Source organism: Mobula birostris, chromosome 3, assembly GCF_030028105.1.
Source record: "Mobula birostris isolate sMobBir1 chromosome 3, sMobBir1.hap1, whole genome shotgun sequence".
Classification (NCBI taxonomy): Eukaryota; Metazoa; Chordata; class Chondrichthyes; order Myliobatiformes; family Myliobatidae; genus Mobula; species Mobula birostris.
The window spans coordinates 130,172,864-130,749,579 of record NC_092372.1 but is presented as its reverse complement, the minus strand read 5'-3'; the positions used below and the strand labels follow the sequence as shown (position 1 = coordinate 130,749,579).

The 576,716-nt window shown below is 44.7% G+C and overlaps 3 protein-coding genes across 6 annotated transcripts; 2 read left to right on the top strand and 1 right to left on the bottom strand.

Annotated features, from left to right (window-relative positions):
• The first annotated feature begins 67,675 nt into the window (after nt 1–67,675).
• LOC140194701 (CD48 antigen-like) lies at nt 67,676–103,546 on the top strand. The gene is given in 5 exon segments (XM_072251958.1): nt 67,676–67,763; nt 80,516–80,836; nt 82,663–82,947; nt 103,334–103,506; nt 103,508–103,546. Coding segments are annotated over 5 exon segments (882 nt in total). The 5' UTR covers nt 67,676–67,699.
• A 117,437-nt stretch (nt 103,547–220,983) lies between these two features.
• Nucleotides 220,984–264,617, bottom strand: LOC140194700 (SLAM family member 5-like). Of its 2 annotated transcripts, XM_072251956.1 has the most exons (5): nt 264,522–264,617; nt 243,647–243,967; nt 238,282–238,566; nt 223,082–223,216; nt 220,984–222,680 (listed from the first exon to the last, which is right to left on the bottom strand). In XM_072251956.1, exons 1-5 carry the CDS (start codon nt 264,583–264,585, stop codon nt 222,607–222,609), a joined length of 879 nt encoding a protein of 292 aa, XP_072108057.1. In that variant the 5' UTR covers nt 264,586–264,617; the 3' UTR covers nt 220,984–222,606. The 2 variants fall into 2 exon arrangements, with proteins under 2 accessions (XP_072108057.1, XP_072108058.1); XM_072251957.1 differs by lacking the exon at nt 223,082–223,216 and having other exon boundaries at nt 220,990–222,680.
• An 18,138-nt stretch (nt 264,618–282,755) lies between these two features.
• On the top strand, nt 282,756–542,170 carry ampd1 (adenosine monophosphate deaminase 1 (isoform M)). Of its 3 annotated transcripts, XM_072253360.1 has the most exons (18): nt 282,756–282,976; nt 284,954–285,097; nt 299,005–299,104; nt 342,172–342,292; nt 497,927–498,101; nt 500,276–500,423; nt 501,546–501,711; nt 507,549–507,768; nt 508,369–508,498; nt 510,942–511,136; nt 524,918–525,049; nt 530,243–530,406; nt 532,650–532,776; nt 534,236–534,399; nt 536,373–536,493; nt 537,585–537,758; nt 539,423–539,533; nt 540,723–542,170. In XM_072253360.1, the coding sequence occupies exons 5-18, from the start codon at nt 498,019–498,021 to the stop codon at nt 540,879–540,881; spliced, it is 2,094 nt and encodes a 697-aa protein (XP_072109461.1). In that variant the 5' UTR covers nt 282,756–282,976; nt 284,954–285,097; nt 299,005–299,104; nt 342,172–342,292; nt 497,927–498,018; the 3' UTR covers nt 540,882–542,170. The 3 variants fall into 3 exon arrangements, with proteins under 3 accessions (XP_072109461.1, XP_072109462.1, XP_072109460.1); XM_072253361.1 differs by lacking the exon at nt 284,954–285,097; XM_072253359.1 differs by lacking the exons at nt 282,756–282,976; nt 284,954–285,097; nt 299,005–299,104; nt 342,172–342,292 and adding an exon at nt 483,001–483,074.
• Nucleotides 542,171–576,716: the final 34,546 nt, after the last annotated feature.

Genomic DNA, 576,716 nt, shown 5'->3' with positions numbered 1-576,716 from the left:
TCAGGGGGTATGGAGGGAAGGCTGGTACAGGGTTCTGAGTTGGATGATCAGCCATGATCATACTGAATGACGGTGCAGGCTCGAAAGGCAGAATGGCCTACTCCTGCACCTGTTTTCTATGTTTCTATGTTTTTCTATGTTACATCATTCTGAGATGTACATCAAGAGATGGGACATGGTGGCTGTGACCACACTATCCACATTGCACCAAAAGTACTGGATTCCTGTTGCTACACAAGGAGAATCCAGTCTAAGTGTGTCATTTGTTGTTGCTTGCATGCAGCTCCAGAATGTCAGCATGTGGCTGGTCTACCGCTGGACAGGGTCTGTCAAGATGATTCTCCGCTTACACATGTAGGAGTGAACTACTTTGGACCTTTTGAGGTGACAGGCAGAAGGAGGACAGCGAAGAGTTATGGGGTCGTATTTACCTGTCTACCTATACGAGTTGCTCACATTGAAGTGGCATCTTCTTTAGACATAGATTCCTTTGTTAATGCAATTCGATGCTTTATAGCAAGATGAGGACAAGTTCGTGAACTGTGCTCTAATAATGTGAAAAACTTTGTTGGAGCTGAGTGTGAGTTGCGAGAAAGAAGTGGAATCATTCACAGATCAGTGATGTCCTTCTTCAAAAGGAAACTGAGTTTTTAACCAACCCCGCCCCCCCAACTGACTTTTTCACATCATGGAGAAACATGGGATAGATTGATCAGGTCTGTACGAAAGGTCCTCAATTCCACCATGAAGGTACAGAATCTTTACGCAGAGGGTTTCCACACAGTTCTTTGTGAAGTAGAGTCTATGATCAATTGTCATCCAATTAGTAAAGCATCCTTTGATCCCAATGATTTGTAAGCACTAACACCCAACCATCTGTTGCTCCTGAAGACCTCACCATCCTTAACACCAGCGTTCCAAAAGGAAGACATTTATGTACGTTCATCGTAGATGGAAACAGGTCCAACACATGTCAAACTTATTTTGGAAACGGTAGTTCAAGGAGTACTAGTGACAGCTACAGGAATGTCAGAAATGGTTGAGTATAAAATGCACTTTCCTCCTAGGAGACATTGTGCTTATGGTTGACAACACAGCACCTCGAAACTCCTGGGTCGTAAAAAGAGTCATTCAAGTCTTTCCAGACAGAAATGGATTTGTGCAGCAGCTGCACATCAAGACCAAGATCCACTGTCTGGACAGGCCTATAACCAAGATCGGTCTTCTACAGGAGGCAGAGGTTTGAGAAGTTACAGTTCTAGAAGTCTCATACTTTGACTTGACTTACTGACTTGACAGAGAGTGGTGGTAAAGATCACCCTGTACTAGCTAAGTGCTGGTAACCTCTGGACTAGGTGACTGCTACATGACTTGACTAGAAGGAGAAAGAGGAAGAAGGACATTGCATAAATATTAAGATGTTTATCCTTGAAGGTTTCATGTCTCCTATTTTAGTAGCATGCAGTTGCAATTCTTATAGTGTGATAATTAAGAGACTGGGATGTTGAAGTCATGCATCTATTTTCTGTCTGTGTTGTATTTTGTGGTGTGTTTATTATGGTAATCTGTCATGTCAGTTAGAGAATGGTAGAAGTTAAAAAATGTAGTTATGTATTCTCATTTTGTTAGTTGTTTAGTCTAGTTGGGTGTGGGTAAGCCGCAGGATGCTGTTTTTGTTTTACCACTTACGATGATATGGTTATTAGACCGACTTAAATATATATAGAACACTAATTTTGATATTGCTTAAATATGCTAACTAGACGGGTAATTGGAACACTTAACATCGCTATTAGACTGCTAATTAGACAGTTATATCGCTAATTTAGTTTCATTTTGCAGAGGTTCTACACCACATTCTACAGAGGTTGTATTGAGAGCATCCTGAGCAGCTGCATCACGGCCTGGTTCGGAAATTGTACCATCTCAGATCGCAAGACCCTGTAGCGGATAGTGAGGTCAGCTGAGAAGATCATCGGGGTCTCTCTTCTCGCCATCACAGATGTTTACACCACACGCTGCATCGGCAAAGCAAACAGTATTATGAAAGACCCCATGCACCCCTCATATAAACTCTTCTCCCTCCTGCCTTCTGGAAAAAGGCACCGAAGCATTCGGGCTCTCACGACCAGACTATGTAACAGTTTCTTCCCCCAAGCCACCAGACTCCTCAATACCCAGAGTCTGGACTGACACCAACCTACTGCCCTCTACTGTGCCTATTGTCTTGTTTATTATTTATTGTAATGCCTGCACTGTTTTGTGCACTTTATGCTGTCCTGGATAGGACTGTAGTCTATTGTAGTTTTTGTGTTTTTTTCTTATGTAGTTCAGTGTAATTTTTGTATTGTTTCATGTAGCACCATGGCCCTGGAAAACATTGTCTCGTTTTTACTGTGTCCTGTACCAGCCGTTATGATTGAAATGACAATAAAAAGTGACCTGACTTGCTTGACTTGACTTGATTAGTTTTCCACTGCTTCAAGATCGTTTATCTTTGCTAGTTTCATAATAAAGGATCAAAAGTACTTTTATCGAATTTGGAACGTCATTATTTGGAAATGCGCCATACAATGTCGAACTTCTGCTTTTTTTTGGTTTGTTTTAAAGTAACTGCTGCACCCTACTTAAAATAAAGAAAAAAATTGTCTATGGTCCAACATCCCTCTCCCTTGCCTTTTCTCCATAGTCTTTCCCCATTTCCTTTTTCAGTAATTATTCAATTCCTTTCTCACATCTACAGCTAAAACTTCTTCCATCATGAATAAACTTTTCTCAGGCTTCCAGCTGGGTATAGGTATTGGTTTTAACTGAGGTTTTGATGCCAAACTCTGTCATCTTCATCAGGGATGCATCAGGAATGCCCGTCAGTTAAAATCAATACCTGTAACAGACTGGAAGCCTGAGAAGAGTTTACTCATCACATATGCCAGGAAAGCACTATATCCTTTTCCTTCCATCACCCTGCCAGAAGGTGAGTTTCAAACAATAACAACTTGCAGTGTAAAACAAAACCTCTCTGCCAAGTAACTCAAATTTCTGTCCCCAGGCTGCAAATATTTAAAGACAAACATACACAAAATGCTGGACGAACATAGCAGGTCAGACAGCAACTATGAAAATGAATAAACAGTTGATGTTTTGTGTGGAGACCCTTCATCAGGACTGGAAAGGAAAGGAGAAAACATCAGAATAAAAGGATGGGAGGAGAAGAAGGACAAGCCAGAAGGTGATAGGTGAAGCCCAGTGGTAAAACCTGTAGAAGAAATGCGATGGGAAAGGAGAGTGGAATATGGGAGAAAGGGAAGGAGGACAGTCACCAGCGGGAAGTAATAGGCAGGTGAGAAGATGAGGCAAGAGACCAGAGTGGTGAATTGAAGAGGGAAGGCAGAGGGGAAAAGAATAAAAGGAAGAAAAAATATTAGTGGAAGGAAGAGAAATTGACGTTCATGCTACCAGGTTGGAAGCTACCTAGACAGAATATGAGGTGTTGCTCCTCAGCTGGAGAATGGTCTCATTGTGGCAGAAGAGGAAAAGGAATGTGAATAGGAATTAAAATGTTTGGCCACCAGGAAATGTGGAGGACGCTATATCGGGAGCTTCAGACACAATAGACTACTCCAACAGATCCATGGGTGAACTGTTGCCTCACCTGAAAGGGCTATTTGGGGTCCTGAATGGAGATAACAGAGGAGGTGAACGGGCAAGTGTAGCATTTTTGTCACTTGCAGATATACATGCCAGGAGGGGATCAGTGGGAAGGGATAAGTGAATCACGGAATCACACCCACAAAGAGCACAATACCTGTTGAAAGCATAGAGTCGGGAGGTGGGGGAAGAGTAAAGATATGTTTGGTGGTAGGATCCTGATGAAAATAGTGGAAGTTGGGGAGAATGACGTGTTAGATGCAGAATTTCATGTAGTGGTAGATAAAGACATGAGGAAGTCTATCCCTGTTAAGATGGTGGGAAGATGGGGTGAGCGTGGATGTCTGGGAAATGGAGGAGATGCAGGTGAGGGCAATGTCAATAGTGGAGGACGAGAAATCCTGTTCTTTGAAGGAGAATAGAGATGTCCTGAAAATGAAAGCCTTATCCTGGGAACAGATGCGGCAGATGTGAAGGAACTGAGCAAAGAAAATAGCATTTTTACAGGAGACAGGATGAGAGGAGGTATAGTCAAGGTAACCATGAGAATTGGTAGGTTTATAAAAGAGACAGTTTGTCTCCAGCGATGGAGACAGAGATCAAGCAAGGGGAGAGAGTTGACAGAAATGGACCAAGTGAATTTAAGGGCAGGGTAGAAGCTGGAGGCAAGGTTGATGATGAAACTGAGGCACTCTGCACAAGTTCATGAAGCAGCACCAGTGTAGCCATCAGTGCAGCACAGAAAGAATTGTGGAGCATTACCAGGGAAAGCTTGGAACATGGACTGCTCCACATAGCCAATGAAAAGGCAGGAATAGCTTGGGTCCGTGTGGGTGTCTATGGCGACCCCGTGAATTTGGCGAAAGTGAGAGGAGCCCAAGGAGAAATAGTTGAGGGTGAGGATCAGGTCTTCCAGATGGAGGAGGGTAGTGGTGGTGGTGGAACGAAACTTGAAGTGGAGAGCTTTAAGACCTCACCCTAAACCTACTTGATATGGGAACAGAAGTACAGAAGTGTATAGGGACTGGACTAACCCTGATATTTAAAGAACTGACCTCAAATCTTCTGTTACTTTATCAAGGAATTCAATGTTAGCCAGATCCCACCTTTCAAATTCAACATTCAATTTATTGTCATATGCACAAACACATCCTGGACCCTAGCTCCCAGGGGGCAACAGACCATCCTGGTGTCTCTTTTGCAGCCACAGAATCTCCTTACTGCCCCGCTAACTATCGAGTCCCCTATAACTACTGCACTGCCTGGCTTTACCTTTCCCTGTCAATGCTTAAAGCTGACTGCAGGGCCACCAGCCTGGCACTTGCTGACATGATCTGACGGGCCATCCCCCCAGCAGTATCCAAAGAGTAAAGGCCACAGCGGAACCCTGCACTGACTTCTTATTCCCCTTACCTCTCCTGGTGGTCACCCATCTGCCATCTAGAGCCTGTACTCTGGGTGTGACCACCTCTTCAAGAGTATCCTCTAAAATATCTTCAGCCTCCCAGATGATCCTGAGTACATTCAATTCCAGCTCCAACTCCTTGACCCAATTAGTCAGGCGCTCAAGTTGGGCACTCTTCCCGCAAATGTAGTCATCAAGGAAACCATCCGGTATCCTGAATTCCCACATCATACAGATCATACAGGAGGAGCATTCCATCCTGACTACTCTATAACAAAAGGAAAAAGGCTTGCCTCTTCTTAACTGTGCCTTCGCCTGTTCACACTGAAGCCTCTTAAGCCAAAGCCTTCCCTCTCTATCACTGGCACGCTCTGACAATGGCCACTCCACTTGAGCCTATCCTTCTTTTACTTGCATCTGAGGTTAGGCCTCTGACGTCAACACTTTCCAGGCCTGCGCAGTCCAGAAGAACCAGCTTTGCTCGAGTTTGTTCCAATTATCCTCTCTCTACCAACTTCCGGCAGTCTCTGACACCGACACATACTCCTCTCAGCTGAGCCAGCAAGAATAGACTAGCTTTACCCAAGTCTCTTTTTATACTTGCATTCCTTGCCTCTTACTTGACAAGGACTTTACCACCGAGCTCCAGTGATTCCTTGTATGGTTTCTTGACCAGGACCCACTCAGCAGGAATTAGGGTGTGTTCTCCTTCTGATGACATATCCAACATTAACAGCATCTGTGTGCTTGTGTGATGTCTGTAAGTATACATTACGAATCATTTCAGCTGGCACATCATGAGTAGGGAAGTAGGTAAGCATATAACAACAAACATCAAAATAAAATCAATTATATCCACTTGCAGTGGCTGGCATGAATCCACTTTTACTGTCTACCTTGACTGCTGAATTGGTAATTAACAGTACTTGGTAATGTGACGAGAATACACATAGATTAAGATGTTAGCTGTCCTGTGCTGGCACCAGTGGGATCAGCAGTTGGTCTGCCACCTATCTTCAGGAGAGAGAGAGATAAGGAAAACAATGGAGCAGCATTTGGAGATGTTAATGAAGGGACGGGAGAGTTTAACAGAAGGAGAGCTGTCAAGATTGGCTCCCCCTTTGAACCCTGAACTGTTTGAAGTGAGGGACAGGCGATACCCCAGCAGGGGGATAAAAAGGGACAGGTTCGCTAAGGCAGGACACACACGACACCCCGAGGTAACGAGACCCTGGAAGCGATGCGTCTCCCACAAGTCGGTGGGAAGTTTAGGACGGCTGATCGCGGGATCAAGCCATAGACACACAGGGTGGAAAGGCACGATCGGCGGGAACCTGATGTGTGTCCACCCTTGCCTGGGTGCCAGGTTCATCGCAGAGAAATGATTGTATCTGGAAACGGAGGGGTCACAGTCGGTGACCTCAGATGACATCACAAAGGGCTCGCCCGAAAGCTGACTGTGAAGAATATCGAAGGTCTGTGTGGAAGCCGTTTGAATATTCATTCATTTTGCTCTCTCTCTCCTTCCCCCCACTGTCCATCTCCCATGGCAGCGATTACTGCGAACTGAACTGAACTAAATTGAACTGAACTTGGCGTCACTTTGAAACTGATCATTTACCCCTAGACAACGATAGAGCTTGATTGATCCTGTTATCTTAATTCTGCGTACATGTGTGTTTATCATTGCTGAACTGTTGCATTTATTATCCTTTTGATTAGAGTACTGTGTTGCTTGTTTCTTTAATAAAATTCCTTAGTTCTAGTAATCCAGACTCCAACTGAGTGATCAATTTCTGCTGGTTTGGCAACCCAGTTACAGGGTACGTAACAGTAAGGACCCTCCCAGCTAGCTCTCAGTTGTGCCTTACGTGGTTTCTTGATCAGGACCCACTCACCACGAATCAGAGTGTGTCCTGCTTCTGATGGAGCAGTCCAAGTAGTAAAAACCTGTTGGGAAGCAGACTGAACAACTCGGGCTAATTTGACACTATAATCAATTAACTACCTACCATAATGTGTACATCAGCCTTTGAGATTGACAGCTCCCCAGCATGACATAGGACATCCTGTTACCACTTCAAATAGACTCGGTTTTGTATCCTTGATTGGGGTTGCTCTGCTGCTGTATTAAGCCACAGGAAGAGCTGTAGGCCATGGTACGCCTTCCTCATGGCACATAGCCATTGTTTGATGATGCCATTCATTTTTTCAACTTGTCCTGATGACTCTGGGTGATGTGGACAATGAAAAGACCATCTAATATTCATTAGTCGAAATAATTTGACAAATGTTTTGAGTTAAATGTGTTCCTTGGTCAGAGTCGATGTGACATGGCAATCCCCACCTAGAAATATTCTCCTTAATCAGAGATTTGACTGTATGTGTGGCAGTAGCCTTTTTGCTGGGATGGCTTCCATCTACGTTGAAAATTTGTTGACTATTACTAGGACATCTGAAGTTAGGTAGTTCACTTGTAGAAGTAAAAATATACCAGGTGGGGCAGGATCACGTAGTTGAGGTAGCTTCTCTGTTGATTCAGGTTTGGTTTTCTGGGATGTCATACTCCTCTCGACTGTTTGCCGATTTTGCATCCAGAACTTTGGATTCTACCACAACTGGGAGAACTTGTCAATCTTCTGCACTCCAATGTGTCCTGGGAGTATCTGCTGTGCCAGATAGGGAAGCAGTTCAGTTCAGACCATGTCTGTGACTAGTGACATATCTCCATACTCCATCATTCTCCATCCAGGGCCACTCCTCTTAGTCTGAGATTTGATTTTTGCATTTCCTCAAATATCTTGTGTCTTCATCTATGATGATTCTGTAGTTTCAGTTATCAGGTTTTCTTCTAGTTATTTATTTCTTCCCTTTCTGCAGTTCTTTCTGTAAATGTGTTTCCATAGCTCTCCATTGTGGTCATTTTGGAGTAACCTTTACATTTTAGAACAGCAACATCTGGTTGCAGTTCTATGACTTCCATGATTTCTTGTACCGGTTGACCACTCTTGATTGGAATTCCCATGGCTGTAAGAAATCCCCTTTGTTTCCATAAATTTCCAAAGGCATGAAGAACTCGAAAAGCTTATTGAGAATCAGTGTAGATGTTAGTTGATCTTCCTTCAGGCTTCAATCAAAGCTTTCAGTTTTGCCTGTTGTGCACAGACATCAGGAGCCATCTTTCCCGAGAGCCTCACTTCAGTTTCTCCGGCAACAGCCCAACCAGCCATCCGAATTCCTCCTTCAATGGTTGAGGAGGCATCAGTGTACAGAATTAGACCTGGGTTCAATAGAGGCACTTCTTTATGGAATTTGCATCTTCTTGACATGTTACTGTTCTCAACAGTTATAATCATTGTAGTATTCTATGTCCACTGGATTCACTGGACTTGCTCATTGAACGATGATATTAGGTCTCTGAACATCAGTGGACCACTTGGACTATCGAGCAGCTGTCTCTTGAGAGGCCCTGTTCATAATCAATAGAGTATGCTCTAAATATGGACATCAAACATTTAAAAATTGATCCAGCAGCTATGAATGCCAGGTAAGTTGTCTGCACTAGTTGTAGACACAAACCCCATCCTAAAGCTACATAGTCCAATTTGGCATATCCAAAAGGATGCTGCTGGTCTCCATGTTCTTGAGTTAATAACATGAATTCGGAGAAGGAATTCTTGAATTCAGAGAAGGAAGTCTGAGAATCGGAGTGGGAGTGCGGCGGAAAACATTTTGATTTTTTTCTATTTCTCATTAGAGTTAAGAGAAGCGGGACTGCAGCAGGCGTGTGACATCGGACAGTGAAGCTCGGAAGATTTAAAAGGAACACAGCCTTATACAGTGGGCAGATTGTTTTGTGGGCAGCGGAGTGAGTCTTGAGCAGAGTGAAGGCTTAAGGGCTTTGGCTCAACGGGCTTAGGCTGAAACAGACGAGGCAAAGTAGGTTTGGTTTTCAACTTTTCCTGTTCTTTGAGGAAAGTGGGAATTATGAGTGTGAGGGTAGTTTGTTGTTCTCGGTGTCAGATGTGTGAGGTCCTGGAGTCTCCTAGCCTCCCGGACGTCCACATCTGCACCAGGTGCGCCGAGCTGCAGCACCTAAGGGACTGTGTTAGGGAACTGGAGCTGCATCTTGATGACCTTCGTCTGGTCAGGGAGAGTGAGGAGTTGATAGAGAGGAGTTACAGGCAGGCGGTCACACCGGGGCCACGGGAGGCAGACAAGTGAGTCATCGTTAAGAGGGGGAAGGGAAAGTGTCAGGTACTAGAAAGTACCCCAGTGGCTGTGCCAGATGACAATAAGTACTCCTGTTTGAGTACTGTTGGGGGGGACAGCTTACCCGGGAGAAGCGACAGTGGACGTGCCTCCGGCACAGAGTCTGACCCTACAGCTCAGAAGGGTAGGGAAAGGAAGAGGACGGCAGTAGTAATAGGGGACTCAATAGTTAGGGGGTCAGATAGATGATTCTGTGGACGCAGTCAGGAGACCCGGATGGTAGTTTGCCTCCCTGGTGCCTGGGTCTGGGATGTTTCTGATCACGTCCAAGGTATCCTGAAGTGGGGGGATGAGGAGCCAGAGATCGTGGTACATATAGGTACCAATGACATAGGTAGGAAAAGGGAAGAGGTCCTGAAAGGAGAATATAGGGAGTTAGGAAGGGAGTTGAGAAGAAGGACCGCAAAGGTAGTAATCTAGGGATTACTGCCTGTGCCACGCGACAGTGAGAGCAGGAATGGAATGAGGTGGAGGATAAATGTGTGGCTGTGGGATTGGAGCGGGGGCAGGGATTCAAATTTCTGGGTCATTGGGACCTCTTTTGGCGCAGGTGTGACCTGTACGAAGGGACGGGTTGCACTTGAATCCTAGGGGGACCAATATCCTGGCGGGGAGATTTGTGAAGGCTACTGGGGAGACTTTAAACTAGAATGGTTGGGGGGTGGGAATCAAATTGTGGAGACTAGGAGAGAGGAGGTTAGTTCACAAATAGAGAAAGCTAGTAGACAGTGTGTGAGGGAGGATAGGCAGGGGACAAAGAACGGGAGCACTCAGACCCAAGATGTAGGGGAGAAGGAAGAAAAGATAGCAAAGTTGTTTGCACCATCAGGGATAAACAGAGAGTAAGAGATGGACAGTTTCTTAAGTGCATCTATTTTAATGCTAGGAGAATTGTAAGAAAGGTGGATGAGCTTAAAGCATGGATTGGTACCTGGAAATATGATGTTGTAGCTATCAGTGAAACATGGTTGCAGGAGGGGTGTGATTGGCAACTAAATATTCCTGGATTTCATTGCTTCAGGTGTGATAGAATTGGAGGGGCAAGAGGGGGAGGTGTTGCTTTGCTTGTCAGAGAAAATATTACAGCGGTGCTTTGGCAGGATAGATTAGAGGACTCGTCTACGGAGGCTATTTGGGTGGAATTGAGGAAAAGGAAAGGTGTAGTGTTATGTAACTGGCAACAATGAATATTAATCGAGACAGGTTATATAAAAACAACCAAACATTTATTAAACACGTATAAATGATAAGGAAAAAAAAATCAAAGGAAACCTTTAACCGGAGGTTAACAGGTACGCAGCTGTTCACCAACTCCACTTGGCTCTGGTTCTGAAAGCGTTAAATGCAAAAACAGTTCTTAAAGCGATACAATCAGATATAGTTCTTAAAGCGATAACTTCAAAAGTCCAACAGATTTACACATTCAATTGGGAGAGACGTCTCTGGAGAAAGATTTCTTCACAGACGCAACTTTACTGCTGGTTCTGTCCACAGGATTCCCGGTGCCGAAAATAAACAGTTTACATCGACTGACAAATTCCTTTTAGAGAAGAGAGAGCACCTTTTTGCATGAACTCATTGCCCTATTGCAAGAGTTATCTCAATGCAGCTTCTCTCCAACGAAGACTCAATAAGGTCGATTCTTTATTAAACTGCCAAACGATGCCGACTTCTCTCGATCCTTCACTTCGATGAATTCTTCACTCTCCCTTCAAAACTGTTGGAATTGAGTAAATTGGCACTTCCAGCCAGATATTCCCAGTCCAATAATAGAAATCCTGTAAGAGAACACACCTTCCGTTTTAAAAATGAAGCTGCGTCACAAAAACAAACACGCAACAGAAACGGAGGCACAACACGTTCTACCTGGAAATCTACAAACTCAAAAACTAACTGCGTCACCTGAGTCGGCCCTTATATAGTCACAGGGCATGTCATCACGTGACCTCACATTGGCAGGAAAATCACATCAGGTGACCTCCAAAAGATCATTACATCATCCTCATAAAAAAAAACAGATCTCCTTGAGCATGTAACAGTAGTAACGCTTACAGGGGTGTATTATAGACCACCTAATGGGGAGCGAGAATGGGAGGAGCAAATTTGTAAGGAAATAGCAGATATTTGTAGTAAACACAAGACTGTGATTTTGGGAGATTTTAATTTTCCACACATAGACTGGGAAGCCCATTCTGTAAAAGGGCTGGATGGTTTGGAGTTTGTAAAATGTGTGCAAGATAGCTTTTTGCAGCAATACATAGAGGTACCAACTAGAGAAGGTGCAGTGTTGGATCTCCTGTTAGGGAATGAGACAGGTCAGGTGACGAAGGTATGTGTTGGGGAGCACTTCGGGTCCAGTGATCACAATGCCATTAGTTTCAATATAATTATGGAGAAGGATAGGACTGGACTCAGGGTTGATATTTTTGATTGGACAAAGCCTAACTTTGAGGAGATGCGAAAGGTTTTAGAAGGAGTGGATTGGGACAATTTGCTTTATGGGAAGGATTTAATAGAGAAATGGAGGTCATTTAAAGGTGAAATTTTGAGGGTACAGAATCTTTATGTTCCTGTTAGGTTGAAAGGAAAGGTTAAAAGTTTGAGAGAGCCATGGTTTTCAAGGGATATTGGAAACTTGGTTCAGAAAAAGAGAGATATCTACAATAAATATAGGCAGCATGGAGTAAATGAGGTGCTCAAGGAATATAAAGAATGTAAAAAGAATCTTAAGAAAGAAATTAGAAAAGCTGAAAGAAGATATGAGGTTGCTTTGGCAAGTAAGGTGAAAATAAATCCAAAGGGTTTCTAGGTTATATTAATAGCAAAAGGGCAGTGAGGGATAAAATCGGTCCCTTAGAGAATCAGAGTGGAAGGCTATGTGCGGAGCCAAAAGAGATAGGGGAGATTTTGAACAATTTCTTTTCTTCAGTATTCACTAAGGAGAAGAATATTGAATTGTGTAAGCTAAGGGAAACAAGTAGGGTAGCTCTGGAAATTATGATGATTAAAGAAAACCAAGTACTGGAGCTTTTAAGTAATATAAAAGTGGATAAGTCTCCGGATGCCGACAGATATTCCCTAGGACCTTGAGGGAAGTTAATGTAGAAATAGCAGGGGCTCTGACAGAAATATTTCAAATGTCATTAGAAACGGGGATGGTGCTGGAGGCATGGTGTATAGCTTGTGTTGTTCCATTGTTTAAAAAGGGTTCTAAGAGTAAACCTAGAAATTATCGGCCTGTAAGTTTGATGTCAGTGGTGGGTATATTGATGGAAAGTATTCTTAGAGATGGTATATATAATTATCAGGATAGACAGGGTCTGATTAGGAACAGTCAACATGGATTCGTGCGTGGAAGGTCATGTTTGATAAATCTTATTGAATTTTTTGAAGAGGCTACTAGAAAAGTTGACGAGGGTAAAGTGGTGGATGTTGTCTATATGGACTTCAGTAAGGCCTTTGACAAGGTTCCACACGGAAGGTTAGTTAGGAAGGTTCAATCTTTATGTATTAATATTGAAGTGGTAAAATGGATTCAGCCGTGGCTGGATGGGAGATGCCAGAGAGTAGTGGTGGATAACTATGTGTCAGATTGGAGGCCAGTGTCTAGTGGTGTGCCTCAGGGATCTGTACTGGGTCCAATGTTGTTTGTCATATATATTAATGATCTGGATGATGGGGTGGTAAATTGGATTAGTAAGTATGCAGATGATACTAAGATAGGTGGAGTTGTGGTAATGAAGTAGGTTTTCAAAGCTTGCAGAGAGATTTAGGCCAGTTAGAAGAGTGGGCTGAAAGATGGCAGATGGAGTTTAATACTGATAAATATGAGGTGCTACATTTTGGTAAGACCAATCAAAATAGGACATACATGGCAAATGGTAGGGCATTGAAGAATGCAGTAGAACAGAGGGATCTAGGAATAATGGTGCATAGTTCCCTGAAGGTTAGGACTGGACCCAGGGTTGAGATTTTTGATTGGACAAAGGCTAACTTTGAGGAGATGTGAAGGAGAAGGTGGAATCTCATGTGGATAGGGTGGTGAAGAAAGCTTTTGGTATGCTGACCTTTATAAATCAGAGCATTAAGTTTAGGAGTTGGGATGTAATATTGAAATTGTACAAGACATTGGTGAGGCCAAATTTGGAGTATTGTGTACAGTTCTGGTCACCAAATTATAGGAAAGATGTCAACAAAATTGAGAGAGTACAGAGAAGATTTACTAGAATGTTACCTGGGTTTCATCTCCTAAGTTACAGAGAAAGGTGGAACAAGTTGAGCCTTTATTCTTTGGAGCGTAGAAGGTTGAGGGGGGACTTGATAGAGGTATTTAAAATTATGAGGGGGATAGATAGAGTTGACGTGGATAGGCTTTTTCCATGAGAGTGGGGGAGATTCAAATGAGGGGACATGAGTTGAGAGTTAAAGGGCAAAAGTTGAGGGGTAACATGAGGGGGAACTTCTTTACTCAGAGAGTGGTAGCTGTGTGGAACGAGCTTCCAGCAGAAGTGGTTGAGGCAGGTTCGATGTTGTCATTTGAAGTTAAATTGGATAGGTATATGGACAGGAAAGGAATGGAGGCTGAGTGCAGGTCGGTGGGACTAGGTGAGAGTAAGAGTTCGGCATGGACTAGAAGGGCCGAGATGACCTGTTTCCGTGCTGTAATTGTTATATGGTTAAAACTGCTGGCATGTAGCTATGCTTCTTGCTAACATACGTGGTAAATGGGCTTCCCGTATCTGGGATTCCTAATGCAGGTGCAGTACTTAGTATCACCTTTAATGCTTGAAAAGCTTTCATCTTTTCTTTATGAAGGGTCACAGAGTTGTCAGAGCGCTTGCTGCCTTTCAGCAGACGAGTGAGGAGTTGAGAATTTTCAGCATCTGAATCAACCCATGCTGTGTTGTAGTCGCACGAACCCAGAAATGATCAAAGTTGGTAGACTGTTGTGGTTGGTTTTGTGGGTATAACTACCTTTGAACATTCTTCAGTGATTTCTCATTTGCCTCTGGAAATTTTCTGTCCCAAGTAAATCACTTAATCTTGTAGCAGTTGTGTATTGTACAGATTTGCTCTGTGCCCCTTGAAGGCAAGATAATTGAGCAAATAATGTTGATTTCATTTCCAACTAGCAAATTAACATATGCAGTGAATTCCAGTTCCACTTGCTCTGTTGGTTAGCCGTTAGACAGTTGATTCATCTGTACTGATTTGATTTGAGCTTCGATATCTAACTCCACGTATTCGGCAGTTTGTACCAGATCATGATAGGAAACTGCAGTTTCACTTCAGCTTGTTTTTGTTAAGCTCATCAGTTTGGCAACATCAGGTTTCAAACCATCCATGAATGTCGACTTGAGAGGGGCATGTAGATTCTTCTATATTCAGTTATTGCTTGAACTTCTGAGTAGCTGAGCCAAACTGCCCAATTGCAATCTTCATATTCAGAAACATCCTTTGAAGCCTTTCCTTTGCAATCAATCTCTATTGGGGATTGTCATTCCAACTATTTCTTAATTGCATTTTAACCATCTTGTAAATTCAGTTTATCCTCTCTTATACCATCTTCAACTCAATGTGTCAACTACCTTATTTGCTGGGAAGACAGCATGGTAGTTAGTCATAGTCATAGTCATAGTCATAGTCATAGTCATACTTTATTGATCCCGAGGGAAACTGGTTTCGTTACAGTTGCACCTTAAATAATTAAATAGTGATAAAACCATAAATAATTAAATAGTAATATGTAAATTATGCCAGAAAATAAGTCCAGGAACAGCCTATTGGCTCAGGGTGTCTGACCCTCCAAGGGAGGAGTTGTAAAGTTTGCTGGCCATTAGCAGGAATGACTACCTATGATGCTCTGTGTTGCATCTCGGTGGAATGAGTCTCTGGCTGAATGTACTCCTGTGCCCAACCAGTACATTATGTAGTGGATGGGAGACATTGTCCAAGATGGCATGCAACTTGGACAGCATCCTTTTCACAGACACCACCGTCAGAGAGACCAGTTCCATCCCCACAACATCACTGGCCTTATGAATTTGGATTTGTTAACTTTTGGATGCCATCATATGCATGCAATTTAAATATGTTTTTAATTCATTAAAGTTCAGCACATGTTTTTAAGCTTCCTTATTTAGGATGTGGAATTTCTTTGGACTATTTGTCAATTTTTGCTGGTTCTAATGATTGATGAGAAGCCTTCTGTCTCCTTTCATAATTTCCTTTTTCATTCGAGTACGCTTTCACTCCCTTAGTTTTTACTGGGGCAAGTCCTGATATGGCTGCCAGACCAATTACCTCAATACTGTCATCATCACTTCGGCCACCAGAGGTCTCTGTTGAGTCAGTGTGAAATCCATTTTGCAGTTCCTTGGAGTTCCCATCGTGTCGCCCTTTCTGGGGGCTATTCGGTGTTGGCTGCATTCCAACATAAGTGACATCACTGTCAACACTGCTCACTAGGTTGGCAGAACCTCCCACTGTGCTGTCTTGTAACTTGATCGGGATACAATTCATCAAGAACATCATGTTGTTTTTGCTCAATTAAAAGAGATCCACTTGCTAGGTTTTTTACTGTTTCTGTCATATTGTTCCTTCAGCATGTTACACATTCTTTCCTCTTGATTAAATTATTTACTCACTCAGTGCTCACTTCACCATTATTTAGTGCACACTGACTTTCCAATTGGGCACATTCGCAGTTAAATTCATTTATTTGACCTTGTAGCTTAGAATGTTTACATTTTCTTAGCTTTGATAATACAGCTGGCACCCAGTCAGGCTTTTTATTTCTCAACAGTATTTTCTCAATCTTAGTCCATACTTCCTCAACTTTGGTCATTGTTTTAAGTTTGATCGTAATGAGTACTCCTCACTTTAGACGTCAATTGCAGTTATTAGAAAATAATTATCACCCAAATAGAGATTACAGCCTGATTTTTATATAAATAGAGCTTATAGATCAGCTGCACCCAAAGCTCATTAGAGCTTTTATTCTGAAAGTTCGAGTCAACCAAGATATTTTAATAGAGCCAGCCTAAGAACTTTTTAATAAAGTTGTGCCCAAAAATAGAGTTGCAACGCAGGAATATTTAATACTGATCCACCACAAATACCAAAAATAAATGTTTTCTTCTCACTTTTACATTTCCTTTAGATGGTGTACTGAAGCAGAATCAGATGATTTCTCCAACAATTCAGGAATGGGGAAAGTTCTTATTTCCTATTAGTTGTGCACTAAAACTTCCTTCTTTATCTAACTCTGTCTTTTCATAATCATCCTGTTCATGATGCCAAAAATTGTGGGGTCTAGTGATTTTTCAATCACCAGGTTCTTTTAGGAGTCCAAGAAAAAAATAATTCTTGTTGCTTCGTGATCGTTTATCTTAAAGTTTAAAGAAAGGAACAGTTTAAGGCATCCGTTAGTCTTGCAAGACCATGGATCTGTGCCTGGAAAGCCTTCACTCTCCAGGGTGCAGACCTGGGCAAGGTTGTATGGAAGACCCTTCTGCAAGTCTCCCCTCTCCATGACACCAATGTTGTCCAAGGGAAGGGCAAGAGCCGATACAGCTTGGCGCCAGTGTCGTTGCAGAGTACTGTGTGGTTAAGTGCCTTGCTCAAGGACATAACACGCTGCCTCGGCTGGGGCTCGAACTCACGACCTTCAGACCGCTAGTCGAATGCCTTAACCACTTGGCCAAGAAAGGAACAGATACAGAGCATATGAAATGAGATGAACACAAGGGAACGATGGTGATTTTTGTAGAGTCTGACTCCTTTATGCTTAAGGTAAGACAAATTCCTGAAATAAGGAAGGGCCAATTAAAAGACATAACCCCACCCCATATGTGTCAAGAGCCACTGTAAAATGTAAAGGAGATTAACCGTTATGTAACTGCCATGCCACTTTTCCACCAGTAGGTGAGGACAAACACCACATAGTTTGAAAATATATGACTCAAAAGAAAGTGTATTCATAAAAACTACGATTTTAGTCTTACTAAAAACCTTATTAATTCAACGAATGCCTTATTAAAACATAAAAAAAACAGCCAATTTCAACAGCAGAAAGAACTCTGATTTAACAAGTCACCTGAAAGACAACACACTAGCCCACCTGTGTTATAACAATGTTGTATCAGGATACATTATGCCCACACAGCTCTCCAATAGAATTTGAACCCACAAGCTGGACTACAACTGACAGTCACATTTGGCAATTTACTTCTGATCATTAAATAACACAGTTTGTTTTCACTGCAAGGGTAACAAGTGGTGTGGCCAAGTTCGAGCAGTGGGAGAGCTAAGACAAAATCAGGTGAAGGGAAAGTAGAAACCTTTGAGATCATAGGGATCTGGAATTCAGTTTCCCTGCTTTAGCTTTCACTTCAGTGTGTCAGGCGAGTTTGGACTTGACCTGATTCTGGGTCTCTGGCGTGGCAGACCAGGGAATTGATATTCAGACAGGTACTTTCCTAGATACTTCATACTTTATACTTTATTGTCGCCAAACAATTGATACTAGAACGTACAATCATCACAGTGATATTTGATTCTGTGCTTCCCGCTCCCTGGAGTACAAATTGATAGTAAATATTAAAAATTTAAATTATAAATCATAAATAGAAAATAGAAAATGGGAAGTAAGGTAGTGTAAAAAAACTGAGAGGCAGGTCTGGACATTTGGAGGGTACGGCCCAGATCCAGGTCAGGATCCGTTCAGCAGTCTTATCACAGTTGGAAAGAAGCTGTTCCCAAATCTGGCCATACGAGTCTTCAAGCTCCTGAGCCTTCTCCCGGAGGGAAGAGGGACGAAAAGTGTGTTGGTTGGGTGGGTCGCATCCTTGATTATCCTGGCAGCACTGCTACGACGGTGTGCGGTGTAAAGTGATACTTTGTCTTTCCAGCACAGTTCCAAGACAAATGCAATTATCCAAATCAGAAGGCCAGGCAGAGGTTCAATGTAATGAAAACAGGAGTCAAAACAAACCAAGTAAGCAATTCCAAAAAAGACTGAATCCGAATTTCTAAAATAAAACAGCTCCAAAATACAAAAATAACAAGGCAAGGCCAAAAAAAAAGACTTGAAAGCAATCCAGCACTGGATTATGAGATAGGCGCACTATCAGATGTTGTCTCAAAGACGGAGCAAAGAACAGCACAATTCACACAATTTGAATACTCAGAGCAGCTGGCCACAGTCAGCTACCATACAAGTAACACAGCAAGGCTAGAATGTTTACAAGCCAGAAGCTCGCTGAGGGTCTCTAGTGAGCAACTGTGGGATAGACCCAAAAGACCCGAGGACCCACCTCCCACAGGAATGTCTCCGGATGATCCCCTGAGGGCAGTTCGGTCAACAACAAAAGTCTCAAATCAATTCCAGGTCTAGTGTGCTCTGGGCACGGGGACCCAGAAGTGTTTCTCCAGCCCATGGCCCCCATCTCCCACCAGGTACGGGAGTTGTTCATGTGTCAAGTATGAGTCCAGCGGTCAGCAGACTGTGAAGTCGGGCTGACCATCAATGATGCAGGGTGGGGGGAGAGGGTCTAGTTAGTGGAGCGGGGGCAGGTGATTACAGGCCATAGGAGGGACACGTGGACGGTGAGGAAACTTGAGTTGGTGGGTAAGCAGATTCACTCTTCTCACCACCTTGAAAGGGCCAATAAAATGCGATATTCAACCTGCAGAGGAAGATCCTTAACAGAACGCAAGACTCTCTGCCCAGAAGGTAGAGACCGTGTTGGCCTACGACACCGGTTGGCATGGAGCTGATGTTGTTGGGAAGCCAGGTGAAGAGTCAACAGGGCCTTCCTCCAAACCCCGTGACAGTGATGGATGAACTGCTGTGCAAAGGGACCCCATCTCAACCTCCTACACAAGAAACACGGGCGACTGGTATCCGAGCTGCCAATCAAAGGAGTGAGGAATAATAGCACAAAGTTTTGTGGGCGTACTCAGCCCACAGGACATAGGTGCTCCAGGAGACCGGGCATCTCAGGGTTGCTTCCAGGTCCTGGTTAACCCTGTCTGGCCATTTGACTCAGGATGTTAACCTGATGAGAAGCCGACCATTGCTTCGATGAGCTGGCAGAAGGCTCGCCAAAACTGGAAGGTGAACTGACACACTAAGTTGGAGATCACAGACCATACACTCGGACACATGTTTATACCTTAGCATAGTAGTCTCACAGGCAGCAGGGAGTTCAGGCAATGGAATAAAATGACAGGCCTGAGGAAGACAACGAATGATGACTGGGATGACTGTATTACCTTAGGAAGGAATCAGACCTGTGATGAAGTCTGCAGAGATGTGAGACTAAGGACACAGTGGAATGGGTAATGTTTGGAGGAGGCCTTGGAGATGAAGATGAGAACTCTTGCTTTGGACACAGGTAGGACACACAGCCACGCAGGACTAACATCCTTCTCCATGTTGAAAAAAAATGCCTCTTAAGAAATTCCGGGGTCCTGGGTGTTCCCAGGTGTCTGATATGATGGGAAGAATGGCACCAGAGATCTGGCTGATGATGGAACAAAAAGGCTGCCAGCAGGATAGTTACCAGGATCTGGTTGCACACATTGTGCCTGATTCATGACCCTCTCCACTTTCTGGCAAACTGGAGCCACCATCATGGAACGGGAAGGAATGGTCTGAGGTCAAAATCTTGGCTGTTCACCTGAAAAACTCAGGATTGGGCTTCAGGTTTTTGATTCTTGGAGCCAGGGCAATATGAAGGGATGAAGTTGAACTGATTGAAGAAGAGCAGATGGTAACCATTCCTGAGGTCCAGCTCGGTGAAGATGGTAACCCTGCAGTAACTCAAAAGCAGTGGGCAACAGAGGCAGGAGATAACATATCTTGACTGTTATTTTATTGAGACCCTGGTAATCAATACAAGGGCCCAAGCCACCATCTTTTTCTCCCCTCACCAAGAGAGCTGCACCAGCAGGGTACACAACACGCAGTTGAAACATGATGCCAGGACGTCCTTAACATAAGCGTCAATGGCAGCAGACATGAGACTGGAGAGGGGGAATATTCACCCCTGAGGAGAACAGGTAACAGGGCATAGATCTAAGATACAGTTCTAAGGGAGGTGAGGGACAGTGACTAAGAAGAGATGTGTGATAGCTCAGGAGGCTCCAGAGACTCGGAAGAGGTAGGGAATAAACTGGAGAAGATGCAGGTAGCTTGGCATGTGGGACCCCATTCAAGAACTGAACTAGTAGCCTAATCAATGTGAGGATTATGACAAACAAGCCAGGGGAATCCTAAGACTGCAGGAAACTCAGGAGAGTGGAATAAGTTAAACTGCATCATGTCCTGTTCATTCTTGATGTGAAGGCACACAGGATCAGTACGTAGCTTACACTGCCATTACCCAGGGATCAACCATTCAAAGCTGTTACTATGAACGAGGAGTTTAGCAAGGTCACAGGAACTTGCAGGTTCTTGGCAAGAGAGATGCCTATGCAGTTGCCTGCAGCCCCGGAGTCCATTAGTGCCCAAAGAGAGTGCTATTGTTCTCCCCAGGAAATGGATGTGGGAAGCAGGACCCCAATGACTAAAGACTCAGGGTAGAAGAGACCACCCTCCCCCCCCCCCCCCCCCGTTGCTGTCTCCACGCTGGACCGTCGTGGCTATTTCCCAACAGTTCTTGGACATGTGGACCTGAAGTAGCCTGGCCTGCTGCAGTAAAGGCAACATTTTTCCCTCATCCTGTGGTCTCACTTTGCCTGAGAGAGGTGTGTGCTCCTAGCTGCATGGGCACCTCAGAGTCAGATGGGGGATGACAAGGCCCAGTGGTTTGTGGAGGGTATCTTCCAATCATAGGAGGAATGACATTTGCTAAGCAAGTGTCCCTCTGCCTCTCACACAGTCGGTTGTTTAGGCCAGCGGTCCCCAATCACCGGGCCGTGGACTGGTACTGGGCCGCAAATCATGTACTACCGGGCCGTGAGGAAACGATATGAGTCAGCTGCACCTTTCCTCATTCCCTGTCACGCACTATTGAACTTGAACATAGGGTTGCTAACTGTCCTGTATTTGCCGGGACATCCCGTATATTGGGCTAAATTGGTTTGTCCCGTATTTCCCCTGCTAAGGTAGAGCGTTCCTATGTAAACCTTTCGTAAGCCGAAATGGCGTGAAGCGAAAAAGCAATTACCATTAATTTATCTGGGAAGATTTTTGAGCATTCCCAGACTCAAAAAAATAACCTAATAAATCATACTAAATAACACATAAAATCAAAAATAGATAACACTAACATAGAGTTAGGGTTAAAAATACACGTGGACTAAGATGTTGATCGTCCTATAGTAAAAGCAGGAATGATATGATAAATAAACAGCCTATAGAAAGTAGAAATAATGTATGTACAGTATAGTCGGGAAGATGAAGGCAAAACCGATTTGTGGGAGAAAAAATCGGCACCTACGCGCATGCGCACCTCATATGTGCACGTCACACATGCGCACACAGGTGCCCGTGAAAGGCTTCATGGACATGAAGTCTCTCCTGGGGTAAAGTGTCCCGGGATTTGACTGCTACTTTTGTCCCTTATTTAGGAGTGAGAAATTTGGCAACCCTAACTGTAAAAGACATGTTGAGGTGAGTTTAACCCCACTTGAACACCACCCTCCCCCCCACCCCCCCCGGTTGGCCGGTCCGCAAGAATATTTCAATATTAAACCGGTCCGTGGTGCAGAAAAGGTTGGGGACCCCTGGTCTAGGCAAATGGACACAACAGCAAGAGACTTAAGATCATCCTCTGCCTCTTGGGATGCAAGCTCATGCTTGACGTCATCTGAAAGGCCATGCTGAAAGGTGGAAATGAGAGCCTCAGGATTCCAGCCACTCTCTGCTGCGAGTGTACAGAACCTGATGGCCTAGTCAGCTGCAGAATGATTACCCTGGCAAAGCAAATTTGGAGGACCTGCTCGGCTGCTTCATGCTCACTGACAGGTTGATCAAAAACCTTCTTCATTCCATCAATGCAGAGCTGATAACTGAATCAAATACGATTCTGCTGTTGCCAGATGGCAGTGCAGTGATGATGTATGCTATGTGGGATCACTCAATGGGAAAGACACCGGGCCGAAGGGAACTCTGGGTCAGAAATCCTTGTCATTCCTCTTGAGTACCATCATACTGCAGTGGGGCTGGAAGACATGATTGATTTAGGCCCATGAATCTGAGGACCCAGGAACGCAAATGATCTAGGCAAGGATGTCAGGGCAGGGCAACGATTGCTGGCTCGTTGAGAGAACCTGCAGGGAATTGAAAAATTGGCCTAGCACCTGCTCATGCTTTGCCAAGACCTGGTCATGTCAATCCATTACAGCCTCATGACTGGCCATCACAGCCAAAAGACGGTCATCCAAATCAGAAGGCCAGGTGGTGGTTCAACGTGTCAAAAAGGACGAGGTAAGCAATTCCAAAAAACTGAATAGACTGAATCTAAAGTTCTAAAATTTAAAAATAAGGTCCAAATACAAAAGTAGCAAGGCAAGGGATTTTAACAAAATGCTAAAGGGAATCCAGCACTGGATTACAAGACAGGCACGCCATCAAGTGTTGGCTCAAAGACAGAACAAAGAATAACACCATTCACACAGTTTAAATCCTCAGAATAACTAGGTGTGCGTGTAGTCAATTACTATACAAGTAACACAGCATGGCTGGAATGTTTAGAAGCCAGAGCCCACTGAGGGCTTTCAGTGGCAAACTGTGGGACCCCAAAGTCCTGACACAGGGGAAAAGAAAATTACTTAAGACACCGTGCTTCAAGAAGCAGTTGCACCCACTAGATTAAATACTTTAATTTTGGTCTATGGCCAAGGACAAGAGGGTGTGACTGCAAGTGAGGCAGGTAGGGGGATCTCACAGGTAGTGCTGGAAGAGGCTCAGTCATTGACCTTGCCCAACAGGTCCTCGATTATTGCACCCTGTGAGAATCGGAGTGGGACTGTAGGAGGGATGAGCAACTGAGCCAGGGCACCGTAGCTGAAAATAGTGTAGTCAGAGGAATAGACAGAATTCTCTCTTACAAGGATCAACAGTCCTGAAGGCTGTGTTGTCTGCCTGAGGCATAGGGTCAGGATGCCTCACCTGACCTGCAGAGGAATTTGGAGTAGGAGGGGAATGAGTCAGTGTGGGTACAAATGACGCAGGAAGAACAAGGTCCTGTGGAGGGAATTTGAGCAGCGATGGGTTAAATTAAAATGCAGAACCCAAAAGGTAATAATCTCTGCATTGTTACCTGAGCCATGTACAAATTGGCAAATGGTTAATAGGATCAGAGAGCTGAATGTGTGACTCAGTGTTTGCTGTGGGAGACGTTGATTTGAATCTGTGAAACGTTGACAGCATTATTGGAAAAGGAAGGAGCCATTCCAGTAGGATGGGCTCAAGCTCAGCCATGCTGTGGCGAGGGTGCTGACAAACTGTATAAGAAGGGCTGTGGATAGGGCTTTAAACTAAATAATGGGGGAGGGGGAGGGGGAAGGGGTGGGTGCAACAAATTGAAAATGTGAGCACTAAGTAAATACGGAACAGAATGCAAGAGCGGTTACAAGAGTCTCCACAATAAAGAAAAAGACAATAGGCTTAAAAAGGGATAGGAATTTAACTTGCAGTAACATGGGGGCAAAATTGAAAAGGGTGACTGAAAGAAGAAAACAACAGGAATTCTGCAGATGCTGGAAATTCAAGCAACACACATGGAAGTTGCTGGTGAACGCAGCAGGCCGAGCAGCATCTCTAGGATCTCTAGGACAGTCGACATTTCAGGCCGAGACCCTTCGTCAGGACTAACTGAAGGAAGAGTTAGTAGAAGAAAGAAGATCACAGTTGAGAGTTTAACATCCACACATATACATTGTACCAAAGACTGTGGCAGGGTTTGAATTCCATAATCTCTTACAAAGTTAAATCTTATGACATAGGGGACAGCAGAGCTTTACTCCAGGTGAGCTCAATGTCTTTTATGCTCACTTTGACCACCAGAACAGAGAGGAGCCATCGTACACCCCCATGTCTCCCGATGATCCTTTGGTCTCAGTATCTGAAGATGACGTGTGGGCTGCCTTCAAGAGAGTGAATCTAAGGAAAGCATCTGGTCCATGCAGAGTACCTGGCCAAGTACTGAAAATCTGTGCTAACCAATTGGCTGGTGCATTCACAGATACCTTCAACCTCTCGCTCCGCCATTGTGAGGTACCCACCTGCTTCAAGCAGGCTTCAATCTTACCGGTGTTCAAGAAGAGTGTGGTAATCTGTCTAAAGGACTGTCGCCCAGTGGCAGTCACATCCACAGTGATGAAGTGTTTTGAGAGGCTGGTGTTGAAGCATATCAGCTCCTGTCTGAGTGGTGATGTGGATACACTCCAATTCACTTTCCGAAGCAACAGTTCTACCGCAGATGCTATCTTGTTGGCTCTTCGTGCAACCCTGGAACATTTGGACAGCATAGATGCATACATTGGGATGCTCTTTATCAGTTACAGCTCAGCATTTTACACCATAATCCCCTCAAAACTAATCAGTAAACTCTCAAGACCTGGGCTCAATACCCCTTTGTGCAATTAGATCTTGAATTTCCCCATTTGTAGACCTCAGTCAGTTCAGATTGGCAAAAAATATCTCCTCCACAATATCCATCAGCACAGGAGCACTGCGGGGATGTGAACTTAGCCCTCTACTCTACTGGCTTTACTCCTCTGACTATGTAGCTAAGTACAGCTCCAACACCATATACAAGTTTGCTGATGGCACCACTGTGGTGGGCCATGTCAAAGGTGGCGATGAATTAGCATACAGGAGGGAGATTGAACGCAACCTCTCATACAATGTCAATAAGACCAAGGAACTGATTGTAGACTTCAGGAGAGGGAAACCAGAGGTCCACAAGCCAGTAATCTTCAGAGGATCAGAGGTGGAGAGGGTCAGTAACTTTAAATTCCCGGGTGTCACTATCTCAGAGGCTTGTCCTGGACCCATCATATAAGTAATGGTGCGAAGAAAGCACAACAGTGCCTCTACTTCCGCAGGAGTCTGTGGATGTTTGGCATGTCATCAAGAACCTTGGCGAACTTTTATAGAAGTGTGATGGAAAGTTTGCTGACTGGCTGCACTACGGCCTGGTATGGGAATACTAAAGCCCTTGAGCGGAAAATCTTACAAGATGTAGTGGATTTAGCCCAGTACCTCATGAGCAACCATTGAGCCCTCCCGACCACTGAGCACATCTACATGAAACATTGTCGTAGAAAAGCAGCATCCATCATCAAAGATCCTCACCACCCAGGCCGTGCTCTTTTCTCACCGATACCATCACATAGAAGATACAGGTGCCTCAGGACTCACACCACTAGGTTGAAAGACAGTTGCAACCCCTCAACCATCCAGCTCTTGGACAAAAGGGGATAGCTACATCATTTAAGGACTCTGTTATATTGCTATTTCGTACTTGCTATGTATTGGTATTGTTTTTTGTTTAGCACAGTTTGTTTACAGTTTAAAATTCCTGATGTTTACAGTTTACAGTTATTGTTCTATAGATTTGCTAAGTATGCCTGCAGAAAAAGAATCTCAGGGTTGAATGTGGTGACAAGTATGCACTCTGATAATACATTTTACTTTGGACTTTGAACTTTGTATCAGAAGGATTGGCAGGCAGGCAGATGTGGTGGGGTGGCAATATTTCTAAAAATTGAAATCAAATCTTCAGAAAGAAATAACATAAGATCAGAAGATTGAGAATCCTTGTGAACAGAGTTTAACAACTGAGAGGGTAACAAAAACCATGATGTGAGATATAGTATACAGACCTCCAATCAGTAGCTGGAATGCGGGGTACAAATTATAATGGAAGATAGAAAAGTCAAGTAAAAAGGGAAGTGTTTTGATAGTCATGTGGGATTTCAATATACCAGTAGAAGGAAAAGTAGAATGCTTGCAAGATGGTTTTTTAGAGCAGCTTGTGGTTACGCCCAATTCTATATTGGGTATTGTATAATGAGTGTGATTTCATTAGGAAATACAAAATGATGGAAACAGTGATCATAATACTGTAGAATTCACTTTTTTTGAGAGGGAGAAGCTAAAATCAGATGTATTTGTAATTATTACAGTGAAGTAAAGGAAATTGCAGAGGCATTCAGCGGGGAGCTGGCTAAAGTTGACTGGAAAGGGACCTGAGTGGGGATGAAACCAGAGCAACAATGCTTAGGGTTTCTGGGCAAAATTTGGAAGGCACTGAATAGATACATCCCAAAGAAGAAGAAAGGAGGATTCAGTAACCATGACATGCAAGGGAAGTTAAAGACAGTATGAAAGCAAAAGAGAGGGCATATAATATCACAAAAATAGTGGGAAGCTAGAGGAGTGGGAAGCTCTTGAAACCAGCAAAAGGCAACTAAAAAATCAATACAACAAGAAAAGATATAATTTGAAAGTAGGATAACCAATATATAAAAGAGGATACCAACATTTTTTCAGATGTACAGTACAAAGAGTAAGAGAGGTGAAGGTGGTATTAGTCTGCTGGAAAATGATGCTGGAGAGGCAGTAATGGTGACAAAGAAAGGTCAGACAAACTCTAAGTATTTTTCATTGGCCTTCACCGTGAAAGACACCAGATGGAAATTGGAGGGTGTCTGCTGGGAGAAGTGAGTGTAGTTACTATTACTAAGGAAAAGGTGCTTGCGAAGCTGAAAGATCTGATGGTAGGTAAGTCACCTGGACCAGATAAATTGCACCATATGGTTCTGAACGGTGTAGCTGAAGAGATTGTAGAGTTATTGGTAGTGATCTTCTAAGAATCACTAGATCTTGGAAAAGTTCTGGAGGATGGGAAAATTGCAAATGTAACAACTCATTAAGAAGGGAGTGAGATAAAAAACAGGAACTTATAGGCCAGTCAGCCTGACTTTGGTGGTTGGGAAGATGTTGGAGTCTACTATTAAGTGTGAGATTTTGGGGTATTTGGAGACACATGATAAAAACAGGCCGAAGCCAGCATGGTTTCCCTGAGGGGAAATCTTGCCTGGCAAATCTGTTGGAATTCTTTGGGGAAATAACAGGCAGGATAGACAAAGAAGAGTGAGTGGATTTTGAATAAGCTCTTCTTGGGCTTCCAGCTGGGTATAGTTATCGATTATATCTGATATTTCGGTGATAAACTCTGTTGTCTTCTTCCGGGATGATGTCTGGGCATGTCTATACAGTGGTACTTGTACCCCTGTAGTTATCCCCCCTGATTAGTTAATCCTCATCCAATCAGATTTCCGCTCTCCCACTTTGTTTGCAATTGAATTCTAGTTCTTACTTACAGCGAGACCTTTGTCTTTGTTAAAATTCTTTTCTTCTAGTTTTATTTCAATGACTTCCTTTACCCGTCCGTCCCAAAAGCTATTGGCATGGCACAGTAGTTTTGTACCATCAAAGCCAATTCTATGGCCATTGCAAATTCAATGTCTGTTACCACCGATTTCTCGGAACACAGGGGTATAAACATCACCAGGGTAGACATGCCCTGGCTTCATCTCTGAAGATGGCAAAGTTTGTCATTGAAACATCGGTTATAATCAGTACCTATACCCGGCTGGAAGAATGAGAAAAGTTTAGTCGTCATATACACCAGGAAAGCACTAGATCCTTTTTCAGTTGCCTCTACGGGGAGGAAGTTCACCCAATATTCATCACATTGAATCACTGTGTAAAGAGAAGACAAGGCTTTTTTTTTTGCCTTCCTTCTGAGATGCTGGGTGAAGGATTTCATCCCCAAGTTTGTGAAGTTGAGTTCTGCGGTGGTTTCTCTGGAGGCTAAACGCATTCTACAACAAGATAGCCAAGCTTTGATTAGGAAGCGTATCTATCACATTAGATCTGCTCTGGTCATTAATGTGAACAGACAACTGTCTCTTCATCTGGAACTGCCAGCCCCCTTGTCTCCTAGTGATTGGGAATACATCGACAACTCCACTGCTGCCCAAGATGAACTAGTTTCAGGAAGGAACATGGAGAGACAGGTCGGGAAACACAACAAACTATCCAAACGAACTACAGCCACCCCACTATTGGACCCAGAAAGGACTGTCATCAATCAAAGTGGGCAAAGCATCGGCAAGGTGACTAGATTGGTCCTCGCCACGGGGCTAAACTTGCCTCCGGTCCCCAGAGCTATATGTTATTGGGACTACATCGGCGCAGCAGAGCAAGCAATCTGAAAACTACTACTGGAGGAGGTAAGGATAGAAGTCTGCATGGTCCTAAAAAGAGTCACTTTGCTGAAACTGAACACTACAAAAGGAGAGCAACTGGCCCTCCCTGTAGCACAGCGAAACCCAGCCATCATGGATTTACCAGCGGACAAAGGAAATGCAACAATCCTGATGTCGTCTGAGGAATAACACAGTAAAATTCAACAGATTCTGGGTGGTCTCACTTCAGAGTTCTACAGCAGAATCCCACAGATTCGATTGTCAGGATGATCTCCGCTTTACTGAAGAAATCCGGACCACCAGCAGACATATGCAAGACACTTACGCCTCAGGCGCTAGTGATTTTACAGGTTCCCTAGGATACAGAAGGAGGATTCCCCCTCCCGAGGCCTATTGTTAGTGGGATAGATTCTCTGACTTACAGCCTCACCAAGCATTTAACAGCCATACTGTCTCCCTTTGATGGGGGCTGTGAACATCGCATCACAAATTTGACCGACTTCATTAAAACGATAGCCAACATCTAGCTGACCCTGGAGAACATAATGGTCAGTTTCAACGTAGTGTCCCTGTTCACAAGAGTTCCCATTAAGAACAGCTTGGTCCTCCTGTGATCAAGGTTTGGTAAGGGTACCAGTGACTCTTTTGAGCACACCTTTATGTTGATGTACTCCCTCTATAAGGGGAACTACTATGAACAAATAGACAGAGTGGCCGTGGGATCACCCTTGTTGCCGGCTATTGCTAATTTCTACATGGAGGACTTTGAGGTGAGGGCTCTGAGTTCATTACCTTTACATCCCAAATGCTTCTTCAGGTACATCGATGTCACCTTCACAGTGTGGCCCTCATGGACTCCAGGCACTCTGATGATTCCATGACCATCTGAACAGCATACATCCAAACATTCAATTTACGATGGTGATGAAGAAGAATGGTCGTCTCCCGTTCCTAGACATTCCAATATGACGGAAACCAGACAGTAGCCTCAGACATGGCGTCTGTTGGAAACCCACTCACGTGGTCTTATAGCTCAACAATAATTTCCGTCATCCCACCTCCCAATATAGAGTGGTTCTTTCTACTTTGATTAACCGTGCAAAAATTATTTTGGACGCGGACAGTATCCATGAGGAAATATGAGGATTACGCACAACTTTCCTACAGAATGCTACATGGTGAATGAAATCATTTTGGCCCTTAAAAGGCCTGTCAGAGAAGCCAGGAAACTTAACAACAAAGAGGAACCCGGCACTTCCCTATATTTCCACAGTTTCTGGAAGGATTGTCAGGATCATGAAAAAATTACCAGATTAATACCCTGTGAATGTGGAGCAACGTATATCCGCCAAACAGGATGCACAGTGCAAACACACATCAAAGGGCACAGGAGGTGTATCCATTTGGGTAACCCGGAGAAATCAGTAGTAGCAGAACATAGCATTCGTAATAGCCATAGGATTGACTTCAATGGCACAAAACTACTGTCCCGTGGCAATGTCTTTTGGGACCACCTGGTAAAGGAAGCCATTGAAGTAAAACTAGTTAACAAAGATGAAGGCCAAACTACAAGTAAGAACCAGAATTTGATTGTAAACAAATTGGGAGAAATAAAACCTGATTGGATGAGGACTAACCAATCAGAAAGAATGGACTATAGGGGTCTAAGTACCACCAAACTAGACATGCCCATGCATCATCCCTGAAGAAAATGGCAGAGTTTTTCATTGAAACATCAGTTATAATTGATACTTGTACCCAACTGGAAGTTCGAGAAGAATTTATTCATTATATATGCCAGGAGAACACTAGATCCTTTTTCAGTGGATGTTGTTTATTTGGATTTTCCGAAGGCCTTTGACAAGGTGTTGCAAATGAGGCTACTAAACAAGATAAGAGTCCATGGTATTACAGGTAAGATACCAGCATGGATAAGAAATTGCAGGAAAAAATGGAGTCTTTTCTGGTTGGTTGCCAGTGACTAGTGGTTTTCCACATGAGTCGGTATTGGGGAGACTTCTTTTCATGTTACATGTCAATGATCTGGATGACGGAATTGATGGCTTTGGACCAACTTTGCGAATGGTACAAAGATACACGCTGACTTCGGTTCTTTGCGGGAATGAGACCTGCTCTCGGGGTTTCACAACGGGCTGTTATTCGATATGCCAAGGATTCAGCCTCAGAGATTAGCTCGTCTTTGGAGTTCCAGAATTTCATGGCTCTGGAGGGGGGTACACCAAAGGTCGGTGCCTCTGTAGGAATTTGGTGTGTCGTGGGAGTTGGAAGATCAAAAGCAGCAAACTGGCTGCTGGTTCTGTGCACAGAGACCTGAGTTCTTTGGGCACAGAACTTGGAAAAAGCAACGCAATGGACATTTATTTGAGAAGGGTGGATGTGGTGGGGAGAGCGATGAGGTGTGTGGGCAGAGATGTTCGGTAGAGCCAACCGTATTCAATACTCAAAGAGATGCTGGGCATTTGAGTTACTGTGTAATGGCCTCTCTCTCTGTCCTAACCTCAGGATACTGTCACATCCACCTTCTGTCTGCAAATGGTGACCCCCTGTGCTCTGCCTCACTCTTCGTCCACATCATGATTGAGTGAATCCTCACCACCATGATCTCCTTTGCAGGGACCTCTGTCTCACCAAGAACTGGAACAGAGAGCTCCTTGGACTGGACGGAGATGGACAAAGGGACAGCAGGAAATGGGTTGGGGTAGATTGAAAGAAAGAGGAGGGAGGGGGCGGGTGAAAGAGTGGGAGATGAGAGGGAAGGGGAAGAGGGACATTGTATGTTTGTTTCTGTGGGGCCGGGGAAAAGGGTTTTCAATGCTGCTGCTTGTCTTGGTCAAATGTATTTCCTGGCCTTTTCAATGGCCACATATATTGATGTTTAAAACTAATCAGAGGTCAGAGAAGAGATTGCTCATCAAGTCAGGAGCTGATCGATTGCAAAATTGTGACAGACTCTCTACATGTTCATTGAAAAGAACTTTACCACACTCAGCATTTGTCCTCGTCTTTTCAGGGAGACTGAATTAGAGAGATTAAAATGGAGAAAGGTTTATTCTGGATTGTGGCGGGCATTGGTGTACATCACAGTTTGAGGACTATACACTGTTCCACTCAGCTCATTACAAGGAAGATGTGACTGCACTGAAGAATTCCATAAGACATAGGAGAAAATTAGGCCATTCGGTCCATCAAATCTTCTCCCTGACTAATCAAGAACCTATCAACCTCTGCCTTAAATACACTCGATGACTTGGCCTCCACAGCTGCCTATGTCAATGAATTCCACAGATTCACCGTCCTCTAGCTAAAGAAATTCCTCCTTATCTCCATTCTAAGTGGCCTTTCCTCTGTCCTGAAGCTATGCCCACTGGTCATAGACCCCCACAATAGGAAACATCTTCTCCAAATCCACTATGAGATCCTCACTCATTCTTCTAAATCCCAACAAGTAAAGGCCCAGAGCCATCAATCACTCCTCATATGATAACCCTTTCATTCCCAGAATCATTCTTATGAGCCTCCTATGAACCCTTTCCTACGTGAGCACACATTTCAAAGTAAGAGACACAAAACTCCAAGTGAGGCCTCACCACCGCTTTATAAAGCCTCAGCATTACATCCTTGCTTTCATATTTTAGTCCTCTCGAAATGAATACCAGCATTGCATTCATCTTTCTCCTCACTGATGCAACTTGCAAATTAAGCTTTAGGCAGTCCTGCATAAGGACTCCCAGGTCCCGATGCACCTTGGACATTTCAGTTTTCTCCATGTTTAGAAAATAGTGTTTGCTTTGATTCCTTCTACCATAGTGCATGACCACACACTTCTTGACACTGTATTCCATTTACCACTTTGACCATACTCCAAACCCGTCCAAGTCCTTCTGCAGCCTCCCTGAGTTATGACACGTACCCGATCACACCAGCTCCCGGGGTTATAAGCTTTAACTCTCTGGTCCCTTTAAGTATTCAGGCCTGCTCTGCCAATTGGTGGCCATATTGTGGTGCCAGGATTTTAATTTTTAAAGAGCACCTGAACTGAGTTTTGGTGCTCAATAGCCCGCTCAACATTAGATTCTCCTCTGGCATTCAGTTTTGAACCTTGCCTTTGTTTCAGTTTCGTAATGTGCCTCATGGGATTCCACGCTGGAAGCATGGCTGCAGGTCAGAGATACAAGTGCATTTAAGGAAACGGTGTTTTATGCTCCCAATACCAACTATCTCGCTGGCAAACATGCAGTCTCTGGTGAATAAAATCAATGATCTCAGAGCAAGGGTGCTTAATCAGAGGGACATTAGGACCACGAGTGTCCTTTGCTTCACAGAATCCTGGTTAACCCCTCCTGTACCGGATGCAGCGATCCAGATCAACGGGCTTACTATACACTGTCAGAAAAGATCTATAGAGTCTCTCAAAAGCAGAGTTGGAGGAGTATGCCTCATGATCAACTGTTCTTGGTGCTGTCTCAGTTTTGCTCACCAGACCTGGAATACCTAGCAGTTAAGTGCCATCCATTTTACCTACCACAGGAGATTTCCAGGATCATTTTGGTAGCAGTATACATTCCACCTCAGGCCAATGTCAATCAGGCTTTAGATGATCTGAGCAATGGGATCAACATGCACGAAACAGCGCGCCCGAATGCCTTCACCATCATTTTGGCAGATTTTAACCAGGCTAGTCTGAAAAAATCACTAAACAACTACCATCAACAGATCACTTGCAATACCAGAGGAAACAACATACTGGACCACTGTTACACAACCATCAAGAATGCCTGCTGTTCTATTCCATGTCCTTACTTCGGGAAGTCTGATCACCTGGCTGTACTTTTACTCCCTGTATAGGCAGAGACTAAAGACTGCAGCACCAGTAGTGGGGACCAAGAGGGTCTGGACAAGAGAAGCACAGGAGTGCCTACAGGACTGCTATGAATTGGTGGACTGGACTGTATTCAGTGATTCATCTTTGAACCTGGATGAGTATGCTGCAGTTGTTAGCGACTTCATTAAAACCTGTGTGGATGAGTGTGTGCCCACAAAGACTTACTGTACATTCCCAAACCAAAAGCAGTGGATGAGCCAGGAGGTATGTTGTCTGCTGAAGGCTAGATCTGAGGTATTCAATTCTGGCAACCTAGGTCTGTACAGAAAACCAGGTATGATTTACAGAGGGCTATTTCAAGGGCAATGAGACAATTTTGAATGAGGTTGGAGGCTACATCAGATGTAACACAACTCTGGCAGGGTTTGCAAGACATTACTTCCTACAAAGCGAAACCCAATAGCATGAATGGTAGCAATGCTTCACTACCAGATGAATTCAATGACTTCTATACCCGCTTTGAAAGGGAGAATATATCTATAGCTGTGAAGATCCCTGCTGCACCCAGTGACCCTGTGATCTCCGTCTCAGAGGCCAATGTTAGACTGTCTTTAAAGAGGGTGAATCCTAGCAAGGCAGAAGGTCCCGATGCCATACTTAGTAATGTTCTGAAAACCTGTACCAACCAATTGGCAGGACTACTCAAGACATTTTCAACCCCTCACAACTACAAGCTGAAGTTCCCACTTTCTTCAAAAGGCAACAATTATTCCAGTGCCTAAGAAGAATAATGCGAGCTGCCTTAATGACTATCGCCCAGTAGCAGCCTCATCTACAGTGATGAAATGATTTGAGAGGTTGGTTATGACTACTTCTGCCTCAGCAAGAACCTGGACCCATTGCACTTTGCCTATCAGCACAATAGGTCAACGACAGACGCAATCTCAATGACTCTTCACACGGCCTTAGGCCACCTGGACAACACAAACACCTATGTCAGGATGCTGTTCATCGACTATAGCTCAGCATTTAACACCATCATTCCCACAATCCTGATTGAGAAGTTACAAAACCTGAGCCTCTGTACCTCCCTCTGCAATTGGATCCTCCACTTCCTAACCGGAAGACCACAATCTGTGAAGATTGGTGGTAACATCTCCTCCTTGCTGATGGTCAACACTGGTGCACCTCCCTAAGCAGTGCTTAGCCCACTGCTCTGCTCTCTCTATACCCATGACTGTGTGGCTAGACATAGCTCAAATACCATCTATAAATTTGCTGATGATACAACCATTGTTGGTAGAATCTCAGATGGAGACGAAAGGGCGTACAGGAGTGAGATATGCCAACTAGTGGCGTGGTGGGTGTCACAGCAACAACCTGGCACTCAATGTCTGTAAGATGAAAGAAGTGATTGTGGACTTCAGGAAGGGTAAGACGAAGGAACACATACCAATGCCATAAAGGGATCAGAAGCGGAGAGAATAAGCAGTTTCAAGTCCCTGGGTGTCAAGACCTCTGAGGACATAACCTGCTCCCAACGTATCAATGCAGTTATAAAGAAGGCAAGACAGCGACTGTACTTCATTTGGAGTACGAAGAGATTGGCTTGTCAACAAATACACTCAAAAACCTCAATAGATGTACCGTGGAGAGCATTCTGATGGGCTGCATCACTGTCTGGTATGGAGGCGGAGAGCTACTGCACAGGACCGAAAGAAGCTGCAGAGAGTTGTAAATTTAGTTGGCTCCATCTTGGGGACTAGCTTACAGTGTACCCAGGAAATCTTCAAGGAGTGGTGTCTCAGAAAGGCAGCATCCATTATTAATGACCCACAGCTCCCAGGGCATGCCCTTTTCTCACTGTTACCATCAGGTAGGAGGTACAGAAGCCTGAAGGCACACACTCAGCGATTCAGAAACAGCTTCTTCCCCTCTGCCATCTGATTCCTAAATGGACATTGAACCTGTGAACACTACCTCACTTTTTAAATATATATTATTTTGGGGTTTTTTTGCACTATTTTTAATCTATTCAATATACATATATTGTAATTTATTTATTATCATTTTATTATTATTTTATTTGTTTTTTTTCTTCTATATTATGTATTGCATTGAACTGCTGCTGCTAAGTTAACAAATTTCATGACACACGTCGGTGATAATAAACCTGATTCTGAGATCACAGTCCTCAAATGGCATCACGTTTTGGAAGGCATTCTGTACACTGATTAGGGCAACTGCAAACATTTTCTCTGGGTTTCACCTGCAGGCTAATGGCCAGATGAAGCGACTAACCAGGATATGGAATGAACCCTAAGATGCCTGGCCTGAGAAAAAACAGATGAGTGGTGCGACCATTTGATGGGGGCAGAGATCACCCACAACACTTGACAGTGTTTTGAGCATGGGATATCTATGTTCAAATACCAACTTGGGTATTCTCCCCCACTCTTCCCAAAGCAGGATGCTGAGGTTGGGGTTCCTGCAGCTGAAGATCTCATCTGACTCTGCAAGGAGAAATGGACCAGTGCAAGGGAGGTTTTGTTGGCCTCTACCCGGAAGGCTGAAATAAAGGCTAAGAGAAGACTGGGACCAGCTTTGCAGCCTGGGCAAAAGGTCTGGCTGTCTACTCAGGATTGCGTCTCTGGGTGGTGTATGGGAAATTGGTGCTCAAGTTATTGGACCTAAAATGTCCTGAAGAAAGTAAACCCGGCGACTTACACATTGCAGCTCCCCAAGACTCACAAGATCAATCGAACCGTCCACATTTCCCAATTAAAACCTATAAGCACCAGTCCTTTAGTCTCACAACCATGCATCCCACCACATTGTTGATGGGGAACAAGTCTTCACCTTAAAGAGAGTTCTTGATTCATGAACTGATCGGGAAGTTTGGCAGTTTCTAGTGGACAGGGAGGGATTTGGACCCGAGCAATGGTGCTGGGTTCCTCAAAGGGACATCTGGGGTCTGGCCCTCATCCATGTCTACCATCACCATCTCCTTGAGCAGCCAGGGTCATCACAAGTTGGCCATCTGGTAGGGGGTCCTCTTGTGACACACACCCAACCATGCTCACTTCTGGGGTGTGGACACTCTAACTCTCTGGAATATGGAAAGCTGGCACAGGAACGATGTCTGTGACAACCATGATGCCAAATTAATCTAATCCCATCTGTCTGTATATCCCTCCATTCTTTGCATGTCCGTGTGTCTAAATCCCTCTTCAATCCTGTTTTCACCACCTCCTGAAACACTGACAATTCTGTTCCCACCAACTGATTCTCTTCAACATGAGAAGTTTCTCCAGCAGATTGTTACTCCTCATGGGAAGCAGACTGAACAATGGATAAGTTTTACAAAATAATCAATTAAACTGTCATAATATGTATATCAGACTGTCTGAGATCGAGAGAATCTGCTGGTGACATAGGTAGCCCTGTCACCATTTCAGATGGATTCAATTTTGTTTTCTTCCCTGGGGTTCTGGGGCTGCTCTGATGCCACATAAAACCAAAGGGGGAGCTGGGAGCTGTCGGCCATGGTACACCTCCCTTCCTCGTGATACCCACTCAGCCGTTGTTTGATGAGGAAACCAAAGGGGCAGTAACATGGCCATTCTCATCTGGGAATATAGGCCTTAATCAGAGTTTTGGCTGTGTGTCTGGCTGTAGCTTTTCTTGTTGGGATGGCCTCCACCCATCTTGAAAATTTGTCCACTGTTACTAATATATCTGAATATACTTGCCACTTTGGTAAAATAAAGTAGGTCATTTGTAAATGTAAAAATGGACCAAGTGGGGCAGGAGTAGCTTCTACATTGATCCAGGGTTCATTTTCCAGCATGCCACACATCTCTCAAATTGTTTGCCGAGCTGGCATCCTGAAGTTTGGATTACCCCACCACTGGGAGAAGCTGTTGACCATCTTTTTGCACACTAATGTGTCCTGAGGAGTGTATCTGCTGTGTCAGTAAGGAAGCAACTCGGCTGGGGCCACCAGTCTGTGACTAGTGCTGTCTCTCCATGCTCTACCAATGTTCAAAATTCACTATTTTCCATCCTGCACCACTTTCCTTCATTTCAGCACTGATCTCGCATTTGTTGAATACCTTGCATGTTGGTTTGTGGCACAGTGCTTAACTTGGTTTCCATGGTTTCGGTTATTGGGATTTATTTTATTTTTCTGATTTCCATTATACTTTCTTTCGCTGCCCGTATTCCAGGTTCATCTGCCAATGCTTTCCATTGTGGTCACTTTGGAGTGACATTTACTTTTTAATGCAGCAGCTCCTGATGGTAGTTGCATGACTTCCATGAGCTATCGTGTCAGTTTGACATTCTCGATTGGAGTTCCCATGACTGTAAGAAATCCTCTTTATCACCAAGGTCATGAACAACTCTGAAAGCACATTGGGTATTCATGTAGGTGTTAGCTGATCTTCCTTCAACTAGCTTACAGGCTTCAATTCAAGCTTTAAGTCTGCCTTTTCTGCAGGGGTACCCACAGCCATGTTTCCTGAGGCTATTGCTTCATTTTCTGTGACAACAGCCCATCTGGCTATTCAAATTCCTCTCTCAACGGTTGAGGAGCCATTAGTGTACTGAATCAGATCTGGGTTCAATAAAGACGCTTCTTTATGGTAATCTGCATCTTCTTGGCATGTTATTGTTCTTGCACTGTCATGATCATCATAATCTTCCATATCCACTGACAACAGTGTAGCTGGATTTGCTGAACTTGGATCATGAGACATAGGAACAGAATGAGGCATTTGGCCCATTCAGTCTGCTAAGCCATTCAATCATGGCCAGACCTTTTTTTCCCCTCCTCTGCCCCACTCTCTGCCATGGCCAATCAAGATCCTATCAATCTCTGTCCCAAATACACCCAACAGCTCCACCTGGCCCCCACAGCTGCCTGTGGTAACAAATTCTACAAGTTCACCACTGAATGGCTAAAGAAATTCCTCCACATCGCTGTTGTAAATCCTGAGGCTGTGCCTTCTTATTCTAGACTCCACCACCATGGGAAACATTTACTCTGTCTGGGCCTTTCAACATGCAAAAGGTTTCAATTAGATTCCCCCTTCATCCTTCTGGATTCCAGTGAGTACAGCCCCAGAGCTATCAAATGTTCCTCATATGGTAACCGTTTCATTCCCAGAATCATCCTTGTGTACCTCTTCTGAACCATCTCCAATACCAGCAATCTTTTCTTAGATGAGAAACCCAAAACTGTTCACAATACTCAAGGTGAGGCCTCACCATTGCCTTAAAGCCTTAGCATCACCTCCTTGCTCTTGTATTCTAGCCCTCTTGAAATGAATACTAATATTACATTTGCCTTCCTCACCTTTGGCTCAACCTACATGTTAACCTTCAGGGCATTCTGCACAAGGGCTCAGAAGTCCCTTGCATCTCAGATTTTTGGATTTTCTCCCCATTTAGGAACTAGTCTGCACATTTATTTCTTCTAACAAAGTGCATGACCATGCATTTTCCAACATTCTATTTCATTTGCCACTTTCTTTCCCATTCTCCTAATCTGTCTAAGTCTTTACCTGTTTCCTCAACACTACCTGCCCCTCCTCCAATCTTCGTATCATCTGCAAACTTGGCAACAAAGCCACCTATTCCATCATGTAAATCACTTATATACATTATAAAAAGATGTGGTCCCAACTTTGACCCCTGAAGAACACCTCTAATCGCTAGCAGCCAACCTGAAAAGGATCCTTTTATTTCCACTCGCTGCCTCCTACCTATCAGACAATGCTCTAACCATGCTAGTAACTTTCCTGTAATACCATGGGCACTTAACTTGGTAAGCAGCCTCATGTGTGACACCTTGTCAAAGGCCTTCTGAAAGTCCAAATATACAACATCCACTGCATTCCCTTTATCTATTCTACTTGTAATTGACTCCAACATCTTCCCAACCACTGAGGTCAGGCTAAATGCTTTATAATTTCCTTTCTGCTGCCTCTCTCCTTTCTTAATGAGTGGAGTGATATTCGCAATTTTCCAGTCCTCTGGAACCATGCCAGAGTTGAATGATTCTTGAAAGGCCATTACTAATGCCTCGATGCTCTCTACCGCGACCTCTTTCAGAACCCTAGGGTGCAGTTCATCTGGCCTGGTGACTTAAGTACCTTTAGGTCTTTGAGCTTTTTGAATATCTCCTCCTTTGTGATAGTAACTGCACTCACTTCTCTTCCCTCACACCCTTCAACACCTGGCACACTGCCAGTGTCTTCCACTGTGAAGATTGATGCAAAGTCCTTATTTAGTTCATTTCTTATCTCTTTGTCCCGCATTATTATTTCTCTGACCTCATTTCCTAGTGGTCCTATATCCAATCTCATCTGTCTTGTTTTTAATATACTTGAAAAAGCTTTTACTATTCACTTTATTGTTTGTGAGCTTGTTTTCATATTTCTTTACCTTCCTAGTGATTCTTTTAGTTGTTTTCTGCAAGTTTTTAAAAGCTTCCCAATCCTCTCCCTTCTCATTAATTTTTGCTTTGTTGTATGCCCTCTCTTTTGCTTTTACATTTGCTTTGACTTCCCTTGTCAGCTACGGTTGCACTATTTTGCCATTTGAGTGTTTCTTCATCTATCCTGCACCTTCCTCATTTTTTTCCAGAAACTCACACCGTTGCTGCTTTCTGAGCCATGTCAGCAGCTCATTCCAATTTACTTTGGCCAATTCCTCTCTCATACCACTGCAATTTCCCCTACACCACTACATCAGACTTTACATTCTCTCTATCAAGTTTCAAGTTGAACTCAGTCATATTCTGATCACTGATTCCTAAGTGTTCCTTTACCTTAAGCTCCCCAGTTGCCTCTAGTTCATTACACAACACCCAATCCAATACAGCCGATCCCTAGTAGGCTCAATGACAAACTGCTCTAAAAAGCCATCTTGTGCGCATTCAAAAAACTCATTCTCTTGAGACCCATTACTAACCTGATTTTCCCAATCAACGTGCACGTTAAAATAGCCCAATACTATAATGTTGTCCTTTTGACATGCCTTTCCTATTTCCCATTATAATCTGTAGACCACGTCCCAGCTGCTGTTTGGAGGCTTGCATATAACTGCCATCGGGGTCCTTTTACCTTTGCAGTTTCAACTCACAACATCTTCCGATCGAATATCACATCTCTCTAATGATTTGATGCCATTCTTTACCAGCAGAGCCATGTTACCCCCTCTGCCTATCGTCCTATCCCTCCGATACAACGTGTAACCTTGGACATTCAGCTCCCAACAGCAACCATCCTTCAGCCACGATTCAGTGATGGCCACAGGATCATAACTGACAATCTGTAAAAATGCAACAAGATCATCCACCGTATTTCATATATTCTGTACATTGAGATATAATACTTTGACTATTGTATTTGCTACCCTCTTTTATTCTGAATCCCTAATGCACTGATACTCAGCCTGCTGGCTGCAATTTCGTCCTTTCATCTGTCTGCCCTTCCTGACAGTCTGACTACATGTTACCCTTACATTTCTACCATCCGTCCTATCCTGAGTCCCTTCGCTCCGGTTCCCATCCCCTGCCAAATTAGTTTAAACGCTCCCAACAGCTTGAACAAACCTGCCTGTGAGAATATTGGTCCCCCCTCTCAGGTTCAGGTGCAACCCGTCCCTTTTGTAGAGTCACACCTCCCTCAGAAGAGATCCCAATGATCCAAGAACTTGAAGCCCTGCCAGATCCTCCTGCTTCTACCCTCACTGGTGTGGTGTGGCACAGGTAGCAATCCAGAAATTGCTACCTTGGAGGTCCTGCTTCTCAGCTTTCTGCCTAGCTCCCATTGGATGATGATATAAGGTGCGTCAAGCACAGTGGACCTCTTGAACCACCAAGAAGCTTCACTTGAGAGGCCCTATACAGAGTCAGTAAAGTGTGAGCTGAGAGTGGACATTGAGTACTTAAAGTCTGACCCAGCACACTGTTAGAAACAGTCATTGAAGTTGTGGAACTTGCTGTCTCTGCTTTAATGTAAATTCCCCCCCCCCATCTATTTCCCCAATATATTTTCTGTTCTATGCTAATCAACTAAACATCTACCTTCAGCAACCAGCCTTCATAAGGAGTACCATCACCATCACACTTTAGCATGCTATTCACTCTCAGGGTCTTCAGCATTTGCATTTCCCCCAGGTATGTTTTCATCAGCTGTGGTCAGGTCTGGCATGGCCGGCTGGTGTTCCTGTCTTAGGTTCTCTGTAGTTACATGGTTACTGGGTACACTTGACCCATGCTGTCTGTGGGATACCGATGCCCCTGTGTCCACTAACATATCACATTGCCATCCGGCTAACAATACTGTCGTGTATATCCGCGGGCCACCAGCGCTGGCAGCAGAAGCTGCTGCCATGTCTTTTTCTGACCTTGAAGCAGGCTTTACTAGCTCTATGATCTGATCGACAGTCAGATTGGTCAGACTGGGCACCAATGGGGTGAGAGATTGTGTGTCTGCTGTGACCTTTAGCTGTCAGACTGGGCACCAATGGGGTGAGAGATTGTGTGTCTGCTGCGACCTTTAGCTGCTTTTCTTCCCTCTTTTTTTGAATACTGCCTACAACCATGCCCCAACAGGGCACACCTGTTACCCTCCCACGTCTATTCCAGCAGTTCTTTGCTTTCCCTAGCCGCCAACGAACAAAACAAACTCTGGGACATCACAACAGAAACATCCACCATAGTCTCTTTAAGATTTCTCTTGCACTTGCTTTGGTCTATCTCACTGGCCCACGAAACTATCGCAGAGTAGGTCAACCCCACCATTATGCCCAAATCTAAAACTTCCTGGTGGGCTGAGCTCAGGCCTTCCTTCATCATTTTCAGGAAGACTTGGTAGTCCCTCCCTGGATTATCCAACCCGGAATGCTCCACATACGGTCAATATTTACCTTCTGCATAATCCATGGCTGTCTCATCAGTTTTTTGAATCACTGCCATTATTATTCCCCAGTTACCTCCCTCCAGTCAATGTCTCACTTCCCTTTAAAAGAGCGATATCTTTCTTCATTGCTGGCTTTCCCGGAAGTTGCCCAGGTACTATCCTGCACCCTCTGGGCCATCCTGTCCCACATATTCCTCAGGCACTTCGCTTTTACCAACACGTGTATATCTTTCGGGCACATTGGGTGAATTCCAAACATTTCCTCAAGCTTGCACCAGAATTCCAAATTCCCACATGAGACTTTAAGTGAGGGCAACTCAGACAAAATGCTCTGTTTCTCCCTGGGGGTAAAGGGTTTATGAATGGTCATAATCAGAGTCATGGCTGGTTCGGATCATCGGGGTGCTCAACCTGACGTTGCCTGACCTCAATAGGTGCCATCCCGACAGATGTACCTGGGTAAAACCTCTCCCTGAAATATCTCTACACTAATTCCCACACTGCACAAAATATAAAAGAAGGATACCAGTTAAACAGGACATACTTAAAACTGCAGGGTATGTACTCCGCAATCTGCCAATTTTGAGCACCTGAACCCATGATACCTGCTGTATTCCTTTGCAACACACTACAAAATATGTACGCTAAACTGCAGCTCCCCGGACAAGCATACACGCCCTCAGTCGAGCGTCCCGAACCATTGGTAACCACCCCTCGCAACTGGTGGCTCTGTCTTGCTGAGCTAACATGCAAAGTTTCCTCTCTTACATAAAGACGTGCACACGCACACACTATGTTTATATCTACCAGTTCAGCTCTCCGTGTTCGTGATACCACGTGTACCACCGACCCGAACAGATCCAAGTGTGAGTGCTAATTTTTAAAAATACTCACCCACTTAGACCGCTAAGATCACTGGCCACACAACGGGTCACGAAGGTATCCCATTTCTGACACCAAATGTTGTCGCCTCAATGAAATCGCCGGTGAAAATTATTGATAGATACAAAGCAGCTTCTTTATTTGACAAAAACAAGGTACAGCATCATATGGAGACGCTTTTGGTCGAAAGGTCTGCTGGCCCAACATGATATTTTATGTGTCAAGCATCAAAGGACAACTCCATATTTACAATGCTTTCTTTGAAACTGCCTACAACCTTCATACCTCCTAATTCGCATCCACACCACAGACATCCAAATGAATTTTAATCAGCATTGTCCAGACTGGGATTCACATCTTTTAAGAAGCCATTGTTCAGAGCTGCACTCAAAATTAAATGCACAATACATTTTCAGATGTGAGGACTGGTAGCCAAATGCAATTGCTAAATGGATACATCCTAAACCAAAAATCACTCTAACAATCAGGTTCATGCTGATCTGCAGTCTTAGGGGCAATCAGGGTGTCATCCACATTTTGTGTGATAATCGAGTCAGTGCTTGGAAACCCCCTCACATGTTGTCTCAAGACCATGTGCTGGGTATTGTTGGTTAGCAGGAGTAGACAGATGGTTCATCTGTACTGATCTTATTCAGACTTTGATCGCCCCACTTGTTTGGTAGTTTGCCTCAGATCTCTGCAGGAAACAACAGTGTCACTTCAATTTGCTTTCGTGAGCTTCACCATTTTGGCAACATCTGGTTTCAAACATCCATGAAAGTCGACTTGAGAGGGCCATATGTGTCTTCTTCAATATTATCTCCAGTCATTCCTTGAAATCCTGAGTAGCTGAATCAAACTATTCTATAGTGATCTTCATATTCAGAAACATCATCTGAAGTCTTTAGTTTGCAATCAATCACTTCTTTCCAATCAGCCTGAGTTGGGGATTATTGTTCCAACCAGGTCTTAACTGCATCCCAACCAGCTGCTGAATTCAAGTTGTTCTCTCCTACAATTTGAATGCCATCATACTGATGCAATTTGTACATATTCTTAATTCATTTCAGTTCAGCCCAGGTCTGTTTCAGGATGTGGAAATTCCCTGAACCATTCACCAACTTTTTTCCAGATTTGGTGGTTGATGACAAGCCTCCTGTTTCCTTTCATACCCTCCATCATCAGTCTCGCGTGTTTTCACTCTCTCAGTTTTTAAAGGGTCAAGTCTTGCCAAGACTCTGACTAATCACCTCATTACTGTTTTCACTTGAGCCACTAGAGGTCTCCACTGAGTCAGTTTCACAGCTGTTCCTCAGAGTTCCCGAGGTGTTGCTGTTTCTGGGGACACATCAGTGTTGGCACCAAATTGTTGAATCTCTGTTATTTTTCTGACCCTTGGGATTCTTTCAGGGGCCAAGAATGGCAAGCAACCTTTGTTCTTAATGACCGTTTATCTTAAAGTACAAACGTAGAAATACTAGGCAAATTAAGTAAAGAGTTGAGGAAATGATAGATGAACAGCAAAGAAGATCAACATAAAAAGATGGTGCCGCTGAAAGTCCATCACCTTTATAGTCAAAATAAGATAAAACTCCACAGGTAAAATAAACCAATGAATCGTTGCACAATTACATCACGTAGCTAATACTTAGCCAATGAAAGAAGGAAAGGGATATGTAACTGCTAAACTGTCTTCTGTTGTTAAAAGTACAAATGATTAAACTGCAACATTGGGCTTGCAGCAACTCATCTAATTTCTGAAAAAAAGAATTTTAAGAAACAATGCTTTCCAACAGTCCAGCATGGAACTTTCCTTAGTTATCCTCTCGGTTGGTTTATTCATAGAATGTCTCATTAAACCTACTTCTAAAGGACTTTTCAAGCCCCACCTAGTGCTCCTAATTTCCTTCTTGAATTCTACTCTGGCTTCTTTATATTCCTCGAGCTTCCTGAGAAATTTGAAGTTCCTAAAATTTGCATGTATTTCCTTTTCCTTCCTGATTAAATTCCCACGCTCTTTCATCACCCAAAGATCAGTTACTTTGTTGTCCTTCTCCAGATTGGGACGCACAGACCCTGAACTCTGTACACCTGGTCTTTAAACACACAGATCCTGCTATCTGCACACCTGGTCTTTAAACACACAGACCCTGAACTCTGTACACCCAGTGTCATAGTCCGGTCCGTGAAGTCCGTATTCCGGTTCACGGTCCGGTCCATCGATCCTTGCTCCAGGTTTTCCCGTCTATCCTGTTTCTGTTCCTGCTAAACACTAATTAAGGCAGTTGATGCTTGTTGGGGCTGACTGCATAAATACCTCCAGAGACCAGGGTGTGGCTGCTGGATTGTTCTTGTCCTTACTCCTTGTATCCCTTCCTCTGCCTCCTGTTTCCTCGCCTGAAGCCCTGCCCTGCCCTGCCCTGCCCTGCCCTGCCCTGCCCTGCCCTGCCCTGCCCTGCCCTGCCCTGCCCTGCCCTGCCTTGTCTTGCCGGTAACTCTCGCCTCGCCTGAAGTTCTTATCTCGCCTTGCTTTGCCAGAGGCCTTGCCTTGTCTTGCTGGTAACTCTCACCTCGTCCCGCCTGCAGTCTTGTCCTGGAGCCACCCTGTACCTAGCTCCCTTCCTGTCCCTTGCCTCCGCCCAGGTAAGCCAGGCCGTCTTGCCGTTACCTGTGGTTGGTTCTGTCCCTTCCTGTCCCTTGCCTCTGTCGGGTGGTGATCCGCGCTCTGCCCAGGTGATCCGCGTCCTGCCCAGGAGGAACCTGCCTAGCCTCAAACCTGAAGACTCCAGCCTCCTGCCTCCTGCCAAGCCTTGCCTCGTCTCTAGCCTTCTGCCTTGCCTCAAGTCTCCTGCCTCCTGTCAAGCTTCGCCTCAAGTCTCCTGCATCCAGCCTCCAGCCTCCAGCCTCGCCTCACCTCAAGTCTCCTGCATCCAGCCTCCAGCCTCACCTCACCTCACAAGTGTCCTGCATCCAGCCTCCAGCCTCGTCTGCCCTCAAGTCTCAAGCCTCCAGCCTCCAGCCTCCTGCTAAGCCTCGCCTCGTCTCTTGCCGAGCCTCAAACTTGAAAATTTCAGCCTCCTGCCTCCTGCCAAGCCAAGTCTCTATCTAGCCTCAAGCCTGAAGACTCTAACCTTGTCCTACCTGCCTGCCAAGGCTCGTCCTTGCCTAGTTCTGGGGTCCAAGCCAGAGGCAAGACCCAGGTACTGGGTCCTTGTCCAGTCTCTGGCTCGAAGTCCAAGCCCGGGCTCCTAGCTCTCTTGTCCAGTCCTGTTTCAGGTTCCTGGTTTTCCTGTCCATGTCCTTGCCCTCTGCCTGTATCCTAGTCCTGTCCCTAGTACTTCAGTGTCTGTGTCTTGCACTTGGGTCCGTTCCTAGCCACCGCCTTATGACAGAACGATCCAGCCAACCATGGACCCAGCAACCCAGACACCGTCGTTTTCCTCTTGCCACCCAGGGTTCCTTTCTGTTAAATACCCTCCCACTCGCCCCGGTTGTCCATAGTCTGGATTCCCTGTTTGGTCACCAGGAGGCTCCCGTTGGGGGGGTGGGGGGGTGGTTTATTGTCATAATCCGATCCATGTAGTCTGTATTCCGGTTCACGGTCCGGTCCATCGACCCTTACTCCAGGTTTTCCTGTCTACCCTGTTTCTGTTCCTGTTAAGCACTAATTAAGGCAGCTGATTCCTGTTGGTTCTCGCTGCATAAATACCTCCAGAGACCAGGGTGTGGCTGCTGGATTGTTCTTGTCCTTACTCCTTTTATCCCTTCCTCTGCCTCCTGTTTCCTCACCTGAAGCCCTGCCCTGCCCTGCCTTGTCTTGCCGGTAACTCTCGCCTTGCCTGAAGTTCTCGTCTCGCCTTGCTTTGCCAGAAGTCTTGCCTTGTCTTGCTGGTAACTCTCACCTCACCTGAAGTTCTCGTCTCACCTTGCATTGCCTGAAGCCTTGCCTTGTCTTGCTGGTAACTCTCGCCTCGTCTCGCCTGCAGTCTTGTCCTGGAGCCACCCTGTACCTAGCTCCCTTCCTGTCCTCTGCCCAGGTAAGCCAAGCTGTCTTGCAGTTACCTGTGGTTGGTTCTGTCCCTTCCTGTCCCTTGCCTCTGTCGGGTGGTGATCCGTGCCCTGCCCAGGAGGAGCCTGCCTATCCTCAAGCCTGAAGACTCCAGCCTCCTGCCTCCTGCCAAGCCTCACCTCAAGTCTCTGGCCTCCTACCAAGCCTCGCCTCAAGTCTCCTGCCTCCTGCCAAGCCAAGTCTCTAGTCTTTAGCCTCAAGCCCAAAGACTCCAACCTCCTGCCTCCAGCCAAGCCAAGTCTCTAGTCTCTAGCCTCAAGCCTGAAGATTTCAGTCTTGTCCTGCCTGCCTGCCAAGCCTCGCCCTTGCCTAGTTCTGGGGTCCGAGCCAGAGGCAAGACCCAGGTGCTGGGTCCTTGTCCAGTCTCTGTCTCGGAGTCCAAGCCCGGGGTCCTAGCTCTCTTGTCCAGTCCTGTTCCAGGTTCCCGTTTTTCATGTCTGTGTCCTTGCCCTCTGCCTGTATCCTAGTCCTGTCCCTAGATCTTCAGTGTCTGTGTCTTGCACTTGGGTCCGTTCCCAGCCACCGCCTTATGACTCCCAGTCGTTAAACACACAGACACTGGACTCTGTACCCCTGGTGTATAAACACACAGACCCTGGACTCTGTACACCTGGTCTTTAAACACACAGACCCTGAACTCTGTACACCCGGTCTTTAAACACACAGACCCTGAATTCTGTACACCTAGTCTTTGAACACACAGACCCTGAATTCTGTGCACCTAGTCTTTGAACACACAGACCCTGAACTCTGTACACCTGGTCTTTAAACACTCAGACCCTGAAATCTGTACACCTAGTCTTTGAACACACAGACCCTGAACTCTGTACACCTGGTCTTTAAACACTCAGACCCTGAACTCTGTACACCTGGTCTTTAAACACACAGACCCTGAACTCTGTGAGCATTTCTTTAAACATAATTAGCTCATTAAAAGTCAATATTCATACTAAACATTGTTATCAAAGTACTCAACAACTCTATAAAGTATTAACCATAACATAATCAATGAAAGTCTGCCCAACTGGATCATTTTCTGCCCCAGAGAGATATGGAAACAAAATTATTCTCTGCCCCATGGCGATATGGAGACTGGATCATTGGAAGTATTCAGTAATTGTTTGGAAGATTAATGGGGAATTCACATGGAAGAGGAGTTAAGGCCTGTGTCGATCAGCCATGAGCATACTCAATAGAAGGTTAAGCTTCAAGATCAGGAGGCTACTCTGCTCCTAGTTCTAAACATGAGATTCTGCAGATGCTGGAAATCATGAGTAACACACAACAAAATTCTGGAGCAACTCAGCAAGTCAGGCAGGGAAATGAAGGGAAGTAAATGGTTGATATTTTGGGTTGAATCCCTTCATTGGGACTGGAAAGGAAGTGTTGGGGGGGTGTGTGGAGGGAAGCCAGAATAAATTAGGTGGCTTCTACCCACTTCTTTTCCCGTCTTTATGAAGCTTCTTGGCTCAAAATATTGACCATTTATTTCCTTCTGTAGATGCTGCCCGACTTGCTGATCTCCTCCAGCACTTTCTGTGTGTTGTTCCTCTTTCTTCTGTGTTGTTCTTGTGTGTACCCACAGAAGGCAGATGTAGGTTGGGCCAATGTGAGTTCCACAGTTCTACTTTTGATCTGGATGGTGTAAATGAGGTTCCTGAGTGATGTACTGGGAACAAGCTCCCATTGAACATTAAATGTTCCCAAAGGCCGGCGTCACAAGTAGACTCTGACAACCAAATCCAGCTTTTGGTCTTCATGTATGGCTCAGTTACTAACCCTGGTAGAGCCATTTCTTCTGACAAGAGAAGGGGCAAAGGCAGGTTACTGGCAACTTGAAACCAGTCGCTTCAGGCAGATGGGGCTTGTCAGCCATGGTTGCCAGCTCGTCTAGGAGATGGAAGGCTCTGATCTCAAATTTCCCGTGCCTTGTGCCTATACTCACTCATGGGGAAGGCTTTGGGAGTAAACCTCAAAGAAAAATCTTGCCTATGGACGTATATGAACATTCATCCCCCAATTCCAAAACTTACTCCAAATCCTGGGTCACTTAATCATCCGTTTCTCCTACCAGAGTGCGTTTCAATTACTTCAGCGTGTTTAGTCCATTGATGGATGATCTCCCTTGTCTCTTCCACAACACATGTCCAGTCTGCAGTCAAGTGAGGAATTGGTGGCAACTCAGTAACAAAGTAGTCTTGCAGATATTGATCTGTATCAGTGTGTTGGATCTTGAAGTTCTCCTTCACTACTGTGTCTAATACAAAATTGAGTCCTCCATTTCTCCTTTGTTAGACCATATTACGCGTGACAGTTGAGTAATATGTTTTTTTTGTTCACTAGGTGTTTCCCAAGCAATGATATCACTGTTGACACATTTGTCTGCTGTACTGGCTCTGGAACAAGACTGACCATGGCCCCAGAATACAAAATACATTAAATACATTATTCTCTTCATGTTGAGTTAAACCTTTAACACACAATGGTAATACTGCTCTTACTTCCAGTTTGAATTTTAAATTATTTGAAGTCCATCCAATCCAGACTCCTAATTGTCTTTGGACTTGAGGCATCCATTTTTTTCACCCAATTTTGTTTTGGGATAGGAAGGACAAGCACTGGCTTATCTTCTTATTCCTTTGATCTTTTGACAAAACTACCCCAGTTCTCAGGATGACCCCCCCCCCCCGCCCCCAGCTTGATAGGACCTGTTCTCATCTTCTTGGAACAGTTGTTCTATCCTTGTCTCCCAAATCATGTACATCAATTGTAATGTGCCGATGGTGATAACATTCCTGGTTCTCCCCCACCGATTACAGCTGTTTGATATCAGACCACCCACTTTTATCTGGAGAAATTAGCACTTTGTACACTGAAGGACTTGCTTTATCTATAATTTCATAGGGCTGTGCAAACCTTGGATTTAAAAATGAGGTGGGTTGGTGTATTCTAATCATCACTCTTTGTCCTGGGCTTAATTCTAAGGGACTGACTTTTGAGTCAAAGTAGGCTTTACTCTGTTGCTTCTTTCCTGTTTGGTGGGCTGCCACATAACTGTTCTCTTTCACTGTCTCCACCAGACTTCCCTACTGGCTGTAGATGGAGTAGCAGCTCTTTCATAGGTGCTCCTACTCTCTTTAATTTACTGCTTCCAACTTGTTTTGAAAACTTACTTTTAAACACAATATTGCTTTATGATGAGTCATGTTAAAGGTACTAAAAAAGAAGAGGCGCCTCCTGTAACTTTGGAATCGATTATGGTGACACTTCGGAAGCATAAGAATGAACTTTTGGAGGAGTTCCAGCAACTCAATGCTGAATTTAAACGGATGGATGGGAAATTGGATTCTATTCAAACACTTTAATTGAACACGATAAACAGATAAAAGAAAATGAAGACACTTATGTTCAACACGAAGATTGACAATCTGGAACAGATCTATGATAAACAGTTAAAGGTTAATGAAACATTAAGTCAGAAGATTATCGACTTAGAAAATAGAAACAGAAGAAATAATCTACGTATTCTGGGTTTTAAAGAGTCATTGGAAGTTAATCAGTCTTCTGAATGTTTTGCAAACCTTTTGGCTAAATTATTTCGGAATATTTAAAAATCTCCACCTAAGATGGACCAAGCACACGGGTTGCCTTTACCAAGACCTCCTCCGGGAGGACGCCCTCGTTCAGTGATAACTTGTCTTCATGACTTTCAAACAAAGGAACTTTTAATTTGTGAATCTCGTCGGAAAGATATGATTGATTATGAAGACCAAAAGTTCAGAATTGTGGAAGATTTTTCACCCGAGGTGTTGAATGAACACTTCAAATTTTAAAAAGTCGTGTCTGAGCTGTATAATAAAGGTTTTAAACCCTCTCTTAGATACCTCGCTTGTCTTAGAATCATTTTGAAAAATGGCTCTCACAGATGGTTTCATTCGACCGAAGAAGTGTAGGATTTCTTGAGTGCCGAATCGATTTCAGAAGTTTAACTGTTCAATAACCCTTTACATAAATTTATGTTGTGTCTGCCTGATGGATCCTTTTTTAAATCAGCAGTTTATCTGCTTGTTACTTTCTTTTATGAACAGTTTTTTTTAACTTTTGGTATACCTTTGTATCTAATTTTTTTTGTACTTTTATCTCCTTGTTTAGAAAATTAAGGATTTAATATTAAAAATTTTCTTTGAGTTAATATTCGTTGACTTCATTAACTTTGCCTCCAACTTTCACCCTGCCCTCAAGTTTACCTGGTCCATTTCTGACACCTCCCTCCCCTTTCTTGATCTTTCTGTCTCTGTCTCTGGAGACAGCTTATCTACTGACGTCTACTATAAGCCTACGGACTCTCACAGCTACCTGGACAATTCCTCTTCTCACCCTGTCTCTTGCAAAATGCCATTCCCTTCTCGCAATTCCTCCGTCTCCACCGCATCTGCTCTCAGGATGAGGCTTTTCATGCCAGGATGAGGGAGATGTCCTCCTTTTTTAAAGAAAGGGGCTTCCCTTCCTCTACCATCAACCTTGCTCTCAAATACATCTCTCTCATTTCACATACATCTGCACTCACCCCATCCTCCTGCCACCCCACTAGGAATAAGGTTCCCCTTGTCCTCACTTACTACCCCACCAGCCTCCAGGTCCAACATATAATTCCCCGTAACTTCCGCCACCTCCAACGGGATCCCACCACTAAGCACATCTTTCCCTCCCCACCTCTTTCTGCAGGGATCACTCCCTACGCGACTCCCTTCTCCATTCATCACCCACATCTCTTCCTACCGATCTCCCTCCCAGCACTTATCCTAGTAAGCAGAGCAAGCGCTATACATGCCCTTACTCTTTTTCCCTCACCACCATTCAGGGCCCCAGAGAGTCCTTCCAGGTGAGGTGACACTTCACCTGTGAGTCGGATGGGGTGATATACTGTGTCCGGTGCTCCTGATGCAGCCTTCTATATATTGGCGAGACTTGACGCAGGCTGGGAGACCGTTTCGCTGAACACTTACGCTCTGTCTGCCAGAGAAAGCAGGATCTCCCAGTGGCCACACATTTTAATTCCACGTCCCATTCCCATTCTGATATGTCTATCCACGGCCTCCTCTACTGTCAAGATGAAGCCACACTCAGGCTGAAGGAGCAACACTTTATATTCCGTCTGGTAGCTTCCAACCTGATGGCATGAACTTTGACTTCTCTATCTTCCGTTAATGCCCCACCTCCCCTTCGTACCCCATCCGTTATTTATTTATTTATTTTTTCTCCCTCTATCCCTCTCATTATACTCCTTGCCCATCCTCTGGGCTTTTCCCCTCCCCCTTTCTTTCTCCCTAAGCCTCCCATCCCATGATCCTCTCATATCCCTTTTGCCAATCAACTTTCCAGCTCTTAGCTCCATTCTTCCCCCTCCTGTCTTCTCCTATCATTTTGGAACTCCCCCTCCCCCTCCCCCTCCCACTTTCAAGTCTCTTACTATCTCTTCCTTCAGTTAGTCCTGACAAAGGGTCTCAGCCTGAAACATCGACTGTACCTCTTCCTAAAGATGCTGCATAGCCTGCTGCGTTCACCAGCAATTTTTATGCATGTTACCTTCTAAGTTAATATGTTTTGAACTTTCATATTTCTTTCTAATATTTTTATACTATAATTATTTTGAGGTTTTTTTAATATGTTTAATTTTGCTCTGTCTTTGCTATGTTTTGTTGGAAGCACATTTGCCTTGAAATTTTCTTTTTTGGAGCTCAGCCAGCAGATTGTTTTGGGAGGGATGATAGATTTAGTTGTCGACTGCTCTTTGGTCAATTTTCTCTCTTTGGACGGGAGGGCGGTGGGGGCAGGTTTTCTTTTTTTCTATCAGCTGTTTGGCTCTCTTAGCTTCATTTGTTGCTTGGTTGCTTTTTCTTCAAGCTCATTGTTTGGATTTAATGTATATTCCAGCAGTTTTTATTCTAACATCTCCTTTAAGCAATATTTAAAATGGACCATATTTCCAATTTACTTAGTTTTAATGTGAAAGGATTAAACCATCCTGTGAAATGTAATAAGATGTTAAATTATATTAAGAAATTGAATCTCTCAATTATTTTTTTTACAAGAAACACATGTTCGTAAATGTGATAATTTACGTTTTCTCAGCGGTTGGAAGAGCTTTCTTTCCATTCCTCCTTTCAGGCAAAGGCAAGAGGAGTTTTGATTTTTATAGACAATTTAGTTTCTTTTGTCTGACATAATGTAGTGTCTGATAGCAATGGGCGCTTTGTTATAGTCTCAGGGAAATTAGATAACAAATTAATAATTTTTGCTCATTTGTATGCCTCAAATATAGATGATCCAGGCTTTTTTGGACTTTTTTTTTCCATTTTTACCAGATTTAAGTGTATATTTTTTGATTTTAGGAGGAGACTTCAACTGTTGTTTAGATCCTGTTTCAGATTGTTCTTCTTCTAAACGATTGACTTGTAGTAGATCTGCTTCCTTTATCCAATCTTTTGTAATGAAATGTGATATTGTTGATGTTTGGTGTTTTTTTTTATATCCAACAGATAAAGAGTATTAATTTTTTTCTTATGTTCGTCATATGTATTCCAGGATTGATTATTTTTTTTGTTGATAGCCAATTGATTCCATTAGTTCGATCCAGTGAATATAAAGAAATTGGTGTTTCAGATCATGCCTCTGTGTTTTTATCTTTAAATCTTCCAGGTATCTCCCAAGTAAATAAATTCTGGCGTTTTAATTCAACTCTGTTATCAGATAAAGATTTTTAAAAATTTTTGTAGAGATACGTTATTCTTTTTATTGAAGAGAATATGCTACAACAGGGGTCCCCAACCTTTTTTGCACTGCGGACCGGACGACCCGGGGTGGGGGGTAGGGTTGCCAACGGACAAGAGTAGCAGTCAAATATGTTGTTTACCCCGAGAGACTACAATGACCATGAAACCTTGCGCGGGCAGCGGTGTGCATGCGTGATTTGCGTATGTGTGTACGTGCTGATTTTTTCTACAAATCGTTTTTGCCGATTCTGTTGGGGGGGGGGCGGGTGTTAATCACAACTGGAATATCGGTGATAAGTGGCTAATACACTCAATTTCGTTTCTAAAAGGGTTTAACTAACGAATTTAATATTAAACACACAGCGCATATTTTCCTCACATGTATATAGCGATTAGTCAATTATCAGGGGAGGACAGGGGAGTTTGAAGTAAGTGTTGAACGAGCTTCCAGTAGAAGTGGTAGAGGCATGCTCAATATTATCATTTAAAGAAAAATTGGATAGGTATATGGACAAGAAGGGAATGGAGGGTTATGGGCTGGGTGCAGGTCAGTGGGACTAGGTGAGAGTAGTGTTTGGCACGAACTAGAAGGGCAGAGATGGCCTGTTTCTGTGCTGTGATTGTTATATGGTTATATAAGTAAGTCAATAGCATCATAACATTTTAAGTAACATTTGGAAATTAAACACACAGCACATATTTTCCCTGTATGAACATATAAAATCATGGCAACACACCAATATCGCTGAATCAGTGGGAGCCCTGGGCTTGTTTCCCTGCAACAGCACGGTCCTATCGAGGGGTGATGGGAGGCAGCGATACTCAAAGGGGGTTCCTTATGTCTAGTCTATTATGGAATTTGGTTTTCGTTGCATTCATTGCAGAGATATGTTGGAAATGGAAGCAACGTTTTCAGTGCTTTCATGGCTATCTCAGGATATTTAGCCTTGACTTTGAGATCCAGAATGCCGGCAGAGATGTTATGTCAAACATACTTTTCAGCCCACCGTCACTTGCAAGCTCGAGGAGTTGATCTTCTTCCGCGCTGACATGGATGACGCGCGGGTAATGACCTCGCATGTGTTCAGGCTCAACAGTGGGCGTGACAAGGAATGAGGAAAGGTACAGCTGACTCCTATCGCCAAATCATATCGTTTCCTCGCAGCCCGGTGGTTGGGGACCACTGTGCTACAAGAGACTTCTAGTCTTATTGTATGGGATGCTTTTAAGGCTTATATTAGAGGTCATATTATTTCTTTTACCACTAGTGTTAGGAAAAAAGCTAATAAGGAGAGAATTGAATTAGCCAATCATTTGAAACAATTAGATTGTTTCAGGCTCCAGATCCTGTTTTATATCAAAGTCATATTGAAATTAAAACTAAATATGATTTGCTCTTAACTTATCCAATTGATACGCAACTTTTAAAAGATAGAAGTCAGTTTTATGTTCATGGAGATAAAACGGGTAAACTATTAGCTAACCAATTAAAGACCTTTATAGGTAAACATCAAATTAAGGAAATTTGTAAAGCTAATGGTGAAAAAAACGTCTGATCATTTAGAACAGCGGTCCCCAATCACCGGGCCATGGACCGGTACTGGGCCGCAGAGCATGTGCTACAGGGCCACAAGGAAACGATATGAGTCAGCTGCACCTTTCCTCATTCCCTGTCACGCTCTGTTGAACTTGAACATAGGGTTGCCAACTGTCCCGAATTTGCTGGGACATCCAGTATATTGGGCTAAATTGGTTTGCCCCATACAGGACCGCCCTTGTCCCGTATTTCCCCTGCTAAGGTAGAGCGTTCCTATGAAACCTTTCGTGCCGAAATGGCATAAAGCGAAGAAGCAATCACCATTAATTTTTTTTGGAAAAATTTTTGAGCATTCTCAGACCCAAAAAGTAACCTACCAAGTCATACCAAATAACACATAAAACCTAAAATAACACTAACATATAGTAAAAGCAGGAATGATATGATAAACACACAGCCTATATAAAGTAGAAGTAATGTACATACAGTATAGTCGGGAAAATTAAGCCAAAACGGATTTGTGGGGGGAAAAATTGGCACGTACGCACATGCGCACATCACATATGCGTATGTCACTCACGCATGTGCACACAGGTGCCCGCACAAGGCTTCATGCTCATGGTAGACTTTCCTGGGGTAAAGTGTCCTGGGATTTGACTGCTACTTTTGTCCCTTATTTGGGAGTGAGAAAGTTGGCAACCCTAAGTGTAAAAGACATGTTGAGGTGAGTTTAACCCTATTTCAACACCCCCCTCCGGGTCTGCCGGTCTGCAAGAATATTGTCAATACTAAACCGGTCCGTGGTGCAAAAAAGGTTGGGGACCCCTGATTTAGGAACAAATTATGCTTTTAGAGAATTGTACTCCAAACTTCATATTCTGATCCTCCTAAAGATAACACTAATGAATAATTTTTTAGATCGATCAACCTACTTCCTATGAGGAAATTTCCGAGGTTGTTCATTCTTTGCACTCAGGGAAGGCTCCAGGTCCTGATAGATTTTCTGGAGAGCTTGACAAGGCTTTTTCCTCTTTGCTTATACCTCGTTTTTACTCTGTCCTTTCTGACACTTTCAAATTAGGTAAGTTACCATAATCTTTTTATGAAGCCTCTATTTCGCTTATTCTTAAAAAGAATAAGGACCCAATTGAATGCTCTTCTTATAGACCTATTTCCTTATTTAATGTTGATACTAAAATTTTATCTAAACTTTTGGCTCATAGGTTTGAAAATATTTTGCCATCTATTATCTCTGATGATCACACTGGATTTATCAAAAATCGATACTCCCACTTTAATATTCGTTTTTTATTGAATGTTATTTATTCCTCTTCTAAAGAGATTTCGGAATGTGTGATATCCTCAGATGCTGAGAAAGCCTTTGATCGGGTTGAATGGAATTATATATTTAAAACTTTAGAAAAATTTAACTTTTGGCCAGATTTTATTCTATGAATTAAAATACTTTATTTACCTCCCTCTGCTCAGGTTCTTATTAACTCGCAGTACTCTAAACCATTTAAACTTTATCATGGAACTAGACAAGGCTGTCCCTTGAGTCCTTTACTTTTTGATTTGGTCTTGATTTGGTATTGCTTTCTGAGAATCTAATGATATCACTGGTACTTTAAGGCGGGGTATTACTCACAAAGTTTTGCTTTATGCTGATGACCTTTTGCTCTACATTTCTAATGTGGAGTCTTCTTTCCTTCTTTACTTTATTTTCTTGCTTTAATCAGTTCTCTGGATATAAACTTAACTTTCATAAGAGTGAACTTTTTCCTTTGAATAATTTGCTATTAGTTAATACTAACCTTCCTTTTAAAATTGTAAGAAATCAATTTACTTATCTGGGCATAACAATTACTAGGAATTACGAATTCCTTATTAAGGAAATTTTTTTTACTCTTCTGAATTATGCTAAGAAGGCACTTTCAAATTTGTCACCCCTCTCTCTATCGTTGATTGGCCGAATCAATTCTATTAAAATGAATATTTTGCCTAAATTTTTATATTTATTTCAGGCCATACCTGTTTTTATTCCAAATCCTTTTTTGATGCTTTGGATTCTATTATATCTTCTTATATATGGAAGAACAAAATTTCTCAATTAAATAAAGTTCATCTTCAAAAAGCAAAAAAGAATGGAGATTTAGCCTTACCCAGTTTCAGGTTTTATTACTGGGCAGTCAAGATACGTAATCTTAAGTTTTGGTTATATTATATTAATCAAAAGGACGGTCCGATCTGGGTTTCTTTAGAAGCTAATTCTGTTAATAAATTCTCTATTATTTCTCTTCTCGGATCCTCAATTCCTTTATCCTTAAATAATTTAACTGATAATTTTGTAGTTAAACACACTTCGAGGATTTGGGTACAATTTAGAAAATATTTTGGTTTATTGAGATTTTCACTTTCCAGTCCCATTTTTTCTAACTATTTTTTTAAACCGTCTATGTCTGATGTAGTTTTTAAAGAGTGGAATAGATTGGGCATTAAATGTTTTTATGATTTGTTTGTTAGAGATATTCTCTCTTCATTTGAACAACTGTCAGTTAAGTATAGCCTACCGAGAACTCACTTTTCTTGATATTTACAAATTAGAGACTTTTTGTGTTCTCAAGTTCATACATTTCCTCAAAGTCCAGATAAAAATTTACATGAAATAGTTTTTAATTTGAAACCCTTCTAAAATGCATCTATTTCTAATATTTATGCTATGTTGTTGGGAATAAGAAATATTCCTTCAGATGAAATTAAAAATCTTTCTGAATAAGATTTACAGATTTCGATTTCTGCGGACACTTGGAATGAAATTTTTAAATTGGTTAATACTATTTTGTTATGTGCCCATCATTCCCTTCTACAATTTAAAGTGGCTCATAGACCCCATATGTCTAAAGATAAGCTGTCTCATTTTCATTCGGATATATCTTCCTTTTGTGATAGAATTAATATTGGAGAATCTTCACTGATCCATACGTTTTGGACTTGTCCGAGTCTTGAAAGATATTGGAAGGAAGTATTTCAAACTTTTTCGGTGTTTTATAAGGTAAGTTTTAAACCTAATCCTTTGATGACTTTATTTGGTATTGTTGGAGGAAATGATACTATTTTAGAGAAACAGGATCTGCATATTTTGGCCTTTATTTCTCTCATAGCCAGGAGGGCATTGTTGCTTAAGTGGAAGGATGCCACTCCGCCTACTCATACTCACTGGTTACATGATGTTATGTCTTGCTTAAATTTAGAGAAGATTCGCTGTTCAATTTCCGAACCAAGACAAGATTTTTTAACATTGTGGGAACCTTTTTTGAATTATTTTCATAATCTTTGATTTGCTATTAAGCACAGATGTTGGCAAATAATATGTTCTACTGTTTGTTAAGGATCTTTTCCTTCTTTTTAACCTAACAGCTGTTTTTTCTGGTAGCGGGTTTAGATTTTTTTTGTAATAATATAATTATCTCTTTTCAATATTATGTTTAAATTTAAGTTTATGTGGATATGGGGTAATTACACTATACCTCTGATTTCATTATATTATAATCGATATGTATTATATATTCTACTGTACTGTTTTCTTTTATGTAAGAAATTAATAAAAATATAAAGTTATACTCTCTCTACCAGTTGTTGTGCCCACTTTTCTGACACAACCCATCGATTTTGGGTTCTGACAAATCTAATCCTAACAGCTCCTCTAATCCTCTCGTGTCCCCATGTCCTGTCCGGTCATGAGTTTATAAGGGGTGTAACCTGGTGATGATACCACCGTATTTCTTATTATCGTCAGAACAGAAGGCAAAACCACCTGCCATGTTGTAAATGTTGTTGCACCATTTTTGCAATCATATTTTTTAGTGATTGATTCATCCTTTCTGCAATTCCATTAGACTGAGGTCTATAGGGTATATGAAATCTCTGCTTGATCCCTAAAAGTACCATGACATCTTGCATTACCTGGGCTGTGAAATGTGAGCCTTGATCCGATTCCATACTCCAGGGTGGTCCCTAGCGAGTGACTATCCTTCCCAATAAGACTGTTGCAGTGGCCTTTGCTATGTTTGTCTTAGCTGGGAAAGCTTCCACCCACTTTGTAAAGGTGTCTATTACTATGAGAATATATTTGTACCCTCTAGGAGTGGGCGGTAAGGGACCAATGTAATCTATCTGCACATTAGTCCAAGGCCCTTCCACTGCTCTGGTGTGTCGAAGCGCTCCTTTCTTTACATTTCTATCAGGATTATATTGTGCAGAAATCAAGCAATTTTGACATAATGCTCCACATCATCCTTCCTCTTTGGCCACCAGTCCACTTCCTTGATCTTTTCCAAGGTGCTTTTGCACCCCTGCTGTCCCCATAGATCATGGTACCAATGGATCATCTGGTTTCTTCTTCCCTCTGGAACCACAAGCTTTCCTTCATGAAGGACAATTCCATCTTTGACAAACACTCCCTTGTGCTCTTTGTATATTTCAGACCTTGCACCTTCTATCAATTTTTTAAATTCTTTATCTTTCTTCTGCTCCTCTGTTAAATCCATTACTGTAATCTATTGTTCCTTCTGCCTCCCAATCTCCCCAACTTGTGGCTGTCATTTCTGCCCAAGTAAAGCACTTTGCTTCGCTAATTCGTCAACTGTTCTATTTCCCTCAGGAGATAATTTAGAGTGGGACTTCACCTTTATGACTCCATATTCTTTTCCCTTTGCCTCCTCGAATATACACCACAACAGAGCAGCAGATGGGAGGGGCTTTCTGTCAGCTGAAACAAACCCTCTTGCTTCCCACTGAGTCAAATTTTCTGTCAGGCTATAACAAATGTACACACTATCAGACTGTATGGCTGACCCTGGTGGAAAACATTCTGGGTGGTTTACCACACATGCTACAGCTGCCAAATCTGCTGCCTGTGCACTCATGGTTTTGGGTAACTTTATAGCTGTACAATTCCTTTTCCTCTCCACGTTCACCCTCTACAGAGATGCTACACCCAGTTCTCCTCTCACCTGTACAGATGAGGAGCCATCTACAAAAACCTTAAAATAGGGTTTTTCTTTTCTCTTTGTGTCTTTTCTCTCAGTCATTACTTTATCTGATCTGCTTCCACGCCTCCTTTTTGTGTGGATACAAATGGACCCTTGGGATCATTTGCTATCGTAACCTGACACTCATGTTCACTTCCTTGGTACACCAGGTTACCGGCTAACTTTCAGGTAGTGTTTACTCGCTTTACATTAATATTTCTTCCTTACAGCAGCAATGTCCATCTAGCAATTCTGTGTTGGCTTACTGACCCATCTTTAATCCTCCCAGCTAACAGTAATTGTATGGGGGTGGGGGTGTGTTCTGTCAGTATTGTAAGTGGATTAGGTCCCACTATGTAGGCGAAATGTCATACTGCCCAGAAAACTGCTAACAAGTGTTTTTCACATGCTGCATACACCTGTTCTACTAGTGAGAGCATGTGTGATGCGTACAATACTGGTCTTGACTTCCCATGTGTTTTCTGTAATTGAACTGCTGAGAGGGTGGTATTAGTTGTAGACAACTCCCATGAGAATGGTTCATTCGGATTTGGGGTTTTTAAAGCAGGCACAGTGCCCAGTGCTTACTTCAGAGCTGTGATGGCCCGGGTGTGACCTGATTTCTATTCCCAAACCACATTCTTTTTCAGTGACTCCATTAAAGGAGCTGATTGAGTGGAAAATCCAACAATGTGATCCCTACAGTATCCTGCCAGCCCCAGAAACAACCACAGCCCTTTCACGTCTCAGGGAATAGGCAGTTCCATAACCTATTCTGCTCTTCGCTTATCAATATCTCTTTTATCAGCTGTCAAGACCATTCCCAAATAACTAACTTCTTGTTTCATCACCTGTGCTTTTTTACAGTTTTCCTTAAATCCCAATGCAAGTAAGAATTGTAACAGTCCTGTCAATAGCTGATAATGTTCCTGCTTGGTTTCAGACTGCAGAAGTAGATCATCTACATATTGTACCAAGCACTCGGGCTTTGAAATCCATTTTAACTTTTCCCCTAAGCTCTGGTGAAATACAGATGGGGAATTAGGGAATCCCTGTGGTAGGGCAGTCCATGTATATTGCTGTCCCTGAAAGGTAAATGCCAACTTTCGTTTGAGTGGACAGACTAAAATCCACTACTGATGTCAAAAACTGTGAGCTATTGCACTCTTTCATTTGTTTGAACACTGTCTCCAGGTTAAATGCTACAGTTGGGGCTGTTAACAGAATTACTTTATTCAGCTCTCGATAGTCTATTGTCAACCTCCAACTACCATCTGGTTTCCTCACTGACTGTATGGGTGAGTTATTAGTGGAGGCTATTGGCCTCAGTACCCCTTGTTGGAACAAACTCTGCATTACCGTACCCACATGTTCCTCTGCTTTATTGGGAAGCCAATGTTGCTTCTGTGGTTTGGGGTCAGGACCTTGTATGCTCACACTGCCAGCCATCTTTCCTCAGGATTGCTTGTGTCTTGCAAATGCCCCTGAGTTCTGTGCAATAATTTGCTGTGCCTTCTGATCATTGCTTATCTCCAGTTTTATCCACATTTCACCCATTGTGCATATTCTATTCTGATATTCTCCTACTGGAATCTGAATGTGGTTATGTTATTCATGGCAGTTGGCATCTGCCATATCATACAATTAACTGGGTCAAAACAAAGCCCCACTTTGGCCATGTAATCACACCCCAGTCTATGTTCCTGCTCCCCGGGTAATTCCACCAACACTACTGAATATTCCAATGCTACGTCTCCTATCCTTACTTCCAGTGGTACACTCACATGTCCCGCTTGTGAATGTCCTGTGAATCCACTCAGGATAATTTTACCTTGTATTTCACAATTTAAGTTATTTATATTAGTGGTGTTGATGGTGGTTCAGGATCCTCCAGTGTCCAATAAAGAAATAACAGGGCATCCTCCGACCCTACCACTCACTACAGGTCTTCCGGTTTCATCCCACCTTGTGTCACACATCCAGGTTGGTGAGGCCTGACACCATCACTGAGGGTCAGGGTACAATTCCCTGGATGGTGGTGTCTCCACCATGTTATTTTGTGGGCTCCATCTTTCTGGCCCTTCCAAGGCAAACCGCATTGGTCTGCTCTTTCTCGTCTCAGGTTTGGACATTCTCTATTAATGTGTCCCTCTTGACCAGAGTTGCCTTCAGTTCTGCCTGTTACTGGCCCTGTTCCATTTCTCTGCCCTTCCCTGCCTGTTGATAGTGTGGCAGCGACACCCTCGGGGGGCGGAGGGGTGGGGTGGATGTTCCTCCCCTCAGTTCTCCAGGCAGGTGCCTGACTAAATATTTAACATGCATCACTTTCTCATTAAAGGGTTCAGTTGGTCTTTGTATCTCCTTTTCCCACACTCTACTCATTTTCCTCACTAACCATGCCTCAGTATGTGTGGGTTCAGAAGTATCAAACATTTTCAATGCCTTTTTAGATTTATCAGTACAGTGAGACACCAGTGTTCTCAGCCATCTGTTTGAGGCCTTGGGTCCTAAATGGTCTCACTCTAATGCTGTCCCATAAACCCCCCGGAACACTGTCCACAAATGGGATGCAAATGCAGTGGGATATTTACCCCTCCTCTGGTAACATCTGGCTAGCGCGCCTAATGGGTCCCCTCTGTTATCACCCAGGGAACATAAAAACATAAAAACGGACTGTAAAAGCTTTTATAGATATGTAAAAAGGAAAAGACTGGTAAAGACAAATGTAGGTCCCCTGCAGACAGAAACAGGTGAATTGATTATGGGGAGCAAGGACATGGCAGACCAATTGAATAATTACTTTGGTTCTGTCTTCACTAAGGAGGACATAAATAATCTTCCAGAAATAGTAGGGGACAGAGGGTCCAGTGAGATGGAGGAACTGAGCGAAATACTTGTTAGTAGGGAAGTGGTGTTAGGTAAATTGAAGGGATTGAAGGCAGATATATCCCCAGGGCCAGATGGTCTGCATCCTAGAGTGCTTAAGGAAGTAGCCCAAGAAATAGTGGATGCATTAGTGATAATTTTTCAAAACTCGTTAGATCCTGGACGAGTTCCTGAGGATTGGAGGGTGGCTAATGTAACTCCACTTTTTAAAAAAGGAGGGAGAGAGAAACCGGGGAATTATAGACCGGTTAGCCTAATGTCGGTGGTGGGGAAACTGCTGGAGTCAGTTATCAAGGATGTGATAACAGCACATTTGGAAAGTGGTGAAATGATCGGACAAAGTCAGCATGGATTTGTGAAAGGAAAATCATGTCTGACGAATCTCATAGAATTTTTTGAGGATGTAACTAGTAGAGTGGATAGGGGAGAACCAGTGGATGTGGTATATTTGGATTTTCAAAAGGTTTTTGACAAGGTCCCACACAGGAGATTAGTGTGCAAACTTAAAGCACACGGTATTGGGGGTAAGGTATTGGTGTGGGTGGAGAATTGGTTAGCAGACAGGAAGCAAAGAGTGGGAATAAATGGGACCTTTTCAGAATGGCAGGCGGTGACTAGTGGGGTACCGCAAGGCTCAGTGCTGGGACCCCAGTTGTTTACAATATATATTAATGACTTGGATGAGGGAATTAAATGCAGCATCTCCAAGTTTGCGGATGACACGAAGCTGGGTGGCAGTGTTAGCTGTGAGGAGGATGCTAAGAGGATGCAGGGTGACTTGGATAGGTTGGGTGAGTGGGCAAATTCATGGCAGATGCAATTTAATGTGAATAAATGTGAAGTTATCCACTTTGGTGGCAAAAATAGGAAAACAGATTATTATCTGAATGGTGGCCGATTAGGAAAAGGGGAGGTGCAACGAGACCTGGGTGTCATTATACACCAGTCATTGAAAGTGGGCATGCAGGTACAGCAGGCGGTGAAAAAGGCGAATGGTATGCTGGCATTTATAGCGAGAGGATTCGAGTACAGGAGCAGGGAGGTACTACTGCAGTTGTACAAGGCCTTGGTGAGACCACACCTGGAGTATTGTGTGCAGTTTTGGTCCCCTAATCTGAGGAAAGACATCCTTGCCATAGAGGGAGTACAAAGAAGGTTCACCAGATTGATTCCTGGGATGGCAGGACTTTCATATGAAGAAAGACTGGATGAACTGGGCTTGTCCTCGTTGGAATTTAGAAGATTGAGGGGGGATCTGATTGAAACGTATAAGATCCTAAAGGGATTGGACAGGCTAGATGCAGGAGGATTGTTCCTGATGTTGGGGAAGTCCAGAATGAGGGGCCACAGTTTGAGGATAGAGGGGAAGCCTTTTAGGACCAAGATTAGGAAAAACTTCTTCACACAGAGAGTGGTGAATCTGTGGAATTCTCTGCCACAGGAAACAGTTGAGGCCAGTTCATTGGCTATATTTAAGAGGGAGTTAGATATGGCCCTTGTGGCTACGGGGGTCAGGGGGTATGGAGGGAAGGCTGGGGCAGGGTTCTGAGTTGGATGATCAGCCATGATCATAATAAATGGCGGTGCAGGCTCGAAGGGCCGAATGGCCTACTCCTGCACCTATTTTATATGTTTCTATGTTTCTATAACAGTCATTATTGCAATCTTCAGTTCCTCACTTGTTCCCCCATTATGTCGTTGTATATCTGGAACTGCTGATGGTATATTTCGGTGTAAACACATTATAAACTATTTTCTTTCCTCAGAGTCGTCCAGGCCAGATAATATTCTCTGATGGCTAGTTGTTTGGAAAAGCTCTCAAGGGTCGTCTCCGAGCACACATATCTCGATGTCCTTTGCAATGTCTCTAAGCTGCTGTACCCTGAATGGTGTAGTGTACATTATATTCTGATTTTGATTTGCTCCCCCCTTGCTGATAGTAACTAGGGGTGCTCATCATCGGCTTCCATTGGTAGGGAGTCCCTGGGAGATTCCCGGGAAATGGTGTTTGGTAATTATCGTAACCGTATCTAGTAGCTTCATCTGCTGAATCATACTAATTAATATTTCCATATTCACCTTCCTCTTTTTCAGATCCAAAAGCACATATTATTCCTCACTGTGCAGGAAGTTGGTCTGGCAGCTTTTGAATCTGCTTTAAACATTTTGCATGATGGCCAGTGTTACTCTTCATTTCCTGTGCTGATTTCTGAACCACATTGATAGCCATCTTGAAATTGTTTCCTTAATTCCTTCACTTCATCCTTCACTAGTTCGGCTGCTTCCTCTAGTTTACATTTTTCTGTAAGTAATTTCCCACACTTCAACTAAAACTGGTTCATATGCATCAAATCCATACCTCTCTGACCCTGTAAATCAGTAACCCTTTCTCTAAAGGTTTCTATCTCCTTTTGGAGCTTCTTGTGTTCTCCTCCTAACCTATCTCACTTGGCTTCTGCTATATGCCGATATTCTCGGATTTCCTGTTGTTAACTATCTCACTCAGCTTCTGCTTCATGCTGATATTCTCGGATTTCCTGTTGTAATCTCACTCACTCGACTTCTGCTTTATGGAGACATTCGTTTCCCGTTTCTGATTTGTGCCAATCCGCCTTACCATTCTGTTGTAATTTTATCAAATCCTCAATAAAAAAGCCAATGCTGCCGGTTTTTGTAACTGTTTAAACTTCCTGCTCGAAGGGTTTCCTTGGGTGATTTTCCACAGGGCATCCCCAGCAGTTTTCCCTTCACAGTCAGAGTGATTGGAAGACTTCTCAAATTGTGGACACTTCCCCAACACATATTTCTGGAGGATCCCCTCCAATCAAAACTATCAAAGTCCTGTGGACATGCAGAATTTCCTGAATTCTTCATCCTGGGTTAGTAACTGCTACCTACCCAGCCGCACATCTCTCTGTACCTAACCCATGTGGTTCGACTTGAGTGTCTCACTGAACAAAGAGATTTATCCTCAAGCCCACCCAGGGATGCCAATTCTGTTACAAGAATCACCCCTTGTAATAATGATGACCGAGGCACAGAGAATCTGTATTTACTGATAAATAACTTTTATTGTTTCAACTGAAAAGAACGTGGGTTCACAAACGATCTACCTGTGTGCTTCCTACTAGAATCCCTGACCCTCTATGAGCAGTCAATGAAGAGAAAAGGTATTATCCAGAGAAAGAGTCTACACTGGCCAGGCAATCCTCATGGGCCCGATCTCCACGTGACCGTGGGGTCCACCTTATCCACCATGGTTTGTCTCTGGTTGCTGGAGAGTTATCACCCTTGCGTATTTGGAGCTCCTGACTCTTACACTGTTCCTCATCAATTGAATCATTGGATCTCCATCCCATTGGCTCAAGATCACCTGACCTACCTGAGTCACTTTCCTACTGGTCATTGTACAGGGCTACAACCAACATTGTTTCATGGCTCTGCCCATCCCAGCCTTGTGTATTTGTGCTTTTGCTGGTCCAAACCAGTTAAATGAGGCAACCCAGACAGAGTCTAATGAGATTACAGATTGCTTCTTTCATAGGTATGGCATTTTACATAACAAGTAGCTACTCCTCTGAGAATGGTCTCAGGGTTACGGCACTGATTAGATTGTCCCAGAGTCAAGAATCAGTTCAGAGTTCACAAAATGGACGAGAGCGAAACAAAGAGAACTGGTTTGTCTGCTTCCCCTGTAGTTTCTTCTGGCCTGCATGCTGGAAAGAATTGATCCATCTGGATGGTCCATTGAGGCTCAGGCAGCTGAAACAATTGCTCTACCTGCACAGTCCAGTAAGGCTTGGGCAGCTAAAACAATAGATCCACCAGGACAGACCAATCTCTTTTTCTTGAACAGAAGCTAGAGATGGGCTAGGAATGGCTGTACACCAGTGGGGAGAAGGGGTAATGTCCCACGGAAATGAGGTCTATTGCTGAGAGCTGATAGTGTTTGGTTTTCCAAACCAGAGTGTTTGATAACACTGTAGAATTTGTTGTTCATGAGGAGAGTGCTGCAAGTTCAAAATAGGAAAGTAGAAAACTTGCATGGGATAAAGGAACTGGGAGTGTCAGTATGATGTTTTTGTCAAATACGTGCATCTCACTTCATTATGACTTATCAGTTCCTGGTCTTACTTCCTTCTGTGACATTCTCCAGGCCATCAAGCTCACCAGTCATACTTGAAGATGTGGAAGTGTTTGAAAAGGGTTCTCTGCCTGAACTGTGCTTTTGCATTTGCCATCTTTTGGGGTAAGGTCAGATTTTAATGTTTCAGCTCTGATTACAGAACAGTTCGATATGTGCAGGTTTTCAGTGTGTGAAATCACCGTTTATCATGGTCATGTCCCAATCTGTTGATTCACACAATTTATCAGAAGATGTTCAGTTCCAAATTTTCACCGTCAACCTTTGCCTTCCTCAACTTCTGTTGAGCTTCCTTGATCTCAGCCTACCTCACCTACTCTCTCTCTCTCTCTCTCTCTCTCTCTCTCTCTATACCTCCATCTATCCACACGCTTTCACCTTCAATATCTTTCTCCTTTTGGTCTCTTTTTTTTTGGTCCTTCAACACATCTATCAGTTGCTTTATGCAAGTACTTCTGTCTTTCCGTCTCCCTCCCTCTCTCATATTTTTGTTCCACTTTCTGCTGTACGTATTGCTGTTCTCATGCTGTGACCGTCGAACCATTTTCTGTCCAGTCACCATTTGATGCCGTGCTTACCACATCCTGACATGCTGATCGCCTTTCACAGAAGCTCGAGGCACTCAGACCCACCAACTCTGACTCCAGCACCTGTTTCCCTGTCCATCCCTGCAATGTTGAGACACGAGGGAGACAGTTCCCTCCCAAAGAGAGAGGGAGGGGATATCACATTTCTTCAAGATGTTTTAATTGCATTTCAGAGGGGCATAATCTGATGGAACACCTCAGGCCAGAACCAGACCCTTCAGCCCATCCAGACCATGCTAAACTGTTATTCTGCCTAGTCCATTAAACCAAACCCAAACCATAGCCCTCCATACCTCTCCCATTCATGTGCAGTACTTATCCAAATTTCTCTAAAATTTTGAAATTGACCACACATCCACCTCTTCTTCTGGCAGCCTGTTCCACACCCTCACCACCCCCTGAGTGAAGAAGCTCCCCCTGATATTCACCTTTCACTCTTAACCCATGAACTCTAGTTTCACCCACCCAACGCACTTGAAAAAGCCTGCCTGCATTTACCCGATAGTCCTCATAATTTTGTGTCAAACCTCCCCTCATTCTCCTGAAATCCAGGGAAATAATATCCTATCCTGTTCAATCTTTTCCTATAACTCAAGTCTTCAGTCCTGGCAAAGTCCTTGTGATTTGTCTCTGCATTCTTTCAATCTTATTGATATCGTTCCTGTAGGTACAGTACTGTGCAAAAGTCTCAGGCACACGTTAAAGAAATTCTGTAAAGCAAAGATAGTTTAAAAATAATGAAATGAGAAGTTTCTAGATATCAAAAATTTACTATGAAGAGCAGTGAACAGTAAAAAACTAAATCGAATCAATATTTATTGTGACCACCCTTTGCCTTTAAATCTCCATCAGTTCTCTGAGGTACCCTGTCATGCAGTTTTACAAGAAAATTGGCTGCTAGGTTGTTCCAAGTTTCTTGGAGAACTTGCCACAGTTCTTCTACAGACTCTGGTGTCTCGCTTGCTTCTGTCTTTCCAGATAATCCCAGACAGCCTCGATGATGTTGCGATCAGAACTGTGTGGAGCCAAACCACTTAAAATCATATAAAAAAGTCTTGGGTGCCTCAGAGTTTTGCACAGTACTGTAGATGGCCAGAGCTGAACACAACACTCCGAATTATTCCTCACTTGTTAGGAACTTGTTACCCAAGTGCCACATGACCAGCTGATGAAGAATGTAAAGGCCCATGGGGCTCGAGAGAGAGCATCCCTGATGGTTTGTTACAGATAATATTAGTTTAAGTTCAAATGGGTGGACAGCTTTGTACAGTAAGCATGAGGTGATCAAAAATCATTTGGTGGTGAGCAGTGTCGGGGAAAGATGACAACTGCTGGCGACAGGAGGACCTGTTCAGCTGACCAGAGGAATGGCAAATGCAATTTAATCCGGAGAAGTGTGAGATAATGTATTTGGAGAGATGAAACAAAGTGGGGAATACACAAAAAATAGAAGAATCTGAGGAATGGAGGTATCTTGGAGTGTACATCTACAGTTGCTTAAAGTTAGCGGGGTAGTCTGAAAAGGTGTACAGACCGCCTTTCATTATTCATCAATGCTCAGAATATAAGTACAATGAAATGATTGTGGTTCTGTGTCAAACACCCTGAGACCACAGCTGGCCACTGTGTACAATTCCATCCAACACATCCCAGGAGAGATGGGGTCACACTGCAGAGAGTGCCGGGGGGTGGTAGGGGCTCATGATGATGTTGGTGAAACCCTAACATTGTCAAAGCTCTTCCCATCACTGAGCACATCTACATGGAGGGGAGGGCTGCCACAGGAAGAATCGTTCGTCATTAATGACCCCACCATCCAGGCCACGCTCTCTTCTCACTGCTACTGTCAGGAAGCCGATACAGGAGCTACCAGGTTCGGGAATAGTTATTACCCCTCAACGTTCAGAGTGCCAAACTTCACTTAAGGCCAGGTTAATGGTGTCTCAGAAGGCAAGAAATACAACTATACATGCCACCATACAGACCTTGAGATTTCCTTTTTCACAGTCATTTACAAGAAAATAAAGAAATACAATATAATGTATGAAATCTATAAATAACAAAGGCTGACAAACGACCAAATCATGCAAGTAACAAGAGAAAAATAAATAAATAATACAGAGCTGTAGAGTCCGTATGAGTCAGCATTGAGTTGAGTGAAGTTATTCATGCTGATTTAGCAACCTGACAAGATGGCGCCAGTGAACTATGGTGATGTTCTGTGGGGTAAATATACCTCTTTCGAATTATTCTCACTGCAAGCTGCAGTATATTTTTTCTCTTTAAGCAATGTGCTTTTAAATCGACTAAATGATCTATTTTACTTTCAGCTTTTGTCATCAAAATTCTTAGAAGTATCTTAGTGATGTGACTTGTTAAGTTTATGGTCCTATGTAGTTCACATTCTATTGCTCCAGGTTTCTTAGGAAGAGTGAGAAATACTGATTTTTTCATCTCTTCTGGTATGATTCTAGTCTCATAAATGCCATTGATTAAATCAGTAAGTTTTTCAATTCCATAATCTTCAAGGGCGATAATTTGTTCTCTTACTAATTCATCAGGACCTGCTGCCTTTCCTTTCTTCGTCTTATTTATTGCATTATGTACCTCCTAAGAAAGCTGGAGCAATAGAATGTGAACTACATAGGACTATAAGTTTAATGAGTCACATCACTAAGATACTTCTAAGAATTTTGATGACAAGAGCTGAAAGTAAAATACAAGCTGAAATAGGTAAAGAACAATGTGATTCTGTGAATGATAAAGGTACAAGAAACACAATATTGATGTTAAGGATACAATCAGAATGAGCTATTCAAGTGCCAAAAAAATTTGTTTGTTTGCTTTATCTACTACATAGAAGCATTTGATAAAGTGAAGCACAATAGGTTATTTGAAATATTACAGGAAACTCTAGATCTAGATTCGAAAGACCTCCGCCTAATCAGAAATCTGTACTGGGAACAAACTGCCGCTGTAAGAATAGATGGAGAAGTGAGTCAGTTTACAACAATCAAGAGAGGTATTAGACAAGGGTGTGTTTTCTCCCCTGATGTGTTTAATGTGTACAGTGAAACAATATTACAAAAAATAAGAGACATCTTGGGAATCAAAGTTGGTGGTGAAAACATCAATAATTTCAGATATGCGGATGACACTGTGTTAATTGCAAGTACGGAGCAAGAACTACAAAACTTAATTAATATAGTTGTTGAAGAAAGTGCAAAAATGGGTCTATCTATCAATTGCAAAAAGACAGAATTATGGTGATATCTAAAAAGAAGGTGAATCCTATCTGCAGGCTGAGAATAAACGGGGAAGACATAAAACAAGTACAGAACTTTTGCTACTTAGGAAGCTGGGTGACATCAGATGGCAGGTGTGGTATGGACATCGAAAGAAGAATATGGATTGCAAAAGACACCTTTACGAGAATGAAGAGTATACTGACCAACAGTAAACTAGGCATGACAACCTGCCTCAGAGTACAGAGTAACATTTATCGAGTTATGTTATATCACAAATTATCGCAAACTCTCACAGACCTGAATGATCCTGTGATCTCTGAGGGCAATATGCGAGCAGCCTTCAGGAGGGTGAATCCACAGAAAGCATCCAGCTCAGACAGGGTTCCTGGATAAGTACTAAAGTCCTGAGCTGATCAAATGGCTAGAATGTTCACTGAGATCTTTAACCTCTCTCTTTGGCAGTCTGAGGTACCTACCTGCTTCAAGCAGGCTTCAATTATACCAGTGCCCAAGAAGAATGTGGTAACCTGCCTCAATGAATATCATCCATCCACTGTGAGAAAATACTTTGAGAGGTTTGTGATGAAACATATCAACTCCTGCCTGAGAAGTGACTTGGATCCACAACAATTTGCCTACTGGAACAACAGGTCCACAGCAGATGCCATCTCATTGGCACTTCACTCAACCCTGGAACATCTGGACAGCAAAGATGCATAGATCAGTATGTTCTTTATTGACTACAGCTTGGCATTCTATACCATCATCCCCTCAAATCTAATCAATATGTTTCAAGACCTTGACCTCAATTCCTCCTTGTATAATTTGATCCTCGATTACCTCACTTGCAGACCCCAGTCAGATCAGATTGGAAACAACATCTCCTCCACAATCTCCATTAGCTCAGGTGCACCACAAGACTGTGTGCTTAGACCCTGCTCGACTTGCCTTACATACGTGACTGTGTGGATAAGCACAGCCTCATGTTCAAGTTTGCTGATGGTACCACTGACGTAGGGGGAATCAGGGTTGTGATGAATTAGCATATAGGAGGAAGATTGAAAATCTGGCTGAGTTGTGCCACAACAACCTTACTCAAAGTCAGCAAGACCAAGAGGCTGATTATTGATCTTAGGAGGAGGAAACCAGAGGTCCATGAGTCAGTCCTCATTGGAAAATCAGAGGTGGAGAGGGTTAGTGACTTTAAATTCTTCAATGTTATTATTTCGAATGACCTGCCCTGAGGCAATTACTAAGGAAGCAGAGCACTGCCTCTCCTTCTTTAGGAGTTTGTGAAGATTTGGTATGACATCTTAAACTTTGAATACTTTCTACAGATGTGTGGTGGAGAGTATATTGACTGACTGCATCACAGTCTGGTCACTGCTGCCATCAGGAAAGAGGTTACTGGAGCCTCAGGACTCACACCACTAGGTTCAGGAATAGTCACTACCCCTCAACCATCAGGCTCCTGAACTAAAAGGGACAACTTGACTCAACTTCACTTGTCCCATCATTGATCTGTTCCCACAATCTATGGACTCACTATCATGAACTCTTCATCTCATGTTCTTGATACTTATTGCTTATTTATTTAGTTATTTATTATTATTTATTTCTCATTTGTATTTGCATAGTTTGTTGTCTTTTGCATTCTGGTTGGTCGCTTTAGTTGGTGCAGTCTTCTATTAATTCTATAATGGCAATTATTCTATTATGGATTTATTGAGTATACCCAGAAGAAAATGAACCTCAGGATTGTATATGGTGACATATATGTGCTTACATGTACTTACATTTACTTTGAACCTTGAACATCGACGGTTGTAAAGTGATAGCTGTTCCTGAACCTGGTGGCATGGGTCTTGTACCTCCTACCCAATGTTAGTTGATGTTGCTTGGATGCTGAAGGTCCTCAGTGATGGATGCTGCTTTGTTCCATGTCAGTGTGCTCAATGATGGGGATGCCTTTGCCGGTCATAGAAATCATCTAATCAGTTAATCACCTTTTACTGCTCCAGAGGGAGAAAGCTGACCAATACAATAACTTTCTGGGTCTCAGTTTAGATGGTTACTATCCTAAATGCTAAGGAATCATGTAGAACCATCATAACAGTGGATTATGAGAGCAGAAAAGAGTCCAGGCTATTGGATAACGAATGCCGGGTGAACTTAGCAGCAAAGACAATATTTATGGGACGAAATAAGCAGTTAACATTTCCAGCCATCACACTTCAAGTTTATTGTCATCTGACTGTACATATATACAACCAAGTGAAACAATGTTCTTTCGAATCACGGGGTACCCACACAACATGTATCTCACACACAGCACATAAAACAAAATATTACCATTAATAAGTTAACAAAATATAATTATAAATGCAGGCACTGCACAGCACAGGTAAGCAGTACAGTGAATAGATAAAAAGTAAGCAGTGAACAGGTAAACAGTAAGCAGTGAATAGGTAAACAGTAAAGTGAACATTTAAACAGTAAATATTGAACAGGTAAACAGTACAATGAACAGGTAGACAGTAAATTACCTTTGGTCATTTCTAAGGTAAGGACAGATTTGGCACAGCTTTGTGGGCCGAAGGGCCTGTATTGTGCTGTAGGTTTTCAATGTTTCTATATTATGTTTCTACGTACACAGTCAACATGTAAACAGTACAGTGAACAGGTAAACAGTAAGCCACGAACAGGTAAACAGTAAGCAGTGAACAGGTAAACAGTCAACAGTACAGTGAACAGGTAAACAGTAAGCAGTGAACAGGTAAACAGTCAACAGTACAGTGAACAGGTAAACAGGGGGATGAAGTCAGTATAAGTTGGTGGAGGGAAGTGAAAGAGTACAAGCCAGATGGTGATAGGTGAAGCCATGTGAGTGGGAAATCAGGCTGTTAGACAGATGGATAACGATTTTGTGATCTGTGTTAAGGAGAGAGCCACACATTGAGATTGTTAGAACTGGTAATGACACCTTTCAGACAGCAGGATGATGACTGCCTTGCACCACACGAAGAACATCTTCTTGATCACCGAGAGTCACAAGTGGGGCTTCCACAACTGAAGCTTCATGGTCAGCCTGTCACACTCCTGGGCTGGCACCTTGAGCTGTTGAAGGGCAGTGAACAACTCTCCGAATCGTCCCACAATGAAACCAACGAGAGCAGAGTCCCAACCCCATTCCAACTCCCCATAAAGAGAGCAGAGCCCAACCCCCATTCCAACTCCCCATAAAGAGAGCAGAGCCCCACCCCGTTCCTACTCCCATAAAGGGAGCAGACCAAGCCAGCAGTTCCCTCTGGACCAGTGACGTGCTGCTTTTGCCCAGTGAGTAGAAGAGTGAGTGATGTAGGCTCTGGATCTGTGATCCTGCATACTTGCCTTCAAGCTACTCTTCTTGCCTTTGTGTGCTTTCTGTAGTGCCGGGTCCTTCACACATCGAAGCAGAGCTCAGACTGGGTTCAAAGTTCAGCACATCCCTCTCAACCTGAATTCTGAGCCCTGCATCCTGGTCAATCCCATCACGTGCTTCTGTGAGTCTACCCTCAAGATGGGGATCTCTGCTGGAATTGCTCGCCCTCTATTAGTCAGTTGTAAAGGTGCAGGAATGTGGAGCCACCCGTAGGCACAGTGAGGACCTCTGCTCACACCATTGCATGGTACCAGATTTATGGAGACCACGAGGAGAGATGTATGCTTGCAAAAGGTACAGATGGTTGACTTGCGTCTCCTCCTCCAGACTTCTGGGTGAAGGGACTGGAGTGCATTCCAGATGTCTGTTAAGTTGAGGGAGTCAACCAGCTCCCACAGTTTTGCTGTGATACTTGGCCGTGCTAGGGACTGGAATGGTCCCTCGCCTTGACAGTACAGATAAAACCTGCTTCCTCCAAGGCTGAAGCCCTGTTACCATGAGTGATTATCAGAGCAGCTGCGTCTAACAGCTCAGACCTGGAGTGTAAATATTCACCAGGTGCAACAGGACACCACCCAGGCACGTGGTGAGCTGGGGCAATTGTCCCAAAGATCCCAAAGAACCACAGCTAAAAAGTCAGACCTAACCAGATACAGAGCCTATAAAAAGTATTCACCCGCTTGGAAGTTTAAATGTTTTATTCTTTTACAACGTTGAATCACAGAGAATTTAATGTGGCTTTTTTGGCACTGATCAACAGAAAAATACACTTTTTTATCAAAGTGAAAACAGATCTCTACAAAATGAACTGACTTAATTGCAAATATAAAACACAAAATAATTGATTGCATGAGTATTCACACCCCCACCCCCACATTTTAATATGACACACTGAATCATCACTGGTGCAGCCAATTGGTTTGAGAAGTCACATAATTAGTTAAATGGAGATCATCTGTGTGCAGTCAAGGTGTTTTAATTCATTATAGTAAAAATACACATGTATCTGGAGGGATCAACTGCTGGTGAGTCAGTATCCTGATAAAACTACACCATGAAGACAAAAGAACACTTCAAGCAACTCTAGGAAAAGGTTATTGAAAAGCAGAAGTCAGAAGATGGATACAAGAAAATTTCAAGGTCACTGAATATCCCTGGAGTACAGTTCAGTCAATCATCAAGAAATGGAAAGAATATGGCACAGCTGTAAATCTGCCTAGAGCAGGCCGTCCTCAAAAACTGAGTGAATGTGCAAGAAGGGGGCGAGTGAGGGAGGCCACCAAGAGACCTACGACAACTCGAGTGGAGTTACAAGCTTCAGTGGCTGAGATGGGACAGACTGTACGTACAACAACTGTTCCTGGGTATTTCATCAGTCACAACTTTATGGGAGAGTGGCAAAGAGAAGAGCCACTGTTGAAAAAAATCACATGAAATCTGAGCTTGCCAGAAGTTATGTGGGAGGTTCTAAAGTCAACTGGAAGAAGGTTCTGATGAAACCAAAATTGAGCTTTTAGGCCATCTGACTAAATGCTATGTTTGGCATGCACCAAACATCATTAAAAACAGTCCATCCCAATTGTGAAGCATGGTGGTGGCTGCATCAAGCTGTGGGGATGCTTCACTGTGACAGGCTCCGGAAGGCTTGTGAAGGTAGAGGGTTAAATGAAAGCAGCAAAATACAGGGAAATCCTAGAGAAAAATCTGATAAAGACTACCAGAGCTACAGGAGTGGTTTAAAAACTTCAAAGTTATTGTCCTGGAGTGACCAAGTGAAAGTCCAAACTTCAATCCAATTGAGAATTTGTGGCTGGATTTGAAAAGAGCTTTTCACTCGTGATCTCCATGCAATCTGACTAAGCTTGAGCAGTTTTGTAAAGACCAAAGGGGAAAAGTTGCTGTGTCTAGATGTGCAAAGCTGATAGACACCTATCCAGACAGACTCAAGGCTGTGATTGCTGCCAAAGGTGCATCTTCTGAATAGTGACTTGAATGGGGGTGAGTAATTATGCAATCAATTGCTTTGTGTTTTATATTTTTAATTAATTTAGATCACTTTGTAGAGATTTGTTTTCACTTTGACACGAAAGTGTCTTTTTCTACTGATCAGTGTCAATAAAAGCCAAACTAAAGTACTGTGATTCGATGTTGTAAAACTATAAAACGTGAGAACTTCTGGGGGGTGGTGGTGTGAAGACTATTCATAGACACTATAGATACCAGGCTGGAAGTAGAATAGACATGACTTGACTTCTAGTGTAACAGCTATATGATTAGTCCTTACCAACCCAGGAGCCAGGTGGCTTCATCTCCCAAACCAAGTGGGTTTCCTGTCAGACATTTGCTGCACTTCTGTTGTCCTTGAGGATGGAGAGAGATGGTGAAATCTGCAGAGAGACTCTCTGCTGCCATTGTGGACGAGGTTTGTCATGGTAACCTTCACATCCATAACAGTTTAATCCTCAATTCCAACACCAGAATGATTCTCACTCTCACTTGTCATCCTCCACACCCTAATCCTCAATTCCAATGCTGGAGTGACTCTCACTCTCACTCATCACCCTCCACATCCTTTGCTCTTCAGAGTGGAATGCTTTAAATTGGCACTATTCAACGGAGGCCATACTAACGCCACTCATATTTCTCAGCACTGTGCGGACAGACTCCACAAGCAATACCAGTTGTGATTTTTATTGTAGTACCCTCCAAAGCTGTCACAACCACAGACTCTACTGTGGGGTCTGGGCTCACACAGGCGGGCTGTGGAGTAGGTCAGTTGTCACGGCTCGTGAGAATGAACATTCCAGCTAATTAGTGTTTCTTTATGGTGGTGTTTAACTCCCTTCCTTTTGTTCCAGTCTTGTCCAGATGCAGAGTAACATGTTGCTCTCTGCTCACCCCGGTCCTTGTCCAGGAAAGAGGACTGCTATTTTGATTGATGCTGTAAAGGAGTATTATTCATTTAATGTTTGCAGTCGCGGTGTTGCCTTTTATCTTTCAGTCTAAGAGTTTCAGTTAACTGCCCTGTTGGCCGACTGTTTATTGATTTTCTTTTCCTTCAAATTCTGCAGCAGTTCTCATGAAAGTCAGAGATCTGCTGACCCAGTTCAGAATCTCTCTTTCTTTCTGCACTTGTGCCACCTCTGAACATTTCGACAGTTCTCAGTGGGAATGAGGGCAGACCTCCATTCAGGGCCCCAAACAGTACTTCTGAGTGAGGCAACACACCTCCTGCAAATCCACTGCTGACATCAATTGTATCTAGTGATTCCTCTTCATTGGTAAAACTTGACATAAATTGGGGGACTACCTTGTCGACCATCTCCCCTCCTACCTCCCTTTTATTCTGCCCTCTTCTCCATCCTTTCTAATCCTGATGAAGGATCTCGGTCCAAAACATCGACTGCTTGTTCATTTCCATAGATGCCTGATTACTACGGTACCCTATGGTACTCCATCAATGCAAGTTGTAAAGGTTTATTCACTTTCATTTTCTCAGATATACAGATTTATCTGCAGTTCCAGGCAGTCTCACTTAGTTGATGAATACCCTGTATAGAACCTACCTGAAAGATTTCTGAAAATCTGAACAAGTCATATTGAATAGTGTTTCCCACTATTACCACATGCACCCTCTTTAATGTACACTCAGTGGCTACTTTACTGGGTGCTCCTGTACACCAGATCACTCATGCAAATATCTGTTCAGCCAATCATGTGGCAGCAACTCAATGCTTAAAAACATGAAGGCACGGTCAAGAGGTTTAGTTATTTTTCAGACCAAACATCAGAATAGGGAAGAAATATGATCTAAGTGATTGACTGTGGAATGATTGTTGATGCTAGATGGGGTGGTCTGAGTATTTCAGAAACTGCTGATCTTCTGGGATTTTCATGCTCAACAGTCTCTAGAGGTGGGGTTCCCAACCTTTTTATATTCCATGGACCCCTACCATTAGGCCGGCCTCCTCTACATTGGTGAGATGCATCGTATACTGGGGGACCACTCCATTGAGCACCTCTGCACCAGTAGCCACAAGTGGGACCTCCTGGTGCCCAAATATTTTAATTCCAATTCCCATCCCTGTTCTGACATGTCAATACATGTCTTCCTCTTCTGCCAAGATGAGCCACCCTCAGGGTGGAGGAGCAACACCTTGATTTCCGGCTGGGTACCCTCAAACCAGATAGCATAAATATTGATTTTTTTTTCCTTCTGGTAAGCAATGTTCTCAAACCCATTCACCAATCTGACCTTTTCTCACCTGCCTATTACTTCCCCCAGGTCACCTTCTCTTCCCCTTTCTCCATTGGTCTACTCTCCTTCCCTTTCAGATTCTTTCTTCTCCAGCACTTGACCTTTCACACCCATCTGGCTTCACCTACCACCTTCCAGTTCGCCTCTTTCCACTCCCCTCACCTTTTTTATTCTGGCATCTTCCCCCTTCCCTCTCATTCCTGAAAAAGTGTCTTGGCCCAAAACATTGACAATTTATTCATTTGTATAGATGCTGCCTGAGCTGCTGAGTCCATCCAGCATTTTTTCTGTGTTGCTTTGGATTTCCCATGCCTACAGACTTTCTTGTGCATTTAATTCCTGCTGTTGCCTAAACTAACTATTTTGATCAGACAAATAAACGTGGACCCCAAGAAGACAAGGATCAAACCTACTTTATTTACGAAATATATCACGCGGAGTCCACGTCACAATCAGGGCATCCTGGACTCCAAATAAACAGTGTAAAGTTCCTACTTTTATACAGTACAAAAATGAGATGTTTGTAATTTTCCCTGGTAAAATTCCCAGATTACAGAATTACCACTTCGATTATCTCTTTAATTTCATTAATTGTACCAAGGCCTACATTATGACTGATGTGAAAGAAGCAATCTCATCACTGCTTTAAACAATTTCAAATGTCCATGTCTATTCCAAAGATACCAACCTCTGACTCTCTAGTATTCAATTCTCCACTTCACCATTTATGTCTTTTACTATTTTCAGAAATCTCTTCCTCCACATGGCTCACACCCTCCCATTTTCACCGTATAATTTATTTATTGGCTCAGAGATACGGCTAGGAACAGGTCCTTATGGCCAGACGCGCTGCCCAACTAGTTATCCCGAGCTTAACCACAGGACAATTGACAATGACCAATTGACCTACTAACTGGCATGTCTTTGGGCTGTGGGAGGAAACACATGCTCTCACGGTAAGAACGGACAAACTTGCCTACAGAGGATGGCAGGGTTGAACTCTGAACTCCAATGCCCTGAACTGTAAGAGTGTTGCTCTATTCCGTTTTTGTTCAAACTCCACAAATGCTTCTACCTTCTCCACCGATACTATTCACTTCACCGAGTTCCTTTGCCATGTCTCTGCCTCCCTGACTTCATTTCTCCGGCCTGGTTACAGAGAATCTTCACTCTGTTCCCCACATGAGCTCACTGTGATGTAGGAACTGTGGGTCAGATCACTCACGGGCCAGAAGCCAGACAATGGGCCACATGGCCTGCCGCTGTGTATGTGATTCTGCAAGCTGTGATTCCTCCTCCAGTCACTGAGCTCACATTCTGACTGTCTCCTCTTGTCTCCTCAGCCAGGACTGGAGCTTCCCCTGTCATTGTGAATGGAGCCCTGGGACACTCGGTTTCCTTGTCTCCTTCGAACACAGTCAGTCAGGGCATTGACGAGGTTGTGTGGAGAAGGTTATCACCCGGAATAAAGATAGCAGTATACTTGGAAGGATCGATTAAATACTTTAATACCATTTACAACAACCGAATAACTCTTCATTCTGGAAACTTCAGCCTGGAAATCCATGATCTAAGGAAAGAGGATGCTGATGAATATGAGGTGACTGTTACAGCAGGAGATTCAGGAAAGGAACACAGAGAGCGAATCCAGCTTAAGGTGTATGGTGAGTAGGATTTCCGTGGAGGGACCTGGATTAATGGGTGAGAGCAGATCCTACATGTTCCCACTGTCTGCCTGTGTCCAGAGCTGGGCTCACGGTCCCAGTGCAGTGGGACTGAGACAGTGCAGGGCTGGGGGAACACACCCACTGCATCCCTGGAGATGAGGCCAGTGTCCGTGCAGGGTGACCCTGTGACCGGGAGCCTGGAGAAACAGCACACGGGGAGGAGTGTGGTACAAACACGCACAATTAGAACAGAATAAGAATCCGAATCAGGTCTAATATCACTGGCATTTGTCATAAAATTTGTAGTTTTGTGGCAGCAGTACATGATTAAAAACACTCTAATGAACAATAAAGAATATATATAAAATTAAATTGAATAAACAGTGCAAAGAGAGAGGAAACTAGTGAGGCAGAGTGCAGGGGTTCATTGTCCAGTCAGAAATCTGATGGTGGTGGAGAAGAAGCTTTTTCTGAAATGTCGAGTGTGTGTCTTCAGGCTCCTGTCCCTCCTCCCTGAGGGAGGTAATGAGAAGAAGCCATGTCCTGGGTGGTGGGGTGCTTCATGGCAACGCCACTTTTTGAAGATATCCTCATTGCTGGGGAGGCTAGTGCCCATGATGGTTGAGTTTACAACTTTCTGTAGTCTCAGGATTGTCTGATTAGACATTTACATGAACGAGCAGGTGTACGAGTATACCTAATAAAATTACCTCCACCTCGCTCGATGGACTGTGCACACCTACCCCGGTGTATTTCCCCAGAGGCACTTGCCCAGCGGCCTAATCTTCCCCAGCCCTGCACTGCCTCAGCCCCACTACACCTCAGCTCCATTTGCCACTTCTCAGCCCTGCCCATCAAGCCCAGTAGCCTCACAGAATGAGAGAAGGCCCTTGAGCTCCATGGAACAGGAAGAGCCCTTTAGCCCATGATCCACGCTGACCATCTACCCATTCACACTAATCCTACACTAATTCCATTTTTTTATTCCTCCCACGTTCTCATCAACTTGCCCCAGATCCCACTGCTTACAAACAGACCAGTGGCAAAATATGTCCAATGACTAATTAGCTCAACTACCCTACTGACTTTAATTTGTGAAGGAAACCGAAGCTCCCGGGAGAAACCGAAGCTGAAACATAGAGAACATACAAATTCCACACGGACACCAGCCAAGATCAAGATTGAACCTCGGTCTCTGTCACTGCAAAGCTGTCCCTGTACTTGGAGTGCTGCCCTTGAGTGAAGGCTGAATCTGTCATCCCAAATTATTGCCCGTCACTGCAACTTACTCCCCACTCTGCCTCGTTTCCCCTCTCAGAATGTGCCACGTCAACAGATTGGAATTAACATCCTGACAACACCCTGGTCTGTGAGCTGATGAATGGAAGAGAAGGTGTGTGACCCAGGATCTCTAGTGTCAGGTTCACTCTCGAACACTACTCACAGTTCCAGTCTAGATCTGTGCCCGTCACAGTCCCATGGTTAATACTCTTGGTCCAGATTCAGGATCACACACAGGAGCGACAAAAGACATGGAACTGAGAGAATTCCCAGCATACAGAGCCATAAACGAGACATGACTGAGTGCTTGTGGATGAGTGTGGGCAATTTTTGGGAAAGAAGGCACAGCACATGTGGAAACAACTTCTAGCAGCAACTGGCTGAACTGAAGATGAGTGATGGGTTAAATGGGTGGGGGGATATGAGCTGGGATTAGTTTATTGTTCACTTGGGACTGTTCAGGATGGGATGGGGAAGTTGGTGATTGAAGTGTCCACAAAGATCTCCCTTACTCATCTTGCATCTCTCTGCTACAACCTCAGGGCTTGTGTCAGGAGCACACATCACAGTTCAGAAAACCACTGGGATCTGCAACCTCACCCTGACCTGTGCCGTGACCTCAGGCGACCCCACCTTCACGTGGTGGAGGAATGGAGAAGCTTTGGTAAATGACGGCACCCAGCACATCCGGGTACTCGGAAATACGCTGGAGGTTCATCACACTGCAGAGGTTGAGGATGCTGTGTACAAATGTGAGGCCAGTAACCCCATCAGTAAGGCAACAGCAGAGATCAAGCTGAGGGACATCTGCAAACTGGACGCATGTGGTGAGTGTCAGAGTAAAGAACCCAGGTTATTCTGAGGGTATTGTTTCCCTGCAGAGGGAGCTTCAGTCTGTTTCTAGCCAATATCTTGGAAGCGTTAGATGGGACGGTGTAAAGGGAGCTTCACTCTGAATCTAACCTTGTACTGAGAGTGTGCATTGGTACAGCAAAGAAGAACTTTAGTCTGGATCTGACTTGTGTCTTGGCAATATTTAACAGATCACTGGAGAGAGGGGTTTATTCTGTATCCAATATTTTCCCCATTTTTTTTAAGCAAAGCTTGATTAAAGCATTTGTCCATATGCCTAGGATGGACCCAGCCTTTGTGGAGCCTTGAAAGTCTCCAGCAGACAATGCTGAACTCTTTTTAGATTTAGATTATGAAGACACGCAGTCCTCTTTTATTCTCATTCAGTAATGCATGCATTGAGAAATGATACAATATTTCCTCCGGTGTGATATAACAAAACACAGGACAGACCAAGACTGAAAAAAACTAACAAAACCACATAATTATAACAAATAGTTACAACAGTGCAACAATACCATAAATTGATGAAGGTCCATAAGCACAGTAAAAAGTTCAAAGTCTCCCAAATATCACACATCTCAGGCAGACAGGAGAAGGAAGAAAAACTCTCCCTGCCATGCCAACCACAGTCCGACTCTGAGTCATCCGAAAACTTCGAGCCTCCGATTCAGCTCTCTGACACCGAGTACTGAGCGCCATCTCTGTCCGAACGATTCGACCTCAATCTCGGTCACCAACAGCAGGCAAAGCCAGGGATTTTGAGGCGTTCCCTCTGGAAGATTCCCAACCGCTCAGTAACGGCAGCAGCGAGCGAGCTTTTTAGAAATTTCTCCAGATGTTCCTCTGTGCTTTCACGACCGTCTCCATCAAATCAGAAATGTCCACGGCCCCTATTTAACAGAAACAATATCATTTTTCACCGGAGGGCTGCGCACGTGCAGCGTGCTGCTCTCTCTCCTCCTGCCTTTTCATTTAACATCCATGAATGGATATATCCTCGGATGATGGGCATGCTGTGGGTTCAGATGGTGCTTTCGATGGGTTACTGTCTGCACTGGTGAATGGCCACCTTGCTCATGAACAAAATATTGAGGTGGTCTCACCCGCTTCTGACCTGACACCCATTGTTCAGGAACTAAGTCCAGGCAAACATCGAGTACTGAACTGAGATGCACCTTCTTGTACATGGAGCACATATTCATCCAGGCTACAAAAGGACAGGGACCCACGAGACCACAGGTGAATGTATAATTAAAATTCTGCATTCCACCAGCACTCTCCACCCCAGGTCCTGTTTAGCCATATCCAGGACACAGTACAAATGCCAGAGAAGGGAGAGACAATGGTGAACAGTCAGGGTGTACAGGGACAGGCTGTGCAGGAAATGCGTCCGTGTGGCGTGGAGCATCACGCAAGCCGTCTTCAATAAGCCCCCCATATTTGGGCAAGATGGTCCTTGAGGACTCTCAGCCCAAGAAAGAATTCCTGGAAAATGTTCAGTTCAGTTAGGAGCAGACAATGGTCATGAGACCCCTTATCAGAATCAGGTTTAACATCACTGGCACATGTTGTTTTATGGTAGCAACGCAGTGAAGTACAGAACAAAGCTATAAATTACAGTAAGGAACTTGTGTATGTGTATCATTTATATCTGGAATATAAAATCTACTAAAAAGTTAAATAAATGTTGCAAGAAGAGAGTAAAACAAACAGTGTGGCACTGTTCATGAGCTGGTTCACCGTCCATTCAGAAAGATGATGGCAGCGGGATGAAGGCGTTCCTAAAAAGTCTTCATTGATGGTAGCGATGAGATTAGAGCCAGTCCTGGGTAATGGGGTCCTTAATGATGGACGTCTCCTTTGTTGAACCATCACCTTTTGAAGGTGTGCTCAATGCTCAGGAGACTGGTGCCCGTGATTGAGCTGTCTGAGATTGCAACCCTCTGCAGCGTTTTCCAATCCTTTGCAATGGTCCTTCATACTAGACAGTGATGAGACCAGTTAGAATGTCTCCACAGTGTATCTGTAGAAATATATAGAAATCTCTTATCACAAGGTGACATGGAAGCTAAAATCATCACCTGGAAGCCTTGGTGTTGTGCAGCGTCGCCGTTCAAGCATTTCACTCCTTCCCTGTCAAGTCGCAGTACCTGGAGGTAGAGATGTCCCTGATTCCAGTGACAGGCAGGCAGCTTTAACAGAGAAACACAGCTGGTGCTCACCACTGGGAACCGCGTGTTGTCCTGAAGGCCTGGTGTCATAAAGTAACACAGCTGAGAAAAGAGCCCTTCAGCCCTATTCCTGGGGAAGAAATGCATCAGGAGTGACTACACTCTGGGAAGATGCTCAACATACAGGTATCTGCAGGGTCCAGAGATAGAGTACCCACCTGGTTTTAGAAGCACACCCGTGACTGACCACTCTCCTCAATCAGGAGACTCAGAACCATACCAGAGATCCTTGCCACACGAAAAATCCACCATCTACTTCTGGATCTTGGCAGGAGAGACGTGGGGTGGGAGCAAGGTTTCCATGGCATGGAAGTCACCAATTGGTTTGCAAACAGTGCTCAGCCCTTATCGGACAACACTTGGAACAGTCATATCTAAAACCCTCGTGGCTGGAGACTTTCAAAAGCTACGTCCTATCAGTTTGTCAGAGAGGGACCCAGATAAGTTCTCAGATAGATGAGATAAATGAGAATCAGCTGTCCTCCACCAGTTATATGTTAAAGTGCAGTGTGCTGCACCCTACCCACATACATAGCAGGGTGAGCTTCACCCACACCACATGATATTCCAATCATGGTGTCACTATGATGCAGAACACGTACACATACACAGGTACAGAGAGACTGCTCTTCCAGTAATCACGACTATTGCCTTTTCTCAGTTCCTCCATCTCTGCTGCATCTGTTCTTATGATAAGGCTTTCCATTCCGAACCGTATGAGATGTCATCCTTCCTCAGAGAACATCATTCTCCATAATGTCCGCCATGTTCAACAAGATTCTACTGCAAGGCACATCCTCCCTTCATTCTCTGTTTTCCATAGGGACGGCTCTCTCTGAGGCACCCTTGTCCACTTGTCCTTCCCCACTGATCTGCTTCATGATACTTATCCCTGCAAGCAGAACAATGCATCACCCTTCAGGGCCCCAAACGTTCCTCTCAGGTGAGGTAACACTTCACCTGCGTGTCTGATGGGCTCATCTGCTCTATCCAGTGCTCCTCGTGTGGCCTCCTCTACATCAGTGAGACCCGATGTAGACTGGGGACTGCTTTGTGTAGCACCTTTGCTCTATCTGCCACAGAAGGCAAGATTCCCTGGAGGCCACCCTTTCAAATCCACATTCCCTTCCCATTCCGACGGGTTGACCATTGTCCTCCTCTACTGTCACGATGCAACACTCTCTGGTTGGAGGAGCAACACCTAATATTCTGCCTGAGTATCGCTTGAAGATCGATTTCGCTAACTCCTCACAATTTCACACCGTCCCCTTCTATATTTTCTTTTTGAAAAGTGGAGCAGGCTCGACGGGCCAGATGGTCTACTCCTGCTCCAATGTCTTTCGTTCGTGCTATTGGGTTTCATTTTGTAGGAAGTAATGTCCTGCAAACCCTGCCAGAGTTGACGTGAATCTGACATCGCCTCCAACCTCGCTTGAAATTGTCTCTTCGTCCTTGAAATAGCCCTCCGCAAGTCATATCTGGTTTTCTTGCACAGACCTGTGTCACCAGACTTAAATGCCACAGACAGTGAGTCTCCTGATTCATCTGCAGCTTTTGGTTTGGAATTCTACAATATGTCCCTGTGTCTTCAGCACAGGGACGAGGCAGAACGTCTTCCACAGCACAGGAACCCTCTGGAGCCTCAGGCTCAGGTTGAAGACATGGCAAAGTGCTTCACATAGCTGAGGGGCACAGGCTTTGCGCACCCTGGTACTGACACCATCCGGTCCTGCAGCCTTGCTTGGGTTGAGACGTTTCAGCTGTCTTCTCACCTGTTCAGCCGTGAAGCCAACCGTGTTGGTTTCATGAGTGGAAGGGGTATAGTCATGAGAGCAGGGTGGGGGACTGTGAGGAGGGGTAGGAGGCGAGAGTGGAATATGTGTTGGTTGGGGGCCGACAACAGATGACTCGTGGGGGATGGGCAGGGGCCACAATGTCAAATCTGTTAAAGAACAAGTTAAGTTCGTTGGCCCTGTCCACGCTGCCTTCCGCTCCTCTGTTGCTAGTTTGCCGGAACCCAGTGATGGTCCTCATCCCCCTCCAGATCTCTCTCATGTTGTTCTGCTGGAGTTTCCACTCGAGCTTCCTCCTGTACCTGTCTTTAGCCTGCCTGATCCTGGCTTTCAGGTCCCTCTGTATTGCCCTCAGCTCCTCCCTATTTCCATCTCTAAACACCCTCTTCTTAGCATTCTGGATGTCCTTCATGTCCTTTGTCACCCATGGCTTGTTATTTGAATAACAAAGGACAGTTCTTGTCGGAACATTGCAGTTCACACAGAAGTTGATGTAATCAGTGATGCACTCTGTGAGCCCATCAATATCCTCTCCATGTGGCTCACAGAGTGCCTGCCAGTCTGTCACCTCAAAACAACCCTGGAATGCCTCATAAGCCTCCTCCAACCATTTTCTCAAATGCATGTTGTAAAGGTTTATTCACTTTTGTTTTCACAGATACACTGAATTATCTGCAGTTCCAGGCAGTCTCACTTAATTGATGAATATCCTCATCACCGCTTTAAACCATTTCTAACGTCCATCTCTGTTCCAAAGATACCAACCTCACACTCTCCGGAATTCGATTCTCCACCACACCATTTATGTCTTTCTCCATTTTCAGAAATCTCTTCCTCCACATGGCTCATACCCTCCCCACATAATTTACCCACATAATTTATTTATTGGCTCAGAGATACGGCTTGGAACAGGTCGTTATGGCCAGACGAGCTACGAGCTACCCAACTAGTTATCCCGAGCTTAACCACAGGACAATTGACCATGACCAGTTGACCTACTAACCGGCATGTCTTTGGGCTGTGGGAGGAAACATACGCTCTCACGGTAAGAACGGACAAATTTGCTTACACAGAATGCCAGAGTTGAACTCTGAACTCCAATGCCCTGAACTGTAAGAGTGTTGTTCTATTCCTTTTTTGTTCAAACTCAACAAATGCTTCTACCTTCTCCTCCGATACCATTCACTTGACCAAGTTCCTTTGCCATGACTCTGCCTCCCTGACTTCTTTTCTCAGGTCTGGTTGCAGAGAATCTTCACTCTGTTCCCCCCATGAGCTCACTGTGTGATGTAGGAACTGTGGGTCAGATCACTCACGGGCCAGAAGACACACAATGGGCCGCATGGCCTGCGCCTGTGTATGTGATTCTGCAAGCTCTGATTCCTCCTCCAGTCACTGAGCTCACATTCTGACTGTCTCCTCTTGTCTCCTCAGCCAGGACTGGAGCTTCCCCTGTCATTGTGAATGGAGCCGTGGGACACTCGGTTTCCTTGTCTCCTTCGACCCCAGTCAGTCAGGGCATTGACGAGGTTGTGTGGAGAAGATTATCACCCATGACAGGGATAGCACAATACTTGAAAGGATCGATTACATACTTTAATACCGCTTATAAAAACCGAATAACTCTGCATTACCGAAGCTTCAGTCTGGAAATCCGTGATCTGAGGAAGGAGGACGCTGCTGAATATGAGGTGACTATTGCAACAGGAAATTCAGGACAAGAACGCAGACAGCATATCCAACTTAACGTGTACAGTGAGTAAAACTTCTGTGGAGGAGCCTGGATTAATGAGTGAGGACAGATCCTACATGTTCCCACTGTCTGCCTGTGTCCAGAGTTGGGTTCATGGTCCCAGTGCAGTGGGGCTGAGACAGTGCAGGGATAGGGGAACACACCCACTGCATCCCTGGAGATGAGGCCAGTGGTCATGCAGGGTGACCCTGTGACCGGGAGCCTGGAGAAACAGCACACGGGGAGGAGAATGGTAAAAACACGCACAATTAGAACAGAATCGGAATCAGGTCTAATATCACTGGCATTGGTCATAAGATTTGTAGTTTTGTGGCAGCAGTACATGATTAAAAACACTCTAATGAACAATAAAGAATATATATAAAATTAAATTGAATAAACAGTGCAGAAAGAGAGGAAACTAGCGAGGCAGAGTGCAGGGGTTCATTGCCCTGTCAGAAATCTGATGGTGGTGGAGAAGAAGCTTTTTCTGAAATGTCGAGTATGTGTCTTCAGGCTCCTGTACCTCCTCCCTGATGGAGGTAATGAGAAGAAGCCATGTCCTGGGTGGTGAGGTGCTTCATGGCAGATGCCTCTTTTTGAAGGCTTCCTCATTGCTGGGGAGGCTAGTGCCCATGATGGTTGAGTTTACAACTTTCTGTAGTCGCAGGATTGTCTGATTAGACCTTTACATGAACGAGCAGGTGTACGAGTGTACCTGATAAAGTTACCCACACCTCGCTCGATGTACTGTGCACACCTACCCCGGTGTATTTCCCCAGAGGCACTTACCTAATCTCCCTCAGCCCTGCACTGTCTCAGCCCCGCTACATCTCAGCTCCATTTGCCACTTCTCAGCCCCGCCCAGCAAGCCCAGGAGAAGTCATTCTCAGTTCCAAATAGTTTCTGCTGATACTTCCATGCAAAGTGTTGGAGAGTTGAGGCACTGATATTCAGGCAAAAGTAGAGTCAGTGGCCACTTTATCAGATAGAGGAGTGAAACCCAGTGTGGTCTTCTCCTGCTGGAGCCCATCCACTTCAAGGTGAGGTCTGGCCATTCTCCTGCTTTAATGAGACATCTATCGGGAGAACAGCAAAGCTGCACAACACCAAGGTTTCCAGGTGATGATTTTGGCTTCCATGTCAACTTGTGATGAGAGATTTCTACATATTTCTACAGATACACTGTGGACACATTCTAACTGGTCACATCACTGTCTGGTATGAAGGACCATTGCAAAGGATTGGAAAAAGCTGCAGAGGGTTGCAATCTCAGACAGCTGAGACATCTCAATCAGCCTATAATTGTGTAAGACCAGATCTGAGGACTCTCAGCCCAAGAAGGAATTACTGCCAAATTACAGTCCGTCAGTGCAACTTACTCCCCACTCTGCCTCGTTTCCCCTCTCAGAATATGCCACGTCAACAGATGGGAATTAACATCCTGACGACACCCTGGTCTGTGAGCTGATGAATGGGGGAGAAGGTGTGTGACCCAGGATCTCCAGTGTCAGGTTCACTCTCGAACACTGCACACAGTTCCAGTCTAGATCTGTGCCTGTCATAGTCCCATGGTTAATGCTCTTGGTCCAAGTTCAGGACCACACACAGGAGTGAAGGATGACATGGAACTGAGAGAATTCCCTCTACAGGGAAACAACACCCTCAGAATAACCTGGGTTCTTTACTCTGACACTCACCACGTGTGTCCAGTTTGTAGACATCCCTCAGCGTGATCTCTGCCGTTGCCTTACTGATGGGGTTACTGGCCTCACATTTGTACACAGCATCCTCAACCTCTGCAGCGTGATGAACCTCCAGCGTATTTCCGAGTACCCGGATGTGCTGGGTGCCGTCATTTACAAAAGATTCTCCATTCCTCCACCACGTGAAGGTGGGGTCACCTGAGGTCATGGCACAGGTCAGGATGAGGTTGCAGATCCCAGTGGTGTTCTGAACTGTGATGTGTGCTCCTGACACAAGCCCTGAGGTTGGAGCAGAGAGATGCAAGATGAGTAACGGAGATCATTGAGGACACTTTGATCACCAACTTCCCTATTTCATCCTGAATGGTCCCAAGTGAACATAAGGCTAATCCCAGCTCATATTCCCCCACTCATTTAACCCTTCACTCATCTTCAGTTCAGCCAGTTGCTGCTAGAAGAAGTTTCCACATGTGCTGTGCTCTCTTTTCAAAAAATTGCCCAGGCTCATCCACAAGCACTCTGTTATGTCTTGGTTATGGCTCTGTATGCAGGGAATTCTCTCAGTTCTGTGTCTTTCGTCGTTCCTGTGTGTGGTCCTGAATCTGGACCAAGAGCATTAACCATGGGACTGTGACGGGCACAGATCTAGACTGGAACTGTGTGCAGTGTTCGAGAGTGAACCTGACACTGGAGATCCTGGGTCACACACCTTCTCCCCCATTCATCAGCTCACAGACCAGGGTGTCATCAGGATGTTAATTCCCATCTGTTGACGTGGCATATTCTGAGAGGGGAAACGAGGCAGAGTGGGGAGTAAGTTGCAGTGACGGACAGTAATTTGGCAGTAATTGCTTCTTGGGCTGAGAGTCCTCAGATCTGGTCTTACACAATTATAGGCTGATTGAAATGTGTCAGCTGTCTGAGATTGCAACCCTCTGCAGCTTTTTCCAATCCTTTGCAATGGTCCTTCATACCAGACAGTGATGCGACCAGTTAGAATGTGTCCACAGCGTATCTGTAGAAATATGTAGAAATCTCTTATCACAAGGTGACATGGAAGCTAAAATCATCACCTGGAAGCCTTGGTGTTGTGCAGCGTCGCTGCTCAAGCATTTCACTCCTTCCCTGTCAAGTCGCAGTACCTGGAGGTAGAGATGTCCCTGATTCCAGTGATAGGCAGGCAGCTTTAACAGAGAAACACAGCTGGTTCTCGCCACTGGGAACCGCGTGTTGTCCTGAAGGCCTGGTGTCATAAAGTAACAGCTGAGAAAAGAGCCCTTCAGCCCTATTCCTGGGGAAGAAATGCATCAGGAGTGACTACACTCTGACAAGATGCTCAACATGCAGGGTCCAGAGGCAGAGTACCCATCTGGTTTTAGAAGCACACCCGTGACTGACCACTCTCCTCAATCAGGAGTCTCAGAACCATACCAGAGATCCTTGCCACACAGAAAATCCACCATCTACTTCTGGATCTTGGCAGGAGAGACGTGGGGTTTGAGCAAGGTTTCCATGGCATGGAAGTCACCAATTGGTTTGCAAACAGTGCTCAGCCCTGATCAGAAAACACTTGGAACAGTCATGTCTAAAACCCTCATGGCTTGGTGACTTTCAAAAGCCATGTCCTATCAATTTGTCAGAGTGGGACCCAGATAAGTTCTCAGATAGATGAGATAAATGAGAATGAGCTGTCCTCCACCAGTGATATGTTAAAGTGACAGTGAGCTGCACCCTACCCACATGCATAGTGGGGTGAGCTTCACCCACACCACATGATATTCCAAGCATGGCGTCACTGTGATGCAGAACACGTACACATACACAGGTACAGAGAGACTGCTCTTCCAGTAATCATGACTATTCTCTTTTCTCATTTCCTCCATCTCTGCTGCATCTGTTCTTATGATGAGGCTTTCCATTCCGGACCCGCTGAGATATCCTCCTTCTTCAAAGAACAGTGTTTCCCTTCCTCCACCATCAATGTTGCCCTAATCCACATCTTCTCCATTTCCCAGATATCCATCTCAGCCCATCTTCCTGCCTCCATATCAGGGATAGAGCTTCTCTTATCCTTACCGACCACTCCATGAGCCGCCATATACAGCACATCATTCTCCATAACTTCCGCCATGTTCAACAGGATCCTAGCGCAAGGCACCTTCTCCCTTCACTCTCTCTTTTCCATAGGGACGGTTCTCTCTGAGGCACCATTGTCCACTTGTCCTTCCCCACTGATCTGCTTCATGACGCTTATCCCTGCAAGCAGGACAATGCATCACCCGTCAGGGCCCCAAACATTCCTCTCAGGTGAGGTGACACTTCACCTGCATGTCTGATGGGCTCATCTGCCCTATCCAGTGCTCCTCATGCGGCTTCCTCTACATCAGTGAGACCCGATGTAGACTGGGGACTGCTTTGTGTAGCACCTTTGCTCTATCTGCCACAGAAGGCAAGATTCCCTGGAGGCCACCCTTTCAAATCCACATTCCCTTCCCATTCCGACAGGTCGACCATTGTCCTCCTCTGCTGTCACGATGTGACGCTCTCTGGTTGGAGAAACAACACCTAATATTCTGTCTGAGAATCGCGTGAAGATCGATTTCTCTAACTTCTCGCAATTTCACACCGTCCCCTTCTATATTTTCATAATCAGGAAAAGGTTTAATATCACCGACATGTATCGTGAAATCTGTTAACTTTGCGGCAGCAGTGCAGTGCAATACATGATAAATATAGAAAATAAATAAATATGTAAATCAATTACAGTAAGAATATATGTATATTAAATAGTTAAATTAAAAATAGTGCAAACACAGAAATAATATAAAAACAAAAAATGTGGGGTAATGTTCATGGGTTCAGTGTTCATTTCGGAATGGGATGGCAGAGGGGAAGAAACTGTTCCTGAATCACTGAGTGTGCGCCTTCAGGCTTCTGTACCTCCTACCTAATGGTAACAGCGAGAAAAGGGCATGTCCTGGGTTAAGGGGTGTCCTTTATGCTGGACGCTGCCTTTCTGAGGCAGCCATTCCTTGAAGATGGCTAGTACCCTATTTGGAGCTGACTAACTTTACAACATTTTGTAGCCTCTTTTGATCCTGTGCAGTAGCAACACCCTCCTCCCCCCACCCCCTTACGAGACAGTGATGCAGCCTGTCAGAATACTCTCCATTTGTAAAAGTTTTCAAGTGTCTTACTTGATAAACCAAATCTCCTCAGACTCTTCATGGAATATAGCCACTCTCTTGCCTTCTTTATCAGTACATCGATATGCTGGGACCAGTTTACATCCTCAGAGACCTTGACACCAAGGAACTTGAAATTGTTCATTCTCTCCACTTTTGATTCCTTTATGAGGATTAGTTCATGTTCCTTTGTCTTGCTCTTTCATGAAGACCACAATCAGCTCTTTGGTCTTACTGACATTGAGTACATGGTTGTTACTGCGACACCACTCAACTAACTGGTGTATCTCGCTGTTGTATGGCCTCTTGTCTCCATCTGAGACACTGCCAAACAATGGCTGTACTATCCATCAAATTTATAGATGGCATTTGATGTGTACCTAGTCACAAAGCCATGGGTACAGAGAAAGTAGAGCAGTGGGCTAAGCACACATTCCTGAGGTGCACCAGTGTTAATCATCAACTAGGAGGGGATATTATCACCAATTCTCACAGATTGTGGACTTCCAGTTCTAAAGTCAAGAGCCAATTGCAGAGGGAGGTACAGAGGCTAAGGTTCTGTGACTTATCGATCAGGATTGTGGGAATAGTGTTAATCGCTGAACTATAATCAATGAACGTAGGTACTTGTATTGTCCAGGTGATCTAAGACCATGTGAAGAGCCATTGAGATTGCATCTGCCATAGACCTACTGGGGCAATAGGCAAATTGTAGTGTGTCTCGGTCCTTACTGAGGCAGGAGTTCATTGTAGCCATTATCAACCTTTCGAAGCATTTCATCACTGTAGCTGTGAGTGCTACTGGATGACAGACATTAAGGCAGTTCACACCACTCTTCTTGGGCACTGGTATAATTGTTGCCCTTTTGAAGCAAATGGGAACTTCCACTAGTAGCAATGAGAGGTTAAAATTTCCTAGAGTACTCCCGCCCGTTGTTGGCACAAGTTTTCAGAGCCTGACTAGTAACTCCATTGGGGCCTGCCACCCTTGCAAGGATTCATGTTCCGTAAAGACAGCTGAATATCAGCCTCCGAGTCAGAGATTACAGGGTCACTAGGTGCTGCAGGGATTTTCACAGCTGTAGTTATGTTCTCCTTTTCAAAGCAGAAATAAAAGGAGTTGAGCTTATCTGGTAGTGAAGCATATAGGCAAAAGGCAGCTAACTATAGGCCAGTTAATGTAATATCTGTAGTTGGGAAAATGATTGAAGTTATTATTAAAGGAGAAATTGCGAGGCATCTGGAAAGAAATGTATCCATCAGGCAGAGACAGCATGGATTCAGCAAGGGCAGGTCCTGTTTGACAAACTTACTGGAGTTCTTTGAGGATATAAGGAGCACAATGGATAAAGGGGATCTGATGGACATTATTTACTTGGATTTCCAGAAGACATTCGATAAGGTGCCACTTAAAAGACTGATCTGTAAGATAAGGATGCACAGAGTTGAGGGTGATGCATCAGCATGGATGAAGAATTGGGATACATGTGTGTTTCTCTGGTTGGCAATCAGTGGTGAGCGGTGTGACTCAGGGGTCGGTGCTGGGTCAGCAACTGTTCACAATATACATTAACGATCTGGAAGAGAGGACAGAGTGTATTGTATCTAAGTTTGCTGATGACACTAAATTGAGTGGAAAAGCAAATTGTGCAGAGGATATGGAGCATCTGCAGAAAGATATAGATAGGTTGAGTGAGAGGGCAACAGACTGGCAGATGGAGTATAATATTGGTAAATGCGAGGTCATCCACTTTGGAAGCAAAAATGAAAGAGCAGATGGTTATTTAAATGAAAAAAATTGCAAAATGCTGGTGTGCAGGAGGACTTGGGAGTTCTTGTGCATGAATCACAAAAGGCTGGTTTGCAGGTGCTGCAGGTTATCAAGAAGGCAAATGGAATGCTGGCCTTTGTTGCTCGAGGGATTGAATTTAAGAGCAGGGAGGTCATGCTGCAACTGTACAGGGTACTGGTGAGGCTGCATCTGCAGTACTGTGTGCATTTCTGGTCTCCTTACTTGAGGAAGGATATACTGGCTTTGAAGGTGGTGCAGAGGAGGTTCACCAGGTTGATTCCAGAGATGAAGGGGTTAGACTATGAGGAGAGATTGAGTCATCTGGGACAGTATTCACTGGAATTCAGAAGGATGAGAGGAGATTGTACAGAAACAGATAAAATTATGAAAAGGATCAGTAAGGTAGGGGCAGAAGAGTTGTTTGTTCTGTTTGAAGAGACTAGAACTCGGGGACATAGCCTCAATATTCAGGGGAGTAGATTTCAGATGGAGATGAGGAGCAACAGCTTTTCCAAAGAGTGGTGAATCTGTGGAATTCTCTGCCAGTGGAGGCTACCTCAGTAAATATATTTAAGACAAGGTTGGATAGATTTTTGCATTGTAGGGGAATTAAGGGTTATGGGGAAAAGGCAGGTAGGTTGAGGTAAGTCCATGGCCATATCAGCCATGATCTTTGTGAATGGCGGAGCAGGCTTGACGGGCCAGATGGTCTACTCCTGCTCCAATTTCTTATGTTCGTGCTGTTGGCTTTCGCCTTGTAGGAAGTAATGTCCTGCAAACCCTGCCAGAGTTGACGTGAATCTGACATCGCCTCCAACCTCGCTTGAAATTGTCTCTTCGCCCTTGAAATAGCCCTCCGCAAGTCATATCTGGTTTTCTTGTACAGACCTGGGTCACCAGACTTAAATGCCACAGACAGTGAGTCTCCTGATTCATCCACGGCTTTTGGTTTAGGATTGTACAATATATTCTCGTAGGCACACACTCATCCACACAGGTTTAAATGAAGTCAATGACCGCTGTGAAGTATTCATGCAGACTCAAAGATGAATCCCTGAATACAGTCCAGTCCAGTGTTTATGAATTCTATTACATTCTGTAACTCCAGAAACTAAATGAACAGAAAACATGGAAACTGGGATATATGTGTGCACTCTTAGTTTCTCGTAGTGAAGTACGCACATATGATTGGGTGACGTAATGATGTGTGCTGTTCACGCACTTCGTGCATATAACCCGTAATAATTTATGTAAAAAGACAAGAATTCTTAATCGAACCATATATTTACAATATTACTGAAATCTTGAACACACTTCACTCCTCCCTGGTGAGCGAGAATCTCCAACTCAGTTCATTTGTGTATTTATTTATTGAGATACAGTGTGAAACAGGCCATTTTAGCCCTTTGAGCCGTGCTGGCCAGCAACCCCTGATTTAACCCTTACCTAACCATGGGACAATTTACAATGACCAATGCACCTGTCACTGGTACACCTTTGAATTCTATATATTATATATATATATATATATATATATATATATAAAATACAACCACTATATACACAGCTACAGCAGAGTGAATTTTAACTTGTCCCATTCAGGTCTAAAGAGTTTGTCGCTGTGGAGGATTCCTTACTCTTTCCTGACAAGGGGATCACTCTGCCAGACAACGCAGGGCATTCCCGGGGATGAAGAGGCACTGCACTTGGCATCTTCTGGATGTGTTGGCATCCTGAACAGTGCATGGCAAGTTGCTTGATCTGCTGATCTATCGCAGGCCACCTGACAGAGCTTCGAGCCAACACTTTTACTTTGACCCCATCTAGATGACCAGCATGTCAGTCCTCCAACACTTCAGCTGTCTGCTTGGATGGTATAAAAACTCTCAAGCCCCACATAAGGAAAACTCCATCAAGGGCAGGTTCAGCCCGGCACTGGTAAAAATGGAGCAACTGGAATTTCTGCAGCACACTCCAGCCACTTTGGGTGGCCATATAGATCAGAGACAGTGTGGAGTCCCTTCTGGTTTACCTTTCGACCATCTCTGCCGTAATAGGGAGACCTTTGATTTGCATGCAGGAGAATATGTCAAAAGGTGTGTCCTCATTTGTAAATTTTGCAGGTAGCTCTTTTCTAAGGGTCAACGGGACAATCCATCAGCATTTCCGTGATTAGTTGTCCACTTGAATTTGATCTTGTCATCATGTTTCCTGGGCTCCAATGAACAGGAACATCTCTGCATTTGTGCTGCTGTTGTCAGTGGAACTCCCGTCTGTGGATTGAAAATGGACACCAGTGGTTAATGAACAGTAATGAGGGTAAACTCTATCCCATACAAGTACTGGTTGAAATGTTTTACACCCCAAATTAGATTCAAGCCCTTTCTGTTAATCTGTGCCTATTTTTGTATCTGTAGTGGTCAGGGAGCGTGATGCAAAGCCAATGGGAATTTAACTTCAATCACTCACAGTATGTGATATGACTGAATCTATATCATAATGTGCGGCATCACGGGCAAGTTTCACTGGAAGATGTGGATAACCCTCTCACTGAGTCTTGTCACCAACATTGCTCATTATCTAACTCTGGCCAACAGCCACGTGACTCAGTATCACATGGGTAATGGTCAGAAGACCACCTTCAATAAGCAACACACATCTCAGGTTGGTATGATTTGGGTTTAACTAAATAGGAAAGTTGGAATGCTGAGGGGATGCAGATTTGAGGTGAATGCTGTATCAACATTGCCCCGTGCCAAGGTATTGTTCATCAGGAAATAACAAACCTTACACTGGCATAAACTTTCAGTGCAAGTACATTTACAGATATTTCAACTTCAACAAACACTTCAGAGAAGAAGAAAAGAAAAAAAGGGCCCATTGCAGTTCAACCAGTCTAAAAGTGCACAGAAACTTTGGAGCACATTTCTAAAGTAGTTGGGTGCATCACTTTACTCACGGTGATGAACCCACATCACCAGCCACAGTTCAACCTTCCCTCAGAAAATATTATGAACAAACTGGCTAACTCCTCCTCTGTGCCATTCGTCCGCACGTTCTTGCAACAGGGTCTCCCCTTCAGGCGGGATACTGCGAGTGTCTTCCCCTGTGTTCCCTTCCGCACCTTCTTCTTCCAACATCTGTCAACCAAAATCAGCCCACTGTTCCTCAGAAGTCTGATCCCACCCAGCTCTCTCAAATGTTTCATGGCATCCCAGTGAACAGACTGTTACAACACATTACAAAGACAACTCAGTTGGCTGACATAACATTCCTAAGTTCGTCAAATGGCTCCTTATCTCAACAAGAAGCCAAAAACACTAATGTATGCAGCTTAACTAAACAAAAACACTGTGTTTGCAGAAAAACTGCTCACATAGATTACCTCACAGCATAAGAGAAGAAATACAATTAAACATGTTCTTAACCCGGACATTACATGTAAGTACAATGTCTGATGTCACCAGTTCCTTTGCCTTTTGGAAATCCACCTCACATTGCTTTCTCCATTGCCATTTCTTTGTAGTCTGTAGTAATGAGTTCAAGGGGTGGAGCACAGTAGCCAGGATTGGCAGAAACCTGTTGCAGCAATTGACAAATCATGGACTGCAACTGAGATATGTCCTTTAGCCTTTGAACATCCACCACTGCATGAATTTTCTCTGTGCACTTGTGTAACACTTGTGTGTCAATGGTGTGACCACAGTAAGTGATGCTCGGTTTAAAGAATCGACACTTATTGTGTCATTCACTGAGCCCATAATCTTCTAATCTTTTTAAGACTGTCTTTTTGTTTTGGACATGTTCCTTGTCATCCTGACTGGTAACAATTAAGCCATCCCGGTAACACTGAGTGCCTTGCCACTCCTAGTCCATAGATTTCTGCCAGAGTACAGCGGCAGATGCTACTCCAAAAATTCCCCTATTTTAGTGATAAAACCCTTCGTGAGAGTTCCTGTTGAGAAACATTTTGAACTTTTCTTTCATCTCCATCTGTAGGTAAGCCTTAGATAAGTCCACTTTGCTGAAGTGTTTTCCTCCAGAAAGGTTTGCAAAGATATCCTCTATCCTGGGCAGAGGATATTGATCTACTTTCAGTACTGGGCTAGTGAAGACATTAAAATCTCCACAGATGCTGACAGACCTATTCATGGCTGCTGGACCACTCTCGTTACCCATGGGCTCCAGGCAACCTTGGAAAGAATTCCTTCAGCCTCTATGCAGTGTAGCCTACCAGCTACTTTGTCACAGATGGTATAAGAAACTGGACAGGCTTTGTAAAACTTGTGTGGTATTGTCATTTAACGTCTTTTACCGTTGATGTGTTTGAGTTTTCCAATGCCACTATTGAACACCACACTGGCATCGACCAATATCTTTCGCAATTCACTTTCAGTTTTCAGTTAATACAAAGAAACACTATAAAATCAATGAAACCTGTGAACAAGATGAATAATCAATGAACAAAAGACAACAAACTGTACCATACAAATGTAATAATAAATAAGTAAGCGATAAATATCAGGAACATGACATGACGAGTCTTTGAATGTGAGCCCATAAGCTGTGGGAATGGTTCAGTGTGGGGTGAGTCGAGATGAGTGAAGTTATCCTTCCTGGTTCAACACTACCCATCACTCCCCCACCCCCCATAGTTTCAAGACCAGAGGGAATAACTGGTGGTTGAGGGGTAATAAATTCCTGAAGCTGGTGGGATGGGTCCTGAGGCTCCTGTACCTGTAAACTAACCCCAACTGCCTACACAATTTTCATATCCTTCTGTTTTCCTCATATTCACGTGCCTATCTGAGCAACTTTTAAAAGTCCCTAATGTATCTGCCTCTATCACCACTCAAGGCAGCTTATTTTTGGCAGTCAGTACTCGATACGTTACATTTTTAAAAGAGAAAAAAAACTTTCTCTCACATCTCATTTAAAATTAACCCCTCTCACTTTAAACTATGCCCACTAGTGTAAACCCTGGTAAAGATTTTACTCCTAAGGTTGCAGGGTATTTCATCTAATGGTTTTCTGTAGAAGCAGTGAGTGCTGCTGGTAGTGTTTGGGTTACTGTTAAAGATAGGGGATGCTAAGGTATATTGTGTCTTCCAGTCAGGATGGTGAAACTGGGAGAAGGTTCAAGAGAATGCTGGGGGGAAGGTTTTATGAGGGACTCTGAGGCGGATCAAGATTTTTTTTTCGGTGAAAGGTGGAGAGGGAAGCTCCAGAGACTTGTCCATAGGATCTGATCCGATGGGAATACGCAATCTGATGGAGCCCAAGAGGGGGAATTCTAGTAGTGGTCAGTTCATCGGAAGATTTGTGCTCCAACCTGTGTACATTACACAGTCTAATTATGATGGGCCCTTTTTTTTTTTAAACTTTCTTTACGAACTGTTTGGTTAAACTTTACATTCTTTATAACATACTTTTTTAATTATTGTATAGAGTGTACAGTGTGTTATTTCTTGCCACCTGGTCATGGCATGGGAGCAGTAATTACACAGTATTCACAGAAATCGGGGTTTGGGTGTGAGAGACATCCCAACTCCACAGGTTTGACGGGACTAAAGTCATATCAACCCCAGACATGCGGCGTTTTCTCACCGCTGAGTCCAGCAGCGGTTAGCAAGGGGTTAACGAGCCGCATCTCTAGGGAAGCCCACTGAAAAGGGGTTTCGTTGTGGAGCTATCGAACTAGATTGAATTTGTTGAATACTGTGTAATTGCTCTAAGAATTGATTAACACACACAAAATGCTGAGCTCCTCCAGCATTTTGTGTGTGTTGCTCAGACTTCCAGCATCTGCAGATTTTCTCTTGTTTGTGCTAGGAATTGATTAAGTGGGTTTGTGTTTAAGCCTGTGTTATCCAGGAAAGTGATGAAGATATGTGGTTATGGACGAGGCAGGGATTAAGCATTGGTGTGAATCAGAGATTGCCCATAACTCAGGCTTGTGTTCTGAGCAGGGTGGATATCTGCAGCCTAGATGAATTGTTGATTCAGGTTTTAAGTACAGTTAAAGTATTAGGGAAATCTACGATCATGTAAGATCACCGTTAAACTATAAGGGAAAGCTACGATCATGCATGATCACTGTTGAAGTATTCAGGAAAGCAGTTTGACCAGAAGGTGGGCAAAGATGTTGTTTTAGTTCAGACTAGCGATGACGTGACTGGAGTGAGTCTGTCCGGTACTATTGAGTTCCCAGGAGAGGCGGGGCCATGGACCATCCATACTTCCAGTGAAGAGGGGAGTGTAGGCGAAGGTTCTGAATTGGGAGCTGAGTCTTCATTAGCAGGAGGCGGACACTTTAAAGACAAGTTGTTCTCGTTTCTGTGGAGTGATGGGAAGGTTTCTGATGTGAAAGGTCTATGAGTCTTCCAGCAACGGGTGAAAATTCTGTGTTGGTATCGGCAATTACATCCCTGGTGGATAAATAGCAAAGTGCTCCTCTGGAGAGTCAACGTTGTTGTAGGCTGAGAATATTCTCGGGAGGGAAGCCCACCCCGATGGGAGGAGAAATACGAGACTTGGGCGGATCAGATCTCTCAGCTGCTGGATGAGTGTCAGTGCCCTGATAATGTGAAAAGACAGCTCCGGCTGCTGAAGTGGTGATGTCCTCAAATGTCCTTTGCTACTTATGTGGGCTACCCGCAAGCACTAGAGAGAGATTTTGACAAAACGGGAAGCCCAGTGGAGATTATGACGGGGTTTAGGAGCATGTTCCAGGAGAGAGGGGAGATATTTCCTGCCTACATTTTTCAGCTAGATAGAAAGGTGCTTTACTTGTAGTGTAAAGGAGCCATTCCACTGACTGATGTGAATCAATTAAGGATAAGTGAGTGGTGAAGGGCACACAGTCACGTGATATGATTTATTGAAACCTCCGACTGTCTCATAAGATGTGCCCCCCCGCCCCCGCCACTCCCGCAGGTGGAATTGGAAAATTTCGGAGAGACCCAGTGAGGGAACGGCCTGGCGTCTCAGTTCCTATCAAGGAAACGGTAAAGTGAAAAACCCTATTCCTGAAGGCTTAGTGGGGCCAAGTTCCAGTGTATCCCTACAGATCGAGAGTATTTATGCTGGAGCCATACTTGGCACAAGTTCTCAGGTTACTCTGCTGTGCAGATCCTTCTACAAACGGGATTTGACTCACTCACTACTGACACCACTCAGTGCGCTAGAGATCTGGGGCCTTAGCCTGATGACTACCCATATGATGGTTACTGGTCGTTGAAGCTGGAGTTTTCAGAGGTTGATGTGGCAGTAGCTGAGGTCCTTGTTGGTTAGTGTTGGTTTCTCTGGACCTGGTCGGGAAGGGTGAAGCTTCAATTCTTTAGGGAATAAATGCTCTTATCATGAGCAGCCTTGTGGGAGCCTGCAAGGAGAAAATTGGAGAGAGTTTTCTGAAACCTTGTCCATTCACCTGGTGTTCAGAGCTGCTTTTTAGAAAGTGCCAGCCCATCCTAGACTGGATAATGAGCACAAACAAGGAACTGTGTGGTACACTCAGTCCAAACCCATTGTGTTCCGGGAATTTCTGTGTGTGTGTGTGTGTTTTCGTTTGGACAGACTGTGAATAACAGTGCACGTGACTGACTCGGGAGCTGATTTCAACAGAAGAAACACATTAATGGAGGATGATCAGTGAGATGGGATGCTGACGTGTGGAGAGGTAAAATGTAGCCGAGTGTTGGGGAGGGCAGTGAGGAGTGATGAGTGATAATAGAGGGGAAGGGTGTGATATGAGGAGTGATGAGGGGTAATGGAGGGGAGTGATGTGCGGGTGCTCAGAGTCAGCATTGGGGTGAATGGGAGTTTCCTTCGGCCAGAGGTGAGATGGAATCGATCCATTGATCTCCCATCATTGGAAACGTGAGGATGGAGTTATTCACAGAAGCTTTTCTCCTCTCCAGGTGTAGGTGACAATTTTCCAAAGAGCATCTCTGCACTCATCGCAAGCATCAACATTGTCGGTGTCATTGTGGGTTTTATTTGCTCATTATATTTCACCCTCAGGGGGAGTGCAACAGGAGAGAGCAGGTCTGCAGGCAAGTACCCAACAGTCCGACCCTTAAGACCGGAGATCTCAGCCAAGTCCGGGCAGGGGGAGCAGGGGAGGGGTGTAGGCAGGTGTCTCACATCCTGACCCTCACGTATTGGGACAAAAGGTGGGAAAAGGGATGTAGTTGGTGTCAGGGTGTGGGAATGACAGGAATCGGGGTGCAGATGGGAGAGAGAGGAGGTGGACGGTTGGAGGCAGGAATGAGGAGGTTAGAGCGAGCAGGGAATCAGTGCATTGAGGGTGGGAAGGAAAGGAGAGATGAGAGAGGGTTTCAGGAGAGACGGGGTCTTGGCAGTGGAGGTGGTGCGGAGGGGTGACAGTAATCGTGGTGTGAAGGAAACTTTCTGGTGGAGGCAGGTCCTCATCTCCTCTTCCTCTGCTCCACAGACCCACTTCCCAACAGCTCTTTAAACGAAAATTTCAGGCAACAAAGAATTCAGCAGCAACCGGCAGCTTCTAGAAGGAAGTGAGATGGTAAGAGGAGATGTATTACCCCAGTGAAGGGAGTGGAACTGCAGACTGATCTCTAAAATCCCCTGGGATCACTCTCAGCATGTGAAGGACAGCCACATTACCTCAGGACAAGGGTACTAGTTTAATCTCCTCGGACCATCCTCACCACCCCACAGACCACTGGATGTTGCTTGAACACAGGACAATCACAGGCTCATCGAGAGCCAAAGCTGAGCACCCTCCACAGTTCTGTCAAAGATTCCACAGAGCTGAGCAACATAAGCAAAGGCACAGTGAGATCCCGGACAATAAACAAAGAGATTGCCCCTCAAACTGAACAGTGACCTTCATACTGGTTCAATCAAGGCAGCAGGATTCCATTTCCACACACATACAGGGGTACCTTGTCCCCACACACCCAGCCACTGGGGTACACTGTCACTCCCCATCCTAAATACACACACACACACTCAGTCACTGGGGTACAATGCCACCCCACCTACACACACACCCGGTGACAGAGGTGCACTGTCCCCCACATACTGGTTCACTGGGGGTACACGGTCCCCACCACCCAGCACATCCAGTCACTGGGGGTACACTGTCCCCCCACACACCCAGTCACTGGGGTACACTGTCCTCCCACCACACCCAGTCACTGGGGTACACTGTCCTCACACACCCAGTCACTGGGGTACACTGTCCCCACACACACACCTAGTCACTGGGTACACTGTCCCCCCACACACCCAGTCACTGGGGGTACACTGTCCTCACACACCCAGTCACTGGGGTACACTGTCCTCCCACCACACCCAGTCACTGGGGTACACTGTCCTCACACACCCAGTCACTGGGGTACACTGTCCCCACACACACACCTAGTCACTGGGTACACTGTCCCCCCACACACCCAGTCACTGGGGTACACTATCCCCACACACCCAGTCACTGGGGTACACTGTCCCCACACATCCAGTCACTGGGGGTACACTGTCCCTCCACACACCCAGTCACTGGGGTACACTGTCCTCACACACCCAGTCACTGGGGTACACTGTCCTCACACACCCAGTCACTGGGGTACACTGTCCCCACACACACACCTAGTCACTGGGTACACTGTCCCCCCACACACCCAGTCACTGGGGTACACTATCCCCACACACCCAGTCACTGGGGTACACTGTCCCCACACATCCAGTCACTGGGGGTACACTGTCCCTCCACACACCCAGTCACTGGGGTACACTGTCCTCACACACCCAGTCACTGGGGTACACTGTCCTCACACACCCAGTCACTGGGGTACACTGTCCCCACACACACACCTAGTCACTGGGTACACTGTCCCCCCACACACCCAGTCACTGGGGTACACTATCCCCACACACCCAGTCACTGGGGTACACTGTCCCCACACATCCAGTCACTGGGGTACACTGTCCCCACACATCCAGTCACTGGGGGTACACTGTCCCTCCACACACCCAATCACTGGGGTACACTGTCCTCCCACCACACCCAGTCACTGGGGTACACTGTCCTCACACACCCAGTCACTGGGGTACACTGTCCCCACACAGCCAGTCACTGGGGTACACTGTCCTCACACACCCAGTCACTGGGGTACACTGTCCCCACACAGCCAGTCACTGGGGTACACTGTCCCTGCACACACCCAGTCACTGAGGTACACTGTCCTCCCACCACACCCAGTCACTGGGGTATACTGTCCTCCCACCACACCCAGTGACTGGGGTATACTGTCCTCCCACCACACACCAAGTTACTGGAGTACAACGTCCCACACCACACCAAGTCTCTGGGCTACACTGTCCCCACACACCCAGTATGACACTCTGGGAAAGGTTTCACTGCTAACGTAATGGTCATTCTGTAGAAGCAGTGTTTGGGCTATGGTTAGAAGTAACGGGTGCTTTGGAATGTGAGCCATCCAATGAAGGGAGTGTGTTTTTCGTGTTGTGTGCCTGACACCGTTGTGAGCAGAGTCTTTTGTTCCGTGGGAGATGAAGGGAGAAGACGCCAGAGAGAAGAGTTCAGAGGAATTGACCTGAAGCGGAGCCATGATTCGATGAAGCTTGGGGAGATCAACGGAGGATCAGCGAAGGGGAGAAGTGAGCTCCAACTTGTGCACATTAGACTGTTTTGTTAAAATGGGCCCTTTTCTTTTTTTGCTTTTTCTTTCCTAACCCTATAGTCAAATTAAGAATTATAAAGCTAAGTTGCTTAATTGCATGAGGTGTAACCTCTGCCTCCAGCTCAATGGAGTAACACAGAAATTTTGTGGCTCCTTTTAATTCCTCCTTTTCCCCAGTTTAAACTTTGAATTTTTAACTTTTGTTTGTCGGATCTTGGAGAGGAATAGTTGTCATTATGTCACAATTTTTAAGAAGTGGAAAGAAGCTTTCTGAATCCAGCAATGGAAAGGGAAAAACTTTGAAAGAAAAATCAGAAGGTATGCCTGTCTGGGCTGAGCATTTAGAACGTGCGTTGATGGCTCTCGTCAAGAAAATAGACAATAACACTTCTGAGATGAAGTCGTTCCGACAGAGTTTTCAGTTTGTAGAGGAAAATATTATTTCCTCGAATACTGAGCTTAAAGAGTTGAAGCGTCAGTGGATATTACAACTTGCTCGGAACAGGCTCAACGCAGGATAGTCGATTTAGAAGCAAGATCTCGTCGGAATAGCAATCAAATTGTTGGACTGAAGGAAGGATTTGAGAGTGGGAATTTATTGGACTATTTTGCTAATTTGTTTCAATTGCTGTTCCCGGATATTCTACTTCAGCCTCCAGCTATTGAAAGAGCACATAGATTTTTTTCGAAATCTCAAGATTCATCTAAATCACAGGTAATTTTGGTCAGTTTTCTTCATTTTAAAGTTAAAGACCAAATCATAAAATGTACAAGGAAATGTACAAGGAATGTACAAGAGTTTTTAAATTTAACGGCTCTGAGATTTGTTTTTATGAAGATTACCCACGGGAAGTTATGGAACAGTGGAACAAATTTGTTCCAGCTATGAAGATAGCATATGCTAAGGGATTATTCCCATCACTTCGCTATCCAGCCCGGTTAAAGTTATTTCCTAAAGATGCAACTCCATGTGTTTTTTTTTGGATCCCAAAACGGCATTGGACTGTGTTAATTCTATTTTGGAGGTGGCCGAGGTCTGAATGGTATTAGGTCTGCTGAATAATTTTCCGAAAGAAAACAAGCTTTGAAGATTTCTGATATGTTCAAGATATCCTTTGATCGATGGACTATTTAAAGAAGTTGTGATCTTCTTGGTTTGACTGATGGATGACTTTTCCGAAGTCTGTTTGGTATACTGAGTGAATTAACACAACGGATAGATTGTTAACTGGTTTGATTATCTGTTTTTATATTTCCTTTGCTTCATTAATTAAGTGTTAGTTTTTATAGTTTATATAGACTTTTTCATATATATATAGTGAGGAGTGCTTAGTAAACAGATAATTAGTTTTCGTTTCTCTGTAAAAAACAGTGCTTTTTCATCAGGCAGTAAGTGAAAGGGATAATGGCACTGATTTTTTTCATTAGAAATTATATTGTTTAGGTTTAATTTTATTGCTTTGATGTCCATGGAGACTGTTTTTGCATTCCCTAGTTTATTTTTAATGATTAACCATATAACCACGTAACCATATAACAATTACAGCATGGAAACAGGCCGTCTCGGCCCTTCTAGTCCATGTCGAACTCTTACTCTCATCTAGTCGCACCGACCTGCACTCAGCCCATAACCCTCCATTCCTTTCCTGTCCATATAGCTGTCCAGTTTAACTTTAAACGACAACATCGGATCTGACTCAACCACTTCTGCTGGAAGCTCGTTCCACACAGCCACCACTCGCTGAGTAAAGAAGTTCCCCCTCACTTTACCTCTAAAGTTTGCCCTTTTAACTCTCAACTCATGTTCTCTTGTTTGAATCTCCCCCGCTCTCAATGGAAAAGGCCTATCCATGTCAACTCTATCTATCCCTCTCATAATTTTAAATACCTCTATCAAGTCTCCCGTCAACCTTCTATATTCCAAAGACTAAAGACCCAACCTTTCTCTGTAACTTAGGTGATGAAACCCAGGTAACATTCTAGTAAGCTTTCTCTGTACTCTCTCTATTTTGTTGTCATCTTTCCTATAATTCGGTGACCAAAACTCTACACAATACTCCAAATGTGGCCTCATCAATGTCTTGTAGAATTTCAACATTACATCCCACTCCTATACTCAATGCTCTGATTTATAAAGGCCAGCATACCAAAAGCTTTCTTCACCACCCGCCCCCCCCCCGCCCCCCCACTTATCCACAGGAGCCTCCACCTTCAGGGAATTATGCACAATTATTCCTAGATCCCTCTGTTCTACTGCATTCTTCAATGCCCTACCATTTACAATGTATGTCCTATTTTGATTAGTCCTACTAAAGTGTAACACCTCACATTTTTCAGCATTAAACTCCATCTGCCATCTTTCAGCCCACTCTTCTAAACTGGCCCAAATCTCTCTGCAAGCTTTGAAAACCTACTTCATTATCCACAACTCCACCTATCTTAGTATCATCTGCATACTTACTCATCCAATTTACCACCCCATCATCCAGATCATTAATGTTTTTGACAAATAACATTGGACCCAGTACAGATCCCTGAGGCACACCACTAGTCACCGGCCTTGACAAACAGTTTTTCACCACCACTCTTTGGTGTCTCCCATCCAGCCACGGCTGAATCCATTTTGCTACTTCAATATTAATACCTAACGATCGAACCTTCCTAATCAACATTCCGTGTGGGACCTTGTCAAAGGCCTTACTGAAGTCCATATAGACGACATCCACTGCTTTACCCTCATCAACATTCCTTGTAACCTCTTCAAAAAATTCAATAAGATTTGTCAAACGTGAACTTCCACGCACAAATCCATGTTGACTGTTCCTAATCAGACCCTGTCTATCCAGATAATTATATATACCATCTCTAAGAATACTTTCCATCAATTTACCCACCACTGACGTCAAACTCACAGGCCGATAATTGCTAGGTTTACTCTTAGAACCCTTTTAAAACAATGGAACAGCATGAGAAATACGCCAATCATCCGGCACCATCCCCGTTTCTAATGACATTTGAAATATTTCTGTCAGAGCCCCAGGAATTTCCACACTAACGTCCCTCGATGTCCTTGGGAATATCCTGTCAGGACCTGGAGACTTATCCACTTTTATATTCCTTAAAAGCTCCAGTACTAAACACAAAATAATCTGCAGATGCTGGGGTCAAAGCAACACTCACAACACACTGGAGGAACTCAGCAGGTCGGGCAGCATCCGTGGAAAAGATCGGTCGACGTTTCGGGCCAAAGTCCTGACGAAGGGTTCCGGCCCGAAACATCGACCGATCTTTTCCACGGATGCTGCCCGACCTGCTAAGCTCCAGTACTACTCCTTCTTTAATTATCATAGTTTCCATAACTTCCCTACCCATTTCCCTTATCTTACACAATTCAATATCTTTCTCCTTAGTGAATACCAAAGAAAAGAAATTGTTAAGAATCTCCTCCATCTCTTTTGGCTCCACACATAGCCATCCACTCTGATTCTCTAAGGGACCAATTTTATCCCTCACTATCCTTTTGCTATTTATATAACGGTAGAAACCATTGGGATTTATTTTCACCTTACTTGCCAAGGCAACCTCATATCTTCTTTTAGCTTTTCTAATTTCTTTCTTAAGATTCTTTTTACATTCTTTATATTCCTCGAGCACCTCATTTACTCCATGCTGTCTGTATTTATTGTTGAACTCTCTTTTTTACCGAACCAAGTTTCCAATATCCCTTAAAAACCATGGCTCTCTCAAACTTCTAACCTTTCCTTTCAACCTAACAGGAACATAAAGATTCTGTACTCTCAAAATTTCACCTTTAAATGACCTCCATTTCTCTATTACATCCTTCCCATAAAACAAATCGCCCCAATCCACTCCTTCTAAATCTTTTCGCATCTCCTCAAAATTAGCCTTCTTCCAATCAAAAATCTCAACCCTGGGTCCAGATCTATCCTTCTCCATAATTATATTGAAACTAATAGCATTGTGATCACTGGACCTGAAGTGCTTCCCAACACAAACCTCTGTCACCTGACCTATCTCATTCCCTAACAGGAGATCCAACACTGCCCCTTCTCTCGTTGGTACCTCTATGTATTGCTGCAAAAAACTATCTTGCACACATTTTACAAACTCCAAACCATCCAGCCCTTTAACATTATGGGCTTCCCAGTCTATGTGTGGAAAATTAAAATCTCCCACAATCACAACCTTGTTACTACTACTAATATCTGCTATCTCCTTATAAATTTGCTCCTCCAATTCTCGCTCCCCATTTGGTGGTCTATAATACACCCCCATAAGAGTTACTGCACCTTTCCCATTCCTCAATTCCACCCAAATTACCTCCCTAGATAAGCCCTCTAATCTATCCTGCCAGAGCACCGCTGTAATATTTTCTCTGACAAGCAATGCAACCCCTCCCCCTCTTGTCCCTCTGAGTCTATCACACCTGAAGCAAATAAATCCAGGAATATTTAGTTGCCCAATCACACCCCTCCTGTAACCATGTTTCACTAATAGCTACCACATCACACTTCCAGGTATCAATCCATGCTTTAAGCTCATCCAACTTCCCTATAATGCTCCTAGCATTAAAATAAATGCATTTAAGAAATTTTCCACCTCTTGCTCTCTCTTTATCACTAACTGTGCAGACAATTTTACTATTTTCTTTTTCTTCCTTCTTCCCTACATCTGTTCCTACACTCTGGTTCCCCTCCCCCCTCATATCTAGTTTAAATCCACCAGAGCCTCTCTAGCAAACCTACCCACAAGAATATTTGTCCCTCTCCAGTTCAGATGTAGACCCTCCTGCCAGAACAGGTCCCAACCTGTATAAACATCGGTTTTACATCAAGTATAAACATCATTATTTTCTCTGTAGTGCTTTCTTATCCTAGGGCCGTGTGTGTGTGTTTTTTTTGTAAAGGGGGGTGGGGGGAATTAATAAAAACTTTTAAAATCACTATTTAAATTGAGCAGCTCGTGGAGTTCTGTTTCTTTTTACTTTTTCTATGGGGCGCATTCCAGTTTATTTCTTCTTTTTGCCGGATTACTATCTTTTGGGATGGTGGGAGGATTGGGGTAGTTTTGAATTATAGGTCTTACAGTTGGATTAATTTTATTTCTTTCAGTTTTTTTCTCTTCTCGTATTTTTTCCCCATTATGGAATTCCAGAGCATACGTGTTTTCTATATGGTTATTCGCATCACTGCCATTTTTGATTAGCTCGCGTTGGTATGCGCGTATTTTCATGTTTAAAAAAGTATTTTATGGCAGTTAAACAGATAAATGTTATTAGTTGGAAGGTACGTGGCTGGAATCACCCTATTAAGCGAGAGAAGACTTTTAAAATTATTACTCGATTCCAACCCGATATAATTTTTGCTTAAGAAACGCATATCAGAACGTGCGATCAAAATAGATTTTTTAAAACGTGGAATGGCCTTCAACCTCATGCCACTTGTCAAAATAAAACAAAGGGGGTATCTATTTTTATTAAATCTAATATTTTATTTATCCAAGAAGATATCATGTCAGATATTAATGGTAGATTTTTAATTGTCAAAGGAACAATTTGTAGTAGAAAAATTGTCCTGGTTAACCTATATGGACCTAATGTAGGTGATCTTTCTTTTTTAAAAATGTATTTGGGTTATTGCCAGATTTAAATGAATGTATGTTGTTAATGGGTGGTGATTTTAACTGTTGTTTAAATCCTTTGATTGACAAGAGTTCAACCAATCAGCGACTTCCGAGTTGTTCAGCATCACTAACTAACTCTTTTTTAATTGATTATGGTTTGATCGAAATCTGGAGAAAGTTACATTCTAATGATAGAGATTATTCTTTTTATTCACATGTTCATAAAAAATATTCAAGAATTGATTATTTTATAGCTGATTTCCGATTTTTATCCATAGTCTAGAAATGTGAGTATGATGCTATGGCTGTTTCAGATCATGAGCCTTTAAGCTTAACTTTTGAATTGAATGATGTCAGTATTGTAAATTTGCCTTGGCGTTTTCCAGAAAATTTATTACAAAGTTCGTATTTTGTCAAATTTATTGAGACTCAGATGAAAGATTTTTTTCTTTTTAATAATACGGGAGATGTGTCGAAATTGATCATATGGGATACACTTAAAACATATTTGCGAGGTCAGATAATCTTCTATTTGGCTAAGCTTAAGAAACAGACAAAAATAGAGTTAGATAAGATTTCAAAACAAATTAAAGACTTGAATAATATTTATACAGTCTCTCCTAACATTAATTTATTTAAACAAAGGGTTGAACTTCAATCACAATGTAATTTACTATTAATTTATCCTATTGAAAGAAATTTACTTAAATTAAAAAGTCAATTTTATGTGTTTGGGGACAAAAATAATAAGCTATTAGCATCCCAATTAAAGGCAGCTGGAGCTAAAAGACAAATTCTAAGAATTCATAAGGGAGATGGTAATTATGAAGAGATTAATAAAATTTTTCAGGACTTTTACAGTGAACTCTGTAAATCTCAGTTTTCAGCTGATCCTTCTAAAATGAATGCCTTTTTGCAAAAGATTGATTTTCCTAGAATATCTGTTGAAGATCAACAAACTCTTGATACTCCTATTACTGAAAAGAAAATTCAGAAAGCTATTCTTTCAAATGCAGTCTAGTAAAGCTCCTGGATTGGATGTTGTTTTTGTAGGATTTTATAAAAAATTTGAAGAATTGCTTTCTCCATATATGTTGGAAATGCTCAAAGATTCTTTTTTGTTAGGAGAGTTACCTCCTACATTTTATGAAGCTTCTATTTCTTTAATTCTTTAGATAAAGACCCTACTGATTGCACTTCATATAGACCTATTTCACTATTCAATGCGGAGGCTAAAATTCTTTCAAAAATAATGGCTAATCGACTGGAGAATATTCTAGCTAAGATTATTTCTCAGGACCAAACAGGTTTTATAAAAGGCCGTTATTCCTTCTCTAATACTCGGAGACTGTTAAATGTTATATACTCATCCCTTTCTAAGACTCCCCAATGTGTTGTTTCTCTGGATGCTGAAAAAGCATTTGATAGAGTTGAATAGAAATAGTTATTTAACATTTTAGAGAAATTCAACATTGGTACTAATTTTAATAAGTGGATTAGAATGATATATAAAAACCCTATTGCCACTGTTATTACTAATAATTGCAGATCTCCTTTTTTACGACTTTCACGGGGTACAAGACAAGGAATTCCGTTAAGTCCCCTGTTACTTAATTTGATGTTAGAACCTTTGGCTATTGCACTTCGTGTTGCTAAAGATATTCAAGGAATTTCCATAAATGGGACTATTCATGAGATCTCCCTTTATGCTGATGATCTTTTAGTTTATGTTTCGAATCCTGAAGAATCCATTCCTAGTTTATTGAAATTATTAAATGAATTTAGAAAGGTTTCGGGATATAAATTAAACCTTAATAAAAGTGAATTATTTCCTTTAAATGATTCTGCTTCTATATATGATGACATTCCTTTTAAAGTTATGGACTCTTTCAAATATTTAAGTATTATCATCACTAAAAATTATGGAGACCTTTATTGAGCTAATTGTATTCCCCTAGTGGATTTTGTGAAGCAAATATTTTGTAGATGGAATCCACTTACACTTTCGTTAGCTGGCTGAATTCATGCAGTTATAATGATGATTTTACCAAAATTTTTATATGTATTTCAAAATATTCCTATTTTTTTAACTAAGAAGTTTTTTGATCAAGTTGATTCTGTTATTTCATCTTTTCTTTGGGATACTAAAAGACCAAGAATTGGAAAATACCATTTACAAAAATCAAAAAAGGATGGAGGTCTTGCTCTGCCTAATTTAAGAATATATTCTTAATATATAAGAATATATAAGGGCTTGAACTGGGCTTGTACTCGTTGGAATTTAGAAGATTGAGGGGGGATCTGATTGAAACGTATAAGATCCTAAAGGGATTGGACAGGCTAGATGCAGGAAGATTGTTCCCGATGTTGGGGAAGTCCAGAACGAGGGGCCACAGTTTGAGGATAGAGGGGAAGCCTTTTAGGACCGAGATTAGGAAAAACTTCTTCACACAGAGAGTGGTGAATCTGTGGAATTCTGTGCCACAGGAAACAGTTGAGGCCAGTTCATTGGCTATATTTAAGAGGGAGTTAGATATGGCCCTTGTGGCTACGGGGGTCAGGGGGTATGGAGGGAAGGCTGGGGCGGGGTTCTGAGTTGGATGATCAGCCATGATCATAATGAATGGCGGTGCAGGCTCGAAGGGCCGAATAGCCTACTCCTGCACCTATTTTCTATGTTTTCTATGTTTCTATATTATTGGGCGGTTAATATACATTACGTGTGTTCTTGGTAAAATTGGACTGATAAAAATGAACGACCACCTTGGGTTGATTTGGAACTGAAAGCTGTGAAACAATTTTACTTAACTTCGTTATTAGGAGCCTCTTTACCTGTACAACTAGCCAAAATTTCTATTCTGAATTTATATCCTATGATTAAGCAGTCATTACGAATTTGGTACCAGTTTCATAATTTTTTTAATCTTAAAAAATTTAACCTTCTTAGTTTAATTTATCGAAACTATTTATTTAAACCTTCACTTAGTGATCCTACCTTTTTTCTTTGGAGGAATAAAGGAGTTTATTCCTTCATGGATCTGTTTCAAGAAGGTCGATTGATGTCTTTGAGAAATTAGTAACTAAATATTCTCTCTCGCACTCACATTTCTTGTAATATCTTCAGGTCAGACGTTTCTTACAAGAATATTGAAAAATTTTTGAATATATACAAGATTCTGACCTGTTAGACATTATTTTAAAAATGAATCCTTTAGAGAAAGGTTTTATTGGGAAAATTTATCATTTACTATTATAACAGTATAATTATCCTTTACTTAAGATTAAGCAAGTTGGGAAAGAGAGCTTAACATGACCTTGATAACAGAGGATTGTTTGTGAATTTTGAAGTTGGTTAACTCTTCCTCGATTTGTGCCAGTCACTCTTTAATTCAATTTAAAATTGTACAAAGGAGAGACTGTCTAAAGTATTTCCTAATGTTGATAGTCAGTGTGATAGATGTAAAACTGAGATGGCTACATTAACACATATGTTTTAGTCGTGTTCTGTATGGGAACAGTTTTGGAAATCTGTTTTCTCTATAATTTCGAAAGCTTTAAAAATTAATTTACAACCTAATAAATTGACAATTTTGTTCGGTATAATTCCTCAATATATTCACGGTATTTCTATATCAGACCAACATGTAATTGCGTTTGTCACATTATTGGCCAGAAGGGCTATTTTATTGAAATGGAAAAATGCCTCTGCTCCCACTTTGATACAATGGTTCTCTCAGGTGATGTTATGTCTTAGTTTGGAGAAAATTAGAAGTCAAACATTTGATCCTCGATTTGACTTTGAGAAAAGGTGGGGTTCTTTTTCCCGCTACTATCATTTGACTTGAGTTAATTAAGATGGTCCCTTTCTGATTCTAGTGTAATTAGATTTGGTTGGCGGATTGATGTTTTTCTTTTATGGAAGCTTGTGTGGCATATAGCTCCAGGGTTGTGCTCCCAATGGGGTTTTTTTCCTCTTTTTTTTTCGGTTAGTAGAGCTCTTTTTTGTTTTAGTTAGTAGCGGTTCTTTTTTCCTTCTTTCATTTTTCCCAAAAAATAATAGTTTTAACATTTTGTTTTTTCTTATTGTTGGTATACAGCTTAGCTTGATTAATCAGTTATTTGATAGTTTAGCTCTTATTGTATATATTGATATGTTGATTTGACTACTTTAATGTTTTTTGTTGATTTTCAATAATAATTGATAAAAAGATTTAAAATAAATTGTTTAATTGCATGAGGTGTACTGTCTATTATTTCGCGGTCCTTATTTGTAACAGGGTAATAAATCGTGCAGCATCCACACAAACAGGGTTCTGATGGGCTTGTGCTTCAAACTCCTACGTTTGGCGGGGCCGGAGATCGTCTTCCCTAGACTTACACAGCCAACGGAACCAGAGAGTTTCACTGGGTCACACTGTCCCCACACACACCCCATCACTGGGTCACACCATCCCCACCCGCCCAGTCACTGGGTCATACTGTCCCCCACACACCCAGTCATTGGGTCACACCGTCCCCACACACCCAGTCACTGGGTCATACTGTCCCCCACACACCCAGTCATTGGGTCACACTGTCCCGCCCCCCCCCCACACACACACACACACACACACACACACACCCAGTCACTGGGTCACACAGTCCCCACACACACACACCCAGTCACTGGGTCACACTCTCCCCCCACACACCCAGTCACTGGTCACACTGTCCCCACACACACAGTCACTGGGGTACACTCTTCCCTCACACCGAGTCACTGGCAGTTGAACAGATTTCATTAGGGAGTTTAAGGCAAAGGAACCCGTGAAGGCAGTGTTGATGATCTGATGGATTTACCCCTGAAGTTTGAGAGGGAGAAACTAAAGTGAGATTTATTTATAGTACAGTATTAAGATGCGTGTTACAGAGCTATGGGAGAGAGCTGGCCGAGATAGAAGTGTGATTATCCGGTGGCCACCCATGACATTCATGGCCCCCTCAGCTTCCACACTGAGGCCACACCGAGGCCACACCCAGTTTGGAGTAGCAACACCTTATATTCTGTCTGGCTAGCCTCCAATTTGATGACATGACAATCTATTTCTCTAACTTTTGGTAATTGCCCCCCCCCCCGCCTTCACAATTCCCTCTCTCACTTTATCTCCTTACCTGCCCTTTACCTCCCTCTGGAGCTCCTCCTTACCCTTTCTGCCATCTTCGTGCCTCTCCTAACAGATTCCTTCTTCGCCAGCACTTTATTTCTTTCACCAGTCCACTTACCAGCTCTTTATTTCAGTCTTCTCTTCTCTGGGTTTCACCTATCACTTACCAGCCTGTACTTCTTCCTCCCCACATACCCCCACCTTCTTTCTCTGACCTCGTCTGTTTTTCTAGTCCTGCTAAAGGGTCACAGTCTGAGACGATTGCCATAGATGCTGCCTGGCCTGTTGACTTCCTCCAGTAATTTGTGTGTGTGTTGCTTGGATTGCCAGCATTTACAGATTTTCTCGAGAATAGACAAAAGATTGGCTGACTGGCAGGAGACAAAGAGTGGGAATAAAGGGAACCTTGTCTGGTTGTCTGCAGGTGACTAGTGATGCTCTGCAGGGGTTGGTGTTGGGGACATTTCATGCTGTATGTCAATGATTCTGATCACAAAACTGATGGCTTTAAGGCACAGTTTGTGGATAATATAAAGATTGGTGGAGGATTAGTTAGTGTTGATAAAGGAGGGTATCTGCAAAATTTACACAGCTGAGAGAATGGTCTTGTGTCTTCCCACCTACATTTACCATGTCCAGGATTGCATCTCCTGTCTCTGAACTCTATGCTTTCTCTGCAGGTTCACAGACAAGAGAGGAGATAATAGAGAATACCCCCACCATGTCTGACACCATCAAGTCTCCTATGTCCCCTCAAATGATCCACCCGTTGTGAACCAGGAGACATCCATCCTCCGGAGATGTGATCCGTGTCTTACAGCCGCTGTCGCGAGTGCATGGGTGTTATACGAGGGTGGGGATGGTGGTGGGGGCAGATATGGCACTGGGTGTTTCTTGTGGCCCAGGGCAGTGCTCCCATGAGGGTAGGTGTGGCTGGAGTAGGTACAACATGTATAACAGGTAACTTGCCCACCCCATTCTTCATCCTTCCTGTTCATGCAGCTCACTGAGTACCATCTGTACCAAACCCATTCACCAATGCCCTCTCTGTAGCCTTTGTGCCTTGACCATTTGAGTGCTTACCAGATACTTCTTAAATATTGTGAGAGAACTGTGTTTCAGGTTGCAAACTTACTTTCCCGAGATCCCCTCAAATCCCCTACTCCTCAGATTAAACCTATGCCCTCTGGTGCCAGGTGCCTCCATTATCTGCCCATCACTATCTCAAGTCCAAGTTTATTCTCATCTAACTTTTTGTTTACAACCAAATAAAACAATGTTTCTTCTGGAGTGCGGCGCACCCACAAGACTTATATCACACATCACATAAAACATCACGTTATTCCCACAAATAAAGCAATGTAATTCAGAGCACATGTAGTGTGCAGCACAGGTAAGCTGTTCACTCTCCAAGTGAAGAGACCTCGGTGCTGACAGGGTAGTCATTCGTCTCACAGCCTGGGGGAAGAAGCTGTTACTCAGTCTGGCAGTCCTAGTCCTGATGCTTCTGTACCTCCTTCCTGAAGAAAGTGGTGATTTTGAGATGGGCAGCAGGGATCCTCATCAATACTATGGGCTCTTCGTATACAGTGCTCTCAGTAAATGTGACAAATGGGGAGGGAGACCCTACTGGACCTCATGGTGGTTTTTGCTGTCCTCTGTAGGGACTGCGGTGCGATGCCTTGCAGCTTCCATATCACACAATGATGCAGCCAGACAGGACACTTTCAATGGTGCTCCTGTAGAAGGTTGTTAGAACAGGGGCAGGGAACCTTGTATGCCTCAGTCTCCACAGAAAGTGTAGATGAATGAGGAGGAGTTATAGGTCCAGATTAGATTGTCTGTTCTGAGTGCACTAAGGAACTGTGTGCTCTTCACTCTCTCCACAGCAGAGCCATTGATGTGCAATGAAGAGTGGTCGACAGGCGCTTTCCTGAAGTCCACAATCATCTCTTTTGTCTTGTCTACATGCAGACTCAGTTTGTTGTTCTCACACCATTTGACAAGCCTCTCCACTCCTCTCTGTATGCCGGCTTGTCATGTGTACAAAGTTGACTAGAGTCGTGGGAAACTGGAATATTGGGAAAACAAAAAGCAACAAAGAACCATTAAGTGAGCAATAAGGAAAGGGAAGATAGTTTATGAAAATTAACTAGCACAGACTATAAAAAAGGATAGTAAAAGTTTTTTAAAATTACATAAAGCGGAATGGATGGCTGATGTGAACGTAGGTCCCCTGGAGGATGAGAGAGTGTCAGTCTTCACAGCAAAGGACACGTGTAACATGCCAAACAGAGATGTTATGGGAGGTGAGGACTTCGATACAATAGCTATTACTAAAGAGGTAGTGCTGAGAAAATGCCTGGGCCAGAGGATAGATAAGTCCCGTGATCCTGATGGAATGCATCCCAGGGTACTGAGAGAAATGGCGGAAGTTATTGAAGATAATTATAGAAAAAGTTATAGAAGTTATTGAAGCTTTGGTGATAATTTACCAAAACTCTCTAGACTCTGGGCAGGTCCAGGCAGATTGGAGGACAGCAAATGTCACACCACTATTCAAACAGGATGTAGGTAACTATAGGCCAATTAGTTTAACATCTGTATTTGGGAAAATGCTTGAAGTTATCATAAAAGAAGAAATAGTGAGGCATCTGGAAAGAAATGAATCCATCAGGGAGATGCAGCATGGATTCAGAAAAGGCAGGTCCTGTTTGACAAACTTACTGGAGTTCTTTGAGGATATAACGAGCACAATGGATAGTGGGGAACAGATGGACGTTATTTACTTGGATTTCCAGAAGGTGTTCGATAAGGTGCCACATAAAAGACTTATCCATATGATAAGGATGCATAGAGTTGGGGGTGATGTATTGGCATGGATAGAGGATTGGTTAACTAATAGAAAGCAGAGAGTTGGGATACATGAGTCTTACTCTGCTTGGCAATCAGTGGTGAAATGGTGAAAATAAATGGTAGGATATTGCAGCGTGCTGCTGTGCAGAGAGACATGGGAGTGCTTGTGCATGAATTACAAAAAGCTGGTTTGCAGGTGCATCAGGCTATCAAGAAGGCAAATGGAATGTCGGCCTTTATTGCTGGAGGAAGTGAATTCAAGAGCTGTAACTGTAAAGGGTACTGGTGAGGCGTGCAGTTCTCGTCTCCTTACTTTGTGACGAAAGAGGGTTACAAAAGTACACATAAACTAAGATGTTAACTGTCCTGTGCTAGCACCAGTGGGATTAACAGTTTATCTGTCACCTGTCTTCAGGAGAGAGAGATAAGTAAGACAATGGAGCAGCATTTGGAAATGTTAATGAAGACACGAGAGAGTTGAACGGAAGGAGACACCGGTCTGAATATTGTCAAGACCGGCTCCTTTTGAACCCTGAACTGTTTGAAGTGTGATGGACAGGCAATACCCCAAGAGGGGGATAAAAAGGGGCAGGTTCGCTAAGACACCACACACACGACACCACGAGGTAACGAGACCCTGGAAGCGGTGCGCCCCCACAAGTCGGTGGGAGTTTTGGAGGTCTGTCGTGGGACCAGCCATAGTCGCACAGGGTGGAAAGGTACGGTTGGCGGGAACCTGGTGTGTGTCTGCCCTTGCCTGGGTGCCGGGTTCACCGCTGAAGAACGATCGTGTCTGGAACGGAGGGGTCACAGTCGGTGACCTCAGAAGACATTATAAAGTGCTCGCCTGAAAGCTGACTGCAAGGAATATCGAAGGTCTGTTTGGAATCCGATTTGAATATTCATTCGTTCTCTCTCTCTCCTCCCCAAAGGCACGACGGCGATTACTGCAAACTGAACTGAACTCAATTGAACTGAACTTTGCGTCACTTGAAACTGGTCATTTACCCCTCGACTGCGATACAGCTGGATTGATCCTATTATCTTAGTTCTGTGTACATGTGTGTTTATCATTGCTGAACTGTTGCATTTATTATCCTTACTATTAGAGGACTGTGTTGCTTATTTCTTTAATAAAACTTTCTTAGTTCCAGTAATCCAGACTCCAACTGAGTGGTCCATTTCTGCTGGTTTGGCAACCCAGTTACGGGGTACGTAACATAAGTGGGGTTCTCGTCCGCGATTTTGAACGCTAAATTTGGGACGGGGTAAATTGATTGGGTTAAAATTCCCGAAAGAAAGAAAAGGCAAACAGCAGAAATGGAGATTGAGGAATTTCTAAAGGCGCCGACCTTGGAGGCATTAGAGGATGCCAGGAAAGCGGAATTGGCAGCTGTGGCCAAACGGTTGAATCTTGTTAAGGGGAAGTCGACAATGAGGAGAGAGGAGATACACAGAGCTATTGTAGAGCACTATGTATCTAAAGGTGTGTTTCTCCAAGGGGAGCTGAAGGTGATATCTATTGGAAAACCTGATGGAGACGCAGTACAGGTGCAGATTGAAAAACTGAGACTTGAGCACGAGTTCCAGGTACGGCAGCTAGAATGCGAAGAGAAACAGTTAGAACGACAACGGCAAGAGAGAGAGAGACAGTTAGAACGGCAAGAGAGAGAGAGGGACAAACAGTTGGAGCGACAAGAGAAACAGAGGGAAAGGGAATTCGAGCTGGAGAGGTTAAAGATGATGGCAGAGCAGGGGCCCATGCTGAACCAAGGTGGAGGGTTCAGGGCGATCCAGGAGGGTAGGCTGGTTCCCCCATTTGACGATACCGATGTGGATCGGTACTTTCTCCATTTCGAAAAAGTTGCTGCAAGTCAGGACTGGCCGAGGGATAAGTGGGCTGTTTTGCTTCAGAGTGTACTGAAAGGGAAAGCCCAACAAGCTTACTCAGCTTTGTCCGCGGAAGATGCCCAGAGGTATGAGATGGTGAAAGAGGCCATCCTCAGGATTTATGAGTTGGTCCCAGAGGCATACCAGCAGAGGTTCCGGAATGCGAGGAAACAGTGGGACCACACGTATTTAGAGTTTGCCCGTGAGATGCAGACATATTGTGAGCGTTGGTGCGCCTCGAAGGGGGTAAATGGGGATTATGACAGACTGCTACAGCTGATCCTGATTGAGCAGTTTAAAGGTTGTGTTCCTGACGGTATGAGACCCTACCGAGATGAGAAAAAGGCAGCCACGTTAGCCGCAACTGCTAAGTTAGCTGATGAGTACGCGCTGACGCATAAAATGAAGTTTTCCCCGAGTAAAGGCTACCAGAAGGGTAGTCAGGACAGCGGGGAGAGTCCGCCGGAAAAGTCAGTAAGTAAGCCGGGGACTAGTGAGAAGGATAAGGTAGAGTGGGAGCAGTCTGGTAGGAAGTCTCCTGGGGTCGTCTGTTATAATTGCAGGAAAGTCAGACACTTTGCGTCCAGGTGCTTTGCCCCAAAGAAGGAGACGCGGAAAGGACAAACGGCGATTTTGACTGGCTGTATTGAGCTGGTAAATGAACCGCTAGAAGAGGAGAGGGCTAGCAAAGTTCAGCAAGGGCGCGAGAGGTTTACCTCGGCCGGATTGGTGTCGGTGAAGGAGGGGTTAAAACCAGTTCCAGTGCGGATCTGGAGAGACACGGGAGCGTGTCAGTCATTGATATTGAAGAGTGTGTTAGAGTTTAATTCAGAGACCCAGACTGGGGAGGTCAGGGTCAAAGGTATTGGGGAAGGGACAGAGGCAGTCCCTTTGCACCAGATACACCTACAAAGCAACTTGGTCTCTGGACTAGTCACGATCGGGGTGAGGCCCGAATTACCGATGAAAGGCGTGGAAGTCTTGCTCGGTAATGACCTCGCCGGGGGAATCGTGTTCCCAGCAGTGAGATTGACAGGTCAGCCTGCCAGCATTGATGCCCCGCCCATGGACTCACAGGTTCATCCTGTTTGTGCAGTGACTCGCTGTATGTCCAGAGAGACTGCTGAGACGTTTCTACCAGCCTTGTACGAGGAGGGGGTAGAAAGTGAAAAGAAGGAGCGTAATGAAACAGGAGGAAGTGGGGAAATTAAGGTAGATTTATCATTAGAAAAGAAGGACTTTATACAGGCACAGGAGCAAGATGAGGAAACGGCTCTCTGTGAAACAGAATTAGGAAGGGAGCCAGTGAATTATGGTGTGAAGGGAGCGGTGCTAAGGAAGGAAGGGAGACCAAGTACCGCAGATGAGGAGTGGGGGGGTGGTGCAAAAGAGTTATGGGGATGAGATTTTTAACCTGGCCCACAAGGTACCCCTCGGTGGACATTTTGAGATGCTGAAGGAAACAGTCGGCGGAGCCATGAGAGAGTTCTTCTGGCTGAACAGGAGGAAGGATGTTATTGATTATTGCAGACGCGAACTGAGACGGTCACAGGCTTTTGATATGCTAACAAATCTAGTCGGTGTTAGTGCGGAAATCAATGAAGTTAGGGTGCCACCTGATAAGGGGAAAAACCATTTTGAAAAGATGTGTATGGTACCAACGAGATGGGAGAAGGCTATTGTTTTGGCCAGCTCTGCTGATAAGGTCTCTCCCTTAATCCCCGAACAAAGCGACCCTTTAGGAGAGCTAATTAAACGGCTCGCACACGTGTGTTTGATTGTCCCGAGGCGATGCAAAGAACTAGGACATTGGGTGGTGTTTGTCACGCTAGGCCAGCCTAGTGAGCAACACCCCTATAGAATGAGTAATTCAGTGACGAAAGGGCTAAAGAACACAGAAGTGTATATTGGCGATGTAATATGGCTGTCTGAAGCCAGCTTGATAGTGAACCTTGAAAAAAATGAGTTCGGCCACGCGAAGGTCACTTATCTGGGAATTGTGGTAACACCGGGGCAGCTGGCAGCGATGCAAGCTAAGGTGCGGGCTATCTCTGACATCCCAACTCCGAAAGACAAGAGGGCCCTCAGAAGGCTCTTGGAGATGGTGGGGTACTGTAGGAAGTTTTGCAATAACTTTGCGGGTACTACCCCTCCCCCTCCTACTAAGCCCTTGCGAAAGAAAACTAAGTCGGGATGGGATGACCCTTGTTATCGTGGTCCGGGACGAAACCCAATGAGAGGTTACACTGATCACAATTCATCAGTGTTTTCGGCCACTATGAAGTTTGCTAAGTTGGAGCCTGGTTTAGAGGATTATTAAAATAACACATATAAAAGGAACGGAAAGTGTGATTGCTGACTGTCTGTCCAGGTGTTGACAACTTAAAATTCTCTGTATTAGCCAAATAGCTGATGAAGATGTATATTTGTGTGTATCTAATAATGTATTCATGCTTATAATTTTTACCCTGGTAAAAATCCTTAAAGGAGAGGTGTGTGACGAAAGAGCGTTACAAAAGTACACATAGACTAAGATGTTAACTATCCTGTGCTAGCACCAGTGGGATCAACGGTTGATCTGCCACCTATCTTCAGGAGAGAGAGATAAGTAAGACAATGGAGCAGAATTTGGAAATGTTAATGAAGAGACGAGAGAGTTTAACGGAAGGAGACACCGTCTGAATATTGTCAAGACCGGCTCCTTTTGAACCCTGAACTGTTTGAAGTGTGATGGACAGGCGATACCCCAGCAGGGGGATAAAAAGGGGCAAGTTCGCTAAGACACCACACACGACACCACGAGGTAACGAGACCCTGGAAGCGGTGTGCCCCCACAAGTCGGTGGAGTTTTGGAGGTCTGGTCACGGGACCAGCCATAGACGCACAAGGTGGAAAGATACGGTCGGCGGGAACCTGGTGTGTGTCCGCCCTTGCCTGGGTGCCGGGTTCACCGCTGAAGAATGATCGTGTCTGGAACGGAGGGGTCACAGTCGGTGACCTCAGAAGACATTACAAAGGGCTCGCCCGAAAGCTGACTGCGAGGAATATCGAAGGTCTGTTTGGAATCCGATTTGAATATTCATTCGTTCTCTCTCTCTCTCCTCCCCAAAGGCACGACGGCGATTACTGCGAACTGAACTGAACTCAATTGAACTGAACTTTGCGTTACTTGAAACCTGTCATTTATCCCTAGACTGCGATACAGCTTGATTGATCCTATTATCTTAGTTCTGTGTACATGTGTGTTTATCATTGCTGAACTGTTGCATTTATTATCCTTACTATTAGAGGACTGTGTTGCTTATTTCTTTAATAAAGCTTTCTTAGTTCCAGTAATCCAGACTCCAACTGAGTGGTCCATTTCTGCTGGTTTGGCAACCCAGTTACGGGGTACGTAACAACTTAAAGAGGGATATACTGGCTTTGGAGGCAGTGTAGAGGAAATTCACCAGGTTGATTCCAGAGATGAGGGTGGTTAGACTATGAGGAGAGATTGACTCACCTGGGTCTGTACTCACTGGAATTCAGAAGAACGTGAGGAGGTCTTATAGAAACAGGTAAAATTATGAAAGGGATAGATAAGATAGAAGCAGGAAAGTTTTTTCCACTGGTTAGAGATGAGAACTAGGGGACATAACCTCAAGTTTTGGGGGAATAGATTTAGTATGGAGATAAGGAGGAACTGTTTTTCCAAAGAGTGGTGAATCTGTGGAATTCTCTGCCCAATGAAGCAGTGGAGGCTACCTCAGTAAATTTATTTAAGACAAGGTTGGATAGATTTTTGCATAGTAGGGGAATTAAGGGTTATGGGGAAAAGGCAGGCAGGTGGAGATGAGTCCATGGCCAAATCAGCCTTGATTTTATTGAATGGCAGAGCGTGCTTAATGGGCCTGATGGCTTATTCCTATTTCTTATGTGTTTATATTCTTTAGAGGGGCCATAGGTTTTGGCCCGGAGGGATTAGCTGCCAAAGTCTATTTAGACCCTGGCCTTTTCTATGCCCAGACACAGTTCTTCCCAGAGACACAGGTGCCCCATATCTCTTTAGCCCTGAAATCCCTTTTCACATCAAAGGACATGGGCCCCATGGTGAAGAGAGTACTGGTCGACCAGCCCCTATGTCGAGAACCCAGGGTACACTTCCTGAACACCAAAACGGGCATTATTATGAATATTCCTCTCCCCACACGAGACATTTTCTCCTGCCGACAGCCACTGAGTGAACCCAGAATTACGGGTTCAACATAAAAATCACGTAGGTCTTTTCAAGACCCTGACCCACCCCCCTAACGACCCCCCAACCCACCGGGTGACTCTGAAACAGACTGACTGCCAACTCTCCATCTGAGAGAACCGCCGGATGCCCCGCGGGGCATCGGGCGTGATTGAGACCCTGCTACTACAGGAGGTTCCTTGGCCCACCCTGAGCCAGTGCAACACACCTATTTTGCCAGTCCCTAAACCGGGAAGCCCTGAGGAATGGCGGTTTGTACAAGGCTTACGGGCCATTAATCAAATCGTGCAACTGATTTTGCCTGTTGTGCCGGACTCCACTGTTATACTGGTCTCCATTCCTTCCGAAAGCCGCTGTACACTGTAGTCGACTTGTGTTCTGCCTTCTCCATCCTCCTGCAGGAAGACAGCCAGTACCTCTGTCTTAACATACAATGGCCAACAATATACAAACGTACGTGTACTCGACTTCCTCACAGATACACGGAAAGCCCTCTGTCTATGCCGCTGTGGTCAGAGACGATCTGGCTGATATACCCCTCGCTGGAGAGAGCGCTCTGTCACACTACACCGGTGACTTGCTACTCGCTTCTCAAACTCTCGCCGCCTGCAGAAAGGACTCAGTCATGCTTAAACCACCTGTTGGCGAAGGGTCATCAAGCCTCTCTGTCTAAATTACAGTACTGTCAAACATTTGTCACCTATTGGAGTAGATATTGCAGGAGGGCACGAGAAGTTTATGTCCCGAACGTATGCTGCCATCACACGGGCTCCTAAGCCTTCCACCAAGAGACAGGTGATGACCTTTCTGGGCATGACAAACTTGCAGGCGCTGGGTCCCTGAACACAGGATCCACAACCAGACCCTTCAGGAGACTTTGATACAAACTGCGCCTGAAATCCTCCACTGGTCGGAGGAAATAGAATAGGCCCTCAGGGCCCTGGCACAAGCTCTGACACAGGCTCCCACACTGGGGCTACCAAACTATAATAAGTCTTTCCCCTGTTTTGTGAATAAAAAGCAAGGTTATGCCTGTGGGGTAGTACGTGACCCTGTGGAGAAATAGGGAATTTATTACTTCATCCGGGAAGCCTGTACTACTCATTAGTTTGATGGCGAACCTGCTACAGGCGGTGCAGCTGCCAAATAGTTTAGTAATAATCAAGTGCGATCCACACACTGGTACCACGGATCCCGTAACGCAGAGCAACGCGGCAGCAGGTACAGCAGCCAAGCAGGCTGCTGTGGGAGACGTGCACCTACAGGTCCCTGTCCAAGCTGTGTGTAAAATTACACCTCCCACACGACCCACTCTAGAGGGCCTAGTAACGACCCAAAGATCTCCCCCACCACAGGAGAGAGTTCAGCGGGTCAAGGCCAAATGTGTTCCCGACTCCAATAGTGTGCGGTGGTTTGTCCTCAGAGTCTCCCACACACCTTTGTTCGCATGAGTCACGGAAGGGGGCACAAAGGAAAAGGGAGTATGATACATCAGGTATCAAGACAGTGGTTTGCACCGGGTCTACGAGCAGTGGCCGAGCACACTGTACAGGGTTGTGAATTAGAGGGAAATCACCCTCTACATTTGTCCCTGTGCCCTGGCAGAGGCTCCTTTCACTGGCCTACAAGTTGATTTTGAGCACATGGCGGCTAGTGGAGGGGGGTAGATATTTGTTAGTAATAGTTGATGTTTTCTAGGTGGGTGGATACCTTTCCGACCCGGAAAGATGATACCAGAATTATGGTCGAGACTCTTATGAGGGATATCATTCCCCGCTTCTGGGATCCTTACCAAATCCATAGGGACAGGGGAACCCCCTTTACCGGGAAATTGATTAGGGAATTGAGCTGGGCTCTGGGTTTCAGCTGGGAATTCCACTTCCTATATCAACCTCAGTCCCCTGGGCTGGTGGGACGAATGAACGGGATACAAAGAGATACGTTGGCTGAAGCATGTCAAGAAACTGGGTTAAAAGTGACCCGAGGCACTGCCCATCGTCCTGTACACCTTACAAAATCAGGCCAACCGAACAACTAAATTGACCCAGTTCGAGATTCCAATTGGACACCCATGCCTGCCGGATCCTGTCCCCACTGGGAGGAGGTAACACACCTCTGATTTGGACAGATGAAAAAACTATTGAAGCAGCGAATGCCTTGGGGGAAGCCATTCGAATGAACCAGAAACAAGTAGAGGTGGCACTACCTCCACCAGGAGTGGGAAACGCTCATCCAGGTTACGTGGTTCTCCAGTTAACCAGGGGATCCGAACTCCCTGACATGAGATGGACCACTGTTTCGGAGTACGATGAGGAAGACTGTCTGGCTCTGCATTCCTTAAACCCTTCATCGAACCCTCTTTTCCCGAGCAGGAAAATTCATCCGTTTGGAGCCTGTTACAGAGACAGGGAGGTCAGAGACAGGTTGGGGCAGGTTACAGAGACAGTAAATTCTGTAGGGGTTGGAGGGATTTGCAGACACCGGAGGTTTATAGGGGCTGGAATGGGTTACTCAAACATGAATGTCTACAGAGGCTATAGACTGTAAAAAGACAGGGAGTTCTCCAAGGGTCCGAAGGGTGTTACAGAGACAAAGAGGCCTATATGGGTTATTGGGATTACAGAGACAGAGAGTTCTGTATGGGTTGGAAGAGGTTACAGAGACAAGGAGGTCTATGGTCTGGAGTGGATTACAGACACAGTGAGGTCTATAGGGTCTGGACTATAAGGTCTATAGTTATAGAGACAGGGAGGTCTAAAGAGGTTGGAGTGGTTCACAGTGACAGGGAGGTTTGTATGGTCTGGTGGGGTTTCAGAGACAAGGAGTATTGTAGTGAGTGGAGACTATCACAGAGATGTGGAGGTCTATGGAGCTTGTAAGGGGTTACAGAGACAGGAAGGTCCATAGGGACTGGAGAGCTGTTGAAGAGACAGGGAGGATTCAATAGATACACTTAATGTCAGAGAAATTTATACAATATACATCCTGAAATTCTTCTTCTTTGCAAACATTAACAAAAAAAGAGAAATGCCCCAAATAAGGAATGACAGTTAAACATTAAAACCTCAAAGCCCCCAGCTCAACAGAAGCGGCAGAAAAGCAATGATCAACCCTCCCCACCACAAAGAAAGCATCAGTGCCCCTCCAAGCACTCAATCATGTAGCAAAGCACCAAAAAAGACACAGACTTGCAATACCGCAAAGACGACTCGTTCACCCAATATTCGACATACCACAGGCTCTCTCTCTCTCCCCTATAAGGGAAAAAGAGGTGTTCCTGATTCACAGCGAGAGGGGAGACATAACAAAACAACTCGCTGATTTATGGTGTTAAAAGTCTGTTGTGTCACTTTTTCCGAGCTCTGTGCTTCCAGGCACACAGCCAGCAACAAGCCTACTGCTTCTGATCTTTCGTGTTCTCCCGAGACACATCAGTTGGTAGCACCAGCCCTGAATCAACCCATCTCCAGAGCCACGAAAATCCCGCACCCTGAAGGTGCACCAGTCTTCCAGGCCACGTTCTTGGCATATCGAAAAGCAGCCGGTCGTGAGGCCCTGAGAATGGGTCTCATTCCCGCAAAGAACTGGTCATAGTGCAACTCCAGGCCAGGGTCTTCAAAAGAGCCTTGAAAGGGAAAAAATGAGATATTAAAGATGGAAATAGAGCTGTTTCCAAAGACGCAAGCAAAGGAGTCGTCGTTCAGCATCCTCATCACTAAGCTTCACCTTCTTCTGTGGGTCTATGGGGTCTGGAAGCGTTTCCTCAGACGGGAATCGCTATAGTGGTTGGAGGGGTTACACAGACAGACAGGTATATAGTGGTTGGACGGTGTTACACAGACAGACAGGTCTATAGTGGTTGGACGGTGTTACACAGACAGACAGGTCTGTAGTGGTGGGACGGGGTTACACAGACAGACAGGTCTATAGTGGTCAGACGGGGTTACACAGACAGACAGGTCTATAGTGGTTGGATGGGGTTACACAGATGGGCAACTCTCTATGATCTGGAGGTGGTTACAGAGACAGGCAGGTCTATCGGGTTTGGAGGGGGATACAGAGACAGGGAGGTCCATTGGCAATGTAGACTGTTACAGAGACGGGGTTATCTATAGGGATCTGGAGGGGGTTACAGAGACAGGGAGATCTATAGGAGTTGGAAGGGTCACAGAAACAGGGAGGTCTGTCGGGGTGCTAGAATGTTACAGAGGTGGGGGTCGATAGGCCCTGCAGGGACTTACAGAGACATAGAATACAACTGGTATTGTGGACAGTTACGGAGACGGGGAGGTTGATGGAGACTGACGGGGGTTACAGAGACAGGGACGTCTAAAGTTGTTGCAGGGGATTACAGAGACTGGGGAGTCTATAGGTTTTGGATGGGGTTACAGAGACCACGAGGTCTGAAGGGATTAGAGGTGGTTACAGAGACGGAGGACAATTGTGTCTGGAGGCTGTTACAGAAACAGGAAGGTTTATATGGTCTGTAGACTGTAACATAGACAGTGAGAACTAAAGGGGTTGGAGAGGTTTACAGACACAGGGTGGTGCAAAGGTTCTGGAGAGGGTTATGGAGATAGGAGATCTCGCATCTTCTGTGGCGTCCGGCATGTCCATAGTGATTGGAGGGGTGGTACAGAGACAGGATGGGCTACAGGGTTTGGAGGGATGTTGCAGAAACAGGGAGGTCTTGGCATTGGAGTGGGCTACAGAAACAGGGTTGAAGAGGGTACAGAGACATGGATATATATTGAGACATGGATATATATTGGGATTAGAATGGGGTTTCAGAGGGGGAGGTCCAAAGGGCTTGGAGTGGGGTTATGGAGACAGGGAGGTCTATTTTGGTTTGAGGCGGTTACAGAGACAGGCAGGTTTATGGGGCCTTCAGGGGATTACAGATATTTGGGATATCTATAGCTGCTGGATAGGGGTTCAGAGAGCAATGTCTAAAGGGAGTTGGTTTATTGAGACAGGGAGGTCTATGGGGTCTGGAGACTGTCACAGACAGGGTGGAGCAGTTACCTAGACCAGGAGGTTATAGGGGTTGGAGTGTGTTTACAGAAGGAGGTCTAAAGTGGTTGGAATGGGGTTGTAGAGACTGGGAGGTCTCTTGGTTCTGGAGACCATCACAGAAACAAAAATTTCTATAGAGCAGAGACAGTAAGGTCTATGGCTGTGGAGGGGGTTACAGAGACAGGAAGTTCTATTGAGGCTGGAGGAAGTTACAGAGACAGGGGCTCTATAGAGGTTGGAGGGGATTACAGAGACAGGAAGTTCTTTTATTTGTAATTTATTTTTTATTGAAGTTCATCATCAAACAAACATTTCCATAAGATGTATTTCAGATACTGTAGATATATATCATATAATCATATTTGTCACATATCTCCACATAATATTTATCTGAGGTATACATTTATCGAAAGAAGAGGAAAGAAAGAACAATCAAAAGAAGAAAACTATGTACAAAGTAGGGAGTGATTTTTTTTACAACGTATTCATTGACTTGTGAGAATAAAATCAGGCATATGAGATGTTATGTAGTTAAACCATTTTTCCAAATATGAATCAAATTGTTCCAACTTGTGATTAACAATGCTGTTATCTTCTCTTTTTCATATATGTCCATTGTAATTTCCATCCATACATTTAAAGTTGGGCTCTCCTATGATAACCAGTTCCTGGTAAGGGTCTTTTTACCAGCCGCCAGCAGTATATTCATTAAATATTTATCTCCTTTCAACCATTCTTGATGTATATACCTAAACTTACTCTCTAAGGGTATTTCACATTTAAAGATGTCTTGTAGGGCATTATCTATCCCACTCCAATAGACTTTGATAACGAGGCACTCCCAGAAAATATGATAATGGTTTGCATTTTGGTTTCCGCATTTTCTCCTGCAAACAGGGAAATTACTATCATAATGGGATTTCTGAGAGGGTGTAATAAAATATCTTATCAAGTTTTTCCACCCGAACTGTCTCCATTTCTGTGAACTGGTACAGTTCCATTGATAACTCCATATTATTGTCCAGTCTTCCTCAGATACTAATATCCCTCCTTCCTTCTCCCATTTGTTTTAATGTATGAAGTCAAATGTGTTCTAAGATTTGACAAACCCTTGAAATGATTCTACTACTGTTGTCTGAATTATATGCTTTTCTAATTAGCTCTATCAGACATGTACTTGCCTTGGTCACATTTTTAACCCTCCTATTAACATACTGTTGCATCCATAAATACCGGTAAAAGTCTTGTTTTTCTAATATGTGTTTCTCTTTGAGTATTTCAAAACTGAACAGTGTTCCTTCTTTCATTATATTACAAATAGCTGTTATTCCTTTAGCTGTCCGGTCGCTAAATCTAATATCCAGTTTATTCGGCGTAAAATCCGAGTCATATGCACACCATTTAAGAATTGCAATGTCTCAGAGACAGGAAATTCTATACATGTTGGAGGGAGTTACAGAGACAGGGAGGTCTATGAATGTCAAAGGGGGTTGCAGAGACAGGGAGGTCTATAGAGGTTGGAGGGGATCACAGAGACAGGGAGGTCTATAGAGGTTGGAGGGCTGTTGCAGAGACAGGGAGGTCTATAAAGCTTGATGAGGGTTACAGAGACATTGAGGTCTATAGAGGTTGATGGGGGTTACAGAGATGGGGAGGTCTATAGAGGTTGATGGGGGTTACAGAGACAGGGAGGTCTATAGAGGGTGATGAGGGTTACAGAGACAGGGAGGTCTATAGAGGTTGATGGGGGTTACAGAGACAGGGAGGTCTATAGATGTTGATGGAGGTTACAGAGACATTGAGGTCTATAGATGTTGATGGGGATTACAGAGACAGGGACGTCTATAAAGGTTGATGAGGGTTACAGAGACATTGAGGTCTATAGATGTTGATGGGGGTTACAGAGACAGGGAGGTCTATAGATTTGGGGGGGCAGTTACAGAGACAGGGAGGTCTATAGATGTTGAAGGGGGTTACAGAGACGGGGAGGTCTATAGAGGTTGAAGGGAATTACAGAGACAGGGAGGTCTATAGGGTTTGGGGGGGTTACATAGACAGGGAGGTCTATAGATGTTGAAGGGGGTTACAGAGACAGAGAGGTCTATCGAGGTTGATGGAGGTTACAGAGACAGGGAGGTCTATAGAGGTTGATGGGGGTTACAGAGACAAGGAGGTCTATAGAGTTTGGGGCGTTACATAGACAGGGAGGACTATCGAGGTTGAAGGGGGTTACAGAGACAGAGAGGTCTATAGAGTTTGGGGGGGTTACATAGACAGGGAGGTCTATAGATGTTGAAGGGGGTTACAGAGACAGAGAGGTCTATAGATGTTGAAGTGGGTTACAGAGACAGGGAGGTCTATAGAGGTTGATGGGGGTTACAGAGGGGTCTATCGGGGTTTGACAGGGATGCAGCAATATGGAGGTCAATCGTGGTTCGATGGGGTTAGAAAGACAGGGAATTCTATACGAGTTGTGGGGGGGGTTATAGAGACAGGGAGATCTATATGGTCTGGAGGTCATTTGCAGAGAGATGAAGGTCTATGTGGTCTGGAGGGGCTTACAGAGACAGGGTGGTCTATAATGCTTGATGGGGTTACAGAGAAAGGGAATTATATAGGAATTGGAGAGGTTATAGAGGCAGGGAAGTCTAATGATGCTGGAGGGGGTTATAGAGATAGGGAGGTCTTTCTTTTTCAATCTTTTTATTATGTTTCGAATTAATAAGCATCACAATAATAATGATACAAAGAGATTGGGATCACATTAATAACGGTTAACGTATACAGACACAAATTCCGAGTGAGATGTGTAATTTATGCCTCCCAATCTCTTAATAATTGAACATGAAAAAGAATTTTTAAGCAAAAAACCCCCTAAACTAAAAAAAAACAAGAACAGAACAAAACAAAACTAAATAAAGACTGGGCTGTCATGTTCCATCGGTTAAAATCATTGTTTGTCATTAACTCCGCTCTATACATAAACAAAAAGTTGTTGAAAAAGATTCAGAAAAGGCCAGCTTACATCATATGAAAATGTTGAATAAATGGCCTCCAGGTTTCTTCAAATTTAACAGAAGAGTCATTTAACAGGGATTTAGCAACAGTTAAAATCTCCATCCATTATTGCTGTATATTTATTTAAGTTAGGAAGAGATGCAAATAAATGCTTGAAAAATTCAGGATAGTCAGTATTTGGTGCACAAATATTAACCAAAACTAGTTTTTGGTTATGAAGTAAACCAGTAATTAACAGAAATCTCCCATTCGGGTCTGAAATTGTTTCTTAATAAACAAATGAAATCGAGGTGTCTATAAAAATAGAGACTCCTTTTACCTTGGATTGTGAGTTTGAATGAAACTGTTGTTCCTTCCAAAACCTAAAAAAATGCTGATTGTCCTCCTTCCTCACATGAGTCCTCTGGGCAAAAATAATCTGAACATTCAATCTATAAAAAACTTTAAAAATCTTCTTCCGTTTAATCAGATGGTTCAAACCATTTGTATTCCATGAAACAAAGTTAATAATATTATCCATTTTACTTAAGTAAGCCATATTGTATGTAAAGGGTTAACCTTATGCATAGGAAACTCATGACTCAGGAAGAGGGCAAAAAGTTTAAAGAGAACCGGAAGTTACGACAATCCAGACATATTTGTAGTTTCAGGTCAGACCAGATGCAAAAAACTAAGCTGAAAGTAATCCCATCCCCCACCCACAAAAGTCCCAACAAAACTGGCCAATAGACAACCAGAACGCTAACTAATAACTGCCCTACCCCCATTTCTCTTGAAGGCATATCTCCACATGAAAAGAATGTAAAATACCACCCACAGACAAAACATTGACAGAAAAATACCATGAAAAGAACTAAACAAATATTTAAAAATACAACCATTTGCAAAACGTTCTGAAAGGCGAGATCTTGAAAAGTGAAACAGAATACCCGATTCCCGATGTTGGGGAAGTCCAGAACAAGGGGTCACAGTTTGACGATAAAGGGGAAGCCTTTTAGGACCGAGATTAGGAAAAACTTCTTCACACAGAGAGTGGTGAATCTGTGGAATTTTCTGCCACAGGAAACAGTTGAGGCCAGTTCATTGGCTATATTTAAGGGGGAGTTAGATATGGCCCTTGTGGCTATGGGGATCAGGGGGTATGGAGGGAAGGCTGGGGCGGGGTTCTGAGTTGGATGATCAGCCATGATCATAATAAATGGCGGTGCAGGCTCGAAGGGCCGAATGGCCTACTCCTGCACCTATTTTCTATGTTTCTATGTTAATACAATCTTATTAATATTTTTTCAAAAATCAATCAGTCGCCAAATCAAAATATTAATTATTTTCAAAAATGAACAGTTAAAAATAACGACATAAAATAATAAAAGGGAAAAAAACTTAACATAAAAGCATGATAAACCTCTATATTTCAAAAACAAAGTACAGGTATAATCAAACCAAGAGCAGAGTTTTTCAAACTTTAAAGGTCCAAATCTACGCATTGGTTATTAACTTATAAGCAACTGCATTCAAGCATGAAGAAACAATAAATTTATTAGACTGCTAAAATCGAGCCTTGATCGTCAAGGAATTGACGAGCTTCATCCATGGATTTAAACCATTTATGTGATTTATCAGGCAAAACAACCCTTAGGCAAGCTGGAGATAATAGAGAAGGTTGAAACTTCCTTTGATATAACTCTGACATCACCGACTTAAAAAGTGATCTCTCTTGCATTACCTCTGGACTGTAGTCTTCCACCAGACAAAATCTGAGATATCCGTGTTCAATAACCCCTTTGTGAAGGGCAACTTGAATTAAATGCTCCTTGGTATACACATAGTGAAATCGAAGTATATCGGGTCGAGGTTTTCAATTCTTTTGGGGGGTTTGACCTCAGTGCCCAGTGTACGCGAGCAAGTATAGGGGGAGTAGAAAAAACTTCAGAACCAAGCACATCCTTTAAAAATTGAGCAAAGAATTTGGTAAGGTTACCACTCTCCATGACTTCACGAAGTCCTATAATCCGCAAATTCTGTCTACGACTGCGACTTTCCAAGTCAATAATCCTGACTTTATACTGTTCCTGTGTTGGAGTGGTCAAAATTAATTTCTTCTCTAGTGAATCCAATCTATGATCCCTTTGTCTGCCAGCTTCATCAAGTTCAGAAATTAGCCGTTGCTGTTTTTCATTCTCGAGTTTAAGTGCTCCCAATCTATCTTCGACCTCTTTTAACAGTATTTCCAAAGTAGAAAATTTTTTATCGAATTTATCATCCAAGGATTTCGGTATAGCTCCCAAAGTGAGTTGAGCCTGTTTAGGCTGTTTAGACTGTTTAGGATCGCCTTCTTCCTCTCCTTTTCCATTACTGCCTTCCTTGCCTTTGGTTAGTGCCTTTTTCCCTCTGGTTGCCATTTCCAGCAATTAAAAATCAAAATTCAAGCATGTAAAAGTGTTATAAACACTTTAATGTAAGTAATAAACGGGTGGTAAAAGGATTGAAAAATGGACGGACCAAAGCCAAAATGCGACTTACTCCATTTAGTGCTTCAAGAGGGTGTCAAGATAGGAAGGTTTATAGGATCTGGAGACTGCCACAGAGACTGGGATGTTCATAGAGGTTGCAGGGGTTACAGAGAGTGAGGTCTGGAGGGTGGGGTGGTTTACAGATAGAAAAAGGTCTATTGGTGTTGGTGACTTACAGAGACAGGGAGGCAGGGAGGTCTATAGGAGATGGAGAGGGGTTATAGAGACATGGAGGTATATAGGGTCTGGAGACGATCATGGAGACAAGGATAGTGTATAGGAGTTGTAGGCGTGTTACAAAGGGAGGGAGGTCTATCGTGGATAGAGTGGTTTACAGAGACCGAGGTCTATAAGGGTTGGAATGGGCTTACAAAGAGGGAGGTCTAAAGGAGTTTGGGTGGGGTTACAGACAGAGGTCTATAAGTATTGGAGTGGGGATTTGTTATAGAGAGGGGGTCTAACGGGTTTGGAGTTGGGTATTGAGACAGGGAGGTCTCTAGGGTCTGGAGACTGTCACAGACAGGGAGTTTTATGGAGCTTAGAGGGGGTTACAGAGACAGGGTGGTCTATGGGGTTTGAATGGGTTTTGCAGAGACAGGGAGGTCTATATGGTTTGAATGGGTTTTGCAGTGACAGAGAGGTCTATGGAGCTTAGAGGGTGTTACAGAGACTGGAAGGCCTATAGGGGTTACAATGACAGGGGGATCAAAAGTTGTTGGATAGGTTTACAGAAACAGGGAATTCTACAGGGGTTGGAGGGGATTACAGAGACAGGGAGGTCAATAGTTGTTGGAGGGGATTACAGAGACAGGGAGGTCTATAGTGTCTGGAGGCTGTTACAGAGATAAGGAGGTTTATAGGGGTTGGAGGGGGTTACAGAGTTAAGGAGGTCTATAGAGGTTGGAGGGAATTACAGAGAAAGGGAGATCTATTGGGGTTGAAAACTGTTATAGAGAACGGTTTATCTCTCGGGATCTGGAGGAGTTCACAGAGTCAGGGTGGTCTATTGCTGCTGGTGGGGGTTAGAGAGACAGGGTGGCCTGTAGGAGTTGGAAAGTTTACAGAGTCAGGGTCTGGAGGGCGTCACAGACGGCGAGGTCAATACACATGCACACCGGACAAGGAAACGGAAGTAAAATCCCCCAACCCCGGAACCAGCCTCTCTTTACAAACAACTTCCCCTAGCAGGAGTATTGCTATGTTACCATTATCCTAATTAGTATTAACTTATTTTTATAATGCTCACTTTACAACACTTCTCCCCCTTTAATTTCCAACATTCCTCAAATGTAAAAGAACTGGGAAACAAAAACAATGGTGTTATTAGCTTGCGTACCCCTGAAACTTATACTAGTGTCTCAGCAACAGTTTACCATTACAAAACACCTGAAAGACGTGGCAGATTTAACATTCAGTCTAACACAAAAACACCTATCCAGTCAAACACTCAGTCTGTCAGGAGGTTTGCGAGTGTGCTGTGATCTGCGCACTACCACTTGTGAGGGTGTTTTGGGTGGATCTAGTGTTGGGGGCATGAGAGGGGTCTGTGTGTCCGTGTGAGAATGTCCATCCTCTTCAGGGGACCTCGACCCCTCTGCCAGCGTTTCTCTCTCTCTCTCTCTCTCTCTGACAAAGTCACTGGTGGACATGCTTCCACAGTAGTCTGTCTCACCATTGGGAACTCCATGGAACTGTCTGCCTCTGAACCAGTATGGTTGAGGGGGCTGTGATGTTGCTCATGATGTGAGCTTTGATCCATTTAGAATGTGCATCCACCATTACAAGAAACACCTGCCCCATAAAGTGGCCAGCAAAGTCCAAATGTAGCCTAGACCAGGGATGGTCTGAGCACTCCCAAGGTGCAAAGGAGCTGGTGGTGTCATGTTCTGATTGGTCTGACATTGTGTGCATGATTTTACCTTGTTCTCCCAATCTTGATCAATGCTTGGCCACCAGACATAGGATCTTGCAAGGCTTTTCATTCGAGACACCCCTGGATGAGTCTCATGAATTTCCTCCACAATCTATGAACAGCCAGGGGGAGGCACGATGACCTTCACCCCCCAGATGATGCAGCCATCCTGCAGACTGAGCTCTGTCTTGCGTTTGGCATAAGGCCTGAGTTCCTCTCCTTCCACCACTCTGGGCCAACCTTGTAAACGAAAAGTCTCGACTTGGGACAGGACTGGGTCCCTCTCTGTCCACAGCTTTATCTGGGTCGCCCTTACAGGTGTCTCTGACAGCCTCTCCAATGAAAACACAATCTCTGGAGGAACATATGTAGTAGCAGGTATCTCAGGTAAAGGTAGTCGACCCAGTGCATCAGCATTTGCATTATTCCTACCCGCTCTGTGAACTATAGTGTACTGTAGGCTAATAATGTGAGAGCCCAATGCCGTATCCTGGCTGAGGCTAGTGGTGGGATGCATCTGGTCTCACCGAACAGGCTCATCAGGCATTTATGGTCCGTATAAACTATGAACGCACATCCATAGAGGTACTGATGAAAGCGTTTGACCCCAAAAACAATGGCCAGACCTTCTTTGTCTAGCTGTGAATATCCCTTCTCAGCAGCCGTAAGGGTACGTGAAGCAAAACCAATAGGCTTTTCTGAACAGTCCTCCATTACATGTGAGAGAACTGCCCCGACTCCATAGGGCGCGGCGTCACATGAAAGGGTGATCTCCTTGTCTGGGTCATAGTGGACAAGCAGCTTTGCTGAGTGGAGGAGTTCTTTCACTTCCCTGAAAGCTTCCTCCTGCTCTTCACCCCACTGCCACTTAGTGTCACTGTGAAGCAGCTTGTACAGTGGGGCCAAAACCTCTGAGAGGTCAGGAAGAAACTTGTCGTAATAGTTCACCATGCCCAAAAATGACCTGAGTTCAGTGACGCTCTTGGGGCTTGGGGCCTCCTCGATAGCTCTCACTTTGTCCTCCACTGGGCAGAGCCCCTCCACTGTGATCTTGTGTCCCAGGTAGGTCACACTCGGTGCTACGAACACATATCTGCCGCGTTTCAATTGCAGCCCTGCGTTTGAGAGCCTCTTTAGCACCTGTTCTAAGTTAGCCAGATGCTCCACCTCTGTGGCCCCCATGATCAAAGTACCATCAAGATACGCGGTTACGTGCCCTGCAGCAGTGTCCATTGTCCATTGGAAAATGGCAGGGCTGGACGCCACCCCAAACACCAGGCGATTGTACTTGAATAATCCCTTGTGCGTATTAATAGTGACGTACTCCTTTGATTCCTCGTCGAGCAGCAGCTGTTGGTAGGCGTGGCTCATGTCCAGCTTTGTGAACAGTTTACCCCCTGACAGGGTTGCAAACAGGTCATCTACCCGTGGCAATGGGTACTCCTCCAGCCTAGAGACCTGATTCACCGTAAGCTTATAATCCCCACATATCCTCACCTTTTCGTCTGCCTTCAAAACTGGGACAATGGGAGCCCCCCACCTTGAAAACTGGACGGGCTCAATGATGCCCAGCCTCTGTAAATGTTCCAGCTCCTCCTCGACTTTGCTTTTCATGGCATAGGGCACCGACTTGGGCTTAAAAAAACGTTGTGTGACCTCAGGGTTGACATGGAGTTTCACTGTCACGCACCTCCAGTGTGCCCAGCTCGTCCCTGAAAACATCACTGAATCGCTGCAGAATGTCCTCCGTCATGTGTGCATACTTAATTTCATGCCAGTTTAGCCGGATTTTGCGAAACCAATCGTGACCTAAAAGACTGGGCCCACTGCCCTTAGCTATCACTAGCCTGGCATCAGCCTTCTGACTCCCGGCTGAAATGTCTACTAAATGAGGTATGGGCTGCCCCGTATAGGCCCTGAGTTTGAGCTTTGACAGTCTAATGGGAGGCAGGATGGACCCCCATGTCCTCCTGTTGGTCTCCTCACTAATGACCGATTGATACTTGAATAATCCCTTGTGTGTGTTGATTGTGACGTACTCCTTTGAATCCCCATCGAGCAGCAGCTGTTGGTAGACATGGTTCACGTCCAGTTTTGTGAACAGCTTACCCCCTGACAGGGTCGCAAACAGGTCATCTACCCGTGGCAATAGGTACTTCTCCAGCCTAGAGACCTCAATCTCAAACTTAAAATAAGAATCAATCTCAAACTTAATGTTTCCCCTGACAGTAACTGTGGCATAATATGGTTCTGGTGGTTCCTCATCCGTTTCCACTCCAAACATGTTGTAGACACATGCTGCCTCTTCATCTGCTTCTTCTAGGTGGTGTGTGATTGCCTGAGCCTGTTGAGCTTTCCCCTGCCCAGGCTTAACTCCTGCACTTTTTAGCTAAATGTCCCTTTTTGCTACAAGTATGGCAGACAGCGTCTTTGAATTTGCAATCATTTGCGGAGTGTGTCCCTCCACACCGAAAACATTCCACCCGCTTTGCCTGTTTACCAGTCTCCCTTCTGACTTGGTGCACAGCCGCCGACTGTGATCCCCCCATGTCCTTCCTCGATATCCTTGGCATTATTAGCGGCTATCTCCATGCCTTGGAAAATCCCTAGGGCTTTCTTGAAAGTCAATGGTGGGGATTCCCCCAGCAGGCAGCATTGTATGGCGTCATTATTAATGCCACATACCAATCTGTCACCGAGCATGTCTTCCAACACCACTCCGAAATCACAATGCTCCAACAGCTGCCGAAGCTCGGCCACAAAATTGGCCACAGACTGACCTGGCTTCCTGAAATGGCTGTGAAACTTAAACCGTTGGACTATCACAGAAGGTTTTAGATTGTAGTGGTTCCCCACGAGCTTGAACAGTTCATCATATGGAAGATCCCCCGGTTTCCACGGTGTGGCTAAGTTCCTTATCAGCTTGTAAGTCTTTGCCTCACACACACTCAGGAGAATAGAGCACTTCTTAGCCTCCTCAGTAATTCCATTAAAACAGAAAAAGTGTCCCAACCTTTCCTTATACTCCGACCAGTCCTCGTTCGCCTCCACAAATTCACCGATAGTCCCAAACATAGCCATCTGAACACAAGGCTCCTCGTCCAAGCGTAGCTCCCGTTCAGACACCGGCGCCCTTTGCCTCTCGTCCCCGCACAGCTCCTGTTCACACACCAGCACCCTTTGCCTCTTGTCCCCGCACAGCTCCCGTTCAGACACCGGCGCCCTCTGCCTCTCGTCCCCGCACAGCTCCCGTTCAGACACCGGCGCCCTCTGCCTCTCGTCCCCGCACAGCTCCTGTTCAGACACCGGTGCCCTCTGCCTCTCGTCCCCGCACAGCTCCTGTTCAGACACCGGCGCCCTCTGCCTCTTGTCCCCACACAGCTCCTGTTTACACACCGGCATCCTTTGCCTCTCGTCCCCGCACATCTCCCATTCAGACACCGACGCTCTTTGCCTGTCATCCCCCACACAGCTCCCGTTCAGACACCGGTGCCCTCTGCCTCTCGTCCCCCACACAGCTCCTGTTCAGACACCGGCGCCTTTTGCTTCTCGTCCCTCAACAGCTCCTCCTCGGCACTGCTGCTCATACGAAGCCGCCTAACTAGCTAACACACTGTAGCCTAGCTAAAGCTAACAACAAAAACGAAATGGGACGACACATCCCAAAAGAAAATACAGTTCTCCTCGTCACCAAAAATATGTGATAACTTATACTTTGAAGAAGGACCACTCGTCAACTTCATGCCCAAAGGAATAACTTTATTTGGGATGGCAAAACCGACATTTACATACAGAGGCTTTCACTGAACCATACCGCATGGCAGTGAAGCTATACACATGTACACCGGACAAGGAAACGGAAGTAAACCACCCCCAACCCCAGAACAAGCCTCTTGTTACAAACAGCTTCCCCCAGCGGGATTATCGCTATATTATCATTTTCCTAATTAGTATTAACTTATTTTTATAATGCTCACATTACAACACATATGATAAAAAGAATATCTTGCAGGCAGATTCTCAGAATTTTCAACTAAACACATTTGCATGTTTTTGAAGTAATATCCCTTTTTCTCAACATGAAATAATATTCACATTAAATAAACTATTTTAACTCCTTTAAAAAAAATTGAACAATTACTTATAACTAAATTGAACAGATTTCGAACTTGTCACACATGCAAGCTTGATTTTTAATGTTTAAGAGAAGTTTGGATAGGTAAATGGGTAGGAGGGGAATAGAGAATCTGTGGGCCCGGTGCATGTTGATGGGATTTGTTGTCGTTAGGTCACATCTGGAGTTTCCAGTCGGCGGACGATTTCCCTCCACGCCGCTCTGACATATTGGGAAATCATGTTTGTGGCAGGTTAGAGCAGTGGTTTGCCTTTGCCTTCTGCCGGGTGAGATCATCACCTCTTGCAGTGGATGACCAGGACGTCTAAGTGCCTTGTCGTGCTCTTAGCGCTCCACCACGCCTGCTGGCCTGCCTTCTTGACCATTGGACTATTAATTGGTCTCTTCCGCTCAATCCGTCATGGTCAGACATCACACACTGGGACAGGCAGATCCCCTACCTCACCGAGGGTCAAGGACCTGTCAGCTACCCTCACCTGGTTTGGCCCTTCTGCTGAGATGGTTTACCAGGGTATGGCCGCTGCGCGTGCTACAGCAACTGGAAGCCACAGGTGAGTTTAAATGGCATCAGCATAGACTAGATGGGCTGAAGGGCCTTGTTTGCTGCTGTTTTTTTTCTATGACTCTGTGACATGATCAGTTTCTGAAATATTCAAACCACTCCATCTAGCACCAACAATCACTCTGCGGTCAAAGTCACTTAGACCATAATTCTCATTCTGATGTGTGGTCTGAACAACAACTGAACCTCCTGACCATGTCTGCATGCTTTTATACATAGAGTTGCTGCCACATGAAAAGCTGTTTAGCAAAATCTTGCTCTTTTGTTACTTCTGTCTTGCAGAGATCCATAGTAGAAATAACAACACAACAGAACCAAAGTTAATCTACACACAAAGACTGACAAACAACGGATGTGCAAAATAAGACAAACTGTGCAATTACACCATAATAATAACAAATAAACAGGGAAATAAATAATTCTCATAACATGAATTGTACGTCTTTGAGTTCAAAGGTTGAGTGCAGTGATCAGTTCAGGGTTAAGGTGAGTGAAATTATCCACGTTGGTTCAGGAGCCTGCTGGTTGAAGGGTAATAACTGTTTCTGAACATGGTGGAGATGGGGAAATGAGGCTCCTGTACCTCCTATCCAATGGCAGCAGTGAGAAGAGAGTGTGGCCTGGACAGTGGAACACCTTGATAATGGATGCTGCTTCCCTGTAGCAGGGCTTGTTGTAGATGTGCTCAGTTGTGGGTGACAGAGTTTTTCCTGTCATGGACTAGGCTGCAGCCACCACCTTTACAGGCTTTTCAATTCTTGGACGTTGGTGTTTCCATACCAGGTTGTTATACAACCAGTCAGGATACTCTCCACTGTGCAACTCTCAAAGTTTGTCAAAGTTTCAGATGGCACGCTGAACCTGCACAAACTTCTGAATAAGTAGAGACACTGCTGTGTCTTCTTTGAATTGTCACACACATGCTTAACCTAGGACAGGTCCTGAGAAATGAAAATGCCAGGAAATTTAAAGTTATTGGCCCTCTCCTCCTCTGATCCCCCAATGAGGACTGGCTCATGAACCCCTGATTTCTTCCTCCTGTCATCAAAAAAACAGCTCTTTGATTTTGCTGACGCTGAGTGAGTTGTTGTTGTGACACCATTCATCTACGTTTTCAATCTCCCTCCTATATGCTGATTTGTCACCAGCTTGTTTCAGCCAACAACAGCGGTGGTGTCAGCAAACTAGAATATTGCTCTGGAGTTGTCCTTAGCCCCACACACATAAGTATAAAGTGAGTAGAGCGGGGGATTAAACACAGTGTCTTGTGGTGCACCTTTGTTGATAGTGATGGTGGAAGAGATGTTGTTGCCAATCTGAACTGACTGAAGTCTGCAAGTGAGGTAGTTGAGGACCCAGATGCACAAGGAGGTATTGATGCCTAGGTCTTGGGATTCATTGATTACTTTTGATGTGAAAGTAATGCTGAATACTGAGCTGTAGCCAATGTAGTCCTGCTGTGTGTCAGGAGGAGATGTTATTTCTGATCCTCACTGACTGTGGTCTCCCAAAGAGAAAGTTAAGCAACTCTGACTGCATTAGTGATAGATTGATGATGGTGTTGAATACTTCCTCCAGTTGCTTGGCACAGGATCTCAGATCCACACCAGAGTCACCATGGGGGCCAGGCACCTTGCAAGGGTTCTGACGTCAGCCCCCAAGACCAGTATCACATGGTCGCCAGATACTCCAGGTGTTGCCTGACCAAATACAAACTAACTCTCCAACTCCTATACTTAGTGTCCTGACTAATGAAAGCAGATTGTGCCAAATGCCTTCATCACCACAACATCCACCCTTGATACTATTTTAAGGAAGCAGTGTCCTCTTAGTTCCCTCTGTTCTACAAACATGTACCTGAAAGGACTCTGTCTGTACTTCTCCCTGTCTCGGTAAAGCAGCTGGCATAATCGAGGCTTCTCTCACTCCCCTCTGCCACAGACAGAAAATGCAAAAAACAGAAAGGCATGTACCAACTGTCTCGAGGACAGCTTCTACCTCACTCTTCTCAGATTATTAAACAGTCTCCTTGTCTGATAAAATGGACCCCTGACCTCACAAACTACCTCATTATGATCTTACACCTTATCGTTTACCTGCACTGCAGTTTCCCTGTAGCTGCTACACTTGATAATGTATTCTGTTATTGTTATCTTTGTTCATTCATGTACTGAGCGATACACCTACAAAGGAATCAAGTTGTTATTTGTAAAGTGCTCCATTACTTAATATGTTACTTTCTTTAACGATATGGAACCTAATTCTCCTTCCTTCGCCATGTAACCTTTGACACCTGTGCTAATCAAAAACCTATCAAACTCCACTTTAAATATACTAATTTCCTTCCTTCCAATTCATTCCCTTTTTAAAAAGTAGAATGACATTTACAGTCTTCCATTTCCCTGGAGTTGGTCCAAAGTATAATTATTCTTGAAAGATCACTGCTAATGCCTGCAAAATCTCTTCAGCTGACTTGTTCAGAACCCTAGGGTGTAGTCCATCTGGTTCATGTGACTTACCTACTTCAGACCTTTCAGCTTCCCAACTACCTTTCCTTAGTAATAGCAACTATGCTCACATCTACCCCTGATACTCTCAAATTTCAGACATACTGCTAGTGTCTTCTACAGTAAAGACTGACACCACATGTATATTAAGTTCTTCTGCAATATCTTTGTCCATTCTCCCTCTCCAGCATTATTTTCCAACAGAGTGATGTCCACTCTTGCCTCGCTTGTGCTCTTTAGTATCTGAAAAACTTTGACTGTCATCTTTCATATTATTGGCTAGCTTACCTTCACGTTTCAATTTCCTCGCCCTGTGGTGTTTCAGTTGCTTTCTAGAGGTTTTTAAAAGTTACCAAATCCTCTAATTTCACACCATTTTTTGCTATATTATATGCTCTTTCTTTTGCTTTAATTCTCCCTTTGACTTCCATTGTCAGCCATAGTTGCCTGATTGTCCCTTTAGAATACTTGTTCATCTTTGGGATGAATCTGTCCTGTACCTTCAAATATAACACCTTCAGGTTCATGTGTCAATATAAAAGCCTGTTGAACATCACTATCACAGCGGCTTCCACCTCACCGCTCACAGCCTGTTCCAAGCAATCGCCGCTCTCTGTGTGAAAAATATGATCCCTCACATCTCCTTCAGACCCCTCTCGCCTTAAATGCATGCCCTCTACTATCTGCCATTTCTGCTCTGTGAAACGGATTCTGACTGTCCACCCTGTCTATAATCTCCCTCTCATAACTATAACGTAGTGCTTAGCACATCACTATTATTAAATGTTGTTAACATACCTGCCTCAACTACTTCTGCCATCTCGTTACATGAACTGACTCCCCTCTCGATGAGAAGTTGCACCTCAGAGTTTGCCCAACCTTTCCCGATTGATGATATCCTCTGATCCAGGCAGCATCCTGAATCTCTCCTGCACCCTCTCCAAAGTCTCCCCATCATTACTGTAATGGTGTGCCTGGAATTAGGTCCGCCTGTTACATTTCCACTCTAGGAAAATGTTTCTGGTCTATTGACTCTATGTATGCCTCTTATTATCTGGTAGACCTCTATCAAGTCATCGCTCATCCTCATTCATTCCAAAACAAAGCCATATTTTGCTCAACCGATCTTCATAGACCTGCCCTCTAGTCCAGGCATCATCTGGTAAATCTCCTCTGCCCCTTCTCTAAGGCTTGCATATCCTTCCTATAATAAGGCAACCAGAACTGCGTCAGTGGGATAGAAGCTATCCTTGAGCCTGATGGTACGTGTCTCCAAGTGTTTTTATTTTGATGGGAGAGGGGAGAAGAGTGCATGTCTGCAGTGATGGTGGTCTTACTGTATACTGTATGTTTCACTGTGCATCTCATGAATAAATCTGGATCTGGATCTGCAGGTCAGGCTGCTCTCTGTGGACAGAATAAAGAGCTGACGTCTCAGGTTGAGACCCTTCATCTAGACCCGTTCTACGGCCTAAAACGTTGACTCTATATTCCTCTCCATAGATAGTGCCTCAGCTGCTCAATCCCTCCCGCATTTTATGTGTGTTAATTTGAATTTCCAACCGCTGCCCAATATCTTGTGTTTATGCATCTGTATCTGAATATCTCGTTCTGACCTCTGCTGCTGTTCTGCCCCACCCCTTCAGTCGCCATCGACGAAATCCAGGAGGTGAGACCAGGTCACAGGTCAAAGAAGCTCAGGGATCGCTCCTTCTCCATCGTATTTAAGGACAGCGAGAAGGACCTGGACCTGCCAGCCAGCTGCACCGTGGAGGCCCGGCACTGAATCAGTGGCCTGACCAAACTCCAGAGCTGAAACTCCAGCATGAGATGGAGAGAACAGCTGGACCAGTATCCTTTGCTAAATGTTCCAGGAAGGGAGGGAGCCATTTCACCCATTGTCTTCTCCGACAGTGGCCCCCGAATCCATCCCTGTGCAGATGATCAAAGGCAGCAGGCACAGGGAAACCACTTCACCTCCAAGTCATACCTCCTGACTTAGAAGTACATACGCCCACAAGTTATTAGATTAGGTTAGATTCAACTTTACTGTCATTGTGCCGAGTACAGATACAAACAGTGGTGGTGCCAGAGAATTTTTCTTGCTAGTGCTAGGGTTGGGCTGAATTATTCAATGATGGTGCTGAGGGATGTACCCTATGGTAATGTATTCGCAAGGCCAGACGCGTGGCATTCAAAAGTCAGTTTCAAGCATTATGTGCCTACTATGGATGCCTCTATTGATTCACAAGCAACAGCGATTGATAAATATAATATAGAAGTGAACTGTGACAGTGTCAACAGCATCGGAGACAACCCGGGCTACACAGAGCATAAACAAACAAACCAACAGAGCATCCGACCCACAGCGCACAACGTGAATCACGCACCAATCACGCAATCAGCATCAAATGTGTGCTTTTCAACTGAAAAACACAACACTAACCCACAATGTCCACTGTTATTCACATTACACAGACAGAAAATGCCAAAAGATACACCATTATTAAAGTCAAATAAGGCAAACAATAGATGCAAGGCTTTACCAGGAGTTGGACAAATTGTACTCTGACCATGCAATACCTCAATTAATTCGGCTACTGAATTTAAAACATAAATCAACAGAATCACGGCTTGGAAGTCTAAGCAAAATCAGTAGGCTTAATAGCAGTAAGTGTAATAGTTTAGGATTTGCAGGAAACAGAAGGACTATGGGGTATCCACCACAAAATAATAATAATAATCAACATTAGTCTTGGTCCAAATTTTTAAAAATCAACTACACTCACCATTGATGTTTTCAGAAAAGCTCAATCTGTCAGTTGTTGTGTTTGGTGGTGAAAGCATCAATCATTTTCTGGATGTCGAGTGCTTTGGTCCTCCGGCTGTTTATGGCCAACAGGGCCAAGTTACTGTTCCGAGCATCGCCACTGCTATTCCTTAGGTAGTTTTTGAGGCGTCTGAGGCAAGAGAAACTCCGTTTGCATGAGGCAGATGTCACAGGTAGAGTCAATGATATGCAGATTAGTTTGCATAAATCTAAAATGCATCGCGGTAGGGTCTCACTGGAGCTAGAAATTCCACTGTGTCATTCACTGTCTGTCCTTGTTAGAGACTCAGCCACAGCTCTCATATACTCACGATTTTCTTGGACAATCTTTGCATGTCCTTTGTCAAGCATATTTCACAATCTTGGACCGTCTTGTTTTCTCAATCTGAATTTGGCCTGTGCCTCCACAGCAAACTTATGAGCTGCACTTACATGGTGGGTTTTGAAAGCTGTTGTAGCTTTCCGCCATTTGCTGTAACCGGTGACAGTGAAGGTCGACTCAGAATGGACTGCATAGGAAATGCCCGTACGCGAAGCAGAACGTAGTATCTTTCGTGATCGAATATTCCAGACAGTTGAACCAGCCACGAATAAAACTCCTTTGCTGATTGCTGAACTGCTGCGAGCAGCGAAGGGTACTTTTTCAATGCTGGCCGACGGGGTCCTTACTCAGGCTGCTGGCTAACATCGCTAACAGAATTCCCACTAACGCTAAGAGCAGCTTCATCCACGTTCTCTTCTGAATCCTACTCCATTTCTTATTCCTCTATTTCGCCCTCACATTCCTTTGATGAACTGCTGTCGTCCTCATCCCCACTTACTTCTTTCTGCATGTCACTTTCAATTAAGACAGGTTCAGGCTGAGACACCACTGATTCCTCTGGATGTGGTCGTTTCCTCACTAAAAATCGATCTATTTTTTCACGCCGCCAAAATAATGCACGTGCCAGGCCCACACTAGCTTATAAAAGCACAATGTGTGTGTGTGTGTGTGTGTGTGTGTGTGTGTGTGTGTGTGTGTGTGTGTGAGATCGGTTAGTCTCACGAGACCACGGATCTGCGCCTGGATATATACTATCAATCTCTCACATGAGTGAGAGTGAGTAACATCACCACCTTAGATCAGCTTAACTGATCTGAGGACAGCAATGGCAAGACATTGACAATGAACGAAGAAACAGAAGTGTAGAGTGGATCTGACAGAGTTTATAACTTGATTGCTGCGTGGGTGCTATGGTAATTGGGGGCACTGTTTCACTAGATCAACTGGAGATACAAGTTGTATTCAAAACTACACAGAGAAAGCAAAGCAGCTGCAATTGGTATGTGAAATTTCACTTAATTTCTTGGTGGTGCTACACTGGCGCTATTGCAATTTCTGCTGGGGCTGTAGCACCAGCTAGCACCAGCTTAGCGCCGCCCCTGGATACAAAGCCAATGAAATGCAATTAGCATCTAACTAGAAGTGCTAAAGAATAATATTATTTACAAAATAACTGTGACTAAAAAGTAAGTGTTGCAGCATACAAATGTAAAAGTACTCAGACAGTGCAATATAGGTGCAATACTGCTTAGCGCTGTGATGTGAGGTTCAGCAGGGTCACAGCCTCAGGGAAGAAGCTCTTCCTGAGCCTGCTGGTGCGGGAGCAGCGGCTCCTGTAGTGCGTACCGGATGGGATGAGAGTAAAAAGTCCATGGTTAGGGTGAGATGCATCCCTGCTAATGCTTTTCGCCCTGCTCAGTCAGCGTTTATGGTAGATGTTCTCAATGCTGGGCAATTGGGTGCCGATAATCTGCTGGACACAGCATAGAATCAGAATCAGGTTTATTGTCACTGATGTATGTCTTGAAATTGAGAAAATAATATGAAGTAGTTCATCAGGACTCACTACTTCCGGTAACTTTCCTGCTGCCCCTCCTCTCTTTTTCAATTCCACACTCTTACCACTTCTTCTCCCCTGCCTATCACCTACCCTGCTGCTGCTCCTCTTTCCCCTTATCCCACGGTCCACTCTCCCCTCCCATCGGATTCTTTCATCTCCAGCTTTTACTTTTTCCACTTGTCACCTTCCAGTAACTCAGAAACTGCAGAACTCCTGGGATTTTCATGCACAACAGTGGCTACATATTACAGAGAAAGGTGTGGTAAACAAGTTACACTGAGTGGCAGTTCTGTGGGTGAAAATTCCTTGTTAATGCGGGAGGTCAGAGGAGAATGACCAGACCGGATCAAGCTGACAGGAAGGCAACACTTTCCTCTCGTCACCTTAAAATGATGTCCTGTCATATTTAAAAGTTGCTGGTGAACGCAGCAGGCCAGGCAGCATCTCTAGGAAGAGGTGCAGTCGACGTTTCAGGCCGAGTCTAGTCCTGACGAAGGGCCTAGAGATGCTGCCTGGCCTGCTGCATTCACCAGCAACTTTTATGTGTGTTGCTTGAATTTCCAGCATCTGCAGAATTCCTGTTGTTTTCTGTCATATTGGCCATTTCCACCCTGGGAGAAAGTTGCTGGCTGTCCACTCTTTGCTTCTTATACTCTTGTACACCTCCAATCGGTCAACTCATATGTCATCATAAATACAAGACATTCAGAAAATGCTGGAAATCTTGAGCATCAACACTGGAGGAACTCAGTAGGTAAGGCAGCAACTACAGGGAAAATAAAACAGTCAACGTTTCGGGCCAACACCATAGATGTTACCTGGCCTGCCATGTTCCTCCAGGTTTTAGTGTGTGTTACTGATGCATATTCATGTGCCAAACAGCCTCTTACCAGGATCATGATATCTCTTCCCAGCACCACCCCTTGCAACCCATTCCAGGCACCCACCTCCCTCTATGTAAAAAAGATTTGTGCTGCACATCTCCTGTGTATATGTGTGTGTGTTTGGGTTTGGATGGGACCATACCTCACTGTCTTTGTTTGGACGGGACCGTACCCCACTGTTTGGGTCTGGATGGGACTGTACCCCACTGGCTGGGTTTGGATGGGACTGTACCCCACTGTCTGGGTTTGGATGGGACTGTACCCCACTCTGCGGGTTTGGATGGGACTGTACCCCACTCTGTGGGTATGGATGGGACTGTACCCCAGTGTCTGGGTTTGGATGGGACTGTACCCCACTGTCTGGGTTTGGATGGGACTATATTGCACTGTCTGGGTTTGGATAGGACCATACCCCAGTGTCTGGGTTTGGATGGGACCGTAACCCACTGTCTGGGTTTGGATAGGACTGTACCCCACTGTCTGGGTTTGGATGGGACCGTACCCACTGGCTGGGTTTGGATAGGACTGTACCCCACTGTCTGGGTTTGGATGGGACCGTACCCCACTGTCTGGGTTTGGATGGGATTGTACCCCACTGTCTGAGTTTGGACGGGACCATACCCCACTGTTTGGGTTTGGGTGGGACTGTACCCCACGGTCTGGGTTTGGATGGGACCGTACCCCACTGTCTGGTTTTGGATGAGACCGTACCCCACTATCTGGGTATGGATGAGACCATACCCCACTGTCTGTGTATGGATGGGACCGTACCCCACTGTCTGGGTTTGGATGGGACCATACCCCACTGTTTGGGTCTGGTTGGGACTGTACCCCACTGTCTGGGTTTTGGATGGAAGTATACCCCACTGTTTGGGTCATTTCCATATATCACCCTGCAGATTGCTCCAAATGGCCGATATTGATCAGGACATCAAAATGAGCTTGGAAGGAATGAAGCAGATGAACATTGAGGTGGGTAGTGCATATGCAAAAGACCTGTTCAAGGTACAGGACTACATCTTAATGATCAAGTGTTTTAAATTATTTTTTTATTGAGAGATACAGTCCCTCTGGCCCTCTGGTCCTACAAGCACACTGCCCAATAACACATCTAATTACAGGTCAATTTACAGTGGCTAATTAACCTACTAACCGGTATGTCTTTGGACTGTGGGTGGAAACTGGAGCACCCAGAGGAAACCCACACAGTCATGGGGAGAAGGTACAAACTCCTTACAGAGTGTGGAGGAATTGAACCCTGAACTTGGAGCTAACACTATGCTGCTGTGTTGCTCCAGTGCTCCTGGCTGCTGCTTGTTCCTGGGCAGTGAGATTTTTGAACTGACAACCAAGCCTCCCTGAACTGCACGTCACCAGCTCCTTCCTTCTCCTTCACCCAGCAGTGACAGGCATCAATAATGTCATTGAGCTGGAGAGGCTGCAGAGGAGATGTGACTGGGACTGCAGAGCCTGAGTCTTAGATAGACTGGAGCTATTTTCCTTGGAACATCTGTGGTTAAGGGATTATTGAACATTGATTTCTCTAACTTACGATATCTCTCTCCGTCCTTATTCTCTTTCTCCATTCATCTATCTGGCTCACCTCTCACCTCCCTTCTCCCTCATTTGCCCATCACCTCCCTCTGGTTCCCCTCCTCCTGCCCTGTCTCCCATGATCCACTCTCCTCTCCTGTCACATTCCTTCATCTTTACCCCTTTACCTCTTCCATCTTCCACCTTTCACCTCCCAGCTTCTTACTTCATCCTCACCTCCCCTACCCACCCACCTTCCCCCTCATCTCATTTCACCTATCATCAATGTCATCAGCCCCAGCCAGGCAGCAAGGGACTGGCTTCCTGAAACCTCCACCTCCCACACCCCACCAACTCCCCTACACCACCCACATTACACATACCATTAGTGGTGCCGGCAGTAGCCGTGTCCCTGTGAGCACTCCACACAGCTGTGTGATGCTTGCCATGGTGGAGCAGCCGGCACAGCTCTGAGCCCATGTCCCAATGGAATGACAGAAAAACAGCAGGGGGACCGGGCTGTAAGGATGTTTCAGAGGCATCTCCCTCCGGTCAACAACCGGCAATGTGCCTGAAAGTATCTTTGTCAACCAACTCTACCCTCTATCTGAGGAAGTACTCTCTGAATCGCAGTGTGGCTTCTGCCCATCTAGAGGTACTGAAGACATGTTTTTCACAGCATATCAATTACAGGAAAAATGCTGTGAACAAAGGCAATCCTGGTACTTGGCTCACATAGATTTAACAAAGACACATGACACTGTAGACCGCCAAGCTCTCTGGCTTATTCTGTCAAGACATCGCTGTCCTGACAAGTATTTATGAAAACAGACTAATGCGTGGTGACATGTTAGCCACTGCATTCAGCAATGTCAGCGTTGAATCAAGTCAAGTCATGTCACTTTTTATTGTCATTTCGACCATAACTGCTGGTACAGTACACAGTAAAAATGAGACAATGTTCTTCAGGACCATGGTGCTACATGAAGCAATACAAAAACTACACTGAACTACATAAAACAACACAAAAAACTACACTAGACTGCAGACCTATCCAGGACTGCATAAAGTGCACAAAACAATGTTAAGACAGGAGTCAAACAGTCTGTATCACTGTGCTCACCCTCTTTGCCGTCATTATTTCTGACACCCTTCACCCCATTGGCTAAGACCTGCCACAGGGAATCCCAATCGTGTATAGAATGGACAACAGGCTTTTTAATGTCAACCTGTTCAAGACCAGGAACATGGTCAGTGCCATGATTATCACAGAGATTCAGTATTCAATGACAACGACATCGCAGCACCCTCTGATGAAGATCTCCAATATATCCCAGATATCCCACCTCTCCCAGAAGTTCCGGGAGTCTTCCGCTTATTGATAGTGGCTCCATGATGCCTGCAAATTATATAGAATATCCCGGAAATCATTTTTTTTTTTAGAGCGAGCGAGCGAGAGCGAGAGAGAGAGAGAGAGAGAGAGAGAGCCATGGCAGAGTGTTCTAAAAAAAGAAAATATAAAACGTACGTCACCCCAGACTACACTAAAGTGTACCCCTGCCTGATAGGGATCAAAAATAATGACAGTGTTGCTCGCTGCACTGTTTGCAACAGTGACTTTTCTATTGCCCATGGTGTGTTAAGACTGTAAAAGACGTGTTGAGGTGAGTTTAACAGGTGTCATTCGTTCATTAGCATAGCTAACATTATTTAAACTAGTTGGCTAACTGCTAAGGAGCTACTCTATTGCAGACGTCCCACCTCTCCCGATAGTTCCGGGAGTCTCCCGCAAATTGATGGTGCTACCTCCCTGAAATGAGTTTTTGCAGGATGGGATGTGTGGTATCCTGAATGCCTTTGTTAAGGCATATAAGGCCCTGGGACTTGTCCTAAATATAAAAAAGACACAGGTCCTATCAGCCGCTACCCAACTAGTTATTTACCCAGGCCTCCATAAAAGTTGACAATATCATGTTTGGAAATTTAGACCACTTTCCGTACTTTGACAGTTTCTGTCCTCAAAATGGACATCAACTGAAAGATCCCTCAGTATGAAAGATTAAAAGGTGTTTGAAGACCTGCGACCTACAGTTACAAACAGAACTTCTTTTTAAAATCAAATAGATGTCCTTCTTACATTACTGTATACAGTTGAATCATGGACCATCTGGGGTAGGCAACTGAAAACCCTGGCACAATTCCCCAAATATCCTTACAAAAGATTTTAAGGGTTAGCTGGAAGGGCAGGTGCACAAACACCGGCGTGCTGGAGGAGGCTAACATCCACCATGATAAAGAAATATCACCTCAGATGGAGAGGGTCTGTAGCCTGCAAGTAGTGTCTAAAAACCGTGATCCATGAAAAGAAACAGACAAATTTGGAAACCTTATCATGCCTCCAGACCCTGGTATTGCTGATGATGAAGTAGCAACAGGAAACATTCCCCAAAGTTTCACTGGCTGATCAGCATCATCTAGAGTCTGCTCAGACAAGGTCTGGTCAAAACGAAGTTACTGGTAATGCAATTGGATTTTGATCTCAGCAATGGTTAAAATTAGACTGCTCAAAGGACACAAAACCATTAATCTAACTAGATGATATGTGAAACTCATCTACCATTTGAAGAGGCAGCTGGGCTCAAGTTTGACACTCCCTGCTTCACCAGGTATCGGGGTGAGGGGTGGGGAGACGTGTGAATGTTGTGACCCTACCCAAATGGAGCCACGGTAGAAGGATCTTCTCTGTCAGACAACCCAACACCAGTAAGGTTAGTGTGCTTGGCAATAGTCTCCTCTGAACTGACACCTGCAAATCCAACTGAGGTAAACAAGGCCATCTCTTGACTCTAAAGCAACACTTACAAAATGCTAGAGGAACTCAACTGGTCAGGAAGCATCTATGAAAATGAATAAACAGTCAATGTTTCTGGCTGAGACCCTTCTTCGGGAGTCTTGTCCCTAAAGAAACGTTGTATTTCTTAATTATAAAAGAGAAATCTGAGTTTCCATTTCAGGAATTCTGAAATGCAACATATCTGAATCTCAAAGTCAAAGTCGAGTTTATTGTCATATGCACAAACACATGTATACACTCCTCCACCTTCCCTGACTGTGTCTTGTGTGGTCCTCATCACCGGCGTCTGTACATGGTCAGGTGGTGAGATTTCCCAAAGTGTGATGGCACATTAGACACACTTGCTGGTGTAACAGTGGTCAAATATGTTGCGTTTTCTGCTGTTACAGGTGACGTGCTGGTAGTTGATCAGCAGAGGCTTTTTAAGGTAGCCTGTTAGAGTCTTCTGCTGTGATGGGGAAGACATCAGGTCCTCTGTTTCATGCCTGTTAATCACAGCACTCAATTCCTCCAATGCCAGCTTGACATCTCCCTCCGGTGAAATGTAGACTGCAAAGAGGATAATGGTAGGGAATTTTCACATCAGATAGGATAGACAAGACTTGACCTCCAGATGTCCAAGGTCAGGGGAGCAGGACTGAAAAGCAACTGCCATGTCAATGCATCATGGTAAACAGGTCCTTCTGCCCTCAATGTTGAGCTGACTTTTTGGCCTATCCAGTGATCAATCTCAACCTCTCCTACATAGCCCATAACCACCTCCTTGGGAAGTGCATTCTAGTTTCTTCCTGCTCTCTGTGTAATAAAACCTACTTCTGACATCTCCTCTAAACTTTCCTCTACTCACCTTCAAAGAATGTCCTCTGATATTAGCCAATGCCATCTTGGGTAAAATGCCAGGCTGTCCACTTGACGTATGCCTCTAATGATCTTATACACCTCTGTCAAATTGCCTGTCATTCTCTGTGCCCCAAAGAGAAAAGTCCAAGCTGGCTCAACCTTTCCTCGTAAAACATGTTCTGTAATCCAGGAAGCATCCTGCTAAATCTCCTCAGCACCTCTCTAAAACTTCGCCACTCTTTCTAAAATGAGGCGACAGGAACTGAATACTGCAAGTGTGATCTACACAGTGCTGTAGAGCTGCAACATTAAACCACAGCTCTTCCACTCACTCCCCTGACCAATGTAGGGAAGACCATGTTGAGAGCACTGGATATAGTGTGAATTGGAGAAAGTGCTTCTCCTGGAAGGAGTGGTCGTGTCCCGGCATGGTGGGAAGGGAAGAGGTAAAAGGACAAGATTTTAATTTTTCTTGTATGGCACAATGCTATGACAAAAGGTTCAGTGTCACAGACGAACACACAAGAGGTGACAGTTCATTGAATGGGATGGTAAAAGTAGACTATACCATACCAAGTCTACAACAAGAGAATTATCAGGAACAGGATGCACTGAAATATCAGTGTTTCAGAAATGTGTTTTAAATTTGAAGAATTAACACTATTAACGTTTTTGAGGAAGCCACTGGATCAGAGAGTGAGCAATATTGCATCTCTATACTAGCAGAGGGGAAAACCAACTATAGCTGCTAATTCCTACATTGATAGTGTATGAATGTCCATATAATGTAATAGGTTAAGTATTATTGTGTTAGATTGGCTCTGTTGGAGTGAGCCAGTGGTCCCAGGACTGCAATATTGATTGGATATCTCACAGTCTCAGGACTGGTCAGCTTAGTACGTTGCTGCATTAGACCGTGGTCCAGTGATAGAATGGTAGCATTCTCACCACACATCCCACAATATCTTTTACCTACAGCGAACAAGTAATTCCACCCTCTCCAACTGAAGCATGGTTAAATATTATTAAACACACCAGTTTACTTCTATACAGAAAAAGTGATTTTTGTTTACAAAATATTGATAACAGTGGCTGGAAATGCTAAGGTCTGTTCCTTTGATGTGCTGGGCTGGACATGAAGACAGGACACTGGCTGGTGAAACCAGTTGTGTAGGTCTTCATTCAGATGCTCTGATTCACTGTATTTTTGAATCGTTCCTGCTCAAGAATGTTTCCTGGCTAGAAATAGCAGTTGATGCTCCGGTGAAATTTCTTCAGCAGTTTGAACAGGGCATGACTGTGCAAATGCGTGAAGTTCGGCCAGTGAGAACAGCGAGAAGAGTTTAAAAAGGAGACAGATTTATACAGCAGTCATTGGAGAAGCGGGCGTCAGAGTAGAGGGAGACAGAGTAGGAGGGTTTTGGCTCAACAGTGCTTCGCCGATAAAGGGTCGAGGCGAGGTACGTTAACTGTTTAGAATACAGACAGAAGGTATGTGTGTGAGGCTGTTTTTCTGTGCTCGGTGTCAGATGTGGGAAGTGCTGGAGACTCCCAGCCTCCCGGACGGCCACATCTGCACCAGGTGCATCCAGCAGCAGCTCCTTAGGGACCATGACTGGAGATGCAGCTCGATGATCTTCGTCTGGTCAGGGAGAGTGAGGAGGTGATACAGAGGAGCTATAGAGATTTAGGGTCTCAGCCTGAAACATCAACTTGTTATTCTTTGCACAGAGAGCAGCCTGACCTGCAGATCCAGATTCAGATTTACTCATGAAATGCACAGTGAAACATACAGTATACAGTAAGACAACCGTCACTCCAGACATGGACTCTTCTTCCCTCTCCCATCAAAATAAAAACACTTGGAGACACGTACCATCAGGCTCAAGGTCATCTTCTCTCCCACTGACACAGTTCTGGTTGCCTTATTATAGGAAGGACGTGGAAGTTTCAGAGGAGGTATAGTGGAGATTTACCAGGACAATGCCTGGACTGAAGGGCAGGTCTATGAAGATCAGTTGAGCAAACTACGGTTTTGTTTTGGAATGAATGAGGATGAGAGATGACTTGATAGAGGTCTACCAGATGACAAGATGCATAGATAGAGTCAATTGCCGGAGACTTTTCCCTAGAGCAGATGTGTAACAGGTGGACCTAGTTCTGGACACACCATTACAGTAAGGATGTGGAGACTTTGGAGAGGGTGCAGGAGAGGTTCAGGATGCTGCCTGGATCAGAGGATATCATCAATCAGGAAAAGTTGGGTAAACTCTGAGGAGCAACTTCTCACCGAGAGGGGAGTCAGTTCATGTAACGAGATGGCAGAAGTAGTTGAGGCAGGTATGTTAACAACATTTAATAATAGTGATGTGCTAACCACTGTTACCGTGATGCCCAAAACAAATATGAATTTATGATCATGACAATGCCTCATAAACTTGGGTCGTAATAGATCATAGTTGCCTTGTTACAGCAACACAACTCGTCAAGGTGGCAAAGAAGGCCAATGCAATACCTGTTTTCATTGGTAAGTTGAATAAAAAAGGACATGTTGCAACTGAAATCTTTGGTTAGTCCACATTTTGTGAGCAGATCTCGTCTCCCTGTTACAGGAAGTATCTGGGGGCTCTGCAGATGATACCTGTGACTTGCCTCAGGATGCTGCCTGGATTCAAAGGTGTGACCTACAAAGAAGCTAGACAAACTTGGTTTGTTTTCCCTGGATCACCAGACACCAAGGGGGAGACCAGGAAGTATTTTATATAGTTATGAAAGGGAGATTATCGACAGGGTGGACAGTTAGAATCTTTCTCACAGGGCAGAAATGGCAAATACTAGAGAACATGCATTTAATGTGAGAGGGGTCAAAAGGAGATGTGAGGGGTCAGAGCGGCGATTGCTTGGACCAGGCTGTGAGCTAATAATATCAAAATGACACAAACTTTTTCAGATTCTATAGAGTACAAGTGAGGCAAGATTAGACATCATTCTGCTGGAAAATAATGCTGGAGAGGGTGGAATGGGGAACAAAATATTGTAGAAGAACTTAATATGCATGTGGTGTCAGTCTTCACTGCGGAAGACACTAGCAGTATGTCTGAAATTTGAGAGTATGGGTGGTAGATGTGAGCATAGTCTCTATTCCTTAGGAGAAGGTAGTTGGGAAGCTGAAAGGTCTGAGGTAGATAAGTCACATGGACCAGATGAACTACACCCCAGGGTTCTGAAGAAGTTAGCTGAAGAGAGTGTGGAGGCATCAGTAATGATCTTTCAAGAATAATTAGATTCTGGACCAATTCAAGAGAAATGGAAGATTGTAAGTGTCATTCCATGAGTTAGGAAGGGAAAGAATTGGAAGGAAGGAAATCAGTATACTTAAAGTGGAGTTCGATAGGGTTTTGTTTAGTACGGGTGTCAAAGGTTACGTGGCGAAGGAAGGAGAATGAGGTTCCATATCGTTAAAGAAAGTAACATATTAAGTAATGGAGCACTTTACAAATAACAACTTGATTCCTTTGTAGGTGTATCACCCAGTGCATGAATGAACAAAGATAACAATAACAGAATACATTATAAAGTGTAGCAGCTACAGAGAAACTGCAGTGCAGGTAAACGATAAGGTGTAAGATCATAATGAGGTAGTTTGTGAGGTCAGGGGTCCATTTTATCAGACTAGGGGACTGTTTAATAATCTGAGAAGAGCGAGGTAGAAGCTGTCCTTGAGACAGTTGGTACATGCCTTTCTGTTTTTTGCATTTTCTGTCTGTGGCAGAGGGGAGTGAGAGAAGCCTCGATTATGCCAGCTGCTTTACCAAGACAGGGAGAAGTACAGACAGAGTCCTTTCAGGTACACGTTTGTAGAACAGAGGGAACCAAGAGGACACTGCTTCCTTAAAATAGTATCAAGGGTAGATGTTGTGGTGATGAAGGCATTTGGCACAGTCTGCTTTCATTAGTCAGGACACTAATTATAGGAGTTGGAGAGTTATGTTGTATTTGGTCAGGCAACACCTGGAGTATCTGGTGACCGTGTGATACTGGTCTTGGGGGCTGACGTCAGAACCCTTGCAAGATGCCTGGCCCCCATGGTGACCCTGGTGTGGCTCTGAAATCCTGTGCCAAGCAATTGCTGGAAGTATTCAACACCATCATCAATCTATCACTAATGCAGTCAGAGTTGCTTAACTTTCTCTTTGGGAGACCACAGTCAGTGAGGATCAGAAATAACATCTCCTCCTGACACACAGCAGGACTACATTGGCTACAGCTCAGTATTCAGCACTACTTTCACATCAAAAGTAATCAATGAATCCCAAGATCTAGGCATCAATATTCCCTTATGCAAATGGGTCCTCAGTTTCCTCACTTGTAGACCTCAGTCAGTTCAGATTGGCAACAATACCTCTTCCACCATCACCATCAACACAGGTGCACCACAAGACACTGTGCTTCATCCCCCGCTCTACTCACTTTATACTTATGTCTGTGGGGATCAGGACCACTCCAATGCCATATTCTAGTTCGCTGCTGTTGGCTGAATGAAAGCTGGTGACAAATCAGCATATAGGAGGGAGATTGAAAACATAGATGAATGGTGCCACAACAACAACTTCTTACTCAGCGTCAGCAAAATCAAAGAGCTGTTTTTTTGACGACAGGAGGAAGAAATCAGGGGTCCATGAGCCAGTCCTCATTAGGGGATCAGAGGAGGAGAGGGCCAATAACTTTAAATTCCCTGGCATTATCATTTCACAGGACCTGTCCTGGGTTAAGCATGTGTGTGACAATTCAAAGAAGACACAGCGGTATCTCTACTTACTTAGAAGTTTGTGCAGGTTCAGCGTGCCACCTGAAACTTTGACAAACTTTAAGAGTTGCACAATTGTGAGTATCCTGACTGGTTGCATAAAGGCCTGGTATGGAAACACCAATGCCCAAGAATTGAAAAGCCTGTAAAGGTGGTGGCTGCAGCCTAGTCCATGACAGGAAAAGCTCTGTCACCCACCACTGAGCACATCTACAACAAGCCCTGCTACAGGGAAGCAGCATCCATTATCAAGGACTTCCACTGTCCAGGCCACACTCTCTTCTCACTGCTGCCATCAGGTAGGAGGTACAGGAGCCTCATTTCCCCACACCACCTTGTTCAGAAATAGTTATTACCCTTCAACCAGCAGGCTCCTGAACCAGCGTGGATAATTTCACTCACCTTAACAATGAATTGGTCGCTGCACTCAACCTTTGAACTCACTTTCAAAGACATACAACTCATGTTCTGAGAGTTATTTATTCCCTGTTTATTTGTTATTATTATGGTGTAATTGCACAGTTTGTCTCAGTCTTTGTGTGTAGATTAACTTTGGTTCTGTTGTGTTGTTATTTCTACTATGGATGCCTGCAAGAGAGAGGTAGCAAAAGAGAAAGATTTTCCTTAACGGCTTTTTATGTGGCAGCAACTCTATGTATAAAAGCATGCAGACATGGTCAGGAGGTTCATTTGTTGTTCAGACCACACATCAGAGTGGGGAGAATTATGGTCTAAGTGACTTTGACAAGAGAATGATAGTTGGTGCTCGATGGAGTGGTTTGAGTATCTCAGAAACTGGTGATTTCATAGACTCACAGAAAATTGTAGCAGAGAAACAGGCCCTTCAGCCCATCTAGTCTTGCTGATACCTAATCCCATCAACAGGTACCAGTATCACAGGTCTCTCCATTCCTCTGCTGCCCATGTACCTAGCCAAACTTCTCTAAAACATTAAAGATCGAGTTTGCCTGTGTGACAAGGTTGAAATCTGTTCAATTTAGTTATAAGTAATTGTTCAAATATTTTTTGAAAGAGTTAAAATAGTTTATTTCATGTGAATAGTATTTCATGTTGAGAAAAAAGGGTTATTACTTCAAAAACATGAAAATGTGTTTGGTTGAAGATTCTGAGAATCTGTCTGCAAGATATTCTTTTATCATATTGAGCACTGAATCTGTCATTGACATAAGGGCTTGCAGTCAATCTTCAGCACATGATTGATTGTTCACGTCTGCCTGGGGAGGGGTAGGGGCAGGACTCGCTGTACTCATTCACCATAAAGTGACTGATGCATGCAGATGACAGCATTTCCGTTTCATTTGTCTCCCCTTTTCAGGAGTTCTGTACATGCATGATTTGTGCTGGCAGCTCATTCCACACTCTCACAGTTGTCCGAGTGATCAAATTTCCTCTCATTTTCCCTTAAAATTTTCATCTTTAACCCTTAATCCATGACCTCTGGTTGTACAGTAGTCTCACTCAACCTCGGTGGAAAAAACTTGATTGCATTTACCCTATACCCCTCATAATTTTGTATATCTCTACCAGATATCCTCTCGAGACTGCCTGTTGGCCACTGATGGAGCAACAGCCTTCTACTGCTGCTCTACTGCTCCTAATTTACTTACTTTTCTCTCCAACCTTTTGAAATACTATTGTTAGACAGGATATTAATTTAATATGACCACTAAAGCAGCTTTGGGAGCTATTACGAATTCAATTCAAAAGCTTACTGAGGAGTTTCAACAGTCTAGAAAAGAAATCTGCGCTGAAATTAAACAAATAAGTACGAAACTGAAGATATTCATGCATTTCTAATCAAACATGATAAGAAGATAAAGGAACATGAAGATGTTATTACTTTACTGGATGGGAGAATGGATGATATGCAAAAGCTATATGAAAAACAATTTAAGACCAACGAAATGATGAGAGAAGATTATTGATTTGGAAAACAGAAGGAGGAGGAACAACTTACGAATATTGGGACTTAAAGCACAAACAGAAGAAGATAATCCTAAAGAATTCTTTGCAAATCTTCTGATGGAATTATTCCCTGATATTATAAAGTCTCTGCCTTTGATTGACCGTGCTCACAGGTCACCTATCTATCGATTGACTTCAAGATCTAAACCAAGATCAGTCATTATATGTTTCCATGAATTTCGAGTTGCCCATGGAAAAGGTATGATTGACTGCCAAGATCAAAAGATATATATTGTTCAAGATTTTTGATCAGAGGTTATGGCAGAACGTGCTAAGTTCAAAAATGTTATGACAGAGTTATACAGTCAAAATTTTAAACCCTCTGTTCGTTCTCCGGCTCGACTGAGGATTACATTGGAAGATGGATCATTTAATAGTTTTATATGAAGGAATAGGTGCAAGAAAGTTTAGACGTTAAAAAAATGAATGACTGTATGTATGACTATATATATACTGAATAGACTAAAAATCTTGCAAAAACAGAAATACTACATATTAAAAATGACTGTTTTATATTTTTAGTATGAATAATTGTTATTTCTGTTTGATAAACCCTTCTAAGCTTGTTTTTCACTGTACTTTATTTAGTCTTGGTTGGATCAGTAATAACCTTGAATTCTTGGAGCGGTTTCAACAGGCTTTCTAAGGGAATGCCTTTAAGGAAAGTAGATATCAATTGCTCTATGACCGAGTTTCTCTCTTTGGGAGGGGGAGGAGGGATAGGGAGTCTTTTTTTCTTGAAGCTGATTTGGGAATCTAGACAATTCTGTTGCTTAGTTAATATATTTCAAGGTTTATTATTTGGGTTTGATATACATTTTTCTGATTGTTATTTTAATCTTTCTTATAAAGAACCTTAAAATGGATCAAAGTAGTAATTTACTTAGTTTTAATGTAGAAGGACAAAATCACCCTGTGAAAAGAAAAAGATTTTTGCACATATTAAAAAACTTAAGGTACCCATTGTTTTTCTTCAAGAAACACATGTACCTAAGTGTGACAATTCACGCTTTTTTTTAATCGATGGAGAGGTTCTCATTTTCATTCTTTGTTTCAGGCCAAAGCTAGAATGGTTTCAATCGTCAAAGAAAATAAAGTTCCCTTTTTTCAACATAAAGTAAATTCTGATACTAATGAGTGTTTTGTTATAGTATCAAGGAAACTAAATAACAAATTAATGGTATTTGCCAATGTATATGCTCCGAATATGGATGAACCAGGTTTCTTTCAGCGTTTTTTTTTTCATTTTTGCTAGATCTAAGTCTGTACTCATTGGTGATGGGTGGAGACGTTAATTCTGGCTTAGATCCAGTTTTATATCATTCATCTTTTAAACCAATGATACCAAACATATCAGCTGTGTTTACTAAATCTTTATTAATGAAATGTGGTATTGTTGATGCCTGGCATTTTTTGCATTTGGTAGATAAGGAATTTTCATTTTTTTCTCATGTTCACCATACATATTCCAGGATTGATTTTTTTATTGAGAGCCAAATGATTCCATTAGTTTGATTCTGTGAATATAAAGAGATTGCTGTTTCAGATCACGCTCCTGTATTTCTATCTTTATATCTTCCTGGTCTTCTTCGAACAAATAGATTTTGGTGATTTAATCTAAATTTGTTATCTGATAAAGATTTTGTTAAGTTTATGGAGAGACAAATTACCTTTTTTTGAAGAGATACATTAGAGGAGACTTCTAGTCTTATCAGATGGGATGCCTTTAAGGCATATATTAAAGGACAAATTATTTCTTATACTGCAAGTATTAAGAGGAAAGCTAATAAAGAGAGAAGTGATTTAGCTAATCAGCTGAAACAGTTAGACCAAGAGTATGCCTTGGCTCTAGAACCTGCTTTGTATAACAGATCTTTTGAAATTAAAACTAAATATGATCTTCTTTAACTTATCCAATTGAAACCCAACTCCTGAAAGATAAAAGTCAATTTTATATTCATGGAGATAAAACAGGTAAACTATTGGCTGATCAAATTAAAACCTTTAGAGCTAAACAACAGATTAAAGAAATACGCAAAGCTAATTGTGTTGGGACAGCTGATTATTTAGAAATAAATGATACTTTCAGAGAACTTTACTCTAAACGTTATAGTTCTGAATCTTCTAAGGATGATAATTTTTTTAGATCAACTAAATATTCCTACAATTTCTGCGGACAACGGAAAATTGTTGGAACAACCTATTTCTTTTGAGGAAATTGTTGAGGCTGTGCACTCATTACATTTGAAGAAAGCTCTAGGTCCAGATGGATTTTCTGGAGAATTTTACAAAACCTTTTCCTCACTGCTTGTACCTCGTTTATGTTCTGGTTTTTTGGATTCATTTAAGTCAGGCAGACTTCATCAATTTTTTTAAGAGGCTTCCATTTCGCTCATTCTTAAAAAGAATAAGGATCCAACTGAATGTTCTTCTTGTAGACCAACTTCTTTACTTAATGTTGATGTTAAGATCTTATCTAAAGTCTTGGCCCATAGGATTGAATATATTTGACGATCTGCCATTTCTGATAACCAAACTGGATTTATCAAAAATCGATATTCTCACTTTAATATTCACCGGTTATTAAATGTTATTTATTCTCCTTCTAACATGGTATCAGAATGTGTGGTATCCCTAGATGCTGAGAAAACTTTTGACAGAGATGAAAGGAATTATTTATTTCAAACTTTAGAAAGATTTAATTTTGGACCTGTTTTCATTCAATGGATTAAATTACTTTATTTAGCCCCTTCTGCTAGGGTTATCACTAATTTTCATAACTCCAAACCATTTAAGCTTCAACGTGGCAGTAGACAAGGTTGTCCGTTGAGCCCTTTGCTTTTTGATCTGGCCTTAGAACCTTTAGCCATTGCTTTTCGAGAATCTAATGATATCACTGGTATTTTAAGGAGAAACACTATTCATAAAGTCTCATTGTATGCTGACGATTTGCTGCTATTTATTTCTAACGTTGAGACTTCATTACGCCATGTGCTTTCTTTATTCTCCTGATTTAGCCAGTTTTCAGGTTATAAATTAAATCTACATAAAAGTTAACTTTTCCCTTTGAACAATTTAATACCAGTAAATTCTAATTTTCCTTTTAAAATTGTAAGAAACCAATTTACTTATTTAGTCATAGTCATAGTCGTAGTCATACTTTATTGATCCCAGGGGGAAATTGGTTTTCGTTACAGTTGCCCCATAATAATAAATAGTAATAGAACCATAAATAGTTAAATAGTAATATGTAAATTATGCCAGTAAATTATGAAATAAGTCCAGGACCAGTCTATGGGAACAGGGTGTCTGACCCTCCAAGGGAGGAGTTGTAAAGTTTGATGTAACAATCACTAAAAATTATGTGTTCTTTTAAAGAAAATTTTCTTACTCTATTAAATCATGTAAAAAGAATACTGTCACATTGGTTGCCTCTTTCATTATCATTAATTGGTCGAATTAACTCTATCAAAATGAATATATTACGTAAATTTATATATCTTTCTCAGGCATTGCTGGTTTTCATTCCTAAATCCTTTTTTGATTCTCCTGACTCTATTATATTGTCTTGTATATGGAAGTATAAGCCTTCTAGATTAAATAAAATTCATCTTCAGAAAGATAAAAAGAATGGAGGATTAGCAATAGCCTTACCAAACTTTAGGTTTTATTATTCGGCAGTTAATATAAGAAATCTTACATTTTGGTTATATTATATAAATCATAAGGATTGCCCAATGTGGGTTTTTTCAGAAGCTAATTCTGTTAATAAATTCTCTTATTATTTCTCTTCTTGGATCCTCACTTCCTTTGTCTTTGAGTAAGTTAACTGATAATCTGGTAGTTAAACACACTATGAGAATTTGGCTACAATTCCGAAAATATTTTGGCTAATTGAGATTTTCTAATTCGAGTCCCATTTTTTCTAATTATTTTATTAAACCCCTTATGATTGATGTGGCTTTTAGAGAATAGGATAGATTAGCTATTAAATGCTTTCAGGACTTGTTTGAGAGGGAAGTCTTTTCTCATTTGAAAAATTGTCAACTAAATATAGTTTACCCAAAAGGCATTTTTTTCGTTATCTACAAATAAGAGATTTTTTATGGTCTCAAATAAGTACATTTCCTAAAAGCCCTGATAAGAATCTACTAGATATAATCTTTAATCTGAAACCTTTTTATAATGGATCTATATCTAATATTTATAATATGCTGTTGGGAAGGAGAGGTGTTCCTTTAGATAAAATTAAAAATCTATGGGAACAAGATTTACAGACTTCAATTCTTGGGGAACTTGGAATCAAACTTTTAAATTGGTCAACACTTCATCATTATGTGCCCGTCACTCTCTCCTTCAATTTAAAGTGGTCCATAGGGCCCATATGACTAAGGATAAGTTATATTGCTTTTGTTTAGATATATCTCTGTATTGTGATAAATATAATAATGGAGAAGCTTCACTCATTCATATGTTTTGGCATGTCGAAGTCTTTCAAAATATTGGAAAGAATTATTTCAAACCTTTTCGGTACTTTTTAAAGTAAATTTCAAACCTAATCCTTTGACTGCTTTATTTTGTATTGTTGGAGGAAAGGATATTATTTTGGAGCCATCTGATTTGCACATTTTGGCTTTTGTGTCTCTTATGGCCAGAAGGACGCTTTTGCTTATATGGAAAGATGTGGCCCCTCCTATTCACACCCAATGGTTACGTGATGTGATGTGATGTGATGTTTAAATTTAGAGAAGATTCGATGTTCAATCTTTGAATCTAATCAAGACTTTCAAACATTGTGGGGACCTTTTCTGAATTATTTTCAAAACCTTGGATTTGCTGTCAAAACACAGGTGATGACTAACAATCTTTTTTCTTTTTTTTTCTACTAATCAGTGTTACGTACCCCGTAACTGGGTTGCCAAATCAGCAGAAATGGATCACTCAGTTGGAGTCTGGATTACTAGAACTAAGAAAGTTTTATTAAAGAAACAAGCAACACAGTACTCTAATCAAAAGGATAATGAATGCAACAGTTCAGCAATGATAAACATGCATGTACACAGAATTAAGATAACAGGATCAATCAAGCTGTATCGTTGTCTAGGGGTAAATGACCAGTTTCAAAGTGACGCAAAGTTCAGTTCAATTTAGTTCAGTTCAGTTTGCAGCAATCGCTGCCGTGGGAGATGGACAATGGGGGGAAGGAGAGAGAGAACAAAACGAATGAATATTCAAAACGGCTTCCACACAGACCTTCACAGTCAGCTTTTGGGTGAGTCCTTTGTGATGTCATCTGAAGTCACCGACCGTGACCCCTCCGTTTCCCGATACGATCGTTTCGCTGCGGTGAACCTGGCACCCAGGCAAGGGTGGACACACACCAAGTCCCCGCCGATCGTGCCTTTCCACCCTGAGTGTCTATGGCTTGATCCTGCGATCAGCCGTCCAAAAACTTCTCACCGGCTTGTGGGAGACGCACTGCTTCCAGGGTCTCGTTACCTCGGGGTGTCGTGTGTGTGTCGCCTTAGCGAACCTGTCCCTTTTTATCCCCCTGCTGGGGTATCGCCTGTCCATCACTTCAAACAGTTCAGGGTTCAAAGGGGGAGCCGACCTTGACAGCTCTCCTTCCGTTACTCTCTCCCGTCCCTTCATTAACATCTCCAAATGCTGCTCCATTGTTTTCCTTATCTCTCTTTCTCCTGAAGACAGGTGGCAGACCAACTGCTGATCCCACTGGTGCCAGCCCAGGCCAGCTAACATCTTAATCTATGTGTATTCTCGTCACATCAGCTTCGGTCTTGGTAATGGGTTAGATTTTTTTACATAATACAATATGATTTTTAAATGTTGCGAACTGTGTACATACATCTATTGATGCTTCTGGACACATCTTCAGTGATGTTCCTGGAATCATCGGGTGTTTCGGGTCTTTCAACATCATACAACCTCCTCCAGGTGACCCAGCCGGGGCTGATCAGACCCCAGCTTGTGTCCAGATGGCCAGCTACTTATGACTCCATGGCTCCCCTCTTTTGAGCCACAGCCATCTTGAGGCCCTCTCTGCCATATCGGTGGTACTGCGGATGACTCTCCTCTTCCTCTCTCCCTCGATGCCCAAAATGCTGTAGGCTCTAATTAAGGAACAGGCTACGAATCCCCTACAACCAACCTCCACTGGGAGACACCTCGCTCTCCATCCAGCCTGCTGACAGTTGCTGACCAGTCCTGCGTACTTGGAGAGCTTCCTTTCAAAGGCCTCTTCCAAGCTATCTTCCCATGGGACTGTCAGCTCCAGCAGCACCACTTGCTTAGTCGACTCAGACACTAGGACAATGTCTGGTTGCAGGGTGGTGGCTGCGATATGGTTGGGGAACTTCAGTTGCCCTTCGAGGTCCACCAACAGCTGCCAATCCCTCGCAGAGGTCAGAATGCCTGCAGATGTTCTTTTGGCGGGTATTGGCTGCTCCCCAGCTCTGACAAAGGCAATGTTCTGCTTGGAGGGTCGGGACCGCTTCGCCCACTCAACTCCTGCGCTGACGGCTTCAGCGATGGTCTTCAAGACCTGATCATGCCTCCACCTGTACCGTCCCTCACCAAGTGCCCTTGCGCAGCCGCTGAGGACGTGCTCCAGGGTTCCTCGCTTGGAGCACAGTGGGCACGCAGATGAATCTGCCTTGCCCCATGTGTGCAGGTTTGATGGGCTTGGAAGCACAGCGTACACTGCCTGGATGAGAACTTGGATGCGGTGTGGTTTGGCTTTCCAAAGATCAGCCCAGGTCACTTTCCTCTCAACCGCATTCTCCCATCTTGTCCAAGCTCCCTGTTGCTTCATTCCCACTGCCTTGCAGGCTCTCATCTCCTCCACTACTGCTCTCACCTCCTCCTGAACTAGACAACGCCTTTCCTTCCCTCTGGTGTCCATTTGGGGAGTTGGAAAGAATCCTAGCCCAGCTCGGCCTCGTGTGACCACTCCCACCAGCCTCCTGTGACACAGCCTTGCCTCTGCCTCCTGAACAGCTTCCTCTGCCCTCCACTTCCTGCCAGTCTTCACTTGGATCCCTGCTCTAGCCACCATCGGGTCACTTGAGTCCCTATACTGTAGCACTTCTCTGGCTCTTGTTACCTTGAATTCTTCCTCCAAGGATTTGAAGGGCAGTTGCAGTTGACTTGTATGAATATAGGGTAACGAGTCTTTATATGCGATTTAGTTTAATGTATTGACATATATATTTTTTTTCTGTACTCTGTGTTCTTATATATATAAATTAATAAAAATATTGGAAAGAAATATCCTCTAAATCTCCTGGAATTTTAATGCACAACAGCAGCTGCATTCAGCTGAAACTGCATTCAGTGGCCAATTTATTCAGTACCGGCGGCCACTGAGTGGTTTATGTAAAAAAACATTTTTACCTTCAAGAATATGAATTTGAGACTTCTGAGTTCTTGATGATATCAACAGCCTCCACTTCCCATTTTCTTGATTGTACTGTCATGCTTTCAGACATCAGTTTCCAAAATGTCAAAACCCCTCCCTTGCTTCTGTGTCCCCCCCGTTCACATCTCTGCTGACCTCTGTCGACTTTCCGACCTCCTCTTCGCTGTCCACCCTCGCATCTTGAATTCTTTTTCCTTGGTTTCTTCCCATCCCCAACTGGTCTCAGCCCATGGACCTCCTTCGCTTAGCTGCTGGACCGTGTCCACTATTTTCTTCTTCTGCTCAATGATGCTCTTCCCTCACCCACCAGCAACTTTGTGGCATCACCTGACCCATACCCCAGCCTCACTCTGTCATTCCACGCTGTTTCTTCTGTGCACATTGCTGTATCCTAGTTTTCATTTGACACTTCACCGACCATTGCTTGGTCTTCGATTTCACTTGTCACTTCCTCTTCGACCAATGCTTGTTCCCTGATTTCACTGGTCACTTTCTATTCATTGACCATTGCTTGTTTCTTGCTTTCGTTTGTCACTTTCTCTTCACTGACCATTGCTTCACCGACCATGCATAATCAAAGACCCCTCCCACCCCAGGTATTTTGTCTTCTCCCCTCTTCCACTGGGCAGAACATACAAAAGCCTTAAAGCACATCCTGCACCAGACTCAAGGACAACTTCAGTCAGACTATTGAACAGTCTCCTGTATAATATGATGGACTCTTTATTTCACAATCAACCTTAATATGATCTTGCATGTGACCAACATAAACTGCAGTGTTCTGGACATAGCTTAGCACATCACAGAAACCAGCCTCCCATCCAAGGACTCTGTCTATATTTCCCTCTGCTTTAGTAAAGCAGCCACCATTGTCAAAGACCCCACCCATCTCAGACATGCTTTCTTATCACCTCTCCCATTCGGCCGAAGACTCAGAAGCTCGAAGGCATTCACTAGCAGGGTGAAGGACAGATGCTACCACATTGTACAAAACTTTGGCAGGTGCAGTAGGGACAATTAAAAAACTCTAAGACAGGCACATGGCTGATAGAAAATGAGGACAATGTCAGAAGTTCAAAGGTTCAAAGGTTTATTTTATTGTCGAAGTATGCATGTAGAATACAACCCTGATATTTGTCTTCTCCAGATAGCCATGGAATACAGAAAGACCATGGATGTGGATGAAAGAAAAGACATCAACCCACCCCCCCCATCTCCGGCACAAAATAGAATTGGAATAGAATAGCATTGATTTTATTTCTTACATCCATCTCACAACATGATGGAGTAAAAATCTTTCAGTTGCATCTCCGTCGCAATGTACAAGCAATGAAGAAGGGAAATCTGGGAGGATATTGCCTGAGCACAAAGATTGTAGACATAATTGTTCTGTCTACGTGAGTACAGTCAGATACAACGTGCAGTCAGATATCAGATCAAAGTGTGTTGATAAATCTGATGGCCTGGTGAAAGAAGCTGTCCCAGAGCCTGAACGATGCAGTACTGTTTGTGAGATGGAAGCAGCTGAAGTAGTTTATGATGGGGTGGCTGGAGACCCTGATGATCCTCTAAGCCATTTTTACACACTAGTTGCAGTAAATATCCTGAATAGAGGCGGAGAGGGGTCTGGTGCCCAGTGGTGATGGGCCCACTATGGACCTGACTGTGTCTGTAACAGTCCCCAGACCCTATAGTTCTCCCTGTTGCTGCAATCCTCTCCAGACTCCATAGACCTCCCTGTCTCTGTAATCCCCTCCAACCTTTAGATTATTTTAGATTATGAGGACAAGCAGTCCTCTTTTATTGCCACTTAGTAATGTATGCATTAAGAAATGATCCAATATTCCTCCAGTGTGATATCACAGGAACACAGGACAGACCAAGACTGAAAAACTAACAAAAACCACATAATTATAACATATAGTTACAACAGTGCAACAATACCATAACTTGATGAAGAACAGGCCATAGCACAGTAGAAAAGTTCAAAGTCTCTCGAAAGTCCCACATCTCACGCAGACGGGAGAAGGAAGAAAACTCTCCCTGCCATGTCTGGCCACAGTCCGACTCTGAGTTGTCTGAAAACTTCGAGCTCCGATCAGCCCTCCGACACTGAGTACTGAGCACCATCTCTGCCGAACGCTTCGTCCCCAGCCTCGGTCGCCGGCAGCAGGCAAAGCCGGGGATTTTGGGGCCTTCACTCCAGAGATTCTCAATCGCACCGTAGCAGCGGCAGCGAACCGGGCACTTCAGAAATTTCTCCACATGTTCCTTTGTGCCTTCTCACATCTGTCTCCATCAAATCAGAATTGTGCATGGCATCCTACTTACAAATACGATATCATTTCACCAGAGAGCTGCGCGCACTGTCGCGCCGCCATCTTCTCCTCCTGCCTGACCTCCTTGAGTCCGTGACCCCCTCAACCCCTTTAAATGTCACTGTCTCTGTAACCTGTCAAGCTCTTATAGACCTCCCTGTCTCTGTAACCACTCCAACCCCTTTAGATGTCCCTGTCTCTGTAACAGTCTCCAGACGCTATAGAGCCCTTATCTCTGTAAACCCCTGCAACACCTTTCCACCATCCTGTTTCTATAACCCCCTCCCACCACTATAGACTCCCCATCTCTGCAACCCCCTCCAACCACTGTATACACCTGTCTCTGTAACCCCCTCTAACCCCTATAACCGTCCTTGTCTCTGTAACCCCCTCCAACCCTTATAGACCTTTCTGTTTCTATAAACCCCTCCAATCTCAATAGACCTCCTTGTCCATGTAACACCCCTCCAACCCCTGCAGAGCTTTCTGTCTCTGTAACCCCATTGAACCTCTATCGACCTCCCCATCTCTGTGACAGTTTCCTAACCTTAGAGACTCCCTGCTCTATACCCCACTGAAACCCCTTTAGACATCCCTCTCTGCAACCCCACTCCAAGCTCTACAGATCCCCAGTATAGCTTCCAGATCCTATATTCCTCCCTGTCACTGTAACCCCCTCGAATCTGTATCAACCTCCTAGACTCTGTAACCCCCCAACCCCTTTCGACCTCCCTGCCTCTGCAACAGCCCCCTACCCATTGAAAATCCCCTGTTTCACCAATGTCCTCCAAGCTCCATTGACCTCACTGTCTCTGTGATAGTCTCCATACCCTATAATCCTCCCTGTCTCTATAACCCCTCCCACTCCTAGAGACCTCACTGTCTTTGTAACCCCCTCCAGACCCCTATTTACATCCCTGTCTCTAACCCCTCCAACTCCTATAGACCTCACTGTCTTTGTAACCCACTCCAGGCCCTATCGACCCCCTGTCTCTGTGTCTAAATCCCCAATAGACCTCCCTGTCTCTGTAAATCCCTCCAACCCCAATAGACCTTCCTGTCTCTGTAACCCTCTGCAATGCTTCTTGACATCCCATCACTGTAATGCCACACAACCTTTATGAACCCGTGTCTCTGTAACCCCAAACAATCACTATAGACCGTCCTGTCTCTGAGACAGCCTCCATACCCCAATAGGCCTACCCGTCTCTGTAGCAGTCTACAACTCCAATGGAACTCTGTCTCTAACCCCCTCCAACTTTATAGACCTCCTCTGTCTTGGTAAACGCTCCGACAGCTTTAGATTTCCTGTCCCTATAACAGTCTCCAGACCCTATAGACCCCTCTATCTCTATAATCTACTCAACGCCTTTAGAACACCCTTTCTCAGTATCCCTCATCAACCCTTACTGACGTCGCATTCTCTGTAATCCCCTGCAACATTTTTAGACCTCCTTGTCTCTGTAATGGTCTCCACACCCTCCCCATTTCTGTAACTCTCTCCAACCCTGATAGAACTCTCTGATTGTAAACCCACTCCAACTCCTCCAGACCTCCCTGTCTGTGTAATCCACTCCATCTCTTATAGACCACAGTCTGTGTGACCCCTTTCAACCCCTACAGACCTCCCTTTCTCTGTAACACGCTCCAACCACTACAGACCTTCCTGTCTCTGTATTCAGCTCCAACCCCAATAGAATTCCCTATTTCTGTAAACCCATCCAACAACTTTCGATCTCCCTGTCACTGTAACCCCCTCCAACCTCTAAAGACCTTCCACCCTCCAAACTGCATAGACTTCCTTCTCTAGTCTCCGTAGAGCTCCCTGTCTCTGAGATAGTCTCCAAACTCTATAATCATCCCTGTCTCTGTAAAGCCCACCCATTGCTATAGACCACCCTATCACTGGAAACCACTCCAAACCCCATATACCTCGCTGTATCTGAAACAGACTCCAACCCTTATGACCTCCCTGCCTCTGTAACAGCCCTACAACCCTGATAGACCTCCCTGTTTCTGTAAACCCCCACCAACCTCTATAGATCTCTCTGTCCCTGTGACGGTTTCCAGAACCGAAAGACCTCCCTGTACAAATCCCATTCTAACCCCTTAAGACCTCCTTCTGTAAATACACTCCAACCCCTATAGATCGCCCTGTCTCAGCAACCCCCACAACCTCTATAAACCTCCCTGTCTCTGTAACCCCCTTCAACGTCTAAAGTCCTTCTTGCCTCTGTAACCCCTTCCAACCTCTGTAGACCTCCCAGTCTCTGTAAACCCCTCCAAACTCTATAGAACTTACTATCTCTGCAACCCCCTCCAACATCTACAGACCTTACTACCTCTGCTCTATAGAAATTCCTATTTCTGTGATGCCTTCCAGAACCAAGAGACCTCCCAGTCTCTACAACCCCATTCCAACCACTTTAGACCTCCATCTGTAAACACACTCCAACCCCTATAGACCTGCCGGTCTCTGTAACCCCTCCACCCTCTATACAACTCCCTGCCTGTGACAGTCTCCAGACCCCATAGACCACTCTGTCTCAATAACCCAACTCCAAGCCCTTTAGACATCGCTCCCTGAACCCCCATCCAACATCTATAGATCCAACACCTACTCCAACTCCTTTGGACCTCCCTCTCTGAAACCCCATTCTAATCCCCATATACCTCCATGTCTCTGTACCCTCTTCAACCCTGTTTCTGTAGCCCACTCCAACGCCAAGACCTCCCTGTTTCTGCAACATCCCTCCAAACCCTGTAGACCACCTTGTCTCTGTACCACCTCTTCAATCTCTATAGACATGACTGTCTCCACACCCAAGAGAACTCCTAAGTCCATAATCCTCTCCAGCACCTTTACACCACCCTGTCTCTGAAAACCCTCCAAACCCTTATGGAGTTATCAGCCTTTGCAACCCTCTCTATCCACTAAACACACCGTCTCTGTAACCCACTCCAGACCCACCCGCCCCAACCCATATAGACCTCCCTGTTTTTGTAACCCCCTCCAACTCCTTTAGTTCTCACTGCCTCTATAGCAGTCTACAGAACCCAGAGACCTTCCTGTTTCTGTAACAGCCTCCAGAAACTATTCTCCTCCATCTCTGTAACACGCTCCCACCCATATAGACCTCCCGATCTCTGTAACAGTCCACAATCCCAATCGAACTCCATGTCTCTGTAAGCCCCTCCAGACCTTATTGAACCCCCCCCACCACTGTAACAGTCCAGAACCCCAATAGACTTCCCTGTTTCTGTAAACGCCCAACAGCTATAGACCTCTCTGTCTCTGTAAACCCCTCCAGATCCCTATAGATAACACTGTCTCTGTAACAGTCTACATCGCCAATAGACAGTCCTGTCTCTGTATCACCCTCCAAACCCGATAGACCTGCCTGTCTCTGTAATCCCCTCCAGATCATAGAGACCTGTCTGTCTGTGTAAACCCATCCAACCACTATAGACCTGTCTGTCTGTGTAACCCCATCCAACCACGATAGACCTGTCTGTCTGTGTGACCCCGTCCAACCACGATAGACCTGTCTGTCTGTGTAACCCCGTCCAAAAACTATAGACCTGTCAGTCTGTGTAACCCCGTCCAAACACTATAGACCTGTCTGTCTGTGTAACCCTGTCCAAACACTATAGACCTGTCTGTCTGTGTAACCCCGCCCAACCACTATAGACCTGTCTGTCTGTGTAACCCTGTCCAAACACTATACACCTGTCTGTCTGTGTAACACCGTCCAACCACTATAGATCTGTCAGTCTGTGTAACCCCATCCAAACACTATAGACCTGTCTGTCTGTGTAACCCCGTCCAAACACTATAGACCAGTCTGTCTGTGTAACCCTGTCCAAACACTATAGACCTGTCTGTCTGTGTAACCCCGTCCAAACACTATAGACCAGTCTGTCTGTGTAACCGCGTCCAAACACTATAGACCTGTCTGTCTGTGTAACCCCGTCCAACCACTATAGATCTGTCAGTCTGTGTAACCCCGTCCAAACACTATAGACCTGTCTGTCTGTGTAACCCCGTCCAAACACTATAGACCTGTCTGTCTGTGTAACCCCGTCCAAACACTATAGATCTGTCAGTCTGTGTAACTCCGTCCAAACACTATAGACCTGTCAGTCTGTGTAACCCTGTCCAACCACTATAGACCTGTCTGTCTGTGTAACCCCGTCCAACCACTATAGACCTGTCAGTCTGTGTAACCCCGTCCAAACACTATAGACCTGCCAGTCTGTGTAACCCCGTCCAACCACTATAGACCTGTCAGTCTGTGTAACCCCGTCCGAACACTATAGACCTGTCTGTCTGTGTAACCCCGTCCAAACACTATAGACCAGACTGTCTGTGTAACGCCGTCCAAACACTATAGACCTGTAAATCTGTGTAAACCTGTCCAACCACTATAGATTTGCCTGTCTGGGTGTGTGTGGGAGTGATGGTGTGACCCAGTGACTGGGTGTGTGTGGGACGGTGTGACCTCAAAATAACAGACAGTACACCTCATGCAATTAAACAATTTATCTTTATAATTCTTAATTTGACTGAAGTGTTAGTAAAGAAAAAGCCAAAATAGAAAAGGGCCAATTTTAACCAAACAATCTAACGTGCGGAAGCTGGATCTCACGGTTTTCCCTTCGCCGATCCTCCATCGATCTCCCTGAGCTTCGTCAACTCCTGGCCCCCCTCCAAGGCCACTCCTTCAACCTCCCCCGTTCGGCGTCTTTTTATTCATCTCCCACCGAATGAAAGACTCCGCTCACACCTTCATCAGACACACAACACAAGTAACACGCTCCCTTCATTGGACGGTTCACATTCCAAAGCACTCGTTACCTCTAACCACGAACCAAAACTGCTTCCACAGTTGATGGGTCAGTGGACAGTGTACGCAGTTGATGAGTGCGTGGACAGTGTACCCAGTTGATGGGTGTGTGGACAGTGTACCCAGTTGATGGGTGTGTGGGTAGTGTACCCAGTTGATGGGTGTGTGGACAGTGTAACCAGTTGATGGGTGTGCGGGCAGTGTACCCAGTTGATGGGTCTATGGGCAGTGTACCCAGTTGATGGGTGTGTGGACAGTGTACCCAGTTGATGGGTCTAGGGGCAGTGTACCCAGTTGATGGGTGTGTGGATAGTGTACCCAGTTGATGGGTCCGTGGACAGTGTACCCAGTTGATGGGTGTGTGGACAGTGTACCCAGTTGATGGGTGTGTGGACAGTGTACCCAGTTGATGGGTGTGTGGGCAGTGTACCCAGTTGATGGGTCTGTGGACAGTGTACCCAGTTGATGGGTGTGTGGGCAGTGTACCCAGTTGATGGGTGTGTGGGCAGTGTACCCAGTTGATGGGTGTGTGGACAGTGTACCCAGTTGATGGGTGAGTGGACAGTGTAACCAGTTGATGGGTGTGTGGACAGTGTACCCAGTTGATGGGACTGTGGGCAGTGTACCCAGTTGATGGGTGTGTGGGCAGTGTACCCAGTTGATAGGTGTGTGGACAGTGTAACCAGTTGATGGGTGTGCGGGCAGTGTACCCAGTTGATGGGTCTATGGGCAGTGTACCCAGTTGATGGGTGTGTGGACAGTGTACCCAGTTGATGGGTCTATGGGCAGTGTACCCAGTTGATGGGTGTGTGGATAGTGTACCCAGTTGATGGGTGTGTGGACAGTGTACCCAGTTGATGGGTGTGTGGACAGTGTACCCAGTTGATGGGTGTGTGGACAGTGTAACCAGTTGATGGGCCTGTGGACAGTGTACCCAGTTGATGGGTGTGTGGGCAGTGTACCCAGTTGATGGGTGAGTGGACAGTGTACCCAGTTGATGGGCGTGTGGGCAGAGTACCCAGTTGATCGGTCTGTGGACAGTGTACCCAGTTGATGGGTGTGTGGGCAGTGTACCCAGTTGATGGGTCTGTGGACAGTGTACCCAGTTGATGGGTGTGCGGGCAGTGTAACCAGTTGATGGGTGTGTGGGCAGTGTACCCAGTTGATGGGTCTGTGGGCAGTGTACCCAGTTGATGGGTGTGCGGGCAGTGTAACCAGTTGATGGGTGTGTGGGCAGTGTACCCAGTTAATGGGTGTGTGGACAGTGTAACCAGTTGATGGGCCTGTGGACAGTGTACCCAGTTGATGGGTGTGTGGGCAGTGTACCCAGTTGATGGGTGAGTGGACAGTGTACCCAGTTGATGGGCGTGTGGGCAGAGTACCCAGTTGATCGGTCTGTGGACAGTGTACCCAGTTGATGGGTGTGTGGGCAGTGTACCCAGTTGATGGGTCTGTGGACAGTGTACCCAGTTGATGGGTGTGCGGGCAGTGTAACCAGTTGATGGGTGTGTGGGCAGTGTACCCAGTTGATGGGTCTGTGGGCAGTGTACCCAGTTGATGGGTGTGCGGGCAGTGTACCCAGTTGATGGGTGTGTGGACAGTGTAACCAGTTGATGGGTGAGTGGACAGTGTACCCAGTTGATGGGTGAGTGGACAGTGTACCCAGTTGATGGGTGTGCGGGCAGTGTACCCAGTTGATGGGTGTGTGGACAGTGTACCCAGTTGATGGGTGAGTGGACAGTGTACCCAGTTGATGGGTGTGTGGGCAGTGTACCCATTGAATGGGTGTGTGGACAGTGTAACCAGTTGATGGGCCTATGGACAGTGTACCCAGTTGATGGGTGTGTGGGCAGTGTACCCAGTTGATGGGCCTATGGACAGTGTACCCAGTTGATGGGTGTGTGGGCAGAGTACCCAGTTGATGGGTCTGTGGACAGTGTACCCAGTTGATGGGTGTGTGGGCAGTGTACCCAGTTGATGGGTCTGTGGACAGTGTACCCAGTTGATGGGTGTGCGGGCAGTGTAACCAGTTGATGGGTGTGTGGGCAGTGTACCCAGTTGATGGGTGTGTGGGCAGTGTACCCAGTTGATGGGTGTGTGGGCAGTGTAGCCAGTTGATGGGTGTGTGGGCAGTGTACCCAGTTGATGGGCCTGTGGACAGTGTACCCAGTTGATGGGTGTGTGGGCAGTGTACCCAGTTGATGGGTGAGTGGACAGTGTACCCAGTTGATGGGTGTCTGGGCAGTGTACCCAGTTGATGGGTCTGTGGACAGTGTACCCAGTTGATGGGTGAGTGGACAGTGTACCCAGTTGATGGGTGAGTGGACAGTGTACCCAGTTGATGGGTGAGTGGACAGTGTAACCAGTTGATGGATGTGTGGACAGTGCACCAAGTTGATGGGTGAGTGGACAGTGTACCCAGTTGATGGGTGAGTGGACAGTGTACCCAGTTGATGGGTGTGTGGACAGTGTACGCAGTTGATGGGTGTGTGGACAGTGTACCCAGTTGATGGGTGTGTGGACAGTGTACCCAGTTGATGGGTGAGTGGACAGTGTACCCAGTTGATGGGTGAGTGGACAGTGTACCCAGTTGATGGGTGTGCGGACAGTGTAACCAGTTGATGGGTGAGTGGACAGTGTACTCAGTTGATGGGTGTGTGGACAGTGTACGCAGTTGATGGGTGTGTGGACAGTGTACCCAGTTGATGGGTGTGTGGACAGTGTACCCAGTTGATGGGTGAGTGGACAGTGTACCCAGTTGATGGGTGAGTGGACAGTGTACCCAGTTGATGGGTGTGCGGACAGTGTAACCAGTTGATGGGTGAGTGGACAGTGTACCCAGTTGATGGGTGAGTGGACAGTGTACCCAGTTGATGGGTGTGCGGACAGTGTAACCAGTTGATGGGTGTGCGGGCAGTGTAACCAGTTGATGGGCCTGTGGACAGTGTACCCAGTTGATGGGTGTGTGGGCAGTGTACCCAGTTGATGGGTGAGTGGACAGTGTACCCAGTTGATGGGTGTGTGGACAGTGTACCCAGTTGGTGGGTCTGTGGGCAGTGTACCCAGTTGGTGGGTGAGTAGACAGTGTACCCAGTTGATGGGTGAGTGGACAGTGTACCCAGTTGATGGGTGTGTGGACAGTGTACCCAGTTGATGGGTGTGTGGACAGTGTAACCAGTTGATGGGTGTGTGGACAGTGTACCCAGTTGATGGGTCTATGGGCAGTGTACCCAGTTGATGGGTGAGTGGACAGTGTACCCAGTTGATGGGTGAGTGGACAGTGTACCCAGTTGATGGGTGTGCGGACAGTGTAACCAGTTGATGGGTGTGCGGGCAGTGTAACCAGTTGATGGGCCTGTGGACAGTGTACCCAGTTGATGGGTGTGTGGGCAGTGTACCCAGTTGATGGGTGAGTGGACAGTGTACCCAGTTGATGGGTGTGTGGACAGTGTAACCAGTTGATGGGTGTGCGGGCAGTGTAACCAGTTGATGGGCCTGTGGACAGTGTACCCAGTTGATGGGTGAGTGGACAGTGTACCCAGTTGATGGGTGTGTGGACAGTGTAACCAGTTGATGGGTGTGCGGGCAGTGTAACCAGTTGATGGGCCTGTGGACAGTGTACCCAGTTGATGGGTGTTTGGACAGTGTACCCAGTTGATGGGTGTGTGGACAGTGTACCCAGTTGGTGGGTCTGTGGGCAGTGTACCCAGTTGGTGGGTGAGTAGACAGTGTACCCAGTTGATGGGTGTGTGGACAGTGTACCCAGTTGATGGGTCTATGGGCAGTGTACCCAGTTGATGGGTGAGTGGACAGTGTACCCAGTTGATGGGTGAGTGGACAGTGTACCCAGTTGATGGGTGTGCGGACAGTGTAACCAGTTGATGGGTGTGCGGGCAGTGTACCCAGTTGATGGGTGAGTGGACAGTGTACCCAGTTGATGGGTGTGCGGGCAGTGTACCCAGTTGATGGGTGTGCGGGCAGTGTACCCAGTTGATGGGTGAGTGGACAGTGTACCCAGTTGATGGGCCTGTGGACAGTGTACCCAGTTGATGGGTGTGTGGGCAGTGTACCCAGTTGGTGGGTCTGTGGGCAGTGTACCCAGTTGATGGGTGTGTGGGCAGTGTACCCAGTTGATGGGTGTGTGGATAGTGTACCCAGTTGATGGGTCTGTGGGCAGTGTACCCAGTTGATGGGTCTATGGGCAGTGTACCCAGTTGATGGGTGAGTGGACAGTGTACCCAGTTGATGGGTGAGTGGACAGTGTACCCAGTTGATGGGTGTGCGGACAGTGTAACCAGTTGATGGGTGTGCGGGCAGTGTAACCAGTTGATGGGCCTGTGGACAGTGTACCCAGTTGATGGGTGTGTGGACAGTGTACCCAGTTGGTGGGTCTGTGGGCAGTGTACCCAGTTGGTGGGTGTGTGGACAGTGTAACCAGTTGATGGGTGTGTGGACAGTGTACCCAGTTGATGGGTGTGTGGGCAGTGTACCCAGTTGATGGGTGTGTGGATAGTGTACCCAGTTGATGGGTCTGTGGGCAGTGTACCCAGTTGATGGGTCTATGGGCAGTGTACCCAGTTGATGGGTGAGTGGACAGTGTACCCAGTTGATGGGTGAGTGGACAGTGTACCCAGTTGATGGGTGTGCGGACAGTGTAACCAGTTGATGGGTGTGCGGGCAGTGTAACCAGTTGATGGGCCTGTGGACAGTGTACCCAGTTGATGGGTGTGTGGGCAGTGTACCCAGTTGATGGGTGTGTGGACAGTGTACCCAGTTGATGGGTGTGTGGACAGTGTACCCAGTTGGTGGGTCTGTGGGCAGTGTACCCAGTTGGTGGGTGAGTAGACAGTGTACCCAGTTGATGGGTGAGTGGACAGTGTACCCAGTTGATGGGTGTGTGGACAGTGTACCCAGTTGATGGGTGTGTGGACAGTGTAACCAGTTGATGGGTGTGTGGACAGTGTACCCAGTTGGTGGGTCTGTGGGCAGTGTACCCAGTTGATGCATGTGTGGGCAGAGTACCCAGTTGATGGGTCTGTGGGCAGTGTACCCAGTTGATGGGTCTATGGGCAGTGTACCCAGTTGATGGGTCTAGGGGCAGTGTACCCAGTTGATGGGTGTGTGGATAGTGTACCCAGTTGATGGGTCCGTGGACAGTGTACCCAGTTGATGGGTGTGTGGGCAGTGTACCCAGTTGATGGGTGTGTGGGCAGTGTACCCAGTTGATGGGTGAGTGGACAGTGTACCCAGTTGATGGGACTGTGGGCAGTGTACCCAGTTGATGGGTGTGTGGGCAGTGTACCCAGTTGATAGGTGTGTGGACAGTGTAACCAGTTGATGGGTGTGCGGGCAGTGTACCCAGTTGATGGGTCTATGGGCAGTGTACCCAGTTGATGGGTGAGTGGACAGTGTACCCAGTTGATGGGTGAGTGGACAGTGTACCCAGTTGATGGGTGTGTGGACAGTGTAACCAGTTGATGGGCCTGTGGACAGTGTACCCAGTTGATGGGTGTGTGGGCAGTGTACCCAGTTGATGGGTGAGTGGACAGTGTACCCAGTTGATGGGCGTGTGGGCAGAGTACCCAGTTGATCGGTCTGTGGACAGTGTACCCAGTTGATGGGTGTGTGGGCAGTGTACCCAGTTGATGGGTGTGTGGGCAGTGTACCCAGTTGATGGGTCTGTGGGCAGTGTACCCAGTTGATGGGTGTGCGGGCAGTGTAACCAGTTGATGGGTGTGTGGGCAGTGTACCCAATTGATGGGTGTGTGGGCAGTGTACCCAGTTGATGGGTGTGTGGACAGTGTACCCAGTTGATGGGTGTGTGGACAGTGTACCCAGTTGATGGGTGAGTGGACAGTGTACCCAGTTGATGGGTGTGTGGACAGTGTAAGCAGTTGATGGGTGAGTGGACAGTGTACCCAGTTGATGGGTGAGTGGACAGTGTACCCAGTTGATGGGTGTGTGGGCAGTGTACCCATTGAATGGGTGTGTGGACAGTGTAACCAGTTGATGGGCCTATGGACAGTGTACCCAGTTGATGGGTGTGTGGGCAGTGTACCCAGTTGATGGGCCTATGGACAGTGTACCCAGTTGATGGGTGTGTGGGCAGAGTTCCCAGTTGATGGGTCTGTGGACAGTGTACCCAGTTGATGGGTGTGTGGGCAGTGTACCCAGTTGATGGGTCTGTGGACAGTGTACCCAGTTGATGGGTGTGCGGGCAGTGTAACCAGTTGATGGGTGTGTGGGCAGTGTACCCAATTGATGGGTGTGTGGGCAGTGTACCCAGTTGATGGGTGTGTGGACAGTGTACCCAGTTGATGGGTGAGTGGACAGTGTACCCAGTTGATGGGTGTGTGGACAGTGTAACCAGTTGATGGGTGAGTGGACAGTGTACCCAGTTGATGGGTGAGTGGACAGCGTACCCAGTTGATGGGTGTGCGGGCAGTGTACCCAGTTGATGGGTGTGTGGACAGGGTAACCAGTTGATGGGTGAGTGGACAGTGTACCCAGTTGATGGGTGAGCGGACAGTGTATCCAGTTGATGGGTGTGTGGGCAGTGTACCCAGTTGATGGGTCTATGGGCAGTGTACCCAGTTGATGGGTGTGTGGGCAGTGTACCCAGTTGATGGGTGTGCGGGCAGTGTACTCAGTTGATGGGTGTGTGGACAGTGTACCCAGTTGATGGGCCTGTGGACAGTGTACCCAGTTGATGGGTGTGTGGACAGTGTACGCAGTTGATGGGTGTGTGGACAGTGTACCCAGTTGATGGGTGTGTGGGCAGTGTACGCAGTTGATGGGTGTGTGGGCAGTGTACCCAGTTGATGGGTGTGTGGGCAGTGTACCCAGTTGATGGGCCTGTGGACAGTGTACCCAGTTGATGGGTGTGTGGGCAGTGTACCCAGTTGATGGGTGTGTGGGCAGTGTAGCCAGTTGATGGGTGTGTGGGCAGTGTACCCAGTTGATGGGCCTGTGGACAGTGTACCCAGTTGATGGGTGTGTGGGCAGTGTACCCAGTTGATGGGTGAGTGGACAGTGTACCCAGTTGATGGGTGTGTGGGCAGTGTACCCAGTTGATGGGTCTGTGGACAGTGTACCCAGTTGATGGGTGTGCGGGCAGTGTAACCAGTTGATGGGTGTGTGGGCAGTGTACCCAATTGATGGGTGAGTGGACAGTGTACCCAGTTGATGGGTGAGTGGACAGTGTAACCAGTTGATGGATGTGTGGACAGTGCACCAAGTTGATGGGTGAGTGGACAGTGTACCCAGTTGATGGGTGAGTGGACAGTGTACCCAGTTGATGGGCCTGAGGACAGTGTACCCAATTGATGGGTGAGTGGACAGTGTACGCAGTTGATGGGTGTGTGGACAGTGTACCCAGTTGATGGGTGTGTGGACAGTGTACGCAGTTGATGGGTGTGTGGACAGTGTACCCAGTTGATGGGTGTGTGGACAGTGTACCCAGTTGATGGGCCTGTGGACAGTGTACCCAATTGATGGGTGAGTGGACAGTGTACCCAGTTGATGGGTGAGTGGACAGTGTACCCAGTTGATGGGTGTGCGGACAGTGTAACCAGTTGATGGGTGAGAGGACAGTGTACCCAGTTGATGGGTGTGCGGACAGTGTACCCAGTTGATGGGTGTGCGGACAGTGTAACCAGTTGATGGGTGTGCGGGCAGTGTAACCAGTTGATGGGCCTGTGGACAGTGTATCCAGTTGATGGGTGTGTGGGCAGTGTACCCAGTTGCTGGGTGTGTGGGCAGTGTACCCAGTTGATGGGTGTGTGGGTAGTGTACCCAGTTGATGGGTGAGTGCACAGTGTACCCAGTTGATGGGTGTGTGGACAGTGTACCCAGTTGGTGGGTCTGTGGGCAGTGTACCCAGTTGGTGGGTGAGTAGACAGTGTACCCAGTTGATGGGTGAGTGGACAGTGTACCCAGTTGATGGGTGTGTGGACAGTGTAACCAGTTGATGGGTGAGTGGACAGTGTAACCAGTTGATGGGTGTGCGGGCAGTGTACCCAGTTGATGGGTGTGTGGGCAGTGTACCCAGTTGATGGGTGTGTGGATAGTGTAACCAGTTGATGGGTGTGTGGACAGTGTAACCAGTTGATGGGTGTTTGGACAGTGTACCCAGTTGATGGGTGTGTGGGCAGTGTACCCAGTTGATGGGTGTGCGGGCAGTGTACCCAGTTGATGGGTGTGCGAGTAGTGTAACCAGTTGATGGGTGTGTGGACAGTGTAACCAGTTGATGGGTGTGTGGACAGTGTACCCAGTTGGTGGGTTTGTGGGCAGTGTACCCAGTTGATGCATGTGTGGGCAGAGTACCCAGTTGATGGGTCTGTGGGCAGTGTACCCAGTTGATGGGTCTATGGTCAGTGTACCCAGTTGATGGGTGTGTGGACAGTGTACCCAGTTGATGGGTCTAGGGGCAGTGTACCCAGTTGATGGGTCTAGGGGCAGTGTACCCAGTTGATGGGTCCGTTGACAGTGTACCCAGTTGATGGGTGTGTGGATAGTGTACCCAGTTGATGGGTGTGTGGGCAGTGTACCCAGTTGATGGGTGTGTGGGCAGTGTACCCAGTTGATGGGTGAGTGGACAGTGTACCCAGTTGATGGGACTGTGGGCAGTGTACCCAGTTGATGGGTGTGTGGGCAGTGTACCCAGTTGATAGGTGTGTGGACAGTGTAACCAGCTGATGGGTGTGCGGGCAGTGTACCCAGTTGATGGGTCTATGGGCAGTGTACCCAGTTGATGGGTGAGTGGACAGTGTACCCAGTTGATGGGTGTGTGGATAGTGTACCCAGTTGATGGGTGTGTGGACAGTGTACCCAGTTGATGGGTGTGTGGACAGTGTAACCAGTTGATGGGCCTGTGGACAGTGTACCCAGTTGATGGGTGTGTGGGCAGTGTACCCAGTTGATGGGTGAGTGGACAGTGTGCCCAGTTGATGGGCGTGTGGGCAGAGTACCCAGTTGATCGGTCTGTGGACAGTGTACCCAGTTGATGGGTGTGTGGGCAGTGTACCCAGTTGATGGGTCCGTGGACAGAGTACCCAGTTGATGGGTGTGCGGGCAGTGTAACCAGTTGATGGGTGTGTGGGCAGTGTACCCAGTTGATGGGTCTGTGGGCAGTGTACCCAGTTGATGGGTGTGCGGGCAGTGTAACCAGTTGATGGGTGTGTGGGCAGTGTACCCAATTGATGGGTGTGTGGGCAGTGTACCCAATTGATGGGTGTGTGGGCAGTGTACCCAGTTGATGGGTGTGTGGACAGTGTACCCAGTTGATGGGTGTGTGGACAGTGTACCCAGTTGATGGGCCTGTGGACAGTGTACCCAGTTGATGGGTGTGTGGACAGTGTAACCAGTTGATGGGTGAGTGGACAGTGTACCCAGTTGATGGGTGTGCGGGCAGTGTACCCAGTTGATGGGTGTGTGGACAGTGTAACCAGTTGATGGGTGAGTGGACAGTGTACCCAGTTGATGGGTGTGCGGGCAGTGTACCCAGTTGATGGGTGTGTGGACAGTGTAACCAGTTGATGGGTGAGTGGACAGTGTACCCAGTTGATGGGTGAGTGGACAGTGTACCCAGTTGATGGGTGTGTGGGCAGTGTACCCATTAAATGGGTGTGTGGACAGTGTAACCAGTTGATGGGCCTATGGACAGTGTACCCAGTTGATGGGTGTGTGGGCAGTGTACCCAGTTGATGGGCCTATGGACAGTGTACCCAGTTGATGGGTGTGTGGGCAGAGTACCCAGTTGATGGGTCTGTGGACAGTGTACCCAGTTGATGGGTGTGTGGGCAGTGTACCCAGTTGATGGGTCTGTGGACAGTGTACCCAGTTGATGGGTGTGCGGGCAGTGTAACCAGTTGATGGGTGTGTGGACAGTGTACCCAGTTGATGGGTGAGTGGACAGTGTACCCAGTTGATGGGTGTGTGGACAGTGTAACCAGTTGATGGGTGTGTGGACAGTGTAACCAGTTGATGGGTGAGTGGACAGTGTACCCAGTTGATGGGTGTGCGGGCAGTGTACCCAGTTGATGGGTGTGTGGACAGTGTAACCAGTTGATGGGTGAGTGGACAGTGTACCCAGTTGATGGGTGAGTGGACAGTGTATCCAGTTGATGGGTGTGTGGGCAGTGTTCCCATTGTATGGATGTGTGGACAGTGTACCCAGTTGATGGGTCTATGGGCAGTGTACCCAGTTGATGGGTGTGTGGACAGTGTACCCAGTTGATGGGTGTGTGGGCAGTGTACCCAGTTGATGGGTGTGTGGACAGTGTACTCAGTTGATGGGCGTGTGGACAGTGTACCCAGCTGATGGGCCTGTGGACAGTGTACCCAGTTGATGGGTGTGTGGGCAGTGTACCCAGTTGATGGGTGTGTGGGCAGTGTAGCCAGTTGATGGGTGTGTGGGCAGTGTACCCAGTTGATGGGCCTGTGGACAGTGTACCCAGTTGATGGGTGTGTGGGCAGTGTACCCCCAGTTGATGGGTGAGTGGACAGTGTACCCAGTTGATGGGTGTGTGGGCAGTGTACCCAGTTGATGGGCGTGTGGACAGTGTACCCAGTTGATGGGCCTGTGGACAGTGTACCCAGTTGATGGGTGTGTGGGCAGTGTACCCAGTTGATGGGTGTGTGGGCAGTGTAGCCAGTTGATGGGTGTGTGGGCAGTGTACCCAGTTGATGGGCCTGTGGACAGTGTACCCAGTTGATGGGTGTGTGGGCAGTGTACCCAGTTGATGGGTGAGTGGACAGTGTACCCAGTTGATGGGTGTGTGGGCAGTGTACCCAGTTGATGGGTCTGTGGACAGTGTACCCAGTTGATGGGAGTGCGGGCAGTGTAACCAGTTGATGGGTGTGTGGGCAGTGTACCCAATTGATGGGTGAGTGGACAGTGTACCCAGTTGATGGGTGAGTGGACAGTGTAACCAGTTGATGGATGTGTGGACAGTGCACCAAGTTGATGGGTGTGTGGACAGTGTACCCAGTTGATGGGTGAGTGGACAGTGTAACCAGTTGATGGGTGAGTGGACAGTGTACCCAGTTGATGGGTGAGTGGACAGTGTACCCAGTTGATGGGTGTGCGGACAGTGTAACCAGTTGATGGGTGTGCGGGCAGTGTAACCAGTTGCTGGGCCTGTGGACAGTGTATCCAGTTGATGGGTGTGTGGACAGTGTACCCAGTTGATGGGTGAGTGGACAGTGTACCCAGTTGATGGGTGAGTGGACAGTGTACCCAGTTGATGGGTGTGCGGACAGTGTAACCAGTTGATGGGTGTGCGGGCAGTGTAACCAGTTGCTGGGCCTGTGGACAGTGTATCCAGTTGATGGGTGTGTGGGTAGTGTACCCAGTTGATGGGTGAGTGCACAGTGTACCCAGTTGATGGGTGTGTGGACAGTGTACCCAGTTGGTGGGTCTGTGGGCAGTGTACCCAGTTGGTGGGTGAGTAGACAGTGTACCCAGTTGATGGGTGAGTGGACAGTGTACCCAGTTGATGGGTGTGTGGACAGTGTAACCAGTTGATGGGTGAGTGGACAGTGTAACCAGTTGATGGGTGTGCGGGCAGTGTACCCAGTTGATGGGTGTGTGGGCAGTGTACCCAGTTGATGGGTGTGTGGATAGTGTAACCAGTTGATGGGTGTGTGGACAGTGTAACCAGTTGATGGGTGTTTGGACAGTGTACCCAGTTGATGGGTGTGTGGGCAGTGTACCCAGTTGATGGGTGTGCGGGCAGTGTACCCAGTTGATGGGTGTGCGAGTAGTGTAACCAGTTGATGGGTGTGTGGACAGTGTAACCAGTTGATGGGTGTGTGGACAGTGTACCCAGTTGGTGGGTTTGTGGGCAGTGTACCCAGTTGATGCATGTGTGGGCAGAGTACCCAGTTGATGGGTCTGTGGGCAGTGTACCCAGTTGATGGGTCTATGGTCAGTGTACCCAGTTGATGGGTGTGTGGACAGTGTACCCAGTTGATGGGTCTAGGGGCAGTGTACCCAGTTGATGGGTGTGTGGATAGTGTACCCAGTTGATGGGTCCGTTGACAGTGTACCCAGTTGATGGGTGTGTGGATAGTGTACCCAGTTGATGGGTGTGTGGGCAGTGTACCCAGTTGATGGGTGTGTGGGCAGTGTACCCAGTTGATGGGTGAGTGGACAGTGTACCCAGTTGATGGGACTGTGGGCAGTGTACCCAGTTGATGGGTGTGTGGGCAGTGTACCCAGTTGATAGGTGTGTGGACAGTGTAACCAGCTGATGGGTGTGCGGGCAGTGTACCCAGTTGATGGGTCTATGGGCAGTGTACCCAGTTGATGGGTGAGTGGACAGTGTACCCAGTTGATGGGTGTGTGGATAGTGTACCCAGTTGATGGGTGTGTGGACAGTGTACCCAGTTGATGGGTGTGTGGACAGTGTAACCAGTTGATGGGCCTGTGGACAGTGTACCCAGTTGATGGGTGTGTGGGCAGTGTACCCAGTTGATGGGTGAGTGGACAGTGTGCCCAGTTGATGGGCGTATGGGCAGAGTACCCAGTTGATCGGTCTGTGGACAGTGTACCCAGTTGATGGGTGTGTGGGCAGTGTACCCAGTTGATGGGTCCGTGGACAGAGTACCCAGTTGATGGGTGTGCGGGCAGTGTAACCAGTTGATGGGTGTGTGGGCAGTGTACCCAGTTGATGGGTCTGTGGGCAGTGTACCCAGTTGATGGGTGTGCGGGCAGTGTAACCAGTTGATGGGTGTGTGGGCAGTGTACCCAATTGATGGGTGTGTGGGCAGTGTACCCAATTGATGGGTGTGTGGGCAGTGTACCCAGTTGATGGGTGTGTGGACAGTGTACCCAGTTGATGGGTGTGTGGACAGTGTACCCAGTTGATGGGCCTGTGGACAGTGTACCCAGTTGATGGGTGTGTGGACAGTGTAACCAGTTGATGGGTGAGTGGACAGTGTACCCAGTTGATGGGTGTGCGGGCAGTGTACCCAGTTGATGGGTGTGTGGACAGTGTAACCAGTTGATGGGTGAGTGGACAGTGTACCCAGTTGATGGGTGTGCGGGCAGTGTACCCAGTTGATGGGTGTGTGGACAGTGTAACCAGTTGATGGGTGAGTGGACAGTGTACCCAGTTGATGGGTGAGTGGACAGTGTACCCAGTTGATGGGTGTGTGGGCAGTGTACCCATTAAATGGGTGTGTGGACAGTGTAACCAGTTGATGGGCCTATGGACAGTGTACCCAGTTGATGGGTGTGTGGGCAGTGTACCCAGTTGATGGGCCTATGGACAGTGTACCCAGTTGATGGGTGTGTGGGCAGAGTACCCAGTTGATGGGTCTGTGGACAGTGTACCCAGTTGATGGGTGTGTGGGCAGTGTACCCAGTTGATGGGTCTGTGGACAGTGTACCCAGTTGATGGGTGTGCGGGCAGTGTAACCAGTTGATGGGTGTGTGGACAGTGTACCCAGTTGATGGGTGAGTGGACAGTGTACCCAGTTGATGGGTGTGTGGACAGTGTAACCAGTTGATGGGTGTGTGGACAGTGTAACCAGTTGATGGGTGAGTGGACAGTGTACCCAGTTGATGGGTGTGCGGGCAGTGTACCCAGTTGATGGGTGTGTGGACAGTGTAACCAGTTGATGGGTGAGTGGACAGTGTACCCAGTTGATGGGTGAGTGGACAGTGTATCCAGTTGATGGGTGTGTGGGCAGTGTTCCCATTGAATGGATGTGTGGACAGTGTACCCAGTTGATGGGTCTATGGGCAGTGTACCCAGTTGATGGGTGTGTGGACAGTGTACCCAGTTGATGGGTGTGTGGGCAGTGTACCCAGTTGATGGGTGTGTGGACAGTGTACTCAGTTGATGGGCGTGTGGACAGTGTACCCAGCTGATGGGCCTGTGGACAGTGTACCCAGTTGATGGGTGTGTGGGCAGTGTACCCAGTTGATGGGTGTGTGGGCAGTGTAGCCAGTTGATGGGTGTGTGGGCAGTGTACCCAGTTGATGGGCCTGTGGACAGTGTACCCAGTTGATGGGTGTGTGGGCAGTGTACCCCCAGTTGATGGGTGAGTGGACAGTGTACCCAGTTGATGGGTGTGTGGGCAGTGTACCCAGTTGATGGGCGTGTGGACAGTGTACCCAGTTGATGGGCCTGTGGACAGTGTACCCAGTTGATGGGTGTGTGGGCAGTGTACCCAGTTGATGGGTGTGTGGGCAGTGTAGCCAGTTGATGGGTGTGTGGGCAGTGTACCCAGTTGATGGGCCTGTGGACAGTGTACCCAGTTGATGGGTGTGTGGGCAGTGTACCCAGTTGATGGGTGAGTGGACAGTGTACCCAGTTGATGGGTGTGTGGGCAGTGTACCCAGTTGATGGGTCTGTGGACAGTGTACCCAGTTGATGGGTGTGCGGGCAGTGTAACCAGTTGATGGGTGTGTGGGCAGTGTACCCAATTGATGGGTGAGTGGACAGTGTACCCAGTTGATGGGTGAGTGGACAGTGTAACCAGTTGATGGATGTGTGGACAGTGCACCAAGTTGATGGGTGTGTGGACAGTGTACCCATTTGATGGGTGAGTGGACAGTGTACCCAGTTGATAGGTGTGTGGACAGTGTACGCAGTTGATGGGTCTGTGGACAGTGTACCCAGTTGATGGGTGTGTGGACAGTGTACCCAGTTGATGGGTGAGTGGACAGTGTACCCAGTTGATGGGTGAGTGGACAGTGTACCCAGTTGATGGGTGTGCGGACAGTGTAACCAGTTGATGGGTGTGCGGGCAGTGTAACCAGTTGCTGGGCCTGTGGACAGTGTATCCAGTTGATGGGTGTGTGGGCAGTGTACCCAGTTGATGGGTGAGTGGACAGTGTACCCAGTTGATGGGTGTGTGGACAGTGTACCCAGTTGGTGGGTCTGTGGGCAGTGTACCCAGTTGGTGGGTGAGTGGACAGTGTACCCAGTTGATGGGTGAGTGGACAGTGTACCCAGTTGATGGGTGTGTGGACAGTGTAACCAGTTGATGGGTGAGTGGACAGTGTAACCAGTTGATGGGTGTGCGGGCAGTGTACCCAGTTGATGGGTGTGTGGGCAGTGTACCCATTTGATGGGTGTGTGGATAGTGTAACCAGTTGATGGGTGTGTGGACAGTGTAACCAGTTGATGGGTGTTTGGACAGTGTACCCAGTTGATGGGTGTGCGGGCAGTGTACCCAGTTGATGGGTGTGTGGACAGTGTAACCAGTTGATGGGTGAGTGGACAGTGTACCCAGTTGATGGGTGAGTGGACAGTGTACCCAGTTGATGGGTGTGTGGGCAGTGTACCCATTAAATGGGTGTGTGGACAGTGTAACCAGTTGATGGGCCTATGGACAGTGTACCCAGTTGAAGGGTGTGTGGGCAGTGTACCCAGTTGATGGGCCTATGGACAGTGTACCCAGTTGATGGGTGTGTGGGCAGAGTACCCAGTTGATGGGTCTGTGGACAGTGTACCCAGTTGATGGGTGTGTGGGCAGTGTACCCAGTTGATGGGTCTGTGGACAGTGTACCCAGTTGATGGGTCTGTGGACAGTGTACCCAGTTGATGGGTGTGCGGGCAGTGTACCCAGTTGATGGGTGTGTGGACAGTGTAACCAGTTGATGGGTGAGTGGACAGTGTACCCAGTTCATGGGTGAGTGGACAGTGTATCCAGTTGATGGGTGTGTGGGCAGTGTTCCCATTGAATGGGTGTGTGGACAGTGTACCCAGTTGATGGGTCTATGGGCAGTGTACCCAGTTGATGGGTGTGTGGACAGTGTACCCAGTTGATGGGTGTGTGGGCAGTGTACCCAGTTGATGGGTGTGTGGACAGTGTACTCAGTTGATGGGCGTGTGGACAGTGTACCCAGCTGATGGGCCTGTGGACAGTGTACCCAGTTGATGGGTGTGTGGGCAGTGTACCCAGTTGATGGGTGTGTGGGCAGTGTAGCCAGTTGATGGGTGTGTGGGCAGTGTACCCAGTTGATGGGCCTGTGGACAGTGTACCCAGTTGATGGGTGTGTGGGCAGTGTACCCAGTTGATGGGTGAGTGGACAGTGTACCCAGTTGATGCGTGTGTGGGCAGTGTACCCAGTTGATGGGTCTGTGGACAGTGTACCCAGTTGATGGGTGTGCGGGCAGTGTAACCAGTTGATGGGTGTGTGGGCAGTGTACCCAATTGATGGGTGAGTGGACAGTGTACACAGTTGATGGGTGAGTGGACAGTGTAACCAGTTGATGGATGTGTGGACAGTGCACCAAGTTGATGGGTGTGTGGACAGTGTACCCAGTTGATGGGTGAGTGGACAGTGTACCCAGTTGATGGGTGTGTGGACAGTGTACGCAGTTGATGGGTGTGTGGACAGTGTACTCAGTTGATGGGCGTGTGGACAGTGTACCCAGTTGATGGGCCTGTGGACAGTGTACCCAGTTGATGGGTGTGTGGGCAGTGTACCCAGTTGATGGGTGTGTGGGCAGTGTACCCAGTTGATGGGTGTGTGGGCAGTGTAGCCAGTTGATGGGTGTGTGGGCAGTGTACCCAGTTGATGGGCCTGTGGACAGTGTACCCAGTTGATGGGTGTGTGGGCAGTGTACCCAGTTGATGGGTGAGTGGACAGTGTACCCAGTTGATGGGTGTGTGGGCAGTGTACCCAGTTGATGGGTCTGTGGACAGTGTACCCAATTGATGGGTGAGTGGACAGTGTACCCAGTTGATGGGTGAGTGGACAGTGTAACCAGTTGATGGATGTGTGGACAGTGCACCAAGTTGATGGGTGTGTGGACAGTGTACCCAGTTGATGGGTGAGTGGACAGTGTACCCAGTTGATGGGTGAGTGGACAGTGTACCCAGTTGATGGGTGTGCGGACAGTGTAACCAGTTGATGGGTGTGCGGGCAGTGTAACCAGTTGATGGGCCTGTGGACAGTGTACCCAGTTGATGGGTGTGTGGACAGTGTACCCAGTTGATGGGTGTGTGGACAGTGTACCCAGTTGATGGGTGTGTGGACAGTGTACCCAGTTGGTGGGTCTGTGGGCAGTGTACCCAGTTGGTGGGTGAGTAGGCAGTGTACCCAGTTGATGGGTGAGTGGACAGTGTACCCAGTTGATGGGTGTGTGGACAGTGTACCCAGTTGATGGGTGTGTGGACAGTGTAACCTGTTGATGGGTGTGTGGACAGTGTACCCAGTTGGTGGGTCTGTGGGCAGTGTACCCAGTTGATGCATGTGTGGGCAGAGTACCCAGTTGATGGGTCTGTGGGCAGTGTACCCAGTTGATGGGTCTATGGGCAGTGTACCCAGTTGATGGGTCTAGGGGCAGTGTACCCAGTTGATGGGTGTGTGGATAGTGTACCCAGTTGATGGGTCCGTGGTCAGTGTACCCAGTTGATGGGTGAGTGGACAGTGTACCCAGTTGATGGGTGTGTGGGCAGTGTACCCAGTTGATAGGTGTGTGGACAGTGTAACCAGTTGATGGGTGTGCGGGCAGTGTACCCAGTTGATGGGTCTATGGGCAGTGTACCCAGTTGATGGGTGAGTGGACAGTGTACCCAGTTGATGGGTGTGTGGATAGTGTACCCAGTTGATGGGTGTGTGGACAGTGTACCCAGTTGATGGGTGTGTGGACAGTGTAACCAGTTGATGGGCCTGTGGACAGTGTACCCAGTTGATGGGTGTGTGGGCAGTGTACCCAGTTGATGGGTGAGTGGACAGTGTACCCAGTTGATGGGCGTGTGGGCAGAGTACCCAGTTGATCGGTCTGTGGACAGTGTACCCAGTTGATGGGTGTGTGGGCAGTGTACCCAGTTGATGGGTCTGTGGACAGTGTACCCAGTTGATGGGTGTGCGGGCAGTGTAACCAGTTGATGGGTGTGTGGGCAGTGTACCCAGTTGATGGGTCTGTGGGCAGTGTACCCAGTTGATGGGTGTGTGGGCAGTGTAACCAGTTGATGGGTGTGTGGGCAGTGTACCCAATTGATGGGTGTGTGGGCAGTGTACCCAGTTGATGGGTGTGTGGACAGTGTACCCAGTTGATGGGTGTGTGGACAGTGTACCCAGTTGATGGGTGAGTGGACAGTGTACCCAGTTGATGGGTGTGTGGACAGTGTAACCAGTTGATGGGTGAGTGGACAGTGTACCCAGTTGATGGGTGAGTGGACAGTGTACCCAGTTGATGGGTGTGCGGGCAGTGTACCCAGTTGATGGGTGTGTGGACAGTGTAACCAGTTGATGGGTGAGTGGACAGTGTACCCAGTTGATGCGTGAGTGGACAGTGTACCCAGTTGATGGGTGTGTGGGCAGTGTACCCATTGAATGGGTGTGTGGACAGTGTAACCAGTTGATGGGCCTATGGACAGTGTACCCAGTTGATGGGTGTGTGGGCAGTGTACCCAGTTGATGGGCCTATGGACAGTGTACCCAGTTGATGGGTGTGTGGGCAGAGTTCCCAGTTGATGGGTCTGTGGACAGTGTACCCAGTTGATGGGTGTGTGGGCAGTGTACCCAGTTGATGGGTCTGTGGACAGTGTACCCAGTTGATGGGTGTGCGGGCAGTGTAACCAGTTGATGGGTGTGTGGGCAGTGTACCCAATTGATGGGTGTGTGGGCAGTGTACCCAGTTGATGGGTGTGTGGACAGTGTACCCAGTTGATGGGTGAGTGGACAGTGTACCCAGTTGATGGGTGTGTGGACAGTGTAACCAGTTCATGGGTGAGTGGACAGTGTACCCAGTTGATGGGTGAGTGGACAGCGTACCCAGTTGATGGGTGTGCGGGCAGTGTACCCAGTTGATGGGTGTGTGGACAGGGTAACCAGTTGATGGGTGAGTGGACAGTGTACCCAGTTGATGGGTGAGTGGACAGTGTATCCAGTTGATGGGTGTGTGGGCAGTGTACCCAGTTGATGGGTCTATGGGCAGTGTACCCAGTTGATGGGTGTGTGGGCAGTGTACCCAGTTGATGGGTGTGTGGACAGTGTACTCAGTTGATGGGTGTGTGGACAGTGTACCCAGTTGATGGGCCTGTGGACAGTGTACCCAGTTGATGGGTGTGTGGACAGTGTACGCAGTTGATGGGTGTGTGGACAGTGTACCCAGTTGATGGGTGTGTGGGCAGTGTACGCAGTTGATGGGTGAGTGGACAGTGTACCCAGTTGATGGGTGTGCGGGCAGTGTACCCAGTTGATGGGTGTGTGGACAGTGTAACCAGTTGATGGGTGAGTGGACAGTGTACCCAGTTGATGCGTGAGTGGACAGTGTACCCAGTTGATGGGTGTGTGGGCAGTGTACCCATTGAATGGGTGTGTGGACAGTGTAACCAGTTGATGGGCCTATGGACAGTGTACCCAGTTGATGGGTGTGTGGGCAGTGTACACAGTTGATGGGCCTATGGACAGTGTACCCAGTTGATGGGTGTGTGGGCAGAGTTCCCAGTTGATGGGTCTGTGGACAGTGTACCCAGTTGATGGGTGTGTGGGCAGTGTACCCAGTTGATGGGTCTGTGGACAGTGTACCCAGTTGATGGGTGTGCGGGCAGTGTAACCAGTTGATGGGTGTGTGGGCAGTGTACCCAATTGATGGGTGTGTGGGCAGTGTACCCAGTTGATGGGTGTGTGGACAGTGTACCCAGTTGATGGGTGAGTGGACAGTGTACCCAGTTGATGGGTGTGTGGACAGTGTAACCAGTTGATGGGTGAGTGGACAGTGTACCCAGTTGATGGGTGAGTGGACAGCGTACCCAGTTGATGGGTGTGTGGGCAGTGTACCCAGTTGATGGGTGTGTGGACAGGGTAACCAGTTGATGGGTGAGTGGACAGTGTACCCAGTTGATGGGTGAGTGGACAGTGTATCCAGTTGATGGGTGTGTGGGCAGTGTACCCAGTTGATGGGTCTATGGGCAGTGTACCCAGTTGATGGGTGTGTGGGCAGTGTACCCAGTTGATGGGTGTGTGGACAGTGTACTCAGTTGATGGGTGTGTGGACAGTGTACCCAGTTGATGGGCCTGTGGACAGTGTACCCAGTTGATGGGTGTGTGGACAGTGTACGCAGTTGATGGGTGTGTGGACAGTGTACCCAGTTGATGGGTGTGTGGGCAGTGTACGCAGTTGATGGGTGTGTGGGCAGTGTACCCAGTTGATGGGTGTGTGGGCAGTGTACCCAGTTGATGGGCCTGTGGACAGTGTACCCAGTTGATGGGTGTGTGGGCAGTGTACCCAGTTGATGGGTGTGTGGGCAGTGTAGCCAGTTGATGGGTGTGTGGGCAGTGTACCCAGTTGATGGGCCTGTGGACAGTGTACCCAGTTGATGGGTGTGTGGGCAGTGTACCCAGTTGATGGGTGAGTGGACAGTGTACCCAGTTGATGGGTGTGTGGGCAGTGTACCCAGTTGATGGGTCTGTGGACAGTGTACCCAGTTGATGGGTCTGCGGGCAGTGTAACCAGTTGATGGGTGTGTGGGCAGTGTACCCAATTGATGGGTGAGTGGACAGTGTACCCAGTTGATGGGTGAGTGGACAGTGTAACCAGTTGATGGATGTGTGGACAGTGCACCAAGTTGATGGGTGAGTGGACAGTGTACCCAGTTGATGGGTGAGTGGACAGTGTACCCAGTTGATGGGTGTGTGGACAGTGTACGCAGTTGATGGGTGTGTGGACAGTGTACCCAGTTGATGGGTGTGTGGACAGTGTACCCAATTGATGGGTGAGTGGACAGTGTACCCAGTTGATGGGTGTGCGGACAGTGTAACCATTTGATGGGTGAGAGGACAGTGTACCCAGTAGATGGGTGTGCGGACAGTGTACCCAGTTGATGGGTGTGCGGACAGTGTAACCAGTTGATGGGTGTGCGGGCAGTGTAACCAGTTGATGGGCCTGTGGACAGTGTATCCAGTTGATGGGTGTGTGGGCAGTGTACCCAGTTGCTGGGTGTGTGGGCAGTGTACCCAGTTGATGGGTGTGTGGGTAGTGTACCCAGTTGATGGGTGAGTGGACAGTGTACCCAGTTGATGGGTGTGTGGACAGTGTACCCAGTTGATGGGACTGTGGGCAGTGTACCCAGTTGATGGGTGTGTGGGCAGTGTACCCAGTTGATAGGTGTGTGGACAGTGTAACCAGTTGATGGGTGTGCGGGCAGTGTACCCAGTTGATGGGTCTATGGGCAGTGTACCCAGTTGATGGGTGAGTGGACAGTGTACCCAGTTGATGGGTGTGTGGATAGTGTACCCAGTTGATGGGTGTGTGGACAGTGTACCCAGTTGATGGGTGTGTGGACAGTGTAACCAGTTGATGGGCCTGTGGACAGTGTACCCAGTTGATGGGTGTGTGGGCAGTGTACCCAGTTGATGGGTGAGTGGACAGTGTGCCCAGTTGATGGGCGTGTGGGCAGAGTACCCAGTTGATCGGTCTGTGGACAGTGTACCCAGTTGATGGGTGTGTGGGCAGTGTACCCAGTTGATGGGTCTGTGGGCAGAGTACCCAGTTGATGGGTGTGCGGGCAGTGTAACCAGTTGATGGGTGTGTGGGCAGTGTACCCAGTTGATGGGTCTGTGGGCAGTGTACCCAGTTGATGGGTGTGCGGGCAGTGTAACCAGTTGATGGGTGTGTGGGCAGTGTACCCAATTGATGGGTCTGTGGACAGTGTACCCAGTTGATGGGTGTGTGGACAGTGTACCCAGTTGATGGGTGTGTGGACAGTGTACCCAGTTGATGGGTGAGTGGACAGTGTACCCAGTTGATGGGTGTGTGGACAGTGTAACCAGTTGATGGGTGAGTGGACAGTGTACCCAGTTGATGGGTGAGTGGACAGTGTACCCAGTTGATGGGTGTGCGGGCAGTGTACCCAGTTGATGGGTGTGTGGACAGTGTAACCAGTTGATGGGTGAGTGGACAGTGTACCCAGTTGATGGGTGTGCGGGCAGTGTACCCAGTTGATGGGTGTGTGGACAGTGTAACCAGTTGATGGGTGAGTGGACAGTGTACCCAGTTGATGGGTGAGTGGACAGTGTACCCAGTTGATGGGTGTGTGGGCAGTGTACCCATTAAATGGGTGTGTGGACAGTGTAACCAGTTGATGGGCCTATGGACAGTGTACCCAGTTGATGGGTGTGTGGGCAGTGTACCCAGTTGATGGGCCTATGGACAGTGTACCCAGTTGATGGGTGTGTGGGCAGAGTACCCAGTTGATGGGTCTGTGGACAGTGTACCCAGTTGATGGGTGTGTGGGCAGTGTACCCAGTTGATGGGTCTGTGGACAGTGTACCCAGTTGATGGGTGTGCGGGCAGTGTAACCAGTTGATGGGTGTGTGGACAGTGTACCCAGTTGATGGGTGAGTGGACAGTGTACCCAGTTGATGGGTGTGTGGACAGTGTAACCAGTTGATGGGTGTGTGGACAGTGTAACCAGTTGATGGGTGAGTGGACAGTGTACCCAGTTGATGGGTGTGCGGGCAGTGTACCCAGTTGATGGGTGTGTGGACAGTGTACCCAGTTGATGGGTGTGCGGGCAGTGTACCCAGTTGATGGGTGTGTGGACAGTGTACTCAGTTGATGGGCGTGTGGACAGTGTACCCAGCTGATGGGCCTGTGGACAGTGTACCCAGTTGATGGGTGTGTGGGCAGTGTACCCAGTTGAATGGTGTGTGGGCAGTGTACCCAGTTGATGGGTGTGTGGGCAGTGTAGCCAGTTGATGGGTGTGTGGGCAGTGTACCCAGTTGATGGGCCTGTGGACAGTGTACCCAGTTGATGGGTGTGTGGGCAGTGTACCCAGTTGATGGGTGAGTGGACAGTGTACCCAGTTGATGGGTGTGTGGGCAGTGTACCCAGTTGATGGGCGTGTGGACAGTGTACCCAGTTGATGGGCCTGTGGACAGTGTACCCAGTTGATGGGTGTGTGGGCAGTGTACCCAGTTGATGGGTGTGTGGGCAGTGTAGCCAGTTGATGGGTGTGTGGGCAGTGTACCCAGTTGATGGGCCTGTGGACAGTGTACCCAGTTGATGGGTGTGTGGGCAGTGTACCCAGTTGATGGGTGAGTGGACAGTGTACCCAGTTGATGGGTGTGTGGGCAGTGTACCCAGTTGATGGGTCTGTGGACAGTGTACCCAGTTGATGGGTGTGCGGGCAGTGTAACCAGTTGATGGGTGTGTGGGCAGTGTACCCAATTGATGGGTGAGTGGACAGTGTACCCAGTTGATGGGTGAGTGGACAGTGTAACCAGTTGATGGATGTGTGGACAGTGCACCAAGTTGATGGGTGTGTGGACAGTGTACCCAGTTGATGGGTGAGTGGACAGTGTACCCAGTTGATAGGTGTGTGGACAGTGTACGCAGTTGATGGGTGTGTGGACAGTGTACCCAGTTGATGGGTGTGTGGACAGTGTACCCAGTTGATGGGTGAGTGGACAGTGTACCCAGTTGATGGGTGAGTGGACAGTGTACCCAGTTGATGGGTGTGCGGACAGTGTAACCAGTTGATGGGTGTGCGGGCAGTGTAACCAGTTGCTGGGCCTGTGGACAGTGTATCCAGTTGATGGGTGTGTGGGCAGTGTACCCAGTTGCTGGGTGTGTGGGCAGTGTACCCAGTTGATGGGTGTGTGGGTAGTGTACCCAGTTGATGGGTGAGTGGACAGTGTACCCAGTTGATGGGTGTGTGGACAGTGTACCCAGTTGGTGGGTCTGTGGGCAGTGTACCCAGTTGGTGGGTGAGTGGACAGTGTACCCAGTTGATGGGTGAGTGGACAGTGTACCCAGTTGATGGGTGTGTGGACAGTGTAACCAGTTGATGGGTGAGTGGACAGTGTAACCAGTTGATGGGTGTGCGGGCAGTGTACCCAGTTGATGGGTGTGTGGGCAGTGTACCCATTTGATGGGTGTGTGGATAGTGTAACCAGTTGATGGGTGTGTGGACAGTGTAACCAGTTGATGGGTGTTTGGACAGTGTACCCAGTTGATGGGTGTGCGGGCAGTGTACCCAGTTGATGGGTGTGTGGACAGTGTAACCAGTTGATGGGTGAGTGGACAGTGTACCCAGTTGATGGGTGAGTGGACAGTGTACCCAGTTGATGGGTGTGTGGGCAGTGTACCCATTAAATGGGTGTGTGGACAGTGTAACCAGTTGATGGGCCTATGGACAGTGTACCCAGTTGATGGGTGTGTGGGCAGTGTACCCAGTTGATGGGCCTATGGACAGTGTACCCAGTTGATGGGTGTGTGGGCAGAGTACCCAGTTGATGGGTCTGTGGACAGTGTACCCAGTTGATGGGTGTGTGGGCAGTGTACCCAGTTGATGGATCTGTGGACAGTGTACCCAGTTGATGGGTGTGTGGGCAGTGTACCCAGTTGATGGGTCTGTGGACAGTGTACCCAGTTGATGGGTGTGCGGGCAGTGTAACCAGTTGATGGGTGTGTGGACAGTGTACCCAGTTGATGGGTGAGTGGACAGTGTACCCAGTTGATGGGTGTGTGGACAGTGTAACCAGTTGATGGGTGTGTGGACAGTGTAACCAGTTGATGGGTGAGTGGACAGTGTACCCAGTTGATGGGTGTGCGGGCAGTGTACCCAGTTGATGGGTGTGTGGACAGTGTAACCAGTTGATGGGTGAGTGGACAGTGTACCCAGTTGATGGGTGAGTGGACAGTGTATCCAGTTGATGGGTGTGTGGGCAGTGTTCCCATTGAATGGGTGTGTGGACAGTGTACCCAGTTGATGGGTCTATGGGCAGTGTACCCAGTTGATGGGTGTGTGGACAGTGTACCCAGTTGATGGGTGTGTGGGCAGTGTACCCAGTTGATGGGTGTGTGGACAGTGTACTCAGTTGATGGGCGTGTGGACAGTGTAACCAGCTGATGGGCCTGTGGACAGTGTACCCAGTTGATGGGCGTGTGGGCAGTGTACCCAGTTGATGGGCGTGTGGACAGTGTACCCAGCTGATGGGCCTGTGGACAGTGTACCCAGTTGATGGGTGTGTGGGCAGTGTACCCAGTTGATGGGTGTGTGGGCAGTGTAGCCAGTTGATGGGTGTGTGGGCAGTGTACCCAGTTGATGGGCCTGTGGACAGTGTACCCAGTTGATGGGAGTGTGGGCAGTGTACCCAGTTGATGGGTGAGTGGACAGTGTACCCAGTTGATGGGTGTGTGGGCAGTGTACCCAGTTGATGGGTCTGTGGACAGTGTACCCAGTTGATGGGTGTGCGGGCAGTGTAACCAGTTGATGGGTGTGTGGGCAGTGTACCCAATTGATGGGTGAGTGGACAGTGTACCCAGTTGATGGGTGAGTGGACAGTGTAACCAGTTGATGGATGTGTGGACAGTGCACCAAGTTGATGGGTGTGTGGACAGTGTACCCAGTTGATGGGTGAGTGGACAGTGTACCCAGTTGATGGGTGTGTGGACAGTGTACGCAGTTGATGGGTGTGTGGACAGTGTACTCAGTTGATGGGCGTGTGGACAGTGTACCCAGTTGATGGGCCTGTGGACAGTGTACCCAGTTGATGGGTGTGTGGGCAGTGTACCCAGTTGATGGGTGTGTGGGCAGTGTAGCCAGTTGATGGGTGTGTGGGCAGTGTACCCAGTTGATGGGTGTGTGGGCAGTGTACCCAGTTGATGGGTGAGTGGACAGTGTACCCAGTTGATGGGTGTGTGGGCAGTGTACCCAGTTGATGGGTCTGTGGACAGTGTACCCAGTTGATGGGTGTGCGGGCAGTGTAACCAGTTGATGGGTGTGTGGGCAGTGTACCCAATTGATGGGTGAGTGGACAGTGTACCCAGTTGATGGGTGAGTGGACAGTGTAACCAGTTGATGGATGTGTGGACAGTGCACCAAGTTGATGGGTGTGTGGACAGTGTACCCAGTTGATGGGTGAGTGGACAGTGTACCCAGTTGATAGGTGTGTGGACAGTGTACGCAGTTGATGGGTGTGTGGACAGTGTACCCAGTTGATGGGTGTGTGGACAGTGTACCCAGTTGATGGGTGAGTGGACAGTGTACCCAGTTGATGGGTGAGTGGACAGTGTACCCAGTTGATGGGTGTGCGGACAGTGTAACCAGTTGATGGGTGTGCGGGCAGTGTAACCAGTTGCTGGGCCTGTGGACAGTGTATCCAGTTGATGGGTGTGTGGGCAGTGTACCCAGTTGCTGGGTGTGTGGGCAGTGTACCCAGTTGATGGGTGTGTGGGTAGTGTACCCAGTTGATGGGTGAGTGGACAGTGTACCCAGTTGATGGGTGTGTGGACAGTGTACCCAGTTGGTGGGTCTGTGGGCAGTGTACCCAGTTGGTGGGTGAGTGGACAGTGTACCCAGTTGATGGGTGAGTGGACAGTGTACCCAGTTGATGGGTGTGTGGACAGTGTAACCAGTTGATGGGTGAGTGGACAGTGTAACCAGTTGATGGGTGTGCGGGCAGTGTACCCAGTTGATGGGTGTGTGGGCAGTGTACCCATTTGATGGGTGTGTGGATAGTGTAACCAGTTGATGGGTGTGTGGACAGTGTAACCAGTTGATGGGTGTTTGGACAGTGTACCCAGTTGATGGGTGTGTGGGCAGTGTACCCAGTTGATGGGTGTGCGGGCAGTGTACCCAGTTGATGGGTGTGCGAGTAGTGTAACCAGTTGATGGGTGTGTGGACAGTGTAACCAGTTGATGGGTGTGTGGACAGTGTACCCAGTTGTTGGGTCTGTGGGCAGTGTACCCAGTTGATGCGTGTGTGGGCAGAGTACCCAGTTGATGGGTCTGTGGGCAGTGTACCCAGTTGATGGGTGTGTGGTCAGTGTACCCAGTTGATGGGTGAGTGGACAGTGTACCCAGTTGATGGGTGTGTGGGTAGTGTACCCAGTTGATGGGTGAGTGGACAGTGTACCCAGTTGATGGGTGTGTGGACAGTGTACCCAGTTGGTGGGTCTGTGGGCAGTGTACCCAGTTGGTGGGTGAGTGGACAGTGTACCCACTTGATGGGTGAGTGGACAGTGTACCCAGTTGATGGGTGTGTGGACAGTGTAATCAGTTGATGGGTGTTTGGACAGTGTACCCAGTTGATGGGTGTGTGGGCAGTGTACCCAGTTAATGGGTGTGCGGGCAGTGTACCCAGTTGATGGGTGTGCGAGTAGTGTAACCAGTTGATGGGTGTGTGGACAGTGTAACCAGTTGATGGGTGTGTGGACAGTGTACCCAGTTGGTGGGTTTGTGGGCAGTGTACCCAGTTGATGCATGTGTGGGCAGAGTACCCAGTTGATGGGTCTGTGGGCAGTGTACCCAGTTGATGGGTCTATGGTCAGTGTACCCAGTTGATGGGTGTGTGGACAGTGTACCCAGTTGATGGGTCTAGGGGCAGTGTACCCAGTTGATGGGTGTGTGGATAGTGTACCCAGTTGATGGGTCCGTGGACAGTGTACCCAATTGATGGGTGTGTGGATAGTGTACCCAGTTGATGGGTGTGTGGGCAGTGTACCCAGTTGATGGGTGTGTGGGCAGTGTACCCAGTTGATGGGTGAGTGGACAGTGTACCCAGTTGATGGGACTGTGGGCAGTGTACCCAATTGATCGGTGTGTGGGCAGTGTACCCAGTTGATGGGTGTGTGGACAGTGTACCCAGTTGATGGGTGTGTGGACAGTGTACCCAGTTGATGGGTGAGTGGACAGTGTACCCAGTTGATGGGTGTGTGGACAGTGTAACCAGTTGATGGGTGAGTGGACAGTGTACCCAGTTGATGGGTGAGTGGACAGTGTACCCAGTTGATGGGTGTGCGGGCAGTGTACCCAGTTGATGGGTGTGTGGACAGTGTAACCAGTTGATGGGTGAGTGGACAGTGTACCCAGTTGATGGGTGTGCGGGCAGTGTACCCAGTTGATGGGTGTGTGGACAGTGTAACCAGTTGATGGGTGAGTGGACAGTGTACCCAGTTGATGGGTGAGTGGACAGTGTACCCAGTTGATGGGTGTGTGGGCAGTGTACCCATTAAATGGGTGTGTGGACAGTGTAACCAGTTGATGGGCCTATGGACAGTGTACCCAGTTGATGGGTGTGTGGGCAGTGTACCCAGTTGATGGGCCTATGGACAGTGTACCCAATTGATGGGTGTGTGGGCAGAGTACCCAGTTGATGGGTCTGTGGACAGTGTACCCAGTTGATGGGTGTGTGGGCAGTGTACCCAGTTGATGGGTCTGTGGACAGTGTACCCAGTTGATGGGTGTGCGGGCAGTGTAACCAGTTGATGGGTGAGTGGACAGTGTACCCAGTTGATGGGTGTGCGGACAGTGTACCCAGTTGATGGGTGTGTGGGTAGTGTACCCAGTTGATGGGTGAGTGGACAGTGTACCCAGTTGATGGGTGTGTGGGCAGTGTACCCAGTTGGTGGGTCTGTGGGCAGTGTACCCAGTTGGTGGGTGAGTGGACAGTGTACCCAGTTGATGGGTGAGTGGACAGTGTACCCAGTTGATGGGTGTGTGGACAGTGTAACCAGTTGATGGGTGAGTGGACAGTGTAACCAGTTGATGGGTGTGCGGGCAGTGTACCCAGTTGATGGGTGTGTGGGCAGTGTACCCATTTGATGGGTGTGTGGATAGTGTAACCAGTTGATGGGTGTGTGGACAGTGTAACCAGTTGATGGGTGTTTGGACAGTGTACCCAGTTGATGGGTGTGCGGGCAGTGTACCCAGTTGATGGGTGTGTGGACAGTGTAACCAGTTGATGGGTGAGTGGACAGTGTACCCAGTTGATGGGTGAGTGGACAGTGTACCCAGTTGATGGGTGTGTGGGCAGTGTACCCATTAAATGGGTGTGTGGACAGTGTAACCAGTTGATGGGCCTATGGACAGTGTACCCAGTTGATGGGTGTGTGGGCAGTGTACCCAGTTGATGGGCCTATGGACAGTGTACCCAGTTGATGGGTGTGTGGGCAGAGTACCCAGTTGATGGGTCTGTGGACAGTGTACCCAGTTGATGGGTGTGTGGGCAGTGTACCCAGTTGATGGGTCTGTGGACAGTGTACCCAGTTGATGGGTGTGTGGGCAGTGTACCCAGTTGATGGGTCTGTGGACAGTGTACCCAGTTGATGGGTGTGCGGGCAGTGTAACCAGTTGATGGGTGTGTGGACAGTGTACCCAGTTGATGGGTGAGTGGACAGTGTACCCAGTTGATGGGTGTGTGGACAGTGTAACCAGTTGATGGGTGTGTGGACAGTGTAACCAGTTGATGGGTGAGTGGACAGTGTACCCAGTTGATGGGTGTGCGGGCAGTGTACCCAGTTGATGGGTGTGTGGACAGTGTAACCAGTTGATGGGTGAGTGGACAGTGTACCCAGTTGATGGGTGAGTGGACAGTGTATCCAGTTGATGGGTGTGTGGGCAGTGTTCCCATTGAATGGGTGTGTGGACAGTGTACCCAGTTGATGGGTCTATGGGCAGTGTACCCAGTTGATGGGTGTGTGGACAGTGTACCCAGTTGATGGGTGTGTGGGCAGTGTACCCAGTTGATGGGTGTGTGGACAGTGTACTCAGTTGATGGGCGTGTGGACAGTGTAACCAGCTGATGGGCCTGTGGACAGTGTACCCAGTTGATGGGCGTGTGGGCAGTGTACCCAGTTGATGGGCGTGTGGACAGTGTACCCAGCTGATGGGCCTGTGGACAGTGTACCCAGTTGATGGGTGTGTGGGCAGTGTACCCAGTTGATGGGTGTGTGGGCAGTGTAGCCAGTTGATGGGTGTGTGGGCAGTGTACCCAGTTGATGGGCCTGTGGACAGTGTACCCAGTTGATGGGAGTGTGGGCAGTGTACCCAGTTGATGGGTGAGTGGACAGTGTACCCAGTTGATGGGTGTGTGGGCAGTGTACCCAGTTGATGGGTCTGTGGACAGTGTACCCAGTTGATGGGTGTGCGGGCAGTGTAACCAGTTGATGGGTGTGTGGGCAGTGTACCCAATTGATGGGTGAGTGGACAGTGTACCCAGTTGATGGGTGAGTGGACAGTGTAACCAGTTGATGGATGTGTGGACAGTGCACCAAGTTGATGGGTGTGTGGACAGTGTACCCAGTTGATGGGTGAGTGGACAGTGTACCCAGTTGATGGGTGTGTGGACAGTGTACGCAGTTGATGGGTGTGTGGACAGTGTACTCAGTTGATGGGCGTGTGGACAGTGTACCCAGTTGATGGGCCTGTGGACAGTGTACCCAGTTGATGGGTGTGTGGGCAGTGTACCCAGTTGATGGGTGTGTGGGCAGTGTAGCCAGTTGATGGGTGTGTGGGCAGTGTACCCAGTTGATGGGTGTGTGGGCAGTGTACCCAGTTGATGGGTGAGTGGACAGTGTACCCAGTTGATGGGTGTGTGGGCAGTGTACCCAGTTGATGGGTCTGTGGACAGTGTACCCAGTTGATGGGTGAGTGGACAGTGTAACCAGTTGATGGGTGTGTGGGCAGTGTACCCAATTGATGGGTGAGTGGACAGTGTACCCAGTTGATGGGTGAGTGGACAGTGTAACCAGTTGATGGATGTGTGGACAGTGCACCAAGTTGATGGGTGTGTGGACAGTGTACCCAGTTGATGGGTGAGTGGACAGTGTACCCAGTTGATAGGTGTGTGGACAGTGTACGCAGTTGATGGGTGTGTGGACAGCGTACCCAGTTGATGGGTGTGTGGACAGTGTACCCAGTTGATGGGTGAGTGGACAGTGTACCCAGTTGATGGGTGAGTGGACAGTGTACCCAGTTGATGGGTGTGCGGACAGTGTAACCAGTTGATGGGTGTGCGGGCAGTGTAACCAGTTGCTGGGCCTGTGGACAGTGTATCCAGTTGATGGGTGTGTGGGCAGTGTACCCAGTTGCTGGGTGTGTGGGCAGTGTACCCAGTTGATGGGTGTGTGGGTAGTGTACCCAGTTGATGGGTGAGTGGACAGTGTACCCAGTTGATGGGTGTGTGGACAGTGTACCCAGTTGGTGGGTCTGTGGGCAGTGTACCCAGTTGGTGGGTGAGTGGACAGTGTACCCAGTTGATGGGTGAGTGGACAGTGTACCCAGTTGATGGGTGTGTGGACAGTGTAACCAGTTGATGGGTGAGTGGACAGTGTAACCAGTTGATGGGTGTGCGGGCAGTGTACCCAGTTGATGGGTGTGTGGGCAGTGTACCCATTTGATGGGTGTGTGGATAGTGTAACCAGTTGATGGGTGTGTGGACAGTGTAACCAGTTGATGGGTGTTTGGACAGTGTACCCAGTTGATGGGTGTGTGGGCAGTGTACCCAGTTGATGGGTGTGCGGGCAGTGTACCCAGTTGATGGGTGTGCGAGTAGTGTAACCAGTTGATGGGTGTGTGGACAGTGTAACCAGTTGATGGGTGTGTGGACAGTGTACCCAGTTGTTGGGTCTGTGGGCAGTGTACCCAGTTGATGCGTGTGTGGGCAGAGTACCCAGTTGATGGGTCTGTGGGCAGTGTACCCAGTTGATGGGTGTGTGGTCAGTGTACCCAGTTGATGGGTGAGTGGACAGTGTACCCAGTTGATGGGTGTGTGGACAGTGTACGCAGTTGATGGGTGTGTGGACAGTGTACCCAGTTGATGGGTGTGTGGACAGTGTACCCAGTTGATGGGTGAGTGGACAGTGTACCCAGTTGATGGGTGAGTGGACAGTGTACCCAGTTGATGGGTGTGCGGACAGTGTAACCAGTTGATGGGTGTGCGGGCAGTGTAACCAGTTGCTGGGCCTGTGGACAGTGTATCCAGTTGATGGGTGTGTGGGCAGTGTACCCAGTTGCTGGGTGTGTGGGCAGTGTACCCAGTTGATGGGTGTGTGGGTAGTGTACCCAGTTGATGGGTGAGTGGACAGTGTACCCAGTTGATGGGTGTGTGGACAGTGTACCCAGTTGGTGGGTCTGTGGGCAGTGTACCCAGTTGGTGGGTGAGTGGACAGTGTACCCAGTTGATGGGTGAGTGGACAGTGTACCCAGTTGATGGGTGTGTGGACAGTGTAACCAGTTGATGGGTGAGTGGACAGTGTAACCAGTTGATGGGTGTGCGGGCAGTGTACCCAGTTGATGGGTGTGTGGGCAGTGTACCCATTTGATGGGTGTGTGGATAGTGTAACCAGTTGATGGGTGTGTGGACAGTGTAACCAGTTGATGGGTGTTTGGACAGTGTACCCAGTTGATGGGTGTGCGGGCAGTGTACCCAGTTGATGGGTGTGTGGACAGTGTAACCAGTTGATGGGTGAGTGGACAGTGTACCCAGTTGATGGGTGAGTGGACAGTGTACCCAGTTGATGGGTGTGTGGGCAGTGTACCCATTAAATGGGTGTGTGGACAGTGTAACCAGTTGATGGGCCTATGGACAGTGTACCCAGTTGATGGGTGTGTGGGCAGTGTACCCAGTTGATGGGCCTATGGAAAGTGTACCCAGTTGATGGGTGTGTGGGCAGAGTACCCAGTTGATGGGTCTGTGGACAGTGTACCCAGTTGATGGGTGTGTGGGCAGTGTACCCAGTTGATGGGTCTGTGGACAGTGTACCCAGTTGATGGGTGTGTGGGCAGTGTACCCAGTTGATGGGTCTGTGGACAGTGTACCCAGTTGATGGGTGTGCGGGCAGTGTAACCAGTTGATGGGTGTGTGGACAGTGTACCCAGTTGATGGGTGAGTGGACAGTGTACCCAGTTGATGGGTGTGTGGACAGTGTAACCAGTTGATGGGTGTGTGGACAGTGTAACCAGTTGATGGGTGAGTGGACAGTGTACCCAGTTGATGGGTGTGCGGGCAGTGTACCCAGTTGATGGGTGTGTGGACAGTGTAACCAGTTGATGGGTGAGTGGACAGTGTACCCAGTTGATGGGTGAGTGGACAGTGTATCCAGTTGATGGGTGTGTGGGCAGTGTTCCCATTGAATGGGTGTGTGGACAGTGTACCCAGTTGATGGGTCTATGGGCAGTGTACCCAGTTGATGGGTGTGTGGACAGTGTACCCAGTTGATGGGTGTGTGGGCAGTGTACCCAGTTGATGGGTGTGTGGACAGTGTACTCAGTTGATGGGCGTGTGGACAGTGTAACCAGCTGATGGGCCTGTGGACAGTGTACCCAGTTGATGGGCGTGTGGGCAGTGTACCCAGTTGATGGGCGTGTGGACAGTGTACCCAGCTGATGGGCCTGTGGACAGTGTACCCAGTTGATGGGTGTGTGGGCAGTGTACCCAGTTGATGGGTGTGTGGGCAGTGTAGCCAGTTGATGGGTGTGTGGGCAGTGTACCCAGTTGATGGGCCTGTGGACAGTGTACCCAGTTGATGGGAGTGTGGGCAGTGTACCCAGTTGATGGGTGAGTGGACAGTGTACCCAGTTGATGGGTGTGTGGGCAGTGTACCCAGTTGATGGGTCTGTGGACAGTGTACCCAGTTGATGGGTGTGCGGGCAGTGTAACCAGTTGATGGGTGTGTGGGCAGTGTACCCAATTGATGGGTGAGTGGACAGTGTACCCAGTTGATGGGTGAGTGGACAGTGTAACCAGTTGATGGATGTGTGGACAGTGCACCAAGTTGATGGGTGTGTGGACAGTGTACCCAGTTGATGGGTGAGTGGACAGTGTACCCAGTTGATGGGTGTGTGGACAGTGTACGCAGTTGATGGGTGTGTGGACAGTGTACTCAGTTGATGGGCGTGTGGACAGTGTACCCAGTTGATGGGCCTGTGGACAGTGTACCCAGTTGATGGGTGTGTGGGCAGTGTACCCAGTTGATGGGTGTGTGGGCAGTGTAGCCAGTTGATGGGTGTGTGGGCAGTGTACCCAGTTGATGGGTGTGTGGGCAGTGTACCCAGTTGATGGGTGAGTGGACAGTGTACCCAGTTGATGGGTGTGTGGGCAGTGTACCCAGTTGATGGGTCTGTGGACAGTGTACCCAGTTGATGGGTGTGCGGGCAGTGTAACCAGTTGATGGGTGTGTGGGCAGTGTACCCAATTGATGGGTGAGTGGACAGTGTACCCAGTTGATGGGTGAGTGGACAGTGTAACCAGTTGATGGATGTGTGGACAGTGCACCAAGTTGATGGGTGTGTGGACAGTGTACCCAGTTGATGGGTGAGTGGACAGTGTACCCAGTTGATAGGTGTGTGGACAGTGTACGCAGTTGATGGGTGTGTGGACAGTGTACCCAGTTGATGGGTGTGTGGACAGTGTACCCAGTTGATGGGTGAGTGGACAGTGTACCCAGTTGATGGGTGAGTGGACAGTGTACCCAGTTGATGGGTGTGCGGACAGTGTAACCAGTTGATGGGTGTGCGGGCAGTGTAACCAGTTGCTGGGCCTGTGGACAGTGTATCCAGTTGATGGGTGTGTGGGCAGTGTACCCAGTTGCTGGGTGTGTGGGCAGTGTACCCAGTTGATGGGTGTGTGGGTAGTGTACCCAGTTGATGGGTGAGTGGACAGTGTACCCAGTTGATGGGTGTGTGGACAGTGTACCCAGTTGGTGGGTCTGTGGGCAGTGTACCCAGTTGGTGGGTGAGTGGACAGTGTACCCAGTTGATGGGTGAGTGGACAGTGTACCCAGTTGATGGGTGTGTGGACAGTGTAACCAGTTGATGGGTGAGTGGACAGTGTAACCAGTTGATGGGTGTGCGGGCAGTGTACCCAGTTGATGGGTGTGTGGGCAGTGTACCCATTTGATGGGTGTGTGGATAGTGTAACCAGTTGATGGGTGTGTGGACAGTGTAACCAGTTGATGGGTGTTTGGACAGTGTACCCAGTTGATGGGTGTGTGGGCAGTGTACCCAGTTGATGGGTGTGCGGGCAGTGTACCCAGTTGATGGGTGTGCGAGTAGTGTAACCAGTTGATGGGTGTGTGGACAGTGTAACCAGTTGATGGGTGTGTGGACAGTGTACCCAGTTGTTGGGTCTGTGGGCAGTGTACCCAGTTGATGCGTGTGTGGGCAGAGTACCCAGTTGATGGGTCTGTGGGCAGTGTACCCAGTTGATGGGTGTGTGGTCAGTGTACCCAGTTGATGGGTGAGTGGACAGTGTACCCAGTTGATGGGTGTGTGGGTAGTGTACCCAGTTGATGGGTGAGTGGACAGTGTACCCAGTTGATGGGTGTGTGGACAGTGTACCCAGTTGGTGGGTCTGTGGGCAGTGTACCCAGTTGGTGGGTGAGTGGACAGTGTACCCACTTGATGGGTGAGTGGACAGTGTACCCAGTTGATGGGTGTGTGGACAGTGTAATCAGTTGATGGGTGTTTGGACAGTGTACCCAGTTGATGGGTGTGTGGGCAGTGTACCCAGTTGATGGGTGTGCGGGCAGTGTACCCAGTTGATGGGTGTGCGAGTAGTGTAACCAGTTGATGGGTGTGTGGACAGTGTAACCAGTTGATGGGTGTGTGGACAGTGTACCCAGTTGGTGGGTTTGTGGGCAGTGTACCCAGTTGATGCATGTGTGGGCAGAGTACCCAGTTGATGGGTCTGTGGGCAGTGTACCCAGTTGATGGGTCTATGGTCAGTGTACCCAGTTGATGGGTGTGTGGACAGTGTACCCAGTTGATGGGTCTAGGGGCAGTGTACCCAGTTGATGGGTGTGTGGATAGTGTACCCAGTTGATGGGTCCGTGGACAGTGTACCCAATTGATGGGTGTGTGGATAGTGTACCCAGTTGATGGGTGTGTGGGCAGTGTACCCAGTTGATGGGTGTGTGGGCAGTGTACCCAGTTGATGGGTGAGTGGACAGTGTACCCAGTTGATGGGACTGTGGGCAGTGTACCCAATTGATCGGTGTGTGGGCAGTGTACCCAGTTGATGGGTGTGTGGACAGTGTACCCAGTTGATGGGTGTGTGGACAGTGTACCCAGTTGATGGGTGAGTGGACAGTGTACCCAGTTGATGGGTGTGTGGACAGTGTAACCAGTTGATGGGTGAGTGGACAGTGTACCCAGTTGATGGGTGAGTGGACAGTGTACCCAGTTGATGGGTGTGCGGGCAGTGTACCCAGTTGATGGGTGTGTGGACAGTGTAACCAGTTGATGGGTGAGTGGACAGTGTACCCAGTTGATGGGTGTGCGGGCAGTGTACCCAGTTGATGGGTGTGTGGACAGTGTAACCAGTTGATGGGTGAGTGGACAGTGTACCCAGTTGATGGGTGAGTGGACAGTGTACCCAGTTGATGGGTGTGTGGGCAGTGTACCCATTAAATGGGTGTGTGGACAGTGTAACCAGTTGATGGGCCTATGGACAGTGTACCCAGTTGATGGGTGTGTGGACAGTGTACCCAGTTGATGGGCCTATGGACAGTGTACCCAATTGATGGGTGTGTGGGCAGAGTACCCAGTTGATGGGTCTGTGGACAGTGTACCCAGTTGATGGGTGTGTGGGCAGTGTACCCAGTTGATGGGTCTGTGGACAGTGTACCCAGTTGATGGGTGTGCGGGCAGTGTAACCAGTTGATGGGTGAGTGGACAGTGTACCCAGTTGATGGGTGTGCGGACAGTGTAACCAGTTGATGGGTGTGCGGGCAGTGTAACCAGTTGCTGGGCCTGTGGACAGTGTATCCAGTTGATGGGTGTGTGGGCAGTGTACCCAGTTGCTGGGTGTGTGGGCAGTGTACCCAGTTGATGGGTGTGTGGGTAGTGTACCCAGTTGATGGGTGAGTGGACAGTGTACCCAGTTGATGGGTGTGTGGACAGTGTACCCAGTTGGTGGGTCTGTGGGCAGTGTACCCAGTTGGTGGGTGAGTGGACAGTGTACCCAGTTGATGGGTGAGTGGACAGTGTACCCAGTTGATGGGTGTGTGGACAGTGTAACCAGTTGATGGGTGAGTGGACAGTGTAACCAGTTGATGGGTGTGCGGGCAGTGTACCCAGTTGATGGGTGTGTGGGCAGTGTACCCATTTGATGGGTGTGTGGATAGTGTAACCAGTTGATGGGTGTGTGGACAGTGTAACCAGTTGATGGGTGTTTGGACAGTGTACCCAGTTGATGGGTGTGCGGGCAGTGTACCCAGTTGATGGGTGTGTGGACAGTGTAACCAGTTGATGGGTGAGTGGACAGTGTACCCAGTTGATGGGTGAGTGGACAGTGTACCCAGTTGATGGGTGTGTGGGCAGTGTACCCATTAAATGGGTGTGTGGACAGTGTAACCAGTTGATGGGCCTATGGACAGTGTACCCAGTTGATGGGTGTGTGGGCAGTGTACCCAGTTGATGGGCCTATGGACAGTGTACCCAGTTGATGGGTGTGCGGGCAGTGTACCCAGTTGATGGGTGAGTGGACAGTGTACCCAGTTGATGGGTGAGTGGACAGTGTATCCAGTTGATGGGTGTGTGGGCAGTGTTCCCATTGAATGGGTGTGTGGACAGTGTACCCAGTTGATGGGTCTATGGGCAGTGTACCCAGTTGATGGGTGTGTGGACAGTGTACCCAGTTGATGGGTGTGTGGGCAGTGTACCCAGTTGATGGGTGTGTGGACAGTGTACTCAGTTGATGGGCGTGTGGACAGTGTAACCAGCTGATGGGCCTGTGGACAGTGTACCCAGTTGATGGGCGTGTGGGCAGTGTACCCAGTTGATGGGCGTGTGGACAGTGTACCCAGCTGATGGGCCTGTGGACAGTGTACCCAGTTGATGGGTGTGTGGGCAGTGTACCCAGTTGATGGGTGTGTGGGCAGTGTAGCCAGTTGATGGGTGTGTGGGCAGTGTACCCAGTTGATGGGCCTGTGGACAGTGTACCCAGTTGATGGGAGTGTGGGCAGTGTACCCAGTTGATGGGTGAGTGGACAGTGTACCCAGTTGATGGGTGTGTGGGCAGTGTACCCAGTTGATGGGTCTGTGGACAGTGTACCCAGTTGATGGGTGTGCGGGCAGTGTAACCAGTTGATGGGTGTGTGGGCAGTGTACCCAATTGATGGGTGAGTGGACAGTGTACCCAGTTGATGGGTGAGTGGACAGTGTAACCAGTTGATGGATGTGTGGACAGTGCACCAAGTTGATGGGTGTGTGGACAGTGTACCCAGTTGATGGGTGAGTGGACAGTGTACCCAGTTGATGGGTGTGTGGACAGTGTACGCAGTTGATGGGTGTGTGGACAGTGTACTCAGTTGATGGGCGTGTGGACAGTGTACCCAGTTGATGGGCCTGTGGACAGTGTACCCAGTTGATGGGTGTGTGGGCAGTGTACCCAGTTGATGGGTGTGTGGGCAGTGTAGCCAGTTGATGGGTGTGTGGGCAGTGTACCCAGTTGATGGGTGTGTGGGCAGTGTACCCAGTTGATGGGTGAGTGGACAGTGTACCCAGTTGATGGGTGTGTGGGCAGTGTACCCAGTTGATGGGTCTGTGGACAGTGTACCCAGTTGATGGGTGTGCGGGCAGTGTAACCAGTTGATGGGTGTGTGGGCAGTGTACCCAATTGATGGGTGAGTGGACAGTGTACCCAGTTGATGGGTGAGTGGACAGTGTAACCAGTTGATGGATGTGTGGACAGTGCACCAAGTTGATGGGTGTGTGGACAGTGTACCCAGTTGATGGGTGAGTGGACAGTGTACCCAGTTGATAGGTGTGTGGACAGTGTACGCAGTTGATGGGTGTGTGGACAGTGTACCCAGTTGATGGGTGTGTGGACAGTGTACCCAGTTGATGGGTGAGTGGACAGTGTACCCAGTTGATGGGTGAGTGGACAGTGTACCCAGTTGATGGGTGTGCGGACAGTGTAACCAGTTGATGGGTGTGCGGGCAGTGTAACCAGTTGCTGGGCCTGTGGACAGTGTATCCAGTTGATGGGTGTGTGGGCAGTGTACCCAGTTGCTGGGTGTGTGGGCAGTGTACCCAGTTGATGGGTGTGTGGGTAGTGTACCCAGTTGATGGGTGAGTGGACAGTGTACCCAGTTGATGGGTGTGTGGACAGTGTACCCAGTTGGTGGGTCTGTGGGCAGTGTACCCAGTTGGTGGGTGAGTGGACAGTGTACCCAGTTGATGGGTGAGTGGACAGTGTACCCAGTTGATGGGTGTGTGGACAGTGTAACCAGTTGATGGGTGAGTGGACAGTGTAACCAGTTGATGGGTGTGCGGGCAGTGTACCCAGTTGATGGGTGTGTGGGCAGTGTACCCATTTGATGGGTGTGTGGATAGTGTAACCAGTTGATGGGTGTGTGGACAGTGTAACCAGTTGATGGGTGTTTGGACAGTGTACCCAGTTGATGGGTGTGTGGGCAGTGTACCCAGTTGATGGGTGTGCGGGCAGTGTACCCAGTTGATGGGTGTGCGAGTAGTGTAACCAGTTGATGGGTGTGTGGACAGTGTAACCAGTTGATGGGTGTGTGGACAGTGTACCCAGTTGTTGGGTCTGTGGGCAGTGTACCCAGTTGATGCGTGTGTGGGCAGAGTACCCAGTTGATGGGTCTGTGGGCAGTGTACCCAGTTGATGGGTGTGTGGTCAGTGTACCCAGTTGATGGGTGAGTGGACAGTGTACCCAGTTGATGGGTGTGTGGACAGTGTACCCAGTTGGTGGGTCTGTGGGCAGTGTACCCAGTTGGTGGGTGAGTGGACAGTGTACCCACTTGATGGGTGAGTGGACAGTGTACCCAGTTGATGGGTGTGTGGACAGTGTAATCAGTTGATGGGTGTTTGGACAGTGTACCCAGTTGATGGGTGTGTGGGCAGTGTACCCAGTTGATGGGTGTGCGGGCAGTGTACCCAGTTGATGGGTGTGCGAGTAGTGTAACCAGTTGATGGGTGTGTGGACAGTGTAACCAGTTGATGGGTGTGTGGACAGTGTACCCAGTTGGTGGGTTTGTGGGCAGTGTACCCAGTTGATGCATGTGTGGGCAGAGTACCCAGTTGATGGGTCTGTGGGCAGTGTACCCAGTTGATGGGTCTATGGTCAGTGTACCCAGTTGATGGGTGTGTGGACAGTGTACCCAGTTGATGGGTCTAGGGGCAGTGTACCCAGTTGATGGGTGTGTGGATAGTGTACCCAGTTGATGGGTCCGTGGACAGTGTACCCAATTGATGGGTGTGTGGATAGTGTACCCAGTTGATGGGTGTGTGGGCAGTGTACCCAGTTGATGGGTGTGTGGGCAGTGTACCCAGTTGATGGGTGAGTGGACAGTGTACCCAGTTGATGGGACTGTGGGCAGTGTACCCAATTGATCGGTGTGTGGGCAGTGTACCCAGTTGATGGGTGTGTGGACAGTGTACCCAGTTGATGGGTGTGTGGACAGTGTACCCAGTTGATGGGTGAGTGGACAGTGTACCCAGTTGATGGGTGTGTGGACAGTGTAACCAGTTGATGGGTGAGTGGACAGTGTACCCAGTTGATGGGTGAGTGGACAGTGTACCCAGTTGATGGGTGTGCGGGCAGTGTACCCAGTTGATGGGTGTGTGGACAGTGTAACCAGTTGATGGGTGAGTGGACAGTGTACCCAGTTGATGGGTGTGCGGGCAGTGTACCCAGTTGATGGGTGTGTGGACAGTGTAACCAGTTGATGGGTGAGTGGACAGTGTACCCAGTTGATGGGTGAGTGGACAGTGTACCCAGTTGATGGGTGTGTGGGCAGTGTACCCATTAAATGGGTGTGTGGACAGTGTAACCAGTTGATGGGCCTATGGACAGTGTACCCAGTTGATGGGTGTGTGGGCAGTGTACCCAGTTGATGGGCCTATGGACAGTGTACCCAATTGATGGGTGTGTGGGCAGAGTACCCAGTTGATGGGTCTGTGGACAGTGTACCCAGTTGATGGGTGTGTGGGCAGTGTACCCAGTTGATGGGTCTGTGGACAGTGTACCCAGTTGATGGGTGTGCGGGCAGTGTAACCAGTTGATGGGTGAGTGGACAGTGTACCCAGTTGATGGGTGAGTGGACAGTGTACCCAGTTGATGGGTGTGTGGACAGTGTAACCAGTTGATGGGTGAGTGGACAGTGTAACCAGTTGATGGGTGTGCGGGCAGTGTACCCAGTTGATGGGTGTGTGGGCAGTGTACCCAGTTGATGGGTGTGTGGATAGTGTAACCAGTTGATGGGTGTGTGGACAGTGTAACCAGTTGATGGGTGTTTGGACAGTGTACCCAGTTGATGGGTGTGTGGGCAGTGTACCCAGTTGATGGGTGTGCGGGCAGTGTACCCAGTTGATGGGTGTGCGAGTAGTGTAACCAGTTGATGGGTGTGTGGACAGTGTAACCAGTTGATGGGTGTGTGGACAGTGTACCCAGTTGTTGGGTCTGTGGGCAGTGTACCCAGTTGATGCGTGTGTGGGCAGAGTACCCAGTTGATGGGTCTGTGGGCAGTGTACCCAGTTGATGGGTCTGTGGGCAGTGTACCCAGTTAGATTTAGATTATGAAGACACGCAGTCCTCTTTTATTGTCATTTAGTAATGCATGCATTAAGAAATGATACAATATTTCCTCCAGTGTGATATCACAAAACACAGAACAGACCAAGACTGAAAATTCTAACAAAACCACATAATTATAACATATAGTTACAACAGTGCAACATTCCCATAACTTGATGAAGTAGTCCATGAGCACAGTAAAAGTTCAAAGTCTCTCTAATGTCCCACATCTCACGCAGACGGGAGAAGGAAGAAAAACTCTCCCTGCCATACCCGACCACGGTCCGACTCTGAGTCTTCCGAAAACTTTGCGCTCTGATCAGCTCTCCGACACTGAGTACTGTCAAACCGATTCGACCTCCTTCTCAGTCGTCAACATCAGGCAAAGCCGGGGATTTTGAGGCCTTCCCTCTGAAAGATTCCCGACCGCGCAGTAACGACAGCAGCAAACGAGCATTTCAGAAATTTTTCCAGATGTTCCTCTGTGCCTTCACGTCCCTCTCCATCAAATCAGAATTGTCCACGGCCCCTATTGTGCCGTGTGTGTGGGCAGTGTAACCAGTTGATGGGTGTGCGGGTGGTGTACCCAGTTGATGGGTGTGTGGACGGTGTACCCAGTTGATGGGTGTGCGGGCAGTGTACCCAGTTGATGGGTGTGCGAGTAGTGTAACCAGTTGATGGGTGTGTGGACAGTGTAACCAGTTGATGGGTGTGCGGACAGTGTACCCAGTTGATGGGTGAGTGGACAGTGTACCCAGTTGATGGGTGTGTGGACAGTGTACCCAGTTGATGGGTGAGTGGACAGTGTACCCAGTTGATGGGTGTGTGGACGGTGTACCCAGTTGATGGGTGTGCGGGCAGTGTACCCAGTTGATGGGTGTGCGAGTAGTGTAACCAGTTGATGGGTGTGTGGACAGTGTAACCAGTTGATGGGTGTGCGGACAGTGTACCCAGTTGATGGGTGAGTGGACAGTGTACCCATTTGATGGGTGTGTGGACAGTGTACCCAGTTGATGGGTGAGTGGACAGTGTACCCAGTTGATGGGTGTGTGGACGGTGTACCCAGTTGATGGGTGTGCGGGCAGTGTACCCAGTTGATGGGTGTGCGAGTAGTGTAACCAGTTGATGGGTGTGTGGACAGTGTAACCAGTTGATGGGTGTGCGGACAGTGTACCCAGTTGATGGGTGAGTGGACAGTGTACCCAGTTGATGGGTGTGTGGACAGTGTACCCAGTTGATGGGTGAGTGGACAGTGTACCCAGTTGATGGGTGTGTGGACAGTGTAACCAGTTGATGGATGAGTGGACAGTGTACCCAGTTGATGGGTGAGCGGACAGTGTACCCAGTTGATGGGTGTGTGGACAGTGTAACCAGTTGATGGGTGAGAGGACAGTGTAACCAGTTGATGGGTGTGCGGGCAGTGTACCCAGTTGATGGGTGTGTGGGCAGTGTACCCAGTTGATGGGTGTGTGGACAGTGTATCCAGTTGATGGGTGTGTGGACAGTGTAACCAGTTGATGGGTGTTTGGACAGTGTACCCAGTTGTTGGGTGTGTGGGCAGTGTACCCAGTTGATGGGTGTGTGGGCAGTGTACCCAGTTGATGGGTGTGCGAGTAGTGTAACCAGCTGATGGGTGTGTGGACAGTGTAACCAGTTGATGGGTGTGCGGACAGTGTACCCAGTTGATGGGTGAGTGGACAGTGTACCCAGTTGATGGGTGTGTGGACAGTGTATCCAGTTGATGGGTGAGTGGACAGTGTACCCAGTTGATGGGTGTGTGGACAGTGTAACCAGTTGATGGGTGAGTGGACAGTGTAACCAGTTGATGGGTGTGCGGGCAGTGTACCCAGTTGATGGGTGTGTGGGCAGTGTACCCAGTTGATGGGTGTGTGGGCAGTGTACCCAGTTGATGGGTGTGTGGGCAGTGTACCCAGTTGATGGGTGTGTGGACAGTGTAATCAGTTGATGGGTGTTTGGACAGTGTACCCAGTTGATGGGTGTGTGGGCAGTGTAACCAGTTGATGGGTGTGTGGGCAGTGTACCCAGTTGATGGGTGTGCGGGCAGTGTAACCAGTTGATGGGTGTGTGGGCAGTGTAGTCAGTTGATGGGTGTGTGGGCAGTGTACCCATTGAATGGGTGTGTGGGCAGTGTACCCATTTAATGGGTGTGTGGGCAGTGTACCCATTTAATGGGTGTGTCCGGGGAGACAGCATACCCCAGTGCCTGTGTGTGTGCAGACACTGGACCCAGGTGACTGGGTGCGTGGGGAGGGCAGGGGGAGACTGTGTATCCCTGGTGACTGGGTGTTGGTGGGGGACATTGAACTCCCTGGTGACCTGTTGTGGGGGGCACAGTGCACCCCAGTGACTGGGCGTGTGGGGAGGGCAATGTACGCCAATCACTGAGTGTGTGTAGGGGGACAGTGTACCCCAGTCACTGGGTATGTGAATGTGTAGAGGGGGCATTGTACCCCTAGTGACCAGGTGTGCAGGGGGACAGTGTACCCCAGTGTGGGGGGAGTGAACCCCCGGTGACCGGATGTGTGGGGGGGGACAGTGTACTCCTGGTTGGGGGATAGTTTACCCCAGTGGGGATGACAGTGTTCCCCGGGTGACATGGTGTGGAGGAGGTAGGACTGTGCACTCCCCCAGTGACTGGGTGTGTTGGTGGGGGCAGAACAGTTTACCTCACAGAGACCGGGTGTGTAGGGGGGACACTGTACTCCAGTACCTGGGTGTGTGAAGGGGTGACAATGTACCCCAGTGTCTGGGTGTGTGGACAGTATACCCAGCTAATGGGTGTGTGGGGAGAAAGTATACCCCAGTGACTGGGCACTTGGGGAGGAGACTGTGTACCCCAGTGTCTGTGTGTGTGTGTTGGGGGGTGTTCAGTGTACCCCAGTGTGACCAGGTATGTTTGGGGGACACTGTTGCTCCCTGCTAACCAGGTATGTTTGGAGGGCAGTTTACCCCTGGTGACCGGGTGCATGGGGTGGAGAGTGTACGCCCCTGTGACTGTGTGGGGGTGGAACAGGGCACCCCAGTCACTGGGTGTGTGTGTAGGAGGGTGTGACAGTGTACCCCAGTAACAGTGTGTGGAGGACAAGTACCCCAGTGACTGAGTGAGTGTGTGTGTGTGTGTGTGTGTGTGTGTGTGTGTGCGTGTGTGTATTTAGGGTGGGGAGTGACAGTGTATCCAGTGGCTGGGTGTGTGGGGACAAGGTACCCCTGTATATGGGTGGAAATGGAATCTTGCTGCCTTGATTGAACCAGTATGAAGGTCACTGTTCAGTTTGAGGGGCAATCTCTTTGTTTATTGCCCGGGATCTCACTGTGCCTTTGCTTATGTTGCTCAGCTCTGTGGAATCTTTGACAGAACTGTGGAGGGTGCTCAGCTTTGGCTCTCGATGAGCCTGTGATTGTCCTGTGTTCAAGCAACATCCAGTGGTCTGTGGGGTGGTGAGGATGGTCCAAGGAGATTAAACTAGTACCCTTGTCCTGAGGTAATGTGGCTGTCCTTCACACGGTGAGAGCAGTCCCAGGGGATTGAAGAGTTCAGTCTGCAGTTCCACTCCCTTCACTGGGGTAATACATCTCCTCTTACCATCTCACTTCCTTCTAGAAGCTGCCAGTTGCTGCTGAACTCCTTGTTGCCTGAAATTCTGCACAAATGGAGCTGTTGGGAAGTGGGTCTGTGGAGCAGAGGAAGAGGAGATGAGGACCTGCCTCCACCAGAAAGTTTCCTTCACACCCCAATTACAGTCACCCCTCCGCACCACCTCCACTGCCAAGCCTCCGTCTCTCCTGAATGCCTCCCTCATCTCTCCTTTCCTTCCCACTCTCAATGCACTGATTCTCTGCTCCCTCTAACCTCCTCATTCCTTCCTCCAACCTTCCACCTCCTCCCTCTCCCATTTGCGCCCCGATTCCTCTCATCCCCACACCCTGACACAAACTACATTCCTTCTCCCACCTTTTGTCCCAATATGTGAGGGTCAGGATGAGAGACACCTGCCTACACCCCTCCCCTGCTCCACCTGCCCGGACTTGGCTGAGATCTCCGGTCTTAAGGGTCGGACTGTTGGGTACTTGCCTGCAGACCTGCTCTCTCCTGTTGCACTCCCCCTGAGGGTGAAATATAACGAGCAAATAAAACCCACAATGACACCGACAATGTTGATGATTGCGATGAGTGCAGAGATGCTCTTTGGAAAATTGTCACCTACACCTGGAGAGGAGAAAAGCTTCTGTGAATAACTCCATCCTCACGTTTCCAATGATGGGAGATCAATGGATGGATTCCATCTCACCTCTGGCCAAAGGAAACTCCCATTCACCCCAATGCTGACTCCTACCACCCGCACATCACTCCCCTCCATTACCCCTCACATCACTCCCCTCCCCTCCATTACCCCTCACATCACTCCACTCCCCTCCATTACCCCTCACATCACTCCCCTCCCCTCCATTACCCCTCACATCACTCCCCTCCCCTCCATTACCCCTCACATCACTCCACTCCCCTCCATTACCCCTCATATCACTCCACTCCCCTCCATTACCCCTCACATCACTCCACTCCCCTCCATTACCCCTCATATCACTCCACTCCCCTCCATTACCCCTCACATCACTCCACTCTCCTCCATTACCCCTCACATCACTCCCCTCCCCTCCATTACCCCTCACATCACTCCACTCCCCTCCATTACCCCTCACATCACTCCACTCCCTTCCATTATCCCTCACATCACTCCCCTCAATTACCCCTCACATCACTTCTCACACCCTTCCCTCCATTACCCCTCATCACTCCCCTCCCCTCCATTACCCCTCACATCACTCCACTCTCCTCCATTACCCTCACATCACTCCACTCCCCTCCATTACCCCTCACATCACTCCCCTCCCCTCCATTACCCCCATATCACTCCACTCCCCTCCATTAACCCTCACATCACTCCACTCCCCTCCATTACCCCTCACATCACTCCCCTCCGCTCCATTACCCCCATATCACTCCACTCCCCTCCATTACCCCTCATATCACTCCACTCCACTCCATTACCCCTCACATCACTCCCCTCCCCTCCATTACCCCTCACATCACTCCACTCCCCTCCATTACCCCTCACATCACTCCACTCCCTTCCATTATCCCTCACATCACTCCCCTCAATTACCCCTCACATCACTTCTCACACCCTTCCCTCCATTACCCCTCATCACTCCCCTCCCCTCCATTACCCCTCACATCACTCCACTCTCCTCCATTACCCTCACATCACTCCACTCCCCTCCATTACCCCTCACATCACTCCCCTCCCCTCCATTACCCCCATATCACTCCACTCCCCTCCATTAACCCTCACATCACTCCACTCCCCTCCATTACCCCTCACATCACTCCCCTCCGCTCCATTACCCCCATATCACTCCACTCCCCTCCATTACCCCTCATATCACTCCACTCCACTCCATTACCCCTCACATCACTCCCCTCCCCTCCATTACCCCTCATCATTCCTCATGTCATTCCTCTCCCCTCCATTAGCCCTCATCACTCCTCACATCACACCCCTCCCCTCTATTATCACTCATCACTCCTCACTGCCTCCCCCACACTCGGCCACATTCTACCTCTCCACACGCCAGCATCCCATCTCACTGATCATCCTCCATTAATGTGTTTCTTCTGTTGAAATCAGTTCCTGAGTCAGTCACGTGCCCCGTTATTCACTGTCTGTCCAAACGAAAACACACACACACACACACACACACAGAAATTCCCGTAACACAATGGGTTTGGACTGAGTGTACCACACAGTTCCTTGTCTGTGCTCATTATCCAGTCTAGGATGGGCTGGCACTTTCTCAAAAACAGCTCTGAACACCGGGTGAATGGACAAGGTTTCAGAAAACTCTCTCCAATTTTCTCCTTGCAGGCTCCCACTAGGCTGCTCATGATAAGAGCATTTATTCCCTAAAGAATTGAAGCTTCACCCTTCCCGACCAGGTCCGGAGAAACCAACACTAACCAACAAGCACCTCAGCTACTGCCACATCGGCCTCTGAAAACTCCAGCTTCAACAACCAGTAACCATCATATGGGTAGTCATCAGGCTAAGGCCCCAGATCTCTAGCGCACTGAGTGGTGTCAATAGTGAGTGAGTCAAATCCCGTTTGTAGAGGATCTGTACAGCAGAGTAACCTGAGAACTTGTGCCAAGTATGGCTCCAGCATAAATACTCTCGATCTGTAGGGATACACTGGAACTTGGCCCCACTAAGCCTTCAGGAATGGGGTTTTTCACTTTACCGTTTCCTTGATAGGAACTGAGACGCCAGGCCATTCCCTCACTGGGTCTCTCCGAAATTTTCCGATTCCACCTGAGGGAGTGGCGGGGGGCACATCTTAAGAGACAGTCGGAGGTTTCAATAAATCATATTACGTGACTGTGTTCCCTTCACCACTCGCCCATCCTTAATTGATTCACATCAGTCAGTGGAATGGCTCCTTTACACTACAAGCAAAGCACCTTTCTATCTAGCTGAAAAATGTAGGCAGGAAATATCTCCCCTCTCTCCTGGAACATGCTCCTAAACCCCGTCATAATCTCCACTGGGCTTCCCGTTTTGTCAAAAACTCTCTCTAGTGCTTGCGGGTAGCCCACAGAAGTAGCAAAGGACATTTGAGGACATCACCACTTCAGCAGCCGGAGCTGTCTTTTCACATTATCAGGGCACTGACACTCATCCAGCAGCTGAGATATCTGATCCACCCAAGTCTCATACTCCTCCTCCCATCGGGGTGGGCTTCACTCCCGAGAATATTCTCAGCCTACGACAACGTTGACTCTCCAGAGGAGCACTTTGCTATTTATCCACCAGGGATGTAATTGCCGATACCAACACAGAACTTTCACCCGTCGCTGGAAGACTCATGGACCTTTCATGTCAGAAACCTTCCCATCACTCCGCAGAAACGAGAGCAACTTGTCTTTAAAGTGTCCGCCTCCTGCTAATGAAGACTCGGTTCCCAATTCAGAACCTTCGCCTACACTCCCCTCTTCACTGGAAGTATGGATGGTCCACAGCCTCGCATCTCCTGGGAACCCAATAGTACCGGGCAGACCCAATCCAGTCACGTCATCGCTAGTCTGAACTAAAATGACATCTGTGCCCACCTTCTGGTCAAACTGCTTTCCTGAATGCTTTAACTGTGATCATGCATGATCGTAGCTTTCCCTAGAACTTTAACGGTGATCTTACAAGATTGTAGATTTCCCTAATACTTTAACTGTACTTAAAACCCTAATCAACAGTTCATCTAGGCTGCAGATATCCACCCTGCTCAGAACACAAGCCTGAGTTATGGGCAATCTCTGATTCACACCAATGCTTAATCCCTGCCTCGTCCATAACCACATATCTTCATCACTTTCCTGGATAACACAGGCTTAAACACAAACCCACTTAATCAATTCTTAGCACAAACGAGAAAATCTGCTGATGCTGGAAGTCCGAGCAACACACACAAAATGCTGGAGGTGCTCAGCATTTTGTGTGTGTTGATCAACTCTTAGAGCAGTAACACAGTATTCAACAAATTCAAATTAGTGCGATAGCCCCACAACGAAACCCCTCTTCAGTGGGCTTCCCTAGAGACGCGGCTCGTTAACCCCTCGCTAACCACTGCTGGACTCAGCGGTGAGAAAACTCTGCATGTCTGGGTTTGATATGACTTTAGTCCCATCAAACCTGAGGAGTTGGGATGTCTCTCACACCCGAACCCCGATTTCTGTGAATACTGTGTAATTACTGCTCCCATGCCATCACCAGGTGGCAAGAAATAACAGACTGTACACTCTATACAATAATAAAAAAAGTATCTTATAAAGAAAGTAAAGCTCAACCAAACAGCTAGTAAAGAAAATTTAAAAAAAAACAAAAGGGCCCATCATAATTACACTGTGTAATGTACACAGGTTGGAGCACAAATCTTCCGATAACCTGACCATGACTAGAATTCGCCCTCATAGGCTGCATCAGATTGTGTATTCCCATCGGATCAAATCCTATGGCCAGTTCCCTGGAGCTTCTCTCTCCATCTTTCACGGAAAAAATATCTTGACCCCTCTTAGTGTCTCTCACAAAATCATTCCCCCAGCATTCTCTTGAACCTTCTCCCAGTTTCACCAACCTGACTGGAGGACACAATATACCTAAGCATCCCTTATCTTTAACAGTAGCCCAAACACTACCAGCAGCACACACTGCTTCTACAGAAAACCATTAGATCAAATACCCTACAACATTAGGAGTAAAATCTTTACTGGGGGTTACACTAGTGGGCATTATTTAAAGTGAGAGGTGTTAATTTTAAATGAGATGTGAGAGGAAAGTTTTTTTTCTCTCTTTTTAAAATGTGAAGTATAGAAAACTGAATGCCTAAAATAAGCTGCCTTGAGTGGTGATAGAGGCAGATACATTAGGGACTTTTAAGAGTTGCTCAGATAGGCACGTGAATGTGAGGAAAACAGAAGGATATGAAAATTGTGTAGGCAGATGGGGTTAATTTACAGGTACAGGAGCCTCAGGACCCATCCCACAAGCTTCAGGAATTTATTATCCCTCAACCACCAGTTATTCTCTCTGGTCTTGAACCGGGGTGTGGGGGGGTGATGGGTGGTGTTGAACCAGGAAGGATAACTTCACTCATCTTGACTCACTCCACACTGAACCATTCCCACAGCTTATGGGCTCACATATAAGGACTCGTCATGTCATGTTCCTGATACTTATCGCTTACTTATTTATTATTACATTTGTATGGTACAGTTTGTTGTCTTTTGTTCATTGATTATTCATCTTGTGCACAGGTTTCATTGATTCTATAGTGTTTCTTTGTATTAACTGAAAACTGAAAGTGAATTCAGAAAGATATTGGATGATGCCAGTGTGGTGTTCAATGATGGCATTGGAAAACTCAAACACATCAAGGGTAAAAGAGCATTAAATGACAATACCACAAAGTTTTCCAAAGGCCTGTCCAGTTTCTTATTCCATCTGTGACAAAGTAGCTGGTAGGCTACACTGCATAGAGGCTGAAGGAATTCTTTCCAAGTTGCCTGGAGCCCATGGGTAATGGGAGTAGTCCAGCAGCCATGAATAGGTCTGTCAGCATCTGTGGAGATTTTAATGTCTTCACCAACCCAGTACTGAAAGTAGATCAATACCCTCTGCCCAGGATAGAGGATATCTTTGCAAACCTTTCTGGAGGAAAACACTTCAGCAAAGTGGACTTAGCTGAGGCTTACCTACAGATGGAGATGAAAAAAAGTTCCAAGTTTTTCTCAGCATGAACCCTCACTAAAGGCTTTATCACTAAAATAGGGGAATTTTTGGAGTAGCAACTGCCACTGTACTCTGGCAAAAATCTATGGACTAGGTGTTGCAAGGCTGTCCAGGCACTCAGTGTTACCTGGATGGCTTAATTGTTACCAGTCAGAATGACAAGCAGCATCTCCGAAACCAAAAGACAGTCTTAAAAAGATTAGAAGATTATGGACTCAGTGAATGATGCAACAAGTGTGAATTCTTTAAACCCAGCATCTCTTATTGTGGTCACACCATTGACACACAAGTGCACTGAGAAAATTCATGCAGTGGTGGATGTTCCAAGGCCAAAGGACGTATCTCAGTTGCAGTCCTTTCTATGATTTGTCAATTACTATAACAGGTTTCTGCCAATCCTGGCTGCTGTGTTCCACCCCTTGAATTCATTACTACAGATTACGAAGAAATGGCAATGGAGAAAGCAAAGTGAGGTGGATTTCCAAAAGGCAAAGGAACTGGTGACATCAGAAACTGTACTTACATGTAATGTCTGGGTTAAGAACATGTTTTATTGTATTTCTTCTCCTATGCTGTGAGGTACTTTATGTTAGCAGTTTTTCTGCAAACACAGTGTGTTTGGTTAGTTAAGCTGCATACATTAGTGTTTTTGGCTTCTGCTGAGATAAGGAGAGATTTGCTCAGTTTAGGAATGTTATGTCAGCCAATTGAGTTGTCTTTGTAACATGTTGTAATAGTCTGTTCAGTGGGATGCCGTGAAACATTTGAGAGAGCTGGGTGAGATCAGACTTCTGAGGAACAGTGGGCTGGTTTTGATTGGTGGATGTTGGAAGAAGAAGGTGCGGAAAGGAACACGGGAAGACACGCGCCGTATCCTGCCTGAAGGGCAGACCCTGTTGCAAGAATGTGCAGATGAATGGCACAGAGGACGAGTTGGCCAGTTTGTTCATAATATTTTCTGAGGGAAGATGAAACTGTGGCTGGTGATGTGGGTTCATCACCGTGAGTAAAGTGATGCACCCAACTACTTTAGAAACGAGCTCCAACGCTTAAGTGCATTTTTAGACTGGTTGAACTGTAATGGGCTCTTTTTTCTTTTCTTCTTCTCTGAAGTGTTTGTTGAAGTTGAAATATCTGTAAATGGACTTGCACTGAAAGTTTATAAGACCATAAGACCATAAGACAAGGGAGCAGAAGTGGGCCATTTGGCACATCAAGTCTAATCCGCCATTTTATCATGAGCTGATCCATGTTCTCCTATTTAGTCCCACTCCCCTGCCTTCTTACCATAACCTTTGATGCCCTGGCTACTCAGATACCTATCAATCTCTGCCTTAAATACACCCAATGACTTGGCCTCCACTGCTGCCCGTGGCAACAAATTCCATAGATTCACCACCCTCTGACTAAAAAAATTTCTTCGCATTTCTGTTCTGAAAGGACACCCTTCAATCCTTAAGTCATGCCCTCTAGTGCTAGACTCCCCCATCATGGGAAACAACTTTGCCACATCCACTCTGTCCATGCCTTTTAACATTCAAAATGTTTCTATGAGGTCTCCCCTCATTCTTCTAAACTCTAAGGAATACAGTCCAAGAGCAGACAAACATTCCTCATATGTTAACCCTCTCATTCCAGAATCATTCTAGTGAATCTTCTCTGTACCCTCTCCAACGTCAGCACATCCTTTCTTAAATAAGGAGACCAAAACTGCCCACAGTACTCCAAGTGAGGTCTCACCAGCGCCTTATAGAGCCTCAACATCACATCCCTGCTTCTATACTCTATTCCTCTAGAAATGAATGCCAACATTGCATTCGCCTTCTTCACTACTGACTCAACCTGGAGGTTAACTTTAAGGGTATCCTGTACGAGGACTCCCAAGTCCCATTGCATCTCAGAACTTTGAATTCTTTCCCCATTTAAATAATAGTCTGCCCGTTTCTTTTTTCTGCCAAAGTGCATAACCATACACTGTAAGCCAGTGTAAGGTCTGTTATTTCCTGATGAACAATACATTGGCACGGGGCAGTGTTGATACAGCATTCACCTCAAATCTGCATTCCCTCAGTATTCCAACTTTCCTATTTAGTTAAACCCGAATCATACCAACCTGAGATATGCGTTGCTTATTGAAGGTGGTCTTCTGACTATTACCCATGTGATACTGAGTCACGTGGCTGTTGGCCAGAGTTAGATAACGAGCAATGTTGGTGACAAGCCTCAGTGAGAGGGTTATCCACACCTTCCAGTGAAATTTGCCCGTGATGCCTCACATTATGATATAGGTTCAGCCATGTCACTTGCTATGAGTGATGGAAGTGAAATTCCCATAGACTTTGCATCACGCTCGCTGACCACTACAGATACAAAACTAGGCACAGATTGACAGAAAGGGCTTGAGTCTGATTTGGGGTGTAAAACATTTCAACCAGTACTTGTATGGGATAGAGTTTACCCTCATTACTGTTCATTAACCACTGGTGTCCATTTTCAATCCACAGACGGGAGTTCCACTGACAACAGCTGCACAAATGCAGAGATGTTTCTGTTCATTAGAGCCCAAGAAACATGATGACAAGATCAAATTCAAGTGGACAACTAATCACGGAAATGCTGATGGATTGTCCCGTTGACCCTTAGAAAGGAACAACGTGCAGAATTTACAAATGAGGACACACCTTTTGACATATTCTCCTGCATGCAAATCAAAGGTCTCCCTATTACGGCAGAGATGGTCGAAAGGTAAACCAGAAGGGACTCCACACTGTCTCTGATCTACGTGGCCACCCAAAGTGGCTGGAGTGTGCTGCAGAAATTCCAGTTGCTCCATTTTTACCAGTGCCGGGCTGAACCTGCCCTTGATGGAGTTTTCCTTATGTGGGGCTTGAGAGTTTTTGTACCATCCAAGCAGACAGCTGAAGTGTTGGAGGACCAACATGCTGGTCATCTAGATGGGGTCAAAGTAAAAGTGTTGGCTCGAAGCTCTGTCTGGTGGCCTGCGATAGATCAGCAGATCAAGCAACTTGCCATGCACTGTTCAGGATGCCAACACATCCAGAAGATGCCAAGAGTGCCTCTCCGTCCCCGGGAATGCCCTGCGTTGTCTGGCAGAGTGATCCCCTTGTCAGGAAAGAGTAAGAAATCCTCCACAGCGATTAACTCTTTAGACCTGAATGGGGCAGGTTAAAATTCACTCTGCTGTAGCTGTGTATATAGCAGTTGTATTTTTTATATATAAAATATAGAATTCAAAGGTGTACCAGTGGCAGGTTCATTGGTCATTGTAAATTGTCCCATGGTTAGGCAAGGGTTAAATCAGGGGTTGCTGGCCAGCACGGCTCAAAGGGCCGGAATAGCCTGTTTCACACTGTATCTCAATAAATAAATACACAAATGAACTGAGTTGGAGATTCTTGCTAAGCAGGGAGGAGTGTAGTGTGTTCAATATTACAGTAATATTGTAAATATATGGTTCGATTAAGAATTCTTGTCTGTTTACCTAATTTACTGGAGGTTATATGCATGAAGTGCGTGAACAGTACACGTCATTACGCCACCCTGTCGTATGTGCATGCTTCACTAAAAGAGAAACTAAGAGTGCACACGTATATCCCTGTGTGGATGAGTGTGTGCCTACGAGAACATATTGTACAATCCTAAACCAAAAGCCGTGGATGAATCAGGAGACTCACTGTCTGTGGCATTTAAGTCTGGTGACCCAGGTCTGTACAAGAAAACCAGATATGACTTGCGGAGGGCTATTTCAAGGGCGAAGAGACAATTTCAAGCGAGGTTGGAGGCGATGTCAGATTCACGTCAACTCTGGCAGGGTTTGCAGGACATTACTTCCTACAAGGCGAAACCCAATAGCACGAACATAAGAAATTGGAGCAGGAGTAGACCATCTGGCCCGTCAAGCCTGCTCCGCCATTCACAAAGATCATGGCTGATATGGCCATGGACTTACCTCAACCTACCTGCCTTTTCCCCATAACCCTTAATTCCCCTACAATGCAAAAATCTATCCAACCTTGTCTTAAATATATTTACTGAGGTAGCCTCCACTGGCAGAGAATTCCACAGATTCACCACTCTTTGGAAAAGCTGTTGCTCCTCATCTCCATCTGAAATCTACTCCCCTGAATATTGAGGCTATGTCCCCTAGTTCTAGTCTCTCCAACCAGTACAAACAACTCTCCTGCCCCTATCTTATCTATCCTTTTCATAATTTTATCTGTTTCTATAAGATCTCCTCTCATCCTTCTGAATTCCAGCCAGTACAGTCCCAGATAACTCAATCTCTCCTCATAGTCTAACACTCCATCTCTGGAATCAACCTGGTGAACCTCCTCTGCACCGCCTTCAAAGCCACTATATCCTTCCTCAAGTAAGGAGACCAGAAATGCACACAGTACTGCAGATGCAGCCTCACCAGTACCCTGTACAGTTGCAGCATAACCTCCCTGCTCTTAATTTCAATCCCTCGAGCAATGGAGGCCAGCATTCCATTTGTCTTCTTGATAACCTGCAGCACCTGCAAACCAGCCTTTTGTGATTCATGCACAAGCACTCTCAAGTCCTCCTGCACACCAGCATGATGCAATTTTTTTACCATTTAAATAACAATCTGCTCTTCCATTTTTCCTTCCAAAGTGGATGACCTCGTATTTACTAACATTGTACTCCATCTGTCAGTCTGCTGCCCTCTCACTTAACCTATCTATATCTTTCTGCAGATGCTCCATATCCTCTGCACAATTTACTTTTCCACTCAATTTAGTGTCATCAGCAAACGTAGATATAATACACTCGGTCCTCTCTTCCAGATGGTTAATGTATATTGTGAACAGTTGCAGACCCAGCACCGACCCCTGAGTCACACTGCTCACCACTGATTGCCAACCAGAGAAACACACATGTATCCCAATTCCTTATCCATGCTGATGCATCACCCTCAACTCTGTGCATCCTTATCTTACAGATCAGTCTTTTAAGTGGCACCTTATCGAATGTCTGCTGGAAATCCAAGTAAACAATGTCCATCAGATCCCCTTTATCCACTGTGCTCCTTATATCCTCAAAGAACTCCAGTAAGTTTGTCAAACAGGACCTGCCCTTGTTGAATCCATGCTGTCTCTGCCTGATGGATCCATTTCTTTCCAGATGCCTCGCTATTTTTTCTTTAATGATAACTTCAAGCATTTTTCCAACTACAGATGTTAAACTAACTCGCCTATAGTTAGCTGCCTTTTGCTGTGAAATTCCCTGCAGCACCCAGTGACCCTGTAATCTCTGACTCGGAGGCTGATATTCGGCTGTCTTTACAGAACATGAATCCTTACAAGGGTGGCAGGCCCCGATGGAGTAACTGGTAAGGCTCTGAAAACTTGTGCCAACAACGGGCGGGAGGTTAAAAGACATTTTCAACCTCTCACTGCTACTAGTGGAAGTTCCCACTTGCTTCAATAGGGCAACAATTATACAACTGCCCAAGAACAGTAGTGTGAGCTGCCTTAATGTCTAGAGTCCACTAGCACTCTCTACAGTGATTAAATGCTTTGAAAGGTTGGTAATGGCTAGAATGAATTCCTCCCTCAGTAAGGACCGAGACACACTACAATTTGCCTGTTGCCACAGTAGGTCTATGGCCGATGCAATCTCAATAGGTCTTCACATGGTCTTAGTTCACCTGGAACAATATAAATACCTACGTTCATTGATTATAGTTCAATGTTTAACACTATTCCCACAATCCTGAGCGATAATTCACAGAACCTGGGCCTCTGTACCTCCCTCTGCAATTGGATCTTGACTTCCTAACTGGAAGACCACAATCTGTGAGAATTGGTGATAATATCTCCTCCACGCTGACGATCAACACTGGTGCACCTCAGGAATGTGTGCTTAGCCCACTGCTCTACTTTCTCTGTACCCATGACTTTGTGACTAGCTACACATCAAATGCCATCTATAAATTTGATGATGATACGGCCATTGTTTGGCAGTGTCTCAGATGGAGACAAGGGGGCGTACAGGAGCGAGATATACCAGCTAGTTGAGTGGTGTCGCAGTAACAACCATGTACTCAATGTCAGTAAGACCAAAGAGCTGATTATGGACTTCAGAAAGAGCAAGACAAAGGAACATGAACTAATTCTCATAAAGGAATCAGAAGTGGAGAGAATGAACAATTTCAAGTTCCTTGGTGTCAAGATCTCTGATGATCTAAACTGGTCCCAGAATATCGATGTACTGATAATGAAGGCGAGACAGTGACTATATTCCATGAAGAGTCTGAGAAGATTTGGTTTATCAACTAAGACACTCGAAAACTTCTACAAAAGGAGAGTATTCCGACAGGCTGTATCACTGTCTGGTATGGGGGTGGGGAGAGGAGGGTGTTGTTACTGCACAGGATCAAAAGAAGCTACAAAAAGTTGTAAAGTTAGTCAGCTCCAAATAGGGTACTAGCCATCTTCAAGGAGTGGCTGCCTCAGAAAGGCAGCGTCCAGCATAAAGGACACCTATTAACCCAGAACATGCCCTTTTCTCACTGTTACCATCAGGTAGGAGGTACAGAAGCCTGAAGGCACACACTCAGTGATTCAGGAACAGTTTCTTCCCCTCTCCCATCCCATTCCTAAATGAACACTGAACCCATGAACACTACCCCACATTTTTTGTTTTTATATTATTTCTGAGCTGCACTATTTTTAATTTAACTATTTAATATACATATATTCTTACTGTAATTGATTTACATATTTATTTATTTTCTATATTTATCATGTATTGCACTGCACTGCTGCCGCAAAGTTAACAGATTTCACGATACATGCCGGTGATATTAAACCTGATTCTGATTATGAAAATATAGAAGGGGAGGGCGTGAAATTGCGAGAAGTTAGAGAAATCGATCTTCACGCGATTCTCAGACAGAATATTAGGTGTTGTTTCTCCAACCAGAGAGTGTCGCATCGTGACAGTAGAGGAGGACAATGGTCGACCTGTCGGAATGGGAAGGGAATGTGGATTTGAAAGGGCGGCCTCCAGGGAATCTTGCCTTCTGTGGCAGATAGAGCAAAGGTGCTACACAAAGCAGTCCCCAGTCTACATCGGGTCTCACTAATGTAGAGGAGGCCGCACGAGGCGCACTGGATAGGGCAGATGAGCCCATCAAACTCGCAGGTGAAGTGTCACCTCACCTGAGAGGAATATTTGGAGCCCTGACGGGTGATGCATTGTCCTGCTTGCAGGGATAAATGTCATGAAGCAGATCAGTGGGGAAGGACAAGTGGGCAAGGGTGCCTCAGAGAGAGCTGTCTGTATGGAAAACAGAGAGAAAAGGGAGGATGTGCCTTGCACTAGGATCCTGTTGAACATGGCGGAAGTTCTGGAGAATGATGTGCTGTATATGGCGGCCCATGGAGTGGTAGGGAAGGATCAGGGAGCTCTATCCCTGATATGGTGGCAGGAAGATGGGCTGAAGTGGATATCCAGGAAATGGAGAAGATGTAGGTGAGGGCAACATTGATGGTGGAGGAAGGGAAACACTGTTCTCTGAGGAAGGATGACATCTCATACGGTCCGGAATTGGAAGTTTCATCATCAGAACAGATGCAGCAGAGATGGAGGAACTGAGAAACGGGAATATTCGTGATTACTGGAAGAGCAGTCTCTCTGTACCTGTGTATGTGTACGTGTTCTGCATCACAGTGACGCCATGCTTGGAATATCATGTGGTGTGGGTGAAGCTCACCCCACTATGCATGTGGGTAGGGTGCAGCTCACTGTCACTTTAACATATCACTGGTGGAGGACAGCTCATTCTCATTTATCTCATCTATCTGAGAACTTATCTGGGTCCCAATCTGACAAACTGATAGGACGTAGCTTTTGAAAGTCACCAGCCATGAGGGTTTTAGACATGACTGTGCCAAGTGTTTTCTGATAAGGGCCGAGCACTGTTTGCAAACCAATTGGTGATTTCCATGCCATGGAAACCTTGCTCAAACCCCACGTCTCTCCTGCCAAGATCCAGAAGTAGATGGTGGATTTTCTGTGTGGCAAGGATCTCTGGTATGGTTCTGAGACTCCTGATTGAGGAGAGTGGTCAGTCACAGGTGTGTTTCTAAAACCAGGTGGGTACTCTGTCTCTGGACCCTGTAGATACCTGTATGTTGAGCATCTTCCCAGAGTGTAGTCACTCCTGATGCATTTCTTCCCCAGGAATAGTGCTGAAGGGCTCTTTTCTCAGCTGTGTTACTTTATGACGCCAGGCCTTCAGGACAACACGCGGTTCCCAGTGGTGAGCACCAGCTGTGTTTCTCTGTTAAAGCTGCCTGCCTGTCACTGGAATCAGGGACATCTCTACCTCCAGGTACTGCGACTTGACAGGGAAGGAGTGAAATGCTTGAACAGCGACGCTGCACAACACCAAGGCTTCCAGGTGATGATTTTGGCTTCCATGTCACCTTGTGATAAGAGATTTCTACATATTTCTACAGATACACTGTGGACACATTCTAACTGGTCTCATCACTGTCTAGTATGAAGGACCATTGCAAAGGATTGGAAAACGCTGCAGAAGGTTGCAATCTCAGACAGCTCAATCACGGGCACCAGTCTCCTGAGCATTGAGGACACTGTCAAAAGGTGATGGTTCAACAAAGGAGACGTCCATCATTAAGGACCCCATTACCCAGGACTGGCTCTAATCTCATCGCTACCATCAATGAAGACTTTTTAGGAACACCTTCATCCCGCCGCCATCAGCTTTCTGAATGGACGGTGAACCAGCTCATGAACACTGCCACACTGTTTGTTTTACTCTCTTCTTGCAACATTTATTTAACTTTTTAGTAGATTTTATATTCTAGATATAAATGATACACATACACAAGTTCCTTACTGTAATTTATAGTTTTGTTCTGTACTTCGCTGCATTGCTACCGCAAGACAACATGTGCCAGTGATATTAAAAGTGATTCTGATAAGGGGTCACATGAACATTGTCTGCTCCTAATTGGACTGACTCCCATTTACTGGGAATTATCTCCTGTGCTGAGAGTCCTCAGAAACATATTAGACAATTATGGGCTGTTTACTGAAAATGCCTTGTGGGTTGCTCCACACCACACGGACGCATTTCCTGTAGAGCCTGTCCCTGTACACCCTGACTGTTCACCATCGTCTCCCCCGTCTATAGCCTTTGTTCTGTGTCCTGGACATGGCTATATGAGACCTGGGGTGGAGGGTGCTGGTGGAATGCAGAATTTTAATTTCATATTCTCCTGTGGCCTCATGGGTCCCTGTCCTTTCGTAGCCTGGATGAATATGTGCTCCATGTACAAGAGGTGTGTCTCAGTTCAGTACTCGATGATTCCCTGTACGTAGTTCCTGAATAATGGATGTCAGGTCAGAAGGGGGTGAGACCTCCTCAACATTTTGTTCATGAGCAAGGTGGCCATTCACCAGTGCAGACAGGAACCCATCGAAAGCACCATCTGAACCCACAGCCTGCCCATCATCCGAGGGTATATCCATTCATTGATGTTGAATGAAAAGAATTCAGCATTGTCCGCTGGAGACTTTGAAGAAGCAATGTTCTCCACAAAGGCTGAACCCATTCTGGGCATGGGACAAATGCTTTAATCAAGCTTCGCTTAAAAGAAGTGGGGAAAGTATTGGGTACAGAATAAACCCCTCTCTCCAGTGATCTGTTAAATATTGCCAAGACACAAGTTAGATCCAGAGTAAAGATCTTCTTTGCTGTCCCAACACACACTCTCAGTACAAGGTTAGATTCAGAGTGAAGCTCCCTTTACACTATCCCATCTAATGCTTCAAGATATGGGCTAGATACAGACTGAAGCTCCCTCTGCAGGGAAACAACACCCTCAAAATAACTTGGGTTCTTTACTCTGACACTCACCAGATGTGTCCAGTTTGCAGACGTCCCTCAGCTTGATCTCTGCTGTTGCCTTACTGATGGGGTTACTGGCCTCACATTTGTACACAGCGTACTTGACCTCTGCAGCGTGATGAACCTCCAGCATATTTCCGAGTACCCGGATGTGCTGGGTGCTGTCATTTACCAAAGCTTCTCCATTCCTCCACCACGTGAAGGTGGGGTCACCTGAGGTCACGGTGCAGATCAAGGTGAGGTTACAGATCCCAAAGATGCCCTGAACGGTGATGTGTGCCCCTGACACAAGCCCTGGAGAGATGCAAGACAAGTAAAGGAGGTCTTTGTGGACACTTCAATTACCAACTTCCCCATCCCATCCTGAATGGTCCCAAGTGAACATAAAGCTCATCCCAGCTCATATCCCCCCCACCCATTTAACCCTTCACTCATCTTCAATTCAGTCAGTTGCTGCTAGAAGAAGTTTACACATGTGCTGTGCCCTCTTCCCAAAAAATTGCCCAGGGTCATCCACAAGCACTCTGTTATGACTTGTTTATGGCTCTGTATGCTGGCAACTCTCTCAGTTCCATGTCTTTTGTCGTTCCTGTGTGTGGTCCTGATTCTGGACCAAGAGCATTAACCATGGGACTGTGACGGGCACAGATCTAGACTGGAACTGTGTGCAGTGTTCGAGAGTGAACCTGACACTGGAGATCCTGGGTCACACAACTTCTCCCCCATTCATCAGCTCATAGACCAGTGTGTCGTCAGGCTGTTAATTCCCATCTGTTAACATGGCACATTCTGAGAGGGGAAATGAGGAAGAATGGGGAATAAGTTGCAGTGATGGGCAGTATTTTGGGATGACAGATTCAGCCTTCACTCAAGGGCAGCACTCCAAGTACAGGGGCAGCTTTGCAGTGACAGAGACTGAGGTTCAATCTTGATCTTGGCTGGTGTCCGTGTGGAATTTGTATGTTCTCTATGTTTCGGCTTTGGTTTACCCGGGAGCTTCGGTTTCCTTCACAAATTAAAGTCAGTAGGGTAGTTGAGCTAATTAGTCATTGGACATACATTGCTACAGGTCTGTACGTAAACGGTGTGGTCTGGGGCAAGTGGATGAGAATGTGGGAGGAATTAAGAAATGAAATTAGTGTAGGATTAGTGTGGATGGGTAGATAGTCAGCGTGGATCATGTGCTAAATGGACTTTTCCTGTTCAGTGTGGATAAAGGGGCTTTTCCCATTCCCTGTGGATAAAGGGGCTTCTCCTGTTCCATGTGGATAAAGGGGCTTCTCCTGTTCCGTATATCTGAAGGGATCTTGTCCTCATATGCCTGGGTTAGACCACAATGAAAATCAGAAAATACTTCATAAAGCAGAAATCGGACATTCAGCCAATCCCAGTTGTGGCAGTCGGGATGGATCTTTCTCGCACTGTTCACTCTAAGCTGTGTTGGTGCATGGCCGCACAGAGGCTGAAATACTCCCACGCACGTAGCCAATGTTGCTGCGGTAACTGGAATTGGACGCAGCTAGAGAAAGTTTACAGAATGTGAAAGAGTTTCTTTATTGTACTGTCTTTCATTATATCCTTCAATTCATAAAATCAAAAATATACGATTTTTCAATTTTCTAAATATTCATAGTCTGCACATTGCAGAAAAATGTAAAGTGCTGCAATGTTTCCAGGCCATTTAAAACTCTCCTGTTCCGAACGATGGTTGTTCTACGCAGTTGTAAAAAATGTTTGAGTGAATGTTGATATTCAGCCTGATCCCAGCTTCCTACCATGGCTCCATCCCTGTAGGTGACAGCATTTTAATTCACCTGTGTGCTGTTTGAATATAGTAGGGTCTCTGCCTTCTCACCCTACCCATCAGCAAGTCCCAGAAGTCGCAGCCTTCTTTGAGAAACCCCTTGCTTCCGTCTCCTTCCACCACTGCAAATTTGTGCATCGCATCAACCCCACTGTCCAGCAAACCAGTTCCTAATGAATTTGTATTCAATCCTTTGTTTGATAGTGAGAGTGTAATCTTAAACACAACAGATTCTGCAGACAGATGTCTCATTAAAGCAGGAGAATGGCCAGACCTCACCTTGAAGTGGATGGGCTCCAGCAGGAGAAGACCACACAGGGTTTCACTCCTCTATCTAATAAAGTGGCCACAGACTCTACTTTTGCCTGAATATTAGTGCCCTCAACTCTCCAACACTTTGCATGGAAGTATCAGCAGAAACTGTTTGGAACTGAGAATGACTTCTCCTGGGCTTGCTGGATGGGTCTGAGAAGTGGCAAATGGAGCTGAGGTGCAGTGGGGCTGAGGCAGTGCAGGGCTGAGGGAGATTAGGCCGCTGGGTAAGTGCCTCTGGGGAAATACACCGGGGTAGGTGTGCACAGTACATCGAGCGAGGTGGGGGTAACTTTATCAGGTACACTCGTACACCTGCTCGTTCATGTAAACGTCTAATCGGGTAATCCTGTCACTACAGAAAGTTGTAACCTCAACCATCATGGGCACTAGTCTCCCCAGCACTGAGGACATCTTCAAGTCAAGTCAAGTCAAGTCGTCAAGTCACTTTTTATTGTCATTTCAACCATATCCGCTGGTACAGTACATAGTAAAAACGAGACAGAGTTTTTCAGGACAATGTTGCTACATGAAGCAATACAAAAACACACTGAGCTGCGTAAAACAACACAAAAACTACACTAGACTACAGACCTACCCAGAACTGCATAAACTGCATAAAACAATGCAGGCATTACAATAAATAATAAGCAAGACAATAGGCACAGTAGAGGGTAGTAGGTTGATGTCAGTCCAGGCTCTGGGTATTGAAGAGTCTGATGGCTTGGGGAAAGAAACTGTTATTTAGTCTGGTCGTGAGATCCCAAATTCTTCGTTGCCTTTTGCCAGATGGCAGGAGGGAGAAGAGTTTGTATGAGGGGTGTGTGGGGTCCTCCATAATGCTGTTTGCTTTGCGGATGCAGCATGTGGTGTAAATGTCTGTAATGGCAGGAAGAGAGACCCCGATGATCTTCTCAGCTGACCTCATTATCTGCTGCAGGTTCTTGTGATCCAAGATGGTGCAATTTCCAAACCAGAAAGTGATGCAGCTGCTCAGGATGCTCTCAATACAACCTCTGTAGGACGTGGTGAGGATGGGGAGTGGAAGATGGACTTTTCTCAGCCATCACAGAAAGTAGAGACGCTGCTGGGCTTTCTTTGCTGTGGAGCTAGTGTTGAGGGACCAGGTGAGATTCTCTGCCAGGTGAACACCAAGAAATTTGGTGCTCTTAACGATCTCAACGGAGGAGCCGTCAATGTTTAGCGGAGAGTGGTCACTCCGTGTCCTCCTGAAGTCAACAACCATCTCTTTTGTTTTGTTCACATTCAGAGACAGGTTGTTGGCTCTGTACCAGTCCGTTAGCCGCCGCATCTCCTCTCTGTATGCTGACTCATCATTCTTGCTGATGGGACCCACCACGTTCGTGTCATCGGCGAACTTGATGGTGTGATTCGAGCTGTGTATTGCTGCAAAGTCGTGGGTCAACAGAGTGAACAGCAGAGGACTGAGCACACAGCCCTGGGGGGCCCCTGTGCTCAGTGTGAAGGTGTTGGAGATGCTGCTCCCGATCCGGACTGACTGAGGTCTCCCAGTCAGGAAGTCTAGGATCCAGTTGCAGAGGGAGGTGTTCAGGCCCAGTAGACTCAGCTTTCCAATCAGTTTCTGAGGAATGATTGTGTTGAATGCTGAACTGAAGTCTATGTACAGCATTCGAACATACGTGTTTTTTTTTGTCCAGGTGGGTTAAGGCCAGGTGGAGGCTGATGGCAATGGCGTAGTCTGTTGAACCGTTGGGACAGCACGCAAACTGCAGGGGGTCCAGTGAGCGGGGCAGCAGGGTCTTGATGTGCCTCATGACGAGCCTCTCGAAACACTTCATGACGACGGATGTGAGTGCGACGGGACGGTAGTCATTGAGGCAGGACACTGAAGACTTCTTCGGCACGGGGACGATGGTGGCAGCCTTGAAGCATGTAGGAACGACGGTGCTGCTCAGGGAGATGTTGAAGCTGTCAGGAAGAATCTCTGCTAGCTGGTCTGCACATCCTCTAAGCACCCTGCTGGGAATATCGTCTGGTCCAGCAGCCTTCTGAGGGTTGACACTGCACAGGGTTCTCCTCACATCGGCCACGGTAAGACACAGCACCTGGTCATTTGGAGGAGGGATGATCTTCCTCGCCGCCACGTCATTTGCTGCCTCAAAACGAGTGTAGAAGTTGTTCAACGCATCTGGGAGGGAGGCATCACCAGCACAGGCAGGTGGTGTTGTCTTGTAGTTGGTGATGTCCTGAATTCCCTTCCACATGTGCTGTGTGTCTCCGCTGTCCTGGAAATGGCTGTGGATTTGCTGGGCATGTGCACGCTTTGCCTCTCTGATGGCTCGGGACAGCTTGGCCCTCGCTGTTGTTAGGGCAGCCTTGTCGCCTGCTCTGAAGGCGGAGTCACGGGTCCTCAGCAGCGCACGCACCTCCGCGGTCATCCATGGCTTCTGGTTAGCGGGTGTTGTGATGGTCTTGGCTACAGTGACGTCATCGATGCACTTGCTGATGTAGCTAGTCACTGACGTCGTGCACTGCTCTAAGATGGTAGAGTTGCCATCGGTTGCAGCCTCCCCGAACATGTGCCAGTCAGTGTGCGGAAAGCAGTCTTGAAGAACAGAGATGGCTCCTGCTGGCCAAGTTTTCACCTGCTTCCGAACTGGTCTGGAGTGCCTGATGAGCGGTCTGCATGCTGGGGAAAAGTGGCATCTGCCATGAAGCACCCCACCACCCAGGACATGGCCGCTTCTCATTACCTCCATCAGGGAGGAGGGACAGGAGCCTGAAGACACACACTCGACATTTCAGGAAGAGCCTCTCCTCCACCACCATCAGATTTCTGACTGGACAATGAACCCCTGCACTCTGCCTCAGTAGTTTCCTCTCTTTTTCACTGTTTATTCAATTTAATTTTATATATATTCTTTATTGTTCATTAGAGTGTTTTAATCATGTACTGCTGCCACAAAACTACAAATTTTATGACAAATGCCAATGATATTAGACCTGATTCTGATTCTGATCCTGTTCTAATTGTGCGTGTTTGTACCACACTCCTCCCCGTGTGCTGTTTCTCCAGGCTCCCGGTCACAGGGTCACCCTGCACGGACACTGGCCTCATCTCCAGGGATGCAGTGGGTGTGTTACCCCAGCCCTGCACTGTCTCAGCCCCACTGCACTGGGACCGTGAGCACAGCTCTGGACACAGGCAGACAGTGGGAACATGTGGGATCTGTCCACACTCATTAATCCAGGCCCCTCCACAGAAATCTTACTCACCGTACACCTTAAGTTGGAAAAGTTCTGAGTGTTCATTTCCTGTATTTCCTGTTGCAGTAATCACCTCATATTCGGCAGCGTCCTCCTTCCTTAGATCATGGATTTCCAGGCTGAAGTTTCGGTAATGAAGAGTTATTCGGTTGGTGTAATTGGTATTAAAGTATTGAACCGATCCTTGTGAGCATCGTGCTAACTTCATTCTGGGTGATAACCTTCTCCACACAACCTCGTCAATGCCTTGACTGACTGAGGTCAAAGGAGACAAGGAAACCGAGTATCCCAGGGCTCCATTCACAATGACAGGGGAAGCTCCAGTCCTGGCTGAGGAGACAAGAGGAGACAGTCAGAATGTGAGCTCAGTGACTGGAGGAGGAATCACATACACAGGGGCAGACCATGCGGCCCATTGTCTGGCTTCTGGCCCGTGAGTGATCTGACCCACAGTTCCTACATCACACAGTGAGCTCATGGGAGGAAACAGAGTGAAGATTCTCTGCAACCAGGCCTGAGAAATGATGTCAGGGAGGCAGAGACATGGCAAAGGAACTCGGTGAAGCGAATAGTATCGGTGGAGAAAGTAGAAGCATTTGGGGAGTTTGAACAAAAACGGAATAGAGCAACACTCTTACAGTTCAGGGCATTAGAATTCAGAGTTCAACTCTGGCATCCTGTGTAAGCAAGTTTGTCCGTTCTTACGGTGAGAGCGTGTGTTTCCTCCCACAGCCCAAAGACATGCCGGTTAGTAGGTCAATTGGTCATTGTCAATTGTCCTGTGGTTAAGCTCGGGATAACTAGTTGGGTAGCTCGTAGCTCGTCTGGCCCTAAGGACCTGTTCCAAGCCGTATCTCTGAGCCAATAAATAAATTATATGGGGTAAATGGGAGGGTGTGAGCCATGTGGAGGAAGAGATTTCTGAAAATGGAGAAAGACATAAATAGTGAGGTGGAGAATCGAATACCGGAGAGTCTGAGTTTGGTATCTTTGGAATAGAGATGGACGTTAGAAATAGTTTAAAGCAGTGATCAGATTGCTTCTTTCACATCAGTCGTGATGTAGGCCTTAGTACAATTAATGAATTTAAAGAGATAAGTAAAGTAAGTGGTAATTCTGTAATCTGGGAATTTTACAAGGGAAAATTACGAACATCTCATTTCTATACTGTATAAAAGGAGGAACTTTCCACTGTTTATTTGGAGTCCAGGACGCCCTGATTGTGAGGCCGACTCCCCATGATATATTTCGTAAATAAAGTGGGTTTGATCCACTTTGTCTTTCTCTTTCAATCTTTTTATTAGTTTCATAAAATATAAACATGATATAATAGTAGTACAAAGTTATTGGGAATACATTGTTATAATTAACATGAGTAATTATAAAACCAAATAATACTTAATTGACAAAACTCCAAATCATATAGGATACCAATGAGTAATACAGAACAAAAAGAAATATCTAGACAAAAATCATGAAAAAGGAAAAAAAAAATAACCCCCCCCCCCCAAAAAAACTAATCTAAACAGAATTAATCAATTAAACTGAAAAAAAGACCTGGGCTGTTTTAACATTGTAAAAGTGGGAGAAAAGAAAACCTTAGTGTCGACGAATCCGTTCCTCTCAACCAACATTACAGAGAAGTAAAATAAGTTTGGAAATGGTCAAATTACATCCTATCAAAATGCTGAATAAATAGCCTCCAAGTTTTTTCAAATTTAATGGAAGGGTCATAAACCACACTTCTAATTTCTTCCTAATTTAAACACAATATAGTTTGAGGAAACCAGTGAAATACAGTAGGAGGGTTAATCTCTTTCCAATCAGCAAAATGAATCTTCTCGCCATTAAAGTAAGAAATGCAAGCAACACACATAAAAGTTGCTGGTGAACGCAGCAGGCCAGGCAGCATCCTGCTGCGTTCACCAGCAACTTTTATGTGTGTTGCTTGAATTTCCAGCATCTGCAGAATTCCTGTTGTTTGTATTTAAAGTAAGAAATGCAATCATCTGACGAACTGAAGAGGTTAAGTGATTTGACTCTATCATTCGTAACCCAAAAATAGCAGTAATTGGGTAAGGTTGTAAATCTATGTTCAAAATAGTTGAAATAATATCAAAAATATATTTCCAATATTTTTTTCAACAAAGGACATGACCAAAACATGTGAGTTAAAGAAACTATCTCGGAATGACATCTATCACATATAGGATTTATATAAGAGTAATAACGAGGTAATTTATCTTTGCACATATGAGCCCTGTGTACTACTTTAAACTCTATCAATGCATGTTTAGCACATATAGAAGATGAATTAACTAATTGAAGAATTATTTCCTATTTTTCAATCGGTATTATAACCTTAAATTCTCTTTCCCAATCAGTTTTAATTTTATTAGATACATCAGGACATAAATTCATAATTATATTATAAATAATTGCTACAACACCTTTCTGAGAGAGATTTAAATCTAAAATTTTTTCCAAAATATCCATTGGATAGAAGTGTGGAAAATTAGGAGAAGCAGTAATTAAAAAGTTTCTAACCTGTAGATATCTAAAAAAGTGAGATATGGGTAAATTATATTTATTAGATCCTGTGGCCCCTCCTCATCTATGCAGTTCCGATCTCGACAGTCGAAACCTTAGAGAGGAGGGTTAGCAACCACCTCAGGAGATGGCTGGTGCTGCCAAAGAGCCTGAGCAGCATCGCACTCCATGGACACCACAACAAACTGCAACTGCCCTTCAAATCCTTGGAGGAAGAATTCAAGGTAACAAGAGCCAGAGAGGTGCTACAGTATAGGGACTCAAGTGACCCGATGGTGGCTAGAGCAGGGATCCAAGTAAGTACTGGCAGGAAGTGGAGGGCAGAGGAAGCTGTTCAGGAGGCAGAGGCAAGGCTGTGTCACAGGAGGCTGGTGGGAGTGGTCACACGAGGCCGAGCTGGGTTAGGATCCTTTCCAACTCCCCAAATGGACACCAGAGGGAAGGAAAGGCGTCGTCTAGTTCAGGAGGAGGTGAGAGCAGTAGTGGAGGAGATGAGAGCCTGCAAGGCGGTGGGAATGAAGCAACAGGGAGCTTGGACAAGATGGGAGAATGCGGTTGAGAGGAAAGTGACCTGGGCTGATCTTTGGAAAGCCGAACTACACCGCATCCAATTTCTCATCCAGGCAGTGTACGATATGCTTCCAAGCCCATCAAACCTGCACACATGGGGCAAGGCAGAGTCATCTGCGTGCCCACTGTGCTCCAAGTGAGGAACCCTGGAGCACATCTTCAGCGGCTGCGCAAGGGCACTTGGTGAGGGACAGTACAGGTGGAGGCATGATCAGGTCCTGAAGACCATCGCTGAAGCCGTCAGCGCAGGAGTTGAGTGGGCGAAGCAGTCCCGACCCTCCAAGCAGAACATTGCCTTTGTCAGAGCTGGGGAGCAGCCAATACTTGCCAAAAGAACATCTGCAGGCATTCTGACCTCTGCAAGGGACTGGCAGCTGTTGGTGGACCTCGAAGGGCAGCTGAAGTTCCCCAACCATATCGCAGCCAGCACCCTGTGACCAGACGTTGTCCTAGTGTCTGAGTCGACTAAACAAGTTGTGCTGCTGGAGCTGACAGTCCCATGGGAAGAAAGCTTAGAAGAGGCCTTTGAAAGGAAGCTCTCCAAGTACGCAGGACTGGTCAGCAACTGTCAGCAGGCTGGATGGAGAGCGAGGTGTCTCCCAGTGGAGGTTGGTTCTAGGGGACTCGTAGTCCGTTCTTTAGTTAGAGCCTTCAGCATTTTGGGTATCGAGGGAGAGAGGAAGAGGAGAGCCATCCGCAGTACCACTGATGTGGCAGAGAGGGCCTCAAGATGGCTGTGGCTCAAAAGAGGGGAGCCATGGAGTCATAAGTAGCTAGCCATCTGGACACAAGCTGGGGTCTGTCCAGCCCTGGCTGGGTCACCTGGAGGAGGTTGTATGATGTTGAAAGACCCGAAACACCCGATGATTCCAGGAACATCACTGACGATGTGTCCAGAAGCATCAATAGATGTATGTACACAACAGATAATTGATCAAAGGACATAAAACAATTATCCAAAAATAAATCACGAAATGGTACTATACCTTTGATTTTCCAATCAAAGTAAGTTTGATCCATAGTGGAAGGTTGAAAAAAGAAATTAGATGTAATAGGACTTGCTAAAATAAATTGGTTCAACCCAAAAAATTTTTGAAATTGAAACCATATACGTAAAGTATACTTAACTATTGGATTATTCATTTGTTTATACAGTTTAGAAAAAATGAATGGAAGCCAAGTCCCTAAAACCGAACCCAAAGAAAACCCTTGTAATGAATTACATTCAAGATTTACCCAATGTGGACTTGAAGTTGCATCCAGGACTTGTAACCAAAATTTTAAGTATCGAATATTAATTGACCAATAATAAAATCTAAAATTTGGGAGTGCTAACCCCCCCCACACCTCTTTTTTAGATTTCTGTAAATGCCTTTTACCTAGCCTAGGATTTTTGTTCTGCCATATATATGAAGAAATTTTTGAGTCAATATTATCAAAAAAAGATTTTGGAATAAAAATTGGAACCGATTGAAATACATATAGAAATTTAGGCAAAATAATCATCTGAATAGCATTAATCCGACCGCTCAAAGATAAAGGTATTGGTGACCATTTAGTAAACAAAAGTTTAATCTGATCAGTTAAAGGTAAAGAACCAACTTTAAATAAATCTTTGTACTTTTTCGCAATTATAATCCTTAAATATGTAAAAGAGTCAGTAACCAATTTAAATGGTAAACATCCATAAATAGGAACCTGCTTATTTAGGGGAAATAATTCACTCTTATTAAGGTTTAATTTGTATCCAGGAAAATTATCAAATTGAGCCAACAAAGCTAGAATAACAGGAATTGACTTCTCCGGATTAGAGAAATACTATTATCAAATATAGTGATAATTTATGTATTTCATTTCCGCGGATAATACCAAAAATGTTGGGCGAGTCATGGATAGCAATTGCTAAAGGTTCAAGGGCGATATTACATGGTAAAGGACCAAGAGGGCATCCTTGCCTAGTACCGCGAAATAGAAGAAAAAAGGGAGATCTTTGATTATTAGTGCAAACCGAAGCTGCAGGGGTATGATATAACAACTTAATCCAAGATATAAATATCGGACTAAAATTACATTTCTCAAGCACACTAAATAAACTAGGCCACTCAACTCTGTCAAAGGCTTTCTCAGCATCTAATAAACAATATTCATTAACCTCCTAATATTAAAAGATGAATAACAGTTTTTAATAAATCCTGTTTGGTTCATAGATATAATTTGAGGTAATACCTTCTCTATCCTTCTCTAAAAATTTTTGAAAAAATTTTTGAATCTACATTCAAAAGAGATATCGGTCTACAAGATGCACAATCAGTAGGATCTTTATTCTTTTTAAGAATTAATGAAATAGAGGCTTCGTAAAATGATTGTGGTAATTTACCTAAACTGATTGCTTCTTTGAATGTTCCAGACAACCAAGGAGAGAGAATAGAGGAAAAGGATTTAAAAACTTCCACTGTAAAACCGTCCGGACGAGATGCTTTACCAAAATTCATTGATGAGATTGCAGTTGTTATTTCTTCCTCTGTAATAGGAGTTTCTAATGAGAAGCAGTCTTTGGGTGATAGTTTCGGAAAATTCAGTTTACTTAAAAAATCATGCATGATATTAAAATCATGAGGAAAGTCAGAGTGATATAAAAAGGTATAAAATTCTTGAAAAGTTTTGTTTATCTCGACATGATCAACTGTCAAAGTATCATCGTGTTTACGAATCTTAGTAATTTGACGTTCAACCGAAGCAAATTTCAATTGATTAGCTAATAATTTACCCGATTTATCACTATGAATATAAAACTCACTTTTCATTCTCATTAATTGATTTTCGATCGAGGATGTTAATAATAAACTATGTTCCAATTGAAGTTCAACTCTCTGTTTATACAGCTCCTTACTAGGAGCAATAGTGTATTTTTTTTATCAATTTCTTTAATTTTATCAACCAACAAGAGTATTTCATTCTTTGTACGTTTTTTCAAACCAGCCAAATAGGAAATAATCTGACCACAGATATAAGCCTTAAAAGCATCCCATACTGTTCCACTGGAAACTTCTTCCGTAGTATTAGTTGCAAAAAAAATCAATCTGTCCCTTCATAAACTTAACAAATTCCAAGTCTTGAAGCAAAATGGGGTTAAATCGCCATTGTCTATTAGTAGAAGTATCCATAAACTTAATAGAAAGTTTCATTGGAGCATGATCTGAAATGGCGATAATGTCATAATTATAATCAATTACAGATGGTATTAATCCAGAGTCAATAAAAAATAGTCAATTCGAGAATAAGAATGATAAACATGTGAAAGGAATGAGAATTCTTTGTCCTTTGGGTGTAGAAATCTCCAAATTTCCGAAAACCCAGAATCAATCATAAAAGCAAACAACAGGAATTCTGCAGATGCTGGAAATTCAAGCAACACACATCAAAGTTGCTGGTGAACGCAGCAGGCCAAGCAGCATCTGTAGGAAGAGGTGCAGTCGACGTTTCAGGCCGAGACCCTTCGTCAGGACTAACTGAAGGAAGAGTGAGTAAGGGATTTGAAAGTTGGAGGGGGAGGGGGAGATCCAAAATGATAGGAAAAGACAGGAGGGGGAGGGATGGAGCCAAGAGCTGGACAGGTGATAGGCAAAAGGGGATACGAGAGGATCATGGGACAGGAGGTCCGGGAAGAAAGACAAGGGGGGGGGACCCAGAGGATGGGCAAGAGTATATTCAGAGGGACAGAGGGAGAAAAAGGAGAGTGAGAGAAAGAATGTGTGCATAAAAATAAGTAACAGATGGGGTACGAGGGGGAGGTGGGGCCTAGCGGAAGTTAGAGAAGTCGATGTTCATGCCATCAGGTTGGAGGTTACCCAGACGGAATATAAGGTGTTGTTCCTCCAACCTGAGTGTGGCTTCATCTTTACAGTAGAGGAGGCCGTGGATAGACATGTCAGAATGGGAATGGGATGTGGAATTAAAATGTGTGGCCACTGGGAGATCCTGGTTTCTCTGGCGGACAGAGCGTAGATGTTCAGCAAAGCGGTCTCCCAGTCTGCGTCGGGTTTTTTAAAGAAATGGGCTTCCCTTCCTCCACTATCAACTCTGCTCTTAAATGCATCTCCCCCATTTCACGTACATCTGCTCTCACTCCATCCTCCCGCCACCCCGCTAGGAATAGGGTTCCCCTGGTCCTCACCTACCACCCCACCAGCCTCCGGGTCCAACATATTATTCTCCGTAACTTCCGCCACCTCCAACGGGATCTCACCACTAAGCACATCTTTCCCTCCCCCCCCCTCTGCATTCCGCAGGGATCGCTCCCTACACAACTCCCTTGTCCATTCGTCCCCCCCATCCCTCCCCACTGATCTCCCTCCTGGCACTTATCCATGTAAGCGGAACAAGTGCTACACATGCCCTTACACTTCCTCCCTTACCACCATTCAGGACCCCAAACAGTCCTTCCAGGTGAAGTAACACTTCACCTGTGAGTCGACGGGGGTGATATACTGCGTCCGGTGCTCCCGATGTGGCCTTCGTCAGGACTCGGCCTGAAGCGTCGACTGCACCTCTTCCTAGAGATTCTGCCTGGCCTGCTGTGTTCACCAGCAACTTTGATGTGTGTTGCTTGAATATCCAGCATCTGCAGAATTCCTGTTGTTTACCCAATAAAGGGACATTGTTTCTATCCCAGAGTATCCACAGTCATATCAGTGTGGATACCGCAGGTACATTGTTTCTGTCCCAGACCATTCACAATCATATCAGTGTGGATACCATAGAAACATTGTTTCAGTCGCAGATTATCCACAGTCATATCAGTGTGGATACCATAGGGATATTGTTTCACTCCCAGACTATCCACAGTCATATCAGTGTGGATACCATAGGGATATTGTTTCACTCCCAGACTATCCACAGTCATATCAGTGTGGATACCATAGGGATATTGTTTCACTCCCAGACTATCCACAGTCATATCAGTGTGGATACCATAGGGATATTGTTTCACTCCCAGACTATCCACAGTCATATCAGTGTGGATACCGCAGGTACATTGTTTCACTCCCAGACTATCCTCAGTCATATCAGTGTGGATACCATAGGGACATTGTTCCTATCCCAGACTATCCTCAGTCATATCAGTGTGGATACCATAGGGATATTGTTTCTACCCCGGACTATCCTCAGTCATATCAGTGTGGATACCATAGGGACATTGTTCCTATCCCAGACTATCCTCAGTCATATCAGTGTGGATACCATAGGGACATTTTTTTCTGTCACAGTTTATCCACAGTCATATCAGTGTGAAGTTTTAAAGACATTGCTCACACCCCAGATTATATCCAGTCATATCTGTGACTGAGATGAGGACTCCGAACCTAATATTTACAATTTTGCCAATGATGCCAAATGAAGTGAGATTTAGAGTTGTATTGTGAGTGCAAAGACTGTTAAGACAATAGACAGGCTGTGTGGGTGAGTAAAACCGTGACAGACGCAGTACAATGCTGAAAAACATGAAGTTATCCTCGATAGAAAAAACAAACTACTAAGCTTAAGAAGTGTTGTTCAAAGGAAATAAATCTCCTTTGTAGATGTCACAGGAAATCAATGTCCAGATACAGGAAGCACTTTGGAAGGCATAAACACAAGAGGTTCTGCAGAGCTGGAAATCCAGAGCAAAACATACAAAATGGAGGGAGTTGAGAGAGAGTGAGAGTCATTCTGGCGGTGGAATTGAAGATTAGAATGTGGAGGGTGATAAGTGAGTGTGAGAGTCACTCCAGCATTGGAATTGAAGATTAGAATGTGGAGAGTGAGGAGTGAGTGTCATGGTCCGGATCGGGGTCCCTTTAAATTTAGCTTGTTTATGTTACAATCTGGACTGTTGATTCCCTGTTTTCCCGTGTCCCTTGACTTTGGTGATTAGAGGCAATTAACACTCAGCTGAACCGGTATTTTTTAGTCTCCAGCTTTCAGCCGTTCGGTGCGAGAGCGTCTGCAAAGTCACCAAAGGCACAGAGTGCCGATGTCATCTGGCCAGAGCAAGCCTAGTCTCTGCTGAAGCGAGTGCCAGTAGTTCGCCCTTCCTCACCGGAGCAACCCTGTCCAGTTACCTCGCCAAAGCGAGCCTGCAAAGTTTCCTCACTGAGGTGGGTCCATCAGTTAACCCGCCGGAGGGAATCAAGAACCACTGTCTACTGTTCCCAGGCTGAGTCAAGAGCTCGTCACTACCCAGAGGTTCCAAGTCAAGTCCTGGGTCCGGCAGCATTCAAGCACCAAGTCAAGTCCTGGCCCTGGCAGTCTGTGATTCCTGTCCTACCCCCTTGTCTGAATCCCTTCTCTGCCCTTTTTGCCTCTAGCCCTTGTCTACGCCCCCCGCCTGCACTTTGGTCTAGTTCCATCACCGGAGCTAGATAGGTATTGTCTGGTGTTCATTCGTGTTTGTCTTATCTTGTCTTGTCCTCACCTCCATGGGGTAAATCAGGCCATCTTGCCGCTGCCCCGCGGGGGGTCATGTTCTGTCTTGTCTTGTCCTCGCCTCTGTGGGGTAAGTCATGCCGTCTTGCTGTTGCCCCAGGGTGGGGGGGAGTGTCGTGAGTCCCGGCCCTATGTCCTGTACCCAAGGAGGCGTCCCGGCTCTCTGTTCTGTGTGTGAGTCCCGGCCCTATGTCCGATACCCAAGGAGGGGTCCTGACTCTGTGTTCTGTTTATGTGTCCATGGTTCCATGTACCTGCTCTCTCGAGACCGAGGTTCTGTGTTTCCAAGTTCCTCCTCTCCTTAGCCCATGTCATGTCCTTGCCTGGTTCTGGGGTCCAAGCCCGAGGCAAGACCCAGGTACTGGGTCCTTGCCCAGTCTCTGGCTCGGAGTCCATACCCTAGCCTTTTCATGTCTCCTCTAGTTCCGGGAGCCGATTCCGAGTCCAAGCCCAGACTCTTGGTCCCAGCCTAGTCATAGTCCTGAGTCCTTGTCCAGTTCGCTATTTCCTGCTCCTGCCTTGCTCTCCTGGTATCAAACAATAAAGTAAATCTAAGTAACCTCACAAGATGTGTCTTGCATTTGGGTCCACCCTTGCTCCCAATGCCCCGCCATTGTGACAGTGAGAGTCACTCTGGTGTTGGAATCGAGGATTAGAGTGTGGAGGGTGATGAGTGAGAGTGAGAGTCCTGGTGTTGGAATCTAGGATTAGAGTGTGGAGGGATTTGAGTGAGAATGAGAGTCACTCTGGTGTTGGAATTGAGTATTAGAATGTGGAGGGTGATGAGTGAGAATGAGAATGAGAGCCACTTTGGTGTTGGAATCAAGGATTAGAGTGTGGAGGGTGATGAGTGAGAATGAGAATGAGAGTCACTCTGGTGTTGGAATTGAGTATTAAACTGTTATGGATGTGAAGGTTACCATGACAAACCTCACCCTCAATGGCAGCAGAGAGTCTCTCTGCAGACTTTACCATCTCTCTCCATCCTTAAGGAGATCAGAAATGCAGTAAGTGTCTGACAGGAAACCCACGAGGCCGAGCTGGGTTAGGATCCTTTCCAACTCCCCAAATGGACACCAGAGGGAAGGAAAGGCGTCGTCTAGTTCAGGAGGAGGTGAGAGCAGTAGTGGAGGAGATGAGAGCCTGCAAGGCGGTGGGAATGAAGCAACAGGGAGCTTGGACAAGATGGGAGAATGCGGTTGAGAGGAAAGTGACCTGGGCTGATCTTTGGAAAGCCGAACTACACCGCATCCAATTTCTCATCCAGGCAGTGTACGATATGCTTCCAAGCCCATCAAACCTGCACACATGGGGCAAGGCAGAGTCATCTGCGTGCCCACTGTGCTCCAAGTGAGGAACCCTGGAGCACATCTTCAGCGGCTCCTGGGTTGGCAAGAAGGACTAATCATACAGCTGTTACACTAAAGTCAAGTCATGTCTATTCTGCTTCCAGCCTTGTATCTATGGTGTGTATAAATAGTATTCGCCACCCCCCACCCCCCACCCCCCAGAAGTTCTCATGTTTTACAGTTTTACAACATTGAATCACAGTGCTTTAATTTGGTTTTTATTGACACTGATCAATATATAAAGACTCTTTCGTGTCAAAGTGAAAACAAATCTCTACGAAGTGATCTAAATTAATCACAGATATAAAACACAAAATAATTGATTGCATAATTACTCACCCCCCCCTTCAAGTCACTATTTAGTAGATGCATCTTTGGCAGCAATTACAGCCTTGAGTCCATGTGAATAGGTGTCTATCGGCTTTGCACATCTAGACACTGCAATTTTTCCCCATTCTTCTCTACGAAACTGCTCAAGTTCTGTCAGATTGCAAGGGGATTGTGAGTGAACAGCCCATTTCAAGTCCAGCCACAAATTCTAACTTGTTGTCTGATTTGGCCACTCCAGGACATTAGCTTTGTTATTTTTAAGCCATTCCCTGTAGTTCTGGCAGACTGCATCAGGTTTTCCTCTAGGATATCCCTGTATTATGCTGGTTTCACTTTACCCTCTACCCTCACAGGCCTTCCAGAGCCTGTTGCAGTGAAGCACCCCCACAGAGTGATGCAGCCAACATCATGCTTCATGGTAGGGACGGTGTGTGGTTGATGATGTTTGGTGTTTGGCTTATGCCAAATATAACATTTAGTCTGATGGCCAAAAAGCTCAATTTTGGTTTCATCAAATCATTGAACCTTCTTCTAGTTGACTTCAGAATATCCCACATGCCTACTGGCAAATTCTAACTGAGATTTCAGGTGAGTTTTTTTTCGCAACGGTGGCTTTCTCTTTGCCACTCTTCCATAAAGCTGTGACAGGTGAAGCACCCGGGCAACAGTTGTTGTATGCGCAGTCTCTCCCATCTCCGCCACTGAAGCTTGTAAATCCTCCAGAGTCACTTTGTGGCCTCCCTCACTAGTCCCCTTCTTGCATGCACTCAGTTTTTGAGGATGGCCTGCTCCAGGCAGATTTATAGCTGTGCCATATTCTTCCCATTTCTTGATAAATGGCTGAGGGTAGCAGACACCAACAGAATCAGCAGACCATTCGGAAGGCTAGTGATGTTGTGGGGGTGGAAATGGACTCTCTCACGGTGGTGTCTGAAAAGCGGATGCTGTCCAAGTTGCATGCCATCTTGGACAATGTCTCCCATCCACTACATAACGTAGTGGTTGGGAACAGGAGTACTTTCAGCCAGAGACTCATTCCACCGAGATGCAACACAGAGCGTCATAGGAAGTCTGTGGCCAACAAACTTTATAACTCCTCCCTTGGAGGGTCAGAAACCCTGAGCCAATAGGCTGGTCCTGGACTTACTTCCTGGTATAATTTCCATATTACTATTTAATTATTTATGGTTTTGTTACTATTTAATTATTTATGGTGCAACTGTAATGAAAACCAATTTCCCCCAGGATCAATAATGTATGACTATGACTATGACTATGACTATAATTGACTTAACTGTACTCCAAGGGATACTCAGTGACTTGGAAGTTTTCATTATCCGTCTCCTGACTTGTGCTTTTCAATAACCTTATCGTAGAGTTGTTTGAAGTGCACCTCTGTATTCATGGTGTCGTTTTTATCAGGATACTGAATCACAAAAAGTTGAACCTTCTGGATACATGTGTATTTTTACTACAATGAATTGAAACACCTTGACTGCACACAGGTGATCTCCATTTCACTAATTATGTGACTTTGCAAACCAATTAGCTGCACCAATGATGATTTAGTGTGTCATATTAAAGGGGGGGGGGTTGTGAATACTTAATGCAATCAATTACTTTGTGTCTTATATTTGTAATTAATTCAGATCATTTTGTCGAGATCTGTTTTCACTTTGACAAAAAAGTGTATTTTTCTGTTGATCAGTGTCAAAAAAGCCAAATTAAATTGTCTGTGATTCAATGTTGTAAAAGAATAAAACATGGAAACTTCCAAGCGAGTGAATACTTTTTATAGGCTCTGTGTCTGGTTAGCTCTGACTTTTTAGTTGTGGTTCTTTGGGATCTTTGGGACAATTGCCCCAGCTCACCACGTGCCTGGGTGGTGTACTGTTGCACTTGGTGAATATTTACACTCCAGGTCTGAGCTGTTAGAGGCAGCTGCTCTGATAATCACTCATGGTAACAGGGCTTCGACCTTGGAGGAAGCAGGTTTTATCTGTACTGTCAAGGAGAGGGATCATTCCAGTCCCTAGCATGGCCAAGTATCACAGCAAAACTGTGGGAGCTGGTTGACTCCCTCAACTTAATGGACATCTGGAATGCACTCCAGTCCCTTCACCCAGAGGTCTGGAGGAGGAGACGTGTCAACCATCTGTACATTTTGCAAGTATACATCTCTCCTAGTGGCCTCCATGTATCTGGTACCATGCAATGGTGTGAGCAGAGGTCCTCACTGTGCCTACGGGTGGCTCCACATTCCTGCACCTTAACGACTGACTAATAGAGGACGAGTAATTCCAGCAGAGATCCCCATCTTGAGGGTAGACTCACAGAAGCACGTGATGGGATTGACCAAGATGCAGGGCTCAGAATTCAGGTTGAGAGGGATGTGCTGAACTTTGAACCCAGTCTGAGCTCTGCTTCGATTTGTGAAGGACCCGGCACTACAGAAAGCACACAAAGGCAAGAAGAGTAGCTTGAAGGCAGGTATGCAGGATCACAGATCCAGAGCCTACATCATCCACTCTTCTACTCACTGGGCAATAGCAGCACGTCACTGGTCCAGAGGGAACTGCTGGTTTGGTCTGCCCCCTTTGTGGGGCTCTGCTCCCTTTATGGGGAGTAGGAATGGGGGTGGGGCTCTGCTCCCGTTCTGAGGAGTAAAGTTGGGGGAGAAGCTCTGCTCTCTTTTCGAGGAGTAGGAATGAGGTGAAGAGTTGGAATGGGGGTGGGGCTCTGCTCTCTTTGGTTTCATTGTGGGACGATTTGGAGAGTTGTTCACTACCCTTCAACAGCTCAAGGTGCCAGCCCAGCAGTGTGATAGGCTGACCATGAAGCTTCTGTTGTGGAAGCCCCACTTGTGACTCCCGGTGATCGGGAAGATGTTCTTCGTGTGGTGCAAGGCAGTCATCATCCTGCTGTCTGAAAGGTGTCATTACCAGATTTAACAATCTCAATGTGTGGCTCTCTCCTTAAAGCAGATCACAGAATTGTTGTCCAGCTATCCAACAGCCTGATTTCCCACTCACATGGCTTCACCTATCAGTTTCTGGCTTGTACTCCTTCGCTTCCCTCCACCAACTTACTTTGACTTCTTCCCCCTTTCTGTCCAGTCCTAATGACCAAGATCTCCATAAGACCATAAGACCATAAGACAAAGGAGCAGAAGTAGGCCATTCGGCCCATCGAGTCTGCTCCGCCATTTTATCATGAGCTGATCCATTTTATCCTATTTAGTCCCACTGCCCCGCCTTCTCACCATAACCTTTGATGCCCTGGCTACTCAGATACCTATCAATCTCTGCCTTAAATACACCCAATGACTTGGCCTCCACTGCTGCCCGTGGCAACAAATTCCATAGATTCACCACCCTCTGACTAAAATAATTTCTTCGCATTTCTGTTCTGAAAGGGCGCCTTCAATCCTTAAGTCATGCTCTCTCATACTAGACTCTCCCATCATGGGAAACAACTTTGCCACATCCACTCTGTCCATGCCTCTTAACATTCGAAATGTTTCTATGAGGTCTCCCCTTATTCTTCTAAACTCCAAGGAATACAGTCCAAGAGCGGACAAACGTTCCTCATATGTTAACCCTCTCATTCCCGGAATCATTCTAGTGAATCTTCTCTGTACCCTCTCCAACATCAGCACATCCTTTCTTAAATAAGGAGACCAAAACTGCCCACAGTACTCAAGTGAGGTCTCACCAGCGCCTTATAGAGCCTCAACATCACATCGCTGCTCCTATACTCTATTCCTCTAGAAATGAATGCCAACATTGCATTCACCTTCTTCACTACCGACTCAACCTGGAGGTTAACTTTAAGGGAATCCTGTACGAGGACTCCCAAGTCCCGTTGCATCTCAGAACTTTGAATTCTTTCCCCATTTAAATAATAGGCTGCCCGTTTATTTTTTCTGCCAAAGTGCATAACCATACACTTTCCAACATTGTACTTCATTTGCCACTTCTCTGCCCATTCTTCCAATCTATCCAAGTCTCTCTGCAGACTCTCTGTTTCCTCAGCACTACCGGCCCCTCCAACTATCTTCGTATCGTCAGCAAACTTAGCCACAAAGCCATCTATTCCATAATCCAAATCGTTGATGTACAATGTAAAAAGAAGCGGCCCCAACACTGATCCCTGTGGAACACCACTGGTAACCGGCAGCCAACCAGAATAGGATCCCTTTATTCCCACTCTCTGTTTCCTGCCAATCAGCCAATGCTCTATCCACGTATGTAACTTTCCTGTAATTCCATGGGCTCTTATCTTGTTAAGCAGCCTCATGTGTGGCACCTTGTCAAATGGCTTCCGAAAATCCAAATATACAACATCCACTGCATCTCCCTTGTCTAGCCTACTGGTAAGTTCCTCAAAAAATTGTAATACGTTTGTCAGGCAGGATTTTCCTTTAAGGAATCCATGCTGAGTTCTGCCTATCTTGTCATATGCGTCCAGGTACTCTGTAACCTCATCCTTGACAATCGACTCCAACAAATTCCCAACCACCAACGTCAAGCTAACAGGTCTATAATTTCCCTTTTGCTTCCTTGCCCCCTTCTTAAATAGCGGAGTGACATTTGCAATCTTCCAGTCTTCCGGAACCATGCCAGAATCTATCGACTTTTGAAAGATCATCACTAATGCCTCCACAATCTCCACAGCTACTTCCTTCAGAACACGAGGGTGCATTCCATCTGGTCCAGGAGATTTATCGACCTTTAGCCTATTCAGCTTCCTGAGTACTTTCTCTGTCGTAATTGTGACTGCGCACACTTCTCTTCCCTGCCACCCTTGAGTGTCCGGTATCCTGCTGTCTTCCTCAGTGAAGACTGATGCAAAATCCTTGTTCAGTTCCTCTGCCATCTTCTCATCTCCCATTACAATTTCTCCAGTATCATTTTCTATTGGTCCTATATCTACTCTCACCTGTCTTTTACTCTTTATACACTTGAAAAAGCTTTTAGTATCCTCTTTGATATTATTTGCTAGTTTCCTTTCATAGTTAATCTTTTCTCTCTTAATGACCTTCTTGGTTTCCTTTTGTAAGGTTTTAAAGACTTCCCAATCCTCTGTCTTCCCACTAATTTTTGCTTCCTTGTATGCCCTCTCCTTAGCTTTAACTTTGGCTTTGACTTCTCTTGTCAACCACGGTTGCATCCTTTTTCCATTCGAAAATTTCTTCTTTTCTGGAATATACCTGTCTTGCACCTTCCTCATTTCTCGCATAAACTCCAGCCACTGCTGCTCTGCCATCTTTCCCGCCAGTGTCTCTTGAACAGTGACCTGTTCACTGTTTACTGTTTACCTGTTCACTATACTGTTTACTATTTACCTGTTCACTGTACTGATGGGATTGATCAAGATGCAGGGTTCAGGGTTCAGTGTTTACCATTTACCTGTTCAGTGTTTACCATTTATCCATTCACTCTTTACTATTTACCTGTTTACTGTACTGATGACCTGTGCTGCGCAGTACATGCATTTATAATTATATTTTATTAACTTATTTATGGTAATATTTTGTTTTATGTGCTGTTGGAGATACATGTTGTGTAAGGGCAAATACAAATTAGAAATAAATAATAATAAATCAATAATCAAGCAATAAATATCAAGTACATGAGATGAAGAGTCCTTGAAAGTGTGTCCATCGGTTGTGAAAACATTTCAATGATGGGACAGGGGAAGTTGAGTCAAGGTATCCCCTCTAGTTCCGCAGCCTGATGCTTGCGGGGTAGTAACTATTCCTGAACCTAGTGGTTTGTGTCCTGAGGCTCCAATAACCTACTTCCTGACCCTTGCTGCCTCTGATTTTCCAATGAGGACTGGCTCATGGACCTCCAGTTTTCTCCTCCTAAAGTCAGTGATCAGCCTCTTGGTCTTGCTGACTTTGAGTAAGAGGTTAATGTGGCACCACTCAGCCAGATTTTCAATCTTCCTCCTATATGCTAATTCATCACAACCCTGATTCCCCCTACGTCAGTGGTACCATCAGCAAACTCGAACATGGGGCTGTGCTTATCCACACAGTCATGTATGTGAGGCAAGGAGAGCAGGTGTGGTGTTGTGGTGCACCTGAGCTAATGGAGATTGTGGAGGAGATGTTGTTTCCAATCTGATCTGACTGGGGTCTGCAAGTGAGGTAATCGAGGATCAAATTATACAAGGAGGAGTTGAGGTCAAGGTCTTGAAACATATTGATTAGATTTGAGGGGATGATGGTATAGAATGCCAAGCTGTAGTCAATAAAGAACATACTGATCTATGCATCTTTGCTGTCCAGATGTTCCAGGGTTGAGTGAAGTGCCAATGAGATGGTATCTGCTGTGGACCTGGTGCTCCAGTAGGCAAATTGTTGTGGATCCAAGTCACTTCTCAGGCAGGAGTTCATAAGTTTCATCACAAACCTCTCAAAGTATTTCCTCACAGTGGATGTAAGTGTTATTGGATGATATTCATTGAGGCAGGTTACCACATTCTTCTTGGGCACTGGTATAATTGAAGCCTGCTTGAAGCAGGTGGGTACCTCAGACTGCCAAAGTGAGAGGTTAAAGATCTCAGTGAACACTCCAGCCAGTTGATCAGCACAGGTGTTTAGTACTTAGCCAGGTACCCTGTCCGAGCCAGATGCTTTCTGTGGATTCACCCTCCTGAAGGCTGCTTGCATATTGGCCTCAGAGATCACAGGATCATTCAGGTCTATGAGAGTTTGCGATAATTCCTCCAAGTTTTGAAGGACAAAATGAGCATAGGAGACATTAATCTCATCTGGAGTGAAGCCCTGTTGTTGCCTATGTCGTTTGATTTAACTTTATAAGTGGTGATGGCATTCAAGCCTTGCCTCAACTGTCGAGAATCCTTCACTGATTCAAGTTCAGTCCAGAACTGCCACTTCACCCATGAGATTGCTTTCCGGAAACTGTACTTGGACCTCCTGTGACTTTCTTAGTCACCAGATGTGAATGGGTCTGATCTGGCCCTCAGCAGATTGCAGATCCCATGGTTCATGAATGATTTTGTGAGGACGCACTCATCTACAAATGTTTTAATAGTCTGTGACAATCATGGTGTATTCATCCTGATCCACAGCTGAGTCCTTGAACACGCCCAGTCCTCTGACTATAAGCAACTCATACCTGCTCTTCTGCCTCCAATGACCACCTCGTTGTTGTTCTGAGCTCTGGAGTTTTACTCTTTAGCCTCTGTCTGTATGCAGGTAGGTGAAGGACAGCCAAGTGATCAGATTTACTGAATTGTGGTCTGGGCATGGAATGGTGGACATATCGTTATCTTACAATGGTCTACTGTGTTGGGACCCCTGGTGCTGCAGGTTATGTGCTGATGGTAATTGGACAGGGATTCCTTCAAACAAGCCTGCTTGAAGTCCCTGACTATGATTTGAAATGCATTGGGATGGACTGTTTCTTGTTTGAAGATGGCATCGTGCAGTATTGAAAGCACTTGTTTATGGTCAGCCTCTGGTTGTATATAAACTGTGGTCAGGATTATGGAGGAGAACTCTCTTGTTAAATAGAATGGATGGCATTTAACCACCAGATGTTTAAGGTTGGGGGAACACGAATTCAACAAAATCACCACATTGGAGCATCGCCGAGAGTTTGTCATGAAACATACACCTCCACCATTTGCCTTAGTAGGTTTCAGTGAGATCTCCCCTCATTCTCCTAAACTCCAGTGAGTACAAGCACAGACACATCACTCGCTCCTCATATTTTAACTCTTTAATTCCCAGAATCATTCTTGTGATCTTATCTGGATCCAACATATTGAAGCAACTACAAAAAAAAAACAAGTCAGCGGCTATATTTCATTAGAAGTTTGAGTAGATTTGGTATGTCATCAATAAAACTCGACAATTTCTACAGATGTACTGTGGAGATGTACCTGGCTGCATCATATTCTGGTATGGGGGGGAGGGAGAGGCTACTACACAAGATCGAAGTAAGCTGGTCAGGTGGGTAGCAGGTTCCCAACAAATGAGGGCTAATTAGGATTATTGTGTTCATTTCTGGTCATCTACAGTAATGTGCAAAACTCTTAATTTTTATATGGTTTTAAATGGTTTGACTCTACAGGGCCCTGATCTCAACATCATCGAGGATGTCTGTGATTACCTGGAGAGACAGAAGCAAGCGAGACTCCAGAGTCTGTCAAAGGACTGTGGTAAGTTCTCCAAGATACTTGGAACAACCTAGCAGCCGATTTTCTTGTAAAACTGCATGACAGGGTACCTCAGAGAATTGATGGAGATTTAAAGGCAAATGGTGGTCACAATAAATATTGTTACCATTTAGTTTCTTGCTGTTTACTGCTCTTCATAGTAAAGTTTTGATATCTAGAAAGTTTCCGTTTCATTGTTTTTAAAGTATCTTTTCTTTACAGAATTTTTTTAACGTGTGCCTGAAACTTTTGCACAGGAACGATATCAATAAGATTGAAAGAATGCAGAGACGAATCACAAGGACTTTGCCAGGACTGAAGACTTGAGTTATAGGAAAAGATTGGGTAGGATAGGATATTATTTCCCTGGATTGCAGGAGAATAAAGGGAGGTTTGACACAAAATTATGAGGACTATCGAGGAAAAGCAAGCAGGCTTTTTCAAGTGTGTTGGGTGGGTGGAACTAGAGTTCATGGGTTAAGAGTGAAAGGTGAATATCAGGGGGAGCTTCTTCACTCAGAGGGTGGTGAGGGTGTGGAACAGGCTGCCAGAGGAAGAGGTGGATGTGTGTTCAATTTCAAAATTTAAGAGAAATTTGGGTAAGTACTGTACATGAATGGGAGAGGTATGGAGGGCTGTGGTCTGGGTTTGGTTTAATGGTCCAGGCAGAATAACAGTTTAGCATGATCTGGATGGGCTGAAGGGTCTGGTTCTGGCCTGAGGTGTTCCATCAGATTATGCCCCTCTGAAATCCAATTAAAACATTCCGAAAAAATGTGATATCCCCTCCCTCTCTCTTTGGGAGGGAGCTGCCTCCCTCGTGTCTCAACATTGCAGGGATGGACAGGGAAGCAGGTGCTGGAGTCAGAGTTGGTGGGTCTGAGTGCCTCGAGCTTCTGTGAAAGGCGATCAGCATGTCAGGATGTAGTAAGCACGGCATCAAACGGTGACCGGACAGGAAATGGTTCGACAGTCACAGCATGAGAACAGCAATACGTACAGCAGAAAGTGGAACGTTATTTACCGTTCAAACAAATACATAAGAGAGGGAAGGAGACAGGAAAAGACAGAAGGACTTGCATAAAGCAACTGATAGATGTGTTGAAGGACCAAAAACAAATGAAAGAGCTAAATGAGACCAAAAGAACGAGAAGGATATGAGGGTGAAAGTGTGTGGATAGATGGAGGTATAGAGAGAGGGAGAGAGAGAGAGTAGGTGAGGTAGACTGAGATCAAGGAACCTCAACAGAAGTTGAGGAAGGCAAAGGTTGACGGTGAAAATTTGGAACTGAACATCTTTTGATAAAGTGTGTGAATCAGCAGATTGGGACATGACCATGAGAAACGGCATTTTCACACACTGAAAACCTACACACATCGAACTGTTCTGTCACCAGAGCTGAAACAATAAAATCTGACCTTACCCAGAATGATGGCAAATGCAAAAGCACAGTTCAGGCAGAGAACCCTTTCCAAACACTTCCACATCTTCAAGCTTGACTGGTGAGCTTGATAGCCAGAAGATTGTCACCGAAGGAAGTAAGAGCAGGAACTGCTAAGTCATAATGAAGTAAGATGCACGTAATTGACAAAACATCATACTGGCCCTCCCAGTTCCTTTATCTCATACAAGTTTTCTACTTTCCTGTTTTGAACTTGTAGCACTCTTCACGAACAGCAAATTCTACAGTGTTATCAAACACTCTGGTTTGGAAAACCAATCGCTATCAGCTCTCAGCAATAGACCTCATTTCCGTGGGACATTACCCCTTCTCCCCACTGGTGCACAGCCATTCCTAGCCCATCTCTACCTTCTGCTCAAGAAAAAGAGATCAGACGGTCCAGGTGGATCTATTGTTTCAGCTGCCCGAGCCTCATAGGACCATCCTGGTTGATCAATTGTTTCAGCTGCCCGAGACTCACTGGGCAGTCCAGGATGATCAATTGCTTCATGTGCTCTAGCCTCACTGGACCGTCCAGATGGATCAATTCTTTCAGCTTGCAGGCCAGAAGAACCTACAGTCTGATCAAACACAGGGGAAGCAGACAAACCAGTTCTCTTTCTTTCTCCCCATTTTGTGAACTCTGAACTGATTCTTGACTCCGGGACAATCTAATCAGAGCAATAAACCTGAGACCATTCTCAGAGGAGTAGCTACTTGTTATGTAAAATGCCATACCTATGAAAGAAGCAATCTGTAATCTCATTAGACTCTGTCTGGGTTGCCTCATTTAACTGGTTTGGACCAGCAAAGGCACAAATACACAAGGCTGGGATGGGCAGAGCCATGAAACAATGTTAGTTGTAGCCCTGAACAATGACCAGTAGGAAAGTGACTCAGGTAGGTCAGGTGACCTTGAGCCAATGGGATGGCGATCCAATGGTTCAATTGATGAGGAACAGTGTAAGAGTCAGGAGCTCCAAATACGCGGGGGTGATAACTCTCCAGCAACCAGACACCAACCATCGTGGATAAGGTGGACCCCACGGTCACGTGGAGATCGGGACCACGAGGATTGCCTGGCCAGTGTAGACTCTTTTCTGGATAATACCTTTTCTCTTCATTGACTGTTCGTGGAGGGTCAGGGATTCTAGTAGGAAGCACACAGGTAGACAGTTTGTGAACCCACGTGCTTTTTAGTTGAAACAATAAAAGTTATTTATCAGTAAATACAGATTCTCTCTGCCTCAGTCATCATTTGGCGCAGGCGTGACCTGTACAAAAAGGACGGGTTACACTTGAATCCTAGGGGGACCAATATCCTGGCAGGGAGATTAGCGAGGGCTACTGAGGTGACTTTAAACTAGAATGGCTGGGGGGGTGGGAATCAAATTAAAGAGGCTAGGCGAGAGGAGGTTAGTTCACTACAGGGGGATGGGAACCAGTGCAGAGAGACAGAAGGGTGTAAAGTGAAGGTAGAAGCAAAAAGTAGTAAGGAGAAAAGTAAAAGTGGCAGACCGACAAATCCAGGGCAAGCATCAAAAAGGGCCACTTTTCAACATAATTGTATAAGGGCTAAGAGAGTTGTAAAAGAGCACCTGAAGGCTTTGTGTGTCAATGCAAGGAGCATTCGTAACAAGGTGGAGGAATTGAAAGTGCAGATTGTTATTAATGATTATGATATAGTTGGGATCACAGAGACATGGCTCCAGGGTGACCAAGGATGGGAGCTCAACGTTCAGGGATACTCAATATTCAGGAGGGATAGACATGAAAGAAAAGGAGGTGGGGTGGCGTTGCTGGTTAAGGAGGAGATTAACGCAATAGAAAGGAAGGACATAAGCCGGGAAGATGTGGAATTGATATGGGTAGAGCTGCATAACACTAAGGGGCAGAAAACGCTGGTGGGAGTTGTGTACAGGCCACCTAACAGTAGTAGTGAGGTCGGGGATGGTATTAAACAGGAAATTAGAAATGTGTGCAATAAAGGAACAGCAGTTATAATGGGTGACTTCAATCTACATGTAGATTGGGTGAACCAAATTGGTAAAGGTGCTGAGGAAGAGGATTTCTTGGAATGTATGCGGGATGGTTTTTTGAACCAACATGTCGAGGAACCAACTAGAGAGCAGGCTATTCTAGACTGGATTTTGAGCAATGAGGAAGGGTTAATTAGCAATCTTGTCGTGAGAGGCCCCTTGGGTAAGAGTGACCATAATATGGTGGAGTTCTTCATTAAGATGGAGAGTGACATAGTTAATTCAGAAACAAAGGTTCTGAACTTAAAGAGGGGTAACTTTGAAGGTGAGACGTGAATTAGCTAAGATAGACTGGCAAATGACACTTAAAGGATTGACGGTGGATATGCAATGGCAAGCATTTAAAGATTGCATGGATGAACTACAACAATTGTTCATCCCAGTTTGGCAAAAGAATAAATCAAGGAAGGTAGTGCACCCGTGGCTGACAAGAGAAATTAGGGATAGTATCAATTCCAAAGAAGATGCATACAAATTAGCCAGAAAAAGTGGCTCACCTGAGGACTGGAAGAAATTCAGAGTTCAGCAGAGGAGGACAAAGGGCTTAATTAGGAAGGGGAAAAAGATTATGAGAGAAAACTGGCAGGGAACATAAAAACTGACTGTAAAAGCTTTTATAGATATGTAAAAAGGGAAAGACTGGTAAAGACAAATGTAGGTCCCCTACAGACAGAAACAGGTGAATTGATTATGGGGAGCAAGGACATGGCAGACCAATTGAATAATTACTTTGGTTCTGTCTTCACTAAGGAGGACATAAATAATCTTCCGGAAATAGTAGGGGACAGAGGGTCCAGTGAGATGGAGGAACTGAGTGAAATACATGTTAGTAGGGAAGTGGTGTTAGGTAAATTGAAGGGATTAAAGGCAGATAAATCCCCAGGGCCAGATGGTCTGCATCCCAGAGTGCTTAAGGAAGTAGCCCAAGAAATAGTGGATGCATTAGTGATAATTTTTCAAAACTCGTTAGATTCTGGACTAGTTCCTGAGGATTGGAGGGTGGCTAATGTAACCCCACTTTTTAAAAAAGGAGGGAGAGAGAAACTGGGGAATTATAAACCGATTAGCCTAACGTCGGTTGTGGGGAAACTGCTGGAGTCAGTTATCAAAGATGTGATAACAGCACATTTGGAAAGCGATGAAATCATCGGACAAAGTCAGCATGGATTTGTGAAAGGAAAATCATGTCTGACGAATCTCATAGAATTTTTTGAGGATGTAACTAGTAGAGTGGATAGGGGAGAACCAGTGGATGTGGTATATTTGGATTTTCAAAAGGCTTTTGACAAGGTCCCACACAGGAGATTAGTGTGCAAACTTAAAGCACACGGTATTGGGGGTAAGGTATTGATGTGGATGGAGAATTGGTTAGCAGACAGGAAGCAAAGAGTGGGAATAAACGGGACCTTTTCAGAATGGCAGGTAGTGACTAGTGGGGTACCGCAAGGCTCAGTGCTGGGACCCCAGTTGTTTACAATATATACTAATGACTTGGATGAGGGAATTAAATGCAGCATCTCCAAGTTTGCGGATGACACGAAGCTGGGCGGCAATATTAGCTGTGAGGAGGATGCTAAGAGGATGCAGGGTGACTTGGATAGGTTGGGTGAGTGGGCAAATTCATGGCAGATGCAATTTAATGTGGATAAATGTGAAGTTATCCACTTTGGTGGCAAAAATAGGAAAACAGATTATTATCTGAATGGTGGCCGATTAGGAAAAGGGGAGGTGCAACGAGACCTGGGTGTCATTATACACCAGTCATTGAAAGTGGGCATGCAGGTACAGCAGGCGGTGAAAAAGGCGAATGGTATGCTGGCATTTATAGCAAGAGGATTCGAGTAAAGGAGCAGGGAGGTACTACTGCAGTTGTACAAGGCCTTGGTGAGACCACACCTGGAGTATTGTGTGCAGTTTTGGTCCCCTAATCTGAGGAAAGACATCCTTGCCATAGAGGGAGTACAAAGAAGGTTCACCAGATTGATTCCTGGGATGGCAGGACTTTCATATGAAGAAAGACTGGATGAACTAGGCTTGTACTCATTGGAATTTAGAAGATTGAGGGGGGATCTGATTGAAACGTATAAAATCCTAAAGGGATTGGACAGGCTAGATGCAGGAAGATTGTTCCCGATGTTGGGGAAGTCCAGAACGAGGGGTCACGGTTTGAGGGTAAAGGCGAAGCCTTTTAGGACCGAGATTAGGAAAAACTTCTTCACACAGAGAGTGGTGAATCTGTGGAATTCTCTGCCACAGGAAACAGTTGAGGCCAGTTCATTGGCTATATTTAAGAGGGAGTTAGATATGGCCCTTGTGGCTTGGGGGATCAGAGGGTATGGAGGGAAGGCTGGTGCAGGGTTCTGAGTTGGATGATCAGCCATGATCATAATAAATGGTGGTGCAGGATTGAAGGGCCGAATGGCCTACTCCTGCACCTATTTCCTATGTTTCTATGTTTCTATTATTACAAGGGGTGATTCTTGTAACAGAATTGGCATCCCTGGGTGGGCTTGAGGATAAATCTCTTTGTTCAGGAAGACACTCAAGTCGAAGCGCATGAGAGATGTACAGAGAGATGTGCGGCTGGGTAGGTAGCAGTTACTAACCCAGGATGAAGAATTCAGGAAGTACTGCTTGGCCACAGGACTTTGATAGTTTTGATTGGAGGGGATGCTCCAGAAATATGTGTTGGGGAAGTGGCTGCAATTTGAGAAGTCTGCCAATCACTCTGACTGTGAAGGGAAAACTGCTGGGGATGCCCTGTGGAAAATCACCCATGGAAACCTTTCAAGTAGGAAGTTTAAATAGTTACAAAAACCAGTAGCGTTGGCTTTTTTATTGAGGATTTGATAGAATTACGACAAAATGATAAGGTGGAACGGCACAAATCAGAAACAGGAAACGAATGTCGGCAAAGCAGAAGAAAAGAGACAGAGGTTCCAACAGGAAATCCGAGAATATCAGCACAAAGCAGAAGCCGAGCGAGATGGGTTACAACAGGAAATCCTAGAATATCAGCATAAAGCAGAAGTCGAGCGAGATAGGTTAGAAGGAGAACACAAGAGGCTCCAAAAGGAGGTAGAAACTTTTAGAGAAAGGGTTACTGATTCACAGGGTCAGAGAGATATGAACTTGATGCATATGAACCAGTTTCAGTTGAAGTGTGAGAAATTCCTTACAGAAAAAATGTAAACTCGAGGAAGCAGCCGAACTAGCGAAGGATAAAGTGGCAATTTCAAGATGGCTATTAATGTAGTTCAGAAATCAATACAGGAAAGGAAGAGTAACACTGGCCATCATGCAATATGTTTAAGGCAAATTCAAAAGTTGCCGGACCGTCTTGCTGCGCAGTGAGGAATAATATGTGCTTTTGGATCTGAAAAAGAGGAAGGTGAATATGGAAATATTAATTAGTATGATTCAGCAGATGAAGCTACTAGATACGGTTACGATAATTACCAAACACCATTTCCCGAGGAACTCCCAGGGACTCCCTACCAATGGAAGCCGGTGATGAGCACCCCTAATTACTATCAGCAAGGGGGGAGCAAATCAAAATCAGAATATAATGTACACTACACCATTCGGGGTACAGCAGCTTAGAGACATTGCAAAGGACATTGGGATATGTGTGCTCGGAGACGACCCTCAAGAGCTTTTCCAAACAACTAATCATCAGAGAATAATACCTGGCCTAGGCCAGGGGTCCTCAACCTTTTTTGCACCACAGACCAGTTTAATATCGACAATATTCTTGTGGACTGGCAGACCGGGAGGGGTGTTCAAGTAGGATTAAACTCACCTCAACATGTCTTTTACAGTTAGGGTTGCCAACTTTCTTAAGGGACAAAAGTAGCAGTCAAATCCCGGGACACTTTACCCCAGGAAAGACTACCATACCATGACCACGAAGTCTTGCGCGGGCACCTGTGCACACATGCGCGTAGGTGCCAATTTTTTCCCCACAGATCGGTTTTCCCTTCATCTTCCTGACTATACTGTACATACATTATTTCTACTTTATATAGGCTGTGTATTTATCATATCATTCCTGCTTTTACTATATGCTAGTGTTATTTATTTTCAGCTTTATGTTTTATTTGGTATGATTTGTTAGGTTATTTTTTGGGTCTGGGAACGCTCAAAAATTTTTCCCATATAAATTAATGGTAATTGCTTCTTCACTTCATGCCACTTCAGCTTACAAAAGGTTTCATAGGAACGCTCTACCTTAGCGGGGGAAATACGGGACAAACCAATTTGGCCCAATATACGTGATGTCCTGGCAAATACAGGACAGTTGGCAACCTTATGTTCAAATTCAACAGTGCGTGACAGGGAATGAGGAAAGGTGCAGCTGACTCATATCGTTTCCTCACAGCCCAGTAGCACATGCTTTGTGGCCCAGTGGTTGGGGACCACTGGCCTAGGCGACTCTGAGGAAAGGAAACTGATTAGTCATAGTCATAATCATAGTCATACTTTATTGATTCCGGGGGAAATTGGTTTTCATTACAGTTGCACCATAAATAATAAATAGTAATAAAATCATAAGTAGTTAAATAGTAATATGTAAATTATGCCAGTAAATTATGAAATAAGTCCTCTATATCGCTCTGATTTTCCTCATGATTCTAATTTCATGCATGACTTTTTAAGTAAGTTGAATTTTCCGAAACTATCACCTGAAGATTGTTTATCATTAGAAACTTCCATTACAGAGGAAGAAATAAAAACTGCAATCTCATCACTGAATTCTGGTAAAGCACCTGGACCGGACAGGTTTACAGTGGAATTTTTAAAATTCTTTTCCTCCATTCTCTCTCCAAAGTTGTCTAGAATATTCAAGGAAGCAATCAGTTTAGGTAAATTACCACAATCGTTTTATGAAGCCTCTATTTCTCTAATTCTTAAAAAGAATAAAGATCCTACTGATTGTGCATCATACAGACCAATATCTCTTTTGAATGTAGACTCAAAAATTTTTTCAAAAATTCTAGCAACTAGGTTAGAGAGGGTGTTACCTCAAATTATATCCATGGATCAAACCGGACTTATTAAAAATTGCTATTCATCCTTTAATATTAGGAGGTAAATGAATATTGTTTATACCCCCTCACTCATTACCCTGGAATGTATTATCTCATTAGATGCTGAGACAGCCTTTGACAGAGTTGAATGGCCTTATTTATTTAATGTTCTTGAGAAATTTAATTTTATTTTGACATTTATATCTTGGATTAAATCATTATATTACTCCCCGGTAGCCTCGGTTCGTACAAATAATCATAGATCTCCTTTTTTTCGTCTTTTTCGTGGTACTAGGCAAGGTTGCCCTCTTAGTCCTTTACTATTCAATATCGCCCTTGAACCTTTAGCAATTGGTATTCATGACTTGCCAAATATTTTTGGTATTACCCACGGAAACGAAATACATAAATTATCATTATATGCAGATGATTTGTTGTTATACATCTCTAATCCGGAGAAGTCAATTCCTGCTATTCTAGGTTTGTTGGCTCAATTTAGTAACTTCTCTGGTTACAAAATGAATCTTAATAAGAGTGAATTATTCCCCTTAAATAAGCAGGTACCTATTTATGGACGTTTACCATTTAAATTGGTTACTGATTCATTTATATATTTAGGGATAACAATTACGAAAAAATATAAAGACTTATTTAAAGCTAATTTTTTACCTTTAATTGATCAGATTAAACTTTTGTTTACTAAATGGTCACCAATCTCTTTGTCTTTGATTGGTCAGATTAATGCTATTAAGATGATAATTTTGCCCAAATTTTTGTATGTATTTCAATCGGTTCCAATTTTTATCCCAAAATCTTTTTTCGATAACGTAGACTCAAAAATTTCCTCATATATTTGGCAGAACAAAAATCCTAGGTTAGGTAAAAGGTATCTACAGAAATCTAAAAAGGAGGGGGGGCTTTCCCTCCTGGATTTTAGATTCTATTATTGGGCAATTAATATTTGATATTTAAAATTTTGGTTACGAGATTTGGATGTATCTTTAAACCCACATTGGGTAAATCTTGAATGTAATTCATTACATGAGTTTTCCTTGGGATCGGTTTTAGGAACTTCGCTTCCTTTTACTTCTTTCAAATTGTATAAACAAATGAATGACCCAAAAGTTAAGCATACTTTATGTATATGGTTTCAATTTCGGAGATTTTTTGGGTTTAATCAATTTATTTTAGCAAGTCCCATTATATCAAATTTCCTTTTTCAACCTTCCACTATGGATCAAGCTTACTTTGATTGGAAAACCAAAGGTATAATATCTTTTCGCGATTTATTTTTGGATAATTGTTTTGTGTCTTTTGATCAACTCTAATAAATATAACTTACCCAGATCTCACTTTTTTAGATATCTACAGATTAGAAACATTTTAATTACTGTTTCTCCTAATTTTCCACACCTATATCCAATGGACACTTTGGAAAAAATTTTAGATTTAAATCTTTCTCAGAAAAGTGTAGTAGCAATTATATATAATACAATTATGAATTTATGTCCTGATGCTTCTAATAAAATTAAAGCTGACTGGGAAAGAGAATTTAAGATTAATATACCGATTAAAAAATGGGAAAAAATTCTTCAATTGGTTAATTCATCCTCTGTATGTGCTAAACATGTGTTGATACAGTTTAAAGTAGTGCACAGGGCTCATATGTCCAAAGATAAACTATCTCGTTATTATTCTTATATTAATCCAATATGTGACAGATGTCATTCTGAGATAGCTTCTTTAACCCACATGTTTTGGTCATGTCCTTTGCTGGAAAAATATTAGAAAGATATTTTTTTTGATATCAATATTATTTGATATTATTTCAACAGTCTTGTATATAGACTTACAACCTCATCCAATTACTGCTATCTTTGGATTACCAATGATAGATTCAAATTATTTAACCTCTTCATCACGTAGGATGATTGCATTTCTTACTTTAATGGCTAGAAGATCCATTCTGTTGAATTGGAAAGAGATTAACCCTCCTACTGTATTTCATTGGTTTTCACAAACTATGGTGTGTTTGAATTTGGAAAAAATTAGAAGTGCGGTTTATGACCCTTCCATTAAATTTGAAAAAACTTGGAGGCCATTCAATCAGCATTTTCATTTGATGTAATTTGACCATTTCCAAACTTGTTTTATTTCTCTGTACTGTTGGTTGAGAGGAATGGAGTTGTCGACACTAAGATTGTCTTCTTTCCCATTTTTAAGTTGTTAGTACTGCCCAAGTCTTTTAGTTTAGTTGATTAATTCTGTTTAATTTTTTGGGGGGATGGGGTTTGTTTTTTTTTCAATTTTTTTTTCTTTTTCATGATTTTTTTCCAGGTTTTTTTTTTGCTTTGTACTATTCATTGTTAGTTTTACACGATTGGGAGCTTTGTTAATTTACACTATTTGGTCTTACAATTACTTATTTAAGTGTAACAATATATCTCCTACTATTTGTATTATTGCTATGTTTTGTTTCTATGTTATGAAATTAATAAAAAGATTGAAAAAGAAAGAAATTATGAAATAAGTCCAGGACCAGCCTATTGGCTCAGGGTGTCTGACCCTCCAAGGGAAAAGTTGTAAAGTTTGATGGCCACAGGCAGGAATGACTTCCTATGACACTCCGTGTTGCATCTCAGTGGAATGATTCTCTGGCTGAATGTACTCCTGTGCCCACCCAGTACATTATGTAGTGGATGGGAGACATTGTCCAAGATGGCATGCAACTTGGAATGCATCCTCTTTTCAAACACCACCGTGAGATAGTCCAGTTCCATCCCCACAACATCACTGGTCTTACGAATTAGTTTGTTGATTCTGTTGGTGTCTGCTACCCTCAGCCTGCTGCCCCGGCACACAACAGCAAACATGATAGCACTGGCCACCACAGACTCGTAGAACATCCTCAGGATCGTCCGGCAGATGTTAACGGGCCTCAGTCTCCTCAGGAAATAGAGACAGCTCTGACCCTGCTTGTAGATAATGTGTGTACACTCAAGAAAACACTCAGCTTTGCCAGATATACAATGACATAATGGGAGTACAAGTGAGGAACTGAAGAACGTAATAATGACTGTTATGGGAGTTAACAGAGGGGACCCATTAGGCGCACTAGCCAGATGTTACCAGAGGAGAGGTGAACATCCCACTGCATTTGCATCCCATTTGTGGACTGTGCCCCAAGGGGTTTATGAGATAGCATTAGAGCGGGACCATTTAGGACCTGAGGCCCCAAACAGATGGTTGAGAACACTGGTGTCTCACTGCACTGATAAATCTAAAAAGGCACTGGAAATGTTTGATCCTTCTGAACTCACACATACTGAGGCACACATACTGAGGAAAATGAGTAGAGTGTGGGAAAAGGAGATACAAAGACCAATTGGACCCTTTCATGAGAAGGTGATGCCTGTTAAATGTCAGGCACCTGCCTGGAGAAATGAGGGTAAGGACCCACCCCGAGGACATTGCTGCCATTCTATCAAGGGGCAGGGAAGGGCAGAGAAATGGAACAGGGCCAGTAACAGGGAGAACTGAAGGTGGAGTAGTTAATTGCTAAAACTCTGATCAAAACAGACACATTAGAGAAAATGTCCAAGCCTGAGATGAGAAAGAGCAGAGCAATGCGGTTTTCCCTTGGAGGGGCAAGAAAGTTGGAGCCCACAAAATAACATGGTGGAGGCACCACCATCCAGGGAATTGTACCCTGACCTTCAGTGATGGTGTCAGGCCTCACCAACGTGGGTGTGAGACACAAGATGGGATGAAATTGGAAGACCTGTAGTGAGTGGTAGGGCCGGAGGATGCTCTGGTACCTCTTTATCGGACACTGGAGGATCCTGAACCACCGTCAACACCACTAATATAAATAGCGTAAATTGGGAAATACAGGGTAAAATTATCCTGAGTGGATTCACAGGACATTCACAAGCGGGACATGTGAGTGTACCACTGGAAGTAAGGATAGGAGACGTAGCTTTGGAATATTCAGTAGTGTTGGTGGAATTACCCGGGGAGCAGGAACATAGACTGGGGTGTGATTACATGGCCAAACTGGGGCTTTGTTTTGACCCAGTTAATTGCATGATATGGCAGATGCCAACTGCCATGAATAACATAACCACATTCAGACCTCAGTAGGAGAATATCAGAATAGAATATGCACAACGGGTGAAATGTGGATAAAACTGGAGATGAGCAATGATCAGAAGGCGCAGCAAATTATTGCACAGAACTATGGGGCTTTTCCAAGACACAAGGATGACTATGTAAAACTGGCTGGCAGTTTGAGCATACAAGGTTCTGACCCCAAACCACAGAAGCAATACTGGTTTCCCAATAAAGCAGAGGAAAATGTGGGTAAGGTAATGCAGAGTTTGTTCCAACAAGAAGCACTGAGGCCAATAGCCTCCACTAACAACTCACCCACACGGCCAGTGAGGAAATCAGATGGTAGTTGGAGGTTGACAATTGACTATCGGGAGCTGAATAAAGTAATTCTGTTATGATCCCCAACTGCAGCAACTAACCCAGAGACAGTGGTCAAACTAATGAAAGAGCACAATGGGAGATAGAAAAGCTGATGAATTAACGAAGCAGAGTGCTTTATTTGGGCAGGAATGGCAGCCACAGGTTGGGGAGATTGGGAGGCAGAAGGAACAACAGATTACAGTTATGGATTTAATGGAGGAACAGAAGAAAGATAAAGGTTTAAATAAATAGATAGAAGGTGCACGGTCTGAAATATACAAAGAGCACAAGAGAGTGCTTGTCAAAGATGGGATTGTCCTTCATGAAGGAAAGCTTGTGGTTCCCGAGGGAGGAAGAAACCAGATGATTCATTGGTACCATGATCTATGGTGACACCAGGGATGCAAAAGCACCCTTGAAAAGATCAAAGAAGTGGACTGGTGGCCTAAGATGAAGGATGATGTGGAGCATTATGTCAAAATTGCTTGATTTCTGCACAATATAATCCTTACAGAAATGTAAAGAAAGGAGCCCTTCGCCACACCAGACCAGTGGAAGGGCCTTGGACTAACTTGCAGATAGATTACGTTGGTCCCTTACCGCCCACCCCTGGAGGGTACTGTGACAGGATCCTGAATTATCCCTATGAACTGTGCTTTTAAAAGAGAGAGAGAGAGAGGTCCCCAACACAGACACCTTTTTATTAAGAGAGAGAGAGGCGAAGACTGCTTGGGGGTGGCGTTATGGTTTCTCTACAGACTGTTTACACTTCTGCAAGGACACTGGCAGCTTCTAAGTTCCTACAGAGAGAGAAGGGAGGAGCTACTTGATGGACAGCTGGTGTTCAGCATGGTGAGATAACTAGAAGGTCAGATGATAGGCTCACAGACACATGGTTTTAGACACTGGATGAGCTTTGTTGTGCCACAGAAAGGTGGGTTTTGGAGGATCGATCAGGAGAATCGATTAATGGCTCTCACAGTGTGGAAAGGTTGTGACCGGTGGGGAGTTATTCATGTGTCCAACCCTCACCTGGGTTGATAATTCCACCACAGAATAACAGTCCCCTTTTTTGTGGTCACAGTTGGTGACTTCTAAAGGATTTTGGAGGACAATGGGAAGATCAACAGCATCTGCTCACCTGAAGAACTAAACATGTCTCTCTCTCCATCACTACTCAACTCAATACCACGAACTGAACTGAACTTTACTCATCACCGTAAGACTGTATCCATTTACCCCTAGGCTTGAAGAAGCATGGTTTCTCTATTTCCACACTTACATATATATATATATATATATATATATATATATATATTCATTGCTAACCTGTTTGATACATCTGCATTAATATTACTATATTGCGTAGTTACTAGTAAATATCATTAGCTAATAGCAATAGCAGGCTCCAAAGTGTTTTTCATTTCTGCTGGTTCTTTAATCCGTCACGGGGTATGTGACAAAACTGGGGCCTGCATCTGGGATTTGAACAAATTGGTTGGGGCTTGTTTGAATTGATTGGGGAAAATCCCTTTTGATTTGGTTGTGTGAAAAAACAGCAGAAATGGATGTTGATAAATTTCTGGATGCGTCAACCTCTGAGGCACTAGAAGACGCCAGAAGGTTTGAGCTGTTGAGTATTGCAAAAAAGTTGAAACTTACTGAGGTGAAATTGACCACGAGTGGGTCACAGATGCAAAGGATAATATCCGAGTTTTATGTACCTGAGGAGGTGTTTAAAGTGGAGGAGATGGAATTGTTTCCTGAAAGTAAACCTAGCCGGTTTGAGCACCAGTATCAGATGGAAAGATTAAGGATCGAGGCTGAGGAGAAGTGAAGACAGCAACAGTTCGAGTTTGAGTTACGAGTAAAACAGCTCAAGGCTGAGGAGGCAGACAAGTGGAGGGATGAAGCAGAAAGACAGTGGCGGTTTGAGCTGGAAAAGATAGAGAAATTGCAGCAAGCGGGTCCAGTGGTAGACCCTGCTGTGAGGTTTAATGTTAGTCAAGAAATTAAGTTGGTACTTCCATTTGAGGAAACAGAAGTCCATAGGTATTTCCTTCATTTTGAAAAAGTGGCTATAAATCAGAACTGGCCGAGAGATCAGTGGGCTGTTCTGTTACAAAGTGTGATTAAGGGGAAGGCCCAATGAACGTATTCGGCGTTATCTGTTGCGGACGCAAGTGATTATGATAGAGTGAAAGGTGCTGTACTTAAAGTTTGCAAGTTGGCTCCGGAGGTGTACGGACAAAGGCTTTGAGATCTCAGAAAGCCTTTGAACCAAACGTATGTGGAGTTTGCCCATCAGAAACGTGTGTACTTTGATCGGTGGTGTACCTCGAAAGGGGCAAGTGAGAATATTGGCAACCTGAAAGAGTTGATATTGATTGAGCGGTTTAAAGGTTGCATCCCTGATGGTGTAAGGATGTACTTAGATGAGACAGAGGCAGCGACACTGTCAGAGTCTGCTAGGTTAGCAGACAAGTATGCCTTAACTCATAAGGTTAGGTTTTTTTCCCACTAAGAGTTACCAGAAGAGTAATAGAGATAATCCACCAGCGAAACCAGAGAGTAAACTGGGCACTAGTGATAAAAGTAATGAGGAAGGGAAGCAATCAAGAGGAAAACTTCCCACTTTCAAGTGCTCCTTTTGTGAGAAGCGTGGTCATGTGGCATCCAATTGTTTTGCTATGAAAAGGGAAAAAGGAAAAGAGAAAAAGAAAACCCCAAATGCCTGCGTTCAGATGGTTAAAACACCGCTGAAGGAGGGGGGTCTGACCGAGGTCAAGAGGGACTTGAAAGATTTATTTCAAATGGATTTGTGTCTGTGAAGGAGGGGTCAATCAACCCCATTTCCAGTGAGAATCTGGAGAGATACTGGAGCCTTTCAGTCACTAATATTAAAGAGTGTTTTGGAATTTGGTGCTGAGATGGAGACTGGTGAAGTGAATATTGTAAAAGGCATTGGAAAGGGGACTGAGGCCATGCCTTTGCATAAGATACTTTTGAAATGCGACTTGGTAGCCAGACCAGTCACAATAGGGGTACGATAGACAATGTTGATGTCTTGCTCAGTAAAGACCTTATAGGTGGGGATGTTTATCCAGCAGTTCAGCTAACGAGTAAGCCTGCTGCTGCTGAGGACCCGCTCATAGATGCTGATGTGTATCCCGCATGCGCGGTGACTAGAAGCTTGTCAAAGAAGCCTGTGGATGCTCATGATGATTTGTCCGAGACTTCCTACCGTCCCTATATCAACAGGACTTAGAGGGTAGTAAGGCTGAGGAGAGTAAGGTGTATGAGAAAGATTTGTCCTTACTGAGGAAGGAATTTATAGAGGAACAGAATAAAGATCTTGAAATTGAGGCTTAAAAGAGGCAGCTCTCTCTGAGGATGAAATTCAGAATGAGTCAGTGGGATATTACCTTAAAGACGGAGTGTTGATGAGGAAGTGGAGACCAGCCACTGTGTCTGCAATTGAGGATTGGGCTATTGTGCACCAGATAGTGGTTCCAAAGGTTTACAGGGCTGAAATTTTAAACCTAGCCCACAAGATGCCTTTAGGTGGACATTTTGGAGTAAAGAAGACAGTGCACAGGATTATGAGGGAATTTTATTGGCCTAACTTGAGGAAGGATATTGTAAATTATTGCAGAGGTCACCATATGTGCCAAGTGGTGGGAAAACATAACCAGGCCATCCCAAAAGCACCACTTTGGCTGATACCTGCTTTTGGTGAACCATTTTCCAGGGTCATAGTGGACTGTGTAGGCCCATTGCCAAAAGCTGCAGCTGGTCATCAGTATGTGCTAACAGTTATGTGTGCTGCATCTAGGTTCCCTGAAGCCGTGCTTCTCAGAAACATCCAGGCCAAGACTGTGGTAAAAGCACTCAGCAAGTTTTTCACACTGGTTGGTTTGTCTAAAGAAATTCAATCTGACCAGGGTAGTAACTTTACTTCAAGAACATTCCAGCAAATAGTCTCTGAGCTGGGGGCTAAACAAATTGTGTCATCTGCCTACCACCCAGAGTGTCAAAGGGCTTTGGAGCGGTTTCATTCCACTTTAAAGACCATGATTAAAACCTACTGTCATGGGAATGACAGGGACTGGGATGAAGGAATACATTTACTGCTTTTTGCCGTGAGAAACACCATTCAAGAATCCCTGGGGTTTAGTCAATTTGAGCTTATTTTTGGCCACAGGCCCAAAGGACCTTTGACCTTGCTCAGAGAGCAGTGGTCTAACCCAAAAGTGTGTGTCAGTGTGTTAGATTATGTTTTGAAATTCTGGGAAAGACTTAACAAAGCTTGTGACCTTGCAAAACAATTTGCAAAACTCCCAAATTAAAGTGAAACATTGGTATGATAGAAGAGCGAGGGAACAGGTGCTTGAGGTTGGAGATAAAGTTCTGGTTCTGTTCCCCCTGGTGACCAACCCCCTCCAAGCACAATTTCATGGACCATATGAAATAATTAAGAAAATTGATTCTTTGAATTATGTTATTAAATCTCCTGATAGAAAGAAGGCTACCCAATTAGTGCACGCAAATATGGTGAAGCCTTATTATGACTCTGAGATGGTACCAGTAAGTATGAAAACAAATGAGGTTGTGGAATCTGATAATGAGGTGCAAGATCATTTCAACAAGTGAAATATCGTATCAACAAGACTTGAGAATTCTATTATTTTGACAGACCTTACTGATAAAGTCTGTCATCTGGAGCCTGCACAGAGAAAACAATTGAAAGAATTAATTAGCAGGCATAAAGATTTATTTCTGGACATTCCAAGATGGTGCACAACTGCAGTGCATGACGTCATTGTAAATTCAGCCCAGCCCATTAAACAGCATCCTTACAGAATGAACTTAGAAAAAAGCAAAATGGTTGAAAAAGAAATTGGCTACATGCTAGCAACTGGTATCATTAGGCAATCTACCTCAGACTAGGCGGCGCCCTGCATTCTTGTGCCTAAACCAGACAGTAGCATGAGATTCTGTACTGAGTACAGGAAAAGCAATGCAATAACCAAGACAGATGCTTGTCCTATCCCGAGAGTAGATGACTGTATTGATAAAGTGGAAAAGGCTAAGTGCCTCACAAAAATCGGCTTGCTGAAAGGATATTGTTGTGTTCCTTTGACTGAAAGTGCCAGAGGAATCTCAGCGGTTGTCACACCTTCTGGACTGTATGAATACAATGTTTTACCCTTCGGGATGAAAAATGCTCCAGGGACATTTCAAAGAATGACCAATTCTGTGATTAGAAGTCTAGAAAACACAAGGGCTTATATTGATGATTTGGCTGTATGGAGTGACACGTGGGAAGAGCATATTGCGGCTGTAGAAAAGCTGTTTGAAAGGCTGTCCAAGGCCAATCTTACAGTGAACCTCACTAAAAGTGAGTTTGGTCATGCCACAGTTACATATCTAGGCTATGTAGTAGGGTAGGGCTGAATGGCTCCTGGACAGATCAAGATCAAAGCATTCATTTCACAGCCCAGATAATGCAAGATGCCATGGTACTTTTAGGGCTCAAGCAGAGATTTCATATACCCTATAGACCTCAGTCTAGCGGAATTGTGGAAAGGATGAATCGAACACTAAAAAGTTATTGCAAAAATGGTGCAACAACATTTACAACATGGCAGGTGGTTTTGCCTTCTGTTCTGACGATAATAAGAAATACGGTGGTATCATCACCAGGTTACACCCCTTATAAACTCATGACCGGACAGGACATGGGGACACGAGAGGATTAGAGGAGCTGTTAGGATTAGATTTGTCAGAACCCAAAATCGATGGGTTGTGTCAGAAAAGTGGGCACAACAACTGGTAGAGAGAATGAAAGAGGCCAGTTACGTGGCAGCCCACCAAATAGGAAAGAAAAAGCAACAGAGTAAAGCCTACTTTGACTCAAATGTTACTCCCATAGAATTAAGCCAGGACAAAGAGTGATGATTAGAATACACCAACCCACCTCATTTTTAAATCCAAGGTTTGCAGGGCCCTGTGAAATTACAGAGAAAGTAAGTCCTTCAGTGTACAAGGTTCTGACTTCTCCAGGTAAAAGTCAGTGGTCCGATATGAAACAGCTGAAATTGGTGGGGGAGAACCAGGAATGGTATCAGCATCGGCACATTAGAATTGATGTGCATGATTTGGGAGACAAGGATGGAACAACTGTTCCAAGAAGATGAGAACAGGTCCTATCAAGGAGGTGATTTTCAGTCCCCTCGTCCTGAGAACTGGGGAAGTTCTGTCAAAAAATCAGAGGAAAAGGAAGATAAGCGAATGCTTGTCCTTCCTATCCCGAAACAAAATTGGGTGATGAAAAATGGATGCCTCGAATCCAAAGACAATTGGGAGTCTGGACTTAAAATAATTTAAAATTCAAACTGGAGGTAAGAGCAGATATTACCACTGTGTGTTACAAGTCTAACTCAACATGAAAAGAATAATGTATTTTGTTGCGATGGCATTAACCATGACTGGGGCCATGGTCAGTCTTGTTCCAGAGCCAGTACAGCAGACAAATGCGTCAACAGTGATATCGTTGCTTGGGAAACACTCAGTGAACAAAAAAAACATATTACTCAACTGTCACACGTCAAAGTTGCTGGTGAACGCAGCAGGCCAAGTTATTACTCAACTGTCACGCGTAATACGGTCTAACAAAGGAGAAATGGAGGACTCAATTTTGTATTAAACACAGTAATGAAGGAGAACTTCAAGATCCAACACACTGATACAGATGAATATCTGTGGGACTACGTCGTTACTGAATTGCTATCAATTCCTCACTTGACTGCAGACTGGACACATGTTGTTGGGGGAGGCAAAGGAGATTTCCATCAATGGACAAAACACATTGAAGTAATTAAAACACACACAGGTAAGGCAAACAGAATATTGAGTGACCCAGGATTTGGAGTAAGTTTTGGAATTGGGGGACGAATGTTCATATACGTCCATGGGTAAGAATAGTATCACATGCTGCTGTAACACCAATGTTATGTACCCTGATAATCGTATTGCTCAATGTATATCAACTAAGCAGGCTAAAATAATGAAAAAAGTGGAGGATAATGCTTTCACAAAACAGCAGAGACAATTTTCGGTATAAAGTGGGCGAATTTAGTCAGTAAATATTCATATTGTGATCATTATCATAAGGGGTGATTCTTGTAACAGGCTGCTTGCGCCTCACTGGACCGTCCAGGTGGATTAATTGTTTCCAGCTGCACTACGCTCACTGGACCATCCTGGTGGATCTATGTTTTTCAGCTGCCTGAATCTCACTGGACTGCCCAGGTGGATCAATTATATCCAGCTGCCCGAGCCTCTCTGGACTTTCCTGTTGAATCAGTTTTTTCCACTGCCCCAGACTCACTGGACACTCCAGGTGGATCAATTGTTTCCAGTTGCCTGAGCCTCACTGGAGTGTCCAGGTAGATCAATTGTTTCCAGCTGCCCGAGCCTCTCTGGACATTTAACTCCATCCTTTCTCTCCTGGCCCAGTCACTTCACACGGAACCATCTGAATGCGGCCCTCCGTTAGTTGGAGTCGACCATGGATGTATCATCCCTGCTCTCTTGTGATACGCAAGCCTGGGCAGTACGATATAGAGAGCAAGCTGTTACCCATACAGCTGGCTCCCCGTCTCCATGCAGCTGGTGAATCCAAAAGAACGGCAGAGACTGACACAGTTTGGTACCAGCAGCATCACTGCAGTTCCCAGTCAGCGTTGAACTCAATGTAGGAATGCCTTACGGACTCCAGCTCCAGATTTTTCCTCGAGGTTTACTCCCAAAGCCTTCCTCACAAGGCACGGGAAATTTGAGATCAGAGCCTTCCATCTCCTAGACGAGCTGGCAACCATGGCTGACAAGCCCCATCTGCCTAAAGCGACTGGTTTCAAGTTGCCAGTAACCTGCCCTTGCCCCTTCTCTTGTCAGAAGAAATGGTTCTACCAGGGTTATTAACTAAGCCAAACATGAAGATCAGGAGCTGGATTTGGTTGTCAGAGTCTATTTGTGACGCCTGCCTTTGGGAACATTTAATGTGCAATGGGAGCTTGTTTCCAGTACATACATTCAGGAACCTCTTTTACACCATCCAGATCAAAAGTATAACTGTGGAACTCACATTGGCCCAACCTACACCTGCCTTCTGTGGGTACACACAAGAACAACACTGAAGAAAGAGGAACAACACACACCAAGTGCTGGAGGAACTCAGCAAATCGGGCAGCATCTACAGAGGGAAATAAATGTTCGATATTTTGGGCCAAGAAGCTTCATAAAGACTGGAAAGGAAGTGGGTGGAAGCCACCTAATTTATTCTGGCTTCTCTCCACATCCCCTTCTTTTCCAGTCCCAATGAAAGGAGTCAGCCCAAAATATCCACCATTTATTTCCCTTCATTTCCCTGCCTGACTTACTGAGTTGCTCCAGCATTTTGTTGTGTGTTACTCATGATTTCCAGCATCTGCAGAATCTCGCGTTTAGAACTAGGAGCAGAGTAGCCTCCTGACTCCTGAAGCTTACCCTTCTATTGAGTATGTTCATGGCTGATCGACACAGGCTCTAACTCCTCTTCCATGTGAATTCCCCATTAATCTTCCAAACAATTACTGAATACTTCCAATGATCTAGTCTCCATATCTCCATAGGGCAGAGAATAATATAGGCTCTATATCTCTCTGGGGAAGAGAATGATCTAGTTGGGTGATCTTAAATTCATTCTGTTATAGTTATTATTTTGTAGAGTTGTTGAGTACTTTACAAAATAACAAAATTTACCTCCCTGCTTCCCCTCCCCTACCCCTTTATCTTTCCCTTGACTGGTTTTTCACCTGGAATGTACCAGCCTTCTCCTTCCCACCCCTCCCCCACCTTCTTTATAGGCCCTCTGCCCCTTCCCTCTTCAGTCCTGATGAAGGGTTCCGGCCCAAAACATCGACTGATCATTTCCACGGATGCTGCCGGACCTGCTGAGTTCCTCCAGCGTGTTGTGAGTGTTAGCTAAACATTGTCTTTTAATCAGCTAATCATGTTTAAAGACCAGGTGTACAGAGCTCAGGGTCTATGTGTTTAAAGACAAGGTGTACAGAGTTCAGGGTCTGTGTGTTTAAAGACTGGGTGTACAGAGTTCAGGGTCTGTGTGTTCCAGTCAGAAGGAGAAGGATAGTAAATTAAGGGAACTTTGGGTGATGAAAGAGGGTGCTAATTTAATCAAGAAGGAAAAGGAAATATGTGTAAATTTTAGGAATTTCAGATCAAACAGGGACCTCGAGGATTACAAAGAAGTCAGAGAAGAACTCAAGAAGGAAATTAGGAGGGCCAGGTGGTGTCATGAAAAGTCCTTTACAAGTAGGATTAATGAGACATTCTATGAATATATCACGCAAGAGGATAACTAAGGAAAGGAAAGTTCCACGCTGCACTATTGGAAAGCATTGTTTTTTGAAATTCTTTTTATAAGAAATTAGATGAATTACTGCAAGCCCAATGCTGCAGCTTAATCATTTGTATTTTTAACAAACTTATGTGTTTTTCCGAGTCTGTGGTGATTGGCCCCACTTACTGGCAGAGGACAGTTTAGTAGTTACATATACCTTTCCTTTTTTCATTGGCTAAGTATTAGCTACGTGAGGTAATTGTGCAACTATTCATTGGTTTATTTTATCAAAGAAGTTTTATCTTATTTCGTCTATAAAGCTGATGGATTTTCAGTGGCACCATCTTTTTACGTTTATATTCTTTGCTTTTCATCCATCATTTCCTCAATTCTTCACTTAATTTGCCTGGTATTTGTACATTTGTACTTTAAGATAAACGGTCATTAAGAACTAAGATTGCTTGCCATTCTTGGCCCCTGAAAGAATCCCAAGGGTCAGAAAAATAACAGAGATTCAACAATTTGGTGCCAACACTGATGTGTCCCCAGAAACAGCAACATCTCGGGAACTCTGAGGAACAGCTGTGAAACTGACTCAGTGGAGACCTCTAGTGGCTCAAGTGAAAACAGTAATGAGGTGATTTGTCAGAGTCTTGGCAAGACTTGACGCTTTAAAAACTGAGAGAGTGAAAACACGCGAGACTGATGATGGAGGGTATGAAAGGAAACAGGCTTGTCATCAACGACCAGATCTGGAAAAAAGTTGGTAAATGGTTCAGGGAATTTCCACATCCTGTTTCAGGATGTGGAACAGACCTGGGCTGAACTTAAACAAATTAAGAATATGTACAAATTGCATCTGTATGATGGCATTCAAATTGTAGCCGCCATGTGAACAAGCCAGAAAATAAACCTGATGACACAGCGAGTTGAGGGTGGTGTAGGGGACTACAACTGGAATTCAGCAGCTGGTTGGGATGCAGTTAAGACCTGGTTGGAACAACAATCTCCAACTCAGGCTGATTGGAAAGAAGTGATTGATTGCAAACAAAAGGCTTCAGACGTTTCTGAATATGAAGATCACTATAGAATAGTTTGGTTCAGCTATTCAGGATTTCAAAGAATATAAAGTCATGGAGAGGTTGTAAACTGGATTGGAAATTGGCTGTGTGGGAGAAGACAGAGAGTGGTAGTGGGTGATTGCTTCTCAGACTGGAGGCCTGTGACTTGTGGTGTGCCTCAGAGATCTGTGCTGGGACTATTGTTGTTTGTTGTCTTTATCAATGATCTAGACAATAATGTGGTAAATTGGATCAACAAGTTTGCTGATGACACTAAGATTGGAGGTGTTGTGGACACCAAGGAAGGCTTCCAAAGCTTGCAAAGTGATCTGAAACAACTGGAAAAATGGGCCAGAAAATGGAAGATGGAATTTAATGCAGACAAGTGTGAGGTGTTGCATTTTGGAAGGACAAATCAAGATAGAACATACACAGTAAATGGTAGGGCACTGAAGAGTGCGAAGGAACAAAGGGATCTGGGAGTTCAGGTACATAATTCCTTGAAAGTGGAATCACATGTAGACAGGGTTGTAAAGAAGGCTTTTGGCATCCTGTCATTCATAAATCAAAGTATTGAGTATAGGAGTTGGGACGTTATGGTGAGGTTGTATAAGACATTGGTGAGGCCAAATATGCAGTATTGTGTGCAGTTCTGGTCGCCTAACTATAGGAAGGATATCAGTAAGATTGAAAGAGTGCAGGGAAGACTTAATAGGATGTTGCCGGGTCTTCAGGAGTTGAGTTACAGGGAAAGATTGAACAGGTTAGGAACTTATTTCTTGGAGCGTAGAAGAATGAAGGGGGGGCGGGATTTGATAGAGATTTACAAAATTATGAGGGGTATAGACAGAGTAAATGCAAGTAGGCTCTTTCCAGTTAGATTAGGAGAGATAAATACGAGAGGACATGGCTTCAGGGTGAAAGGGGAAAGGTTTAGGGGGAACTTCTTCACTCAGAGAGTGGTGGGAGTGTGGAACGAGCTGCCATCTGACATGGTAAATGCGGGCTTACTCTTCAGTTTTAAGAATAAATTGGATAGATACATGGATGGGAGAGATCTGGAGGGTTATGGACTGGGTGCAGGTCAATGGGACTAGCTGAATAAAGTTTCGGCACAGTCTAGAAGGGCCGAATTGGCTCTTTTCTGTCCTGTAGTGCTCTATGGTTCTATGGTTCTGTGGTTCTAACTGGAGATAATATTGAAGAAGACACATATGACCCTCTCAAGTGGACTTTCATGGATGTTTGAAACCAGATGTTGCCAAAACGGTGAAGCTCACAAAAGCAAATTGAAGAGACACTGTTGTTTCCTGCAGAGATCTGAGGCAAACTACCAAACAAGTGGGGTGATCAAAGTCTGAATAAGATCAGTACAGATGAACCATCTGTCTACTCCTGCTAACCAACAATACCAGTGGACGAGGCTCCCACCAGGGCCTCACAATACCCAGAACAAGGTCTTGAGACAACATATGAGGGGTTTTCCAAGCACTGACTCAATTATCACACAAAATGTGGATGACACCCTGATTGCCCCTGAGACTGCAGATCAGCATGAACGTGATTGTTAGAGTGATTTTTGGTTTAGGACGTATCCATTCAGCAATTGACTTTGGCTCCCATTCCTCACACCTGAAAACGTATTGTGCATTTAATTTGGAGTACAGCTCTGAACAATGGATTCCTAAAAGCTGTGAATCCCAGACCCGACAATGCTGATTAAAATTCATTTGGATGCCTGTGGTGTGGAGGTGAAACAGGAGGTGTGAAGGTTGTACGTAGTTGCAAAGAAAGCATTGTCCATACATTGTAAATATGTAATTGTCCTTTGATGTTTGGCACAAAGTATGAAGCTCCACGTTGGGCCAGCAGACTCTTGCACTGAAAGCATCCCTATACAATTCCTGCTGTACCTTGTTTTGTCGAATAAAGAAGCTGCTTTGAATTTATCTGTAATTTTCTCTGGTGATTTCATTCACACAACAACAGTGATGTACTCTGTCTGTTCAATCATCTTGCCTACAAGGGACACAAAGCACAAATGCAACAAAAGGAAGTGATTTACTTGAAATAGAAAATTTCCCACAGCAAACAAGGAATCACTGAAGATTGTGTAAAGGCTGTTAGGTCCTGTGTGAAACAACAGTCAACTTCAGTCATTTCTAGGTTTATGCAACCAGATCAGAGCATGGTCGATACATATGCTGAAATTTCTCAACCCATCAGTCGTCTCCTGAAAGGCAGCAAGCACTCTGATGACTTTGTGATTCTTAGCGAAGAGAATATGGAAGCTTTCTAAACTTTAAAGGTGATATTAAAAACTGCACCTGCGTTGGGAATCCCTGACATAGGACGGCCATTTACCCTGTATGTCAACGAGAAGCGTGGCTGCATGATGGCAGTCTTAACTGAAGAACATGGAGACCAGCAGTGCCCCGTTGGTTATTACTCCACCAAATTGGAAAATGTAGCCTTAGGATGGGTTTTATGTCTACAAACAGTGCAAGCAACTTACCTGGCAGTCATGGCTGTTTCGAACAGTGTGCTGGGTCAGACTTTAAATACTCGGTGTCCACTCTCAGTGCACACTTTACTGACTATGTACTGACTTAAGTGAAGCTTCTTGGTGGTCCAAGAGGTCCACTGTGCTTGTGGCACCTTATATCACCATCCAATGGGAGCTAGGCAGAAAGCTGAGAAGCAGCATCTCCAAGGTAGCAATTTCTGGATTGCTACCTGTGCCACACCACACCAGTGAGGGTAGAAACAGGAGGATCTGGCAGGGCTTTGAGTTCTTAGATCATTGGGATCTCTTCTGAGGGAGGTGTGACTCTACAAAAGGGACGCGTTGCACCTGAACCTGAGGGGGATCAATATTCTCACTGTCAGCTTTGTTAGAGCTGGTGAGGAGGGTTTAAATTAATTTGGTAGGGGGATGGGAACTGGAGTGAAGGGACTCAGGATAGGACGGATGGTAAAAATGTAAAGGTAACATGTAGTCAGACTGTCAGGAAGGGCAGACAGATGAAAGGACGAAAGTGAAGCCAGCAGGGTGAATATCAGTGCAGAATAAAAGAGGGTAGCAAATACAGTCATCAAAGTGTTATATCTCAATGCACAGAGTCTATGAAATACGGTGGATGATCTTGTTGCACTGTCACAGATTGTCAGTTATGATCCTGTGGCCATCACTGAATCGTGGCTGAAGGATGGTTGCTGTTGGGAGCTGAATGTCCAAGGTTACACGTTGTATTGGAGGGATAGGACGGCAGGCAGAGGGGGTAGCATGGCTCTGCTGGTAAAGAATGGCATCAAATCATTAGAAAGATGTGACATAGGATCGGATGATGTTGTGGGTTGAGTTAAGAAACTGCAAGGGTAAAAGGACCCTGGTGGCAGTTATATACAAACCTCGAAACAGTAGCTGGGATGTGGACTACAGATTATGACGGGAAACAGGAAAGGCATGTCAAAAGGGCAACATTATAGACATTGGCCATTTGAACATGCGCGTTGATTGGGAAAATCAGGTTGGGAATGGGATTTTCTGAATGCCCACAAGATGGCTTTTTCGAGCAGTTTGTCATTGAGCCTACTAGGGCATCAGCTGTACTGGATTGGGTGTTATGTAATGAATTAGGGAGCTTAAGGTAAAGGAAACCTGAAGAATCAGTAATCGGAATATGACTGAGTTCAACTTGAAACTTGATAGAGAGAAAGTAAAGTCTGATGTAGCAGTATTTCAGTGGAGTAGGGGAATTACAGTGTATGAGAGAGGAATTGGCCAAAGTAAGTTGGAATGATCTGCTGGCAGGGTTCACAGCAGAACAGCAATGTTGTGAGTTTCTGGGAAAAAACGAGGAAGGTGCAGGATAGATTAATTCCAAAAATGGAGAAATTCTCAAATGGCAAAACAGTACAACCATGGCTGACAAGGGAAGTCAAAGCTGATGTAAAAGCAAATGAGAGGGCATTCAGCAAAGCCAAAATTAATGGGAAGATAGAGGATTGGGAAGCTTTTAAAAACCTATAGAAAGCAACTAAAAGAATCACTAGGAGGGTAAAGAAATATGAAAGCAAGTTCACAAATAATAAAGTGGATAGTAAAAGCTTTTTCAAGTATATAAAAAATAAGACAGATGAGATTCGATATAGGACCATTAGGAAATGAGGCTAGAGAAATAATAATGAGGGACAAGGAAAATGCAAAAGAACTAAATGAGTATTTTGCATCAGTCCTCACAGTGGAAGACATTAGCAGTGTGCCAGGTGTTGAAGGGTGTGAGGAAAGAGAAGTGAATGCAGTTACTATCACAAAGTAGAAGATGTTCGAAAAGTTAAAAGACCTGAAAGTACATAAGTCACCCAGACCAGATGAACTACACTCTACGGTTCTGAAAGAGGTAGTGGTAGAGCGTGTTGGGGCATTAGTAATGACCTTTCAAGAATCATTCAGTTGTGGCATGATTCCGGAGGACTGAAAAATTGCGAATATCACTCCACTCATTAAGAAAGGAGAGAGGCAGCAGAAGGGAAATTATAGACCAGTTCGCCTGACCTCAGTGGTTGGGAAGATGTTGGAGTCAATTGCGAAAGATGAGGTTATCGAGTACTTGGTGACACAGGACAAGATAGGGCAAAGTCAGCGTGGTTTCCTTGAGGAAAAATCCTGCCTGATAAACCTGTTGGAATTATATGAGGAAATTACAAGAAAGATAGATAAAGGGGATGCAGTGGGTGTTGTATTTTGGACTTTCGGAAGGCCTTTGACATGGTGCCACACATGAGGCTGCTTACCAAGTTAAGTGCCCATGGTATGACAGGAAAGTTACTAGCATGGTTAAAACATTGGTTGATTGGTAGGAGGTAGCCAGTGGGAATAAAAGGGTCCTTTTCTGGTTGGCTGTCAGTGATTAGCGGTGTTCTGCAAGGGTCAACGTTGGCAAGTTTTCAGATGATACGAAGATTGGAGGAGGGGCAGGTAGTGTTGAGGAAACAGGTAGGCCGTAGAAGGATGTAGACAGATTAGGAGAATGGGAAAGAAAGTGGCAAATGAAATGCAATATCGGAAACTGCATGGCCATGCACTTTGGTAGAAGAAATAAATGTGCAGACTATTTCCTAAATGGGGAGAAAATCCAAAAATCTGAGATGCAAGGGACTTGGGAGTCCTTGTGCAGAACACCCTAAAGGTTAACTTGCAGGCTGAGTTGGCGGTGAAGAAGGCAAATGCAACGTTAGCATTCATTTCAAGAGGTCTGGAATACAAGAACAAGGATGTGATGCGAAGGTTTTATAAGGCACTGGTGAGACCTCACCTTGAGTATTGTGAACAGATTTGGGCTTCATCTAAGAAAAAATGTGCTGGTATTGGAGAGAGTTGAAAGGAGGTTCAAGAGGATGATTCCAGGAGTGAGAAGTTTATCATATGAGGAACATTTCATAGCTCTGGGGCTGTATTGCTGGAATTCAGAAGGATGAAGGGGGAATCTAATTGAAACCTTTTGCATATTGAAAGGCCCAGACAGAGTAGATGTTTCCCATGGTGGTGGAGCCTAGAATAAGAGGGCACAGCCTCAGGATAGAGAGGCGTCCATTTACAATAGTAATGCGGAGAAATTTCTTTAGCCAGTCAGTGGTGAACTTGGAGAACTTGTTACCACAGGCAGCTGTGGAGGCCAGGTGGAGCTGTTTGGTGTATTTGGGACAGAGATTGATAGGTTCTTGATTGGCCATGGCAGAGAGTGGGCAGAGGAGGGAAAAAAAGGTTTGGCCATGATTGAATGGCTTAGCAGACTAAGTGGGCCAAATGCCTCATTCTGTTCCTATGTCTCATGGTCCAAGTTCAGCAAATCCAGCTACACTGTTGTCAGTGGATATGGAAGATTATGATGATCATGACAGTGCAAGAACAATAACATGCCAAGAAGATGCAGATTACCATAAAGAAGTGTCTTTATTGAACCCAGATATGATTCTGTACACTAATGGCTCCTCAACCATTGAGAGAGGAATTCGAATAGCCAGATGGGCTGTTGTCACAGAAAATGAAGTGATAGCCTCAGGAAACATGGCTGTGGGTACCCCTGCAGAAAAGGCAGACTTAAAGCTTGAATTGAAGCCTGTAAGCTAGTTGAAGGAAGATCAGCTAACACCTACATGAATACCCAATGTGCTTTCAGAGTTGTTCATGACCTTGGGGATAAAGAGGATTTCTTACAGTCATGGGAACTCCAATCGAGAATGTCAAACTGACACGATAGCTCATGGAAGTCATGCAACTACCATCAGGAGCTGCTGCATTAAAAAGTAAATGTCACTCCAAAGTGACCACAATGGAAAACATTGGCAGATGAACCTGGAAAATGGGCAGCGAAAGAAGGAATAATGAAACTCAGAAAAATGAAAGAAATCCCAATAATCAAAACCATGGAAACCAAGTTAAGCACTGTACCACGAACCAACATGCAAGGTATTCAACAAATGCGAAATCAGTGCTGAAATGAAGGAAAGTGGTGCAGGATGGAAAATAGTGAATTTTGAACGTTGATGGAGCATGGAGAGACAGCACTAGTCACAGACTGGTGGTTCCAGCCGGGCTGCTTCCTTACTGACACAGCAGATACACTTCTCAGGACACATTAGTGTGCAAAAAGATGGTCGACAGATTCGCCCAGTGGTGGTGGAATCCAAAGTTCAGGATGCCAGCTCGGCAAACAGTTTGAGAGATGTATGGCATGTGGATAATGAACCTTGGATCAATGGAGAAGCTACTCCTGATTCACCTGGTCCATTTTTACATCTACAAATGCACTACTTTACTTTACCAAAGTGCCAGTCTGTTGTTCAGTCTGCTTCCCACCAGGAGCAACAATCTGCTGGAGAAACTTCTCATGTTGAAGAGAATCAGTTGGTGGGAACAGAATTGTCAGTGTTTCAGGAGATGGTGAAAACAGGATTGAAGAGGGATTTAGACACACAGACATGCAAAGAATGGAGGGATATACAGACAGATGGGATTAGATTAATTTGGCATCATGGTTGTCACAGACATCATTCCTGTGCCAGCTCTCCATATTCCAGAGAGTTAGAGTGTCCATGCCCCGGAAGCGAGCATGGTTGGGTGTGTGTCACAACAGGAGCCCCTACCCTGTGGCCAACTCATGAAGAATACCCAGTTGGCATTTGGCTGTTCCCATGCTCAAAACGCTGTCAAATATTGTGGGTGATCTCTGCCCCCATCAAATGGTCGCACCACTCATCTGGTTTTTCTCAGGCCAGGCATCTTAGGGTTCATTCCATATCCTGGTTAGTCGCTTCATCCGGCCATTAGCCTGCAGGTGAAACCCAGCGGAAATGTTTGCAGTTGCCCTAATCAGTGTACAGAATGCCTTCCAAAACGTGATGCCATTTGAGGACTGTGATCTCAGAATCAGGTTTATTATCACCGACGTGTGTCATGAAATTTGTTAATTTAGCAACAGCAGTTCAATGCAATACATAATATAGAAGACGAAAAACAAATAGAATAATAATAATGATGATAAATCAATTACAGTATACGTATATTGAATAGATTAAAAATCGTGCAAAAAACAGAAATAATATATATTAAAAGAGTGAGGTAGTGTTCATGGGTTCAAAGTCCATTTAGGAATCAGATGGCAGTGAGGAAGAAGCTGTTCCTGAATTGCTGAGTGTGTGCCTTCAGGCTTCTGTACCTCCTACCTGATGGTAACAGTGAGAAAAAGGCATGTCCTGGGAGCTGGGGGTCATTAATAATGGATGCTACCTTTCTGAGACACCGCTCCCTGAAGATGTCCTGGGTACTTTGTCGGCTAGCACCCAGGGTGGAGCTGACTAGATTTACAACTCTCTGCAGCTTCTTTCTGTGTCAGTCACTGTCTTGCCTTCTTTATAACTGCATCGATATGTTGGGAGCAGGTTATGTCCTCAGAGATCTTGACACTGAGGAGCTTGAAACTGCTCACTCTCTCCACTTCTGATCCCTCTATGAGCATTGGTATGTGTTCCTTCGTCCTACCCTTCCTGAAGTCCATGATCAGCTCTTTCATCTGACCGACATTGAGTGCCAGGTTGTTGCTGCGACAGCACTCCACTAGTTGGCATATCTCACTTCTGTACGCACTCTCGTCTCCATCTGAGATTCTACCAACAATGGTTATATCATCAGCAAATTTATAGATGGTATTTGAGCAATGCCTGGCCACATAGTCATCGGTATAGAGAAAGCAGAACAGTGGACTAAACACATACCCCTGAGGTGCACCAGTGTTGATCTCAGCGAGGAGGAAATATTATCACCAAACCACACAGATTGTGGTCTTCCGGTTAGGAAATTGAAGATCCAATTGCAGAGGGAGGTATAGATGTCCAGGATCTGTAACAGCTAAATCAGGCTTGTGGGAATGATGGCATTAAATGCTGAGCTATAGTTGACGAACAGCATCCTGACATAGGTGCTTGTATTGTTCAGATGGTCTAAGGCCGTATGAAGAGCCATTGAGACTGCATCAGCTGTTGACCTATTGTGGCAGTAGGCAAATTGAAATGGGCTCAGGTCCTTGCTGAGGCTGGAGTTCAGTCTAGTCGTAACCAACTTCTAAAAGCATTTCATCACTGTAGCTGTGAGTGCAACCGGGCAATAGTCACTAAGACAGTTCACATTATTTTTCTCAGGCACTGGTATAATTGTTGCCTTTTTAAAGAAAGTGGGAACTTCTGTCCATAGTTGTGAGAGGTTGAAAATGTCCTTGAATACTCCCACCAATTGGTTGACACAGGTTTTCAGAGCATTACCAGGTACTCATTCGGGACTTCCACCTTGCGAGGGTTCAGCCTCTTTAAAGACAGCCTAACATCAGCCTCTGAGACGGAAATCACAGGGTTACCAGGTGCAGCAGGGATCTTCACGGCTGTAGTTATATTCTCCCTTTCAAAGCAGTTCATCTGGTAGCGAAGCATTGCTGCCATTCATGCCATTGGGTTTTGCTTTGTGGGAAGTAATGTCTTGCAAACCCTGCCAGAGTTGTGGTACATCTGATGTAGCCTCCAACCTCATTCAAAATTGTCTCGTCACCCTTGAAATTGCCCTCTGCAAATCATACCAGGTTTTCTAGTACAGACCTGGGTCGCCAGAATTGAATGCCACAGATCCAGCCTTTAGCAGCCTACGTAACTCTTGGTTCATCCATGGCTTTTGGTTTGGGAATGTACAGGCACACACTCATCCACACAGGTTTTAAAGAAGCCGGTAACAACTGTAGCATACTCATCCAGGTTCGAAGATGAATCCCGAATGAAGTCCAGTCCACCAATTCAAAGAAGTCCTATAAGCACTCCTATGCTTCCCTTGTCCATACTTTCTTGGTCCTCACTGCTGGTGCTGCAGTCTTCAGTCTCTGCCTATACTCAGGGAGTAGAAGTACAGCTAGGGGATCAGATTCCCGAAGTGAGGTTGTGGAATAGCACGGTAAGCATTCTTGATGGTGGTGTAGCACTGGTCCAGTGTGTTGTTTCCTCTGGGATCACAAGTGATCTATTGATGGTAATTGCTTAGTGATTTTTTCAGACTAGCCTAGTTAAAACCCCCAAAACAATGTGTTAGGGCGTGCTGTTTCGTGCAAGTTGATCCCATTGCTCAGGTCACCTAAAACCTGATTGACATTCGCCTGCGGTAGAATGTATACTGCTACCAAAGTGATCCTGGAAATCTCCTGTGGTAGGTAAAATGGACGGCATTTAACTATCAGATATTGCAGGTCTGGTGAGCAGAATTGGGACACCACTGATATACTTGTGCACCAAGAACAGTTGATCATGAGGCATACTCCTCCAACTCTGCTTTTGAGAGACTCTATAGATCTTTTCTGACGGTGTATAGTAAACCCGTTGATCTGAATCGCTGCATCCGGTACAGAAGGGGTTAACCAGGATTCCGTGAAGCAAAGGACACTCGCGGTCCTAATGTCCCTCTGATTCAACACCCTGGCTCTGAGTTCATCGATTTTATTCACCAGAGACTGCATGTTTGCCAGCAAGATAGTCGGTATTGGGAGCATAAAACACCGTTTCCTTAAATGCACTTGCATCCCTGACCTGCAGCCATGTTTCCAGCGTGGAATCCTACGAGGCACGTTACGAGACTGAGACAAAGGCAGCGTTTGAAACTACATGCCAGACGAGAATCCAATGTTGAGTGGACAATTGAGCATTGAACCTCAGTTCAGGTGCTCTTTAAATATTAAAATCTTGGCACCAAAATATAGCCACAAATTGGCGGGGCTGGCCTGCATATTTAAAGGGACCAGAGAGTTAAAACTTATAACCCTGAGAGCTGGCGTGGTCAGGTACGTGTGGTAACACAGGGAGCCTGTAGAAGGACTTGGACAGATTCGGAGTATGGTCAAAGTGGTAAATGGAATATAGTGTCAAGAAGTGTGTGGTCATGCACTATGGTAGAAGGAATCAAAGCAAACACTATTTTCTAAACGGAGAGAAAACTTAAATGTCCAAGGTGCAATATAACTTGAGAGTCCTAATGCAGGACTGCCTAAAGGTTAATTTGCAAGTTGTGTCAGTGGGGAGAAAGGTGAATGCAATGTTGGTATTCATTTCGAGAGGACTAAAATATCAAAGCAAGGATGTAATACTGAGGCATTATAAAGCAGTGGTGAGGCCTCACTTAGGGTTTTGTGTCTCTTACCTTGAAATATGTGCTCACGTAGGAAAGGGTTCATAGGAGGTTCATAAGAATGGTTCTGGGAATGAAAGGGTTATCATACGAGGAGTGATTGATGGCTCTGGGCCTTTACTTGTTGGGATTTAGAAGGATGAGTGAGGATCTCATAGTGGATTTGGAGAAGATGTTTCCTATTGTAGGGGTCTATGACCAGTGGGCATAGCTTCAGGACAGAGGAAAGGCCATTTAGAATGGAGATAAGGAGGAATTTCTTTAGCTAGAGGACGGTGAATCTGTGGAATTCATTGACATAGGCAGCTGTGGAGGCCAAGTTATTGAGTGTATTTAAGACAGAGGTTGGTAGGTTCATGATTAGTCAGGGAGCAGATTTGATGGACTGAATGGCCTAGTTTTCTACTATGTCGTATGGAATTCTTCAGTGCAGTCACATCTTCCTTGTAATGTGCTGAGTGGAGCAGTGTATAGTCCTCAAACTGTGATGTACACCAATGCTTGCCACAATCCAGAATAAACCTTTCTCCATTTTAATCTCTCTAATTCAGTCTCCCTGAAAAGATGAGGACAAATGCTGAGTGTGGTAAAGTTCTTTTCAATGAACATGTAGAGAGTCTGTCACAATTTTGCAATCGATCAGCTCCTGACTTGATGAGTAATCTCTTCTCTGACCTCTGATTAGTTTTAAACATCAATATATGTGGCCAATGAAAAGGCCAGGAAATACATTTGACCAAGACAAGCAGCAGCATTGAAAACCCTTCTCCCCAGCCCCACAGAAACAAACATGCAATGTCCCTCTTCCCCTTCCCTCTCATCTCCCACTCTTTCACCCTCCCCCTCCCTCCTCTTTCTTTCAATCTACCCCAACCCCTTTCCCGCTGTCCCTCTGTCCATCTCCATCCAGTCCAGGGAGCTCTCTGTTCCAGCTCTTGGTGAGACAGAGGTCCCTGCAAAGGAGATCATGGTGGTGAGGATTCACTCAATCATGATGTGGACGAAGAGTGAGGCAGAGGGCAGGGTGTCGCCATTTGCAGACAGGAGGTGGATGTGGCAGTATCCTGAGGTTAGAACAGAGAGAGAGGCCACCACACAGTAACCCAAACGCCCAGCATGGCTTTGAGTATTGAGTAGAGTTGGCTCTACGCAACATTTCTGCCCACCCACCTCATCTCTCTCTCCCCACCAAGTCCATCACCCTTCTCGAATAACTGTCCAGACTCCCCCGCTTCCTCACCCATTGCCCTCTCCACACACCTGATTCCTTTCCACCACATTGCCCTACATCCCTCCCCAATGGACACACTCAACACAGTCTCTCATCAACACTGAACAAAGAGAAAAGCCCGAGCTCGCTCAACCTTTCCTCAAAAGACCTGCTTTAGAATCCAGGCAGCATTGATAAATTTTCTCATCCTTCCCATAATGAGGGGATCAGAACTGAACACAATATTCCAAGTGTGGTCTAATCAGGGTTTTATGGAGCTGTAACATTCTCTCGCTGCTCTTGATCTCAATTTTCTAGCTGATAAAAGCCATCATACCGGATGACTTTTTAACTACCCACATCAACTTCTGTGGCAAATTTGAGGGATCTATGAACATGCACACCAAGACCTCTCTGTTCTTCCACACTGCTGTTGTATCTATGTACAGTCAAATGACAATAAACTGGACTTTGTACTTTCATATCCAATTCTCCCTTCCTTATCCCCAATCCCATTTTACTGTCATTCCATTAGGACATGGGTTCAGAGCTGTGCCGGCTGCTCCACCATGACAAGCATCACACAGCTGTGTGGAGTGCTCACAGGGACACGGCTGCTGCCGGCACCACTAAAGGTATGTGTAATGTGGGTGGTGTAGGGGAGTGGGGGGGGTGTGGGAGGTGGAGGTTTCAGGAAGCCAGTCCCTTGCTGCCCGGCTGGGGCTGATGACATTGATGACAGATGAGACGAGATGAGGGGGAAGGTGGGTAGGTGGGGGAGGTGAGGATGAAGTAAGAAGCTGGGAGGTGAAAGGTGGAAGATGGAAGAGGTAAAGGGGTAAAGATGAAGGAATGTGACAGGAGAGGAGAGTGGATCATGGGAGACAGGGCAGGAGGAGGGGAACCAGAGGGAGATGATGGGGAAATGAGGGAGAAGGGAGGTGAGAGGTGAGCCAGATAGATGAATGGAGAAAGAGAGTAGGAAGTGAGAGATATATTGTGATTTAGAAAAATTGATGTTCGATAATCCCTTAGTCACAGATGCTCCATGGAAATTGTCCCACTCTATCTAAGACTCAGGCTCTGCAGTCCAAGTCACATCTCCTCTGCAGCCTCTCCAGCTCAATGAGATCATTGATGCCTGTCACTGCTGGGTGAGGGAGAAGGAAGGAGCTGGTGACATCAGTTCAAGGAGGCTCAGTTGTTAGTTTAAAAATCTCACTGCCCAAGAACAACCAGTTGCCAGGAGCACTGGGGCAACACAGCAGCGTAGTGTTAACTCTAAGTTCAGGGTTCGACTCCTTCCGCAATCTGTAAGGAGTTTGTACCTTCTCCCCATGACTGTGTGGGTTTTCTCCGGGTGCTCCAGCTTCCTCCCACAGTCCAAAGACATACCGGTTAGTAGGTTGATTGGCCATTGTAAATTGACCTGTAATTAGATGTGTTATTGGGCAGTGTGTTTGTAGGACCAGAGGGCCAGAGGGACTGTACCTCTCAATAGAAAAATAATTTAAAACATTTGATCATTAAGATGTAGTCCTGTACCTTGAACAGGTCTTTTGCATACGCGCTACCCACCTCAATGTTCATCTGCTTCATGCATTCCAAGGTCATTTTGTTGTCCTGATCAATATCGGTCCTTTGGAGCAATCTGAAAAGTGATGCAAGGGAAAAACCCAAACACTGGGTATAGTCCCATCCAAACCCAAACCATGGGTACTCTATGGTTAGGGAGTCAGACAGGTGATTATGTGGACGCAGGAAAGAAACACGGAAGGTAGTTTGCCTCCCGGGTGCCAGGGTCTGCGATGTTTCTGATCACGTCCACAATATCTTGAAATGGGAAGGAGAACAGCCAGAGGTCATGGTACATATTGGCACCGATGTCATAGGGAGGAAAAGGGAGGAAAGCCTGAAAACAGAATACAGGGAGTTAGGAAGGAAGTTGAGAAGCAGGACCTCAAAGGTAGTATTCTCGGGATTACTGCCTGTGCCACGTGACTGTGAGTATAGGAATAGAATGAGGTGGAGGATAAATGCGTGGCTGAGGGATTGGGGCAGGGGGCAGGGATTCAGATTTCTGGATCATTGGGACCTCTTTTGGGGCAGGTGTGACCTGTACAAAAAGGACGGTGACACTTGAATCTGAGGGGATCAATATCCTCGCAGGGAGGTTTGCTAAGGCTATTGTGGAGAGTTTAAACTAGAATTGCTGGGGGCAAGGAGGGGGTGGGAACCGACCTGAAGTGACGGAGGAAAGGGAGGTTAGCTCACAAATAGAGAAAGCTTGGAGAGAGTGCGAAAAGGAGGATAGGCAGGTGATAGGGAAAGGGACGCACTCAGACGGATGGTTTAAGATGTGTCCATTTTAATGCAAGGCGTATTATGAACAAAGCAGATGAACTTACAGCGTGGATCAGCACTTGGAGTTATGATGTTGTAGCCATTACAGAGACTTGGATGGTACAGGGGCAGGAATGGCTACTTCAAGTGTCAGGCTTTAAATGTTTCAGAAAGGACAGGGAGGGAGGCAAAAGCGGTGGGGACGTGGCACTATTGATCAGAGATAGTGTCACGGCTGCAGAAAAGGAGGAAGTCATGGAGGGATTGTCTACAGAGTCTCTGTAGGTGTAAGTTAGGAATAGGAAGAGGTCAATAACTCTACTGAGAGTTTTTTTATAGACCACCCAATAGTAACAGGGACATCGAGGAGCAGATAGGGAGACAGATTCTGCAAAGGTGTAATAATAGCAGGGTTGTTGTGGTGGAAGATTTTAATTTCCCAGATATTGATTGGCATCTCTCTAGAATGAGGGGTTTAGATGGGGTGGAGTTTGTTAGATGTGTTCAAGAAGGTTTCTTGACACAATATGTAAATGAGTCTACAAGAGGAAAGGCTGTACTTGATCTGGTATTGGGAAATGGACCTGATCAGGTGTCAGGTCTCTCAATGGGAGAGCATTTTGGAGATAGTGATCACAATTCTATCTCCTTTACCATGGCATTGGACAGGGATAGGAACAGACAAGTTAGGGAAATGTTTAACTGGAGTAAGGAGAAATATGAGGCTATCAGGCAGGAACTTACAAGCATAAGTTGGAAACTGATGTTCTCAGAGAAGCATATGGAAGAAATGTGGCAAATGTTCAGGGGATATTTACATGGCGTTCTGCATAGGTATGTTCCAATAAGACAGGGAAAGGATAGTAGGGTACAGGAACCGTGGTGTACAAAGGCTGTTGTAAATGTAGTCAAGAAAAAAAGAAGAGCTTACAAAAGGTTCAAAAACTAGGTAATGATAGGGATCTAGAAGGTAATAAGGCTAGCAGGACGGAGCTTAAGAATGAAATTAGGAGAGCCAGAAGGGACTATGAGAAGGTCTTGGCGGACAGGATTAAGAAAAGTCCCAAGGCATTCTACAAGTATGTGAAGAGCAAGAAGATAAGACGTGAGAGAATAGGACGAATCAAGTGTGACAGTGAAAAAGTGTGTATGGAACCGTAGGATATAGCAGAGGTATTGATGAATACTTTGCTTCAGTATTCACAATGGAAAAGGATCTTGGCGATTGTAGGGATGACTTACAGGGACTGAAAAGCTTGAGCATGTGGTTATTAAGGAAGAGGATGTGCTGGAGCTTTTGAAAAGCATCAAGTTGGATAAGTCACCGGGACTGGATGGGACGTACCCCAGGCTACTGTGGGAGGCGAGGGAGGAGATTACTGAGCCTCTAGTGATGATCTTTGTATCATCAATGAGGATGGGAGAGGTTCCGAAGGGTTGGAGGGTTGCAGATGTTGTTCCCTTATTCATACTTCAGTGGTTGGTAAGTTGATGGAGAAGATCCTGAGAGGCAGGATTTAGGAACATTTGGGGAGGCATAATATGATTAGGAATAGTCATCATAGCTTTGTCAAAGGCAGTTTGTGCCTTACAACCCTGATTGAATTTTTTGAAGATGTGACTAAACACATTGATGAAGGTAGAGCCATAGATGTAGTGTATGTGGATTTTAGCAAGGCATTTGATAAGGTACCCATGCAAGGCTTATTGAGAAAGTAAGAAGGTATGGGATCCAAGTGGACATTGTTTTGTGGATCCAGAACTGGCTTGCCCACAGAAGGCAAAGAGCAGTTGTAGATGGGTCATATCCTGCATGGAGATCAGTGACCAGTGGTGTGCCTCAGGGATCTGTTCTGTGACCCCTACTCTTCGTGATTTTTATAAATGACCTGGATGAGGAAGTGGAGGGATGGGTTAGTAAATTTGCTGATGACACAAAGGGTGGGGGTGTTGTGGATAGTGTGGAGGGCTGTCAGAGGTTACAGCGGAACATTGATAGGTTGCAAAACTGGGCTGAGAAGTGGCAGATGGAGTTCAACCCAGATAAGTGTGAGGTGGTTCATTTTGGTAGGTCAGATATGACGGCCTCGGTTATAGCAAGGACAAAGCCTCAAGCTTCAGTGTCGCCTGTTTGCAGCCATCCAGGAAAGAGGTTTCGGAGTTGGTGCTGGAGGCAGAGTGTTGTGGCGACCATGCTGGAGGTGTTGGTGCTGCCCTCCAGTGTTTGTTTGGTGGACGACAAGCTGTATTGTGTTTAACTGCAGACTGCTGTTACTTTCATGGATTCAGAGACTTCTGGTGTGACTGTGTTTTACTGCTATCTTATATGTGCCTTGTGCTGCTTATGACTGTTGTTGCTATCAAGGAGGAATGACATTTAACTTTTTCCTTGCACTTATGCACCTTGGCCCCCAAGCAATGCTGTTCTGTTTGGCTGTATTCATAAGTATTCGTATATGTTTGAATGCCAATTAAACCTGAACTTGAAAAGGCCTTGTCTAGGAAGTTGGCATGGGCTTCAAATCCAGCTATTCCAATCACCAGCACAGCGATGTTAATCTTCCTTTGACAAAGACGACATTGGGGATTTGAATCTTGTGAGAAGCATCCTTATTATTGGGCTCCTTAAAATCTGCACATCCCTACTGGGAAGCTGCAGGACAAAGCAGCTTGAGCAGCTTACTACACCCCTGGATTTTGGAGGCAGTGGAACTTTACAGCTTAATTTTCACAAGGGGACTGTGGACTCTGCTTGGGAATTCCCAACTCAAACATTATTGATAATTCTAACTTGAGCATGTGAACACTTCAACAGAATTCCAAAGAGTATCAAGTCCAGCTAAAGCAATTTGAGCTGCTACTTTGTGGTGTTAAATTCAGAGCTATCCTTTCAAATTAAGTAAGCACCATCTAATTTTCTGACACTTGCCTAAAATTCTTACATGATATTAAGAAGTATGGACATGCCCTATGTAAGGAACATAATATAATATCCAGAAATGTATTGAATTAAAATAAGTCACACTGCTTAATTGTCAAATTCAGAAGGATATTCAAATTATACTGTCATTTTCAATCCTAATTTTCAGGTTAAAATACAAGTCAGTGCTAAAATGTTTGTCGGCAACCAAAGTGATCCATGGCCCTAACCAGACTCAAGACCCACAAAGTTAAATGGTTTAGCGAGATTGATTTAAAACAATAACAAATCTTTCTGGTTCCTCTTGACCCCCACCAAGAAAACATGTAAAATATTGGTGCTCTGGTTGCATCTGGGGTGCTTCTATCAACCAAGCTTAAGTTTTGTGAAAATCAAGAACAAATTTCAAATAATGGTTATTAACCTTCAATTATCAATGGAGACAGTAGAGACTCTACAGATGCAGGTTCTCTTGAACTGTCCCTTTCAATTCCAGTCCTAGTGAAGTACCTCAGCCCTAAACATCATCTGCTTTTTTTCCCTTCAAAGCTGCTACCTGGTCTGCTGAGTTCCCACAGCATTTTGTGTTGTTGCTCCAGTTATCAATGTTTTGTAACTTAATTGGATGATCAAACTCGATTAAATATTATGCAGTGATTTATGATGATATCCAGGACTTTGTCACACTTAATCCAGGAGGAATAGAACTGTACCACTTCAAACACTTGGTCAACACTGCTTACTGACTGAAAAATATCTGAACTGGTGCAGGTTCTTGAATTGAATTGACTTTATTTCTTACATCCTTCACAGACATGAGGAGTACAAACCTTTATGTTACTTCTCCATCTAAATGTGCAATGTGCAATTTATAGTAATTTATAATAAATAGTATGTACAACAGGACAGTCAATATAGCACAGAATGCAATTGTATTTATCGTGAATTAATCAGTCTTTTGGCCTGGTGGAAGAAGCTGTCCCGGAGCTTTTATGCTCGGTACCGCTTCCCGGATGATAGTAGCCGGAACAGTTTGTGGTTGGGATGACTCCGGTCCCCAATGATCCTTCGGGCCCTTTTTTATGCACCTGTCTCTGTAAATGTCCTGAATAGTGGGAAGTTCACATCTACAGATGTGGGTGGGCTGTCTGCACCACTCTCTGCAGAGACCTGCGATTTAGGGAGGTACAGTTCCCATACCAGGCAGTGATGCAGCCAGTCAGGATGCTCTCAGTTGTGCCCCTGTAGAAAGTTCTTAGGATTTGGAGACTCATGCCAAACTTCTTCAACCATCTGAGGTGAAAGAGGCGCTGTTGTGTTTTATTCACTACACAGCCGGTAAGTACAGACCACATGAGATCCTCGGTGATGTGTATGCCCAAGAACTTAAAGCCGTCCACCCTCTCAGCCCAAGATCCATTGCGTCAATAGGAGTTAGCCTGTCTCCATTGCTCCTGTAGTCCACAACTATGCTCCATTGTTTTCTTAGGTCAGATCTTTATTTCACCATTTTCTTTATTTATACCACTTCAATCACTTGGTCAACACTGCTTACTGACTGATGAATATTGAGCTGTTGCAGGTTCTGGGGTCAGATCTTTGTTTCACCAATTTCCCCTCCCGAAAACCCAGCAACACTGCTCACAATAACTATCACATCATGCTTACTGATACACCATGGTCACTGTCCTATCCAGTCCACCTCTGCTGGAGAACAACTAACAACAAGCAGTGAAATGAGTCATTGCAAATTAGTCACACCTCAGAAGCTGGTGGGGATAGGAAATGAGCTGCCAGAAGAACTTTAGGGACAGATACAATCACAACATTTAAAATGCATTAAGACAAGTAGATGAACAGGAAAAGTTCAGAGTACTGTGACTTAGATGGGTGGGTTAGCATGCTTGCAATGACACAAAGATTGGTGGTGTCGTGGATGGTGTAGAAGGTATCTAAAGGATACGGCAGGATATAGATACAATGCAAATATTGATAGGGAATTTGCAGTTTAATCCAGGCAAGTGTGAGGTGTTGCAGTTTGGGAGATCAGATATAAAGGGAAAGTGCAGGATGCTTAACAGCATTGACATACCAAGTGATCTAGGGGTCCAGATGCATAGTTCCCTGAAAGTGGCAGCACAAATCAATAAGGAGGAAAAGGTCTATGGCATGATTTGCTTTATTAGTCAGGGGTCAGGACATCATGTTGCAGTTTTATAAAACTCTGGTTAGGCTGCAGAGTTGGAGTATTGCACTCATTTCTGCTCACCCTAATAAAGGAAGTTTGTGGAGGTTTATCAGGATGTTGTCTGGGTTATAGGGAGAGGTTGGATAAACTAGGGTTGTTTTTTCTAGAGCAGCGGAGGCTGACATGAGACAATGGATGTCAACACAATTATGAGAGGCTTAGTTAGAATAGAAAGTTGGTATCTTTTCCCCAGGACTGGAATGTCTAATACTAGATTGCATGCATTCAAGGTGAGAGGGGGCAAGTTCCATAGAACAAGATTGGTGGATGACTCGAATGCACTGCCAGGGGTGGTAATGTTGATCTGCCTCTCTACCAGAGGCCTTTAGATTAGACCCAGGGAATAACTGTCAAACACAGTTTACTTAAAAGTACATACTGTTTATTAGCAAGCTTGCATACTCAGTTAACAACACAGAGTCTCTGCTCACCGAGCTTGAGAAAATCTGCAGCCAAGTGAGCCCAGAATACTGCGTGAAGCTGCTGTTATACATTGTTATCCCACACAGATAAGGGTAGACCGATAAGCCTTCCCATGCAAAAAGACTTCTTTGTTCACATATTATTCTCACAGAACGACTTGTCAAGCTGCCAATAAGTCAGTTAGGTTCTAACTTTTTAAATTCTGCATATAATTCCTCATTCCCTCCTTTTATCATTCCATGACAACTAGGGTTATCAATGTCGGGGCATTTGTACCTCACTAGTCTGAGTGAAGTGAGAAAGGGCACAGACTGGCCCTTGTTCACTGCTGGTCAGCGAAATGGCTATTAGGGGAATCTCTATCTCCCCACGGGGAGGAATCGCTGCACACACTCAGCAGGCAGATGAGTTAGTTTTCCCAGCATAACTAGAGCAAAGCAACAGGAAGGTGTTTGGCTTGGTTACTACAACACAAGTGCTTAAGATTACAAGTATAGACAGTAATAGCTTAGTCATGAAAACACACATTTGATGTGTCCATTTCCGAAGTCCTTGTCATTTGACCGCCGTCTGAATGGTCAGTAACACTTGTTGGGGTCCTTTCCAGTGAGGCTTAAGCTTCTTTCTAAGATAGTTCTTTAGGAGAACAAAGCCCCCTGGGCAAACTCGATATTCACTTTCCAGTTCCTCTCCTTCTCAGTGGGCCTCCTTCACCTGTGACTGCGACATCTGGAGAGATTTGGTTAGTGCCAGGATGCACCCTATAATTTCATTTGACATTTTTTTCAGGTCCATCTCAGATCATTTTGGGGTCAGCAAGGCAACCTTCCAGGGGGCTCTTAATGGTCTGCCATATACTATTTCGGCAGCTGACGGACCATGTTTGGGTCTGGTAATGAGTTCTCATCTGTAACAAGTCTATTGGCAGCACTTTGAGCCAATTTTGACCAGTTTCTTGTACTAATTTAGCCAATTTGTTTTTCAGTGTCCCATTAGCCCTTTCAATCAGGCTGGCGGCCTGCGGTCTGTGGGGGCAATGGAATGTCTGTTTAATACACGGAGACTGGCATAGTTGGGTATTAATCTCACCCACAAAATGAGCGTCGTTGTCATATACAACTTGCTCCGGTACCCCGAAGCTGGGGATGATTTCTTTCAACAAAATACACACCACAGTATCGGCTTTGTTATCTGTGGTGGGATATGCTTCAATCCATCTAGTAAAAACATCAAGAATTACAAGACAATACTTATAACAGTGCATGTGTGGTAATTGGATAAAATTGAGTTGTAGTTGGCAGAAAGGGTATCTTGGCAATGGGGTATATCCCTTTGGACATGGGGTGCCTTTTCCTGGATTATGTTCTTGGCATATCAGACATCGTCTAGCAACATTCTCTGCTACCTTCTCCAGGTCCGGGTTCCACCACGATTCCAAACGTTGCCTTACCGTTCCCTCCTTGCCAAGGTGAGTACTGCTATGCACAAAATCTACAATATAGCCCAGTATAGGTTCAGGTACGCAGACCTGATGGGCAGGAGGAAGCCAGAGGTCCTTGGTCAGTGAGTAAAAACATCCAGCCGATTCCCAGGTGGCGTTCTCTTTTTCCCTCTGTAAAACACGCACATCCTCAATTCCAGGCATACCCTTTGATTCAGAAGCGGGGGATTCAGTTTTTCCTCAGCGATCCGTCATTTGGGGAACAATCAGTGCTCTGGTAAGGGCAGCTTGTTTCACAGCTGAGTTAGCTCTGTTGTTTCCATGGTCAGTCTCAGTGGTACCTGTAGTGTGTGCAGAGCGTTTAATAACGGCCAATTGTGAAGGAAGACAGGTGGCGGACAAAAGGTTGTCAATGGGTGTACCAGAGGAGGTGATACAGCCCCTAGCTTTCCAAAGTTCCTGAAGTCATGAGCAACTCCAAAGGCATATCTAGAGACTGTAAAAATATTGGCCGATTCCCCAGTGGCTAGGATGCATGCTCTAGTGAGTGCAAAGAGTTCAGCTTGTTGTGTCAAGTGAGGAGAAAGAATGGAAGTGGACTCCACAATTTCTATGTCAGAAACAACCGCATGGCCTGCACGGCGCTGGCCTTGGTTGTCAATAAAAGAGCTCCCATCTACATAGAAGACTATGTTCGGGTTAGCGAGGGGGACGTTGGTCATGTCTGTTCAGACTTCTGTCGATTGGTGATCTATTGTTGCACAGTCATGGGGCGGTGAATCTAGACGGTCAGGTGGGCATCCTGAAAAGGTGGCTGGGTTCACAGAAGAACAGGGGAAAATATGGAGAAGTGGGTTCTGTAGGAGAAGGGCCATATATCTAGTGCGGCGGAAGTTGACAAGTCCCGGGAATCGGCGTAGTGTATTAACAATGGGGTTAATTGGCACAGGTCAAGGGCTGAATCTGGTACCTTCTGGTCTATTAAGATCTGTACCACATTGGTGCCATACTTGATAGCAAAACCTTTTAAAACAAATAAATCTTGTTTTTTTTTCTGACAAACTAACATAATAGATTTTTTAAAAAGTATAATGTGGTATCCTTATATTTGTACAGCCTTGGATAAATCAAAAATCAACCTTTCCTCACAAGGAAAGAAAACAAATATTAAAATATAGAAGATTGCTCTAGCCACTCATGAAAATTTAAATGAACGTTTTTCCCTCTGTGGTTTGTTTTGAAAGACTGAACTAGATAGACACTACTTTCTGACGAGGCCACAGACTGTTAATACAGCTACAATGATGAACAACGTACGTCTTTATCTGATTTACAGCTTTCCTAGAAGTACTTTGTCTTTGTGAACTACTAACTAATTTATAATGGCTTTCTGAAGCTTGAGTGGACTGGGACCAGTTCATATTGTTGGCCACCCTGCTGGGCGGGGCTTGGAGGAGGAGAACACAGTACTATGGGGACCGTTTCCCTGCTGTGTACAGCGGATCGCCCGATTGTGCAGAATAAATGGCATTAAAGCGTTCTAGAAAAGCATTAGGAGTCTCACTTTTCCTGAGTTTACACTCTTAGACCTTAGTTACATCTATGGAGGGGGCCAGAATGTGGAACAAGGTGTCCAATATATTTTAAATCATCCGCGGTTTGGTTTGCCCAGTCTCGATTAACTGGTCATAGTTGCCACGTCCGAACCGAGTGGTGAATCATGTCTGATCAGTCGAAGTAGGGCGGCCATAGCCTGAGGGAACAAATCTCAGGAGTTAGTGGAATAAATAGTCGGGACAGTTCTTAATTAATTAAAGAACCCTTGCGAGTCGACCTTTTAGTCAGGGGCAGCATTCAGTATACCACAGAGTTCGGAAGGGGCCCAGGGCTTATGGATTTGCATAGTCCTGCCACTCCGGCTTGTGGGTTAGGAACAGTCCTCACAGGCAATTGATAATGAGTCCGTATCGATCCTGGTAAAACCAATGGGCCTTGTTCAGGGGTCCAGTCCGGGAGGGGTCTAGTCTGACTGCACGTGCGGGCAGAAACGGGTATCGGGCTTCCCAACCGTTCTGGAGGAACTACATTGGTCTGGCAATACAATGACTGTTGATTTGGCCACTGGGGTACCAGGGCAAGAATCATACGGGGTGGGGAACCTGACCATGGTAAAACAGGAGCCAAGGCAGCTGTGTATAGTACGGGATTATTAGGTCACCTTACCCATTCCTAATCATCATCAGTATCGGCTGGGGAATCAGTCGGTATGTTTGGATAAAGGCGGGGTACCCCAGAATTGTTTTTATTTCCCCTTTCCCTTTATTCGTTCTTCCATGGCCAGTATGTTTTGTCTCTAACACAATTTCTTTCCCCATCTCCTGTGTTTTGGTCCCTTATCCCATTCTTCACAAATCGCTCTCAACTCTTGCCAACTCCTAGGATTGCCTCTGTTATCACATACAATGCGTCTATCCCTCTTTGCTCAGCGTTATCGGTCCAACAATTTATGTCTTTCTTCTTTTATTTCTGCCTCTTGTTGCCATAAGCCAATCAGGCGACCATACTCATTCCCTGCCTTCCCTTTCCATATTAAATTTAAATCAAATATACCTCCTGCAGGCCAATTGTCTTTTCCCATATGTTCGGACAATTGGAACGACATTTGTCTCAGTTTTTTTTCTTTGTCTGGATATTTTTCTATTACTTTCTGTAACAGACTATTCCCCCCACCTCTGTCTAAGTGCGCACCCATCGTATACTGGGGGACTTGAACTGCCCGTCGTTACTATTCCCTTTGGGTCCTGTCAGTGGATTTTCCCTGCCAAAATGAGGGAACAAACAGAGTCATCAGAAAGCAGAGAGGAACCAAGGTTAAAGCTTACCTTGTGGGACCATTCATCTCTGACTCACCCCACTTACTCAATTTTGGCGAGGATTCAAGATGTCGATCTGCCTCTCTACCAGAGGCCTTCAGGTTCAGACCCAGGGAATAACTGTCAAACACAGTTTATTTAAAAGTACATACTGTTATTAGCAAGCTTGCGAGCTCAGTTGGCAACACAAAGTCTTTGCTCACCGAGCTTGAGAAAACCTGCAGCCAAGTAGTCCAGAATACTGCGTGAAGCCACTGTTATACATTGTTATCACACACAGATAAGGGTAGACTGATAAGCTTTCCCATGCAAAAAGACTTCTTTGTTCACACATTATTCTCACGGAACAACTTTTCAAGCTGTCAGTAAGTCAGTTAGGTTCTAGCCTTTTTAATTCTGCATATAATTCCTCAATATGTCAGAGGCATTTAAGGTGCTGCTAGATAAGTACATGAATATGCAGAGAATAATGGGATATGGACCACGTTCAGGTAGAAGGGATTGGGTATCATTAATATAATTCGATTGGAACAAGATCATAGGCCAAAGGACCTGTCCCCACTCTCTACTGTTCCATGTTCTATTATCTATGATATGGGCCAAATGCAGGAAAATGGGACTAACTCAAATAGATGACATGGTTGGAATGGATGAGTTGGGGAATGGGCTTGCTTCCATGTTCTATAAGTCTATGACTCTCTGTTTCTATGTTGTCCATGTGCTATTGACTCTAATTTCAGTGGGAATGATGATTAGACTCCAAGTGAGATGTGAGACAGTAGTATTACCAAACATTGGTAATATTATCTTTCAATTCAATGTGTTAAATCATCAGATGGTAGCACATACCTTGGTGGTAATATCTACACCACCACATGTTCAATCATCTGATGATTTAACACATTGAATTGAAAGATAATATTACCAATGTTTGGTAATACTACTGTCTCACATCTCACTTGGAGTCTAATCATCATGGTTCTTCTGGATTTTGGCAGCTTATTTAATCATGCTGCTGTTAACGAATGATCCCTCATCTTGTCCCAAATACTTGGCACTGTCACGGTCCGGTCTGTGGACTCCTCATTCCAGTTATTTCCTTTTCCCCGTCTTCCACTGGGCACCTTGATTAAGGCACCTGGTCTTCATTTCGAACCGGCAGCATAAAAGGCTCTGGGTTACTTCCACTCAGGGCTGGACTGTCATCAGGAGTTCATCACCGGTAACCAGTTACCGTAGCCTATACGGCTATGCTCATACCAGAGCCGCCCAGAATCATGGACTCTAAGTTGTTTCGGTGCCTGTGGCTGCTCAGTGAATTCTGTCGTTTTCACGGCCACTGTTCCTGGGTCGAGTCGAGAGCCTGTCGTCCGCTGTTCCTGGGTCAAGTTGAGAGACTGCTGTCCAAGTCCTTCCAGCTGAGTAGGCCCGGCCGTTAGTCACTACTCCGAGTTGGGTAGTCTGTCTCCTCGTTGTCCAAGACCTTCAAGTCCAGGCCCGTGGTCCGTGTACCAGTTCCAGGCTCTGAGTCAAGTTCCGAGTCAAAATTCAAGTTCTGAGTTGAGATCAAGTCCGAGTCCAGGTCAAATCCGGGTTTTACCATTTGGTTATCCAACGATAAAGTCCATGTTGACATTTTGTCCTCGCTCCCTGGCCTTCCTAGTAACTACCAATAAACATTGTTCTGTTTATACTACTTCGGTGTCTGTGTCCTGCACTTGGGTCCGCACCCAACACCACCTCGTAATAGGCATAAGTACTTAGGACCCCAGATGGTTGATGTTCACTTAACTGACTTCAGCACAGATCACTCAATATCTTGATTCTACTTATGGATGGTGAGGCCAAGGTTGGACATCTATGTCATTTCAGCATTTTGTTTGGATGAGATATGACAGGGTCAGCAACTGATGCCCACAGTTGGTTAAAGACATCACATTGAAGGGTTTACGATTATGACTGCAAGTTCATCTAAAACAGAATTCACATAGTTTGTTCACACTACCGTTATCATTAAGTCCTAATTCTTGAGCAAGGATGTCACTCCTCTGTTGAATGGTGGGAATGCTTATCGGCAATTATCACACAAACTAGTGGACTTATCATTCCACCGAACCATGAAATTATTCCTTGATTGATCAACAAATATCTTTGGATTTGAAAGCCAGTTAAAAATACGATCCTCTGATGCAGTATACATGTCCCAATCAAGTGAGTATTTAGACTTCTGTTACCCAGTGGTCTTTAGATTTTCTTCAAGGGATCAATAGTGCTTTTAATTGTTTCTTTTTGTTAATTTCTAAGAAAAATCTTGGGATCTGATGACACAAAATGTACCACATGGGAATAAATATTTAATAAATGCATACGTAAGAGTACCTTTCGCAGACTCTGAAGGTCCCAAAGGTTTTTCTGAAAGAAATCAGTTTTTCTAAAGGAAACATACACATCTAGTAACAATGATCAGCTATCTCTATTCCTGATGTTCATTCAGGGATAAATATTGGCCAGGACACTGAAAATAACTCCTCTGTTCTTTAAAATAGATTCAATCTTTTAAAGTGCAGGGAGGGTGATGACTTAATATTTAATCTCTAAGACTGCAATATGTGTGGTGAGCAAGATACATAAAAGTTGCTGGTGAACGCAGCAGGCCAGGCAGCATCTCTAGGAAGAGGTACAGTCGACGTTTCAGGCCGAGACCCTTTGTCAGGATGGTGATGATGCTTGGCAGTAAAACCAATGCTCTGTCAGGTCAAAATATACTTTCTGGCACAGAAGACAAGATGCCATTTGATTGCTGCTTGTCACCTCAGTCCATAATTACATCAGATCCCCAATGTTGTGTTCCATGTTTATATAACACTTTAAATCCACAGGTCTAACATTGACCTGATATTAATATTTAGGAACATTTCACAATCATACTCATTCCGCCAGTACCATATGCTTCATAACCCTCACAGTGGTGTAGGGACAAAGAGATACAGACTGTTCACCTCATTGAGTTTATACTGACTATAGAGGGATACTGAATAGAGACAGGTTGTTTGGTCCATTGAGTTCATACTGATCATAGAGAGAAGATGAATGGAAATAGACTGTTTGGCCCACTGAGTTCATACTGGTCATCAATTACCCATTATTATACACAAATCCCATCTTACCCATATTATTTCTGAAAAGCTCGTTCGCTGCTGTCGTTACTGCGTGGTCGGGAATCTTTCAGAGGGTAGGTCTCAAAATCCCCAGCTTTGCCTGCTGTTGGCAACTGAGGTTGAGGTCGAATCGTTTGGACAGAGATGGCAGAGAACAGTACTCGGTGTCGGACAGCTGATCAGAGCTCGAAGTTTTCGGATGACTCAGAGTCGGAGTGTGGTTGGCATGGCAGGGAGAGTTCTTCCTTCTCCCGTCTGTGTGAGATGTGGGACATTTGAGAGACCTTGAGCTTTTACTGTGCTCATGGACTTCTTCATCAAGTTATGGTATTGTTGCACTGTTGTAACTATATGTTGTAATTATGTGGTTTTGTCAGTTTTTTCAGTTTTGGTCTGTCCTGTGTTTTGAGATATCACACCGGAGGAAATATTGTATCATTTCTTAATGCATGCATTACTAAATGACAATAAAAGAGGACTACGTGTCTTCATAATCTAATATTATAATCATAGAAAATCTACAACACAATACCGGCCCTTCAGCCCACAAAGCTGTGCCGAACATGTCTTTACCTTAGAAATTACCTAGAGTTACCTAGAGTTACCTATAGTTACCTATAGAGGTTACCTATAGAGTTACCTCTATTTTTCTGAGCTCCATGTACCTGTCCAGGAGTCTCTTAAAAGACCCTATCATATCCGTCTCCACCACCATCGCCGGCAGCCCATTCCACGCACTCACCACTCTCTGCATAAAAAACCTACCCCTGACATTTCCTCTGTAGCTACTTCCAAGCACCTTAAAACTGTGCCCTCTTGTGCTAGCCATTTCAGCCCTGGGAAAAAGCCTCTGACTATCCACACAATCAATGCCTCTCATCGTCTTATACACCCCTATCAGGTCGCCTCTCATCCTCCGTCGCTCCAAGGAAAAAAGACTGAGTTCACTCAACTTATTCTCACATGCTCCCCAATCCAGGCAACGTTCTTGTAAATCTCCTCTGCTCCCTTTCTATGGTTCCCACATCCTTCTTGTAGTGAGTCAACCAGAACTGAGCACAGTACTCGAAGTGGGGTCTGACCAGGGTCCCATGTAGCTGCAACATTTCCTCTTGGTTCCTGAACTCAATCCCACGATTGATGAAGGTCAATACACCGTATGCTTTCTTAACCACAGAGTCAACTTACGCAGCAGCTTTGAGTGTCCTATGGACTCGGACCACAAGATCCCTCTGACCCTCCACACTGCCAGGAGTCTTACCATTAATACTGTATTCTGTCATCATATTTGACCTACCAAAATGAACCACCTCACACTTATCTGGGTTGAACTCCATCTGGCACTTCTCAGTGCAGTTTTGCATCCTATCAAGGTCCCGCTGTAACCTCTGACAGCCCTCCACACTATCCACAGCACCTCCAACCTTTGTGTCATCAGCAAATTTACTAATCCATCCCTCCACTTCCTCATCCAGGTCATTTATAAAAAGCATGAAGAGTAAGGATCCCAGAACAGATCGCTGAGGCACAGCACTGGTGACCGACCTCCATGCAGAATATGACCTGTCTACAACCAATATGACCTGTTATTCTCCCCACATGCTCATCGCTCACTGCAAACACTGAATTCTGCTACTCACCCTCACACTAGGTACAATTTATCAATAAATCAATCAACCTGTACCTGTGGGAGGAAGCTCCCATGATCACGGGGAGAATCTACAATATCTGCAGCAACAGCATCTGAGCTCATTTACTTCTGTAGCATCATTTTAGGTGATTATTTTGCTCATAGAATTACTTTGTATAGCATGACAAGCATCCCACTACTTAAATTATATAATTTGAAAGTCATAATTATAATTGATCTACAGAATCATAAGGGGAAGACTAACATATCTCATGAAATTTGTTGTTTTGTGGTAGCTGCACCGTGCAATATGTGAAGATACTACAAAATCACCATAATGTATTTTCAAATATAAATTAATCAAGCCTCCCCACCATCAAGGACGTTGCTCGAAGACAGTGGATCAATAAGGTGGCATGAAGAACCCCCATCACAACCCAGACTCTTTTGAGTTAGTGGTGGAGAGGAGGTCACTAAACAAACTGTTATCCATTATGGACAATCAGGCACATCCTCTCCATGACCTACTGAATAAACAGTGGAGCACCTTTTGAACAGACTCATTCAGCTCTACGGTCACAAGGATCATTACAGAAAATCTTTCCAACCAAACCCAATAAGCATATACAACAGTTCATCTCTGTGCAACAGAACCCAAGTCATAGGGCAATAGTACAATTATTATTTTGTACTTTATCATTGCACATTGGTGAATTATTATGTATATTAATCTGCATTTTATTACTAGTTATTGTTATATTTATTATTATTGCTAAGTATATTTTTAAATGTTGCTGCTCTAATCAAATAATTTCCACTCGGGATCCTTAAAGTACTTATTATATGTAATACTAACTCTCAGGATGTGTTTTCTTCTCATCACTACCACCAGGGAGGAGGTAAAGGAGCCAAAAACACACTCAACAGTTTAACAACTTGTTCTCCTCTGCCATCAGATTTTTAAACGGTCCATGACCATTGCGTTACTATATTTGTTTTGCATTACTTATGTCTGTTATTTTATTGATTTACAGTAATTTGTCATGCTTGCTGCCGCAACACAACAAACTTCACTGCGTCGATTTACTGTGCCATCAATCTGTGAGGGATCGCTTGACAGTTGTGGGGTTCATGCATAGGTTTAACAGTCACATTCTTGATCTGCTTCAATAATTACAGCATTTAATGTCTTCAAAAGAAAATATCACTTATTCAGAAAAGTGAGACAACATGCAAGAAAGTCAATAATTTTAAAAGGCTGATGCAAAGTTAATAAATGAATATTTCACAAAAAACATTAAATCTGCATAGTGCAAACATGGCAGTCCCAGGCAGATGTGAGGCAAAACTATTAACTTTACTGTTTTCACTCAGAAGCTCTGATTCACTGTATTTTTGAATTGTTCCTGCTCAAGAACGTTTCCTGGCTGGAAATGCCAGTTGATGTTCTGGTGGAATTGTGACGCGACAGTGAATCTGGGGCACAGGATGCTGAAACCAGTGGTGCAGGTTTTCAAGCAACACACACAAAATGCTGGTGGAACGCAGCAGGCCAGGCAGCATCCCTAGGAAGAAGTACAGTCGATGTTTCGGGTCGAGACCCTTTGTCAGGACTAACGGAAAGAAGAGATAGTAAGAGATTTGAAAGAGGGAGGGGGAGGGGGAGATCTGAAATGATAGGAGAGACAGGAGGGGAAGGGATGAAGCCAAGAGCTGGGAAGTTGATTGGCAAAAGGGATACAAGGCTGGCGAAGGGGGAATATCAGGTTTTCATAGGTTTTTTTTTTGGTTTTACAGTCTTATTGATTTCTTTCCTGCTCCAGAGTGTTGGCTATGGCGCAACTGCACAGACTCTTTAACGAGACATCTGATGCTGACTTCATTTCTCTCTCACAGTGCGTCCTTTCAGTTGTAATGATAAATCTTTCTCACTGTGCTGTGAGATTTCTTCCAATCTTCTGTTGCTTTTCTCTTCTATATGGTCCACATACAGACTGGAGACCTTTATTCACCATTCCTTTTGACATTGATCTGTGATGGTGAAAAACTGCAGTCTTCCTTACAGGATATTATAATGAGCCAGTCCTGTCACTGATTGAAGACAAAGAAAATGAAGAACTGTCCTCAGTGCTACTATTCTCACTGTTAGCACATCTGTACTGTTGCTTCCAGTTTCTCCCAGATGACGCTTTGCTCCCGGTCACACAGTGTTCCCTGCGTTTTCCCATTTCTCATAATTTGTTCTGGACCAATGTATGCTCAGTATCACTCAGTCTTTCTCAGGGTGATTCTTCGTACTTTTCTTACGGTGACACCCTGGCGGTTACTCAGGTGGCCCTCTACCAATTCCTTTGATGGTATTACCGTGTCTGAAGGTATTTTTGCCGCGTATCCATGTTGATTTACACCGGTCAATAAGAGATTAATTGCTTTGGTCGTGCAAAACTTGAACCAGGCTGTTCTGTCCTATTTTCATTCTAAGCTTGATACTGCCTCACACTGGTCACCAGCGGCATTCATCTTTTCAGCAGCAGGAGACAGATTTACAAGATGCCAGGTTCCCCCCAAAATCATCATGCCTGCAACTCAACTAATGAACATCATTAATGTTTGGTCCCCAATACTCAGAAGTGATCTTGCTGTATCTGAGTGCAGAAACCAGAGCTGTTACTGCTGTTTATTGGGTCAGCATCAAATTCATCCTGTGAAGTTCCACATCAACAATGGTTACCATGGTGAAACCTGCAAAGCTAAAGTAGCACCACAACTGGGTGGACATTGCACCAATAAAATAAATACTGGCAGAATAATCATATCAAGTGTAGCTAAGGCAATTTGCAATGCTACTTTGTGGTGTGAAATTTAAAGCTATCCTTTGAAATAAAGGAAACACTATAATTTTCTGACATGCAACTGCACAGAATAAATAAAGTAACATTCTTCCATGATATCAAGATCTTTGGACATGGCAAATGTAAGGAACATAATAAAATGCCCATAACCCTACTCAATTAAAAGTAAGTCACACTACTTAATGCTCAGTTCAGGAGTGATGTCACCATTCTGCAGTCAATTTCAGTCCAACGTTCAGTTTAAAATACAAGTTGGACGTCACTCATTAAAATGTTAGTCAGCAAACAACGTGACCCAGGGAGGTGCATCTGGCATGCTTTTGTCAACCTAGATTAATTTGTTGAAATTTGTTCTTGATTTTTTGCAATGAACTGTTACTGGCCTCCAATTATCAATGGAAACACAATTCTGCAATTGAAGATTGTGGATCTGTTCCATTCGATTGCAGTCCGAGTGAAGGGTCTTATCCAAAACTGGCAAATAGTTATTTCCCTCCAGACTCTGCCTGGCCTGCTGAATTCCTCCAGTATTATTTTTTTAGAGATACAGTGGGGAACAGACCCTTCTGGCCCAATGAGCCACCTCACCCAGCAATCAACCAATGTACAGTTCTCCGAAAGTGGCAGCACAAATCCACAGGGTGGGAAAGAAGGTCGATGGCATAACTTCCTTTACAGGTCATTGAATTCATGGGAAAGAAAGTTATGTTGCAGTTTTATGAAACTCTGAATAGGCCACATTTGGAGGACTGAATTCATTTCCGGTCACCAGAAATATAGGAAGGATGTGGAGGTTTTGGAGAGGATGCAGAGGTTGTTTATCAGCTCAGTCTGAGGTAATAGACTGCAAGGAGAGGCTGGACAAAACAGGATTGTTTTCTCTAGAGCACCAAAGACTGACAGGAGGCCTGATAGAAATTTGTAAAATTATGATAGGCATAGGTAGGCAGCTGAGATCTCTTTCCCAGGACTGAAATGAGGTGTTTGCAGAAACGTGGCTCCAGGACAACATCCTATGCATCGTCAATCTTATGCCATTCCACTCAGGGACTTGTGCCAAAGTTATTTTGTGACTGCATGTGCTGTCGTAACTAGATGCACTGTGTACTCTGTGTGACTGTATGTGCTACCGTAGGGGTGTATGGGGTGCCAGGGAGGGGTAGCACCTCTGGTGGGGGAACATGACGTGTCCTTTTCAAGACGGTTAGTCCACCTTTGGTCCCCACCTGGCACTCAGCTCTCACCTGTGGCTCCCCATAGCTGTTTGCATGTGACAGCGGCCACACCCCAGGCAACGGCTTCGACAAGCCGGCTAAACCAGGTGAGGGTAGCCGACGGGTCTCAAACCCTCGGTGAGATAGGGAGTTGTCTATCCCAGCATGTGAAGGCAGACTCCGGCGGATTGAGCAAACGAGACCAATGGAAGGTCCAACGGTCAAGAAGGCGGTCTCTGCAAGCGTCGTGGAACGTGTAGAGCAGGACAAGATATAGAAGACGTCCAGGTCATCCACTGCGCCTAGTCCCATCTCCAGCCGTTTCGACTCTGTCTTGCCACTGGATCCAGATGAGAATTCGGAAGAGAGAGTGAGGCTGACGCTGCGCAACTCTCAGATCACGGGCTAGTCTCGACACCATCATAATGGTGTCTAGGTCCTCATCGACGTCAACGATAGACGATCGAGTGTGAATATCATAACTAGATGTGCTGTGTGCTTTGTATCACTTTATACACTGCCTCTTGCACCTTGGTCCTGAGGAACACCCTTGCGATTGCCTGTACAGGCAGTCTCCGAGTTACAAACATCTGACTTATGAACAACTCATACTTACGAACGGAGAAAGGAGAACGCCGTCCGCCATTTTAAGTCGGATCACGACGCCATCTGCCATTTTAAGTCATTGCCGTTAACACTGTGTTGAGTGTGTAACTTTGTATTTGGCTTAAATATTTCTTAGCAAGATTCACCATGACCCCATCCCCTGCCAAACTTTTCCAGTCAGCACCGCCCCCACTTGTCCCATTTAACCTGTCTCAGTGCGGGTGGACTTTAGGACTCGGGGGAGCACAGGACTCGCGGCCCGCAGCTGCTGCTGAATCACTAACCAGCAACTATCCCACCAAAATAGAGGACTTAACGTGTCACCCAAACACAAAAGTATTCCCTCAATGGACAACTGGCGTCTTTGGATTTAAAAGCCAGTTTAATGTACAATCCCGTGATGTAGAGTACATGCCCAAATCCCGTGAGGCCTTAGACCCCATTACCCAGTTGTTTTCAGACATTTCTTTGGGGGATCCATATTGATTGCTGCTTTCTGCTCATTTCCAAGAAAAGTCATCGGATCTGGCAATTTAAAAAAATACCACATGTGAAAAAAAGGATTTTAAAGTGATTGCATAGAGTGACTTTCATCGACTCAGGTGAACCCAAGTGTTTCCAATGCAGTATGCTGTAACGTTGGAAAGGCGGCAGTCCAATTTTAGAACATAGAACATAGAAATCTGCAGCACATTACAGGCCCTTTGGCCCACAATGTTGTGCCAACCATGTAACCTACTCTAGAAGCTGTCTAGAATTTCCCTAGCGCATAGCCCTCTATTTCTCTAAGCTCCATGTACCTATCTAAGAGGCTCTTAAATAACCCTACTGTATCCGCCTCTACCACTGCTGCCTGCAGTGCATCACATGCACCCACCACTCTCTCTGAAAAACTTATCCCTGACATCCCTTCAGTACTTATTTCTGAGCACCTTAAAACTATGTCCCTCATGTTAGCCATTTCAGCCCTGGGAAAAAGCCTCTCACTATCCACTCAATCAATGCCCCTCATCATCTTATACATCTCTATCAGGTCACCTCTTATCTGCCGTCACTCCGAGGAGAAAAGGCCAAGTTTACTGAATCTATTCTCATAAGGTATGCCCTCCAATCCAGGCAAAATCCTTGTAAATCTCCTCTGCACTCTCTCTATAGTAGCCACATCCTTCCTGTAGTGAGGTGACCAGAACTGAACACAGTACTCCAAGTGGGGTCTGACCAAGATCTGATATAGCTGTAACATTACCTCTCCGCTCTTGAACTCAATCCCACAGATGATGAATGCCAACACACCATACACCTTCTTAACAACACTGTCAACCTGTGCAGGAGCTTTGAGAGTCCTCTGGACACGGACCCCAAGATCTTTCAGATTCTCTACACCGCCAAGAGTCTTACCATTAGGATTATATTCTGTCTTCAAATTTGACCTACCAAAATGAACCACGTCACAATTATCACAGGGTTGAAGTCAATCTGCCACTTCTCAACTCAGTTCTGCATCCTATCGATATCCCACTGTAACCTTTGAAAACCCGCCAGATTTTGTGTCATCAGCAAACTTACTAACCCACTTTTCTACTTCTTCATCCAGGTTATTTATAAAAATCACAAAGGGGAGGGACCCCAGAACAGATCCCTGAGGCACACCACTGGTCACTCACCTCCATGCAGAATACGAACCATCTACAACCACACTTTGCCTCCTGTGGGCAAGCCAATTCTGGATCCACAAAGCAAGGTCTCCTTGGATCCCATGCCTCCTTACTTTCTGAAGGAAACTTGCATGGGGAACCTTATCAAACGCCTTATGAAATCCATATACACTACATCCACTGCTCTACCATCATCAATGTGTTTTGTTACATCCTCAAAGATTTTGTACAGCAAACCTGTACATCCAGTAATAATGATCAGCTAACGGCTTTTCTGGTGTTCATTCAGGGATAAATACCGGACAATTCACTGAGAATAATTCCTCTACTCATTAAAATAATGTTGGCAAATCAATTTAGAGTCAGCAGGTTGATGGTTCAATATTTCATCTCTAAGACTGTAATCTGTTTTGCTGTACACTTGACAATTAATCCAATACTCTGTTAGGTCAAATTATAACTCCTGGGGCAGAAGACGTTTCATATTTGACTGCTGTTTGCCATCTCATCAATATGACATGAGATTCCCAATGTTTTATGCTGTACATCTGTATTCCTCATTTATATAAAACTTTAAATCCACAGTTGTAACATTGAATTTGTATTAATATTTAGGAAATTCCCACAATCATATTTACCTCACTAGTACCATATGCTGCATAGTCCTCAAAGATTTATAGGATCATAGAGATATTGAATGGAAACTGGCTATTTGACCCACTGAGTTCATACTGACCCATTATCTTACTCAAATCCTATTTTACATAAAGCCCATATTATTTTACCCCCCCCACCCACATTTCCATCGCTCTCCACCAACACCAAATTCTACAAACTCACTCTCACAAGAGAGACAATTTACAAGTGGTTAATTATTCAATCAACCTGCACATTTTTGAATGTAGGAAGTGGCGCATATGGTCACAAGAATAGCGTACAATATCTACAGCAACAGCATATCTATTTGTGCAACATAATTGAACATGAAGCAACTGCGTGAGATTTTCGCTGCAATGATAAAGTACGACTTTAATTTTGAAAGGGTACGTAGGTTTAGGGGACATTTGCAGGATGGTTTGAGTGCTGACAAAGAACTGGATGATGGAAAAATGCGCGAGGCTCAGCAGTCAAGCAAGCCTTCCACATCAGCTACAGCAGACGACGAACCTCAACCTTCGACATCGAGGTGGGCAGTCATAGGAGAAGATGATCTGCCTGCCCTAAAGGAAACAGACGACAATGAGATGACACCCTAGTGTTCCGCCACTCCACCCCCCAGGCCGCAGAGAGATACCGATTCGCGGAGAATGCAGCGGTAGCTGAGAGGCACACAGCACATCTTTAAGAAAAAAGCCGAAATAAACATGCTAATTAATTAGGTGCCGCCCAACACGTAATTAATTAGCTTGTTTATTTCAGCTTCTTTCTTAAAGATGTGCTGTGTGCCTCCCGGCTACCGCTGTACACCTGCGTACTTCGTGGATCGGTATTGGGTCGCTGCCCGGAGGGTGGGAGCCACTGCACCACCCAAACTCCGACAACTCAGTCTAACACACCATCGTCAGTGTGCACGGCAAGCTGTCTTCCCGATTCCTGTAAGTGATACTACACTGTACATACATTATTTCTACTTTATATAGGTTGTGTATTTTTATGTGTTGTTTGGTACGATTTGGCAGCTTCATGGTTTAAAGGTTACTAGACAGAGTGTTTTTGCCAACAGCGCTTGCGTGAGATTTTCTGCCGAGAGCACTTGCGCCGTGTTTCTGCCGACGGCGCTTGCGCGAGATTTTCGCTACGGACAACAGTGCAGGCAATGATTGTGGAAAAGTATTTCTACTTTGTATAGGCTGTGTATTTATCATATCATTCCTGCTTTTACTATATGTTACTGTTATTTTAGGTTTTATGTGTTATTTGGCATGATTTGGTAGGTTATTTTTGGGTCTGTGAACGCTCACAAAATTTTCCCATATAAATAAATGGTAATTGTTTCTTCGCTTTACAACATCCTGGCTTACGAACCATTTCATAGGAACACTCTACCTTCGGATGACGGAGGAAACCTGTATTGACGTACCAAGTAATCTAGGAGCTCAGTCTATAGTTCCCTGAAAGTAGCAGCACAAATATGGAGATAAAGTCAGTCTAAGGCATGATTTCCTATATTATGCAGGAGACAGGACATCATGTTGCAGTGTTATAAACCTCTGCTTAGTCTGCGGAGTTGGAATATTGCATTCAATTCTGCTCATCCTAATATAGGAAATCTGCGGCAGTTTATCAGGATGTTGTCTGGTCATGGGTTAGAGGAAGAGGTTGGATAAACTAGGGTTGTTTTCTCTAGAGCGGTGGAGGCTGACAGGAGACTTGACGAAAGTCAGTATAGCATTGTGGGCCAAAGGCCCTGAATGTGCTGTAGGTTTTCTATGTTCTACAATTGCGAGAGGCATAGATAGCACTGACAGTTGGTATCTTTTTCCCAGTACGGAAGTGTCAAAAACTAGATGGCAGGCATTCAAGGTTTGAGGGAGAAAGTTCAAAAGAGACGTGAGAGGCATCTTTCATACAGAGATTGGTGTTGCCAGGGGTGGTAGTGGAGGCTGATACAATAGAGCTTAAGATACCCTGAGACAGGCACACTAATATGCAGAAGATGATGGGATATGGACTGTGTGCATATGCAAATGATTGGGATTATTAGCTTAATTAGTTTGGCACAACATCAGGGGCTAAAGGACCCATTCCTGCTCTCTACTGTTCCATGCTCTGTGATCAACGATGTGAGACAAATTCACGAAAATTGGACCAACTCAGACTGTTGACTTGGTTAGCATGCACGAGTTGGGCTTGGGCTTGTTTCCCTGTTGTACAAGTCTATGACACTTTGTTTATGTTATGTCCACATGCTACCGCCTCTATAATTACAGTAGGAATGTTATCTCTATATAACAATAGCAGCACAATCCTTAGTGGTATTGTTTACCATTAGGCCCACAATGTCGTGCTAAACCAGCTAAAAAAACAAATCATAAACACCCAAGCACAAACCCCTCTTACCTGTACCATAACCATATGCCTCCATCTTCCTTACATCCATGTGCCTATCTAATGCCTCTTGAAAGCCTCCAATATATTTGTCTCTACCAACATTCCAGGTATCCACGATTCTCTGAGTAAAAAGCTTACCCCTCACATACCCCTTGAACCTCCGAATGTCGCCTAATGAGTTTTAAAAAGTTGCAACAAAACCTCTTGACTTTTGAACTCAATTCATTGAATAATAAAAGCATTCTACAAGCCATCTTAACCACTTTATGACCTGTGTAGCCATTTTCAAGAAGCTTTGAAGTTGGATCGCAAGATCTCTCCTCAGTAACACTGTTAAGCATCTTGCCCTTAACCATGTACCGTCTCCTTGCACTTGTCTGATGAAGGTGCAACACCTCACATTAAATTGGGTTAAACTCCATCTGCCATTTCTCTGCCCATATCTGCCACTAATCTATTCTTTGCCAGTCTTCTACACCATCCACAACTCCAACAATCTTGGTCTCATCCAAAGACTTACTAAAGCATCCACCTACATTTTCTTCATGGTTTTTTTGGATTTTGACAGCTGATTTAATCATTCTGCTCTTCACAAATGATCCCTCATCTTATCCCATCCTGATGTTAGGAGGCATAAATACCTGCGAACCCAAATGGTTAAAATTCACCTGGCAGGTTTCAGCACAGATCACTCAATATTTTGATTCTACTTATGGCTGGTGAGACTGAAGGTGGAGATCTTATTTAATTTGGGCATTTTTATTTGATGCATTATGTCAGACTGGGTGACAACCGCGAAAAGAGTGGTGACGACTGGAGAGTCAGTGACAGCCCGGAGAGACGGCAACTGGGGCAGAACGGGTTGGCAACCCAATCTGCATCCTCTGAAAGGAGGACCCCCACAAAAGCTACAATGAATCTAAGGTACCCCAGGGGTGCCCAGGAAGGGGGGAGGAAGAGCACCCCAGTCAGACGGACATAATGGTATCAGACCCAGGCAACGAACAAACGATGATGAGGAAGCAGTGTGCATGTGGCAAAATCTGCAAGAACGATCACAGCTTGAAGATCCACGAAGCGAGGATGAAGTGTTTAGTGGGAGCAGGAGCAGCACAATGCGCAGGTGTCCAACCTGGTGAGACGAAGGAGGGGCCAGGCCCGGAGTCACTCCACTTGATGATGGTTAGGACAATATGAGTGAGGTTGATGTTCTGGAGCATGTTGATATTAAGGGAGAGGAGGTGTTGGAGTTGTTAAAATACATTAGGACGAATAAGTCCCCAGGGAGTGATGGAATATTCCCCAGGCTGCTCCACGACCTGGGGAGGCGTGAGGTGGTACACTTTGGAAGGACAAACTCTAAGGCAGAGTACAAAGTAAATGGCAGGATACTGGGTAGTGTGGAGGAGCAGAGGGATCTGGGGGTACATGTCCACAGATCCCTGAAAGTTGTCTCACAGGTAGATAGGGTAGTTAAGAAGGTTTATGGGGTGTCAGCTTTCATAAGTCGAGGGATAGAGTTTAAGAGTCGCGATGTAATGATGCAGCTTTATAGAACTCTGGTTAGGCCACACTTGGAGTACTGTGTCCAGTTCTGGTCACCGCACTATAGGAAGGATGTGGAAACATTGGAAAGGGTACGGAGGAGATTTACCAGGATGCTGCCTGGTTTAGAGAGTATGCATTATGATCAGAGATTAAGGGAGCTAGGGCTTTACTCTTTGGAGAGAAGGAGGATGAGAGGTGACATGATAGAGGTGTACAAGATAATAAGAGGAATAGATAGAGTGGATAGCCAGTGCCTCTTCCCCAGGGTACCACTGCTCAATACAAGAGGACATGGCTTTAAGGTAAGGGGTGGGAAGTTCAAGGGGGATATTAGAGGAAGGTTTTTTACTCAGAGAGTGGTTGGTGTGTGGAATGCACTGCCTGAGTCAGTGGTGGAGGCAGATACACTAGAGAAATTTAAGAGACTACTAGACAGGTATATGGAGGAATTTAAGGTAGGGGGTTATATGGGAGGCAGGGTTTGAGAGTCGGCACAACATTGTGGGCCGAAGGGTCTGTACTGTGCTGTACTATTCTATGTTCTATGTTCTATGATGTCCAGAAATAATTCCACCCACTTCAACTGAATCATGGCCAAACATTATTAAACAGACCAGTTTACTTCTATTCAGAAAGAGGTTTTTGTTTACAAAATATTTATAAAAGAGGCTGGAAATGCCAGCTTTTGTCCCTTTGATGTGCTGGGCTGGACATGAAGACAGGACATGTCATTAGGGGGTGGCTGGGAATGGACCCATATGCAAGACACAGACACTGAAGTACTAGGGACAGGACTAGGAAAAAGGGTGAGGGCAAGGACAAGGACATGAAAACCAGGAACCCGGAACAAGACTGGAAAAGAGAGCTAGGAGCCCGGGCTTGGACTCCGAGCCAGAGACTGGACAAGGACCCAGAACCTGAGTCTTGCCTCTGGCTCAGACCCCCAGAACTAGGCAAGGATGTGACTTGGCCGGCAGGCAGGACGAGGTTGGAGACCAGGGACTGGAGGCGAGGCTGGAGACCAGGGACTGGAGGCGAGGCTGGAGACCAGGAACTTGAACCGAGGCTGGAGTCCAGAGTCTTGAGGCTTGGGGTCTTGAAGCTTGGCTTGGGTCAAGGCGAGGCTAGAGACTTGAGGCGAGGCTTGGCTAGAGGCTTGGGGGCTTGAAGCTACTCCTGTGCAGGGCATGGTACTCCTGGGCAGGGTGCGGTACTCCACCCTACGGAGGCAAGGAACAGGAAGGGACAGAACCCACCGCAGGGTAACACAATCTGGCCTGACTTACCCGACGGAGGCAAGGGACAGGAATGGAACTAGGTACAGGGTGGCTCCAAGACAAGACCTGAGGTGAGACGAGGAAAGAGTTACTGGCAAGACAAGGCAAGGCTTCAGGCAATGCAAGGCGAGGCAAGAACTTCAAGGTGATACAGGAGTTACTGGCAAGACAAGGCAAGGCTCCAGGTAATGCAAGGCGAGGCAAGAACTTCAAGGTGAGGCGAGAGTTACCGGCAAGACAAGGCAGGGCTTCGGGGTAAGGACAACAATCCAGCAGCCACACCCTGGTCTCTGGAGGTATTTATGCAGCCAGCCCCAATGAGAATCAGCTGCCTCAATTAGTGCTCAACAGGAACAGAAACAGGGTAGACAGGAAAACCTGGAGCAAAGGTCGATGGACCGGACCGTGAACCGGAATGCGGACTTCACGGACCGGACCATGACAGGATGCTGGCTGGTGAAACCATTTGTGTAGGTTTTCATTCAGATGCTCTGATTTAGTGTATTTTTAAATCATTCCTGCTCAAGAATGTTTCCTGGCTGGGAATGGCAGTTGATGTTCTGGTGAAATTCTGAGCTGACAGTGAAGCCAGGACACAGGATGCTGAAACCACTGGTGTAGGTTTTCATACAGATTCGTTGTTTTATGGTGTTATTGCTATGGTACAAATACGCATGCTCTTTAATAAGACATCTTTTACAGAGTCCATTTTTGCAAGTCTATCCCTCGTAGTGTCCTTTCATTGCTCACAATCTCAGTCTTGTGAGATTTCCTTAGTTTTCGGCTATTTTCCTCTTTTGGATCATCAAATATTTCTGATTTCTGCTTTGGATTTCCCCCAGTGTCCAATGTTTTGATTTCTCTTTCTATCATCACATGGCCCTGTTCTGAACTCGGACCAGCTTGTTCCATGCTACTTTCATTCATAGTGCTTGACTCTCCCTCACAACGGCCATCTGCTGTGCTAGTCTTCTTGCTGATTACTCGAGAGAGGTTCTGGGTGCCACTAATTGCACTCTGCACTATTAGCCATCCCAACCAGGATAAAACCTTTTCTCAGCTCACAGTGCTCCGGAGAGATAACAATGTGTCTGAGTGCAGAAACAGGAGTGGTCGTTGCTATTTATTGGGTGGGTGTCAATGTCATCACGTAACCTGCAAAACAACAACTGGACATTCCACCGATAGATTGTTTGGGCAGACGTATTGTCCATGTCTAAACATGGTGTTGCCATTGTTACAATAGCTCTATTTGACCACAATGCCTGATATAGTAATTTTGGGTGAAAGTATTCCTTATCCTATAGTTAATATTCGATCACGTGCAGTTGATGCAAACAGTAATTGCTGATCATTTCAAAGTAATACAGAAAACCTCAAAGTGCATGGCCCATTGGACTGGTCAGTGAATAATACAATAAACATTTGTAACAAGCTAGTACGCTTGGACACAGACAGCATGTTATATTTGGCATCGGTGCATGTCATATGACGGATGCTGCCCGACCTGCTGAGTTCCTCCAGCGTGTTGTGAGTGTTGCTTTGACCCCAGCATCTGCAGATTATTTTGTGTTCATATGCGGTCTGTCAGGATGCTGGTCCTAGCTCTCTGCAATATTGACTGAAACTCCATCTCCATACACAGTGAGGCTGCCTCAAACACTCGGTTCATTGGTTTAAAGCAGTGTAAGGAAGGAGGTTACAACTGAAAACACTGTTAAATGTTTTTCTGATTAAATAACACAATTTCATTTTATTCACAAAAATGTTTTACTGAATAGTTGCTCATAAATTAAACAGACCATTCACCGTCAGTTCCTCCATTTGTCGGATAGTTTTTATCCTGTGTAATCTGCTGGAAATGTTATACAGAAAACTTCAAAGTGCATGGCCAATTGGAGTAATATATGGTAAATATCACTGTGTCCTTCTCAAGGTGACCCCCACAGCACCTTTCTCAGGGTGATGACTTCCTTCAATGATATTGCCACCTCTGAAGGTAGTTCTGCCTTGCCTCCATGTTCATTTTTTTTTAGATTATGAAGACACGAAGTCCCCTTTTATTGTCATTTAGTAATGCATGCATTAAGAAATGATACATTATTTCCTCCGGTTTGATATCACAAAACACAGGACAAACCAAGACTGAAAAAACTGACAAAACCACATAATTATACATATAGTTACAACAGTGCACAATGCCATAACTTGATGAAGAAGTCCGTGAGCACAGTAAAGTTCAAAGTTTCTCAAATGTTCCACATCTCACACAGACGGGAGAGGGAAGAAAAACTCTCCCTGCCATGCCGACCACAATCCAACTCTGAGTCATCCGAAAACTTTGAGCTCTGATCAGCTGTCCAACACTGAGTACTGAGCGCCATCTCTGTCCGAGCGATTTGACCTCTTTCTCGGTCGCCAAAAGCAGGCAAGGCCGGGGATTTTGAAGCCTACCCTCCAAAAGATTCCCGACCACACAGTAACGACAGCAGCCAACGGGCGTTTCAGAAATTTCTCCGGATGTTCCTCTGTGCTTTCACGTCTATCTCCATCAAATCAGAAATTGTCCACGGCCCCTATTTAACAGATATGACACCATTTTTCACCGGAGAGCTGCGCACGCGCGGTGCGCTGCCATCTTCTCCTCCCGCATTTACACCATTCGATGAGTTGCTGGTGGTCATGCAAAACTTGGACCAAATTGTTCTGTCCTATCTTCATTCAGAGAGCTCAATACTGCCTCACCTGGTCACCAGCGGCATTGCCCTTTTCAGCAGCTCAAGGCAGATCTACAAGATGCCACAATCCCCCTCAAAGTCATCACGCCTGCAACTCAAATAATGAACATCATTAATGTTTGGTTTCCAATACTGAGAAGTGATTTTGCTGTATCTGAGTGCAGAAACCAGAGATGTTACTGTTGTTTATTGGGTCAGCATCAAATTCATCCTGTGAAGTTCCACATCAACAATGGTTACCACGGTGAAACCTGTAAAACTAAAGCAACACAACAACTGGGTGGCATTGACCAAATAGAATAAATATAAGCAGAATAATCAGATCAAGTGTAGCTAATGCAATTTGCAATGCTACCTTGTGGTGTGAAATTTAAAATTATACCTTGAAATTAAGTAAACACTTCTGTAATTTTCTGACATGCAGCTGCATAAAATAAATAATAACATTTTTCCATGATATCAAGATCTGTGGATGTGACCTATGTAAGAAACATAATAAAAAGTCCATTAACCTACTCAATTAAAAGTAAGTCACACTACTTAATGCTCAGTTCAGGAGTGATGTCACCATTCTGCTGTCAATTTCAGTCCCAATGTTCAGTTTAAAATACAAGTTGGACGTCACTCATTAAAATGCTGGTCAACAAACAACATGTTCCAGGCAGTTGCATCAGGGGTGTTTTTGCCAACCTAGATTAATTTGTTGAAGTTTGTTGAACAGTTATTGGCCTCCAATTATCAATGGAAACACAAGAGTTTCTGTAAATGAAAATTCAGGTTCTGCTCTGCCGTTGCTGTCCTGGTGAAAGGTCTCATCCCAAAATGTTAACTGTTTCTTCCCCTCCACAGATACTGCCTGGCCTGCAGAGTTGGCTCAGCATTATTTATTTATTTAGAGATACAGTGGGGAACAGGCCCTTCCAGGCCAATGAGCCACTTTACCAATACATAATTCTCTAAAAGCAGCAGCACAAATCCACAGGCTGGGAAAGAAGGTTTATGGAATGATTTCCTTTACAAGTCATCGAATTCATGGGAAAGTTATGTTGCAGTTTTATAAAATTCTGAATAGACCACATTTGGAGGATTAAATTCATTTCCGCTCACCCTAATATAGGAAGGATGTGAAAGTTTTGGAGAGGATGCAGAGACTGATTATCAGAATGCTGCCCAGTTTGAGGTCATGGACTGCAAGGAGATGCTGGTCAAACTGGGGTTGTTTTCTCCAGAGCAGTGAAGACTGACAGGAGACATGATAAAAGCTTATAAAGTTATGATAGACATTGATAGAATAGACAGCTGGAATCTCTTTCCCAGGACTGAAATGAGGTGTTTGCAGAAATGTGGCCCCAGGACAATATCCTATGCACCATCAACCTTCATACTGTTTCACTCAGGGACTTGTACCAATGTTATTTTGTGACTGTATGTGCTGTCGTAACTGGATGTGCTGTCTGCTTTGTATCACTTTATGCACTGCATCTTGCACCTTGGTCCTGAGGAACACTGTTGTGTTTACTTGCATGGCCTAATGACAATTAAACTTAACAACTAAAGTTCAAAAGAAATGTACCAAGCAAGTTTCTAACACAGAGATTGGTGGGTGCCGGAAATGTACAGCCAGTGGTGGTAGTGGAGGCTGATACGATATGGGAGTTTAAGACACTCTGAGGCACACGAATCAGCAGAGAATGATGGGATATGAACCATGAACAGATACAAAAGATTGAGTGTCATTAGCATCATTATTTTGACACATCATGGCCAAAGGACCTGCTCCTACTCTCTACTGTTCCATGTTCTGTAATCTATGAAATGAGCAAATGCAGGAAAATGGCACTAACTCAGACAGATGACATGGTTGGAATGGACGAGTTGGAGAATGGGCTTGATTCCCTGTGGTATAAGTCTATGACTCTCTGGATTCTATGGTGTCCATGTGCTATTGATTCTGTTATCTGTCTATGTAACAACGGCTGCACAGACATTTATAAATTTATCTTCTGCCATTATGTGTCAGATCATTTGTAGCCTAGTATCTGGTATCTCAGTCTCAGACTCATCCCTGCAGAATTTGGATTTTGGCATCTTATTTAATCACGCTGCACTTCACAAATGATCCCTCATCTTGTCCTATAAGGGTCAGCAAATGATGCCCACAAATGTAAAAAGTGTAATACTGAAACATTTATCATTATGATTGTAAGTTTATTCATCCCCCAAGAATTCAAATAGTTTGTTTGCATTCACTTTATCACCAAATCCTAATTCTTGAACAAGGCTGTCACTCCTCTGTTGAGTTCTGTGAATTCTTATTGGCAATCATCACACGAACTAGAGGATTTAACGTGTCAACCAAACATGAAGGTATTTCTGCAATGGTCAACTAAAATCTTTGGATTTAAAAGCCAGTGAAATATGCAATCCAGTGAGTATTTAGACGTGTTACCCTAGGGTTTTCAGGCTTTTCTTCAAGTGATCAATATTAATTGCTGTTTTCTGCTAATTACTAAGAAAAGTCACGGCATCTGGCTATAAAGGAAAACATACCAGATGTGGAAAAAAAGTATTTAAAAATGCTTACATAGAGAACCTGTCACAGCCTATGAAGATCCTAAACATTTTCAGTGCAGTATGTTGTAATGCTGGAAAGACAGCAGGCAGATTCTGACAGGAATCTCGTACATCCATCAATAATATTCAGCTAACAGCTTTTCTGATGTTCTTTGAGGGATAAATGCTGGCCAGGACACTGAGAGTAACTCCTCTACTCTTTAAAATTGTGTTGACAAATTTGTTGGAGTGCAGGGAGAGTGATGGATTAATATTGAATCTGTAAAACTGTAATCTGTATTTCTGTACATTTGCCAATAAAAGCAATGCTCTGGGGCAGAAGACATGTCTCAATTGATAGTTTTTGCCACCCCAGTCCGTATCACATGACATTCCCAATGTTATATGTATCTGTATTTCTCATTTAGACAACTTAAAATCCACGGGTTTAACATTGAATTTGTATTAAAGGTTAGGAATTTCCCACAATCATATTCATAGTACTGTATGCTCAATAAAGCTCACAGTGGTGTAGGGTCATAGAGATACTGAATGGAGACAGGCTGTTCACCTCACTGAGTTCATACTGACTACAGAGAGATACTGAATAGAGACAGGCTTTTCACCTCACTGAAACTACGTCCACACTAGACCGGATAAATCCATAACCAAGCTTTTTCTCTTCATTTTGACACTCCATCCACATTGAAACAGTGTTTTCCTCCACCAAAAACAGAGCTTTTCAAAAACGCTCTCCAGAGTGAATAAATCTGAAAACACCTAACATCCAGCATAGTGTGTATGGGGTAACCGGCTATTTTTAAAAACGTTGTCATGACGAGCCGGAACAAATGGTGGCGGCAGAGCGACATTTCATTGTTTTCTTGAACACAACCTCCAACACCACAACAATATCTGACAATAGATGTGCAACAGCCTAATGTAACATTGTATGGAAATACAAGATAACACTGATGCAGACGTGTTTTATACATTTAACAAGGTGCTTTATTAATGTATTGCTTGTGCAAACATTCAATAGATGCAATTGTCACTTTTGCCCAGTAACTCATTTTTATTGCACATGTTAAATACAGCAAAATAATACACAAAGACATGGCAAAAGTAAAGCCAAATACAAGGTAACAGCAAATTTCACTTTTGCCTAGTAACAAGCCTTATTGCACTTAGTTGTAGCTGTCGTCCCTTTCATCGGTGAAGAGACTATGACTGTGGAAGTGTTTCCGGAAAAACGCGCACCAAGTCTTTTGTTTGGCAATTTCCTTTTAAGTTTTTCTAGTCTGTAACTGGACAAACGCGCACCAAGTATACTGTTTCCTCTTCGCTTGTTTTCTGTGTGTCCTGTGCATGTTCAGTAGGAGGAGATTCGCCCAAATATCCGTTTTAATATGGACAGAGGTATTTTCAAAAACACCTAGTGTGGACGCCTGTCGTTTTTACACAAAACCGGTGTTTTCAAAATCATCTGGTCTAGTGTGGACGTAGCCTGAGTTCAAACTGACTGCAGAGAGGTAGTAAATGGAAACAGGCTGTTCGGTCCACCAAGTTCATACTAAACAATAATCACCCACAATTTTCCACAAATCCTACCTTACCCATATTATTCCCCCCACATTTCCATTGCTCTCCACCCTAACACACATCCTCACACTAGGGACAATTTACATTGGTTAATAATTCATTCAAACCACACATTTTTTGGATTTAGAAGGAAACGCATGTGGTCACCAGGAAAATCTACAGTAATAATACGAGCTCATTTACTTATGTGGCATAATTTACATCATTATTTTGTACTATAAATTACCAGTAATACACAACCACTCGACAAATTAATAGCAAATTAAAAGCATAAGAACTGAAAGGGGACAAAAAACTCTTGTCCCGTTAGTCCAAAGAACGGTTACGTACGTTCGATGGTTATAATCAGGCTGGATTGACCTCATAGCAAAAGTAGCACATGCTGCGGGGCCCGCATTTTTGAGGGCCCCACCCACATTAAATGCTTGCAAGCTGCAATCTGGTGAAATCACATTCTCATGACTGTTAGAGTGAGTTTTGGGTAGACGATTCACTTACACTTAAATAATAAATGACTTCAGCCATCAGTCTTCTGCTCTTTGACAAAGTGCTGTGGATTGAGTTCATAACAATGCATTTCCTGAAAGCTGTGAACCCAGTTTCATTTGTAACAATGCACCTCTGGCGCCTCTGAGACAAGAATGCTAAGTTTACAGGTAGTTGCGAAGACACCATAACTATGCTTTTTGAATATGAATTGTCCTCTATGTTAGCACATAACATACCAAATAATGTATTCTGGATTTTAACTTGCATTCCTAAAGGCTATGAATGCCAGCTTAGGCATATTGGCACCGGTAGAATGAATTTGATCAAAAGATGTGAAAACTTCAAAGAATTGTCTATACTTGTAACTATGAACTGTCCTTTGTGTTTAGCAAATAAATATCGAGCCTCAATCACAAGGCGGTTAGACCTGTTCTGCCAGGGGTCTCTGCCTGCTGTAACCTTGTTCTGTCGAATAAAGAAACTGCCTTGTTCCCACCGGTAACGCAATGCTCTGTGATTTCATCCACACCACAATGACAACGAACTGGCAATGCTGTTCTTTGCATGTTGGGGGAGCTGCATGATGCATGGCACAGTATGTGTGTGCAGGCGTGTGTTAGCTCCTTGCTGTGTCGTGGTATAAATGCTCATGCAAACCAAGGAAGGGGATATAAGTCATACCTATCTAAAACAACATGTGAGGAATTCATCGATCTGATTGGATCAAGCATATTGGATCACGTTACCAGTGAAGTGAAGAAATACAAGTATTACTTTGTTTCATTGGATTCTATTCCAGATATATCTAATGTGGACCAGCTAACTTTGACTGTGTGCTATGTTTTGGCGTCTGGACCAGTTGAAAGATCTGTGAGGCTTTTGGATATGGAAGGTCCTAGTGCTGAACAGCTCGCTCAAAGTTTACTTGACTTTTTAAAGGAAAATGGCATTGATATAAAAGACTGCCGTGGTCAAAGTTATAGCAATGCCGGCAACATGAGTGGCAAGAATAGTGGCTTATAAGCACAAATTAAAGAGCCAAATGAGTTTGCGGATTACATTCCATGTTTTGCACATTCACTAAATTTGGTTGGAAAATGTGCTGCTGAATGTTGTCAAGAAGCAACAATTTTCTTTCAATTTGTAGAAAGCCTGTACACATTTTTTCTGCTTCTACTTATTGGTGGGATCTCCTTTCTGCTGCATTATCTGATGGTGGTGCTCATTTGTCCTTTGCGAAAGGAATGTCAGATACCAGGTGGTCAGCTCGTGTAGATGCAACAAAAGCACTTTTACACAGCTTTTCTGCAATAAAACAAGTCTTGGATGACATTTTAAATAACAATGATCAGAAGGCAGAGTGTCAATAACAGGCTTGTAGTCTACTTTCAACTATTATGAAGTTGGAAACAGGAATAATGGTCATATTATGGGATCAAGTATTACAGTGTTTTCAAATGACCAGTGCTTCTTTGCAATCTTCTGGCCAAGACTTGAACACAGCTTGTGAACACTATAAATCCGTGCATGGATATATTCAAGCTATGTGATCTACTTTTTCAGACATTGAGCAAAAAGCCAAGGATCTGACTAAGTGTGAAGATTATCAACAGCAAACTCGAAGAAGACACAAGCAAAATCGCACGTATGATGATTTCAGTGGTTCCAGCACTCTTGATCCACTTGCTGAATCTCAAACGCCTTCTCAGAAATTTAAAAGCCAAACATTTCTTGCCATTATTGACAGCTTGCTTTCTGCCCTGTCAAAAAGGCAGCAAGCTTATCTAAAGGTGAATGGTGTTTTTGGATTCATTCATCAGTTACAGTCATTTACACCTGAAGAGATCGTAAAGAGGTCTTCAAATCTTATTAAATCATATCCGGATGATCTGGAAGAAAATCTTAATGAAGAATTTGTGCAGTTTACTGAACTGTTGAAAACTAATCTTGCTTCTCATATTGGCGCCATCAAGACCTCGTAGAGTTACAGTTGTACCATTTGATAACTGACAATTCTTTGGAGTCAGGTTTTCCAAATGTAGAAAATGCCTTGCACATCTATTTGTCACTCATGGTTACCAACTGCAGTTGAGAACGCTCATTTTCAAAACTGAAAAGGATTAAAAATGAACTGAAGAGCTCCATGGGTCAAAACAGGTTGAACTGTCTCACTCTAATGAGCATTGAACATGAATTTCTGTGTGAAATAGACATTTCCAGTATCATCAACTAATTTGCTCATGATAAATCTAGAAAATCTAACTCTTAAATTGTAGTTTTGTTACTTTTGACATTTGAAATTGATACCTACATGTAAATAATACTATTACTGAAGTGTCAGATATTTGTCGTATTATCTAGCTGAAAAGCAAATGAAAAAGATTAAATTACTTTACTATGCAAGTAAATAATTTATGTTTTAATACTTCTGTGCATTTTTTTAAATTTAGGGCCCCTTTATGACATATGCTATGGGCCCCGCACTAGCTTAATCCGGCCCTGGTTATAATGATAATTGCTGCATATCCACAGGGCAAGAACGACAAAGGTACAGTAGAACAAAGTATTACTGAGTCATTTTTGACGACAATAAAATAACAAGTAACTTACAGATCTCCATCATGGGCACAAACCTCCCAACATTGAGGACATCTTCAAAAGGCAATACCTCAGGAAGGGAGCATTCACCATGAAAGACCCTAACCATCCCAGACATGTCCTCTTCTCAATACTACCATCAGGGAGGAGGCTCAGGAACACGAAGACATGTTAAGAGGAATTTCTTCTCCTCTGCTATCAGATTTCGGAACAATCCATGAAGTGATTTCAATCTCTATGGTTGCGTTGCGCAGAAGGCCACACGCAAGCATACTTCCCGCGTCATCGACCTATATGCGATCGATTAACAGACATGCAGTTCCCGAGCATGGCTACCTGTCACATTCTCGATCTGCTTCTATAATTGCCCACTTTAATGGGTTGAAGCGAAAATATGAAAAAACTAATATTTATTAACAAAAGTGAACCAACACGATATAAAAGCAAGAAACACACCAACAAAACTTAAAGCAGCTGCCACAATTAATACATTAAGATTCCACACAAAATAAAGTTTATAATCTGCATCGTACCAAGCAAGGCAGTGCCAGAGATATGTGAGGCAAGTCATTTAGATTTAGTGCTCTCCAGAAATCTCATAACTGAGACAATGGCCAGAACATACGCCAATGAAATATCAAAGTAATGTGTAGCCTTAGACCACTTTTCCTATTTGCAACACCATTGGGACGTACTGCATATGCTTCACTGATTTCTCGCGGGAAAAAAACTTTCCGAGAAACACAGACTTGTTCTCAAATCTGCCAAATATTTTGATGGTGACTGTGGGGTTCTCTCATAACAATGGTGCCCTCATATCTCTTAATAACAAAAATCCCATCATATTTCTTAATAACTAAAATGTAATCTGGGCTTCCAGTTAAGGAATTCCAAAAACAAAGTGACCACTCCACTTACTCATCCAAATCATTAAAAAAAACAACAAAGAAAAGGTCTTCCAGAAGAGGGCCCAACCACAAGACAGAATAACGCTGCCTACTATCACCCTCTGCCCTCCGTGAGCGAGTTGATTCTGAATCAACACAGCCAAGTTTCCATGGATCTCATGGCTCATGACATCATGCATGAAATGCATGCAACCATTCTCTGGAGAGATACCAGGTAGTCAGGAAGGACCTTAGAAATGGAGTTAGGAGCGCTAGAAGGGTGCACGAGAAAGGTTTCACGAGTCGAATTAAGGAATATACCAAGGCATCCGATATGTGTGCAAAGAAGTACACCATGGTAGCAAAGCAGTTAACATGATGGCATTACAACTCAGGGCTTTCCTAGCAAACTCAAGTGTAGGAATCACAGAGACCTCGGCAATTCAAACAAAACTAAAGGTCCATTACAGAAATTAACCAGGAAAGCTAACAGGTGCTCAGACAAACAGAAGCTTGATGGACAGAAATCACTGATGATACACAGAAGAACTTGGTCTGAGTTTCAGCTGAGAAGGAACCCCAATGACCCAACAGAAAGAGGTTGGCAAGCCTCCTGAAGTTCGCCCTGGAGCATGTGGCAATTCCAGACATTGACTTTGAGATTCAGATATGGAAGTTTTCAACTGAAGTACCATATGAAGTGTCAATTCAGAGGAGTCTATTACCAAGCATATGAACCTTGTCTTGTTGATGTTATTTTGTCTGACAGAGAAGATCCATCTACTGTGAGGATGAGTCACAACTTTTAAACCTCTTCCCAGACCTAGTGAATCAGGGACGGTTACACTTGAGCCCAGCTGCCCCTTCAAGTAGTAGGTGAGTTTTGCATATCATCTAGTTAGATTAATGGTTTTGTGTCCTTTAAGCAGTCCAATTTTAACCATTGCTGAGATCAGAATCCTATTGCATTAAAAGTAACTTAGTTTTGACGAGACCTTGTCTGAGCAGACTCTAGATGATGTTGATCAGCCATTGAAACTTTGGGGAATGTTTCCTGGTGTTACTTCATCAGCAGCAACACCAGGGCCTAGAGGCCTGATAAGGCTACCCAAGTTTGTCTGCTTCCTTTAACAACAGGGTACAGAACCTGGTACCATTTTTTTGTGAAATCCACTGCTGTCGTCAATATATGTGACAGATGTGAGGACAAGTCTGCATCTTTTGGAAAGACTTTTACTGAGAAATCAGCGAAGAATATTTGTACTTGTATTGTTTTTATATATATTTTATATCTTACCTCCAAGAGAGTGAAAATATTTATGCTGCATCTCCATAGCAATGTACAAGCAGTAAGGAAGAGAAATCTGGGAGGATATTGCCCAAACACTAAGAGTGTATACATAACTGTTTTGTATACGTGTGTACAGTCAGGCACAATGTGCAGTCATATATGCAATCAGATTAATGTGTGTTGATAATTCTGATGGCCTGGTGAAAGAAGCTGTCCTGGAGCCTGTTGGTCCTAGCCTTAATGCTGCGGTACCATTTGCCAGATGGAAGCAGCCGAAACAGTTTGTGGTTGGGGTGGCTGGAGACCCTGATGATCCTCTGGGCCCTTTTTACACACCTGCTGCTGTAAATGTCCTGAATAGAGGAAAGTTCACATCGACAGATGCACTGGGCTGCCCACACCACTCTCTGCTGTGCCCTGTAGTTTAGGATAGTACAGTTCCCATGCCAGGCAGTGACACAGCCAGTCAGGATGCTCTTGATTGTGTCCCTATAGAAAGTCCTGGAGACCTGGGGATTCATGCCGAACTTCTTCAGCTGTCTGAGGTGAAAGAGGCGGTGTTGTGCTTTTTTCACCACACAGCCAGTATGCACAGTCCAGGTGAGATCCTTGTGAAGTGTCTGCCGAGGAACTTGAAACTACTCCCCCTCTCAACTACAGTCCCATTGATGTCAATGGGGCAGCTGTCTCCGTTCCTTCTGTAATCCACTCCTTTGTTTTTTCGACATTGAGGGAGAGGTTGTTTTCTTGGCACCACCGCATTGACTTCTCCTCTGTGGGCTGTCTCATTATTATTGAAAAGAAGGCCTATCAACGTCATGTCACCTGCAAATTTGATCAGCAGATTGGAGCTGTGTGTGGCAACACAGTCGTGGGTGTATAGGGAATAGAAGAGGGTGCTCAAACACAACCCTGAGGGGCTCCCGTGTTGAGGGGCAGAGGGGCAGAGGTGAGGAAGCCCATTCCTACCACCTGCTGGTGATCCCACAGGAAGTCCAGGATCCTGCTGCACAAGGCGGGGTGCTGAACAAGGTCTCTGAGATTCCTGCTGAGATTGGAGCTATCAGTGGTAAGAGAGTGATCCAGGACTGTAAATTACTTTGATCTTTCTTCTGTGCATGTGGGAAGTGGGCCTTAGACAATACCTCTGCAAGGAGCTGACTGGAGATCCCTAAGTTTAAAGATTTTGCCTCACATCTCTCTGGGGCTGCTTTGTTTGAATTATGCAGTTTATAACGTGTTTGGAAGAATTTTAATGTATTAACTTTTGGCAGCTGTTTGCATTTTATTGTTGTGTTTCTTGCTTTTATATCATGTTAGCTCAATTTTCTTAATAAATTTCATTTTTAATATTTTCTGCTTATCAAAAGGTGTAATCATTGAAGCGGATCCAGATTGCGGCAACTACGCTTGCGCAAGTCCCACGTCTGTCAATTGATCACGTACAGATCGATGGTATGGCGAATGCACATGCGGGCGCATCCCAATCAATCACTTGGCAAATCGATACAACACCTCTCCGTCTGGTTGTGCTTTTGACCGGGAATTCGGGATCAGGCGGTGCTTTCGCCCATAGGTTTTCTTCTGGCCCATCACTGTCAGATTGATTGATTTATCGATCGTCAGGAGGTTTTCTCTTGGGCCCTCACTATCATGTTGATTGATTTATCGGTCATCAATAGGTCCTCTCCTGGGCTCTCACTGTCGGATTAATTTATTGGCCACTGAAAATTTTGTCCCTAGTATGAAGGAATTCGGTGGTTCTGGAAAATGATAGGAATGTGGGGTGATTAATATGGGCTAAAAGTAGGATTTGTGTAAAAAAAAGTGGATGCTTGACAGCCAGCATGAGCACAATGGGCCGAACAGCCTGTTTCCATCCAGAATCTCTCTATGACCCCATAACACTGTGAGGATTATGTAGAATAATCTATTGGTGGGATGAATATCACTGTGGGATATTCCTAAATATCAACATAAAGTCGTTGCTCGAGCTGTAATACACCATATCAAAATTGGGATGCTGTACTTGAGTTTTGTAAGAATTAATATTGCAGACCAGAGAGGGATGGAGAATTGCATTGCTGGGCAATTCAATCTCATGGTCATCCTGCAGACCAAGTCTCCTGCAATGTGGTCACTTTATCTGTGTTTTGGAACTTATTGTGACTGCTGGATGCAATGTAAATTGGAGAAAGTACAGCAGAATAGCTTCAATTGGAAAAAATACTGAAGCCCAGGCATGGTGGGAAGGGAAGAGGTAAAAGGACAAGAATTGAGTTTTTCTTGTTTTATGGGACAACAGATTCTGTGTCACAGACTAACACACAAGAGGTGACAGTTCATCAAATGGGATGTGAAAAGTAGACAACACACCAGGCCAAGTCTGCAACAAGAGAATTATCGGGAACAGAATTCTCTGGAATGTAAGTCTATTTGAAATGTGTTTTAAATTTGAAGAATTAATACCTTTAACATTTTGAGGAGTAACTTTAAGCCACTGGATCCGAGAGTGATTAATATATCATCCCTGTGCCATTAAGGAGGAGGAACAATAGATATTAAATCTAACATTGATAGTGTATAGAATTCCATTTGATATAATCGCGTTAGATTGTCTCTGGTGGAGTGACCCAGTGATCCCATGTCTGTAATACTGAGTCAATATTTCATAGTCTCAGGACATAACTTACCGTTGATCATTTTAGTACATTGCTGTATGTAAGGGGGTTTCGATTTTTATGTTACTGCGGAGGCTAATTAAAATGGCGTCTTTGTTAGGTTAATCTGGAGAATGCGGCTTTGTTGTGTTAAACACTGAGAAAGTTTGCGCTAACAGTTTGTTTTTGCTTTAGAGTCTGATAAGAGGGTGCTATTAACCAATTGGGATAGTTGTTATGGTTTTGGTGTATTTGAAGATACTGTATGCGCGGGGTTTTGGGGCAGAAGGTGGGAGAGCGAGACAGAGGATGGACGAGGTGCTGTGAGTCCGCTAACGGGGTCGGACCACGAGCGGGATATCTGGCGAGGAGACGGAGACGGACTCGTGTGGAGCGTCTGGTCGACCACCGTTGTTAGTCCCAGGCGGCTGGTCGAGGTGGTCCGAGGGGTCGCAGGGTGAAGAAGAAGGTCCTTGAGCTCCAACAGTTTTGTGCACGAAGAGATTGAACTTTGATAAGTGTGGCGCCTTTTATTTTCCTTTTATATTTTATTCTCTTTTAATTATATAGTTCCAGTAATATCTATAAACTGTAAATCATTTAATTGCATCTGGTGTATTGTCTGTTATTTGGGCGGGGTGGGGTACCTCACACAGCATCCACACAAACGAATTATCCAGTTTGGCGGGGCCGAGGCTGTTTCCCTAGACGACAGCGAGCCGAGCGACCCTGAGGGTGGCCGGGGGGGCTACATTGTGTGGGCTTTGTCCGGGATTGAGTCTGCTGGTATGCTGTGTGGGTACTCTGTTTAAATCTGTAATGTGTGTCTCTGTGGGTTATTTGCTGGTGATTGCTGTATGCGTGGTGGGTGATGTCTTTGTTCGAGTTCGGGCTGGCATTGATGAGTTGGAGGTGGCACTCGGAGCTGCCCAAGCGGTTGGGAGAGAGAGGGAAGAGTGGTCTGATTTGTAGGTAGGGTCTGCGAATAAATGTTCTAGCTCTGGCAGGCTCCGCCTGGTACTTGGGATAGTGTCCACCCCAGGAGGGGCGGAGGCGTGCGAGACGTGGGCAGAGCGGATCTCTTAGTTGTTAGATGAGTGGCAGTGCTCGGTTGAGGGAGAGCGACAGGGATGGGTTGAAAGTTTGAGTAGGCGGGCTGGTGACGGTGTTAGAGCTGTCAGGTTCACTTACACCGTAGTGACAGCTGTCAGTTATTTGAAAGAGGGGGGGAAAGTTTTCAGTGTGTCTTCTCTGGCGAGGAGGGCGGCTAAATTGCTTGCAGTGCCAGGGGGATCATTTCAGGGGATCAGTTGTTCAGCTGATCAGAGAGGTGTCGGGAAACTTAGTGGAGGGCCAGTGGGGGAACGGCTTGGGGTCTCTGGGGAAGCACGTTCCCAGCAATGTACCAATGAACTTCCGCAAGGAAAAGACCCTATTCCTGAAGGCTTAGAGGGGCTACACCCCAGGGTGTCGCTATGGATAGAGGGAAGCGATGCTAAAGCTATCCTTAACCCGGGGGCACAGATCAAGTTGTTGGACAGTTCGTTTTACAACCGGTGTCTGAAGCATTTATCCTTGACAACCGCAAGGGCACCGGAGATTTTGGGTACCAGTGCCAATAGTTATCCAGAAGACGATGATTGGTTAATGACCCTGGAGGTCATGGAGGCATTGTCTGGGCACCCAGCATGTCGAGTTGCTTCTGAGGACATGTGTAGCAGCCTTGAGCCGGTACCAAATTTAAGCGAGACCCAGCGGTGGTACGGCCTGGGGAAAGTAGCTGAAGGTGAGACCCTCTTAGTAGATGCTCCGAACTACCACGAGGGAGGGGAGTTGACCGCTGAAGACACCTCAGTGAGAGAGAGGTCATGGCAACTGGACCCTGGCGGCGTGGAAGATGAAGGCAGCAAGTGTGTGGATTATGCGATGTGGTTTAATGTGCTGCATCTGAGGGGTGGATGTTGCCAGATCCTGAGGAGTGCGGCTGTTGAGCTGAAGATGGCCTTTACTAGTTCCCTAGGATTCTTCCGATCCGAAAAGATGCCCAAGGGCATATCCGGAGCCCCTGCATCCTTCCCGCGGGGCATGAGGAAGACCATGGGGGAAGTGAAGGTGTGTGGAGTTTTGGCGTATGTGGATGACCGCCTAGAGCTTGGATTCGCCTGGGGGGACTATGAGGCGAGGCGAGTGGCTGAGCCCAGGCGACCGAAGCGAAGTGTCAAATGTGGAGGAGTTTTTGGCCGGAGGAGTTTGGTGCAATGTGAGGAAAATGACCCGACATACCAGTTGAACTTCCTGGTGTTGGGACAGATGGTGGTGGACCGGGGGATGGAAACCCAGGTCGTCAATCTGAATGAGACACAGGGAAGAGAGGGGATTTGCACCGCACTGCGGTCATGTACTGATGAATTAATCTAGCGAGAAGAAACAATGACCCACCTTGGAAGGGATCAGCAGAAACTCAAGACGTCCATTCAGAACAGATTGGAAGATTTACAAGTTGGGGAAGATCAAGGAAGTGTTCTGACTAAGGTCAACAGAAAACCGAGAGCCCAGGGAGGGGAATTTGACTACACTCCCGAGGAGGTGAAGAAATGGAGGACAGATCTTGGAAAAGGGAGGCGGACGCTTGAAAGGAACCTGAAGGTGACTATCGCGAGTTTAAATGAAGTGGAAAAACTGAAAGTTGACCTGGAAGACGCCCTCAGGAAGAAACAACCGGAGGCTGAACATTCTTTAACTGCTGCTTTTCAGGTCAGGGTGGAAGAAGCTGGTGGGGTAACTGTGTCCCAGATTGAGATGGCCAGGAGCCCTGAGTCAGAACTGCGGAGGCTGTGGCGAGAGTTGAAGGAGTCCCCGAAGAAGCTGACATCTCGACTGCAGAAAGCTGAAGGGGTAGGCCCGGCTAAGTGTTTCAGTTTGGAGAAACTCAAACAGCAGCTACCGATCGAGGGAATGAGGAAGGATACGGGTTCGAAGGATGATGTGCTGCACATGTGGTACATGCTAACTTTCGCTAACTTCCCCGTGATTGAGGAAGAGACTTTTGGCCCTTCTCCCACTGAGTCAGGTGTAGTGGGGAGAGCTAGCTGTGGGCAGTCTGAGTTACAGCAGGATCAGGAAGGAGGAGAGGCGGGGCCCCGGACACTGGACAGGGGGCTCCGAGCTGTAGTGGTGGCCTGAGTGGAAGAGGAGTTGGCAAGCAGGCCCGAGGTATCCCTAGTAGTGTCTGAGCCTTTTGGGTTTAGGTGAGGGGGTACGGAGGTCTCAGAGGGTTAAGAAGCTCCCAGGTAGGTTGGCCTATATAGCGCCTGTGGGACAGGAGTAAGGTCCACTGTTTGGGGAGCACTGTCACTGTGTGTATCTGTGTATGTGTGTGTTGTGTGTCTGTAGGACTGGGTGGCGTTATTTATAAGTCATGAGGACATGACTTTATTTGGTGGGGGGAGAGTGTAAGGGGGTTTTGATTTTTATGTTACTGCGGAGGCTAATTAAAATGGCGTCTTTGTTATGTTAATCTGGGGAATGCAGCTTTGTTGTGTTAAACACTGAGAAAGTTTGCGCTAACAGTTTGTTTTTGCTTTAGAGTCTGATAAGAGGGTGCTATTAACCAATTGGGATAGTTGTTATGGTTTTGGTGTATTTGAAGATACTGTATGCGCGGGGTTTGGGGGCAGAAGGCGGGACAGCGAGACAGAGGATGGACGAGGTGCTGTGAGTCCGCTAACGGGGTCGGACCCCGAGCGGGACGTCTGGCGAGGAGACAGAGACGGACTCGTGTGGAGCGTCTGGTCGACCACCGTTGTTGGTCCCAGGCGGCCGGTCGAGGTGGTCCGAGGGGTCACAGGGTGAAGAAGAAGGTCCTTGAGCTCCAACGGTTTTGTGCACGAAGAGATTGAACTTTGATAAGTGTGGCGCCTTTTATTTTCCTTTTATATTTTATCCTCTTTTAATTATATAGTTCCAGTAATATCTATAAACTGTAAATCATTTAATTGCATCTGGTGTATTGTCTGTTATTTGGGCGGGGTGGGGTACCTCACACAGCATCCACACAAACGAATTATCCAGTTTGGCGGGGCCGAGGCTGTTTCCCTAGACAACAGCGAGCCGAGCGACCCTGAGGGTGGCCAGGGGGGGCTACATGTATTAGATCATGGTCTAGTTAAATGGTAGGATCCCTACCATGCATCCCACAATATCTCTGACCAACTACCATCAGGAATGAGGTAAAGGAGCATCAGGACTAGGATTGCCTGATTGGATAACAGCTTCTTCACTCAGGGTGTGAGACTAATGTATACCCTGCCACCACCATGGTCTCGTCACTAGGACAGTGAGCTGATTACCATTTACCGTACGGTTTAGTTTTTACCTGTGTTGTATACTGCATGCATCTTGAATGATATTTTATTCACTTAGTGGTTCAATGCTTCAGTTTAATATCAGCGAATGTATACAGTATACAACTTGAGATCCTTACTCTTCACAGACATCCACGAAACAAAAGAAGACCCCAAAGAATGAATGACAGGAAATGTAGAACCTCAAAGCCCCATCTCACACGCACAAGCAGCAGCAACCATCCCCCCCTCCCCTCACTGCAACAAAGGGGTCAAACCCCCCCACCACTCAAGCAAAGCAACGCCCCCTGAAAGCATGATCCGGAGTCCGTCCCAAAACTGTGACATCTCAGACAGGCTCCATCTCTCTCAATAATGAGGGAGAGAAATGTATCACTCCTGCTACAGACAAGAGGGAGACCAACAACTTGTTGTCTCGATGTTACAATCTGCAACATCACTTAGTGAGTTCCCCCAACTCGAGGACTTCTTTTGACAACAGCGTACACTGCTGTCTCAACATTACAATCTCTCGCAACACTTCAGTCAGCGATGCCAGCAAGGAATCGGGTTGTCCACAGGGACACGCCTCGGATATGCACATCTTCCTGGCAGCTGCTGGAGATATTGAAACACAGAGGCTGTTCAGCAAGTTCCAAGAGTAGGAACCCACCACCGTGAAGAACTGCAGTTTGCATGCAGCTGTAGATCATGGATTCCTGACAGGACCCCAGCCACCTTGAAAAGGGTAAAAGAGACAGTAAAAGAGAAGAAATTAAACTGTTTCACGTACAAACTGGAAGAAGTCACCCAGGTCTGCAAAAACCACTGGGGCCATCTTCAGTTCCTCCCACTTCACTTTCTGGTAATATTTAGTTGTATGTGCGATGTGTGATATATGTTTTGTGGGAGTATCATGGTCCGGAAGAATATTGTTTCATTTTGTTGTATATGTGTACAGTTAGATGACAATACACTAGTACTTGAAAAGCCTGTTACCAACAAATAATTCCAGCCACTTCAACCGAATCACGGCTAAATTTATTTACACTCAGTGGCCATTTCATTACCTTCCTTCTGTATCAAATAAAATGATCACTGACTTACTGAATATTCATGGTCTTCTGCTGTTGTAGTCCATCCACTTCAAGGTTTGCAGTGTTGTGCATTTTCAGATTCCCTTTTGCACACCACTGTTGCAATACATGCTGATTTGAGATACTGTCACCTTTCTGGCAGCTTGAGACAGTCTAGCCATTCTTCCCTGACCTTTTTCATTAACAAGGCTTTTTTATCCATAAAACTGCCATTCACTGGATTTTTTTTTCTCTCTGTATACTCTAGAGACTGCTGTGTATGAAAATCACATTAGATCAGCAGTTTCTGAGATACTCAGTCCACCCCATCTAGTGCCAACAATCATTCTACGTTCAAGATCACTTAGATCATATTTCTTCCTCATTCTGATGTTTGGTCTGAACAACTGAATCTCTTGACCACGTCTGCATGCTTTTTTGCATCAAGTTGCTGCATATGATTGGCCGATCAAAGATTTGCATTAATGAGTAGGTGTACCTAATACAGTGGTCACTGAATGTAGGTCATCTGTAAACTATACACACAGACCTGTCCTTAAAATATACATAAAATCAGGGCTAGATTATAGAAAATTTTAGAAAATCATCTGTAATTTGCTAAACAACCGATTTCTCAAGTTGTGATTAATGTCTGTTTTACTCTTCCTAGATTGCCCATTTCACGGAGCATAAATCTCAGGGACACATACAAAACCAAAGCCCCATTTCCAGAACTCACTGCTTTCCCAGTCATCCGGTCTTACAAAGCTGTTCAATATTTTGTATTCACATCCCACTCTCCCCATACCCTTCCCTCCCCACTGGAAGGCATCTCCTCTAGTTTTTCGTCATACTACAGGTCCTTATTCTATTTCACCAGCTTATCATCCATAGAATATCTATTCTCTCACCCCTCTACCACAGACCCTTTTCTCTCAAATGTGACATGACCACAGATTCCCCTAAAATCCCAGACCCTCTCTCCATTCATTGATGAAACCTGACATAACCTGACATTGGGGTGGACAGTAGTAGATTGTGGACAGCATTTAACAACCAGATATTCAGTTACTCGATATGGAGTACAGGCTCTGTACTTTTCATACTCACTCAGACAAATAAGATGTGTTATTTATTAGGTAAAGAGTAAATTGATTGCCCTAGATAGTTCAAAATGTCATCCGCGTAACAGGCCAATTTATGCTCTGTCCCTTTAACAGTAATTCCCCTGATATCTTCATTTTGTCTGATGTAATGAGCTAATGGTTCCAGATATAATGTGAAGAGTAGCGGTGACCATGCACAACCCTGTCTCGTGCCCCTTTCTAGGGTAAACCTATTAGATAAATTTCCATTGATTTTAATCCTGGCAGTAGGATTGTCGTATAGTGCCTGTATAGTTTTAATAATTGTGTCATGTAGACCAAATCTATGTAAAACTCTGTAAAGAAAATTCCAATTAACCGAATCAAATGCCATTTCAGCATCCACGCTTATCACTATTGCTTCAGTTTCATTTCTTTTAATATCATCCATAATATGAAGTGTCCTTCGTATATTGTCTTGTGTTTGGCATTGTTGTATAAAACTTGTCTGATCATTATGTATCAGTGTGGGTAGAAACTCTTCTAATCATTTGGCCATGATGGAGGTAAATATTCTATAATCCACATTAAGAACAGATATTGGTCTAAATGACCCACATTCCATTTTATCCTTGCCTTCTTTTGGTATAGCTGAGATTATCGCCTCCTTCCAGCTGAGTGGCATTTGCACCTTTCTTAGGGTCCAGTTCAGTGTGGGGAATAAAATAGGAATTAACTCACTTCTAAACTCTTTATACCACTCTGCCATGTATCCATCTGATCCTAGTGACTTGTTAAATTTAAGCCTATTGTCATGTGTGAAGCCAAGCAGAGCTGCAGAACAGATGCTGTTAATGAGAGAGAGATAATGAGAGACAAAGGAGAGCCATTCAAAATGCTAATAAGAGAAAAGAGAGAGATAACGAGAGCGAGAGACACATAATTCAGTATGTTGGCGTCTGCCACAGACAGTTTGCTCTGAACCTGAACTGTTCATTAACAATCCTGCTGAGACAATAGGAAGTGTGAAGTTTGATGGACAGGTCATACCCTATCGGGGGGGGGGGGGAATAAAATAGCAGGTTTGCTAAAGCACAGGACACATGCCACGAGACCCTGGAAAGAGCATTGTGCCCCACAGGTTGGTGGGAGTTTGGAGGACCGATCGTGGAAATCGGTCAGAGGCTCAAAGGGTGTAAAGGTACGACCGGTGGGAACCTGTTGTGTGTCCGCCCTTGCCTGGGTGCCGGGTTCACCGCAGAAGAATGATCGCATCCGGAATGGAGGGGTCACAGTCGGTGACCACAATGGGATCAGAAGGCCTCGAAAGGTTTGCCTGAAACCAACTGCAATCTCTCTCTCTCTCTCTCTCTCTCTCTCTCTCTCTCTCTCTCTCTCTCTCCCCCTCTCTCTCCCCAATGGTACAACAACAGCGATTACTTCGAATTACACTAGACTGAACTGAACTCTGCTTCACCTTAAGACCGATCATTTTACCCCTACACTGCGATAGAGCTTGGTTGATTCCTATTACCCTATTTCTGTGTATATGCGTATATTCTCCTTGCTAGCCTGTTATATTTATATCCTTGCAGTTAGTGTACTGTATTACTTATTTTTTTAATAAAACTTTATTAATTTCTAGTAATCACAGACTCCAAGGAGTGTTCCATTTCTGCTGGTTTGACAACCCAGTTACTGGGTACGTAACATAAGTGGGGGCTCGTCCGGGATTTTGAACACCAAAATTGGGACTGGTTAAATTGATTGGGTTAAATTCCTGAAAAAAAGGGCAAACAGCAGGAATGGAGATTGAGGAATTTCTAAAGGTGCCAACCTTGGAGGCATTAGATGATGCCAAGAAATCAGAATCGGCGACTGTTGCAAAATGGTTGAGCGTTTTGAAGGGGAAGCAGACGATGAGGAGGGCAGAGATGCATAGAGCCATCGTTGAGTATTATGTATCTAAAGATGTGTTTCCCCATGGGGAGCTGGAGGTGGTGTCTATGAGTAAACTTGGTGGGGAGGCGGTGCAGCTGCAGATGGAAAGATTAAGGCTCGAGCACGAGTTCCCAGTAAAGCAGCTAGAAAGGGAGGAAAGAGAGAAGGAAAGGGAGTTTGAGCTGGAGAAGTTAAAGATAACACTAGAGGGGGGCCAAATGCCTGACCAAGGTGGAGGGTTCAAGGCAACCCAGGAGGTTAGGTTGGCTCCCCCATTTGAGGAGGCTGAGGTTGATCGGTACATTCTACATTTCAAAAAAGTCGCTGCAAGTCAGGACTGGCCGAGGGCTAAGTGGGCTGTTTTACTCCAGAGCGTGCTTAAGGGGAAGGCTCAGCAAGCTTACTCAGCATTGTCAACAGAAGATTCACAGAAGTATGATGTGGTAAAAGAGGCTATACTCAGGATTTATGAGTTGGTCCCGAAGGCATACCGGCAAGGGTTCCGGAATGTGAGGAAGCAGTGGGGCCACACATATTTAGAGTTTGCCTGTGAGATGCAAATATATTGTGAGCGTTGGTGCACCTCGAAAGGGGACACTGGGGATTATGACAAACTGCTGAAGCTAATACTGATTGAGCAATTTAAAGGTTGTGTCCCTCAAGGTATGAGGCCCTATCTAGATGAGAAAGAGGCAGAAACCTTAGCCGCGACTGCTAAGTTAGCAGATGAGTACGCGTTAACACACAAAGCAAAGTTTACCCTGAGTAAAAGCTACCAGAAGAGTAGTCGAAAGGGCGGAGAAAGTCCACCGGAACAGTCAGAAAGTAAGCCAGGGACTAGTAAGAAGGATAAGGAAGACAGGAAGCAGTTTGGTAGGAAGTCTCCTGGTTTCGTATGCTATAATTGTGGGAAAGCTGGTCACATTGCGTCCAGGTGTTTTGCCTGAAAGAAGGAGACGCGGAAAGGAAAAACGACCACTCCGACTGGCTGTATTGAGCTGGCCATCAAACTGTTAGGGTAGAAGAGGTCTGATAGAGTTCAGGAAGGGTGCGAGAAGTTTACTTCAGCTGCATTGGTGTCGGTGAAGGAGGGGTCAACCCCAGTTCCAGTATAGGTCTGGAGAGACACTGGGGCTTGTCAATCATTGATCTTAAGGAGGGTGTTAGAACTTAGTGCAGAGACCGAGACTGGGGAGATCAGTGTGATAAAAGGCGTTGGAAAGGGGACTGAAGCAGTACCTTTGCAATGGATATACCTGAAAAGTGACTTGGTTTCCAGACCGGTCACAATAGGGGTGAGATCCGAATTACCGATGAAAAACATGAAGGTCTTACTCAGTAATGACCTTGCAGGCAGAGGTGTGTACCCAGGAGTAAAGCTGACAAGCAAGCCTGCCAGGACTGAGGACCTGCCCATGGATTCACAGGTTTATCCCGCTTGCACAGTAACTCGACGCATGTCCAGAAAGGCTGCCGAAGCGAATGTGGATTTAGCTGAAACATTTTTAACCAGCCTTGTACCAGGAGGGGTTAGAAAGTGAGAAGAAGGAACATAGTGGAGTTGAAGGAAGTGAGGGAGTTGAGGTAGATTTATCATTAGCGAGGAAGGAATTTATACAGGCACAGGAACGAGACGAGAAGCTGATGGTTTTGACGGAGACAGCTCTCTCTGAAGCAGAAATAAAAAGGGAACCAGTGGGCTATTATGTGAAGGAGGGAGTACTGATGAAGAAGTGGAGACCAAGTACCGTGCCCGCAGATGAGGAGTGGGGGATGGTACACCCGGTGGCAGTGCCGAAAATTTATAAGGTCGAGATTTTTAACCTGGCCCACAAGATACCCCTCGGTGGACATCTTGGGGTGAGGAAAACAGTTGATAGAATTATGAACGCAAACAACAGTCCTGACGAAGGGTCTTGGCCTAAAACGTCGACTGTACCTCTTCCTAGAGATGCTGCCTGGCCTGCTGCGTTCACCAGCAACTTTGATGCGTGTTGCATAGAATTATGAAAGAGTTTTACTGGCCAAACATGAGGAAGGATATTATTGAGTATTGTAGATGGTGTCACACCTGTCAGGTGGTAGGAAAGCTGAACCAGGTCCTGCCTAAGGCGCCCCTTCGACCGATATCCGCTTTCGAGGAACCTTTTTCCCGAATAATTGTGGATTTTGTCGGTCCCCTGCCCAGAGCTGCGAGTGGGCGGGAGTATGTGGTGACTATGATGTGCGCCGCCACCAGGTTTCCGGAGGCTGTGCCCCTGGCAAGCGCCAAGGCTCCCGCAGTGGTAAAGGCGCTTGTGAAATTTTTCACTACGGTGGGGTTGCCCAGGGAAATCCAGTCAGATCAGGGGAGTGTCTTCACATCTCACACATTCCAACCAACATTGGATGAGATGGGAGCGAAGCAGATTTTGGCCTCCGTGTACTACCCGGAGTCTCAAGGGACGTTGGAAAGATCCTATGCAACGTTAAAGACCATGATTAAAACTTATTGTCAAGAGAACGCTAGAGACTGGGATGATGCCTTGCCTCTCTTGTTATTTGCCGTCAGGGACACAGTTCAGGAGTCATTGGTGTTCAGCCCATTCGAGCTCGTCTTCGGTCATAGGCCCAGAGGACCTCTGACCTTACTGAAAGAGCAATGGTCCAGCCCGACAGTACAAGTCAATGTGATCTATTATGTTTTAAAATTTCGTGAGAGGCTTAAAAGGATCTATGGCCTTGCCAAAGAAAATCTACGAGACTCCCAAACAAAAATGAAACAGTGGTATGATAGACGAGCCCGAAAGCAAGTGTTGCAAGTGGGCAATAGGGTCTTAGTTCCGTTTCCAGTGGTAACCAACCCCTTCCAGGTGAGATTCCACGGTCTGTACAAAGTGATGAAAAAGATAGACTCTTTGAATTATGTTATTGAAATGCCGGACAGACGTTAAGCCGACACAATTAGTGCATATCAATATGCTAAAAGCTTACCACGATCAGAAAGCAGGTCTAGTTGGTGTTATCACGAAAATTAATGAGGCTGGGGTGCCAAATGATAAGGGGAAAACCCATCTTGAAAAGATAAATATGGTGCCGACCAGATTGGAGGACTCTATTGTTTTGGCCAACTTTGCTGATAAGGTCTCTCACTTAACCCCTGAACAGAGTGAGCCACTGATAAAGCTAATTAACTGGCATGCAGATGTATGTCCGGATGTCCCGAGGCGATGCAAGGGGACGGTACATGATGTTGTCGTTACGTCAGATCAGCCTATTAAGCAACATCCCTATAGGATGAACTTGGAGAAGGGCAAGCTAGTGGAGAAAGAAATTGAACACATGCTAGCCACAGGTATTATTAGGCCATCCAAATCGAAATGGGCCTCTCTCCCTGTGTGGTTGTCCTGAAACCCAATGGGAGCATACAATTCTGTACAGATTACAGAAAGATGAACGCCATCACAAAAACTGATGCTTACCCCATCCCAAGGGTAGACGATTGCATCAATAAAGTGGGAAGTACATCACAAAGATCGATTTGCGGAAAGGGTACTAGTGTGTTCCTTTAACCGACCAGGATAGAGAAATCTCAGCACTTGTCACTCCATCCGGGTTATACGAGTACAATGTCTTACTTTTTGGCATGAAGAACGCCCCAGGAACCTTCCAAAGGATGATTAATTCAGTGATGAAAGGGTTAAAGAATGCAGAAGCGTATATTGACAATTTGGTGGTCTGCAGTGACACGTGGGATGAGCACATTGCGGCAGTAGAGGAACTGTTTAAACGGCTGTCTGAAGCCAACCTGACAGTGAACTTCGTGCAAAGTGAGTTCGGCCACGTTAAGGTCACATATCTGGGGTATGTGGTAGGACAGGGGCAGCTGGCACCGATGCAGGCTATCAATGAAGTTCCCATCCCGACGGACAAGAGGGCCCTGAGATGGTTTTTGGGGATGGTGGGGTACTATCGGAAGTTCTGTAAAAACTTTGCGGATATTACCCTCCCTGTTACTAAGCTCTTGCCGAAGAATGAGAAGTTTGTGTGGAACGATTTTTGTCAACAAGCCTGAAGGCGATACTGTGTCACCACCCTGTATTGAGTGCGCCTGACTTTTCAAAACCCTTCTCCCTAGCAACAGATGCTAGCGACGAAGCGGCCGGGGCGGTGCTGTTGCAGACAGACAAAGAGGAAATTGAACACTCAGTGGCTTATTTTTCTGAGAAGTTTAATGTTCATCAGAGAAATTATTCCACTGTGGAAAAGGAATTACTGGCAATCATTCTGGCATTACAACATTTTGGGTTTTATATTTGTCCGGCACGGAAACCACTGATAGTTTACACTGATCACAATCCATTAGTGTTTTTGACCACAATGAAGGATAAAAACAAACGCTTGTTAAGTTGGAGTCTGATATTACAGGAATTCGATATAAAGGTAAAACATGTAAAAGGAACCGACAATGTGATTGCCGATTGTCTGTCCTGGTGTTAAAATTTAAAGTTCTTTGTATTAGCCGAATAGCTGATGACTATCTTTATATTAGTGTGTATTTTGTAATGTGCATTCATGCCCGTAATTTTTACCCCCAGTAAAAATTCTTTTAAGGGTGGGGGCGTCATGTGTGAAGCCAAGCAGGGCTGCAGAACGGATGCTGTTAATGAGAGAGAGATAACGAGAGACAGACATATAATTCAGTATGTTGGCGTCTGCCACAGACAGTTTGCTTTGAACCTGAACTGTTCATTAACAATCCTGCTGAGACAATAGGAAGTGTGAAGCTTGATGGACAGGTGATACCCCGTCTGGAGGGAGATAAAATACCGGGTTTGCTAAGGCACAGGACACATGCCACGAGACCCTGGAAAGAGTATTGTGCCCCACAGATTGGTGGGAGTTTGGAGGACCGATTCGCAGAAATCGGTCAGAGGCTCAGAGGGTGTAAAGGTACGACCGGTGGGAACCTGTTGTGTGTCCACCCTTTCCTGGGTGCTAGGTTCACCATGGAAGAACGATCGCATCCAGAACAGAGGGGTCACAGTCGGTGACCACAACGGGATCAGACGGCCTCAAAAGGTTTGCCTGAAACCTCAACTGTATCTCTCACTCTCCCTCTCTCTCTCCAATGGTACAACAACAGCGATTACTTCAAACTACACTAGACTGAACTGAACTCTACTTCACCTTAAGACCGATCATTTTACCTCTAGACTGCGATAGAGCTTGCTTGATTCCTATTACCCTATTTCTGTGTATATGTGTATAGTATACTATCATTGCTAACCTGTTGCATTGATATCCTTGCAGTTAGTGTACTGTATTACTTTTTTTTAATAAAACTTTATTAGTTTCTAGTAATCACAGACTCCAACAAGTGTTCCATTTCTGCTGGTTTGACAACCCAGTTACGGGGTATGTAACATTACTAATTGCAGTTTTTAGTTCAGCTTCAGTTATGTCAGCAGTCATCGTTCTGTTTTGTTCTTTGCTTAAAGTGGGTAACGCTAAAGAATTCAGGAAGGTGTTAATTTGGGTTATGCTTCCCCCTGGAACTTTGGAATATAGAGTTTTGTGAAACATTTCAAAAGCTTCTTGAATTTCACTTAGCTTATTTTTTTATCACTTTTGTTCTTGGATCCCTTATTCTATGAATTGTATTTTCTGCTATCCTTTTTTTCAGTATCCACGCCAGTATTTTCATAGATTTAGATCCATTTTCATAGTGTCTCTGTTTCAGAAACATTAATTTTTTTTCTAATTTCTTGTGTAGCCAAACTATTAATTTAATTCCTAATTTTTTAAATTTCCTCTAGTGTATCCTGTGCCAAACTCAATTTGTGTTTTTTCTCTAGTTCCTTCAGCTTATTTTGTAATTCCTCTGATGTTCTATTCCTTATTTTTTTCTTATATGAAGATATCGCTATAATTTTCCCTCTTAAGACAGCCTTCAGAGCTTCCATAGAATGGAAGGTGAAACCCCTCCATTATTATTGAATTCTAAGTAAAGACCAATTTCTTTTTTAATTTGTTCCTTAAAATAGGGATCATTGAGTAGACTTGAATTTAGTTTCCAAATGGTATTCTTTGGTTGGAGGTCAAAATCAGCACATAAATATATAGGTGCATGGTCACTTACATCTATTGTCCCAATTCCTCAGGTGATTATTTTGTCTCTATCTTTTCCAAATGTTATGTGTTACATACCTCAAGGAGATCTGCGATTTTTTTTTTGTGAGAATGATGTAATGGTCTTTTGGGGGTCACCTGATGTAAGTTTCCCGCCGATGTCAGGTCACGTGATGACATGTGCACCACGGGTATATAAGGGAAGACCACAGATGACGCAGTTAGTTTTTAGTTTTTAGTTTTCCAGCTAGAACGTTAATGTGTCTCCGTTTCTGTTGCGTATTTGTTTTTATGACGCAGTTTTATTTTTAAAATGGAGTGTTCCGTTCTGTTGCAAGGTACAATAGTGCTGGACTGGCAATTTTTGCTAGATGTGTTGATGTACCTTTTTCCAGTAGTATGGGAGAGTGAAAACTTTATTGAAGTACAGGACCTGAAAGATTAAGAGAAGTTAGTATCGTTCGGCAGTTTAACAAAGGATCGACCTTATTGAGTCTTCGTTGAAGAAGTAGCGACCTGCATTAAAGCTAACTCTTGCCAAAAGAGCATGGAAGTTCATGCAAAGGTTTGCTCTGTCTAAAAGAAATTAAGGTCAGTTGTTATAAACTGTTTATTTCCTGCATCGTGAATCCTTTGGACAGAACCAACAGGAAAGTTGCGTCTATGAAGAAATCCTTCTCCAGAGAAGTCTCTCCCAATTGAACGTATAAATCTGTTGGATTTTCAAATTTGCCATTTTAAGAACTGTATCTGACTTTACCGCTTTAAGAACTGTTTTCGCATTTAATGCTTTAAGAACCAGTAGCGAGTGGCGATTTGTTGAACGGCTGCATAGCAGTTAACTTCCGGCTAAGGTTTTCATTTGTTCTTTTATTGTTTATCCACGTTTAATAAATGTTTGGTTGTTTTTATATAACCTGTCCTGATTGATATTCATTGTTGCCGGTTACATAACATATGAAATAGTCTATTCTTGTATATACGGAATGGCGGGCAGAATAATGAGTGTAATCCCTTCTGTCGGGGAAAAGGTCTCTCCATAATTTCAATTAGACTAACATCCTCAAAAAGAGTGTTAACTTTCTCATGTAAGGACTTTGTTTCATAAGTTTTTCTATTGGAATAGTCTAACTTTGGTTGTTATTGTAAATTTAAGTCTCCCCCACATATCAAGAGACCTTCTGTTTCCATTACCATAATATTAGTAATTTTCTGGAAGAAACTAATATCTCTTCCTGGGGTGTGTATATATTCAATAACGTAACTGGATTTCCATCTATATTACCCCTTACCAGAATATATCTGCCCTCCTTAGTTCCCACTTCGAATACTTTTCCAAAATGTAGCTTACTTGAGATAAGAATAGTAACTCCTCGTCTATTTCCTGACTTATATGAGGAGAAAAACAAATTAGTGAAGCCCATTCTCTTTAATTTTCCATGCTCATTATCACTTAAGTGAGTTTGCTGTAAATATACTACATGGGCTTGTTCTTTTTTCATTTTTGATAGAATTTTACTGCACTTGACTGGATTCAACAGCCCATTGACATTAAGAGAAATAAATTTTACTTTGTCCTTAGCTATGTGTATTTATCTGTTAGTATATCATTGAAATTTGCAGAATATAACTTAATCGGGACTTCCGCCTGCGGCTCGATGGAGTAATACATAAATTTTGCAGCTGCCTTTAATTCTTCCTTTTCCCCAGTTTAAACCTTGAATTTTTAACTTTTATTTCTCGGATCTTAGAAGCAAATAGTTGTCATTATGTCATATCCTTTAAGAAGTGGAAAGCAGCCTTTTGAATCCAGCAATGGAAAGGGAAAAACTTTGAAAGAAAAATCAGAAGATGTGCCTGTCTGGGCTGAGCGTTTGGAACGTGCGTTGATGGCTCTCAACAACAAAATAGACAATAACACTTCTGAATTGAAGTCGTTCCGACTGAGTTTTCAGACTATTGAGGAAAATATTATTTCCTTGAATACTGAGTTTGAAGAATCGAAACGTCAGATTGTGGATATTTCAACCCGCTTGGAACAGGCTCAACGTAAAATTGTCGATTTACAGGCGGAGTCTCATCAGAAATAACATTCAAATTATCGGACTGAAGGAAGGTTCTGAGAGTGGGAATTTATTGGACTATTTTGCCAATTTGTTTCAGTCTTTGTTTCTGGATATTCTACCTCAGCCTCCCGATATTGAAAGAGATCATAGAATTTCCCTTTCCAATTCTCAGATTTCAGGTAAAGCTCAGCCAATTTTGGTCAATTTTCTTCACTTTAAAGTTAAAGACCAAATCAAAAAATGTGAAAGGAAACAGAGTTTTTAAATTTAACTGTTCTGAGATCCGTCTTTACGAAGACTATCCATGGGAAGTTATGGAACAGCGTATCAAATTTGTTCCAGCTATGAAAATAGCTCCTGCATAGGGACTTTTTCCATTGCTTCGTTACCCCACTAGATTAAAATTATTTCCTAAAGATTCTACACCTCATGTTTTTCCGGATCCCCAAGCGACATTGGACTTTGTTAACTCTATCGTGGAGTCAGCTGATGCATGAAGGATATTTGGGTTGCTGAATAATTTTCTGAAAGAAAACAGGCTTTGAAGATTTTTGATATGCTGAAGATTTCCTTTGATCGATGAACTATTTAAAGAAGAGGTGAACTTCTTGGTTTGACTAATGAATGACTTTTTTGAAATCTGATTGGTATATGGAGTGAACTAACACAGTGGACAGATTATTAACTAGTTTGATTATCTGCTTCTTTCTTCCTTTTCTTTTATTAATTAAGTGATAGTTTTTATAGTTTATATAGGCTCTTTCTTATACAGTGAGGAGTGTTTAGAATAGATAATTAGCTTTAGTTTCTTTTGTTAAAGTTGGGTAGTAAGCTAAAGGAATAATGGTGCCTTTCTCTTGTTAGAGATTGTGTTGTTTAGGTTTAATAGTATTGTTTTGACGCTTCTAGAGACTGTTTTCGCATTCCCTAGTTTATTTTCAATGATTAACTATAAACATCTTCTTTTCGTCTTCTCTGCTGGGCTTTCTTATCTTAGGGTTATGTGTTTTCTTTGTAAAGGGGAGTGGGGGGGAATTGGGAGAAAAGCTTTTAAATCACTAATTATATTGAGCTGCACGCGGAGTTCTGCTTTTTTTTCTCTTTGGGGAGGCATTCCGGCTCTTTCCTTCCTTTTGTCGGATTTCCACCTTTTGGGATGGTGGGAGGATTCGGGGTATTTTTGCATTTTGGGGTTTATCACAAGATCTTTTTTCCAGTTTTTTTCCCATTTTGGAGTTCCGGAGCATGCGTGTTTTCTATATGGTTATACACATCACCGCCATCTTTGATTAGCCCGTGATGGTATGCATGTATTTTCATGCTTAAAACAATATTCCATGATAATTAAACAGATAAACATCATTAGTTGGAACGTATATGGCTGGAATCACCCTATTAAGCAAAAGAAGACTTTTAAAATTATTAATTGATTCTAGCCCGACATAATTTTTGTTCAAGAAACGCATATCAGAACGGGCGATGAAAATAGATTTTTTAAAATATGGAAGGGCCTTCAATACCATGCTACTTGTCAAAATAAAACAAAGGGAGTATCTATTTTTATTAAATCTAATATTTTATTTATCCAAGAAGACATCGTCTCAGATATCAATGGTAGATTTTTAATTATTAAAGGAACAATTTGTAATAGGAAAATTGTCCTAGTTAATCTGTATGGACCTAATGTAGATGGTCCTTTTTTTTAAAATGTATTTGGTTCATTACCAAACTTAAATGATCATATGCTGCTGATGGGAGGTGACTTCAACTGTCGTTTAAACCCTTTGATTGACAAGAATTCAACTGATCAGCAGCTTCCGAGTTGTTCAGAATCACTTATTAATTCCTTTTTAATTGATTATGGTTTGATCGAAATTTGAAGAAATCTACATCCTAATGATAGAGATTATTCTTTTTAGTCACATGTTCATAAAAATTATTCAAGAATTGATTATTTTATAGCTGATTTCTGATTTTTGTCCAAAGTCCAGAAGTGTGAATATGATGCTATTGCTGTCTCGGATCATGCACCTTTAAGCTTAACTTTTGAATTGAATGATGTTAGTAATGTAAACGTGCCTTGGCGTTTTCCAGCAAACTTATTACAAAGTTTGGACTTTGTCAAATTTATAGAGATTCAAATAAAAGATTTTTTTTCTTTTTAATAATACGGGAGATGTGTCGAATTTGATTATATGGGATATATTTAAAGCGTATTTGCGAGGTCAGACAATCTCCTATCTGGCTAAGCTTAAGAAACAGACAAAAATAGAGTTAGATAGGATTTCAAATAAAATTAAAGACTTGGATAACACTTTTGCAGTTTCTCCTAATATTGATTCATTTAAACAAGGGGTTGAACTTCAACCACAACATAATTTATTATTAACTTATCCTATTGAAAGAAACCTGCTTAAATTAAAAAGTCAATTTTATGTGTTTGGAGATAAAAGTAATAAGCTATTAGCATTCCAACTAAAAGCATTTAGAGCTAAAAGACAAATTTTAAAAATTCGTAAGGGAGATGGTTGTTTAGCTTGTAATTATGAAGATATTAATAAAATTTTCAAGACTATTACAGTGAACTCTATAAATCTGTTTCCAGCTGATCCTTCTGAAATGAATGCCTTTTCACAAAACATTGATTTTCCTAGAATAGACAATAGACAATAGGTGCAGGAGTAGGCCATTTGGCCCTTCGAGCCAGCACCGCCATTCACTGTGATCATGGCTGATCATCCACAATCAGTATCCAGTTCCTGCCTTATCCCCATAACTTTTGATTCTGCTATCTTTAAGAGCTCTATCAATCTCTTTCTTGAAAGCATCCAGAGACTTGGCCTCCACAGCCTTCTGGGGCAGAGCATTCCATATATCCACCACTCTCTGGGTGAAAAAGTTTTTCCTCAACTCCATTCTAAATGGCCTGCTCCTTATTCTTAAACTGTAGCCTCTGGTTCTGGACTCACCCATCAGCGGGAACATGCTTCCTGCCTCCAGCATGTCCAATCCCTTAATGATCTTATATGTTTCAATAAGATCCCCTCTCAGCCTTCTAAATTCCAGAGTATACAAGCCCAGTTGCTCCAAGCTTTCGACATATGACAGTCCCGCCATCCTGGGAATTAACCTTGTGAACCTATGCTTCACTCCCTCAATAGCAAGAATGTCCTTCCTCAAATTTGGAGACCAAAACTGCACACAGTACTCCAGGTGTGGTCTCACCAGGGCCCTGTACAGTTGCAGAAGGACCTCTTTGCTCTTATATTCAATTCCCCTTGTTATGAAGGCCAGCATGCCATTAGCTTTCTTCACTGCCTGCTGTACTTGCATGCTTGCTTTCAGTGACTGATGTACAAGAACACCTAGATCTCGTTGTACTTCCCCTTTTCCTAACTTGACTCCATTTAGATAATAATCTGCCTTCCTGTTCTTACCACCAAAGTGGATAACCTCACATTTATCCACATTAAACTGCATCTGCCATGCATCTGCCCACTCACCCAGCCTGTCCAAGTCACCCTGCATTCTCATAACATCCTCCTCACATTTCACATTGCCACCCAGCTTTGTGTCATCGGCAAATTTGCTAATGTTACTTTTAATTCCCTCATCTAAGTCATTAATATATATTGTAAACATCTGTGGTCCCAGCACTGAACCCTGCGGTACCCCACTGGTCACCGCCTGCCATTCTGAGAAGGACCTATTAATCACTACTCTTTGTTTTCTGTCAGCTAGCCAATTTTCAATCCATGTCAGTACTCTGCCCCCAATGCCATGTGCCCTAATTTTGCCCATAATCTCCTATGTGGGACTTTATCAAAGGCTTTCTGAAAGTCCAGGTACACTACATCCACTGGCTCTCCCTTGTCCATTTTCATAGTTACATCCTCAAAAAATTCCAGAAGATTAGTCAAGCACAATTTTCCCTTCGTAACTCCATGCTGACTAGGAAAGATACTGTTATTGTTATCCAGATCTGTCGTAATTTCATCTTTTATAGTTGACTCCAGCATCTTTCCCACCACCGACATCAGGCTAACTGGTCTATAATTCCCTGTTTTCTCTCTTCCTCCTTTCTTGAGGAGAGGGACAACATTAGCCACCCTCCAATCCACAGGAACTGATCCTGAATCTATAGACCATTGGAAAATGATTACCAATGCGTCCACGATTTCTAAAGCCACCTCCTTAAGTACCCTAAGATGCACATCATCAGGTCCTGGGGACTTATCAGCCTTCAAACCCAACAGTCTATCCAGCACCATTTCCTGCCTAATATAAATTTCCTTCAGTTCATCCATTACCCTAGGTCCTTTGGCCACTATTATATCTGGGAGATAGTTTGCATCTTCCCCAGTGAAGTCAGATCCAAAGTACCTCTTCAATTCATCTGCCACTTCCTTGTTCTCCATAATAAATTCACCCGTTTCTGTCTTCAAGGACCCAATTTTGGTCTTAACTATTTGTTTTCCCTTTCACATACCTAAAGAAGCTTTTACTATCCTCCTTTATATTCTTGGCTAGTTTACCTTTGTACCTCATTTTTTCTCCATGTATTGCCTTTTTAGTTACCTTCTGTTGCTCCTTAAAAGTTTCCTAATCCTCCTGCTTGCCACTCGTCTTTGCTATGTTATACTTCTTCTCTTTTATTTTTATACTGTCCATTACTTCCCTTGTCAGCCACAGCCTCCCCTTACTTCCCTTAGGATCTTTCTTCCTCTTTGGAATGAACTGATCCTGCACCTTCCGCATTATTCCCAGAAACACTTGCCATTGCTGTTTCACTGTCATCCCTGCTAGGGTATTGTTCCATTGAATTTTGGCCAGCTCCTCCTTCATAGCACCATAGTTCCCTTTGTTCAACTGTAATACTGACACTTCCGAGTTTCCCTTCTCCCTCTCAAATTGTAGACTAAAACTTATCATATTATGGTCACTACCTCCTAATGGCTCCTTTACCTCGAGGTCCCTGATCAAATCCAGTTCATTGCACAACACTAAATCTAGAATTGCGTTCTCTCTGGTAGGCTCCAGTACAAGCTGTTCTAAGAATCCATCTCGGAGGGATTCCACAAACTCCCTTTCTTGGGGTCCAGTACCAACCTAATTCCTCCAGTCTACCTGCATATTGAATATCTGTTGAAGATCAACAAATTCTTGAAGCTCCTTTTACTGAAATAGAAATTCAGAAAACTATTTTTTCAATGCAATTTGGTAAAGCCCTGGACTGGATGGTTTTTCTGTAGGATTTTATTAAAAATTTGAAGACTTCCTTACTCGTTATATGTTGGAAATGCTTAAAGATTCTTTTTTGTTAGGAGAGTTACCTTCTATATTTTATGAAGCTTCTATTTCTTTAATTCTTAAAAAAGATAAAGACCCGACGGATTGTGCTTCATATAGACCTATCTCATTATTAAATGTAGATGCAAAAATCTTTCAAAAATAATGGCTAATCAGTTGGAGAATATACTAGCTAAAATTATTTCTCAGGACCAAACAGGTTTTATAAAAGGCCGTTATTCTTTTTCTAACACTCGGAGACTGTTAAATGTTATATGCTCATCCCTCTTGAAAACTCTCCTGTGTGTTGTTTCTCTTGATGCTGAAAAGGTATTTGATAGAGTTGAATGGAAATATTTATTTAACATTTTAGAGAAATTTAGCTTTGGTACTAATTTTAATAAGTGGATTAGAATGATATATAAAAGCCCTATTGCCATTGTGATTGCTAATACTGGAGATCCCACTTTTTTCGACTTTCGCAGGGTACGAGACAAGGAGATCCGTTAAGTCCTTTGTTATTTAATTTGGTGCTAGAACCTTTGACTGTTGCACTTTGTGAAGCTAAGGATATTCAAGGAATTTCCATAAATGGGACTATTCATAAGATTTCCCTTTCTGCTGATGATCTCTTAGTTTATGTTTCGAATCCTGAAGAATCTATTCCTAGTTTATTGAAATTAAATCAATTATATAAATTTGGGAAGTTGTCAGGATATAAATTAAACCTGCATAAAAGTGAATTATTTCCTTCAAATGATTCTGCTTTTATATATGATGATATTCCTTTTAAAGTTACAGATTCTTTTAAATATTTAGATATTATCATCACTAATAATTATGGAGACATTTATAGAGCTAATTTAGTTCTCTTAGTGGATTTTATGAAGCAATTATTTTCTAGGTGGAATCCTCTTACACTTTCATTAGTTGGTCAAATTCATGCAGTTAAAATGATGATCTTACCAAAATTTTTATATGTATTTCAAAATATTCCTGTTTTTAACTAAGAAGTTTTTTGATCAGGTTGACTCTATTATTTCATCTTTTGTTTGGAATAATAAAAGACCAAGAATTGGAAAATGTCATTTACAAAAATTAAAAACGGGTGGAGGTCTTTCTTTGCCTAATTTAAGAATGTATTATTGGGCGGTTAATATACGTTATGCGTGTTCTTGGTTATATTACGCCGATAAAAATGAACGACCACCATGGGTTGATCTGGAATTGAAAGCTGTGAAATACTTTTACTTAAGTTCATTATTAGGAGCTTCTTTACCTGTACAACTAGCCAAGATTTCTATTTTAAAAGTAAATCCTATGATTAAGCAGTCATTACAAATTTGGTACCAGTTTTGTAAGATTTTTAATCTTAAAAAATTTAACCTTCTTAGTTTAATTTATCGAAACTATTTATTTAAACCTTCACTTAGTGATCCTACCTTTTCTGTTTGGAGGAATAAAGGAATTTATTCCTTCATGGATCTGTTTCAAGAAGGCCGATTGATGTCCTTTGAGAAATACTCACTTTCACACTCACACTTTTTGCAATATCTTCAGGTCAGACATTTTTTACAAGAATATTTAAGTAATTTTCCATATATACAAGATTCTGACCTGTTAGTCATTATTTTAAAAATGAACCCTTTAATGAAAGGTTTTATTGGGAAAATTTATAATTTACTATTACAACAGGATAATTATCCTCTATTTAAGATTAAGCAAGATTGGGAAAGAGAGCTTAACATGACCTTGATAACAGGATTGATTGCAAATTTTGAAGTTGGTTAACTCTCCTTTGATTTGCACCAGTCATTCTCTAGTTCAATTTAAAATTGTAGATAGTTTTTATTTGACAAAGGAGAGACTGTCTAAAATATTTCCTAATGTTAATAGTCAGTGTGATAGATGTAAAACTGAGAAGGCTACATCGGCACATATGTTTTGGTCGTGTTCTGTATTGAAACAGTTTTGGAAATATATTTTTTCTACTATTTCTAAAGCTTTAAAAATTAACTTACAACCTAATAAATTGACAATTTTGTTTCGTATAATTCAATATATTCATGGTACTTCTATGTCAGACCAACATGTAATTGCATTTGTTACATTATTGTCCAGAAGGGCTATTTTATTAAAATGGAAAGAAGCTTCTGCTCCCATTTTGATACAATGGTTCTCTCAGGTGATGTTATGTCTTAGTTTGGAAAAAATCAGAAGTCGAACATTTGATCCTCGATTTGACTTTGAGAAAAGGTGGGGCTCTTTTGCCCACTACTATCATTTGATTTGAGTTAATTAAGATGGTCCCCTTCTGATTCTTGGGTATATGGATTTGGTTGGCGGATTGATGTCTTTTTTTATGGAAGCCTGTATGGCGTATAGCTCTGGGTTTGTGCTCCAAATGGGTTTTTTTTTCTCATGTTTTTTGTTAGCAGGGTTTTTTTTTGTTTTAGTTAGCATGGGTTCTTTTTTCCTTCTTTCTTTTTTCCAAAAAAAAGCTTTAACATTTTGTTTTTTTTATTATTATTGATATACTGTTTAGCTTGGTTAATAGTTTGACTCTTATTGTACATATTGATATATTGACTTGATTATTTTAATGTATTTTTTGTTGTCGATTTTCAATAATAATTCATAAAAAGATTTAAAAATGAAAATGAAAATAACTTAATCGATCTACTCCCTGAAGAAATAAGAGCCAAGAAATGTGAATAATAAAAAAAAGGTAACGAAGGTGTGATTCCAAGTCTGGGGTCTCTAGATGACCCTGGGTTGGGCTTTAGCCCCTCCTACCTGTGAGTTGAGGGCCCCCGCTGCAGTACCTATAAAAGTAAGTAAGAAAAACTATGTCCATTACACAGAAATGATTTCCCTGTGTATTCCTCCAATGTATATATTCTCATTTAGGTGGGCAAAAAGGAATGAATAAATGAATTTTTTAGAATTGAGTAATATAAAAACCACAGTATAACACGTATTTCTCAAGATAGGTATATCACCATCTGTTTTTGCTTCAGTTTAGTTTATCAGCACTTTTAAAGTAAGCCAAACCTTATGGCTCTTCTGGAGGAGGTGAAGGCTGCCCTCAGAGAACTGACAGTCTCTTCCTAATATGTTTCTCTTGTCCTGCTCCCGTCCCCTGCTTTCTAGGTTCTCTTACTATTTCCCAAGCAGCTCAGGACAACTGCTCAGCCAGACTTTCCCTTGGTTTAACCACGCTAATGGACAGTCCTCTGTTGTTCATGTCAATAGTCGCCTCCTCCACCATCAGTCGTATCCAGTCGCATCCCTTCTTGGTAAAATACCCTCAGTTTAGCAGGGCACAGGGTTTGGAATTTAATCTTTTCTTGCTTTAATATTCATTTCGCTTCGGAATATTCCTTCCGTTTCTGTAGGACCGCCGGGGGGTAATCATGATCGAAGTATATTAACTTCCCGTTCCAAAACACCCTCTTCCTACCCCAGGCCCTTCGGAGAATCTCCGCCTTGCTCTTGAATCGAAGGAATTTAAGTACTATTGAGCACAGTTTACTTTGTCTGTCTCCAGAGGGCCGTGGGACAAGAGAACGATGTGCCCTCTCAATTTCAATCTCCATAGTCTGCGGAATCTCCAACGCTTCCTGTAGTAGCTTGTCTACAAAGTCCATCATCGACAATCTCTCCGCTTCTTCAGGAACATTATAAATCCTGATATTTTTCCGTCGTGATCTTCCCTCCTGGTCAAGCAATTTACTTTCCTGTTGATTTAATATTTTTAGCGTCTTACTTAGTATCTTTTCCACATTTTGCACGCGATCTTCCACCTTCTCAATTCGAGTCTCTGCCACTGCTGTTTTCTGATTGACGTTGGCGAGCTCTGACTTGATATCGTTGAGTTGCCACTTTATATCTTTTTGGATTTCCCTTATCTCTTCCAGAATCTTTATCATATTTGCCACTTCACCTGAACGAGGCCCCGCGTCAGCCCCACCACAACGCGCACGTGTAGGAGAATCTCGCACTGTACCTCTCTCTTCCATAGGCTCCGCAGTGGTGCTTTTTTATCACCATTCTTTCTCCCCATTCTTGCCCCCCTTATTGATTCAGATATTTTCAAAAGATCTTATACTTGACGGATTAACGGGGCAAAATATATGTTTTTCCGGAGGAGCTGTTGATTGAAGCTGCCATTCTGAACGGCGACATCACCGGAACCCAGGCAAGCCAATTTTGATGCTAAATCCTAATTTTTGATCAAGGATGTCACTCCTCTTTTGATCGGTGTGAATACTGTTGAAAGGGGTTTCTACTGAGGCTGGTCAGGAGGGCTACACTGTACATATTGACAATCGTTACACCAAGTAACTTAATGCGTCATCTGCCCATGAAGATATTCCTACAATGGTCAACTAATACCTTTGGAGTTAAAGCCAGTTAAATGTATGATCCTGTGATGAATATATGATCTTACAATCCTGTCCAAATCCAGTGAGTATTTAGTCTTGTGTTACCCAGTGGTTTCTCAGACTTCTTTGGGGACTCCATATGATTGAAGTTTTCTGCTAATTTCAAGAAAAATCACAAGGTTTGTTGATAAAAAGAAATGAAGTAACCATGGTTGTATGTGAAACAAAGAATCTATTGGAAAATACTTGGATAAAGTACCCATCATAGCTTCTGAAGATCTCAAATGTTTGCAATGCAGTGTGCTGTAATGTTGTAAAGACAGCAGTCAGATTTTGTATCCAGTAATAAGGATCAGCTAACGGTTTTATTGATGTTCACTGAAGGATAAATATTGGTCAGGATACTGAGAATAGCTCCTCTACTTTTTAAAGCAGTGTTGGCAAATCTGTTCAGAGTGCAGACAGGATGATGATTTAATATTTAATCTGTAAAATTATTATATGTTACTATACTCTTGGTTATGAAACCAATATTCTGTTACATCAGATTATGCTCCTTGGCCAGAAGACATCTCCCATTTCGTCGCTGCTTTCCATCTCAGTCCATCTTATATTACAATCCTAATGATATATACATCTGTGTTACATGTTTATATAACAGTTTAAATCATTAATTGTAACTTTTTCTACCTAGTCATTTGTAACCATAATAAAACAAAAACTAACTTACACAGCCCCATCATAGGCACAAGCCTCCCCACCTTGGAGGGCATATTCAAAAGCCAATGCCTCAAGGACGTGATATCCAGCATGTAGGACAATCACCACCCGGACATGCCCTCTTCTCGTGACTACTGTCAGGGAGGAGGTACAGAAGCCTGAAGACGCGCATTCAGTGTTTTATAAGGACAGTTTCTTCCCCTCTGCCATCGGATTTCTGAATGGTCTACAAACTCATGAACACTACATTGTAGCATTTCTTGTGCAATACTTATTTGTTTTTAGTGTAACTTAAAGTAATTTCTTATACCTGCGCTATACTGCTGCCACAAGCCAGCAAATTTCATGGCATATGTCAGTGACAATAACCTGACTCTGCCTGTGATGGATCACAAGAGAACCAACCAACAAGAGCACCGGAAGACCTCAACAGTTAGAAGCTGCACCCTCTCTAACATGCTGGTGGAGAGAATTTTATTTGGGTTTTTAGCGCTGGAAGTAATTACATTCGGACACGTCTCATTAGCGTGGCAGCAGTATGGTCGCATTGTTTATTCCAGGGACCAGCTGATTGCACTCATGCTGGCCGGTTTAGCGAACAGAGCAGCGGACATCCCTGCTGAAATCTGGAAGAAAAGACACAGAGGATGCAGAGGGGGATCACAAAGGCGAGGGAAGAGGACTGGGTCGAGACAACAGAGTCTTATGGAGAAGAGGAGTTATAAGCCGTGTCTCCCCTCTCTCATTATGGGCAATGTGAGATCGCTGGGTAATAAAATGGACGAGTTGACGGTGCTAGCCAGGAGTCAGAGAACATTTCAGGAGAGCAGTGCTATGTGTTTTACTGAAACGTGGCTGCATGAGGACATACCCGACCAGAACATTTCCATAGAGGGCTTCCAGACCGTTCGGGCTGACCGGAATTGCACTGAGAGCAATAAGCGTAAAGGAGGGGGGGGGCTTGCTGTGCTGGTAAACAACAGATGGTGCAACCCTGGTCATATTACGATCAAGGAACGGGTCTGTAGCCCGGATGTTGAACTTTTTGCTGTTGGACTCCGGCCATATTATTTGCCAAGGGAAATCTCACATGCAATTGTGGTTGTTGTGTACATCCCTCCCTCTGCCAACCCGACGCTGGCGTGTAACATCATTTACACCGTCATAGGCAGATTACACACCCAGCACCCGAGTGCCCTCATTACCATCTCAGTTGACTTCAACCATGGCTAGAACACTGCCCAACATCACGCAGTATGTGAGCTGTACAACCAGAGGGGAGAGGACTCTGGATTTGATGTACGCTAATGTTAAGGATGCATACAGCTCCTCTCCCCTCCCCCCACTGGGAAGGTCAGATCACAACCTGGTGCATCTTAAACCCTGCAACGTGCCTCTGGTGAAAAGTAAACCTGCAACCTTGAGGACAGTGAGGAAATGGTTGGAGGAGGTTTATGAGGCGCTCCAGGGTTGTTTTGAGGTGACAGACTGGCAGGCACTCTGTGAGCCACATGGGGAGGATATTGATGGGCTCACAGAGTGCATCACTGATTACATCAACTTCTGTGTGGACTGCAATGTTCCGACAAGAACTGTCCTTTGTTATTCGAATAACAAGCCATGGGTAACAAAGGACATTAAGGACATCCTGAATGCTAAAAAGAGGGCGTTTAGAGATGGAAATAGGGGGAGCTGAGGGCAATACAGAGGGACCTGAAAGCCAGGATCAGGGAGGCTAAAGATGGGTATAGGAGGAAGCTTGAGTGGAAACTCCAGCAGAACAACATGAGAGAGGTCTGGAGTGGGATGAGGACCATCACTGGGTTCCGGCAAACTAACAACAGAGGAGCTGAAGGCAGTGTGGACAGGGCCAACGAACTTAACCTGTTCTTTAACAGATTTGACATTGTGGCCCCTGTCCATCCCCCACATGATTCATCTGTTGTTGGCCCCCAACCTACACATATTCCACTCTCCCCTCTTACCCCTCCTCACAGTCCCCCACCCTGCTGTCATGACTATACCCCTTCCCCACACGAAACCACCACAGTGGGCTTCACAGCCGAACAGGTGAGAAGACAGTTGAAACGTCTCAACCCAAGCAAGGCTGCGGGCCCGGATGGTGTCAGCACCAGGGTGCTCAAAGCCTGTGCCCCTCAGCTACGTGGAGTACTTCACCATGTCTTCAACCTGAGCCTGAGGCTCCGGAGGGTTCCTGTGCTGTGGAAGACGTCCTGCCTTGTCCCTGTGCCGAAGATGCCGTGCGCCAGCGGCCTCAATGTCTACAGACCGGTGGCATTGACCTCCCACATCATGAAGATCCTGGAGAGACTTGTTCTGGAGCTGCTCCGGCCTATGGTCAGGCCACACTTAGATCCCCTCCACACTTAGTTCACCTACCAGCCTCGACTAGGAGTTGAGGGTGCCATCGTCTACCTGCTGAGCCGTGTCTACGCCCACCTGGACAAGCCAGCGAGCACTGTGAGGGTCATGTTTTTTGACTTCTCCAGTGCGTTCAGGACCATCCGCCCTGGTCTGCTGGGGGAGAAGCTGACAGCAATGCAGGTGGATGCTTTCCTGGTGTTATGGATTATCGATTACCTGACTGGTAGACCACAGTACATGTGCTTGCAACACTGTGTGTCCGACAGAGTGATCAGCAGCACTGGGGCTCCACAGGGGACTGTCTTGTCTCCCTTTCTCTTCACCATTTACACCTCGGACTTCAACTACTGCACAGAGTCTTGTCATCTTCAGAAGTTTTCTGATGACTCTGCCATAGTTGGATGCATCAGCAAGGGAGATGAGACTGAGTACAGGGCTATGGTAGGAAACTTTGTCACATGGTGTGAGCAGAATTATCTGCAGCTTAATGTGAAAAACACTAAGTAGCTGGTGGTAGACCTGAGGAGGGCTAAGGCACCGGTGACCCCTGCTTCCATCCAGGGTGTCAGTGTGGACATGGTGGAGGATTACAAATACCTGGGGATACGAATTGACAATAAACTGGACTGGTCAAAGAACACTGAGGTTGTCTACAAGAAGGGTCAGAGCAGTCTCCATTTCCTGAGGAGACTGAGGTCCTTTACCATCTGCCGGACAATGCTGAGGATGTTCTACGAGTCTGTGGTGGCCAGTGCTATCATGCTTGCTGTTATGTGCTGGGTAAGCAGGCTGAGGGTAGCAGACACCAACGGAATCAACAAACTCATTCGTAAGGCCAGTGATGTTGTGGGAATGGAACTGGACTCTCTGATGGTGGTGTCTGAAAAGAGGATGCTGTCCAAGTTGTATGCTATCTTGGACGATGTCTCCCATCCACTACATAATGTATTGGTTGGGCACAGGAGTACATTCAGCCAGAGACTCATTCCACCGAGATGCAACACTGAGCGTCATAGGAAGTCATTCCTGCCTGTAGCTATCAAACTTTACAACTCCTCCCTTGGAGAGTCAGACACCTTGAGCTAATAGGCTGGTCCTGGACTTATTTCTTGGCATAATCTACATATTATTATTTAATTATTTATGGTTTTATATTGCTATATTTATACTCTATTCTTGGTTGGTGCAACTGTAACGAAACCCAATTTCCCTTGGGATCAATAAAGTATGACTATGACTATGACTATGTCTAAGTTCCTGGTCAATAGCACAGCTGGGAAGAGGGGACACCTGTTGCCTTCTGTTGGAGAGAAAATAGTAAAAATTAAAATTGATTAATTAAAGTAAAACAAATATATTGATGGCAGCTGTGTATTTCTCTTAAAAAAAAATGGTGCCCGGTGCTTGTACCCTGCAGGTAGTGGTTAAAAGCCCTGATCTGTTAAAAGAACCAGGCAAATTGTGTGACTTTACTCAGACATGGTCTGGACAGAACAAAGATATTTTTAATGTGGAAGGATTTTGATCCCAGCAATGGTTAAAATTAGACTGGTTAAAGGACACAAAACAAGTAATCCAACCAGATGATGTGCAAAACTCACCTGGCCCCTGAAGGGGCAATTGGGCTCAGATAACACACTCCCTGCTTCATTAGGTATCGGGTGGGGAGGGGGTGAATGTTGTAATTCTTCCCAAATGGAAGCACAGTAGGTGGATATTCTCTCTCAGACAAAATAATATTAAGTAACAAAATAACATGGTGGTGGACTCCTCTGAGTTGACACTTGCAAATCTAAGTGAAAGGTGAACAAGGTCATCCCTTACCTCTCAAGTCCGTCCTCTTGTATTTCTCAATACTAAATCAGGAATCTGAGTTTCCAGTTCAGAAAGCCTGAAATCTCAATCCCATAATCGTAATCTCAAAGTCAACGTCAAGTTTATTGTCATATACAAATGCACATGTATACACCCCTCCACCTCCCTTGAGAATTCCCAGTGTGATTGCTCATTTGACGCACTTGCTGGTGTAACAATGGTCAAACGTATTGCGTCCTCTGCTGTTACAGGTGACGCACTGGTAGCTGATCAGCAGAGGCTTCTTTAATCCAGTCTGGGGGAATCTCCTGCTGTGATGGGGAAGGCATCAGGTTCGCTATTTCATGCCTGTTAATCACAGGCCTCATTCCTCCAGTGTCAGTTTGATGTTTCCTTTGGGTGGGATGTAGACTGCAAAGAGTTCAACAGCAGAGAACTTCCACGTCAGATAGAAGGGTCAACACTTGACGTCTAGATGTCCCAGGTCAGGGGAGCAAGAATGGGACAGAACCACCATGACAAGTTACAAACTGAACTCAGTACAGCACAGTAAGGGCCTTTCTGCCCACAATATTGTGACAATCTTTTAACGTGATCAATCTAATTCTTTCCTCCTACATAGCCCATAACCACATCCTGGGAAGTGTGTTCAAGGCACTGAATGCTCTTTGTGTAAAAAAAAAACCTACCCCTGACATCTCCTCTAAACTTTGCTCCACTCATCTTATAAGCAATTACCTCTGGGTAAAATGTTCAGGTTGTTCTCGAGATGTGCACCTCTCTTAATCTTATACCACTCTATCAATTTGTCTCTCATCCTCTTTTGCTTCAAAGAAAAAAGCCCTAGCTCACCCTATCTTTTTTTTTATAAAATATGTTCTCTTATCCTGGCAACATCCTGCTAAATCTCCTCTGCTCTGCCTCTGAAGACTTGATTAGATTAGACTTTAACTTTATGCAACTTTATTGTCATTGTGCCGAGTACAGATACAAAGCCAATGAAATGCATTTAGCATCTGACCAGAAATGAAAAGAATAGTGTTATTTACAAATTAACTGTGAATTTAAAAAAAGTGTTACAGCACACAAATATAAAAGTACTGCGACAGTACAATATGGGTGCAATACTACTTAGTGCTGTGATGAGAGGTTCAGCAGTGTCACAGCCTCAGGAAAGAAGCTATGCCTGCTGGTGCAGGAGCGGAGGCTCCTGTAGTGCCTACCGGATGGGAGGAGAGTAAAAAGTCCATGGTTAGGGTGAGATGCATCCCTGATAATGCTTTTTGCCCTGCCCAGGCAGCGTTTATGGTAGATGTTCTCAATGGTGGGCAATTGGGTGCCAATAATCCGCTGGGCAGTTTTCACCACACGCCGGAGTACTTTGCGGTCCGATACGGGACAATTACCATACCACACTGAAATACATTTGGTGAGTATGCTCTCAATGGTACAGCGGTAAAAGTCCGTCATTATCCTGGGACAGAGGTGAGATTTCTTCATGCTCCGCAGGAAATAAAGGCGCTGTTGCGCCTTTTTGATCAGGATGGAGGAGTTCAGAGACCAGGTGAGATCCTTGGAAATGTGAACACCAAGGAACTTGAAGCCTGATACACTCTCCACTACAGTTTCATTAATATAGATGGGGACGTGAGTATGACTTCTGGCATGCCTGAAGTCCACAATGATCTCCTTGGTCTTCTGGGAGTTAAGGGCCAGGTTGTTGTTGGCACACCACGTGGCCAGGTGCTGAACCTCATCCCTGTAGGCCGTCTCGTCATCCCCTCTGATTAGACCAACCACCATGGTGTTTTCTGCCAACTTGATTAAGGAGTTAGAACCATGTACAGGAATGCAGTCATAGGTGAAAAGGGAGTACAGAAGAGGGCTTAGCACACAGCCTTAAGGCACGCCGGTGTTCAGAGTGAGAGTGGAGGAGGAGAGGTTGTCTAACTTAACTGATTGGGGTCTGTTAGTCAGAAGGTCCAAGGTCCAATTGCAGAGGAATATGCTGATACCAAGGTGGTGAACTTTGGTGATCAGCTTGGAGGGGACCACAGTACTGAATGCCAAACTAAAGTCAATGAACAGCATTCTGACGTAAGAGTTGAGGCTGTCCAGGTGGGTCAGGACAGAGTGAAGTGCCGTGGAGATGGCGTCCTCTGTTGACCTGTTGGTGCGATAGGCAAATTGATGGGGGTCCAGGGTAGAGGGCAGACAGGATTTCAGATGTGATAGAACCAGTCTCTCAAAGCACTTTGCAATGATGGGGGTGAGTGCAACTGGACTGAAGTCATTCAGGCCCATGGCGGTGGAATGCTTCGGCACTGGCATGATGGTGGCGATCTTGAAGCTTCACTACCCTTCTTGTAATGATGCGAATAGAACTGAATACTCCAAGTCTGGTCTAAATTGTCTTAAACTGCAACATTAACTCACAGCTCTTGCACTCAAATCCCCCGATTCATGATGGCCAACACACCAAATGCCTCCTTAAACACTCTATAACCTTGCATGGCAACAGTGAAGGATCTATGGATTGGGACACAAGATCCCTCTGTTCTATCACACTGCTAATAATCCTGCCATTAACCTTGTACTTTGCCTTTAAATTGGATGTTCTAAAGTGGAACTCTTCACACTTTTCCAAATTGAATTCTTTTTGCCTTCCTCTGCCACTTCACAGTCGAGCTCTGTAGCCTCTCATTGTCCTGTTGTAAGCTACAACAATCATCTACACAATCTACAGTAAATCATTCTTGAACAATGGCACACATTTACTATTTAGTCCTGTCCCAGGGACTTACCTATCCTAATATTTTTTAAAAACTCCAACTATGTTTCTTTCTTAACCTTGACATGCTGCAGCGTATTCTACACCAACCTCACATTGGTCAAAGACCCAACACTAGTGAACTTAATCAATTAATATCAAATGCTTTACCCGACAGCAGTGGATGGTGGAGTGCCGTGTCTGAAAAACTGAGGGTGAGCCAAGTCTAATGTGAACCAGAGTACACAGTACTCTCCAGTCTTGCTGATACAGCAGGCTTACTCTGAAGAGTTCTATCTTGTTTTCTAATGAGCGTTCTTTCACCAGAAGGACAGTGGCAGTGGTTGAATGAGGGTAGTCTTAAGTTCTAGTGCTTCATTCAGACTTATACGGTGACCACGTTTTCTGGCACGATGGAATTGTCCTGAATGTTTCCAAGTACTGTACTCCCCTTGTGTGCAGGGTTTGCTCCACCAACTCTGTCAGGCCTGTCTATTGATCATGTGATTCCTAACGTAGTTAAATGGCTTAAAACAGCATTCATGACTCCAGTCACTGTGGCTGTAGATTGTAAGCTTTAAAAGGTAAGAATAGGAATATTTCAGTGTTCCCCAGAAAGCTGCCTGCAAATTGTCACCACTCTCTGGTGACATCGCACAAGAGCATAAATGGAAGAAGGTTAAAGCACAGTGATGGATGATAAGCAATGATGAAACCCGATGAGCCTAAACGAGGAGTAAATATGTCAATGAGAACAGGAGAGGGGAAGGGAAACATTGCACGAATGGACTAAATATGGACAAACTTATTGTTTGTGTCTAACATACCATTGCCATTATTACAATGATCATATTTGAGCACAATGTTTTAATGTGGTAATTTTCGTTCTGTGCAGTTCTGCAGGATTATCGAATGTCAGGTAGATGAAATCAATACATTCTTCCATAGTTTTTGCTGGCAGAATCATATCTTCAGGTAATTCGATTTCATCATTTTCATTTTTCTCAATCTTGTCTTCTCCAACATCCAATAAGAACTGAGAATATCATCCTTCTCCCACACTCAATTGCATGTTTCTCTTCAATTGAAACTTGATGAAGCTTCTCCATAAGTAAGAATTTTTTAGGCATGAATTCTCCTCATCAGCATCATTTCCATGTTTCACAACTGCTAGAAGCTGATGGAAATCGCCACAGCAAATGGTTAAAGTACCCTTGAAGGCCTCATTCTTGCCGCATACATCATGAAGAGTCCAGTCCACGGCTTTGAAGCTCTCCCTCCAAATCATGGGGCACTCATCCCAGACAATAAGCCTTGCATTTTTGAGTAAATTTGCAGTATTGGTGTTTTTATTGATGTTACAAAGGGCATCTTCGTTGACTTTGAGGCGTATTTTGAATCTTGAATGTGCTGTCCTACCACCAGGCATCAATGTTGCTGCAATACCTGATGATGTTACAGCAATAGCAACACCTCCATCTCTCCTACCTTTAGCGAGGATCAAGTTGATGATAAATGTCTTGCCCGTTCCTCCTGTTGCATCAATGAAAATCATTGAAGAGAGATTCCTTTCCAAGCAGTCACACACATATTCATGTACTTCTCTTTGCTCATTATTCAATAGGGTACTCTTTGCCGCATATTCTCGAGTTGTACTTTCCTGTTCTCCTCTTTCTCTTCCTCTCTCCTCCTTCTCTGCCTGTGTTTGTCATTCTGGAGACGCACAGCCCTTTCATCCTTTGTCTCTTCATCTCTCATCTTTTTTGTCCTGACTCTTTGATCCTGGAGTCATGCGGCCCTGGCCTCATCCAATTGTTGTTCTCTCCCTCTCCTTGCCGCTTCCCAACGATGTTTGGTGTCATCTCTCGACCATATGGCAGGCGGTGACTAGTGGGGTACCGCAAGGCTCAGTGCTGGGACCCCAGTTGTTTACAATATATATTAATGACTTGGATGAGGGAACTAAATGCAGCATCTCCAAGTTTGCGGATGACACGAAGCTGGGTGGCAGCGTTAGCTGTGAGGAGGATGCTAAGAGGATGCAGAGTGACTTGGATAGGTTGGGTGAGTGGGCAAATTCATGGCAGATGCAATTTAATGTGGATAAATGTGAAGTTATCCACTTTGGTGGCAAAAATAGGAAAACAGATTATTATCTGAATGGTGGCCGATTAGGAAAAGGGGAGGTGCAACGAGACCTGGGTGTCATTATACACCAGTCATTGAAAGTGGGCATGCAGGTACAGCAGGCGGTGAAAAAGGCGAATGGTATGCTGGCATTTATAGCGAGAGGATTCGAGTACAGGAGCAGGGAGGTACTACTGCAGTTGTACAAGGCCTTGGTGAGACCACACCTGGAGTATTGTGTGCAGTTTTGGTCCCCTAATCTGAGGAAAGACATCCTTGCCATAGAGGGAGTACAAAGAAGGTTCACCAGATTGATCCCTGGGATGGCAGGACTTTCATATGAAGAAAGACTGGATGAACTGAGCTTGTACTCGTTGGAATTTAGAAGATTGAGGGGGGATCTGATTGAAACGTATAAAACCCTAAAGGGATTGGACAGGCTAGATGCAAGAAGATTGTTCCCGATGTTGGGGAAGTCCAGAACAAGGGGTCACAGTTTGAGGATAAAGGGGAAGCCTTTTAGGACCGAGATTAGGAAAAACTTCTTCACACAGAGAGTGGTGAATCTGTGGAATTCTCTGCCACAGGAAACAGTTGAGGCCAGTTCATTGGCTATATTTAAGTGGGAGTTAGATATGGCCCTTGTGGCTACGGGGATCAGGGGGTATGGAGGGAAGGCTGGGGCGGGGTTCTGAGTTGGATGATCAGCCATGATCATAATAAATGATGGTGCAGGCTCGAAGGGCCGAATAGCCTACTCCTGCACTTATTTTCTATGTTTCTATGTTTCTATAATGTCCCCCTTCTCTTTCCACGTGGCATAATTAGGCCGTCCATATTTTTTTACCCTAATGCTTGATAGAAGATACAAAGCAGTAACACCAAAGCCTCCAGGATGCTGATTTTTCTTGATAATGTGATTGGTGCTCTCCTAAATGGACGTGATAGCCCTGCCCTTTTGCTGCAGTTGGTGTTGCTACTGTGAGCATGGTGAGGTGCTGCTGAAGCTGGCCGTGTGCATGCATCGTGGTGTCGCACCGCGGTTTCCATTGAAGGTGGAATCAGCTCGGGTTGTAGAAAGCGGGGCCTGTTGATTGGCGAGTGAGCAATTTTATACGAATATATTGCCCTGAACTTTGCATGCATTCTGTAAGTTAGCGCATTTTAAGTCTATTTAGTCATAAAAAGTCCCGCTGTAATGCACCATTTGGGCTAATTGGAGGTCACAAACAGACAAACAGAGCATGAGAATTTTAGTAGTGTATAGATTCCGAAGTATTTTGAAACCATAAAACTGTGCAGATGAAGGATATCTGAAATAAAAACAGAACATTTGAAATAGGTAACAGGTCTGGCCTTCTGTTTTTATTTCAGATTTGCAGCAGTTACAGTTTTTGACTTTTGAGTCCTTCCGAAAGGATGCAGACGTGATCTGTTAAAACTCTGTCCCTGCACCGGTACTGCATGAGTTGCTGAGTATTTCCATTGTTTCCAGTTCTCATTTTATACTTCACACAGAACTATTGCAGGGATTGGCTAGCTCCCATCATGCACCTTATACTCATGCACTGACAATAAAGAGTGTGGCTACTGTGGCATTGCACAGTGAGTCAGGGATGCTTCATGATGTGAAGTAGAAACGGAAAACGCTGTAAACACTCAGCAGCTTGGACGGCCTCTGTGCAGGGAGAAATAAAGTACAAGTCAAGGAGCTTTTATTACTACTGAGAAAGTTAGTTCTACATTAGTTGTGGGAGAGAGGTATTATGATGGTATTAGGCAGGAAATTGGAACGGATGCAGTCAGGGAAATGCACAACAGAAATATACAGGAATTTTAGAGAGCTGAGGAATTGAGGATAAAAAAAAAAGTCATTTTGAACCCAGAGAACCTCTGGCTAAAAGAATAATTGGGACTGAACAGGAAATTTTGAACTGAAGTAAACGCTGTCTTCAGCAGTTAGCTAAAAAAATGACTCACGCTAGTTCTCTCTTAATTTGCAGAGAGACATTGAGAACTTGATAAATGGTACATTGTACCCTCGTTTGAGTAGGAGAGGGGAGGACTCACTAATAAGGACCGGAATGAACCTCCATCTGTAATTAAGTCAGGGCCTAGTAAAGGGAAAATCTGTTAAGGACTGGACAGCACATCCATCTGTAATTAAACCTTGCTTTAGTAGACTCTCTTATCTGTAACTAAGTTTTGCACCAATAACACTTGGTGGGCGTACCAGTTCAAATGACATCTTGCAACAGTAATGTATGGGACTTAACTATATACAAATATATGGCTGTAGCCAGAGAGAGGTAGCCCACTTGTCAGATGGTGGCAGTACTTACGTGCCTTCCCTTTGACAACTGGGTCTCAAACTCCCACAGGAGAATGCGCAATAAACTGTGGTGATAGTAAGAAGCTGGTCTCCCGAGTTTTATTCAGATTCAACTTTAACAGAGCATGGGGTTATGGATAGGTTTGACCCATTGAGACAGGAAGGATGGTAGGGTGAAGGAGTCATGTTTGACAGGAGATGTTGAATACCCAGTTAAGAGTGGGAAAAAACTTACTTAAGGTTAGGAAGCTAGGATCAGACAGGACTCTAAGGAAGTATAAGGTAGCCAGGAAGGAGCTTGTGAATGCGCTTAGGAGAGCTAGAAGGGCTTGGCAATTAAGATTAAGGAATACCCCAAGACATCCTACATGTATGTGAAGAACAGGAGGATGACTAGAGTGAGGGTAGGATCATTGAAAGATAGAAGAGGAAATGTACTAGGAGTTGGAGGAGGTAGTGGAAACTCTTAATGGATACTTTGCTTCAGTATTCACCAGTGAGAAGGACCTTGACAATTGTGAAGATGGCATAAAGGAGACTGATATGCCAGAACATGTTGACATTAAGATAGATGTGCTGGGACTCTTGAAGAACATGAGGACAAATGACCTCCTGGGGCCGGATTTGATATATCCTACGTATAACGCGCTGTAAGGATTCACTGCTAATGTAATGGCTTCTTTGTAATGTTTCACTGCTATGGCTAATGTAATGGCTTTTCTGTAATGTCCACTGCTGAGGTAACAGTTTCTCTGTAGCAGCAATGTTTGGGTTATGGCTGGAGATAACAGGACTGAGGTTATGCATGTTAGTCAATCAGAGATTGTTGCTTTGTCTTGTGTAGCTGGAAGGATGTTTTTTCACAGTCTTTTGTTGAGGAGAGATGAAGAGGGAAGATGCGTGTGGAGAGAGCTGGTAGACCACCGGACGGAGTGGACTGGGATCTGAGGGTCCAAAGGTCAGCAACACTCAGAGGAGACCGATGGTGGAAGAATGACAACTGAGTGAGCTCCAACATGAACTTTTGACTTTCCTTGAATTGGGCCCTTTTTTAATTTTCATTACTAACCCTATATTCAGATTAGGATTCATAAAGCTCAATCATTTAATTGCATATAGTGTACTGTCTGGTATTTTGCGTTGTGGGTTTGTAACTGGGTGGTACATTACACAGCATCCACACAAATGTGATTACCCAGTTTGGTGGGACCGAAGGCTGTTTCCCCTAGACAAAGATGAGGTGGGAGAGCCTGAGGGTTACATACGCTACTACAGAAATTCAATGAAGACTGCTGCACCTTTAGTGATGAGTGTGCACCCTCACAGGAATAACACCTACTGATTAGAGGCTGGCAAATGTTATTTCTTTGTTCAAAAGAGAATTGAAATAATCCAGGGAGTTGAAGATCAGTGAGTTTTTCTTCAGTGGTGAGCAAATTATTGAAGATGATTCTTGAAGACAGGATTTATGAGGATTTGGAGAAGCATACTGTGATTATGAATGGCCAGCACAGCTTTGTGAGAGACAGGCAATGTCTCAGGAACCTGATTGAATTCTTTGAGGATGTGATAAATCACATTGTAGAGCAGTGGATGGGTGTATACTGATTTTAGTAAGGCCTTTGATAAGGATCCACATGGTAGCTCATTCAGATTGTCAAAAGGCATGTGATCCAGGGACATTTGGCTATGTGGGTTCAGAATTGGTTTGCCCGTAGAAGGCAGAGATGGAATGTTTTTTACCTGGAGGTTGGTGACCAATGCTGTTCCTCAGGGATCTGTACCGGGACCTCTGCTCTTTGTGATTTTTATAAATGCCTTGGAGGTGGAAATGGAAGGATGGGTTAGTTAGTTTGCAGATGACACAAAGGTTGGTGGTATTGTGGGTACTCTGGAAGGTTTTCAATGGTTACAACGGAACATTGATATGATGCAGAGCTGGGCTGGGAAGTGCTAGATGGAGTTCAACCCAAAAAAGTGATGCAATTTGGCAGGCTGAATCTGAACGTAGAACACAGGCTTAATGCATGAGTCTGAGCAGTGAAGAGGAACAGGAGAATCATGGGGTCATACACATAGATCCTTTAAAGTCGCCATGCAAATTGATGGGGTTTTTAAAAGGTGAATGGTGTGTTAGCCTTTTGTAGTCAGGGTTATTGAGCTCAGAAACCACAAGGTAATGTAGCAGCTCTGTAAAACCCTGGTTCGGCCACACTTAGTTCTGGTCACCTCATTACAGGAGGGATGTGGAAGCTTTCAAGAAGGTGCAGAGGAGATTTACCAGAATGCTCCCTTGATTGGAGTGCATGTCCAATGAGATTAAGTTGCGCAAGCTAGGGCTTTTTCTCTTTGGAGCGAAGGAGGATGAGAAGTGACTTGATAGAGGTGTACAAGCTGATAAAAGGAACAGATCAAGTGGATCACCAGAGAATTTTTTCCAGAGCAGAAATGGCTAATGCGAAAGCATGTAATTATAAGGTGGTTCGAGGAAAGTTTGTGGGGGATCTCAGTGGTAAGGTTTTTCACACAGCGTGATAGGTGCATGTTAAGCACCAGTGGGAATAGTGGTAAAGGGAGATATAGGGACTCTTAGATGGCACATGGATGATAGAAAAGTGGAGGGTTATGTGAGAGGGAAGAGTCAGATTGATTATGAGGTTAAAGGGTCAATACAGCATTGTGGGTTGCAGGGCCTGCACTGTGCTGTAATGTTCTATTTTAAGTAATGGAAAAGGTAGATAGCAGCAGTTTGAACTTTGGGAATAAAGGTACATGCAGATGTCCATAAGGTAGACATAAAATCACAAATTAATTATTTTAAATGTTAGAAAATTGCTTTTAATTTGCAAGACAACCCATTTCCCAATTTTTGATTAATGCCTTTTTGGCAGACCAACTTGTCTTCCCAGATTGTCCCATTTCACACATTCTGACCTTATTTCACAGAACCCAAATCTCAGGCAACCTCTGTTTTACCTCTGTCATGGATCCAAATTTGCAATGCTTGCACAGATGTCCAATCTTACAGAGCTGATCAATGTTCTGTACTCACATCCTACTCTCCCCACACTGCTCCCTCCCCATTGGAAGGCATCTTCTCCAGTTCCTCATCATACTACAGGTCTTTCTGCCATCTCACTAGCTCATCAACCACAGAGTATCCATTCTTCCACCCCTCTACCACAGACCCTTTTCTCTCTCACAGGTAACCCGACCACAGATTCCTTTTGAATCCCAGATCCTCCCTCCATTCATTGATGAACCTTTATTGAACTTGATATTGGGGTTCACAGTAGTAGATTGTGGGCAGCATTAAACATTGGTTATTCAATATAGTCTCAGTATAGACTTCCTACTGTTAATACTGACTCAGACAAAGAAGATATGTTGCTGTTTATACTGACTGAACACGTTACTATCTACTTCAAATCTTTACGCAGCTCATCTATGTCAACTACCAGTAAGTGGTAAGGCCGAAACTGCTACTGTTTGCACATTCTGTATTAAACAATTATCAATGTGTGATGGGATCCTGAAGTACCCCTATGAACTGTGCTTTCAAAAAGATAGAGAGAGAGTTACTTAACATCGACTTGTTTTGAAAAGAGAAAGAGACGAAGATTAACTGTTGGACTGTCACTTTAGGGTGCTGGAAGTAACTTTGGATTTCTACTCAGTTGGAGTTGGAGATAGCACCGAGCAGCTCGTAAGTTGCTATGGTGACCGAGGGTGTTATTAAATGGACACTCGATGTTATGAATTTCGGCAGGTTGTTGATACTTTCTTCAAGGATTTTTGCCCGCTTGCATTTCTTTCACAGAGAGAGGAAGGAGGAGCTATTTGAATGATATGTGGTACCCAGTATGGTGAGATAAATAGGAGGTCAGATGATACAGACCTCAGACACATGTTTGGACACTGAATAAGCATTGTTGTGCCCGCAGGAAAAGTGGGTTTTGGAGGATCGATCAGGAGGATTGATCCATCGCTCTTGCAGTGGAAAGAGGAAAAGCGTTGACTGGTGAAGATTTGTCCATGTGTCCACCCTCGCCTGGGGGATAGCTCCACTGCAGAAAACCGGTCCCCTTTGTTAAAATCACAGTCAGTGATTTTGAAAGGATTTCGAAGGACGACGAGAAGATCAATGGCGTCAGCTCACCTGAAGAGTCAAATCTCTCTCTCTCTCTCTCTCTCTCCATCACTACTCAACTCAATACCACGAACTGAACTGAACTTTACTCATCATCATAAGACTGTATCCTTTTACCCCTAGACTTATAGAAGCTTGGTTTTTCATACATATATTTCCACACTTACTGATATACTTACTTATATATATAATCATTGCTAACTTGTTTGATTAATCTACATTTATATTACTGTATTGCGTAGTTACTAATAAATGTTATTGGTTTATAGCAATACTGGACTCCAAAATGTTTTCCATCTCTGCTGGTTCTTTATTCCCGTCACGGGTTTCGTGACAAATGAAAAAAGCCTGGGTTAATAGTTACAGTAATGATATTGCATAATGTGTAGACTAAATTGTAAAATCTAATATTAATTGCAAAAAACATCACAAATTCAAGCCCAAAAATGCAGTGTCTAAAATAGATGAGAAAATTATATTTAAAACAATCACCAGTGGAGAATTGATTTAAAAAATTGTGAATTGATACTTGTCTCTAAAAGAGCTACTTTTGGAACAAAGGAGAAAATATCTAGACTTGTCATTTCCCCTCTTGCGATCACCAAGCCAAAGAGTTTTCCTATTTCTGTACAGCGGTGCTCCACAATGGCCACATTGAGATGTAACTGATGATTTCTCCAAAAAGACTTAACTCAGGGAGTTGACAATAGTTCTTATTCCAATTCGCTGCCGCTGCCTCAGGTTCTCTATCTCTGCAAATGATTAATTTACAAGACCCTTGTGCAACTAAATCTTCATCATGACTCAAAATCCTTTTAAAAGCAATTTAAATGTTCATACATACTAATGGTATCCTCAGGACTAACAGCTGAATGTACAAGCAGCGTGGAAAGTAGTCCAACACCTCCCAGGGAGGTGGTGGGGAGGGAAGCTTAATTGTCGCAAGAGGAATCTGGACTCTTTGCTGGGAATCTCCAACTCAGATATCATTAATACAACCTTGAACATGTAAAAACTTGAACAGGATTCCTAAGAATATCATGTTCATCTAAAGCAATTTGAGATGTGACTTTGTGGTGTTAAATGTGAAGTTAACTTTTGAAATTATGTAAACACCCTCAAATTTTCTGATGATCTGTACGCTTGCCATAAAATAAAATTCTTACATGATACTAAGAGATTTTGACATGCTCTATGTAAGAAACATAATAGAATATCCAAAAATCTATTGAATAAAAGGAGAGTAAGACACGTTGTTCAATTCTCATCTCAGGAGGGTTGTTCCCATTCCATTGTAACTTTAAATCCTAGTAGTCAGGTTAACATACAAGTCGATGCTTAGGTCATTAAAATGTTTGTCAGCGATTGATGTGACCTGGAGCCTTAATTAGACTTAAGGCCCACAAAGTTAAATGGTTTAGCGAGATCCATTTAAAACAATAAAAAAAAGTATTTCTGGTTCCTCGTGAGCCCCACCAAAAAACATTAAAAACAGTGGTGCCCTGGTTGCATCTGGGGTGCTTCTATCTACCTAGCTTCAGTTTTGCAAAAATCAAGAACAAATTTCAACAAATAGTTATTGACCTCCAATTATCAAACCAGAGGTTCTACAGATGCAGATTTGCGATCTGCTCCTTTCCTTTCCAGCCCTAGTAAAGGGTCTCAGCCCTAAGTATCAACTGTTTATTCCCCTCCATAGAGGCTACCTGACCTGCTGAGTTCCCAGAGCATTTTGTGTGTGCTGCTCCAATTATCAGTGTTTGTAACTTAACTAGATGATCAGACTTGATTAAATATAACACAGAGATTTATGATGACATCCAGGACCTCATCACACTTAATACATGAGGAATAGAACTGTACCACTTCAATCACTTGGCCAAAACTGCTTACTGACTGATGAATATCTGAGATGTTGCAGGTTCTGGGGTCAGATCTTTGTTTCACCATACCCAATTTCCCCTCCCTAAAACCCAGCAACACTGCTCACAATAACTACCACATTGTGCTTACTGATACACCATGGTCACTGTCCTATCCAGTCCACCTCTACTGGACAGCAACTAACAACAAGCAGTGAAATGAGTCATTTCAAATTATTCACTCCTCAGAGGCTGGTGGGGGTAGGGAACGAGCTGCTAGAAGAACTGTAGGGACAGGTACAACTACAACATTTAAGATGCATTTAGGCAAGTAGATGAACAGGAAAAGTCCAGAGTACTGTGACTTGGATGGGTGGGTTAGCATGCTTGCAATGACACAAAGTTTGGTGGTGTCGTAGATGGGGCACGTGATAAGGATGCCCCCATGTCGGCTACCCTGCAGAGTGTTATACGGCCAGCTACATCATGGTCGGCGCTAAGCTGGAGGGTCGAAGAAGCGCTATAAGGATCAGATGAAGAATGCTTTAAGGAAGTGCAAGATCAGACCCGGGGACCTGGAGGAAGTTGCTGCTGACCGTACCACTTGGCGATGGCTGTGTAGGGACGGGGTTCGTATTCTGGAGATGGAAAGAACAACCAGAAGACAGCAGAAGAGAGCCAGGAGAAATGCAGCCATGGTTGCCACCACTACCACATATACATGTCCCACCTGCAACAGAGCTTGTGGGTCCAGGTTAGGACTGTATAGTCATCAAAGATCTCACAGTTAAAGGAGTGGACGTCGTCATCGGATTTCGATAGACAACCGAAGAGAGAAGAGAGAGAGAAGGGTACAGTGGAATATAGATCTGATGCAAATATGATAAAACATAGAACAGTATCTTGCAAGAACAGGTCCTTCGGCCTGCAATGTTGTACTGAATCAGCTAAAAAGTAAAACACCCCCCCAAAAGAACTCTCCTGCCTACAGAGAATTTTCAGTTTAATCCAGACAAGTGAGAGGTGTTGCACTTTGGGACATCAAATATAAAGGAAAAGTATAGGACATTTAACAGCATTGACGTATACAGAGTGACCCATCGGTTCAGTCCATAGTTGCCTGAAAGTAGCAGCACAAATCAATAGGAATGAAAAGAAGATCTATGGCATGATTTGCTTTAATAGTCAGGGGTCAGGACATCATGTTGCAGTTCTATAAAACTCTGGTTAGACCGCAGAGTTGGAGTACTGTATTCACTTCTGGTCTGTGGAGGTGTGTCAGGATATTGTCTGGTCATGGGTTACAGGGAGAGGTTGGATAAACTAGGGTTGTTTTCTCTAGAGCAGCAGAGGCTGACATGAGACTTAATGGAAGTCAACACAATTATGAGAGGCATAAATAGAATAGACAGTTGGTATCTTTTTCCCAGGATTGTAATGTCTAATACTCGATTGCAGACATTCAAGGTGAGAGAGGGGAAGTTTAAAAGAGATGTGTGAGGCAACTTTCATACAGAGATCGGCACTGCCAGTGGTGGTAGTGGAGACTGATATGATAGAGTTTAAGATACCCCGAGATCGGTATATTAATATGCAGATGATGATGGGATATGGACTGTGTGCAGACACAAGAGATTAGGGTCATTAGCTTAATTAGTTTGGCACAATACTATGGGCCAAAGGACCCATTTCCACTCTCTACTGTTCCGTGTTCTGTGATCTATGATATGGGCCAAATGCAGGAAAATTGGACTAACTCAAGACAGATGACATGGTTAACATGCATGATTTGGGAGCAGGCTTATTTCCATGTTGTATAAGTCTGTGATTCTGTTTCTATGGTGTCCATGCACTATTGACTCTGCAATTACAGGGGGAATGTTGCCACTCTATATAACAACGGCAGCACAAACCTTGGTGGTAATATTTACGGTCTCTATGTGTTTGATCTTCTGATGATTTAACACAGAAGTGGGAGGTAATATTACCAATATCTGGTAATACTACTGTCTCACATCTCATTTGGAACATAGAACAGTACAGCACAGGAACTACTATTCGGCCCACAGTGTTGTGCTGAACCAGCAGAAAAGCAATTCATAAGCACCCAAACATTAGTTCCTTCTACCTACACCATGTCCATAACCCTCCATCTTTCCATGTGCCTATCCACATGTCTCTTGAAAGCCTCTAATGTATTTACTTTTACCACCACACCAGACTGCGCATTCTAAGCATCCACAATTCTCTGAGTATAAAGCTTACCCCTCACATCCCCCTTGAACCTATTCCCCCTCTCACCTTCAATGCCTGCCCTCTAGTATTAGACATTTCTACCCTGGGAAACAGAAACTCTCTGTGTCTCTCACAATCTTGTAACCCTCTATCAAATTTGCTGTCAGCCTCCACCACTCCAGAGAAAATAACCCAAGTTTATCCAGCCTCCCATGCCCTTTAAACCAGACAGGATACTGGTAAACCTCTCCCTCACCCTCCAAAGCCTCAGCATCTTTCATATAGCAGGGCAAGCAGAACTGTATGCAATACTCTAGGTGCAGCCTAACTAGAGTTTTATAAAGTTGCTACATAACCTCTTGACTTTTGAACTCAGTGCTTTGACTAATAAAAATAAGCATTCCATAAGCCTTCTTAACCACATTATCTACCTGTGTAGCCATCTTCAAGGAGCGATGAACTTGAATTGCAAGATCTCTCTGCAGCATTGCAGGATCTTGCCCTCAACCGTGTACTGTCTCCTTGCATTTGCCCTACCAAGGTGCAACACTTCACATTTTTTGGGTTAAACCCCATCTGCTGTTTCTCTGTCCATATCTGCAACTGATCTATATAGTGTGTTCTTTGCCAGTCTTCTGCTCTATCCACAATTCCAGGAATCTTGGTCTCATCCAAAAACTTCCTTAACCAACCCATCTACATTTTCATCACTTCTTAAAAAATTTTTGACAGCTGATTTAATCATGCTGCTCTTCACAAATGATCCCGCATCGTGTCCCATCCTGATGTTAGAAGGCACAAATACCTACTAGGAGTTAAAGTTCACCTGGCAGGTTTCAGCACAGAACACTCAATATCTACTTATGGTTGGTGAGACTAAGGGTAGAGATCTTATTTAATTTGGGCATTTTTATGTGATGCATTATGTCAGGGTCAGTAACTGATTCCCACAGCTGGTAAAAGGTGTCACATTGAAGTGTTTACGGTTATGACTGCAAGTTCATCTAAACCACTGAGAATTCACATAGCTTGTTCCCACTACCTTTATTGTTAAATCCTAATTCTTGAGCAAAGATCTACTCCTTTGTTGAATGGAAGAAATACTTATTTGCAATTATCACACAAACTAGAGGATTTAACGTCACCCAACCTCAATGATCAACTAATATCTTGGGTTTTAGAAGCCATTTAAATATACAATCCTGTGATGCAGTAAACATGTCCAAATCCAGTGAGGATTTAGACTTCTGTTACCCAGTGGCCTTTAGATTTTTCTTCAAGAGATCAATAGTAATTTTAATTGCTTCTTTTTGCTTATTTCTAAGAAAGGTCTTGGGGTGTGGCTGTTTCTAATGCAGCATGTTGTAATGTTAGAAAAGAGCAGTCAGTTTTTGTACAGAAAACACACATCTAGTAACACTGATCAGCTATTTCTGATGTTCATTGGCCAAGACAGTGAAAATAACTTCTCTGGTCTTCAAAATAGATTCAACGTTTTAAAGTGTGGGTAGGGTGGTGGTTTAATAGTTCATTCTAAGATTGCAATATGTGTTGGGGTATGCTTGGCAATAAAACCAATAGTCTGCTAGGCTAAATTATGCTTCCTGGGACAGAAGACCCATTTGATTGCTACTTTCCACTTCAGCCCATGCTACATGAGATCCCCAATGTTATAGACACCTGTGTTCTACATTTATACAGCACTTTACATCCATAGTTCCAACACTGACCTGATATTAATTGTTTGGAATTCCCCTAGTCACAGTGGTGTACGGTCATAGAGGGGTACTGAATAGAAATAGGTTGTTTGGCCCATTGAGCTCATACTGACCATAGAGAAATACTGAATGGAAACAGGCTGTTCGGCCTACTGTGTTCATACTGACCATGGTAAGATACTGAATGGAAACAGGCTGCTTGGCCCATTGAGTTCATACTGACCACAGTGAGATACTGAATGGAAACAAGCTGTTCGGCCCACTGTGTTCATACTGACCATAGTAAGATACTGAATGGAAACAGGCTGTTCAGCCCATTAAATTCATACTGACCATAGTAAGATACTGAATGGAAACAGGCTGTTCAGCCCATTAAATTCATACTGACCATAGTAAGATACTGAATAGAAACAGGTTGTCTGGCCCATTGAGTTCATATTGACCATAGAGAGAGAGATACTGAATGGCAACAGGTTGTTCAGCCCACTAAGTTCATACTGACCATTGACCACCCACTTGATTTTTACACAAATCCTACCTTAGCCCATATTACTGTCTCCACATTCTGATTACTCTCCACACTAGGTACAATTTATCAATAAATCAATCAACCTGTACATGTGGGAGGAAGCCCCCGTGATCATGGGGAGAATCTACAATATCTACAGCAACAGCGTCTGAGCTCATTTACTTCTGTAGCATCATTTTAGGTGATTATTTTGCTCCATACAAATATTTTGTATTAATGTGACATTCATAAGGGGAGGACTGACATATGACGGAAAATTAGTTTTGCGGAAGTCATACCGTCAAATACATAAAAATATCACAAAATTACTATAATGTATATATAAATATGAAATTAATCAAGCCTCCCCACTGAGGACACTTTCAAAAACCAGTGGATGAAGAAGGCGGTATCCATCGTGAAAGACCCCGATCACCCAGGATGTGTTTTCTTCACATCATTAGCACCAGGGAGAAGGTACAGGAACCATACTTTCATTTTGCATTATTTATTAATTCATGATTTTATTGTAGTTTATAGTCATCTGTTATGCCTCATGCCACAACACAACAAATTTCATTGCTGATTTGCCGAGCGATAATTTGGCAATGTGTACATGCGTACTTACCGTGCCATCGATCTGTGACTGATCAATTGACAGACATGCGGTTCACACTCAAGTTTAATGGTCATATTCTTGATCTGTTTCAATAATTACAGTATTTAATGTCTTCAAAAGAAAATAATTATTCAAAAAAGTGAAACAATGCAATAGTAATGCAAGAAACATCATAATAAAACTTAAGACCATAAGACAGGAGCGGAATCTGGCCCATCAAGTCTGCTCTGCCATTCAATCATGGCTGATCCTTCTTTATCTTCTCCTCAACCCCAGTTCCCGGCCTTCTCCCCTAACCTTTGATGTTATGTCAATCAAGAACCTATCAACCTCTGCCTGAAATACACCCAACGACCTGGCTTCCACAGCTGCCTGTGGCAACAAATTCCACAAATTCACCACCCTTTGGCTAAAGAAGTTTCTCTGCATCTCTGTTTTGAAAGGCGTCCCTCTATCCTGAGACTGTGTCCTCTAGTCCTAGACTCTCACACCATGGGAAACATCCTTTCCACATCTACTCTGTCTAGACCTTTCAATATTCGAAAGGTTTCAATGAGGTCTTGTCTTTCTGAATTCCAGCGAGTACAGAACCTGAGCCATCAAACGTTCCTTGTATGATAACCCTTTCATTACTGGAATCATGCTTGTGAACCTCCTCTGGATCCTCTCCAATGCCAGCACATCTTTTCTAAGATGAGGGGCCCAAAACTGTTCACAGTATGCAAGGTGAAGCCTCACCGATGCCTTATAAAGCCTTAGCATTACCTCCTTGCCCTTGTATTCTAGACGTTTTGAAATGAATTCTAACATGGCATTTGCCTTCCTCACCAACGATTCAACCTGCAATTTCAGGTGTTCTGCACAAAGGCTTTCAAGTCCCTTTACATCTCAGATTTTGGATTTTCTCCCCATTTAGAAAATAGCCCGAACATTTATTTCTATTACCAAAGTGCATGACCATGAATTTTCCAACATTGTATTTCATTTGCCACTTTCTTGCTAAGTCCTTCTGCATCCTACCTGTTTCCTCAACAGCACCTGCCCCTCCACCAATCTCAGTATCATCTACAAACTTGGTAACAAAGCCATCTATTCCATCATCTAAATCATTTATATACAGCATAAAAAAAAGTGGTCCCAACACTGACCCCTGGGGAAAACCACTAGTCACTGGCAGCCAACCAGAAAAGGATCCTTTTATTCCCACTTGCAGCCTCCTACCAATCAGCCAATACTCTAACTATGTTAGTAACTTTCCAGTAAAACTCTGGGCTCTGAACTTGGTAAGCAGCCTCATGTGTGGCACCTTGTCAAAGGCCTTCTGAAAATTCAAATATACAACATCCACTGCATCCCCTTTATCTATCCTACTTGTGATCTCCTCAAAGAATTTGAACAGGTTCATCAGGCAAGATTTTCCCTGAAAGAAACCACGTTGACTTTGTACTATCTTGTCCTGTGCCACCAAGTACTCCATTACCTTGTCCTTAACAATTGACTCTAACATCTTCCGAACCACTGAGGTCAGGCTAACTAGCCTATAATTTCCTTTCTGCTGCCTTCCTCCTTTCTTAAAGACTGGAGTGACATTTGCAATTTTCCAGTCCTCTGGCACCAGACCAGAGTTCAATGATTTTTGAAAGATCATTTCTAATGCCACCATAATCTCTATCGCTACCTCTTTCAGAACCCTAGGCTTCAGTTCATCTGGTCTGGGTAACTTATGTACCCTTAGGTCTTTCAGCTTTTTCAGCACCTTCCCTCCTGTAATAGTAACTGCACCCACTTCTCTTCCTTCACACACTACAACATACAGCATACTGCTAGTGTCTTCCTCCATGAAGACTGATGCAAAATACACATTTAGTTCATCAACCATCTCCTTGACTCTCGTTATAATTTTTCCTACCTCATTTTCTAGTGGTCCTATATCCACTTTCAATTCTCTTTTATGTTTAACATACTTGAAAAACCTTTTACTATCCACTTTGATATTGTTTGCTAGCTTGCTTTCACATTTCATCTTTTCCCTATAGTTGCTCTCTGTAAGTTATTAAAAACTTCCCAATTCTGTATCTTCCCACTAATTTTTGTTTTGTTGTATGCCCTTTCTTTTGCTTTTACAATAGCTTTGACTTCCCTTGTCAGCCATGGTTGTGCAATTTTATCATTGAAGTATTTCTTCATTTTTGGAATACATATGTCCTGCGCCTTCCTCATTTTTCCCAGAAACGCACACCCACTTTTGTTGCTCTGCTGACATCCCTGCCAGCAGCTCCTTCCAATTTATTTTGACTAACTCCTCTCTCATACCCCTGTAATGTTCCTTACTCCACTGAAATACTACTACATCAGACTTTACTTTCTCCCTACCAAATTTCAAGTTGAACTCAATCATATTGTGATCTCTGGTTCCTAAGGCTCTTTTACCTTAAGCTCCCTAATTGCCTCCAGTTTATTACATAACACCCAATCCAATATAGCTGATTCCCTAGTAGTCTCAACGACAAACTGCTCTGAAAAGCTATCTCTTGGGCATTCAACAAACTTACTCTTTTGTGATCCATTTCCAACCTGATTTTCCCAATCGACCTGCATGTTAAGATCTCCCATGACTACCATAACATTGCCCTTGTGACACACCTTTTCTGTTTCCTGTTGTAACCTGTGTTCCACATCCCAGCCACTGTTGGGAGACCTGTATATAACTGCCATCAATGTCCTTTTACCCTTGCAGTTTCTTAACTCAACCCACAAGGATTCAAAATTTTCCGATCTTATGTCATATATTTCTACTCATTTGATGCCATTCTTTACCAGTAGAGCCACACCACACCATCTACCTACCTTCCTATCCCTCCAATAAAATCATGTAACCTTGGACATTTAGCTCCCAACTACAACCATCCTTCAGCCATGATTCAGTGATGGCTACAACATCATACCTGGCAATCTGTAATAGTGCAACAAGATCATCCACCTTATTTCTTATACTACGTGCATTTAGATACAACACCTTGAGTACCATATTTGCTATCCTTTCTAATTCTGCATCCCGATTGTTTTGATACTTAGCGTGTTGGCTGCAACTAAGTCCCATCACTTGCCTGCCCTTCCTGAGAGTCCGACTGCACACTATCTTTACTTTTTTACCACCCATCCTATCCTGAGTCCCTTCACTATGGTTCCCAACCCCCTGTCAAATTAGTTTAAACTCTCCCCAACAGCTCTAACAAACTTGCCCACAAGAATATTGGTCCCCCTTGGGTTCAAGTGCAACCCGTCAATTTTGAACAGGTCATACCGTCCCCAGAAGAGATCCCAGCTGCAAGTTAATAAATTAATATTCCACAAAAAAAACATTAAAATCTGTTTAGCACCTACACTCTGTTCGCCAGAAAAACTGGGATCTCCAGGTAGCCACCCACTTCAATTCTAGTTCCCATTCCCATTATGACACGTCAGTCCATGACCTCCTCTACTGTCGCGATGAGGTCACATTCAAGTTGGAGGAGCAACACCTTGTATTCCATCTGGGTAGCCTCCAACCTGATGGCATGAACATTGATTTCTCAAATTTACAGTAATGCCCCCACCTTCACCAACCTCCATCCCTCTCTCACCTTATCTCCTTACCTGTCCAACACCTCCCTTGGGTTCCCTTTTTTCCATGGTTTCTACCATCTCCTATTAGATTTTCCCCTTCTTCAGCCCATTATCTCTTTCACCAATCGATTTTCAAATTCTTTACTTCACTCCCCCCCACCCCCACCTCTGGTTTCACCATTCACCTTATATTTCTTCCCTCACCTCACCTCACCTTCTTGCTTTGACTTCTCATCTTATTTTCCATGACAAGTGAAGCGTCTCGGCCTGAAAAGTTGACTGTACTCATTCGCATGGATGCTGCCTGGCCTGCTGAGTTCCTCCAGCATTTTGTGTGTTGTCTGGACTTCCAGCATCTGCAGATTTTCTCCTTGTAGTCCCAGAGAAATGTGAGGCAAAACCTTTAACCTTAGCAATGCCCAGAAATAATTCCACCCACTTCAACTGAATCATGGCTAAATATTATTAAACAGACCAGTTTATTTCTATTCAGGAAATGAGGTTCTTTTTTTGCAAAATATTTATAACAGCGGCTGGAAATGGCAGCTTCTGTCCCTTTGATGTGCTGGGGTGGACATGAAGACAGGATGCTGGTTGGTGAAACCAGCTGGGCAGGTTTTCATTCAGACGCTCTGATTCACTGGATTTTTGAATCGTTCCTGCTCTAGAATGTTTCCTGGCTGGGAATGGCAGTTGATGTTCTGGTGAAATTCTGAGCTGACAGTGAAGCCAGGACACAGGATGCTGAAACCACTGGTGTAGGTTTTCATATGGGGTCGTTGTTTTATGGTGTTATTCTTTCCTGCTCCAGTGCGTTGGCTATGGTGCAACTACGCAAACTCTTTAACGAGGCATCTGATGCTGACTCCATTTCTGCAAGTCTCTCCCTCGTTGTGCGTCCTTTCATTCCTAATGATAAATCTTTTTCACTGCGCTGTGAGATTTCTTTCAACCTTCAGCTATTTTCCTCTTTTGGATCATCAAATATTTCAGATTTCTGCTTTTGATTTTCCCTAATGTCCAATGATTTGGTTTGTATTTCTATAGTCACATGGCCCTGTACTGAACTCAGACCAGCTTGTTCCATCAACACACACAAAATGCTGGTGGAACACAGCAGGCCAGGCAGCATCTATAGGAAAAAGTGCAGTCGATGTTTCGGGCCGAGACCCTTCGTCAGGAATAACTGAAAAAAGAGATAGTAAGAGATTTGAAAATGGGAGGGGTAGGGGGAGACCCAAAATGATAAGAGAAGACAGGAGGGGGAGGGATGAGGCCAAGAGCTGGGAAGTTAATTGGCAAAAGGGATACAAGGCTGGAGAAGGGGGAGCATCATGGGAAGGAAGGCCTTGGAAGAAAGAAAGGGGGAGGGGAGCACCAGAGGAAGATGGAGAACAGGCAAGGAGTTATTGTTAGATGAAAAGAGAGAGAAAAAAAATAGGGATGGGGTAAGAAAGGGAGGAGGGGCATTAACGGAAGTTAGAGAAATCAATGTTCATGTCATCAGGTTGGAGGGTACCCAGACGGAATATAAGGTGGTGATTCTCCAACCTGAGTGTGGCTTCATCTTGACAGTAGAGGAGGCCATGGATTGACATATCTGAATGGGAATGGGACGTGAAATTAAAATGTGTGGCCACTGGGAGATCTTGCTTCCTCTGGCAGACAGAGCGTAGGTGTTCAGCGAAGCGGTTTCCCAATCTGCATCGGGTCTGGCCAATACATAGAAGGCCACATCGGAAGCACCGGACACAGTATATCACCCCAGCTGACACAGGTGAAGTGTCACCTCACCTGGAAGGACTGTCTGGGCCCTGAATGGTGGTGAGGGGGGAAGGGTAAAGGCAGGTGTAGTACTTTTTCCACTTACACGGATAAGTGCCAGGAGGGAGATCAGTGGGAAAGGATGGGAGGGGCGTTGAATAGACAAGGGAGTCGCATAGGGAGCGATCCCTGTGGAAAGCAGAGGGGGGGGGAGGGAAAGATGTGCTTGGTGGTGAGATCCCGTTGGAGATGGCAGAAGTTACAGAAAATTATATGTTGGACATGGAGGCTGGTGGGGTGATAGGTGAGGACAAGAGGAACCCTATCCCTGGTGGGGTGGCGGGAGGATGGGTTGAGAGCAGATGTGCGTGAAATGGGAGAGATGCATTTGAAGGCAGAGTTGATGGTGGGGGAAGGGAAGCCCCTTTCTTTAAAAAAGGAGGACAGCTCCTTCGTCCTGGAATGAAAAGCCTCATCCTGAGAGCAGATGCGGCAGAGACGGAGGAATTGTGAGAAGGGGATGGCATTTTTACAAGTAACAGGGTGGGAAGAGGAATAGTCCAAGTAGCTGTGAGAGTCCGTGGGCTTATAGTAGACATCAGTAGATAAGCTGTCTCCAGAGATAGAAACAGAAAGATCTAGAAAGGGGAGAGAGGTGTTGGAAATGGACCAGGTAAATTTGAGGGCAGGGTGGAAGTTGGAGGCAAAGTTGATGAAGTCAACGAGCTCAGCACTGGGGCACAGGGCTTTTTTTTAGGATATGACAGATAAGCAGGAATAGGGTACTAGGATGGCAAAAGATGGGAGGATAAATTGTAGGTTAAGGTATGTGTGTGTGTGTGCGATTTGGTGAAGGGATTTAAAATGTAGGTTTATTGCACACTCCAGAGCAGAAGGTGGCAGTAATGCATTATTAAGCTGGGTGCCAACTGCCGTAAAACAAGACGAAGAAGAGCTCTGCATGCGTGCAGGAAGCAGCGCCAATGCAGTCGTCAATGTAGCGAAGGAAAAGTGGGGGACAGATACCAGTATTAGGCTTGAAACATGGATTGTTCCACATAGCCAACAAAAAGGCAGGCATAGCTGGGACCCACATGGGTGCCCAGCTTGTTCCATTCTATGCTCACACGAAATGCTTGACTCTCCCTCACAACAGCCATCTGCTATGTTAGTCTTTCTGCAGAGTACTCGAGAGAGGTTCTAATTGCAATCTGCACTATATGCCATCTCAACCAGGCTAAAAACATTTTCTCAGCTCACAGTGTTCCAGAGAGATAACCACGTGTCTGAATGCAGAAATGTCTGTCTGTCTGTGTCTTGTTTTACGGCGGTTGGCATCCAGCTTAATGGTGCATTACCACCACCTTCTGCTCCGGAATGTGCACTAGACATATACTCTAAATCCCTTCACCCAAGCGCGCGCGCGCACACACACACACACACACACACACACACACACACCTACACTTTACCCTCCCATCTTTGACCATCCTAGTACCCTATTCCTGTTTATCCGTCATATCCTATAAAAAACCCTTGTATCCCTTAAGAACGCTAAAAATACCCGGACTTGTGCTCTCTCACCCATGCCCAGCAACCCTTTTAATGTGAATTCCTGCACCCCCAACTCCCTTAGTTTAATTCTCATCATCTCTCACTGTATCCCATACTTCCTGCAACACAAAACTACATGTTCTACTGACTCCTCTTCCTGACATTCCTCACCAGTCTGGTGTTTCCCTATCATTTTCAATGTTTGTCCTCAGCGCTAATATTCTCTCCTGCACTGAAAATGGTCTCTTCCAGTTCCTCCCAGCCGACACTTTGCTCACAGTCACACAGCATTTCCTGCATTTTCCTATTTCCCATAATTTTGTTCCAGAGTAATGTCTTCACAATATCACTGTGACTTTCTCAGGCTGACCCCCTGACTCTTCTCTCAATAGTATCGCCAGCACCGAAGGTATTTTTAATGGGTTAATTTATTATTATCAAAGCATGAATAAAAGGAATTGGCGGGAGGAGGAGATGGCAGCGCGCCGTGCGTGCGCAGCTCTCCGGTGAAAAATGATGTTGTATCTGTTAAATAGGGGCCGTGGACAATTCTGATTTGATGGAGAATGGACGTGAAAGCACAGAAGAACATCTGGAGAAATTTCTGGAACACCCGTCCACTGCTGTCGTTACTGTGTGGTCGGGAATCTTTCGGAGGGTAGGCCTCAAAATCCCCGGACTTGCCTGATTTTGGCGACCGAGAAGGAGGTCGAATCGTTCGGCAGAGATGCCACTCAGTACTCGGTGTCAGAGAGCTGATCAGTGCTCGAAGTTTTCGGATGACTCAGAGTCAGATTGTGGTCGGCATGGCAGGGAGAGTTTTTCTTCCTTCTCCCGTCTGCGTGAGATGTGGGACATTTGAGAAACTTTGAACTTTACGGTGCTAACGGACTTTCTTCATCAAGTTATGGTATTGTTACACTGTTAGTAACTATATGTATAATTATGTGGTTTTGTCAGTTTTTTCAGTCTTGGTTTATCCTGTGTTTTGTGATATCACACCGGAGGAAATAATGTATCATTTCTTAATGCATGAATTACTAAATAACAATAAAAGGGGACTACGTGCCTTCATAATCTAATGTATCCATATACAATTCTGAATTTGTATTTTTGCCTCAAATCCATGTTCATTTACACCATTTGATGAGGGATTAATTGCTGTTGGTGGTGCACAACATGAACCAGGTTGTTCTGTCCTATCTTCATTCAGAGAACCCGATACTGCCTCACACTGATAGCCCCCAAAATCACCAGGTTCTCCCCAAGATCATCATACCTGCAACTCAAATGATGAACATCATTAATATTTGGTTTCCAATACTCAGAAGTGATTTTGCTATATCTGAGTGCAGAAACCAGAGCTGTTACTGCTGCTTATTGAGTCTGTGTCAAATTCATCCTGTGAAGTTCCACGTGAACAATGGTTACCATGGTGAAACCTGCAAAACTAAAGTAGCACTACTACTGCATGGACATTGGCCCAATGGAATGAATATACGCAGACATATCGTTCACGGAGAATGAAGAGTATACTGACCAATACTAAACTAGGCATGACAACCCGTCTCAGAGTACTGAAATGTTACGTTTATCTGGTTATGTTATATGGCTCAGAATGTTGGACAATATCTAGTAACATGAGGAAATGAATTGTAGCAGCAGAGATGTGGTTTTTGAGGAGGATGCAAAGAATATCATGGATGAAACGAATATCTAACGAGGATGTCATGAACAGAGCAAACACAAAAAGAGAAATAATGTATGAGATCATGAAAAAGCAATGTAACTTCATTGGAAATGTGATTAAGAAAGAGGAGTTAGAATGCACGGTAATTATGGGAAAGATTGAAGAGAAGAAAGCAAGGGGAAGACAAAGCCAAATGATGCTGGAGACAGCAGCCAGAGAATTGGAAATGAATACCAATGAATTGATCCACTTGACCCGAAACAGGAGTGTGTGGGCCATGGCAGTCAAAGCTCAAACTGGGCATGGCAGCTGATGATCATCATCATCATCATTCATGTCCCAACATAGCACTATAGTGACCATATTAGAGCACAGTGGCTTAATGTAGTAATTTTGATTCTGTGCATTTGATGCAAAGCAGCACTAAAGGAAATGAGAAAAAATAATATTTCAAATTTATATGGAACATTCCAAAATATTTCAGAAGCTTCAAAAACATGCACAAACAGGGACTCTGAAATAAAAACAGAACATTTGATATAGGCAACAGGTCTGGCCTTCTGCTTTTACTTTAGAACTGTGAGAGCTATAGTTTTTGACTTAAGAGTCCTTCTTCCATCTACCAGTGAAATGTGCCCCGTGCAACTGGCTGCAACACAAGCCCAAAGCATGATCGATCCACCCCCGTGCTTAACAGTTGGAGAGGTGTTCTTTTTGTGAAATTCTGTACCTTTTTTTCTCCAAACATACCTTTGCTCATTGAGTCAGAATTCAGCGTCAGAAGTTTGCAAGGGAACATCTAAACAGGCCTGATGCATTTTGGAAACAAGTCCTGTGGACTGATGAAGGTAAAATAGAACTTTTTGGCCGCAATGAGCAATTAAAAAGTTGCTGGTATTTAATTGAATGAATTCAATTAAATACCAGCAAATTCTGGAAGCAAATTTCACACCATCTGTAAAAAAGCTCAAGATGAAAAGAAGATGGCTTCTACAACAGGATAATGATCCTAAACACACTTCAAAATTCACAATCTCAAGAGGCGTAAGCTGAAGGTTTTGCCATGGGCCTCACAGTCCCCCAACATAAACATCATCGAAAATCTGCAGATACACCTCAAAAGGGCAGTGCATGCAAGACAGCCCAAGAATCTCATAGAACTAGAAGCCTTTTGCAAGGAAGAATGGGCAAAAATCCACCAAACAAGAATTGAAAGACTCTTAGCTGGCTACAGAGAGCGTTTACAAGCTGTGATACTTGCCAAAGGGGGTGTTACTAAGTACTGACCATGCAGGGTGAATGCCCATGAGAAGGCTTTTTAGAGCAGCTTGTGGTTGAGCCCACGAGGTGATCAGCAATTCTGAATTGGGTGTTTTGTAATGAACTGGATTTGATTAGGGAGTTTAAGGTAAAGGATGCCTTAGAAAACACAGAAAACATAGAAAATAGGTGCAGGAGTAGGCCATTCGGCCCTTCAAGCCTGCACCACCATTTATTATGATCATGGCTGATCATCAAACTCAGAACCCTGTACCAGCCTTCCCTCCATACCCCCTGATCCCCGTAGCCACAAGGGCCATACCTAACTCCCTCTTAAATATAGCCAATGAACTGGCCTCAACTGTTTCCTGTGGCAGAGAATCCCACAGATTCACCACTCTCTGTGTGAAGAAGTTTTTCCTAATCTCGGTCCTAAAAGGCTTCCCCTTTATCCTCAAACTGTGACCTTAGGAGGCAGTAATCCTAATATGATGCAATTTGAGAGGAAGAAGCTAAAATCAGATGTATCAGTATTATAGTTGAGGTAAGGGAATTACAGAAGCATGAGAGAGAAGCTGGCCAGAGTTAATTGGAAGGGGACACTAGCAGGGATAACAGCAGAGCAGCAATGGCTGGAGTTTCAGGGAGAAATTCAGAAGGCACAGGATAGATACATAATAAAGAAGAAGTATTCTAAAGGCAGGGTGATGCAGCTGTGGCTGACAATGGAAGTCAAAGCCAACATAAAAGCAAAAGAAAGGGCAGATAATAAAGCAAAATATAGTGGGAAGTTAGAGGATTAGGAAACTTTTAAAAACCAATAGAAGGCAACTAATAATGCCATGGGGGGGAGAGTGAAATATGAAGGTAAGCTAGCCAATAATATCAAAAATGATACCAAAACTTTTTTTCCAGATATATGAAGAGTAAAAGAGAGGTGAGATTAAATACTGGGTCACTGGAAAATGACACTGGAGAGGTAGTAATGTGGGAACAAGTAATTGGTGGATGAACTTAATAAGTATTTTGCATCACTCTTCACTGTGGAAGATGCTAGCAGTATGGTAGAGGCTTGAGTGTTTAAGGGGACAGAAGTAAGTGTAGTTGCTATTATTAGAGAGAAGGTGTTTGGGAACCAGAAAGGTCTGAAGGTAGATAAGTCACCTGGATCAGATGGACTGCACCGCATGGCTCTGAAAATGGTAGTTGAAGAGACTGTGGAACCATTAGTAATGATTGTTCATGAATCAATAGATTCTGGCATGGTTCTGGAGGACTGGAAAATTACTAATGTCACTCCACTCTTCAGGAAAGGAGGAAGATAGAAGAAAAGAAATTATAAGCCAGTTAGCCTGACCTCAGTAGTTGGGAAGATGTTGGAGTTGATTGTTAAGAAAGTGGTTTCGGGGTACTTAGAGGCACATGATAAAAAATGCTAAAGTCAGCATGGTTTCCTTAAGAGAAAATCTTGCCTGACAAATCTGTTGGAATCCTTTGAGGAAATAGCAAGTAGGATAGACAAAGGAGAATTGATGGATGTTGTGTACTTGGATTTTCAGAAAGTCTTTGACGAGGTGCTGCACATGAGGCAGCTTAACAATATAAGAACCCATGGTGTACAGAAAAGATACTAGCATGCATAGAACATTGGCTAATTGGCATGAGGCAAAGAGTGGGATTAAAAGAAGCCTTTTCTGATTGGTTGCTAGTGACTAGTAGTGTTCCAAAGAGTTGGGTGTTGGGAAGGTGGTGAGGAAGGCAAATACAATGCCAGCATTCATTTCAAGTGGATTAGAATATATTTTAAAAAAACAAAGATGTAATGCTGTGGATTTATGAGGTACTGTGAGGCCTCACTAAGAACATTGTGAGTAGTTTTGGGCCTCTTATTTAAGAAAGGGTGTGCTGACATCGGAGAGGGTTTAGAGGAGTTTCACAAGAATGATCCTGGGAATGAAAGGTCTAGTCTAAGAGGAGAGATTGATGGCTGTGTGCCTGCAGTCGCTGGAATTTAGAAGCAGGAGGGAATCTCATTTGAACCTATCTAATGTTGAAAATACTACATAGGATGTGAAGAGGATGTTTCCTTTGGTGGGGGAGTCCAGGACCAGAGAGCACAGCCTCAGAATAGAGGGACAATCATTTAGAATGGAGATGAGGAGGAATTTCCTTAGCCAGAGGGTGGTGAATCTATCGATTCTAATATTTGTGATTTTTGGATTTTGGCTGCGTATTTAATCATGCTGCTCTTCAAAAATGATCCCTCATCTTACCCCATCCTGATGTTAACAGGCACAAATACCTACGAGCCCAGATGATTGATGTTCACTTGGCAGCTTCTATGAAGATTACTGAGTATCCTCATTCTAGTTTGAGTTTATGGGGCCCAATGTGGAGATCATTTGGACATTTTTATCTCATGGATTACGTAAGAGCCAACAACTGATGCCCACAAATGGAGAAAGGAGTTGCACTGAAGGGTTTAAGATTATGACAACAAGTTTAGTCAAACCACTGAGAAATTACATAGTTTGATCAGATTCTCTCTATTGTTAAATCCTAATTCATGAGCAAAGATGTTACTCCTGTGTCGAATGCTGGGAATACTTATTGGCAATCTTTGCACCAACTAGAAGATTTAATGTGTTGCCCATCCATGATTTCATTCCCTGAATGGTCAACTAATATCTTGGGATTTAAAAGCCATTTAAATACACAATCCTGTGATGAAGTATACATGTCCAAATCCAGTGAGAATTTAGACTTGTGTTACCCAGTTTTCAGACTTTTCTTTAAGGGATCCATATTGATTGCTGTTTTCTGCTAATTTCCAAGAAAAGTCACAGGGTTTGGTGATTTTTAAAAAAAAATCACATGTGAGAAAAGACTATTTTAAAAACTCTTAAATAGAGTACCTATCACAGCTTCTGAAGATCCTTAACGTTTGCAATGCAGTATGTTGCATTGTTGGAAAGACAGCAGTCAGATTTTGTACACCAAACTTATGCGTCCAGTAATTATGATCAGCTAACAGTTTTATTGATGTTCCTTGAGGGATAAACATTGGCCAGGACACTGAGAAAAACGCCTTTACTCTTTAAAATAGTTTAATATTTCATCTGTAAGATTGTAATATGTGTTGCTGTACACTTGGCAATGAAAACCAATGCTCTGTTAGGTCAAAATATGCTTCCTGGTCCAGAAGACATCTCCCATTTAACTGCAGCTTGCACCACAGTTCATATTACATTCGGTCCCCAATGATATATACATCTGTCTTCCACTTTTACATAACAGTTTAAATCCTCAATAGTAACATTTGCATGAAGGTACACAATATTTTCAGTGGTATAAAAGGATTAAGCAATTTTCCACTGAGCTTGGGTGAGACGGGAACTAGAGGTCATAGGTTAAGAGTCAAAGGTGAAATATTTAAGGGGAACCTGAGAGGGAACTTCTTCACTCAAAGGGTAGTCAGACTGCGGAACGAGCTGCCAATATTAGATGAACAATTAGGAGAAGTTTGGATAAGTACATGGATGTGAGGCGTATAGGATGATGGGACCATGAAGAATAACAGTTCAGCATGGACTAGATGGGCTAAAGGCCTAGTTTCTGTGCTTTTGTGCTCTATGAACCTATGACACCCAGTCTCTTCACAAATCCTACTTCAGCCCATCATATTTTCCCACAATTCCTATCACCCTCCACCACCACCGAATTCTACTACTCGTCCTCACAAAAAGGACAATTTACAGTGGTCAATAAATCAATCAACCTGTACATGTTTGGCATGTAGGAGGTCAGAGGGTGAATGTACAAACTCTACAGCAACAGGGAAAACCAACCCTGCCCAGCAGATCCAAAGCAGTTACATACATTTGGCCATTTACAAAATTTATGTACAGTATGCACAGAGCAAGAGCGATATCTTTCTTTTTACTGAGCAACACACACAAAATGCAGCAAGTCAGTCAGCATCCATGGAAATAAATAAACAGTTGACATTTTGGGGCAAAACCCTTCATCAGGTCTAGAAAGGAAGGAGGAAGATGCCAGAATAAGAAGGAAGGGGGAGAGGAAGGAGGACCAGCTAGAAGGTGATAGGTGTAGCCAGGTAGGTGGGGCAGGGGGTTGAAGTAAGAAGCTGGGAGATGATAGGAAGAAAGGGCAAAAAGCTGAAGAAGAAATCATCTGATAAGAGAGGAGAGTGAACCATGAGAGAAAGGGAGGGAGGAGGGGAATCAGGGGTTGGTGACAGAACAGGTGAGGAGAAGACTTCATGGCTTTGTGAAGGGAAGATCGGTCCCCATGAGCCTAATTGAGTTTTTGATGAGGTAACAAAAGAAATTGATGAGGGTAGTGTAGTAGATGTGGTCTACATGGATTTTAGCAAGGCACTTGACAACTCACGAGGGACTCATCCAGAAAGTCAAGAGACATGGGATCAGTGGAACATTGACTGTTTGGATAAAAAATTGGCTTAAAGGAAGAAAGCAGAGGGTAGTAGTGGAAGGAAAGTATTCTGCCTGGAGGTCGGTGACCAGTGGAGTGCCGCAGGGATCTTCCCTGGGATCCCTACTATTTGTGATTTTTATAAATGACCTGGATGAAGAGGCGGAAAGATAGGTGAGTAAGTTTGCAGATGACACGAAGATTGGAGGAGTTGTGGATGGAGCTGTAGGTTGTCAAAGGTTACAGGAGGATATAAACAGGATGTAGAGTTGGGCAAAAAAGTGGCAGATGGAGTTCAATCCGGATAAGTATGAGGTGATGCATTTTGGAAGGACAAACCAGAAGGCTGAGTACAGGGTTAATGGTCGGTTACTTAAGAGTGTTGATGAACAAAGGGACCTTGGGGTTCAAATCCATACATCCCTCAAGGTTGCTACACAGGTTGATAGGGTAGTTAAGAAGGCCTATAGGATGCTAGGCTTCATTAATAGGGGGATTGAGATCAAGAGTAGAGAGGTCATGTTGCAACTCTACAAATCTCTGGTGAGACCACACTTACAGTATTGTGTTCAATTCTGGTTGCCTCATTATAGGAAGGATGTGGAAGCTATGGAGAGGGTGCAGAGGAGATTTACCAGGATGTTTCCTGGATTGGAAAACAAGTCTTATGAGGCAAGGTTAGCAGAGCTGGGACTTTTCTCTTTGGAGCGTAAAAGAATGAGAGGGGACTTGATAGAGGTCTACAAGATTATGAGAGGCATAGATAGGGTGGATAGCCAGTACTTGTTTCCCAAGGCAGAATAACAAACACCAGAGGGCATATGTACAAAGTTAAGGGAAGGAAGTTTAGGAGAGACATCAGGGGTATTTTTTTTTTACACAGAGGGTTGTGGGTGCCTTGAATGATTTGCCAGGGATGGTGGTGGAGGCTAAAACATTAGGGGTATTTAAGAGCCTCTTGGACAGGTACGTGAATGAAAGAAAAATAGAGGGTTATGTGGTAGTGTGGGTTTAGTACTTTTTTTTAAGGGTTATATGGGTCAGCACAACATCGAGGGCCGAGGGGCCTGTACTGTGATGTAGTGTTCTATGGTTCTATGGTTAAGAGGTAAGAGACCAGAGTGGGGAATTGAAGAAGAGGGATGATTTTTTTCCCACTGAGTTCATTTTTAACCATAATGAAACGACAACTAACTTACAATGCCACATCATGGGCACAGTCCTCTCCATTTTCAAGAATGACATCCACCGTGCAGGACACTCACTATCCAGGACGTGCTCTCTTCTCATTTCTAACATCAGGGAGGAAGTACAGGAGCCTGAAGACATGCACCTTTTGTTGTAAGACTAGTTTCTTCCCCTCAGCCATCGGATTTTTGAACGGTCCACGAACGCATGGATACTACACTACAGCAGTTCTTGTGTAATGCTTATTCATTTGTTTTAATTGTAACTTACAGTAATTTGTTATGCCTGCGCTGTACGGCAGCCACAAAACAGCAAATTTCATGACTTATATCGGTGACAATAACCCCCTTCCGACAGTGACGGGCCACAGGAGGACCAATCGACAAAACCACTGGCAGACCTCAAAATCCCTGTCACACGCGCAGCCGGCCGAAGGGGAGCACTGTCGATTTGCGGAGCGATGATTGAGCACCTCGTGCATGCGTGCTTGCCATGCAGTCGATTTGTGAGCGATTGATTGACAGGCAAGCGTAGCTATTGCAGCGACTACTTGAAAAGAAATGAAAACCACCGAGAGACACGACACTGCTTGATACTTCCAAATAACTTAGTTCCAAGCTGAAAAAGTACGTTTGATCATGGTTACGAAACCAGCAAAGAAGACCTCATAGTGAAATTAGAAACTAACGAAACTGAAATTGCAATATAGCGGAATAAGAGTAATTAGTGTTCAAATTGGCACAATTAAGTGGCCAACAAAAAAAAACATCCACGTCCCTGACTGCCTCCAACTAAACAAAACTAACTAGGACAAAGCATAAATATGTAACTCTTCTCATTTGCTTCTACCGCATCCCGACCAATGCGACAAATTACCATAACCCATAATAAACGCACAACACTAAATACGATACAGTCAGGAAATAGATACACGGCTCCCACATCCCAGCCCCAATTATTACACTATAGTAATTACAACTACATACTACTAAAATAGGACATACAAGATCTCTAATGATCAACATCTTAACATTTATGCAAATTTCTTCTTTCTTCTTCGAGTCAAGACATGCAACACTCATCTAGGCCAGAGTTTACCAGCCTAGTACAGAGCGACCTTTACCACCACTCTCTGTCAGTAAGTCAAGTCAAAGTCATGATGCTTCTAGACTTTGAACCAGCTGGGGGTTAAAAATCCACTTAATTCCTTTCTGAAGGAGGACGTCACTTATCTGTGAATGATTCCACTTCTCAATGGCTTCTCTCAACTCACGCTCAGCTCCAAAAAGTTTGTCACATTATCAGAGCGCAGTTCACGAACCTGTCCTCGTCTTGCTATACAGCATTAACAAAGGAACCTGTGAGTGAAGAAAATGTCACTTCATTGTGAACAGCTCATACAGCTAGATAGGTAAATATAATTTCATACCCTTTCACTGTACTCATTCTGCCACCACAAAAGGTCTGAAGTAGTCCATTCTTACATGTGTAAATGGAGGTTCATCTGGAGGGACCCTGTCCAGTGATAGATCTGCCATGTTCTGGCATTCTGGAACCGTGTGCAACAATCAACAAACAACACACTTAGATGGGATTCATCTTATACCTGTACTAGCACCAGGAATCCAGCAGTTTTAGCTCAACCTGGATAACATGGTTTTGGCCACTATGTGTCACCTCTTGATGTATATGCCTCAGAATGATGTCTGAGACATGAAGATCCATTGCCAGTATAGCAGGATGTTTAGACGCTTCAGGTATGGCTGCCCTACTAAGCCATACACTAACTCTCAAGACATCGTCTTCAAGTACTGGATTGAGCTTGAAAATATAGCTGTTCCTTTTCATACTTTCTCCCCTTTGCAAACTTGAGAATTCATCTGGAAATATTTCTTTGGCAAAACTCAATGATCTCCATTTCAGCCTTCCTGAGCTTCTCCACTGAGAGACAACCTTGTCCAATCTGACCTTTGGCTTTTTCAATCTCTTTTTCTAAAGAAAACCTTTGTTGGTTTTCATGCAAGTCAGACTGAGCAAGAGCCAAGCTCAGTTGCTTCTTCCAACTAAGAAACAAGAGCAGGTTCTTAAATCTGAGAATTCAGGTCATTGCCTTCCTTAAATGGCTCCACGATGAGAAGTGATGGATTATGTGTGTTACCATGTTCCACCTCCTCTTCTGTCTGCGCAGCATTCATTGTAACACTTCTCTTGACTTCTGAATCATCCAGCAGGAGTTCTCCAGAATGACTGGGATTTGCAGGCCATTCTCTTACAGGCTGTAGAAGGTGCTGAGGCCCTGACACCCATGTCTCATTCTTCAGGAATACTTTCACCTTCCGCCCTCTAAAGGCCACATCTGCTGGTTTGCTTGAAGTGATTATATTCCTCCATTGAGATGCCTCTGAGACCTTAAGAATTTCTGAAACTCTGCAATGAAGTTTCAGGACCTAGAAGTTTCATTCTTGATATACTTGAGCACAGAGTATAGAAGTACTATCAGTTCAAAATACTGAGCCCTGGAGCTACATGTGCAATTCCTTCCTCCACATTGTGTCCATATGGCTTGCCATCATAGCAGCAGTGAGCTCCATATGAGGGATGAAACTGACTTCAGTGGAACTACCCTAGATTTTCCCATGATAGAAGCACAGAGAGTGAGAGTGCTGCATCAGTAGCTAGGGCACTGCTCCATAGCCACCTTTGCTTGCGTACAGTGGTGTAACTGCGCCACAGTAACATTTCCAAAATCCAGGAGCATCAAACATATAATAACCTTGAAGTCTTCCAAGAGCCAGAGTTTTTGCAGCCAGCATGTCCACTCATGAACAACTGATGTTGATATAATGTCATCCCAGCCAAGCTGCTCTTATATAGATCCTGTAGGATCTTCTTAGTTGTCATAAAGAGGACATTGGTGGTGGACCCAAATGCAAAACACAGACACTGAAGATCTATGGACAGAACTTGACTAGAGAGCTGGGACGTGACTGGATGCAGACAAGGAGCTGGGACAAGATCACAGGACCAGGACTAGGAACTAGCAAGATGAGGGAACACCAACACAAGATGAGGCTCATGGACAGGACTGGAACACAAAGCCTTGACTTGGACAGGACGAGGTTTTTGGATGTGGTTTGGACAGGCTGAGAGACTCCTGGACAGGATGAGGGGACCCCAGCACCACCGGGCTGGGTGAGGTACTCCTGGCCTGGGCAAGGCACATGGACAGGACAGGAACACGAAGCCTTGACTTGGTCGAAGGAGAGACAGGAACGCAGAGTCTCTTCAGCCACCTCTTTCAGAACACTAGGGTGTATTCTAACCGGTCCCGGTGACTTTTCTACCTTCAGACATTTCAGTTTCTCAAGAAACTTCTCCCTAGTAATGGCAACTTCATACATGTCTGCACCCTGACACTCTCAAACCTCCAGCATACTGCTAGTGTTTTCCACAGTGAAGACTGATGCAAAATACTTATTCATCCATTATTCCCTTGTCCTCCATTACTATGTCTCCAGCATCAATTTCCAGAGGTCTGATACCTACTCTCGACTCTCTTTTACACTTTATGTTTCTGAAGAAACTTTTGGTATCCTCTTTAATATTATTGGCAAGCTTACCTTCGTATTTTATCTTGTCCTTCTTAATGACTATTTTAGTTGCCTTCTGATGGTTTTTAAAAACTTCTCAGTCCTCTAACTTACCACTAATTTTTGCTCTATTGTATGCCCTCCCTTTGGTTTTTATGTTGGCTTTGACTTCTCTTATCAGTCACCTGCCTTTTGAGTACTTCTTTCTCTTTGTGATGTATATATTCTGCGCCTACTGAATTGCTCCCAGAAATTTCAGATATTTCTGCTCTGCCGTCATCCCTGCCAAGTGTTCTTTCCCAATCAATTTTAGCCAGCTACTCTCTCATACTTACTCTCTTTACTCCACTATAATACTGATACCTCTGACTTTAGGTTCTCCCTCTCAAATTGCAGTGTGAATTCTATCATATAATGATTACTGCCTCTTAAGAGATCCTTTACCTTAAGCTCCCTAATGAAACCTAGTTCATTACAAAACACCTAAATCCAAAATTGCTGATCCCCTTGTGTGCTCAACTACAAGCTGCTCTGAACCATGCATTCATCTGCCATATCATCTTATTCTTACCCTCACTGGCATATTTCACAGGCAGCAATCCAGATGTTACTACCCTGATGGTCCTGTTTTTCAGCTTTCTACCTAACTCCCTCAAATCTCCCTTCAGGACCTCTTCATCTTTCCCTCCTACAGCATGTCATTGGTGTCAATATATACCAGGACTTCTGGCTACTCACCCTCCCCCATTAGAATGTCATAGACTTGGTGTAAGACAACCCTGACCCTAGCATTTAGGAGGCAACATACCACCCAAGTGTCCCTATCGTGTCCACAGAATCTCACCTTTGTTCTCTGACTATGGAATCTCCAATCATCACTGCAGTCCTCCTCGCCTCTCTTCTCTTCTGAGCCACAACATCAGATTCAGTGCCAGGAACTGAATTCACTGCAGCTCCCCCGGTAGATAGTCCCCCTCAACAGCATCCAAACCATACTTATTATTGAGGGGAATGGCCACAGGGGTACTCTACACAGGCTGCCCACTTCCCTTCCTTCTCCTGACAGTCACCCGGTTGCCTGTCTCCTGCAACTTAGGGGTGACAATTTCCCTGCAGCTCCTATCTATCACTTCCTCATTCTCCCGTATGAGCCATAGGTCACTGAGCTGCAGCTCCAGTTCTTTAACAAGTTCTCTGAGGAGCTGCAGCTCATTGCACCTGGTGCAGATGTGATTATCTGGGAGGCTGGAGGTCTTCTGGAATTCTCACATCTCACACACAGAACAAACCACAGCCCCTGGAGCCATTCTCACTCTTTTAACGGTGCCTAACAGATGAGGAATGAAGATTGCAATGCTCGTAAGGCAACATTTTTTTCTGGTCTTGATGTCCTTGATGAATTTTACATAATTTTGGCATGTATAGAAACAGGAATGATGAGTCTGGAGCCATTTAGCAGCAGACCATCAAGAGTGGTGAGTGTGTCTCGTTCATGAGCTCCTTTTGAAACAGTTGGCTGTCCATGCTCATGATAATGCATAAGCTTGCTGCAGATGTGGTTCTTTTTCAATTCAGTTCAAATTTTGTCCAGTTTACTCTGTGATGCAGGAAAACTTTGACATACTTGAGCTAAGCAAATGTTGGTATCTTCCATGAGGGCAGAGTCAGCTTCTATCCACTCACTTTTGCATGGCATCCTCGACAGAGTGTCTGGAGTTGTGAAAGACTTGCCGGGAACGTGTTCAATGTCATAAGCCTCATTCCAAGGAAACTGCAGATCTCTGATACATTCATAGTTTGTTCCATGTTCCGAACTCCAGTAGCTTGTCTGAATATGGTTTCAATCCCTCTGAACCTCCCTAAGAACTTCACCTCCAACTTCACAAATTTGCATTTTTTTTTGTTCAGGGTGATTACAACCAGTTTCAGTTTCTCCAAGGCAGCTTCTACCTTTTTATCATGTTCCTTACTCCTAAGATGAATATATCATCCATGTCCCTCCAAAAATTTGGTTCATCCTCATCTGAAAGAGTTCAGTGGCTGATGAGATGCCAAAAGGAAGTCCCCTGAAGGCAAAGCGCACATATGGTGTGATAAATGTTGTGAGCCTCTGTGACTCAGAAGCTAAACGGATCTGTCAGAACCCTAAATTTGCATCTAGTTTGGTGAAGAACTTTCCTCCACCCAGCACACCCAATGTGTGTTCAACAGAGGACAGAATAAACTTCTCCCATCTCACTGCATTATTCAATTTTGTTTATTTAACACCATTCCTCACTGCGCCATCTGGCTTGGGAACAGGAACAGTGCCCATTTAACAGTCAGTAGGTCCATTCACTTTAGTTATGATGTCAAGTGCCTCCATTCTCTCAAGTTCAGCTTTGACAGTTCATGAATGGGACTGGTACATACCTCGCTGTGGTTAGAGAGTAGGGCATCACTCCTGGCCTCAGTTAGATAAGGTACTCTTCTTTCAGTGCACCCAGGTCTGTGAACAACTCTGGATACTCCTCCTGTCTCTGAATACTGTTTAGTGAATCCAAATGTAAAATGAGGTACAGCTTCTCAATGGCATATGTCCCAGCAGTCGCTAGAAGAGATTCTGAACAATGTAGACATCCTCCTTTAACTGTTTCTCATTTTGACAGATGGATGTAATAAACATTACTTTCACACTGATCTTATGTTTCCCTGGCTCCATGAGCACTTCCATCAGACCATAAGACATAGGAGCAGAATTAGGTCATCTGGCCCATCGAGTCTGCTTCGCCATTCAATCCTGGCTGATCCTTCTTTATCTCCTTCTCGACCCTACTTCCTGACCTTCTCTCCATAACCTTTGATGCCATGTCCAATCAAGAACCTATCAATTTCTGCTTTAAATACGCCCAATAACCTGGCCTCCACAGCTGCCTGTGGCAGCAAATTCCATAAATTCACCACTCTTTGGCTAAAGAAATTTCTCCGCATCTCTGTTTTGAAAGGACGCCCCTCTATACTGAGGCTGTGCCCTCTTGTCCTAGACTGTCCCACCATGGGAAACATCCTTTCCACATCTACTCTGTCCAGGCATTTCAACATTCAAAAGATTTCAATGAGATCCTCCCTCATCCTTCTGAATTCCAGCGAGTACAGACCCAGAGTCACCAAAAGTTCCTTGTACGATAATCCGGAGGCAATGTTCTCTAACTTCCGTTAATACCTCACCTCCCCCTCGTACCCCATCCGTTATTGTCCATTCTCTGGGCTTTCCCCCTCCCCCTTTCTTTCTCCCTAAGCTTCCCATCCCATCATCCTCTCATATCCCATTTGCCAATCAACTGTCCAGCTTTTGGCTCCATCCCTCCCCCTCCTGTCTTCTCCTATGATTTTGAATCTCCCCCTCCCCCTCCCACTTTCAAATCTCTTACTAGCTCTTCTTTCAGTTAGTCCTGACGAAGGGTCACGGCCCGAAACGTCGACTGTACCTCTTCCTATAGATGCTGCCTGGCCTGCTGCGTTCACCAGCAACTTTTATGTCTGTTGCTCATAATACTCAAGGTGAGGCCTCACCAGTGCCTCTTCAAGCCTCAACACCACCTCCTTGCTCTTGTACTGTAGACTTCTTGAAATGGTTGCTAACATTCCATTTGCCTTCCTTATCACCAACTCAACCTGCAAGTTAACCTTCAGGGTGTTCTGCACAAGAGCTCCCAAGTCCCCCTGTGTCTCAGATTCCTGGATTTTCTCCCCATTTGGAAAACAGTCCGCACATTTATTTCTACTATCAAAGTGCATGACCATGTATTTTCCAACATTGTATTTCATTTGCCACTTTCTTGCCCATTCTCCTAATCTGTCTTTCTGCATCCTACCTGTATTCCTCAACACTATCTGCCCCTCACCAATCTTTGTATCATCTGCAAACTTGGCAACAAAGCCATCTTTCCATCATCTAAATCATTTTTATACTGCATAAAAATAGTGGTCCCAACACTGACCCCTGCGGAAAACCACTAGTCACTGGCAGTCAGCCAGAAAAGAATCCTTTTATTCCCACTCGTTGCTTCCTACCAATCAGCCAATGCTCTAACCATGCTAGTAACTTTCCAGTAATACCACGGGCTGTTAACTTGGTAAGCAGCCTCATGTGTGGCACCTTGTCAAAGGCGGTCTGAAAGTCCAAATACACAACATCCACTGCACTCCCTTTATCTATCCTACTTGTAATCTCCTCAAAGAATTTCAACAGGTTCATCAGCCAGGATTTTCTTTTGAGGAAACCATGCTGACTTTATACTCCATCACGTCATCCTTAACAATTGACTCTAACATCTTTCTTTGTTGGGTTTAGGGTAATGCCAGTATTCTACACCAGTTTTGTAAATAGACATTTAGGGATGGTGCTGACATCTATCCCAGTGTCCATTTTGAACATCACTGCCTCATTTTGCAACTGAACTGTAGTACACCAGCCTTGTCTATTTGAGTCTAGAGCTCAAAGAAAGTTCTCTCTTTGTCTGAATCATGGCCTTCTTTGACTTCCTGAAGAACTGTTTTTGAGTGACACTAGTTTTTATAATGGCCAGCTCTGTTGCATTGGTGGTATTTCACTTCTTTTGCAGGACAGAGCTCCTTAATATGGACTGGAGACTTGCTGCATCTCTGGCAGTTGGACATTTTACCTGCTCTTTGTTTCGCTTGTCTGTTTTGTTTGAGCTGAGCTCTACTGTCCCCTCTTTCTGTAGTCTTTCAGTCTGCACCTTGTTTTCTCTCACCTATCACATTTTGCTTTCCTGCAAAATATTCTTTGAATTTGTTCTGCACTGTTTAGTACTCCTTTTACTGAACCTCTGTCAACCCCAATCCTATGGTGTCACCTGCTTTGTCACCCATGCAGTATATCAGTGTGCTTACTTGATGCTCTTCTGAAGCCTGAGTGAGATTGCTTGAAACCCTAAGTCTCTCAAAGCATCTCAACCATCTCTAAAAGTCCCCTGGTTTAGAGAACTCAAATGTCTCAGGAGGCTTTATTAGGTAAGTAAATGTAGGTACTGGCAGTATTTGTACCATTTTTTCTGTTTGTTTGTTTATATATTAGTTTATTTATTTGGACTACAGAAGTCTTCTTTTATCTGTGTGAGAGTTTGAATGACTTCTCTGACTTCTCAGCTGTGACTGTGTCTCTGTGTGCACCCCCAGGCTAGAGGCCCAGAGATCATTACAATGTATCCTCTTTGGGAGCAGCTGGAAGCTGTTGCCTAGCAACCCTAGTCTGTTCTCGGCCAGTTTGCAAAGTAGCATAAGCAGTTTAGGTTGATAAATTTATGGACATTTTTCATTGACACATACAAACAAAAACAGTCTAACAGTCCCTTGTTAAGGGTCTGCCTTGGCCTGTCGCATGACTTCATCGATGATCAACCACTTATGACACCATGTTGTGTTCGATATTGAGTGAGAGTGCAGATTACACAGTCGGAGGCCAGCCTCGAGGGATATCCAACTGAACTTTATTGATATGACTGCGTGTACAATATGTGATCTCCTCCCATGTGGAAGTGGATAACTGAGCAGCATAGGAATAATACTATTAACTGCCACTACAGGTGAAACAGTGATTCAATATCTGCCATGATCTACACTGGCTCTTTTCTGAGTCTGGTTATGACTCCAATCGGTGGGTTAGTAAGGTCTGATCCATTTAGAGCAGAGCATTAATTGCTATTCCCTGAAAAGCCACTTCACAGTCAAACACAACACAAAGTTTCCCTTTTCAGGGGCGACAAACCCCATGTGGAATATACCAGACTTTCCCATCACTATGTTCCAGATCCTCTCTGGCACTCTTTTGGCATCATCTTTGAAGATAACATCCTTCAAGAAATCTGTGCAGTCAGTGTGAAATTACAAATCCATCTTAAACCTATTCCTTCAGTTTAGAGCATGCTGGTCTGGAATTTTCTTATTATCTGGCAAGTTGACCTCCTTCATTCTCAAAGGTAAACTAATCTAGTAGTAGCCATCCATCAGAATTTGCATCCAGCTCCATGAACTTGTGGTCTTCTTTTGAAAAACCAGGTTGCTCATCCTGACTGCATTCAGGGAAGTCTGTAATGAACTACTGCTGCCAAAGCTAATCCAAGTTCAAAGCTGAGATCCTGTTAGCTGTCAGCTCGGGTGTGCACAGTGTATCCCATCGCCACTGTCTCCTTTCAGTGGTCCATTCACAGTCCAACCTAACATTGTTCTAATTGCATAGAGTCCATCATGAACACCGTAAATTAGTTGCAATGGCTCCATTGTTTTAGGCACATTCATCCCTGTCAGCAGCGCAAGTTCTGAATCAACCTCTGCTGAATGGGCATGTATTCGGTGAGACCATCCCTGTAGATCACTCTGATAAAGAATATTCTCTTTGTGGACAGGCATATTTTCCTGTGTATAGATATTCACAGTAGTTTTCACCATCCAAGCCAGCAGCCACTTCCAATCCTGAAACAATGTAGCTACTCACAATCTTCTCTTGACCCATGGTGCGTAACAGAATGTGTGTCCTATTTCCTGTGAGGTTGAGCTTGTTCATGAAGCCTACTGTGCAGAACACTGTTGTACTCCCTTGATCTAGGAAAGCATAAGAAACCATTGACTTGTTACCCTTCGTAGACTTCACTTGCACTGGAACTATGCGAAGTTTATAGTCATGATCTCCAACCCCTATAAGGCCATTAGGTACCGGGATATTACTCACTGTTGTCTCTGATGCTTTCACAGCTTGTTTTGATTCTGCACTCTTATCAATAGAGTGAATATGACGTACAAACGTGTATGTGGAGATGCTTGCCTTTGCATATATTGCACAAAAGGCACCTCCTGTAACCCTTGGCTATCCACAAACAGGCAAGGCAGACACTATTTTCCTTTAGGAAAGCAATCTTCTCACCAGGAGCCCTTTTCTCCAGCTGAGAGCATGAATCCCTTGTGTGTTCAACCTTACAGAACAGACAAACCACCTTGGCCAATGACCAATTCCCTTCCATTAGTTACAGGTTGAGTTTTAGCTTTACTTCTCACAGTGGCTACAGTAGTGGCAAAGTTGTTCCTTTAGCCTTAGAATGAATTTATGACTTTAGTTTTGTTCACACCTTTGTTTATTGCTGGTGATGGAGCATCCTATATATTCCCAAACATTGGGTCTGCAGCAATCTGTACTTGCCTTGCAATAAAATCAATAATGTCAGCAAAGTAATCTTACAGTGGTGCCTCTCTTGCAGTTCACATTTATCCCTAAGAATATAAGGCAATTTATTTATGATAACCGACATATTAGCAGGCATGTCCAGCCACACATGTACTGCACTTCTTCCATAGAACTGCAACAACCTCTAAGAAAAAAACTGTAGTCTTGAAATGCTTTCACATCTTCAGATTTGATAGGTACCCAGGAAAAAGGCTTTTGCATGTAGGTGGATGCAATTTTCTGTTCATTACCTGTAATAAAGGTTTAACTTTGACATATCCTTTCTTTGCGTTGACATGCTGGCAACTTCTGACAAGTTCTCTAGGGTGACCCCTAGCGTACTGTTCAAGGAAATAGCAGTCACTGTGTCTGCCTTCATGAATGCATGACACTGCAATGGATCGCCATCAAAGATTTGAATCTCCCTTTTAGGCAAAGATGAAATGCATTGTTGTTGTGTCAATAAGGGTGTTGTTTAATTTACTTGCTCATAATATCAAAAATACTATTCTGGCATTTATCGTCTGAAGCATGAATATTTCCATGTTGTAAGTGAATGTCCCCATGAGCCCTTTGAGCTGAGGGATGTGACATATGTTCAGAGTACTACATTGGAGCAGGCTGAGAATAAACATCCCGAACTACCTTTCGGAGCCTTTGTTCATGCATCACAAACATTTCAAGAACAAATAAATCAACATTGACATTGGAAGTTTTTGTTTTCTTCTGTGTTTTTCAATATGGGAACTCATACCACTGGACTGGAGCACCTTTAGCACTCGCCACACTTGAAACCCTTAACACATTAACTTCAGCCACCTGTGTGGCAATTTCTTCCTCCAGCTTAAGCTGTTCCTTCTGCTTCAGCACATGTTTGTCTTTCAATGATCGCTGACATGAGATTAATGCACCTAAATCAGCCTCTGTTTTAATGCATGCAGAAGAGGTATTAGATGCAGAAGATGCCCTTGCTGCAGCAGAACATTGAGTGTTGATATTTGACACTCTGCCTTGTGGGTCCTCTGCTACATGTGTCGTCAAAATATGCCTTGGAAGTTGAGAAACATTGTCTGATGGAAGGTGAGACACATGTTCACTTGTTGCAGCAACATGACCTTCAGTGGAACATGTTTGGTTCAACCATTGTTTCACATCCCCTATGAATGCATTACTATAGCCATCAATGCTTGATAAACATCCATTTTGCCTTTACTGTTCAAGCTTGGGAAGTAATGAGATTAGCATGAGATGTTGCTTAGTAACAGCTTTATAGAGATTAGTCAAGCCCTCAAGATAAAATAGCAATTGTAAGGTATTTTCTTTCATTTTCGTATGATCATTAATTGATGCTATTAAACCTTTAATTTTGTTCATATTCGTTTCATACTCCTTTTGAAGAATTTCGATTAGATTAGTCTTAGCTTTGGCTTTGCTTTCTCTCCAGGGTCCAGGGTCCCAGGTCCCTGTCGAGAATTCCATGTTTTGAAGCAGTCATGTTACTTTCTTTAATTTTGTGATTCACAATTAATTCTTTGTTGATCCGCCGCACTGATGATATTTGATTCAATAAACAAACTGTCTGCACATTCATAGAATTTAAACCAGACCAAACAAACAGGCTTCAGTTCAAATGTCTGCAACTGGTATATTTCAGCACTTCAATAAAACAAAGCAGTGAACCCTTAGGCAAACACCACATGATCAAGCTATTGTACCCAATGATCAAGCAGTGCTGACCATTCAAAGCACAAATACACAGCATGAATCAACAAAAGGTCACCAATAATCAGCATTTATCAACAAAAGGTGGCAGATAATCGCACTGCAGGTTGTCCTGTTTCTGACGTATTGTTCTCAGTTTTGCAATTCCAATTTTGCCAACAGGCTCAAGGCAATTCTCTGCCATAGACTGGTGTTCATTTGTTGACAAAATGTAGCAGTTACATGAAAACATACCAAAATTCAGACTAAGCAGGGTAATCGACAGTGTATGACACACTTCAAAATAATGCATTTCTAAATCGAGAAAGGTACTTCCGATATTTTGTTACATAACCGGCAAAGATGAACGGCCTTGTAGCAATAAAAAACTAAGAAATCTAAATTAGTGATATAATGGCCTGATTAGCAATCTAATAGCGATATTAGCAATTCTAAGTAGTGTAATAGCCTAATTAGTGGTCTAATAATGTTCCATTAGTGTAATTAAATGTAATTACAGAAGTTAGCATTCCAATTAGTGAAATCAGCATTCACAAAAAAAATCATCCAAAGGTGCCTCTAATTCTCAACAACACTACACTGAACTAAGCCAAAGAATGAATACATAACTGTACTCATTTGCTTCTACCACCTCAACGCACGTGACAAATTACCATGATAAACAATATAGACAGAAAATAGATATATAAGCTCATACACAATCTAGGATATAAGCTATCTTGAGTATTTATATTTGTTTTTTCATTATTGTGTTCTTTATCCTTTTGTGATCTATTTTGCGCTGCATCAGATTAGGAGTAACAATTATATCATTCTCCTTTACACTTGTATGCAGGAAGTGACATTAAACAATTTTAAAACCTGAATCTTAGTCCACAATTACCATCAGCAAGGTGTACCACAAGGCAGTCTGCTTATTCCCCTGCTCTACTCACTTTATACTTATGACTCTGAGGCTAAGTACAGCTCCAATGCCATATTTTGGTTTGCTGATGACATCAGTGTTGTTGGCCAAATCAAAGGTGGTGAAAAATCAGCATATAGGAGGGAGATTAAAAATGTGGTTGGATAGTCTCACAATAGCAACCTCTCTCTCAAGGTCAGCAAAACCAAAAAGCTGATTATTGACTACAGGAAGAGGAAACCAGAGGTCCATGAGCCAGTCCTCTTCAGGGGGATGTTTGTGCAGATCCAGCATGTCATCTATAACTTCTACAGATGCCCAGTGGACACTATCCTGACTTGTTGCATCATAGCCTGGTATGGAAACACCGATGTCCAAGAATGAAAAACCTCCAAAAGGTGGTGGATGCAGCCCAATTCATCAGAGGAAAAGCCCTTCCACCAAGGAGTGCGGCTGGCAGAGAGTAGCATCATCATTGAGGACCCCCACTATCCAGGCCATGCTCTCTTCTCGCTGCTGCCATCAGGGAGGAGGTACAGGAGCCACAGGTCCCACACCACCACATTCAGGAACGGTTATTACCCCTTAACCATCAGGCTCTTGAACCAGAGTGGATAGGTTCACTCACCTCAACAGTGAACTGATTCTACAGCCTATAAATTATCTTTCAAAGACTCTGCAACTCACTTTCTCAGTTTTAATTAATTAATTATCAATTAATCAATTGTTTTTTGTTTTATTTATTTAGTATTTTCACAGTCTGTCTTCTCTTGCACATAGTTTTTCTGTAAGTTTTTGTGATTCTGTTGTATTTCTTTGTTCTGCTGTGAATGCCCGCAAGAAAATTAATCTCTGGATAGTATATGGTGACATAAATGCACTTTGATCATAAATTTATTTTGAACTTTGAACTTTTTATATATTAGGAAAACACCAGGGCAGAAAGTTTGTTTAATTACACATTTGATGGTTGAATGCGTAAATAAAATTGTAAAATCTAGTAATTATTAATTAAATGTCATAAATTTAAACCCCAAAATGGTATCAAACTAAAGCAGATGTAAAAGTAACATAGAAAACAAGTAGTAAAATGATCTCTGTCTCTCAAAAACCTGCTCTTGGGACAAAGGACGAAATTTCCAGACTGGTCACTTCTCTCACTTGAGATCATGAAGCGAAGGAATTTTGTGAATTCTGCACAGCAGTACTCTATAATGGTCCTCTTGAGATGTAAATATTTGTTGATTTCTCCAAAAAGGCCTTGCTTTATCTCTTAATCTTCCATGATTTTTCATTTACATTATCCCAATTCGTTGGCCCACTCTTGATTACCTTGTCTCTCCGTGATCCTTTTACAAAAAAACATGCATATCTAAATTCATGTCATAAATCAAATCTCTCTTAAAAACAATATAAATTCTCATATTCACTAGTAGCATTCTCAAGACTAACATCTGCTTGCATCTCTGAACAAGGTTGGGTGCTGGATGGAATCTTTAATTGTAACGAGGGGAATGTTAGCATTAATTTTGAGAAGACTAGAGTATAAAAGCAAGGATGCAATGCTGAGGCTTTAGAAGGCCTTGGTCAGGGCACACTTGCAGTATTGTAAACAGTTTTGAGCCCCTTACCTAAGAAAAGATGGCTGGCATTGCAGAGGTCTAGAGGAAGTTCATGAGAATGGTTTTGGAAATGAAAGTTTTAAACTATGAGGAGCATTCAATGGCTCTGAGCCTGTATTAATAGAGCTTAGAAGACTGAAGGGGATCTTATTGAAACCCATTGAATAGAGAAAGGCCAAAATAGATGAACGTGGAGAGGATGTTTCTTATGGTGGGTGAGTCCAGGACCACAGGGCACTGCCTCAAAATAGACAAGTCTACTTAGAATAAAAATGAGAAGGAATTTGATGGCAGAATATAGTATTAATGGTAAGACCCTTGGCAGTGTAGAGGATCAGAGGGATCTTGGGGTCTGAGTCCATAGGACACTCAAAGCTATTGTGCATGTTGACTCTGTGGTTAAGAAAGCCTACAGTGCATTAACCTTTATCAACTGTGGGATAGAGTCTAAGAGCTGAGAGGTAATATTATAGCTTTATCAGACCCTGGTCAAACCGCGCTTGGAGTACTGTGCTCAGTTCTGGTCACCTCACTAAAGAAAGGATGTGAGGATATGGAAACTATAGAAAAGGTGCAGAGGAGATTTACAAGGATGTTGCCTGGACTGAGGAGCATGCCCTATGGGAATAAGTTGAGTGAACTTGGCCTTTTCTCCTTGGAGCACAGACGATGAGAGGTGACCTGATAGAGGTGTACAAGATGATGAGAGGGATTGATCGTGTGGATAGTCAGAGGCTTTTTCCCCAGGGCTGAAATGGCTAACATGAGAGGGCACAGTTTTAAGGTGCTTGGAAGTAGATACAGAGGAGATGTCAGGTGTAAGTTTTTTACGCAGGGTGGTGAGTGCATGGAATGGGCTACCAGCGGCGATGGTGGAGGCGGATACGATAGGGTCTTTTAAGAGACTCCTGGATAGGTGCATGGAGCTTAGAAAAATAGAGGGCTATGAGTAACCCTAGGTAAATTCTGAAGTAAATACATGTTTGGCACAGCATAGTGGGCCAAAGGGCCTGCATTGAGCTGTAGGTTTTCTATGTTTCTATGTTTCTCTGAATTTCTTTAGCCAGAAGATGGTGAACCTGTGGAATTAATTGGGACAGACAGCCATGGAGGCCAAGTCATTGGGTAAGTTTAAAGTGAAAGTAGATCGGTGCCTGAGTAAGTCAGGTCATCAACTGTTATAGGGCGAAGGCAGGCAAATTGGGTTGAGAGGGATAATAAATCAGGCATGGTGGAATGGCGGAGCAGACATGGTCTAATTCTGCTCCTATGTCATATGGTTAAATGACCTTAGAGGAACCTGGATTGTTTGCTTGGGGATCCCCATCCCATGTCTTTAAATAATAAATAGGATTGTTACAATTTGCAACATATGTAATACCCTAGTTTAAGATCATGAATTACCTTATTAATACATTTATGCTGTTGGGCATTTTATATTATGCAGATTTTCGCAAAATGCAGATCTATACAAAAGAAAGTGTTCCTTTAATTATATTATCCAATCAGATATTCCATTTTTGCTATTTAAAATGAAATTTCAGTTGATTAAATTAGTCTTGTTGTAATCAGTCAATAAGATTTGTCTTGTGAGCGTTTTGGCCAATAAGGTGCCCAGGGAAAGATTCAACCATTTTCTAAAAAGAATGAGTTTCAAGATAGGAGAAAGATGGAAGAAAGAAAACAGACAACAAATACATTAGAAGAACATGGTAAGACGCTTACAAAAGGACAGATACTGATGTCAGAAATTCCTCATGGTTTCACAGAAAATATGCAAATAGCTTTCAGTTCGCCAGCTAGCACATGACATTGGAGAAAGTTCAATTTTTTTTTCCTTGGATGTTGCGTGAATAATTTTTTTTTGCTTGGACTGATTCTTCAGTGAAGATCTGTTTCAATATCATGAGGAAATGAACTGATGCAAACTGGATTGATTATACAACAATGCACTTCAATAATTATGTGCACATTGTAGACTAATATATGTATATGTTGGGCTCTTTATTTTGTTGTTATAGTTTAAAATATCTTGTTAATACAATTTTCAGTCTACGTTTGTACTGGAGTGAGTTAAGTTATTGTGTAACCCCACCCCACTCCCTCAATCACCAGGCTCGTCAGCTAACTCTGCTAACAGCCACATGATTCAGCAATGAGAAGGCCACCTTTCATAAACAATATACATCGAGGGCTGGTAAGATTTGGGGTTCAACCAAACAGGAACATCATGATGTTCCAATTAAAGAAACCTTGATTTTAGCTACCAATGATGCTACACAATTATTGGTTGGCAAGAAATAACAGATTGTACAATGCATAAAATTATAAAGAAAATATATTTACTAATTTCAGCTTTATCAGACAGTTATTAAGAAAATGAAAATAAAATAAAATAAAAGGACCATCACAGTTAAAACAGTCCAATGTGCATATAACCATTGGAGCTTATCTCTTCCAAAACTGGGTGTTCCGGGATGTATCTCTTACTCACACACTGGACCCACGGTCTGCGTGAAAACCTGCCACATTTTTGAACTCCCCTCAAGGACCATCTCAAGCAAACTAGCTGCTACTCAGGAGTATTGGTCTTTCCTGCTTGGAGCCATTCATCTGCACAAAGCACTTCTTGAAACAGGGACTGTCCTTCCAACAGCATTCTGCAGCATCCTCCCTTGTCCCATTCCGCAGCTCACATCAAAGAATCCCAAACTGGACTACTGTCCATCAGAAAACTCTCTCCACCCTGCTTTCTCCAGATCCCACCATCCTGATTAGCTGACACCACAGTTCCAAGTTGAACAACATGGCTTCTTACCTTTAGCCAAAACCAAAACATTCTGCCAGCAGGACACACTAAAATGAAAACAACTAAAATGAAATACTTACAGCATAGCAGTAGAATTCTTAACCAGGCCATTACACTCTCCCCTCACCAAAAATACTCATGTCCTCATGACTGTGGAACCTATTAAACCATTATTAACAACACGGTATTCAAATGAATTTTATGATTTCAGGACCCCTAATCCATTTGTAAATGGAAGTATCATATCTCACCAGAGAATGGACATAACATTCTGTTTACCAAGAGCATCCTCTGCCAGCCTAGTTAGGGTTTCCTGACTCTGAGACCTCCTTATCTCATCTTCAGCTTCCCCAGTTTCAAACACTCTTTGTGGCCCTTCCAGTCTACTGGAGGGTTCCTCCCCCATCTATTACTCATACCTTTTGGTGGCTCAGATCCCCCTGCCCCATGACTGAACTTAGCCTCCTTCATTTTAAGCAGATGCTGCTAAACATCTTCAGCCTCCGCCAGTGCTAACCAGTGAGACCTCTCTCGGAAAGGTGAGTCCTCTGCACGCTAATAGTGTGGCAAGTACCTTTGGAGCAACCAACATCAGACGCATCAGCAGAAAAAACACCTTCATGTTCCAACATCTTCTCAGTTAATCTCCTTTTCCATTCCTAGGGTATCAGTGAATCACCAAAGTTGAATGACATTGATGTCAGCTTCTTCGTTCCAGGAGGCTGTTTCTCTTCCATTTTCCCTGAAAAATGACAGACTATCATCACAGTAAAAAGATGGGCAATCGGTGTTCCACGTCCGAGGGAAATATCTCTTCCTGATGTGTTCCTGATAATCACTTTCATCCTTTTTGTGTAGACAGCTGAAGATTTCTGCAGTTCAGTTCTCACCAGTACTCCTGCAGATAAGCATGACTCTTCTTCCGGATCATCAGGAGCATCCACCTGGATGGTTGAGGCATTGGGCATTCTGGCAAATTTGGGGGTTCCTGTCACTCTAGCTACTCCTCCAGGATGTAGCATGACAGGTTTAGACTGGATGTTCCACACATTTCCTTGTTACTACCCATCATCCTGCTTAGGAGGAACTTGCACCTTCTCAAAAGCAGCTCAGTACACAGGGTAAATGGAGAAGGTTTTCAAAAAGTTCTGTCCATTTTTCCCCTTGCATGCTCCTACAAGCCTGCTCACAATGAATGTATTTGTTCCCACAAGAATGGAAGCTTCACTCTTTTCAACCAGATCTGGGCAGACCAACATTGGTGTGTCAATAGTCTCAGTTACTCCAACATCTGGTTCCAAAAACTCTAATTTCAATGACAAGCAATCATCAACTGGGTACTCATCAGTACTAAGCCCCTGAATTTCAAGGGCACTGAGTGGCGTCAATGGTAAATGTGTCAAATATAGGTTGTAAAATAACCTATAAAGCAAAGTAACTTGGGAATCTGTGTCAGGTATGGCTCTAGCATAAACTTCAATCCGTATGAATATATCAGAGCTTGGTCCCACTAAATCTTCAGGAATAGTGTTTTGCACTTTATTATTTCCCTTAATACGCTGATTGGAATGTATCCTCTCCGGGACACCAGCACATTCCTTTACTGAGTCCCTCCGTAGTCTTGCCTGTTTTCTTCTCTGTTTGATTAACCGGTGATTTACTTTTCAAAGATTTTCCTGCCCCTCACAATCTGGCTTGAAATATCCATTTTCTCCACTGTTGGAACAGAAAATACCAGTCAACTCTCTAGTCAAGAGACCCTTTTCAGCAGCAGTCCTCTGCGTCGTAATCCTACAGTCGGTTGGGTTTCCAACAGATGTATCACGTTTAGCTGAAACATTAGTAGACATCCATCAAATTAGCTCAGCTCAAAGGTTTTCCAACTCATTCCGCAAAAGCTCTATCTCTGTGGCATCAGGGGTCATCTTAGCAACAGAGGCTACCACTGAAGGCAATACTCAGCATTTGGAAATGTTCTGCATCTCAATTATGTTTTCCTCCTCTCTAACATCTCTGAGTAACTCAGTTAAAAGATGGAGGAGGGCGCATCTTGCAGGTCATTGGAGTATGTAGAGCAATCACATCATGTGACAGTGCGCCCTTCACATCTTGCTCCATCCTCAAGCAATTTCTGTCAGACAGTTGAAAGGCACAAACAGTGCAACAGCTTTTCCAACCTGAAAATATAGGTAGACAGCTTCTCTGCTTCCTCTGGGAATGTGTGCTTAAACTTCATCCTAAGATCAGCTGCACCTTCAGCAATGCCAAAGCATTTTTCAGAGCTTGCAGGTAATTAGCTGATGTGGCTAATGGGTTTTCTGCCTTTAGAAAACCTCACTATATCAGCTGCTGGACTCTTTAACTACCAGTCTCAGTTTTTTTTTCTATTATCAGAGCACTGCCATTCATCCAGTAACTGAGATGTCTGCTCAGTCGAGCCTCACATTTTTCTTCCCCCTCGGGTGTGGGCTTGACCACAGAGAACACTCCCAGCCTACAATAAGTTTAGTTCTCTACAGGTATACTTTGACATTTATCAACTAGTGATGTAATAACCAAAACCAGCTCAGAATTTAAATCAACTAATGAAGGACCCATTAGACCTTTCACATCAGACAACTCCTTTCCCTCACTTTGCAGAAACAAGAACAAGTTGTCTTTAAAGTCTTCATCTTCCCCCTTCTCTAAATATATGGACTGCCATGGTCTCACCTCTCCAGGCTCTCCTAACATATTGGGCATCGCAACTTCAGTCACATCACTGTTAGCCTGGACTAACACGACATCCTTACCAGCTGATTGGTCAAAGCACTATTTAATCAGCATAACGTTCCCCAAAACCTTTACAGAACTCAGCACTCTAATTAGCAGTTCATCGGGGCTTTGGATATCCACCCTGCTCAAAACACAAGCATTATTTGTGAAATCTCTTTGAATCACAACAAACTTTAATCCCTGTGGCATACAAAATAAAATACTTAATCACTTTCCCCAACACTAGTTTAAACACAGAGTTAAACACATAAATTACTTACTCAATCTTAAAACAGCATCCAAAATCTCTAGATGAAGCCCCCATAAAATGTAACCCCTTCACTGCGCTTGTATGCAAACCTGGCTTGTTAGCTTCCTCTGCTAACAGCCATATGACTCAATGGTGAGAAGGCCACCTTTCATAAACAATACACGTCTGGGGCTGATATAATTTGGGGTTCAGCTAAACTGGAACATCATGATGTTCCGATTAAGGAAACCATGATTGTAGCGAATGCTGTGTGAATACAGCCCATACTCAATTATTTCTCGGCAAGAAATAACAGATCGTACACCTTATAAACTTATAAAGAAAATATATTTACCAATTTCAGCTTTATCAGACAGTTGTTAGGTAAAAGAAAAGAAAAGAGCCCATCACAGTTAAACCAGTCCAATGTGCATAAAACTATTGGAGCTCGTCTCTTCCAAAACTGGGTATTCGGGGATGTATCTCTTACTCACGTGCTGGACCCATAGTCTGTGTGAGAACAACTGCCAAATATTTGAACTCCCTCATTCCCAAGTTGAACAGCAGGAACCAAAACATTCTACCAGCAGGACACACTGCTTTTGCAGAAAACTGTTAAAATGAAATATCTACAGCAGAGAATTAGAAATGTTAACCAGGGCATTACAATTGTTTCCTGGTGAACAGTCAATTTGCATGGGTACTTCACTATTCATAAAGGGTCTTATTTTTCCCTTAGAAGAAAATTCAAAATTTATGTTTTTTGTGCTTACCAGAATCATGCCCATCTATTTACTGGTAATAACCCTTTCATTGTTATTCCGCATACATTGTAGGGTTATGTAGCTGTTAGCTTGTATTCACAATAATAGCTGACTCATCATAACCCTATGATGAGAGGGTTACACATGTAAAACTTTATCCCTAGTAATATCTAGTCTAGATAAGGTAACTTGAGATGCTACTTTGTAATGCCAGATATAAGGTTAGCCTTTGAAATTAAGTAAACACCTTGTAATTTTCTGAGAGGGATCTGCACACTTGCCATAAAATTATATACTTACATGGTTTTGAGAGTTTGAGATTCCCTTGTGGCTATCCATCTCTATGTAAGGACCATAACATATCCATTACTCGATTGAATAAAAATGGACTTTCTCACTGCTTGTTTTTCAGCTTAATAGGGATGTTCCCATTCTGCTCTCACTTTCAACCCTAATGGTCAGATCATTCAAATGCATATCAGCAACCGATATGACCCAGTACCTGAATTAGACTGAGGACCCAAAAAGTTAAACGATTTAGCGAGATTAATTTTTAAAACAACAAAAATCTTTCTGGTACCTCTTACTGCCACCAATAAATGTTTAAAACAGCTGTGCTCTGGGATACTTCCATCAACCTTGCTAAATTTTTTGTGGAAATCAAGTTCAAATAATAGTTATTTACCTCCAATTATCAGTGCAGACACAAGCGTTTCTGCAGATGCAATTCTGGTTCTGCCCCCTTCCTTTCCAGTCCTTGTGAAGGGTTTCAGACCCAAACTTCACCTGCTTATTTGCCTCCGAAAATAATGCCTGGCCTGCCGTTCCTCCACCATTTTGTGTGTGCTGCTCTGATTATCAATTTTTTGTAACTTAAAGGGATGATCAGACTTGATTAAATATTATGCAGTGATTTGTGATGATATCCAGGACTTTGCCACACTTAATCCAGGAGGAATAGAACTGTACCACTTCAATCACTTGGTCATCTTCCAACAAGATGGTGCCAGTGATGCACAATGATGTGCTGTGGGCTATGTACAATACTTCTAAATGTGCCTCTTTTGAATTACTCTCACTGCAATCCGCGGCGGGTAATTTCCCTTTAAGCAATGTATTTTTTAAATTGTCTTAATGATCTACAGCTTTCACAATCTTATAAAGGATTCACTGGACTGAACTCCCCAGCAAACAGTTACGGCACCTATAAGCAGTCAAAAGTTCATTGTTGTGGACGAAAGTGAGGTAGGAGGGGAGGGAACTCCAAGACAAACTGAATCGCAGAGAAATGAGACCCCACCCCCATCTACCTAGCATCTTGTTAGCAAATGTGTAGTCACTAGAGAACAAAATTGATGACCTGAGGGAAGTTTTGCTGTATCAGAGGGAAATGAAAGATTGTTGTATTCTGTGCTTGACCAAGACATGGCTTAGTCCCAAGACACCAAATACGGTGATCAGACCTGAAAGCTTCTCGATTCACCGGATGGATGGAACTGCTAATTTGGAAAAGGCAAAAGATGGAGGTGTGTGTTTCATGATAAACTCTTGGCGGTGCTCCGATATGGCGATTGTGTCAAACTCGTGTTCACTTAACTTTGAACACTTAACAGTCGAATGGCATCCATGCTATTTACCTAGGGAGTTCTCCTCCATAACCCTGTACTCAGTTTATTATCATGCACTTGGGATACTACATGATGCGGTCTCCAAATAAGAAGCTGTCCATCATGCCTCATAGTCAGAGATTTCAACCAGGCTTGTTTGAAGAAAACCTTTCCCAATTACAATCAGCATAGTACTAGAGGTCCCAACACACTAGACCACTGTTGTACTAAGGTAAGGAATGCCTACTGTTCCATGCCCAGACCACATTTTCGGTAATCTGATCACTTGGCTGTCCTTCTCCTACCTGGATACAGGCAGAGGCTAAAGAGCAAAACTCCAGAGATTAGGGCAACAAAGAGGCGATCGCAGGAGGCAGAGGAGCGGATATGGGATTGCTTCGAGCCGGTGGACTGGGCTGTGTTCAAGGCCTCATCTGTGGATCTGAATGAATACACGATGGTCATCACAGACTTTATTTAAACAATTGTAGATGAGTGTGTCCCCACAAAATCATTCAGGGTCTATCCCAACCAGAAGACCTGGATGAACCATGAGGCTCATAATCTGCTGAGGACCTGATCAGAGGTATTCAAGTCTGGTGACCAAGAAAGTTACAAGGGGTCCAGGTGCAATCTCCGGAAAGCAATCTCATGGCTGAAGTGGCAATTCTGGACTAAACTTGAATCAATGAAGGAGGCTCAATGGTTGTGGCAGGGTTTCAGCACTATCACCTCTTAAGTTAAGTCAAGTGACAAAGGTGACAACAGGCTTTGCTTCTAGATGAGCTCAATGCCTTCTGTGCTCATTTTGACTGTCAAAACATGGAGGAAGCTCCTACAGACCCCGTGATCCTGCGACTTCAGTCTCTTAAGCCGGCGTATGAGCAGCCTTCAAATGGGTGAACCCACAAAAAGTAGTTGGCCCAGATGGGGTAACTTGCTGAGTACTAAAGCCCTGTGCTAATCAACAGGCTGAAGTGCTCACTGAGATCTTAAACCTCTCGCTTCAGCAGTCTGAGGTTCCCACCTGCTTCAAGCAGGCTTCAATTATACAATTATATGAGGAATGTAGTAACCTGCTTCAATGACTGCCATCCAGTAGCACTTATATCCACTGTGATGAAGTGCTTTGAGAAGTTGGTGATGAAGCATATCAACTGCAGCCTGAGTGACTTGGGTACACTCCAATTTGCCTACCACAGCAACAGGTCCACAGTAAGATGCCACCTCATTGGTTCTTCATTCAACATCGGGACAGCAAAGGTGCATATATCAGGATGCTCTTTATCAACTACAGATCAGCATTCAATATGATCATCCCAATCTAATCAAGACCTCGGCCTCGATACCTCCTTGTGCAATTGGTTCCTTGATTTCCTCACTTGCAGACTCCAATCAGTTTGGATTAGCAACAGCATCTCGTCCACAATCTCCATCAAAGCTGTGTGCTTGTCCCCTGCTCTACTCGCTTTACACTCTTGACTTTGTGTCTAACCACAGCCCAGAATCAGAATCAGAATCAGGTTTATTATCACCAGCATGTGACTTGAAATTTGTTAACTTAGCAGCAGCAGTACAATGCAGTACCTAATATAGAAGAAAAATAATAATAATAATAATAACTAAATAAGAAAATCAATTACAGTAAACATATATTGAATAGATTAAAAATTGTGCAAAAACCAGAAATTCCTATATATTAGAAAAGTGAGGTAGTGTCCAAGGGTTCAATGTCCATTTAGGAATTGGATGGCAGAGGGGAAGAAGCTGCTCCTGAATCACTGAGTGTGTGCCTTCCGGCTTCTGTACCTCCTTCCCGATGGCAACAGTGAGAAAAGGGCATGCCCTGGGTGCTGGATGTCCTTAATAATGGACACTAGCTTCTGAGACATTGCTCCTTGAAAATGTCCTGGGTACTTTGTAGGCTGGTACCCAAGATACTCCCTCCAATATCCATGTTTGCTGATGGCACCACTATCGTAGGTTGAATCAAAGGTGGTGATAGAAGGGAGATTGAAAACTGGCTGAGAGATGCCATAACAACAATCTCTTACTCAATATCAATTTTCAAGACCAAGGAGCCGATTATTGATTACAGGTGGAGGAAACCAGAGGTCCATGAGCCAGTCCTCATCAGAAGATCAGATGTGGAAACGGTCAACAACTTTATATTCCTCAGTGTTATCATTTCAGAGGACCTGTGCTGGGCGAACCATGTAAGTGCAATTATAAAGAAAGCATGGCAGCACCTTTACTTCCTCAGAAGTTTGCAGAGAATCGGCGTGACATCTAAAACTCTGACGAACTTCTATAGATGTGTGGTGGAGAGTATATTGACTGGCTGCATCACAGCCTGGTATGGACACACCCGTGCCCTTGAATAGAAAATTCTACAAAAAAGTAGTGAGTACAGCCCAATCCAGCACAGGTAAAGCACTCCCAATCACTAAGCACATCTAAACGAAACGTGAACGCATGAAGCATTGAGCACATCTGCATGAAACATGAAAGCAGCATCCATCATCAGAGACGCCCACCGCCCATGACATGCTCTCTTCTTGCTACTGCCCTGAAGAAGAAGGTAAAGGAGCCTCAGGACTCACACCATCAGGTTCAGGAACAGTTACTACCCCTCAGCCATCAGGGTCAGGAACTGAACAGGATAACTTCACTCAACTTCACTTTCTCCATCATCGAAATGTTCCCACAACCTATGGACTCACTTTCAGGAAGTCTTCCTCTCATGTTCTTATTATTTATTGTTTATTTATTTATTTATCAATATTTCTTTCTTTTTGTGTTTGCACATTTTGTTGTCTTTTGCACACCAGGGTTGAATGCCCAAGTTGGTGCGGTCTTTCATTGATTCCATTATGGTTATTATTGTATTATGGACTTACTGAGTATGCCTGCAAGAAAATAGATCCCAGGGCTGTATATAATTACATAAATGTATTTTGATAATAAATTTACTTTGAACTTTGGACACTGCTTACTGACTGATGAATATTGAGCTGTTGCAGGTTCTGGGGTCAGATCTTTGTTTCACCACACCCAATTTCCCCTCCCTAAAACCCAGCAACACTGCTCACAATAACTACCACATTGTGCTTACTGATACACCGTGGTCACTGCCCTATCCAGTCCAGCTTTGCGAGAGATCAACTAACAACAAGCAGTGAAATGAGTCATTTCATTGTTCACAACTCAGGTGGAAGAAATCCTTAAACTGAGAAGAGAAAGACTTCAAAAAGACCTGAGGAGCAACTTTTTAAACACAGAACATGGGGGGAGATGGAACGAGCTGCCAGAACTGTAGGGACAGGTACAACTGCAACATTTAAAATGCATTTAGACAAGTGGATAGGGAAGTTCAGAGTACTATGACTTGGATGTGTGGTATAGCACGTTTGAAATGACACAAAGATTGGTGGTGTCATGGATGGTGTAGAAGGTATCTGAAGGATGTAGCGGTTTATAGATTTGATGCAAATATTGATAAAGAATTTGCAGTTTAATCCAAGCAAGTGTGAGGTATTGCACTTTGGGAGATGAAATATAAAGATAAAATGCACTGTTAATAGCAGGACCCTTTACAGCATTGATGTCCAAGTACATAGTTTACTAAAAATGGCAGCACAAATCAATAAGGAGGTCAAGGAGATCTACGTCATGATTTCCTTTTCTGGTCAAATCATTGGATTCATGAGACAGGAAGTTATACTGCAGTTTTATAAAACTCTGGATCAGCCTCTTTTGGAGGATTGAATTTTTTTGCTCACGTTAATATAGGGAGTCTGTGGAGGTTTATCGAGATGTTGCCTAGTCAAAAGCTATAAGTAGATGTGGACAAACTAGAGTTTGTTTTCTTTACAGCAGTGGAGAATAGCAAGAGACCTAATAGAATTTTGTATTTTTTTGCTCAGTATCAAGGTGGATCTCCGATGACGCTGACATTGAGCATAGAAGGACAGACTCACTGTGATCATGGGGCCGATAAGAGCTTTGCCCAGTGACATAGGGGTGGACCTCCTGCTGATTGGGAAACCAATATAACACCCATAGAACCATAGAACACTACAGCTCAGAAATCAGGCCATTCAGCCCTTCTAGTCTGTGCTGAAACTTTATTCCACTCGTCCCACTGACCTGCACCCAGTCCATAACCCTCCAGACCTCTCCCATCCATGTTGCTATCCACTTTATTCTTAAAACTTAAAAGTGAGCCCGAATTTACCACGTCACCCCTTATCAGCAATTAGTTAACACCCAGTCAGAATGTCTGCATCTACCAGCACATCGACCGGAAGGCCTGAGACCCGAGACATCGACAGAGCGGCACTGAAGGATCTCAGTGAAGAAAGCTCCTTCACCACGGAATGGGTCTTTTGGAGGGTCCCACTCGTGTGCTGCCAACTTGAGGCGATGACATTACCGTGTCCAGTACTTTACTTGCAACAGTTTGTTTGATGTACCCTCCGAGGACGTGGCAGGATGGCAGCTGTTCCCACAGGAATTTCGAGAGAAAGGGAACAAGTCACTGCGGTCACTGCTGAAAGAGGAGCCACTCTTTGCCGACCCCACCCAGAAGCAGTGTGTGATCACAGTGTGCATGTCCATCTCGCATGTGCCTGTTGCGAATGTCCTCATCTTCCTTGCTCGTTATGTCACGTGAGCAGGAAACTGTGTGGACATCAAAGATATGTTTGGGATCTGGACAAGCGAGTGCCAGGTGAAGGTCAAGCTGGAGTTGGGGGTGCCTCTCCCCAGGGGAAAAGACCATCCTCAGCACCTGAGCCCACAAACTTCACCAAGTTGACCAAGGAGGTTGACATGACGGCTCAGACTGAGTGACAAGTGCATAACAACTGTGAGTAAAGGAATCTTGGACATAAAATGTATGAAGGGGTGTATGATGTATCAATGCCTTACAACACCTGGCCAAGGTCAAGGCCAAAGCAATATTCTTTCTGTAGTGCAGGATACCACATCTCCGCAACTAACGCAGGTGGCTGTGATGGTGGCCCCACTCTTTGTCTGCACAGTCGACGGGGCGTGCTGTTGGCAACAATTATCGCGCTTCCGGCCTAGGGATTCCACTATGGCGAGGCAACTTCTAAATCACACAGAGATGCCTGCCAGGTCACCTTGGACCAGGAGAAAGCCTTTGATAGGATTTCGCATATATGTATGATGGATGTAATCTCCAATATGGGCTTTGGGGAGGGAGTCAGGAATTGGATCCAACTGTTCTACACAGACCACTCCTCCCCCAACTGTTTTGTTTTTGTGCTGTATAGCACCCTTTGCTGAAGCCATCAGGAAGGATCAGAGCGTAAGAGGGGAGATGCTGCCGGGTGAGGGACCCAAGTGAAAACATGAACATGGACAATGACACCATCTTCTACTCCAATCTGAGATCAGTTTGCAGATTGATCAGCCTCAGCTGGCATCAGGAGCCAGGGTTAACTGCATGAAGAGCGAGGCCATGCTCTTCAGCTCCGGCCCGACTGATCCAGAGTCCCTTCCACCATCAGGCCCGATTATGTGAAGGTGCTGGGGATCTGGTTCAGAGGGGCTGAAGCATTTAACAAGAGCTGGCTGGAACAGACTGGGAAGGTAAAGCAGAAATTGGGACTCTGGGGTCGGCTGTCTATATCGATAACCGGGAAAGAATCTGGTCATCAGGTGTGAGGTGCTCTCAGGGCTGCTGTACGTGGCACAGTGTGGCCCATACCCTGCTCCACCAGCTTGGGAATCAGCCGAGCTGGCTTCAGGTTCATTTGGGATCCAAGGTGGAGTGGGTCAGATGGGTTACAATGAACAAGTCCCTGAACAATGGGGGGGGGCAGAAACATACCCAGTGTCACCCTCACTCTGATGACCACCTTCATGTGCGGTGGCATCAGGGTGTGCTTGGAACCTGAATACATTAAGTACCCCACCATGCCCAAGATTCTATCTGTCCCCGTTGTTCTGAAGAATGAGTCTGGTCCCAATGCTGCACAACATCCAGTCAGCAGACAGTTCTACACTACCTGTCCTTTGCTGAAAAGTTCTTCTGGACCAACATCTTTGACCACAAGGCCATGAGGCAGTGATCAGCACAGTATGCCCTGCGAACACTGAAGAAGAAGGACTTGATCGATACAGTCGAGTAGCTTCCTGAATAGACTGTCCAGACCATTTGGCAGAATGCCTTGTCGCCAGGCCTCACCAGCAGGAACCAAGACCTTGCCTGGTTGGCTGTGAGAGTGCCCTCCCAGTCAGATCCTTCCTGCCTGCCTGGACCACCATTCCCAACATGCATTGCCCGCGGGATGGCTGTAGTGGGGAGGAGTCAGTTGCTCACCTCTTTGCAGATTGTGGGTTTGTGAAGAGGGTGTGGAAAAAGCGGAAATGGCACGTGTCGCAGCTCATCCCATCAGCACTGTGACAGAGGACTCTCCGATCTACAGGCTGTTCCCAGGGTCAGATATGGGGAGGAACATCAAATGCTACTGGAAGGTCATCAGCTGGGTGAAAGATGCCCTTTGGTCGGCCCAAAACTTGTTAATTTGCCAGCACGTTGAGGTGTCTGCAGAGGATTGCTGCCAAATGGCACATTTCAGACTGCCGGAGTACATGCTGAGTGAGGGACGCACTGAAGCTTGATTAGCCCTGGTGCCATGGGCTAGTGTAGGTAGGAATGGGGTGTTAGCACAGATGAATGAGTGGCTCTGGATATGGTGCAGGGGGCAGGATTTCAAGCTCTTGGATCATTGGAAACTTTTCTGAGGAAGGGGTTACCTGTAAAAGAGGGACGGGTTGCACCTGAACTGGAGGGGAACCAATATCCTGACCGTGAGGTTTGCTAATGCTACTTGGGAGAGTTTAAACTAGTTCTGCAGGGGGCTGGGAACCAGAGTCCCAGGTCAGTAAGGGATGGACTGGAACAGAAGGTAGAAGTCAGGGAAAGTATTGAAAAGCAAAATTGAAATAACAATTGCAATGGGTCGGATAGTTTAAAGTACGTATACTTTAATGCTGGGAACATTATGGGTAAGGGTGATGAACTTAGAGCATGGATCGGTACATGGAACTACAATGTTGTAGTCATTACTGAAACTTGGTTGAGAGAGGGGCAGGAATGGGTACCAGGTTTTCAAAGGTTTAGAAAAGGTAGAGGAGGAGGTTGGGGAGTGGGGTGGTTGTGAAATTGCACTACAAATCAGAGATAAGATCACAGTTGCAGTCAGGGGAGAAATAATGGAGGAGTCAGATACTGAGTCTGTTTGGGTGGAACTCAGGAATAGGAAGCGTGCAATCAGACTGATGGGATTGATGGCTGACCTCCCCACCCCATAGCCACTGGGAGACTGAGGAGCAAATATGTGATCTGATTAAGGAAATGTGTAAAAAATGTGTAAAAATAATAGGGTTGTTGTCATAGGGAATTTCAACTTCCTTAACATAAACCGGGGCCTTCTTAGTATAAGAAGGAGCCAGAATAAGATGATTCAGAATTTGGTAAGTGTATCCAGGAAGGTTTCTTATGTCAATATGTGGATGGTCCAACGAGAGGGGTTGGACCTGGTGTTGGGTAATGAGCCTTGCCAGGTGGGTGAACAATTAGGGAACAATGACCTTTACTTTCATAATAACTATAGATAAGGATAGGCCTAGTCCTTGAGGGAGAGTTTTATATTGGAGTTGGGCAAATCACGAGGGCATTAGGCAGGAGCTAAGGAGATTTAATTGGGAGCACATTTTCTCTGGCAAGTTCACATCAGACATATGAAGGGTGTTTAAAGATTAATTGCACAGAGTACAGGAAAGGTATGTTCCTGTTAGAAGGAAGGACAGGGATGGAAAGATAAGAGAACCTTGGATGTCAAAAAGAAGGTGATGAATTTAGTCAAGAAGAAAAAGGAAAAGTATGTAAAGCTTCGGAAGTTAGGATCAAACAAAGCACATGAGGAGTATAAAGAAACCAGAAAAGAACTAAGGAAGGGAATTAGGAAGCCAGGAGAGGCCATGAAAAGTCCTTGCCAAGTAGGATTCAGGTGAATCCCAAGGCATACTGTACAAACATCAAGAGTAAGAGGATAACTAGGGAGAGGGTGTGACCACTCAAAGATAAAGGAGGGAAAAATTGCTTGGATGCAGAGATTGAGAGTGAGGTACTTAATGAGTATTTTGCTTCAGTATTTACCAAGGAAAGTGCTATGAAGGACCAGGAGATCAGGGCTGAGTCTATAAATACATTAGGGCATTTAGAGGTCAAGGAGGAGGAATTGTTGGGCCTCCTAATGAGTATTAAGGTGGATACGTTCCCAGGGCCTTATTGGATTTACTCCAAGTTATTGAAGGAGGCAAGAGACGAGATTGCTAGGGCTTTGACCACTATGTTTGTGTCCTCTCTAGTCACAGCCGAGGTTCCAGAGGACTGACAAGTGGCTAATATTGTTTCTGTATTTAAGAAGGCAACAATCCTGGGAACTATAGATTCTCATATCAGTTATAAGGAAATTACTGAAGACAAGTCTTAGGGGTAGGATCTAGGAGCATTTGGAAACCCATTGCCTAATTAGGGAGAGCCAGCATGGCTTTATGCAGGGCAGATCGTGTCTTACCAACTTGAGTGAGTTTTTTGAGAAGCTGAGGAGAGAGATTGATGAGGGCAGGGCAGTGGATGTTGTCTACATGGACTTTAGTAAGGCATTTGACAAAGTCCCTTATGGGAAGCTACTCCCGAAGATTAAGATGCATGGGGTCTGTGCTGAATTGGCTGCTCGGATTCAGAACTGGCTTGCACAGAGAAGACAGAGGTTAGTGATTGAAGGGACTTGGTCAAGCTAGAGATCTGTAATTAGTGGTGTTCCACATGGATTTGTGCTGGGCCCTCTGTTTGGTGATGTATATAAATGACCTGGATGAAAACATAGATGGGTGGATTATTAAGGTTGTGGATGATACCAAGTTTGGTGGATTTGTGGACAGTGTAGAAGACTGGCAATGAATACAGCACAATGTAAAAAAGTTGCAGACATGAGTAGAGAAATGGCAAATGGAGTTTAATCCAGAAAAATGTGAGGTGTAAAGCACAGAGAGAGGGTCATGAACATTGAGTTCTTGAACTTCCATTAACGCCCCACCTCCCCTTCATACCCCATCCCTTATTTATTTATTTATTTATTTATTTTCTTTTTCCTTTTTTCTATCTTTTTTCTTCCTCTGTCCCTCTCACTATAACTCCTTGCCCATCCTTTTGGCTTCCCCCCCTCCCCCTTTCTTTCTCCCTAGGCCTCCCGTCCCATGATCCTCTCCCATCTCCAGCCTCGTATCCCTTTTGTCAATCAACTTTCCAGCTCTTAGCTCCATTCCTCCCCCTCCTGTCTTCTCCTATCATTTCGGATCTCCCCCTCCCCCTCCTGCTTTCAAATCTTTTACTATCTCTTCTTTCAGTTAGTCCTGACGAAGGATCTCGGCCCGAATCGTCGACTGTACCTCTTCCTATAGATGCTGCCTGGCCTGCTGCGTTCACCAGCATTTTTTGTGTGTGTTGCTTAAATGTGAGGTGTTGTACCTTGGTGGGGCAAATTCAAGGATACAGTACACGGTTAAGGGCAAGATCCTTAACAATGCTGCTGAGAGAGAGACCTTGGAATCCAAGTTCATAGCTTCTTGAAAGTGGCTACACAGGTCGATAAGGTGGTAAGAAGGCTTATAAAATGCTTGCTTCTATTAGTCAAGGCACTGAGGTTATATTGCAACTTTACAAAACTCTGGTTAGGCCACATCTGGCGTCTTGCATACAGTTCTGATTGCCCCACTATAGGAAGGATGTTGAGGCTTTGGAGAGGGTACAGAAGAGGCTTACCAGGACACTGCCTGGTTTAGAGGGCATACGCTATCATGAGGAGCTGGACAAACCTGGGTTGTTTTGTCTGGAGTGGCGGAGGCTGAGGAGAAAGCTGATAGAAGTTGACAAGATTATGAGAGTCAGAGACAGAGTAGATAGAGAGTATTTGTTTCCCAACGTTAAAATGTCTAATGCCGGAGGGCATGAATTGGAGTTGAGAGGGGGTAGGTTCTGGGAGTATGTGAGGGTTAAGTATTTTACTCAGAGAGTGGTGGATGCCTGGAATGTACAGCCTGGTATGGTGGTAAAGGTAAATATATTAGAGACTTTTAAGAGACGTTTAAATAGGCAACATGGATGTAAGGAGGAAGGAGAGACTTGGACATTGTGTAGCTAGAAGGAATTAGTATTTGGGTGTTTTTGATTTGCTTTTTAGCTGGTTCCGCACAACAATGTGGGTCCTATGGCCTGCTCCTGTTCTATGCTTTATGTTCACTGCAAGGGTTCGTTGGGGAAGGACCACAGTATAGGGCTGTTCTGCTATTGCAGAGGGGGAGGTGGGGGGAGGAAGCCACTCGATGATTGTAGCAGTATACCATCCCAAAGTGCTATATGAGTAGCAATAGTTAATTTGTCATCATCAGCGTTACGTGCCTTGGCGGATGATATGGGTAATCATGGTCTTTCTATGACCATGATTATTCTTGGCAAATTTTTCCAAAGAAGAGGTTTGCCATTGCCTTCTTCTGGGTACTGACTTTACAAGATGGGTGACCCCATCCGTTATCAATACTCTTCAAAGATCACAGGTCGCGTAACCAGGAGTTGTGATATACACCAGCTGCTCATACAACCATCCACTACCTGCTCCCATGACTTCACATGAACCTGATCGGGGCGGTGCCGTAAGCCCAAGGGTGAGCTGCAGGCTAGCAAAGGGAAAGAGTGCCTTACACCTCCTTTGGTAGAGATGCATCTCCACCCTGCCAGCCAGATTAATACGTAGGAATGCAACAGAACAGCCAGGAAGTCATTAACTTTGAGTGTAAAGAATGAAAATGGGTTATTCTTGCAATGGATTTTTTTTATTATGAATAAAGTTTTTTGTTAAAAAACTAGAAGTTAATAAAATTATGAATGTTATACATAGAATGGACAGCTGGTATCTTTTTCACAGAACTGAAATAGGTGACATACATTAAAGAGGAAAGGGGGAAAATTCAAAAGAGATGTGCAAAGCAAGTTCACTACACTGAGATTGGTGGGTGCCTGGAATGTACTGCCAGGGCGCTAGTAGAGGCTGATACAATGAGAGGTATTCTGTGGGCTGCAGAATATATTGACAGGCTAGTAGGGAAACATCAATGTCCTTGAATGGAAATTCCAGCAAAAGGTAGTGGGGACAGCCCTGTTCATCATGGGTAAAGCCCTCACACTTTTGAGCACATCTACATGGAGCTTTGTTACCAGAAAGCAACATCCATCATCAGAGACCCCGAACGCCCAGTTCATGCTGCCTTCTTGCTGTTGCCATTGGGAAGAAGGTACAGGAGCCTTAGGATTTGCACCACCAGGTTCAGGAACAGTTATTACCCCTCAACCATCAGGCCCCTCACCAAACGGGATAACTTCTGTCAACTTGACTTGCCCCATCACTGAAATGTTCCCACAACCAATGGATTCACTTTCCAGGGCTCTTCATCTCATGTTCTTGATATTTATTAATTATCTATTATTATTATTATTATTGTTGTTGTTGTTATTATTATTATTTCTTTCTTTTTGTATTTGCACACTGGTTGAATGCCCTGTTGGTGTGGACTTCCATTGATTCTATTGTAGTAATTGGATTTATTGAGTATGCCGCAAGAAAATGAACCTTGGTTGTATATGGAGACATATATGTACTTCAGTAATAAATTTACTTTGAACTTTGAGATGGACACATGGATAAGCAGATAATGATGGGATATAGACCACATACAGGCAGAAGGGATTGGCTGTCATTAACATAATTATTCTGCCACAACTTCACAGGCCGAAGGACCTGTTCCCACTCTCTACCGTTCCATGAAGCATACAAATTAGCCAGAAAAAGTGGCTCACCTGAGGACTGGGAGAAATTCAGAGTTCAGCAGAGGAGGACAAAGGGCTTAATTAGGAAGGGAAAAAAAGATTATGAGAGAAAACTAGCAGGAAACATAAAAACTGACTGTAAAAGCTTTTATATATATGTAAAAAGGAAAAGACTGGTAAAGACAAATGTAGGTCCCCTGCAGACAGAAACAGGTGAATTGATTATGGGGAGCAAGGACATGGCAGACCAATTGAATAATTACTTTGGTTCTGTCTTCACTAAGGAGGACATAAATAATCTTCCAGAAATAGTAGGGGACAGAGGGTCCAGTGAGATGGAGGAACTGAGCGAAATACATGTTAGTAGGGAAGTGGTGTTGGGTAAATTGAAGAGATTAAAGGCAGATAAATCCCCAGGGCCAGATGGTCTGCATCCCAGAGTGCTTAAGGAAGTAGCCCAAGAAATAGTGGATGCATTAGTGATAATTTTTCAAAACTCGTTAGATTCTGGACTAGTTCCTGAGGATTGGATGGTGGCTAATGTAACCCCACTTTTTAAAAAAGGAGGGAGAGAGAAACCGGGGAATTATAGACCGGTTAGCCTAACGTCGGTGGTGGGGAAACTGCTGGAGTCAGTTATCAAAGATGTGATAACAGCACATTTGGAAAGCGGTGAAATGATCGGACAAAGTCAGCATGGATTTGTGAAAGGAAAATCATGTCTGACGAATCTCATAGAATTTTTTGAGGATGTAACTAGTAGAATGGATAGGGGAGAACCAGTGGATGTGGTATATTTGGATTTTCAAGAGGCTTTTGACAAGGTCCCACACAGGAGATTAGTGTGCAAACTTAAAGCACACGGTATTGGGGGTAAGGTATTGATGTGGATAGACAATTGGTTAGCAGACAGGAAGCAAAGAGTGGGAATAAACGGGACCTTTTCAGAATGGCAGGCAGTGACTAGTGGGGTACCGCAAGGCTCAGTGCTGGGACCCCAGTTGTTTACAATATATATTAATGACTTGGATGAGGGAATTAAATGCAGCATCTCCAAGTTTGCAGATGACACGAAGCTGGGCGGCAGTGTTAGCTGTGGGGAGGATGCTAAGAGGATGCAGGGTGACTTGGATAGGTTGGGTGAGTGGGCAAATTCATGGCAGATGCAATTTAATGTGGATAAATGTGAAGTTATCCACTTTGGTGGCAAAAATAGGAAAACAGATTATTATCTGAATAGTGGCCGATTAGGAAAATTGGAGGTGCAACGAGACCTGGGTGTCATTATACACCAGTCATTGAAAGTGGGCATGCAGGTACAGCAGGCGGTGAAAAAGGCGAATGGTATGTTGGCATTTATAGCGAGAGGATTCGAGTACAGGAGCAGGGAGGTACTACTGCAGTTGTACAAGGCCTTGGTGAGACCATACCTGGAGTATTGTGTGCAGTTTTGTTCCCCTAATCTGAGGAAAGACATCCTTGCCATAGAGGGAGTACAAAGAAGGTTCACCAGATTGATTCCTGGGATGGTAGGACTTTCATATGAAGAAAGACTGGATGAACTGGGCTTGTACTCGTTGGAATTTAGAAGGTTGAGGGGGGATCTGATTGAAACGTATAAAATCCTAAAGGGATTGAGCAGGCTAGATGCAGGAAGATTGTTCCCGATGTTGGGGAAGTCCAGAACAAGGGGTCACAGTTTGAGGATAAAGGGGAAGCCTTTTAGTACTGAGATTAGGAAAAACTTCTTCACACAGAGAGTGGTGAATCTGTGGAATTCTCTGCCACAGGAAACAGTTGAGGCCAGTTCATTGGCTATATTTAAGAGGGAGTTAGATATGGCCCTTGTGGCTACGGGGATCAGGGGGTATGGAGGGAAGGCTGGTGCAGGGTTCTGAGTTGGATGATCAGCCATGATCATAATAAATGGCGGTGCAGGCTCGAAGGGCCGAATGGCCTACTCCTGCACCTATTTTCTATGTTTCTATGTTTCTATGTTCTGTCATCGATGAAATAGGCCAAATGCAGGAAAATGGGACTAACTCAAATAGATGACATAGTTGGAGTGGGCGAGTTGGGGAATGGGCTTGTTTCCATGTTGTATAAGTCTATGACTCTCTGTTTCTATGGTGTCCATGTGCTATTGACTCTATAATTACAATGGAGATGTCCCTCTCTATGTAACAAACCTTGGTGGTAATATTTACCATCTCTACGTGTTTGATCATCTGATGATTTAACACAGAGTGGTGGAAGATAATATTACCAATGTTTGGTTATATTACTGTTTCACATCTCACTTGGAGTCTAGTCATCATGGTTCTTCTGGATTTTGGCAGCTTATTTAATCATGCTGCTCTTCACAAATGATCCCTCATCTTGTCCCATCCTGATGTTAGGATGCACAAATACCTACAAGCCCAGACGGTTGATGTTCACTTGGCAGGATTAAGCACAGGTCATTTAATATCTTAATTGTAGTTTGGATTGATGAAGCCAAGGGAGGAGATCTTATTTCATTTGGATATGTCGATTTCATGCAATATGTAAGGGTCAGCTGCTGATGCACACAACTTGTAAAAGGTGTCACACTGATAGCTTTCAGATTATGATTGTAAGTTTATCCAAACCACTGAGAATTCACATAGTTTGTTTAAACTTTCTTGATCATTAAATCCTAATGCTTGAGCAAGCATATTACTCCTCTGTTGAACAGTGTGAATACATTTCGGCAATTGTTATACCAACTGGAAGATTTAATGTGTCACCCAAACATGAATTCATTCCCTGAATGGTCAACTGATACCTCTAGAGTTAAAGCCAGTTAAATACATGATCCTGTGATGAAGTATACATGTCCAAATCTTGTGAGGATTTAGACTTGTCTTGCCCAATGCTTTTCAGACTTCTAGAAACATAGAAAACCTACAGCACAATACAGGCACTTTGGCCCACAATGGAGTGCGGAACATGTACTTACTTTAGAAATTACCTGGGATTACCCATAGTCCTCTATTTTTCTAAGTTCCATGTAGCTATCCAGGAATCTCTTAAAAGACCCTATCGTATCTGCCTCCACCACCATTGCTGGCAGCCCATTCCACACATAAGACAGCAGTCAGATTTTAAAGAGGAAACTCATACATCCAGTAATTATGATCAGCCAACGGTTTTTCTGATGTTCATTGAGGGATAAACATTGGCCAGAACACTGAGAAGATCTCCTCTACTTTTTGAAATAGTGTCAGCAAATCCTGTTGAGGACAGGCAAGGTGATGGTTTAATATTTTATCTCTAAGATTGGAATATGTGTTGCTGTAATAAAACATATGCTCTGTTAGGTCAAATTACTGTATACTTCCTGGGACAGAAGATATCTCTCATTTGATTTCTGCTTGCCACCTCAGTCTATATTACATAAGATCCCCAATGTTATTTACATCTGTGTTCCACATTTATGTAACACTTTAAATCCACAGCTCTAACATTGACCTGATATTAATAGTTAGGAACATCTCACAATCATACTCATTCCACCAATACCATATGCTTCATAACCCCTATAGTGGTGTAGGGTCATAGAGAGATACTGAATGGAGACAGGCTGTTTAGCCCATTGGGTTCGTACTGATCATAGATAATCAATGGAAACAGGCTATTTGGCCCATTGAGTTCATACTGACCATAGAGGGATACTGAATGAAAACAGGCTGTTCAGCCCATTGAGTTCATACTGACCATAGAGAGAGCGATACTGAATGGAGACAGGCTATTTGGCCCATTGAGTTCATACTGACCATAGAGAGATACTGAAAGGAAACAGGCTGTTCGACCCATTGAGTTCACACTGACCATCAATCACCTGCTGTTTTACACAAATCCTACCTTACCCGTATTATTCTCCCCACATGCTCATCACTCACTGCAAACACTGAATTCTGCTACTCACCCTCACACTAGGTACAATTTATCAATAAATCAATCAACCTGTACATGTGGGGGGAAGCTCCCGTGATCACAGGGAGAATCTACAATATCTACAGCAACAGCATCTGAGCTCATTTACTTCTGTAGCATCATTTTAGGTGATTATTTTACTCATAGGATGATCTTGTACAATGAATGTGCCATCAGAGTTTAATTTGAAACTTTCCATTAAAAGTGCAAAACTGCAGATGAGAAAACCACGTGGATGCAACAGCCAATTAAGCTCACTACTCCTTTAATTGCTCAGCGGGCTAAAGAAACTTGGCATGAACCTGTTGACCCTAGCCAATTTGTACTGATGCACTATAGGAAGCATCTTATCTGGTTGCATTGCGCATTGGAATGGCAACTGCTCTGCATGAGAGTGCAAGAAAGTGCTGAGAGTTGTGCACACAGCTCAGCTTGTCAGAGGAACCAGCCTCCTCTCCGTGGACTCTAGGCTAAACTTTTCACCGTCTCGGTAAAGGAGCCAGCATCATCAAAAACCATAACCACCCTGGGCATTCTCTCATCTCCCCTCTTCCATCAAGCAGAATGCAAATGCCTGAAATCATGCACTAGCAGGCTCAGGGACAGCTTCTATCCCACTATTGAATTGTTCCCTGGTATAAAAAGGCTGACTCTTGACATGACAATCTACCTCTTTATGACCTTTCACCTTACTGTCTACATGCACTACACTTTCTCTGTAGCTGCTGCACTTTATTCTGCGTTCTCTTATTATTTTACCTTGTCCTACCTCAATGCCCTGTGTACTAATTTAATCAGCGTGAACAATATGCAAAACAAGCTTTTCACTGTGTCTCAGTACACGTGACAATAATAAACCGATTCCAATTCCAATCTGATCTAGAGACAGTGGATAATAGAAATATGGTGCAGGTCAGGCAGCATCCATGGGAGGAGAAAAAGAGCATTGCAGAGAATGGGGCTGGGGGTGAACACAGAGAACAAAGACAATGGCTGGGTATCAGGAGAGACAGTTTGCATTACTGTTGGCAGTGACAGCTGAGAGAGGAACGTACCCATACATGATGGTCTAGAGGAAGTCACCACCAATGAATAAAAGATGGGTAGAGAGTAGTTGGGATTTAACCCGTAGTTCAATGAGAGGAGACAAGTGCAAACAGAGGAGGAGAGAGAGGACAGGAACAATGCAGAGAGAGTGCAGTAGCGTGTTGCCTGGATTAGCGAGCATCAGGTATAAGAAGTTAGGCAAAAGTGTATTATTTTCTTTAGTACATTGCATCGGAGACTGAGAGATGACCTCCATGATCCTATAAGTCATAGGAGAAGAATTAGGCCATTTGCCCCATCGAGTCTGCTCTGCCATTTCATCATGGCTGATCCATTTCCCTCTCAACCCCATTCTCCTGCCGTCTCCCCGCTACCTTTCACACCATGACTAATCAAGAACCTATCAAATTCCAAGTACAGCCAATGACTTGGCCTCCACAGCTGCCTGTGGTAACGAATTCCACAGATTCACCATCCTCTGGCTCAAGAAATCCCTGCTCATTGTTCTAAATGGATATCCTTCTATTGTAAGGCTGGGTCCTCTGGTCCTCAACTCCTCCACCATAGGAAACGCCCTCTTCACATGCACTCTACCAAGGCCTTTCAATATTTGATAGTTTTCAATGAGATCTCCTCTCATTCTTCCAAATTCCAGTGAATAAAGATCCAGAGCCATCAAACGCTCCTCATATGTTATCTCTTTTGTTCCCGGAATCATTCTCGTGAACCTCCTCTGAAACCTCTTCAATGTTAGGACATCCTTGGTTAGATAAGGTGTCCAAAACTGCTCACAATGCTCCGTGAGGCCTCACCAGTGACCCAAAAGGCTATCCCAGACTACGGATGACACGGGCGGGTGGGGGGGCATTGAACAGGAGGGAACCAGGAAGGCAAGAGTAAAACGACAGTGTCTGTGTCACTGGGTCCAAGTCTAACTGGACTGTTCTGTCACAAACGGGGCGTTGGGAACGGACCCAAATGCAAGACACAGACACTGAAGTACAAGGAACAGGACTTGACAAGAGTAGGGACGTGACAGGATACAGACAAGGAGCAGGGACAAGAGTGCAGACTTGGGCTTGGACTCCAAGCCAGAGACTGGACAAGGACCCTGAACCTGGGTCTTGCCTCAGGCTCAGGCCCCAGAACCAGGCATGGATATGACATAACTGCAGGACTGGAGGCTGGGGTCTTGAGGCTTGAGGGTTGGAGACAGGCTTGAGGCCTTGAGGCCCAAGGCTTGGAGACAGGCTTGGGGACTAGAGGTTTGAGGCTTGGAGACAGGCTTGGGGTCTTAAGGCTTGAGGCTTGGAGACAGGCTTGCGGTCTTGAGGCTTGTGGCTTGGAGACAGGCTTGGGGTCTTGAGGCTTGAGGCTTGGGGTCTTGAGGTTTGAGGCTTGGAGACATGCTTGGGGTCTTGAGGGTTGAGGCTTGGAGATAGGCTTGCGGTCTTGAGGCTTGAGGCTTGGAGACAGACTTGGGGTCCTGAGGCTTGGAGACAGGCTTGGGGTCTTAGGTCTTGGAATGTGGAGGCTGGAGCTTGGAGACAGACTGGGAACTGTACATCAACATGGAGTCAGGACTTATCCTTCGAAAAGCCGGGACTCATCTTCAACATGACACCAACATGAGACAGGAAAGTACATAGACATAGATCCAGGACTTATACTTAGACAAGCCGGGACTCAACTTCATCTCCACACCAAGGTGGGACAGGACCATCCATCGGGTAACGGCAGAATGGCCGGACTTACCCAACAGAGGCAAAGACAAGACAAGACAAGACAGGTCCCCCCGTAGGGCAACAGCAGAACGGCTTGACTTACCCCACGGAGGCGATGACAAGACAGGACAGATCTCCCTGCAGGGCAATGACAGAATGGCCTGACTTACCCCACGGAGGAGAGGACAAGAAGAAACAAACACTGAAGAACGACAGACAGTTCCATCTCTGCATTGGCGATCTAACTAGACAGTGGTGCAGGCGAGGTACCCAGGCAGAGAGTCAAGCGAAGTATCCAGGCAGAGAGTCAGGCGAGAAGGGAAAAGACAGGGAGAGGAACAGGACAGACCAGCAGGGAATCTCTAGTTTGCAGAGGTATTTATGTCTCACCCCCAAAACGAGAATCATTTGCCCACAACAGAAACTGGGGAAAAGCAGAAACCCTGGAACAAGGAACCATGGACCAGACCATGACATTACCTGCCTCCAGCAGCTTAGGCGTGACTACCTCCCTGTAGTTACTGTCTGTCATCTCCTTAGCTTCCCGTGTGACCCAAAGGGTCTTTGAGCTGTAGTTCCAGTTCCTTCACAAACTCTCGGAGGAGCTACAGCTCGATGCACCAGGTGTGGATGTGGTTATCTGGGATATTGTAGGTCTCCAAGAATTTCTACATCTCACGCAACAAACACAACACTGCCCCTGGGCCATCCTCACTGCTCTAACTATGCATTAACAGTTGAAGAATGAAGAAGAGACTTAACAGATACGTACCTTGTCCAAACCTATTCTCAACGAATCCTGATGAGGCAAAGCCCACTCCATTCACTGATCCGCTCACACCATGGCCGCTCCACTTGCTCCTGCCTTCCTTTTATTTGCCCTTGCTAATGAATTGCAACTGTGCTACTGAAGAAAGCTGAAATCCTGTGAAAGCTCCTTTTTTTAACAATCTCTTGCTCTCCAACCTCTTGCACTGATTGAGCTGTGACTGCGGCACTGAAAAAAAAGCTTCTTATCTCAGGGTGGGTGAGACTAGAACTGGAAGTTATATGCTTAGGATGGAAGGTGAAATATCTAAGAGAAACTTGAGGGGGAAATTCTTCACGCAGAGCATGGTGCGATTGTGGAACGAGCTGCCAAAGGAAGTCATGGATGCAGGCTCAGTGCTAACATTTTAGAGACATGTGGATAGAGGCAAGGAGAAGAATGGTTTAGAATGCTATTCTTCGGGTGTAGGTAGATGGGACTTGGTAGAAGACCAGGCTGGCATGGACTAGGTGGCCTATTTCTTGCTGTAGTGCTCTGTAACTCTATGCCTCTATAACTTTATAATATTATGAGAGGTATTAATAGGGTGGCAAGAGAGCCTCCTATTCCAGGGTCACAATGTGAAATATTAGAGGGCATAAAAAGATTGCAGTTTTCCTGATATTGATTGGCACATCCTTAGTGTAAAGATTTAGATGGGGCAGAATTTGTGTGATGTGTCCAGGAAGGATTCCGGACTCAACATGTAGGCACGCCAACGAAAGGAGAGGCTATGTTGGATCTGGTGCTGCTTAATGATCTAGGTCAGGTGTCTGATCACTCAGTGGGTGAGAATTTCAGAGACTGTGACCTTTACTATAGCCTTGGAGCGGGATAGGAGAGGGTGTTATGGGAAAGTATTTAATTCGAGAAGGAGGAATTAAGATGCTAATAGGCAGGAACTTGGGAGCATAAATTGGGAAAGGATGTACTCAGGGAAATGCACAACAGAAATGTGAGGTTTTTTACGGAGCATTTGCAAGGGGTTCTGGATAGGTTTGTCCCACTGAGGCAGGCAAAGGATTGTTAGGTGAAGAAACCATGGCTGACAAGAGATTTAGAATGTCTAGTCAAGGAAAAGAAAGCATACTTAAGGTTTAGAAAATAAAGATAAGACAGGGCTCTGGAGAGCTACAAGGTAGCAGGAAGGTACTTAAGAATGGACATAGGAGAACTAGAAGGAGGCTTGGGAGGGCCTTGGCAAGTAGGATTAAGGAAATCCCAAAGCATTCTACACATATGTGAAGAACAAGATGGTGACTACAGTGAGGGTGGGACCAGTCAGTGGTAGAAGGAAAATGTATCTGGAGTCATAGGAGGTAGGGGAGGTCCTTAACGAATATTTTGCTTCAGCATTTACCAGTGAGAGTGATGTTGAAAATTGTAAGGACTTCATAAAAGCAGTTGTGGGGCCAGACAGGATATAGCCCAGCAACACACACAAAATGCTAGGGAAACTCAGAAGGCCTGGCAGCCTTCGACTGTACTCTTTTTCATAGATGCTGCCTGGCCTGTTGAGTTCCTCCAACATTTTGTGTGTGTTCTGCCACAAGGATATAGCTCAGGCTACAGTGGGAGGCAAGGGAAAGACTGCTGCACCATTGGCAATAATCTTCGTGTCCACACTAGTCACAGGAGTAGTACCAGGTGATTGGAGGGTGGCAAATGTTATTCCTTTGTTCACGAAAAGGAGTTGGGAGCTGGAATTATAGACTTACTTCAGTGTAACCTAGAGCAGGTTAAAAGAGTCTTAAACATGAGGAAACCTACAGATACTGGAAATTCAAGCAACACACACAAAATGCTGGTGGAATGCAGCAGGCCGGGCAGCATCCATAGGAAGAGGCACAGTCGACGTTTCAGGTCAAGACCCTTCGTCAGAACACTGAGTCTTACTTCAGTGGTGGGCAAGTTATTGGAGAAGCTTCTGAGAGACAGGATTTATGAGCATTTGGAGAAGTGTAGTCTGATTAGAGCAAAAGACTTGGTTCACCAATAAGTTGAGAAAGTTAACTGAAGAAAGAAGAAAGTTAAAACATTGGGATAATGAACGCTACAAAGCCCTACACCGCTTGATTCAAAGAAAATGCAAGGAAGTGAAAAAGAATTGGATGAATGAACAGTGTGAAGAAATTGAGCAGTATGAACAAAGTCATGATTATAGAGGCCTTCACCAAAAGGTAAAGGATATGATGAAATTAAAGAGGACTATGCCATCAGGTGGGTGTATCGAAGATGGTAGTGGTAATCCATGCTATGAAAAAGAAGAGATCATGGACACGCAAACACGAGGAAATCTGCAGATGATGGAAATTCAAGTAACACACACAAAATGCTGGTGAACGCAGCAGGCCAGGCAGCATCTACAGGAAGAGGTACAGTCGACGTTTCAGGCCGAGACCCTTTGTCAGGACAGATGGGTTGAGTACATCTCGGAATTATTTGAAGATAGCAGGATTGAGGATTTACCACAATTAAATCAAATGACTAGTCAACCTAAAATATTGATGTCAGAGATGGAAAGTGCGATTTGGAGTCTAAAAGTCAGAAAGGCCGCTGGTGAAAATAAGATTTCCTCTGAAATTCTGAAATCACTTGGTCCAAAGGGAAAAGTGAACCTTTTAGCGATATTAAACAACAGTTATATGACAGGAAATCTTCTGGAGGACTTTCTCAAATCGGTATTTATCGCCTTACCAAAAAAGCCAAGGACGATAAAATGTAGTGAACACAGGACAATAAGCATAATGTCTCACTGCATCAAGTTACTGTTGAAAATAGTGTTTGGCAGAATGAAAGGTACAATCAGCGATGAAATTGGAGAGACACAGTTTGGTTTTCGTAAAGGCTCAGGAACAAGGGAAGGAATACTTGCATTGAGAAACATCATGGAGAGATGCATTGAGGCACAAAAGACCATCTACTTATGCTTTATTGTCTGTGAAAAGGCTTATGATAAAGTAAGAGATGAAAAAGTAATAGAGGTGCTGAACAAGTACGATCTGGGATGGGAGAATGTGCAAATAATAAGGAACTTGTATTGGAAACAGGAAGCGGTGGTCAGGGTAGAAAATGAGCTATCACCATGGGCATGTATTAAACGAGGCGTAAGGCAAGGCTGTGTTACTCGCCAGATTTGTTCAACCTCTACAGAGAATGGATTTTTCTGGAATGCAACCATCAGGAGACAGGTATTCCAATCGGAGGCCGGAAGGTGGATGACATCAGGTATGTGGATGACACCGCGTTGTTAGTTGACAGTGAATGTGAACTGCGAATTATGCTGAATAAAGTGAATGAGGAAAGCCTTGAATACGGACTAAAAATCAACCCTAAGAAAACAAAATCGATGGTGGTAAGCAAAACAAACACTAAAGACTCATTCGTGATGGCATTGTTACAAGTGAATGGACAGGACATTGAACAGGTGCGAAAGTCTAATTATCTTGGCAGTTGTCTGACAGATGATGGAAGATGTGAAGTTGAGATCAGAAGGAGAATAGGTATGGCTAAGACCCAGTTCATGAAGCTAAAAGATCTACTATGCAATGGGAAGGTAGACATCCAAAGTAGAATTTGCTTCCTCGAGTGTTATGTATGGTCATTGCTGAGGTATGGATCAGAAACATGGACCCTGAAGAAGGATGACATGAAATGAATTAATGCTTTTGAAATGTGGTGCTTTCAGCGAATGTTGAAGATCAGCTGGGTAGAGAAAGTTTCAAATGAGAGGGTTTTGTCCGAAGTTGATAGACCACGGATACTGCTGGAGAAGATCATGAAGTTAAGAGTTGCTTATTGTGGGCACCTTACGCGGAGAGATAACATCTTGTTGGACGTGCTATATGGAAAGGTGGAGGGAAAGAAAGAAAGAGGAAGCAAAGAACAACATGGCTGGATAACATCAAGGATTGGACCAAGCTGGACAAGACAAGGGATGTTGCAGACAAGTGTCGGGACAGAGCGGCATGGAGGGAAATCGTCCGCCAACTGGAAATTCCAGATGTGACCTAACGATGAGTCTGATTAGAAATGCCTCATGAGCCTGATTGAATTCTTCGAGGATGTGACGAAGAACATAGATGAAGGTTGAGCAGTGGATGGAGTGAATATGGATTTTAGTAAGGAAGTTTGATAATGTTCCCCATGTAGGCTCGTTCAGAAAATTGAGAGGCAGGGGATACAGGGAAACTTGACTGTACAGCTACAGGATTTACTTGTCCATAGAAGGCAGAGGGTGGTTGTAGATGAAGAGTTTTCTACCTGGAGCTCGGTGACCGGCGGTAATCTGCAAGGATCTGTTCTGGGACCCCTATTTGCTGTGGTCTTTATATAAATGACATGGATATGGAAGTGGAAGTGTGGTTCATAAGTTTACCGATTACACAAAGTTTGGTGGTGTGGATTGTGTGAAGGTTGCCGCAGGCTGAGAAGTGTCTGAGCTGGAAATGTGTGTAGTGATTGATTTTTGAAGATTGAACTTGAAGGTGCAATACAGGGTTAATGACAGGATTCTTAGCAGTGTAGAGGAACAGAGAGATTTTAGGGTCCATGTCCATCAATCCCTCAGAGTTGCTGCGCATGTTGATAGGGCCAGTAAGAAGGCATATGAGGTGTTGGCCTTCATTAGTCGTGGGATTGAGTTCAAGAGCCATTGAGGTAAGTTGCAGCTCTATAAACCCTGGTCAGACCACACTTTGAGTTTTGTGTTGAGTTCTGGTCGCCTTACTATAGGAAGAATGTGGAAGCTTTAGAGAGGGATTAGAGGAGATTTACCAGGATGCTTCCTGGATAGGAGAGGGTGTCTTATCAGGATAAGTTGAGTGAGCTTGGGTTTTTCTCTTTGAAATGAAGGAGGGTGAGAGGATACTCAATAATGAGGCATAGATTAAGTGGACAGCCAGAGACATTTTTCCAGGGTGAAAATGGCTCATATGAGGAGTATATCTTTAAGGTGATTGAAGGAATGTATAGTGGTTAATGCCAGAGGTATATTGTTTACACAGAGTGGTGGGTGCATGGAACACCCTGCCAGGGGTTGTGGAAGAGGCAGATACAATAGGGGTATTTAAGAAACTCTTAGATAGGTACAGGGGTGATAGAAAAATGGAGAGCTATGTAGGAGGTAAGGGTGAGATTGATCTTAGAGTAGATTAAAAGTTTGGAACCATATCTTGGGTCGAAAGGCCGGTACTGTGCTGTAGTGTTCTATGTTTTATGTTCTAAAACTTTAACGTGAGAGGGGAAGAGACCATAAGACATAGGAGCAGAATTAAGTCCCTTGGTTTTCATCCCTTTACAGAAGGAGATAGGTCCTTCCTATTTACTGTATTTAGACTCTTGTGATGTTACACACCTTCATTAATCCACAGAGGTTGTCTTCTTCAGAAAAGGTGAGGTCAAGAACCAGGGGGACAAAGGTTTAAAGTAGTCCGTGATGACTAGAGGGGAGATGGGGATTTGTTTCTCATCCAGCAAATGGACTCACTGCCTGAAAAGGTAGTTGATGTACTCTCAGTGGCCACTTTATTAGGTACACTTGCAACACTGCTTGTTAATGCAAATATCTAATCAGCCAATCAGGTAGCAGCAACTCAATACAGGAGAGCATGCATTGAGGCCATGGGGTTCCATTGTTGTTCAGACCAGGTATTAGAATGGGGGAAGAAAGGTGATCTACGTGACTTTGACCGTGGAATGATTGTTGCTAGGCAGGGTGGTTTAAGTATCTCATAAACTGCTGATCTCCTGGAATTTTCACACACAACAGTCTCTAGAGTTTACAGAGAATGGTGCGAAAAACAAAAAAAAGCATCCAGTGAGCGGTTGTTCTGTGGGCAAAAATGCTTTGTTAATGAAAAAGGTCAGAGGAGAATGGCTAGACTGGTTCAAGCCACCAGGAAAGTGACAGTAACTCAAGTAACCATGTTACAATAGTGGTATGCAGAAGAGCATCTCTGAATGCACAACACATCGATTGGTTAAAGCAGCAGGAGACCACCAACATACAGTCAGGTACAGATAGCGCCTAATAAAGTGGCTGCTAAGTATAGAAATAAACACAACTTTTCTTTCAGGTATGGTGACCAGAATTAGAGTCTGAGTCACATTGTATAGAATGTTGGCTCCCTTTAATCATCTGTAGATTAATGCTCCAAAGTCACCTTTTCCCCTGCCTTACTCTGCACTTTGCCATTTATTGCAGGTGTACATTTAAAGATATCAGTGCAGTGTTACTTACCCAGTGTTGGAAGACTGAAGTACTGAGCAGCCTTTTTCACTGACTGGAACAAACATGATGGGCTAATTGGCTGCCCTTTGGCATGAATGTCTAAAATATTAGAAAATAGAAGTGAACAATGTGCTAACAATCAATACTTTGTAAAGGAACTTCATGGGTTATGTATGAATGCAAACACTTACACCATGAATATCACATTCAGTTCACGACGCTGGTGGGAGGAGTGACATCAGGCTCGAGTTACAGACTATATCAGGAGTGTTACGTGAGCTTCCAAGTGTAATGGCAGATGTATCCAAAGGCAGTTCTGAAGATATTTGGACAGAACCATTGCTGTGAAAGTAAGACATTTAACACTCCCACATTCTCAGCAAACTTAGCAAGTACAAAATGCTGGAGGAAATCAGCAAGTCAGATGGCATCTATAGTGAGGAATAAACAGTCAACACTTTGGGCTGAGACTCTTCCACAGGACCCTAAAGGAAGTTTAAAGTTCAAAGTAAATTTATGATCAAAGTACATGTATGCCACTGTATTCTTTGCCTTGTTCCTCACCACGCCTTGTGGCACAACGGGTGGCAACCTTGCCATCTCGTGTTTTTCATGAGGCGAGTAGCTAGCTCGACACTTAACGCAGCATGGATGGAAAGTGGTCGGATTCGAACCCGGGACCACTGGCCCCGAAGGCCGGTGTAGATGCCGTGTTACCATTGGTAAGGTAGATTCCCGAAATAGGAAGAGCCTGTGCCTGACTTTGTTTGAAGTCAAGGGAACCGATGCACGGGCAACCACTGTGCAGTCCTTGGCAGATCGGGCTCTGGGTCCAGTGGCATGGTTTCCATGAGGACTGGGGGCCCTTCCCTAATGCAGTGTTGTGATCTGTTATCACCTACCACCAGCTCCACCATGGGGTCTTTGTCTGAAACATCCCCTTTGACCTTAATGCCAAGGGTGAACCTACCAGCAGAGAAATTCCAGATGACATCATCTTGGGATCTTAGGAACTCACAAGCCTTTCCTCCAGGACAGGGAGACACTCCTCAGAGAAGACCACTATATACAACCCTGTGATTCATTTACTTGTGGACATTCACAGTAAATACAAAGAAGAACAATGGTATCAGTGAAGAACTACTCACAAACAACAAGGTGAACAAACAACCAATGTGCAAAAGACAGCAAACTGTGCAAATGAAAAAGTAAAAAAAACAAAATAATAATAATAAATAAATAAGCAATAAATATTGAGAACATGAGACAAAGAGTCCTTGAGGGAGAGTCCACAGGTCGTGGGAACAGTTCAATGTTCGAGTAAGTGGAGTTATCCCCTCTGCAAGAGCCTGATGGTTGAGGGGTAATAACTGTTCCTGAACCTGAAGGTGTGGGTCCTGATAGTTGAGGGGTAATAACTGTTCCTGAACCTGAAGGTGTGGGTCCTGATAGTTGAGGGGTGATAACTGTTCCTAAAGCTGGAGGTGCGACTCCTGATTCTCCTGTACCTTTTTCCTGATGGCAGCAGTGAGGAGAGAACATGATCTCGGTGGTGAGGTCTTTGATGATAGATGATGCTTTCCGATGACAACACTCCTTATAAATATCTCAATGATGGGGAGGGTTTTACCCGTGATGGACTGGGCTGCATCCAATACTTTTTATTGGCTTTCCCATTCAAGGACATTGGTGTTTCCATTCCACACTATGCAGTCAGTATATTCTCCACCGCAAATCTACAGAAGTTTGTTAAAGTTTTAAATGACGCACCAAATCTTCGCAAACTTCTAACATAGAAACATAGAGACATAGAAAATAGGTGCAGGAGTCGGCCATTCGGCCCTTCGAGCCTGCACCGCCATTCAGTACAATCATGGCTGATCACCCAACTCAGAACCCTGTACCAGCCTTCCCTCCATACCCCCTGATCCCTTTAGCCACAAGGGCCATATCTAACTCCCTCTTAAATATAGCCAATGAACTGACCTCAACTGTTTCCTGTGGCAGAGAATTTCACAGATTCACCACTCTCTGTGTGAAGAAGATTTTCCTCATCTCGGTCCTAAAAGGCTTCCCCTTTATCCTCAAACTGTGACCCCTCATTCTGGACTTCCCCAACATCAGGAACAACCTTCCTGCATCTAGCCTGTTCAATCCCTTTAGGATTTTATACGTTTCATTCAGATCCCCCCTCAATCTTCTAAATTCCAACGAGTATAAGCCTAGTTCATCTAGTCTTTCATCATATGAAAGTCCTGCCATCCCAGGAATCATTCTGGTGAAACTTCTTTGTACTCCCTCTATGGCAAGGATGTCTTTCCTCAGATTAAGGGAACAAAACTGCACACAATACTCCAGGTGTGGTCTCACCAAGGCCTTGTACAACTGCAGTAGTACCTCCCTGCTCCTGTACTCAAATCCTCTTGCTATGAATGCCAGCATACCATTCGCCTTTTTCACCGCCTGCTGTACCTGCATGCCCACTTTCAATGACTGGTGTATAATGACACCCAGGTCTCGTTGCACCTCCCCTTTTCCTAATCAGCCACCATTCAGATAATAATCTGCTTTCCTGTTTTTGCCACCAAAGTGGATAATCTTACATTTATCCACATTAAATTGCATCTACCATGAATTTGCCCACTCACTTAACCTATCCAACTCACCCTGCATCCTCTTAGCATCCTCCTCACAGCTAACACTGCCGCCCAGCTTCGTGTCATCCGCAAACTTGGAGATGCTGCATTTAATTCCCTCATCTAAGTCATTAATACCTATTGTAAACAACTGGGGTCCCAGCACTGAGCCTTGCAGTACCCCACTTGTCACTGCCTGCCATTCTGAAAAGGTCCCGTTTATTCCCACTCTTTGCTTCCTGTCTGCCAACCAATTCTCTATCCACATCAATACCTTACCCCCAATACCGTGTGCTTTAAGTTTACACACTAATCTCCTGTGTGGGATCTTGTCAAAAGCCTTTTGAAAATCCAAATATACCACATCCACTGGTTCTCCCATAGAACCATAGAACCATAGAACCATAGAAACTACAGCATAGAAACAGGCCTTTTGGCCCTTCTCGGCTGTGCTGAACCATTTTCTGCCTAGTCCCACTGACCTGCACACGGACCATATCCCTCCATACACCTCCCATCCATGTATCTGTCCAATTTATTCTTAAATGTTAAAAAAGAACCCGCATTTACCACCCCGTCTGGCAGCTCATTCCATACTCCCACCACTCTCTGTGTGAAGAAGCCCCCCCTAATGTTCCCTTTAAACCTTTCCCCCCTCACCCTTAACCCATGTCCTCTGGTTTTTTTCTCCCCTTGCCTCAGTGGAAAAAGCCTGCTTGCATTCACTCTATCAATACCCATCATAATTTTACATACCTCTATCAAATCTCCCCTCATCCTTCTACGCTCCAGGGAATAAAGTCCTAACCTATACAACCTTTCTCTGTAACTGAGTTTCTCAAGTCCCGGCAACATCCTTGTAAACCTTCTCTGCACTCTTTCAACCTTATTTATATCCTTCCTGTAATTTGGTGACCAAAACTGAACACAATACTCCAGATTCGGCCTCACCAATGCCTTATACAACCTCATCATAACATTCCAGCTCTTACACTCAATACTTTGATTAATAAAGGCCAATGTACCAAAAGCTCTCTTTACAACCTATCCAACTCACCCTGCATCCTCTTAGCATCCTCCTCACAGTTAACACTGCCGCCCAGCTTCGTGTCATCCACAAACTTGGAGATGCTGCATTTAATTCCCTCATCTAAGTCATTAATATATATTGTAAACAACTGGGGTCCCAGCACTGAGCCTTGCGGTACCCCACTAGTCACTGCCTGCCATTCTGAAAAGGTCCCGTTTATTCCCACTCTTTGCTTCCTGTCTGCCAACCAATTCTCTATCCACATCAATACCTCACCCCCAATACCATGTGCTTTAAGTTGGCACACTAATCTCCTGTGTGGGACCTTGTCAAAAGCCTCTTGAAAATCCAAATATACCACATCCACTGGTTCTCCCCCATCCACTCTACTAGTTACATCCTCAAAAAATTCTATGAGATTCGTCAGACATGATTTTCCTTTCACAAATCCATGCTGACTTTGTCCGATGATTTCACCACTTTCCAAATGTACTGTTATCACATCTTTGATAACTGACTCGAGCATTTTCCCCACCACCGATGTCAGGCTAAATGGTCTATAATTCCCCGGTTTCTCTCTCTCTCCTTTTTTAAAAAGCGAGGTTACATTAGCCACCCTCCAATCCTCAGGAACTAGTCCAGAATCTAACGAGTTTTGAAAAATTATCACTAATGCATCCACCATTTCTTGGGCTACTTCCTTAAGCACTCTGGGATGCAGACCATCTGGCCCTGGGGATTTATCTGCCTTTAATCCCTTCAATTTACTCAACACCACTTCCCTACTAACAGGTATTTCCCTCAGTTCCTCCATCTCACTGGACCCTCTGTCCCCTACTATTTCTGGAAGATTATTTATGTCTTCCTTAGTGAAGACAGATCCAAAGTAATTATTCAATTGGTCAGCCATGTCCTTGTTCCCCATAATCAATTCACCTGTTTCTGTCTGTAGGGGACCTACATTTGTCTTAACCAATCTTTTTCTTTTCACATATCTATAAAAGCTTTTACAGTCAGTTGTATGTTCCCTGCCAGTTTTCTCTCATAACCATTTTTCCCCTTCCTAATTAAGCCCTTTGTCCTCCTCTGCTGGACTCTGAATTTTTCCCAGTCCTCAGGTGAGCCACTTTTTCTGGCTAATTTGTATGCTTCTTCTTTGGAATTGATACTATCCCTGATTTCCCTTGTCAGCCATGGGTGCACTACCTTCCTTGATTTATTCTTTTGCCAAACTGGAATGAACAATTGTTGTAGTTCATCCATGTGATCTTTAAATGCTTGCCATTGCATATCCACCGTCAACCCTTTAAGTGTCATTTGCCAACAAAGTAGAGGTGCTGGCATGTTTTCTTTGCAATGACACTTCCGTGTCAGACCCAGGTCTGATTGTCTGGAGTGATAATGCTGATGAATTTAAAGTTGCTGATCCTCTCCACCTCTGATCCCCTGATGAGGTCTTGCTTGGGGATTTTCGGTTTCCTTCTCCTGAAGTGGTTTCTAAGGTTGTCATAGCCAAGGGTTATAGTGGGGATAAGCTCTCACTACCTATAGAGTGCTCCAAATGGCATGTGTCACTAACAGCCTCCGACAACCAAGTCCAACTCTCGGCCTTCACGTGTGGCTAAGCTACTAGGCCCAGCGGAACTGTTTCCACTGATAAGAGAAGGGGCAAAGGCAGACCACTGGTGCCTCAAAACCAGTGACTTTGGGCAGGTGGGGCTCATAAGCCTTGGACAGCAGCCTGCCTAGGAGAAGGAAAACTCTGATTTTAAACCTCCACTGCCTTGCAGCCATGCCCGCCCATGGGAAATGCTTCGGGAGTAAACCCCGAGGAAGAAATCTGGAAATGGGGTCCATAAGGCAGTTTGATGTTGTTTACAACTTCACTCTGGCAACCTCTGTGACAACACGGGTGCCAAGCTCTATCGGCACTTGCCCTTCCCTTGGACGACATCAGTGGCGTGGAGAGGGGGCACTTGCTGCATGGGCAACAGCCAGTTCTTCAGATCTTCCTGTCCAGGCTTGTGCCCTGGAGAGGACACAGTCCACCAGAGGCGCAAACCCATGATCCCCTGGGATCGATGGCTGCCTACTCTCCTGAAATCAATAATCAGCTCTTTGGCCTTGCTGACATTGAGTAAAAGGTTGTTGTTGTGAGCCAGATTTTCAATCTCCTTCCTATGTGCTGAGTCATCACCACATTTGATTCAGCCTGCAATAGTGGTGTCATCAGCAAACTGAAATATGGCACTGGAGCTGTGCTTAGCCATACTAGTATAAAGCAAGTAGATCAGGGGCCTAAGCACACAGACTTGTGGTGCACCTGTGCTGATGGAGATTGTGGAGGAGATGTTGTTGGCAATCCAAACTGACTGACTGGGGTCTGCAAGTGAGGAAATTGAGGATCCAGTTGCACAGTGAGGTACTGAGGCCAAGGTCTTGAAGCTTATTGGTTGCTTTTGAGGGGATGATGCTATTGAGTGCCAAGCTGTGGTCAATAAAGAACATCTTGATGTTTGCATCTTCACTGTCCAGGAAGGGGGCAGAAGCTAGAATAAGAAAGTGGGGTGAGGACAAACTGGCAGGCAATAGGTGAGACCAGATGAGGGGGAAAGTGTGTGGGTAGGGGAGGACAACGAAGTTAGAAGCTGAGAGGGAATGGGTGTAAGAGGTAAAGGGCTGAAGAAGAAAAAATCTAATAGGAGATGAGGGTGGACCATGGGAAGGAGGAATGCAACCAGAGGGAGATGATGGGCTGGTGAGGAGAAAAAAAGGAGTGTAAGGGTAGAATAAAGAGAGATAGGAGAAGGGATGAGAAATTACTAGAAGTTACAGAAATGCCATCAGGTTGGAGCAATCTTTATGGCAAGTTGGGCACCTGTAGATGTTTTTAGTGGTATTCCCTTATCATCACTTCTGACCTCATCTGCATCTTCTCCATTTCCCACATATCTGCCCTCATCCCATCCTCCTGCCATCAAAACAGAATTGGGTTCCCCTCGTCCTTACCTACCGCCCTGAAAATTTTGATGGTGGAAAAGCCGATTTTTTTTGCATCTGGCAAGTATGGATTAGGACGGGCTGTTTTCTGGCTAAGGGGTACTTGGTAAGTGGGGGGCCTTCAAAAGTGAAACTTTGGGAGTACAAAATTTGTATGTTCCTATCAGATTAGAAGACAAGGTTAGGGAACCATGGTTTTCAAGAGATATTGAGGCTCTGGTTAAGGAGAAGAAGTATGAGGTGGATGGCAGATAAAGGCAACAGGAAACGAATGAGCTACTTAGCATAAGAGAACACAAGAGAGAAATCAGGAGGCTAAAAGATGACATGGGGTTGCTTTAGCAGACAAAGTGAAGGAGAATATGAAGAGCTTCTACAGATACATTAAGAGAAAAGGGATAGCAAGGGACAAAATTGGTCCCATGGAAGATGAGAGTGGTAATCTATGCATGGAGCTAAAAGAGATGGGAAGAACTTAAATGATTTTTTGCATCTGTACTTGTCAGGAGATGGACACAGAGTCTATAGGTGTGGGGTAAAGCTGCAGTCAGGCCATGAACCATATTTGGATTACAGAGGAAGAGCTGTTTGTATCCTGACAAGGTGTTCCCTCGGACCTTGTGAGAGGCTAGAGCAGAATTTCAGGGACAATAGCAGAGGTATTTAAAACATCCTTAGGTACGGGTGGGGTGCCAGAGTATTGGAAGATAGCTAATGTTCCTCTCCACTTCTGTAAGGATCACACACCATTTGTCACTTATCCCTCCCCTCTGATCTCCCTCCTGGAACTGATCCTTGAAAGCATGACAAGTGTGACACCTGCCTCTATATCTCCTCTCTCACCACCATTCACTACCTTGAGCTGTATGTCTAAGTGAGGTGACACTTCCCCTGTGAGTCTGTCAGGGTCATCTATTGTATCCGGTGCAGCCGGTGTGGTCTCCCCTACATCAGCGGTCCCCAACCACTGGGCCGCGGACCGGTACCGGGCTGCAAAGCATTAGCTACCGGGCCGTGAGGAAACGATATGATTTGGCAATATGAGTCAGCTGCACCTTTCCTCATCCCCTGTCACGCCCACTGTTGAGCTTGAACACAGGTGAGGTCATTACCCACATGTCATCCATGTCAGCGCGGGAAGAAGATCAACTCCTCAAGCTTGCAAATGACAGTGGGCTGAGAAGTATGTTTGACATAACATCTCTGCCAGCATTCCGGATCAAAGTCAAGGCTAAATATCCTGAGATAGGCACAAAAGCACTGAAAACGTTGCTTACAACATTTTTCTGTGAAGCAGTTTTCTGCAATGAACGCAACAAAAACTAAATTGCGGAATAGACTGGACATAAGGAACCCCCTTCGAGTATCATTGTCTCCCATCATCCCTCGCCGGGACCATCTTGTTGCAGGGAAACAAGCCCAGGGCTCCCACTGATTCAGCGATATTGGTGTGTTGCAATGATTTTATATGCTCGTACTGGAAAATATGTGCTGTGTGTTTAATATCCAAACGTTACTTAAAATGTTATGATGCTGCTGACTTACTTATATAACCATATAACAATTACAGCACGGAAACAGGCCATCTCGGCCCTTCTAATCCGTGCCGAACGCTACTCCCACCTAGTCCCACCGACCTGCACTCAGCCCATAACCCTCCATTCCTTTCCTGTCCATATACCTATCCAATTTTTCTTTAAATGATAATATCGAACCTGCCTCTACCACTTCTACTGGAAGTTTGTTCAACACTTACTTCAAGCTCCCCTGTCCTCCCCGATAATTGGCTTATCACTATATTCATGCGAGGAAAATATGCGCTGTGTGTTTAATATTAAATTCGTTAGATAAACCCTTTTAGAAATGAAACTGAGTGTATTAGCCACTTATCACCGATATTCCGGTCATGATTCATACCCCACCCCACCCTGAACAGAATCGCCAAAAACGATTTGCAGGAAAAAAATCGGCAGGCGCATGCGCAGGTCACACATGCGCACTGGTGCCCACGCAAGGCTTCATGGTCATTGTAGTCTTTCTCGGGGTAAACACAACGTATTTGACTGCTACTCTTGTCCGTTGGCAACCCTACTCCCCCCGCCCCGCACCCCCCCCCCCCCCAGGTCGGCCAGTCCTCAAGAATATTGTCAATATTAAACCGGTCCGCAGTACAAAAAAGGTTGGGGACCCCTGACATCGATGAGGCCCGATACAGATTGGAACACTGCTTTGTTGACCACATTTGCTCTGCCTGCCGCAAGAGGCAGGATCTCCTGGTGGCCCTCCCTTTCAATTTGTCCTCCCATTCCCACTCTGACACGTCTGTCCTTGGTCTCCTCTGCTGCCATGATGAGCTCAAACTCAGGCTGGAGAAACAACTCATATTCTGCCTGGATAGTCTCCAACCTACTGGCATTAACATCAATTTCTCTCATTTCCAGTAATTTCTCCCCCTCTCCCTGCATCTTCTCTCTTTTGCCATTCCCCACTCTCACCCCTTCTCAGCTCCTCACCTGCCCATCCACCTCCCTTTGGTTCATCTCCTCCTTCCATTTCCTCCATGGTCCACTGGCTGCCCCGATAAGATTCCTTCTTCTTCAGCCTTTTACCTCTTTCACCTGTCCTCTCCCAGCTTTTTCCTTCATCTCCCACCCAGCCACCTTCCCCCTCACCTGGTCTCACCAATCACCTGCCAGCTTGTACTCCTATCTCTCACTCCCACCTTCTTAGTTTTTAAATTTTTCCCCCTTCCTTTCCAGTCCTGATGAAGGGTTTCGGCCCAAAGTGCTGACTGTTTATCCCCCTCCATGGGGGCTGCCTGACTTGCTGTGATGCCCCCATCATTTGGTGTGTGTTACTCACAACCTCCTCTGCTTATGCTCAGTAGATTCAGCCTGAGGTAATAAATATCAAAAGAAAGAATTCACATCACAAGTTGTCCCCTGGTTGCAAACATTGACTTATAGATATTTTGTATTGTATGTACAAATGAACTCCAATGATATTATTAAATTGAAATGTCCAATGTACATGTAGCCCCCCCCGGCCACCCTCAGGGTCGCTCGGCTCACTGTCGTCTAGGGAAACAGCCTCGACCCCGCCAAACTGGATAATTCATTTGTGTGGATGCTGTGTGAGGTACCCCACCCCACCCAAATAACAGACAATAAACCAGATGCAATTAAATGATTTACAATTTATAGATATTACTGGAACTATATAATTAAAAGAGAATAAAATATAAAAGGAAAATAAAAGGCGCCACACTTATCAAAGTTCAATCTCTTCGTGCACAAAACCCGATGGAGCTCAAGGACCTTCTTCTTCACCCTGCGACCCCCTCAGACTACCTCGACCGGCCGCCTGGGACCAACAATGGTGGTCGACCAGCCGCTCCACATGAGTCCATCTCCGTCTCTTCTCCTCGCTCGGGGTCCGACCCCGTTAGCGGACTCACAGCACCTGGTCCATCCTCTGTCTCGCTCTCCCGCCTTCTGCCCCAAAACCCCGCACATACAGTATCTTCAAATACACCAAAACCATAACAACTATCCCAATTGGTTAATAGCATGCTCTTATCACACTCTAAAGCAAAAACAAACTGCTAGCGCAAACTTTCTCAGCATTTAACACAACAAAGCCACACTCCCCAGACTAACATAACAAAGACCCCATTTTAATTAGCCTCCACGGTAACATAAAAGTCGAAACCCCCTTACATACATATGTACCTTTTTACTTTCTATGAACAGTGGAACTAATTTCCACTCTGTGCTTATAGTAATCTTTCTTTCTTAGCAGTATTATGTGGCTCTGATGCCATTCGTCACAATGCTGTGGATGGATGGTTACCATATTGAGGATTTTTTGGTATATGGTACAAAATATTGCAAGTTTGAAAATCTCAGATCAACAAACGAGCAATACAGACGGTAACAACTTAGCAAAGCAGCGATAAGTGTTTTGAAAGTGTGGCCCGATCTTTAAGTTAGCCACACATTATAAAATGAACCTTTGGTGTTAAAGAGAGCAGGTACTCCAAGTGGTGACTAGCGCATGGATCCCTGCCAGCAGAGAGCAGAAAGGCAGTGACCAGTACAGGGTTTCCTGCACACCACTCTGATATCTCTCAGCAGACAGCAGGAAGGGAGTCTGGTTCTTGTCAGCACGTCCACTTTCCTCAACTTGATGCCTGATTCTATATTGAGGTTGTTCATGCCGGGACTGATTTGCAATGGAAGATTCAGCCAATTTCCACGAGCAGTTTTGCCTGATGTAAATCCTTGAAGAAACTGTGTACAAAGAAAATTCCCTTTTACCTCATTATCCAGAGTGGACATTAAGAAAGTGTAGAACACTTTCAGCAATTATATTCCATTTGGGGAGCCTGCAACTAGAGGCTTGAATATCGATTTCTCCTTCTGGTAAAAAAAAAATTTCTCTCCCTCCCCTTTTCTTCTACTGCCCGTTATGACCTCTTACCTCTTCTCACCTGCCTATCACTTCTTCCAAATCCCACTTCCTTCCCCTTCTCCTTTGCTCCACTCTCCTCTCCTATCAGGATCCTTCCTCTCCAGTTCTTTACCTTTCCTACCTACAGTTGCAAGGAAGTATGTGAACCCTTTGCAGTTACCTGGTTTTCTGCATTAATTACTCATAAAATGTGGTTGCAACTTCATCTAAGTCATAATAATAGACAAACACAATCTGCCTGAACTAATAACACACAAACTATTGTACTTTTCATGTCATTATTTAACACATTGTTTAATCATTCACAGTCCAGGCTGGAAAAAGTATGTGAACCCTTGTATTTAATAATTGGTAGAACCTTTTTTAGCAGCAATAGCCTCCACGAAATGGTTCCTGTTGCTGCCTGATCAGATTTGCAGAAGAGCAAGGAGGAATTTTAGACCACACAAAACTGTTTCAGTTCATCAATATTTCTAGGATACCTTGCAAGAACAGCCCGCTTCAGGTCGTGGCACAGCATCTCAATTGGGTAAAGATCTGGATTCTGACTTGGCCATTCCAAAACACAAATTTTCTTCTTTTTAAACCATTCTTGTGTTGAGTTATTCTTGTGTTTCAGATTATTGTCTTGTTTGCATCATCCAACTTCTATTAAGCCTCAAGTGACAGACTGCTACCCTGATATTCTCCTGTAAACCGTCTTGATACAATTTTGAATTCATTGTTCCCTGAGGCAGCAACGCAGCCCCAAACCATGATGCTCCTTCCACCTTACTTCAGAGTTGGGATGAGGTTTTGGTGTTGGTGTACAGTGTCTTTTTTTCCTCCAAACATGGCAGTGTGCATTTCTGCCAAAAAGTTCGACTTTGATCTCATCTGCCCACAGAACATTGACCCAGAAACATTGTGGAACATCCAGGTGGTCTTTTGCAAACTTGATATGTGCAGCAATGTTTTTTTTTTGGAGAGCAGTGGTTTCCTCTGTGGTATCCTTCCATGAACCCCATTCTTGTTCAGTGTTTTTCTTACAGTGGACACATGAACAGAGACTTTAGCCAAAGAAAGATGTTATGGACGAAATAGGAGGTGAGGACCTCGATAAAATCACTATCACTAAAGAGGAAACTAGAGGTCCTGAATGTAGATAAGTCCCCAGGTCCTGATGGGAATCATTCCAGGGTGCTGAAGGAACTGGCGGAGGTTATAGTAGATGCATTGATAGTCATTTATTAAAACTCTCTGGACCCTGGGCAGGTCCCGGCGGATTGGAAGATAGCAAATGTCACACGACTTTTTTAAAAAGGATGTAGGCAAAAGGCGAGCAACTACAGGCCAGTTAGCTTAACATCTGTAGTCGGGAAAATGCTTGAAGCTGTCATTAAGGAAGAAATCATGAAACATTTAGAAAGGAGTAGTTTCATTAGACAGATGCAGCATGGATTCAGAAAGGGCAGGTCCTGTTTGACAAACTTACTGGAGTTCTTTGAGGACATAATGAGTGCAGCGGATAGAGGAGAACAGGTGGATGTCATATACTTGGATTTCCAGAAGGCATTAGATAAGGTGCTGCACAAGAGACTTATAAATAAAATACGGATGCATGGAGTCAGAGGAAGTGTATTGGCATTGATAACAGATTGGTTAACCAATAGAAAGCAGACAGTTGGCATAAGTGGGTGTTTCTCCGATTGGCAGTCAGTGGTGAGTGGGGTGCCGCAGGGGTCGGTGCTGGGCCCGCAGCTGTTTACCATTTACACTGATGATTTGGAAGAGGGGACTGAGCGTAGTATAGCAAAATTTGCTGATGACTCTAAACCGAGTGGAAAAGCAAATTGTTCAGAGGATGTGGAGAGTCTGCAGAGGGATATAGATAGGTTAAGTGAGTGGGTCAAGTCTGGCGGATGCAATACAAAGTTGGCAAATGCGAGATCATCCACTTTGGAAGGAATAATAGAAGAGCAGATTATTATCTAAATAGTGAAAGATTGCAGCATGCTGTTGTGCAGAGGGACTTGGGAGTGCTTGTGCATGAATCGCAAAAAGTTGGCTTGCAGGTACAACAGGTTATTCAGAAGGCAAACGGAATGTTGGCCTTCATTGCTAGAACGATTGAATCAAAGAGCAGGGAGGTCATGCTGCAACTATACAGGGTACTAGTGAGGCCGCACCTGGAGAACTGTGTGCAGTTCTGGTCTGCATATCTGAGGAAGGATATACTGGCTTTGGAGGCAGTGCAGAAGAGGTTTACCAGGTTGATTCCAGGGATGAAGGGGTTAACCTATGAGGAGAGATTGAGTCGCCTGGGACTATACTCTCTGCAATTCAGAAGAATGAGAGGGGATCTTATAGAAACATACAAAATTTTGAAGGGGATAGATAAGATAGAAGTAGGAAAGATGTTTCCATTGGTAGGTGAGACTGGAACTAGGGGACATTGCCTCAAGATTCGGGGGAGAAGATTTAGGACGGAGATGAGGAGAAACTGTTTTTCCCAGAGAGCGGTGAATCTGTGGAATTCTGTGCCCAGGGAAGCAGTTGAGGCTTCTTTACTAAACAGTTACAACAGGAATTCTGCAGATGCTGGAAATTCAAGCAACACACATCAAAGTTGCTGGTGAACGCAGCAGGCCAAGCAGCATCTGTAGGAAGAGGTGCAGTCGACGTTTCAGGCCGAGACCCTTCGTCAGGACTAACTGAAGGAAGAGTGACAGCTTCCTTCAGTTAGTCCTGACGAAGGGTCTCGGCCTGAAACGTCGACTGCACCTCTTCCTACAGATGCTGCTTGGCCTGCTGCGTTCACCAACAACTTTGATGTGTCTTACTAAACAGTTAGATAGGTTTTTACATAGTACGGGAATTAAGGGTTATGGGGAAAAGGCAGGTAGATGGAGCTGAGTTTGTGGACAGATCAGCCATGATCTTACTGAATAGTGGGGCAGGCTTGATGGGCCGGATGGTCTACTCCTGCTCCTATTTCTTATGTTCTTATGTAGAGATTTTTGCAGGTCTTTTGCTGTTACCCTTGTGTTCTTTTTCACCTCCTTCAGCATTACACACTGTGCTCTTGCTGTGATCTTTGCAGGATGCCCACTCAAAGGGAAAGTAGCAACAGTACAGATTGTTCTCAATTTGTAGACTGCTTCTCTTACTGTGCACTGATGAATACTCAGGTCTTTAGAAATGCCTTTTGTAGATTTTTCCAGCTTCATACATCTCTCCAATTCTTCTTCTAAGATCCTCTGAAAATTGTTTTGTTCGAGGCATGTTGCACATAAACAGATCTTTCCTGAGAAGAGCAGGCTCTGTCAGTAATCTTTATGTGTCTTTTTTCATAGGGCAGGACACCGCCACAACCTAGACCTCCAACCTCATCTCATTGGTTGGAACACCCGACTGCAAATAGCTTTTGCAGAAGGTGTTACCCCACAGGTTCACATACCTTTTTGAACCTAGGTTGTGATTGTTTAAATGTTGTACTCAGTATTGACAATAAAAAGTACAATTGTTTGTGTAACTTAGGCAGATTGTGTTTGTCTATTATTGTGACTTAGATGAAAATCAGACCACACTTTATGAGTAATTAATGCTGAAAACCAGATGATTCCAAAGGATTCACAAACTCTTTGTTGCAACTGGTACCTATCACGTTCCAGCTATCCTCCTTCCACTCCTCCCTCCATGTTTTTATTCTGGCCTCTTCCTCCTTCTCCAGGCCTGAAATCTCAACTGTTTATTCATTTCCATAAATCTGCCTGACCTGCTGAGTTCCTCCAGCATTTTGTGTCAGTTGCTTTGGATTTCCAGCATCTGAAGACTTTCTTGTGCTTATGAATTACCAATTCCCCTTCTCAAGGCACTTTCCTATACAGCTACAAAGGTTGTCAAACCTTGTTACTTCAATCACAAATAAGAGAAAATCTGCAGGTACTGGAAATCAAAGCAACACACACAAAATGCTGGAGGAACTCAGTAGGCCTGGCAGCTTCTGGCCAAGACCCTTCAGCAGGATTGGAGGAAGAAAGATGAGGAGTAGATTTAAAAGGTTGGGGGGGGGTGGGGAGCGAGAAACACAAGGTGACAAGTGAAACCAGGGAGGGGGGAGGGGTGAAGTAAAGAGCTGGGAAGTTGATTTGTGAAAGAAATACAGGGCTGGAGAAAACAGAATCTAATAGAAGAGGTCAGAACGCCATAGAAGAACGAAAAAGAGTGAAGAGCACCAGAGGGAAGCAATGAGAGTCAAGGAGATAAGGCGAGAGAGGGTAAAGGGAATGGGGGTGAAGGGGGGGGTGGGCGTGCCATTACCAGAAGTTTGAGAAATTGATGTTCATGCCAGCATGTTGGAGGCTACCAAGATAAGGTGTTGTTCCTCCAACCTGAAGGCCTCATCACGAAAGTGGAGGAGACCATGGATGGACATATCGGAATAGGAATGGGAAGTGAAATTAAAATGGCTGTCCACTGGGAGATCCCGCTTTTTCTGGTGGATGGAGCATAGGTGCTTGGTGAAGCAGTCTCCCAATCTATGCTGGGTCCTACCGATATAAGACCATACGACCATGAGGTATAGGAGCAGAAGTGGGTCATTCGGCCCATTGAGTCTGTTCCACCATTCAATCATGGGCTGACCCAATTCTTCCAGTCATCTCCACTCTCCTGCCTTCTCCCCATACCCTTTGATGCCCTGGCTATTCAAGTATCTATCTATCTCTGCCTTAAATGCATTCATTGACTTGGCCTCCACAGCCACTTGTGGCAACAAATTCCATAGATTTACCACCCTCTGACAAAAGTAATTTCTCTGCACCTCTGTTCTAAATGGATGCCCTTCAATCATGAAGTCGAGCCCCCTTGTCCTAGACTCTTCTACCATGGGAAATAACTTTGCCATACCTAATCTGTTCAGGTCTCTTAACATTCGGAATGTTTCTATGAGATCCCCCCTCATTCTCCTGAACTCCAGGGAATACAGCCCAAGAGCTGCCAGATGTTCCTCATACGGTAACTCTTTCATTCCTGGAATCATTCTCGTGAATCTTCTCTGAACCCTCTCCAACGTCGATATATCCTTTCTAAAATAACAGGAGGCCGCACTGTTCCTCACCGATTCAGTGCTTTCTATGTCAGCAACATTCCAGCATCACCCTAGAGGATTCAAAAGCTCGAGAAATGGGAAGGGAGTGAAAAAGGTGCCCTCACTCAGCACATTTATCAGCCATAAAGTTATTAGATACAAGGAAGATTGCGTAGACTGAGGTGGGAAGTCATACAGTAAGACCTCCAGGAGTGTTTCCATTGAGCTGGTAATCCCACCTGAAACTGATGACTGTGTCCATTCAAATAGATTTATAGCAGCTGGATAGGCAAGGAATCAAAAGTAATCTCTGGGATCCAAAGCACTGTGGACTGATGATCAGCACTCAGTTTGTAAACAATAGAAGAAGTTACATAGGAACACAGAAGGCTAATAAGATTTTCTGTTGATATAAGAACTTCCTTGGATAGATGACACAACATTGTAGTGTAGATGCAGTCAATGTCAATAGAAACATAGAAAACCTACAGCACAATACAGGCTCTTAAGCCCACAAATCTATGCTGAACATGTCCTTACCTGAGAAATTACCTAGGGTTTCCCATAGCCCTCTATTTTTCTAAGCTCCATGTACCTATCCAGGAGTCTCTTAAAAGACCCTATCATATCTGCATCCACCACCGTCACCAGCAGCCCATACAACGTACTCACCACACTCAGCATCAAAAACCTACCCCTGACATCTCCTCTGTACCTACTTCGAAGCACTTTAAAGCTGTGCCCTCTCATGCTAGCCATGTCAGCCCTGGGGAAAAGCCTCTGACTATCCACACGATCAATACCTCTCATGATCTTGTTCACCTCTGTCAGGTCACCTCTCATCCTCCGTCGCTCCAAGGAGAAAAGGCCAAGTTCACTCAACCTATTTTCATAAGGCATGCTCCCCAATCCAGGCATCATCTTTGTAAAGCTCCTCTGAACCCTTTCTATGGTTTCCACATCCTTCCTGTAGTGAGGCGATCAGAACTGAGCACAGTACTCCAAGTGAGGTCTGACCAGGGTCTTATATAGCTGTAACATTACCTCTCAGCTGCTAAACTCAATCCCATGATTGATGAAGGCCAATGCACTGTGTGCTTTCTTACCACAGAGTCAACCTGCGTAGCAGCTTTGAGTGTCCTATGGACTTGGACCTCAAGATCCCTCTGATCCTCCACACTGCCAAGAGTCTTATCATTAATATTCTGTCATCATATTTGAGCTATCAAAATGAGCCACCTCACACTTATCTGGGTTGAACTCCATCTGCCACTTCTCAGCCCAGTTTTGCATCTTATCAATGTTCCCCTGTTACCTCTGACAGCCCTCCATACTATCCACAACTCCCCCAATCTTTGTGTCATGAGCAAATTTACTAACCCATCCCTCCACTTCCTCATCCAGGTCATTTATAAAAATCATGAAGATTAGGGGTCCCAGATCAGATCCCTGAGGCACACCACTGGTCATTGACCTCCATGCAGAATATGACCCGTCTACAATTACTCTTTGCCTTCTCTTGGCAAACCAGTTCTAGATCCACAATGCAATGTCCCCTTGGATCCCATGCCTCCCTACATTCACAATAAGCCTTGCATGGGGTACCTTATCAAATGCCTTGCTGAAATCTATATACATTACATCTACGGCTCTACCTTCATCAATGTGCTTAGTCATATCCTCAAAAAATTCACTCAGTCTCGTAAGGCATAACCTGCCTTTGACAAAGCCATGCTGACTCTTCCTAATCATATTATGCCTCTCCAAATGTTCATAAATCCTGTCTCTCAGGATCTTCTCCATCAGCTTACCAACCACTGAATTAAGACTCACTGGTCTATAATTTCCTGGGCTACCTCTACTCCCTTTCTTGAATAAGGGAACAGCATCCACAAACCTCCAATCCTCCGGAACCTCTCCTGGCCCCATTGATGATGCAAAGATCATTGCCAGAAGCTCAGCAATCTCTTCCCTCACCTCCCACAGTAGCCTGGAGTACATCTCATCCGGTCCTGGTGACTTATCCAACTTGACATTTTCCAAAAGCTCCGGCACATCCTCTTTCTTAATATCTACATACTCAAGCTTTTCAGTCCGCTGCAAGTCATCCCTACAGTCACCAGATTCCTTTTCCATAGTGAATGCTGAAGCAAAGTATTCATTAATGTTTAATGTTCAAAGTACAACATAAATTTATTATGCAAGTATGTATGTATATGTTGTAGGGTAATGTAATTGATGGAAATGTACATCTTCCCAGCCACCGACATTGAGTTGGGGATTCACTTTAAGAGGCTGGTCTGACGTGATGACAATTATGAAAAGGGTTTTTAGCACACTTTGAGTTTGGTTTGATGTTGTTCAATAAATGAGTTGCTACAGCTTTTCTGAAACATAAAACTGCTCTTCTTTGCAACACACATCAAAGGAAGAGGTGCAGTCGACGTTTCAGGCCGAGACCCTTCGTCGGGATTGCTCTCCTTTTTCCTTTTCTTCCTTTCTTCCTTTCTTTCTTCCTTCTACTATCTGCGTGAAATGTTGGGGCTATCGGGACTTTGAGACTATTTTTACCGTGCCCATAGTCTGCTCTTATCAAGTTACGGTAATGCTTTGCACTGTTGTAACTCTATATTATAATTATGTGTTGTTTGTCAGTTTTAGTCCTGGTCTGTCTTGTGTTTCTGTGATATCATACCGGTGGAGCATTGTATTATTTTTAATGCATGCATTTCTAAATGACAAAAATGAGGACTGAGTGTCCTCATAATCTAATCTAATCTAACTTTGTTTTATTTAGGGAAATATACATTAGTGACCCCAATACTCTAGGACAATTCCAGAGTTATTGAACATGTCGGACAAAGTAGTCGCTTTGAAACTTTTTTTATTTTCAGGAGGCTGCCAATGGCAGCAGGATCCAGACTTATGGGACACAGTGGGTGCTTCAGTGGGTGACATTACGTGTGGGACTTCATCCTGGCTAAAGAGAAGGGGGAATTTAGGAGGGATAATGGCTCCTAACAGCGACTCCTTCACTTGCATCTTTGGAAACAGCTCTATTTCCACCTTTGATATCTTTACTTTTTCCCTTCCAGCATTCTTTTGAAGACCCTGACCTGAAGTTACACACAGTCTTCAGTTCCTTGTGAGAATGGGACTCTTTCTCGAGGTTCCATGACTGGCTGTTATTTGACATGCCAAGGGTTTAGCCTGAGAGTCTTGATCATGTTTGGAAACCTAAGACCTCAGGGCTTTGGAGACGTGCAGATCGAGGATTGGTGTCACGGCAGGAGATTTGTATGTCGTCAGGGAGGCCAAAAAATCTTTCTCTGTGGGCCCGAAGACCCGAGGTCTTTGCGATCTTCGGACACAGAGCTCAAAAAAAGCGACAAAACGGGCTTTTAACATCGTAAACCAGCAGGTTGTTGTAATGTCTCACGCTCACTGTGAAAATGGGGGACACCTCCCTCTCCCTTGCCAGGGAGAGAGAGAACCTGTGTTTTGTTGAATGTCGGATGAAATGTGAAGCCTTTGGGGTAACTTTGGTCCGTGTCCTTGCTATTGCTTAGCACATGCTTGGGCTCGGTGATGGTACTGATGCACTTTATTTGCTGGTGGGGGGAGGGGGATCGTTGTTTACCGCCGCTTACACGCGGGAGGGGGGCTCTCAGGGGGTACTTTAGGGTTCTCGCATTTAACTGTCATTCATTCTTTAGGGCACTTATCTGTTTTCGTGGATGTTTGCAAAGAAAAAGCATTTCAGCATGTATATTGAATACATTTCTCTGACATTAAATTTGACCTTTGAACCTTTGAACCTCTGCTCAGCACAGATTTCTTGTGTGCCCAAGAACTGATGGTCGATCTTAAGAAATGCCAACTTGTGGATGCCAAGGGTTCTACGCCATTACCCTGCTCCCCCAGTAGGTTCCCACAACTCTGTCACTCACATACACCACTGCATGTGAGTTTACTCGACTGCCGGGCGAATACCCAAACCTCATCAAGCCCACATTCTCCATGATAGTCACAAAACATGGGATCGAGCTCCACATTCCCACAACTGGTCACGTTTCTGAGGAAGGCTACTTAGTCGCGAGGAGAAGCATGCAGTGGGAATTAGAAAACATTCGGACATGGTTGATACAGTCAATGGCAAGGAACAGAAACCAGACGATGATCATCACCAGCAAGAGACACTTGTTTACCACATTCTGCAGTTGCACCAAAGTTTATAGTAAAATTTATTATCAGGGTACATATATGTCACTGCATACGACCCTGAGATTCTTTGCCTGTGAGCATACTTAGCAAATCTATAGAACAGTAACTGTAAGCAGGATCAGTAAACTGTAAACTGTAAATGCAACTGTGTAAATGCAGATAATAAATAAATAGCAATAAGTAATAGGCATGAAATAGTAAGATAAAAGAGTCCTTAAATGAGTGTATTTATCCCCTTTTGTTCAAGAGCGTGATGGTTGAGAGGTAGTAACTGTTCCTGAACCTGGTGGTGTAAGTCCTGAGGCACTTGTACCTTCTACCTGATGGCAGAAGGGAGAAAAGGGTATAGCCTGGGTGGTGAGGATCTTTGATGATAGATTCCCCCGGAATCAATAAAGTATGACTATGACTATGACTATGACTAGATGCTGCTTTTCCATGGGGCAATGTTTCCTGTGTGTGTGCTCAATGGTTGGGAGGTTTTTACCCATGATGTACTGGGCCAAATCCACTACATTTTATAGGATTTTTCACTCAAAGGCATTGGTGTTCCCGCACCAGACTGTAATGCAGTCAGTCAACACACTTTCCACCACAAATTTATAGAAGTTTACCAAGGTTTTTGATGACATGCCAAATATTGGCAGACCCCTGGGGAAGTAGAGGCACTGTTGTGCTTCTTTTGCAATTTAAAAAGAAAATCTTTCTACTTTTCTTATAATACTTTTATCTGTACACTTGTAATGCTACTGTGACACTGTAATTTCCTTTGGGATCCATAAAGTACCTATTTATCTCCTATATTTAGATGATGGCTCCAGGACAGGTCCTCTGAGATAGTGACACCAGGGAATTTACAGTAACTGACCCTCTTCACCTCTGAACATCAGTGAGCACTTTACTGCAACATGCTGGATGTCACCATTGAACTGAACCTCAGTAGGATCAGACACATAAAAATATGTCAGGGGCATCGTGCAATGGGTGACTCATCTCCTGCTTTCGTTATGCTTTTCCATCATCTACAAGATGTGATGGATGCTCACTGCTTGCCTGGATAAGTGCAACTCCAACAACATTAAAGAACCTTGGAGCCCCTCCAGTATAAAGCAGCTCATTTCATTATCTCTACCCTACAAGCTTTTGATTTTTCAAGTGTATATTGCAGCGTCCTTTGAAAGGCTTTATTGAACTTGATTCTGGTGCTCATCCCCTTTTCCTTTCTTCCATGCTCTTCTACCCTCTCCTATCAGATCCCCTCTTCTCCAGCCCTTTGTCTCATTCACCAATCAACTTCCCAGCTCTTTACTTCACCTGTCCCCCTCTCCCAGTTTCACCTATCACCTACAACCTTGTACTTCTTCCTCCCCTCCCCCCACATTCTTACTCTGACTTCTCCTCTTTCTTTCCAGTCCCGATGAAGGGTCTCAGCCTGAAACATTGACTGATTACTCTTTTCACTAGATGCTGCCTGGTCTGCAGAGTTCCTCCAGCATTTTGTGTCTGTTGCTTTGGATTTCCAGCATCCGGAGATTTTCTCATGTTTTTGAATCCATCATAACTGCAAGCCAAACACTCCTCATCATAACATGGACATGGACAAGGACATTCAAGAGCCCAGGCTTTGCCTTGGCCCTGGAACCATTCCAAGCTTTCTACCATTGTTGATTATGCCATAAATTTTGGAATTTTCATTTTTCCTCTATTTTGCTCCATCTATTCCTATTCCTACTGTTAGCAATCAATAGGCATATTCCCAAAGAATTATTATTCATATCCAAGGACTTCATTCCTGGACTTTAAACATCCAAGGATACACATTGGATCAAAAGAACAGGCAGGTAGCTAGAGGGGTTAGGGTGACTCTGTTGGTAAAAAATGAAATCAAGTCATTAGAAAGAGGCAATATTGGATTGGAAGATGTACCGTCCTTGTGGTTAGAGTTAAGAAACAGCAATGGTAAAAATACCCTGTTGGGAGTTATATAAAGACATCCAAACGGTAGCCAGGATGTGGGCTACAAATTACAAGGAGAGTTTAAAAAGGCATGTCAAAAGGCCAATGTTGAAATAATCAAGGTGGATTTCAATGTGTAGGTAGATTAGGAAAATCAGGCTGATGCTGGATCCCAAGAGGGGGAATTCATAGAATGCCTAAAATATGGCTTTTTAGAGCAGCATATGGTTGATCCCACGAGGGAAATGGCAATTCTGGATTGGATGCTGAATAATGTCTCAGATTTCATCAGGGAGCTTAAGGTAAAGGAACCCTTAGGAGCCAGTGATCATAATAAGATAGAATTCACCCTGCAGTTTGAGAATTAGTGGATGAATGGAATAAGTATTTTGCATCATTCTTCACTGTGGAAGACGCTAGCAGAATACCAGAAATGTGAGAGTGTCAGGAGGCAGAAATGAGTGTCATTGTTATTAATAAAGAGAAAGTACTTGGGAAGCTGAAAGGTCTGAAGGTAGATAAGTCACCTGGACCTGCTGGATTACACTCCAGGGTTCTGTAAGAGGTAGCTGACGAGATTGTGAAGGCATTAATAATGATCTTTCAAGAATCTCTAGATTCTGGAATGGTTCCTGAGGAGTGGAAAATTGTAAATGTAACTCCACTCTTTACGAAGGGAGGAAGGCAGAAGAAAGGAGATTATAGGCCAAGTAGCCTGACATCAGTGGTTGGAAAGATGGTGGAATCTATTCTTAAGATGAAATTTCAGAGTACTTGGAGATACATGACAAAATAGGCCAAATTCAGCATGGTTTTCTAAAGGAGAAATCTTGCTAGACAAATCTGTTGGAATTCTTTGAGGAAATAACAGGCAGGATAGACAATGGAGAGTCAGTGAATGTTGTTTATTTGAATTTTCAGAAAGCCTTTTTATAAGGTGTTGCACGTGAGGCTCCTAAACAAGATAAGAGCCCACAGTGATACGGGAAAAATACTAGCATGGACAGAGCATTGGCTGACTGACAGAAGACAAAGACTGGGAATAAAGGGAGCCTTTTACTGATTGGCTAGTGGTGTGCAGCAGTGGCTGGCATTGGGTCCACTTCTTTTCACATTATATGTCAATGATTTGGATGAAGGAAGTGATGGCTTTGTGGCCAAGTTCCTGGATGACATGAGGACAGGTGGAGGGCCAGGTAGTGTTGAGGAAGCAGGATATGTGCAGAAGGATTAATACAGATTAGAGAGATGGGCAAAGTCATAGCAGAGGGAAGCTATGGTCATGCACTTCAGTAGAAGGAATAAAGGAGCGGACTGTTTTCGAAATGGGGATAAAATTCAAAAACAGAGGTGCAAATGGTCTTGGGAGTCCTCAGGGTGGATTTCCTAAAAGTTAACTTGCATGTTTATCTAATGATGAGGAAGGCAAATGCAATGTTAGCATTTATTTTAAGAGGACTAGATTACAAAAACAAGAATGTGTTGCTGAGGCTTTATAAGGCATTGTTCAGACCACACTTGGAGTATTGTGAGTTGTTTTTGGCCCTTTATCTAAGAAGAGATGTGCTGGCATTGGAGAGGGACAAGAAGAGGTTCCAGGGAATGATCCCAGGAATGGAAAAGTTAGTATTTGAGGAGCCTGTACTTGCTGCAATTGGGAAGAATGGGGGGGGGGGGGGGGCGACAGGGGTCTAATTGAAAATGATCAAATTTTGAAAGGCCTTGGGAGATCAGATGTGGAGAGAACGTTTTCTATAGTGGGAGAGTCCAGGACCAGAGGTCACAGCTTCATAATTGAATGACATCCAAATGGAACAGAGATGAGAAAAAATTTTTTTAGCCAGAGGGTGGTGAATTTGTGGAAATGATTGTCACAGATGGCCATGCAGGCTAAGCCATTGGGTATACTTAAGGCAAAGTTTGACAGCTTTTTGACTAATCATGGCCTCAGAGGTTATGGGGGAGTAGGCAAGAGAATGGGGCTTAGAGGGATAATAAATCAGCCATGATGGAATGGCTGAGCAGACCTGATGGGCTGAATGGCCTAATTCTGCTCCTATGTCTTATGGTCTAAACAAAGCTTCTCAAAATGTTTTAATTAAATTGGATGATGATATTAAGAGCCACTTCATTTATGAATATCCACACCTGAGCAAATGCATTAAGAATGTTCCAATTTTTAGGAATAGCAGATTTATTGATCCCCAGACTCGGATCCCGTTGTTCATAATTAAGAAAAGTGGATTTTTGAGAAAGCTGAAGGTGGGATCGTGGATCTGAGTTTCCAGTTTGGGGAGTATCAATTTCAACAAGTGACAAAAAGTGACTTATCTGACAGGAAACAGAGTAGCTGTGTCCTAATTTTCCATATAAGTACAAGCCAATGGCATCAAGTGATAACAAGTGTGGTGCTGAACTGTTAATATGGGAGAATTTGGGCGATTGTAAATGTTATTGCAAACCTCAATGGACTGTCTCCCCATTTGCCTTCAAGTACTTAAGTTTAAAAAGATAGAAAAATATATTCTGTACAATATGATGAGAGTTCAAAGTGAATTTATTATCGAAGTATGTATGGTATATGTCACCATATACTACCCTGAGATTTGTTTTCTTGTGGGCATTCACAGTAGATACAAAGAAATGTAATAGAATCTATGAAAAACTATACACCAAGATGGACAAACAACTAATGTGCAAAAGAAGGCAAACTGCAAATACGGTACAATAAGGAAAATAATAATAACAACAATAAATAAATAAACAAACAAATAAATAAACTGATAGATAAATAAAGAAATTAATTAATTAGTTGAGAACAAGAGTTGCAGAGTCCTTGAAAGTGAGCCCCCAGGTTGTGGAGTCAGTTCCTAGATAGGGTTAATGTATGCAGGCTTTATCCTCTGAAGCTGGGTGAGAGTAGAATGAGAGTTCACAGGTTTAGGGTGGAAGGTGAAATATTTAAGGGGAATCGGAGAGAGAAATTATTTAGTCGGAAGATGGTGCAAGTGTGGAACAAGCTCCTTGCTTACACAATGATACTTGCAGGTTTAAGTGCAACATATAAGACAAGTTTGGAAAGGTACATGAATGAAAGGTGTATGGGGGGGGCTATGAGTCTGGGAGAAAGTAGATGGGACTAGGCTGAAAAATAGGCTGGCACAGATTACAAACACAATAACATCTGCAGACGCTGGAAATCCAAGCGACACACACAAGATGCTGGAGGAACCCAGCAGGCCAGGCAGTATCTATGGGAAAAAGCAGAGTTGGTGTTTCAGACCAAGACCCTTCAGCAGGCTGTTGCCTGGCTAGCTGAGTTCCACCTGTATTTTGTGTGTGTGTGACACAGATTAGATGGGTTGAAGGGCCAGTTTTTGGTTTATAACATTCTGTGATTCTGACTCTATGATAAAGAAATCAGTGTTGAGGTCAGTGAAGTTATCCACGCCTGTTTCAGGATCATGTGTATATAATGAAATCTATCCCCAACAGTACACATCAAAATTCCACTCACTGCTGTTGGTCAAAGCAAATTTGGCTAATACACTGGGAGGGACCCCCTGAATTTCCTTGACAAGATTCCCATGATATTTTATGCTCTTTGTTAAGCTTGCTTCCACCACCGTGCATGTGATTTTAACCATTACAACTAGAACTCCAAGGCATCCAGGAATACCAGCCCTGAGACTAGCTTGACATCTCATCTGAGAGCTCTCAGCTGGATATTACACTGGAAATAGTGAAAGCACTGACGGGTGAGACAAACCCGCAGAGAGAGCACTGGAGAAAGCATTTTGGGTCTTTGACCTTTCATCTGAGTGAAATATCTGCTATTCCCAATGTCTGATGTTTTCCTCTGGGCATAATTACTGTATACGTGTGTTCACCTGAGAAAACCTAATAAAAATATTTTATTAAAAATATTTTATTAAAAAATTCATGATGGTAACCCAATAACCATACTGTACAACAAATCCATCAAACAGCATTCACACGCAAAGTTTCTCCTCCAGAAATAGCCACGTGTATAAATACTTTCAGCCTTTTATAGGAAATGACCAGACAGGATCAAGCAGCACTGTGTGTGAGCTTTCATTTGACACACGGTCACCCAGCTCCGCAGTCAACTAGAACCCTATTAGACAAGATGTCTAAAGACAAGAAACCAGGTAGGAAATACTCTCATGCGTTCCAAGCGAACCCAAACCACATCCTGCTCTGAGACGATCTGAACAATTACAGGCACAAAAATGCACAATGTTCAGACTGCTTACGTCCTTCGAGTTTGACAACTGTAAAAGTTATGGTCCAAGGGTCCCCTCTCTCTGATTGAGTGGATCACAGTAGACTTGTAGCAGGAGAGATAAAATGTCAGCCTTTTTATTGCAGATTTGATTGCTGGTGTGAGTTTTTACTAACTCAGGTTGCCTTATCTCTCAGCCTTCAGTCTGAAGCTGTGAAAAAAAATAAATTGTCTTTACAGCTGAAATTTTGATAAGTTTCATTAAGGGACACAATCTCTCTTTAATGTGCTGGCAGCTCAGATGGAAGCAGAGGATAAGAGCATCTCTTATCTATTGTTGTTTGATATGCAGATCCAAATTCCACCCTGGAACTCTCTTGTCAACATGCATTTGATGTTAAAGAGAATTGTTATTTCCAGCCATACCTGTCTGACTGTGCAGATGAATGCTATGGAAAATTTCACAGGATTCTTTGTTGTTTTCCTTGCTTCCTTTAGGGGTTTCCAACATGGGTTCACAGACCCTTTGGTTAATGCTAGTGCTCCATTACAGGAACCAGGACTCTACTTGTGCTGTCCTTAAAGTAATGAACCCTTTTCTCTATATAATGTTGAGCTGTATCTTTGGGTTCCTGGAGATGTGTTATGAGGTAATGATTCAATGTGCACATAGCAAAGCTATAAAGAAACCCTGATAAGGCGCACCTCTGCTGACCAGGCCATGACTCTGGGTGGTGTGACTGTCAAACTATATGGTTAAGTATTAGCTTCTGCACTGAAGTAGGCTGGGGCTTCAGTAGAGCACGAATTGAAGCATAAATTGGTTGGCCTGTTCCTGTGCTCTACGACACCATGTTATTCTTTCTGTTTTTGGTCTTCCATGACACAGTGAATCTCCACAAGCTCCTAATGAGGTATAGCTGTTGTGGTGCCTTCATCGTGATTGCATCAATATGTTGAGCCCAGGATAGATTAAATCCATAGACTGTAGATTTCACAATCTGGTAGATGAACAAATTGCTTTAGATGAACTGCCTTACTGAGGGCTTGTATTACTGAGCATTTGGTTACTGTGTCAGAAACAAAACATGGTTCATATGCAATGAAGGGAGTTTTGGTCTTGATGGAATCCTGAGAGCAGAGGATGTATCAGACAGGGTTGAGGGGGATAAGATGAAGCCACACTCAGGTTAGAGGAACAACAGCTTATATTCCGTCTGGGTAGCCTCCAATCTGATGGCATGAATATCAACTTCTCTAACTTCTGTTAATGCCCCTCCTCCCATTCACACCCCATCCCTTATTTGTTTATTTAATATATATTTTATTTTTCCCCCTTTTTTTCCTCTCCTTGCCTGCTCTCCACCCTTCGGGCTCCTCTCCCCCTTTCTCTTTCTCCCCAGGCTTCCCATCCCATGATCCTCTCCCTTCTCCAGTCTGCTATCCCTTTTGCCAATCAGCTTTCCGGCTCTTAGATCCACCCCTCCCCTCCTGTCTTCTCCTATCATTTTGGATCTCCCCCTTCCCCTCCTATTTTCAAATCTGTTACTATCTCTTCTTTTGGTTAGTCCTGACGAAGGGTCCTGGCCCGAAACGTCAACTGTACCTCTTCTTATAGATGCTGCCTGGTCTGCTGCATTCCACCAGCATTTTTTGTGTGTGTTGCACTATACCCCTCATAATTTTATATTCCTTTCTTAAATCTCCCCTCGTTTTCCTATGCTCCAAGGAATAAAATCGGAACCTATTCAACTCAGGACCTCAACATCCTTGCAAATTTTCTTTGTACTTTTTCAATGTATTGATACCTTATAGTTGATATCGAGACCTATAGAACAATAGATGTCATTGAACCAACACAGAGAGGGAAAAGGATGGCACATAAATTTTTCTATGTCAGCTCCTTGATACGGACAAAATCCAAACATTAAGAGAAGCAGGGAGAGGAACCGAGAATCCTGTGGAATTTCCTAAAAGTTTTACCCACGCTGGATAACAGACCTGGTACGTCAAATTCATGTTGACAAGAGAAGCTCCTGGAAAAAGCATGTATCTTTATATCAAATAACAACAGATAACAGAAGTTTTTATCTTCTGTTCCCATCTGATCTGCCGGAACATTTAAAGAGAAACTTCATTTTCCTATTGCGAGCAACAGCCCTAATAAAACATTCTCAAAATTGTGGTGTTTAGACAGATTTTTCACAACTACAGCCTTCAAGCTGTCATTTTTCAACCAACTTTACAGATAAAACAATGGTTTTTGTTCTTGTTCCTTATCATTTGAAGAAAACATTCAAACATTCAAGCATCAATTGTGGATATAATTTTAGATCATGAGTAAACAAGGCTGATGAGTTCCGTTACAAGTACAAGGAGTGACAGGCATTTCCAACAGTGAAGCTGCATTAAGACTTGTTAGTGTTTGTGTTTGCAGAAGTAAGAATAGAAGAACAAAGTCAAATGTTTGAAATCAGAATGCAAAGAAGAGAATGTGACAGTGAATGTTGGCATGTCAACTGCTTTGTAAACAGAGCACCCTGTTTGAAAGTGAGGGTCAATCCTGTGGGACGTTCTACTGCAGAGGTTCCCAAACATTTTATGCCATGGAGCCATACCATTAACCGAGTGGTCCACGGACCCCAGATTGGGAACTCCTGCTCTACTGGATTCTTTACAGAAATTACAGGATTCACCGAAATCTGCTCATCACCCACAAACTGTCTCCAACCTGTCAGCATGAACATCGATTTCTCTACCTATCACTAAACTCTCTCTATCCCCCCCTTTCTTTCCCTTGTCCCATCAGCCCCAATTGTCCCTTCTATATCACTTCCCCCATCATCTTGATCTGCCCAACATTCACACATTCTTCCCCCCAGTTCCCCTCCCCATCTGCTTCCTTTTATTCTAATGTCCACAGTTGAATCCTATCAGATTCTTTCTTCTTCAATCCACTGTCACTTCCACCTATCACCTTACAGCTTCTTATATCATTCCCATTCTCCCTCTCCCTCCTTTGTCTATTAATCACCCCCTCTTGCCTGGATCTACCCCTTTGCCACAAACCTCTCACACTCCCCCACCCCCCAGCATTTTATACTGGTTATCTCCCCTCTGTCTTCCAGTCTTGACGAAGGACCTTGACCTGAAACTTGGACTGTCCTTCACTAATGCTACCTGACTCTTTGAGTTCAACCTGCATTCTGTACGTTGCTCCAGATTTCCAGCATCTGCAATCTCGAGCCTACAGTATTCTTTGCTGCTTTCCCTGCTTCTTTGACCACGCGTGGAGCTAATGACATTGGCTGCCTGGTCACTAGGCAGGATCAAAGCTGCAGAAAGCTGTCAACTCAGCCAGCTCCATCATGGGCACTAGCCTCCCCAGCATCGAGGACATCTTCATGAAGCAGTGCCTCAGAAAAGTGGCATCCATCATTAGAGACCCCCATCAACCAGAACATGTCCTCTTCACATTGCTACCATCAGGGAGAAGGTACAGAAGCCTGAAGGCACACACTCAGTGATTCAGAAACAGCTTCTTCCCCTCTGTCATCCGATTTCTGAATGGACATTGAACCCATGAACACTACCCCACTACTTCTTTTCTCTTTTTGCACTGATTATTTAATACACAGTTTGATTATTACGTATTGCAATGTACTGCTGCCACATAACAACAAATTTCATGACATATGCTTGTGATATTGAACCTGATTCTGACTCTGATTTCAGCTGACAAGGGAAATTTGAAATCCTGATTGTCCCTTCTGCACCTTTGTTAAATTGTTCACGTGTTCTCATAAAGCTCCCATTTACAACTCCGTAGTTTTATGTTTCCTTTCCATAAATTGATACTGCCAAGAATTCTAAATGCTTATGCTTATTTATAGAGCTGAGACAAGATTCATTGTGGCTGTGTGAACAGAAGATTGGAGGTTACCCACTCACACTAACCATAGATTATTAGAATCACTAAATTATTTACAAAGTGTATGAATAAATAAAGTACATATTCACTTCTACTTCAAGCCGCCATTCTAAGCAAGCAATAAAGAAAGGGAAGCTAGATTATGAAAATAAGCTAGCACAAAATATAAAAACATATAGTAAAAGTTTTTATAATTATACAAAACAGAAAGGGGTGGCTAAAGTGAACATGGGTCCCTTGGAAGACGAGAAGGGGGAATTGATATGAGGAAATGAGGAAATGGCAGAGACTTTGAATGACTATTTTGTGTCAGTTTTCACGGTGGAGGACATGTCTTACATGCCAGAGAGAGATGTTATGGATACGCTGGGAGGTGAGGACCTCGATACAATAGCTATCACTAAAGAAGCAGTGCTAAACAAACCTGTGGGCCTGAAGACAGACAAGTCCCCTGGTCCTGATGGAATGCATCCCATAGTACTGAAATAAATGGCTGTTATAGTAGAGGCTTTGGTGATAATTTACCAAAATTCTCCGGACTCTGGGCAGGTTCTGGTGGATTGGAAAATGCCAAATGTCACTCCACCGTCCAAAAAAGGATGTAGGCAAAAGTCAGGTAACTATAGGCCAGTTAGTTTAACATCTCTAGTTGGGAAAATGCTTGAAGCTACCATTAAAGAAGAAATAGCAAAGCATTTGGAAAGAAATGGATCCATCAGGCAGATGCAGCATGGGTTCAGCAAAGGCAGGTGCTGTTTGAGAAATTTACTGGAGTTCTTGAAGGATATAACAAGCACAGTGGATAGAGGAGAACAGATGGACGTTATTTACTTGAATTTCCAGAAGACATTCGTTAAGGTGCTACATGAAAGAAGTACCCATAATATAAAATGCATAGAGTTGGGGGTGATGTATTAGCATGGATAGAGGGTTGGTTAACTAATGGAAAGCAGAGAGTTGGGATACATGGGTGTGACTCTGGTTGGCAATCAGTGGTACTTGGTGTGCCACAGGGGTCAGTGCTGGGCCCACAACTGTTCATGATCTGTATTAATGATCTGGAGGAGGGGACTGAGTGTAGTGTATCTAAGTTTATTGGTGACACTAAATTGAGTGGAAAAGCAAATTTTGCAGAAGATATGGAGAGTCTGCAGAGAGATATAGATAGGTTAAGTGAGTGGGCAAGGGTCTGACAGACGGAATACAATGTTGTTAAATACAAAGTCATCCAGTTTGGAATGAAAATTGGAAGAGCAGAAAAAATGGTTAAAAAAAAATTACAGTGTGCTGCTGTGCATAGGGACTTGGGAGTGCTTGTGCATGAATCACAAAAGGTTGGCTTGCAGGTGCAGCAGGCTATCAAGAAGGCAAATGGGGTGTTGGCCTTTATTGCTAAAGGGATTGAATTGAAGAGCAGGGAGGTTATGCTGTAACCATACAGGGTACTGGTGAGGCCACATCTGAAGTACTGCATGCAGTTCTGGTCTCCTTACTTGAGAAAGGATATACTGGCTTTGAAGGTGGTGCAGAGGAGGTTCACCAGGTTGATTCCAGAGATGAGGGAGTTAGACTGTAAGGAGATTGAGTCACCTGGGACTGTACTCACTAGAATTCAGAAGAATGAGAGGAGATCTTATAGAAACATTAAAAAAAATACGAAAGGGATAGGTAAGATAAAGACAGGAAAGTTGTTTTCACTGACAGGTGAGACTGGAACTAGGGGACATGGCCTCAAAATTTTGGGGCAGTAGATTTAGGACAGAGGTGAGGAGGAACGACATTTCCTAGAGAGTGGTGAATCTGTGGAATTCTCTGCCCAATGAAGCGGTGGAGGTTACTTCAGTAAATGTACTTAAGACAAAGTTGGATAGATCTTTGCATAGTAGGGGAGTTAAGGGTTATGGGGAAAAGGCAGGTAGGTGGAGATGTGCCCATGGCCTTATTGAATGGCGGAATTACTAAGATCCTGCTCTTACTTCTTATGTTCTTTGTTCTCATGTTAAGCCATTACCCTACTTGAGGTGTAGAAAGCTGCATCGTACTTGATATCACTCTGATTGTTCTCTTCAAAGCTGTGGTGGATATGCAGAGATAGTGTCATTCAGTGTACATGGTTTGATACGGTAGGAGACCGTGGAGTCGATTGAAAGTCTGTAAATTGAAGCCCAATGCCCAGAACCCTGAATCTGCAAATCCCTATGTGTCTGCTGGGGGGTGGGGAGGGAGGGGGTATCTGTAGGCCCAAGTCTGTGTCTGCTGGAAGCCAGAGCCGTGTATGTGTGATGGTGGGAGGGAGGAACAGGGTTTGTATTTGCTGTTGGTTTGTGTTGCTTGTTGTGTTCCAGTCGGCCATGAACTACGTTTGAGCTCTTGTACTTTGCAAAACTAAACCCAACAGGTACACAAAAATGTCCATAGCTGCTGATTTAACAAAGAAGGTTCTTCTTCCTATTGCTACACCTGCCTGCCCCCCGCCCCCATCTTCTTTTCAAAGTAGTTGAATTTTGCTAATAAATGTTTTGAAATCTTTTGAAAGCAAGCTACAAAGTTCTTTTTCCCAAGCCAAATCCTGAATAAGATTGAGATTGTGGCTCATATTTAGCTGTCATTTAGGTTTGTAGGGATGGTTTTGGGGATAGAGAGAGGATTCGGGGGTCTGGCTATCCTTTAGGGCAGGGACGTAGAGAATTAAAGGTTAGGTCGGAGTCTGAGCTTCCACTTTGTGTTTGAAGACCAGTGACATGGAGGTGGAATATCTGCAGTTGGATGCTGGGCAGGCAGACCAGACTGGGCAAGGGCTGGTAGCCCCCACCCCAGGGCCAACAAGTTGTTACTGGGCTGTGGAGCCGGAATTCCATGCTTGCAGGAGAAACAGGATCCGATTCCACCTGAATCGGTGAGACCAGAGTTCAAGGCCCGGGTTCAGGACCCCATCATTGATGAGTCTGAAATTCAAGACCTAGTGTCTGGTGATCGGTGGGTCCTGGGGCCAATGGTGAGGATTGAGTCCTGATGGTCGATTGGAAGTCCGATACCCAGAACCCAGAGTCTACAAGTTTCTATGAGTTTGCTGGTAGGAGGTGGTGTCTGAAGGCTCAAGTCCATGTCTGCTGTAGGCCGGAGCTGTATGTGTTTGTGTGTGGGTGTGAGGGAGGGAGGGACGGGGTTTGTATTTGATGTTGGTTTTATTACTTGTTGATGTTCTATGGTGTCCTGCTGTGAGCAGTGTGGGCATACTATTTTGGTGCTGGAATGTGTGGGCTTCCCCAGCACACCTTCAATGCAAACGATGCATTTCACTGTATGCACGTGACAAAAAGCTGAATCCTGAAACCTGAAATTGCCCTCTGATTTGCAGATTATTAAATCATGTCATTGAAATGCAAACAAGAAACAGATGTTGTAAATCTGTGACAGAAACAAAGAGTACTGGAGATTTCCAGCAGAAAATGTGGAGAGAGAAAGCGATTGAATGTTTCTGGTCGATGACCTTTCAATGAAAGACTGATCACATTAAATGCTTCGCTCTTATAGTTGTTGTTTCATCCCCTGAGCTTTCCAACTTTTCTGTACCTTTGTTGAGAAGTGCCCACACTGGTAATTCCATGACATTTACAAACTAGAAATGATCTTACAGCTGCAATGTTTGGCCATGTCACAGTCTCTCTGAACTGGGAGAAAGATAATCAGAGCCCATCCTGAAGCATCGCCCAGGAGTTCTGATCAAGTGTCCCATTCCTGAAGATCCAACTGTGCCCTTACTTCATGCCTTAGACTCTGCCCGACAGAAGAGGGAAGAGGGTGAAAGCTGTGACTGACCGAGAAGAGCGGGCTGAGGGAGAGGCTAGACCTTACCGCCAAATGAAGCAGATGGAGATGGGAGAGCTTGGTCTATGAACCAATAGGGGGGAAGCAGGGGTGGGGAGTGAACATGACAAACAGGAGGAGGTTGAGAATGGAGAATTAGACTGAAGGATCTACCGCAGGGGTTTCACACTTGTTTATGCTTATAGACTAATACCATTAAGCAAGGAGTCCATGGACCCCAGATAGGGACCCTCTGATCTACAGGAAGATCGATGCTGGATGTCTTCCTCTACAGCTGTCTCTTGTGTAGTAGAGGAAAGGGGGATGCTGGCTCTGGGGAGGGAAGAACAGATGCCCAAACACACAGCAGTCCTCATCAAGGGATCAGAAGTGGAAAGGTTGAGCAGTTTCAAGTTCCTGAGTATCAACATCTCTGAATAGTTATCCTGGGCCCAACATATTGATGCAGTTATAAAGAAGACACGACAGCAGCTGTATTTCATTGGGTGTTTGAGGAGGCTTGTTATGTCACCAAAGACTCTAGCAAACTTCTACAGGTGTACCATGGAGAGCTTTCTAACTAACTGCTATGGAGAGGCCACTGCACAGGATGGGAAAAGGCTGCAGAAAGTTGTGAACTCAGTCAGCTCCAACATGGCCACTAGTCTCCCCAGCATTGTGGACACTTTCAAAAGGCAATCCCTCAGAAATGTGGCATCCATCATTAAGGACTTCCATTACCCAGGACATTCCCTCTTCTCATCAAGGAGGAAGTACAGGAGGCTGAAGACGCATACTCAATGTTTCAGGAACAGCTTCTTCCCCTCCACCATCAGATTTCTGAATGGCCAATGAATCCATGAACCCCAGCTCAGTAATTTTTTATGCCATAGACCAATACCATTAAGTAAGGGTCCATGGACACCCACTGGGAGCCCCATTTCTACAGTTACATGTCAGCACAGCGCTGATAAGTGTGGCTCTTTGTGTGCAGCTCCAATGGCGATCATCAAATATTCCCATTTAGGACTACGAAAGCTGAAATCCACAGTCACAGCCATGGGTACTTCAGTAAGCAACATTGTTTTAAGATGTTTAAAAAATATATTGATACTAAAAATCGACGAACCTCAGACGGCAGACTTGGGTTGCGAATGCAATTCCACTTTAAGGAAACAGAAGCGGGGATGCCACAGTGGTTTGCAAGTTCAACTGAGGTTTTAGAATTCCACACCCAACTATCCCGCTGGCAAATGTAGTCTCTGGGTAACAAAATTGAAGGCCTCAGAACCAGCATTGCTCTAACAGTGGAACAACATCAGGGACTGCTATGTACTTTACTTCACAGACACATGGCTCACCCTGCCATTTTTGAAGCAATGTTGCAGCTTGATGGTTTCACCATTATCTGCAAGGACAGGATAGTTTAGTCTCTTAAAGGCAAAGGAGGAGCTTTATGATTAACTCACTGTGGTGCACAAACGTGGCAGCTCTGTCTTAGTCCTGCTCAGCTGGCCTAACATCTAGCTGTCAAATGCCATCCATTTCATCTGCTAAGGGAGTTTTCCATCATCATCCTGGTAGCAGCATACATTCCGCCTCAGGGTAATGTCAGGAAGGCATTGGAGGAGCTGAGCATGGAACCATACACATTGATGCTTTCCCTATCAATGTGGGAGATTTCAACCAGGCCAGCTTGAAGAAGTTTCTGAACAACTACACCAACTTATCACCTGTGGAACCAGAGGAGCCAACACACTTGACTACTGTTATATCACCATCAGAAATGCTTACCGTCTCATCCCACATCCACACTTTGGGAAGTCCGATCACCTGGCTGTACCTCTACTCCCAGTGTACAGGCAATCACTGAAGACCGCAGAACCATTAGACAGCATCAAGAAGGTACGGACAAGGGACACAGAGGAAAGCTCTCAGGATTGCTTTGAGTAGATGGACTGGACAATATATATAACCATATAACAATTACAGCACGGAAACAGGCCATCTCGGCCCTTCTAGTCCGTGCCGAACTCTTACCCTCACCTAGTCCCACCGAACTGCACTCAGCCCATAACCCTCCATTCCTTTCCTGTCCATATATCTATCCAATTTAACTTTAAACGACAACATCAAACCTGCCTCAACCACGTCTTCTGGAAGCTCGTTCCACACAGCTACCACTCTCTGAGTAAAGAAGTTCCCCCTCATGTTACCCCTAAACTTTTGCCCTTTAACTCTCAACTCATGTCCTCTTGTTTGAATCTCCCCCATTCTCAATGGAAAAAGCCTATCCACGTCAACTCTATCTATCCCCTTCATAATTTTAAACACCTTTATCAAGTTCCCCCTCAACCTTCTACACTCCAAAGAGTAAAGACCTAACTTGTTCAGCCTTTCTCTGTAACTTAGGAGATGAAACCCAGGCAACATTTTAGTAAACCTCCTCTGCACTCTCTCAATTTTATTGACATCCTTCCTATAATTCAGTGACCAGAACTGTACACAATACTCCAATCTTGGCCTTACCAATGCCTTATACAATTTCAACATTACATCCCAACTCCTATACTCAGTGCTCTGATTAATAAAGGCCAGCATACCAAAAGCTTCCTTCACCACCCTACCTACATGAGATTCCACCTTCAGGGAACTATGCACCATTATTCCTAGATCCCTCTGTTCAACAGCATTCTTCAATGCCCTACCATTTACCATGTATGTCCTATTTTGATTAGTCCTACCAAAATGTAGCACCTCACATTTATCAGCATTAAACTCCACCTGCCATCTTTCAGCCCACACTTCTAACTGGCCTAAATCTCTCTGCAAGCTTTGAAAACCTACTTCATTATCCACAACTTATTATCATCTGCATACTTACTAATCCAATTTACCACCCCATCATCCAGATCATTAATATATATGACAAACAACATTGGACCCAGTACAGATCCCTGAGGCACACCGCTACACACCGTCCTCCAATCTGACACACAGTTATCCACCACTACTCTCTGGCGTCTCCCATCCAGCCACTGCTGAATCCATTTTACTACTTCAATATTAATGCCTAATGATTGAACCTTCTTAACTAACCTTCCATGTGGAACCTTGTCAAAGGTCTTACTGAAGTCCATATAGACAACATCCACTGCTTTATCCTCATCAAATTTCCTAGTAACCTCATCAAAAAATTCAATAAGATTTGTCAAACATGACCTTCCACGCACAAATCCATGTTGACTGTTCCTAATCAGACCCTGACTATCCAGATAATTATATATACCATCTCTAAGAATACTTTCCATCAATTTACCCACCACTGATGTCAAACTCACAGGCGGATAATTGCCAGGTTTACTCTTAGAACCCTTTTTAAACAATGGAACCACGTGAGCAATACGCCAATCCTCCAGCACCATCCCCGTTTCTAATGACATTTGAAATATTTCTGTCAGAGCCTAATCAAAACTAATATTAAAACTAATGGTATTGTGATCACTGGACCCGAAGTGCTCCCCAACACATACCTCCGTCACCTGCCCTATCTCATTCCCTAACAGGAGATCCAACAATGCCCCTTCTCTAGTTGGTACCTCTATGTATTGCTGCAAAAAACTATCTTGCAATATTGAAGGGATTCATTTTCAAGTCTGAATAAATATTCCATAACTGTCACTGACTTCATTTAGAGTAATGTGGATGAGTGTGTGCTTTCGAGAACATACCCAAATCAAAAGCTGTGGATGAATACAGAGATTCATAGTGTGCTGAGGGCTAGATCTGTGGCATTCTAGACCAGTGATCCAGAACTACACAAGAAGTCCAACCTATGGAAGGATACTTCATGAGTGAGAAAACATTTCTGATTGAGGTTAGAGAAGGAATCGGATGCACATCAGCTCTGTCAGGGTTTGCAGGCCATTACTTCGGACATCATGAGTGCGCGTGATGCTTCACTCCCCAATGAGCTCAATGCCTTTAATGCACACAATCTGAAAGGAAGACTAAAAACATAACTATATGACCCCTTGCAGCATCCAGAAACCAACATCAGAAGGTCTTTCAAGAAGGTGAACCCTTGCAAGGCATCAGGCGCTGATGGTGTACCTGGTAGGGCTCTGAAAACCCACACCAACTAACTGGCGGGAGTGCTCTGGGACATTTTCAATCTCTAACTGCTGCAGTTGGAGGTTCCTATCTGCTTCAAAAGGGTGACAATCACATCAGTACCCAGGATTAGCAGGGTAGGGTGCTTCAATGACAATCACACAGTGGAACCCACATCTCCTGCGATGAAGAGCTTTGAGAAGCCGCTTATGGCTAGAATCAACTCCTGCCAAAGCAAGGACCTGGACCCACTGCAATTTGCCTATTCCAACAGTAGGTCTACAGTGGATGCAATCTCACTCATCCTTGGATCACCTGGATAATAGCGATATCTATGTTAGGCTGTTGTTTATTGATTACAGCTCAGTGTTCAACACAATCATACCTTCATTTCTAATCAAAAGACTCCAAAATTTGGGCCTTTGTACTCCTCTCTACAACTGGATCCTTGACTTCCTCACCAAGAGGCCTCAGTTTATGCAGATTGGAAATAACATCTCCTCCTCACTGAATTCAACACTGATGCTTCTCGAGGATGTGTGCTTAGCCCACTGCTGTACTCTCTCTACACCCATGACAGTGTGGTTAGGCACAACTCAAACAGTGTCTATAAATTTGCTATAAGTTTCAAATTATGACAAGGAGGCATATAGGAGCAAGGTAGATCAGCTGGTTAAGTGGTGTAGCAGCAATAACATTACACTCAATGTCAGTAACACCAAAGATCATGGACTTCAGGAAGGGGAAGTCAATGGAGCACACACCACTCCCTATAAGGGATCAGAAGTGGAAAGGGTGAGGATTTTCGAGTTCCGGCATCTCTGAAAATCTATCCTGGACCCAACATATTGAAACAATTACAAAGAAGGCACAACAGTGGCTTTGTTTCATTTGGATCTTGAGGAGACTTAATACATCATCAAAGACTCTCACAAATTTCTGCAGATGTACTGTGGAGAGCATTTTAACTGGTTGCATCTCTGTCTCGGAAAAGGCTGCAGAAAGTTGTAAACACAATCAGCTCCATCATGGGCACTAACCTCTCCAGCATCCAGGACATCTTCATGGAGCAGCACCTCAGAAAGGCGGCATCCATCATTAAGGACCCCCATCAACCAGGACATGCCCTCTTCTCATTGTTACCATCAGGGTGGTGGTAGGAGCCTGAAGACACACACTTAATGTTTCAGAAATATCTTCTTCCCCTCCACCATCAGATTTCTGAATGGACAATGAACCCATAAACACTTCCTCATTATTATTTTTCCTTTCTTTTTGCATTGATTACTTAATTTTTTATATATATTTCTTATTGTAGTTTGTAGTTTTTTTTATTTTGCACTACAATGTACTGCTGCCACAAAACAACAAATTTCATGACGTATGCCAACAATATTAAATTTGATTCAGATTCTGAGAGTCTGGAGCTCTGATTGGCAGCAGCCAAGGCATTAATTTGCCTCTGCAATTTCTTCCGATCACTACACTGGTCTGCCCACTTCCATAAATGATTGGTTTCTATCTCCCACTAAACCATTGCTGGCATAGACTTTGGCCAGTGTGAGTTGATGTTTGAGGGAAACTTCTTGGTTTTCACTACAACTTCAGCTGCCCTGTCATGTCTGTCTGAACCAAACCTCTACTGATGGTGACCAACATCCAATTCACATCAGTGACTAATGTAACAATGGGTTAACAGTCCAATCACATGATACAGGTAATTCTTAAAGGGGATACTCATTTTATATATACCACATATAATGGCTCAACATCATGTGCTGAAGGGGCTGTAGTGTGCTGCAATTTTCTACATTCTGTGTTCATACTTTTCAATTCTGCTTAGCAGCTTCAACTCAGTGTTAAGCAGTTTGGGAGAATTCAATATACAATGGATCCTGGTTAAATAGGACTAGTACATTTTGTCCCCATTAAGTAGAAGTTTCATGGAAGTAGTTAAAAACATATAAAAATTAAAACTACCATTTTTCAGAGTAACAAATTATGTATTTAAATGAAATACAGAGCAAATTAGAACTCTAGCAATACTACTACAGTACTATAAAACTGTATTAATTCCTAATAGTTAAAGACGGAGGAATTCATCCAGTTTACACTGCTGTGTTCTTTTGATTGTCTGTAACTGAACAAAATCAGTGCAGACACCTAGTGCAGACAGTACTTCATACAATGCTTTCATACAATGTCTTCATCCAATGCTTTCGATGACTGCATCCTCCAAATCTTCTTTTACATTATAACATTCAAGGTGAATGCCAATACTTACAGATTCTTCGTAGTTTCTAACTTGTTGAAGTGAAATCATTTCATTTTCACTCCTGCCCATTTTTAGCATCTCACTTAAAACATCAGTGAGCAAAACAGTTCCAATTTGTTTTACTGATTATTTCTCAACAACTATCAGTGACAATAGTCACCATTTTTTGAACACAAACACACACAACTGCTATTATTTAAAAACCGCTCGCTCTATGACTGGTGTAGTGTTTAACAGCCACACAAGTGCATGCAACTGACATTAGGTAGAAACTTCAGCAATAATCTCCTGTCTCAATTAAGTGGTATTGTGTCCCAAATAAACAAAAAGGGAATCCTGGCTATTTCCTTCATTAGTTTCTGTTCTTTAAGAGTTGTCCCAAATAAGTGGCTGCCCCAATTAACCACTGGTCCAAGTGAATGGAATCTAATGTATTATTAAAATATTAATAGTATCTTTTCACAGCTCTACAAGACAGTTTTTCTTTTTGCTAAAAGTTGCCCAAGTATAATTTACTTCAGTACAGCTCCATAATAATAAAAAATATGTCAAATATAACATCGTAGTCTGTCTTTTTTATTTCCGCTCATACATTTTCTGTTTGATTAAACTTTATCACTCATTTCTGTTACCTTGTGATTGTCCTTTCTAGGATTAGATGAAAAATCACGGATCTTAGCTGAGAAAGTCTTTGCACATGATGCTAAGGATGAAGACGAAAAAGATGAGGTCTCCCCATTTGGCATGGCGGATGACTGTCCAATTGGACAACATGAGATACAAGACAGCCTAATTAACAGAACGTCCAAGGAATCCATTGAGAAGAGGTACCAATGCACAAAGATTGAATCGCAAAAATATCTTGAATTTATGTACAAACGTTTGTAGTTATCCTCTCTAATGTAGAAAGATGTCTCAAAGGGTTTAACAATAATACTACCCACTGACTTTGACAAAGAGCAATAGAAGGAATTTCAGGATCCATGAGTAAAATGTGAGTTTAGAGAGGAAATTCCAGAGCTTAAGAATTTGGGGACCAGAAGTATGGCTGCAAGTGGTGAAGTGATTAAAATCAAATATGGCCAAACTGGTGAAACGTGGAGGTCTTGAAATTTTGGAAGACTGAAGGAAATTCCAAAATTAGGAGGGTCATTGATAATTTGAAAAACTAGGCTTGGTGTTTTAAAGCTGAAATATTATTAGTCTAGGAACTTTGTAAACTCAGTTGGCAAAGGGGTGTAAAGGACGAGGTGAGTTAGAAGCCAAGCTTTGGAGATAGATGTCCACATTTATACAGGGTGAGGAGAAATTGAGCAGATGAACACTGGTGTGGATAATGGTTTCCAATGGGGATGAGTTCAGCTTGGGTCAGAATAGTTGATGTTACACAGGTGAAAGTGAACAATCTTGATAGTTGGATGGAAATATCATCAGGGGCTCAAACTCAGCACTCAAGGTTATGAAAAGTCTGGTTCAGACTAATGACAAAAAAAAGTAGGCGAGGAACAAGTAACAGAGATGAAAGTCAATAGCGTTTATCTTTCTGATATTAGGGCAAGACACAGCAGCTTGCAGAACCGGAGAAGGGGAACGTTCAAGGATCTCATGGGCAATGAGTGATGTATCAAACCTCATAGCCTCTGAGTCAAAGTTGTACAGCGCAACATCAGATGATAAAGAGAAAGATAACAATACAGGCAGTAAATTTGTATTGATATTTTAGATTTTTCTGTATTTGTTTATTTATAATTATTTTATTAACCATTTACATCTTTCTCCCTCCACAGAAAGGGATTAGATTAGCTCCAAAAAGTGAAATAACAAGAAATATAGCTGACACATTTACCTTCCAATCCAGTTATTGAGCAGAATGTTGGTAGACAAAGGCATATCATTTGATTGTTTCCTTCCTGCCTTTCCATCTGTTTTTTTTTTATCATGGATTGAGATTTGGAGTGTGGGTCTCCTTCTTCCTAATACATAGCAAAATATATTAGACAGTGAAGATGGATACTTGGGAAGTCCTTAAGAACTCTGTCTGGAACTGAGAGCTCTACAAAGAGAAAGCTGTAAAATGTGGGGAAATAGAGCATCAATTCGCCCATATGCCTCAAGTCTTCGTATGTAACAAAAAAAAGTGCCCTTATCTTGGTGGTCGCAGGTTAAGTGTTTGAGTCTGCTTTTTATGCCCTTTGATCATTTCATTGTATTTTACTGAAAACTAACCAGCAGCTCAGTTCTCTGGATAGAGAGTTAACATAAGTCCCTTTCCCTATTCTTACCCACTAGGCTTGGACTAAACACACCATCTCTTCCCCAGATTAACCTCCACAAGTATCGCCAAATCATTCTTCATGTCACATAGGCTCTCCTTACTCAGTGCCTCAGGATCCAGATTGACTTACTTCAGTTTGTGGTTTCTGAAGTGGCTCATGTGGGAACATCAGGTTCTTCTACAAGTGATGAAGTGGGTAGGTGGTAGTTTGTGTGGTTGGATGCTTTTTTCACCACTTAGATAATACATGCACTCAATAACATCCTACATACTCCTTCTTCACTTTAAAAAGGGGCCAGAGATTCCTAAGAAATAATGACGATAATACAGTTTTTCAAAGAGGCTTTAAGTACATCATTTCCTCTGATCATCTGGTAATCTCTTTGCATGACAGAACACAATCTCAATAACAGGACGGCCCTAATTCCATCTTCAGCCAAGGTCCATCCTGCACTTTCCAACAGAGTGGATAGTCCATGAGTCACTGTCTAAGTCAGTCATGGAATCACAGAGGCAGAAAGCATGGAGGAAGCACAATTACAATGACCTTCATTGGGGATTTGGCATTAATCAGCCTTGGTCTCATAGTTAAAACCATAGCTGACAGTTCAGTTACTAACTGATCCAGAAAGCTCAAAGTTCTGCTATTGTTGGTGATCTGTTTCAAAACAAAGATGTGGTCTTTGCTTTAATTAACACGGATTCTGGGCTGTGTTGTCACATTAGGAAGAAGATAAGAGCAAAGGCCATTGTACCGACAGTGCCAATTACCCAAGTGCAACAGGTTGGCTCAGCCAATCAGATAGTGGAGCCATCATACAAAGATGTACCTGATTTCCAGAGAGTTGCCATCACTGGAGACTATGCGTCAGGGGTAAGAATAACTTCACACTATTGAATGAAGCTTTGCGCCAAGTGCCAACTCTACCTAGCTTTTTTTCTTTTAGAGACATGGACTGAAATGGGAAATCTGAAATAAAATAATTTAGTGCAGGAGTTTCCAACCTGGGGACGATGGACCCCTTGGTTAATGGTAGGGGTTCATGGCATAAAAAAGGTTTTTATGATTTAGAGTGACTGTGGAACACAGCAGTTTAGTGATAGAAGAAACATTCCTGGTTGTACAGAATTAGCTAGAAGGGAGCTTAAGGGAGAAAAAGTGAGACAAATATGAATTTTCCATGTGACTGGTATTCCAAATTGGGTTATTGATAACACATACCCTGTAAGTCTCAAAGGGTCTTTGGCATGATTAAAGCAATTAATATTTTGATAAAGACTGACAGATCCAAAATGTTCATTCTTTCCCTTTCCATAGCTACTCAATATCCCTTAACACTATACTTATTTATTAGCTTATGTTTGACTGTGTATATCTTAGACTCTTCAGTGCATGGATGAAAGAAAACTGGAGGGCTATGTGGGAAGGAAGTGTTAGATTGATCTTGGAGTAGGTTAAAAGGTAGGCATAATTGTAGGCCAAAGAACTTGTACTGTGCTGTACTGTTCTATGTTCTTTCTGTCTAGTCTATAGTGGTGGGCATGAGAAAAGGTGACTGAGAAAGATTAGTGGCTGGCAGTATCTATTTTTCAAAGACAGGGGGAAAGTACTTTGAAGAATGCATGAATGACACAATTTTCAAAGGGAGGAAAACAAACTATCTGCCATTTCAGTCAATAAGGGAAGTTAGGTGATGGGCAGTTTAGTGAATAAGGCTGAGAGAGTAGGAAGTCAGCCTCCTTGATAACATTTATGCATTGGTAAACTATCCCATCTTCTCTGGTGTCTGCATAACAAAACTACTCTCTTCAGCAGTATCATCTAAGTAGGCTCTGCAGAGATGATCAAGGTATGTTGGTGACTGGCTCCTACTAAGAACTAGACTAGATTGATTTTGGATGACAAGGTGATGTCGGATGTAGGATAGCTGGAGAGATTCGGGAAGAATAAGAACCCTGAGACCACTCTGAATTCAATTGTTTCCCTGTTGAACAGGTAACCTTGGACGATTTTGAGCTCGCCTGCAAGGGTCTATACCGAGCTTTGACAATTCGGGAAAAGTACATGCGGCTCTCCATTCAAAGGTTTTTCAGTACCACTTCACGATTCCTGCGAATGATGGAACATGAGCAGTGGAAAGAAGAGGATGAAGTGCACCCAGGTAAGGACATCTGCCCGAGGGTAAGAACACATCTCGTACTCTGCACCACTACGGTCCAGATACAGGGTCATAGGGTCATAGAATCAAGCAGCATGGAAGAAGGTCCACTATTTCCACACTGACTACTGGGCACCTACCTGTAGCAACCCCTGCTTCCAGAACTTGTCCTGTAGCCCTCCATAGCCGGGTGATTTAACTAAATCAAGACACTTTATTTATGCCGCCAGTGACTCTGCTTCCACTACTCTCTCTAGCAGTGCACTCCGGGTCCTCACCACTCTCTGGGTGAAAATGGCCTCCCTCACATCTCCTCTCAAGTTCCTACTCCTTACACTGTCTGATCTAACAATCTTTATTTCTCTCAGCACCAATCCCAAACTTCGCATTGCTTGCAGGCTAGGGTCTAATTATTTTCCATTTGATTTTCTGAATCGGTTCTTAGTGCAGTTTTGAACCATAAAACCTGGATGTGAGACCATACCTAGGCTGAAAATAGTGGGATAGTCCATGGATCCTCAAGAATAAGTGGTTAGGTGCAGGATGGAAAGGAAGGGGTTATAATTCCTTCATTATTATGTGCTGTGTCGTATGACGTGGGTGATCATGGTCTTTCCATTACCATGATTGTTCTTGGCAAATTTTTCTACAGAATTGGTTTGCCATTGCCTTTCTCTGAGCAGTGTCTTTGCAAGACAGGCAACCCCAGTCATTATCAATACTCTTCAGAGGTTGTCTGCCTGGCATCATTGGTCGCATAACCAGAACTTGTGATATGCACCAGCTGCTCATACGACCATCCAGCATGTACTCCCATGGCTTCACATGACCCTGATTGAGGGGTTAAGCAAGTTCTACACCTTGCTCAAGGGTGATCATCAGGCCAGCAGAGGGATGGAGTGCCTTTGGTAGAGATGTATCTCCATCCTGTCACCCAAGGATTATAATGTGATTCTATAAGGATGTTTCATAGTTTCAATACTCTGGGAAAGAAATGACTCATGTTAGATGGCTTACCAGTTTCTAAAAAAGGGCAAATAAAGAGTAAGGAAATGTTCCTTATAACATAGAACAGTACAGTACAGTACAGTACAGGGACTTTAGCCCACAATGTTTTGCTGATGTTTTAATCTACTTCAAGATCAACCTAGCCCTTCCCTCCCACATAGATCTCCATTTTTCTTTCATCCATGTGTTTCTAATGTTTCTGCCTCGACCACCACACCTGGCAGTGCGTTCTGTGCATTTACTACTTCCCACATAAAAACCTACATCTGGCGTCCCCCCTATACCTTTCTACAATCACTCTAAATTATGGCCTCTCATATTAAAAGCACTGGCTGCCCACCTGATCCATGCCTCTTATTACCTTGTACGCCTCTATCTCTCATCTTCCTTTGATCCAAAGGGAAAAGCCCTAACTTGCCCAACCTATCCTTATAAGACATGCTGTCTATTCCAGGCAGCGTCCTGGTAAATCTCCACTGCAGCCTCCCTAAGTGGTCAGAATTGAACACTATATTCTAAATGTCACTCTTACCAGAGTTCTAAAGAGTTGCAACATTACATTGTGACCTTGAACTCAGTTTGCTAACTAATGAAGGCCTACACACTACACACCTTCTTAATTATTCTATCAATGTGTGCAGCAACTTAGAGGAATCTATGGCTACGACCCCATGATCCTTCTTTTCCACTACACTACAAAGAATCCTGCCATTAACCTTGAACTCTGCCTTCAAGTTTAACTTACGAAAGTGTATCACTTCTCAGTTTTCCAGATTGAACTCCATCTGTCTCTTCTCAGCCTGGCTCTGCAGGTAATCAATTGTATCCTACAACAACTTTTGACACTATCCACACCATCAACTTTTGTGTCATCTATAAACTTACTCACCCACCATTTCACTTCCTCATCTAAATCACTTTAAAAATCACATAGAGCACAGATTCCAGAACATGATCCCTGCAGAACACCACTCATCACTGATCTCCAGGCAGAAAATGCTCCATCTACTACTCACCCTTTGCCTTCTGTGGTCAAACCGATTCTGAATCCGTGCAGCCAGAGTTCCCTCGTGACTTTCTGACTGCGCCTACTATGGGAAACCTTGTCAAACATCTACTGAAAGCCATTTACATCACATCGACTGCTCTACCTTCATCAGTTTGTTTTGCCACTTCCAGTCCGGCTCGTGAGACACCAGCTGCTCCTCACAAAGCCAGCCTGACTATCCCCAATCAGCTTGTGCTTCCCTAAATGCAAATATGGAGTTATTTGTAAATATAATTAGATTATGGTAAAGAGTTCTGAAGTGAATTAAGGCTTTTAATAATGTTTAGCTCAGTCGTTAAGTAACACCTGTGTAATAGCAAACCTGAGACGTGGGTATAGAATGCGGCAGAATTTGAAGTGACATTTTGATGGGAGACTACTCCGGCAGCATGTGAGATCCAGGATGAGCTGGTTGGCTGGATCCAAATATGGCTTGCTGATAGGAGGCAGTAGCTATGTATTGGAAGGATACTTTTCTAATTGGAAATCTGTGACCTGTGGTGCACCACTAGGATTGGCGCTGGTTGTGATATGTATTCATGACTTGGATGTGCATGCGAGAAGTGTCATTAGTAAATTCACAGATTGATGGGATCATGAGAAAGGTTGTCTAAGGTTAGAGCAGGTTACAGATTAGATAGAAAGTCGGGCAGAACAATGGCAGATGGAACTTAATCCTAACAAGTGCTCGGTGATTAATTTTGAGAAGGATAGGACATGCACAGTAAATGGTAGAGCACTGAGCAATGATGATGAACAGAGAGACTTGAGGGCCCAAGTCCATAGTTCCAGAAGGTGGCGACACAAGTGGATAAGCTGGTGAGGAAGGCATTTAGCATGATTACATTTATGAATCAGGACTCAGAATATAACAGTTGGCACGTTATGTTGCAATTTCACAAAACGTTGATTTTTGCACTTCAGTACGGTGTGCAATTCCAGTAGCAACACTATAGGAAAGGTGTGATTGTGTTGGAGAGATTGCAGAGGAGATTCACTAGGATGTTGCCTGGACTAGAGAACATTAGTTATGGGGAGAGATTGGATAGACTGGTGTAGTTTGCCCAGGGGTGAAGGAGACAAACTCACCCCATCATTGAAATATTCCCAGAACATATGGATTCACTTTCACTTCATCTCATGTTCCTGGTGTTTATTGTTTATTTATCAATTATTATTATTTCTTTTTTTTTTGCATTTGCACAGTTTGTTGTCTTTTGCACACTGGTTGAACGCCCAAGTTCATTGCTTCTGTTATGAATTTGTTGAGTATGCCCACAGGAAAATAAATCTCTGGGTTGTATATGGTGACATACATGTACTTTGATAATAAATTTACTGTGAACTTTGATTTGATAGAAGTATGTAAAATAATAAAAGGCAGAAATAGTATAGGTAGTCAGAAGCTTTTTTCCCTTGATAAGTGCATCAAAAACAACAGGGCATAGGTTCAAGGAATTTTAAAAAGGTACCAAAAGAGGATTTGTTTTTACATAGAGAGGGATTGTAATTTGGAAGACACTGCTTGAGATGGTGATCGCATCAGATGTAATGAATATTCAATCTCCCTGTCATGGTCTGGATCGGGATCCCTTTAAATTGACCTTGTTTATGTTACGATCCGGACCGTTGATTCCCTGTTTTCCCATGTCCCTCAACTTTGGTGATTAGAGGCAATTAACACTCGGCTGAACCGGTAGTTTATAGTCTCCGGCTTTCAGCCGTTTGGGGCGGGAGCATCTGCAAAGTCATCAAAGGTACGGTGTGCCGATGTCATCTGGCCAGAGCAAGCCTAGTCTCTGCCGAAGCGAATGCCGGTAATTCGCCCTTCCTCACCGGAGCAACCCTGTCCAGTTACCTCACTGAAGCGAGCCTGCCAAGTTTCCTCATCAAGGTGGATCCATCGGTTAACCCGCCAGAGGGAATCAAGAACCGCTGTCTACTGTTCTCGGGCCGAGTTGAGAGCTCGCCACTACCCGGAGGCTCCAAGTCAAGTCCTGGGTCCGGCAGCATTCAAGCACCAAGTCAAGTCCTGGCCCTGGCGGCATTCAAGCACTAAGTCAAGTCCTGGCCCTGGCGGCTTCCCAGTTCTGAGTCAAGTCCTGGCCCTGGCGGTCTGTGATTCCTGTCCTACCCCCTTGTCTGAATCCCTTCTCTGCCCCTCTCGCCTCTAGCCCTCATCTGCAGCCCCCGCCTGCACTTCGGTCTAGTTCGATCGCCGGAGCTAGATAGGTGCTGTCTGATGTTCATTCGTGTTGGTCTTGTCTTGTCCTCGCCTCCGTGGGGTAAGTCAGGCCGTCTTGCCATTGCCCCGCGGGGAGTCATGCCTTGTCCTGTCCTCGCCTCCGTGGGATAGGTCAGGCCATCTTGTTGTTGCCCCGTGAGGGGTCATGTTCTGTCTTGTCTTGTCCTCGCCTCCATGGGGTAAGTCAGGCCGTCTTGCCATTGCCCCGCGGAGGGTCATGAGTCCCAGCCCTATGTCCTGTCCCCAAGGAGGGGTCCCGACTCTGTGTTCTGTGTATGTATCCATGGTTCCATGTACCTGCTCTCCCGAGACCGAGGCTCTGTGTTCCCATGTTCCTCCTCTCCCTCGCCCATGTCATGTGTCCATGCCTAATTCTGGGGTCTGAGCCCGAGGCAAGACCCAGGTACTGGGTCCTTGCCCGGTCTCTGGCTCGGAGTCCATATCCTAGCCACTTCATGTCTCCTCTAGTTCCGGGAGCTGAATCCAAGTCCTAGCCCAGACCCTTGGTCCCAGCCTAGTCGTAGTCCTGAGTCCTTGTCCAGTTCGCTATTTCCTGCTCCTGCCTTTCTCTCCTGGTATCAACAATAAACTAAATCTAAGTAACCTCACAAGATGTGTCTTGCATTTGGGTCCACCCTTGCTCCCTATGCCCCGCCATTGTGACACTCCCACTCTACTTTGTTGTGGCCTTTGCACTCTACTTGTGATCTGCACTGCACTTTCTCTGTAGCGACGGCACTCTATTCTGCATTCTGATTTTCCTGTTGATTACCTCAATGTACTTAGGCATGAACTACCTGGATGGAATGAAAACAAAAACTGGATCTTAGTACAGGAACCTGAAGGCACACGCTCAACAATTTAGTGACAGTTTCTTCCTCTCTGCCATCAGATTTCTGAATGGAACATTGAACCCATGAACACTACCTCACTACTTGTTCTGCACAATTTATTTAATTGAACTATTATGTGTATGTACTTACTATAATTTCCAGTTTTTATAATTATTGCATTGTACAAAAAATTTCACAACATATGCTGGTGATATTAAACTGATTCTGACAATATTTCCCCAATATTAACACCAAGAGTACTATTATCTTCCCTACAGTATGGATAATTGCCCAATTTTGTCCTGTACAGAAAGGAATTCAAATAGCTGGGAAAGAATACATTAAAATAGCAAACGGCAGGATAAATTTGATTTCAAAGCATCAAGAATGCAAAGAGGTGGATGGTGACACAAGAAACTGCACATGCAGAAAAGAAAACTGCTGGGAGAAATAAGCAGATCTGGCAGCACCTGACAAAGTGGGTGACGGTGGGGGCGGGGGTGGACTACTCTATACGATTCTATGCTATAGCTTGGGAAGGAAACAGAGTGAAAAGATCAGTCTGGTAGTCATTAGAATAGAAGATGAAATTAAGGAGATTAGATGTTTGAATAGGGTCTGTAAAATAAATCTGATGTGACGATCAGCCAGAGAAGGATCATTTGTACGTACGTTACTGAGATACTCTCCTTTCTTTTTATTTCAGTGTTTACTCCACAGGTGAAGGCTGGAGAAGATCCCTTTGATCCCAAGAATCTGCCTGAAAACCTTGGATATGTGTGTAAAATGAAAGATGGTGTCATCTATGTTTATGCCAATGAGGAATCCGTCAAGAGGAATGAACCCAAAGACCTGCCCTACCCAGATCTGTCCACCTTCATAGACGACATGAATTTTCTAATTGCACTAATTGCCCAGGGGCCTGTGTAAGTGATGATAATCATTTCGTACTTAGCACTGACTCATGGAAAATTAACTCTGTGTGTGTGTATGTAAGAGGGAAGAGAAGGAAATTGAGAGAGAAATGGGGTAAGAGAGACCAATAAAGAGAAAAAGAGAAAGAGAGACAGAAAAAGTGTATTGTATTCAGAATGAAAAACTGCAGGATGGAGGTGTTAGTTCCCAGAATAGTGCATATGATGATGATGAGTTAACTTAGTACATTGTGCTCCCAATGGTCTCAAGGATTATAAACTGGAAGAAGGATTATAAACTACAGTCTAATTCACAGACCTTTGCTCCTTTGTCCATGACTTCTCATAAGACAAGAATTAAAACTTACATTTCCATGCCATTCATTTTCACATCTTTGAGCCATCCTCCAGTTCCATTTTGTGAATTTTGGAGTCCGTTCACTTTAACATTATGTTTCCAAAGTGTAGTGAGCAGAGTGTTGCATGCAAGTAACTAATGGGGGTCAATGTATGTGAGCAGAGTCCCCTACATTGTGTATAATGATGGCATGAGCTTTGAAAAATGAAAATATAGCTCTCTTCTATTTCACCCTTTGTTTTATTTTTGTTTAGGAAGACATATGCCCACCGTCGCTTAAAATTTCTTCAATCTAAGTTTAACCTGCATGAGATGCTGAATGACATGGAAGAGATAAAAGAATTGAAGATTAATCCTCATAGAGATTTCTACAATGTCAGAAAGGTAAAACATGATTTCTTTTTCCTGCTGTATCCTGATACACAGACACCTCCACACATTGCTCTGTCTGGGTAGTGTATTACCAGGTCTACTTGAACATCCCAGTCTCACTCTCAATAATAATCAGCAGAGCCACCCACAAAATTATCAATATTCTGCAACTCCAGTGACTGGTTCTTCTACTTCTAGGTGAGGCAGTGGACTGGCTGGTACTTTCTCAATTGTTATCAGTGTTGGGGAAACTAAATAGAGAATGGTTGATGTCCTTCGTGGAATGGTTCTTTGGTACTTTGGTTGTTGTCCTACACTCACTCCATCTTCCCTGACCCCAGTCTCTAATCTTTATTTATTTATTGAGGTACAGTGTGGAATAGACCCTTCTGATCCTTCGAGGTGCGCTGCCGAGCAACCCCAAGTTTAACCCTAGCCTGATCATGGGACAATTTACAATGACCAATTAATCTACAAACCAGTACATCTTTATATTGTGGGAGGAAACCGGAGCACCCAAAGAAAACCCACTTGGTCTCTGGGAGAAGGTACAAACTCCTTATAGGTAGCAGTGGGATTCCATCTTCCTAGACTCCAGTCTCTGATCTTGTTCCCATGTAGACCAACATAAGCTCAAAGAATAGCAACTCACCTTCTAATCAAGCATGTTACAGCCCTCCAGTTTCAACACTGAGTTAACTTTTCAAAACAGAGCATCTCCAACATTTTCTGTTTTTATTTCAGATTTCACTGATCCACAATAATTTCCTTTAGTCATTTCAGGTAATGATATAGATTCTCCTATGCATATTTCCCCAGAATGGCCTGTGTTTCTTTACTTGTCTCACTACCACTCTATCTACCTCATGTCATCACCTTCCTTGCCATTTATTCTTTATCACTTAATCCCACCTTTCATTCTTTCGGGTCTTCCCTCGTCATTTCAACTCTATGCCTTTTCTTCTGTATCTTCAAATTGTTGGCAGGTTTTTTTACAAAAGGTCATTGTTTCTTTCACCAGGGATGCTCTGTAATTTGCTGAGTAACTCCAAAACTTTCAGCTTTTATTTCAGATTTCCGGCATCTGCAGCATTTTGATTTTGTGTACACTGTTATTAACAATAAATAGTCCTTGAATGCGTCACAGTATCTCGCCCAACTACTTTGTGACATCATAAGCACATCCATCTACTCAGCGTATGTCTGGTAAAACTAATAAAGCTACTAACTACTGCTCTTCCACACTTCCATTCCCCTCAAAATCTAAAGGAGTTGAAACTCAGCTTGGTAATATCGAGGTTGTAGTTAACCTTGTAATTTTTCTATCTCCTTTAAAATAAAATGAGAAAGCAGGAGAAACATTCAGCAGGTCAGGCAGCATCTATGGAGAGAGAGAAACAGTTGACGTTTTAGATCAATGGCTAAATCGACTGCAAGACATTAGAAATCAGACTTGTGTTAGGGTGGAAGGGTTTAGGGGCAGGGGTTGGTTAGTGATGGAGAGAAGAAAGGGAATGTCTCTGATACAGCGGAGATAAAGAGAGACTTAATCACACAAGTGGTGATGGTGAAGGGTCAATAATCACTCTTGATCTTCCCAGAGGTAGAAACTGAAGGAGGTCAATGAAAACAGAGAATAAGGGGGACATCGGTGCTAGAACCTTGAGGCCAAAACAGTGCAGATGCTGGAAATCTGAAATAGAAACAGAAAATGCTCAGCAGTTCAGCAACATCTGCTGAGAGAGAAAAAACAGAATTAATGCTTCAGATTGGTTACCTTACAGCAGAATGGGCCATGTCCCACACAAACTGGAAAGACTGGTTATCTGAAATTGATGAATTCAATGTTAAGACTTTATAAGAATTTAACAATTTCAGATTTCTGGCCTTTCCAGTTTTCAACAGAAATGGTCTGTTCTGCTGGAAGGTCAGCAATCTGTAGCACTTTCTCTCCCCAAGGCTACATGACCTGGTGTGTATTCCCAGGTTTATTTCAGGCAGCATTTTACGTCTCCAAGTTCCTACATTATTCATGTATACACCTTCTTATTCTCTGTTTTCATTTATCCTGCTCTATTCCATCCCCTCCTCTCAAATCAGTGATTAGCGAGACTTTCCTCAGCCAGCACCACCACTGTGTCATTCAGTTCCAATTGCTCTCCACCCTATCACTGACTTCTCTTCAAACAACACCAGCCCCCCTTCCCTTCTACTTAAAATCTGCTTGATTTACAGCTTTTCTCATTTCCGATAAATTGTCTGATAAATGTCATTAACCTGAAACATGAGTCTGATTTCCCTCCCCCGTCTGACCTACTGTATGTTTTCAATATTTTGTGTTTCTATCTCAAGTTTCCAACACCTGTTTTGATTTTACAGCTTTTGACCCTAGTATGGGGCTTATTTACATATGAGAGAGTCTAAGAACAGTCCCCCTTGACTTTCTGTCCCTCAGGTTGATACTCACATCCACGCGGCAGCCTGCATGAACCAGAAACACCTCCTGCGCTTTATAAAGAAGACTTCTTTGATGGATTCGGATCGTGTTGTCTGGAGCACCAAGGGAGAGAAGCTAACCCTGAAAGAGCTCTTCACTAAGTTGAAGTTGAACGCTTATGACCTAACTGTTGATTCCTTGGATGTGCATGCTGTAAGTATTTGGCTACACTTAAGATAAACCACCAGACACCTATGTTCAAAGGAGGGGCAGGATGGTGGTAGATCACAGCATGTCTGGCCACTTCACTTGGTGCACTCTCTCTTTAGGAATGCATCACCTGTTTCTGTGTTCCAGCCCAGGAAATATCCTGGTGAATATCTTCAGCACCCTCTCCAGCGTAATCATGTCCTTGGGGTGTGGTGATCAGAGATACACCCAGTGCTGCATCAGTGGCCTCACCATTGTTATATAAAGCTGTACCATAACCTCCCTGCTCTTATATTCTGTTCCACTTTATCTGCCTGTGCTGTCACATTTTGGAATTCTTACTCTGGTACACTGAGGTGCCTCTTCTCATCAAAATTTCCAATAGTCCTATCATTCATTGTGTTAATCATTCGGCCCTAGGGATTTATACACATTTAAGCCCACTGCAATACTTATCCCTGTTAATGCTAACGTGCTCCCAAATTTCCCTCCCTCTCTCCCCAATTTTCCACCTATAATATTTTTCTTACTGAATTCAGATAAGTAGCATTACTTTGAGACATCATGTGTGTCTTCTCATTCTGCACACATATCGTTAACTTGGTCCCTACTGTGCTTTATTCTTTCCTTGATTACCTTCATACCCTTAATACACATGCAAAGTTGTAACATTTTCCTTCCTCCTGCCTGCCAGTCATACTTCATGGCCCTCCTTTGTCCTATCAATCTCCTTAGCAAGCACCCACCCCATACAAACACACTTGCTGCAGTCTGGAATGGCCCTCCCATTTCAATAGGTATACTTAATGTCAGAGAAATGTATACAATATACATCCTGAAATTCTTTTTCTTCAGCTCTCTGTACCTGCCATGTGTCATAGTCATAGTCATACTTCACTGATCCCGGGGGAAATTGGTTAAATTGTGTTCACTTGTGTTCCTACCTTCAGCCTTCTTTGACATCTGGGACTCACTCCCTGGATTATCTACATCTCCTTTTATTCTTACAGGAACACGCTGTCTCAGACTTCAAAGTGCTCCACTTCTTGGTTGTGGACCAACCAGAAAGTAATTGTTCCTGCTCTCCTTCTGATATCGAAAGGGCCTGAATTTCTAGACCATTCAAGTTCTTTCCCTTTCCGTAACTTTCTCGAAACTTACATGTCACTGTCTCCAAAATGCTTTTCTATTACACTACAGCTACTTGGTAAGCTACGTTTCCCCAGATATTGTAACAGAGGTGGTTGCCAGACTGGCTTGAACCGGGGTTGTTATGGTATCTTTAACTCATGATCTACCAGGTGAGACATAGACCAGGCGGATCTAAGTGCAGAGGAGACCAGCAATAAGGATAGAGATCGATGAAAAATATTTCCTTGAGGATTGGTTTGTAGAGAACACAGACGAGGACTACCCACAGGCTTGGTAAACTCAAGACTGAGCAAAGGCAAACGAAACAGAGGAAACTTAGAAAGAGAAATAAAGCAAGATACAAATGAACTGATAATTAAAATGACAAACAGGTGAAAATAACTAACTAATATCCAGGGGAGGGGGAATGATGAAGCCTGGAGAACTCTAGCAGCCCTGGTGATCAGACTGAAGAATGACAGGACTCCTTCCCCACTTAAGATCACTAAGAGCGATCTGGGTGGCAACAGTGGAAGCCTCTCTTCAAGTCCGGGTCCAGGATACCACAGGAGAGAATCCATAACCGTTCCTTTGGGCCGTAACCCTCCCAATCCACCAACTACTGCCTCTGACAGTTAGCATGCCACTTTTGTTGGAGAGATGCTATCGACAGGGCTGTTCGAGCTTTTCTTTTACTTCTGCCAGCAATAATGTGACTCCCACCCCGGGCTCCTGCTCAGGAAACAGAGAGGGCTGATAACCAAACTGACATCAAGGGAGACATGCCATCAGAAGAGTGAGACAGAGTGTTAGAAGCAAACCCTGCCTAGAGCAGATAATTACACCAAGTGGTTGGGTTGCCCATCACAAGGCACCCCAGGGTCTTCTCCAGATCCTGGTTGGTCCTCTCCATCTGCTGATGAGAGGCTGACCATAGCTCCAATGAGCCAACAGGTCTTCCATGACCAGGGGTCTTGTTCAGAAACAATGTCCTGTGGAAAGCTGTGCACCCTAAACATGTAGTGCAACATAAGATTGGCCATCTCTTGAACTTGAGGGATGCATAAAGGGGCAGGCCTTGGAGATCTGGTCCAGCACCATCGTAATCACGGTGTTAACTCACGATGGTGGTACGGAGATATAGGAACAGGGACAGGAAAGAATGGGCAGTGGACATGACCTGGGTTCCTTGCTCTGGATGCACATGTGACGGGCTGCCATGTATGATTTAACATTCCCGTTCTTGCCCTGCCACCAGAACCACTTGTTGATGAGCTGTGATGTTTGTGCAGTCCCAGATGTCCTGCAATATGTCATGTGTGTCCCCACTGTAACACATGTGAATGGGCAGAGCTAGGGACAAAAAGGTGACCCAGTGGCCAGCACCCTTGGTGTGCCTTCTGCTCTCCTGACAATGGTCTCAACCTCCCATCCAGCCTATGTCACCAGCTTGGACCACAGGAGGATGGGTTGTGGGACGGCAACAAGATCTGGTTGTACAAACTGCCTGGAGAGGGTGTCCAGCATCTGATTCTTTGAAGCTGGATGGGAGGTAATAATAAAATCAAAACAGTTAAGAAAGAGAGACCATCGAGCCTGGTGCAAATTTAACTGTTTCACCTCCTAAAAGTTGGTTAGGTTCTTGTGATCAGTCCAGACCATAAATGGATGTTTGGACCCCTGCAACCAATGTCTTCATTCCTCCAGTGCTAACATGACTGCCAACCGCTCTCTGTTCCCAATATCCCAAGTCTTCTTCACTAGAGAGAGCTGCTGTGAGGAGAAAGCACAGGGATGGAGTTTCTGATCAGACGGGGGTTGTTCTGAGAGAACAGCCCCAACCCCAGCGTCTGAGACAACTACTTCAATAATGAACGGCAGCTCTGGGTCAGGGAGAACAAGGATGGGAGCTGTTGTGAAGCGACACTTCAATTCCTGGAAAGCTACCTCAATTTCTGGAGTCCAGCGAAATGGGCCAGGGGTTCTTCTAGTCAGAGCTTTTAGGGGTGCTGCAATGGAACTAAAGTTGTGGATGAACTCCTGGTAAAAATTAATGAAACCCAGAAAGATCTGGAGCTGCTAGATCATGTGGATTACATTGACTAAACTGAACAGCATCATGAGATTTTCATAGTAGCCAATGGCAGTGTTAAAATGGGTCTTCCATTCATCACTTTTCTGAATGTGTGGGACCAGGTTATGTACATTTTGGAGGTCTAGTTTAGTAAAGATGGCTGCCCCTTGCAGCAACTCAAATGCCATGTACGTCAGTGGTCAGGGGAACAGGTTCTTCACTGTGATTTTATTGAGGCCACATGGAGTCTGCCATCCTTCTTCGCCGCGAAAAAGAAGCCCGCAGCAGCAAAGGAGGTGGAGGGATAGATTAAAACAGACGCTAGAGCATCATAAAAGTATTTGTCCATGGACACCCATTCTGGAGCTGACAGGGAGCAGAGTCTTCCTTGAGTCTTCCAGGCAGCAACTCAACTCTTCAGTGGTGGGTTTGATAAGGTGGGAGTGTTGTGGCCCTTTTTCTCACTAAAAACATCTAACAGATCTGCATACTTGGTAGGAACTCGGGACAGCTTGGGAGATGCGGGGAGGCAGCTGGCCCATTCTGCGAGAAGACCATCATGGAGTGCATTTGTGGGTTGTGGAGGGCTAACTACGGGTATCTTAGGATCAACGGAAACTCAGGAGAATGAATAAGGTAAAACTGAGCAGTCTTGGTGTGAGATGCTATACCTAGACAGATGGAAGCAGTGAGGTGGCAAGTCCTCCCAGGACCCAGAGATCTTCTGTCCAGAGCTGTGACCGTGATCAGTTGGTCAAGATGGGCCAGGGGAACTTGGAGATGTTTTGCTAACTGAGGTCCATGAAATTGCCTGCTGCACCAGAATCCATCCAAGGACATGTTGCGGTTCTCCCCAGGAGATGGAGGTAGACAGCACGACCCTGGATGCAGCAGACCTGGGAGAAGTGGTGAAACCCGTGATAGACCTCCCTTCACTGGAAGGGTCTGGGTGTTTTCCCGACGACTTGGGACAGGCAGAATGGAAATAGCCTGGCTCACCACAATAGAGGCAGCATTTTCCTTTCATTTAGGAGAAAGGTGGGTTCTGCCCAGTTGCATCGACCCCTCTGGAGGAAGTTAAGAGGAGCGGGGGGCGGGGGTGCGTGCGGTGTTCAGAGACAGGAATCCCTAGAGGATTTACTGTGACACTCTCTTCCTGGAGATGATTGTCAACCTGGATAGAGGTACTGACAAGAGTCTTGAGATCCTCAATGCGGTCTCTGGCTGCCAATTCATCTTTAATTTTACCAGATAACTGGCAGTGGAACATGGCCATTTGGGCTTTTGTTGTTCCAACTGGTCTCTAGCATCAGGATGTAGTCTGCGGGGGTAGTCAGCCACGCCACGGGTACCCTCACGAAGTTAGAACAGTCGGTTAGCCGCCTGTCATCTGCTGACTGGGTAGTTAAATACCCTCTTCATCCTCCTGGTGAAGAGGGATACAACTGCATAACTTGGAGAGGTCTTTGCCCAGAACATTTTAGTGCAGGTGAGAGCTTTGCCAGAGTGGGGAGAGATGACATTGGCCATTTTGCAGCAGTTGGACAGGTGTTTGAGTGAGACTAGAACGAGAGGTCATGGGTTAAGGATGAATGGTGAAATGTTTAAGGGGAACATGAGAGGGAACTTCTTCACTCAGAAGGTGCTGAGCATATGGAACGAGTTTCCAGCAGAGGTGGTGGATGCAGGTTCAATTTCAACATTTAACAGAAATTTGGGTAGGTACAGGGATACGGAGGACTGTGGTCCAGGTGTAGGTCAATGGGATGAGACAGATTAATAGCTGAGTGTGGACTAGATGGGATGAAGGGCCTGTATCAGTGCTGTAGTATTCCATGACTCTATGACTATGCTGTTCTCTATGGTTCCACCTATCACACACCAGTCTCAGTCCAATACTGCTAAATAACAGCAGCCTTCCTGCTATGTTTTGTAACTCCAGAAACTAATCGAAAGAAAAACACTAGAGCTGGCAAACTCGTCTACTTAGTTTTTTAAACTTATTTTTCATGGGTATTTACACACTCACATATGACGTGATGGCATAATGACATATGGCATTCACATATCTCTTACATATAGCCCACATACAGCCGTGTAAACAAACATAGAATGCTTCATCAAACAATGTATTTACAATTATACTAAACAATACTGAAGTATTGAATATACTGCACTCCCCCCTGCTTAGCTATAAATTCCAACTCAATATAGAATGCATCTCCACTTAAATATGTAACGTATGTTACCCAGTTCGGTTATGGCAAGTGTGGAGTGAGAGACACTGAAGCAGGTCAATAGTTCACAGATTTTAATATGAATAGTGTTAAGGGGAAAATAAAACAATAAATGCTAGGCCAAAACAGGGCCTTTAACTAAAACTCTCAAAGGAAAACGAAGCCCACACTGCAGCTGAAAAGAAGATCTAAATATTAAACGAATACCACTAGTTTTCAGAGTCAGTTGACTCGAAAATCCAATTTCTCAGGGAAGGCCAAAGACGAACAGGTAGCGAAGCGTTGCTGTGCTTTGTCCAAGTCTCGACAAACACAACGACAAGGATGGAGTTAAATACTATCATGATTAAATAATAATTAGCTGACTCACGCAACTTCACAAGCACAATTGCTGTATCTACTGCGCTGCCGAATCCGTGGTTGTGACAATGTATTGCTCTCTAGTCATCTATATAGACGCACACACAGAGTATACAGTGTAATACAACTACGGTTTAGACATCCACAGCATAGTAAATTGTAAGCTGTCCTATTCAGGCCTACAGATTTAATCACTGCGGAGGATTTCTTACTCTTGTAGGGTAATATTTTTCATGACAAGATGGAGAGTCACTCTGCTTGGCAGGAGAGACTTGTGGCTGTGAAACAATCTCAGGTTCTGGGGTGTCCTCTGTGGCGGATGTGGGAGTTGCCTCTGGGACTGCAGGAAATGATTTGTAAGCTGTGGATACCTTTCTTGTCTAACAATTGACTCTGCTTTCCTCCACTAATTGACGTATCATCTCCAGACAACATCATTCACAATCTCCGCTGTGTAGGAGAGTGGTCCATTCTGTCCTTAATCTTACCAGATACCCACTTTTGACCACCTCTGTAGACCCTCATCAGGACTGCTTGTCCAGGAGATATCCAGGAGACCACCTCTGTAGACCCTCATCAGGACTTCTTGTCTGAGGAGCCCTCAATATGTCCTGCATACTCCTTCTGAGGATATTCAAGTGTAAGTACAAGGGATGAGCCAGGAACAGCATAGCTGGTGAATTGTTGGTTGTAGGGTGTGTTGCATTGCAATATGCAAGGAGGAAATTGGTGAGCTCCTGATTCAGTGTTAGTGTCTTGTGTTCTGCTGACATTACTCACAGTGTATTTTTTAGACTCCGGACAAATCTTTTTGCTAAACTATTTGTAGCTGGGCAGTATGATGCAGGTGTAATATGTCTTACTCCATTCATTTTTAGGAATGACTGAAACTGTGGTCGATTGACACTGACTGTGTTCTGGAACACCAGTCCTTGAGAAGAGGCTTCTCAACATATTAACAGTGTGTGTGGCTATAGTGGAGGCTATTAGGGACACTTCTAGCCACATTGTAGCTGCATCCGCTACAACCAAAAAATTTGTGCCCATGAATGGTCTGACAAAATCTATGTGATTCCGTGCCAGGGCAATGCAGGCCATTCCCAGGAATGGAGAGGTGCTGCTCTTGGCATCTTCTGTGCGTGTTGGCATCCCAAACAGTGCATGGCAAGTTGCTCGGTCTGCTGATCTGTCTTGGGCCACCAGACAAAACTCTGAGCCAATACATTCATTTGACCATGCCTAGATGCCTAGATAACCGACATGTAGCTCCTCCAACATTTCAACTCTCAGCTTTGATGATACAACTCTCAATACCCACATAAGGCAACCCTCTGTCAAGGGCATTCATTCTGGCACTGTTAAGAATGTGGGAATTGGAATTTCTACTGCAAATTCCAGCCATTTTGGGTTGCCATGTAGCCCTGAGACAGTGTGGGGTCTTTTCTGATTTCTCTTTGGGTCATCTCTGGCTTAATAGGGAGACTTTCGATTTTCATTAGGGAGAATATGTCAAGAAGATTGTCCTCTTTTGTAAATGTTTCATGTATTTCTTTTTCCAAGGGTAAATGGGGCAATCTATCAACATTTCCATGATTGGTTGCCCTCTTGAATCCAATGTTGTAATTGTGCCTTCCAAGAAACAGAGCTGTTAGTAAGACACCCTTCTGTGGATTGAAAATGGACACTAGTGGTTGATGATCAGTAATGAGGGGAAGATCTCTCCCATAGAAGTACTGGTTGAAAAGGTTTACCCCCAAAACCAGACTCAAAGCTTCTCTGTCAATCTGTGCACAGTTTTCCTCTGCATTAGTAAGGGAAAATGATGCAACGGCTATGGGACATTCACTTTCATCACTCATAACATGTGACATGACTGCACCTCTACCATAAGGCGAGACATCACAGGCAAGCTTCACTGGAAAATGTGGATCATAGTGTGTGAGTACAGTGTCTGACATTACCATTTGCTTTGCCTTTTGGAAAACCACCTCACACTGCTCTGTCCGTTCCATTTCTTCCTGATCTGTAGTAATGAATTCAAGGGGTGGAGTACAGTAGCCAAGTTCGACAGGAACCTGTTATTATAATTAACAAATCCTTAAAAGAACCGCAACAGTGACACATCATTTGCCCTTGCGGCATCCACCACTGCTTGAATTTTCACGGCAAACTTGCGTAATCCTTGTGCGTCAATAGTATAACCACAGTAAGTGTTGCTTGGTTTAAAGAATTCACACTTGTCACATTGTGCTCTGAGCCTGTAATCTTCTGATCTTTTTATCACTGTCTTGAGATTTCAGAGATGTTCATCGTCATCCTCACTAGTAACAATGTTGTCATCCAGGTAACACTGAGTGCCTGGATAGCCTTGTAGCTCCTGGTCCATAGCTTTCTGCCAGAGTGCAAGTGCAGATGCTACTCCAGAAATAAGCCTATGGTAGTGATAAAGCCCTTTGTGAGTGTTTATGGTGAGGAACACTTTGGACTCTTTTTCCATCTCCATCTGTAGATAGGTCCTAGCTAAGTCCACTTTGCTGAAGTGCTTTCCTCCAGAAAGGCTTGCATATATATCCTCCATCCTGGGCAGAGGGCATTGATCTACTTTTAGTATAGGGTTGATTGTGACTTTAAAATTACCACAGATCCTGACAGACCCATTCTGTTTGGCTACTGATGCCACTAGCATTGCCTATGGGCTCCACTCAACATTGGAAAGAACTCCTTTCGCCTCCTGTGATCTAGCTCACCAGTTACTTTATTGTGGTTTGCACAAGGAGCTGGATGGGCTTTGACAATATTGGGTGTGGGATTTTCATTTAACAATATTTTACCCTTGATATGTTTGAGTTTTCCTGTGCCATCCTTGAACAGTGCTGTGACATCATCCAGTACCTTTCCCAATTCACTTTCAGTTGATTCTATTACAGGGGATGTGGCATGCAAATGGTGAATGGATCTCCAATCAAGTTGTAGTTGTCTCAGACAATTTTGGATCCACAATGCTGTCCCTCCTGTGTTTACCACCCTCAAGCCCAATGTAGCTTGCTAGTTGTTGTATTTCACTGTTAAGAATATCATTCCCACAGAAGTTATCTTTTCTTCAGCAGAAGTACTTAGTTGGATATCTGCAGACTTTAGATCAGTATCACTGAAATGTCATTCCAGCTCATTTTGTGGAATGACTGAAGCCGCCGAGCCAGTGTCCAACTCCATTTTGATTAATCTGCTGTTCACCTCTGGTGTAAGCCGTGTTGCTTGCCTCTTGTTAGTTTTCACACTTTAACTCTCGAGGCTACTCAGTCCTGTGTCACTCCCATCACTCTGTTTTTTCATCATCACATGCAGATTAGTGCTCTTTTTTAAAACTAAAACTTAACTTTCTATCTTTAACTCTTTGCTGTGCACTCCATATATTCTTGCCTGCCTGACATGCTCATTGTATGTGTCCTAGGTTGTTGCAATCTTTGCAAGCTTTGCCTTTAAATCTGTGCTGGCCTGGTGTATGAGAATCCCTGCTACAACAATAACACAACTTGTTCAGCCAGGCAGGTTTCTGTTCAGATGTTGTAATTTTGTTCACTATTACTTTCATTCTGACTGCAACTCAATTGTGTTTCTCTCTGCGGTTTCCATTGAAACAGTGATTTCAACTACTTTTTTAAATGTGAGTTGTGCTTCAGTTAGGAGCTGTTTCTGAATGCTTCCAGTAAGATTTCACAAACTAAACAATCTCTCAATGCATCGTTAAGCTTGTCACTGAGCTGACAATACCCAGACAATTTCTTCCAATCAGCCACTCAAGCTGGAATGGACTCCCCTTTCTTTGGATTCCATTTATAAAACCTAAATCATTTTGCAATTGACAATAGCTTAGGTTCTAAATGTTCCTGCGTTATGTCAAAAATATCACCAAGTTCATTTTGGCTAGTTTGGTTGGAGTAATTAAATGGCAAAGAAAACTATGCTTTTCCACCTACTGCACTCAGCAACACTGGGACTCATTTTTCATTGGCTATTTCATTTGCTTAAAAATACTGCAAAATTCATTCAGTATACATCATCCAGTTATCTGTTGTGCAATCAAACAGGTCTATCTTTCCCATGTAGCCACCATTTCTGTTTTTTTAATTTTATTATTATTATCATCACCCTGTACTCACCATTTATGAACCATGGCTTGTTAATTTCATCTGTTTTCTGCCTTTTAAAAGAAATATAACGTCTCTCTCCCCTCCCAAAGAAAAATATGCTGCACTTCAACAGATAGGTATTCATCATGGGTTCATTTTCAAACTTCTTTGTCGCCACTGCTAAGGTTTGTAACTTCAGAAAGTAATCAAAAGGAAAACACAGGAGCCGGGGTACTCGTCTGTTTAGGTTTTATTTTCTTTTTTTGTTAGTGAGACTCTCACATATGACATGGTGGTACACTGACGTATGCCATTCACATACTTCTTACATATAACACATAGTGAATTATGTAAACAAATAAAGAACACTTAATCAAACAACACATTTACAAAATTACTCAAATATTACTGAAATATTGAATACACTACACTTTCGGTTCCCATTTGTTCTGGATGCAGGGTCTCAGTCCAATACATCTGCTTACATCTTGTACTTCACAGGTGCTGTTTAACCCTCAGAGGTTTTCTAGAATTCTGTTTTCCTGTGCCTGCAGTCTATTTTGTCCCCTGTCCTTTATTCTCATTATGCATCAGCTCAAAATGCTGTGCTGGATGCATGTTAAAAATTCCACCCCCTCTGGGCCTTTTCCAACAAAAGGTGCCAAGTGAATATAAGGGTCACTGCAGCTGAGAGTGTCACTCTAGAGTCCCACATGGGAGTGACAGCCACAGCAGACGCTGCTCTAACACAGACTGAAGCAGGACTTTCCAGGCGCAGATCCATGGTCTCGCGAGACTAACGGATGCCACCAGATGTAATCTCCTACCACTCTGACCCTATTACTCCTACATCTCACTGTGATTTGTCCTCAATCTCAGGCAGAAAAGAAGTATGTAGTATATCCCCAACAAAGCTATTACTCCCTTTGTGTTCCTGAGTTCTACACACAGTAACACAGGAGGCAATCCACAGGAAGTTCACTTAGCTGGCAAGGTTGCTGTGTCATTAATGGCTAAAGATGTTGAGTCTGTATGACTTAGCACTTAGAAGAATAAGAGCTGATTTTATTGAAGCATGTAAGATCTTAAGAGGACATGACAGCATAGATCAGAGGTATTTCTACTAGTAGGAGCAAGGTAAAAGGGTGATCACTTAAAACTGAGTAGCATCAGAGTTTCTCCTGCAAAAGATGGTGAGTCTCTGGAATTCAGTATTATTGTGAAGATTAGATCATTGTTAGCTTTTGAAGAGGAAACAGGGAGCTTTTTGTGAATGGCATTGAAGATGTCCTTGCTGTCTTGAGGAAAATTAAAGTGTCCTTGCTGTGTTGAGGAAAATTAAAGTGGATAAATCCCCGGGACCTGATAGGGTGTTCCCTCGGACCTTGAAGGAGACTAGTGTTGAAATTGCGGGGGCCCTGGCAGAAATATTTAAAATGCCGCTGTCTACAGGTGAGGTGCCGGAGGATTGGAGAGTGGCTCATGTTGTTCCGTTGTTTAAAAAAGGATCGAAAAGTAATCCAGGAAATTATAGGCCAGTAAGTTTAATGTCGGTAGTAGGTAAGTTATTGGAAGGAGTACTAAGAGACAGAATCTACAAACATTTGGATAGACACGGACTTATTAGGGAGAGTCAGCATGGCTTTGTGTGTGGTAGGTCATGTTTGACCAATCTATTGGAGTTTTTCGAGGAAGTTACCAGGAAAGTGGATGAAGGGAAGGCAGTGGATATTGTCTACATGGACAATAAGGCCTTTGACAAGGTCCCGCATGGAAGGTTAGTTAGGAAAATTCAGTCGCTAGGTATACATAGAGAGATGGTAAATTGGATTAGACATTGGCTCAATGGAAGAAGCCAAAGAGTGATAGTAGAGAATTGCTTCTCCGAGTGGAGGCCTGTGACTAGTGGGGTGCCACAGGGATCAGTGCTGGGTCCATTGTTATTTGTCATCTATATCAATGATCTGGATGATAATGTGGTAAATTGGATCAGCAAATTTGTTGATGATACAAAGATTGGAGGTGTAGTAGACAGTGAGGAAGGTTTTCAGAGCCTGCAGAGGGACTTGGACCAGCTGGAAAAATGGGCTGAAAAATGGCAGGTGGAGTTTAATACAGACAAGTGTGAGGTATTGCACGTTGGAAAGACAAACCAAGATAGAACATACAGGGTTGGGCACTGAGGAGTGCAGTGGAATAGAGGGATCTGGAAATACAGATACAAAATTCCCTAAAAGTGTCGTCACAGGTAGATAGGGTCATAAAGAGAGCTTTTGGTACATTGGCCTTTATTAATCAAAGTATTGAGTATAAGAGCTGGAATGGTTATGATGAGGTTGTATAAGGCATTGGTGAGGCCGAATCTGGAGTATTGTGTTCAGTTTTGGTCACCAAATTACAGAAAGGATATAAATAAGGTTGAAAGAGTGCAGAGAAGGTTTACAAGGATGTTGCCAGGACTTGAGAAACTCAGTTACAGAGAAAGGTTGAATAGGTTAGGACTTTATTCCCTGGAGCGTAGAAGAATGAGGGGAGATTTGATAGAGGTATATAAAATTATGATGGGTATAGATAGAGTGAATGCAAGCAGGCTTTTTTCCACTGAGGCAAGGGGAGAAAAAAACCAGAGGACATGGGTTAAGGGTGAGGGGGGAAAAGTTTAAAGGGAACATTAGGGGGGGCTTCTTCACACAGAGAGTGGTGGGAGTATGGAATGAGCTGCCAGACGAGGTGGTAAATGCGGGTTCTTTTTTAACATTTAAGAATAAATTGGACAGATACATGGATGGGAGGTGTATGGAGGGATATGGTCCGTGTGCAGGTCAGTGGCACTAGGCAGAAAATGGTTCAGCACAGCCAAGAAGGGCCAAAAGGCCTGTTTCTGTGCTGTAGTTTCTATGGTTTCTGTGGTTTCTATGAATTGAGGCCTGTGGCAGGTTAGACATAGTCTTGTTGAACGGGAGGGTAGGGTTGAGGGGTCTGCTGTCTCATTCTTATTTTCTCATGCTTTTGAGTTCTTGTGAGATAGCAGAATGACTGAGATAACCAAACAGAACAGTGATGAGATGAATAGTAGGAAGGCACAGAGATAAGAACATGATATGACAACTAGAGAGTGATATTATGTAGACTATGAGTTCACATTTATCGTCATAGGCTAACATGCACATTTGATTGTTATCTACCGTACCTTATGATGTGGGTGATCATGGTCTTTCCATGACCATGACTGTTTTTGGCAAAGTTTTCTACGGAAGTGGTTTGTCATTGCCTTCTTCTGGGCAGTGTCTTTACAAGATGGGTGACCCCAGCCTTTATCAATACTCTTCAGAGATTGTCTGCCTGGTGTGAGTGGTTGCAAAACCAGGGTTTGTGATATGAACCAGCTGCTTATACGACCATCCACCACCTGCTCCTATGGCTTCACATGACCCTGATCAGGGTTGGTGAGAGGGGGCTAAGCAGGTGCTACATTTTTCCCAAGGGTAACCTGCAGGCTAGCGGAGGGAAGGAGTGTCTTACACCTCCTTTGGTAGAGACATATCCCTACGCTGCCATCCAAACATATGGTACATATAATATTTATACAAAATTGGTTGACATTCAGATTCAAAAGCCAGATTTTAGGTTAGAATTACTTTGAGAAACATGATTGAATAAATATATGACTAAATATATCCAAGCTGTTTATATGTAAATATCTGACCTGCAAACTGACCGACTAACTTAGTCAAGGAATGACCAGCAAATATCAGTTTTACAAATAACTTCATATCCCAAGAATGGATAAAAAAAATACAATCATCAGTACAGCACAGAAACCAACCAGTCTCTCTAATTATTTTTATCCAGGGTCGTCAGACATTCCAGCGTTTTGATAAGTTCAATGCCAAGTACAATCCAATGGGTGCCAGTGAGCTCCGTGACCTTTATCTGAAAACAGAGAATGCCATAGATGGAGAATACTTTGCTCATATCATCAAGGTATGTGGTCCTGTTACTCAATTGGTTTATTCCTGTGAAGGAATTGTAATACAATTCTTCACTCTGTTCAGCTTAACCATCACAAGAACTTCTCGGTCCCATAATTTGAATCTCTCACTCTTAAATACCTCCAATGGTCCATCCTTCCTTTCTGTATAGTCTACACACTCATCTTACGTTCTGGCCTCATGTGCACGTCTCCACCTCTTTCTCACCATGGATGGGGAACTGTTCAGCTGCCTTACAGCACACTCTGAGGCTCTTTCCTTAACCTCTGCACACTTCACCTTCTGAAAACGCATCTTCCTGACCAGTCTCTCAGCCAATCTCATTGATTTGAAATCTATACCCTGCCTTTACTAATGCCTTGTCCATTAGTAAAGTTTTGCAAGGTGTTACTTACAAGCTGTTGAATAAGAAATAGGAGTGGGAGTTGGCCAGCTGGCCTGTTGAGCTTGCTCCGCCATTCAATAAGATCATGGTTGATCTAGCCGTGGACTCAATTCTACTTAACTGCCTTTTCACCACATCCCTTAATTCCCCTGCTATGCAAAAATCTATCTATGTCTCAAATGTATTTAACGAAGTAGCCTCCACTGCCTCCCCAGGCAGAGAATTCTCTCTGGGAAAAACAGTTTTCCCTTATTGCTGTCCTAAATCTATTCTCCCCAATATAGAGGCTATTTTGCTTTGTTCTAGTCTCACTTACCAGAGGAAACAACTTTCCTGCCTCTGTCTTATCGCTCCCTTTCATAATTTTATGTTTATATCAGATCCCCTTTCTGAATTCCAGTGAGTATAGTCCCAGGTGACTCAATCTCTCCTCATAGGCTGTCCCTCATCTCCAGAATCAACCTGGTGGACCTCCACTGCCCTGCTTCCAAAGCCAGTATATCTTTAGTCAAGTAAAGAGAACAGGACTGTAAGCAGTACTCTAGTTGCATCCTCAGTTGTGCTCTGTACAGTTGCAACATAATCTCCCTGCTCATAAATTTAATCCCTCTAGCAATGAAGGCCAATATTCCATTTGCCTTCTTAAACCATAAGAGCATAAGACATAGGAACAGAATTAAGCTATTTGGCCCATCAAGTCTGCTCCGCATTCCATAATGGCTGATCCCTGATCCCACTCAACCCCATACACCTGCCTTCATGTCATATTCTTTGATGCCCTAAGCAATCAGGAAATGATCAACTTCTGCCTTAAGTAGACCCACGGACTTGGCCTTCAACGCAGCCTTCAGAGCATTCCACAGATTCACCACTCTCTGGCTAAAAAATTCCTCCTTACCTCTGTTCTAAAGGGTCGCCCTCAATTTTGAGGTTGTGCCCTCTAGTTCCGGATACCCCACCATAGGGAACATCCTTTCCACATCCACCCTGTCTAGTCCTTTCAAGATTTGGTAAGCTTCAATGAGATCCTCCTGCATTCTTCTAAATTCCAGTGAGGACAGGCCCAAACCTGCCGAACACTCCTCATATGTTAACCCCTTCATTCCCAGAATCATCCTTGTTTACCTCCTCTGGACTCTTTCCAATGACAACACAACCTTTCTGAGATAAGGGTCCCAAAACTGTTGACAATACTCCAAGTGTGGCCTGACTAGAGTCTTATAAAGGTTCAGCATTATCTCCTTGTTTTTATATTCTATTTCCCTTGAAATAAGTGCCAACATTGCATTTGCCTTCTTTACCACAAACTCAACCTGTAAATTAACCTTCTGGGAGTCTTGCATGAGGACTCCTAAGTCTCTGTGCACCTCTGATGTTTGAATCTCCCCATGAGCACCTGGGTGTCCTCCAGGTGATCTGGTTTCCTCCCAAAGATGAACTTGTTAGCAGGTTAATTGGTCATTGTGATTAGGCTAATTAGATGGGTTGTTGGGCAGTGTGGCTCATTGGGCCAGCAGGGTCCAACATTGTATCTTTAAGTTAGGGGCTCCCAATCTTTTTTATGCTATGGACCAAAACCATTAAGCAAGGGGTCCATGAACCCCAATAAAAATAAATAAATAAATAAACATGTTTTGTATATTTCTTTGTGCTGCCCCTTATTCTAATAGGATCCAGAGAATATAGGCCAGTCTGATAAATCTTTCTGCATGGGACAATCCCACCACCCCAGGAGTCAATCTGGTGAAGATTTGGTGCACTCCTTAGATCACAAGCCTATCCTTGTTTAGGAAGGAAAACTAGACATGCACACAACGTTCTGGGTTCAGTCTCACCTGTGTCCTGTACAATAGAGGCACAATACATTCACTCTTATATTCAATCTTTCTTCATTCAGTCAGTCAGTCAGTGGGTGCCATCCCGAATCCGGGGTTGGCGGCTATGCACCTCCATCTTCTTCGATCCTGTGACAGCACCGAGTACAGCCTCTTCCTCAGTTTGTTCTCACTGGTCGCCTTGGCACCGCCTGCCGCCGCCCCGCCAAACTCGAGCCCGAGACCATGACAGCCTCCAGCTACGGCTGCTTCTTCGAGCTTGGCCCTTCCTTAGGCGGAGGCCTTGGGCAGGTCCAGGCACACGGTGCAGCGCCCAAGTTCATCATGTCTCTTCTAACTAATTGTGTAGCATACGATTCGTAGATACGTGGTGAGGCTTTAATCTCTTCCACAGAAGATGGCCGTTGGCTCACAAGGAGCTCATCCGCCCTTTGTCAGGTCCTGCTGGGTGTCCTCACACCCTCCTCACCAGACTAAGTCTGGTGGGGGAGCCGGCTTTTCTCATTAAATTCCAATAAATCTAATTGCTTGTTGTACCTGATTTTAGTAACCTGTGTTCAGGAGCACTCGCTGGGCATCAAAACCTTACAATATTTCACCTTTTTAAAATTCTCTAAATTCTATTTTTTTCCACTAAAGTTGATGGAATTTGCATTCCCCCATGCCATATTTCCATCTGCCATGTTTTGGGCCACTCAACCAAACCCACTAAATACCACTGAAAATTCTCCAGCTTCTTCTCACACTTCTGTCCTCCACAAGAAGCATTGTAACATACATCAATAGAATTAATAGCCTTATTCTCCTGGTATATGTTATAACACAACTGACCCAGGTCTGGAGCTCAAGGTCAATACTTCACCCACCAATGTATACAGCCATGGAGTTCGCTCTGTAAGGAGTATGTACATTCTCCCTGTGGCTGCATGGGTTTCCTCTGGGTTTTCCAGTTTCCTTCCATATTCCAAGAATATATGGTTATGGTTGATGAGTTGTGGGCATGCTGTGTTGGCACTGGAGGCATGGTGATACTTGTGATTTCCCTCATTGCAATCCACGGACAGTGTTGGTTATTGAAGCAAACCAACGCATTTCACTGTATGTTTCAAAGAACAAACAACAAATAAAGCTAATCTTTGTTCTTTAAACACTGGCCTTGCCAACGATGCTCACATCCCTGTGTGTGCATTAACATTTCGTAAGTAGTCCAAAGTACTTCACTTTCCTGCTCCTGTTCACACTCAAGTGATGATTGGTATCTGGCGCTGATCAAGCTGGTTAAATTGGCATCAACATGGCAGTGGTGGCCATGAAACTGGGTGAAAAAAGTTACAGATTGGTAATATGTAGACTGGAGGATTCAAAGTTCCATCTGGTGAACTACCCAAACCAGGTTTATGCATTGGTCAGCATATACTTCTGTTTAATGGGAGTGAAAATTCAGATCCCTTCATCTACTTAGGACCATACCTGCCATTCTAGGTCAAAACTTAATGTGGAGTAGTTCTTAATATCATGTCCTTGACCAGAAAGAATGAGACAAAAGTAGAGGAATATTATACAAGAGCTTTTTGGGACTCTGGAGGGAAACTTTTTTGAGAAGTTACTTTGCACTCTAACCACCTTTCCAGGAAGTATATTTCCCATACCTCCAGAGTGTTGCTTGCTCTGGAACAGAACACTTCTTAAAGCAAGCATCTTGCCAGACTGACTTATGTGAATATTGGGCCCTAAAATGGTTCTGGTCGCTTTTTACATTGTTTAAGTAATAGAGCAATTTATGCCATCTGAAATAACTATCCTCCAATGACCAGCTGTCCATCAATCAATGAACCTGTTAGACAATTCCCTCCATTGAATGGGCACTAACAGTTATAATTTATCTCTATGAGTGAAAGTTATGTGAAGAGAAGACATAGTCAACTAGGCTGCTGATGACCGATATCCAAGCACACCTGTTGTGGAAATGAGGAAGCGAGAGCTCTGGGCTTCAAGAGAAATGGGGCAAGTAGTGTCAAAGAAAAAGTTGCTTCTTGTTCTTTAACTTCACCACACCAAGAAGTGTGCGTGACAACTTGAATCTTGAAACGGTGCATGTTCTTTTTTCCTTCTTAAAATATAAGAGCAAATCTTCCCATCATGAATGACTGAAGAAATTAAATCAAAACACTTTCGAGTTTAAAAGAAGAGAGGTGATCTTAGTGAAATATTTAAGATCTCGACTGGGCATAATACAATCTGTTGAGGTGTTTCTGTGGAGGTTAGATCATTAAGGTCATAAAAAGAGAAAGTAGACAATTTTCAGGAAGGATCGGGGAATTGACAGCTACAGAGCTGGCAGAAGGGGAACTGGGGACTGGGGAAGGCATGATCATATTGAGGAACCAAATGAAAGCTTGAGAAGCCAAATACCTCAATCATGTTCCAGTTTCCTGATGTTCTTATGTTCTTCCAGTTATTTACAAAGAGACACGGTGATGGTATCCAATGCTTAAAGATCTAAACTCCTCCTTCACTTTAAACATGTAGTTGTTTACCAACCTTCCTCTGTGCTGTTAGTAACTGGTTTCATGACATCATGATGCTCTATTAATGAGAAAACCTTGTCCCCTCTGACAATTATTGATAATCCAAACTTAGATTCTTAAAGCTGCCAAAAACCAAACTTTAGTGAGTGAAGGTGCCAGGCCAAGGTAGAATTACAGACATAATCTTATCCTCTTTCATTGGATGCAGAAACCAAGGGACCGGGGGAACGTTATTCTGCATCACGTCCGTAATCCTCTTCCCTCGTTAAATCTGATTTGATGCCCAAGCGTGTGATTGTTTCAGTTTTCAGAGCCAGAATTGGGCTTATTACCACTGACATGCACATGTCATGAAATTGTAAACTCAAGAGATTCTACGAACACAAGAATTTCTGGAATTTAACTGCATCACTAACAGTGGCTCTGTTGTATGGCAGGAGGTGGCGTCGGACTTTGAAGATGCCAAGTACCAGTTTGCAGAGCCACGTTTATCCATTTATGGGCGGTCGCCAGATGAGTGGTCAAAGTTGGCATCGTGGTTTATCAAACACAGGGTCTACTCTTCTCACATGAAGTGGATGATTCAGATCCCCAGAATCTAGTATGTTGGAAGTTGCATTGACTATGTGTCTCTGAGAGATCTGTTGGATTCACTGGATTGATCCTTATATGAATGGGCTGCCTGTATGTGAAAACTTAAGGTTGTTATAGCCAGGGTTGGTAATGGGGTCAAGCTCCCACTACCTATTAAATGCTCCCAACGGTGTGCGCCTCAAATAGCCTCTGACAACCAAATCCAGCTCCTGGACTTCACATAAAAGTTGCTGGTGAACGCAGCAGGCCCGGCAGCATCTTTAGGAAGAGGTACAGTTGACGTTTCGGGCTGAGACCCTTCGTCAGGACTAACTGAAAGAAGAGCTAGTAAGAGATTTGAAAGTGGGAGGGGAAGGGGGAGACTCCCACTTTCGGATCTCCCCCTCCCCCTCCCACTTTTAAATCTCTTACTAGGCCTTAGTACCAGTCGGTTTGGGCAGTTGGGGCTCATCAGCCATGGTTGGCTGCTCATCTAGGAGAAGAAAATCTCTGATCTCAAACTTCAGCTGTCTTGCGGCTGTATCTACTCCTGGGGAAGGCTTTGGGAGTAAACACCAAGGAGAAATCTGGAGCTGGAGTCCCTAAGGTAGCCCTATGTTGAGTTCAATACTGACCGGCAACTCCTGCGATGTTGCTGGAGCCAGAATGTATCGGTCCCTCCCATTCCTTTGGGTTCATCAGATGAGTGGAGTGGGGGAGCTTGCTACATGGGCAACAGTTTGCTCCCCATATCATACTGCCCAGGCTTGCATATCTAGAGAGCTAGGACACAATATCCATGGTCGACCCAGACTGAAGGAGGCCTCTCATGTGTAAAGAAGTGTGAAAAAGATTAAAGGGTCACGGGCATAGTGAGGTAAAGTAATAATTCTGATTAGAGAGACTGGTTCACAACTGAACTTGCTCCTTGTTTCACTATTAGGTTTTGATGGCGTGTCAGGTTTGAATACTGAGTTCTCAGAGCATGTACAATACAATCCAAAGTCAGCTGCAACTATTCCACCAAACCTCACTGTACTTTGAATGCAATGCTGTGGAGGGAGAAAGGTGCAATGGATCAAAAGAATATTTTTGCAATAAGTGAGATGGGATAAGCAACCTAATAATCTGGGAAGAATGAACACAGAAAATTAGGAAGATAAGGATTCGCTACTGGGGTTAAGAAAATATAATTCTCATGATCGTTGTCATACAACATAGAAACAACTCTTTGGCCTATGGTGTCAATACCATCCGTTAAGCACGTGCTTCTGAAATTCTGAACCAATTCCACAGTATTTTCCCATATTACCATTAACTCCCCCAGGTTCCATCTGCATATTGGGAACAATTTACAATATCTGCAAGCACGTAGAGTCATATAGTACAGCACAGAAACTGGTCCTTCAGCCCATCTAGCCTGTGTAAAACCATTTAAACTCCCTACTCCCATTGACCTGCATTCAGATCATAGTCCCCCATATCCTTTCCGTCCATGTCTTTGTGGATGCGAACTCTCTGTCAAGGGAAGAAGCACTGGGGACAGAATTATGGGCACAAGCAAGCAATAGCACCTCGTTGGCTGACATGATAGCTGATAAATCCTATCTTGTGCCACAATTGCGTACACCATTTAACTCGATTTCATTGACAGAAAAATTTTGTAAAGAGTTCTTTAAGCCTGTATGGGGCACTAGAGAGCATGGGCTCCAAGGTTTTTAGAGCTCCTGAATTGATTAATTGTTGTTCATTAACAGTCATTAATTGGTTAGAGTTCCTTGTGTTTTTCTTGAGCGACTCACTCTTTATAATGTGGTTTCCTGGTGCCTTCTGTTTAAGCTTGCTAAGTTTATTTTGATTGGCTCAGGGATTCCGTGTTAGTTGTATTATTTAAGAGGATACCTGATTAGTGCCAGTCACGGGGTCCTTGTTTTGAGAATATTACTTCTTGTAGTATTGCTCGGCCAAGTCACCAATGTTCTTTTGAAATTATTATGAATAAATTCTCATTGCCATCTCTACATCATGTCTTTCCTTCATACTTCGGTTCTGATATTGCCAGCAAATGTTGTGACAAATTGACCATAAAATTTAGGTGTGGATGGAAGAGGCTAGCTGTGAGCAATTTACAAATGACCCACCCTCATGGGGCTACTGGCTTTCCTGAATGCTCTCTAACAGTTGAAATTAGTCAGTGTTTAGATATTCTCACATTTCTGTCACTTGCTCTTCTACTTCTAGTTTCTGATTTTTTTTCCATATGTTTTTAAGTGATATTTTCAGGGCTCAAAATGTCATCCCACACTTTGGAAAAATGCTTGAAAACATCTTCCTGCCGATCTTTGAAGCCACAGTGAATCCTCAGAGTAACATCAAGCTCAGCATTTTCCTCAAACACGTGAGTAAAGATGTCAGGTGCTCTTCAGTAGGGCCCACCTCACCATCCCGTGGGCTCTGTGATGTCAGTATTCATGGGGAGGGGTCATTAGCTTCAAATGGTTGATAGCAAGCTCTCAGTGGAAGCAAACGTCAAAGAAGTAAAAGTGGTTGCCAGTTCCTTATGACCGAAAACATATGAGTGCACAAAATCAAAATTGCCTTTGATCCTATAATATAATAACACTAAAATTGTGTAGCATTTCCAGATGCTGGTTCTCACTTCTGGTGGCTGAAACAGAGTGTATATTACAACAGTTAAAATATCTATACCGTCCTTCGTGGGCCATCTTTCCTTCATGTGTTGTCAATGATCTCGAGGCATCTTAAGAACTCAAGAGTTTTCCTCATGTCTTGAACAACAAAGGTCAGAGTAAATGTATTATCAAATGACATGTATACAACCCGGAGATTCATTTTCTTGTGGGCATACCCAATAAAATCTTCAAATTGAATTAGATAAAATCACAGAATTATTCCAAGGAAGGACTGTGTTTTGCCCATAAGTCTATGTTGGCTGCCAGCCAGCTTAACAAAATCCCATCACTCCCAACTTTTTTTTCCCATTGCCATAAAGATTCTTCTCCATTAAGTATCAATCTAATTCCTTTTGAAGGCAATGGTTAATTACACTGTGAAGACATACTTTTCTCACATAATCATTTTATATTTTTCCAGAATTGTAAATCTCTGCCTTCTAGTTCTTGAACTAATGCAGATAGAAACAGATTCCCTCTGTTTACCCTATGTAGAACAGTCACCATCTTGTGTGCCTCCACCAACCCACCTTTCTACATTAAACAGAGACAACCTTCAAAAAATACTTGGTTGGCCATTAAGGTGATGAGATTGTGAAGACATGTAAGGGTATCAGACTTAAAAATAATTGAAAGAATTGAAGTGTGTTGAAGGGAAAAGAATAGTGAGGGCTAGTGACTAGTACCTAGGGATGTGGATTATTCTAATGTGGGTACAGGGAGCCACAAACTAAAATAGAGACATGGAAGGAAGCAGCAAGTCAGAGGAACTTCACTGATGATGTTATACGTGCACCCAGTGCTGTAATAGAAAATTGGAGTTACTGCTAGATAATAATTTTATTCTGTAATCAGGACCTAGTCTGTTACTTAATTAAGTCTTGCTGTAGCCACCATTCTGTTATCAAAACGTAGTTTTACTAGTAATCTCATCAACAGGGAATACAGTACAAGTTGTATCGAACACATACTCAGGTAGACAGACTTTGGCCAGTCTCCTGGTGCACACTAGTTTTTAATAACTTGCCTGTTATTTTGAACACCAACTCTGTGTGATTAAGTCCTCTGTAAATACAAGTCTTTATTGCAACATCAGCCTTTGTGATCAATAACAGCTTCAGGTTGGTTGGTAAGCTTCCTTTTCTCTTTCCTTCATTGACCCAGATCACTGCCTTTGACAGCGTGGATGATGAGTCCAAACATAGTGGTCATATGTTCTCCACAAAGAGTCCAAAACCTGAGGAATGGAACATCCCAAAGAACCCTTCGTACACCTACTACCTCTGCTATATGTATATTAACATCCTGGTCCTAAACAACCTGCGGAGGTAAAGCCCTTTAATCAGTCATGCGGGGCAGGGTGGGGTCATAGAATTTGTTCTTATATTATCAGATGTACAGAAAATTCTGATCTCTCATGTTGCTGAAATCTTATTGTCTTCTTTTGCCTTTACTCAAAGCCCATCCCATATGACCATATAACAATTACAGCACGGAAACAGGCCAGTTCGGCCCTTCTAGTCCGTGCCGAACTCTTATTCTCTCCTAGTCCCACCGACCTGCACTCAGCCCATAACCCTCCCTTCCTTTCCTGTCCATATATCTATCCAATTTAACTTTAAGCGACAACATAGAACCTGCCTCAGCCACTTCTGCTGGAAGCTCATTCCACACAACTACCACTCTCTGAGTAAAGAAGTTTCCCCTCATGTTACCCCTAAACTTTTGTCCTTCACTGGCTGAGCCTGTCTGCTGCTGAACACCTCATCCGTGACTTTTTCCCAGTGGAATCTATGGCTCCACTGCTCTCTGGATGACGTCACTTTCTACACCTTGGTAATCAGTGCACATTAAAAACTACCAATCATATTGTAATCCACAGCAAGCGCTATTCACTGTCTTCCGGTGCTTATTCATTTACAACTCTGGATTAGGCGATATCTCAGTTACATTGTTGTCATCATGGAAATCAATACACTGCACAGAATCATCCCACTAATATCACCCCTGGCTTTACAGTCTGTAAAGATCTCAGCACTCTTCCAACCCTGGTCCCATAGTCATTGTCTCTGGAGATCTGCCCACAACACAGAGGCATCTCTCCCTTCCACTGTTATCACCCCTTGCTTTGCAGTCTGTGAAGATCTCTGCACTCTTCCAATTCTGGTCCCTTATTCAATATGGTTATATCTGGCTTAAACTCTGCAAATCCATCCTCATCCACTCTGCCTCCCTAGCTGCCCTCCATGACATTGCTCTCTAATGTCTCTGACTTTGTCCTAGCCTTTAATCAATGTATTTTCTTTGCCCTCAGTTTCAAATATTACATGATAAAAGTTGGAGGAGAAGTCATTGGAACAGTTTATTACCTTAATGGGGAAATGTGAATATCTCTGTTGTTGAATCCACACTCATAACAGAGAGATTGATCCTTATTTGCTTGAACAAACTCCAGAACTGTGATAGTCGCAGAAACGGCAAACGTTAGCTTTAGGATGTAGGATTTCTTCATTTATTCAATTACAACTGGTTTAGGGTAGAAGATTTAACTGTTTAATGTGGAGGTGGCTGCATTTAGTGTTTCTGGGGGAATGTGGAAGTGATTAAGGGTAAAATTTGATAGAAAATTACCATCCAGGAAGCTAAGCTCCAAACTGTACCATGAGATGGAGGAACATCTTTTCTGAAAGGTCTTCCAGTTTGAAAACTAAATCAGAATCAGGTTTACTGTCACTGATGTATGTTATAAAATTTGTTGCCTTATGACAGTGGTACAGTGCAAGGCATAAGAATTATTATTGGCTATAAAAATAATAAATAAATAATGCAAAAGATGAAAAATAAGGTAATGTTCAGAAATCTAATAGCAGAGGGGAATAGGTTGTTCCTAAAATGTTGAGTGGGTGTCTCCAGGCTCCTGTACCTCTTCCTCAGTGGCAGTAATGGGAAGAGAACATGTCCCAAATGGTGAGAGTCCTCCATGATGAAGCCCCATTCTAGAGGCATCACCTTTTGGAGATGTCCTGAATGTGGGGAGATTGTACTTGTGATGGAGCTGGCTGAGTTAAAGCTGGTTTGGTTTGTCATGACAAAGCAAGACCTTGCATCTGGACTCTGACATATTGCACACTCTGGGTCAATTCTCTGAACAGATTATGCACTGAGTGCTACATTCTGCAGGCTGCTTTCCTTTGTGCAAACGTTCAATAATTTTGAACTGCTCTTGAGGATGGCGTGATTAAAATGACTGGGTAATCTTGAGTACTTTGAAACTAGTGGACTTTCTTTGGCTTCCTTTCAGAGAACGAGGGCTAAACACCTTCATGTTTCGGCCTCACTGTGGTGAGGCAGGAGCTGTGACACACCTCCTGGCAGCATTCATGACTGCTGATAACATCTCACATGGACTTAACCTAAAAAAGGTTTGTATCAGAGAGAAGGGGGATTGGGAGGGAGAAAGATGAGTCCCATCAAGAACATCTTCGGCTGAAGGAAACATTCATTCATGCAAGGGTCTCCATTCATATGTCTGTTGAATCGGGAGTAAGTTCGGCTGGGAATAGCCCAAGCAGACTCTCAGCCTGGAAAGATGTAGATTAGTGGAGATGGTGCTATGGCTTGGAATTCCTGAATCCCTGGCCCAGGTTAATGGAAGATTGGAGACCAAATCTGAGAATGTGCGCAGATCTGTAGAAGCCTTATGTTCGCCAACAGTGGTCTCTTAAGCAGAACTCCCAGATGGGTGCCCCATTGAACATTTCCGTTAGGGTGAACAACGGGTCCTCCTGCCAATTGGTAACTAGCAGGGATCCCAGCTCGGTGATCCAGCAGAGATGGGGTAGGAGTTCCTAGCTATGAAAACAGAGTGGGTATACCAAAAAATGTATCACATGAGGGAGAGAGAGATACAGGGACAGAGAGAGAGAGAGAGAGACAGAGAGACAGAAAGGTAGAGAGACAGAGATGCTCAATATAAAATAGCAAGGCAAGAGAAGATTTGATGAAAGAGAAAAGAGAATCTGGAATATTAAACCAGATTTAAAACTGAATAGCAGTGAAGCTATGAAAAAAAGAAACAAAAATTAAATTAATAATAAACCTGACTGATTTAACCATCAAGTGTAGAGTATTCAGAAACGCAAACACGAGGAATTCTGCAGATGCTGGAAATTCAAGCAACACACATCAAAGTTGCTGTGTATCAAAGCATCCAAGTGTGGAATATTATCAATTTTTAGACTGATACTGTACTCTGTATACAACTGTGTCCTTAAGCAAAGCTGTGAAGTTGAAAGGTTCCTCAATGAATTAGTATCTGCCCTGTGGGCATGTTTCAGTGAGTGGTTCAAATGTTGCTCCTCCATTTCTCTTGCTTTCTCTTGGGAAGGCCAGAAGTCAGTTTGTAAGTCAGATGAACACACTCCAACACAAGGAGGCACTGATGAGGTAGTCACACACCAGGTGGGGCCCGAAACTGTGAAGCTTGTGTTTAGGAATGCTTTTTATCTTTCAGAGTCCAGTGCTGCAGTACTTGTACTTCCTGGCTCAGATCCCCATCGCCATGTCTCCTCTCAGCAACAATAGCCTCTTCCTGGAGTACGCCAAAAATCCACTACCTGAGTATCAGAAGAAAGGCCTGATGATCTCACTGTCTACTGATGATCCCATGCAGTTCCACTACACCAAGGTTAGAACAACTTAGGTCACTCAGCCAGTAAACCTGGAACCAGCCCAATGTCTTACTGAAGGAAAGCAATGCATCCTTAAGACTAATTAGGACAAAACATTGCACACTATCCAATGTGGCATATACAGGCCTTGATTTGTGCTAAAATGGTTGCTTTTACCTAGGGAACCAATGACTACCACTCCCTATAACAGCAAGGACTTTTTATTTCTAAAGCACCTTTCAGGGCTTCAGAATGAACCAAATTGCATTAAGGAAGCTGAGGTTCTTCTAAGGCAGGGATTCCCAACATGGGGACCATGGACACCTCGGTTAATGGCATAAAAAAGTTTGAGAGCCCTTGTTCTAAGGCAGTATCTGTGTTTGTAAGTTGGCAAATTGTATAGTGCACAACAAGGCTTAGCAAATTGGTATTTTATTGATACTTTTTGAGAGATCAAGAATAGTCGGGATGTGACCTCCCTTGATCCTCCTCAAGTACTGCTGTGGAATTTGATATCTAATCTAAAGCAGACTGAAGCGGACCTGGGTAAACATTATTGCTGACATATATCATGTAATTTGACGTGTTGTGGCAGCAGCGCAGTGCAAGACCTAAAATTATTTTAAGTTTTGAATAATAAATTAATAAATAAATAGCGCAAAAAGGGGAATAGGTTAGTTCATGGACTGCTGGGAAATCCGATGGCAGAAGGGAAGAAACTGTTCCCAAAATGTGAGTGTGGGTTCTTGAGGATCCTGTACCTCCTTCTTGATGGTGATAATGAGAAGAGGGAATGTCCCGGACAGTGCAATTCCTTATTAATGGATGCCGACTTCGTGGGGCACTTCCCCTGGAAGATGTCCTCGCTGGTGGGGAGGCTTCTGCCTGTGATGAAGCTGCCAGAGTCTTCAACCATCTGCAGCCTCATTTGATTCTCTGCTCAGTGGAGGCTCCATACCAGCCGTGAAACAACCATCAGAATACTCACCACCACAGATCTATAGAAATTTGTAAGGGTGATATACCAAACCTCTTCAAATTCTTAACGAAGCAGAGGCACTGGCATGCCTTCTTTGTGATGGTATTAATGTTGTCATGAGCCCTGTATTTGTTAATTGTTACATTACTTAGAGTCGTTTAGCACTTCTGCTTTCTGTTTAATCTTGTCAAGTTTATTTTGACTGGCACGGATTGTCAGCCTACTGTGATTATTTAAAGTGGACTCCTGATTAGTGCTGATCACAGGGTCCTTGTTTGTGTGTTTGCACAATGATCCGTCTCATGGTGTTGCTCGGTCACAACATCCATGTTCAGTTGGAACTCATGATTTAACTCCTGTTTCTGTTTATGCATGTGAGTCTGCTGTTCCTCCACACCTGGGTTCAGTCATTTGTCAGCCCAAACTGTGACAAACTTGTTGAGCCCAAGATAAATCCTCTGAGACGTTGGTGCTCAGGAACTTAAAGCTGCTCACCCTTTCCCAGGTGTCTGGACTTGATAAGCTGAAGGGCTTGTTTCTGTGCTGTATGATATTATCATCTATGATTTCTATGATCATTAGTCCATCCAATAGTTTCCAATCCAGTAATGTAACCATACAACACTATTCTTCTGTGCTTCAATATTACTGTGTATGGCATAACATGCCTAACCTGTTTTTCATTGTGTCTCACACGGACAGGAGCCACTGATGGAAGAATATGCCATTGCCGCTCAGGTCTTCAAGCTGACTACTTGTGATATGTGTGAAATAGCACGTAACAGCGTCCTACAGAGTGGCCTCTCCAAGGAGGTAAACGGTCCACTCGGGGGTATCTAAACCTCTATCTGGGAGCTTTCCGACACAAAGGCAGCTGAAAGGCAGGCAGGGGCAACTCTTTTTGCAGAGACAGGTGAAGTGCTGTGGAGACTAGATCACTGGAGGTATTTAAAGTGAAGATAGGTTTTCTTTTTAAGATTGGAATATGGATGACAGGAGTTGAGACCTGGGGCAGATCATATTCAATGGTTGGTCAGGTTTGGTATTGATTTTAAGTACAGAGTGAAGCTTTTGTTCGGAATGCCACCAAGACAGCTCATTCCATACATGAGCACATATAGGTGGCATAAAGGAAAATAGAATTCATAATAGAGTGCTACAGTTACAAGTCAACTCTTCAGCAGTTGGTGACCGGACCAGACTCGTGCATCCCACCATACTTCTGTGATTTAGCCAACTTCTCCTGGCCTAGCTCCTTTAGGTTTGACTACACCTCTCGCAGGGGAAGGCTGTGTTTGTAATCAACACTGTACACCAACATGCACCAGAAAACACAAGACAAATGCAATGTTAGCATTCACTTCCAGAGGACTAGAGCACAAAGGCAAGGATTTATTTCTGTGGTTTTATGAGGGGTTGGTTATACAATGTTTGGAATATTGTGAATACCTTTGGACCCTGTTTCTACGGAAAGAAGTGCTGGCCCTGGAGAGGGTCCATAGGAGATTCAGAAGAACAACCTGGAGAATGAAAGGCAAGATATATGAGGAGCATATGATCGCTCTGGGCCCATACTCAGTGGAGTTCAGAAGGATGGTGGAGGGGGGAATCTCATTGAAACCTGCTAGGAACTGAAAGGCCTGGATGTGTAGAGGATGTTTCCATTAGTAGGAAGTCTAGAATCTAAGGGCATAACCTCAGGATAAAGAGACATCCCTATAGAACTGAGATAGGGAGGAACTGAGTCAGCTAGAGGGGGTGAATCTGTGGAATTCAGTGCTACCCTGGGCTGTTGAAATCAAATCATTGGGTGTATTTGAGGCAGCGAATAATAGGTTCCTGATTGGTAAGGGGGTTAGGGGTAACAGAGTGAAGACGGGAGAATGCAGTTGAGGAAAAATAAGTCAGCCGTGACTGAATGGCAGACCAGACTCAGTCAGACGAATTCTACTCTATATCTTACGGTTTCATGTATATGCTACCATTTAATTTTATCTTCTAGGAGAAAATCTGCTTTCTCGGACCAAATTACCTCAAAGAAGGCCCAGAAGGCAATAACATCCAGAAGACGAATGTAGCTCAGATACGGATGGCCTATCGCTACGAAACACTCTGCTATGAACTTAACCTGATCAGAGAAGGACTTCAGGGTCTGGAGTAAAAGGACTGCCACTGAGCCAGCAACGTAAATTAGTCTGCTGGGGGTCAGGATACATTTTCTTGTAGTTCTAGTTGCTCATGTCTGAAGCGACAATCCTGTCCCTTAGGGGAAATTACCAGTGATTGCAGTGAAGTGTTACACAAACCCATGGCAGGCTGATGTTTAGCCTTTCAATGACAATAGATGTGTAATGGGAAGGAAGAAATTCTGCTGCCCACCAATTCTCAGCTTCAACCACAGCCAGAGAATACTTCAGCTTCCATTCAGTTGAATGTTTCTGCATGTTTCTGTCGTGTAATTGTTGGACAGGAAGTGAAATGGAGGATTTAGTCTATTTTCTTTTGTCCATTTTTTAAAAGGGTTGTTACAAGAAAAAGTGCCAGCAAGGGCTTGGAATTCCCTACCGTCTTGTGTGCTGTTTCTTTCCTATCAACTTCCGTTCTCCTTGGACGGTCCCTCAGTATGACTTGATTCCAATCCGATCACTAGTCATGATGCCAGTGATCGGTACATTGGCTTATTAGTGTTATGTAATGAGGTACAGTGAAAAGCTTTGTGTTGTATGCTATTCATGCAGATCTTCCCAACACATCAGCTCATTGAGGTCGTACAAGGGAAAACAATAACAGAGTGAAGATCAGAGTGTTACTGTTACTGAGAAAGTGCAGCGCAGGCAGATCGTTGGAAGCAAGAGCTAAGACAAGATCGACCATGAGGTCTACGGTCCACCTTATCTTACTGGGGAACTATTCAATAGTCTTGTAGAAACTGTCCTTGATCCTGGTGGTGTCCCTGTGTTCGAATCGTCTCGCTCTCCCTTTTGCTCCATGCTGCCGGAGTCCTGGGTCTTGAGCAACGTTTAATCAATGCAATTTGTGGATTGGACTCTGCAGCTCACGTTGTGATGTGTTTCCCTTCCTTTGCCTGTGCTCCTAAATGGTGCCCGTGACTTATCTATTCGCTTCTTCCTGGGCTGTCCCACAGGGTCAAGGGGATGGTAGTGTATCCTTGGGCATGATGGTGGCACAGTGGTTAGCACAACGCTTTACTGTACAGGCGACCTGGGTTCAATTCCCACCACTGCCTGCAAGGAGCTTTACGTTCTCCCTGTGACTGCATGGGTTTCCTCCGGGTGCTCTGGTTTCCTCCCACAGTCCAAAGGCACACTGGTCGGTAGGTTAATTGGTTATTGTAAATTGTCCTGTGATTAGGCTCGGGTTAAGTTGGGGATTGCTGGGTGGTGTGGCTTGAAAGGCCAGAAGGGCCTATTCTGTGATGTATCTCAATAAATAAACACAAATAACAAAGAATAATTTGCTTCCGTTTCAATTCTATAACTTTGGAGATGGTTGATTAGATCAATGAAGGAACCACAGACTCTAATATATCTGGTGTAGGAGACATTTAATGTAAGAGGTGATACATGCCTTGCACTATGTTGTGCTCTGTGTGCTCCCAAAAGTAATAACTCATCATTCACCGTGCCATCTGGAATTCTCCTTCCACATTTTGATTGATCAAGAAACATGATTTTCCATGTGGTGTGGGAATGCTTCAATGTGGCAAGGCACTTTTCCATCCTTGAGTCACTTCTTCTGTCCTCTTGAGTATCTCTGGTGTGGCAGACCTGAAGTCTAGCTACTCAGTGACGTGACCTGCCCTTTGGACTGGAGGACACTTGGGCCTGGACCAGGGTAATGACGCAGATTCATGGAGGCTTTGGCAGAGAAATTGCCAGTCAGAGTCCGAGTTGAGTTTATTGTCATGCACACAAGCACATACATGTACAGGTGCAATAGAAAAACTTACTTGCATCAGCATCACAGGAACATAGCATCATACAAACAGAATTCACAGGAAAAACATAAATTACTCACCATTTTACATACATACCCGGAACAGCAGAGTACAAGAAAAGGCTCTTCGGCCCACAGTGTTGTGCCAAATCAACTGAAAGGTAAATCAAATCCCCCCTCCCGTAAACACTAATCCTTCCTATCCATACAATGTCCATATCCCTCCATCTTCCTCATATTTCTGTGCCTGTCCAAGTCTCTCTTAAAAGCCTCTTGTGAATTTGCCTCTACCACCACACCAGGCAGCACATTCCAGGCATCCACCACTCCCTCAAGTGAAAGACTCACCCTGTACGTCCCCTTTGAACCTTCCCCCTCTCACCTTCAATGCATGGCCTCTGATATTAGACATTTCCACCCAGGAAACCAGATTCTCCTTGTCTGCTCTATCATTCTTTTCATAATCTTACCTTTCTCTATCAAGAAAGAAAACAGTTAGAAAAAAAAGTACACTAAGTAGAAAGTGTACAAAGTGGTCATAATTTTGCTAAAGTGTAGTGAATAGAATAGTGCCGGTTGGTTCAGGGACCGAAGGCTTGAATGGTAATATCTCACCAACATTTGTAACACATCGCTCGGCCATTGCTTTCAAGCAATAATTTCCTCATTCTTACTTTCCTTCTTTGTGTGTCATTCAGGAAAAGTGACTCACTCTTGGCCGTGCTGTCAAAAGCTGCGTGATCATTCACACTGAGCTTTGCACACTAGCATTAACTGATGTCAGTGGGAGGAGTGAGAGTTTAAAGTGTCAGCTACAACTAGTTCAGTGTTCCTGGGTTAGGAAGAATAGGTCTGTTTTATATTAGACAGGCATGTGCACCAACTGAGATCAAGTAAGGCTTAGCTGGTTCAGGTCATGGAGGCTTGAGACTACAACATAAAACCTCCTTAAATTGGTTTTGCTCTCCTCATGATAATCTCTGGCTGTGACGGAACCTGTACAGGAGAATGGGAACAGGCATGTGAACTGTATGACCTGTGTCCAGATTCAGGGAAAGGATGAGTGCTGTGGACAACAAACAAATGATTGGTTACATCTCAAAGTTCAAAGGAAATTTATTAATAAGATACATGTATGTCACCATATACACCCTTGGCATTCTTGCAGGCATTCATAATATATACAAGCAACACAGTACGATCAATGAAAGACCATATCCAATAACAGGGGTCCCCAACCTTTTTTGCACCACGGACCAGTTTAATATTGACAATATTCTTGCAGACCGGCCAACTGGGTGGGAGGTACTCGAGTAGGGTTGCCAACTTTCTCACTCCCAAATAAGGGACAAAAGTAGCATCAAATACAGGGCACTTGTGTTTACCCCGGGAAAGACTACCATGACCGTGAAGCCTTACGCGGGCACCTGTGTGTTCATGCGTGACGTGCGCATAAGTGATGTGCGCATGTGTGTACGTGCTGATTTTTTCTACAAATCAGTTTTGGCTTAATCTTCCCGATTCTGTTCAGTGAAACTACACTGTACATACATTATTTCTGCTATATATAGGCTGTGTATTTATCATATCATTCCTGCTTTTATTATATCTTAGTATTATTTTAGGTTTTATGTGTTATTTGGTATGATTTGGTAGGTTATTTTTTGGGTCTGGGAACACCCAAAAAATTTTCCCATATAAATTAGTGGTAATTGCTTCTTTGCTTTACGCCATTTCGGCACGAACAGTTTGATAGGAAGGCTCTACCTTAGCGGGGGAAATACGGGACAAGGGCGGTCCCGTATGGGACAAACCAATTTAGCCCAATATGTAGGATGTCCTGGCTAATACGGGACAGTTGGCAACCCTATGTTCAAGCTCAACAGTGCGTAACAGGGAATGAGGAAAGGTGCAGCTGACTCATATCGTTTCCTCACGGCCCGGTAGCACATGCTCTGCAGCCCGGTGGTTGGGGACCGCTGTCCAATAGGACAGACGAACAACCAGTGTGGAAAAGACAGCAAACTGTGCAAATACAAAAAGAAATTTAAAAAAATAAACAAGCAATAAATATCGAGAACATGAGATAAAAAGTCCCTGAAAGTGAGTCCATAGGTTGTGGGAACAGTCCAGCGATGGGACGAGTAAAATTGAGTGAAGTTATCACCTCTCTTCAAGAGCCTGATGGTTGAGGAGTAATAACTGATCCTGAGCCTGGTGTTGTGGATCCTGAGGCTCCTGTACCTCTTGCCTAGTGGCAGCAGCGATAAGAGAGCATGACCTGGATATTGAGGGTCCTTAATGATGGATATTGCTTTCCTGTGACAGCTTGCTTAATGGTGGAGAGGGCTTTATTCATGATGGACTCGGACGTATCCATTACTTTTTATAGGATTTTCTGTTTCCATACCAGGTTGTGATGCAGCAAGTCAATATACTCTCCACTATACATCTATAGAAGTTTGTCAAAGTTTCAGATGACATCCTGACCCTTCGCGAAGTTCTGAGAAAGTAAAGACGCTGCCGTGCCTGCTTTCTAATGGCAGGTACATCCTGGACCCAGGTCAGAACCTCAGAAATGTTAACACCGAGGAATTTAAAGTTACTGACCCTCTCCATCTCCAATCCCCCCCGATGAGAACTGTCTCATGGACCTCTGGATTCTTCCTCCTGAAGTCAGTAATCAGCTCCTTGCTCTTGCTGATATTGAGTGAGATGTTCTTGTTGTGGGTACTACTCTGCCAGATTTTCAGTCTCTTTCCTGTATGCTGATTCGTAACCACCTTTGATTCATCCTACAACAGTGGTGTCATCAGCAAACTTAAATACGGCATTGGAGCTGTGCTTAGCCTTACAGTCATAACTGTAAAATGAGTAGAGCAGGGGGATAAGCACACAGTCTTGTGGTACACCTGTGCCGATGGAGATCATGGAGGAGACGTTGTTGCCAATCCGAACTGACTGGAATTTGTAAGTGAGGAAATTGAGTGTCCAGTTGCACAAGGAGGTATTGAGGCCTAGGTCTTGAAGCTTATTGATTAGTTTTGAGGGGCTGATAGTATTGAATGCCGAGCTGTAGTCGATGAGGAGCACCCTGATGTATACATCTTCACTGTCCAGATGTTCCAATATTGAGTGAAGAATCAATGAGATGGTGTCTGCTGTTGACCCGTTGTAATGGTGGGCAGATTGGAGGGGATCCAAATCACTTCTCAAGCAGGCATTGGTATGTTTCTTCACCAGCCTCTGAAAACACTTCACCATCATTGATGTAAGTGCTGTGGGACGTGGCAGGGTGTACTATGGAAGCCTGCTTGATGCAGCTCAGACTGCCAAGCGAGGGGTTAAAGATATCGGTGAACACTCCAGCCAGTTGAGCTGCACTGATCTTGAATACTCAGTCACGAACCCCGTCTGAGCCAGGTGCTTTTCGTGGGTTCACCCTCCTGAAGGATGATCTCTCGTCATTCTCAGAGACTGAAATCACAGGGTCGTTGGGGCCTGTCGGAGTTCGGGTGCATTATTGTGAGACGGATTGCAGCTTAGAATACCACATCTTATGTGAGTAGTCCAGTCACAGTTACCACATCTAACATTAGTCTTATAATGGAGGCACAAGTCCATTCTGACAAGACATTTAATCTTATAATGTCGTTTTCTTCAGTAAACTGATAAGGTTCCTATTTAAGGAAATGTCCTAACGCATAATATAATCAGCTGTTAAGCCAGTGATGTGTGGGCCAAAGTAGTTACTTTTACATACTGCAAAGCAACTCTTAGTGGTAGATCTTGCAATTGGTCATCATGATCACTATGTGCCATGTTGTATGACATCATCATTATTTGCCGTGTCATATGACATGGGCGATCATGGTCTTTCTATGACCATGATTGCTCTTGGCAAATTTTTCTACAGAAATCATTTGCCATTGCCTTCTGAGCAGTGTCTTTACAAGACAGGTAACACCCACCCCCAACACACATTATCAATGCTCTTCAGAGATTGTCTGCCTGGTGTCAGTGGTCACATAACAGGACCTGTGGCATGCACCAGCTGCTCATACAACCATCCACCACCTGCTCCCATGGCTTCATGTGACCCTGGCCGAGGGGCTAAGCAGGTGCTACACCTCACCTAAGGGTGACCTGCAGACTAGCTGAGGAAAGGAGCACTTTACACTTCCTTTGGTAGAGATGTATCTCCAACTCCCCCAACCACTTGCCATGGGTACAGCATAAATCAGCTGCTTTTATGATCTGTTTGTTCCTGTTGTCCCTTCCTCCTCCTCTCTCACACATCTCTGGCTCCATAAAAAACATAGAACATTGGACATAGAAAACCTACAGCACAATACAGGCTCTTCGGAACACAGTGCTGTGCCGAACATGTACTTCAGAAATTACCTATGCTTACCCGTAGCTCTCTATTTTCTAATCTCCATGTACCTATCCAGGAGTCCCATAAAAGACCCTATCGTATCCGCCTCCACCACCATTGCCAGCAGCCCATTCCATGCACTCACTACTCTCTGCATAAAAAATTTACCCTTGACACCTCCTCTGTACCTACTTCCCAAGCACCTTAAAACATTGCCCTCTCTGTTAGCTATTTCAGCCCTGGGAAAAAGCCTCTGACTATCCACACGATCAATGCCTCTCATCATCTTATACACTTCTATCAGGTCACCTCTCATCCTCCGTCGCTCCAAGGAGAAAAGGCCAAGTTCACTCAACCTATTCTCATAAGGTATGCTCCCCAATCCAGGCAATATCCTTGTAAATCTCCTCTGCACCCTTTCTATGGTTTCAACATCCTTCCTGTAGTGAGGTGACCAGAACTGAGCACAGAACTCCACTTGGAAGTTGTAACATTACCTCTCAGCTCTTAAACTCAATCCCACGGTTGATGAAGACCAATACACTGTATGCTTTCTTAACCACAGAGTCAACTTGCGCTGCAGCTTTGAGTGTCTATGGACTCAGACCCCAAGGTCCTTCTGATCATCCACACTGCCAAGAGTCTTATCATTAATACTATACTATACTATACTATACTATACTATACTATACTATAAAGCATATTGGATAGGTTGGGTGAGTGGACAAATTCATGGCAGATGCAATTTAATGTGGATAAATGTGAAAATAGGAAAACAGATTATTATCTGAATGGTGGCCGATTAGGAAAAGGGGAGGTGCAACGAGACCTGGGTGTCATTATACACCAGTCATTGAAAGTGGGCATGCAGGTACAGCAGGCGGTGAAAAAGGCAAATGGTATGCTGGCATTTATAGCAAGAGGATTCGAGTACAGGAGCAGGGAGGTACTACTGCAGTTGTACAAGGCCTTGGTGAGACCACACCTGGAGTATTGTGTGCAGTTTTGGTCCCCTAATCTGAGGAAAGACATCCTTGCCATAGAGGGAGTACAGAGAAGGTTCACCAGATTGATTCCTGGGATGGCAGGACTTTCATATGAAGAAAAACTGGATGAACTGGGCTTGTACTTGTTGGAATTTAGAAGATTGAGGGGGGATCTGATTGAAATGTATAAGATCCTAAAGGGATTGGACAGGCTAGATGCAGGAAGATTGTTCCCGATGTTGGGGAAGTCCAGAACGAGGGGTCACAGTTTGAGGATAGAGGGGAAGCCTTTTAGGACCGAGATTAGGAAAAACTTCTTCACACAGAGAGTGGTGAATCAGTGGAATTCTCTGCCACAGGAAACAGTTGAGGCCAGTTCATTGGCTATATTTAAGAGGGAGTTAGGTATGGCCCTTGTGGCTACGGGGGTCAGGGGGTATGGAGGGAAGGCTGGGGCGGTGTTCTGAGTTGGATGATCAGCCATGATCATAATAAATGGCGGTGCAGGCTCAAAGGGCCGAATGGCCTACTCCTGCACCTATTTTCTATGTTTCTATGTTTCTATAACCATACCCCAATGCCCTTCCATTAAGAATCCCTTCCCAGTTTGTGCTGTCATCGAGTCATGCAGCATATAATTAGGCATTTCCAGGGGTTCCCAATCTTTTTTATACCATGGACCAATATCGTTAAGCAAAGGGTCTGTGGACCCGATGTTGAGAACCCCTGGGCCTTTTGGTCTACAGAGTCCACAGAGTCCACACTGACTATCAAGAACATTTCTTCAGCGGTTTGATCGGGGCACGACTGCACAAGCGCGTGGACGTCAGCCAGTGAGAACAGCGAGAAGAGTTTAGTAGGAGACACCTTATAGAGCCGGCGTCAGAGGGGTGGGTGACAGAGCAGAGGGAGACAGAGTAGAAATGTTCTGGGTCAATGGGGCTTCGGCGATAACAGGGTGAGGCGAGGTAGGTTGCCTGTGTAGAATACAGACAGGAAGAATGTATTTGAGGCAGGTGTTCTGTGCTCGGTCTCACATGTGGGAAGTCCTGGAGGCTCCCAGCCTCCCGGACAGCCACATCTGCACCAGGTGCGTCAAGCTGCAGCTCCTTTGGGACCGTGTTAGGGAACTGGAGATGCAGGCTGATGACCTTTGCCTGGTCAGGGAAAGTGAGGAGGTGATAGAGAGGAGATATAGGCAAGTAGTCACTCCGGGGCCTGGGGAGACAGATAAGGGGGGAACAGTCAGGAGAAGGAAGGGCAGGAGTCAGACGCTAGAGAGTACCCCAGTGGCTGTACCTCTTGCCAATAAATACTCCTGTATAAGTACTGTTGGGGGGGGGGGTGGAACAACCTACCTGGGGGAAGCAACAGTGGTCGCACCTCTGGCAGAGTCTGGCCCTGTGGCTCAGAAGGGTAGGGAAAAGAAGAGGATGGCAGCAATGATAGGGGACTCTATAGTTAGGGGTCAGACAGGCGATTCTGTGGATGCAGGAAAGAAACACGGATGGTAGTTTGCCTCCCGGTGCCAGGGTCCAGGATGTTTCTGATCACGTCCACGGTATCCTGCAGTGGGAGGGAGAACAGCCAGGAGTCGTGGTACATATTGGTACCAACGACATAGGCAGGAAAAGGGAGGAGGTCCTGAAAGCAGACTGCAGGGAATTAGGAAGGAAGTTGAGAAGCAGGACCACAAAGGTAATCATCACGGGATTACTGCCTGTGCCACGTGACAGGGAGTATAGGCATAGAATGAGGTGGAGGATAAATGCGTGGCTGAGGGATTGGAGCAGGGGGCAGGGATGCAGATTTCTGGATCATTGGGACTTCTTCTGGGGCAGGTGTGAGCTGTACAAAAAAGACAGGTTGCACTTGAATCCCAGGTGGACCAATATCCTGGTGGGGAGGTTTGCTAAGGCTATCGGGGAGAGTTTAAACTAGGATTGCTGGGGGTTGGGAACCAAACTGAAGAGACGGAGGAAGAGGCAGGTGGCTCACAAATAGAGAAAGCTAGCAGACAGTGTGAGAGGGAGGATAGGCAGGTGATAGAGAAGGGACGCGCTCGGACTGATGATTTGAGGTGTGCCCATTTTAATGCAAGGAGTATTATGAACAAAGTGGATGAGCTTAGAGCATGGATCAGTACTTGGAGCTATGATGTTGTGGCCATTACAGAGACTTGGATGGCTCAGGGGCAGGAATGGTTAATTCGAGTGCCAGGCTTCAGATGTTTCAGAAAGGACAGGGAGGAAGGCAAAACAGGTTGGGGTGTCGCACTATTGATCAGAGATAGTGTCACAGCTGCAGAAAAGGAGGAAGACATGGAGGGATTGTCTACAGAGTCACCGTGGGTGGAAGTTAGGAACTGGAAGCGGTCAATACTCGATGTTTTTTATAGACCACCCAATAGTAACAAGGACGTTGAGGAGCAGATAGGGAGACGGATTCTAGAAAAGTGTAATAATAACAGGGTTGTTGTAGTGGGAGATTTTAATTTCACAAATATCAATTGGCATGTCTCTAGAGCAAAGGGTTTAGATGGGGTGGAGTTTGTTAAGTGTGTTCAAGAAGGTTTCTTGACACAATATGTAGATAAGCCTACAAGAAGAGAGGCTGTACTTGATCTGGTATTAGGAAATGAACCTGATCAAGTGTCAGATCCTTCAGTGGGAGAGCATTTTGGAGATAATGATCGCAATTCTAGCTCCTTTACCATAGCATTGGAGAGGGATAGGAACAGACAAGTCAGGAAAGCATTTAATTGGAATAAGGGAAAATATGAGGATATCAGGCAAGAACTTGGAAGCATAAAATGTTCTCAGGGAAATGTATGGAAGGAATGTGGCAAATGCTCAGGGGATATTTGCGTGGAGTTCTGCATAGGTACATTCCAATGAGACAGGGAAAGGATGGTAGGGTACAGGAACCGTGGTGTACAAAGGTTGTTGTAAATCTAATCAAGAAGAAAAAAAGAGCTTATGAAAGGTTTGAAAAACTATGTAATGATAGAGATATGGAAGATTATAAGGCTAGCAGGAAGGAGCTTAAAAAAAGAAATTAGGAGAGCCAGAAGGGGCCATGAAAAGGACTTGGCAGACAGGATTAAGGAAAACCCCAAGGCATTCTTGTATGTGAAGAGCAAGAGGATAAGACGTGAGAGAAAAGGACCAATCAAGTGTGACAGTGGAAAAGTGAGTATGGAACCAGAGGAGATAGCAGAGGTACTTAATACTTTGCTTCAGTATTCACTACGGAAAAGGATATTGGCAATTGTAAGGATGATTTACAGTGGACTGAAAAGCTTGAGTGTGTAGATATTAAGAAAGAGGAAAACATCAAGTTGGATAAGTCACCGGAAACGGATGAGATGTACCCCAGACTACTGTGGGAGGTGAGGGAGGAGATTGCTGAGCCTCTGCTGATGATCTTTGCATCATCAATGGGGAAGGGAGAGGTTCTGGGGGATTAGGGGGTTGCGGATGTTTCTCCATTATTCAAGAAAGGGAGTAGAGATAGCCCAGGAAATTATAGAACAGTGAGTCTTACTTCAGTGGTTAGTGAGTTGATGGAGAAGATCCTGAGAGGCAGGATATATGAACATTTGGAGAGTCATAATATGATTAAGAATTGTCAGCATGGCTTTGTGAAAGGCAAGTCGTGCCTTGAGAGCCTGATTGAATTTTTTGAGGATGTAACTAACCACATTGATGAAAGTAGAGCAGTAGATGTAGTGTACAGGTTTCCCCCGCCATCCGAAGCTAGAGCGTTCCTATGAAATGGTTCGTAAGCTGGAATGTTGTAAAGTGAAGAAGCAATTACCATTTATTTATATGGAAAAATTTTGTGAGCGTTCGCAGACCCAAATAATAACCTACCAAATCATGCCAAATAACACATAAAACTTAAAATAACATTAACATATAGTAAAAGCAGGAATGATATGATAAATATACAGCCTATATAAAGTAGAAATACTTTTCCACAATCATTGCCTGCACTGTTGTCCGTAGCGAAAATCTCACGCAAGCACTGTTGGCAAAAACACTCTCTCCAGTAACCTTTAAGCTATGAAACTGCCAAATCATACCAAATAACATGTAAAGATACACTGCCTATATTTAGTAGAAATAATGTATGTACAGTGTAGTATCACTTACGGGAATCGGGAAGACAGCTTGCCGAGCACACTGATGATGGTGTGTTGGACTGAGTCATCAGAGTTTGGGTGGTGTAGTGGCCTCCACTCTCCGGGCAGTGAACCGATACTGATCCGCGAAGAACGCAGCGGTGCAGCAGTAGCCGGGAGGCACACAGCACGTCTTTAAGAAAAAAGCCGAAATAAACATGCTAATTAATTAGGTGCCGCCCAGCACGTAATTGTCAGCTGAGATCAGAGGGGATTGCCGATTGCATCGCCTCTGATCTGGGCCGACAATTACGTGTCGGGCGGCACCTAATTAATTAGCATGTTTATTTCGGCTTTTTTCTTAAAGATCTGCTGTGCGCCTCCCAGCTACCGCTGCATTCTCCGCGAATTGGTATCTGTCCGCGGCCTGGGAGTTGGGGTAGTGGGACACTGGGGTGTCATCTCATCGTCTGTTTCCATTAGGGCAGGCAGGTCACCTTCTCCTATGACTGCCCACCTCAATGTCAAAGGCGGAGGTTTGTCGTCTGCTGTGGCTGATGTGGAAGGCTTGCTTGACTGCTGAGCCTCGCGCATTTTTCTATCATACAGTTCTTTGTAAGAACTCAAACTATCTTGCAAATATGTCCTAAACCAACGTACCCTTTCAAAATTAAATTCGTACACTATCATTGCAGCAAAAATCTCACGCAGTTGCTTCACGTTCAGTTTGCTAATGAATTCGGTTTCGATTGTTATCCTTTCCTTTTCCAATTGCATCAGCTCATCATCTATCAGTTCTTGGTCATGGGATGCCAAAATCTCTTCAACATCATCTTCTTCAGTTTCCACAAGTCAAATTCGTGTTGTCCTTACTTCGTTCACCACGATCGAAACACTTAATTATGCCTAGTTTTACGCTAAGTGTAACATACTTACAAGCTCTTTCAGGTTTTTCCGATACCTTAGAACTCATCTTGCAAACGGCTGCTCACAGGCACATGTTTAGGCAATGCCGGCTAGAATGCAGATCCGAATCCGGGGAGGGCAGCTGCTTGGGGCGTGCGCTGCCTTTTATCGCGCGCTGTTTTTTTCACGCACTGATTTTTTATCGCGCGCTGATTTTTTTAGTAACAGTGTAAACACCTTCTGTTACTGAAAACAGGAAACTAATGTAGGTCTTTCATAACAGTGAGGTTTCGTAAAGTGAATGTTCGAAAAGCAGGGGACACCTGAATATGGATTTCAGCAAGGCCAACAAGGTACCCCATGCAAGACTTATTGAGAAAGTAAGAAGGCATGGGATCCAAGGAGACATTACTTTGTGGATCCAGAACTGGCTTGCCCACAGAATGCAAAGAGTGGTTGTAGATGGGTCATATTCTGCAAGGAGGTCAGTCACCAGAGGTGTGCCTCAGGGATCTGTTCTGGGACCCCTACTCTTCGTGATTTTTATAAATGACCTGGATGAGGAAGTGGAGAGATGGGTTAGTAAATTTGCTGATGACACAAAGGTTGGGGGTGTTGTGGATAGTATGGAGGGCTGTCAGAGGTTACAGCGAGACATTGATAGGATGCAAAACTGGGCTGAGAAGTAGCAGATGGAGTTCAACCCAGATAAGTGTGAGGTGGTTCATTTTGGTAGGTCAAATATGATGACAGAATACAGTACTAATGGTAAGACTCTTGGCAGTGTGGAGGGTCAGATGGATCTTGGGGTCCGAGTCCATAGGACGCTCAAAGCTGCTGTGCAGGATGACTCTGTGGTTAAGAAAGCATACAGTGCATTGGCCTTCATCAATCGTGGGATTGAGTTCAGGAGCTGAGAGATAATGTTGCAGTTATATAGGAACCTGGTGAGACCCTACCTGGAGTACTGTGTTCAGTTCTGGTCACCTCACTACAGGAAGGATGTTGAAACCATAGAAAGGGTGCAGAGGAGATTTACAAGGATGTTGCCTGGATTGGGGAGCATACTTTATGAGAATAGGTTGAGTGGACTCAGCCTTTTTACCTTGGAGTGATGGAGGATGAAAGGTGACCTTATAGAGGTGTATAAGATGATGAGAGGCATTGAGCGTGTGGCTATTCAGAGTCTTTTTCCCAGGGCTGAAATGGCTAGCATGAGAGGACACAGTTTTAAGGTGCTTGGAAGCAGGTACAAAGGAGATGTCAGGGGTAAGTGTTTTATGCAGAGAGTGGTGAGTGCGTGGAATAGGCTGCCGGCGATGGTGGTGGAGGCAGATACGATAGGGTCTTTTAAGAGACTCCTGGTCAGGTACACGAAGCTCAGAATAAATAGAGGGCTATGGGTAACCCTAGGTAATCTCTAAGCTAAGGACATGTTCGGCACAGCTTTGTGGGCTGAAGGGCCTGTAGTGTGCTGTAGGTTTTCTATGTTTCTGTGAACTGCAATCGCTGGAGCTGTGAAGAAGCAGCTTTACTAATGGTGCAACAATGCTCCTGGATATTTTCATTCCCTCTTATAAACACCTCCAGACCATGTGTCTAGGCTGGTCCAGAAATGCTGAAACATCCACCAGTAACAGTTGAAAGATATTTTGCATTGAGGGAACAGGAGTTACGAGGAACAGGCAAGGAAGTAGAACTGAGGACAAGATTAAATCAGCCAGTCATGTCAGAATGACACAGCCAATACTTGCTCCCATTTCCTTTATCCCTAAAGCTGTCAGAATTGTCCCATATCCCATCCAGTACTGAGAGCCAGTGCTCATCGTGAGATAGTGACACTCGCTCAAGTATATGGGTCATATCAGATGGAATCAGGCATTTCAGTCAGGAATCTTTGTCTTCCCATCCGATTTGTTGGAAATAGCAGAGGCTGGGTGGATGAGGAAAGTGTGAAGCCTTTGTTCAAGCCTGCAGCTTGTGCTTTTGGCTTGTCTCAGTGTTCAGTGATGATTCCACAACTGACTCATCAGCGGACCAAATATTATCACTCCTTAGCAGATGTGAGACGTTAGCTCATCATCTGTAGATAAATTAACTAACACAGGTACAGAAGTCTCTAACCAACAATTAATCCAAATTTATATAAGTGAATGAAGCAGCAGAATAAATTTGATTAGGTTTTCCAAGAGCCCCATCCAGTTGGCGAGAGATTCTTGACCAGCTTGTGATAACACCCTCTGATGTGCAAAGTGGAAGCATTTGTCATCGAGTAATCCAGCACTGGAGCCAGTTGAGTAAAGATGTGGTAACAACACTGATGACAACCGTAGGCGAGAGGTCATGTCAAAACACAGCACCGAGTGAAGCCATGAGGGGAGTCAGATTGGCCTTCTGTGATATGATGAAACCAAGTTGTCTGTCATAGAGGAGATAGCTGTATGTGAGCAGAAAGGATGGAAGTTGTGTGTGTGTGTGTGTGTCTGTCTGTCTGTCTGTGCTACATGTGGTGGAAGGATAGTTATGCTTATGGGTGCAGCATGGCATCAGTATGTGTGTGAGGTGGATCAGTGTGGATGGGTGTAGAGGAGACAACTCCTGTGTGTGCTCACACTGTGAGAGTGTGGGGTTGGCAGAGTGTGGATGTATCTGTGGGTATGAGTATGTGGTTTCAGCTAGTGTTTGGGTGTATCTGTGTGAGTGTGTATCTAAGGGTGGGTAGGTGCGTGTGGTAAAATGTGTGTTTGGCAGAGAATCCTCACATGTGTGTGTGTGTGTCTGAGGGAGCAATATCTATGTGTATACATTTCTGTGTATGTGCATGTGATATCTGTATGTATTTGTGACTCTGTGCTTGTGTGTCTGAGTGGCATCTGTTTGTGTGTGTACATAGATTGTGCATGTTTAAGTACGTCTTTGTAACTATGTGGTTGCACGTATTCGTACGATATCTGTACAGAGAGAGACACACACACAAACACACACACATACACACACACACACACACACACACACACACACACACACACACGCACACACACGACCACCTGCTCCAGCTATGTCTACCATCCAAAAGCCTTTTCAAACGTCTAGAGTCAGCTGGAAAGGGAGTTCCCCTGCCCCTGACACAGATGAAGAATAGTTTCCCTTCAGGTCGTGGAACTGACCCTGTGAATGGGTCCCGTCATAAGAGGGAGGACAGACTGACTAGAACAAATTGTTCAAATACAAAACACTAGAAATAACAATAATTAATAAATATCGAGAACATGAGATGAAGAGTGCTTGAAAGTGAGTCCAGTGATTGTGGGAACATTTCAATGATGGGGCAAAGTGAAGTTGAGTGAAATTATCATCTTTGGTTCAAGAGCCTGATGGTTGGGGCGTAATAACTGTTCCTGAACCTGGTGGTGTGAGTCCTGCGGCTCCTGTTCCTTCTTCCTGATGGCAGCAGCAGTGAAAAGAGAGCATGACCTCTGTGGTGGATGCTGCTTTCATGTGAAAATGCTTCATGTAGATGTGCTCAATGGTGGGAAGGATTTCACCGGTGATAGACTGGGCCGTATCCACTACCTTGTGTAAGATTTTCCATTCAAGGACACTCACTGCAGTTCATTACATTCCTCAGTATTTGAATTACCACATGAGACCAATGCAACTAGTCAGGATACCTTCAACCTGTGGAAGTTTATTAGACTGTTCAGTAATAAGCCGAGCTTCATTATTCTCTCTGCATCACTACAAGGCTGTCCTGAGGAATCTCCACCATGTACATTACCCATCACTTGGGTAATCAGCTTTGATGATATGTGGGTGTCTAAGATGCAGAATGAAATTATGTTCTTGCCAGAGTTGCTCATCACCATGGAAATGAGTGGCAAAAGGCCTAGCTGCAATGTGTTGCTCACTTTGAGCAGCTGTTCACTGGGCTGATACTTAGCCTTGAGCCTTCAGCCATAATGCAAATAGTCTGACATCAAATCTCTGCTGTTTTGTTGGGAGCTTCCCGTGGAAAATTGCCAGACATGTTTCAAACATCACGACTGTGAACCAACTGAACTGCCTGAATGTACGACCTGGCGTTTTTGTGACGTGAACTAAAGTCTTGAAGGTGTCAGACAGTGGCGGCGTGGCAGGTCTGGGCCGAATTGAGATAGCGGGGCCCGAGCCCGAGAGCGGGGAATGAGCCAATCTTGGCCCATTGATGGTGTGGACTTGGAGGCGATTCGATGTGGTAGAACTGAGACGAGGCAAGCGGAGGCGAGGCAGGGTCGAAGCACCGGGGCCTGGGGCCGGGTCCGTGAGTGAGGAACGATCTGAGGCTTGGATGAGTTAAGTGCTGGACCAGATTGAAATGGCCAGGGTGTCAGGGCTGGAGGTGAGGGACAGGCCGGTGTTCAGCTTGCTGCTTCGGAGGGTTTACTTGTCCCTGCGCTGAACTGAGGCTGTGGCCTGCAACAAACAGGCTCCTGGATCAGCGATGACTGGCTTTGTGGCTATGGACTCACTTTCATGAACTGTAGTTCTGAATGTTATTTGCCTATTTTTATTATTGGGTGTTTGATGGTCTTTTTTAATGGGCTCTATTGAGTTTCTTTGTTTTGTGGCCACCTGTAAGGAGACGAATCTCAAGGTGGCATACAGTATACATACTTTGATAATAGATGTACTTTGAACTTTGAATTCAAATACTATACATTTAGTGGCCACTTTATTAGGTACACTTATACACCTGCTCATTAATGCAAATATCTAATCAGCCAATTGTGTGGAAGCAACTCAATACATAAAAGCATGCAGACATGGTCAAGAGGTTCAGTTATTCAGACCAAACATCAGAATGGGGAAGAAATATGATCTAAGTGACTTTGACCTTGGAATGATTATTGGTGCCATTCAAGGTGTTTTGAGTATCTCAGAAACTGCTGATCACCTGGGATTTTCATACACAGCAGTCTCTAGCGTCTACAGAAATGGTGCAAAAAAACAGAAAACGTCCAGTGAGCAGTAGCGCTTCATAGTTCCTAACTTGTTGAAGTAAAGATATCGTTTTATTATCATTCGCAGCTGTTTCTGGCAACACCAAGCCTGAATGCAGTGAGCAAAGCAGTTCTGAATTGTCTTACTGCTTATTTCTCACCAACTATCAGTGACAAAAATCACTGCTTCTTGAACACAAGTGAAAACACAGCTGATGCTATTTAAAAATTGTTTGCTTTAAGCACAGTGTGGTGTCTAACGGCCACACAAGTGCGCAAACTGACACTAGTTAGAAACTGTTCGGCAACACTCTCCTGCCCCAATGAAGCAGCAGGGTGGAAGGAAGGGAATTCCAACAATTTCCTCAATAAATTTTTTGTTCTTTAAAGCAGTTGCCCTGAATAACCGATGGCCCAGTTAAGCAGAATCCACTGTATTTGTCAAGTCTAGTGATTGTGAGGGATAATTGTTCTCTGTACCGAGGCAGTGAAAAGCTTTAGAGTATTTTGCATGCCATCCACCCAGATCTCTTTATTACATTTGTACATCAAATGAAGATGGCTCAGTCAGGGAGAAGCAGTAACCAGAAGTGGAATATTGTTACTATTACAGAGAAAGTGAAGTGCTGGCGGACAACAAAGTACAAGTGTCATGATGGGGCAGATTGTCAAGGCAAGAGTTCACCTTTATCATACTAGAGGTCAGCTCAAGAGTTTTAATACAACAGGATAACGTTTAAAGTTCAAAGTTCAAAGAAAATTTATTATCAAAGTACACATGTGTCACCACATAGAACCATGAGATTCATTGTCTTGTGGGCATACTCAAAATATCCATAGAATAATAACCTTAACAGAATCAATAAAAGCCCACACCAACTTGGGTGTCCTGATAAAGAGTCTTGCCCGAAATGATGACTGTTTACTCTTTTCCATAGATGCAGCCTGGCCTGTTGAGTTCCTCCAGCATTTTGTGCGTACAACTTGGGCGTTCAACCAGTGTGCAAAAATACAACAAACTGTGCAAATACAGAAAAGAAAGAAACAGTGACAATAAACAAACAAGCAATAAATATTGAGCAAATGAGAAGAAAACTCCTTGAAAGTGGGCCCATTGGCTGTGGGAACAGTTCAGTGATGAGTTGAATGAAGTTATCCCCTCTGGTTCAAGAGCCTCATGGTTGAGGGGTGATAACTGTTCCTGAACCTAGTGATGTGAGCCCTGATGGTTGAGGGGTGATAACTGTTCCTGAATCTGCTGGTGTGAGCCCTGATGGTTGAGGGGTGATAACTGTTCCTGAATCTGCTGGTGTGAGCCCTGATGGTTGAGGGGTGATAACTGTTCCTGAATCTGCTGGTGTGAGTCCTGGTGGTTGAGGGGTGATAACTGTTCCTGAACCTAGTGATGTGACCCCTGATGGTTGAGGGGTGATAACTGTTCCTGAATCTGCTGGTGTGAGCCTGATGGTTGAGGGGTGATAACTGTTCCTGAATCTGCTGGTGTGAGCCCTGATGGTGGAGGGGTGATAACTGTTCCTGAACCTAGTGATGTGAGCCCTGATGGTTGAGGGGTGATAACTGTTCCTGAATCTGCTGGTGTGAGCCCTGATGGTTGAGGGGTGATAACTGTTCCTGAATCTGCTGGTGTGAGTCCTGGTGGTTGAGGGGTAATAACTATTCCTGAACCTAGTGATGTGAGCCCTGATGGTTGAGGGGTGATAACTGTTCCTGAATCTGCTGGTGTGAGCCCTGATGGTTGAGGGATGATAACTGTTCCTGAATCTGCTGGTGTGAGTCCTGGTGGTTGAGGGGTAATAACTGTTCCTGAACCTGGGGCACTTCTTTTCAAGGTTTAGCAGCTTCTTCCCAATGGAGGCTGGGTGGCAGGGTGGGGATACGTCTCTACCAGATGAGGTGTAAGGCACTCCTTCCATCTGCAGGCCTGCAAGTCACCATTAGTCAATATGTAGCACCTACGTAGCCACTGATCAGGGTCACATGAATCCAGGTGGTGGATGGTCGTATGAGCAGCTGGTGCACATCATAATTCCTGGTTATGTGACCGTTGGCGCCAGGCTGACAATCTCTGAAGAGTATTGATAATGGGTGGGATCATCCATCTTGTAAAGACTCTGCCCAGAAGAAGTCAATGGCAAACTATTTCTGTAGAAAAATATGCCAAGAACAATCATGGTCATGGAAAGACCATGATCGTCCATGCCATACGACATAGCACAAATGGGGGTTTGGGGGGCAGGGTGGTAGTTGGAGTGTGAATGATTGGAGTGGGTAGGGTCTTTGGTTACAGTGACAGCTTTTGCAAAGCAGCAACGTGTAGATAGAGACCATGGAAGGGAAGCTGATCCTTTAAAGGTCTCAGCTGCAATTTATAACTCCCTGCAATTTCTTGCATCCTCAGGCAATGCAGTTGCCACACCAAGCTTTGATACTTCCCAATGACATGCTTTCTATGGTGCATAGAAAAAAAATGATGGGGGTCGATGAAGACATGTGAAATTCAAATCCTTTGTTTCTTTTTAATGTTAAATGGAAGTGGCTAGTTCTAACCTAAGAGACAATGACATTATCTAAGCTCAGTGGCTTGGTTTGTGATCCTTTTTCATCTAGATGTTTTGGCAGATAAATATATAATTGACCAATTCCTGCCTAGGAGATTGCTCAGAATGCGAGTTCACCTATGCCATTTCAACAGGCCTGAATGACAGGCGCCTGAGAGTCATCTCCACCCAGCTGTCACAGGAGAGTGTGCTTGTGTCAGGATGTGAGTAATGGATAAGCTCTGGGGCTTCACCCTGAGCTGACCTGATCAAGGCAGGCAAGTAAGTGTGAGTGATGGGCTTCCCAGGGACAGGGTGTTAATGCAGCTGAAGTGGGGGATGCGGGAGGGAGGGAGTGTGAGTGACAGGCAACCCTGAGACTCGCCTTGGCCTGGCTAAATGCAGGAGAGTTTGAATGACATGCAGTCTGGGACAGGTATTAGTATGGCTGTCGGGTGAGAGTGAGAGATGGGCAGCACCTTGGATCCCACTCTGTCGAGCCGACTGTTGGCAGGGACAGTGCCTGCCCTTTATCACCACCTATCCTGCTCAGCTTTCAGCCTCTTTCGTGCAGTTGGCTGCCACAGGGCCGGCGGCCTTAAGATGAAAGCAAGATCTTTGATGACCTTTGATGTTTCCATGAGCCCAAGGCCCCGCCGCAGGCCGGCTCAGCCCAGGCTGGTTCCCATAGCAACCACAGTCTGAACGGCGTCCATTGCAGCTGCCACGGCTGAAATTTCAGCTTTTGGCAACTGCATTAGAGCAACTGTGTTCATCTGCCCCCCAGTGCATCGCACATCACTGTCACTTCCCTGCAGGGAGACAGTATCTTTCATGTTACGATGGCCAGACCACAATCTGACAGTGAAGGTGGCTCTTTCATTGTCAGAAGGATGAGGGGGAGACCTTACAGAAACCTACTGTACACTGCAAGGCCTGGATAGAGTGGACGTGGAGAGGATATTATCATTAGTAGGACAGTCTGAGATCCAAGGGCACTACCTCAGAATAAATGGACTTTCCTTTAAAACTGAGACATGGAAGCATTCCTTCAGCCTGAGAGCAATGAAGCTGTCAAATTTATTGTGATAGAGGCTGCAGAAGCGAAGTCATCTGTTGTGCTTAAAGCAATGATTGATGGGTTTGTGATTGGTTAGGAGGGTTCGGAGTTATGGAGAGAACGTGGGAGAATGGGGTTTAAAATACAATCATGATTAAATGTTGGAGCTGACATGATTGGGGTGAATGGCCTAATTCAGCTTCTACACCTTACAGTCTTTTGTCCTGTCTTACAGTCTGGATCAGTAACATGGGCAGTCCTGTGTAAAAGTATTAGCGTATCATAAATTGTCATTGGCAAACCAGTCTGGTGTTTAACCCTAACTCAGGAGATACTGCAGATGCTGGAAATCCAAAGCAATATGGACAAAATCCTGAAGCTCAGCAGGTCCGGAAAGGAATAAACCGTTGATGTTTTGGGCTGAGACACTCCATCCCAAAATGTCGACTGTTCATTCCTTTCCACAGATGCTGTCTGATCAGCTGAACACTTCGGTCCGGTGAGTAAGCGTGACTTTGTAGGCACATCTAGAAAGCATCAAATGTGACCAACGTTTAACTAATATTACACTTCACATTCAACCCAAGATAAACACAGAACATCATCGATAACTGGATATTTCATCCGACAAGCCCCGCAGTATTCAGAACTTTTAATGACGTCAGCTTTCACACTATGCTGTAGAAGGGCAGTATTTCTAATAAAAAATGCAGCACATTTTATCACAAGTCGCTGGTTAAATTTTTAAAAATCTGGAGACATGGGAGGCTGCAGTTGCTGGGTCCCAGAGCAGTAAACAAAATGCTCGAGTAACTCAGCGGGTCGGGCAGGAAAATGGGCACTTGACATTTCGGGTTGAGATCCTTCATCAGGATTCACCCGTCAGCTGCATATTTCCTTCGCAAGTGCTCAGTTCCTCTAGCTTTTTGTTTATTGCAATTTTTAAAAAGCATTGCTGTTAAAAGACCTGTCAATCCCTTTCCTTCAGCTTCTGCTTGGTATGTTGTGAGATCCCAGCGGGTGAGTCTGATCGGTGCGATGTGTGTTTGAGAGTTGGAGACATGTCTGGCGTCTGTTCAGATAGACGGAGTGGTAGTCTGTGCTACAGTTGTCTCACGAGCAGCTCACTTATGGTCAAACTCTTTTAAGGCATTTATTGTTTGTTCCAAAATTAAGCACCAATCTAAGTGAAATTGCATATCACGATCTTGTGGAGTACAAGCAAGTTGGTCTTAGGTTGGCTTCTTTGATTGGAATCTAATTCTGGGGGTCTGTGCGCCACAACATTTGTATATTAAATACCAGACATGTAATGAGGTGCTCAGTGAAATAGACCCATGGGATATTTGCACCGTTCATTTGGACTGGTTAACTGTGGCTACCAGAGCAGGTCAAAGGCTAGGAATTCTGCAGCGTGTAACTCACCTCCTGACTCCCCAGAGCCTGTTCACCATCTACAAGGCTCAGGTCAGGAGTGTAGGTGATAGGTGAAATCAGGAAGGGGAGGGGTGAAGTAAAGAGCTGGGAAGTTGATTGGTGAAAGAGGTAACAGACTGGAGAAGGGGGAATCTAATCATATAATATAACCATATAACAATTACAGCACGGAAACAGGCCATCTCGGCCCGTCTAGTCCGTGCCGAACTCTTACTCTCATCTAGTCCCACCGACCTGCACTTGGCCTATAACCCTCCATTTCTTTCCTGTCCATATATCTATCCAATTTGACTTTAAGCGACAAAACCGAACCTGCCTCAACCACTTCTGCTGGAAGCTCATTCCACACAGTTACCACTCTGAGTAAAGAAGTTCCCCCTCATGTTACCCCTAAACTTTTGCCCTTTAACTCTCAACTCATGTCCACTTGTTTGAATCTCCCCCATTCTCAATGGAAAAAGCCTATCCACGTCAACTCTATCTATCCCCCTCATAATTTTAAACACCTCTATCAAGTCCCCCCTCAACCTTCTACACTCCAAAGAATAGAGACCCAACTTGTTCAACCTTTCTCTGTAACTTAGGAGATGAAACCCAGGTAATATTTTAGTAAATCTCCTCTGTACTCTCTCAATTTTATTGACATCTTTCCTATAATTTGGTGACCAGAACTGTACACAGTACTCCAAGTTTGGCCTTACCGATGCCTTATACAATTTCAACATTACATCCCAACCCCTATACTCAATGTTCTGATTAATAAAGGACAGCATACCAAAAGCATTCTTCACCACCCTATCCACATGAGATTCCACCTTCAGGGAACTATGCACCATTATTCCTAGATCCCTCTGTTCTACAGCATTCTTCAATGCCCTACCATTTACCATGTAGGTCCTATCTTGATTAGTCCTACCAAAATGTAGCACCTCACATTTTTAAGCATTAAACTCCATCTGCCATCTTTCAGCCCACTCTTCTAAATGGCCTAAATCTCTCTGCAAGCTTTGAAAACCTACTTCATTATCCACAACGCCACCTATCTTAGTATCATCTGCGTACTTACTAATCCAATTTACCATCCCATCATCCACGTGTAATGAAATACTCACCACTCACCTGGATGAGTGCAGCTCCATCAACCCACGAGAAGCTTGATATCATCCAGTAAAGGCAGCCCACTTCATTGGTACTCCCTCCACAAGCATCCAATCCCTCCACCATCAACGAACAGTTGCAGCAGTGTGTACTACCTCCAAGATACACTGAAGCAATACACCAAAGTTCTTAAGGCTGCACCTTCCAGACCCATGACCACTACCATCCAGAAGTACGAGAACAGCAGATACCTGGGAACACCACCACTTGGAAATCCCCATGCAAGTCACTCACCATCCTGACTCGGAAATATATCGCCGTTCCTTCATCGTTGCCGGATCAAAATCATGGAATTCCCTCCCTAACAGCACTGTGGGTGTACCTACACCTCCGGAGGTGAAGGCCCCAAATCTTCGGCTTCGCCTATTGCTTGGTGGCCGGGGATAGGGTTGAAGCGCTCAGCAGAGATGGTGCTTGGTGCTCAGAGTCGGAGGGCTGGTCGGAGGCTCGAAGTTTTCGGACGGACTCAAGTCGGCCGTGGTCAGGTGCTTCCAGGGTGCTGCATCGGTGAGCCGGCAGCACTGGAGGTTCATGGCAGGGAGAGTTTTTCTTCCTTCTACCGTCTGCGTGAGATGATGGGACTTTCGAGAGACTTTGAGACTTTTTTTTACCGTGCCCATGGTCTGTTCTTTATCAAATTACGGTATTGCTTTGCACTGTTGTAACCATATGTTATAATTATGTGGTTTTTGTCAGTTTTTCAGTCTTGCTTTGTCTTGTGTTTCTGTGATATCATACTGGAGGAACATTGTATCATTTCTTAATGCATGCATTACTAAATGACAACAAAAGAGGATTGTGTGTCCTCATAATCTAACCTAATCTAAACTTCCCAAGCTTTCCTTTTTCTTCTTGGCTAAATTCATCATCTCTCTGGAGATCCAAGATTCTCTTATCTTTCCATCCCCGTTCTTCCTTCTAACAGGAACATACCATTCCTGTACTCTGTGGAGTTGATCTTTGAACACTTCCACATATCTGATGTGGACTTTCCAGAAAAAAGGTGCTCCCAAGTAACTCACCTTAGTTCCTGTCTAATGCCCTTGTAAATTGCCCTACTCCAATTTAAAACTCTCCCACAAGGACCATACCTATCCTTATCTACAGTTTTCCTGGAAGTTAAGGATTTGTGGTCACTGTTCCCTAACTGTTCACCCACTGAAAGGTCAGTCACCTGACCAGGTTCATTACCCAACACCAGGTTGAGTATGGCTCCCCCTCTCGTTGAAGCATCCACATATTGATTTAAGAAGCCTTCCTAGATACACTGAACTAGCTCTGCCCCATCCAAACCCCTTATACTAAGAAGGTCCCAGTTTATTTTAGGGAAGTTAAGGTCCCCCATGACAACAAGTCAATTATTTTTACACATTTTCTTAATCCGATTACATATGTGTTCCTTAATGTCCTGGTGGCTATTGGGGGGTCTGTAGTACAATCCCATCAGTGTGACTGCACCCTTCCTATTCCTGAGTCCCACCAAATGGACTCAGTTTCTGACCCCTCCATTATGTCTTCCCTGAGTGTAGCTGTGATACTGTACCAGTTTAGTAATGGACCTCCTCTCCCTAACCTTTTACCTCCTCCTCTATCTTTTCTGAAACTTTGAAAACATTAATCATCCATTCCTGCCCCCCTCTCAACCAAGTTTCAGTAATGGCAACATCATAGTTCCATGTACTGCTCCATGCTTTAAGTTCATCACCCTTACCCATAATACTCCTAACATTAAAATAGACAAGTTTAAACTATCTGACCCATCATTCGTGTTATTTCAATTTTGCCCTTCAATACTTCTCTTGATTTCTACCTTCTGGTCCGATCCTTCCCTTAGTGACCTGGGGCTCTGGTTCCCAGCCCCCTGCAAAACTAGTTGAAACTCTCCCAAATAGCATCAGCAAACCTCCCGGCCAGGATATTTGTTCTCCTTCAGTTCAGGTGCAACCCCTCCCTCTTGTGCAGACCACTAGTTCCCCAGAAAAGGTTCCAATGACGAAAGAACTTGAAACCCTGTCCCCTGCACCGTCTCCTCAGCCACTCATTCTTCTGCGCTATCTTACTGTTCTGACCTTCACTAGCTCGTGCTACTGGGACTAATCCAGATGTTACCACCTTGGAGGTCCTACGCTTCAGTTTCCTTCCTAACTCCCTAAGCTCACCGTGCACCTTTTCTGCCTAGGGCATTGGTGCCAATATGCTTCTCCCCCTCCCCCTTGAGAATAGAGCACCTGAGAGGAATCCTGGCGTCTCTTTTGTGGCCACGGAATCTCCTTTACAACTCCCTAACTATGGAGTCCCCTATAACTCCTGCACGCCCTTCCCTGTTGAAACACAGTGCCACCAGCCTGGCTGCTGCTGCCATGACCTACTGGCCCACGCCCTGCAGCAGTATCCAAAGAGGTATACTTGTTACTCGTTGCTAATATTGGAGAGTAGTCTGGTTACATACTTTATTTAGCTGCTGCGTGATAATTATTCAGGATTTGTCCACTGGCTCAGAGGAGTCCAAGCTATTAATATTTATTGCTGGCTCCCAGCAACCACCCGCACTTGACACTTTATCATTCAGGCGCAAGAACATGGATAAGACAAGAAATGAATTTCAGTCCAGGCACCAGGCCAGCTGCAGGACATATGACACCCATCCTCAACAAATATAAAGCAACCTAATCTTCGATTGATCAAAGAATCCAGAGTAAGAATTTTTTAACATTCAAAATCTAGGTCAGCATTACTTTGAAAGAAAAGCAACTTACAATCTGCTGGAGGAATTCAACAGGCCAAGAAGTAGTAGATCAGCAATCCCTACCTATCCCTACCCCAGCAGTGGATCAGTAATTCCTACCCCTCCCCACCCCAGCAGTGGATCAGCAATTCCAACACCTACCCACCCCAGCAGTGGATCAGCAATTCCTACTCCTCCCCACCCCAGCAGTGGATCAGCAATTCCAACCCGTTCCCATCCCAGAAGTGGATCAGGAATTCCTACCCCTTCCCACCCCAGCAGTGGATCACCAATCCCTACCCCGCACCACCCCAGCAGTGGATCAGTAATTCCTACCCCTCCCCACCCCAGCAGTGGATCAGCAATTCCAACACCTACCCACCCCAGCAGTGGATCAGCAAGTCCTACTCCTCCCCACCCCAGCAGTGGATCAGCAATTCCAACCCGTTCCCATCCCAGAAGTGGATCAGGAATTCCTACCCCTTCCCACCCCAGCAGTGGATCACCAATCCCTACCCCTCCCCACCCCAGCAGTGGATCAGCAATTCCAACACCTCCCCACTCCAGCAGTGGATCAGCATTTCCTACGCCTCCCCCCACCCCAGCAGAGGATTAGCGATTCCTACCCCCACCCCCACCCCCACCCCAGCAGTGGATCAGCAATTCCAACACCTCCCCACCCCAGCAGTGGATCAGCAATTCCTACGCCCACCCCAGCAGTGGATCAGCAATTCCTACGCCTCCCCCCACCCCAGCAGTGGTCCAGCAATTCCAACCCCCACCCCCACACCAGAAGTGGATCAGCAATTCCTACCCCCACCCCAGTAGTGGATCAGCAATTCCTACCTCCACCCCCACCCCAGCAGTGTATCAGCAATTCCAACCCCTCCCCCCCCAGAAGTGGATCATCAATTCCAAACCCTCCCCCCCCAGAAGTGGATCAACAATTCCTACCTCAACCCCCACCCCAGCAGTGGATCAGCAATTCCCACCCCTCCCCACCCCAGCAGTGGATCAACAATTCCCACCCCTCCCCACCCCAGCAGTGGATCAGCAATTCCTACCCCCACCCCAGCAATGGATCAGCAATTCCTACCCCTCCCCACCCCAGCAGTGGATCAGCAATTCCTACCCCCACCCCCACCCCAGCAGTGGATCAGCGATTCCAAACCCTCCCCACCCCAGCAGTGGATCAGCAATTCCTACACCCACCCCCACCCCATCAGTGGATCAGCGATTTCAACCCCTCCCCACCCCAGCCATGGATCATCAATTAATACCCTCACCACCTCTCCAGCAGTGGATCAGCGATTCCTACCCCTCCCCACCTCAGCAGTGGATCAGTGATTCCTACCCCTCCCCACCTCAGCAGTGGATCAGTGATTCCTACCCCTCCCCACCTAGGCAGTGGATAAGCAATTCCTACCCCCAACCCCACCCCAGCAGTGGATCAGCAATTCCTACCCCTCCCCACCTAGGCAGTGGATAAGCAATTCCTACCCCTCCCCACCCCAGCAGTGGATCAGCAATTTCTACCCCCACCCCCACCCCAGCAGTGGATCAGCAATTCCTACCCCCACCCCCATGTCCAGCAGTGGATCAGCAATTCCTACCCCCAACCCCCAGTCCAGCAGTGGATCAGCAATTCCTACACCCCCCACCTGCCACCCAAGCAGTGGATCAGCAATTCCTACCCCTCCCCACCCCAGCAGTGGATCAGAAAGTCCTACCCCTCCCCACCCCAGCAGTGGATCAGAAATTCCTTCCCCCACCCACACCTCAGCAGTGGATCAGCAATTCCTACCCCCACCCCCACCCCAGCAGTGGATCAGGAATCCCTACCCCTCCCGATCCCAGCAGTGGATCAGCAATTCCTACCCCCACCCCCACCCCAGCAGTGGATCAGCAATTCCTACCCCCACCCCCACCCCAGCAGTGGATCAGCAATTCCTACCCCTCCCCACCCCAGCAATGTATCTGCAGTTCCAACCCCCACACTCCACCCTACCAGTGGATCAGCAATTCCTACCCCCACCCCCAGCAGTTGACCAGCAATTCCTACCCCCACCCCACCCCAGCAGTGGATCAGCAATTCCTGCCACTCCCACCCCAGCAGTGGATCAGCAATTCCTACCCCCACCCCCACCCCAGCAGTGCATCAGCAATTCCTATCCCCACCCCCACCCCAGTAGTGCATCAGCAATTCCAACCCCTCCCCCCCCCCAGCAGTGGATCAGCAATTCCTACCCCTCCCCACCCGCGCAGTGGATCAGCAATTCCTACCCCTACCCCCACCTCAGCATTCGATCAGCAATTCCAACCCCCACCCCAGCACTGTATCAGCAATTCCAACCCCACCCCCCCAGAAGTGGATCAGCAATTCCTACCCCCACCCCAGCCCAGCAGTGGATCAGCAATTACTACCCCCACCCACACCCCAGCAGTGGATCAGCAATTCCTACCCCTCCCCCTCCAAAGTGGATTAGCATTTCCTACCCCACCCCCACCCCAGCAGTGCATCAGCAATTCCTATCCCCACCCCCACCCCAGTAGTGCATCAGCAATTCCAACCCAACCCCCACCCCAGCACTGGATCAGCAATTCCTACACCTCCCCATCCCAGCAGTGGATCAAGAATTCCTACCTCCACCCCCACCCCAGCATTCGATCAGCAATTCCCACGCCCCACCCCAGCAGTGGATCAGCAATTACTACCCCCACCCCCACCCCAGCATTCGATCAGCAATTCCTACCCCTCCCCAACCCAGCAGTGGATCAACAATTTCTACCCCCACCCTCACCCCAGCAGTGGATCAGCAATTCCTACCCCGACCCCCACCCCAGCAGTGGATCAGCAATTCCTATCCCCACCCCCACCCCAGCAGTGGATCAGCAATTCCTATCCCCACCTCAGCAGTGGATCAACAATTTCAACCTCCACTCCCACCCCAGCAGTGGATCAGCAATTCCTACCCCCACCCCCACCCCAGCAGTGGATCAGCAATTCCTACCCCTCCCCACCCCATCAGTGTATCAGCAATTCCTACCCCTCCCCACCACAGCAGTCGATCAGCAATTCCTATCCCCACCCCCACCCCAGCAGTGGATCAGCAATTCCTACCCCTCCCCACCCCAGCAGTGCATCAGCAATTCCTACCCCCACCCCCACCCCAGCAGTGGATCAGCAATTCCTACCCCCACCCCCACCCCAGCAGTGGATCAGCAATTCCTATCCCCAACCCAGCAGTGGATCAACAATTTCTACACCCACCCTCACCCCAGCAGTGGATCAGCAATTCCTATCCACACCCCCACCCCAGCAGTGGATCAGCAATTCCTATCCCCACCTCAGCAGTGGATCACCAATTTCAACCTCCACCCCCACCCCAGCAGTGGATCAGCAATTCCTACCCCCACCCCCACCCCAGCAGTGGATCAGCAATTCCTACCCCTCCCCCCTTAAGCAGTGGATCAGCAATTCCTACCCACCCCCCACCCCAGCAGTGGATCAGCAATTCCGACCCCCACACCCACCCCAGCAGTGGATTGGCAATTCCTACCCCTCCCCCCACAGGTGGATCAGCAATTCCTACCCCCACCCCCACCTCAGCAGTGGATCAGCAATTCCTACCCCCCCCCACCCCAGCAGTGGATCAGCAATTCCTACCCCCACCCCCACCCCAGCAGTGGATCAGCAATTCCGACCCCCACACCCACCCCAGCAGTGGATTGGCAATTCCTACCCCTCCCCCCACAGGTGGATCAGCAATTCCTACCCCCACCCCCACCCCAGCAGTGGATCAGCAATTCCTACCCCCACCCCCACCCCAGCAGTGGATCGGCAATTCCGACCCCCACCCCCACCCCAGCAGTGGATCGGCAATTCCTACCCCCACCCCCACCCCAGCAGTGGATCGGCAATTCCTACCCCCACCCCCACCCCAGCAGTGGATCAGCAATGCCTACCCCCACCCCCACCACAGCAGTGTATCAGCAATTCCTAACCCTCCCCACCCCAGCAGTGGATCAGCAATTCCAACCCCACCCCCACCCCAGCAGTGGATCAGCAATTCCATCCCTACCCCCACCCCAGCAGTGGATCAGCAATTCCCACCCCCACCCCAGCAGTGGATCAGCAATTCCCACCCCCACCCCAGCAGTGGATCAGCAATTCCAACCCCCAACCCCACCCCAGCAGTGTATCAGCAATTCCTACCCCTCCCCCCCACCCCAGCAGTGGATCAGCAATTCCTACCCCTCCCCATCCCATCAGTGGATCAGCAATTTCTACACCCACACTCCCAAGAAGTTGATGAGCAAATCCTACCCCCTCCCCCAACCCAGGCAGTGGATCAGCGATTCCTACCCCTCCCCACCCCGGCAGTGGATCAGCAATTCCTACCCCCACCCCCACCCCAACAGTGGATCAGCAATTCCTGCCCCTCCCCACCCCAGCAGTGTATCAGCAATTCCTACCCCTCCCCACCCCAGCAGTGGATCAGCAATTCCTACCCCCACCCCCACCCAGCAGTGGATCAGCAAATCCAACCACCACCCCCACCCCAGCAGTGGATCACCAATTCCTACCCCCACCCCCACCCCAGCAGTGGATCAGCAATTCCTACCCCCGCCCCCAACGCAGAAGTGTATCAGCAATTCCTACCCCACCCCACCCCAGCAGTGGATCAGCAATTCCTACCCCCACCCCCACCCCAGCAGTGGATCAGCAATTCCTACCCCCACCCCCACCCCAGCAGTGGATCAGCAATTCCTACCCCTCCCCATCCCAGCAGTGGATCAACAATTCCTACCTCCACCCCAACCCCAGCATTCGATCAGCAATTCCCACGCCCCACCCCAGCAGTGGATCAGCAATTCCTACCCCCACCCCAGCAGTGGATCAGCAATTCCTACCCCCACCCCCACCCCAGCAGTGGATCAGCAATTCCTACCCCCACCCCAGCAGTGGATCAGCAATTCCTACCCCCACCCCCACCCCAGAAGTGGATCAGCAATTCCTGCCCCCCCCACCCCAGCAGTGCATCAGCAATTCCATCCCCTCCCCACCTCAGCAGTGGATCAGCAATTCTTACCCCCACCCCCACCCCAGGAGTGGATCAGCAATTCCTGCCCCTCCCCACTCCAGCAGTGCGTCAGCAATTCCAACCCCTCCCCACCACAGAAGTGGATCAGCAATTCCTACCCCCACCTCAGCAGTGGATCAACAATTTCTACCCCCACCCCCACCCCAGCAGTGGATCAGCAATTTCTATACCCACCCCCACCCCAGCAGTGGATCAGCAATTCCTTCCCACACATCCCCGCCCAGCAGTGGATCAGCAATTCCTACCCCCACCCCCAACGCAGAAGTGTATCAGCAATTCCTACCCACCCCCCACCCCAGCAGTGGATCAGCAGTTCCTACCCCTCCCCATCCCAGCAGTGGATCAGCAATTCCTACCCCTCCCCATCCCAGCAGTGGATCAACAATTCCTACCTCCACCCCAACCCCAGCATTCGATCAGCAATTCCCACGCCCCACCCCAGTAGTGGATCAGCAATTCCTACCCCCACCCCAGCAGTGGATCAGCAATTCCTACCCCTCCCCACCCCAGCCGTGGATCAGCGATGCCTAGCACTCCCCACCCAGCAGTGGATCAGCAATTCTTACCCCCCTCCCCATCCCAGCAGTGGATCAGCAATTCCAACCCCCACCCCTGCAGTGAAGAGCAATTCTGACCCCCACCCCCACCCAAGCAGTGGATCAGCAATTCCTACCCCCACCCCCACCCCAGCCGTGAATCAGCAATTCCTACCCCCACCCCCACCCGAGCCGTGAATCAGCAATTCCTACCTCCACACCCACCCCAGCAGTGGATCAGCAATCCCACCCCTCCCCACCCCAGCAGTGGATCAGCAATTCCTACCCCTCCCCATCCCAGCAGTGGATCAGCAATTCCTACACCAACGCCCACCCCAGCCGTGAATCCGCGATTCCTACCCCTCCCCACCTCATCAGTGGATCAGTGATTCCTACCCCTCCCCACCCCAGCAGTGGATCAGCAATTGCAACCCCCACCACCACCCCAGCAGTGCATCAGTAATTCCTACCCCCACCCCCACCCCAGCAGTGGATCAGCAATTCCAACCCCTCCCCCCCCAGCATTGGATCAGCAATTCCTACGCCCACCCCCACACCAGCAGTGGATGAGCAATTCCTACCCCCACCCCAGCAGTGGATCTGCAATTTCTCCCCCTCCCCACCCCAGCAGTGGATCAGCAATTCCTAACCCCACCCCAGCAGTGGATCAGCAATTCCTACCCTCACCCCACCCCAGCAGTGGATCAGCAATTCCATCCCTCACCCCCACCCCAGCAGTGGATCAGTAATTCCTACCCCCACCCCCAACCCAGCAGTGCATCAGTAATTCCAACCCCCACCCCCACCCCAGCAGTGGATCAGTAATTCCCACCCCTCCCCATCCCAGCAGTGGATCAGCAATTCCTACCCCCACCCCCACCCCAGCAGTGGATCAGCAATTTCTACACCCACCCTCCCAAGAAGTAGATGAGCAATTCCTACCCCCACCCCCCACCCCAGTAGTGGATCAGCAATTCCTACCCCACCACCCACCCCAGCAGTGGATCAGCAATTCCAACCACCACCCCCACCCCAGCATTCGATCAGCAATTCATACCCCTCCCCCCTTAAGCAGTGGATCAGCAATTCCTACCCCCCCCACCCCAGCAGTGGATCAGCAATTCCTACTCCCACCCCCACCCCAGCAGTAGATCAGCAATTCGTACCCCCACCCCCACCCCAGCAGTGGATCGGCAATTCCTACCCCTCCCCCCCCAGAAGTGGATCAGCAATTCCTACTCCCACCCCCACCCCAGCAGTGTATCAGCAATTCCTACCCCTCCCCACCCCAACAGTGGATCAGCAATTCCTACCCCCACCCCCACCCCAGCAGAGGATCACAAATTCCAACCCCCACCCCCACCCCAGCAGTGGATTGGCAATTCCTACCCCTCCCCCCCCAGAAATGGATCAGCAATTCCTACCCCCACCCCCACCCCAGCAGTGGATCAGCAATTCCTACTCCCACCCCCACCCCAGCAGTGGATCAGCAATTCCTACCCCCACCCCCACCCCAGCAGTGGATCAGCAATTCCTACCCCTCCCCATCCCAGCAGTGGATCAACAATTCCTACCTCCACCCCAACCCCAGCATTCGATCAGCAATTCCCACGCCCCACCCCAGCAGTGGATCAGCAATTCCTACCCCCACCCCAGCAGTGGATCAGCAATTCCTACCCCCACCCCAGCAGTGGATCAGCAATTCCTACCCTCACCCCCACCCCAGAAGTGGATCAGCAATTCCTGCCCCCCCCACCCCAGCAGTGCATCAGCAATTCCATCCCCTCCCCACCTCAGCAGTGGATCAGCAATTCTTACCCCCACCCCCACCCCAGGAGTGGATCAGCAATTCCTGCCCCTCCCCACTCCAGCAGTGCGTCAGCAATTCCAACCCCTCCCCACCACAGAAGTGGATCAGCAATTCCTACCCCCACCTCAGCAGTGGATCAACAATTTCTACCCCCACCCCCACCCCAGCAGTGGATCAGCAATTTCTATACCCACCCCCACCCCAGCAGTGGATCAGCAATTCCTACCCCCACCCCCAACGCAGAAGTGTATCAGCAATTCCTACCCACCCCCCACCCCAGCAGTGGATCAGCAGTTCCTACCCCTCCCCATCCCAGCAGTGGATCAGCAATTCCTACCCCTCCCCATCCCAGCAGTGGATCAACAATTCCTACCTCCACCCCAACCCCAGCATTCGATCAGCAATTCCCACGCCCCACCCCAGCAGTGGATCAGCAATTCCTACCCCCACCCCAGCAGTGGATCAGCAATTCCTACCCCTCCCCACCCCAGCCGTGGATCAGCGATGCCTAGCACTCCCCACCCAGCAGTGGATCAGCAATTCTTACCCCCCTCCCCATCCCAGCAGTGGATCAGCAATTCCAACCCCCACCCCTGCAGTGAAGAGCAATTCTGACCCCCACCCCCACCCAAGCAGTGGATCAGCAATTCCTACCCCCACCCCCACCCCAGCCGTGAATCAGCAATTCCTACCCCCACCCCCACCCGAGCCGTGAATCAGCAATTCCTACCTCCACACCCACCCCAGCAGTGGATCAGCAATCCCACCCCTCCCCACCCCAGCAGTGGATCAGCAATTCCTACCCCTCCCCATCCCAGCAGTGGATCAGCAATTCCTACACCAACGCCCACCCCAGCCGTGAATCCGCGATTCCTACCCCTCCCCACCTCATCAGTGGATCAGTGATTCCTACCCCTCCCCACCCCAGCAGTGGATCAGCAATTGCAACCCCCACCACCACCCCAGCAGTGCATCAGTAATTCCTACCCCCACCCCCACCCCAGCAGTGGATCAGCAATTCCAACCCCTCCCCCCCCCAGCATTGGATCAGCAATTCCTACGCCCACCCCCACACCAGCAGTGGATGAGCAATTCCTACCCCCACCCCAGCAGTGGATCTGCAATTTCTCCCCCTCCCCACCCCAGCAGTGGATCAGCAATTCCTAACCCCACCCCAGCAGTGGATCAGCAATTCCTACCCTCACCCCACCCCAGCAGTGGATCAGCAATTCCATCCCTCACCCCCACCCCAGCAGTGGATCAGTAATTCCTACCCCCACCCCCAACCCAGCAGTGCATCAGTAATTCCAACCCCCACCCCCACCCCAGCAGTGGATCAGTAATTCCCACCCCTCCCCATCCCAGCAGTGGATCAGCAATTCCTACCCCCACCCCCACCCCAGCAGTGGATCAGCAATTCCTACCCCCACCCCCACCCCAGCAGTGGATCAGCAATTTCTACCACCACCCCCACCCTAGCAGTGTATCAGCAATTCCTACCCCTCCTCACCCCAGCAGTGGGTCATCAATATCTACACCCACCCTCCCAAGAAGTAGATGAGCAATTCCTACCCCCACCCCCACCCCAGTAGTGGATCAGCAATTCCTACCCCACCACCCACCCCAGCAGTGGATCAGCAATTCCAACCACCACCCCCCACCCCAGCATTCGATCAGCAATTCATACCCCTCCCCCCTTATGCAGTGGATCAGCAATTCCTACCCCCCCCACCCCAGCAGTGGATCGGCAATTCCTACCCCTCCCCCCCCAGAAGTGGATCAGCAATTCCTACTCCCACCCCCACCCCAGCAGTGTATCAGCAATTCCTACCCCTCCCCACCCCAACAGTGGATCAGCAATTCCTACCCCCACCCCCACCCCAGCAGAGGATCACAAATTCCAACCCCCACCCCCACCCCAGCAGTGGATTGGCAATTCCTACCCCTCCCCCCCCAGAAATGGATCAGCAATTCCTACCCCCACCCCCACCCCAGCAGTGGATCAGCAATTCCTACTCCCACCCCCACCCCAGCAGTGGATCAGCAATTCCTACCCCCACCCCCACCCCAGCAGTGGATCAGCAATTCCGACCCCCACCCCCACCCCAGCAGTGGATTGAGAATTCCTACCCCCACCCCCACCCCAGCAGTGGATCAGCAATTCCTACCCCCACCCCCACCCCAGCAGTGGATCAGCAATTCCTACCCCCACCCCCACCCTTGCAGTGTATCAGCGATCCCTACCCCTCCCCACACCAGCAGTGGATCAGCAATT

Coding starts and splice junctions, on each gene's coding strand:
- LOC140194700 (XM_072251956.1), bottom strand. CDS start 264,585: ATGTGGAAGTGTTTGGAAAGGGTTCTCTGCCTGAACTGTGCTTTTGCA. Junction 243,968..264,521: donor TGCATTTGCCATCATTCTGG/GTAAGGTCAGAT, acceptor TTGTCTCCTCAG/CCAGGACTGGAGCTTCCCCT. Junction 238,567..243,646: donor TTTCCAACTTAAGGTGTACG/GTGAGTAAGATT, acceptor GCATCTCTCCAG/GGCTTGTGTCAGGGGCACAC.
- ampd1 (XM_072253359.1), top strand. CDS start 483,053: ATGTCTAAAGACAAGAAACCAG. Junction 534,400..536,372: donor GTCCTAAACAACCTGCGGAG/GTAAAGCCCTTT, acceptor GCTTCCTTTCAG/AGAACGAGGGCTAAACACCT. Junction 537,759..539,422: donor TGCAGTTCCACTACACCAAG/GTTAGAACAACT, acceptor TCACACGGACAG/GAGCCACTGATGGAAGAATA.